General features: G+C 39.1%; 45 protein-coding genes and 2 long non-coding RNA genes across 76 annotated transcripts; 25 read left to right on the plus strand and 22 right to left on the minus strand.

The window, feature by feature from the left end:
- Nucleotides 1-20,952: 20,952 nt before the first annotated feature.
- On the plus strand, nucleotides 20,953-58,446 carry LOC111599347 (protocadherin-like wing polarity protein stan). 2 transcript variants are annotated; one of them, XM_030225118.1, is made up of 8 exons: nucleotides 20,953-20,979; nucleotides 33,866-33,928; nucleotides 44,027-45,688; nucleotides 45,750-53,073; nucleotides 53,248-55,152; nucleotides 56,280-56,286; nucleotides 56,842-56,909; nucleotides 58,245-58,446. In XM_030225118.1, exons 3-8 carry the CDS (start codon nucleotides 44,191-44,193, stop codon nucleotides 58,276-58,278), a joined length of 10,836 nt encoding a protein of 3,611 aa, XP_030080978.1. In that variant the 5' UTR covers nucleotides 20,953-20,979; nucleotides 33,866-33,928; nucleotides 44,027-44,190; the 3' UTR covers nucleotides 58,279-58,446. The 2 variants fall into 2 exon arrangements, with proteins under 2 accessions (XP_030080978.1, XP_030080979.1); XM_030225119.1 differs by lacking the exons at nucleotides 56,280-56,286; nucleotides 56,842-56,909.
- A 5,051-nt stretch (nucleotides 58,447-63,497) lies between these two features.
- Nucleotides 63,498-70,773, minus strand: LOC111593302 (ras-related protein Rab-3). 2 transcript variants are annotated; one of them, XM_023305984.2, is made up of 5 exons: nucleotides 70,521-70,773; nucleotides 65,407-65,640; nucleotides 64,166-64,284; nucleotides 63,927-64,098; nucleotides 63,498-63,863 (listed from the first exon to the last, which is right to left on the minus strand). In XM_023305984.2, exons 2-5 carry the CDS (start codon nucleotides 65,629-65,631, stop codon nucleotides 63,717-63,719), a joined length of 663 nt encoding a protein of 220 aa, XP_023161752.1. In that variant the 5' UTR covers nucleotides 65,632-65,640; nucleotides 70,521-70,773; the 3' UTR covers nucleotides 63,498-63,716. The 2 variants fall into 2 exon arrangements, with proteins under 2 accessions (XP_023161752.1, XP_023161753.2); XM_023305985.2 differs by lacking the exons at nucleotides 65,407-65,640; nucleotides 70,521-70,773 and adding an exon at nucleotides 64,492-64,648.
- Nucleotides 65,849-67,803, plus strand: LOC111593300. Its single transcript, XM_023305982.2, has one exon. The coding sequence runs from the start codon at nucleotides 65,974-65,976 to the stop codon at nucleotides 67,690-67,692; it is 1,719 nt and encodes a 572-aa protein (XP_023161750.2). The 5' UTR covers nucleotides 65,849-65,973; the 3' UTR covers nucleotides 67,693-67,803.
- A 94-nt stretch (nucleotides 70,774-70,867) lies between the features above and the next one.
- LOC111593301 (D-aspartate oxidase) lies at nucleotides 70,868-73,136 on the minus strand. The gene is made up of 4 exons (XM_023305983.2): nucleotides 72,718-73,136; nucleotides 72,532-72,655; nucleotides 72,310-72,455; nucleotides 70,868-72,255 (listed from the first exon to the last, which is right to left on the minus strand). The coding sequence occupies exons 1-4, from the start codon at nucleotides 72,903-72,905 to the stop codon at nucleotides 71,706-71,708; spliced, it is 1,008 nt and encodes a 335-aa protein (XP_023161751.1). The 5' UTR covers nucleotides 72,906-73,136; the 3' UTR covers nucleotides 70,868-71,705.
- Nucleotides 73,137-73,611: 475 nt separating this feature from the next.
- On the plus strand, nucleotides 73,612-83,296 carry LOC111593303 (ubiquitin-conjugating enzyme E2 W). Of its 3 annotated transcripts, XM_023305987.2 has the most exons (6): nucleotides 74,655-74,787; nucleotides 80,867-81,035; nucleotides 81,972-82,063; nucleotides 82,268-82,370; nucleotides 82,433-82,664; nucleotides 82,740-83,296. In XM_023305987.2, exons 2-6 carry the CDS (start codon nucleotides 80,904-80,906, stop codon nucleotides 82,751-82,753), a joined length of 573 nt encoding a protein of 190 aa, XP_023161755.1. In that variant the 5' UTR covers nucleotides 74,655-74,787; nucleotides 80,867-80,903; the 3' UTR covers nucleotides 82,754-83,296. The 3 variants fall into 3 exon arrangements, with proteins under 3 accessions (XP_023161756.1, XP_023161755.1, XP_030080982.1); XM_023305988.2 differs by lacking the exons at nucleotides 74,655-74,787; nucleotides 80,867-81,035 and adding an exon at nucleotides 73,612-73,883; XM_030225122.1 differs by lacking the exon at nucleotides 74,655-74,787 and having other exon boundaries at nucleotides 80,615-81,035.
- A 1,606-nt stretch (nucleotides 83,297-84,902) lies between these two features.
- On the plus strand, nucleotides 84,903-86,260 carry LOC111593294 (probable aquaporin NIP-type). 3 transcript variants are annotated; one of them, XM_023305973.1, is made up of 3 exons: nucleotides 84,903-85,506; nucleotides 85,752-85,936; nucleotides 86,037-86,260. In XM_023305973.1, the coding sequence occupies exons 1-2, from the start codon at nucleotides 84,991-84,993 to the stop codon at nucleotides 85,923-85,925; spliced, it is 690 nt and encodes a 229-aa protein (XP_023161741.1). In that variant the 5' UTR covers nucleotides 84,903-84,990; the 3' UTR covers nucleotides 85,926-85,936; nucleotides 86,037-86,260. The 3 variants fall into 3 exon arrangements, with proteins under 3 accessions (XP_023161741.1, XP_023161742.1, XP_023161740.1); XM_023305974.1 differs by having other exon boundaries at nucleotides 86,083-86,260; XM_023305972.1 differs by having other exon boundaries at nucleotides 85,752-86,260.
- Nucleotides 86,261-98,353: 12,093 nt separating this feature from the next.
- Nucleotides 98,354-99,104, minus strand: LOC111593312. The gene is made up of 3 exons (XM_023306009.2): nucleotides 98,780-99,104; nucleotides 98,551-98,689; nucleotides 98,354-98,495 (listed from the first exon to the last, which is right to left on the minus strand). Exons 1-3 carry the CDS (start codon nucleotides 98,802-98,804, stop codon nucleotides 98,354-98,356), a joined length of 306 nt encoding a protein of 101 aa, XP_023161777.2. The 5' UTR covers nucleotides 98,805-99,104.
- A 7,243-nt stretch (nucleotides 99,105-106,347) lies between these two features.
- Nucleotides 106,348-121,104, plus strand: LOC111593286 (protein Optix). The gene is made up of 4 exons (XM_023305959.2): nucleotides 106,348-106,765; nucleotides 110,037-110,155; nucleotides 110,224-110,473; nucleotides 120,135-121,104. The coding sequence occupies exons 1-4, from the start codon at nucleotides 106,479-106,481 to the stop codon at nucleotides 120,940-120,942; spliced, it is 1,464 nt and encodes a 487-aa protein (XP_023161727.2). The 5' UTR covers nucleotides 106,348-106,478; the 3' UTR covers nucleotides 120,943-121,104.
- A 13,030-nt stretch (nucleotides 121,105-134,134) lies between these two features.
- On the minus strand, nucleotides 134,135-149,864 carry LOC111593305 (putative uncharacterized protein DDB_G0277255). Of its 5 annotated transcripts, none has more exons than XM_023305994.2 (5): nucleotides 149,842-149,864; nucleotides 137,619-138,812; nucleotides 137,228-137,551; nucleotides 136,988-137,152; nucleotides 134,135-136,196 (listed from the first exon to the last, which is right to left on the minus strand). In XM_023305994.2, exons 2-5 carry the CDS (start codon nucleotides 138,810-138,812, stop codon nucleotides 135,738-135,740), a joined length of 2,142 nt encoding a protein of 713 aa, XP_023161762.2. In that variant the 5' UTR covers nucleotides 149,842-149,864; the 3' UTR covers nucleotides 134,135-135,737. The 5 variants fall into 5 exon arrangements, with proteins under 5 accessions (XP_023161762.2, XP_023161765.2, XP_023161764.2 ...); XM_023305997.2 differs by lacking the exon at nucleotides 149,842-149,864 and adding an exon at nucleotides 146,913-147,062 and having other exon boundaries at nucleotides 137,228-137,515; XM_023305996.2 differs by lacking the exon at nucleotides 149,842-149,864 and adding an exon at nucleotides 146,913-147,062.
- Nucleotides 148,014-160,007, plus strand: LOC111593304 (protein lingerer). 4 transcript variants are annotated; one of them, XM_030225120.1, is made up of 14 exons: nucleotides 150,090-150,600; nucleotides 150,662-150,836; nucleotides 150,894-152,269; nucleotides 152,347-152,762; nucleotides 153,030-153,137; nucleotides 153,900-154,004; nucleotides 154,151-154,257; nucleotides 154,325-154,911; nucleotides 155,929-156,063; nucleotides 156,620-156,745; nucleotides 156,814-157,065; nucleotides 157,153-157,308; nucleotides 159,149-159,181; nucleotides 159,770-160,007. In XM_030225120.1, exons 1-14 carry the CDS (start codon nucleotides 150,211-150,213, stop codon nucleotides 159,866-159,868), a joined length of 4,065 nt encoding a protein of 1,354 aa, XP_030080980.1. In that variant the 5' UTR covers nucleotides 150,090-150,210; the 3' UTR covers nucleotides 159,869-160,007. The 4 variants fall into 4 exon arrangements, with proteins under 4 accessions (XP_023161758.1, XP_030080980.1, XP_023161759.1 ...); XM_023305990.2 differs by lacking the exons at nucleotides 159,149-159,181; nucleotides 159,770-160,007 and adding an exon at nucleotides 148,014-148,032 and having other exon boundaries at nucleotides 150,183-150,600; nucleotides 157,153-157,631; XM_023305991.2 differs by lacking the exon at nucleotides 159,149-159,181 and having other exon boundaries at nucleotides 159,770-159,868.
- Nucleotides 160,008-161,209: 1,202 nt separating this feature from the next.
- On the minus strand, nucleotides 161,210-162,050 carry LOC111593295 (vacuolar protein sorting-associated protein 28 homolog). Its single transcript, XM_023305975.2, has one exon. It carries the CDS (start codon nucleotides 161,940-161,942, stop codon nucleotides 161,310-161,312), a length of 633 nt encoding a protein of 210 aa, XP_023161743.1. The 5' UTR covers nucleotides 161,943-162,050; the 3' UTR covers nucleotides 161,210-161,309.
- A 654-nt stretch (nucleotides 162,051-162,704) lies between these two features.
- On the plus strand, nucleotides 162,705-170,459 carry LOC111593307 (solute carrier family 2, facilitated glucose transporter member 1). 2 transcript variants are annotated; one of them, XM_023305999.2, is made up of 7 exons: nucleotides 162,705-162,777; nucleotides 167,671-167,775; nucleotides 167,838-167,998; nucleotides 168,633-169,227; nucleotides 169,292-169,504; nucleotides 169,571-169,673; nucleotides 169,747-170,459. In XM_023305999.2, exons 1-7 carry the CDS (start codon nucleotides 162,751-162,753, stop codon nucleotides 169,998-170,000), a joined length of 1,458 nt encoding a protein of 485 aa, XP_023161767.2. In that variant the 5' UTR covers nucleotides 162,705-162,750; the 3' UTR covers nucleotides 170,001-170,459. The 2 variants fall into 2 exon arrangements, with proteins under 2 accessions (XP_023161767.2, XP_023161766.2); XM_023305998.2 differs by lacking the exon at nucleotides 162,705-162,777 and adding an exon at nucleotides 164,691-165,091.
- On the plus strand, nucleotides 162,706-173,318 carry LOC111593308 (solute carrier family 2, facilitated glucose transporter member 7). 2 transcript variants are annotated; one of them, XM_023306001.2, is made up of 5 exons: nucleotides 162,706-162,777; nucleotides 171,697-171,977; nucleotides 172,040-172,628; nucleotides 172,689-173,010; nucleotides 173,065-173,318. In XM_023306001.2, the coding sequence occupies exons 1-5, from the start codon at nucleotides 162,751-162,753 to the stop codon at nucleotides 173,316-173,318; spliced, it is 1,473 nt and encodes a 490-aa protein (XP_023161769.2). In that variant the 5' UTR covers nucleotides 162,706-162,750. The 2 variants fall into 2 exon arrangements, with proteins under 2 accessions (XP_023161769.2, XP_023161770.2); XM_023306002.2 differs by lacking the exon at nucleotides 162,706-162,777 and adding an exon at nucleotides 171,322-171,576.
- Nucleotides 162,925-164,538, minus strand: LOC111593311 (sugar transporter SWEET1). Its single transcript, XM_023306007.2, has 6 exons — nucleotides 164,462-164,538; nucleotides 164,314-164,403; nucleotides 164,125-164,202; nucleotides 163,798-164,027; nucleotides 163,220-163,395; nucleotides 162,925-163,142 (listed from the first exon to the last, which is right to left on the minus strand). The coding sequence occupies exons 2-6, from the start codon at nucleotides 164,385-164,387 to the stop codon at nucleotides 163,017-163,019; spliced, it is 684 nt and encodes a 227-aa protein (XP_023161775.1). The 5' UTR covers nucleotides 164,388-164,403; nucleotides 164,462-164,538; the 3' UTR covers nucleotides 162,925-163,016.
- A 581-nt stretch (nucleotides 173,319-173,899) lies between the features above and the next one.
- LOC111593309 (potassium channel subfamily K member 15) lies at nucleotides 173,900-181,957 on the plus strand. 2 transcript variants are annotated; one of them, XM_023306004.2, is made up of 8 exons: nucleotides 173,900-174,037; nucleotides 178,600-179,084; nucleotides 179,154-179,383; nucleotides 180,338-180,462; nucleotides 180,522-180,772; nucleotides 180,839-180,965; nucleotides 181,270-181,371; nucleotides 181,428-181,957. In XM_023306004.2, exons 2-8 carry the CDS (start codon nucleotides 178,783-178,785, stop codon nucleotides 181,497-181,499), a joined length of 1,209 nt encoding a protein of 402 aa, XP_023161772.2. In that variant the 5' UTR covers nucleotides 173,900-174,037; nucleotides 178,600-178,782; the 3' UTR covers nucleotides 181,500-181,957. The 2 variants fall into 2 exon arrangements, with proteins under 2 accessions (XP_023161772.2, XP_023161771.2); XM_023306003.2 differs by lacking the exon at nucleotides 173,900-174,037 and adding an exon at nucleotides 174,371-174,484.
- Nucleotides 181,958-182,043: 86 nt separating this feature from the next.
- Nucleotides 182,044-183,676, minus strand: LOC111593310. Its single transcript, XM_023306006.2, has one exon. The coding sequence runs from the start codon at nucleotides 183,458-183,460 to the stop codon at nucleotides 182,255-182,257; it is 1,206 nt and encodes a 401-aa protein (XP_023161774.2). The 5' UTR covers nucleotides 183,461-183,676; the 3' UTR covers nucleotides 182,044-182,254.
- Nucleotides 183,677-185,168: 1,492 nt separating this feature from the next.
- Nucleotides 185,169-187,772, plus strand: LOC111593298 (activity-regulated cytoskeleton associated protein 1-like). The gene has a single exon (XM_023305980.2). It carries the CDS (start codon nucleotides 185,297-185,299, stop codon nucleotides 186,053-186,055), a length of 759 nt encoding a protein of 252 aa, XP_023161748.2. The 5' UTR covers nucleotides 185,169-185,296; the 3' UTR covers nucleotides 186,056-187,772.
- Nucleotides 187,773-188,012: 240 nt separating this feature from the next.
- On the minus strand, nucleotides 188,013-188,915 carry LOC111593296 (activity-regulated cytoskeleton associated protein 2). Its single transcript, XM_023305976.2, has one exon. The coding sequence runs from the start codon at nucleotides 188,820-188,822 to the stop codon at nucleotides 188,238-188,240; it is 585 nt and encodes a 194-aa protein (XP_023161744.1). The 5' UTR covers nucleotides 188,823-188,915; the 3' UTR covers nucleotides 188,013-188,237.
- Nucleotides 188,916-189,680: 765 nt separating this feature from the next.
- Nucleotides 189,681-190,927, plus strand: LOC111593297 (activity-regulated cytoskeleton associated protein 1-like). Of its 2 annotated transcripts, none has more exons than XM_023305979.2 (2): nucleotides 189,681-190,703; nucleotides 190,764-190,869. In XM_023305979.2, exons 1-2 carry the CDS (start codon nucleotides 190,049-190,051, stop codon nucleotides 190,796-190,798), a joined length of 690 nt encoding a protein of 229 aa, XP_023161747.1. In that variant the 5' UTR covers nucleotides 189,681-190,048; the 3' UTR covers nucleotides 190,799-190,869. The 2 variants fall into 2 exon arrangements, with proteins under 2 accessions (XP_023161747.1, XP_023161746.1); XM_023305978.2 differs by having other exon boundaries at nucleotides 189,682-190,703; nucleotides 190,768-190,927.
- Nucleotides 190,928-191,219: 292 nt separating this feature from the next.
- Nucleotides 191,220-192,347, plus strand: LOC111593292. Its single transcript, XM_023305970.2, has 2 exons — nucleotides 191,220-191,333; nucleotides 191,513-192,347. Exons 1-2 carry the CDS (start codon nucleotides 191,271-191,273, stop codon nucleotides 192,266-192,268), a joined length of 819 nt encoding a protein of 272 aa, XP_023161738.1. The 5' UTR covers nucleotides 191,220-191,270; the 3' UTR covers nucleotides 192,269-192,347.
- Nucleotides 192,348-193,170: 823 nt separating this feature from the next.
- Nucleotides 193,171-196,306, minus strand: LOC111593282 (uncharacterized protein B0495.5). Of its 2 annotated transcripts, none has more exons than XM_023305955.2 (6): nucleotides 196,123-196,306; nucleotides 195,898-196,065; nucleotides 195,515-195,829; nucleotides 194,302-195,453; nucleotides 194,043-194,248; nucleotides 193,171-193,983 (listed from the first exon to the last, which is right to left on the minus strand). In XM_023305955.2, the coding sequence occupies exons 1-6, from the start codon at nucleotides 196,218-196,220 to the stop codon at nucleotides 193,520-193,522; spliced, it is 2,403 nt and encodes an 800-aa protein (XP_023161723.1). In that variant the 5' UTR covers nucleotides 196,221-196,306; the 3' UTR covers nucleotides 193,171-193,519. The 2 variants fall into 2 exon arrangements, with proteins under 2 accessions (XP_023161723.1, XP_023161722.1); XM_023305954.2 differs by having other exon boundaries at nucleotides 193,172-193,983; nucleotides 195,898-196,068.
- A 370-nt stretch (nucleotides 196,307-196,676) lies between these two features.
- Nucleotides 196,677-261,190, minus strand: LOC111593288 (protein Shroom). 2 transcript variants are annotated; one of them, XM_030225146.1, is made up of 9 exons: nucleotides 260,930-261,190; nucleotides 243,993-244,231; nucleotides 242,030-242,352; nucleotides 239,904-240,618; nucleotides 238,846-239,842; nucleotides 238,562-238,779; nucleotides 197,575-199,135; nucleotides 197,247-197,510; nucleotides 196,677-197,179 (listed from the first exon to the last, which is right to left on the minus strand). In XM_030225146.1, the coding sequence occupies exons 2-9, from the start codon at nucleotides 244,223-244,225 to the stop codon at nucleotides 196,916-196,918; spliced, it is 4,575 nt and encodes a 1,524-aa protein (XP_030081006.1). In that variant the 5' UTR covers nucleotides 244,226-244,231; nucleotides 260,930-261,190; the 3' UTR covers nucleotides 196,677-196,915. The 2 variants fall into 2 exon arrangements, with proteins under 2 accessions (XP_030081006.1, XP_023161733.2); XM_023305965.2 differs by lacking the exons at nucleotides 238,562-238,779; nucleotides 238,846-239,842; nucleotides 239,904-240,618; ... (1 more) ...; nucleotides 243,993-244,231; nucleotides 260,930-261,190 and adding an exon at nucleotides 210,600-210,688.
- Nucleotides 261,191-277,309: 16,119 nt separating this feature from the next.
- Nucleotides 277,310-283,551, plus strand: LOC111593287 (spatacsin). Its single transcript, XM_023305961.2, has 6 exons — nucleotides 277,310-278,508; nucleotides 278,577-280,028; nucleotides 280,086-281,555; nucleotides 281,617-282,680; nucleotides 282,984-283,145; nucleotides 283,206-283,551. The coding sequence occupies exons 1-6, from the start codon at nucleotides 277,465-277,467 to the stop codon at nucleotides 283,423-283,425; spliced, it is 5,412 nt and encodes a 1,803-aa protein (XP_023161729.2). The 5' UTR covers nucleotides 277,310-277,464; the 3' UTR covers nucleotides 283,426-283,551.
- Nucleotides 283,552-283,622: 71 nt separating this feature from the next.
- LOC111593291 (prohibitin-2) lies at nucleotides 283,623-286,526 on the plus strand. Of its 2 annotated transcripts, XM_023305967.2 has the most exons (7): nucleotides 283,623-283,704; nucleotides 283,766-283,908; nucleotides 284,247-284,593; nucleotides 285,060-285,293; nucleotides 285,413-285,490; nucleotides 285,557-285,656; nucleotides 286,414-286,526. In XM_023305967.2, exons 2-7 carry the CDS (start codon nucleotides 283,776-283,778, stop codon nucleotides 286,512-286,514), a joined length of 993 nt encoding a protein of 330 aa, XP_023161735.1. In that variant the 5' UTR covers nucleotides 283,623-283,704; nucleotides 283,766-283,775; the 3' UTR covers nucleotides 286,515-286,526. The 2 variants fall into 2 exon arrangements, with proteins under 2 accessions (XP_023161735.1, XP_023161736.1); XM_023305968.2 differs by having other exon boundaries at nucleotides 283,700-283,908.
- Nucleotides 286,527-288,191: 1,665 nt separating this feature from the next.
- LOC111593290 (kelch-like protein 17) lies at nucleotides 288,192-299,076 on the minus strand. Its single transcript, XM_023305966.2, has 6 exons — nucleotides 298,851-299,076; nucleotides 293,176-293,344; nucleotides 292,711-292,894; nucleotides 289,870-289,966; nucleotides 288,470-289,802; nucleotides 288,192-288,412 (listed from the first exon to the last, which is right to left on the minus strand). Exons 2-6 carry the CDS (start codon nucleotides 293,199-293,201, stop codon nucleotides 288,199-288,201), a joined length of 1,854 nt encoding a protein of 617 aa, XP_023161734.2. The 5' UTR covers nucleotides 293,202-293,344; nucleotides 298,851-299,076; the 3' UTR covers nucleotides 288,192-288,198.
- A 1,994-nt stretch (nucleotides 299,077-301,070) lies between these two features.
- LOC111593283 lies at nucleotides 301,071-305,109 on the plus strand. 2 transcript variants are annotated; one of them, XM_023305956.2, is made up of 3 exons: nucleotides 301,071-301,350; nucleotides 304,173-304,610; nucleotides 304,693-305,109. In XM_023305956.2, the coding sequence occupies exons 1-3, from the start codon at nucleotides 301,290-301,292 to the stop codon at nucleotides 305,022-305,024; spliced, it is 831 nt and encodes a 276-aa protein (XP_023161724.2). In that variant the 5' UTR covers nucleotides 301,071-301,289; the 3' UTR covers nucleotides 305,025-305,109. The 2 variants fall into 2 exon arrangements, with proteins under 2 accessions (XP_023161724.2, XP_023161725.2); XM_023305957.2 differs by having other exon boundaries at nucleotides 304,696-305,109.
- Nucleotides 305,110-305,421: 312 nt separating this feature from the next.
- Nucleotides 305,422-306,756, minus strand: LOC111593285. The gene is made up of 5 exons (XM_023305958.2): nucleotides 306,657-306,756; nucleotides 306,340-306,567; nucleotides 306,181-306,266; nucleotides 305,891-306,047; nucleotides 305,422-305,582 (listed from the first exon to the last, which is right to left on the minus strand). The coding sequence occupies exons 2-5, from the start codon at nucleotides 306,524-306,526 to the stop codon at nucleotides 305,434-305,436; spliced, it is 579 nt and encodes a 192-aa protein (XP_023161726.2). The 5' UTR covers nucleotides 306,527-306,567; nucleotides 306,657-306,756; the 3' UTR covers nucleotides 305,422-305,433.
- Nucleotides 306,757-307,131: 375 nt separating this feature from the next.
- LOC111593293 lies at nucleotides 307,132-310,104 on the plus strand. Its single transcript, XM_030225156.1, has 4 exons — nucleotides 307,132-307,532; nucleotides 307,998-308,065; nucleotides 309,255-309,417; nucleotides 309,489-310,104. The coding sequence occupies exons 1-4, from the start codon at nucleotides 307,412-307,414 to the stop codon at nucleotides 309,578-309,580; spliced, it is 444 nt and encodes a 147-aa protein (XP_030081016.1). The 5' UTR covers nucleotides 307,132-307,411; the 3' UTR covers nucleotides 309,581-310,104.
- A 92-nt stretch (nucleotides 310,105-310,196) lies between these two features.
- LOC111598262 (protein dopey-1 homolog) lies at nucleotides 310,197-321,794 on the minus strand. The gene is made up of 11 exons (XM_030225155.1): nucleotides 321,604-321,794; nucleotides 320,524-320,702; nucleotides 319,374-319,552; nucleotides 318,089-319,309; nucleotides 317,721-318,015; nucleotides 316,849-317,662; nucleotides 316,680-316,788; nucleotides 312,199-316,619; nucleotides 311,942-312,137; nucleotides 310,571-310,922; nucleotides 310,197-310,515 (listed from the first exon to the last, which is right to left on the minus strand). The coding sequence occupies exons 1-11, from the start codon at nucleotides 321,668-321,670 to the stop codon at nucleotides 310,294-310,296; spliced, it is 8,055 nt and encodes a 2,684-aa protein (XP_030081015.1). The 5' UTR covers nucleotides 321,671-321,794; the 3' UTR covers nucleotides 310,197-310,293.
- Nucleotides 321,795-322,150: 356 nt separating this feature from the next.
- On the minus strand, nucleotides 322,151-325,526 carry LOC111592406 (methionine--tRNA ligase, cytoplasmic). The gene is made up of 6 exons (XM_023304581.2): nucleotides 325,424-325,526; nucleotides 325,214-325,335; nucleotides 324,318-325,153; nucleotides 324,148-324,252; nucleotides 322,935-324,086; nucleotides 322,151-322,877 (listed from the first exon to the last, which is right to left on the minus strand). Exons 1-6 carry the CDS (start codon nucleotides 325,524-325,526, stop codon nucleotides 322,175-322,177), a joined length of 3,021 nt encoding a protein of 1,006 aa, XP_023160349.2. The 3' UTR covers nucleotides 322,151-322,174.
- Nucleotides 325,527-325,533: 7 nt separating this feature from the next.
- On the plus strand, nucleotides 325,534-327,093 carry LOC111592407 (coiled-coil domain-containing protein 130 homolog). Its single transcript, XM_023304582.2, has one exon. The coding sequence runs from the start codon at nucleotides 325,798-325,800 to the stop codon at nucleotides 327,037-327,039; it is 1,242 nt and encodes a 413-aa protein (XP_023160350.2). The 5' UTR covers nucleotides 325,534-325,797; the 3' UTR covers nucleotides 327,040-327,093.
- Nucleotides 327,054-328,402, minus strand: LOC111592408 (microtubule-associated protein RP/EB family member 1). Its single transcript, XM_023304584.2, has 3 exons — nucleotides 328,307-328,402; nucleotides 327,824-327,970; nucleotides 327,054-327,762 (listed from the first exon to the last, which is right to left on the minus strand). The coding sequence occupies exons 2-3, from the start codon at nucleotides 327,951-327,953 to the stop codon at nucleotides 327,125-327,127; spliced, it is 768 nt and encodes a 255-aa protein (XP_023160352.2). The 5' UTR covers nucleotides 327,954-327,970; nucleotides 328,307-328,402; the 3' UTR covers nucleotides 327,054-327,124.
- Nucleotides 328,403-328,786: 384 nt separating this feature from the next.
- LOC111592411 (juvenile hormone epoxide hydrolase 1) lies at nucleotides 328,787-330,491 on the minus strand. The gene is made up of 4 exons (XM_023304586.2): nucleotides 330,223-330,491; nucleotides 329,948-330,147; nucleotides 329,681-329,891; nucleotides 328,787-329,620 (listed from the first exon to the last, which is right to left on the minus strand). The coding sequence occupies exons 1-4, from the start codon at nucleotides 330,430-330,432 to the stop codon at nucleotides 328,817-328,819; spliced, it is 1,425 nt and encodes a 474-aa protein (XP_023160354.1). The 5' UTR covers nucleotides 330,433-330,491; the 3' UTR covers nucleotides 328,787-328,816.
- Nucleotides 330,492-331,409: 918 nt separating this feature from the next.
- On the minus strand, nucleotides 331,410-333,275 carry LOC111592412 (juvenile hormone epoxide hydrolase 1). Its single transcript, XM_023304587.2, has 4 exons — nucleotides 332,958-333,275; nucleotides 332,662-332,861; nucleotides 332,345-332,543; nucleotides 331,410-332,279 (listed from the first exon to the last, which is right to left on the minus strand). Exons 1-4 carry the CDS (start codon nucleotides 333,162-333,164, stop codon nucleotides 331,497-331,499), a joined length of 1,389 nt encoding a protein of 462 aa, XP_023160355.2. The 5' UTR covers nucleotides 333,165-333,275; the 3' UTR covers nucleotides 331,410-331,496.
- Nucleotides 333,276-334,154: 879 nt separating this feature from the next.
- Nucleotides 334,155-336,390, minus strand: LOC111592410 (juvenile hormone epoxide hydrolase 1). Its single transcript, XM_023304585.2, has 3 exons — nucleotides 335,880-336,390; nucleotides 335,054-335,258; nucleotides 334,155-334,983 (listed from the first exon to the last, which is right to left on the minus strand). Exons 1-3 carry the CDS (start codon nucleotides 336,278-336,280, stop codon nucleotides 334,192-334,194), a joined length of 1,398 nt encoding a protein of 465 aa, XP_023160353.2. The 5' UTR covers nucleotides 336,281-336,390; the 3' UTR covers nucleotides 334,155-334,191.
- Nucleotides 336,391-337,730: 1,340 nt separating this feature from the next.
- On the plus strand, nucleotides 337,731-338,150 carry LOC111592414 (small ubiquitin-related modifier 2-A-like). Its single transcript, XM_030225145.1, has one exon. It carries the CDS (start codon nucleotides 337,787-337,789, stop codon nucleotides 338,093-338,095), a length of 309 nt encoding a protein of 102 aa, XP_030081005.1. The 5' UTR covers nucleotides 337,731-337,786; the 3' UTR covers nucleotides 338,096-338,150.
- A 4,664-nt stretch (nucleotides 338,151-342,814) lies between these two features.
- Nucleotides 342,815-343,224, plus strand: LOC111592423 (diptericin A). Its single transcript, XM_023304598.2, has one exon. It carries the CDS (start codon nucleotides 342,861-342,863, stop codon nucleotides 343,203-343,205), a length of 345 nt encoding a protein of 114 aa, XP_023160366.1. The 5' UTR covers nucleotides 342,815-342,860; the 3' UTR covers nucleotides 343,206-343,224.
- Nucleotides 343,225-344,947: 1,723 nt separating this feature from the next.
- LOC111592422 (diptericin A-like) lies at nucleotides 344,948-345,364 on the plus strand. Its single transcript, XM_023304597.2, has one exon. The coding sequence runs from the start codon at nucleotides 344,979-344,981 to the stop codon at nucleotides 345,312-345,314; it is 336 nt and encodes a 111-aa protein (XP_023160365.2). The 5' UTR covers nucleotides 344,948-344,978; the 3' UTR covers nucleotides 345,315-345,364.
- A 1,865-nt stretch (nucleotides 345,365-347,229) lies between these two features.
- Nucleotides 347,230-347,565, minus strand: LOC111592424 (diptericin A-like). Its single transcript, XM_023304599.2, has one exon. It carries the CDS (start codon nucleotides 347,563-347,565, stop codon nucleotides 347,230-347,232), a length of 336 nt encoding a protein of 111 aa, XP_023160367.2.
- Nucleotides 347,566-347,944: 379 nt separating this feature from the next.
- On the plus strand, nucleotides 347,945-348,457 carry LOC111592420. The gene is made up of 2 exons (XM_023304595.2): nucleotides 347,945-348,071; nucleotides 348,131-348,457. The coding sequence occupies exons 1-2, from the start codon at nucleotides 347,955-347,957 to the stop codon at nucleotides 348,425-348,427; spliced, it is 414 nt and encodes a 137-aa protein (XP_023160363.2). The 5' UTR covers nucleotides 347,945-347,954; the 3' UTR covers nucleotides 348,428-348,457.
- A 20,122-nt stretch (nucleotides 348,458-368,579) lies between these two features.
- Nucleotides 368,580-425,948, plus strand: LOC111592419. The gene is made up of 4 exons (XR_002750952.2): nucleotides 368,580-368,785; nucleotides 370,227-370,419; nucleotides 410,993-411,029; nucleotides 425,774-425,948. It is a non-coding gene; the product is annotated as an uncharacterized LOC111592419 (long non-coding RNA).
- LOC111592418 (V-type proton ATPase 116 kDa subunit a) lies at nucleotides 420,648-423,350 on the minus strand. Its single transcript, XM_023304594.2, has one exon. The coding sequence runs from the start codon at nucleotides 423,276-423,278 to the stop codon at nucleotides 420,663-420,665; it is 2,616 nt and encodes an 871-aa protein (XP_023160362.2). The 5' UTR covers nucleotides 423,279-423,350; the 3' UTR covers nucleotides 420,648-420,662.
- Nucleotides 425,949-492,107: 66,159 nt separating the features above from the next.
- On the plus strand, nucleotides 492,108-497,053 carry LOC111592417 (transcription factor mef2A). 2 transcript variants are annotated; one of them, XM_030225084.1, is made up of 4 exons: nucleotides 492,108-492,847; nucleotides 493,976-495,331; nucleotides 495,971-496,580; nucleotides 496,768-497,053. In XM_030225084.1, exons 1-3 carry the CDS (start codon nucleotides 492,231-492,233, stop codon nucleotides 496,404-496,406), a joined length of 2,409 nt encoding a protein of 802 aa, XP_030080944.1. In that variant the 5' UTR covers nucleotides 492,108-492,230; the 3' UTR covers nucleotides 496,407-496,580; nucleotides 496,768-497,053. The 2 variants fall into 2 exon arrangements, with proteins under 2 accessions (XP_030080944.1, XP_023160361.2); XM_023304593.2 differs by having other exon boundaries at nucleotides 496,804-497,053.
- Nucleotides 497,054-499,882: 2,829 nt separating this feature from the next.
- LOC111592404 lies at nucleotides 499,883-511,932 on the minus strand. 7 transcript variants are annotated; one of them, XR_002750945.2, is made up of 5 exons: nucleotides 511,818-511,932; nucleotides 509,398-509,562; nucleotides 500,436-500,534; nucleotides 500,205-500,377; nucleotides 499,883-500,142 (listed from the first exon to the last, which is right to left on the minus strand). It is a non-coding gene; the product is annotated as an uncharacterized LOC111592404 (long non-coding RNA). The 7 variants fall into 7 exon arrangements; XR_002750948.2 differs by lacking the exon at nucleotides 511,818-511,932 and adding an exon at nucleotides 511,534-511,567; XR_002750944.2 differs by lacking the exon at nucleotides 511,818-511,932 and adding an exon at nucleotides 511,277-511,368.
- Nucleotides 511,933-513,490: 1,558 nt separating this feature from the next.
- On the minus strand, nucleotides 513,491-515,588 carry LOC111592403. The gene is made up of 3 exons (XM_023304578.2): nucleotides 515,053-515,588; nucleotides 514,271-514,853; nucleotides 513,491-514,208 (listed from the first exon to the last, which is right to left on the minus strand). The coding sequence occupies exons 1-3, from the start codon at nucleotides 515,251-515,253 to the stop codon at nucleotides 513,961-513,963; spliced, it is 1,032 nt and encodes a 343-aa protein (XP_023160346.1). The 5' UTR covers nucleotides 515,254-515,588; the 3' UTR covers nucleotides 513,491-513,960.
- A 106-nt stretch (nucleotides 515,589-515,694) lies between these two features.
- LOC111592402 (E3 ubiquitin-protein ligase Topors) lies at nucleotides 515,695-519,291 on the plus strand (the record flags this gene model as incomplete). The annotated part of the gene is made up of 4 exons (XM_023304577.2): nucleotides 515,695-516,474; nucleotides 516,540-516,976; nucleotides 517,049-518,445; nucleotides 518,504-519,291. Coding segments are annotated over exons 1-4 (2,994 nt in total), but the record flags the coding sequence as incomplete, so codon positions are not given.
- Nucleotides 519,292-522,247: 2,956 nt separating this feature from the next.
- Nucleotides 522,248-524,009, plus strand: LOC111592413 (transcription factor kayak). Of its 2 annotated transcripts, XM_023304590.2 has the most exons (3): nucleotides 522,248-522,309; nucleotides 522,595-522,753; nucleotides 522,819-524,009. In XM_023304590.2, the coding sequence occupies exons 2-3, from the start codon at nucleotides 522,641-522,643 to the stop codon at nucleotides 523,855-523,857; spliced, it is 1,152 nt and encodes a 383-aa protein (XP_023160358.2). In that variant the 5' UTR covers nucleotides 522,248-522,309; nucleotides 522,595-522,640; the 3' UTR covers nucleotides 523,858-524,009. The 2 variants fall into 2 exon arrangements, with proteins under 2 accessions (XP_023160358.2, XP_023160357.2); XM_023304589.2 differs by lacking the exon at nucleotides 522,248-522,309 and having other exon boundaries at nucleotides 522,530-522,753.
- The last annotated feature ends 11,929 nt before the right edge of the window (nucleotides 524,010-535,938 follow it).

The following is a 535,938-nucleotide window of genomic DNA, read 5'->3' on the forward strand; positions in this document are numbered from 1 at the left end:
ATTAGCTGGAGTACCGCACTTGTTTTATTTACAGCATCAAGCGACACTTGCGACTGATTGCATAATTAAACGCACAACGCACACTCGCGCTCATTTGATTAACGCAGCGCAGCACAATGGCAAATGCTTGTGCATGCAGAGAAGGCCAAAGAGAGCGACGGAGAGAGGGAGAGTGAGGTAGTGGGGCAGTGGGAAAGTTAGACAGAGACAGACAGAGAGAGAGAGTGAGTGCGCTGCAATTATGCTTAATTAGAGTATAAATTTAATAATTAAAGTGCACAGCTTGCTGTCATTTATTGGCTTAATGAAGTTGACCGATGCTAAAGCAATTTGCCTGTCTGCCTGTCTGGCTGGCACTACGTTTTTCTTGTACACTTATAATGTCTCAATTGCAAGCTGAGGGCGTTGCCACGCCCACATCAAGTCAATCTGAGCTATGTGGAAGAAGCTGCGCGCTGCTGCTGCTTGTCGAGCAACTATGACAGCGCATCAGGCCTGATGCTGCTCGGTTACTTATCAAAACGTCAAAGTCAACGTCAGCTATCAACCCTTCAAACTTTCCAACCCCTTGACAAGTTGTGTCGCCCCCGCCCGCTCTAGCTTACTCATTTATCACTATTTCCATGTCAGTCACGCTTACGCTTTGCTACTTATACGAATTGCATGCAATTTATCAGCATTTGCATTATCTACTGCGTATCGCCTGACCCAAATTTTTTAGACTCCCAACAACTACAATAAATTGTGACTATACAACAATTAAACAAGTGCGCAAAGTGGTGCAAACTGAAACTGAAATGAGTAGGTTAAAGGCGACATGTGTGATGTATGAAGAGCTGTTGAGGAGGGGAGTAGAGGCGAGGAGAGGAGACGAGAGTGGGGGAGAGTAGAGTAGAGTAGACTAAGATCTAGATAACTAGATAAAGAGTGGAGTCCAGCAGATTAGAGGAGTAGAGTAGAGTGGAATAGAGCAAAGTAGAGATCAGTTCTTATGAGTATGTGAGCAGATGTATACAGGAGTCGAGTAGAGAAGAGTAGAGGAGAGTAGAGCTTCTTCAAATGAATAAATATAGAGCTAGTTCTAAATAATATAATAATAAATATATGACTCGATGTGGAGTGGAGTCGAGTCGAGTAGAGTAGAATAGAGTAGAGTAGTGTAGAGTAGAGTAGAATAGAATAGAGTAGAATAGAGCAGAGTAGAGTAGAGTAGAATAGAATAGAATAGAGTAGAATAGAGCAGAGTAGAGTAGAGTAGAGATCGGTTCTAATGAATATATCGAAGAAAGAAAAAAGTTCCTAAACAAAACTTCCAGGATCAATAGATTTCTTTGCTATGAAAGCTTTTGAATATGTTAGTTCAGCAGTTGCTATCCTTATATCCTTATGTCCTTATATAACTTAGTCTTGAGTCAGAGGCAAATCAATCTATGATAATTAATTCAATATATTATAATCATTCAGCGCAACTCTATATTTTCATCTTCACTTCGAATATCGTGTAAGAAAGTTTCCTTCCTTCAATACTCTGCAAAACTTATTTTAGCTCAAGTGTTTTAGTTAAGCAATAGAATTAACTGAACAATTAATGATTTTTTAGTTGTTTTAGTTTTTATTTGCATATTTAAGCAATGTTTAATAGAAATGCACCACTGTGCTGGCACTAAATGCTGCAGGCTCATTGCGCACGAATGTATGCTATGATTTTTGATCCCACTTGTTCCGCTTTTGTGCTGAGTTGTGCGTGTTCATATGTTCGTGTCACTATCCCTAGGCCTGACACGGAGGCACACAAGCACACACACACACACACACACAACAGACACACACACCATTATCATAATGAGTCGCGCTAGAGCTTGGCAGCTCACATTTTCGTCTGTCACTCGCAATGTTATCAAATGAAATGCACATCAAAGTTGGCAAAGGTGTGACTCAGACACCCCCGCACGCACACACACACACACACACACACACAGACTCTTAAAGCACATGCCGTTTACATAGATTTGCCATTAATAGGGAGCAGAGTCAGCGCAAGGGTTTCAGTTTCCATCAACATGAATATCTCAGCCATAAAGGACTCGTTTACGTTTTTTTCTCTTGCTCTTTCTGCTTATTGCCCAACTATTTGTATGCTGCAGATAACGTGTTAAGGAGGGCGGTAGAGAGCGGTTGTGGGGGCAGTTGTAACTTGGCTGTTCATGCTGCTTGGCCATTTATTGTGCGTGTTTCTCGCTCACTGTGTGAGACTCGTCCTTTGCCTCCTTGCATTGTTCTGTATCGCGCGCTTTTTTGGCTGCCTCGCAGCTAGTTGTGCTTCCTCCTGCATTGTGTGTGTGTGTGTGTGTGTGTTTGTGTTTGTTGTGCAAAATAGTTTCATATTGCAATTTATTTTTATTAAATGGCAACGCGTTTCGCCCTGTCTTTTTTTATATGCATTCCTTGCCTGTCCTTGTGCTCGAGCTTAACTTCTGCTGCGACGCTTTGCCATCTATATACATAAGAACATACAACTATATGTTTGTATAGCTAGCATCTTAAATTTCGTGAAAGCAATTCAATATCCGCTGTTAGCATTCGGAGCTATGCATAAATACGATACAGCGCACATCCACAATTTGAATAAACTGAACTGAACTTTAGCATTAAATTTAAATGATATTCGCCAAGGCGAACAATGTGAACAATCAACAAAAAAAAGGAAAAAAATACAGCAAAACGAGTGAATCAACACTCCACTCGACCCACCGACTCCACAGCCATCAATGATGGCGCAGCAGCACCACCCACTCAACGGCAAGCCCGTGCAGGCGCTGCCGCTTCGCAGGCAAATCGAAGGACCTGGCGTGCAAATAAGTTGTTCTGAAATTTGATTAGTGGTTGTTGTAGACTCATAGATACCTTGTAACTGATACAAGCAAGCGGGCAGCTTGAAGTTGGAAGAATAGATGATAGATGCATAGATAGATAGAGATAGATACTTTGCTGAGGTGTAAGTCAAATATTTATATTCTAATTAGTTAAAAAGTTAAGACAACTTTTATAATTACGGAAATTAGTTAATAATGTTTTATATTAACTATTTGTATTATTTGTAATTCAAAATTAAAATCTATAAGCAAAATTCTGAGGCAACTGAAAATCAAGCTGAATATCTTAGGGAAACGTTTTCTTTCCAATTACTTGCAATTATTTACCAATTACTTCATTAATTCATAGTGAGCCTTGCTTTTACTCCTCTAACAATATCTTTATAACTCAATATGCCCAAGATTGTCTTTAATTTGTTTAGGGTATTTGCGACATCGGCATCGACATCGACATCAGCAATTGCGTTTGGCAGAGCATAGCTAAGCATAAATAAGTTGTTAAGCCGTCAGTGTACGTGCTTTTCACGCAGTTGGCAACACTGACAAGCAGCGCGAGTCACTGTGTGTGTAGGTGTGTACCAGAGTGTGTGTGTGTCTGTGCCTGAGTGTGTGCTGTGTTGTGCTGCTATCAATACGGAAGTTCGGCCAATGCAGCCACCACCGCATTTTCAATTTCAGTAAATTGAATTTTTGCTGCCGCAACAACAATGCGCTGTAAAACCTGACAGAGCAAAGAGTGTTGCCAGCCGCACGCACACACACACGCACACACACACACGCACACTCATAGATAGACACGCGCTGTTTATAGCTTTGATGCGATTAACTAAAGTTTAACTCGTTTATAAACAGAGTTTCATAGTGCGTCGTCGTCGTCGTCGCATTTTATTGTCTGTTTCATTTCTGATAAGCAGCATCAAATGGGGGCGTGGCAGGCGGTTGGTGAATGTTGAAAATTTATTGCCGTTAACAATTATGAGCGATTTGCTGGGCCATTTTGTGGCATGGCCTCCAAAATAGATATGATTTGTCAGGCTTAAACGTGATGATGCCTTCTGATGAGCAGATTAGACAAAAAAAAAAACGGTTAGGTACGAGGATTACTTTGACTAAATCCTTACGCTACATTTCAGAAGCAACAGCAGCAGGAAAACTTTTGATGAGATTTGTGCTGGCAGCAACAAAACGTGGCACAAACAAGCAAGTATATTTCGTTTCTCTTCTATTTTTCATATGACATCATGGCCAAGGGGGACTTTTGTCTGTTCTGATGCTGAAAACTTGTAATTTCACAGATCAACTGTAAATTGTAGTGTCACGTATTTGGCCCTTTCAGTGCAGCTGGATACCCTGTAGCTGGCCAATGCTGTTGAGCGGAAAGAAGTTGCATTAAGCAAATGGAAGAGACAATTTTAGTGGCTAGAAACTGGAACAGGAGAATAGTGTTTGGCTGTTCAAAGTGATCGATCTTTAGTGTAGTCATAACTGAGATGTGGTTCATAGGAACTCAAGGTAGCAAAGTTGCTTCTCTTCTAATAAGCGAGGGATATATCTAAGCAAGAATAAACTTATTGTAGTCAGAAATAGATATATAAAGGTCGTTTCATTGCAGCTTAAACATTGATATAGATTGTAAAGTTTTTTAAGGATTACTTAGTTTAAGTATCGGAATCTCCAGTTGTTAATTCCTTAAGGAATTTTAATTTATTTATGCATTCGCTGCTCTAGAAATCTGCATCTTCCGCATTGTTCATCTCAAGTACAGCAAACCTAAATAAAATGTTTTTATTAGATTTATTCAGCTCAAGAAAGAGTTTCTTCATCTGTTGTTAAGCTAGACTCAAGTCTTGAGCACAACTGATAATTTCCTTAAGCACTTACAGCTACCTTTACAGGGCATCAGCAGACTGTGCACGCAGCTTTACCAATTTTAATTTTTTTTAATTTGCTTTTTTGCTGACTTGGCAGCATTTTAATGACAATCTCCTGACAATTGTCAGTCGCTCTCTGCTCTGGTTTTGCATTCCTTCTGCATTCGTTTTTCTCCATTTGCTTTTTCCCATTTTCTGTGACGCATATCTTGTGTCAATTGTATTTCCCTTTTAAATGTCCTCTCTGGCAATTATGCTTTCCTTTTTAGCAAACAATTTCCTCTGCTCAAAAGCTGAAAAGTTCATTGCAGTCAAATGCATGCGATAGCTGACCAAGCGAGCAGCACAAAAACTCGGGACGAGGACATGCCGAAAGGCAGGCAGCAGGGAAGAGAAGCCTTCGAATAGACGGCGCCACATGGGCGAGACATAAACAGACGACGTAGACGACATAATCATAGCCCAGTTATACCCAACGATATACATATATATATATATATAAGTTTGTGTTGCTGTTGTCATGGCATCCTTTCAAAGGATTCCATTTTTTGCAGTCGTCTGTGCAAAGTGAATAACGGTCAGCGGCTGCTTATAATGAGTGAATGTTCATCTTGATAAAATATCATGTTGATATTTTTTAATTTTCGTTCGGGGTTAAAGCTTAGCGTTTTCTGTGGTTCTGCTCTAAGCAACGAGCGTCAGAGATTCTGTGTTTACTTATTTATTTATGTTAATTTGGTAAGAGTTGCGTTTTTTTTGGCACATCTTGAGATAAGGCGTTCCCTAACCATGCCTTAGTCAGCATATTTATCAGCTAGTTGGCTGGGGTACTTTAAGCCGTTTAGAGTCTAGCTGAAGTTAATGACAATTGTGGCAAATGAGACTAAAGTTGAAGCTACTTTTAATATAATAATCCAACATTTCTATAGCAAACGCTTTTCTGCCCGCTTTTTAATTGCCTCCCAGCATATGTCAAACCAGTTCTGGATGCATTCTTTTGTCAGCATGTTTATCAAAGGAGCTTTGAGTCGATGCGAAATTACAGCCTTGCGGGCTTCGGCTCAACTCCAACTGTTATTAAAAAGCAATTAGACATCTGCTCAATTGTTGTGATTGTTGTGCCTAAAGTGGTCTAAGAGAAGTGCCTTTTGCATGCATTTAGTTCCGACTGGGCAAGGCCACAATTGAGTTTGTCTGACAAGAGTTAACATGACCAACTGGTTGTTCTGGTCAAGTTTTAATCAATACGTTTCGCAATCGGTCTGCTGGCTAATGAGTTGAAGCACTGAGTAATGTATATATTGAGCTATTGATTAAATGTCTGGCAAATCAAGAGTTTTGTGCATTTTCTTTTCTGGTTTTTTTTTTTTTTGGCTAGACGAAGTGCCGAGCTGCCTGCTCTTTGTTGGTGGTTGTTTTTCCAGTGCAGTTGCTGCTCCAGAAACGGGGTGGTTTTTCATCTCCGTTAGGCTGACTCACGTGCTGCCTGCCACAGAGCCTGCCTGCCTGCCTGCTTGCCACACTTGGCTGCAAGGCTTTGCTGCCGCACTGTTCATTATATTAAACAAGTTTGCGCCATAAACGACGCTGCCAGAGGCGCACAGACAGACGCTGGCGACAGAAGCCGGCTTTTGCGTGCAGCAGGCACACCAGTACACACACACACACTAACACACACATGCTAACAGGGTTGGTTGCCCGTGCATTATCCTGACTGTGTTTTTGGCCATAATACAGTCGAGCGCATAAGGCAGGCAGCAAAGCGACGACGACACGGCAGCCGCATGACTCATGCAAGGTGTGTTTAATGTGCATTTTTAAGGGGCGTGGTTGACGGCTTTGACTTGTACCTGGAACGTAGAATGGAAAAGGGGATTGGAGCTGAGAGAGACTATGCCGAGGCAGAGCAGTCAGGCTGCCAGCGGCAAAGTCACATTAAGCGGCTCAACTGCAGCTTTTTAGAGGCTTTTCGCAGGCACTTGTGCAACGCTTTTGGATACCCTGTAAATGCCAGGCAGAGGCAGGCTGAGCGACTAGTTGAGTAGTGATGGATAAAAGGCAAATGTTGAGTTAATAAAATATATTTGCAGCATATTTAAAATAAAATTAGTAAATTAGTTACTAAAATTTGATTTAGTCTACTATAACCTAGAGAGATTAAATGTCTTAAGAGCTTTAAGTTTCAGCTCTCAAATAGCTTAATAAGAATTTTAAATATGCTTAAAAATCAGCTATGAAATAGTTTAATAAGAATTTAATTTTAATTTTATATAAATCTGCCAAGGAAGCTTCTATAAAGTGGAGATTTTGAGTTTAGTTTTGATTATATTCACTTATATTTCACATATTTTATATATTATTATCACATATTTTATATATATTTTATATATTAATGCTTATTAGAATATGCTGTAATTTAGTTTGCATATCTTGGAATGAACTTATATAGCGACATAGCTTCTAGAAGCTCAAATAGCCTCAGAGTTGTCACTCAGCGATGTGAGTAAACTGCTATAAAATTGTTTCAATTTCTTTTGTTGCTGCCTCTATATGCAACAATATAAAACAGGGCATCTTTCAGTCAGGTTGACTGTCTTTCACTTCCGTTTTGCCTCGCTTGGCTGTTCATTCATGCGTTTGTAATGCAGTCGGCCTGCTTGGCTTTTTATTCGTTCCTGTGTTGTTTGTAGTAATTTGCGGAGTTTCCTTTTTTGACACACGCACACCCTCACACACCCACACACCCACGCACACACTCATAAAGAGTGAGCGCCACATGCAGACAGTCGCCTGTCTGCTACAAAACACTTGTAGCCCCATTTGCCGGTTGCTGTTGTTGCTGTACTTTCATTTGGCATGCGTACACTGAGCGAAAAGCTGTGTGCTTGTGTGCGTAATTTGACTGTCCAAATATTTGCATCTCATAAGCCACACATGAGCTGCGGCCTTTGGCCCCAGCCGCAAAAACCTTACCAATTCGAAGCCGAAGCCGAAGCTGAACTCGAAGTCCAAAACAGCTGGCGGCTTTGTCCTTGTACCACACGCTGATTGCATTTGCTTTGTTGTGTGTGTGTGTGTGTGTTTGTGACGGGGGAAAAACTAACGGAAAACAACCCCCGCGCGGATGCGACGCGCTGCGCTGCGCTACGCTGCGGTGGTGGATGCGACCGTGACAAAAATCAATATGCGGCCTGTGAGCGGCTGCTTCCTCCTGCTTAATATTATTTTTCGGGCATTCGGCAAATGCCGGCAAATACTTGTTGTTGTTGTTGTTTTGGGTCTTCTGCTGCGCTGAGCAAGCATACAACACACTCACATACACACACACACACACATAAAGACTTGCACAACCCGAGGGGTTAGTTTCTGTTAGGCTTTGCCGCAAGAGTTGCATTTAAATTTTATTAGAACATAGCAAAGGGTGCCAGCTATGAGCTTTGCGAGGGTGTTTCTGTGTGTGTGTGTGTTTGTGTGTGAGTATCCTTTGAGTAGCTCAACGAGCTGCATCAAAGGGCGAGTGGGCTACAAACAAATGTTAAACATTTTGTGCATTGCATTTCAATTTTATTTATGTTTATGCTTTTTGATACTCTATGAGGAGAGGGAGAGAGAGAAAGCGACAGTATTATAAATTTGTTATTATATGTGTAAAGCAGCAAAGAGTTTATATAAATGTAAATATTTTTGATTTATGAATTTTAATTAAAATTAGCATTAATTTATTTACAATCAAATATTAATATATTTAATAATATATTAATATATTATAACTTAAATCTCACTTTAAGATATTTTTGTTAAAGCATTTGTTCTTTTCTCATCTCACATCTATCCACTTAGATGTCTTTATTCACTTAGATGAATTTGTAGATCCCGTTTACTATAAGAAAAGTAAGTTATGATCAATATTTAAAGTTATAAGGTTATTTATATGTTATATATAATATAGATATTCTTAAAACTTGCACTACTATTTTTATGAACAATATTACAGACTTGTTCATAAAAATAGTAGTGCGAATATATATAAAATAAATCTCAATACTTTATTGATGAACACTTATATAAATATAATATATATGACATATATAAACATATATATAATATGTATGAATATATATATAATATATATAAATATAAATATTATACATATATATATATATTATATATAAATTATAATAATATTTTGCAGTTGAGCTTAGATCATATTTCAAGCAAATCTACAATTTTAATAGCTTTGCCAGTTAGGTTAGGGTATTTAATTTTCTATAATCTCTGAAAAATTATTTTTATATTTTCGGCAGTTGCTTCTTAGACCGCGCCCACATCGCGTGTCTTGTGCCTTTATTTTGTGCTTTTCTTTATTTAACTAAAGCCCTTGCCCCAGCGCGGAATGAATCATGCGACGCCCAAAGACAGCCAAAACAGGATATTGTGCCAATAAATAAAAATGAACTGTGACATTTCTTGCTGGCTTCGTGCAACCCCCCATAGACAAAGCACTCAGCTCCAAACCCCCAACTCCAGCCCCAACCCTTATGTTAATAGGAAATTCTTTGCGTGCTAATGAAAAAATAATCAGCAGCTCATTTCGTATGTATTTTGATTGTGTGCTAAAATGCGCTTAGAACACAGACTGTAGTCTGGGGGTTGACGGGTTAGTGGTCGGGGGGTTGCAATGTGCCTTAATGATTCTATCGGGGATGATTCATTGTCAGGCCAAACGTGGCCCGCCTGTCATTTGTCAATGTTTTGCGGCTCCTTTCAAGAGTTAACAGCACTTTCAATGATTGCTTCCTTTGGATAATGCTTAACTGTTTTAAAAGTTTAAAGCTATCATTTACCATTCCCCCTGCCCCGGCTCTCTCTCACCAACCCATGCCCCAAGACTCTTACAAAAGCAAACACTAAAAATTAAATATAACTTTCTTTGGGAAAAAGTTGAACAATAATGCATTTGGAAATGTTTTATGCTTTGCTAAGCCGCAAAGTTTAACTGAAACAAAAACAAAACACACATGCATATGCACACACACACACAGACACACACGCACACTCGCACACACTTGATTCCTTTTGCTTAGAGAGGCATGCAGAATTTATGGTATTGAAACACGCAAAAGTTCAGTTGGAGTCAAATCGAGAACTTGGGCGCATTGAAAGTGCCAAAGCAACACACACACACACACTCACACACACACACACACATATAGAGGCATGTGTGCTTGCGCCATTTTGCAAAAAGCTTTGAGCTCAAACCCTCTAGAGGCTTAACCCTACATGTTCCTTACACTCGGGCCTTCAGCTTCACTTCAAGCTGCTGTCTGACGTTTCACACACACACATGTGTGTGTGTGTGTTCTGTGTTTGTGTGTGTGTGCCGTGTGCCTTGAGGGGTGATTAACCTTTGGTTTGCAACCACTTGCTGCCAGTCGATTGGTATATCGCTAACTGATTCCAGCATATGGCCAACAGCTCGCACTTGCGGCCATCTACTGCGAAGCTTTTGCGCTTCAACCTTTCGTGCACTTTGCCTACAATTTTCCTATAAATTTCCACTGATTGGCAATTTTCCATGCGGTTGTTGTTGTTGCCAGCTAGATAATGGGCCTGATTGATTTCCATTTAAGTGGATTTGACTAACGGTAATGCGATTATTGCCATTTTGTGTGATTGCATACATATTCGAATATATTCCCATATTTATATATACTTATACACATGTCTAGTTTGCCCTCAGTCACCTCCCCATTCTTATTGTTTATCTGGCAATCTGACAAATTCTTTTATTTAGCACGTACTTCTGCGGTCACAGATACTCGATATCTGGTTATGCATATATATATATATAGAGGTCTGCGAATTGTGTGGGAAGCCAAGTTCTGCCAAGGGTCGGTTCCTCCCCATACAGGATTAGCAGTTGGGGTTGGACTTCGTAATGAATGCAGACAATAAGATAGCTAAGAGAATGGAAGCAATGTTACCATGCTGGACATAATATAGTACGACGAGATAAACCAAAGCCAAAGATAAGGCAAACAACATGCAAATGTGCAGAGTGCTGCAAGAGCAGCAAACAATGGCACCAATATAATTAATAATGTGATAACAAGCAGGACGGAACTGAGTCCACAATAATCAGAGCTAGCAAAATGAAAGTCAAGGAGCTATTGTGAATATAGAACAATTAATGACTACTTGGAGGGAAGGAGAGAGAGAGAGAGATTGAGATAGACGAAGAAAGAAAGGAAAAGGAATAGGAAGATACAAGGATATGGAGAGGAAGGAATACAAAGGGAAGAGAAATAGAGTGTGAGGGAAAAAGAGAGATTGGCAAAGGAAGAGTAACAGAAATTTAGAGAGAGAGAGTGAGAGATAGATAGAGACACAGATAGGGAGAGATTGAGGGAGATCAAAAAGCAGGAGAGATCAAAAAGAGAAAGTGAGACGGAGATAGCAATACTTAGATATAGGCTGAGAAGAAAGTGAAGACAGAGAAGGAGAGGGGTGGAGCGAGTGGTACACAGAGATAGAGAAAGAGAGATATAGGGATGGGAGACAAAGATGAAGAAAATTAGAAAAACAGAGTGAGATAATGAGATAGAGAACTAGAAATATATAGGGATAGATAGAGAAAACCGGATAGAAAAGAATATAGAAAAACACGAGTAAGAGAGAGGATGATAGAGAGAAAAAGGAAAAAAACACAACAAGAGAGAGAAAGAGATAGAGAGAGAGGGAGAGACATAGAAAGATGGGAGATAAAGAGACGCAGGGCAATCGAAAGGGAAAATAAATATTTCAAAGTATTCAAGCCACTTACGCAGGATTGCTTGATGATGTGGAAAATCCTTTCAAATGCTGACAAATGGAGCCAAGAGCACAGGAATTAAATGTATTCATGAATTCCATGTACATACGCATATGTTTAATGTGTGCAGCACTTTCAATACCCTGCAATCTATACCTAGAATTCTATCCAGTTGCTTTGCAGTCACAAAAAGCGTAATTGATCAGAGAGCAAAAGCTGAGTTCAATATATATTTGATTTAAGCTTATTGTTTTTTATTATTTGGAAAAGTTGATTTCATTTGCATATTGATGCGATGGCATTTCATGCGAAAACGCTGAAATATGACTAACGGAAAAAATGATTCTGCTCGGCTTTTAATTGCACATTAATTTGCATTTTAATTAATTTCTGCTTGAAATTGCACATTGCTGCTGCTTCGCTTATTAAATTTTGTTGAATAGATTGAAAGCAATTATCAAACAATGTATTACTTATCAACGCTACAAGCTACAAGTTACGAGCAGGAGGCAGCTGTTGCAAAAATAAACAAAGGAACAAAGGCTGGAAAAAACGCAGCAAAGTCTTCAAAAAGGAAAAAATTTACAATCAAATTGATGTGATGAGGCAAAGCAAGTGCCAGGCAGATGAATATATTGAAATAGAAGAACAGAAGAAAAGGTGGCGACGGAGGAAGTGATGGGCGTTTTTGGGGTTGGTTTTTGGAGTGTGCTTGTTAGCAATTAATGTAATTTGTCTCCCAGTTCGGTCGTGCTTTGCCCCACGACTGCGTCGCAAATAATGGCATACAAATTGCGTATACGACGCGTGTGCACATCAGTGGACACCCCGACAGATTTATAGGGACGCTGCGAGTCGGGTGGTTTGTTAGGTGCTTTACGCACCATTTAATTTACGGTAAATATGCCAATAAAATTTGAAACATGATGCGGCCCTAAACAAATTCTAAATGCACATTTGCTTTTACGAAAAAAAAGCAATAAGAAGCAGGGCGCATTCGAGCTGAGGCTGTGAGTGCTCAACTGGCAGATACCTCGTAGTTAGTTTAGTGGGTTTGACTTTGAAACGGTAGTTTGGAGATACAATACTGCTGAAGACATTTAATATTTATATTAATTCCTGAAGGTGCAAATATTTGCTTTGTTAAACCCTTGGGATTAGGTGTATAGGCTTCAGTTGAGATTGCTCAGCTGGCATATACCCGGCAACTGACACTAACTTAAACTTGTATTATCATAAAGGAAACTCCTTAGCAGCTTCTCAGTTATCTCCTACCTGAAAGATACATTTCCGATTTTTATGACATAAAACTATAAATTGCTTCTTTTTCCTTTCCTTCGATATATATTCTATATATATTTTATATTATTTAAAACTCACTTATGTCGTCTTATCCTATCTCCAGACCTACTGGGTATACGCAAAAGCCGAATAGATGGCCAACAAAAAGGTCCTTTGGCATTTGCAAATTGGCTGTGCCTAGGCACTGATAACTGCCCGGGCCCAAACGGCCAAATGGCCGGACTGCACATTACGTTTAATTAAACGAACTTGAGGGTCCATCAGGTGTTTGAAATACTTTCAACAACAATTGTCAGGTAGCCTCCGGCTGTGTGTGTGCCACGCACAGGATGTTCGCCGCAAAAATGTCAATTTTAATGTGAATTTCATGTAAACGAAGCCAAGCAACGAACTTTCCTGCAGACTTACCAGAAAAATGTTGTTTGAACTTGCAAAAAAAAAAAATAGAAATAAACGAAAAGTACAAAATATTGTTAATTAGTTTGTAGTTTGCTAGAGGCTTCACTGTAGTGTTGTACTGAGAGTTGTTTGCTGGCAAAGGAGCGGGAAATGTAGTTCTCTGAACCTATTTATTAATGCCTGGCAGGTAAGGCAGCCCACGCTAACCACACACACGCACACACACACACAGCTTAGACATCATAATTAACTGCGACATTTTTGGTGCGGCTTTCGCAGCAGTTTTTCAGACATTCGGCTAAACCAATTTGCCAGGTCTTATATTTTAAGCATTATTAATGGCCCTGTTGTTGTTAATACTGCTGTTGCTGCTGCTGCTGCTGCTGTTGTTGTTGTTGTTGGGCAGCTTTGGCTTTTCCAGGCTTTTACTTTTTATTACATTTCATTACCTAGCGTATATTTAAATTTCATTTTGGTCGCACGCAGCAGCTGCTGCGTAACGAAACACGAAATAAAAGAAGGTAAAGCCCAGCTGGCAGCTGTCACAACATAAATGTCTGCCAGGACATTCAGTGAAGCGTGCAAAGCCAATGAGCTAAGCGTATGCATTAACATTAAACGAGCATAGCCGTCCGCCAGCACGAGTCTCCGCACATCTATCGTTTGCCCAATAAACATCTAATTGTTTGGACTTGTAAACACAATTTCTGTTTTTTGTTTGCTTGAGAAAACTTTCAAATATTTTGAGGCTTACCAAAGGAAATATGCCTAACTAGGCAGAGGAGCATTTGATATATATCGTTTTTACCTTTAAGCCTTTTGTGTTAATGTGTTTTGGCGTACTAATATTAAATTGATCAAGTTTGCTTGGCTGCACAAATAGATTTTAAATAAATTTATTGTTTACCAATTTATATTATAAAAATAATAAATCAAATATAAATCCTTATATTTATATAATTTAATAATTAAAAATAAATTTTTTGAAAGGATGAATTAGAATAATTGAAGCCTTCCTTTCTTGTTGTGGTTGTGGTTTAATTTGAGAAAATTATAATTTAGTTTTAAACTTATTTATTTATGCTTAACTTATTCTTTAAGCTATGTATGTAATTGTTAGTAAAAGGAAATGTTTTATATATTTCTTATGATTGTCTCATAGGCTGAATTGCACAAGCATCTCATACCAACATTCGTTTTTAGTATTCATAAAAGCAACGCCGTTGGCTAGTTAAGTCTAATTTATTGTTTATGATTATGGAGTTCATGAGCTCATGCAACTATAGAAACTGCCCTCTTTCGAGCGCCCTTTGACGCTGAGCAGATTTGTCAATCACAACTATGTGTGCAAATTTATGAGCTCTGAGCTCGCTGAGCTCTTGAATTTCGACTGAAACATTTCAATTTGTTGTTGCCCCTCGTTTCGTTTCTTTTATTTTTTATAGACTCGCCGCGGCCTCTACCTCTCCCTCTCCTTTCTCTTTATAGTAAATAGAAGTAATTGCCCTCGTAACCCACTCTGGTACGCATAATGAACGCAACCCTAACTAAAGGCGCCTACAAACTTTGTTATTACGTATATTTTTTTGCGAGCTTTTACGAGTGCTGCTCGCAGCAGCTGCCTTTGCAGTTTGCCATTATCCTTTTTTTCGCCACCCTCCCCTCCCCTTACTCCCACTCTTTTGCGGGCGCAACATTTTATGAACGCCGTCACGTTTATAAATGCAAACATTTAGCTGGGCGGCAGCTTATGAGGGGGCGGGGCTTAGTTGAATTTTTTTCGGGCGAGGTTTGGAGGCTCTTAACTATTTAACAGTCGTTGGGCGTTTTTAGTTTCATTTTCGTTTTCATTTTCATTTTCATTTCCATTTCCATTTTCATTTTGCGAATGCTGCAAGTAAAAGCAATTTACACGCATTTGGTCGAGTGAGAAACGTGTCTTGGCCCTTAAGTCTTTATGAGCGCGAATTGGGTCCAGCCAAAGGCTATAAACCGGCATCCCTAAGACCCAACATACGCAGCCATACTAAGAGTTTAATGCCTTTGGTCACTGCAAGTCGGTCAAGTGCGACTGCCACTGCCACAGCCACTGCCACAACCACAGCACGCTCAGCTCTAAAGTTGTTTCGTTTTAGCTGCCACAATTTGAGGCACTTTCACGCCTTTCCACAAACACACACAGCTCGACTGAAGCTTAGTTTGTATTCTGTTTAGATAATTTCAGTTGTTGCAGTTGCTGCTGCCACTGTTGCAACATTTCTCAAGTGTTATATTTTGTTTGTGGCAGGCCACTTAGTTGTAATGCTCATTGGGCTTTGCACTTAAATTGTTGCCTACTTATGGGGGTCACTAGCGTCGACGGTCTTGGGCATTGCAATGTGCAGCTGAGCTCAGTTGAATTTGCTGCTTGATGTTCGGATTAGGCTGGGCAATTGGTGGACTTTTATAAGAATTTCTTTGCTGAGAGTGCAGAAGCACAGTAAAGCTGGGAAGTATTGTAGCATTTAGCATATATCTTCAATTATTCGCTCTATTTAAGAAGTTACTTGAGAAGTATTGTGCTTAGTTATTTTCTAAGATTATTAAAGCTCATTAAAGCTATCGCATATATAAAAAATTTTTTGTTCTAAAAGCTGAAAGCTGCTTAAATATTTTTTAGAACTAGGCTCTTTATTTGTTTAATTCCTTAGACTACTCTAAAGGCACATGTAAACAAAATGCAGTTAATCAACTTAGAAATCCTAAAGCTTAAAGCTTTTCTATATTCAGTTTTGTAATTTGAAGAGTTGTAGCGAAAGCTATGTAAAAACAATCTACTTCTATAAGCTTTTATGCACTTATTTCTTCTCTCAGATTTCGATATAATTTTGAAAGCTTATAAAAGCTTTTAAGTCACGCTTTTACTCATTCACTTATTTTCTTAGCTTTCGATAAGATCTTGAAAGCTCATTTCAGCTTTTCGATCAACTTCAAAGCTAGCTTAATATATCAATAACAAATGATTGGAAGCATCATAACTTCGCTCTTCTTGCCATGCTTTGAACCACTGTACAAATGGTCGTTGCAGGTACACCTCTGTGCACTGGCTGTTAGTGAAATGCGAATGGCTGTATAATGTTGTTAGCTCTGGCCAATTGTTGAACGGAAATCGTTCATGCAGAAGATGTAAATACAGATGTGCGAAAAGTCAATGTGTGAGCAGCTTTTGTCATTGTTCATGTGTCAAAACAACGAGACACATGAGTGCACAGGGCGCGCAATTTGAATAAAAAATCATTGATGGCCACGCTTGAATATTGAATAGCTTTCGTTGTGCTGCAAGCTGCCAGAGCTGCGCCAAATGATGCATTTAAGTTGATTGAGTTTTTAAAGAGCTTGCGACTTTAGAAGTGGCAGCTCTTGACGAGTTGTAGATTGCATTTCTTCGCTGCAATGGATGCCACCAAATTGAATTACTTTCGAGAGGGCCTCTCCACTGTTCAGCTTAGAACGAAACTTTAACTATCGCATGGACTCGACTCGCATTGAATGAAGTTGGCGAGCAAATCTTATTTACAATGTTTTTCATCTTGGCTTACAAATTGAAATACTTTTTCAATTGTTGCAGCGCGCGCGCGCGTTCAGTTTTCAGCTTTCAGCTTTCACAGATATTGCAAGTTTCCTCGACTTTCTTGTTTGCCTTCAGCTGATGTCACACAATGGATAAAGTTTTGGTTATACCTAATACGCATTGACGTCATAAGAGACTGAGAGCAGAGGGCGGCAGGACTGCACTTCTATTCCAGCTGCAATTAAAGGCCAAACATGAAATTTATGTCACGTCTCAGACATGGAGCAAGCAGACATTTTCCAGGCGCCTCACATACACACAGCGCTCGCTAGCCAGCCATTAAAATGTTTGTCATTCCCATTTCGAACACTGCGTACAGTTTTTTCCAAGTGGTTGATGTTCCGAACGTGATGTTTCGCCTAAACTGCCGCCTCCCATTGCCGTCACGTGGCCCCGAGGCCCGAAAATGCCAACTGCCTAACCAGAGGTCCCAACCCAAAATGGCCGCAGTTAATCAAAGTTGGGTTTTTAAGTCCCTAAATTGAAGATATTTTTTTTAATTTACAGTAATATTTGATGGCTATGAAATGGAAGTTTTTGTTGACAGTTTTTTTAGGAGAGAAAGTGATAAGAGAGAAAGAGATTTGCCTCTTTAACAATTGAGAAATTTAAAATAATTTATTTGATTTTTGATAATTTTGTTTATTTTTTTTAGTTTCATTTACTTTTAAGATTCGGAGATTAATTTTTATTGAATGAGATACAGCATTTTGTGCTGAACTGGCGCATTTGACTGAATATTCTTATCTAATGGGAACATCATTCTAACAAATAAACATTACTTGCTGTTCTCTGATGGCCTTCTTATCCAAAACATTCTTACAAATTAGCAGTCCTTCTCCTAAATTTACCCTATCTCTATTGCCATGGTCACAACTCTTTTTCGGATGCTCTTAAATACCTCAATGCTCACACGCATTATAAATAGACAGAACAGATGCTTTAGATAACTCTTTAGCTTTTGTTTGTTATTCAAAACAAATAATTGTTGATAAATTTATAAATAAATTACTACATTTATTTCAAACTACCTGGCATTGCCAGTTTTTCCAGGCAAAGCAAATGAAATGAAGAATGTTTTATTAATGATTAATATATGTATATATATATTATATATATAAATATATAATTTGACGTGATGTGAGTTTCTTATGAAAATTGAAATATATTTTCCACATTTATTCGTATAAAGTTTTTTTCATTTAAGTTACATACACAACTCTTAAGCAGATTGTCATTAATATGAACTGTAATGCCGCAAGAGTATTACATTTTTTTTGTGTATTTTTTTGCCTTGCCGCAGATTAGCAATTGTAAATGTTTCTCTTTGCCCAAGATTTAAATTATTTTTTTTTTTATGACTCTGGCTCTGTATCTTTGCGGCGATTCAATTTAATTAAAATTATTTTTGCCAGTTTTAAATAAAATATAAATATTTAAAGATTAAAAACGCCTATCGCTGCAGTCAGTTGGCCAATACAAACAAACATAAATTACTGGCTCAATATTGTCGTTCTGAGTGTGTGTGAGTGTGTAAATATAATACGTTAAATCGGAATTGTAAATGGTAAATTTCCATTTATGGGCAGCCTTAACCCAGAGCAAAATTTTTGGGCCAAATCTATTAATACAAATACACACACACAGAGAGTGACTGGGCCTAAAGCAAAAAGGATTGCTGGCAAAATATAAGCGAAGAAAAACGAAATTGTATTTCATGGAAAATTAAATTTTCGGCACACAAATTCAATGGTCAAGGCATAAACATTTTGGTTACCTCTCGCTCTGATGCTCTCTCCCTCGCTCCGATACTGTCCCCCTCTCTGTCTTGCCTTTGCTTTGTGCATGTGGAATAAATGCGCCGTAGAGTTTTTCTGACTTTTCTCTGCTCGTTTTGATGGGGTTTTGCTAGCGCACATCTCTCTCTCTCTCTCTCTCTGTGTAAGTGTGTAAGCTGACAGCCTGGCGAATTGCGAGGGCAGACATGTTCATAGCTCCTGTGCTTGTTGTTGCATTTGTTGTAGTTGTCGTTACATGTCCATTGATGGAAAATCAATTGAATTTTGTACTTGGCCGGGGCACTGGGACGGACCATCGACCGACCAAGCGACCGCTCTCCAATCAATTCCTGCTGCAGCAGGTTCATTTCAATCTTGCTGCAGTTATAACTTTTTTGCAACAATTACTTGACTACACTTACAATTTTCAGGAGAGAAGTGAACAGGGCACGTTTTGCCAACAATTTGTTATTGTTCCTGGTAATTGAGGCACTCGAAAATGGCAAAAAGGAAAATCTCGTCCTTAATATGATTTGCTGCTGCAGGCACAATGCAGGACATACGCCACTGTGAATTAAGCCAATAAAAATTCCAATTCTGAGAGTCATCTTCTGGCACTCGGCAAGCATTTGCCAGCTTCATCAGCTGTCATCGGCCGTTCAGTCAAAGTTTTCTCTTCTCTTCATTTTTTTTTTATTTTTGGACTCCGCTTCAATCACTTTCTCATAGTTTGCTGTGCACAACCTTGACATATGCCACGCCCATTGCGGGGCTGAAAAATGTGTCTTTAAACTTGAACGCTTCGTTGGTTTCCAGAGCTCTCAAGCACCCCACAGCCCAGCCAGCTACCTATCTCTTGTCTCTCTCTTGCCCCTCTCTCTCTGTGTGGGGGCTTTTCTAGTTCACAAAATTTTCTTATTACTTTACGCTTCAAGTAATTTTCCCACACTTGCGCTTAATTTAATTTTTGCTACCCACTTCTCGTTCTTAGTTATTTTCCCTTTTAGTTGCAAGTGGCAAGTGGCAAGTGGCAAGTGGCAAGTCGCAAGTTGCGCGTTGCGAGTTGCCGTTGCACATAGTTTGATGTGGCGGCATTAGTTGCCTGCGTCGACTCGAGTAAAAGTTTAACAAATTCAACCAAGTTTCTTCCTCTCCCTCTTTTGTTGTCTGTCTCTGTCTCTGGGTCTCCTTCCCATGCTTAATTAGAGCTTGATATATGAAGGTGTAGCAACAAATTGCCAGCTCGATCGTCATGTAAAATCGGCACAAACTTTGAATTAGCATTTGCTGCAAGAAATTGCACCACAAACTTTGTTTCGCCCCCATTCGAAATTCAAATTTGTTACCTGCCTAAATAAATATACCTACAGGAGTTTTCCAGAGTCTGCTAGAAATACATGAGATGTGTGTGTAAATAACTTTAATCTCAGTGATGCTGGCTGAGAATTAAGATATGTGAGCTATGTTTTTAGCTCTATCTCCATCTATTATTTTCTATTTACGAAATATAAATTCTTTCTATATACAAAATATAACTTTAAGCAAATCAATTTGATAAATTATCTTGTTAGCCGCTGTAATCCACGCGTGAGCTGGCGCCACAGGTAGCGTCCGCAGGTGGTGCGCTGCAGCTGTCTATGCATAGAGTGTGAGAAGCGCTTGTCAGTGGCTCACAAGTCTCTATTAAAATTTACGTTTGTTAAGAGCAATACTTACTTTGATGTATGGAGAATACTTGAAAACTATCAAGCAACGTGGCTTGAACCGCTCAGGCAGATATGAATAAACTTTAACATTGATTCTAAAGTAACTGAGAGCTAAGTAAATTTTACAGGGTATAATCTGTTAGTCATTTTCCTAACCACTGCCAATAGTATAAGTTTAATTTATGCTTGTTTCAAAGTTGTAAATCTTGTCACAATTTGATTTTAATAGAAGTCAGTTTAGCTGACAAGCTGACAGAAACACACACACTCCTCCCTACACCTCCCTCATAGCACTCTCTCACACTCTAATCGCACTTGGCAAAGTTTCTTTAGCAAACTGCTCTTTGACTGATTACGTTGAGAGCGCATTTCATATACAAAATATTTGCTTAAAAATTCCTTTATGAAACTTCATGTGCACATGAAAGAGCTTAGGGAGATTGTACATGATGCTGCAGATGGCAGAGATGCTGGAGTGAATAAGCGCAGCTATTAGGGTATTCATTATGCTTATGAGCGCTATTAAAATTTACTCTTTCTTTTTATGTTTACTCACTCAGTTAATAGCTTTATTCGTTTTCTCTCTTTGCAGGTCGGCGGCATAAAGATTAATATCAACGGGCGGAAATGTGAGTACATAATGAAATAATTTAACTCAATGTGATTCGCATACGAAATTCACACGCATGCAAAACAGTCAACCCGAAGACGAAGCAGAAGAAGAACAGTCCACAGAATAATTCCCAGTTTGTCGGCTATGAATCAAGTGTCGTTTTCGACTGCTGCATAAGAATTGAATTAATTTTTTCCTTGTGAACGCACCTTCATTATAATCCATTTAGTTTGTATAATGAGCGACGCAGATTTTCCAAAACGAAAGACTCAAGCAACGAACCTGTCGATCTACCGGGAACTTAATTGCGCCCAATGATGAAAATTATATGTCTGCCTCTCTCGCACTCTCGCACTCTTGCCCTCTCTCTCTCTCTCTCTGTCTCTTTACATGCTTTATCTATGTGGTACAAGTCGAGTTATTTAGTTAGTTGTGCGTTCTACAGTTCGTGTTCTCGTTCTTCTTCTTCTTCTACATCGAGTAGTTCTTGTTCTGGTTATTCATCTTTCTTATGGCATTTAACACGCAAACCCTGCCCCTGACTCTGCCCGCCACTGCTGCTGTTAACGAGCATTCATATTCATATACGGTTAATGTCTTTTTGTGTGTGCCCCATGCTCGCTCCTCAGACCCTGGCCTGGCCTCGCCTGGGGGGCATTAAATTGTAGCAGTCCGCGTTCTGTAATGTTTTTTTGCTTTTCTACATGCGGCGGCGCTTTAAAACATGTTTGTTTTTTTTTCTTCTCTGGCCATTTGCCTAGGTCACTGACCACAGACAAATTCACAACAGTTAACCAGCTGCCGACTTGGCCAGCAGCTCATCAGAGTCATGCCAGGCATGCGCTTTCCAGCAACCAATACCCAATATCTAATATCGAATATCTATGTATCTGGCATTGATGCATTATTTCTCTGTGCTAGAGCTAAGAATTCCAATGCAGCCAATAGAATTTGCTACATTTATATCATTGTAAAAGCTTGACGTGGCAGCTAAAGCAAGTGGCACTGCGAGATTATCTAGAAGAGCTTAATTTAAATGGGTCTTTTAATCAGAATGAGCTATAGCAGAAATTCTTTTATATGTTCAGCTTTTAGCCAAGCTTCAATGTTAATATAATCCGATATTATTAATTTTATATTTTAGCAAATAATTATTAAAATAACATACATAATTATTTATTTGATTATTTATTTAATCAGTTTTTTATAGCTTTAATTCGCAAAGTAAAGCAGATGAAAGTTAGAGTAAAAGTTAAAGCTAGCTTAACATGGAAATAGTTTAAAAATAAAAGTAATAATGATTAAAATAATTTTGACAAAAATATAAAAAATATTCTTTTTGATATTTCAATTTTTAAAAATATATATATTTTAAATATTCTATATTTCAAGTCTAATAAAAATATTTAAACTAAATTTATATCTATATTTAAATTCCACTTCCACACTAACTTCTAACCTGGCCAAAAAGTTATGGACTTAGTGATAAAATGCTTAAAAATTTAATATTTAATTTTATTGTGTCTAAAGCTCATATTTGCTAAGTAATCCATAAATTGTTGTTTTTCTCACTTAGCCAATCAATCAGTTTATAAGATTTAAATCCACTTCAATTATGTTCCTCACTAATGAAGCTATTTTAAGTGCTGTTCATTCAGTTATTCATACAACTCTGCGTAATCCTAGACTCATTTTGAATTCTCTATGAATTTCTAAACCTCATCCAATTACGCTAAAAGCCAAAGTCGCTTAAATGATGTTTGCAATTGCATTGAATACATTTTATAAATCAAATGTGTGTTTCGTTATGCCTAAAGATAATGTTTAATTGATCAATTTAGTGAGATATCAAAAACCAATTAACTTTTTTCTTTAATCAATCAACGTTTAGTCAATTGAAATCGTTTTATATAAATTGTAATCTTATTTAAATTGATTATTTCAACTGCTCGCAGTTTAGTTTTATATCTAACTAATGTTTATACGCTTTTTTTTGTAACTCATTTAATCAATCAATTAATAATTAAAAGCTTACAGTGAAATTGTTGTTTAAATTACGCTGCGAATGCAGTTGGAAAATTCTTTTATTAAGCCGCCTGGGCTCAGAGTTATTTAAATTTGTAATTGAAAAAGGCGTGTGCAAAAAAGAGTCGAAGCACTTACAATTGAATTCGCATTTGTTACTCATTTATTATTATTAATTAGCATATCAAATTCCAGGCCAAAATCAGCTTTAATGCTGCATAAGCGCTTTTAATAATTTTCGCTAGACTGGACGCGGACGAGGGCGATGGCTGGGGCACAGGCAGCAAGGGCAATTGATAAATTAAATGTGATTAATTACAGCAGCCAGTTGACAGCAGTAAACAACAATAAACAACAACAACGACAGCAATAGCAATAACAAACAATATAAACAGCTTTCAAATTAAGCCATTCGCCGAGTGGGCGCTTCTAATGAGCTGCTTGTTTTTTTGTGGCATCCACAGTTATTGCTGTTGCTGTTGCTGTTGTTGTTGATGTTTTTGCAACTGGCATTAACTGCATTTAGATAGCCACAACAAAAACAGTTTTGCATTGCATTTGTGAGTAAATGTTTTAATTTGTTTTGCGGCTACATCGAATGGCAAAAAACCCCACCACTTAAAGCAGCTCAAAAGCTGCAGTTGGAAGCTTTTTTTTTTCGTGTGGTTTGTTGAAACTGCAAAAAGCATTTGAAATGCCATTGGCAAAAAGTGAAAACTTAGCTCGGTTTGTAGATTGTTAGATTGCCATATATATGTATCATGCATATATACATACATACATATATATATATATATATATATATATATATATATATATATATTAGTTGGTATTTTCGCCATTAAAATTTCCAACTGAAACTTGAGTTGCGAATTGCCTTTTTAAGGCTTTGCTAAATAGACATACCCTGCATAGAATAACTGAGTATTCTTGCTTATTTATGGCTAATATATAAACGAGTTGGCTTAGACAAGTGCTGCATATGTCGAATGCAAAGACTTAGCTCAAGAAGAAGACTGTGCCAAGGCATAAGTCTGCTTTAAGCCGAGTTAGTCAATGTAATGAGCACTTGAGGCAGCACAGATGAGAAAGCCAGTTAAGCTCTATCAGACTTAGCTATAATAGAGAGCCAGGTTGAGTTTGTAATAGACTTCATTAGAATAGAAGTTGCTTGCAATATGATTCTGATATTCTCAGACAAAGTTTGCCACTGAAGACCTAATAAAATCATAATTAATGCTTCAAGCTTCAGCTAATAAGCCTAATAGCTTATTAGAGACTCAAATAACTTAAATTATAGAAGTTACAAAACATGATTAATGGTTTTATTTTCTAGAAATTGATATGCTGTTGATTAAAAACATATTGTGAAGCAACAGTTCTGTGATCCTTTCACTCCAAGCTGTTCGACAGTCCAAAAAGCAAAGGCCAACAAAAGTTGAAATAAACAAGAATCAGATAAAACTTTGCCAAGGTTTTTGACTTACTGAAATCGAATCTAAAACGGGGAGAAAGAAAAGAGATTTGCCTAGAGAGGGTGAGCGAGAGAGGGAGAGAGAGGCATAAGAGTTAAAAAGAGAGTAATGGGGTCAACAGCTACGACAAGAAAATGCTTGAAAAGAGAAGAACAAATGTAGTTTAGTAGAGGCCGTGACTATGTTCTATATTTAAGAAATACAACTATATATAACAAATACTCAAATGCGCCCTTAAAACATATCTTAAGATGGAAGTATCTAAATCTAAAACAAAATCAAATATCTCAGATTTGCTCTTAGCTTCAGCTGCAGTCTGTTTGCCAACAAATCTCGTTGGCCTGCCTTATCCCTTCAGTAGCATTCACTCAAGCATAGGGTATGTGAAATGTTTATAAATTCCTTATTAAACACCAGAATGGTATGCGCCCAGCAGCTGGGCTGCAGAGCAGTGCAGTGCATGGCCTATCTTTAAGGGCCATCTGCAGGGCTGTTGCAATTTTGCTGGCATTCGCCACTCATAACTGTGCTCAGAGCTGGGGCCATAAAAATAAATGTGTTGAAACATTTAAATAAAGTTTACATGCCTCACTAGCTGTGGTTTCTTTCCTGCTTGTTAACGTGTGCATGAGTGAGTGTGTGCCACATACTGTTTGCCACTCAATTTGCGTTCATGTTGAGCCACATTGATGCTGCAGCTGTGCACAGCCATTTGTTTGATGTGCTACATACACTATATATATATATATATGTATATGTATATGAGTATGAATATATATATATATATTCATAGAGTTTCCTCCATTGAAAAGTTTTTACATTAAATTGTTTGCAACAACTGAAAATTTCCAATGCCAACACAAAATCAAAGCAACAATTTTTAGTTCATTTTTTGTTTGCCAACAAATTAATTAACAGCTGCCATACACACACACACACACAAACACACACACAGTTGCTTGATTTATGTTAAATTAAGTTTTTATTAGAAAATGTTATTCGAATACTTTTGGCTTGCATTGGTGCTGGTCAGCTGCTCGCATTTAATAGCTCGTGTTATTATGTAAGCAATTACCTAAAAGAAAAACAGCTTTCGGGGTGTGAACGTCACGAGCGTGTTGCATTTAGATTGCATTTGCGGTCCAAAACTTGTATCTTTCGAATCATGCAACATTCACGCCATGCAAAACAAACAAACAACAATTGCAGCTAACGCATAAAAGTCGCCGTGGCAGCAAATGGACACAAAACATTTTTGGTGTTGGCTTTTAGCTGGTTTTGTTTGGTAACAAACATTGGTCGATAAAAACAAAGCTGCAAGCGTAGCTCGACTAGCAAATACCTGCATCAAAAAGAGAAAGTTTCAGAAGTGGCAAGAAAACAGAAGTCAAATTAGAAGTCATTTAAAGTATGCTAAAAATAAACTTAAAATATGAGAAGTTAGTATAAAACTATATAAAGTTATTATAATTAAGTAGAGTATAGATAAAACTAGATTATCTTTTCTTTAGCTAATACTAATACACATAATAAATCTCAAGTATTTGAGCTTGTGAAGGTATCTGAAAGATACAAAACTAAGTCTAAAGTATATTTCTAGTCTTAAGCTGCAGCTGCTGTCGGCTATATACCCTACTCAGCAACTACCTTCTACCGGGTATATATGGTAAATTGCTTTGGCGATTCCACACATTCACCGTTCTCTCGCTCTTCTGGATCCCTGGGCGCAAACTGTTGTTGCGCTGTGTCCAATCGGCAAAGGCCTTCAAAGCGAACATTATAAATTGGGCGCAGTTCGCAAGGGGCGCATTCTTCTTGCCACGGTGGCAGCCGCAGCAGTTGCAAATCGAAAACCAAAAGTCGAGAAAATGTTATAAATAGCAATGAGAACTGAGGCTGCAGTTGGCCAGGAAAACGCTCGAACTGGGCTTGGTTCGTGGCATGAATTGCAAAATTTGTAACTGAAACGCGAAACGGTAAAGTCCACATAAAGAGGCAGAGAGCGAGAGGGAGACAGTGTGAGCAAAGAGGGAGAGCAACTATTCCAATCAATTGACGTCCGAAGTCGAAACTGAAGTCGAGGAGCAATCAACGTTTGCCACAAAGGAGCGCGCTGAGTTAACCAAGCCAACTGGTCAAACTGGTTGACACAGTTGGCCAATAGGCGAGCGGGCAAAGGGGCAAAGTGGCACTGACCAGCCAGCAGCTAAGCTGCACAGCTCTAGCAAAAAGTAGTTTATAAAGCACAGCAAAAAAATCATTCTATTTTTTTGCGCTTTTTTTTTTGTTCATAATGCAAAACTGATGAGCGAGAGCAGCTGAGCTAGAGGCGTGCTGGGAGGTGATGAAAAGCAGCGAAAATAAAACAAAAAGTCACTGCCATGGCAGAGTCTCAGGTAGCTGCGAAGCTGAGAAAGTGAGAAAATGAGAAAAAACTGAGCAAGAGAAAAAGAGGGAGCGAGACGATGTTAGAGACAGAGAATGACCTGTGACATTTGAACTGCTAATTTTCACTCTCTTTGACTTGACGCTGTTGTTGTTGTTGTTGTTGTAGATGTTCTCCATTCATTTGAAACGGAGCATCAAAACGAATCTGTTTGCCAAAGTTGTTGGCAGCCAAGTTCTTTGAGTCTTGCTGCTTGGAAAGTTAGCTGCACTTTCAGCATACACCTTTGGCATCATTTGTATGCGTTGCATTTTAAGTGCTTGGTCATGGACACGCTCTTAGGCAGACGCCCCTTCTGGCTGGCTTTCCCCACTTTATTATATACATTTGCTGCCAAGCGCTAATTGACAATTTGCCAAAAAGGCTTAGATTTTGAGCTCTTGGCAGCCAGTGAATGCCCTTCAAAGCATATCGGACTATATAGTATGAAGAGAAAGTAAGCGCAGCCTCAAGAGAATCTCTTAATCTGCTAAGAGTTTTATGAGAATTCTGAAAATCATAAATTTAGAATTTAATTTATTATTATATATATAATTTAAAGAAATTAAGTTAATTATTTATAAACAAAAGGATAAAGAATTCTTTGAAAATATATCAGCAGCAGCTGCAAAGCTTTTCTAGCTTGATCTGCATCACTTTTACAGCTGGCCCACATTTTAAACTATTTTTACATTTTCCGTACATTTGAGATAAATAAAAATAATTTTCCAAATAGAATTTGTGCCCACACTTCAAGTGGCGAGCGCTATAAATTGAGTAAAGGAAGACTCAAAGAGAAAATAAATAAATATATTAAGCTAAGGCAAGAAATTAAATACAAATATATACCATATTTGAAAATACTAGCAAATATAATATAAATATATATATATATATATATATATATATATATATATATATATATAATATAATAAATATTTGGCTACGTTTAAACGTCTCCAAGGACACTAACTGTATGCATGAAATCTGCTTTTTAAGTAAACAAAAATGAAGTATTCTCTACTCTGTACTCTTTACATTGAAAATTATTTTCATATTTTCGCCAGCTTGACATAATTTTAATTTGATTTTGCTGCTTCTTCGTCTGCTGTTTCTTCTCCTGGTATTTACTGTGGCATTTGTGCATGGTCTGCTGCATATTTAGTATTCAGTTTTAATTTTTTGCAGCTTTGCTTTTTCGCTGTTGGGCCAACAAAAATAGTCCAGCTGTGACGCGTCTAATTGGCCAGCAAAGTGCTGGCCACTAATAAATATCATCATAAATTTGGCTTACTTTAAGTAGATTATATTAGGTATAATATTGTTATTATTATTGTTATTATGCGCCTCGCTTGGCACTCGCCTGGTCAGCTGCCAGGCTGCAGGCCATAAATTGGCTGGCGTCCAACTTTTAACGGGTTTAACCTCGACAAAGGAGATTTCAAATGTGCCAGTCGGAGTGAAGAGAATGCACTTAAAAATTCTAAAAAAAAATTAAATAATGTTAGAATAATATTAGAATCTTTTGTGATAGCTGAAATTAAACCAACTCTTGGCATGCATCTTTGACAAGGTCTATGTGTTGACAATCTAGAGTCTAGTCTTAAACTGTGCTCATCTCACAAACTCTCTAATATCTCTCTCTCTCTCTCTTAACTCTGTTTTCTCTCATCTATCTTCCTCTTCTTACTCTTCCATTGTTCTCTCTCTCTCTGTCTCTCTCCCGTCTTAGCTTCACTTAACTTTCTTAAGACTTTATGCTTCATCTGCCTTGTTAGTTACTTCCTTGCTGAAATTCTTATTGACTCGTTTGCAGATTTATTATCCATTCACTTCATTCATGCTCATTCAATTTCAACATTCGGCTACTTAATAGCTTTTTTACAACTCCTTTGCCTTTCTCTTTGGTTTATGTTGGAAAATGTTTTTAATTTTTGTGTTAACTTCTCTTGCTGCTCTCGGCAGTTATCTGTTTTTTGAGTAGCTTCAATGGCAACCGGTTCGGAATTTATCGATTAACCCACGTACGTGGCTTACGTATAACTGAATGTTCATACACGAGTTGAGTAATTGCTAAATAAATGCGAAAGCCCGATGCACTCAATGAACAGATTCAGTTATTCAGTTGCACATATGAGAGACTTATGCGAGCCAGGCTAAGAGCTTGGGGGCGAGCGTGAATGGGGCTCTGCGCCTCTTGGCGGCTCGCTCTCTGAATGGGCTGATTCAAAAGCATTCGCATGCACATTGCCATGCACTTCAAATGCCAAAAGGCAACCAAATACCTGAGCAGCAGCAGCGGCAGCTGAAGCTGGAGCAGCAGCCCGTGCGGCGTACCTGTGCCCCTTTGACTTTTCGGGGTGGCGACGGCTTCTGCTGCTCAATGGCTGTGCCATTAATACAAATGCGGCACATTCGTTCAGAGAGCTTTGACATGCAGGCAGGAGCACAGCTACCACCTCCACCTCCAGCTCCACTCTCGGTATATATACAAATGTGTATACACCTTAGCCAGCCTGTTGGGTGATTATGTCTGAAGTGGATTGTGGAAAAGCGCACAAAGAGTTCAACTTGAACAGTGGAAGGACAAATGCTCAGTGCATTAATTAAATGCAAAATTGTGCCCTCTTATGCTTACTCAAATGTATATATTGTGGGTAATGTATTTGGCATTAATAATGTGCTTGTACCAGCTACCCCTAACGACGAGCGGATGTGCTTAAGCTCACTTCTATAGAATATACTGTAAAGGAAACCATAATATAATCAACATATAAACCTTTCCTCGGAAAACTTGAATGAGCTTCTCTTAAATGCCAAAGCAAGAGTTTTCCTGGCTGTTAGATAAACATTCGATAGAGAAGCTATAAGTCTAACCAAATGACCTCAGTTCTAGTAATACAAACTCTATATCTTGACCTGTTCTGCAAGTTGATTTCTATTTTTGACTTGAAAAAGATCTGTAAACCATATACTATCTAGAGCATCCCTCTGCGCATAGTTAAGCCTATCTACAAACTGTTTTATGCACACTCCATAGTCTGTAGTCTCTAGTCTATAGTCAGCTTTTAGCTTTGGCCATTGTCGCAAATGTTATTTTATGCAATGCATTATACGGCCTAGTTGCTGTTGTCTCATTGCAAAATGCATTTTCCATTTGCCGGGGCAGTAGCGTAAAATATGCTTTTAGCTTTTCATTTACAAGCAAACAAATGCCTCAAATGCTACGCATGTTATCCTTACGAAAATATATCTATGATGCGTGGCTGTCCTCTGCTGCAGCGCAAATCAGCTTATTGCAGATTTGCAGTCTTCGGTTTGGGTTATAGTCACTCAGTTATGGTTGTGCTAAAGAGTTGAATGGGAAGAGCGAGCGAGAGAGAGAATTTTGTTGAGCATTTAATTTCAACTGGTTTTGCTGCTTGCTCCCATTTCGGTTAACCAAATATTTATGTTTGCCTCCAAATTGCCATAGCTGCAGCGAGTGGGCGTGGCAGGGAGTTGAGGGATTATGTATGCAGTTGCTTTATAGAATATCTCTATAAATCGAACATCGTCATATTTTCCATTCAATTTTCGTGCATTTTGTTGAGTCTGGCGAAACAAAGACTTTGCCAAGGCTGTGGGTGGCAAGGCAGGGTGGCTCGTCCCTATTGACAACTCTGGCTGGAAGACGAGGAAATTGCAGCAACTGGAAAATTTTCATATTCATGGGCTGCTCTTGCATGGCAAAGGCAAAATTCGCATACAAATTGTTTATTTCCACATTGAAGCTCAAGGAAAATGCGACGCGGGCAAGAGAACGAGATTGTTGTGGGTGTGGAGTAAGCGGATAGCTTGGCTGGTGGCTGGTGGCTGCTGCATCTGCATAAGCTGTGACGACTCAATTTCGGGAGGGAGTGAGGAGTGTAGCCAGCGCCAAATTGAGACAATATTTGCGCACACGTTACACATACGCCACGTTGCACGCGCGCTGCTTGCGTGTGTGTAGCTGCTGTAAACGAACTTTTTGCATGTTATTGGCTTAGGGGTAGTGTGCAAGTATGTGTACGTATGTATGTGTGTGTGTAAAATGAAACCACGTAACAAAATGATTGCATTTGGCAAAAACACAAAACGCGAATAAATTTGGCTCACACACACCAATGCGCAAATTGTTGGGCGTTGACATTGCCCCGACAGCAAGTGTGCGAGTGTGTGCCAGAGTGTGTGTGTGCTGTTTGCTGTGTGTGTGATTGGTAACTGTGCATATTTGCTTAAAGATGACTCATTTGCTGGGACAACGCGTAACACTCTAATGAGTTTTTGGGCCCAGAGACAAAACCTCAAGCCCCTAACAGTTGTGCTTTGACCTAGGGCATGGCAGTTGCAAATGCTTTAAATGTTGTATATTGTTCTGGGCATATGTTTTTGTTTTAAGAGTAAAGACGTACGAGTCGGGAGTATACGACTCGAAGATATACTGAACCACGCGCAGAGCTGCTATTAAAATTATTCAGAGATTCTTTTGAATTAAATTTTTAATTTTAAATTTAAAATCTCTTACACACTAAGGGCTCAGAGAGACAGGAGGACAAGTGGCCAGTTGGATATACTATATACGCACTATATAGCATCTGCACGTCTTCATATATATACTTTATGGGTTCTGCCCCACCAGCTTATGCCTGAAGTTCCATTTCTGAAACAGTTTTCTATACACCAAATACGCTCACAGATAATTCTTACGCAGTATAGAATATATGTCCTTACATCTTCCCTCATTTCTTCATATCTTAAGATACTTTTCTGCTCTTTTCTCAGCTATCAAATTGATCTCTTCATTCTTAATAGCTCTCATAACTTCTTTCATACTTGACTCTTTCTTAAAGAAACTTTTCTGCTTCAATCAATATCAATGCCACAGCTGCGACATGCCCTGCTCACTTAGCCCTCACGTAATTATCCTGGAATTACAATCAATTTAAATACTTTTTTGTCCAAGATCATTATAATTGGTTGGCTCTCAGCTGCCTGAGTCTATATACACTGTTCAACAGCTGTTTCATGTCTTTTCAGTTTCATTCATATTGCATATTGATTGAAGTTTCGTGCGTTGCTTTCTGTTTGAACAACTGCGAACGTGGCACATCGAAAGTCATATTGACACTTTAATGAGTCGCATTTACATTAATGGCAACACGCACACACACACGCCCACACACACGCACACTCACACACTGAGCTGAGGATGAGTCAGAAACTGCTTTATATTCAGTATTCGCGTATCTATGGCACTGTGTGGCTTGCCTTTTGTCTTGAATTCTTGTGTCCTTGTTGTAGCTGTAGATGATGCTGCTGCTGTCGGTGCTGCTGCTGCTGCTGTTGCTGTTTGCCAGCATCATTATTCGCGCCATTATTCCTGGGAAAGTTATCTCGCAGCGTGACTTAAAAGTTAAGCGTATTCATTATGTCCTTTGTGGACGCTTTGCCACGTTGTACAAGCGCAAACACCTTGCCCCGCATGCCACCGTTCGCATGCCGCATGCCGCATGCCACAGATCCAGCTTTCTTTTGTCCTGTCATTGTCAGCCTGTTGCCGCGCCTTTGTTTTATTTACTTTTGCAATTTGTTTCGACTCAAGAGTTGTGGCAAACAATAAAAATCCAGCCTACGGGTCTCTCTCCCCTCTCTCTCTCTTATTCTGAGTGTTGCATATATCCCAAACAGCGCCACAAGCGCCCCTATAGCTGCCGCACTTGTATCCTTTATCCCTTTCTGATTCTCTCTCTCCCACTCTCTCTTTCTCTTAGTCGCTCTGCACTTAATGCTGATTAAGCTGCTGTCAGCGCCCTGCTTAATGTTGATTGCTTGCGCGCTGGGTTGAGCCGCATAAAGTAAATTTAAGCTGCCCTTGCCACACCTTAATGCTGCGCGACTCTTCTGCACCTTCGTCTAGCTGCAAGCCCAGCTTAAGCCAAGCCAGCCCAGCTGCTTGCTAGCTCTTGAGTTGAGCTCTCATAAATAGCTCGACATTAGCTTGACGAACTTTCAACAACTGTCAATGCTGATTACCAGCAGCAGCAGCAGCAGCAGCAGCAGTGGCAGTTACACAAGTAGCATCAGTTGCACTGTCAACTGGTCCACACTTTACACACTCACACACTCACACACACGCACACTCACATATCTCACGCACACACTTAAGTAGCAGCCACTCGCATTAATAACGAGTGAAAGAGTTTGTGTTGCTCTGCTCACAAAAGTATGCAAGATGTAACTTATGACTCTGACAGGCACACACACACATACACACACGCCCACACACATAAAGTGCTACCCATGTGGTTGCTATCTTTACTGTTTTTGCAATTCATATGCCAGCTGTGCGCTTATTTATGCCAGCAAGTTTTTGTGTAATCAAGTCCTACCTCTTGCCCAATGCCAACCAAAGGGTATATTAAATTTTCTTGGAATTTTAAGTAGCACTCAGCAGAGCAGCATAAAATAAGCAATCATTTTCTTAACTTGACTTTGTGGAATGAATTCTTTAACAAACTAAATTTCGCTGCTAATTTAATAAATTATAAATTTAATTTAATTTAATTTATTGCCATAGGGCATCTGCTAGTCGAGCTGGCCCATATACCCATTGAGTCTCATTGGATCTGGCAAAAGTTAATTTTCTAGTTAAGCCACTTGACAAACGACATAAAAGTTGTACATTTTCGTAGGCTTTTGTGTAGTTTATGATAAGAGTTTTTGGAATTTTTAAACAAAGTTTCCATTGCCACAGATTCGTTTCGTTTATCTAGCAGAAGCGACTCCCACTAATTAATGGTCACTCGCTGTGCTTGTAATTTGTGCTGGCTATTTGATCTGCTTGCCATTGTCAGGCAGTCAGTCGGACAGTTGCTGCTAATTAGCTGTTGCCGAGAGACTTCGACTCATATCAATGTCAGGCGAATTTACTAACTTGATTTTCCCTCTCCTTGCAGCTTCAATATGTGCGCTCTAGGAACTGATTGTGAACCCGATAATTGCTGTAATTCCGTTAAAAGGTAAGTGAGATTCGTAATTCGTCAAGTTTTGCTGCCAACTGCCACTTCGCCACTTGCAGCCTTAACTAAGTGGATTACATTGCGCATACGCCTCATTGTCCCATGCCTGTTGCTCGATCAACGGCTGCTGCCATACTCATGCCATTATTGATAATGGCTGCCATTGTTTCAGCTGTCATTGAAGCTGCTGTTGTTCCACTTTTACTTGACAGACACTCGTATATCTCGTTGCTGCAGCAACAGCAACGGCGGCAGCAGCAACAGCTTAAATCGCATTTGTCTGCATAGTTTGTTGTGTTCTGATGCCCTGTAAAGCGTTAGTCGCGCATGAAGAGACTGCTTAAGCCATAATATAGTGAGCTTAGCTAAACTATTTTATGAACTGCTCTACTGTAACTGGTCCACTCTGTTGAATAATGCCATGAATTCCCACTCAACCTAGGGTATCTGCTAGTCTACAACTTTGAAACTTTCGCCTGAATCATTAGCAAAGCTGATAGCACTTATTGTCAGCGTGTGCATTGAAATGCTTTCAATTAATTGATAGCTACGTCGAGCTCTTACACATTCCTTTACACTGCAAGAAACCAACATATATATAGTAGATCTATATATATATATATACATATGTATGTCTGAACGCTTTTAAGCTGACGATTTAGTTAGAGACGTCTGGAGTGACTGCACAGCCAATTTATTTAAATCGCTTTTGAGTTTATAGAGATTAATGTGGCACTTTAAGTCCCTCGCCCATGGCACTATGTCATAGAGCTGTATAAATTTGCCATAAACCTGCTGAGCGCCATTAACATAAGCAGCGCAACTATAAATTAAATAAATTCAATGGAATTTGCGCTTCAATGCGTGACCCACATATGTGAAACGAGTGTGCGAGTGTGCGTGTGTGTGTTAGAGTATCTTATATATGAGTTGATAGCTTTTGCAGCACGCAGCTTTGTGGCACAAGTGCCGTCTTTTCAGCAGCTTCTCAGACGACACACAGTGGCAACACATTTCCGGCAGCCATTGTTCTGTTGATTAAGCGTTGCCATATGTTGCGAGTGCCTTTGCTGTCACAAAACTTAATTGCAAACAATGCAACACAGCGTGTCAGCCGCAAAGCGAGACGCAAAGTCGTGTCGAGCTGAGTTTGAGTGAGAGTAAGCTGCTGCTGCTGCTGCTGCTGCTGCTGCTGCTGCTGCTGCTGCTGCTGCTGCTGCTGCTTTGTTCTTTGATCTATGGCCGTTGGCAATGTTTATCATTTGAGATTTAACAAAGCGCACGGCTGCATTTCAATTAACTTGAGGGCTCAGCGCAAGTTAAACAGATGCCAGCTACTCGGCCACACAGCAGCTACGACTCTTGCTCTAGTTATGCACGCATTTTGCTGGTCATTCGTTGTGCGACTCTTTTCTCCTATCGCAGCATACTTTGCAGCGCTGTGGCATGCTTCAACTTTTGCGAGGACATTTAGCTCGCTTGCGGGCTTAGCTTAAAATGTAGTTTCATTCGAGAGCTCAGTGCTCGTAAATTTATTGCAAAAAAGAAAAAAAAAAACTTTCTACATTTTCGCACACCGAATCTCTAAACATGCCTCGCGAATTGTCACACATTAATTGCCAGCGCCGCCGCCGTTGCTTATTGATTTTTGTGCCACACGGCAAAGCTGGCAAACTTTTGGGCTACGCTTTTTCTTGCTGCTCGCCGTGGCCACGTAGCTGCGCACAATTAAATGGAAAATGTCAGCCAACTGACAGTGGCAAATAAATTCCACGATACGCACCAATTGCCACAAGCCACTAATGAAGTGTTCAACTAGCAAAATTCTTAAAGCTTCCATTTTTACTTCATTCGTTTTCTTTTTACTGCTGCCGCTGGCAGCTGCACGACGCTGCCTTGATTTGCATTTAAATTTAAATATATATATATATATATATATATACTAAATATACTGTGTATATCTATAATATATGGCTGCTTGGGGCCAGCCTCCGCTGCGCTGAGTCTTGTCTATGGCCACCCCCTCGAAACTCTAAGCAGAGCTATAAATTTTGCATTGCGTATAAGTAGCCTCGTTTCTGTAAAGTATTTATGAAGTATGTACATAGTATATATGAGTATCTATGTGCGTGGAGAGCGAATGTGCCTGGCAAACATTAAACATAATAAATAGAGTATTTTTTATTTGCCTGTAGCTTTTTTATTTATTTTTTTTTTTTTGTGTGCTGCTAAGCTGGCTCTGCCTGCTATAACTATTAAATAAACATGACAAGTTTGTAATCTCTTTATGCACTTTTTTTTGGAGAAGTTAAAGAAAATGGAACTAGATTAGGCAAACAAATGTTGCCAAGGTAATAAATCTAGTTCTTCAAAGCTGCAAAATCAGGATTAAACTTTAAGTCTAAACAGAGACCTGTAAAGAGAAGGCTACAACTGTGTTAATTGTGCTAAGTGAAGTTTAATAAATATATGTAACAACTTTCAAGCGAGAGCTGAAAGCGTGAAAGAGAAGCAGTAGTAAGAGGCAGACTGCAGTAGGCAATCGAAGAGTTTTAGATAAATAGATTAGATAGATGCCTAGAGAAGGCAAGAAAAGAGTATAACAAAAAGCGCTTTGGGCTTCAAATGAAAATAGTAAAAGTGTTCGACTAGCAGATACCCTGAGCAGTGCGCAAAGATACTTTTTCAAATATTCGACGTCGAGATTATGATCTTGTGAAAATGTATAGATAGTATAGGTAGAAGGAGGCGTGTCAGACCCTATATGAGCTTGATCAGAATAACGAGCTGCGTGGTTCTAACCATGTCCGCCCGTTTATCCCAGTGAACTCAGCGATTCATTAACCACAAAAGCAACTTAATACTTGCCACTTCAAATTTACACTCGTGCATACCATACGCAGCCTAAATTAATCGATTTTTTTCGATAACTCATCCCATTTCCTTATTAACGATAAGAATCGAAAATTTGGCTGAAGCTGACAGCTGTACTGTGTAAGTTCCTCTAATGAATACAAAGATTCAGTTGGGCTTTACTGTGACTAATTAATTATTGAATCACTTTTGTGACAGAAATACTTTTAGAGCACCTTAATGACACTTCGATGGATATATTTGCCAAAGCAATAACAGAAGTAGATGGCAAAAATGTAGTCAAAATATGTGTACACAACAGAGTAAGCTGCGCAGCAAATTTAAAGTCCAAATAAAATGATCGATTATTGTCGATAATACGGAAATAAGGCAGCATCTACAAAAGAAAGTTCAAAAGGTGTACTAAATATTTATTTAAATATAAAACATGTCAAGCGAGCACAATTAGTCAACTACCAATAGAAATTCTGACTTCAGATTTGCAGAAATTCATAAAAACTTTCAACAACAATTAAGTGTGATCAGTAAGCTTTGAGCTGTGCTTAATTGCAAACTAACTTCAACTAAAGGAGAGAACTTTCATTTGAGTTGAAACTTAATGTACACTGATAACGATGCTTGTTGTAAATTTCAATATTTGAAAAGAAAAAAAAAAGGAAAAAATTAAAAGCAATTGCAGAATTTGTACTCGTGACAGATGCTGTGTCAGATTTATTAACATGGAAATGGGAGAAGCCTGTGCACAGGTTTAATTTTACAAATTCTCAGCTCTGCTCTGCTTGTTTGTAGTTCCTGTTATATTTAGAGTTTTGTCACGCCGCTGGCACATTTTTAATTTGTACACCATGTTGCACGTCTCGTTGGAGAGAGGGGGCGGATAGTGGCACGCTTCCCTCTGCATATATGGACTTGCAAGTGTTTTCGACTGGTTTCTATGCACAATTCTATGCAAACAAGCAGCCAGCAGAGAGAACACAATTGTTGCCGTTTAAACTCAATTGCATTTCTGTGTCTGCTTGGCTCGCCAAGTACAGAGGACAATGGAGGCAGTTGCCAGTTGGCAGTTGGAGGCTGTGCCACAAGCAGCTCGACTCGACTCGATTCGACTCCTTTTGCTCTCGTTCTTGTTGATATTGTTTGGCTGGTTGGTTGTTGGTATTTCTTTTGTTGCCGCTCGCAGCAGTTTTTCCTTGTTGCATGTCCAACAAAAAAGGAATAAAGTTGCTTTCTTGTTGCTGCCGTTGCCGTTGCCATTGCTGTTGCTGTTGCTGTTGCTGTATCATGTACTTGTGCTTGTTCTTCCTGCGTTCATCTTGCATTGCTGTGGCTGCTGTTTCCGCTGCCTTGGCCCCATTTCCTCTTGCTTTAAATCAATACAATTTATATATTTATGTGCAGTCTTTGCGTATACGTAATATTTCAGCTTTAATGCCACATTAATTGTCACTAAGCATTTGCAGCGAGCTGCTGTTCAAGCTAAAAGCTCAAATTAATTTGCTGCAAAGTGTTTGGCATGTCCCAAAACACAGACACACACACACGCACACACGCACACTCGTTTACCTTTGGCATTTAATAGACTGTGGCAGTGAGCACTCCAGTTGCGACAACTAAAAAAGTGTATGTGTGTGTGTGTGTGTGTGTGAACAGTCGGCTGCACATGCTCCTTTGGGGGCCCACTCGCACTCAGACCGCACAGCGGCTGGCGCTGCTGCAGGACTTATGCCAGGCATTACGTATACGCAGCATGCTCCCTCCACCTGCTTCTCGCACTCTCAACTAATGCGCTTTTAATGCAGTAAAATGCTGTCTGCAGGTGTTGTTATTATGCTCATTGTTATTGCTATCGTTGTTCTTGTAGTTTCTGTTGTTGTCGGCACTAATATCATTTGGACTTTTCCCTTATTGTGTCTAGACCGGAATCGCATTTCCGGCACGCAAACCTGCCAGACGAATTTTATTGCATTTCATGTTTGTTCGCTCGTTGTTTTCATAAACATGCCAATCCCTCATTCGCACATAAACGTGCTGGCAAATTAGCCAAAATTTATGGAAATTAAGTTGAGCATGTGTCACACGCCCCAAAAAGTATGCGACTAACTAATTATCTGCTGACAGAATACGAGGCACAATGACTACTGTTGTAGTCAGTTAAAGCTTTATAGCACTTCCGAAAAGGTATGTCATTCACAAAGCGTACAAGGAAGGAAGGGGAAGGGGAAGAGAGGACGAGTGTAGAGTTATGCAAAGTTCAAGACGTATTTTTTTTAAATCAAGTATTTGAAAAGATTCTGAAAATCTGATAAAAATTATAAGTAAAGTTCAACATTTCGAATCAATAGACTTCTCAAGAGATATGCCATCCACGGCAGTCCAATACCCTGTTATGGCCACTCAGATTTTGATAATTGCCCCTTTTCTTCGACTGGGCCCGATTTAGACAGAAATCAATTTTGTCAAATATAGAAAATTTTCAAAATATGTAACAGACGAGTCAAAAATGCTATAGCACTCTGTCATCAGGCAAGGAATACCTGAATTTGAGGCATGCAAAGTTCAAGCAGTATATTTTTGAAATTAAGTGAATATTTGGAAGGTTTCTTAAAGCTGGGAAAATCCAAATTCAAATCAAATAAAATATGCTTTAAGAAAAAAAAATCATTTAATAATGTGATGAAAGTTACTCCAATTCCTGACAGTCAGATTTTGATAAATGCCCATTTTTAAGACTTGATTTTGACAATAATAATTTTTGTCATATATGGAAAATTTGTAAGAAGATTAAACATTTGAATGCCAATTGTTACTCATGCAGCAGCCGAATCAAAAATTATATATTGCTCTGAAATCTGACAAGGAATTTTGAGCTAGAGTAATGCACAGCTCAAAGGTATATATATTTTTCTATATATATATGCTGTATAATTATATATAATTATATATATCTGCAATGCTGGCATCTACAATGCTCTCAGCATTTCTATGCATATCTATAGTAATCACTTCATTCTATAGTATTCAGACAGCTCTCAGCATTTCTATTCATTTCTATAGCAATCACTTCATTCTATAGAATTCAGACACTGCACTTAGAGTCTTAGCCGCTAATACCACATCAACTATTTATCCGCTTTCAGCCTAAGCTAATTGCTCTTTGTTTAATTATAACTATTATCAAGCATAGTATTTATTGTGTGTTTGTTAGGTTGTTGGCTTATGCAAGCCACGCCCATTGTGTGTGTCCGCACCTAATTGATTTGCTTGTGTGCGTATTTGCAGTGCTCGCTGCAATGGCCCAATTATATTTAAGCTTTGGCAATTTCGTTCGCTGCGAGCTAATTAAAACAACAACAACACAGTCATCAAAGCAAATTGCCCAAGTGACAATAATGAGACGCCTAATGTTGATCAATTTTCATTAGCCAGAACAAGCAGTTGCCCGTCCTCCTGCTCCAGCTACAGCTACAGCTACAGCTTCTGCTTCTGCTGCTGCTGCTACTCCACTCTCCCGCTCGCCGCAGCTGCTGCTTGAACAAAGCAAATTTCAAAATTTTCTGACTCCTGCTCTGCCGTCTGCCACGCCTTTCTACCTTCTCCCTTCGACACTCTAAAAATTACACAAAATAAAAAAACAACAACTTTCCAAAAAAGAATATATATATAGAAAAAGTTGGGCGCTCATTAGCTGTGAGCTCAAAGACAAAACAAGTTGACAGGGCCACGCCCCGCCCACCCACTTACCCAGCTATATATATATATATGTATATATTAAATTTGTATCAAGCTTAACGTTGACTTTGCCTTGCTTTATTTCTGGTTTCTTTTAGCGTTCGCTGTTTGCTTTGCATTTTTGCTTGAAAAGCGCTGAAATTTTATCAGTTCAGAGAGACGCAAAAAAGTTTTCAAGACATGGCTCAGAGCAGGACACTTGGGGCTGGTGTTGAGCAGCGTTGGGTTGAGTGGGAGTAGGCGTGGGCGTGGGCGTATATAATTTCAGGTAACGCAAAGATGTCGCTACTTAAAAAAGTTTCCCGCTGTCTCGTAAAATTCGCATGTTTATGGCGAGGGTGACGTGGCATTTGGCAATCCTTTTCTGAATGCTACAAGTAAACACCTTAGAGTAACTATAACCCACTCCCACACCCACTCGCACACAGCCGGTGTATGTTACATGTGACAAATTTTGGCTGGCTTCCTGAATTTGACAGCTCATTTTGAGCTGCCTGCGTGTGAGCGTGTCTGTTGATAGGTTTTCAGCAGTGACGCCATTTTAGCGCTCAGTCGAAGCCATATATATATCATGATATCGGCTGTGCCGCATTAGCTCGATTTCTACAATATGCGCCTTAGGCTGGGGCTCCCTACTCGCTGCTCCTTGAGACAAGCCGTAATTCGCTTTTGCCATCGCCTTGGCGCATTGTTAATTAGCGCTGCGTCAGTTGCGTTCATTAATTATGCATCCAAAGTGCCAAAACGGGAGCTGCGCTTCAAATTGTAATTTATGTCGAAAACTAGGCAACACACTTTGCAACACTGCCACACATACACTCTGTCTCACACTTTTGTATAAAACATTAATTAGTTCCGCAACAGCCGCGATAAAATGTTCTCTGCAAATAGTTTGCGCCAAACTGTGTGTAACACAGTAGTAGCATGAACCGCAGCAACAACGACAGCAGCAGCAGCAGCAACAACTACTGTCTCTACTGAACGTTATGCATTAAGAATTTTGCAAGCGGCTCCTTAACATTTTCACAGCTGAGCGCATTCGACACATGTCGTTGATTTTTATATATATTTCTACATATTTTACAGGGTATTTAGCAGCTTAGTGCATAAATGTATGCACCTTAGCCTTGCATATATATATTATATATGTTACAGTCTCAGTTAGCTTGCAGCTTTCATTTATACTCTATAAATTTTTATGATATTTTGCTGCCATAATAAAATGACAGATTAAAATATAAATGAAAAAGAATATTTTTCTCAGTGTATATTAAGCTGTATCAGCTATTATGTGCAGCTTACATGTGTCAAATAACTCTTCTAAAATGGGAAGCAATAATGTTCATGTAGTCCGAACTCTCATAGCTTTTGCTCTCTAACCTGAGCCTGCTTTTAGTTACATATACTAAATGCTATATATGTCTATTAGTTAGCCTTTATTTTGACTTACTTTAATTTATATTTCTTTAAGACTAGCTTAGATATTTTATATAAATGAATGACGTACTTTTCCCAGTGTATCTAAGTCTACTTAGCCTCAGCTCTCTTAATCCAACCAAAGTTTCGCCTGCAGTTAACTTCGTTTCTAATGGGAAAGTGCCTCAACAATGCCTAGCTCAATTCATGCTTATTAAAACATATACACAAACAGTTTTTTTCAGTGTAAATACAACCAGTTAGCTTCAGCTTTGCTTATTCATACGCACATATCAAAGTCAAGTTTTAGCTTCAATTTTTTTTCCATTGATTTTCTTCCATAATGCAGAGCAACTAATCTTCGTCTGGCTCAAATCAGGTTAATCAAATTTTTGCTACGTTTTATTGTTGTTGTTGTTGTTGTTGTTGTTGTTGTTAGTTGTTGTCAGCGTGTGAAAATTTCATAATTTCACGTTGTTGACTTTTGGTGCCACGCTGCAGTCTTCATATATTATTTCGCTTCTTTTTTGTTTCTGTTTCAAGCTTGACGTAGCATGAAAAGAGCGCGCTTTTAGTTGGGCGCACGCTCGTTGACTACCAATCGTGGCACACACACACACACACATGGCAGCCACAACAATAACAACAAAGCGCCTCATGTCTGGCAGCCGTCTCGACTTTGCATTTTTCATAAAGCGCGCGCGCTCGCTGCGCGTTCAAGCTGAAATTTTAATTAAACATGTTAACACTGCAATTAAAAGTGAGCTTAACGAAAGCCCACAGAGAGTGCCGAGCGAAGAGGGGGCATGTGCCTCCTTTAGGGGCAAGCATAAATTTCTGCTAGCTGAACTGCAGCGTTTCGTTTGCAGTGAGGCGCAACGGGGCGTATGCGCAACGTGGGAAAACTTGTGTGACTCTGTGTGGGCCGAAATAAAGGCCAGTTGCTCGTTAAGGGCATGAAATTGAAATTGAACACTCGAGCTCTTATATGGAATTATTCATTATCCAACTCCGCCCCACAGCCACTGTTGCCCCTTGGCACCCTTTTGAGGTGGGGTTGGCCCTGTCGACACTCGACCAGTGTTGGTCAATGTGTGCATGCTTGTGCGCTGTTAATTAGCTCGTAAATGAGCTCGGCAATGCGCATTAGCGATCCGCTGCTCTCTGCCCAAATCGAATTTCATTAAATTTTCAAAAACTTAGTTGATAATGGAGCTCTGTGTGACATTCGGTTATTTGAGCTGCTGAGCTGTTGGAATGCACGCACACAAACCTGCGGCGCTTTGTTGCCTGCTTTGTGCTGTGTGCTGTGTTATCTGATTAAGCTGTATTTCAGTGCCGGGACTCTGAAAAATACTTCAAAAGTATAAAGAGCTAGAGCCAGAGCCAGAGCCAGAGCCAGAGCCAGAGCCAGAGCCAGGGGCGTGGGGGCGTGGGATGGTTGACAAAAATTGGTAAAATCAAATTTTTCAAGCTGCAAAATGAAAAGTTTTGTGTTTCAACTTGTTCGCTTTCATATGAACGACAAAATGAAATTAAAAACTCTTTGTCCTTTGTTCCCATGTCCTGCGCTTGCAGAGCTGTCAACATAAATTTGTGCGAGCAAACAGTAAACAAAAGGATTTTAATACCCTCTAAATATGAAATCTGAATACACTAGGCTAAGCTATGAAAAATATTCAGAGTTGTTTAGCTGACAAAGTTTGCTACAATTAATTGAATAAGAAATAAATATATGCTTCTATATAGATTATAATATATATATATATGTGAGAAAGGGTATCTGCTAGTCACTTACTTGCATTTTGTAGACTTGCGTTCGTGTTTAATTAAGCCAAAAGCCAGCATTGAAGCTGTCAGCAGCTGTGACAGATTCGGCTCGCTGGCAACGTTTGACAACGGGGCGTATGCGTCATATTCGGCTGGTGTGCGTGTGTTGAAAACTGTTGCCTACTTTTGGGCGCTGATTTAATTTATGGCTTGTACACGAGCAACTGTATGAGTATGGAAGTCTGGATGTTCATTTATACAAATCAATTGCTAACTTGCTTTCACTCTGCTCTTTTTTGCTCCGCACAGGCAATGCAGCGCACCAATGATAATTGAATAGAGGCATTAATTGCGCTGTGGTTTGTTTGCCATTCAAGCCACACACACACACTCACACACACATACACACTCAGACTGAGGTGCACAGACCTCTCTACGGATATCAACAAGAAGTATAATCAAGTGCAGTTGCCATGCAAACAAAGTCGATTCCTTGGTGGCTTCTGCTGTTGCTACACGTGGTCCACATCTCGGGCTACCTAATCATTGTGCATGAGGAAACGCCGCCGGGCGCAGTCATCTTTAATGCGTCCGTCTATAAGCTCGGCTCGGAGCGACATTACAAAATCAATGCACACAAGTCGGCGAACTTTGTGCATCATCTAGTCTCGGTCAGCCACAAGGATGGCCAAATCCAGCTGAAAAAGTCGCTCAAGTGCGACGGCATCTACTATCCAAATCTGTTTACCTTCTATGTGGACTCCACATCGAATCGCCTGCGTTCGATCGACTACTACAGCCTGCCGGTGCGCATTTTCATATCGGGCCACAGCTGCAATGAGGATCGACGCATCGAGCAGGAGCTACACCATCTGCATCACTTCGAGGAGGAGGACAACACGGGCTATTCGAAGCGACGCAGACGTCGCAGCACCCAGCAGCTGGCGCTACTCGACGGCAATCAGCTGGAGCTGGCCTACAGCCGGAACAGCACAGATTTTCGTGCTGGCGATCTGATCTTCGGCAATAGCTTCGACAACGAGATGCGGCATCGCATACTCAGCCGCAAGCGTCGTGGCATCGCCACAGATCCGCTCCAGCTGCAGCCGGCGCTGCACAGACGCATCACGGACGCCAAGCAATGGATATCCGAGACATACGCCTCCTATGCCATACACACGACCGACAAGTGGAATCAGATCTGTTTGCGCAAATCGCAGTTCATCAACAACCTGAACGCGTTCCTCCCGAAATCTGTGTGCCAGAACTGCAAGGTGAACTTCCTGGATGTGAACGACGAGCGCTTTGCGATTGAGCATCAGAATCGCGATCTGGTGGCCAGTCGCGATGTCTGCATACACGAGTCCATGTGGAAGGTCAGCATCACCTTTAACATACGCTGCAATCGCAACGATATTGTCGACTCCGATCATCGCCTGAAGATCGTCTATCATCATCAGGAGTTCAATGACACCGACATTGCGAAGCGCGTGCGGCGCGAGCTGCGGAATCAATCGCCCTACTTCGAGCAGGCGCTCTACGTGGCCTCTGTGCTCGAGGAGCAGCCCGCAGGCGCCGCTGTTACCACTGTGCGGGCGCGTGATCCCGAGGATTCGCCTGTTGTCTATTCCATGGTCTCGCTGCTGGACTCACGCTCGCAGTCGCTCTTCAAGGTGGACTCGCGCACAGGCGTCGTCACGACATCGGCCAGCCTCGATCGAGAGCTCATGGATGTGCATTACTTTCGCGTGGTGGCCACAGACGACAGCTTTCCTCCGCGCAGCGGCACCACCACGCTCCAGGTGAACGTACTCGACTGCAATGATCACAGTCCCACCTTCGAGGCGGAGCAGTTCGAGGCGAGCATACGCGAAGGCGCCACTGTGGGCTCCACAGTGATAACGCTGCGTGCCACAGATCAGGATATCGGCAAGAACGCGGAGATCGAATATGGCATTGAGGCGGTCACAGGTGAGTACCTAGCTACCCGATGCCCTTAGCCAGTCCCATCCTTACACTCTCTCTTCACTAGATGGCTTAGGTGCTGCACAGGATCAGGAGCTGCCCATCTTTCGCATCGATTCGCGCTCCGGCGTCATCTCCACGCGCAGCAGCCTCGATCGCGAGACGTCCGACAGCTATCATTTGCTCGTAACCGCCTCGGATATGGCCGCGGCGCAGAGCGAACGCAAGACGGCGACGGCCAGTGTGCTGGTAAAAATCCTGGATGACAATGACAACTATCCGCAGTTCAGCGAACGCACCTACACCGTCCAGGTGCCCGAGGATCAGTGGGGCGACGACAACAACGTGGCCCACATCCGGGCCACCGACGCAGATCAGGGCAACAATGCGGCAATTCGTTATGCCATCATCGGCGGCAACACGCAGTCCCAGTTCTCCATAGACTCCATGAGCGGCGACGTGAGCCTGGTGAAGCCGCTGGACTACGAGAGCGTGAGAAGCTATCGCCTGGTCATACGTGCCCAGGACGGCGGCAGTCCTTCGCGCAGCAATACCACCCAACTATTGGTCAATGTGATCGATGCCAATGACAATGCGCCGCGCTTCTACACCTCGCAGTTCCAGGAGAGCGTGCTGGAGAACGTGCCCGTTGGCTACAACATCATCAGGGTGCAGGCCTACGATTCCGATGAGGGCGCCAACGCAGAGATCAGCTACAGCATTTCAGAGCGCGATGACAACTTTCCATTGGCTGTTGATGCGCGCACTGGTTGGGTGCAGACCATCAAGCCGCTGGATCGCGAGGAGCAGAGTCGCTTCGCCTTTCAGGTGGTGGCCAAGGATGGCGGCGTGCCGCCCAAGTCGGCCAGCTCCTCGGTGGTGATCACCGTCCAGGATGTGAATGACAATGATCCCAGCTTTAATCCCAAATACTACGAAGCCAATGTGGGTGAGGATCAGCCGCCAGGCACGCCAGTGACAACGGTTACGGCCACCGATCCTGACGAAGATTCGCGCCTGCACTACGAGATTAGCACGGGAAATACTCGTGGACGCTTCGCCATCACCTCGCAGAATGGCCGTGGCCTGATCACCATCGCCCAGCCACTCGACTACAAACAGGAGAAACGCTTCTTGCTCACGGTGACCGCCACAGACTCGGGCGGACGCTCCGACACGGCCACAGTCCACATCAACATCACGGATGCAAACAACTTTGCGCCCATCTTTGAGAATGCGCCGTACAGCGCTCCGGTGTTCGAGGACGCGCCAGTGGGCACCACTGTGCTTGTGGTTTCGGCCACCGACAGCGATGTGGGCATCAATGCACAGATTACCTACTCGCTGAACGAGGAGAGCATCAACGGACTGAGCAGCCCGGATCCGTTTACGATCAATCCACAAACTGGCGCCATTATAACCAGTGCCCAGTTGGACAGAGAAACCACGAGCGGATATCTGCTCACAGTCACCGCTAAGGATGGCGGCAATCCCTCGCTGAGCGACACCACGGACGTCGAGATTAGCGTCACGGATGTGAATGACAATGCGCCGGCCTTTAAGAATCCCCTTTACCAGTCCTCCATACTGGAAGATGCGCTGGTGGGCACCTCCGTGATACAGGTGTCGGCCAGCGATCCGGATATCGGCTTGAATGGACGCATCAAGTATCTGCTCAGCGATCGTGACGTGGAGGATGGCTCCTTCGTTATTGATCCCACATCGGGCACAATACGCACCAACAAGGGGCTGGATCGAGAGAGCGTGGCCACCTACCATCTGACTGCCATAGCCGTGGACAAAGGATCACCGCCGCTCTCCTCCACTGTGGAGGTGCAAATCCGGCTGGAGGATGTCAACGATTCACCTCCCACATTTGCCTCCGATAAGATAACGCTCTATGTGCCGGAGAACTCGCCCGTGGGCTCCGTGGTGGGTGAGATACACGCACACGATCCAGATGAGGGCGTCAATGCGGTGGTTCACTATTCCATTATTGGCGGCGACGATTCCAATTCGTTTTCGCTGGTCACTCGACCCGGCTCGGAGCGTGCCCAGCTGCTGACCATGACGGAATTGGACTATGAATCGTCACGCAAACGCTTCGAGCTGGTGGTGCGAGCAGCCAGCCCGCCCTTGCGTAATGATGCACACATTGAGATTCTGGTCACGGATGTGAACGATAATGCGCCGGAACTGCGCGACTTTCAGGTGATCTTCAATAACTTCAGGGATCATTTTCCCAGCGGCGAGATCGGACGCATTCCCGCCTTCGATGCGGACGTCAGCGATAAGCTGAACTATCGCATTCTGTCCGGCAACAATGCGAATCTCTTACGCCTCAATAGCAGCTCAGGTGGCTTGATTCTCAGTCCTCAGCTGAACACAAATGTGCCCAAATTTGCCACAATGGAGGTGTCCGTATCGGACGGCATTAACGAGGCGAAGGCCATCATGCAGCTGTCCGTCCGCTTGATCACAGAGGACATGTTGTTCAACTCAGTGACGGTGCGTCTGAACGAGATGACGGAGGAGGCGTTTCTGTCGCCCCTGCTGAACTTCTTCCTCGACGGCCTGGCGGCCATAATACCCTGTCCCAAGGAGAGCATCTTCATCTTTAGCATACAGGACGACACGGACGTCACCTCGCGCATACTCAACGTTAGCTTCTCGGCCAAGCGGCCAGATGTCTCGCACGAGGAGTACTATACGCCGCAGTATCTGCAGGAGCGCGTTTATCTCAATCGCGCCATTCTCGCTCGCCTGGCCACCGTCGAGGTGCTGCCCTTCGATGATAATCTCTGCGTGCGCGAGCCCTGTCTCAACTTTGAAGAGTGCCTCACGGTGCTGAAGTTCGGCAATGCCTCGGAGTTCATACACAGCGATACGGTGCTCTTTAGACCCATCTATCCAGTGAATACATTTGCCTGCTCCTGCCCGGAGGGCTTTACGGGCAGCAAGGAGCACTATCTGTGCGACACCGAAGTGGATCTCTGCTATTCGGATCCCTGTCAGAACGGCGGCAGCTGTGTGCGGCGCGAGGGCGGCTACACCTGCGTCTGCCTCGACACGCACACCGGTGCCAACTGCGAGACGAGCATCAACAAGCTGCGTCCCTGCAACTCGGAAGCCTGCGAGGGTGGCTTGTCCTGCATGAACAACTATCTCAGCTCCCAGCCGCCGCCCTACACGGCAACGTGTGAGCTGCGGGCGCGTTCGTTCTCGCGCAACTCCTTCCTTACCTTCGAGAGCCTCAAGCAGCGCCATCGCTTCAATCTCAAGCTGCGCTTCGCCACGGTGCAGGACAATGGACTCTTGCTCTACAATGGACGCTACAACGAGCTGCACGACTTTATTGCATTGGAGCTGCTCGATGGACACATCAGCTTCTCCTTCTCGCTGGGTGATCGCAGCGAGCGCGTGGGTCTCGTCCAGCCCTCAAAGGTATCCGACGGCCACTGGCACGAGGTGGAAATCGTCTACTTTAATCGCACGGTGACCCTCGTCCTGGACAAGTGCGACACGGCCATTGCGTTGTCGGGGCAGCTGAGCGCGCCTTGGAACTGCGCCAATCAGACCACACTGCGACTGGACAAGCGCTGTGCGCTGCTCACCGAGACCTGTCATCGTTTCCTGGACCTAACCGGTCCGTTGCAGGTGGGCGGCTTGCCGCGCATACCCGCCCACTTTCCAGTGGCGAATCGTGATTATGTCGGCTGCATTTCGGATCTGCGCATCGACGATCGCTTCGTGGATCTGAATTCGTATGTCGCGGACAATGGCACCATTTCCGGCTGTCCGCAGAAGTCGCCGCTGTGCGCCTCGGTGCCGTGCTTCAATGGCGGCAGCTGTCGCGAGGGCTGGGGCATCTACACCTGCGAGTGCCCCGAGGGCTATGCCGGCAACAATTGCCAGGACAATATACCCGCGCCCTGGCGCTTCTCCGGTGATGGCAGCCTGAGCTTCAATCCACTGCTGCGTCCCATACAGCTGCCGTGGCTGACGGCGTTTTCGCTGCGCACGCGCCAGGAGGACGCGTTCCTCATGCAGATACAGATTGGCCAAAACAGCTCGGCCGTCATCTGCCTGAAGCACGGCGTGCTCTACTACGTCTACGACAATGAGCCCATGTACCTAGCCGGCGCTTACCTCTCGGACGGCGAATGGCATCGCGTGGAAATCAAGTGGCAGCAAGGCTCGGAAATACAATTCTCTGTGGACTATGGCCAGCGCAGCGGCTCGGTGCCCATGTCGCAGAAGGTGCAAGGACTCTATGTGGGCAAAATAGTTATGGGCAGCGTCGATGGCACCATTGGCGCCGTCCAGGATGCCGTGCCCTTCGAGGGCTGCTTGCAGGATGTGCGCATCGGTGCGAGTCAAGCGGTGCTCTCACGGCCCACCATACGCGAAAACGTCGAAGATGGCTGCGAGTCGCGCGCCCAATGCCCCAGCAGCTGTCCGGCCCACTCGAGCTGCGCCACCGGCTGGGATCGTGCCACCTGCGAGTGCAGCGCCGGCTACGTTGGTCCCGACTGTGCGCCCATCTGCACGGTGCAGCCGTGCGCCGCGGGCGTCTGCAGAGCTAACGCCAGCCTCTCGCGCGGCTACAACTGCGAGTGCAACAGCACCTACCAGCACGGCGAGTACTGCGAAAGAACCCTGCAACAGCCCTGCCCGGGCGGCTGGTGGGGCGAGCGCGTCTGCGGCCCCTGCAAGTGCAACATCAAGCAGGGCTACCATCCGGACTGCAACAAGACGACGGGCCAGTGCTACTGCAAGACGAATCACTATCAGCCGCCCAACGAGACGGCCTGCCTGGCCTGCGACTGCTACTCGATTGGCAGCTTCAACAGCGCCTGCAATCGGCTGACGGGTCAGTGTGAGTGTCGCGAGGGCGTCATCGGACGTCGCTGCGACTCCTGCTCCAACCCATACGCAGAGGTAACGCTCAACGGCTGCGAAGTGGTCTACGATGCCTGTCCGCGCTCGTTTGCCGCTGGCATTTGGTGGCCACGCACTCCGCTGGGCAGCACCACAGTCGAGAGCTGTCCGCTGCCGGCGCGTGGCAAGGGCCAGCGCAGCTGCGACAGCCAGACGGGCAGCTGGAGCGTGCCGGACATGTACAACTGCACCTCGGAGCCGTTCGTCGAGCTGCGCCGCCAGCTGTCGCAGCTGGAGAAACTGGAGCTAGAGCTCAACTCGTTCGTGGCCATCAAAATGGCTGAGCAGCTGCAGCACGCCTGTGAGGCGGTGGATCGCAGCGCTGTCAGCAAGCCAGCAGCGCCCAAGCACAACAGGAGATACAAAATGGAGTCGTCTTTCCTGCTGAATGCAGGCGGCGCTGTCTGGTCGCATGAGCTGGACATGGACTATCTGTCCGATGAGTTGAAGTTCTCGCACGATCGTCTCTACGGCGCCGATCTGTTGGTCACGGAGGGCATACTGCAGGAGCTGATTAACTACGAGCTAATGCAGAGCGGACTCAACTTGACGCACAGCCAGGACAAGTACTTCATCAAAAATCTGGTCGACTCGGCGAGCGTTATACTGGATCGCAAATACGACGCCGAATGGAAGCGCGCCACGGAGCTGATACAGCGCGGTCCCGACGACCTGGTGGATGCCTTCAACAAGTACATGGTCGTCCTGGCACGCTCGCAGCACGACACCTACACGAATCCCTTTGAGATTGTGCAACGGAATATGGTGCTGGGCCTGGACATCGTGACCACCGAGTCCCTCTTCGGCTATGAGCCGGAACAGCTGAGCGAGTACCACAAGGCCAAGTACCTCAAGCCGAACGCCTTCACCACGGAAAGCGTGGTGCTGCCCGACACCAGTGGCTTCCTGCAGCACTCGGCCAAGCAGAAGCCCGTCATCAGCTTTCCCAAGTACAACAACTACATACTGGACAAGCACAAGTTCGACAAGCACTCCAAGGTGCTTGTGCCGCTCGAGATGCTGGGCATAACGCCGCCGGAGAGCGACGAGGTAACTCAGGGCAGTCGGGGCAACGATTATCGCGCCATTGTCGCCTATGCCCAGTACAAGGATGTGGGTCAGCTGCTGCCGGATCTGTATGACGAGACCATTACACGTCGCTGGGGCGTCGATGTAGAGCTGGCCACGCCCATCTTGTCGCTGCAGATACTGGTGCCATCAGCGGAGCGGGAGCAGCAACGCCTGGAGATACCCTCGCGCAAAATCTCCTCGGCAACGGCTGCGTCCGGCACGTCCGGCACGTCCGCATCGGCTGCTGGAGGCTCAACCATAATACGCAGCTCGAGCAGCACGGAGCAACAGTTTGTCGAGGTCTTCGATGTGCCCAAAGCGCCGAGCAGCAGCAGCGAACAGCAAATCGAGGATATACGCATCACAGCCCATGAGATACCGCCGCCAGCATCTGCGGAGCAAGAGGAGACCAACAGCAACGAAGCTGCCGAAGTGGACAGTCCGCACATACGGCTCAATCTCGACGACATCGAGTTCCATGGCAATTCCGGCGAGGAAATAAGCGTTGACTCACCCGAGCAGCTGAATCCCAACTACGAAGGCAGTCCGGACAGCAGCGAGCAGTCCAAGGGCGAGAACGAAGCCATCTATCGGGATCGTCGTCTGGTCAAGCGCCAGGTGGAGGTGATCTATCCCTCGGAGCAGCTGCAGAAGCCACAGCACATGGTTTATCGTTCGCTGGGCTCGCCGCATCTCTCGCAGCCCATCAAGCTGCAAATGTGGCTGGACATGGACGCGACACGCTTCGGACCGCGCTCGAATCCTCAGTGTGTGCGCTGGAACTCCTTCACCAATCAGTGGACGCGACTCGGCTGTCAGACCGAAATTCCCGACTTCGACGGCGACTTCGCGCAGGTCTCGCACCTGCCCATCTTGATCAACTGCAGCTGCACGCACATCTCCAACTATGCGGTCATCGTGGACATCATTGATCCGGAGGACATACCCGAGCCCTCGCTGCTCGTGCAGATCACCTCGTACTCGGCTTTCATGGTATCGCTGCCCCTGTTGCTGGGCGTCCTGCTCGCCTTGGCCCTGCTGCGCGGCCAGCAGACAAACTCGAACACCATCCACCAGAACATTGTGCTCTGCGTCTTCTGCGCCGAGCTGCTCTTCTTTGTGGGCATGCAGTCGAGGCGTAACCTGTTGGAGAACGAGTTCCCCTGCAAGCTGATTGCCATCTGCCTGCACTACTTCTGGCTGGCCGCATTCGGCTGGACAACGGTCGACTGTGTGCATCTCTATCGCATGCTGACTGAAATGCGGGATATCAATCATGGTCCCATGGGCTTCTACTTTGCCATGGGCTACGGTGCGCCAGCTGTCGTCGTCGGCCTATCCGTCGGGGTGCGAGCACACGAATACGGAAATAGTTTATTGTAAGTATTTAAAGGAACTTGCCTTACTGTCCTTCCCGCCTAGAGTCTAGCTCACAAAAGAGTTTTCCTTTAAACGCCTTTCTATGCAATTCTCAATGGAAGTAACCTTAGCCTGTGGTTGCCCCTTCAATTCGTATTTGCATTCAACTCAAACCTGTCACCTTCCTCTTGCAGCTGCTGGTTGTCCGTCTACGAACCCGTCGTCTGGTGGCTGGTGGGGCCCATAGCTGGCATGTCGGTGGTGAATCTGCTCATACTCTTTGTGTCGGTGAAGGCGGCCTTTACGCTGAAGGATCATGTGCTCGGCTTTGGCAATCTGCGCACTCTGCTCTGGCTGTCGGTGGTGTCGCTGCCTCTGATGGGCGTCATGTGGGTGCTGGCAGTGCTGGCCGCCTCGGAGCACTCGCAGCTGCTAAGCCTGTTGCTCTCCGGCGTGGTGCTGCTGCACGCGCTCTTCTGCCTGATTGGCTACTGCATCATCAATAAGCGCGTGCGCGAGAATCTGCAACGCACCTGCCTGCGCTGCATGGGCCGCAAGGTGCCGCTGCTGGACTCCTCCATGGTGGTTAGCAACAGTTCGCACAATGTGAACGGAGCGGCCAGGCCCAGCAATTTTCTGGCGGGCAACTATGATACGGCGCGGCGTAATATTGGCATCAGCGCCTCGAGCACCACATCGCGCAGCACTGCCAAGACCAGCTCCAGTCCGTACAGCGATGGCCAGCTAAGGCAGACGTCGACATCCACCTCGAACTACAACTCGGCCAGCGATGCGCCCAGTTTTCTGCGTGGCTTCGAGTCGTCCACCACGGGACGCACGCGCAGCGAGGAGAAGACGCGCCGCCAGCGCAAGGACTCCGATTCGGGCTCCGAAACGGATGGACGCTCCCTGGAGCTGGCCTCCAGTCACTCCAGCGACGATGACGAATCTCGCACGGCGCGCTCTTCGGGCACGCATCGCAGCACGGCCGTTAGCTCCACGCCCGCCTACTTGCCGAACATAACGGAGCATGTGCAGGCCACCACGCCGCCCGAGCTGAATGTGGTGCAGAGTCCACAGCTGTTCCCCAGCGTCAACAAGCCGGTCTATGCCCCGCGCTGGTCCAGCCAGCTGCCCGACGCGTATCTGCAGTCGCCGCCAAATATTGGACGCTGGTCGCAGGACACCGGCTCGGACAACGAGCATGTGCATGGCCAGAAGATGACCATATCGCCGAATCCGCTGCCCAATCCCGATCTCACCGACACCAGCTACATGCAGCAGCATCACAACAAGATTAACATGACGCCCTCAATACTGGAGAACATACGCGACGCACGCGACGGCTACGAGGACAGCCTGTACGGGCGACGCAACGACTATGCGGACAAGTACGGCTCGTACAAGCCGCCGAGTCACTACGGCAGCGAGAAGGACTATCCGGGCGCTGGTGGTGCCGGGGCGAGCGGCTCTCAGACAATTGGCCATTTGCGCAGCTTCCATCCGGATGCGGCCTACTTGAGCGACAACATCTACGACAAGCAGCGCACGCTGGGCAGCGGCTATTTGGGCGCCAAGTCCGAATCGCCCTACCTATCCAAGGATCGCATAACGCCGGACATCTATGGCTCACGCGATGGCCACTACAGCCTGAAGCGTCAGCCGGCCTTTGCCACAGACTCGCTGCACTCCGTGCATTCGCTGCTCAAGAACGACTACCATCAGCAGCAGCAGCAGCAGCAGCAGCAGCAACAGCAGCAGCAGCAGGCAGACCGCCTTTCGGAGGGCTCCGATAAGAATGGCTATCACTTTCCCTACACCGCCGAGGAGGATCATCTGCAGCAGCAGGCGCGCAAGCTGAGCGCTGGCCATGCGCAGCCGCCGTCGCTGCACGGCTCACAGCAGCTGCATCTGCAGATGCATCCGCATGCGGCGCTGGTCAACGACATGAACAATCCGGGACTGCTGGCCCGGCACACGCTCGCCGGCAGCGTCGTCGGTGGCAGCTCGCGGCACAGCTCACGCGCCTCCTCGCCGCCCTCGAACATGGTGGCTCCCATGCAGCCACTGGGTCCACTGGCCAGCATCACGGACACCGAGTGAGTACCCAACCGTACCCAACCAAGCGAGCTTCGTTTACTTGTTTTTAAGTTGGTTTCGTCTTACGTTTCGCTTATGGTTTTTGGTTAACGTTAAGGTTAAGGTTAAGGTTAAAGTTGAAGTTGCCGTGGCAGTTGCCTTGGCCATTTCCGTTCCGTTCCGTTTCCTTTTCCGTTTTCGGTGTGTCCTCTATATCTATATACATATAGCGAAGAGTGTCTCTAGTCCACACACACAACACACAACACACCACACACAACACAACACACGTAATTAGTCCGCTTTGTACTCGTCGTACAATCCAATTTGAGTTACATATCCAAACGATTTCATTTGCTACAGCTACTCACATAATCGTCCTCATTCGCCTTCACTATTCAATAGTCATCCATACTCATACTCATAGTCATACTCATACTCGTATTCGTATTCATATTCGCATTTGTCTAGCAATTTGTGCGGCTCGTTTCATTTCGTTTAGTTATAAGTTCAAGCTTTCATTTCAATTGTCTTTTTATTCAGTTCTCTTCAACGTTTTTATTCCATTTTAATCTGTGCTCTTTTGTTTCTAATTCTCTTTGCTTTATGGCATACAAAACCACATAAATACACACACACACGCACACACATAAACAACCAACAACAAAAAAGATATATCTAAAAAAAAGTATTCCTTGTCTTTCCCCCTTTCCCATGCGTTTATCAAAACTACAATGAAAACTACAAACAATGCAAATGAATATGATCCGAAACTGAACTCACACATACATACACACACACACACACACACACATGAATGCACACACTTATAATTGAAACTTTCAGCTGGTCCTGGGAACGTTTGAAGCAAATCTAATTTGACTATCTTTCACTTTTCTATTCTCTTCAACCTGCTCTCTCTCTCTCGCACACTCTCTCGCTCTAACTCTTTACTGCTTTGTGCTTTGTTGCAAATAACAACAACTGACATGCAACACTCACTCACACACACACTCCAACACACACACACACATACGCATTGCATAACAATGGCGGCCAATTGCGTCTTACTTGAACAACAACAATTGAAAAACAATGAAAAACAACAACAACAACAAACACTGACAAATCGCTACAACAACAACAGCTCCGAGGTAAACCACAAACGAATTGCATTTTCCATATATTTCAAATATCATTCGTATCACAGCGTCTCACATTTTCATTTACTTTTCTATTCGCATTTTTCTCCTCATTTTCTCTGCGGTTGTAAATAAAATTGAAATTTATTTTTCTTTAATTTGTTTATGCCTTTTTTACTTTCTTTTTTTTTCTTTGGTAATTTAATTGCACTTTACACACAGCAAAACGAAATGAATAAATTTTGGTCCTTTCATTTAATGCGCTCAAATAAATTGAAAATGATTTGCGCTCAATTTAATTCGAAATTAATTGTAAATAAGAAAAGCGAATTAAAATAGCCAAATCAATTGTTTATTTTGCTTTCACAATTAATTTGTTGTTATTGATTTTGATTTATGTAATTTTGTAATTTTGTAATTTTGCTATTTCGCAATTTGAATGCGTTGCATTAATTTAAGCAAAAACGAAAACAAACAATTTTATGTGTGGCATCAATCATTGAAATTCATTTACTTTGCAACAACAACAATAACAAAAACAACACAACAACAACAACATTTTCACAGTACGACATTGTTTGGCTGCAACGCAGGCAGCAGAGGCAGCAGCACTATCCTTGGTCGCTAACAATATGGTATCAGGATATGTACATAACTAATACGAATTCAATTAATAATAGAACAGAACAACAAATCCCAACAAATCAACTAGAGATTGCACCAGTTTTAATAGTTAATTAAAGCTGTTTAATAAGTTGGCCGCCTCAACGAGGCGTATACTTAATATGGCTAGCGCTGTGTACCTCGACTAGGCGTATACTTAATATGATGCAACTAAACTTCGGCCTGGCGAAGTTGAAATATTCTTGCAACTAGTGCGCATATAATGCCCGCTTACTGAGTGAAGAGGGTATATTGGCTCAGTGCATTTGTCTACATGAATAAAAATTTTAGACTTGAAAATGGTTAATCTAAAGAGCAGCTGCATTTGTAAATAACAAGCTCATAAAGAGGAGGGACGTGGCTAATGGGGAAAACTGACAATAATTGTAGCTGGAATCAACAAGTTTTGTAGTCATAAAGAAATACATATGATACGAGACGGAGCACACCAAAAAGTTTCAAAATTTTCTTAAATTTAGCTGTTTTAAAGCTAGAAGTAAATATAAAAATAGTTAAATAAAAACCAGTTTGTCTGCAGTCAAACAAACGCTCAAGTATAGTTGGAAAGAAGCCATATATCCATGATATGCCATCTGAACTAAAGCTCATATGAACACGCTTTATATATATATTCAAAATTGAACTAGTTCGCTTAGAGCAAATATATGAAAGAAAGTTAACTCGAACAGCGCCAAATGCAAGAATATTTATAGTGCTTAAACTACCCATAATATATCTGACATTTTACTATCTAAATAGCTAAATAATCTAACAATATCTAACAATACGAATTATTCATAAATATTCATAAATATTCATAAATAGGAAAAGTATTTTCACTTGTTCCAAGCGAAATTTAGCTGACAAAATATTTAGCATAATTTTAATTTTTATCAAATTAGCTATTTTAGCCAGCAGCAGCTGTTGGCCATAAATTAAACATAAATACGGCAAAATAGTTGAAACACGCACACACTCACATACAACAGATTATACACACACACACACATATATATATATATATATACATATATATATATTTATAACAACTCACGTAATTTTGCATGCAAATTGAATTTATTTCTCACATATTTTGATTTTTATATTTTTTTGGCTCTTGAAATTAAATGAATTTCAGCTTTTTGGCATGACATTAGCTAATGTAGTTAAGTTTTTAAGCGTTTATCTAATTAAAAAGCATGCGTCTGGCATAGTTTAGCTGTTGTTGAGAACCTATTTAAAAATATAAATGAATTGAAATATTGAAAACTTAATTAATAAATTTGCACTAAACTCTTTTGGCACAGGCGGAATATTGATGACGACGAGACCACAGTGTGACGGCTGCCAACAACAAAGCGGCAGCTGCAGCAGCACAAGTTGCAAGCGCACAAGCTGCAGCAAGCAGCAAATCAGTTTGCAACCGTCAGACGCAAGCCCCAATTCAAAAGGCAAACAAATCATATTTAAATGTTGCTTCAAGAAATTAAATAATATAATATAATTGCTGGCCACACACACAAACATACACACAGACAGACACATACATATACCCTGTACATACCATAACAGAGAAGGATAACCTGTGCTGCATGCATGCACATACACATACACTTATATATACATATATTTTTTAGCATTTAATTAATTTATAAAAATAAAAAAAAACAACAACAACTACACAAACATATGGCAAATTTATATAATTATATTAATTTATATAAACATATATAAATTTATAAAGTTTAGCTCATAATTTTATGCATTTACTTAGCTCTATATGTATCATATAAATATATATATAAATATATATAAAAATATATATATAAAAATATATATATAAATATATATATATAAATATATATTTATGTATATATATAAATATATACTTACGTATACTTGATGTATTAAATAAAACTCAGACTGATTTTATGCATTTGTTTTTGTGAATTTTCTTATATTTAAGACATAATTCAACATAGCTCAACACAAATACACACACACTCCCACACACATACACATAAATTGTCAAATACTTATTAAGCAAGGGTATTTAGCAGTTCAAATAACTCTCGAATAATGATGTACATTATGAAGATATATTTATAACTTACATAGCTCTATGAACAAACTTTGTGTATGCAAGACGAAATTGTATACCCTGTACTCAGTAGCATAAGCAGCGAGGGTATACTGAAAGTTAATAAAAATGTATACAAATACAAAGATATATACCCCTTCTATATAAGCAACAATATAGGATATCTATAAATATAAAATCGGAGTCATAATTATAGATATCCTATATACTGAGCATAAATCTCTGATTAAATTTAATAAAATTGATAGATAAACTCAGCTAAGCTCAACTCACATTTTTTGCTCAACATCAAAGAAATTTGCTTTTATCTCGAATTCCCTTACACGAGACTGGTACAGGGTATCAACAAGCCGCATACAGCTTAACTCTACTCTCACCCATTCGCATTCCATATTTTCCCTTACGTTTTCGTCGAGTTTTAGCAAATATGCAAATGAAACAAAAAGTCGTGTGCCTCCTAATTATGTAGAGCTTATTATGCCAAATTAGTTAAAGTTGAGCGCATCTGAATGCAATCAAATGAAAACAAAATATATACAAAATATGCTAAATGAAATTATAATTAATTTGCACGCGTTGCCATTTAGTTGAAAATTGAAAGAGTTCGGGCAAAATTCGAAAATCAAATAAAATAAATAAAAACAAATTAAATGTACAAAAGAAACGAGTGTGAAGCGCATAAAGACAACGCACCATGATCAAAATCTATATAAATATATAAACTCTAATACACACACACATACACATACAGTTAAACATATCCAGCAGTAAATGTCTATATATATACATATATATTTCAAAATGCTTTGAAACTCAAAAATAAAATTAAATTGTAGCTAGAAACAGTTTTTGTGTCTGTGCAAAAATTACAAAAAAAAATTAATTAAAATAATAATAATAATAGTTTAAAGCTGCTCAGTATGAAACGTGTGGCTAAAATACCAAAATAAATCAATTTTAAGCTGCCTGCAACAGATTCTTAATCAACCAAGCGAGAAGCGAAGCGAGAAGCATAGCAAACAAATGGCAATAGCTAAAAAGTGAGCTGCAAGTGAGGAGCAGGCAATTTGAATGAACAAAAGGCAAGCAAGAAGCATAGATAAGCTGCATAGGCAACTTGAAAGATATGCACCTATGTCTAACTTATATACATACACAGCTCTACAACTTATGCTTCTATACGGCTCCAGCTAAAATATTTGTTCTTAACTTTTCTAAATGTTGCTTCTCTGATCGCTTCTCGCTGCTGTTCTTCGATGTGAGTTACGCCATTGTTTCAAATTGCTAAACTATAATAATAATAATATTTATGTGAATTGAACTTAAGCGTATTTAAATAAAATGTGTAAATTATAAATATAAAAAGTTGTTTTTATTACAATCTATTGTACCTCTATCTACCTCCCTCCCTCCCCATCACTCACATCTATCTATCTCTTTCTTTATATAAACTTGCTCAACTTTCAGCTCAACTTCAGGTAGGTAAATCAACTTAGTCCATTTCATATTTGAAGTAAAATTACTTGGCTATCAATCTGCAGCCTCAGCGTCTTCCCTTCAGATTGAACTAATTTTTATTTCTATTATTATTTAAAATATATTAAAATTACCAGTTATCCATAGCATCAAATCAATATACAAATATTTCAAATAAAACTAAATTTATTTAGTTTTGTTTTTTTTTCATATTTTGAATTTACGTTTATTCATGTTTAATACTTTCAATATTATTCATTATTGTTATTTGTTTGTTATCATTTATGTACCGAAGGTACAAGAATAAATAGTTCATTATTTGTTGTCTAAATTATTAAATAAACCCAAATACATATGCACATGGTTCACGTATACACAATATATATATGTATATATATAAATATATATATATTTATATATATAAATACATATATATATACATAAATGTGTGTATCCGAAGTACAGTAAGCATGTCTAATACTCGCAATCGCATATATATATGTGTGTGTGTATGTGTGCACGTGGTATGTATGTGTTTGTATATGCACTAAATATTCTCATAAGATGCAAAATACATCAATACATATGTATATATATATAGTATATATATACATATATATATATAGTATATATATATATATATATATAGTTATATATATACTTAAAGACCAACCTTGGATTCAGTTAATTCTTGTATACATTCTTCTAATGGGGCATTTTCGGTTCATACCTTTTAAGTACTATTATTATTATTATTTTTAATTGGTTGCCAAACAATGTTGATTATGAGGAAATAATTATGCAATTTTCTTCTTTTTGCGTATACTCGGCAATAATTTAATATTTTCTTTATTGGATTAAAATGACAACAATGTAGCGCAAGTTTCTTTAATTTATGAAATCGTTAACAATATTTTGTATTTATTTTCGTTTGGGCTATAAGCATACATTCACAATAATCGCATAGGGTATACATACATATATTGATAATGCCATTGTTATCTGATTATAGTACACAAAAAAAAACAGTTCCAAATGCCAAATAGGTCGACGAAGCTGCAAAGGCATTCACAATTTTAACAAAAACGAACAAATTGTTTAACATGCATCTGAAAGATACTTTTGCATCTGCAAGATACTTTTTGCAAGACTCTTTGTATATAAAAGATACTTTTGTATCTGAAAGATACTTTGGATCTAAAAGATACTTTTGTATCTGAAAGATACTTTTGTATCTGAAAGAGACTTTTGCTCTGCATCTCGTGCAACAATTTTAATCCGTTTTGCGGGTATATTTTTCTTTTGTGGAGGAGGCGGAGGAGGAGATGGGGGAGGTATTTATAATACAGCGATATGCCTTTAATTAATATCTCAATTGAAACTCTGCAAATGACGAGCAATTTTATATAATTGTTTTTGTCTTTCAGCATTATGGTTTAGCTATACAAAATTGTTTTAATTTTTACATGCATCATATATATATATATATATTATATATAACAATTATATCTCAAAGTCAGCTGGCATTCACAGAAAAATTGATCGATTTTCGTTTATAGAAATTATAATTATTTAAGCAGAAGAAATTGTTTACTTCGTGTGCATATCAAAAATTGAAGTTCAGTTAAGTTTAGTTTAGTTTATTAATTTAATTTAAATTAAATGCACCGATATCTCTGTGTGTTTTGTTGCACTGTGCAGTCAACGCACGGTGGGCTACAATTCATTAATTGTCAATTGAAAATGCTGAAAAACTTATAGTAAAAATCATAAAAAGCTTTGTGCGTTGAGAAAGTATTTGCAGTCTCTCGGCTTACGCTAGATCAGCCAGACTGTATATATATAGTCTATATATATAGTCTATTTACATCCGGTTAAAATCACGCTCGATCTGGTCTACACAATAATTTCTCTTTGAAATGAAATTTTGAGCAAGTAAAACAAAAGTGAAATTTTGATGCCGTTCATTTAGAGTTGGTTTTGTCTTTCGTTTGGTTTTCTCATATGGTATATGTATATTTATATATGTATAATATTTAATTTTTATAATACGCAACACATTAAAATTGTTTAATTTCACTACATAAATACATACATACATAATAATAATTATAATTATAATAATGAACTTTCTTCCTCGACTAGAGCCTTGCCTTTTATGCATATACAACGCGTACAGTTGTGTATGTGTGTGTGTCTGTGTGAGTGTGTGTGAGTGTGTGTGTGTGTGTGTGAAAACTAGTTAGTTTATAATGAATATATATATGTATGTCAGTGCTTGCATTTAATGTTTAATTTCACCAATTCGCTAGCTTTGTGCGTTTTTGCTGCTATTTTGTTTGCCTTTATTCAATTTTCTTTCAATTTTCATTTATTGACGGTTTTTCCAAGCTGCCAGCGTATGTACATTGAAAATACTTAAATGAAACATTCAAAAAGTGTTTGCGAGAGAAAGAAATATCGTCTTGATACGGCTAAGAGACAGACGAGTTTTATGTTTATAGAGTACAGCGAAAAGGAAATGGGAAAAGTCATGGAAATTATGTTTATATATATATATATAAATATGTATATAGCACAAAATTGTGCATATTTAATTAGTGCCCAATTCAATGCCACTTAGACATGAGTTATTGTTATCGTTAACATTATCATTATCGATATCGTTATCGGTATCGTTTATCAATTTTTACACACAACACATTGACAAATTAGCAACATTTCTCAGTAAGCACATTGAAAATAAACATGTTTTCTTTGTATTTATATTCATATATATACATATATATTGGTATATTATATATATGTATATATAAAGCAGTATTTCGTGTCTGTTTTGGTTTCTCTGCGATACTAACTCTCGTTAAATTCTTCATATCAAATACAATCTCAACAAATATGCTGGAAACACTGATATAATTCAAACACATGCAAATCAATTGTAAATATATAATGTATATATATAGATATATATATATGTGTGTGTGTGCTGGTATATACATATATATGTTGGTATTACTTATGTTCTCGTTCTCTATAAGTTTTTGCATTTCATTTGCTGCGCTCTCAAAACTTTTGTTCAAATTGTAACTGTACTGCGTGTATAGGTGTGTCTGCATGTGTGTGTGTGTGGGTGTGTGTGTGAGTGTCTATGTGTGTAGGCTAGTTAGTTTTGACTATAACATCGGCTAATTGTGTCCGTTTAACAATTACAATTGGCATTGGGCGTGCCCTGCGGCTGATCCGTCAAGCGTTGTCCCTTCTGTGAGCCGCCGACTAACGTTGGATCTGCATCTAGACTCTCGGACATCTTGTCGCATATAATATCCACCAGACGCTCAAAGACAGCCTGTCGTACATTGAATCAGGATCAATATGGATGCATTTAGAAGATATAGCAGCTGAGACTAACCTTAACATTTACATTCTCTTTGGCCGATGTCTCAAAGAACTCAACGCCCAGCTGATCGGCCAATTGGCGTCCGCGCTCGAAGCTAATCACGCGCTGGTCCTCCATGTCGCATTTGTTGCCCACCAATATGACCTGAGCGTTGTCCCACGAATACGTTTTGATTTGTGTCACCCTGAATGCAAAAGATATCAAATAATTAAGCGCACAGTGTGAGTATGTTTGCAGCTCTCGTTACGCACCAGTCCTGCACAGAGTTGAAGCTGTCCTCATTGGTGACATCATACATCAGAATGAAACCCATGGCGCCGCGGTAGTAGGCTGTGGTTATGGTGCGGTAACGCTCCTGCCCAGCCGTATCCTGTTGCCCACAAGGACACACACGCACGCATACACAGAAAGCAAACGTTATGGTCAGTGAGGTAAAGTCTATGTGTTACATCTACGTGTCATGTGCATAAAACGCAATTAGTGCTGCCCACACACCCACACACACACACGCTCACACGTATGTATGCATGTGGGCGCACAGCTGTGTTCGTGTGGGAACACTTCGCAGTGCGCTCACCTGTAAAACTTGTTGCCCCTGGCGAGTGAGGCGCTCGCTCAATGGCATTGATGCCAAAATAGACACAGCTCTCAGCAATCAATAGAGCTGACTCTCTCTCTCTCTCGCTCTCTCCCTCTAGCACTCTCTCTGCCTCTCTTTCGCTCTTTATCTATGTTAATTGACAGCTAACTTGTCACATTACTAAATGTGCTGCATTTAGGTTACTTAAGCTTTGCCCATAAAAGTATGCTACACTTTTTAGCTTGTTCACTTCTGATTTTAATTAGAAAATTTTATGATTTTTAAATAATTAACTGAACAACTCTTAAGAGTATAGGTTGAGCCTGTTGACAAACAGCTTGAAATCAAAAGCAATTAGCAGAATAATTGCTGAATAGCTGAATAGCTGAATAGCTGAGTAACTGACTAGCTGAATAGCTGAACATGTGTGTGTGCTGAAAGGCGGCGCTGCTCATATTTAATTGTATTCGATTAAGCTGAGGTATCTGTGCTCCTTTAGAAGCCTTTCATCTAGTAAGAGCTACGCTAGCTAATTGGACTGAGTGCTTAACTAGAATTAACTAGAATTGGCCTTTTGATGAGTGCTTGGCAGTTGATAATTGCTAATTTTATGTTGTCTGTTGCGGCCAAATTGGCAAGGAAACTGGTTGGATTTGCGAAGCAACTTGAAGCGAGTTGTTAAAGAGAGTTGCTTAGGTTAGTGGAGAGGTCTAGCTTGGGCGAAGTTGACACCGACTTGAACTTGGTTCAACTAGCTTGCCTTGACTCTTATTACAATTGAAATCTGTTGCTTTAGGATCTATCTTAACTTGGGAGATCTGAATGAAGTCGTCCAACAGCAACAGCCTTGGCCATGCACCAAGCCACACTTAGCACAAAAGTGAATCAGTAGTCGACTTCTGCTTGACTTACCCAAATCTGAAGCTTCACACGCTTGTCATGACGGAACACGGTCTTGACCTTAAAGTCGATGCCCACGGTGGAGACAAAGGCCGATGTGAAGCTGTCGTCCGCATAGCGAAAGAGGAAACTTGTCTTGCCCACACTGGAGTTGCCAATGATGAGGAGCTTGAACATGTAGTCGAAGTTCTGATCGGCTGCATCCTTCTGCCATTTGGGATCCCCGCCGCCAGCCATAATTGTGTGCTGTAAAGGAATCAGATAACTTCAGTTAGATCAGCTTAGCCTGGATTTTGTTATAAAAAAAGTTTCATGTGGAGAAAATCATTATTCGCAGCAACAGTTTAACACTAGCATCAATTGCTCGACTTCATTTTAAATATATATATATATATATATATCTATATATGTATGTACAAATACATATATATTTATAGAAAAAATTCCATTCTCTTCAAAATCAACCTTAATTTAAATTAAAATTTTGAACACCTCCGATTGGTGCTTCACTTCTTATTTTTACTCGTTTCTGCGTTTTCACATTTCACGTTTTTGCATCAACATTCGGATCCGGATACCATGTTCGATACCACGTTGGGCATGCTCGTCAGTTGGCTGGCCCAGGGTATTTACCTGCTGCTAAGCCAGGCCTGGCAGCATCCGCTGCTAGCCACCGGCGCCTGTCTGCTCATCAGCTTCTTCAATCAGGCCGACGAGGAGGTGCGCAAGGAGCTGGGCGAGGAGCTGCGCGAACGTTTCCAGGGCTTTAGCAAGCTCTATCCGTTCTCGTATCTCTGGCGCAACAGCGCCAAGGGCGTGACAGGCGGCTTTGATTATACTATAAAGCACGGACCACACACCTGGACACAGTCGGTTATCAATCAGAGTCCCGTCAACATTGAGGAGCAGGTGGTGCAGCGCCTGGCCATACGCGAGCTGCTCAACTGGAATCACTACGACGAGCTGCCGGCCAGCATTGTGCTGGAGAACACGGGACAGACGCTGTTGCTCCGTGCCCAGTTTCGCAGCAATGTGCCGACCATCAGTGGCGCCGACTTGCTGGCTAGCTATACCTTTGTGGAGCTCTGCTTCCACTGGGGCTGGTCGAACAGCGAGGGCTCCGAGCATACGCTGAATCATCGCAAGTTTCCGCTCGAGATGCAGGTGCTGCATCGCACGGGAGCCTCGGTGCGTCGCAACAGCACGAGCAGCTACGATCTGCTTATGATTGCCTACGTGTTCGAGCTGTCCGCACACAATCCGTTTCTCGATCCGCTCATGCAGAACCTCAAGCTGGTGCAGACGCCCGGCAAGCGCGTGAACATTGCACCCTTTCCGCTTTCCTACCTGATCTATCCCTTTCGCACGGGCTTCTATAGCTACGGTGGCTCGCTGACACAGCCGCCGTGCTACCAGGGCACCGAGTGGTTCATCTTTCCCGAGTCGCTGGCCATTAGCGACTTTCAGCTGCGCCACTTTCGCCAGCTGCTCAGCTCCGATGGCGTCACGCCCATTTCGCGCAACTCACGCCCGGTGCAGCAACTTGGCAATCGGATCATCAATCTCAACTACTTCTGTCCGTACGATGCCACACAGCTGGCGCGCATGCGCATCGAGATGCTGCAGCAGCAGCAACAGGAGCTGGACGAAGAACATGGACAGTCGCAGCAGGAGCAACAGCAGTTGCAACAGCAGCAGCAGCATCAGTTGCTTCCGCAACAGCAGCAGCAGCAGCCACAGCTAAAACTGCACGATATTCCCACCACCGTCATCCTAAACTCGGATGACGAGGGACAGCTGATCGAGACGCTGGACACAACCACCACCATAACCACCAGCTCCAGCGCCAGCGTTTGCACCACTGTGCTCAAACGTGAAACGGCAGCCAATTCGCTTCAGCAGGAGCAGCAGCAGCAGCAGCAGCAGCAACAACAACAGCAACAGCTGCAACAGCAACAGCAGCAACAGCAGCAGCAGCAGCAGCAGCAGCAGTCGTCGTTGGCCGCGTGCTGTCCCAATTCCATCATCTTTTTCAGCTCCAGCAACAAAAACAACAACAATCCCAACAGCAGCAGCAACAGCAGTGTGAATTTTCGAAGTCTGCAGACCACTGGCAGCGATGGCGACTCCAGCCTGATCAATAAGTGCAGCGGCCATTATCTGCTGCAACAGGCTGAAGATGTGATGATGACCGTGCCCAGCGCAGTTCCCAAGTGCGGCATGGGCGATGGCCTGGGTGTGGGCGTGGGCGTGGCTGCCGGCCCAGGTACGGGAGCAAGGATGCAACTGATCGAGTAGAGCGCCGACACGTAGAACAAGTGTTGGTTACTTTTTTAATTTTTTGTGTATCATTGTTTAATCAGCCAGAGGAACAGCAACAGGAAGCCGTCGGTAGCAGCTCAACCAAGCGTAAGCCGCCTTCCAGTACTGCAGATTATAAAGTAATTGAATTGTCTGCGCGTGCATTAAACGAAATGCGTTTGCCTTTTCAAAAAGCATAAACACGATTCGCATTAACTTATTGGCCTTGGCCGGAGGAGCGGTGGCTGGGGATTAGGTAGTGACAAGGCCTTGGGGGAATAGCTGGCATAGCTAGAGAGTAATTGGTAACTGAAGAAACGCAGTGAATAGCTGTGCGAAATCCAAATGAACGACTATAGGTTACGACGCGCTAGTATGGCAGGATATTTTATTAAAATTTTACATTTTCCGTGAAGCGATTCCTTTTTACCTCTTATTTACAAGAGCTGCACAACCGTCGATAGGCAATAGCACATGTCAGTTTCGATACTATCGATTGCTATGCACAAAGGATTATTCTCCATTATAAGGGTTCATGACACAACAAAGGCAGGCACTCATTATTTTGTTAAATTGAAAAACAAATAATTCAATTATAGTTTAGACTAGTGTAAAACAAAGTAATTTAATTTTAAATTTGCACAGCAATTATTTGTTCATCTTTTATGTTAACAATATCAAAACTATCGATAATCACTGCGCCTTTTTTACAACACTTACACAGCTTACACATTGGAAAGATCACAGTGCCGAATGCTTGGGCGAAGTTCGTGATTCTACAAATTGTAAAGCAATGGATGAATGTCAAAACGTGAGTTAAAGCCAACTTAAATGAAATCTTAATCTTACTGTTTGGCACAAACAGGCAGGCTTAAGGGATTTGCGCAGCTGACTAGTTCAGCAAGTTGCAGTATATAAACTTAGAAAGAAAGAGAGAGAGAAAGCTTGTGTTTATGTAGCTGCTGCCTGCCAATTTCTTATGAATTTTGCCCTCTGGAAATATGAATATTAGCTTTTCTTTAATATGAGTGTCACGTCATGATGAAATTTCAAAGAACGCCTTGACTGACAACAAGGCAATCAGCTCGAGCCTGGCCTTGAAAAAGTTTTAGCCTTGTCTTCAGAGGAAGAGAAATAGGGAGGACGGAGCTTGGCTGCTTTGGCTATTTCAACATTGAGTTAATAGTGACTTTTTTGTCATACACACAACATTGTGTCGATAATTTGTTTGTACGAGCAGCTACAACGTTTTACCCCCACACAATCATGCTTTAAATCAAAAGTTCACTCCGTCACCGTCAAGGCCCCTGGCAAAAGACACAGCTCCATCTAGCGGTGAGTGGCGGCGCTGGCGGTGGGGTCGGCGGATGTTGAGAGGCTTTTGAGGCGCATCGCGAAGACAGGCATAAACCTGTACAGACATGAACAAGCAGCAAGCGACAAGCAGCGACAGTCATGTTCAAGTAAATAAGTGCAGGCTGTTATCAGAGCGTGCTGCGTGCTTTTTATCTGCCTCGCCAAGCTCGTTCGCTTGGTAATTATCGATTTTTATACCCAGCACAGGGTTGGCTGTTGTTACACGTTGTTGTTGTTATTGTTGATGTAGTTGATGTTCTTTCATGTTTCAAATTTGTAAGCAGCTCCCCGTGAAACACACATTAAGCAGCTGTTGCCAATTGCCAGCATAACCTGTGGGCCTGTTGTTTAATTATTGATAACAAATTGCGGCATCGCATATCACAAAGCAAATGCCAATTTCAGATACATTTATTCTGCACGTGTATGCGTGTGTGTGTGCTCGGTTCAATTATGCACAGAAGTTGTAAATTTCTCAATCAAAATGTTGACTATTTCAAAGTTTTCGGCTATTTAGACAAGAATACGCTGGTAGCAAACTCTGTGTGTTTGTGTGGGTGTATATGTGTTCAATTCGATAGGGGATTAAACTTCCCATGCAGCCAGCAACTATCCAAAAAGCGAGCTAATTGGCCATCTAAAAATTACTATTGCTCCTTTTAGAGGTTTTAGAAATGTCGCTGTATATCGATAGTAACTCGATAACATTTTATGTAAAGCAATTTGCTGCTTAATCGATATCAGATAGAAAGTGTTTGAAGCAGTCGCAGTTGAATTTTTAATAATAAGAAAAAATACTTTTCAATCATATTGGACACATCTACACACCAAAAACTAGCTGGACTTATGTATGTGTGTATTCCTCTAAAGCCCTTTAGCACACAACAGACTTAAGCATACTTGGCCATTTGAGAGTGCTCAATCAATCAATTTAAAAAGTTCAGATAGTCTTAGTGTATATGTGCTATGTGCTTGCAATCCATCATTATAAGAAATGATATCACGTTTAAACACTGCGAGAGATGTCTATGGGTAAAACGAGTTTCAATTTGACGTCATCTGAAGGACATGGAATCCAAAGTACATATATATAAGAAATATAAAAGTTTAAACAGTTTCAGTTTTTAGTTAACCTTCAACTATTGCTGTCGTTCTTGTGTGCAACCAGGTGGCAGTAGCAGCTATCAAGCCACAACAATGAAATAAAATCATTTGCTGCGTGCATTTGGCATTGACAACTTTCGCTGTCCAACTGGACAAACAAACAAAGAAGAAATAAATAAGAGCAGATATCAAAACACGGCGAGTTGCCTGCCTATTATTGTTGTTGACATGTCCAGCGTGCACATGCAAATGTCTGTGTGTATGTGTGTGTGTGTTTAGCATATACTATACATGTATGTAAGTACATAAGAAATGAGTACCATGCCGTGTATACTTATTGTTACGGGCAATGCAAATGCACTTACTGTGACTTAGTCTTGAGGTTCTTGCGGTTATTCTCTACGCTCCCTGTCTCTCTCTCTCTCCCGTGTTGTTGCAGCTGCTGCTGGCTGTAGGTGTATGAGTTTGTGTCTGTGGCTGTGTGTGGGGACTCGTATTGCGCTGGATGCCTGCGAATCCTGGGGTAATTCCTTGAGTGCTGCGACTGTTCCTTCTGACCGACTGCCGTTGTTGTTGTTTTTGTTGACGTATGCGTGTGTTTCTGTGTGCGTGGGTGTAAGCGCTTTACTGTTATTTTTCACACATATACACAAATCGATATTGCGACTGCGAGTTTGCTTTTTCGCTCTAATTTCTGCTTTTTCTTTTGTATTTTTTTTTTTTTTTTTTGTGGTACTGGCTTAGGGTCTGTGGCGTGCAGCACGGGTAAAATTTAGCCTTGGCACTGGGCTCGTGTTACCACTGATGGCTGACTGCCTGCTGTTAGAAATTTTTGCGCTTTTTTGTTTACGATTGCGATTATTCAATCAATTATTCAGCGTTTTACGCGCGTTCGTCTCGCCCGATACAAGTGAATTATTCATTTAGTTGCAGGCGCCAGGTAAAGTGCTTCTTTTTTCTCAACTGATTTTCACCTTTTTTTCCTGTGTGCTCCGTTAGAATTTGCTGTCGCTCTGTTGTACACGTCGTTACAGGACCACGAATGAAGCACAAATTTTCCTGCAGCTACGCATGTGTCTGTTTGAGTGTGTGCGGCGAATTGACTATCGCGGCGAATATAAGCGTTTTGTATACGTTTTCATCATTTGAACTGTTTCAATCGTCCCAGCTGCTGTTTCTTTCTGCTCCAGTGGTGAAAATCGATGCCTGATGGGTTATTTGTGTGGGCGAGCGAAAGCTGTCGAGCTTTCCATTCATGCGGCGCATTTGCGCATTGTGTGCCGAGCCGCAAACGTTAGCCAACACTGCTCATGCATATCGATAGGCACCGCATAGCGCGCGACATTTGAATATTGTTTTTATTTTTATTTAATCTTATCTCAAAAATTGTAATTGATTTATGTCTTCATAGCCAGCTCGCATTTTGATTAATTTATTGAGCCAAATGCAATCAAAATTCGTGTTTGTGGAGGTTAAAGTTTGTATAAATCGCGAATTGCACATATGAACATTTTAATTAACAACAAGTCAACAATATAATAGAAATCAGGCTACAGTTTGCTATTGCCCGCAAGCACGTCGCGCACCACTTGCACCGCATATTTAGCTGTGCCCGGTGCAGTGGTTACTCCATAGCCGCCGTGCCCATAATTGTGCACCACCTTCAGGCGACGACCCTGAGCATTTGTCAGCAGCTCCGGCTCCACACGCACCACCGAGCGGTGCGGACGTAGGCCAACGCACTCGCGTACAATTTCCGCCTTCTTCAAGCTGGGCAGCAGATCATAGCAACGCTCCTTTATAGCCATGCTATCGTACTTGCACCACTCGGTGTTGTAGCTGTCGTACTGTCTGCAACCACCCAGCGTCACCGTCTCAAAACCGGGCAACACATAGGTGTCGAGGTCACCGTAGAAAGCCGTCTTTATCCAGGGTGCACGCACCTTCAGTACCTGTCCACGAATCGGCACCAAATGTTGATCATTGCACAGCTCCTTGGCGCCCATGCCGGTGCAGTTGAGCAACACGTCAATGTCCTGCGGTACGTCGAGCAAGTTGCTCACATGCTGACGCAACACTCGACCGCCGTTCGACAGGAATCTGAAATACAATTACATTTAACCGAAGCTAGCTATGGATTTCAGTCAAATTTACTTCTTGGTGGCATAGGGCAGGAAGAGACGACTCTCTGTCAGGCAGGTGGTAAAGAAGGAGCCATACTTCCAGCCGCCGTGGCAGAGCCTCAGCTCCTCCTCTGTGGCGCGTCGGTAAACGGGCAGCAGCTGCTCTATAAAGTGATTCTAGATAATCAAACAGTAAACATCATTAGCTATAATCAAATGTGATAAGAATAGGTGATTAGGGCCGTAGGTTTACCCGCACTATGGAAGGCGTGGTGCGTGAGTATATGTAGCCGGACAGTTGACAGACGCCAGCTAGGGCTGATTCCGGGGAGCGCCGCAGCTCATCCCAGTAGTTAAATGCATCCCTCATCCATTGCCTGCAAATAAAGAGTATAAATTAATATGAAATCAATTGATTTGACCTTGTTTTGTCACGTACTGGGTAATCTCCTGGGTGGGGCCCATGAAACTGGTGCCCGGGCGAAAGATGCCCGCAGCCACATAGCTGACGGTGTCTTCATTGAAGCGGTCCGCTATGATCGACACCTGCGCCGTGGGAAACTGCTGCTGCAGCTCCAATGCGCTGGTTAGACCAATAATGCCGCTGCCCAATACGCCGAAATGCATTGTTGTCAAGTTGCCGTTGCTGTTGATATGCCCGAAAGTAATGCAAACCACTTACTGAGCAGTTGAACAAGTGCTGCTCGTGTATTTAATAATTCTTAGATGCTTTATCAGTGTCGAATAAATCGCAACACCTGATATCAGTCAGATTACAGCTATGTCCATTATTTTAGCCGCCACTGTGGGCAGTGAGCATTTGCTTTTGTATTAAATAACATAAAATAGAATCATATCTATAAGCACTGCTGCTCGACTCTTTTTGTGTCATTTTAAGACTATTCTCATTATATTTTCAACTGATACATTAATTAATTTATTTGATACATTTACTTCTTAACATTTTTGTTTTTTTTTTTAATAATATCAGCTGTTAGTAAATACTTCATCCACATGAGTTGTTCTGTTGTGCCACAATTCATTAAAATACCGATAAATACCTAAAACTATAACTATCGATATATTCTGTTGCCGTACGGAATGAAAATTAAATGTGTTATTTATTAAATTCAAACAAATTGTTTTTATAAAAAAAATTCATTTAAATAACTTATGTTTCAGCTACTAGTTGACTTTGTAGAAAACAATGTACGTAGTTCGTATTTAAGTAACAGCTGTTGTGCTCACTAAGGTAAGCTATCGATATAATAGTCGATGCAATTAAATACTAAAAAATACCCAAATATCAATAACAACATGTCAAGTATATTTTGGTGTGCGTCTCACGTCACAGTTCGGAAGGTAGAAAACACTTTGGCTAAACTATTAAATTTTTGATCGAATATAGTTGGCAATGTAACATATAATTACATAAATTTGTAATTCAAAATTGTGCACCACAGGAAATAGATTGTACAGCATAGCAGGTCAAAGGATAAGCGGCTTGACGTTCCCAGCAAACACTGCGAACAAGTGGAAGCAGAACGAACAAAGTGCAACGGCCATCAAACACCAAGGAATATGTCATCAATGTCGCCCAGTGAGGTGAGTGGCTTCTCTGAATTCCATCCCATCTCATCGGCGTGCCATGTCTGTTGTACCCCTTGGCAGCTGGTCTGCATCCAACAACAATTAAATGTCGTAAAATAAGCGTGCGCAAAAACAGTTGTGCAAATGTTTGTTGTCAGCTGCTGCTCTCGCAACCGCAGCCGCAGCCGCAGCCTACTGCCGGCAGTAACTTTGCGCATTGGACAGGTTCAACGTCACCTTATCGCTGCAGCGGCCCCTGCAGAGGCTGTGTCGACATTATCAGCAGGGTCTCACCTGCACAAGGAGGAAGTCGCAAGCCGTGCACACGTTATATAACAAGTTGAATGACGCTTCTTTGTCTGCGTCCATCAATACTTTCTCCTTTCACATGCCTTGCGGTCTACCAAGGTCTCCTCGCTCTGCAGTTTCTCTTCTAATCTGACCTGACCCTCAGTCGGTCAGGCGGAGAGTGAGTGCAGCACACATGTACATATGAATCGACAGCTTTGATTGTTTATGCAATCAAATTGCAATGCAGTTGCCTCTAACTGTTAATGGACTCAGTTTGTTTATGTCGGCGTCCGTGTGTGGCGCTTTTTGTTTACGCCTCGTAAACAAGCCTTGGAACGCCAGCGCCATCTATCGATCCTGTGCTGCGTAATGTTCCCTGCTCATTGCTGTCTCCCTTCCTCCAACGTCTGACTGCTCAGCTCTGCTCTGCCCTTATATCTTGCGTCTCTGACAACCAAGTCGCTCACTCTATCCGAAAAGCTCGTCGCGTACGCGCACTTCGCCCGCTTCTCGCTTTGATTTCGCCGTTCATTTCATTCAGTTCTCGTTGACACGCGAATTCGCACGCGCTGATTTGCATTTAACTCGGTTCGGTTCTGCTCCGGCGAATTTGTGTATTCAAACAAAGGTTTACACGATTTGCATGCACTGTGCAAAAATCAGCTTTTAATTATCGATTTAATTATCGGTTTTGACTAGACGCGCGATATTCAGCTAATTAATCAGATAGTCCGTTAATTGCCTTGGCACGCGCCAAGATCTTTTTGTCCCACAAATTTGTGGAGATTTTTTTAGTTTTATTTTTTTGCCCACACGCATGTCTCTTCACACGTATTTTTGTTAGCTAAAATCTGCTTAGTTTCTTGGCACGCGTTCAAAATTATAATTTAACAAAATGCACAAGAATTTTTTTGGCCAATTTCCACACTTCCACTTTGAAGCGTTTATATTAATACACATTTTATGGCTTGCTAAAAGCAGTTTTATATAGATATGTATTTGCTTGATTATGTGCATATATGTATATATAGTATATATGTATAGATCCATGAGAACCAGTTTGTTCATATTTGATATGCAAGCTCTGTCGCTGCTATATAGGCTGTTTTTAGCATTACTGCCATGTCTCGAGAACCTTTAGCGAACAGGTTCCAAAGTACGCACAGGCTACGCTTTTAGCCAAGTACTCAAATTTGGATTGTTATTTGCCGATCTGCTGCTGTTCCAATATGCAATGCACAGATGGAACACAAAGAATATAATATCAATAAAAACACAGAAACAAAACTTCCTTATAGGCAAGCTGAAACAAAGCCGAGAATTAATCGTTTCGTTCCATGCAAAAGCCATTCAATGAGCATTTCTTGAACTTTCATATGCCTATATAAATATAAATATAAATATAAATATATATATTGTATATATATATAAATGTGAAGCGAGGCACACCTGATTTGATTAAAGAGATAAGCCTATTTATTTGTATTTAATTTATTTCGCCTGCGCAATTTAATTATTGTTAAGCAAACACTTTAATCCGCTTATCTTTTGCCACATGTAACGCAAATATCTGACTTGTTGACCATAGCGCGGCTCCACTGTACACTGCTGGCGCCGTTTATCAAGTAACCGCAAATTAATTGTAATAATAAAAGCGCATTGTGCACCAATTGCTGTGATTTTGCCAACGGACCATGATATATTATCATTTGAAGCATTAAAACTCAATTGAATTGCCTGTCGCCGGCCCCACTCTGCGGCGATTACAGCGGCTACTCGTGCCCAGAAATGAAGTAGACTTGCTTTATAATTGAGCGCACAGCTGACTTCCTTATGCACTTAAGCAAAGTCAAGTAAAAGCTAAAGACATGCTCAAGATTTGCATAACTCAATAACAACTTCATTGCTAATTCCTAATGCAGCCAACTTAATAAGCTCAGTGTATATTTTAGTGTTGCCAGATCACCAGCAGCTGAGCTGTGCATATGAATACTTAATGCTATTAAAAATAAACCCGATTTACTCACGAGTAAAATCAAGTTTGTTTTGGACAAAGAAGTTCCATTTGCTTAAAAGCAACTCATATAATTAGCAAATTTAAAACATTTACAGATATTCCAAATTCTGGTTTAAATCTGGGCCGCAATTTACATTGAAGTTTGTCACAGCCAACTTAACAAGCTGTAGCTCAGCTCTTAACGTTGCCCGATCGCATCGTTATATACTTGAAAACACAGTCAAATTAAGGCGGCCCAAATCAATTGACAACTTTTGCATACTCGAAATGAAATTTCTTATTTTCAGCTGAAGATCAATTTACCACTAAGTGTGACGCAGCCAACGTAACAGCAGTTGCTGCAGACTCTCATAGCTCCAATAACGTCTATTTAACTACGATGATTATTGCCATTTCCATGCGCGCTTCACGTGTTGTCGCTGAGGACACGTTTCGACTCGACTCATGATTAGTTTTCGATTACATTGAAAAGGTTTGTTTTCATTTGCTGCGAATCAATGGGGCCAAGCCAGATGAGCTGTCTCAGCTGTTAATCACACGGCACGTACGTGATACACGCCTTTCTCTCATTGTAAAACTAGTTCTCTCTCTCTCTCACTCTCTCTCTCTCTGTCTGTCTGTCTCGAGTGGCTCTGGCATCAGGTTGGTTATTTATACCCTGCGACAGTCAGCGAACAGGAACGAAAACAAAAACTAAGCAAAACTCTGACGTCACAATAAAATGACGTAGCAGAAGCTGTATGTATATATATATATATATATATATATATATACATTTATACATATATATATATGCAATCTATATATAAATACGTACTTTATTCTTATCGATTGCGAGAGGAGCAGAAGCTTTTGGCGAAGGTCGAAATTGTTGATTTAGCAATCGCAAGTTTAAGGTTATGTTGCACGCTTCCGCCTGTCAGGCACCCCGCCCTCTTGCCACGCCCAGCTAGCTGCTATTTTTGCACATTTTGCTGTTCCTTGTAATGCGCTTAAGAGTCTCTTGCAGTCAGGAAATCGTTTTATATGGCTTTTGGCGCATGCGAATGTTGCATAATGCGAGCGTCGCCGTCGCACAAATGGGGCGTGATTCAGTTACGAAGGTCGGGCTGGGCCACAAAAATATCGCCAGACTGCTGGGCCAACAGCTTAATTGGCCAAGCAAGCAAGCAAGCTGCGAAATGAAAACAGCTAAGAGCAAAGAGCAGCCGCAACGCTTGTTAGGCCAACATGACTCACTGATTTGGCCAAAACGGTCGCGCTCTCTCGCTCAGCTGGCCGCTTTCTCCTGCCCTCTTTGGCCTTCACAACAGCAGCCGCAGCAACTGCTCTTGGGCCGCCGTCCGTTGCCTACTCAACGCCCACTTGATATTTGTGTCGCATCTTTATCGGCTGCTTCTATAAAGTTTATCAGCCTTTAGCGTCGTCTTCTTCTTCTTCAATTTTTTATATATTTTTTGTTTTTGTTTACCCGAAAATTCTTGCGAAAATCGCTGACAAAGAAACTGCGCGTTGTTTACCTTTGACTGTGTTTACTCATCTATGCTTTATGCGTTTTATCTCGCAGTGTTTTCCCAACTTTTTCTCTATTTCATCAAAAATTGTTTTTTAATGAGTGCGCAAAAAGTAACCGGAAAGAGTGGAAAAGAAAGTGTATATTAGTGCAATGGCAGCCAGAGATGAGGGTCATCAGATAAAAGCTGAAGAAGGGTTAAGAATTAATGAAACTTTCGTTTCTTTACTTTCATCCAATTAGTTATTGTGCCAGCTCGATAGGCGATACTGACCTATAATCAACTTCGATAGTATTTCCAGGTCAATTCGATAGTGAACACTTCCCTCAGCCTTTTTATGCAATTATCTAATGAGCTCTATAGTCAACATCTATAATCATCTTGGACACCATTCGCAGATAAACTAGACACAGTCGATGCTGTCCAATCATCATTCTACTTACTATTTATAGAACAACTCGATAGTCGATACTTTTCTATTATCGACTTTGAGATACAGTTTCCAGGTCAATTCCATTGTCGTTGCTTCCCTAAGTTTTTTATACCATTCGCAGATCAATTCAATAATCAATACTTCCCTATCATAAGCTTAGATACTATTTCCAGGTCAATTCAATTGTCTGTGCTTGCCTATAATCATCTCAAAAACTATTTTCAGATCAACTTAATAATCGATACTTCTTTATAATAAGTTTAGATACTATTTACAGGTCAACTCGATAGACAATACTTTCCTATCTTTGATAGTCGATGCTTCCCTAGGTCTTCTCTACCATTCTCAATTTAACTCCATAGCCAATACTTCTTTATCTTATAGCTTAGCTACTATTTCCAGTTCAACTCAATAATCTCGATACTTTTATAAGTTTAGATACTATTTCCAGGTCAGCTCAATAGTCTGTACTACCCCAAGTTTATTTTATACATTTTCCAGGTCAACTCGATCGTCGATAAACATTTAAAATTAATTTGATTTTTGAAAAGTTTTCCTAGCAGGGGGCCATTGCCTTTAGGCGCTTGACAACCAGAGAGCCAGCCGAGCAGCTAGTTGAAAATTAGAATAGAGATGTATATATTTTGAGTGTGGCAATAAACAAGTCTTGACACACATTGCCAATTGAGGAACGTACATAAAGCAGTACGAATGGAACTGAAAATTAGTTAGGCGAGCTTCAGCTGATAGAGGCTAACAGTGCTGTGGCTAATGAGTAACCAATATGGCAACTAATTATTGTACGCCACACTTACCAATATATTTGTATATATATATAAGTATCTAAAGTAATTAGGTAAACCTTTAGCTATTATCTGGCAATAAGTTTCAGTTTTCATTTGATTCGTTGCATTTGGGATTACGTATTATTTAATGAGCGAATAATACCACAGTTTCCACTTGCATAATCCATTGGGCATTTATAAAGAAAGAGCAAGAGAGAGTGTGAGTGAGAGAGAGAGAGAGAGAGAGGAGTGTGTGTGAGCTCATGCAATTGATTGATTTGATTGCCGCACGTTTGCAATTCGAATTGCAGTTTCAACATTTTGCAATTTCATCGAATTGCAATAAATTTTCAATTGACGTCGTTGACTGAAGTTCATTTTATTGGCCTGTTTACTGCCAACGAACTGCGGCTGCGTTTTGACCTTAATTTTGTCGATTTCCAAATATTATTTTAGCTATTTTCTGGTTTATGACTAGCAATAAATATCACAAACACACACACACACACACACATATATATCTAGTATACATATAGTATTTATATTTATATATATATTCGTAATCAGCTGCTTATCAGTCAGGCAGAGCGTGCCAATTGGCGAGAATTGAAAGGGGAACTGAAGCGCAGGCAGAGCGCCAAGCTCTGACTGCATTTCCAACGCCTCAACTCACTCTCAGATGCTGCACAAATAAAGCTTAAAAATCGCGCACCTATATCGAGGTGAATACCACTAGCCTTATCTCTAAACAAGTTTTCTGTCCGCCTGGCTGATGGTGATGGTGCAAAAAAAAAAAACAAGCAAAGATAAAACTATAAATTGAAAAGGCTAGAATAATTAACTGCAGCGACTAGGCAATGCCCTGAAATGCGGAAATACCTTTAATATTTTATTTTATAAAATATATATAAAATATAAAATATAAATTACAAAATATAAAATATAAAATATAAAATATAAAATATAAAATATAAAATATAAAATATAAAATATAAAATATAAAATATAAAATATAAAATATAAAATATAAAATATAAAATATAAAATATAAAATATAAAATATAAAATATAAAATATAAAATATAAAATATAAAATATTAAAAATAAAAAATAAAAAATAAAAAATTAAAAATAAAATATAATATTAAAAATGAAAAATAAAAAATTTAAAATTTTAAATGTAAAATGTAAAATGTAAAATGTAAAATATAAAGTTTAAAATATACAATAATTAAAAATATACAATATTAAAAATAAAAAATAAAAAATTAAAAATAAAATATAATATTAAAAATGAAAAATAAAAAATTAAAAATAAAATATTAAAAATAAAATATTATAATAGATAAAAAGTCAAAGTTTCAACCTATGAGGTAGTCCTGCACTTGGCATACCTTTGTGGCTGTGTGGATAGGGTATCAGGAACATGCACTACGCATACTGAGGCACGTTGACGTTGACGATGACGATGACAAGCTCTGCCGGCATAGCTGGCGCTGTCGACGCCTCGTCTCGAACTGCTGCTTGGGGCGGGTCGTCGGGTGGGGTTGGGTTGGGTTGGGGAATCGGGTTGGGCCGTGAGTTGTTTCTGTTGCTTCGCTCGCATTGCTTTTGAGTAAATTTCTCGACGCTTTTGCCACAGTCTGCGACGAAACGTTGGCGCATTTAGCTGTAGCTGTCGTTGCGAATTTAGTGAAATTGAAATTGAAATTGAAATTAAAATTGTTGGCTAAAATGCGGCTACTGCTGCTGACTGAGTGCGTTTATAAATTGTGCTGGGCCCTGGGCGAACGTAACAAAGTTGGCTATTGAAAAAGCGAGAAACGAAATCACATTTGAGAGTTTAGTCTAAACACAGCAACATTGCGTGCGGTGCTACGAAACAATCAGATACCCGAAAATATAAAACAAGGCTAGAAAAACTATCAAAAACTCGTCTTCCAATAACTTTAATATAGTGCGATCCTAGTCGAGACTGTGTTAACAATAATCGAAATGCTAAAGCTGTTCAAGAAAACCAAAGACAAAATTCCCAAATCGGAGATCATCAACGAGCCGAAGGAGCCCCAAAAGCCGGCCGTCTCCAAATGTGGCAAGCCACTGCTGCTGGACAATTCACGCTGGGAGGCAAGTACACTGGCTGGGCGAACTTTGCGCCCCTTGGCCTTGAGCCGACTTATCGCGTATTTAGCACCGTATCTAAATGGAATTATGGTCTTACTGAGGCATTTACACTTTCATAAAAGTTCAAAAGTTTTTTTTTTTTGCCCATGACAAATTTTTCATATTGAAACTTTTTCTTTTTCGTGTGTGCCAAATACAGTTTATCGCGGAAACAGCTGCGTGTAATCAAGGGAATTTCTGCATCAGATATATATATATATATATATGTTTAGTTTTATAATCCATTAGCTAGAACCATTGCCCAAGTTGCGTCATTAGAGTTTTCCGGAAACGAAGGTTATGAGTCTTTTGGCCTAAAATATATAGCTGTGTAGGGTATGCCCAGTTCATAGACAGTTTGTAACATTGGCGAAATTTAGTTAACATACATAGTTAAAGCCTCCTCAAATATTCCCTGGTCTTGTGATGATAATAATAATTAATTTCCTTTGTCAGACTTCGTTGAACAGCTGTACTCAGCGTTTTAATACCAGGCGCTTATCTCTTATCGACGAACCGATATCATATAAATATTTATGGCTGATAATTGTACGAAAAATAGAAATAATTTGTGCAGAAGTGCAAAACAGCTAAACAATCGACAGTTTGAAGTCAGCTAAAAAGCATTGCACGAGCTATTTTGTATCTTATCTATAAAGTGGTATATAGACACACACACACATGCAGTCTGTAGATAGTATTTGTTTTCCGAAAGGAAGCGATAACAGTCTGCATACCTATATGCTATATATAATGGCCAACAAAGCACGCAATATCAACAGCGTTAAAGGGCATGAGTGAGAGCGCGAGGGAGGGCGTTTGAGTGAGTTGTAAACTGAGGGCGTGTTCACCGTTGCACTTGCCAAACTAAGCTAAAACTTTCATTTCTTTTGCTTACAGCGTCGTTTGCATAAAGAACTGATGTCCCTGATCAAGGAGCCGCCGCCGGGCGTTACTGTTGACACCGAAAGCGTACAGCAAAATTTATCAGAGTGAGTTCCATGCGCACAGCAGAAGCCAAATTCCGAATTCCGCAACTAGGCCAAGTTCAGTTAACCAAAGAGCATAAACTGGTTAACTTAATTTGGCAATTTAGCGCATTTCAACAATGCGCTCAATTGTATTTTCGTATATATATATATTTCTGCTGGTTTTTACGAGCTAGTTAGTAATACAGCTGTTTGTCTTGATTGCAGATGGAAAATAAACATCAAGGGTTTCGAAGGCACGCTTTATGAGGGCGAAGACTTTCAGCTGCTGTTTAAATTCAACAATAAATATCCCTTTGATTCGCCAGAGGTAAGTCTGCCATATATAAATATATATATTTGTTTCCATTAACGTCTTTCTCCTGCCGTCAGGTAACATTCATTGGGAGCAATATACCTGTGCATCCGCATGTCTATAGCAATGGTCACATCTGCTTATCCATATTGACCGAGGACTGGTCGCCGGCGCTGTCGGTGCAGTCGGTGTGCCTTAGCATAGCCTCCATGTTGAGCAGCTGCCGCGAGAAGAAGCGACCGCCAGACAATACGCTCTACGTGAAGACATGCAACAAAAATCCCAAAAAGACTAAATGGTGGTACCACGGTGCGTATGCGTGCTCTTTGGCTATATTCAACTTATCGCATCTGTATAAATAAATTGCTCTCTATTTACTTGCAGATGATTCTGTTTAGTTAGCGTTGCGATTTATGACTACTGCCTGCTGCTTGCATTGCGCATACACAAAAACTAAACTCAACAGCACATCACAAACATAAACAAAGCAAAGTAAAAAAGGAGAAAAACAGTGAAAGAATCCAATTTGTTGCCTGCCTGCCTTCCTGCCTGCCTGCAAGGACATTGCCAACAACAGCGAATCAACTCTTCATCTAACAACAATAACAGGAACAACAATATTCAAGTAGTTAACAACAAATCAATAATAGTTTATCAAAAAGCAACAACAATTTGGAACTGCATTTCAAGGCCTAGGCACGTTAGGTGTAAATTAGCTGTGACATATTACCACATTGTTATTTCTAAAACAATCGTACATACATACATACACATACGTACATCCGATACCAAGCAGTGCACTTTGAGAGCAAAAAAATGCAAGTGAACCCAATAACATGTCACTGGGCAACAATGAATTAGTTAAATAATATATAATACAAAAAAAAACACCTTACAGCAAACAATCAACAAACAAACCGACGCAAGCGAGAAATATATATATATAATATATATATATAATATATATATATATATATGTATATTTATATATATATATTTATATATATATATTTATATATATATAACAACAAAACTGTATAAAATTAAAAAAAAAAACAAAGTAATACTATATATAATTAAATGTTAACATTTTAAATTAGAATGTAAGGCGCAAAATTAACGTCTAAATTAAATGTTATGGAAACCATATAAATTAAGCCTACTCTGTAAAAGAAATCAAACGCCCGCCTCACACCATCGTCGTTCCTTCCGCACGGACTGTGGCAGCTGCCCACATTCCAAGTCAAGCCCAAGCAGCTGTTCGGACTGAGTAGGCCGACTCCATGAGGCGACCAACCCCATCTAATTGTAACCTTTATTTATGTATATGTATTTGTATATGGATATGTATATGATTTGTATTTGTATAAACACATGCTGTAAGGGTTTCCAACTGTTAGCTGAAAGGCCAAAAGCCAGTTCGAAAACATTTAAACAATGTAATTATTCATCCATTATAACTTTCTTCATTCTCATGCACATTGTAATCTTTGGCCATGTATCATCGCATCGCATCCCATCACATCGCATCGTACGGTAAACATGTTATACAATCTACTTATATTTTTGGCAAGGATGTTAACCCAAGTGTGGCCAAAATCTCATGTGGCACGTTCGCAAACATATTTACCTCTTGCTGTGCAACTAGAATATATATATGTGGCGAGCTACTCGCTCACATACATGATAATTTTATGTGTAATACTATGTATAAATTCTATTATATAAACCTACATTATGTATAACGCGTGTGAGCGTATGTCTACTATACTTAGCATATGTATCTACGCCTATAAAAAAATTACTGTTAAACCAAGTATTTAATTAAAAACCCAAGTCTGTAATCACGTAATAATATTGTTTTGATTGGGGACTACTTTTATATCATTTAAATAAAAATCCAATAGTATGGGTTGAATAATACAAGTCAAAAAACTTGGAACTGCAAACATTTGAATTAAATTCATATTGGCGGTTGGTTTAACAGCTTGTCGAGTTATGGTTAGCTCCATTTCGTATCAATGTTATGCTCATTATGGCACTGTAAGATAATTATTTTGATAATTTATTAGCTTCTTTCATGCATAGATTTCTATGTCCAAAAACGTCCGTGACTTGCATAGAGCATCCAGAGGTAGAAATAAGTTAATGCCTCTTTTTATATTAAAAATATATTTTTCCTTGCAGTGGCAAAATGAGTAGAATATTTTTAGAAGTTAGAGATGAGTACATAACCCGATGAATTGATATGTTAACCGCAAACGTTACAAAAATTTAAATTCGATAGTCTCAACGATTATCGACCAAACAAAATTTGCCGATACCTGCAGTTGAGTTCTCACAAATTACTCATTTGGCACTTGTAACCAATGAATAAAACGTTTTCCGCTAAACGGAAATGGAATCTTACAGGGAACTAAAACAAAAGCCGCGTCTAACGTCCATTGCATGTTTACAGTACATGCCCATTTGAAATATGTTGTCCTTGATTACATTTTAAGTAGGCTATTGTTGATTTATGCTCCACAAAACTTTGAGTTATGCACAGTTAAATTCATGTGCTCATTGAAGCCAGAGTTCTCTATATTATTTGTTATAACATTTTTCAGTTTAGTTGCCTGTATAAATTAAAATTATGGGAAATTTTAAGTTCGACAAAGACGTGGCGAAGAAGCTATTTGCTGAGTGTACTGGAACTGCAATTGCCATAACACTAGGATGTTCCTTATTTACCACTGGAACTATTATTACTATTCAAGATAACACAGCGCCAGCCATTGTCTGGGGATTTGCATATTTAACAGCAGTCCAAATTTTTGCGTTTCTGAGTGGCGCCCACCTGAATCCGGCTGTCAGTGGTACAGCGGCAATTGTTGGAGTTATGGAGTGGAAAATGATGCTCTTCTATATGCTGGCACAGTTTATTGGCGCCTTCATTGGCATCGCATTGTCCTTTGCCGTTGCACCGTCGACCACGAACTTATGTCTCTCGTACGGATCCAGCGAAATGAAAATATTCGGCGTCGAGCTGTTTGCTACAATATTTCTGTTATTTACCTATTGCGCAGCATGGGATACGCGCAGTGAGAACGCGTACGATACTCTGCCCCTTCGCGTCGGATTCATAATTGCAGCTTTGTCTTTCGCAACGGTTCGTATTGAAAATATCTTATTCAAATAAGCTTGGTGATGTGCGAGTTGAAGGATACGATTCGATCTATCGTATGCTATTCGATCTATCGCAGATCATAACAGATTTGCACTTGATTCGATACTCACACACTCTTATACTTATTTGCTTATTATTAATGCTGTGTATATATGTCTTATGTCTTCTACTACCAAAGTAGATAGAATCCTTTTTAAATACTATTACGTTTTTTTTTCAAATTGTAGAATTCAATTTCTGGATGCCATCTCAATTTCTTCCGTACTTTTGTGGCCGTTCTTATGAACGGGAAATGGGAAATTTTGTGGCCTTACTTCGTAGCCCATTTAATTGCCGCTTGTGCAGTCGGTTGTTTGTGGCGTTTCCTCGTCGCCAAGGAAAAGCCAGAGCCAATGACATAGATATTTATTAAGTATGTACTATTCCAGAAATTGTAAAAGCTCAGGCTTAAATTTGTATTTAATTTATAATTTTGTAATTAATCAATTTTTTGATTAATACGTTCTAATCAGTTTAACCTGATAATACTCCATCAGTTATAAGTTATTTCGACTTTAGGAAAATTAGCCACATCTATATAAAGCTGAAGCCAATACCGTATAAATTGAGGGTTAAATCGGTCCATAACAGACGTGTTGAGTAAGCGATATACGATGAATTGAGAATTAAACATATGTCATGTTCAGTACGCAATAAATATCGATATTTATATGTCTAATCTATATCAAAATATAAATAAATAACGATAATCGATATATTTTATTATTTTATGGTCATGTTCTTCGAGGTCTTTAGCCAGCTATATCCTAATTATGCATATTCAGTCGCGTTTCGCATTTACACAAGCATTTTGAAAATGTATCGATTTGCTTTGTTTGGCTTGCGACGTTGGGACGGCGTTTTGTCAACTCCTTTGATGCTGATCAGGTTACAGGCCGCACGTGGGCGTAATTTTCTCGCAATTAGGATGCGATTACGATAATGTGACCGTCGTCCCAGTCGAAAGGGTAATTGAAGAATGGATAGGTGATGGCGATGGTGTCGAGGCTTATGCTCCAGCTACAGCTGGTTTCTTTGTGTCCAGACCCTTGCCGTGTCGCCACGTGCCAGCAGACGCCTTCGCGATTGCCACTGAAAGGAGGAGAGATGGAGATGGCGATGGAGATGGAGGATTGACAGTTTCAATTTGCAAGCTTGTTGCCTTCTGCTAGAACGTCTTGGGGTGGCTGATGGATTAAGTTTAAGTCGGGGCTTGCCAGCTGCTCGGCAGCTTGGCTTGTGGTTGGCTCAAGCGCAACACAATGGAATGGAACAAGGCGCTGCACTGTGGAGCATTTTGGTCAGCTAACGGAATGAAATGGAAACAAAAAATATAAGAATTATGTATGTGTATGTATTCCATGTAGTGTAGTATTCAATTGAGTGTGTATAAGACGATAGTATAGGGTGTATACAGGGTATAGTATAGCTTACACAGGGTGTGCCACAATCTTTTAGAATAATATATAATATATAATATATAATATATAATATATAATATATAATATATAATATATAATATATAATATATAATATATAATATATAATATATAATATATAATATATAATATATAATATATAATATATAATATATAATATATAATATATAACATATAACATACTATTTATAGTATACAATATATAATATACAATTTTAGCAGTTTATTTACATACAGGGTGCTCAAGTCAACGTCTATTTAACTAGTCATATGTCCGAAAAATATATATATGAAGTTTAGTAATCTTCATACGGTATGTGACGTGTACAGGGTGCCACAAGTAGATATATTTTTGCCTTCTACATATATATGCATATTACGTAAAATAAATAAAAAAATAAAATTTTTAAACAATTATTATTTTTGTCCCACTGTGCCGAGGATTTGTACAGAATTTGAATTTACATTTGAGAAAGTGCAAAATCCTTTGCACTTTGTAGACTGATTGACTTCTTATCCTTGAATGGATTTCAATAGAAATATTTTACATTTAAAGCCCACTCGCTGTGGGGGTTGGCCTGGTTTATCAACTCAGCGCGTGTGTGTGTATGGGTGAGTGTTTATGTAGCACAAACAAACGGAAGATAATCAAGATGTAAAACACAATCTGACAAGCAAGGCCTCTCTCACTCTGCTGAAATTCAAAACCAAACAAAACCCGTTGCAGCATCAAAAGGCAAGCGCCCAGAGAGAGAGAGAGAGCAACAGAGAGGGGGTGGTGGTTGGCTGTTAAGGAATAGGGCAACGCAGAAGGCGCCACTGCGAGAAGAAGAAAAAATGTGTGTGAAACGGATTTTTGCAATTTCACTTTGTACTCTGTCGAAAGAGAGAAGCTGTTATTAACTTAATGAAGGAGTGTTGCGCATCCCGCAATTTTACCTGACACGTGATTCGAAGCTAACGGAAGCAGCGCAATGGAGTGGGGCGAGGGCAGTGGGCGACGGGCAATGGGGCCGAATGTCACAGGAAAAGCCAGAGCTGCAACGGAGAACTTAAAGGCCAAAGGCCAAAGCCAAGGAAGCTGTTTATTATAGATTATCTATGACAAAGGCTTTTGCTTAGAAGAAGTTGAGAAAATCTATATAAAGAACAGATATATATATATTTGCTAGGAGCTTAAATGGGTCAAAGGATTAAAGATGTATCAAAGAAAATATAAAATTGTATCTAAAACTAAAAAGTTCAGTTCATATAATAAATTATAAATATAAAATAAATTATACATATATAATAAATATATTAATATATAAAATTAAGTTCTAAATACAAATTTATATAATTTTTTATTTATATAAAACTTTATATTTAAGAAAATATTTTATAGCAAATCAATAAGCACTATATTGTTTTGCTATAAAATTAATTCCAAAATGATTTTTCAAAAATATTTAAAAAAAATATTTTGGAATTTATAGCAAAACAATATAGTGCTTATTGATTTGCCATAAAATATTTTTTTAAAATATAAATTAATTTAATTTTTTTTAAATATTTAAAAAAATATTTTGGAATTCATTTTATAGAAAAACAATATAGTGCTTATTGATTTGCTATAAATTATATTTATTAAAGCAAAATTTATTTGAATTAAAAAAGTTTTTTTTTATTATTTAAAAAAAACAAGCAAAATATGTACAATGTAAATTAAATAATATAAATTCAAATAAAATAAATATAAATATAAACTTAAAAATGTTTATAAAAATATTAATATTACTCTTTCAATAAATACTGTTTTCGATAAATAACTAAACTTATCTGAGTAGAATTTATCTGCAATTAGTCGCATTCTCATTAATTTATGCTGCTGCGTCAATCAATCTGTCTGTCAGTCAGTCAATAAATCAGTCAATATATTATGCAGTCACAGTAATTAGTGAGTTTATTAATCATTCAGTCAGTCACTCAGTTAGTTAATCAAACAGTCAGTGTTGCATTAAAGCGAACGGCTGATTGTCAATCAATGGATCAGCTAACAAGAAACAGGAATTTGAAGTAACAGAATAAGAAGTAACTAAAGTAAATTTCAAATTATATCTAAATATGCAATTATTTATTTTGTGAATGTTTTTTTCAGCAAAATTTGAATTCAGCTCATATTTTAAAATAATTTTTCAATTTTATTAAATACTTATATGTTTTAAGAAATGTTTTTAAATGCTTTCCTTTGCAGTGAAGAAGGACTGCTTGAATAAAGGACCTTAGATCGCTATTATAGCAGAGCATGGATCACTGATCCACAGAATATTGATTCATCAGAGATTCATCAGTATGAATACTTAAACAATAGGACAACAGAATACGATTGTTCACGTTATAAGTATGGAAGTAGTATATGCAGAGAAGCAGCACCAAGACCTGAATATTGACGCTAATAGTAATATATAATAATAATATATAATATATAATAATAATAATAATATAAGTAATAATATCTAAATATCACGCAACTTAAGCTAAAACGCTACATAATGCAACTAAAATGCAACTTTCGTTTAATTGCATGTAATTGTAAGCCTCTTCTAATTAACACCTTGATACCGGCATAAACAATTAACAGTTAAAAGCGGCCCAAATTGCTGCACTCGCAAATGTAATTTGTGCAATTTGTACTTATATAGCACACATAGATACAAGCACACATACATATGCATACACTGCATACATCTAATATGTACATACAGTTTTGTTCATAAAAATAGTAGTGCTGCACATAAGCCAAAAAAAAATTATATCAAAAATTTAATTTATTAACAAATTGTGTTAATCTGAATATTCGTTTCAAATTGTTTGTTAATCAACAAATTGTGTTGTTCAACGTTTAGTGCTCAGTGGCACTACTATTTTCATGAACACAGCTGTATATATACTGAGTAATTCCACAATTTTAATAATATTAATTAGCGTAGAGCATATGCGACTCATTAGCCTGATGTGAACTTAAGACAAGCTTCATTTGCTGTTGCATATTTAACGAGTGTTAACACAAAATCTGACGCGTTTGTTGTAATTAAACCAACAGATACACACGCACACACCCGCACATGTATATATGCTATATACGCTTGCCTTTTCAGCTGTAAATGCACCAAGTATGTTGGTTTACATGTGAGTGCGTACGCGTGTGTGTGTGTGCGTGAATGAAGCTCATCTTGTAAAGTGGCAGGTTAAGTAAACAGTTTCATTGTGCGAATTCAATTAAAATTTATTCAAAACGTCAACGACAGCTTCTCAAAAAATCTGCGCCAGCAACAACAACAATTGCTGTTTGCCACAATGTAACTGTAACACGCGCACACACCAGCACACAACATACATAAATATACATGTGTATGTGTGTGTGTGTGCGTGTATATGTAACTGTATCTATGCTATGGTCTGCCATTGGCAAAGGGGTGTGCCCTAGACAAGGCCACGCCCCATGCCAAGCGCAAGTCAAACGCGCAATTGCCGCACTTGCGTTAGAGCGAGACAACTCTAGTTACATATGTTGTGCTTGCAATTGCTATAGCTGTTGCTGTTTCTGTTGCTGTTGCTGTAGCTGATTGTATCTGTATCTGTAGCTGGCACTTGTCGGCGCCGTTGTCGTCGCTGCTGTTGCTGCTGCTGCTGCTGTTGTAAGTGGTGTAAATGGCAATTTGTCTGCCGCCGTCGCCCCCGCACGGTAGCGATAATCAACGTTGCGTTGACAGCATATGCATGCGCATGTATCTGTATCTGTATCTGTATCTCTATCTGTATCTGTAGCCGTTGCCCTAGTCATAGCTGTATCTTTAGCTGTATATCTATTCATTCGAATTCGCGCACTTTGTGCCATATCATCGTCTGCTTCGGCTGCTCCGTCATCATCATTATGATCGTCCATTTTCAAAAGTGTCTTATTTTTTCGGTTGTTTTATTTCTTTGTACCAAAATAATATATATATATATATATATAGGCACATCTATATATATATACATATATACCTGCTCCATTGGGTTATTTTCAACTTCCGCTCGTCATTCCATTCAGGTATATTCAACCCATCCTCGTTCCACAGCTCCTCCGCAGCCTGTTCTCATTTCCCAGCTCGCTGTGTTATGATGTTAGCTGATGTGCGCTTATAACTAATAAAATTACTCAGCAATAAATTGTATTTGACGCCTATTTCCATACAGCTGAACTTAACACTGCTATTTGCTTCGGCTAAGCCTGGGATTTTAAAGCCAAACTAGATATATGCATATATAGTTTTATTCTAGAAGCGACACAGTTGCTGTAAAAAAGATATGGCATATAATATATATATGTATAACATATATATCCCTGTAGTATTACATATAGTATAAATATTTATAAACAAGCATTAGATATATATTTAACTAATTATTAATAATTTAATTTTTCACATAAAAAACATTTTTGTATTAGCTTATTTTTGCTACAATAATAAATTATAAAATATTTAAAAATCTTAAAGTAATAATCAAGAAATTATCTTTCAGTTTTATTTTAGTATCTTAGCAATATTTTGGACAAGAAAAAATTTAAAAAAAAAATAAACTAATTAGCTAGTAAATGGTCTGTAATATACATAACCTTATAAGGCTAGATATACATATATATTTCTACATATTCTATAACATAACAATGCCAAGCCATTTATATATATATCTAACCACAGTCGTTAGTTAAAAACTCTTGGCTCTTTCTAAACTTTAGCGCATTTTGTGTATGAATATATATATATAAAAATATATTCTCTGAAGCATTGGCGCACCTACAAATGGAATATCTTAATACAAAATGTTAAAATTTTTAAGAAACGAAATGATCAAAGCAGAACGTTTAATGTCTAAGGCAAACTAATTTACTTTTTTTGACAGTTTTAAATTGCAAACACAAATCTGTAATATTTACAGATATGAAGTTTACGTTCTACAATTATAAAAAACATAAACAACTTTTTTTAAATATTTAAAGAAAAATATAATAAATTTAATATTTGATTATTATATAATAAATATATATATACACATGGAAATGATATATTATATATATATATATATATATATTTTATGTTTTATATTATTTAATAATTTTAAGTTTCTGTATTGATTTTATCTACTATAAACGAATTCATAAATACGTTCACATATTTCACCTTTGTCTAAAATTAAGAAAATATAAAAAAATATAAAATAAAAATAAATAAATATAAAATAATATATATATATATAATAATAAATATAATAAATATAAAATATAAGCTTATCTAACTTCTCTCTATGTCTCTCTAAGCTCAGTGCTTAGATTTAATGCATTTTAAAGCAATCCTTAGCCAAAGGCTGTCATACAAGACGTTCTACAACAACAATGGTTGGCTGTTGTCAACCAGATGATAATCAACATAATGCTGAGCATCATCATCATTAGGATAATGACAATGATGATGATGTAGAGGGGTTCTGTAGTAACGAGAGAAACGACATTTCGCGCTAACGAATTCAATTGAGCTGAATTTTTCATTTAACGTTTATTTAACTTTTTTTTCCATTGTTGTTGTTGCTTTGTTTTCAACGGTAAAAGCCAGCCAGGGACTACACACACGCACACACACTCACACGAGCTGTTTGGCAAGGAAGCAGCAGCATCATCTGTTTCACATGTATATGATATATAAATGAACACATATGTATGTATATATATATATATATGTGTGTGTGTGTGTGTGTGTGTCTGATGTATATGATTGTGTCAATGGCCGTTGCGTCGCATCGCATTCGCTCATAAATTTATGCCTAATGGCGATATTGTTGGCTTCGCCCTCTCTGTCGACGCCGCAGCAAACCCACCCCCACACCCCCGCCCTCTCTCTCCGCCCCACCCCTGGCTGCCTCTGGCACATTGCACATTGTGCCATTGTACTTGATTATTAAATGACACATTATGTGATTTTCAACATGTTTCCGAAACTCAGCCACACAGACAAAAGGCAGACGAAGTCTATGGAGGACGAGCCAGAGCCAGGGGCGAGAGGCGAGTGGCACTGCCACTGGCTGAGGCAGAGCAAGACGACAAGGGGCAGCATCGTTTCATAGTGCTCGTACGTAAGCACTTCACAAATTGAATTCAAAGCAAACCAAATGGTCGAACGATTGTATGAGAGTCACCTCCCCCAGCCCCTAGCCCCCCACTCCAGCAACGCCCAGTCATGGCCCTGCCCCTGCCCTGCCTCTGTTGTAACTGTCAGCCAGTTACATGAGCATATGACAGCCATAGAAGGCATTTTATAATATGTTCATTGAGTACGTGAGCTTCCTGTTAGCCAGCAGCAGGGGCAGCAGGAGCAGCATGCTCCGCGCAGCGTCCGATGCTCTCGCATGGGCGTAGTCTAAATTTATTGGATCCATTTCTATTTCCTTTCTCATGTTTGTGCGTTGTCTGAGCAGATAATTTTGATTGGCGTTATCTATATATTTATCTGGGATTTGAAGTGAAAAAAACTATCTATGAAGAACTTCTATATATATTATGTGATATAGGATAATGAGAAATATCTTTGCTATAATAATTCCTATTAATACCTTTTGACTTTGTTTATATGCTTCTCAGATACTTATAAAGACTCTCAAAAGTCTACCAGATACTTTTAAACTATCTGAAAATGTATCAAAAGTAAGTTTTATATGTTAAATGATATATATATATATATATATATATATATATATATATATATATATATATATATATATATATATATATATATATATATATATATATATATATATATATATATATATATATATATATATATATATATGTGTGACTTCTTTATAAATATATATACATAAAAGCACAATTTTATCTTTCAGTTAATTATCCTTTTAAGTCATGATCTTATAATTGCTTCGTTAAAATATATCTCACAGGCTTATCTGAACCCAACATTTTGAAGTTATTTTTGATACATTCCACATATGCTTAAGGTCATATTTAATCTAAGTACATATGATCTCTGACTATATATTCCACAGTTCAAATTACTTCCTTTTTTTCGCTGCTTCCAAACTTTATCTACAAAAATATAATTGATCAATTATTTGCATTGATTCTATACACACATATATCTCTCTATACATAAGACTAGACAGCTATGCTATACGTACAAGAAAATCAAGTCTTATCAGGCTACAAATGGAGTTCATAAAACTAAAATGTGTTTGAAAGAAAGTTGAAGGATCGATCTATGTAGACTCCACGTTTATGAAATTGTAAATCTATAAATAGTTCTGCAGCTGTATGCTGCACCATGTATACATTCTATTTAAGACTATTCAATTATCACCTTAAACCAAGTGACAATCAAAGCTTTACAAATTTTCCCTTAACAAATGCAGTTCACAGTTTTCCAGCATTTTTAGTTTTTCCACTTTGCGACTACGCCACTGGGTAAAAGTTGATTTGGAAATGGCGCCGCATAGTCGCGCCCTTTCGGGTTGGGCGTCTAACCACTCCCCCTTTTATATATACTTTTTCTGGAAGAGCCATAGACCGGGACAGCATCAGCAGCAGCAACCCCCGAGACAAACTGAATGCCTTGGCTACAATTCAGTTTTTCTCAACAAATTTTCAACTTGCGTAATACAAATAAATTGAAAATTCCATGCACAGTCAAATATATATATATACAGTATATATTTACAGTTACAAATGCATTCACGTCGCCTTTTGTGCTGCATAATGAAATTAAAAATAAAAGAAAATCAAAAAAAAAGTAACTGTTGCCCAAGCAAAGTCATGGAGCGCAAAGTCCATTATATCATTAGGACTGTAACAATATATATATGCGTATATATATAGAAATTGTATATACACTTATACATATCCCATTCCACATTCAGTTTCCACAAGGTATGCAGCAGGCATTGCCAATCAAGCCTCGAAGTGTTGGATTCCATGTTGCGATTCAAATTACACGGCCTGGCCAAATGTTAGCATAATCCGCGGCACAGTCGGAGCCATGATAATATAAGCATATAGCACAGACACACATAAGGGTGCTTCCGGAGTCAAATAGTAAGTAATTAAGGGTTGGGCAATTTGTCACGCAAAGTCACAAGAGTTCATTACGATAAATCGTTTCGTCAGTTCCAATTCAAGTTGAGCAGCTTGAAATATATTAAAATCAATAATAACAAAATATAGATAATAAAAAATATTTAAGCATTAAAAATTGAAATAAATATAAATCACAAAACAGATATTAAATAACAATTATTAGGGAAAAATAAATAAAAAAATTAAATAAAGAATATAAATATAAAATATATATTTTTTGATTTAAAAATAATTTTATTATTAACAAATATTAACATATATATATAAAAAAATTTTAAAATATTTATTAAAATAATTCTGTAAAAAGAACTCGCAAGCTAAAAAAAATAATAATAAATATATATATAAAATGGAGAAAAACAATAAAAAATGTTGGTTCAAAATTAATTTAAGTCTTATTTTAATATTAATAATATAAAAATATATATTTGGAAACTATTAAAATAAATCAAGCTGTAAAAAGATGGCTTATTCTAAAAAAAAAAAACTAAAAAAGAAACTAAAAAGAAAACTAAAATACAAACTTAAAAAAAAAAACAATAAAAAATAACTAAAAAAAAAATAAAAATAATTCATTAATAACTACATTATAATTATTTATTTTAAGATATATTTCAATGTAGATTTATTTCTTCTTTTTAAATATATTTTAATATTTTAATAATATAAATGAATCAATTTAGTTAAGTGAACTGCATTTATATTTAATGATTAGGCATTTTTTTTATATTTTTTTAAAATTTTTTATACTCACAAAATATTAATATATTTTTTGATAGTCATAAAATCATGTTATATATAGAGTTCTCTGCTTTAATCCACTATTATAATTACATATCTTATTACCTTTTCAACAAAAACCTCTGCTAATGACTTACATAATATCTGCTTAGAAGCTGCTTTAGTTGTTAGAGCATTTGTTATTGTTGTAGACCTTGCGGCTTAGAGCTGAGATTTGACTTATCTCTGATCTCAAGTCTAGACTTGCCTTTAAATCAGAAATTTTGTCTTGGTGTCAAATGCAGAGCACTCAAATTGCGGAGCTCTCGGCTCTGATTCCTTGTTGATTCCTTGGCTTTAGATTACCATTTACCATTTACCATTTACCGTTTACTGTTTGTCGTTTACCTTTTCCTTTTACCTTTTGCTGTTGGCTGTTGCCTGTGGCCAGGTTTCATTGGGCTGCAGTTCATTTCCTTTTCATGTGATTAGTTTGTCGATTTTCTAGTTTACAATTTTCATTTTTTCTAAAAGTTTCCTTTTACACGATGCAACGATGGTTATCGATTGATGATTGACGATTGCGGCGGCTCATTTCCGTTTTCGATTCGAGGTAATACGGAAATCAACTTGGTCAGCATGCGAACCGAAATTAGGGTCGAGTGAAAGTCCAAGCGACCTGCAATGAAATGCGTTTAATTTCATTGCGACTCTTAATGTTAATTACAATATTATGACAGTTTTGCGGCTTGCGATGAATAATTATCACCTCATAAATTGTGACAAACCGCAAGGCGCGTTTTTTCCTTTTATATACAGGTATACTTACATATATACAGCAGATGTCTGAAGTTAACTTCGGCACTAGTTGCTGTTGTTGTTGTTGGCTCGAGTCGTGCCATGATTAATCGCTCAGGTTATTTGAGTCGTCAGCCGCCAGCCGCCAAATGCAATCAACGTCCGACCCGAGCAAACGTAAATGTTGTGAAAAGCAAATCTAATTACACAAATGCTCGCCGACTATTTGAAAATGGGCAATTTCTCAAGATAGTTATCTAATTAATAGGCCCAAGGCTCGGTCACTCCACACACTCCCATTCACATTTATATTTACAAAAAAAAAAAAAAAAAGAAAAGATATATAAAAAAAATACATTCAGCATTCCCAACGTCCATGTCGACACTTAGGCCAGTTCCACTCTTAATGAGTTATGCTTGGAACAATGGCCTGCGCTTCTATATAATATCTGCGCCTCGAGCCCCTCTACAGCTACTGGCTTCTGGTCGTTGCTTTGCCAAAACATTGCTCCGAATAGGCGTTACAACAATTTATATAAAAGTCACAAAAAAAGGCAGCCGCAAACAAGTATTAATGGTGCACCGATTGATGATGCACTAGAAAATACCCTATACTAACTTAACCTAGGTTAATGTACGACGATGATTAAATAAATCTACATATACATATTTTAGATATTAAGTTTTCTTATTTTTACTCACAGTTACTTAAATTTGGTTAATAATTTAGTTGAATATTATGTTTACACTTGTAACATCTCCACAGGGTATTTTAAATTCCATACAAAGAGAAGAGAAGCAAAAAGACAAAGAAAAAAACAAAGTGGCTGCGATGCGTTCAATTACCCAGCAGTTGTTTCCCCCTCTGCTTTAAAACAAAAGGCTGATTGAGTGACAATTGCTCACAAGTGGGAACGAGATGGCTAACATATGGTTAATACGTGGCTGTGTATGTGTGTGCGAGTGTGCGCGCAGTCGTACAACGAATTAAGCTCATTGCGCATTTGACGCGCATTTTGACGTTTCTCTTTGTGCGACGAAACGGGACAGACGTCGCTCATTAATTGACACTACCTATCAGCGGGAGGGGCAGAGTGAGAGAGAAGTAATGAGAGACACAAGCTGAAAGCACCTATATATAATAAACGGCAAGACAAAAGACACTGGTAGGAGAAGGCTTCAATCGGTAGCGCACACTGTTAGACAAAATGTAACTTCTTTTCTGTTACAAACATAAATCTATCGCTTATTTTTTTTTCTTAATATAGCTTGAATTTAATTTTTGTGGATTTCGAACTTAAAAATTAATTTAATACAATACAAATATATTTGATTTATATCACGCGACTGCTGGCGACAAATTAGTTGTTGTCTAGTGTAATTGCTGCGCTCTTTTGTTCAGAGACAGCGGCGAAAGTGCCGCTAGTTGTAATTACATGAAATATGCGCTGCATAATCAGGCTTTTTAGCAGACACTACGAAACGAGGTACGCTATAAAAAGTCGATTTGTAAAGCAATCGCGTGTAATTAACCAGTTAGCGCTTGTTATGCAAACGCCCATTTGTTCTGTTCGATTAGTGAGCAGACCGTGGGATAGTTAACATAAGTTGTACCTCATTAATGGGCCAAGCTTGTGCAGCTGTTACCCTAGGGGCACGCATAATTGATATTTTATTGGTAAACAGTATCGTCAACCGCAAAACAGATAATTTTGACCAAAAATGGCAAATTCGATATTGTGGCCCAACTGTGGTTGCCGTTGCCGTCGCCGTCGCAGCCGCAGCCGCTGCTCAGTGTGCTCACTGTGTCCACTCTGATTGGTGTTAATGACTTAATTAAAGCTGCGCAGTTCAGTTCGCTCTGCTTACCTGCGGCAAGCTGCCTGCAGCCTGCTGCCTGTTGTCTGTTGCCTGTTGTCTGTTGCTCCTTCTTCATGCCACATGCAGTAGTCGACAATTTCACACTTTTTGCGTTGCCAGTTGGACCTACATATATTAAAGCAAAAGCCTGCCAAGTGGTCAACGACAGGCTCAGACACATCACACACGCACACACGCACACAGACACACTTGCACTCTCTCACCTACACACACTCACCTAATCTTGTGCAGATTTCACGCATGTTTCGTGCCGCGTATCACTTGCCAGCTCTGCAGTTTGTATGGATCTCTTTGCTCTGTTTAATATGCGCACAGTAGCCCCAAAAAAATGTCCCAGCACCAAATATATACATATCTATGTGTATATATAAGTCCGCCTGCTGATGAGCTCTGGGCGCGCAGCTGACACTGAGCCTCTGACATTTCCATTAGGCAGCCCAAAAAGAACAACAAGAAGAGGAAATATCAGCAAATGCGCAGCTCTGTTCCACACACTCATCAACAGCATCCGCAACATTATGATCATCATGATCATAATTAACGCAATCATCATCATCATCATGATCATCGGGTGCTCCTTGGGCCTGCGCGGCATAATTATTAAATGCAGCTCAATACATTTGCTGTGCATTGCTCACATTGTTGGGACAACCTAATGCCCAAAGGCATTCCACATGAGCCTTATGACTATGGAATGCAGCCCAATCGCACCAGCAGCAAAACAACGCAAATATGTGACTGTCTCCTACTTCATCTGTCTGTCTCCTGCTTCCACTTCGGCTCCTACTCTAAACGCCGGCGCAGTCGGTCGGTCAAAACAGAGAACGATGTAAATTAATCGAATGCCTGGCCACAGCGCCGATCTTTCATCATCATCGATGCAATTGGTGATCGTGTTGTCCTTATGAAGCTATTCTGATTTATATACCCTGTAAGTTTAAAGAGTTTAATTAACTTCTTGAGGCATCTCGGCTGCTCACTCATTGATAAAGGCTTTGGGCATGTATATGGAAGCAGCACAGGTATGTATAATTAATTACAGGGTATATAATAGGTGTGCCATAGTACAATATCATAACGTATTCATGCTATATCATATATATAATACATCCAGATGCATATAGCTGTAAAAGTTATTGTTGCTATAGCGTGCCTTAATGGTAATTACAGGGTATGACTGCAGCAACTCATGCTTTATTATTTTGTACCGATACTATATCATATATACAATGCTCAAAAATTAATATATATACAATATAAATGATATAATATGATTTTACTTTACGTACAGGGTATGCCTGACTCAAATAATGCTACTCAATCATAAGAAATTTACATTATATCGTATATAAAGCTGCTATATATCTATATGTATACAACATGTGTAAAATATCATGATTTAATGTAATTACAGGGTATGTAGGAGTCGAGCAAATTTCTTTAATTAAAATCAAGTCATGCTATATCATATATAAAGTAACTATATATATTTTTATATTTGTAAAAGTGTTAAGGCACATATTTTAACCAATTACAGGGTATGTCTGAGTCAAGCATTGCTACTTTATCAACAATAATTAATGCTGTATCACATATATAGCAAATATACCTATGGTTGTAAGCATAAAAGAGTAGGGACATGCCTTTTAAACAAATACAGGGTATATCTGAGGCGAGCTTATATATTATATCACCACATTTACCCACAATATCATATCATATGTATGCTCTTAAGTCAGCTAAAGATGCCAGCCGAATCATCGGTAAGAAAACAGTTCACAGGGTATCTGATAGTCTGTCAAACTACGCCTTCAATCATTGCAGCTCTTCATGCGCATCCGGTTTTCGATATTTTTGACGATTTATTAAATTGCGTATAAATTAAAATATTAAATATTTGCAACGAGCAAAACTTTTAATTATCCAGCCCTTTGTTAGCCCCGCATTTTTCGCAGATATTTTCCACAAATAAAAAAGTTCAACTGAAAAACTCATAAAAATATCCAAGAAAGAACTTGAAAAGCGATTTGTGTAACGTTTAAATTGAATTTGAATCCCTTTTGTCAAGCACTCAAATTTCTATATTATAAAATTATATATTGAATTTTATTTCACATTTTCTATTACCTGTCGAGGTCCGTAGTTGTGTGTGTGTGAGTGTGTGTGCCTGACCTGTCAGCTCTTGACATAAAGGTGTCGACATTCACAATTGATTGTCGCACATTTAGCACTGGGTATGGCCAGCTGCCAGACATGCAGACTGACCCCACGCCATTGCCACTGCCACTCCCCCGCCTCTTACCTACAGCTCTACCATATAAATATTCAGGTACATGAAATCAGATTAAATTATCTTAAACAAATTGAGTCGCAAAGCGCACACAACAAAAGCTTTTGACCAGGGGCGTTTGGGGGGTGGCTGCGTGCTGGGGGTTGCAAATAAAGATATAAACAAGATAGAGCAGCTATTATGGAATCAATGAATATTAAATACCCTAGCAGATGTTCGAAAGATCGAATGTATGTATGTATATATATATATATATATATTAATATATATAAACTGTGTTGTATAACATTTAAAATCCAGGGAACATCTAGTGGATATAAAATATAAATAAAAATATAGTATATATTGAAGGATGAATGATTTTGGATGATGAAAGAGCATATAGGATGGAATGATATAGAATGATATAGAGTGATATAGGAAGATGAATGATGATACGGAATGAATTATTAGATATGATAGCTATGCATATATTTTTAGTAGAGATAGTGAATACAATATATATAGTTAGTTAGATATATCTACAAGAATTTCAATCGTAAAATATGTGTATAGCATACCTGATATACTCTGTTCCAGAAACAAATCTAAAGCTTCTCTGGCAACATTGACAAATAGAGCTTGTTGTAAAAAATTAGTTAGTTATTACCTGATTCGTAAGGCATCCAGTATGCTTCGCAGTATAGACTTGACACTTTATGATACTAGAGATCTGAGCTATATTTAATTTGCTCAACTAATCTACAGTTCCAACAAGACATACTCAATCTACTAGCTTTATCTACTACTCTATCAAACTATCTGTATCAATCTATCTGTATGTATATATATGTATTCTTTGATCTATATAAAGAACCTTTTCATTACTCTATATTAACGATTCATATTTTAAATACTCTAAATACTGATTAATAATCTAATATATATGATATATGACTTATCTTTAATTCTATCTATCTATATATATATCTATCTATCTATCTATCTATCTATATATATATATATATATATATATATATATGGATCTATCTATATATATGGATCTATCTATCTATAATATTTAATATCTATAATATCTATCTATAAATATATATATATATATAAATATCATTTCCTCTCTTCTTTTACTTGAAAAAATGTTGGTAATACTCTTTCTGTCTTGCCTGATAGACATCCATTACAAATTGAATTTCAGACTTTCGCATATGTAAGGTCCTTTCGGAATATATCCTTTTTGGGGACACACAGAAATTTAGTTGCTAGCCGCAGGCGCCAAAAGGCCAACAAAGGCAACATTAAACAAAAACAAAAACAAAAGAAATATTTTTACAGTTTATTAAAACGGTTCGTTGGCTCGTTTTGCGTTTGCGGAACTTTGCGGTTAGCAAAGCCGTCGACATAGCCCCCCGCTGCAACCACATACCCCTTACAGCTAGCCCTTGGCGCTCGCTGGGGCTGGCCTTTAAAACACATTTAATTGCCTTTTAATTGTTTTTTTGGCTAAATGTAATTTTACATAATGCATAACGTTACACACACACACAGAGAGTCTCTCGCACACTCGCTCAGTTTTGGCCTAATTACATTTTTGGCATTGCCAGTAACAACCTGGGCGTGGCTAGACGATACTCCCACTACCCTGCCCCGCCACCCACACACACCGATTCAAATTGAATATCTGGCTGGGATTTTGTCATTTAATGGACCAGTGGGCAAATGATTTGATTGAGCCAGTGACACAGTTTGTAAAATATTTTGGCAGTTGAATATTTTGATTAGCGCCTCAAGCGTTGCCAACAACAATAAATCAAACATCAGACAAAGTCGCTCTTCCCCCCCTCTCCCTCTCTAAGTATGATGAACCAATAATTAATGCTTCGTTAGGCAATTAGAATGGAATTGTGATTGCTTTTTCTTCGTATCAAAGACTTCAAGTTCAAGGGCGGAACTCGCACTGAAAAGGAGCTGAGTTATTATTATATTATGATATTAGACTGCGGATTGAAATTAACTCTAGAGAACCCAAGTGGAGCTGGCTTATTGTGACTATGGCAGCATGAGAATTTCTATGGACAACTGCGTAGAAAGAGTTGATTGTTTCTTAAAGGGAAACTATGTTCATATGTCTATTTGTTTTATAAGATTTTGTTTTATGCAAATTTAACTTGTTTTTAATTTATATTTCAAACTAAAAATTGATGCTCTGAAAATCGTTAGCCATTTGTCAATATTAATTGATATCAGCTTAGAGTCTTCTAATGCATCTATAATTTGCTACAAAAAAAAACTGCGTTTGGTGAGCAAGAATCGTGAGTTCAAATTTTATATTGAAGTCGTCAAATGACAGCTTGCAAATGAGGGCTATAACTTGGCTGTACTTAAAGGTCTAAGGAAGTTTAGATATGTAGAACTGACTAATGCTATATATATATATTTTTTGTAATTTGCTGCTTTTATATACAATATGTCTTATACTAAACAATAAACAACTTTTTTAACAATAATTTTACATAACCTGATGGCTTGGGCTATTGAGCTTAAATTGACTAACTAAAGATAATATCAAATACTGTAACTTCTGTCTAGAATGAGTGAGTTCTAAATATTATCGAAAATAGTTTAAAATTTAAAAATACTTTCTTTTGATTAGCTACGTTATAAGTGTGAATTTGCAAGCTTTTATTATTTATTTTTTAAATTTAAAAAAAAAATAACGTATACAATTTTTTTTTAACTTATTGGAATTAAAACTAAAATATTTTGAAAAGCAGAAGGAACAGAAATTATAAAATATATATAAGATAATCATATAATTTAATAAAATTAAAATTGAATAAAAATTAAATTAGAGATACATTTTCATATTCCCCACTTCATAGTCAATCAAAATTGTATAGAAAAATATGGAATATTTACTTATTAGTATTAGCTTACTAGTATACCATAATAGAATAAATGTTCTATTCCTAATTCAGCTAGCACTTCATAAGCTCATCCATTCAATCAATAGCCAAAGCGCTGCTTGGCCTCTAAACATTCTAAAGAAGGATATATAGATACTATAATGAGCACATCCAGCGGGAGGCCTGTCAATTCCGATAGATCTATAAATTGTGAGAGCTGGCGCAATGCGTGCGCTATCACAAATTTTGTATCTATGTATCTATGTATCTAATGTGAATGTATCTACTGGCTGTTGCTGCTGCTGCTGCTGCTGCTGTTGTTGTTGGTGTCGCAATCAGTAGCCTCTCTCGTAATGCAATTATCCTAAATGCTCAACCAACTACTCAAAAAGTCATCGTTCAGATTTAACAAGAGCCACGCAGAGGCAACAGTGGCAGCAGTGACGGTGGCAGCTGCATCGACACCGGTTTCAGTCACAAAAGCCTCGGCCCGAACAAGAGTGAGATACGGATACACGGATACACGGCAATGGCAATCGCTCTACCTCTAGCAATATGGTTACATGCTTCTATATGGCCATGGCTATGGCGTCGTCTCAATGGCGAATACATATGTACAGCGAGCAGCTGAGCGTGGGGTGGGGTGAGGTGGGGTGTGCTGCGACGGGTGAGGAAGAGAGGGGAGGTGGGCTAGAGGCACGCCTCTGCAACGGGCGTCAATTTGAAAACTCATTTACTTGTGGCATGTAAACAACTAATCTGTTAACACTCTGACAAAGCACAGCAGTGGGTATAGTGGGTATAGTGGGTATAGTGTGTGCCCCTAATGCCCACTCTCGCTCTCTCTTTCTCGCTCTGACGAAACCGCGCTGGTAAATATTTCCCTTATTTGACGGCATAATCAAAAGTTTTTCTTTACTTTTTCATTTTACTTTGCGTTTTCTTTTTTTTTTTTTGTTGTTGCTAAAATGAAACCCGAATTGCGTATTCTGCCAGGGTTTAGGGGTTAGCTGGGTTAGATTTGGGTTGGGAGCGTGCGGAACCACACTATATCAAACATTTTTGCTACACTTATACAATATGTTGCAGCTACAGTGGGACAAAGGTTTGCGAAAATGTACAAAAGCTTAAAATGTAAAGGAAAAGCTTGCTGAAAATTTAGAAATATTTAAATATTTAAAACTAATTAACTATGCATTGTGATTTTTATAAGTTATATAACTAAAATTAATTAATACATAATTTAATTCATAAATTAAACTTAAGCTTAATGTCATTTATAATGAAATGCAAATATATAAATACATATAGTAGCTTTAATCTATATATATCTTTATTAATATTTGAATCTCTTTCCATATCCACATGCCCTCATCATACTTATAACCATATTTATTTATTTATCTTTCTGAATTCCCTTTTGCAGCTTATCTCCTAAGCAAATAGTTTGATGCGCTTGGTAAATATATGCGTTACACTTTCAATAGGTAACCAATTTTATTAGCAAGTTCGAACCACTGTGCAGCTCAGTGCTGCTGCTGCCGCTGCCGCTGCCACTGCTGCTTTATTTGATTTCTTTATCAAAATATCAACGAACTGCTGCCTCACTCATCACCAATGCGCCTAGCCCCCGCTCTGCCGCTCTACCTCTCTCCCTCTTACATAGCCATGCTCCCTTGCAATTGCAACTGTATGCGTATGTATTTGTTTATGTGTGTGTCTGTGTCTGTGTATGTAGTAGGGCTTATATACATATCATTTAAACGCAACCGGGGCTGACTACCACCGCAGCCGCAATGCCGCCGTGCAAGCGAGACAAACAGTGGCAGCTGTATGCCTGCTCTTGCCTAACAGCCTAGCTAGTTGAAGCGAGATGGCTAGTGTGACAAAGTGCAGGCCACTCAGCGTGTAGCGGCTGACGAGCCCCAGGAACGCCTACCCAACAGCCTCTGCCCTGGTATGGTGGTGTTTCAGTATCCGTATCTGTTACTCAAGCTGTAGCTGTGTATGTGTGTGTGTGTGCAAGTGTGTGTAGCAACTCGTTTCTGTAGCTGTATTTGTAGTTGTATCTGTAGCTGTATCTGTATCTGGCAGCTGGCAGCAGTAGCTGGTAGCTGCTGCTGGCTCGGTTGCTGCCAGAGTATCTGTATCTGTGGCGCGTCATTGTTGTGCGTTGCCGTTGCCATCGTAACCAACGCCGTCGCCACCGTCGTCGTCGTCGTCGTCATCACCGTCGTCGTCCATCGCATAGTAGGCAGCTCAGTTACAAGACCATTATTTGACGTATTTTTTGTGCGCTCGGTCGTACGTTCGCTCGCCGCCTGGTTATATCCATAGCACGCCCTCAGCTAGCGCTCAGTGCAAACGCAATCCGGATTTGGATCAGCCGCAGCCGCAGTTCGGTCGAGTAGTATCGGTTAATCATTAGCTACCCGGTAAAAGGATTTTGATACCAAAACTTCAAAAACTGCGTCGCGTGTGAACAGCGTCAATGTCAACGTCATCATTATGAGCAGCTAAACAGCCAAACGTGAATCTATACAGAATCGATCTAGTGACTGTGATCGTTCCAATAAATATATATAAATAAATATATCAATATATATCGAAATATTATAATAGTATTGTGCGTGTGTTTGTTTCAATTGGTACTCGCTGCAAAATTCATTCGTTTTGGTTCAGAATAGTATGCGAATTAGTTCACAGTGGATTCAACGCATAAAATGGCCGTTGGACCGACGGAGGGCAAACAGCCGCCCACAGAGACATTCTCGCCCACACATCACCAGATTATAGCACCCAGTCCGATATTGGCTGTGCCGACGCTCGCCTTCTCCGCGGCCCAGGTGGAAATCGTATGCAAAACTCTGGAGGATTCCGGCGATATTGAGCGCTTGGCACGTTTCCTATGGAGTCTGCCAGTGGCACTGCCCAACATGCACGAGATACTCAACTGCGAGGCGGTGCTCCGTGCTCGGGCGGTTGTCGCCTATCACGTTGGCAACTTCAGGTAGGCTACACACCCAAACACGCACACACACACACACACACCAATTGCCATTTAGCCAAAAAAAAATGCTTGTAGCACTGACCCCCATAACAAAAGCTTGCGGCTCAAATAACACAGCTCTGATTAACCTCGACTAAGCAGCGGGAGCGGAACAGAGGCGAGGGGCAAGCCAAGGGTCGAGTTATTTGATAGTTTTGCATGGAAGCTTTGTCTGTCGCACAATGATGCGCTGCTAAATTAATAAACAATGAGCATTAATTTACTAATTAAAGAACTCAACAACAACAGAGCAGATTTTGATTAATAAAACACCGAGCGAACAATAGAGAAAAGCTTCTGATACGCTTATAGCACTCGGCTTCCTTCGAGAGATATTCTCAAATTTCATCAAGCCGGAAACAGTTGATTGAAAGCCCAGCTAAAAGTCTTTAGATTAGCTTGAAAACTTTTCAATCTATGTAAATTGTTTACTAAATATGTATAATATATATCTATATGTATATATATTCGCCTGCAATTAACTGTTTGGATTGACAACTTGCTTTAACTAGTCATAGATACACACGTTCGTCTACAAGATCTGGTTATTAGACGAGTGGACAAACATGTCTGTCTACACTCCAGCTACAGCTAAAGCTACAGCTACAGCCACAACATCTCAACATCTCTTTAAGATATCATTAAACAACAAATAAACGTTTACCCATAGCGCCCAAGTTTGATATATTGCTTATGACAGAGACCTGACAAACTGACAAACTGATTGAGAAACTCGTTGAGTAATTTAAGCATTTAACATGCATGTCTAAAAAACTAACTTAGCTGCAAGAATATGCAAAATAAATAATTGTGAAATATATGCTAAGTGCTTCTCTGCTTCTTCTCATTTAAAGCTGCACTTCAATTAAATTTAATTTGTCTAAACTTGCAGCCAAATCATAAAATCAAACTAAACATGCTGTCAACATTTTTAGCAGACAGTTAAAATGCTTAAAGCAAGCCTGCAACTGCTTAAAGCTGCTGAGCTGTTGCTTAACTTGAGCTTAAAACTATCAAAGAACTTAATTAATAAAGATATCTTGATTGATTGAAGCTCTTAAGCTTTTAGCTGTTAAAGCTAAACTTGCATATATTTATATAGCTATATATATATATATATGTGTGTGTTTATATATACATATAATATATCTCTTAATATAAATTTTTAAACTCTGTTTAACTGTCATATATGACATATAGCATCCCATATAACTCTATATATATGATATCAAAAATATCAGTTTCTAGCTTTAAAATTTCCAAGCTTAGCTTATCTTATATATGTCATATGCGATTATATAGGATTTATATACTTGATATGCATCAATAATTAAATTATTAAGTATATCTATTTCAAGCTCTATATGATTAAAAAGCTGTTTTTGATCATTTACAGAAAATTAATTTTTAGTTTCAATATTGAATCAGTTTTATTAGGCAGAAGCATACATTATATAGATGGATTTATATAGAAATATTTATATATATATATATATATATATATATATATTATTAGTATTAAATAAATAAAATATTAAATAAAATATATTAGAAATTTTCTTATGCTTACAATAGATATATAATTAGCAATATTAGTTATATATTATTATTATATTATATATTATATATTATATTATATATTATATATTATATATTATATATTATATATTATATATTATAATATATAATATATATTATATTAGCCATTAGTGTTACAGACTTCAACTGTAATAATCCCTAAAACATTTGCCAATCGCGAAAAATATTTATTTTAATAGGATCATCATATATTAATATATATAAAATATATATTAAATATCTGGCATATTTATTTCTAACTTTAAATATATTTAATACAATTAATTAATATATATAAAATATATATTAAATATCTGGCATATTTATTTCTAACTTTAAATATATTTAATACAATTTAAATATCATTGATGCTACATAAAGTTTTATAATCACAAATATAAATGTATATATAAATTACTGAATGTGATTTAAAAGTTTTATAAATTTTGATAACTGGATATTGCTATGTGTAATATAAATATATATCGAAGTAAGTGTTCAAAACATGTATGCAATTATATATAGAGCCTTGTTCACAAAAATAGTAGTGCGACAGAGCGCCAAATCTTGAACAACAAAATTTTGAGATAAAAGCAATATTTTGAATACTTTTTGAGATGAGTATTGAGATTGAAATATTTGTTATTAATTTAGATAGTTATATACTTTAACTACATGTCATAATCCATATATACTTTGATTAATCACTGCCCAATTATAAACGTGCAATCGATATATATTTATCTTGCATGTATTAAGTCCATATAGAGCTTATATGATAGACAATTAGCCCAATTTACATGCTTCGATAAATATCGATTTATTTATGTATATGACATACATAAAGTTGGTAGATGTCTAATAGGAGAAATAAATCGATAAATATCGCTTAAAGCAGCATATGTATCTATATGTATATAATATATATAAACAGATCTGTTAAAGTGTATCTATATGTATATAATATATATGTATCTATATGTATCTATATTTATCTATATGTATATAATATATATAAACAGATCTGTTAAAGTGTATCTATATGTATCTATATGTATCTATATTTATCTATATGTATATAATATATATAAACAGCTCTGTTAAAGTGATAACAGAGTACGTTTTAGATATGTTATTCACTTTATGTAGATTGATTAAAGAACTAATCAATCCTTAAATATTGAATAACACATCTATGTAATACTTATGATCCATAGAGAATGCTGCTATCTCAATTCACTTGTATTTCAGACAAATAAACTTTGTTCCAGCAAGTGATTTGATTGATTAACATTTGTCAATTAACATATGTCTATAGAGATACAAATATATATATTCTAGAAAATCCATAGAGAGCGTATGATTTGATTGCTGTGAGCTGCATAAACCAATGACATTCAATTGAGACAATTTGTTAAATTTAACTGGCTGTCAACGCCAGAGACAAATCTGGACGACAATTCTCGAAATATTTGTGAAATTAGAAGCGAAACAGTTGAGAAGTTGGCGACAAGCCGATTAAGTAAAGCCCAGCAGGATACTTGACATTCAGGGTTGGTCCCTCTAAGGGTGGCTAAGCACTTGAAACATCCATCATACACTTATGTATATATATATATCTGTAAAGCTCACTCTTCCAACTCTTGCCCAACAGGGAACTATATGCAATAATAGAGAATCATAAATTTACTAAAGCCTCCTATGGCAAGCTGCAAGCGATGTGGCTGGAGGCGCACTACATTGAGGCAGAGAAGCTGCGAGGACGCTCGCTAGGTAAGCCCCAAATACGCTCTATATACCCAACATATATATAAGTTATATACATATCTATGTCCGTACAGGCCCCGTGGACAAATATCGCGTACGCAAAAAGTTTCCATTGCCGCCCACAATTTGGGATGGGGAGCAGAAGACGCACTGTTTCAAGGAGCGAACGAGAAGCTTGCTGCGCGAGTGGTACCTACAGGATCCCTATCCGAATCCAACCAAGAAACGCGAACTGGCCAAGGCGACGGGCTTGAATCCCACGCAAGTGGGCAATTGGTTCAAGAATCGAAGACAACGCGATCGTGCCGCTGCTGCCAAGAATCGGTAAGTTGCAACGCATCATTAAGCCAGGGGAGCAGGCAGGGGGCGGCATGCGACATGGAGCATGTTGCATGTGCCAACAATTTCTAGTGTAACACGAGCTGCTGCTGCTGCGTAAACTGATATCGAGCTGCAGCCAAGTGGAAGTGACTGCAAGAATATCTCAAGCACAGGAGCAGCAACAGCAGCGGGTGTGCGTGCGTGTGTGTGTGTGTGTGTGTGTGTGTGTGTAGTGTGTGCCATTTCCATTTCATTGATCCGTGCCGATGTCGATGACGACGACGGCGGCGGCATCCATCGAAGCGTTCTCAATTTCTGAAACGTTTGTTGCGGTCGCTGCTTTTGGCCACATTAAAATGACCGCCGACAACGCTGACAAACAGCAAAAAGACGGCAACAACAGCAGATGCTGCTTGACTGCAAGCTGCAACAACAACAACAGTCAAAGCAGCAACAGCAACAGCAATAAAGGGAATAGTAACAGCAATTGCTGAAACAGCAGCAGCTAGCACAACAGCAACATGAACAACATCTGCAATAACTAAAGCAATAGCAACAGCAGAGATAACAATAATGGCAACAGCAACAGGAGCAACCAGCAGCATAGCCTCAGTGAGAGCAACTGTTGCAACCAGGATAACAGCAGCGACAACTGCAATAGCTAAGGCAATGGCAAGAGCAGCAGCTGCATCAGAAATTACACTTATTGCACTTGTAGCAGCAACAACAGCAGCAAGAACAGCAGCAGCAACAGCTGCAGCTAGAGAGCACAGCCTTAGAAAACGCTTCAACAACTAACTAGCAACTAGCTAGGGCTACTAGCAGCAGCAGCAGCAGAAGCAGCAGCAGAAGCAGAAGCAGAAGCAGCAGCAGCAGCAGCAGCAGCAGCAGCAACAGCAACAGCAACTAGCAACTAGCAATTAGCAAGGGCTACTAGCAGCAGCAGCAGCAGCAGCAGCAACAGCTACTAGCAGCTGGCAACAGCAACTTCCAACAACAACTGACAGCAGCACTTAGCTACATCAACAACAACTACGAATAAGAACTAGCAACAATAACAGCTCATGGCTTATCTGACAGCAGCAAGAATATAAATTTGACTCACAGCAACAACAGCAGCAACAACAGCAGCAACAATAGCAGCGTAGCAGTGACAATCAGCAATAGCAACTGCAGTTGACAACAGCAATACAATAAGAACAGCAGCAGCAGCTCACGCTCAGCTTGATAACAGCAACAACAGCAGTAACAAGCTTAGCTACAACGGCAGCAGCAGCAACTATCAGTATTAATATCAGCAGCAACAGCACCAGCAACACCAAAAATATCAGCAGCAACAGCAATGTCCCTCAGCAACAACAAGCAACTAGCAACAGCACATGCTGCGTATTGCCTTAGCAACTTCAGCAACATGAACAACGACAGCAGCAACAATAGCACATGAGCAATACTAATAGCAACAATAGCAACAACTAACATCAGCAACAACGGCAGCAATATCAATATCAAGCAACAACTGCAGCAGCAACTAGGATCAGGAGCATTGCCAGAAAGCAGCAACTTGAATAGTAGCAACAACAGCAACTTGAAGAGCAGCAACAGCACTTACAGCAGCAGCAGCAACAGCTGTGGAGACTTACAACAATATTGTAAGCGCAGCTCATGCTACAAGCGACAGCAGCAACCAGCAACCAGCAACATCGCATCGAGGCTTTATATTTCTATATCTTTTTATGCTATATACATATGAAGAGAGAGCAAAAAAAAAAAAAACTCGACCAATTCGCGCGAAGTTGAAATGAAGAAGATGCGCGCTTTGGCATCATCGTCCACGGCCAAGTGAAAGATGGCAAGTTAAGTGGAATGACATGGCACAAAACGTAGCTCAAGTGCGCTGCTCCTGCAGATGCGCAAATATTTCAAGTTGCTTCTACCTGCTGTACAGTGAGCACCCCCTAAGACAAGCTTCCCTCCTTGACTCTCCCTCTCTCTCTCGCACTCACGCTCAGTCAGCCTGCCGACAACATTTTGGCATTCTTTTGAAGAAGAAAACGTTGCAGGTTGAAGCCGACGCCGTGTTTATTAAGTTAGGAACTGAATGAATCTGCACAAAGCGCCAAAAGCTGCCTCTGCTGGAGCGCCTTTTTGGAACGGGTCATTAGTTAAAATGATGGCGATTATTTCGACTTGTAAAGTGAGCAGCATCAGCAGCAGCAGCAACAGCAGCAACAGCAGCGCGCATTACAACTCCATCTGCAAACTGCGTTCTAGTTGCAGCTCGAGTTGGATTTCAAGTTTTTTTTTTATTTTTTGTCTTGGCAGACAAGAAAGCCAGCCGCTCAGCTAAAAAAAAATCAAAAGCCAAAAACAAAAACAACAAAACAATAATAAAATATAAAAAGAAAAAATATGAAATTAAAAGACGTTCATATGCGAGAGACAGTCAGACGAGTCATTCAGCATCGACAGCGCCGGCAAAAATGATGAGCAGACATTCTAACCAGAGACAGAGAGAGGAAGGAGAGAGGGTGAGAGAGAGGTAGAGTGCGAGAGAGTGGTAGAGTGCGAGAGGGAGCGAGGGAGAGCGCAGATCTTAAATAACAGGCGCTGACTTTTCAAGCATCGAGTGCTGAAAAAATTGTTAACATTTTTGCTACTGCACTTGAGCGTTGGCTGCGTTGGCTGCTTTGACTGCTTTGACTGCCTTTTGCAGTCAACGTCGCTGCTCCAATAAAGAAAACAGATATATTTTTTAAGAGGTTATTTCTTAGTTGGTAAATCAATCACGAGAGCCAACTAGATAGATAGATAGATGGATAGACAGTCAGACAGCCGGCATTAGAAAGGCTCCCGAAATGGCGTTATTAAGATATTAACTAGCAACAACAACAAATTTGTTCATGCTCCATGAACTGAAAGACTTCATCAATGCTCGAGCGAGTACAAATGGGGGTTTCGCTTGACTTTTGCCTAGTAATGGATCATATAATGGCTCTTGCTACATATGGAAATTTTAGTTATTCAATTTGAATTAACAATGCCAACGAAGTTAACTGAATTGAAACTAACTGAACTTAACTTTAATTATTCTCTATTGCTGTTGTTGCTGAGGTTCCCAGCTCAAAGCGCATATACTAGGTTAGTTAGTACTATGCGTATCATTATTAACAATTGCTATGCATTCGTTTAAGATATACTTCAATTTAGAGCTCGAAACATTTGAAATTATCATGTTGGATAGTTAAAATACCAGAAGCTTTATAATTAAGACATTCTTCTATTTGCATGATTTTATATATAGATATATAGATCACAAGAGGTATATACAGAGAGGTGTATATATATATATACAGATAGATTAACAAAGAAAAAACTTAAAAATAATTATTAGCAAACAAAAATTAAAATATATTTAACGAATAAGCGGCATCACACTGCACTTCGATCGACCCAGTCCAGGTCAGGCACTTGACTAATCAGAGACAGCAGCTGCAGCGCCTTTTGTAGCTGACAAAATGTCACTCAAAATTAGAGCAAAGCACTTGAGCTTTTTCGCACTCGTTGAGCAGGCAAAATAAGTAATTTTACTATTCGCATTGAGTGTTAAGAATATGACTCTTAACGCGCACAGGCAACCTAAAGAGGCGCTGCCTGCAGACGACATAGCAAATCAACTTAACTTGTCATTTATAATACATATATAAATATATCATTTAACATACATAGTAGTTATATTACATACATAGTAATTATAATTAATTATGGCTGCATTCAATTGATGTGAATTATGATTCGACTCACTTTGCGCTAATTTCCATTGCCTTAGTTTACTGAGTTTCTGCAATACACTGAGTTATTTTTATGTTTCTTGAGCGAAGAGCGCAAGGAGTAGAGAGTAAAGTTCCGTTAGTTTTGTATTCTATTTTTACTTAAGGCTGAGCTTCTGCAATGCTCTGAGTAACTTCTGCGCTCTTAAGCAGTAGCACGTTTAGTACATTGAGTATATTTTCAGCATTTGTGTTAATTAAGTGTATTTTTGAGTAACATAACAAAATTGTCTCCATCTAACTCGGTTTCAATGAGCATAATAAGCTAAGATTTTAATTGAAAATTATGAAATCATTTTGCAATTTAAAGAAATTTCAAAAATAGCAACTGCTCAAAATGTTGTTGAGTAGTTTGCGTCTTGCAGCTGATTCAATTAGCAAGTCATAGACTTGAGTTCGTTTTCAATTATAAAGCACCACTTGATGGATGAGCTCAAAGGGAGAGGCGAAGTAGTAGAGAGAGTAATGGAGAGAGGGGGATACATGCGTGTAATTCACATAAATCCACACACAGAGATTATTTTATTGCGTGAATTACATAAATGAAATGCGAGCCACTAAAAACACAGCCCACACACGAACAGAACCCACACGCACTCAGAGAGAGAGAGAGAGAGAGAGAGGGAGAGGAGAGAAACAAATTAAGTAGGAGCCACAGTGGGCGGGTGTCAATGAACATGGCATGTAAGCTGCGGGCAACAGGGCAGAGAGAGAGAGAGAGTTGGGGGAGACAAAAGCAATTTGTCAAGCGCAATTGAAATGGGAATAAGAGATTTCTGTGTGCTATCAGTCTGTGTGTGTGTGTGTTTACAGAAGTGTAATAAAAATGAATGGGAATCAACAACAATAACAACAACAAATAAACACGCACAACAAATATGTTGTAAATGTCAATGATCAATCAAAATATGAAATTGAAGGACGCTGAGAACGAACTGAGCTGAGCCTGTGAACTGTTCGCTGGTCAACCCAAAGCTCAAGAGGCTGTTCATCGATTTACTCCCAGCCAAACAGCTCGAAATTCTAATGAAGAAAGGCTGCCGATGAGAAGCTACCAAAAAAGCAGTAAAAGAAGAAGATGGGTAGCTGGAAGCATTGTCAATATCCAAATCCGAGTGCCCACTTGGCTGAGCGTTCGGACAGGCACACTCAAACGTCCAATAAGTACCCAGACCCATGCCCGAAAATATACGAAAAAAAAAACTCTGAGCTCACAGAGAGCTCAAGAGCTGACGATACTCGACTCGTTGTTTGCACAGTGCAACTACCGTTTCGGTGGCTTGTGAGAAAGATACAAAGATACAAAAGATACGCCGAGCGGCGCAGCAAGAGGAAGCGGCTGGTCCAGGTGAAGCTGTCGCCCACTTCAACAGCGTGTAGAAAGTGTATTAAAGAAATCAATTGATATCAAAAGAATGAACACAAAGTTTAACAGTCATACCGGATGTGAATGTATGTGAGTGTGACAAGTGAATTGTAAATGCTGTGCAAATAGCTCAAACTGCAAACTGAGCAAAAGATATATATATACACATATATATATATTCAAATTGTACAAATTTAAATCTTGTTTGTCAACAGATCGCAAAAAAAGGGCACAACGACCAAATAAACGTTGATTGCATTTAGAAACCACCCTGCTCAAAGCCCTCCTCCCCTGCTGCTACCCCTAGCCCCGTTTATTCACTTTCCCAGCGCTTTGACAAAATGTTATTCGGTCCACTTAAGCGCCTGGAACCCCTGGGATTTTACAGACTTCTCCATTGCTGTTGCTGATGCTGCTGCGACTGCTGTCTAAATATTTACACAATTTATAACTTTCAATTTGAATGACACAATTATCGAAATGCGCTTCGAACTCAATTTGTTTCGCCTCAATTTGCATTGTTTCTAAAGAGCTGTTAGAGAAATTTGTAACAAGTTCCTTAAGTTATGATAGCTTTTATATAAAAAGGTATTTGCATTATGAAAACGTTAGCTTAAGGCTTATGAGTGGTTAACTTATCGATATATCGATAAGAGAAAAAACTAAGAAGCTCAACCAAAAACTTTAACTAGAACTAGAAAAACTGAAGTCGTTCAATCACGAAACATTTCAATATACATATCAAATAAATTATTTAAATTCATTCAAAGTACATAAAAATGATCGATAATTCGATAGCAAAAACCAGTTTCAAGCCTTAAATAAAAGTATATATAAAATATGTATTATTTATTATTATAAAATACATATACAAGTAATTCATAGGAGTGAACATGATAAATCGATAATCTTTTATCGACAATCAATAATATATTTAAAGAGCCATCAAATTTTAGAAGCAGAAAAAGAACTTGAAAGACCCTCAACTTCCTATTACATGTCTATCATCAATGATATAATACACACAGCACGCAGCATTTATCGATATGTCGATAACAGCCTTTTGTCAATTGGAGCATCAAGATCTGAGTCAAAAATCAATTTCATACTCAAGCGATATTCAATTACATTCACAAATCAAAGCCAGATTTAATTATTAAGCAAGAGTTATATACACCTTAATTTTCATTGTTGTTGTTGTTGTTGTTGTTAATTTGGCCTATGTGATCAGCTCATATTACTCGACATTCTTGCAGCTGAATAAGTTTTCACAATTCCAAGTCCCAAAAAACCCTCCGTACACGAATCTTCTGACATGAGCCGATTAAAGCATTTCAATGTCTCGAATCCGAGGCTCAAGTTACCAGCTAAAGGCTTAGCTCTAACTCTATCTCTCGCTCGCTCGGGAGCTATCCCCTCTCACTATCTCTCTCTCTCTCCCGCTCGCTCTGTCAGTCATTGTGTGGGTAATTACATACGTGTCATTTCGTTTTCGTTTAGGTGCCACAGTATCAGATTCCAAAACGAAAAACCCTTTTTTCTGGCTCTCTCAACTGTTTCTGGTCAATTGTTTGGAAAATATATATATATATATATATATATAGATATTGGTATATCATATTTATAAGCAGCTCCCAATGAAATCAATGAAGCGTAAACACGGCCTTGGAGCTGCGCCCGTGCCAGCTCAGCTCTTCCTCTTGTTCTGTCTTTTTGGCGTAGGTTATGGGCGCAGGTAGCATTTTTTTTCTTTTTTGGCTTTTGGCTGCCTGCAGCTTCATTGAGGCGTAATCGCTACTGCCAAAAAGCTATAAAATTTCACAGCGACCCACCGCAAACTCAATTTGCTCAAAAATTTATGAGAGAGATAAATAAACTGAACTGTTTCTTATAGAGATTTGGGTAGAATATGCTTACAGAAATTTATGTCTCATTGTAGGGCTTCAATAATGAAACTTTTGTTAAATTAGCAGCTCTGATATCATATATTAAATCATCAGCGTCATAACTTTTATTGCTAATAAGCAGTAAAACAAAGTTTAAATACAACAAAAGTCAGCTGCTTAGAAGAAGAAGTTTCTGACTCTAATATTAACAGACCTCTCATCAATGACAAAATTAATAATTTTAGTTTTCAGCAGTTTCTTCTGCTTCATCTTCCATACTAACAATTTTAGGAGACTCTAAAAAAAACTAGAAAGAAGAAATAAAATTTTATTTGCATTTTAGAATTTTTTTCTGTCACTTTCAATTCCAATTCCAATATTTTATTATATTCGCAAGACCTAAAATTTCACAGAAGCAACGAATACTTCGAGAATTGCCATCGATTTCTATGACTGGTTATCGATTTAATTGAGTTTTTATGCTAAACACATACGATTTGCTATCGATTTCTATAAAAGTTCTATCGATTTTGTATTGATTTATGGCTATCTAAAGGCAATGCTTGACCAATGGGTGCTATGGTAGCAGCTTTGTCTAAACGATCTAGTGTCTCGGCTCTTAGACTCAAGCGACAGACAAATACACAGAGTTCAGCCGTACCCACTGCACTTGGCACAACTTGTGACTATACTATATAAGAATCGAAATTATACAGAATCTGAATCACACACACATATATATATATATATATAGTCGTTTGATCTGTGTCATGTAATTCATCAGGGGAATGGGCCGATGTGTCAAGTTGGTAAATGATAATCCATCAACTTGCCGCATTAGGCAACTAAACGATTCCATTTGCAACAATACAAAAAACGAAAGAGAAAAAAAAACGAGGCAAAAGGTAGCCGCAGATACATTTCGCAGCTCCAGCTGAGTTGATGCCGCGCCGCGTTCATTAATCACGCAGGACTCCATGTGGCACGACTCCAAAGCTGTTGTTGTCCGAAGCGCAGCATTATAAATGCTGATGGCTCAACAAAATGCGGCAAGTTGAGCGAATCCTAACCGATAATTATGACAGGGCAGGGAGTCTGTTGCTGCTGTGGCTGCTGCTGCTGCAGTCGGAGTTGGAGATGCTGAAGATGATGTATATGAGCACTCTCTGATGGCTCTATAAATATGCCGACATGGCTGCCACTGCATGCCACTGCGCGCTGCACGTTTCGCTTCTAATCAAGTCATTTCGTATGGTTTTTTGTGGCCTTTTGTTTTGGCCACAGATAATTTGTCTTAAGCATGTGTGAAAGTTGCCACAGATTTATTGTGTGGCTGCCGCCCTGACAAATGAGCCGCCTAATGGGCGTGTCCAGCGACCAGCGCGACCAGCTGTGCAACAGCACTTGCAACACACTGCAACACACTTGCAACACATCCACTAATCACTTTTAACACTTTTCATTTAATAACTGGGAATCTGGAAAAACCAAACTCTCACAACTTGCCTCGCATTCGCCATGCATCATTAATTGAGAGATCGGAAAGCGATTAAACGCCTTAATCCGAAAGTGTTAGATGGATGTTCGGCCATACTTGAAGCTTATTCATTAATATTAGCTACTTAAAGTCCAAGTTGCAGCAGGTTTTCAGAGAAGTTTTCTTAGAAAACTTAAATTAGACTATTTTAGCAGGATTCTTATACTAAGTATACTAAGAGAAATAAGGATTAAAAGCTATATTTTATAAACATTTGAATGTTTTTTGTTAAATATTAAAATCAACAAGTAAACAAGGCTTTTATATATATTTTTTTTAAATTATTTGCTTGGCGGTTTAAGCAAAAATTCAAATGTTTCTATGCCAATGTAGTTATCAGTTTTATAGATGACTTCATAAAACTGCTATAAACGAGGCAACAGATATATACATATTTATTTATATATATATATATATATATATATATATATATATGTTTTTTTAAATCTAAAAAAATATTCAGAATATTCAAAAAAATATTTAAAACTGTAAGATAAATATTTATAATAAAAATTATATAAGTATAAGTATAAGTATATATATAAGTATTAATAATAATTTCTTTATAAAATGATATATATAATATAATATTTAGTTCAATAAATAAAAATAGAAATAAATAAATAAAATAGAAATAATTGTATAAGTTTATTTTCTATTAAATTAAAAAATTTCAAATACTTAATATAAATATTTGAAAATTTTGCATATATATATTTTATAAAAAAAATCACTTAAATATTTATTTAAAAAATATGCTCAAATAATTCCTAGTCAACTTAATATTTGAATATACTCTGAAAATATATTTTAAAGAATATAATTATATACATATGCATAAAAATATTATTAATATTTATATTTAACATTTTATTTTAATTTGGTATTTTTTGCTTCAATATAAAAACATATTAGATAGATTAGATTAGATTAGATTTTATATTTCTGAAAAAAATATTTAAAACTATTTCTTTTTATATATTCTTTAGCTTATATATTTTTAAATAAATTTCTTAAACAATTTCTCGTACTGCTCTTATCTTTACAGCATACAGCACAATCAGAACAATTCGGGCATGGGCTGTCGCAGCCGTCGGGCGGATGGTGTCGCCTCGCCAACACCTTCGGATAGTTCCGACTCGGATATATCGCTGGGCACGCATTCGCCGGTGCCGAGCAGCCTGCAGCTGCAGCACAGTCCCGGGAGCATGTCGAACGGGGCCAATGGCGAGGAGAGCCTCAGTGTGGACGATGATAAGCCGAGAGATTTGAGCAGCGCGCTGCCCTCGCCTACGCCGCCTCAGCTGCCGTCGGCATATGGAGCGAGTGGTGGGGGTGGTGGTGTTGGTGCTGGTGGCTTGCCTGCCGGCTGCTTGCCGCCGTTTAAGCTGGATGCGGCGAGCAGCCTGTTTAATGCCGGCTGCTACCTGCAAAGCTTTAGCAACCTGAAGGAGATGTCCCAACAGTTTCCCATACAGCCAATTGTTATTAGGCCGCATCCGCAGCTGCCGCAACCGTTGGCGCTCAATGGCAATCTGCATCATCCGGCGTATGCGGCTGCCTATAGTGTTGAGTGTACTGTTACTGCACCACCACCGCCACCACCATCAGCACCAGCACCGCCCAAGCTGCGCATCAATTCACCGGAGAAACTCAACTCGACGGCGGTGGCAGCTGCAGCAGCAGCCGTTGCCGCGGCCCACGAGATCAACAATAGCAGCAACAACAACAATAATCACACCAGCACCACCAACAGCGGCACCACCACGGTCTATCATCCAAGCGCACAGCTGCTGCTCCATCGTCCCTTCTCCACATCGCCCGAGCTGAAGCATAGCGCACCAGAGATCACATGATATCAGCGGGTCTAAGGCTGAACCTGCACGCCTTGCTCGAAGGGTTTCTATCTCCACGGTTCCAGCTCCCAGCTCCCAGCTCCACTAAGGCCCAGCTATACGAATTGTTTCAATTTTTCTAAGTTTAAGTCAGCAATAATAAAAAAGAAAAAGAAAATGAAAAATATAAATTCTATTAAGAGCAGCAGCAAAATTCATCGCTAGCCCGATCAGATCCTTCAACCTGTTTAACGGGCTGTTTCCTAACATAACATAAAAAAAAAGATATCGAAATATATATATATATATATATATATATATATATTGAACATCGTCGCACACACTTTTCAAAGATAGTTATTTAAGATATACGCATACGATGAATATGAAGGAAAGAATCAAATTTGGAAAACAAAAAAATTTCAATTAAATTTTTATGCAATCAAATTTGAAAAAAAAAAAAACGGAAAAATTTTCAAAACAAATTTTTCATTCTAATTTCAAATTTGGAAAACGGAAAAATTTAAGTGAAACATTTTCAACAGTTTTGATTCATTCAAATTTGATAAACTGAAAACTGAAAAATTTCAAATAAAATTTTTCTAATTCTAATTTCTTAACTCTAATTTCTATGTGTGTGTACGTAATTTGTAAATAGAGTTTAAGTATGCAAATCATAGTGCTTACGTATACATTTAGAATGCAATAAAAACAACAAATAAAAAAAAAAACAAAAAACTAATGAAACAGTTAAGAATTTAAATCATTACCGAAACAATTTTTGAAATGTTTTTTTCTAATTAGAGGCTGGATGGGGGATAGAAAAGTTGGCTTAATTTTTATGTCTTGCAGAGGAAATTTAATGAAGTGAGGAAACAGGATTGAGAAATCTGCGGATTTAAAAATTGTTTAAAAATACAAAATTCATTCTATGAGGTTTGGAAAATAAGAATTTAAATCATCGATTTTTAATAAAAATAAACATTAAATGTTTCATGTTTCATGTTTTTTTCGTACATGTGGCACTGTTAGAGTATCTGCTATTCTAACTATTGACGTTTCCTTGACTCGGCTTGATTGTTTTTATTTTGAAATAAAATATCAATTTCTGTGTAAACAAGAAGAACAACAAAAGTGGAAATGCAGCTCAAAAGTCATCTGCAACAACAGACAAAGCAAGGCAAATATAACAACATCAAAAGCGAAAAAATAAGTCTATATATATATATATATCTGCAATAACAACAACAGCAAGGTATATATATAGAGGAGTGTGTGTGTGTGTGTGTGAATATGGTAAGAAGTGCCTTTCGTCGTCGGCATTTGGTTGAATGCTGGCGCCAACGATGACATCTCCTACTTGAGTGGTTTACTTAGCTGCCTTATGAAAATATCCGTGTGGTGGGCAAACACACAAAGAGAGAGAAACGATCGCCAGATCCATAAATGAGTCTACAGAGCAGACAGCAGGCAAGGCTGCCAGGCCTGGCGGACCAGGCAGGCCCACCAAAAAGTTGACGCGTCACTGTCACTCACACACAAATGCAACGCATCATCATCATCGTCATTATGAGCTGGAAGAGTGCCCTGGGAAACATATTTGGAGAAGACCTGTACACACATACACACACTTCTATATTATATATATAGAATCTATAGCCATATGCATATGCGCGATATAATCTGTAGGCTAGAGATTGTTTTCTTTTTTTTTGGCTGTCTGACTAGTTGTATAAGTGCTTCCTTCTTACAACAAATTTTGGGCTCAAATTACAAGGTGAGCGAGCCATGTGGAAGTTGTCAGTCAGTCAGTCAGTTGGAGCTAGTCCGTCCAGCCGTCACTTGAAAGCGCTGCAATTATCAGTAGCTGGTGCTCGTTGTTCGTATTGTGTATACGCCACATTGTCAGTTAATTTGTTTCACTAGAGTTTTAGTTTTCGGCGCCGTCTACCCGTCGCCTTCGTCATCGTCATCATTAAGCATGATGTGACACTTTTGACCTCATTTTCCCCCTTAGGCCGGCCTCAGTTGTGTTTCTTTTTTTTCCTTTTTCTTGTCAGCAAGAACTGCTGCAGCTCAGCAGCCAAAAGGCGATAAATTATAGAACACTTTTTGTCGTTCATTTTAATTAGCTTTTCGTTAACTCTTACTCAAAATGGCAGCATTGTCGTGCAAATTTGAGTCAATGTTATAATTAGTTCAAAATGGCGGCAAGCGCTCGATAGGCGTCAAGGAACTATGGAACTATGTATGTCGTTCATCTTTCGTTCATTAGGCGTCAAGGAACTATGGAACTATTTAAGTCGTTCATCTTTCGTTCATTAGCTTTTCTTTTGTCGTTGACTCAAAATGGCATCAGTTCGACAGTCAATAAGTGCGTGCAATTGGGAGTCATGCATTTTAATTAGCTCAAAATGGCAGCGATTCGATAGCCGATAACTGCAAAGCGTTTGGCATTTTCGACGTTTGTCATGCATTTTAATTAGCCTTACGTTAGCTGTTGGCTTAAAAAGGCATCTGGCGCTGCGTAATTAATTGTACACTCGTTGCATTCCAAGGCTCTTTACACACACACACACACATAGACATACATATGAGCAGCAACAGCAGCTAAAACAACAAACATTCAAGTGTTGCACCGTCTATGGGATTGCCTTCTGCCACTGTTTTTATATCAAATTAATGCTCAACACTGTGGTAGATGTCCGCTGTAGCCCAGCCTTCTTTTTCGATTTACATATTGACAAGGCGACTCAATTAGTTAAACCACAAAATGCTAAAGCCGACATCGGTCGCGACACAAGCTTTACATACATATTTAAAATTGAATTTATGCACCCTCCGCAACCATCAAATGTTTTCTCTCAATTTATTTAGCGTACCTTCAACTTTAACGTCAATTGTGGTTGGGCTCTACGACTCCCCCGTTAGAGTATGCAGTTGTCATAACAGTGGTATGTGTGGCTATTAGTATTGACAAAATATTTTGATAATTATAATTATAATTAGATATGCTCAGGCAGGTAGAAAGAGCATTTTAGATGTATTTTTATATTAATAATACATTCAAAAATATATTCAAATGAAAATTATAATATTATTAATAATTTTTTATATTATCTTATATAAACATAAAAATTAATAATAAAAATATACGCTTACATATTAAAGCCCGCAAAATTATAATTTAATTCTGATTTTTATTTTTATATATTTAAAATTTTTTGTTTTTAAATACTCGAAATTCGATACATTTGGACATTTTCACTTCTCACATATTTTTTATTTTATTATAATTTTACTATTAAATATTTTAGCTCCACTGTGTCAGCTTATTGGCTTTCGGGAGTAAAAGCAACGCAGACCTATTCGCGTCCACAGCGTAAGAATAACGCTTCCTCATTCCGTAAACCCCACAACTCCGATAGCCTAAACATTTGCCATTTGCCATTTACCACAATGTACAAAGGATTTTGGATGCTCACATCTTGAAATCTTTAGCTAGACAGGCAAAGAGGCATCAGGAGGAGGGGGCGGCGGGAGGCGCGAGCCAAATGAACCCCATCATTAAGTGCGTAAATGTACTGTAAATAGACAAACGCGTTTTGAATAAATTTCGAACAAAAAGCTTGTAAAGAGTTGCATACCATGGGGTGGAATGTGGCCAGAGGGGTGCAGCGAGCGGGGAGGCAAGGGGAGCTATGTAAATTCCCTGGGCAAACAGAAAAAAGGCAGCCAGACAGACAGCCTCTGTGGACTGTGGAGCTGGCGGTCAACAGGGCGTAGAATCAATAAGGCAACAAAGGGATAAGCGGCACGATGTGTAGGAGAGAGTGGGGGTTGGGCAGATAACGGGTGGGTATATTATTATGATAATTTGGCGTGACAAATTGAAGACGAACTTTTAGTATTGTCACAATATTTGCCGCGGCAGAGCCAGCAAATGCGCAATGCAAACACTTCACACATGTCAGACTGGAAAACCCTTTAGCTCTGCTGCGAGCAGAGACAACAAGCCAGAGACTGGCTGAGAGATTAGACAGTAGTGTTCTAAGTGGGCGTGGCAAGTGCTCATTAAGAGCGCTAGGCGTTATGGTTACAAATAATTTGACACTTGTGTTAATTGTCATTGAGCAGCGGGCAGACAAGAGCAGGCTGAAATATGAACTCAATAAGGAGCGGCTGTCTCGCTCACACACAGACTTGCTCTAGCTGTCTGTGTCTGCTTTGTTGCCGTGTCTAATGAGATTTGCGCCCAAGGAGTCAGATTCAGGCGAAAAGGTGCAAACAGGCAGAGGGGAGAGCGGAGCGGAGAAGGTAGGCAAAGCAGGCGTCGATGCGTAATTCATAAAACCATTGAAAAGGCAAAAAAAAGAACCAAGAAGAAAAAGGAAATCAGCCTAGAGCTCTCCCTGTCTCTCTCTCTCTCTCTCTCTCTCGCTCACCTTTATCTGCACATCATAGCTCTGGCTGCCGTCTTTGTTACGCCTGTCACACACAAAGGCGTTCGACATTGAGGCGTGGCTGTTGTGGCTGTCATTTTGGCATTGGGCAGCCAAGATCCCTGCTAAAGAGCCCCTGGCCCATGGTCTCGCCCATTTGCGGTTGCACATACAGCCTCTCAATCCCAATTCCAATCCCAATTCCAATCCCGATCCCAATCCTCAGCTCGTCTCTCCATCTGACGAACAAAAGCACTCAGCAAACTGATTGAAACATTTCCGCTGTTTGTTATTCTTGCCAGCGACTGGATTTACAGATTTTCCAAACGGATTAGGCACAAACGAAACGAGAAAAAAAAAAGAAACTGAAAATGTGAAAACAAAAAGAAACGGTATTTCGTAGTTGAAATGCGTTTGCCCGTTGATCTTGGCCAGGCGATTAGAGCGGCCAGACAAATTGCAAATTGCAAATTGTTTTATAGTTTATATACACATAGAGAGGGTATACCCTGTATTCAAATGGGCATTATGTGTTTGTTACAGTGTATGTTACAGGCATTTAGGAATACATTTGAATGCCTTTGATCTGCATGATTTGTCTGTTGTTTCTTCTCCTGAGCTATGTCTTTGCCACTCTCAGCTCAATGAGCATCAGGATATTGCAGCTTACTGAGCTCATACAGAAAGCGAAGGGTCTCTCGCTTCAGTAAAATAAAATGTAGTATTAATTACTTAAGCACAAAATATTTAAGTTTCAAGTGAACATTAAATAATAATTTATAATAAATTTTAATAATAATTTTAATCAATTTTAGAAATTTATTTATTTAAAATAAATAAATATAAATTTAAAAATTATGAAATGCTTAAAAATAATAACAAAATATTTAATATGTATAATAAATAATTAAAAATAAATAAAAAATTACAAAAAATAACAAAATATTAAATATAGTATAATAAATAATTTAAAAAAAATAATGATAAAATAATAAATAAATTTTTTTTAAACATATATAATATAATTTTAAAATTTAATTTTTTTAAATGTGTACAATAAATATAATATATTATACAAATCTAATAAATTTTAAATTTAAAATTTAAAGTAACAAAATTAATAAATAAAAATAATATATATATATTATTTTCAAATATTTATATGTTATGTTATTATATAGTCAAATTTAAAAAAATCCATTCCATTGAGCATTTCTTACAAATTGTCTAAAGATCACTTAAGAAATGCTAAGTTATTTCCTTAAAGCTCAAGCAAGAAACTTTCATTGACGCCATAGTTTGGCATTAACTACATTTGAGTTACCTCAACAGCTTACAGGGTAGCTCGAGTCGCGCACTCTCACTTGCTGCCATTCAGCTTCGATTGTTTATGCAGCTGCTGCTGTTGGCTTTTACAAGTTTTTAGTTGTATTTGTAATCCATTTTAGATTTGCTTTGTGTATTTTTCTATTTTGTTGGCTAGTTAAGTGCATCATTTTGTGGGCCAATTTAACTAATTTAACTAAATTGGCTTTGCAATTTACCAATTGCTCGACCCATTTGCTAAACTGCTGCGCAGAGTCTCAAACACACTCAGCTGCCACACATCGAGGAGCGAAGCTTTCCCAGCCATTGTGTTTGTAAGATTGAAAAATCGTATTAAATTACGAGATGAGCTCGAAACAAAATTGAAGTCAAATCAAAAACCAAAAAACCAAAAAAAAGAGAGAATATAGAATATATGTATATATATGCTATATACATATAGAATATTGTCTATGGAGCATGCATTGTGCTTGCGCCCCGATTCAATTATGAATTAATAAAGATTTTCGGCCCGCAGGCAAGATTTGGGTTACACACACGAGCCAGGGTTGGGGACGAACTGACTGACTGAGCGACTGACTGGACGGGAACCTTGTAGCCGAGTGTGTACACTGCCCAAAATTGACTGTCAAGGCACAAAGTACTTCAAAAACTGACATAAAATTGGGTGAAAAATTCCTAAAGCTATAAATTGTGAATTAAATTCTTGTATTAAAAAAATATGTCATTAAAATTATTTAAAAAAATTTTAGGAAAAATATAGACATTAGAAAATACTACTAAATTACTATTAAAATTAAAATTAAAAATATTAAATAAAGCAAAATATTAAAAATAATAAATTTTATGTTAATAAAATTTTTTAATAATATATATACTTTTAATATACTTTTAATATATTTTTATATATTTTTTAAATTAAATTTGATTTTAAATTAATTTTTAAAGATTTTTCTTTACACTTTTTCAATTTCACTTTTACAGCAAATCAAACTACATGTTACTAATCACGCATTTTCTCTCAGTGTAGGCAACCCCTCTGTGGTAAGTATGTTGCCGTTTTGGCTTTACGGATTTGCCAAACACAACAACAAGAATAATGGACAAGAACTTTTGGCTTTTGTCTCTAGCTCAGTCCAAGTCCCTCTCCCTCACTCCATCTGTCTCTCTCTCTCTCTCTCTATCCATGTGTAACTTGATGCACATTTGCTGTCCCCTTTTTATTGAAAGATAATTGGGTTCGCATCATCGCTCAGACAGGCATGAAGAACATCCACACAGCTCGCAATTCAATTGAGATTCAAATTCACTTAGTTTACAAACGGGCCACAAAAATAGAGCCGAACTTATTGTGTTACAGCTGGGAATATTGCACCACCATCGTCAGCAGCAGCAGCAGCAGTACTGCCACTGCCACTGCCACCACTTCCGCCACATTTTTATCACCCGCAACTGCCACGCCCCCATTAGCATTAACGCTTTGACGTGTAAATGTTATCTCTTTTACAAATTAAGCCTCGCCACGATTTGGCATCGAATTCAGTTGAGTCTCGTTCTGGGTTTTTTCTGTTATGAATGCCCCTGCTCGGCTGCCACGCCCCTTTGCTCACAATCATAGCAAAATGTTGAACAATTAAATGTAATTTGAACCTGCTGAACTGAACTGCTCATCCGCATTGCTAATGTGGCCTCATCACAAATTGAAGCCAGCAAAAGTTCGTGGCATCAGCAAGGTCAACAGAGGCAGAGAGAGAGAAAGATTTATTCATATTTTTATATGCCTAGGGAATTAATGGGGGCTCAATTAGGATTCATTTAAAATCTGCTCAAATTCTAGATTTAACTATTTCATAAAATATTTTTATCAGATTTTAAATTATATGAGTTTATGCTGTGTGCAATATTATTCTTCAGCAATAACATTTTCCATTAAACATTAATTAACTTTTAACATTTAACATTTAACATTTAACCTCTAGCCTCTAGTCTTTAGCTGAGGCAGTCTGAATATGTCTCGATAAGCATATGTATCTGTATATGGATATGTATATATAGAGATAGACTTAGGCAGACTCACAGCAAGCTATACCAACTTGAGTGTTCAAGCTAATCAAGAGTATATATATTCTTTACATTTAATGTGCTACATTTTTATTTATTATATTTTACATTTTAGCCCTAAAAAAGTAATAATAATATTAATAATAATTTTTTTTATATTTTACTGTTAATATTTATTTTTTTTATGAATCGAATCTTAACTGAAAAGAATTCGTAAAAAAAAAGAAAATTATTATATTTAAAATTAAAATTCAAATTAAATTTGGATTAACGCGAAAATGTAGCGCTTTTTGAATATGCAAATAAATAAAATATTATTTCCATTCTAAGACAAGCGCATTTATATATTATACAAATTATTTATTTAAAAAAAAATATTTTACTTAAATAATTTTAAATATATTTTTCCCATTTACTTTTTATGAAAACTTTGAACTAAATTTTGCATTTTGCATTTGAATTTGGAAAATCTGTTTTAAGAAGCGCAAAAAATTGCTGCAAAATGTAAGAAAAAAATATTTGGTTAAGATTTTTATTTAAAAAATATAGCTCTATATTTTATTTTCATAATACATATATAATTTTTTTTTCAATTTATTTTGAAGCGCAACGCTTGACTGAATTTGCTAGATCGTCTTACGTAGCGCTGGGCCTATTGCCAAGTTCTAAGCGGTTTAGCTCGTTTTTTAGAGCCCACACACACACACTGAGACATTTACATATATATAAATATGTCTTTATATATATATATATAAATCGTTGCACATGCCAAGACAAAAAATATGATCCTAAGCGAACGAATGTTAAAGGCTTATGTCAAGCGCACACTTGGCTGCCGTCAAGCGAGGCCCTGGATGAGCGAGAGAGTGAGAGAGAGAGGGCAGAGAGGGAGATGGCCATATATATATGTATATATATTGCTGTGCATCACATTTGTAGCGCGATAACTGAAGCCAAATCCGCTTAGGGCCAAATAATCGCCGTTTGAAAATAAAAACACGCGCATCAACGACACCAAAGACCAAAGACCAAAGCTGCCAATGATTATAAACCAATAACAACAACAGCAACACACGCTGTGGCAGCCACAGATTTGAGATCTGCGTGCAGCCTTCGCTCAGTTGTCAATGTATTATATTCCAATTCCTATTCCATTCCATTTGCCGCCTCTAATGACATATTTAAAAGGTGTTAATCGTCTCATTGAAAGATTTGTCAGGCAGATTGTTTAAGGCCAGACACAGACACACACACATACATATTATATATATACATATGAGTATACATATATACCTTTATCTAGTCATATATCTGCTGTAAATATTGATGTTGCTTTTATGCCTATTTTGCCAGCTTAAACAAAGATCTAGCTCAATGCATTATCCTTAGCTCTGGCATAGCACAGCTACCCCTGCTGCTGCTGCCCGAGCTACCCTCTGCGCTACCCTACTTCGCCGCTTCTCTGCCTGGCTATAGCCCGTGTCTCGCTTCCCTATTAGTTGCAGCCGCTGCTCAGTCAATCGTATTTTTGGCTTTATGGCGCATTATCCTCTAAATCGCAAACAAAACTGCAAACAAATTTTGCCAATGCCAAGACCAGGCTTAAGCCCAACAACAACAACTGCAGCAGCATCGGCAGCAACAGCAGCAGCTAAGGCATATGGCTTAGCCAACTGACCTCAGCTAAAAGGCTAAGACCCAAAGACATTTTCATTCACTGCCGACATTGATATGCAGTAGAAATTGCCATGGATTAACTGACACACAGAAATAGACAGTGTAACATTAGTTATATATAATATTCACTTCCTTAGCTCAATAACAAATTCACTTAAATTACAGGGTATTATTTTATTATTGAAAATCATTGAACTTCTATTATTTAACAAATATATATAGCATAACTAAATTACAGGTTATACATATAAAATGATGTTTTCATCTAAATGTGCTTGACAAAATTACAGGGTATTATTTAAGCACTGCAAGTCACACTACATACACAACAATATTTATGCACAATTTACTGCCTTGACAATTTGAACAGGACATTAGATATGCAGCAGTATGCAATAAATTATAGGGTATTTTATAGGCTGCAGTTTAACTTAAAGTGAAACACTCAACGTGGACGATGCAGCAACAACTTTTATACATTTTTCATGACAGTTCAAAAGGTTATATTTAGAATTTACGCATTTATGCAATATGCTGCTAGATATATGTGAGTATGTTTTATATATATGCACATATACACACACATATATTTACATAATCATATATAAATATACATTGGCTGCACTGGATTTAGCGCCTGCGCAGTTGCTTATATACAATTGAATTTCGTCACCAGCTTTACGCATACTGCACCACTGTGCTGCTTGCTGCCCAACGATTGGCGCTGCTAGCGTTGACCAATCAGCATTGCGCAGTTTAAGCTGCTTGCAAGCAGTTAAGCAGTGCATGACAAGCAGTTAAAATTCCTTATATGCCCGTTTTTAGAACATTTCTGAGTGCAAGCGCAAGGAAATTTCCATGTGCACTAAAAATGTGATAAATCGTTAAGTTTTAATAATAGATCTAAATGTTTGACATTTGTGTGGCTAACAGTTATTAGCTATGTAAAGTTGGCATAAGACTGTTAACTTTCGTAAGAATTTAGAACAAAATTTCCCATTTGCTACTGGTCTTTAGAACGAAAATTTAAGCAGTTCGCCATAGAACAACTTAACATAGAGAGAACATGTTAATATTAACAGCATGTTAACATGAGCCAGAACATGTAAATTACAGTTGAAATATGTATGAAGGCGTACATACCCTGTGCGTTCAATATTTTTACTCATGTATGTTCATAAAATTAAATTTCTTTTGTTGATTTTTTCTGTTTTAAACCATTTTTATTTTTAAAAAATTAACATGCCTTTTATTGTTGTTGTTGTTTGTTTCTGTTTTAGCTATAATTATAATTACTAATTAAGTAAATGTTTTGTTACCATTCTTAGCCATTTTAATTGTTTTTTTTTTATTTTTTTTTTTTGTTTTTAATTTATTATAATATTAATCTATTTAAAAATTCAACACGAAAGTTCAGCTAAAAAAATTGCTCAATTGTTGCGTTCAACGTTAAACGTTTTTGATTTTGTTGTTGTTGTTGTTTTTAATTGTTTAAACAATTTTTTTTGCTTTGTGTTTTTGTTTTAAACCCAGCCACAAATTGCAATATTATTAATTAATATTGATTTTTTATAACAATTTGTTCGTAATCTAATTAACAATTTTATGCAAAAGTTTTGTGTCTTTAAAAATAAAAACAAAGCTTAAAACTATGCATAATTAATTAATTAAATTTTAGAAAAAAATTAAAATTGAGCATTAAAAATTAAGTGAACACAACAGCAAAAAAATAAGATATATCGATATATATATATATAGATATAGATATATAGATAAAAACCATTTACAATATTTGCTACAGGTATGTGTGTAAGTATGTGTACAAGTGTGTGTGTGTGTGTGTAAAATGCAAGTGCTGCAGGCCCTGCCAAAAATGTTGACTGTGCTAAAAACAAAATTAACAACAAATAACTTTAAAACTAAATTTAAAAAATTAAAGTTAAAAAAAAAACCAAAATTTACAATTTTTGCTTTTTAAATATAAAAGTTGTACGTTTAGTAATTATATAACAAATTTAATTAGATTAAATTATTAATTATTATTATTTATATATATATATATATATTGCTACTAGATCTCTGAACTCTAGAAATTGTTTTTGTTTTTTTGTGAACCTCATGGACGGATGTTGAATCTGAAGTGTAAAAAATTGGCGCACAGCAGCTCAGCGAGTGGCCGCATACAACCCCCGAGTGATGTCAAAGAGGGGCGATGAAAGGGGGTTAGCAAGTAGCAGAAGTCCGGACATTACTTGAAGGATCACAAGCTTCTTATATCAAACATATGCTAAGGTTAGTTCAGCGCAGCGAGAGACTGACTGCATAGAATACTCGAGAGGGTTAGGGTGGAAAGGAAGGGGGAGCAACGTTGGGGCACAAAAATGGATACTCAACTACTCTAAGTTAGCCATAAGTCAGCTCTAGAAGAGGCTGCATAGAGAGGCTGAGAGGGGATGTGACAGTTATGAGTTAAGGGTTGAATTAAGTAAAGATTACAATTTTGATTTAGTTGTGCTAAAAGTTAACTCAAATCAAGCTGCATAGCTTGTCAAAGAAAGGGTTGGCGGGGGTAGCTTTGCTGGGGGTTAGTAGTGTCAATTAGGGGTAGTTGTGTAGGGGCAGCTTTAAAGATCACAATTTTCAATTAGAGACTAAAGTTAAGGCAGCGCAGCTTGCAAAGTAAGGTCAAGGAGTGGAGCTGGGGGTAGGTAGTTGTGGAGCTTTATGGATCACAATTTTGATTAAAAGACTTAAGTTAAGGCAGCTCAGTGAGAGGCTGGCGACAATACACGAGGGATGTTAGCGAGGAAGGGTTGGACTATGAAAAGGGATAAAAGGCATGCTTAGGGAGTGTGGGTGGCTGCCTAGTAAGAGTAGTTGTAGGAGTGTGGGGCTGCAGTTGGAGGCGTACAGCGTGTGTGGGGCTGAGTGAGGGGTAGGATGGGGCGTGGCAACATTAAGGATCACAATTTTGATTTTAAACACTAAAGTTAACTAGATGCTAGTTTACTCTCATTTTGTACAGTGTATACGCAAAACGTGCTTCGTATATCGCATATAGGCATCTAAGGCATAGTTTTTCTTATACTTTTTCGATTTTTCTAGTTTCAACAAATGAAAATTTTTCACATTTTCTTCATCATTTTTTTTTTTTACCAATTATTTACAACAATTTCGTATCACATTTGCATTTCGTTACATAAAAATTGCTTTATATATATATTGTATATATATACGTATGTGTGTGTGTGTGAGTGTGTGTATACTTTTTTGACACAGTGTCAGTTTGTTGTATGCGCACGTATTCATCATTTGAGCAGCACTGTGCGAAAATTTTTCACGCTGGAAAAAAACTTGCGAACTTTTGCAAAGCGCAACGTTTCCTCATCGACTTAAGACTAACTAAATAGATATCGAGAGAGATATATATGGATATATATATATCTTTTTTATAAGTTAGTTTAACTAGTAGCTAAGTAAAAGGTACGAGTATAATAATTCTCTGTGTGTGTCTGTGTGTGTGTTGGCTAAAACAGTGTGTTCTGGCTATAACGTACAACTGTGTATATTCAGTATTTGCATATATGTATACTATATACTCTATATAAAGATTATATCTGTTAATTAAATTGAATTTCTTATTGTTTTTGTTTTTGTTTTCTGTTCCTAGATAAACTCTGAAAAACAATAACAAATTGAAAGCCCTTAGTTATGGTCAATATGTGAAGTATATGGACAAAAGTGTGCACAGACATACTGCCTAGACTGTATATATATCTATCTATATATATATCTGATCTGTATATATATATATCTGTTGTCTTGCCTAGCTGCTTGCTTGTATATATCGAAGAAATGCCTAAGTTTACAAAAGGAGGTGGCGCCCTCTGGCGTCGCCGGCATGCACTAAAAACATCTGCCAGTTAAACTGGCTGTCAAATTTATTGCCTTTTCTGTTGTTTTTTTCCTTTTTATTTTTACACTCGACTAAAGACTAAAAAATTTGCTTTATTTAAGACTACATAACAGGATTTACGCATGGGTTTTAGAACTGCTGCTGCTGCTGCTGCTGCTGCTGCTTCTACTCCTCTTCTCCTTCTACGCTTTTCTTTTGATAACTCTTTTGAAGAACTCTCAAACTGTAACTCATTCACTCTAACTTCTCTTCTCTGCTTCTGCTTCTGCTGCTGCTGCTGCTTCTTCTTCTTCTTGCTTGTTGTGTGGGATTAGGTAACTACGTAGCTCTCATTGTTTCTGGTATTTTTTTTTTGTTTTGTTTTTTTTTTTGTTGTATAAACTTTTTTTTGCTTTACTTTTGTAATAAACTTTTAAACTAGCGCGTATTATTTATTGATTCCTCTCCTTCTGCTTCTACTTCTGCTTCTTCTTCTTTTCCTGCACTGATGCCTTAGCCTTGAGCTTTCAGATATATCGTTTGCTTCTTGCACTGAGTGACTGCCAAACTGTAGCTGCAGCTATAGACATTTGTTGTTCATCTCCACTTGTCAGTGACTGTCAAACTGCTGCGTCAGCTGCCTTTTGTGTTGTTCTCTTCTATATTTGCCAATTTTTCTAGATTTGCAGCTGTCAGTGACTGTCAAACTGCAGCCTTAGCCATGCCGTTGCCTTAAATTTCGCTTTTTGCCTAAAGCTGACGTTCAGTGTCTGTCAAACTGTTGCTATATATTTGACAATTTTTGTGTCTACTTATTTTTCTAAACTATTTGCTTGGCTGTCTGCAGTCAGTCACTGTCCAACTGTAACGCCAGTTTGTGATTTTTCCCAATTTTTCTAGATTTTTTTCTGGCTGGCCGTCAACTTTTAGTTGCTGTCAAACTGTAGTCTGAGCTGTGGAAATATATTTTACTTTTTTTTTCTTATATGTATATAACTGATCTGACTGTTGGTTGCTGTCAAACTGTAGCTATATATTTGGAAGATTTTGTTTAGTTGTCTGCCTGCTGGCAGTGGCTGTCGAACTGTAGCGTCAGCTGCATTTTAGGTTTTTATTTGGCATTTTTTCTGGATTTTTTGAGGTTTGCAGTCAGCTGTCGTCAGTGACGGTCAAACTGTAGTTTAACTGCCTGTCTGCCTAGCTACTCTGCCAGCTGCCAATGGCTGTCAAACTGTCAAGCTTCGATATCTGTATGTTCCTCTGCAGCATCAGTGACTGTCCAACTTTAGCTATAAATTTACTTTATATATATATATATATATATATGCAATTCTATATGTATATATATCTTTGCTTATTTATCTACTATTCGTCTAATTGGCTGCCAGCTGTCAGTGGCTGCCAAACTGTGGCTGCTATTGATGGCTCTTGCTGAGCAGATGCGCATTGAACTCGTAAACATTGTTGAGCTGCTCCCCGCAGATGTTGCACTTCCACGGATTGCTCTCGCAGTGGCAGCCCTTGTGCAGAAAGTAGAGCGTCTCGTCGGGAAACTCGATGCCACAGAAGTGGCAGGTGAGAATCAGTTTGCGGTTCAGCTGGAGGTCGCTCTCCTGGCCCGACGACGTGATCGTTCCATTGCAAATGGGCGTTGAGCTCTGATTGCCGTTGTGTGTGCCGCCCGCTGGCGTTGTCGGCGTGCTGGCCGTGGCGCCACCCACCGAGGCGCCACTGGCACCGCCGCCAGCCCCGTTCAGCATCGTCTGCTGCAGCTCGTGCTCCAGCGGCGTTGCGTTACGCGTGATTCGATTGTTGGCCTTGGCGCAGATGCGACGCTTCAGATCCTCACGCAGAAGTGACTTCAGAGGCGAAACCTAAAAGGGAGAGGAGAGAGGGGAAGAGGCAGAGAGCAGAGATACGATTAGTTTAGTCCTGCTTTAATAGTTTGACCTGTTAATGCTCGCAGATGTGTGACCTTCACCGGATCTGTGACTTTAAATATATCAATCAAGAGCTAAAGCTGTGACTCCTTATCAAATTGCGACTCTAAAAACTGTCACTTTTAAAGCTTAACTGTAAAGCTGTGACTTTCTAAGCTGTGACTTTCTAAGCCGTGACTTTCTACATAAACTGTGACTTACAAAACTGTGACTCTCTAAACTAAAACATTCCATGCTATAACTTTCAAAACTCGTGAATTTCGAAACTGTCATTTTCGAAACTGTGATTTTTTTAAACTGTGATTTTCGAAACTGTGATTTTCAAAACTCGTGATTTTCGACAAAGTGATTATCGAAGCTGTGATTTTCGAAACTGTGATTAAGCTGTGCCTTTCTAATACGTAATTTTCAAAACCGTGATTTTTTAAACTGTGATTTTTTAAACTGTGATTTTTTAAACTGTGATTTTCTGAGCTGCTATTTTTTGGGCTGTGATTTTCTAAGCTGTGCTTTTTAAGCTGTAACTTTCTAAACGGTTACTTTTATAAAACCGTGACTTTCTCAGCTGTGACTTGCTAACTCTTCAAACTGTGATCCAATAACTACTCAGTGACTATAAGACTGAACTGTGACTGCAACTGACTCTAAGCTCATTCCCTTAACTGTGACTAGCCGCTCCTTAATATTGCTACTTCAACTCCAAAGCAATGCCCACTGATATCTACCTTAATCAATGAGGTGATTCTGTTGTTGTTGTTGTTGCTGCTGCTATTGTTGTTGTTATTATTAGTGTTGTTGTTGTTGTTGTTGTTGGCAGCACTTTCCGTATCGCTATTGGCATCACCATCGAGCGACTCCTTCTTATCCGCCTCGTCCAGCGGCAGCGGCTCCTGCAAGAGATGAAATTGTAAAAATCAAATTCAAATGAAAATTTCTCAGGTGATTCGAGTGCAATTGCTGCTCACCTGCTTGATGGGTATTAGACTAATCGAAGGCGTTATGTGATTCTCGTGATGGTGGTGGTGGTGGTGGTGATGTGGAAGCTGGTGATGGTGGTGAGCGTGGCTCTTGTTCGAGCCGCTGCTCGACGTAATGGGCGTGGCTTTGCAGTCCATGGGCAGCTCTTGGGGCGCCAGGAGCAGCGAATGATCCTTTGATTCCAGCTCAGTTGAACTACTATTGTTGTTGTTGTTGCTGCTGCTGTTGCTGTTGTTGTTGTTGTTGCTATTTGTGTTGTTGTTGTTGTTGTTGCCCTGTTGAAGAAAAGATTCACGCAAAACGCAAATAAGCTAAAAGAACATGAGCAAAAGATGGATCGAAGTGCGGCAAGAACTTTGAACTGTAGATGGCGCTTACATTGAACAGCTCCGTATTGCCGCTCTCGCTGAGCGTTGAGATCTCCACATGTGGCGTCAGAAAGTGCATGGGAGGCGTGGCATTCTCCAAGGAGCGCATCGATTCGCCGCTATCACTCTGATGGCTGGCCGCCACCTGCGATTGTGCCTGGGATTGGGCCACCTGTGCCACCTGCGGCTGTGCATAGCTCGCGGCTGCCGCTGCCGCTGCTGCTGCTGCCGCCGCTGCCGAGGCCTGCGACTCGAGTGCCAGCAGCAGCGAGGAAGTGCCACCCGGTCCGGGATTGTCCAGATCGATGCCGTGACGATTGAAGAAGTGAATGCGCAACGATTTCATGGACCCGGCCCGATAGCTGCACAGCGGACACGTCTTGACCAGATCGTGCTGGCCAACGTGCTCGTTCTGGAAGTGGGCGCGCATCGCGATCTGGCGCTGGAAGCCGCGATTGCAAATGGGGCAATGGTAGGGCAGCGTCTTGGTGTGCGTCGTGAAGTGCTCGGCCAGGTGATCCTTGCGGAAGAAGCGCTTCTGGCAGACGCGGCACTCGTAGGGCTTGACGCCCGTGTGCCGCATCTTGTGGCGCCGCATGTTGGCGCCATTGGAGAACTTCATGTTGCACACATCGCACTCGAAGACCTTGCGCGAGGACGACGAGGAGGAGTTGCCCGCAGGCGAGGAGCTGGCCGAGGAGCTCGACCCGGCGCCATTTGCCGCCGCCGCCGCCGTCGCTGCAGCTGCTGCTGCCGCCGCAGCATCTGTTGTCGCCAGCTCCTGCTTGCAGCTATCCATGTGACTGACGCTCATGTTCTCGGGCTCATCGCTCTGCTCGCTCTTCAGCCGCACCGCCACCACCTGCCCGGCCAGGCACTGCACCACGTGCAGCAGCAGCGTCGCCCGCGAGCTCGTCTCGAAGTTCTCGCAGCGTTCGCAACGGAATGTCATTGGCGGCGAGTGTGGCCCAGTGCTCAGATTTGTCGGCGTCGGCGTCGGCGTCGTTGCCAGCGAGCGTTGCGCCTCCGTCAGCTCCGCCTCGGAGGCAGCTTCCTTCAGGCTGCGCAGCGCCAGCGCATTGTGGTGCAGCAGGGCGGCCGTCGTTGGCGTCATGTCCACAATGAGGCCGCCCACACTGTGAGCGGTGCCTTTGAGGGCCAGCTCCATGCCGCTGGCTGCTGTGCTTATCTTTGCTTCGGCCATCTGAAAGCGGCAGAGAGCAGAGAGCAGAGATTAGAGGAGCTCAGCCGGAGTAGATAATGGATATGGATGCTATATAGCTCTGCAACCATGAGAACAGCTTCAGTACTTTAGCATCTCATTGCATACCAAATTTGAGCTGTGTAACTCTAATGGTTACTGAGCTAGAGCACTGAACCACTTGTGAACCGGTTCAAGCTTTATGCAAGCTGTGCATATATACTTATATAGCGCTAAGCTAAATATCTTTATATCTGTTTGCAGCTATTTAGTGCTTTTTCTAGAAGTTCAGCCTACCACAGAGTCGCTGAACCACTTGTGAACCGGTTCACAAAACGTGTAAGCGTATGTAAACAAGAGATTTACATATATGTGTCTATACAAGTAAACATATGTTGTTGAGAACTGGCTGTTTAGCTCGGAACCACTTTGGAACTGGTTCACAAAATGAACTTTTATGAAGAAATCTTATATATAAGGAGAATATACTATTTCAAAACAATTTAAATCCGAATTTTTAGTTATATACAACAATTTTGAGAAAGTGAACCAGCTTGGAACTAGTTCGCAGCTTATAAAGTGAACCAAATTTATTAAACGTGTCTTTTATAGAAGTTGGGCTGGATGTCATATAAGATTATATAACTTAGAGCTACTCACATAGGTAAGTGAACTATTTTGGAACTAGTTCACTTGAACAAAAACTTGTTTAATGATGATATTGAGAGTGAAATGTTAAGAAAACCTGGGCAAATCCTAAACAGCTGAAAAAGAGAACTGAAACACTACGGAACTAGTTCACAAACTGAGCCCAGTTGTCTGTTCACGTTTCTAGAGTGACTCGAGTAGTTGCGACAAGCTAAGATTCCAGCGCCATAGCTTCCACAGCTCATGGAATTTATAAGACTAGGTTAGGGATAGAGCCAGACACGCATGGGCTGCAACCAATATGCCCGCTTTGCAGCGCTTGAACGAGCATTGAAACAAAGAAACAAGCAAATCGGGGTCAGCATCTGGAGAGGTTTTGACCAATGTTTTGAGCCAATGCAATTTTATTGACTCTCTGGGCAGCAAATTGGCCAAGAACAAGTCGAAACATGCAGCGATATATATAGATGTAGATATAGATGTGTGTGTGTGTGTGTGTGTGTGTGTGTGTGTGTGTGCATCTGTCTATGTACAGTTAAGTTGGGCTGAAAAAAAACCATTTTTGGGCGTTCGCCACGTTGCATGAAAATACCAAAGTTATTGAGGCCAATTGGCTTGGTCGGGCAGGTGGGCACAGCGACACACACAACTACAGCTGCAGCTGCAGCTACAGCTACAGCTACATTGACAACAAGCTACAGATACATTTACGAGATACAGCTGCATTCTAAGTCTGAGCGCGTCTCTTCAATAGGTCAAAGTTGGGATGGTTTTTTTGTTGCTTTTGCTGTGGAAGAGTCACAAACCAAAACGAATTTTAACATAACAAATTGCGACCTTGAAATGAATGTAGTTATATATTGAGATATATGCATGTGTATAGGTGTGCGTGTGTGTGTGTGTATTGTTGTTGTTGTTGCTGCTGTGCATTAGCATTAGCCAGTTCACAAAAGCCAGGGACAATCAAGCAGACACAACTCCCAAACACAAGCTGCAAGCAAAGCCAGATATATATACATAGCTAATATATATATAATATAAATATATATATATATATATATATATATATCCATATCTATATATAGCTGCATACACTATACACTGTTTAGTCTCATGCAAATTGAGGGCATTTCATAACTTTTAGTTTAGGCCTAAATATTCGAGTGCCAAGTTTTATGTAAATCTCCTCGCTTTGGCGCCCTCAAAAGAAATAAAATATATAAGAAATAATTACAATATAAAAAGGTTTTCATTATAACAGGTTTCATTCGGCATGGCACATGCCCTTGCCGCTGGACGGGTATTCACAGCTTGTTAAACACTTTTGTTGCGCCATTTCGCTGGAGGCGGGGCATGCATCAAGTGAGTTCAAATCGAAGTTGAACTTGCAGGAAATCTTGTTAGCTTGATATATAATATATAATATATAATATATAATATATAATATATAATATATAATATATAATATATAATATATAATATATAATATATAATATATAATATATAATATATAATATATAATATATAATATATAATATATAATATATAATATATAATATATAATATATAATATATAATATAACTATAGTTAAACTAAAATTTAATCGTTTTTTTACTCCTTTCTTAGCAGCCACTACTATTTCTATGAACAATTCAATTTTTGTTCCTTTTTCCTGAAGTAAACATTGTAACAAAAAAAAATTTAAATTAATAAAAAAATATTAGTCTTAATATTCATTGCAGATTGTGTTAAAAATATTGTGTTTATCACTAAATTCAGTTGACCAACATTTGATGCTCTGTCGCACTACTATTTTTGTGAACAAGGAGAGAAATGCAGAACGAAGGCTTATAAAACTAGTGAATACTTAAGGGTTTCTTTATATATTTAAACAAAAAAGTAGCTCGTAAAAAAGGTACTTAAATTAATAATACTTTGCTTTAATCAATGGATAGATATTATTACCATATAACTATATCAGCTGGAGAGTGGAAAAGAGTAAGAAGTAGAAGACTAACAAATTATCATGAAATTATCAAATTACTTAAAATATATAATTATTTGCAGAGCATTCAACTGTCGTCATTAATTAAACCAATTGCTTAAACGTTTTCCAACATGCACATATTGCAATGAATAAGAAGTTCCAATTGGAAACAAAAGGTTCTAATAGGCCAAAGTTGATGTCTTATGAGCGTACATAATCCTATAAGCGTGAAGAATCCTATAAGATCACACAGTTAGAGTATCGAAGCTTCGCTCAATTGTTTTTGCTTCTGCTTCTTCTGTTCGTGGTTTTTAGTAGTGTCAGAGCGGGCAAGCACACACACACACTTACATTTACACGCACACATGCATACAAATAGTTGTTGCCTTTGCGTCTGGTTAATTATGAGTTGCTTAGGTGTTTTTCTTGTTGTTGTTTTTTTAGTTTTTATTTTGGTGCTTTGGCATTAAAAATGCGAGAGTATTTATAATAGTGGGCTAGTTAAGCTAGTTAAGTTAGCTGCCCAATGGAGTCATTGGGTCAAGTTTTTCGAGAGCAACTGGGTCAAACGACAACAGCAGCAGCAGAAGCAGAAGCTGCAGCAGCAGCGACGTCGACTGCGACGCACGCTTGGGATGTCCCGCATTTTCATGCGCTGCTCCCAATTGGCAAACTTTAAAATGAAAAGCAAAAACAAATCTCCTTTGCTTAGCTTGCCAAAATGAGAGCGTACACACACATACACACACAAGCAGAGAGAGACATGCATTCACACACGCACAAACACATGTACACAAGCACACGCACGCACTGCCTAAGCAGCGCAGCGACATAATTGGAACAATTTGAGAGCCCTTAATGACGTTGACGGTGACTGCGACTGCGACTGCGACGTCACGACGTCGACGTCAACAACAACTTTGCCTGTTTCTTTCGAATCCGAATTCAAATTCAAATTGAATTTTGATAAATCTTTTGTGTTATTGTTGTTGTTGGTTTAATCATATGCACGCAGCAGACACTCGCATAACCGATTTGACCTTAACAGCATTCACCTACCGGTTTTCTAGTGGCATCAAGATGAGGTCGTACCTCTTCCCAATACCTTACACCCCCTCACCCGCCCCCTATGTTTTATGCCCCCATTCATGCTCAAAGAAAATGAGTCAGTCGGTCGAGCAGCGTTTTTTGTTTTTGTTTTTTGTTTGCCTTTGGTTTTTTGGTTTTGCTTTGCGTCTTCGCATTGGCATGCCTTGCTTTCATTAGACCGCAAATCAATGAACCATTTCCAAAACGTTCCTCTATAGGCGCCGTATCCAATCAGGCACACGTTCTAGTTGGGCTTGCAAGTATGTTGTCTCTAATAAGGTGAAGTTGGTTTTGAATTGGTGTTTCAATAAAGTTAAATTGGTTTCAAGTTGTTTATAGTGCCAATTGGTTGCATTGCTGAATATCGTATTATAATATTCAAATTTACTTATTTATTTAATAAGTTGTAGAAATCTGCTTAAAAGCAACGCAGATGCAATTCAGTTCCAATTAGACGATGCTCAGTTGTTCATTAAATAAGTCCAGTCAACTAGGTTGGTTTTTGCGTACCCTAAAAACGCTGCGCCCAATAAGTCTAAGCCCGAGTTGAATTCTGATTGGAACATGTGCATGTGCGCGCATCAGTGTGTGTGAGTGACATGTGCTTAAAGAACAAGAACAAACAGGCACACGAGACGACAAACAGACGGAACACTGGGACAGTGGGACAGCGGGACAGCAGTGGGACAGACGACGTGAAACCACTTTCCACGGTGACACAGTTAAATGCTACGTGCTCTTTTGCTACTTTTGCTGCTTCTACTGCTGCTGTCGCTGCTTTTATTACAACGCACGTTGACAGCGAAGTCAGCAGCGACGCTGGCAGCGACGTTACTCCCATAATAGAAAGTGGAACAGGAATTTCCCTCCCAACATCAATGCCAGCAGCAGCAACACCAACAACTGCCGCAGCGATGATTTCATTTGCTGCTGCAGCAGCAGCAGTCGCCGCCGCGCTCATTGCGAAACACTTGCCACGGCCAACAAGCAAATGGCAACGACAACAACAAAAACAACAGTCAAGAAAAGCAGGCAAGAAAAAAGGCGTAAAAAATAGTTCAATTGTGGGCAGCGCTGCTCAGCTGAGCGCCAAGAGCAACAGAGAGCGCTCCCAATCAAGAAAGAGAGTAAAAAGTTTGCGAGAGGAAGAGAGTGGCAGAGAGAGCACGCGCGTGAGAGTAATTTAAGTGAGAGCACACTATATCCAATTGGGCAGGCGGCATGCAACATTTTTGTTTACGCATTGTTGTTCTTGCATTATCTTTAATAGTTATATATACAAATATAAATAACACATATATATATATATATATATATATATATATATATATATATATATATATATTTATTTATTTATTTATTTATTTATTTATTATTTGTATATATAACTATAGTTTAGTTGCAACTGAAATTTCATCGGGCCTAAACTTGTACATTGACATTTAATGCTCGCAACTTTCTTATTGGTTTCTAATTGCTGCACAAATTGCATTAAAACGGCGTGAATTAGTTTCTAATTATTTATGGCAAATGGTACGTCCCGTGCCGTCCCGTTCCGTTTCGTTTCGTTCCGCACACCATGCTCGCGCTCTCTTTGGTAAGTGGCACTCTGGTTGGCGTATAATTTTTTTTCTTTTTTTTTTGTGCTGACCTAATTATACGCTCATTTTGATTCACTTGATTTTCTCTGCTCACACACACAAACGCTCATATGTTTCGTCACTGCGTCGACAAGTGGAGCAGCAGCAGCAGCATTTTGCGGTGGCGTCGGCAGCCCATTGGGGCAGGCGGCGACCGCAATTCTTAATTTTTTTTCTCTTTATTTCTTGTGGTTACTGGGACGTACATTATTGGGCTTCCGAAAGATATGTGCTGGTACTCACACGCTTTAGACACTTATTCGCGCACTCTATTTATGTTTTGTATCACTTTTCGTTCCCTAGAACGTTGCCAATTGCATTTGTTTATGCGTTTCGTATTGTTGTTGTTATTGTTTTTGCGAAACACCTGCTCAACGCTTCCTCGAAATTTCACTGCGCGCGTATTCTATTCGATCAGTACGCTCTCGCGTTTAATTTCGATACCGATTTCGATGCCGATTTTCGATGCCGTTTGCCGCTGCCGTTGCCTATTCCGCTTATTGGCGCTGGCGTCGACGACGCGCACGAACGAACTGAAACCCAAGCAAACTGCAATAGCTGGTGGAAGTACAAAATGTGTTTGTATGTACGTGTGTGTGACAGAGACGCGTCGGACCGACAAACAGAGCGAACGTCTCTTGCTGCCTGTCTGACTGGCAGTCTCAGTTTCTGTTTTGTTTTGGGACGGAAATGCCAGTGGCGTAGTCGCTGCTCCATTTTTTTTATACAACTATTATCAATTCCTTTTAAATTTCTTAAATATTAAAAATGAAATGTATATATTTATTTAATATATATTTTATGTTCATAAGTATTTTCTTCATTATTCATATATTAATTTAATAACAATAACAATTTAATGAGCACCACTGCAATCAGCCCCTCTCACAACCGCCGCCACTGTGCAAAGATTTGCCAATCGTTGGCGCGCTCAAGCTCTCCGACGCAGCGCAGCAGCAGCAGCAGCACCACCACCACCACCAACAACAACAGTTGACTGGCGCAAGCAGCAGAATTTGAAATTAGGTCAACAGGTTTAGTTGGTAGTGGGCCTGAAGAGCGCTCGGCGACTGCGGCCTATTCGCACGATAGTAACTAGAGTGTATTGTTGTTGTTGCTATGTATCGTGCTGTTGTTGTTTATGGCTTTTTTGATTTGCTTGCTGAGCTTACCTATGCGGCGACCTCGGACTGTCGCTACTATCCGGGCATCCAGCTCAACACTCAGCGCATCCAACGCCAACGTTGACGGCGACGTCAACGCCGACGCAACATGCGTTTCGTTTATTGCACCACAGTTGCAGTTGCAGTTGCGGGTGTTTGTTTGCAGGCACAATTTCGAGCATTTTTGCAAAATGACACACACACGCACTCACAAAGCATGCTGTATATGTGTGAATTGAGCACACGGCATGGTTAGAAGAAGGAAGCAGTGTGGGACGCAGAGGAAGAGAAGGAAGAGATAGAAGAGAAGGCAACGGCGGCAAACGTGAGGCTAAGTTGCGCCCGTTTTCATTACATGCGATAGATCTTTTGCAAGCTCTGTGTGCGTGTGCGTGCCTGCGTGTATATGTATATGCAAGTGTGTGTATTTGGGGGAAATTGTGTGCGTCAGTTGGTGCAAAATATAGTTGGGAATGTGCATATATGTATATGTATGTGTATGTAAGTGTGCATATGAATGCTGAGTGCTGAAATGGAAAACCATATGCAGCTAATAAGAGCAAGCAACACATATAAAAATACGTGTGTATGTGTGTTTGTATATAAATATGTAAATGTGAATATGTTTTGTCCATGAGACGCGCAGCATGAATTGCCACACACTTCTTAGTTGGTTTCTATGTCACAATCAAACACACACGCACACATATACACAGATGAGAAAAGGCATAAGAGACGGACAAAAACGAATAGTCGTAATGAGTGAGCCGCAGCAGCAGCACCTGCAAGCAGCGCAGCAGCAGATAATCCCAGTAGAAATTGAAACTGGCTGCGGCAAGTTTAGAAACTGGTATAGAAATACACACACGCACACATGCATATGTATACAGCATATATAGAGGCAATCGACCTTGTAGGAGTATTTTGTCTTGGAGCGCGCGCACGCCCGTAACTGGGCCAACGCGATTGCACTGAAAATCAGGTGGGCGTGACGTAGGTAAATGTTGGCCAATGCACAGAGTGTTAATGTGTCCGCGTGTGTGTGTGGGAACATTTTGGAAAGCCAGAAGCAGGGGCTGTCATATACCCTTGGCTGCCACATAATCCACATAAAACAGATACACCCACAACCACACACACACAGTCAAAATTCCTTTGTAAATAGCCATACATATAAACACATATATCAAGAAGCATCTAAAATAGACACACGGATTTTCATAAGAACAACAACAATAGACAATAACGGGCCTTGTATTTGTTCTTGTTGCTAAATTTTACCTTCAGCGCAGCTGGAATATTTCGCAACAGTCTCCGAAAGGCGTTTGTATTTGGCAATTTTCGGATTTTGAAATACCACAAGGTGCATTCTAACAAGAAAATACACACGCACACACACACAGACAGCTGCGCGCTCTCAGCACTCACACTCACACAATCACAAGCACGCACACATGTACACAGACACTGCAATTCTTGGCTTGTTTCTCAATGGAAGTTAGTGGTGGGCAGTTTCTTAGGGGGCCGGGCTGCGCAAGGTGCAGCAGCAGCAATAACAACAACAATCGAACTAACCTCCACTCTTGCTGTGCCGAAATAAAAACGCGGCGACTGTTTTACTTTGTAGTGTTGTGCAGCTGTTTCTGGAGCGAACGCGAAAATCAAAAAATTCAACACACTGTTATTCGGAAACGTAACGAAACGAAAGGGCAAGCGCAGCGAGCAAAAAGTTAAAGCTTAAATAATAAACAACAATAATAATAAAATAACGGACGCACACGCGTTGCCCACATCTGTATGGGCCAAAAGACGAAACAGCACTGCCGACGCCGCGACGGCCGCTCTATTGTTGAGTCTGCTTCTGCTGTTTCTACTGCTGCTGGTGCTGGTGCTGGCGCTGTCGCTGGTGCTGCTTGTGCCTCTCAGTGTTGCAGTTTTCGAGTCAGTCCCGCTTCAACTGCGCGCGCTCAGTAAACAAGTCGAAACGATTTCGACGTTTCCTCAAGGCCTACAGATTTAGGCCAAAAAAAAAAATAATAATGTACAACACCAATAGTGGCAGCTTGTTGGTTGGTTGTTGTTGCTGTTGTTGGGCCAGATCATAGTAAGCTCAGCTCTCAGTTTGGGTTAGCAACGAGTTTCCATCAGCAATTGGCCGTCTTGCACAAAATGCAATCGTTCTAATTGCGCAACTTTACACGGCCAATTGCGATGCAATGATGCATAAATATTCGGTTTAAGCTTGCCGCCACCGTACGTTTCGGTACTATATTTATCGTTATCGAAGCTACTATACTTGGACAAGTAACCGGTGAGGACGGTTAAAGTTTCTAAGAGTAAATAATAAATAATAACAAATATTATGTATCAATATAATTTTAAGTAATAGTCTACATTATTTCCATTCATATAAATCATTCATCTTAACAAATATTCGTTACCGCTTCTAATCGAATCGCATTCGGTATATTAAAACAGCTGAGAATAAAACAAATAGAATTTGTAAATAAATTATAATATAAAAATTTTAAAAATTAATTGCCTTTGTATTTCATTCATCTTTATAAAAAAAAACTATTTTTAAAATTTGTACAATACCTATTTAATCGCAACCGTATATTTAAAAGATTGCATTCGATATTTACTAGCCGTTGCACAGCACTGTTTTAATATAAGTGCGTTCTCGCATTTGCAGGTACTGAGGTTTGCTCCGCATTGAAAATTTGTTTACACGTGAAAAAGTCGCGATTAATATACAAAACTAGTGCAAAACTGTAATTATAGTCTGGTTGCACCATTGTGCTGTGTTTTCTCATTAATAACTGACTAACTTATGGCATAAAAATCAAATTGAAAATTTACAATTAGCCCGCTGTCTGGAGCCGCAGTCAATATAATTACACTGCCCATTGGTTTACATAAGAGCGAAAGGGTCAGCTAGTGTACTATTTGCAGAAATGGCGTCGAAGTGGTGCACATGGCCAAGTCGTCGGACAATGGCTGGTGTGCAAATACCAATATTGAACGAATACGCCCCCAATATTTAACCTTACCGATATTATGAATGTGAATTTATTGTGACTCTTGTGCCTATGCATTATAAGTAGTGTGTGATCAATGTAGCTAAATGTACACCATTTTGTCCGGTTTTCTATTCTGCTTTGTGCACATCATTTGGTTTCATTGCCCTCGCTTGCAGTGTTGCAAAATGCCAGCGAGTTTCTAGTGTTGTGCATGCTCCGAAACCTAAACAGAGCATTACTTCATTTGTTTATTGATTGATTTTGATTAAAATATATTAAACTGAAGTGCAAGTGATGTGTGTCATCGTAATTTAAACGTATACAAGTTGCACGAATATTTTAAGGTAACTGAACTGCTTACCGCAGTACGGATTTTGCAGCTGGCAACACTGCGTTTTGAACTCCAGTGGCGGCAGTGCGAACGAGACGCCGATATTGCGGCTTAACGAAAACCGAACACAAAGCAAACTATGAAAACCGAAGCGAACAGGCCCAAGAGTTTATAAATCAATTTTTTGTGTATGCAAGAGCTGTGCAATTCATACCGCAAAAAAGGTATTAATTTTTCGGTTTAATGCAAGTGCACAACATCTTATACTATAATACATGAAGAGCAGTGTATAAAGTGTATTTAATTTAATTTCAACTGTTTGGGCTTCTTTGGTTGTTGCTCTATGAGATTAAATATATATTTATATTAAAAAAAAAAGAAGTGATTCCGTGAACTGCGTTGGCGGCGGCAGCGACGGCAGCTGCTGGCTTGGCGATTCGCGTATGACAAAGCTTTCTGATATGCGCAATGTGACGAAAATTGTTAATCATAAAGCAAATTTGTTAAGGCTCAATATATTATTCATAAATATATCAAAGAGAGAGCATTTGTAACAAAAAGAGAAAATTATCATGTAAACTGAAATATTCTATTTTTGTTTAACTGGAATATTGTTATGTGTGATAGCACAACAACCCCTCTTTGCGTCTCCCCTCGTCGTGCCTTGTGCCTCATTGTCAGACGTCGATCACGTTGCTCTGCCCGCACGGCAACCCGCTAGCTCAACCTTCCCTATATTACCTGTTTTGCGAATACACACGCCCGCCTCGATGGCGTTGCTATTATTGCTTTTGTTCGTTATTGCTTTATCCTTCCGTTCGTTCCGTGCATTTCGGTTTTGTTTTTCTGAAATTCTCAACGCTTAATGCTGCGTTCCACTTCGTGCGTGCGTGTTCCATCTTTGCGCGTCTGCTTTTATATGTATGCATATATATATGTATATATTTAAGAATGTGTGTGTGCGCGTGTGTGTTTGTTCACGTTCTTTCATTATTCCATTCTCTTTGATTATATGTACATTGAACTCAGCTGGGCTGGCTAGTAAGCTTTTGTTGTTGTTGACCTGATGCTTCGTCTGCTTTGCTACCTACCCATCTCTCACTTGTCTCTTTTACGCGTATGACACTTGTTAGTAACTTTTTTTGCTTACGGATTTGCTGATGCTGTTTTCTAGCTGTTTATCAACACTGAAACGTCACGTATCAATATGTAACGTTTTTTTACATGGTTTACAGTTGGCTTATTATATTTTATTGTCTTAATGCCGCACTGGTCTAACAAATGTGTATAGCAAAAACGGGTGATTCCACTATACTGGAATATTACAGTTAAATAGACCTTAAGTATTATAAGTAGGCATCGCTTTCATTACCAATTTGCCCTAGACTCCAGTTTTGTTCAAGTTGTTGTTTTTAAGAGAAATCTTGTGTGATATTTATCCAAATCAAAGTCTAATTTTACAATTTCCTGGCATTTTTGCACTTATTGCAGCTAATTTGTATATACAGTGTACATAGAGATGAGCACACAACAAACTCGTTCGGGGGGCGGCGGCGGCGGCGGCCGCACTCAAAAAAAATCAAATTCCGCTCACATTGGCGGCAGCAGTGGCGGCGGTGGCGGTGGCAACAATGATTTGGGTGCCATCACACAGGCCGCAACGGTGCATAAGAAAACCGATGCGAACAAGACAGAGAAACCAGAGAAGGCCCAACCGAAGGCCACTACGGAACAGTTGCGCATTGCCCAGATAACTAATAGCACCACAGAGGATCCGCTGATCAATGAAAAGGTCACCCTATTGCTAACAATGACCCAACGTTCCGAGGAGGAAGTCTGCTGCGCCTTGAATGAGTGCGATTACGATATAGAGGCAGCGGCCAATTTCTTGATTGAAATTCTACCACAGGTGTGTTCACACAAATTACTATTTAATTAATTTATACTAAAGCACAGAGAATAATTTACAGGGCGCCTTTGCCAAGTACGAGAAGAAACGCAAGAATAAGGCTGCAAATGCTGTAGCGGATGGCGCCGGCGGTGATGCCGATTGGGCAGATGGTAACGCAAATGCGGACAGGCGTGAAAAGTCACGTAATCGCAGCGCCAATCGCGGTGGACGCGGCGGCACCGACAGTCGCGGCTGTAAGCTATCCTACCTTATATTTGAATTTATTTATTTAAATACTATTCTTTTCTTAGGGCGCGGCAGAGAGGCCCGTGAGAATGACCGCAATATGCGCGAATCTCGTGGTGGTGATCGCGGCGAAGATCGCGCCAATGACAACTATCGTGGACAGCGTAACGGCGGACGTGGCGGTCCAGGCGGCGCCGGCTCGGGTGGTGGTGGTGGCCGAGATGGCGGTCGTGGAGGCGGCTTTATGTCACGTCCAGGCCGTGGTGGTGGTCGCATGGGCGGAGGTCGTAGCGGTGGACCGCGGGGGGATCGTGGCTATGGCATACGAAATAATGCCAATAACGAGGATCATCATGAGGTTGAACTGTGGGACAATACCATTGCGCAAAATGCAGAGAAACAGCAGCAGCAACAAGCGCACGACGATGCCTGGGGTGATTGGAACAATGAGGAGTACGAGGGTTCACTTAAGGACAGCAAAGTCTTTACAACGAGCAATCTCAACTCTCAGACAGCGGCAAGTGTGGTAAGCGGTGCGGCGCCAACAGGCATTGAACAGCTATCAGCACCGCCAGGCCTCGAGCACCATCAACTGACGTCGCAAGGATCTCATCTGAGTGCTCTGGTTAGCAGCAGCGAGGAAAACAACAGCAGTAGTTCAGCGCCATCGGCAGCAGCGGTGGGCTCATCAACGACAACGCCGATGATGCAGTATAGCGCAGCGGTTAGTAATCCGCCACCCCAGCTACAGTCTGTTGGGAGCAGTACACCCAGCAGCGTAGCTGGTTCCTCATCGTACGTCAGCAATGCGGCCGCTGCTGCTGTCGATACATTCTCGAGCGCTGTATCTGCTGCGGCCACATTGGTGCAGCAGGCACAGCAGCTGCAACAGCAACAACAGCAGCAGACGCCACTGAAGCCATCGGCTACACTTTCAGCGGAACAATCTCAGTATTTCAACTCGCTGACGTCGCAGGGCGCCAGTCCAACAGCAGCGGCAGCAGCAGCAGCTGCCCAGCCTTCAATGGCAGCCGTTTATGGTGGCCAGAGCAACAGTTCAACGGGTCAGTATGCGAACACATATGCAAATGTGTTTGCATCGGCGCCAGGCTCTAACATAGGAGGCACGCCCAACAGCAGCAGCGAACAGTCGCAGCAGCCGCAGGTGCGGCGAGCGCGCGTCAAGCTTCCGCCACCATCGAAGATACCAGCGAGCGCCGTGGAAATGCCTGGAGACAATGCGCTAAACAATATTGGCTACTTGGATGTGCAATTCGGTGCCATGGACTTTGGCACGGACGATAGCTTCGATGCACTGCCAGAGAAGTTTAATGCGGGTGTCAGCATTGATGGGCAGCAGCAGCAGCAGCAAGATGATTACCAGACCAAGTCACAGCAGCAGCAGCAGGCGCTGTCAGCTGGACTACAGAACGCGCAAATTGTGAGTAGCATCGAAACCAAATATGCATTTCCCCCATTCGAAGTATGTGATATATAAAACTAAAATCGTGCGTTCAGTTGCAGGGCGATGCTTTAAGTGCAGCTGGCTATGCGGCGCGCTCGGCGGGGCAGCAACAGAGCGGCAACGCCTTAGATCAGTTGACCAAAAACGATCCCTATGGACAGGCCGGCAGTGGCAACAACAATGGTGCTACATCGTATCAAAATGCGTATCAGAGTAGCGCGGCCAATAAGGCGAACAGTGCCTATCAAACGTCAGCAGGCGTTGTACAGGGCTATAATAGCTCGAGCTATGCAAATGTTCAGTCTAATAGCTATCAGCCCTCCAGCTATGGCAGCTTTCAAGCAAATGCAGTCAATTCCTATCAGCAACAGCAGCAAGCGGCCAGCGGTGCGCAAAATGCGACAGGCAGCAGCGGTGCAGCAGTACAAAACATTCCGATCAGCGGCAGTGGCAACCAAAATAGCTCCAGGTAAAGCTTTAAACACATTCCTTTTAGCTTTTCTTTTGCGTTCAATTCAAAAGTTATTGTGGTTGCGTTTTATTTATCTAACTCGAATCAGCCTTTAAAATGCAACTGTCTAACTTGATTTATCTATTGTTTTTACTGTTCTTGTTTTTTTCGTTATTTGTTAACTTAATTCTTTTCTTTTAACCTCCACCAACCGCCCTGCCCTCAAAAATCCACAATTTTTAACCGACACATTGCAAAAAAAAAAAAAAAAATATAAAATAACAGCGCGAATGCGAGCTCCGCCTATCTTACATCGGGTTATTCGACACCACAAAGTGCTTACCAGTCCAGCCAGAGTGTCTATGGCAATACTGGTCTCTCCAACAGCAGCGGGTATGTATATATATATATCTATAAATGGGCTTTAACCTCAACCGACCAAAATATCTCCAAACATTTCATTTGCCTGAAATTATATTATTATACGACAACAACAAGAACATTATCATTGCATGTTAAATTTTTTTGTTCAATTTGATTTGTTGGATATTGAGATTTCAAATTTAAAATTAGAAAAATAGAAAATATATATATTAAAAAAAATAACAGAAAATTAGAGTTCAGCAAAAAGATTATATGGAAATTGAGCTCAATAAACGGAGTATTCCAGCTAAAACTTATTTATAGAATAAAACAAAACTTCTTTCTATATTTTATATATAAATATTGTAATTTATATAGAAAATTTTTCAAAAGATCTTAAATTTTTGTTAGATAATGTAAAATGTGGGTTTGTTTTAGTAATCAGGATCAACTGTTCAAGTTAGAAAACAGCTAATGAAATCATTGATGAAATATAAAGTGCTATAAAGAATGTCTTCATAGAGTTATTATTGAGCTTTTGCAGTCTTATTGGCTTCGGCGTATACAAATAATTTCAATTATTCATAAAGTAAAACATTTAGCATTCAAATGTTATTTTCTGTCTATAGTCTTTACGGTCAATAAAAATGTTAATGAGAGCAACTGGGGCTATTTGACAGATATAAAAAATATCCAACAAATCAACATATTATTGCATATTTAACCCAATATATATATGTCAATTCCTTTCCGTTTACGTTTTGTTTTGTTCGATTATCCTTGGCATTCAAGGTTTGCTGGCAGCGCAAGTAACTCGTCCTCGCAGTATGGTAACTTTAGTACAAGCGCCAAGCTTAAGGATGCCACAGCAACCGGTGCTGCAGCGCACTATGACAGGTGAGAGAAATAGAGCTTAGAGTAAACCAAAGCTGAATGCATGAATGAACTGAAACTAAATTTAACTAGTTCAATTAAGAGATCTTAGACTGTGGATCATTAACTGATTGCTCGTTCTCTTTACATGATATTTTGCAACTGGACAGTGTTTCTACAAGCAGCGGCGTAAGCAGTAGCAGTGCCAGCACGGGCAACGGTGCAGCGGGCGTGGTGAGCGGTGCGACAGGTGCTAATCAGACAGTAGTATCAAATAGTGAGTACATTAAGAGTATAAAACAATTGAAATGTTGGCTTAATCTTTGATTTCTTTCTTCTATTAGCCAACAACAATGTGAGCGGCAGCAGTTCGGCGAGCAGCGTTACGACTGGCGTTAACAGCAATAGCAGCAATGTGGTGGCAGTTAGCAGCCAGGGCGGCAGCTCGATAGCGGGCGTAAGTGTAAGCGGCGGTGTTAGTGGTGTTAATGCCGGCGGCAGTGCGTCCAGCGTTGGCGTTGGCGTTGGCAACAATGCCGTTTCTGTTCAAGCCCAAGTTGCACAAACAACAGCGGGCACCGCAGCAGCGGTGCTGGCCACGCTGACCAACAAGAACAGCAGCAGCAGTAACAGCAGCGGCACCGGCGGTAATAGCGGTAGCGGTGTCACCGGCAGCGGCGGCGCCGTCGGTGTCGGCTCGACAACCGGCAGCAGCGTCGGCGCTGGCGGTGTCGGCAGCGGCAGCAGCTCAACTGGTGCTGGTGGTGGTAGTGGTGGTGGCAGCAGCGGCGGCGGCGGTGGCAACAGCGGCTTGGTGCCCACCAACATCCAAATGGTTAGTCAATATATTCAGACTGGGGTGCCATACTATCAGCAACCAGTTTATTCCTACGAGGAATTACAAATGATGCAACAGAGAGTGCCACATGTGGTGAGTTCATGGAGAAAAGCAAAATGCAAAAAAATATAATACAAATAATCAAAAAATTACGAAAAACAAAAACAAAAAAAAAATAGAAAATCAACAACAATTCAATGCAATCAAAAATCAGCTTGAAAATCAAATTTGTATAAAGAACAAACATTTCAAAATTCCATTTACTCTCATTATTAATACATATGTAATGTATATATATGATATACACATAAACTTAATCATATCAGATAAGGCATAATTCATGCAGAACTTTGCAACTGTAATTGAAATTACATTTTAACAATTTTCCGTGTGTCTGTCTCAATATTTGTGAATGTGTGCGTGTGTCTATATATACATATTTCCACTGCGTGCGTGTGTTTTGTCTTTCCTCTCTCTATATATGTAAATATTTTGTATATTGAAGAGGAATTCTTGCACTCTATTGTTATTGTAAATCAGGTACCAAACAAACAAAAAAAAAACAACACAAATATTCCAAAAAATTCCGCTTCCAATCCAATTCCTTTTATTTAATTATCAAATTTTTTGCAAGGTAAAAAAGTAAATCAAAAAAAAAAAATTCAAAATTGGCATTTAAAATTCTTACGCTCATTAACATAAAAAGAAATATTTGAATTTCAGGCACGCCTCAATTTCATTTTTTGGCTGCCTTGAGATTCAACTGTTTCCACCGCATCCTCTCTCTCTCCACTCCACGCTCATTCAACAAATATCATCATTATTCTCTAACCAATTTCGTTTCGTCTTCATTTATAATTTAATGGCACATCTAACACACTTGTAAATTTTATTTTCATTATTTTTTTTCTTTGCATCGTTCTCATTTTTTTTGTACGCAGTTTTGTGTCAGCTGCTTGTTTTTTTTTTTTTTTGCCCTGGCAACGCGCTCTGCCTAAACCATTATCGCAGCTTAACTCACATCATTAATCACATTTGCTGTCCGTTTGGGGACGAAGGTCAGCGTCTTATCACTAATTGCGATTCTTCTACTTTTTTGTAAACTTACAGCAAGGATATTACGATCTTAACTACACGCCCACCAGCCTGGGCGCCGGTCGCGACAATCTTGGCTCTGTGGCCTACTCAACAATGACTGATGGACGCTTCGCTCGCACCGACAATAACTCCAGTCCTGTTAGTAATGTGAGTATAAAAGAGATCAGCTAGGCTATATGTTAATAGAGACAGAAATCCACAATTGCTTGATAAATTGGCAATTGGAAATGGCTTGATAAAATTGAAATTCTAGAAATTGTTTCATAATCAGTCATGCTGAAGTATATGGGAAGGGAATACTTGAGGCCCTTAATTGGTATGTAAAGATAGAAAATAAACGTAGAATGATCTGAATTTCAGCTCCGCATAGTGTTCAGGGTATTTCCAAGTTGAGCACTTCCCACTGCAGCATTCTTATTTGTTCATTATTTAACCAAGCCTATAACTTTATATATGGTTAAAAGCAAATGTCATAGGCCACACTGCATATATTTAAATGTATATAAAGGATTAGGATTAAATCTAGCGATCTCTGCTCATGAACATGTTTTAGTGCAACATTTTCAGTAGAGCGGGCGCATTATAATTAATTGATTTTCAAACATTAAGGATGTAAATATTAAATATTTACTATAAATAATCACTATCATTGACTTACCTTGATTCATTAAAATATACAAATTGATTCATATTTTCATCGCAGGTGTCTAGCACAATGTCGCAACAAGCTGGCTCCAGTGCACCAATGCTGAATGTTCCTTATGCTTATTTCTATGGTGGCAATGTAATGCCCGGCGGTTTCCAATATGGCACGCCAGCCATCTACCCAGTAAGACCTAACTAAATTTCATCTCATATATGAATTATAAACAAATTTTCTTTCCCATTTATTATTAGCAACAAATACCGGCTGCCAATACAGCATCCGGTGGCCAGTTCCCAAAGCCTTCGTATAGCGCTGGCTATGGCTCGACCAGTTATGATGCTTTGTCGCAGACGACTCAGGACTACAGCAAAGGCGGCTACTCGTCCAGTGTGAATCAGCAGAGCAAAACACAAACGGTTTCCAATCAACCGCAGGCAGGCACCGGTTCCGATCTGACCTCATCTATGTATGGCAAGGGTCATGTAGCGCTAAACAAGGTCAATGTGCGTATCAATCAGAACGAAAACCAAAAATATATCTAAATCTATATATATATATTTAATTATCTGTGTAATTTTATTTCACTGCAGTCGTATGAGAAGCAGAGTTTCCATTCGGGCACACCGCCTCCATTCAATATGGCCAACACACAAACGGCGGGCGGTACTTCAGCTCAGCCTTATGGCATGTATCTGCCGATGCCAGCGGCTGGACATCACAATATGATCCATCCGCCAATCCATCAGGTAGAGTACAATACTGAACAGCAGTTTCTTATAAATCAAGAAAATCCAAACAATATACAAGTCGCGTTCGAGAATGAGCAATTGTGGCATCAGAATACTCACCATAATAATGATGATCATAATCAGCATAACAATCATAACTATGCAATATCGGGACACGATCAGCAAGATAATAACAACTATATACAAGACGATCTCAGTGGCATATCGTTCTTTGCTGAGTGATCATATATATTTCCATTAAAAAAAAAGAACGAGAACGAAAGAGCAACATTTTACCAAAATTAACAATCAAATACACATACAACGATTTACATTGTTTCAATAATATCTATATATATATATGTATATGTATATATATGTGTATGTATATATATATATATATTTAAATATTATTTAACAACTATCGCACACATCTAAAGAACAAGAAATCGTATCATGCATGTCCATTCACACATAACACTCGAACCTAATCAAAATTTTCAATTAGTTTTACATCGTTAAATGTTTCGTTTTTTAGTTTTTATGCACACATATATATTTAGTATACGTAGAAATTGTTTCATTTTTTGTGTTGTTGTTGCTGTTGTTAAAAAAGATAAGAAAAAGAATATCCATCTCATATTGACAAATATTTAAAAAAAAAAAAAAATCACTTTGCACATTACGCACTAATTCTAATTCTATATTTTTCCTTAGATTAAATTTGATTTGGTTTACTTTGTTCTATTTTTAATTTTTAACTTTCCAAGAAAAGGCTGCAAAATCACTTAAATAGATCAAGTTTTCCAGTCGTTCATTAAGCGAAATAGTTGTAAGGAGTCACTTATGTAGATAGATCACTGGCTAAAGCGCCAAATACTATAATTTCTGAAGAGCTATGGTAGGATTCAATCACGGCTCGATTTTTGATAGCTTTTGCGCAACTTCAATTAGCGCTTCAAACCCACGAAGATAAGTATAAAGTGAAGTAACATTTCAAAAGCTGCGATATGAATTTACTTTTGAACTTTGTAAGGAGTTGTACCATGATTCAATTCGCAAAGTATATTACCATATGTAGTAAGAGTAACGAATTTTTTATATTATATATCAACATATTAACTTTTTATATTTCCATTTCTCACAGTGCTATAAAGAACTGAGTTATGAATTCAGTTTCTAGGCTATAGAGTATTCTATAAGGAGACTTAGGTAACTCGTTCAGTTATCGATTGTGTTGTAAATCCGAAAAACTTAAGGAACTAGTTCCACTACTATACTTTAAGCCAGTTCCATTTCTAGTCTAGGCAACAAGGAATTAGTTTGCATGTCAAACTGCTGAATCTTTTAAAGAATTGTTTTATAATTGTATTATATTTTTTTAAAAATGCTATACAATTTGAATTGATTAGACAAATTTCAAATCAGTGTTTTGTAGCCTCTTGTCTCCTTAAATCTATAAAAACTTCTTGTAATCCCTATACATTCGTAGCATTTGGTTGAAACATAGCTAACAAAACAAACACATTTCATGCATATATTTCGATCGTTACAAGCTCACATTTCCACATTTCAACATTTGCACATTTCTTGCCTGTGGGGAATATTAGCGCGTATCTCTCGCACACACACACACGCACAAACACAAACACACACGCACACAAACACACTCACATTCACACATACAGACAACTTCAGTTTTGAACTAGTTCCCGGTTAATTGGGGAAGCAAATTTCAACTAAAAGAAATCTACATAAAATAAAATGAAAAATTTTGTGAAATGCATGAAAACTGTTCGATTGTTTGACTTTGTTTTTCTTTATAATTTCTTTTGATTTTTTTATGGGACAACATTAGATGGACGGCAGGATTCATAGCTCATCCCGCCGGGTAAGTTTTCCTTTGTTGTTGTATCAAGTGAACTAAACAAACATATAAATTTCGTTTTCTCTGTTACTTTTGGTAAATATGCAATTTCTTGCTAAATGTATGTAAATAAATAATAAAAACAAAACAAAAACAACAACTAACAACAATTCACGCACGCACGCACACACGCACATAATAATGTAGTCTTAACTCTATCTAAAACTAATAACTGTAGTTAATCAAATCAAAAAAAAAAAAGTAATATTTATTAATTAGTTTGGCTTTCGATATTATTTTATTATTTTATGACCAATTTGTTGCTGATAAGAGAAAAGGAAAACAAGGGCTAAACGTAATAATTATTCATGCATACCACACACACACACACACACAGCAGTGTTTCATACAAATGTATACACACACATATATAACTATATATGTACGCGCGCTCTCTATAATATATATATATATATATATATATATATATATATATATATATATATATATATATATATATATATATTTATATTATTATATATATATGCTGCTAACCCTATCTCTATATACCTATACACATTTAATTAATATATATTTTTATGCCCTTTGCAGGACTCGAACAGCGCTGGCCAGCGCCAACAGTCGAGCAGCCAGTCCAAGTCGACTGGCAAACCAAGCTACCCCAATTCGTATTGGACCGGACAGAACTAGCTTACGGAGAGGACGATTTGGCGGCCATTGCAGCTGACGACGCTGCAATCAAATGCTGGCCTGCGCACTAATATAACTACAACAACAAACACAACAACAACACCAGCAACCGTAGCAGCAACAACAAACACAACAACAAAAACAACAGCATCCATTCACATTTATAATAATATCAGTCAAAGAACGTTGCCTACAACAACGGCAACAAATCAGTTACTAATGCTTGTTAAGGAGAAACACCAACAACAACAGCAACAGCAAAACGAAACGTTGAGCGAGGAACAACATTCGTCAGATAATGTTAAGGATTATCTAGTATATGCGGAGGAGAAATCATATTTTACTTAATAAGAAATGTTTTTACTGCTCGCCCACGCCCCGTGCCCCACGCCCTCCAACTCTCCTGCTCCAATAGAACGTAACGAACAGTGCAAAGACTTATGCAACTTTATAAAGTATACAAAGCCGCACATACCATATAAATACACACGCCTACACACACACACACACATACGCGCATACACAACAACCAAATACACACCCACACCCACACACACACATACATAGACTCCCCTCGACATCTACATTTAAAAAAGAAAAACAAAAAACTATACCAAGTACCATTTTTCACATTGCATACAAAAATAATTTACAAAGATAAAAGATAACAATTATTAAATATTAAAGGCGTAAAACGATTTAACAGATTTATAAGCGTAAGATGAAAGAAATACAAAAACAAAACAACAAAAACAAACGTAAAGTGAATGAAAGAAAACAAAAAACACACAACAAACAAAAAATTAATTATTGTAATCGGTTTAAACTTATGTGTATTGTATAATTATAACCTTAATATTTAAATTAAATACAAGAAAAGAAGATAAAAGATACGATTAAATCCAAACAAATGCAAAAAAGAAACAAAACTAAAAATGATTTGTCTAATTATTATATATGTTGTATATAAATATATAAAGGACTTTCCAGCTAAGGATCGAGTTTTGTCGAATAGAATTACTATAAGAAATTCTGGTCGAATTCCCTATGAGCAAAAAGGGCATCAAAAGTTTACTCTCATATAAACAAAGTCTTATCAACAGCATACCCTCATATGGAATCGATTGCTGTAATCGCTACAATGAAATAGTTTTATTGTTCTTAGAATTCTATTGTTACCTGACCTGAGCATAATATAAACAAAAAACAATGAAACTATTCGACTGTTAAGGGTATACAAAAACGTTAAAGCAAAGACCTTTTAACTTAAGATACCTCATAGTAACAATAGAGCTATATTTGCAGAGTATACGAAATTCGTTAAGTCGAAGATATTTGCACTTTTCATTAATTTATGATCTTTATTGCGAGAGTTACATAGATACTAATTGAATGTAGATTATAGGCGTAAATACAAATGATATATAGCAATTACTAACAACTATTGGCTGTGGAGCAGCTTATTGAAATCAGCATAGGCCGACTCCAAATCAAAGAGGAATTGTCGCACCTGAGCTTCGGTCAATTCATCGGATGCCTGCATTTCGTTTAAGGTGCCCAGCCACTTGTCCACCTTTTGCTTGGCATCGAAATCTTCGGGTATGAGCGACAAGCGATTCATATTATCATCCAAATCCTTAACATCTGGCTGCAGAGCATCCATTGTATTTATCTGTAATCGAAGCTTGTCCATGATGGTAATAAAGAGCGACACAATTTCCGCAATGCATTTGGAGGTATTGCCCTTATCGTCACGTATCGTAATGGGACGATCCTCCCGTATGCGCTCCAATGCAGCAGGACAGTCAAGGCGAAACTTCTTCACAAATGTGTCCACGGTGGGGAACTCATCGCATTGCACTTGCTTGAACGCAATTTTGTATTGTACCAGGTGCTTGGAGCATGCTGCTGTATATTCCTGTGGAGTAATGCAGTCCCGAATGTACGCCTTTTCCAGCTGTTGGATTGTGTTTATTATCGCATACAAATCTGCCATGTTGTCGTACTTCTCGCGTTCACGTGCATTCCGAAAAAGTTTTACCTCCTCGTATAGTTCTGCACTCTGTTCCTGCATTTTACTACTTTTTGTTTTTCTTTATTCAATTGCAAAAATAATACGAAGATGACGAAGAACGATAGAACGATAGGAATTGTATTGCTGCCAGTAGTGATGGAAGCGAATTATCGATTAATTTATTGTGATTTAGTTCATTCATCGCAAGATAAATGAAACATCGGTATTTGAAATGGAAATACGATTTTGCAATTTTGGATTCAGGCACATTATATACACATTATTACATGTTTGCATATATTGTAAATAGTTTCACCTTCTTATATTATTACGACAGGTAACTATTTATTTTCCTCCTCAGTATTAAAATCAGCGAAGCAGGTTTTATTGTTGCCAATGGCGATGGCAGTGTGCCATCGACTTATTTACAATAATCGCAAAAATAAAACAAAACATTTAAGGCGCCAAAATCAAAAGTAATTTGAAATGCTAACAAGTATTTTACATCTAGCAGTTGAGTACGCACAAATCAATGTTTTTGTCAATGAATCGTGTGTTAAAGTAGCACTGCAAATAATAATAGTGATAGGATTTGTGACACGCCAATTTTCCCAATATTCCGTGGAATACTTTCAATTGGCTATAAAGATAAATATAGCAGATAAGCGCCCTGTTGATTATTGACTTAAGCAGGCAAATTATTTGAATAACAATGCAAGTTGCTTGTTATCAGCCATATAAACTCTTCGATAGAGCGTGCAGCTCTAATATTATTACATAAATTCCAGTTAGTTTTCAACCATCAATCTAAGAATACGTGCTTACAAGTCAATTTCTCATTGTTTTGTGTTTTATAAATAACAAAGCCATGGGCAGCGAAAATAATGAAGAAACTGTAAGTTCATACAAAATACGAACATTTCTGAAAAGATCAGTTTTATAATTATATATGTTACATTATATGCTATGCCTATTTGCAAACTAAATCAAGCGACATATTTTGATTTTGCCAATTACGTTATATCAAAATATATATATATACCTGTATGAAACATGCTTAAATGTCATATGCAAAATGCGCACTATATATAAGTACATACAAATACTCGACTTAATATAAATCAAAATAATAACTTAAAAGGGCACAGCCTGCTCGAGCAACTTGTAACCCTGACCGGAATAACTATAGCTACGTGGCGGATACAGTACAAACAGACCCAATTGCAGCAAGGACAGTAGACAGCCGAGAAAGTTAGGTATCTGCAAAAAAACAAAAGGTAGACAGACAATATGTAATATAATATTAAAATTGCAATTAGGGCTGGGAATATTGGCACCTGTATAAATGAGTCCGATATTAGAATGCCGTAGATTAGCCACTGCAGACTGACAAAGAACGATGTGGCAATTAGGGGCAAGGGCAAACTTTCCGAGTTCTTCACTCGTATCACATGCACCAGCGACGTCAGCGGTGCAGCAAAAAAGCAAACGGTAACAATGCAACAAACAATGCCTGCAATTAAGTTAGAAAAAGAAGAGTCAATAATGTAAGTAATTATAATTCACACAGACGATATGTATTCAATTTAATTTTTTTTATCCATTTTTAATTTTTCTACTCATTTGTAAAATAAATTTAATGCATTTTTTAAATAAGATTTTTTAATTTAAATTATTTTCAATTTTTTTTTTTAAATTTTTATATATATATATATATTTTTTATATTTTTATATATGTATATATATGTTTGTTTTCAGCATTATTATAAATACTTTATAAAAAAATATACATAGAAATTCAATTTAAATAATTAATTTATATAAAATATATATTTAAAAAGAATTTCTAGATTTCTTTCTCATCATTTTTATATGATATATTATATTATATATGCGAACAGGCGGGCACGCTCACCTGTTAAATGTATCATCTTTTGTGGATCGTCTTGTAAACTATTTGTATAGACAATAACAGCGATGAGTATGGCTAAGACAATTGCGAATTGCTTAACATAGGCACGTTTGTTGACCGTAAACACGTAGTAGACGAGTGTGTAGATGAGAAAGAGCGTGGATCCTATCATATTGACCATAACGATGCTCTGCTCGTTGGTTAGCACGCCGTAGCGCAGCCAAAAACTGCAGCTGTATAAACATGTAAAATTAAGTACACATTGCTTCCAAAATATCTTTTTATCTATCCATATATCTTTTCTTGTCGACGTCGACAATTTGTACTTACGATAAGAAGCCACATATGAATGGCACACCCGACGATTCGCCCGTGCTCTTCTTTTGTATATATTTGCGGCATATTACGCTGATAAGACAGTCCATACATTAGTATTAACATAGAGTATTAAAAAATTTGAATAGATATAAATATATATATGTATATACATATATATATATATATATGTTTAAAACTTACGTGCCGGATAGAAACTGAAAAACGGTGCTGATCACCGCCGTGGTGGCTAATACCGAATCATAGGCCAGCGTCATAGTTACCAATTAATATCTAAGAATAAAGCATATATTAATTAATTATTTATAAGAAACAATAAATATATATTTACTGGCCAACACGAACACCGCACAACAACGTCAACAAAAAAAACCAAAACAGCTGACAATTAGAGTTGCCACGCTATTTGATAAAGTCAATTAAAATTGTTATCGACATAATCGACTTTTTTCGTTCAAAATACTCACAAGTTTTAAAAGCTTTAGATAGCTTTGAGGCTTACAAATTGTTGTTGAGTGTTCCCAAAGCTTTTGTTTTAAGCTGCCACATGCTACCAAAAAATTTTCGACAATGCCAGTCGCAAACAGGTGGCGAATGGCGCCGCTTGTTCTTCCATTTTGTTTACGGCTATTTACCATTATTTTTAAACAAATTACGCCTCTGTATATCGTACTATAATACACTTGGTTGTTTGTGTTTCTTATTATACAACACTAACCTACAAATGCAGACACCGGCAGCAAAGTGGCAGACAATTCCCGTTCATTGTTAAAACGAACGCGTTTGCGGCCGGTGGCGTTGCCTTATATAGTTTAATTAAATTGTTAACAAGTTCAAAGTGATATTAAAAAAAGTGCATGTGCTGTCTATAAATATGCCAGTCTCTAATAATACTGAGGGTGAACATTTGAACCCGCCATTTAAGGTTGAAATAACGCCACAGCAAGCGGAAATTAATAAGGTAAGCATCAGTTGTTAATAGGCGTTGCGTTTGTCTGCATTGTTGTGTCTGTCTGCACTTTGCTTTCTCGATATTTTGTTTTGTTCTCGATTGTTTACAACTGTAAATCGTTGAACTACACAACTTCTTTCAACTGCACTACTTTAACCTTCCGTAAAACTTCTCTCTCTCTCTCTCTGTTTTTACTCTATTCTTTCTTTTGGATTTTGTAATTAAAACTTCAACAAATTTTTGCGTCGCAACATTTGTTGATGCTTTATAGGAGAACAACACCAATGCATACATCAGCTTCAACAAATGCCGTTTTATATTCTCCTTATAGACTAAATATATGCGCATATTAATATCCAAATGTACTTTGATATTTACATAAATTACAAATTTCACATTACGCATAGCTTTACAGCTGAACCCAAAGCAGGAACTACGATCGCATGCACAGACTTGCATACGTACACACAAAGAGCTGTATATACAACAGTAAATATATATACATAGTACCGTGTGAAAGTATGCGTTCACATAAAATGAATATTTTTGGTTGTTTACTCCATTTATGTTTCATTATACAGATAACAACTTCTATATTATAAATAATAAAAAATAAATAGGTTTTCGTTGATGCACTTAACATGCTATTTATATAATTACATGTAGTTAGTAATTAAAATTAGTTCAAATACTTTGTAGCCATATTGCATGTGTTCCGTTATACACTGCTTTGCGCATTTATCTTCTCTCCCAAAACCAAAACAAATGACAAAGTACACACATATTTAAAGCTCTCTGCGCATATTTATAAATATATATATATATGTATGCATATGACAATTTCAATGTGTTTGTGTGTGTGCTTTATTTCGGTATTGTGTACGCTGTTACATACATCTATGAATATTTTAGTGCATTATCAGTTCCCCACGATTTAAATTAATTTTTTGTTCACGTGAAAAAAAAAGTTCAGACATTGATCTAATTAAATTCAATTAGAAATTGATAATGGAGAGCGTTTGCCAAAAATAAATCATTGACCGAGCCGGGTCAGTAAATTAGTGACTCGGGATGCAAATAAAAATTATTAAAAAAAAAATAAATAAATCAACGTCGCTTTATGGTGATGCTGATAAGGGGTAATAAAAACTAGCTAGTGACGCAAAGCCATTTACAAATAATAGGTTTAAATAATGTTCAAAAATATTTTCAAAGATTTTATATTTATATTATATTAGAATTTTTTAAATTTTCCTATTAATTAATTATAAAATTTTGTAATTATTTATATTTTTAATTTTGATTTCAGATCATTTTTTTAAACTTTTTCATTTAATTTAATTTTATTTATTGATTTTCTTAAAATTTTATTCATAAATTATATTTATTTTTATCTATCCTTTATTTTTTTAATTAGAATACAAATATTTTTTAAGATTTGTTTTTACGTTTTTAAAGTCACTATTTAAATATTATTTTACTTTCTTTTATTATTAAATTTATACTATTCTTATACCCTGAACCCATTTAAAATGGAAAAGGACATAACGGTTATATTAAAATCTATGTAATAGGCAGAAGGATGCGTAGCAGATCCCAAAAGGCAGACCAGCCAAGTCGATTAAGTCAAGCCACATATGAGTGCATTCTTGTGTATTCGAATAATTTGAGCTGCTACTTTGTTTTAGGTTTTTATCACTCAAGCAGTGAACTGGCGATGGTAGATGCCGACGAGATATGAGTACAACTCATTTTTTAAAACCTGAATCCATTAAAAATGTAGATTCAGAGTGTAAAATGGTTTTTTGAAAAAAAAAAATGTGAGTAACGGGCGGAAGAGAGGCGTGGCAAACCTTATAAAAAGTACATATATTTATTCTCATATTGTCATATAGAGATCTTGTTTTTTGGTTTCCCTCAAACTCACAAAAAACTTATTTTAAATACTAGAGGTTTGTGCTTTGGCAAATACAAGCATCTGGATGTCGTCATTAGCGGCTGAGAACTTCATTTAGAAATTCCACTTAGCAGAGAAAGTTATTCAGCAATTACCGCATACTTCACATGCGGCCCAAGCGCAGCCGCTGAGTCAACTGCGCAGTAAGCAGAGCGCGTGCTTAGCGTGCGAGTGAGTATGTGTGTGTGTGCGTGCATTGTTTGCAATGCATGTATGCATGTATATAAGAATCGTAGAATGTGTGGAACATCACCGCTTCGCAGGGTTCATGGTATCTCCTAGTCGAGCCGTTTCGACTAGAACACTCTTAGTTGTTTTATTATTACTTTATTGTTTGAGCTTAATTATAAATTATATAAATATGATTTATAAATGTTTCTCTGAAATTTTCAAGTACTTAATATTATCTATTTATTATCTAATATATATTTCTTTGACATTTTAATTTGAATATATATCATTATTTGTGTTTTCCTTTATCTATATATCTTCACGTATCTTAGTCTCTGCCTCTACCTAATACTATATCTATATCTATCTTTATTTCCATATCTATATCTATGTCTCTAACTATATCAATATCTCATATTTATTTCTATCTATATTAAATATCTTAAATATTCCTCTTTAGAAACAAACATGGAGCAAACTCCTATTGTTGGTTGCCTTTGCAACGACTCTAGGCGCAGCTGTGCCCACAGGCTATTGCATAGGTGTTATCAATTCACCTGCAAACGTAAGTATTTTCATCCAAGTATACCTGTCATTTTGCTAATTAGATTTGTCTTCATATCATAGCTTATGAAAGCGTGGTGCAATGAAACAGTGATTGAAAAATATGGCAGTTCGATGAGTGAAGGTGGCTTGGACATACTCTGGTCGTCCGTTGTTTCCGTCTTTCTGGTTGGTGGAGCCATCGGATCGCTGAGTGGAGCTGGGTTGGCCAATAAATTTGGCAGGTTTGTATTTGTGTTCGAAAGCCACTTATGAATGCCATTTTAAGTGCTGCTTATCGGCTTTATTTAGATTAGTTTAACTGCTGAGCTTAATTTTGATAAGAAATGTTTCATAGAGCAATATAGTTGATTAAATTGATAATAGCAATTTCTAGTCATATGTTAGGGCAGATTAAAATTGTTAGAAATTATTTGAGCTAAACAGTAAATTTTTTACAAAAACAATATTAGAACTATTTTTCAATCATTTCGTAATGTTTACAAATTTTTTAACAAATTTTTTAAGCTTTTTTATAGAATTATTTTAAAATTAAAATTTACTCTGATTCAATTTAAAATTATTTTACGTAATTTAAAATTAATTTAATTCAATTTTCATTTAATATATTACATTTATTTTAATTAATTTTAAATATATTTTTATACTTTTTTAATGTATTCTATTTTAAATAATAATTATTTTACTTAAATAATATTAACTTAAAATATTAAAGTAATTTTTAAATATATTTTTATTTATTTTTAAAATTAGTCAATTAATTAATTCGGAATTTTTACTTAAATAAGAAATATAAAATTAATAAGGAAAACTCGAACTCAACTTACTTTTCTCTCTCTCTCTCTCTCCTTCTATCAGAAAAGTCTGCCTGTTCATTTGTGCCTCTCTCTTTGCCATTGGCGCCGTGCTCTTCTTCTTCTGTCGCGCCGCCAAGTCCGTGGAGATGCTGCTGCTGGGTCGAATAATTGTGGGTCTGGCCTCTGGCCTAGTCACGGCCACACAGCCAATGTACCTGTCAGAGCTGGCACCGCCCGCTCAGCGCGGCACCTTGGGCGTCTTCTGTGGTGTCGGCGTCACCGGCGGCGTGGTCGTCGGTCAGGTGTTCAGTTTGGCTAACATTTTTGGCACAGCCGAACGCTGGCATTACGCTCTGTCCGCTTACCTATTGCTCGTCATTGTCTGTTACCTGCCCTCGTTTCTGTTTCCCGAAAGTCCCAAGTTTCTCTATGTCATCAAGAGCAATCCGGAGGCAGCCAAGCGTGAGCTGTTGCGTCTGCGTGGGCCAAATGCCAACAAGCTGATCGAAGAAGAGATTGTAGAGATGCAAGCGGAGGCCAATGATGACATGCAAAGCAGCAGCTTTGGCGACGTCCTGCGAGACTCGCGCTTCCTACTGCCACTCATCATTGTCTGCTGCTTCCAGGGCGGCCAGCAGCTGTCGGGCATTAATGCAGTACGTTTTTCACTATTAAGATACTAACGTGGTTAATTTACTCAATTTTTTTCTCATTTGGCAGATCTTCTATTATTCCGTTTCCATATTCACTAAGGCTGGCTTCTCCGAAAAGAATGCACAGTGGGCAAATCTATTCGCTGGCTGCTTAAATTTATGCATCTCACTGCTCGGCCCATTGCTAATGGCCACCTGCAAACGTCGCACCTTAATGATGCTCTCCAGCTCCCTTTGCTCCATTTTTCTATTTGGCATTGCATTTATCTTCAACTATATTGTAAGTCCATATATTATTAGTTGTTTATGGCTAGGTTTTTTGTTAACTTTCGTTTGTTTGCCTCAGGAATCTGTCAGCTGGTTTCCTTGGGCCTGCATTGTCTGCATTATGTGCTATATATTCTTTTATCAATTTGGCCTCGGTCCCATACCCTATTTCATTGGCTCAGGTAAGTATCAGTTGCAGTTATGCAAATGTGTTTCATGTTTACTTAAGCAATTCTGTTCTTTATTTTTTTTTAGAACTGTTTGAAGTGGCGCCACGCCCCGTGGCCATGTCCATGGGCAGCCTCTCGTCATGGGCTTGCAATTTCATAATTGGCATGGCCTTTCCCAGTTTGCAAAGTGCTTGGGGCGCCTTTGTTTTTCTGCCCTTCTCGATTACCTGTGTGCTGCTTTTCTTGCTAACGAAATTCTATCTGCCGGAAACACTAGGACGCGATCCATCGGAAGTGGCGCCGCTGGTCTCCAAAGGATTCCGATCCAAAATCAAATGAGGCGCAACTGGAAAATAGCTTAATTTACAATGGGTAGCTTTAAGTTAAATGTTTATTAATCTACATATATGTTATATATGTGGAGACTCCGTGCCTATGCTCGACAATAAGTGTTCGATTGGTTAACAATCATGTATGTGCAACCAACTAGTAGAACACCCTGTACAATTGGTATCCATTACCAACATGTGTAAGAGGTACGCTTCTTATCGCTCGCTGCACAAATAACAAAAGTTAATTGCCTTGAGAAACCGACTGTGTTGTTGTTGGTTTTGTTACTTTAGCTAATTGAATTTACGGCTCGCCAACTGTTAGTTCCATAAATTAGTGGAAGGGTTTACGCAAAAAAAACTTGCCTATCTTATAGATAGATACTCTCTGATTAAGACTCTTTTGTATATAATATGTTGGAATGTTTGTTAACATAATTGTAATACAAATAAAGACACTTCAAATGCATTAAACAAGTTTCCCACTGCCAGCGCGTCAACTATGATAAGAGAATGCCTTAAAACATATAATGATAGCCGGCAACTTGTACTTTATTAGAGTCTTATCGCCAAGCAGATACCCTGCATTGTCTATATAAATATATATATAGCATTATAATACAATCGGTTGATAGCTATCTATAATATGCCAAGACTTAAATTTAAAGCCTCTAGCTCGTACAATCTGAAATCTATACTTAAATATGATATATATTTTTGCGGATGTTTAAACGATTTATATATATAAATATATAATGTAACAGTTAATAGCAAAATGTTTTTAATGGGTAACTCTAGGTTTGTCTTGATCAGATTAGTCTATATCAAATGCATAAAAATTCTATATTTCTTATTCAATTTTAGAATATAATTTATTTCAATTTTTATATTTATATTTCAGTTTTAAATATAACTTTTTAATTTTATTATTTTAAATTTTATTATTTTAATTTTTATTATTTTAATTTTTAATATTTACTTTTTCACTGATTTTTTATTTTTTATTAAAAAAACAAAAAACAAACTATGTCTGTGTTTTCTACTTATTTTCGTGTATAACAGCCAAAATATTTTTAAAATATTTTTGGATACTTCCTTAAATTTGGAATTTCATCTTTCATTTTTCATCTATGAATTTTTAAAATTCAACTAAATTAATTTTTTATAAATTTTATAAAATTATACAAAATTATTTTAAGAATTTTTGTATTTTCTGCATTTTGCGTTCAAATTTTAAATATTTTAATTAATGCCTTAATTCGTTATTTAAAATTTTTCACTTGTTTTTAACTTATGCAAAAAATTAACTAAGGCAAACTAAACAGGCCAAACAACGAGTAAAGCAAGAACAAGGAACATACCCTCTATACCATACAGATGAAAACATGACACCCTCTGATTTAGTCATGTCTAAAAAGGGGGAACAAGCTATGCGTTAGAAACAACAGAGATAGAGGCCGCGACAGAGACTCAATGACGCGTTGTCAGCTCGCAGACAATTGAAGATTGGGCTTTAAGGTGTGTAGAGTGACTCAGTTCGTTAGCAGCATCGTTAGATAGAGCAACGGAATATGGTTGTCATAATGGTATTTAAAGATTATATCCATATAGTCACCCACACATTTAGGCTAGGCTGCGCTCAGTTTGTGTCTTAAATCATTTGATTTGCATAGATGTAAATCTGTTTTTTTTTTTTGCTTTTGCAGCACGTGAACGATGCAGGAGAAGGCTGGACCTGGCTGATGCTGCTCATTTGCTTAACCACCACGTTGGGCTGCACCGTGCCGGTTGGCTACTTCTTTGGTGTGCTCAATGCACCAGCTGAGATCATCCAGAGCTGGTGCGACGAGGTGCTCTCGAACGAATATGATACGAACAGCAGTGAGCATCAGCTCAATTTATTGTGGACATCCATTGTCTCCATCTATTTGATTGGCGGCATTTGTGGCTCCTGCTTTAGCGCCTGCTGCAGCAATAAATATGGACGGTTAGTTGGATTTATTACAAATGAATTAAATTAAATTATATTTAGTTAATTTCCTCTTGCAGCAAAGGCTCCTTGATCATTAGCAGCGTTATTCTTATGATTTGCGGCCTGCTCTTCACCTGGTGTCGCGCGGCCAAGTCACTAGAGATGCTTCTGGTGGCACGTTTCTTTGGCGGCATTGCCTCAGCTCTAATCTTTACAGCGCAACCCATGTATCTATTGGAGCTAGCGCCGTCTTCGCTCAGCGGCAGCGTTGGCGTCTTCACCTGCATTGGCGTCACAGGTGGCATTCTGCTGGCACAGATTGTCAGCTTGCCGCAGCTGCTGGGCAACGATGACAACTGGCCATATGCATTGAGCTTCTATGCGCTGCTTGTGCTCATCTGTTTGCTGCCTCTGATGTGCTATCCGGAGAGTCCACGCTGGCTGTATTTGGTCAAAGGCGATGTGGAAGGCAGTGCATATGGACTGCGTCAGTTGCGCGGCAGCGAGGTGAATGTGCAGCTGGAGCTCAATGAATTGGAGCAGACATTAGCCATGAATAACAAGTCCAGCACCATGTGCCAAGTGCTGCGCGACAAAACGCTATTCCTGCCACTGCTGCTCGTCTGTGCCCTGCAAGCCAGTCAGCAGCTAAGCGGCATCAATGCTGTAAGCAAAGGATATACTTCGGATCAATAACCAAAGCTAACTCAACGTCATCTCTTACAGATCTTCTTCTATTCGCTATCCATTTTAACCAATGCTGGCTTTTCAAGCAGCTCGGCTACCTGGTTAAACCTAAGCATTGGGTGCTTCAATCTGTTTACCTCGTTGCTTGGACCGCTGCTGTTGTATAAGTTTAATCGTCGTCCACTCCTGATGTGTTCCTGCGCCATATGCAGCGTGTCTCTGGTTGGCATGTCCTTCTCCCTATACTATCTGCTCAGCTCCGAGGGCATGGCTCTGCGCTATGTGAGCATCACATTCATCTTGACATTTATCCTGGGCTTTCAACTGGGTCTCGGGCCCATTGCCTACTTCATTGGCTCAGGTTGGCTTCGATCTCTTTGTACATTTCCTGTAAATTAATTGGATTTCTTTTCAGAGCTTCTTGAGGATGCGCCGCGTCCTGTGGCCATGTCCATAGGCAGCCTGTTCTCTTGGCTAGGCAATTTCCTCATCGGGCTGTGTTTCCCCTTGCTGCAGACCGTCTGGAGCTCGTTTGCCTTCATGCCATGCATGTGCGTTTGCATACTTTGCCTGCTTCTGGTCTGGCGCTATCTGCCAGAGACACGTGGCAGGGAACCCAAAGATGTGAAGCCACTGATGAGCCAAGGACTACGCTCCAAAATCAACTAAATAAATGTATTAGATGTTATATATAAATATATAGCCTTATCTTACTTGCATTTATAACAATAATCAGCGCAACGCAAATAAAAGGTTTCAAGCCAAAAACAAAATGTTCTCGATTTGCAATTAAAATACAATATTGCCAATGCACCTATAACTGTAATGTAAGTTGATGCGCAAAGTAAGCCGCGCACTGCTCTTATACTATCATTGCAGTTCACTCTCCCTTTTATTCTGTCTCTTTTACTTGCTCTCCTTCCTGAAGTAAGTATTAAGAATATTATTTGAATAATGTCTCTATACCAAAGATGTGAAATGAAATAATAAGCATCCAATACTAATTAAATAAATATAAATATTAAATTTCATACAAATTTTCTTTTACTGGAATTTACATTTGATGGCTAATGCACATATAACGGTAAAGTATACGAATGCGCAGCAAAAACGCAAAAATGCGCACGGCTCTTATACGCATATTGCACTTGTGCTTTATCTTCCTCTCTCACCGTTTGCTGAAATGATCAGTGAGCCAATAGCGACGTCACATTTGAAGCGTCAAAATCAGCATTTATATTCGTCTTCTAAAAATATATTGCCCCCAGTCAGTGGCTAACAGAACGTCGGGGCGAACGTTTCATTAAAGAGCAGCGCGCGCAGTTTAACTAAATGCTGCAGAGTCGGTATTAAATGCGGCAGCGTCTGATGAAGTGGAATTAAGTAATGTACGTTTATAAATAAAAATACGGTCTACGGTGCTATAGTGCTACAGGTGCCAATAAATAAATAGAGCAGCATGAATATTTTCACATTGAGTTAATGTTTAAATAACATGTCAGTGTAAATATGTATGTATGTGGTTTAAAATAGATGTGCATGGAAATCAGCTGCGAAATAAGAATCAAAACGAAACGAACCAAAACGAAATGAAACGCAACAATGCAATAACGACAACACATTAGTGACGTCACGGCCGGCGTGTCGTGTATTTGGCATCTGGCAATGAAATAACACAAAACAGCAATAACAACAGACTAACGCACACGCACACACACACACACACATAAGTGTACATATAAACATAGCCGACAGCAACAACAAATAGAAGCAATAAACATTTCTCAGCGATTGATAGTTATCGATTGTCCATGATGAATAAGTTTGCCAAATGTGTAAATATCAATAAGAACAATAATTTAAATAAACATGCGTACGTACATGTGTATGCACACGTGTATGCACGTTATGTATGAATATATATAATTTTTTTAAAAGAGTTTGCTATATGATACGACGGTCAATGTACGAAAATTAGTTTTTTAGCTTTTGTGGGTCTTGGCCCCACATCAATGTCTGTCAAACGAAACGAAGAACATTTGGTAGCCAAGTACATATTCAACTGTAATTTATTATTATTTGTGTCACTTGCTTTGCTTGCAAAAACACACATACACATATACTCATCCGTAGGCAATTTTACCGCATTATCCATGTCATTTGCTCGCACACACAGATACGCCTAAACATGCACACATTTTACCGCAACTTGCGTTTTATTATTATCCATGTCATTTGCCTTGCTCGCACACACGCATACATGCGCAACTTGCGCTTAAGAATTTTTCGTGTGTTTTCATTTGCATTCAAACATTTCTTTCTATCGTTTTTTTTTAGTTTAAACTTTTTGAATATTTTCTCGTGTAGCTGTTGGCACTTAACATTTTCTGCCTGTCTAAAATATTTCCTTGGTTGTATATTTTCTTGACGTGGGCAATTATGTACATTATGGAAAAATTAATTATGCAAGTACGCTCTTTGAGACGAGTAACTCAATGTTTGTATTATTAAGCGAGATGTTCGATTTGTGGGCAGAAAAAAGGCATAAACAAAACAGCAATTTAGTTTATGAGGCAATTCAGATTTTAAGTAAAAAGCTAATTGTTTTGTCATAAGTTAAAATAACAAGCAAAGGGAATTACACACATACATACAAACCTGCGTGCATTTACGTGTCTGCGGGTGTACACCACAAGGAACCTATACACATGAATTGTAAATACTTATATTGATATGTGTGGGCCTAAGTTCATGCAGTTATCTATGTATATGTGTGGTATGTTAAGGCAGCCAACCAGCGATTCATAGGTATAAGCATATGTATGTATGCATGTGTGTAGCTTATTCCTATTTGTGTGTTTGTGTCTACGTACGTATATTAGCATCAAATCATTGTGTAGTTTCCTTTAAATTTTCCCTTTTTACTTTTGCCTTTTGATCTTTTTTTCTTTGTTATTTTTTCGCCTTAATCCATAGAATTTCAAAAATTCTTTTCATTTTTGAGGTCAATTAGCATTTTTTTTGTTTCTTTTTTATTGATTTTGCTTTTGTTCTACATATTGTTATCTTGCTAAAAACGTTCCAGATAAAAAGAAATCATAAAAATTTAATTACGTATAAAATTAAGTTCGTTAATTGTATTTTAATAGACAATTAGCTTAGAGTTGTAAATAACTAAGTGAATTTGTTTTATTTTATTTGTTTTTTATTTTGCTAACAGCTGCTTAACTGCATTAATATAAACATCAAGTTGACAGTCTTTTTTCTCTCTCTCTCTTTAATTTCTCTATTTCTTTCCAGTTTCCTGCACACATTTTAATTAATTCTTTAATGGTTTACCCATTGAAAACGGGAATTAGGGGTATAATGATTTTGTGAAAATGTTTGGAACAGACAGAAGGAGGCAAACTATGAAGCATATATATATATATCTATATAAATAAACGTGCTGTGTTTGTATGTCCGTCTGGTCGGTTGCCTAGAGATAGATAGTATTAGACTATTTTTAAAACTAAATTCCTATATGCCAACTACATACACTATGAGCATATCGATATTTCATTCCAATCCATTATTTTGGATATATGGAAAAGTAGAGTGGAATGATTGCATTTTCAGAGTATCTCCCAGTCGGTCACTTCCCACTAGAGCACTCTTACTTGCTCCATTTGGCATATTGCTCGTAATTTTAATTCTTTTTTTATTTAACATTATTTTTGCTGTTTTGTTTTGCTTTTGGCGCCAATTTGTTTGGTTTTTAATTAGCTACATATACATACATATATTTATATGTATGTTTGTATGTATGCATGTATGTTTTTCTTTCAGTTTGATTGTTTTAGCTTGTAAAATAGTTGGCGAGTTGAATTGAATTTACGAACCGCCGCAGCAACTGTAAATACAAAACACTTATCTATGTTTCTATTTGGCTTAAAACCACATTTATAGATGAAATGTTTGCGCCTTTTTGAATTAAGTATAGACAGATATCTTTCTCAGCCAACAACATTTTCTATAATTTAGCTATGCAAAAAAGAAAAAATAAATAAATAACCGAGAAAAGAAAGAAACACGAAATGCCCACAAATTAGACAAATGACTGTTGGCTGTTGTAGAAGTTTATAAAAATAAGCTTTAACATATTTCACACTCGCTAAATGAAACTAGAGGGCGCTAAGAAGGAGAGAGAGATAGATCAAGAGAGGGAGAGAGAGAGATATAGAGACTTTGATTGACTAAATGATACGCTGTAATAGTAAAAATAGAACACAGGGCAACAGGCAATGATAGACGTATGTGAGAGCTTGATAGTTGCTAATCCGATATGTAATAAGATAGACATAAGACTAGAGGGAGACTAAGTATTGCTTAATAATACTAAATATTAAAAAAATAGTTTTTGAATAGTTGAAAATCGCATAGAAAGGCGCTAATTATTTGCTAACGCTCGATTTTTAATAAGAAGTATTCCCTAGTAATAAATCCGTGTAGATACAGTTCTATATATATATATATATATATGTATAAATATTAATAGATCTCTCTGATTACTCATACTATTCCAAAATAGTTAGCAGTATGCATTAGCCAAGTTATACTGTATACATAATTTTTGATGAATTCATATCAATTTCATTATACCCTTCATTACAAATTCTTAGGGTATTATAGAAAAAATAGGAAAGAAACGCATTTGGCAAGCTCCTCGAATATGATTAGGAAGTCTTCATATTTTGATGCTGTGGGCAGCAGAGACTAGACGCCAAGTGTCACCATCATTATGATTATGGTGATGATGATGGCGATCATCATCATCATGATCAGAGCAATGCCACCCACAGCTTTCGCTTCGCAGACACAAAAAATGTTTGGCAACTGCTAAAGCAAGAAAACGAAATAATTCATATTCAAATTCATATTCCATATTTATATTCATAGCACTTTTATGAAAACAAGTCCAAGTCCATTGATGCGTCTGCTCTTAGACGAATATTTAAATTAATCTGTTCGAAAATATCATTAAACTGTCACTGCGAATGGGGCACTCAAAAGAATTATCACTAGTTAATATGAGTTATGCTCTATTTCAATATTTCAATTTTTGGATTATTAAAAAAATATAGATCTCAAAATATTATAGAAAAAAAATGTTTAAGATAAATATATGTTAGAAATCATTGCAAAAAGAATTTTAGATAAAAATATTATAAATATAAAAAAATATATTTTTTTATCATTGCGTAAAGAATTTTAGATAAAAATATCAATATAAAAAAAATACATTTTTTTGAAAAATTCAATTAAATCAATTAAATATTCTTATACATAATTTAAAGTTATTTCTGACTTTTATATCACCAAAAAATTATCAAATAATATTAATAAAAGAATTCTTATAATATATTATAAAATATGTTAGTTTTCTAAAAAACAATTGCTTTCTAGACTAAATAAATATTTATGGAAATTAATATTATAAATTTTTGCATAGTAAAGTAAACTAATATTTTTCAAAATAATATTTTGTTCATATATATTGTTATAAATATAAATATATAAATGTTTAGAATATATACATAAAAAAATTAAATTCTCACCTAGAATTTAAGCCCAGCTTAATTCATCTTAAGCTAAATAAGGCTGGCCCACTAATTTATACAAGCATCAACAATTAGTTCGTCTACAAAAATAAGTATAGTAAAAAAGCGAGAATTTACTCAAGCACTTGTTGCCATAAACATGCAGCTATAAATAAAGAGAACTGCAAATAAAATAAAATACAGGCGAGTAAATAAATATCAGCTCAAAGATTTAGTAGCAGTTTAGTAATATATGGAGTGTGAGAGTGTCTGCTAGTTAAAGTAGACTTTTTGTTTATTTGGCTACTTTGGGTAGCTGAAGCAGGAAGTCCTTTAGCAACAATTAATGGAATGTTTATGTATGTTTGCAGCTCTTTTAAGGAAACAGCCAATTTAGATCAATGGGCAGGCCAAGCATCGAATCGAAGCATGTACAGACGACAACTCGAGAGTTGCCAACGAGCCGCTAATCGAGGCAAAGTCCAATTGGCTTTCGATTTCGATTCGGATTCGGATTTGGCTGTGGATGCATTGGAGTGGAGACCATCGTCATCATGTCATCGCGGCGCAGCTCCTTTCGTCGCAAAGTCGCAGAGAAGCCGGCATTTGAGCGTTTCAAGGATCATTGCCGTCACTTCACGGCATTCATGTTCAGCAATGTCGGCATCATACTTCTAGTCACATTTTATACCATTGGCGGCGCCTTCATCTTTCAGACAATCGAAATTTTCGAATACGAAAAACTCAAGACGAAAAACCTAATCAAGCCCAATGCAAGTGCTGAGTGCCTCAATAGCATCTGGAAGCTGACGTCTGAGAATATCAGTTTCTATGATCGACAGGCCTACAGAAATAGGTAAACTTAATATTATATTCATTATAAACAATTTCATTTACTTACTCTTCTCGTATCCTTACTTTTCAGTGTTAACGAAGTGCTGCTGCAGTATCAAAAAGCTGTGTATAAGAAACAGATCAAGGGCCCCGATGTCGATCATCAGTGGAGCTTCTCGGGCGCGTTTCTCTACTCACTAACTGTCATCACGACCATTGGCTATGGCAACATAACTCCCAGCTCCGATTGGGGCAAGCTGGTGACCATACTGTATGCCATCATTGGCATGCCACTCTTTCTGCTTTATCTCTCCAATATAGGTACGCATATATTGCTAGGGAGACCATATGTGCACGTATATTCAATTGTCACTAAGAGAAAATTGTACATCAGTATTATGAAATATCATACATACGTACATACGTACATACGTACATACGTACATACGTACATACGTACATACGTACATACGTACATACGTACATACGTACATACGTACATACGTACATACGTACATACGTACATACGTACATACGTACATACGTACATACGCACATACGCACATACGTACATACGCACATACGCACATACGTACATACGCACATACGCACATACGTACATACGTACATACGTACATACGTACATACGTACATACGTACATACGTACATACGTACATACATACGTACATACATACATACGTACGTACGTACATACATACATACATACATACATACATACATATATATATATACATACATACATACATACATACATACATACATACATACATACATATGTAAATATATGCATACATATATACATATGTACTCACAAACACTAGATAGCACTTCACACAAACTTTCACATTTCCACACACTAACACAATGAAAAAACACGTATATGTTACGCCTGTAAACCTCAATAGCTTACTTGAGTTCTTGAGAATCGCATAGGACGGCAGCATAAAAATCACCTCTGCATGCTGTTAAGCCATCTGTTATGGCTGCTCCTCCAACTCCTCCTGATAACTCCTGCTAACAGCTTAGCTCTCTACTTGAACTTATGAGAATCGAGGAGTAAGAGAAAGAGTTAACATACTGTGCACATACATGCAGACAAACATACATACATATATACATATATGCATACATATATGTTGCATACATCAAATTTGATTTTTGACCCTTTATCAAGAATTGTACAAAGTAGTTTGTGCTTTCAATTATGTTTTTTGCGATTATTAAAAGTTGATTCTTTTTTTCACCTGACACAGGTGATGTGCTGGCCAAATCCTTTAAATGGATCTACTCCAAGGTCTGTCTGTGTCGCATTTGCCCGGGCGTGGCCAAGCGGCGCATAATCCGCGAGCGACGCAAACTGCGTCAGTTGGCGCGAGCGGTTAGTCGATAATATAGCATAGTATCATAAACATTCTATATATTTATTTCCTGATACAGTTGCAGTTGCATAACATGGAAAGCGCTCGTGGCGGCGGCAGCAGCAGCAGCAACAGCTACTCCAGCAACAGCAACAGCAGCTCGAATAGCAGCAGCACCAGCAGCAGTGCTTACACCAAGAGCTCTATGCAAACTTCCAGTGTGCTCGATGTGCCGTATTCCGATTCGGATTCAGATATTGAACGGGAAATACGCGGCAGCACGGATGAAATAACGGTACCACTAACTGTCTGTGTCTTTGTGATGGTCAGGTAAGTGGCAAAAGCCGGCGACATTTGAATACGATTAATTGATTAATTGATTAATGGAATTTAAAGCTATATATTATCGGGTGCCATACTCTTTGGACGCTGGGAGGATTGGAATTATCTGGATGGCAGCTATTTCTGTTTTATCTCATTGAGCAGCATTGGATTTGGTGATTTGGTGCCAGGCGATCGTGTGGTATGCAATTCAAATGAGCTGAATAACTACTTCAGCATCAATAATCTTATTAAGTCATGTATAACAGCTATTTTAAGCATTCGACTAGATATATAGAGAGATATATAAATATTGTTTAGGGTAGAGCCAGTTCTTAAAGTTAAAAACAATGATCTTTTCATCAGATTGTTAAATCATGCAACCAGCAGAGATCAACAAAGGAAATTTGTAGTATAAGGTTGACAACTTATGCAAACAGTTATTATAATAACTATATTTGCAAATCTCTTTACACTGTTGTATTCACAATTATTTATATTTCTAGATAACCGCCGATAAAGACAAAGTCGAGTTGAGCTTCATTTTATGTGCCGTTTATTTGCTGCTGGGTATGGCCCTAATTGCCATGTGTTTCAATTTGATGCAGGTGAGTTGGAAACATATATTCCATATTCGATTTATATATATTTTATTTGGTTTTAGGAACAAGTCATTCATAATATGCGCGCTATAAAGCGTGGCTTCAAGGCCTGTTTTCGCTGCCGCAGCTCATAGCCAAAGAACAAAATTGGTTGACGTACAAAATTTTATTAAACAATCACGTATTTATAAGCTAAAAATTAACTAGTCTCGTAGTTGTACATACATATATAGATATATATATGTGTTAGCAAGAATGTGTTCCTTTTCCTCTGTTTTGTTTATTTATCATTTGGTAAATCAATTTGTAACTTTATACTTAAATGTTAGCTTATCTTAGTCTAGTCCTATTTTTAACAATACGAAATTAGAATTCTAAATACTGCTGCCCGTTGGCCATTCCTCGAATCTGACTATGTTTTATATGCCATACACTAATTAAATAGATATCTATAAATGAGATTTATGATATATATTTGGCCTCTTTTATAATCTAAGCGCATTGTACAATTTTGCGGTTAAATAAGTGTATTTATTGCCTTTTTTTAGAGCACTCACGTTTAAAAATTCTTATTCTTTTCACCAACCGCTCTTGTTCCGACTTTGATCTATGCATGTATGAATTTTTTCGTTTTCAGCAACCTTGTTCACTGGCTCTTATACTATTTCAAACACAATATTCTTATCCACTTCACCAACCGCTTTTAATCTTTTTATAATAAAGCATGTGCTAAAATCCTATTCTTTTCAGCAACCTATTGGCCATAGTTTTGTCTTTACACCATCGCGTGAGCCATATTCTTATACGTTTCACTAACCACTGTTTGTTTTTCAGCAACCACGTTTATTCCGATTTATTTTCTGTTGATCTTATACTGTTCTAGTATGAGCTATGTTCGTTTTCTTTTTAACCGCATTTTTTCGGATTTGGACATTTGCTTTTCCAGCCGCTTCTCCTTGGCTATCAACGATCGGACCTGACGATCGTGCTCCAGTGGAGCAGTGCCCGATAGCTCCGCATAGCTGGGCAAAGTTTCCGAGTATTTTTCAACGCAGGCATCTTTAAATTGTTTGCTTAGCTTGGAAGAGACGTGCCCGTGGCCCGGCGAAGTGAGCATGTCAAAGGCAGTCCCTTTAAGTGCGTCGTATTGTTGCCGTGATTTGCCCGACACCTGTTTACGACGTATTTTCGTTTTCGTAATTGGCGGAGCTGTGATCTTCTGCGTATTCGGCTTGGGAAGCGATTTCTTTTGATCCACAATTAGCTTTCGATGACGCACCTCCAATTTCATGCTGGGACTCGGCGGCTTTGTCGATGATACCTTTGCTAGTTTCTTCTTCTTCCAGACAATTGGGGACTTCGGATGGCAACTGCTGCTGCTGCCGCTGCTGTTGTTGTTGTCCAAGGCGTTTTGTTTGCGCCGTGCATATGTGCGTACAGGCGGTGCTTTGTGCATAAAGTTACATTGAGCAGAGTCTCCGCTCTTTGTGGAAATGGTCAAACTGGAAGTGGATGCAGGCTGAACCACCTTTAAGGAATCTAGCGTCTCACTCCTGTTGTGGGAATCCAGCGCTGTATTAACCGCAGTTGACGTGGAAGAGGTTTCGAGGTACGGTAACAGAGCATCTATACAAATGGGCGTGGCCGTAGCAGTCTTGGCAGCTCCTGCTGCTACCCTGCAACGTACTTGCTGCGGCGTCAGGTCCATAGATAGATTCTCTTTATCGGCCCTAATGACCTCTCGCACCGATGGGCTGCTGGATGTGGGTGTGCTTCTGGCCAATGGTGTCGATGTGTTTGCAGTATTTGGTTCATAGTTGAATCTCTGTGGCGTAGAAGTGGTAACGCCAGCAACTACTCTAACATCGCCAAATTTGGATGCGGGCAATATTAACTGGCCAGTTTGAACATTGGCAGCGGCAGCATCACAGCAACGATGACTGGGTATGATGTTCTGGAAAGTGATTCGTCCCTTGACGATTTGCGGCATAAAAAGTTCACTCTCGAAGCCCACACAGTCGATCAGTACCACATTATTGCCGGACAATAGCTTGATTTTGAAATTCAACGCTGCGATTGGCGTTTGGCTTGGCATTATTTATGATTCTTGTATTTGCTGATAGACTGACTTTCTACCTAACGGCGTGTAGCGAACATTAATCGCAATTTACGTAAATGTGTAAATAGTAAGATAAACAACACTTCGAGGGAACAACTATAATAAAACTACATTTGACAAGTCTACCGAAAGTTGTAAATCAATTTTCGACAGTTTGTTATTATTTTTTGGCGTCAGTAGTAAGAGCGGAAATTATCGATAATAGCAGCATCGCATAACAATCGATTCGTTGAAAACAGACGACTCAGGGCTGCACAGTCTTTGTATTGAACGTGGAGTTAGTTCAATTCATGTAATTGAGTTTTGCACTAGTATTCAATTTCCGTTGGCGGGAACAAGTTATAGTTATTAATATTATCAATTAGGATGTCTTTAGTTTAATTAAATTGAATTCAAGATGCCAGAACGAACGTTTTATCACATTAAATTTGTTTTGTACTTACTATATTTCAAAATACGTTTATTTTTATATATACATTATTGTACCGTTAGATCGTACATCTATGCATCTCAACTATGTTTTATCAGTGTTCTACTATCATATTTCGGCAGTGTTAAATGAAACCAGCTTTTCCTTGATTTAAAACAAACAACTTTTATTTGAACAAGCTAAATTCAATGTTTGGATTTTGTAAGATAAGCAAAAAAAATGTACAACGCAATTTCTATCAATAATGTGTAGCTGTCGAAACGCATTTGAAACTCCTCTCTGCCCGTGTGCGAAATGCCGACAAAGAGAAGAGCAGAGAACGAAATAAAAGTAAACAAAAAAAGCTGTTATTTGGTTCCGCTGATCTCCCTCTCTCTCGTTCGCTCTTCCTGGCTCTCTGAAGTGCGTATGCATAATCGGCTCATCAAGTGTGTGTTTTCCATCTATGTGAGTGATTTTTTTTCTCTTTCTTAAGTGTACATATGTGTAAGAATGCATCTGTGTAAGAATAATACCATTTTGGTTGGATTTCTTTTTGTTTTTGTCAAATATGGTTCCTGTTGTAAACGTTGGTAGGGTAAGTATACAAATATAAAACAATATTTTCATCGTTTTTTATCGTTATCTTGCCTTATGTAAGCTTATAAGAGCTACAGCGGCATTTGTTGCATTTGTTTCCATGGAAAACATTTGACAACCATATGTATGTATATTTATGTATATGGACATGCGGGCAAATATTTTCATTTTAATGCGAAATTATAATAAAAAGTCATAAGTACATATATATATATATATATATATATATGAGCAACTTTAAATATGGGTGATTGCTATGCTTATTTAAAGATGAAAATACATAGATAACTACAGTATGAAAAATTATGTATATACTATACGCCAATTTCTTACATGTTATTTGCTAATGTCACTTAGCAGAATTTTTCAATCACTAGGAACCTCCATGCTGCTTATACAAATGCATACAATACATACATACATATATACATGTTTATATATAAATACATGTACACGCACCGGTAAAATTAAGAAAATAATACAAATGTCTGTAGGTATCGATCGATTGGGAGTGCAGGTTTAACAAAATGAAATGACTCACTAAAGTGTAGTGTAGAACTAGCAACAACAATAACATGCTCGCCTCTCTTTCCACTACTCTTTCTCTCTCTCATATTGCTAAGTGCTTTTTCGAATTTCAATTTCACAACGAGCGGGTATAAAAGCCACTAGACGAGCAAATAGAACTTTAGTCCGCTACGACCAACACAAGTACAAGCATCAACATTCGCCAGAGTTCATTGGCTTTGTGTGCTGTCAATTAAAATTTTCAACTACAAAAAAGTGTGATTTCAACGTTAGCTATGGCGACAACTATCCAGATGACCAATGAGCAACTACATGCGCTCATCGAGGCTGTACGTTCATCAGCGGCCAGCGCAGCCGGCAATGCCGCTGCTGCTGCTACCGGCAGCGACGCCTCAAAGTCAAAAGGAAGCTTCAGCACCTGCACGCACAAGTTTAGCGGCGCTCGCAATCACGAGGACGTCGAGGAGTTTATCACAAATATTGTAACCTACAAGGAGCTTGAAGATATCAGCGATGAGAATGCTTTGAAGGGTCTCTCCCTGCTCTTTAATGGTATTGCATCCACCTGGTGGCAGGGCGTCCGAAAAGAGGCCAAGTGCTGGAATGATGCCATCGGCCTCATTCGCGAACACTTTTCGCCCACCAAGCCAGCCTATCAGGTCTACATGGAGTTCTTCGAGAAGAAGCAGGACGACAGCGTTGCCATCGACACCTTCGTTGTCGAGAAACGTGCGCTGCTCGCCCAACTACCAGAGGGACGTCATAATGAAGAAACCGAACTGGACTTCCTCTACGGCCTGCTGAACATCAAGTACCGCAAGCACATTCCCCGCCAAGGTGTTCAAACATTCCGCGATCTACTCGAAAAGGGCCGCATCATTGAGCACAACAACCAGGAGGATGAGGCGCAACCGAAGGGACCGCTACGCGGCGCCAACCGTGTTGAACGCTGCACCTACTGTAATTTCCGTGGTCACACGTTCGAGGTCTGTCGTAAGCGACAAGCGCGGGATCAGACGAACGCGGCGAACTAAAAACTACACACACACGCACACAATATATGAGACATGACATCAGCGGCAGCTACAATAACAACAACATGCGCAGGGCGCATATTTGGATGCCTACGTCAATGTCTCTCTCACCAATACCATCAACACTCACTTTGCCACGCTGGCCTCACATGGACAAGAGGAGAGTTGAAAATGACAACATCGAAGAACAGCGACATACACAGAATGCTCTTGGAGCTTTTTGGCCAAGTCAGTTTCTAACTCTCATTCAGCATCAAGTGGCGTGCCGGCAAGTAAAGCAGAGCTAAAACAACAAACAACAAAACGGGCATTTCGATGTCGAATACACTTCACGCCGAAAATTCGGCTCTCTTTGGTACTGAACACCAACTTAAATGATTTTTCGTGATATTTTTATCACAACTGGGAACTCTACAACAACCGGTGAACTAGTTCACCAACACCCGAGCGGCAGGGTATGTAGGATAGGTTGGTGCACGCATTTCGCTCCTAGGCTAAGTCGCTGAGCTTTCGTGCTGCGCAACAGAGCAGCGGCGCTTGTCGTACATAGATTTTCTCTGCAGTTCTTCGGAATTTCGCAGTTGATGAGCTTTGTGCGGCTAACGTCGTTGACTCTGCTTCGCGGGCGTCAGCGCACCGACTAAGGCCGTGATGGGTGTTGCGTGCACTGTGCCCTTCCCCCTTTTCTTGTCGCTCAAACCCGCTGCCTTGGTCTAGTGTCGGCGCAGCGCAGCTGTGGATCGTATGCGGCGATCAAAGAGCGGGCGCAAATGCTTCGTTGGCTTCGGCCAGTGGAACTGTGCGCTCACTTGTCGCTTATTTCGAACTGCAGCTGCTGCAGTGTCGGTCCTTAGTCAATGCGGCAAAAAAAAAACACGTCCATGGGAAGACAACGCAGTGGCTTTCGTGTGTCGCAAGCCGCAAGGCGCAACTACACGTTGATGCCCAGCTCTGGCAGCACGATGCAGTTAACTTCAGTGCGCTGTTGCAGTTCATTTCGGTGCGCTGCTGCAGTTTACTTGGGTGCGCTGTAGCGCTGCTGTTAACTGTGCTCGGCTTGAAATTGTAGCCTTCGCGGGTTGCTTCTGTGCGACAGCCGCAACTGAGGCTTGGTCATGGACAAAACTTAATTTTCTTTTAAGAAAATTGAAAAAAAAACAACTTTAAATAGACATTTTAATGTCAAACACACTAAAACGGTTTACATCGCACTACAATGGCTATGCTTTCGCCATTCGTGCGGTTGGCACGCTAAACTATCACGGACTGGTGCTCCTTCCTTGGAGCTCCACTCGCGTGGTAAGCGTAAGGCACGCCAGCTCATACACACACACACACAAACAGAGGCTTCCGATTCGTCGCTGCTTTGCGGCTCCAGCTTGTGGCGACTGTCGAGAAGCCTCACAATATTGTAAATCCAGTCTCTTGTGCAGAATCCTTAGGCGCGCAGTGTCACCACGAACATCGGTGTCCACACCATTGTTGCCGTCACTCAGCAACGTGCGCCAGCATTTTGGAGCAATTGGCCAACCAAAACGTTGCAGCAGCGACGGCACGCGTTTTCCCGATGAAGTATGCGCAATGTCGATCTCTCTCGGCATTTGTACACTCTTCAAGCTGAGTGCCTATCGATGACCACGAGAGACTGTGATAAGCACCAAAACATGAAATTATAAAGACTGAAACCAGAAAAATAAATCCTCATAAACACAAAACTAAATTTTCAATGTGTTTTTATACGTGTTATTGCGGGCGGGGTTTGCATTTCTAAAAAAAAAAAAAAAAAAAACATTTTATAAATCAAAAAAGAAGATATTGTTTGTTAATTTTCAGATTTGAACCAGAATAAAAATAAATCGGCACAGTTAAACTCTTTCAAAAAAGACAAAGAAAATAAATAAACTAAATTTTTGTTTTTTATTATTAATAAAACACATTAAAATATGTATGAGGATTCATATCACAATTTTGTAAGGGTATTTACTCTCCGGTAAACATTTTTTGTTTGTCTTTAGAAAAGCACAGTTAACTTAACGGCGTTCAGTCTTCTTTCGTTTTCATACTTTCAACTTAACTGAACTATGGCGTGGAAGTGGAAATACCCTGGAGATTTACTTATGTAGCTTACAAATATTTTATTTAATAGAGGGATAAAAACAGTTCGACTAGTTAAAATTGTTGCTCATTTCGTGCGCTCGACCATTCGGCCACGTTCGAGCAACTCTTTGAAGGATTTGATTTCGTGACGTGGTATGTGCTCTCTGTACTTTTGCTGCATCAGGCCGTAGATGAAATCTAACTCGGTCTCCTCGTTGTGGCGACCCTCGGGCAGCTTTGCCAGCAGAGCGCGCTGTTTGCATATAAACTGGTCGATTACTTCTCTGCTTTCCTGTTTCGATTCGAAGATTTCCATGTATATCTGATAGGAGGGTTTTGTGGGCGAGAAGTGATCGCGTAGCAGCTGTAGAGCATCTTGCCAGGTTTTGGCATCTCGCCGCACGCCCTTCCACCACATAACGGCAACGCTATTGAAAAGCAACGAAATGCCTTTCAGTGCGTCTTTGTCGCTAATACCCTCTACCTCTTTGTATGTTTCGACTGCTGTTATGAACTCGTCGACAGCGTCGTGGTCTCGCTGCCCGCTAAACCGAACCGCACAGTTGCTAAAGCTGCCCTTCGATTGCTGCTCCTTCTCATCTTGCTGGGGTGCCAAAGATTTGATTGTTTCAATGAGTATGCGAAATTGTTCGTCAGACAATTGCGTCATTATGCGTTGCTCGTTCGGTCACATATGTCGCCAACGCAAATAAATAAACAAAAAGTTCTTGCTTCGATGCGGTCAACGTATCAACTGAATAAAAGAAAAGCTTTTTGCGTTGTGAAATAGTAAAACGGCCTGCTCTCTGAGAGCGTGGAATAGCTTTCGAGTTCGAAAAACCGGCAACAGTTGTTGTTTTCGTTTGTTATGAGTAATATTCTCTTGTATATATATATATATATGTGTTTCGCATAGGGACTTTTATTTGTTTATCATTAGTTATTTGACATATGTGTACATTAGCACGAATATAAACATACTCACATACATCTGCTTGCACATATGAACTGTTGTTTGTTTCTTCGTACTTATCTATCTATTTCTTTCCAATTGGAATATCATACGAAATTGTATATAATTGAAAACCATTAGGAGACAATGTGTTACTTCAAAAACCACTCCATAATTAAGATGTTTATAAGTCAAAGATGCTTTTGAAATTGGTTTCTTGATTATCATCGATAGATTGCGAAATCATCGAAGATAGCTCGAAATTTCTATTGAATTGGTAAACAATCTAATATAGTTACTAACTAAAAAACTTTAAAGGCAATTAAAATTTCCTTTGGTCCCTTTGACACAGGACACGGCAGAAAATACCAATTATTCATGAAATATAATTATCATGAATACAGAATTATATAGAATGGGAAAATTGAAATTAATAAAAATTAAAGTAGCTTTCAAATCACCTTGTTTTTAAGGATGTTTTTTGTGCTACTAATTATACTAGTTTTGACAATTTATCAAACTGAAATCTTAGCGAATTAACACTTATGTTCTCAAACACTATGAATACCAAGGTGCCTGATTTTTATGGTTCAGTTCCATAGAATTGATAAGTAAGCCCTAAGTTTTGGTGACTTAAATTGATAAAAAGCAAACAGTGCACAAACATACATATATACGTCTCTATTATGTATGTACATGTAGACATACATAAATAAACCTATTATAGTGGAGCTCGCTCTATGTGTGGACACATTGATTATCAACGCTATGAATCATTCATACACGAAATTCTCTCGGAGCGCGTAATTTTTTGGATGCAATGTTCAATTTCACAACATGTATTAATAAACCGGCTACAAAAGACGAAAACTTTTCAGTCTACCGGCAACTTTTGGCGGTGCTGTGGAGCAATCTGTTTAAGCTACTAATCACCGGACTATAACATGGCTCAAACAATACAAATGACCAACGAGCAGCTGCGTGAGCTCATCGAAACGGTACGCTCCTCTGCTCTGACAGCTGCAACAACTGGCGGGGAAGTCCCGACGACCAAGTCGAAGGGCAGTTTCAGCACCTGCACGCACAAGTTTAGCGGCGCTCGCAATCACGAGGACGTCGAGGAGTTTATCACAAATATTGTAACCTACAAGGAGCTTGAAGATATCAGCGATGAGAATGCTTTGAAGGGTCTCTCCCTGCTCTTTAATGGCATTGCATCCACCTGGTGGCAGGGCGTGCGAAAAGAGGCCAAGTGTTGGAATGATGCCATCGTCCTTATTCGCGAACACTTTTCGCCAACTAAGCCGGCATATCAGGTCTACATGGAGTTCTTTCAGAATAAGCAGGAGGACAGCGTACCCATGGACACATTTGTGGTCGAGAAACGTGCCTTGCTCGCCCAATTGGAAAATGATCGTCACAACGAGGAGACGGAACTGGATTTCCTCTACGGTCTGCTGAATATTAAGTACCGCAAGCACATTCCTCGCCAAAGTGTCTCAACATTCCGTGATTTACTGGAGCAGGCACGCATTATTGAGCACAACAATCAAGAGGAAACCCAAACCGAAAAACATTCACGGAAACGTAATTACTCGCGTATGTAAAAAGATGTTACTTTCTATCAATTTGTTCTTAAATACGATTCATTGTCCATAGAAAGTTGGCCCTGGCAGAGGTATGGGCAGAGGTAGAGGAAGAGGAAGAGGCCGTGGCAGAGGCAGAGGCCGGGGCTTTGGCCTGCAGCCGAACGGCGAGGAGGACGTGCCCATGACTGAGGAACCTCAAACAGAAACATAAGAGGAATAAATTTAGAAATATACGAAAACATAAATAAATATATAATTATAAAATTTAAATTATACATTTACATATAAAATGTAAGTATAAATTATTATATAGTTAAATAATTTAAATAAATAACGTATTGTAGTTGCAAAATAATAATATGCAAATATTTTGATTTAATCAACAAGTTAAATTAGCGCACAATGTTGCCATATATTTTATAGAGCTGCCACTGAGTACTCATTTGGTAACCAGGGCAGTGCCGCATTGGTATCGGCAATCGTCTGGGACTGCGCAGTGCGCAGGGTTGCTGTGCAGCTAAAGTATTGGTATCGGACGGTCGTATTTTTGTTATGCTGTTGTTGTTGTTTAGCAAAAATGGATCAACAACTGCACCGTCTGACGGATCGTCATTACTCGGAAGTGGAGGGCTTGCTACAGGTATACAAACATCATCCAAATTTTGCTAGCATGCCAAAATTTAATGTGTCAATTATTACAACGCCCAATTTTTCGCCCGTTTTTTTCGTCTGCTGCCCACTCACGCGAACGCACCCACTCTCAAAACACCAACACATACACACATAAAAACACATTAACACAAATACACACGCATTCAGGCTATGGACATGCCGAGTTCCGACCACGAAGAAATTGAGTCGGAATCGTGCCGACTTAGCCGGTATAATGTGGCCAACCTGTATGAGGGACGTCAGCGTTGCTACACAATGCCGCACGTGCCCCCAGCGCCGCCCTCCACACCAACGTTGTTAACGTCCAACGGCAACAGCAGCGGCAATGCCAATGGGAATGGCAATGGCAACAGTAACGGCAGCGCCAATGGTAATGGTAGCTCCAGCTCACCCACCGCCAGCCTGGTGGCCGATAATCAATCAATCAATCATTTTATCTATGTTAAAAACGGTAAGAACCTGCGTCGTGAAACCCGTTGCGTTGACTCTGAGCTATCCAAATTGTTCAACGTTGTGTCCATCACAAATCGGCTAACTGCCGTCAAGAATCGTGCGCACAAACAGCATCAGCATCAGCACCAACATCAGCAGCTGGCCGACCGCGGTATCATAAATGCATCCCGGGCCATCTCCAAGCTGCATGGTGCGACGAAAATCTTCAAGATACATCGCGATCCCAAGGAATTCCTGCGCGAAACGGACGAGGACTCAGTGTCAGCGCCCGAATACGATGAAGAGGAGGAGGACACACGTTTCCGATTCTTTCGACGGACACGGCATTCGCGCCGGCATTCGTTTACGCGCATGGAGCGTAAATTTGCACGGTTCGAGCATCACGAGCGTATGGAAACGATCGTTGATAGCTTCGATGCGGCCATGAGTTTTAACGATGCAGATACCTGAGCGGATGCACAAGCTGACGCTACAACCACTAGAACAACAACAACAGCAGCAACAGAAACACCTTCAGCAACAACAACAACAACAGCAACAGCAACTGTAGCGACAGCTTCTGCAATCAAGCAACAACAAAAACAAAAACAACAACAACACCACAGGCACGAAGGGCAAGTGGTTGGCCGCCAAGTGCAAACCAATGTGATGAATGTGAATTTCAACTAAATTATTTTTATTACTACTATTATATTACTATTATATTACGATTATGATTACCGATTATCGATTACCGAACTGTTCTCTCCATACATTTAGTTCTCTTTATTGCGCCAATTGGCCCGTCGCATGTCACTCTTGTGGAACGATCTGACGATTGAGACGTCCGATCCTTCAGCAGCTCTCAGCCTCCATAATATGGAAGGCAGTGAATTGCTGCCACAAGCGAATGCGTCGATTAAGCGCAGCAGGTCGCAGCATTTAGTTTATAGTTCTTAGTTCTTACGCCTGGGCGGCTCCTCTCATCTGAATATCGCAGTCGACGGCAACAACAATAATAATAATAATATAAATAATATAAACAGCAACAGATATAACAAAGCAACAAGCACAATTTTTAGTATTTAGTTGTGGTCTAACGAACGCCGTGTCCATTTGAATGAGGAGCAGCCAAACGAACGATTCCAATAAATAATGCACAAAATAATGTGTTGTATTTGTGAAGATGAAACCGCAATTTGTTCTTTCCATTGATTCCATTATCCAAATGGAGCTATTTAAGAAATTGTTTATATATGACCTATATATATATATATATATATAAATCGAACCCTTTCCAACTTCGAGTCCGTTTCTAAAACATTTTAAAATAAAAATGCAACTTTATTTTTTAGGTTTAGCTCTGTATACAACAAAAAGGTGTCATAACTAAACAATTTCCTAAACGTAGTTTGTTAAAAGAGAACCCAACACAGTTGGAGGAAACCCACAAACCGTGTAAAAGTGTGTGCATCAAATCTAATTTCCAATTGTATATTTTAAATTCTACAACTTAAATTGAATTAGAGTTAGTTTTCGCAGTGGGGAGGTCACAAAAAGTGGAGCTACAAACTAGAATACAACATGTTCCGAGAACCGATTAATAGATATGCTTTAGAAGCTAAACAATATAACATTGTTGTTAATCCTCAATAACAACATATTAATAACTAATAACTAGTTCGAGTAATGTCAATAGTGGGGCCTGCTGGTTAACCTAGTTTAGATGCGCTCCTTGAAGAAGTTGGCCATCAGATTCTCTTCGAGCTGGGCTGGATCTGTCACTGGCATGCGGCAGACGCGATCATGGCAAATGTAGACGGTCGTCTTGCCATTGACCATCTTAAACTTATGCTGCAAACGCTGATTGCATGCGTCATCCGGATGCAGTGGATCACAGTGCACGATTATCATGCCCGGCACATAGAACTTTCGTACAATCTCCACAAAGCGTCGCGTGTCCGCGGAATCGGGACCTACCACGGCAACCAGATCGAGACCGTTTTCATGTAAAAGCAGCGCCGACAGCATCTCGGGCAACGCATGCCCAAAAGGCGAGACATCAGCAAAGTAATTTAACAGCTTCGAAGCCCGATCCAAATAGGTCGGATCATCGTAATAATGCGAGAGTAACGTGAGATTACGTGCAGCGACACTGTTGCCGCATGGCTCGGCGCCGTCATGATCTGTGAAAAGCGAGATTGAGATTAGAAGTGGAATGACTTGCGAGTGATTAAAAACCAACCTTCCTTGAGTCTCACTATGACATTCGGGGCATCTTGCTGTGAAAAGAAATAGGCGCCCTTTTTTTCATCCCAAAACAGTTTGTCCTGCGTCTCCTGCAGAGTCTTGGACCAATTCAACGCTGCCATGTCTAACGAGGCCTTATAATAGTCCAGCAAGCCTTTGATGAGAAACGCATAATCATCCAGAAAGCCCTCAATGCGAGTGCTGTAAAGTAGGCTATATATAGTAGGTTTACAGTTAAATTCGCTCGCACTTACGCATTCTGCTCGAGCGTATTATCTTCCACGCCCGCTCCATAGCAGGAGCGCAGTAGCAGCTTCTCTTCCTCAACGTATAGATGACTGCGTAGGAATTCCAACAGTTGCTTAGCTGTAGCCAAATATGCATCTCGCTTGGCTGTGCCGCAATTGGCCAGCTTCGCTAGGCCGGAGAGCACCAAACCGTTCCAGCCACAGATGATCTTCGTATCCAAATGTGGACGAGGACGCTGATCTCTAATCTTGTGTAATATGCCATTAGCTGTCTGCAACAGCTGCTGCAGTTGGTCCAGCTTGATGTTGAAGTTCGAACACGTGTCTTCCTCCGAGCCACGTATTATTAGTATATTCTTGCCGGTCAGGTGGCCATGCGGATCACTAGAGGGACGCACATTGCCCGCAGGCTTCAGGTCATAATGGAAACTATAAATTTCAAAAGCACGAGCCGCACTGACATCCTTAAAGCAGGATTCTTCCTTTTCAAATGCCTGTTTCACTTCATCCCAAGTCCAGGCATAGAAGGCACCCTCAACCTTGACAGTATCCTCATGGGAAGGCAAGGAATCGGCATCCTCGCCCGCATAAAAACCGCCCGCTGGATGACGCAAATCCTTGATCAAATACTCATAGATGTGATCTGCATAGCCGAGAAACTCTTTGCTTCGGGTCAACTTATAAGCATTGGCATACGCAGACATCAGTTGACCCTGGTCATACAGCATCTTCTCGAAGTGAACATTGTGCCAATCTCGCGTTGTCGCATAGCGTGCAAAGCCGCCAAAAATGTGATCATTAATGCCGCCACGTCCAATGTGATCCAGCGTCTGCAGCACCATGTCAAGCACATCCACATCCTTGCTGACCAAATAAGCATGGAAGAGGAAATTGAGTCGTGGCACTTCCGGAAACTTGGGCTCCCGGCCAAAGCCCGCACATTGCTGATCATACCGCTGCTTGTGCACTGCCAACGCTTCCGCTAGCTTGGCTTCGCCGCTGCCCCGCTCGAAGGCTGCTTCCGTATTAGTTCCTGTATTCTGGTTGGTTTGCATGGCCTGCAGCAGGGTGTTACCCGCTTTCTTAAGCGACTCGCGATCTGCTAGCCACTTCTTGGCTATCGACTCCAGTACCATGATGAACGAGGGCATGCCATAGCTGAGCGCAGCAAAGAGTTTTAAGGGTTTTTAGAGTTTAAGGAAAATGTGTTATGCCTTACCGCGGCTTTGGCGGAAAATACGTTCCAGCAGCCAGTGGTGCCAGATCTGGCGTTAGCCATACGCTCATCGGCCAGCCGCCACTGCCCTTGGACATGAGCAGGAACTGCATGTAGACCTTGTCTATGTCGGGTCGCTCCTCACGATCCACCTTGATGTTCACAAAATGTTTGTTCATCACCTCAGCCGTGGCGGCATCCTCGAACGACTCATGCTCCATGACATGACACCAATGGCACGTGGAATAGCCCACAGACAAGAATATCAACTTGTTCTCGCTGCGCGCACGCTCAAAGGCTTCCTCACACCAGGGATACCTTTCAAGATGGTTGCCAGAAAGGTTTTTTAGTTGGCAGCAGGCACTTTCTGGTTAACCAGAACTTACCAGTCGACGGGATTATGCGCATGCTGTAGCAAATATGGCGACTTGGAAGTTGCTAATCTGTTGACGTGCTTTGGCGGCTGCGCCTTTGTTTCGCCACCCGTTGCCATGCCACGAAACAGGTGCTGCTTTTGCTGATGCTGCGTCTGTGCTGTTGTTGTCGTTGTTTTGCTACTGTTTAACCTTTTGTATTAAATTGTAGTGAGCAATTGATACTTTATTACTTACTCGTTTATTGGCCAACTACGTTGTAATTGTGTTTGAGGCGCTGTAAATGACAAAGCGCTTCTAATCCAGTTTTGGCAGAGTGTTTTGCCTCTAAACATAGCAATTTAATTGATAATATTTAATCGAAAGGGGACCCCATCAGCTGATTGAATTGATCAGCTATTTATGTTATCGATTACAAATCAATAATATTAATACGTTTACACGAAAAACAAAAGCTAATATTTGCCACGTTAACATTCGTTTCAAATTATAAGAAAACACGTTTGGTAACTTAAATTATTACTTTCCTTAGTAAATAAGCAATACTAGATGATGAAATATCTACGGCTGTCATCGATAAATAACGTAATCGATAGTTACATTACGATATTTATATTCAATAGTTTAAACGCGATATTTGCAAGCAACAACACGTGCTTGAACAGCAGTGGCAACGCCAAAGGGTACTGCCAGATCAAGACTCAGCGCGGTAAAATTCGAATTCAAAGTTTTGTGACTGAGTTATATAAATTGTTTTAAAATTTTTATTAATGCATACAGTTTATCTTTGCTTTTGATAATTATGTAAAAAATTGCTTACATATATGCGGTTGATACATAGTTTAACCTACATGCTAATTGAAAATCACAAATGAACATAAAATATTTATACATTATAGTGTGTGTGTGGTGAATTTTAAGCACATTAAGTTAAGTTAAATACACACAGCCCGACCAGCAGCTAAGGCAATTCTCGCAAACAGCTCTCAACTTATAGTTGACAGCACGGAAAATTGAATTGAGAACCCAGCTAGCAATCGCTTTGGACTAGCGCATCGCTTAAGGCGTTCAACTGCTCCTCGCTGCTCTTGATCCTGTCGGAGAGGTCGCGTGCATCGGCAATCAGTTTGGCCTTCATATTAATAAAATAATCATAGTCGGCGCATATATCAACGTTGAGATGTTTGCCAATTAACTTGGCAATGCTGCTGCCACGCCTATCGATGTCGGACTTGAGCCGTTGCGCCTCCTCCAGCTGTTCATAGAGACGTTCACGTTTTGCTGCCAGCGTACTCTGTAAGATGCAAGATAAAGAATATTTAGTTGTGTTCCCCCATAGGAATATGGTCATATGGTATTACCTTCTCCTGCTGGCTGCTATGCGTCTCTAGATTGCTTTCAGTTTGCGCCAATCGCTCTGAGAGCGAGAGCAACAGGCTGGTTATGTGACCAACATCATCGATGTAGGTGCGGAACTTGGAGGCTTCGCTGGGACGCACCTTCTCCGTTAATTTGGCCAGCAAATCGAGGCCCAGTTTGTCATTAATGCTGCACTCATCGCAAATTGTTTGCTGCTCACATTTGAGCGAGCCAATTTTTTGGTTCAACTGCTTAATTAGCGCGCGCTGTAAGGGCAAAGATGTCGGTTAGGATGTGGTTTCTAATCAGTACAGGGTTAAGGATACTCACCAGCTGCTGCTTGATTAAATTCGTGCACTCCGCATCGCTTGCATCGTCCTCATCCGTCAGCTGCAGCTCCACACTGACCAGCTGCAGCTCGGTCGTAACAAGAGAGTTGCTAGGGCTGGAGCTGGAGCTGTTGCTGTTGCTGTTGCTGTTGTTACTGGCGCTGTCGCCCTTCATGCGCATCAGCGTCGAGGTGCCCACATCTCGCTTGGCCGGACGCAGCTGCACATTTGGATTATACAGATTGCTGACATACTGTGTCGTTGGCTTATATCTTTTTGGTGTTAGAATTTCGATGAGTTTATCGTTGGGCAACAGCTGCTTGATCAGCTCCATGGCCGACTGCTCGTACTCCAGCTCGATGGCCTGCTGCTGGCGTGGCTGTAGCGTTGTCCGTGTCTGTTGCTCCTCGCGCGTCGCCACCAGCTCATTGTCCAGCAGATCCTCGTCTGTTTGGCAGGCCATGTCCGAGGTGCAGGGCGTGGGATTGACAATCAATACCAGCTCGCTGCGCTGCATTAGTTGTAGGCTATCCATGGACGAGGCTTCCGGCATGGCTTCAGCTGCCGGCTCCTCCAACTGATCATTTGCTGCTGGGCTGGGCGGCTGCTCTGTGGCTGTGTCTGTAGCTGTAGCTGGCTCTGTTGTGCTGCTCGTGTTGCAGCTGCTCGGCTTGCCATAGCTGCTCAGCAGACCCGTATCACACAGATGCGCTGACATTAGCTGTGACTGCAGTTGTGTTATCTTCTCGATATTCTCACGCAACGACTCCTGCCTGCTGACCGGTGGCTTTGACTGCTGCGTCGTCGCCGCCGTCGCCGCCGTGGTGCTAATCAGCTCAGCGCGAAAGATGTGCGCTGCTGCATCAGCATTGACATTCGCATTAACTGGACTGCACTCCAGCGAGCTGTTGCTCAGGCTGCAATCGGAATTGGCCGGCGAGAGCAGCTGCGGCGGTGTCGCTGGCAGCGTTGCCTCCTCCAGCGTTGTCTCCAGATTCTGAGCGACCTGCTTCAGATCGACCTGTGACTGGGTGATGTATGTGGCATCGTTTAGGGATTGCAGCTGCTTAACGTCGTACGACTGAGATCGCGTAAATTGCGGCGCTGGCGATCGGCTCTTGCTGTAGGCGTGGTTCAGCGTGGGCGTTGAATACCGTTGCTGCTGCTGCTGCGGATGCTGTTGCTGCTGGCCATAGATCATGGCATAGGCAGCATTATTGCCGCCAACAGCATTTGCCGCTGTGGGCGTGGCATTCGTTGCAAGATTGTTATTGGAGCCATAGCGCATGGCGACAACAACATCGCCCGGCGAACTGGGCGTCATCGGCTTGACCGGCTGCTGTTGCAGCTTAACACCCAGCGGCAATACATCCGGCAAATTGTTGGACATTTTCAGTTTGCCAGCAGCAGCGGCCGCCGCAGCAATGCCATAGCTGGGCTTGCTGTGCGCCACCAGATCCTCGTTGGAGGTGAGCGTGAGCTTATAGATGCCATGATCCGGATCTGTGTTGTTCAGCTTCTCCAGACTCTGACGCGGCAGATACGAGGCCTTCGAGTTCGATCTGCAAGGAAACGAATGCAAGAGGCAAGTTAGTTGGGATTGCTGGAGATAGCTAAGCTTATAGAAGATGGATATATATATATAAAATATATAAGATCTTATGGCATACATTATACAAAAAGCAGTTCAACACTAAATATATATCTATATAAACTTGACTAAAGTCCAGCCAAACTGTCAACCAACTGCAACTGCCACTGCCACTGCAACAGCAACAGAAAATCTTGTGCAACTTTTCAGTCACGTGTGCGAGGCTAATCAGCATATGAAATTGCCTTTAACACAGCCCTACCCAAAATCGTAGGCAAATGTCAATCGTTAAGGCGAACGATATATATGCGATATATATATACATATGCACATATATGCAGAGGTCATCTGCTGGGGGTCATCGCAGTTCACGACTTGTCCCACAGTAGCCACATTTATTATGTAAATCTGGCGAAGCAAGAAACGAGCTGCTAATTGAGTCCTCCATGGGATCAGCTGCGCAGATCTTAACAGCTCAGCAGCTCATCATCAGCAGCAGCTACATTTCACAGCACCCACATGGCGAAAGTAGCTGATCCACAAAACAAGACAATAATAAAACACAGAAAGAAAGAAAAAAAAAATATAAAAATAAGCAAAGCCCAAAAATTATTCTGTGCACGATGCGCGGCGACAACATTTTTGTTTTGGGGTATTTAAAAACGAAAGTGAAATGTTTACAGTGCAATTATAAAGAGTTTTATGTTTCAGTTTCAGTTTAGTGTGCGCTGAGGCGCACTTTTAAGGGGGCGTGGCGGGCAGAGCGAACAACTTTCAAAAAAAAAAAAAAAGTGCTAAACTAATTTTAAATTTTCAACAATTTTGGCTTTTCGCTTTTTTGCAGCTTGGCCACCCACAGAAGTGTGTACAAAATGAAGGTGTTGCCGCTAACGGTTAATATTTTTGGCCAACAAAATGTGCGTATAAACTATAATATATATATATATATAAAAGAAAGCCGACATAGAAATGCTTTGCATAAATTAAGCTACATTTTGGCTGCTTACATCACACTCAAATCTATCTGTATCTGTATCTTTGGCTGTGTATCTGTATCTGTATCTGTCTATGCATTTGCATAAGCAAGCCTTTTGTCTAGTTCCCAATGCCTCACACAACACATTTTTTGATTGTAGCCGACAAAACGCAGCGCAGCGCAGCTTCTTCACTTTCTTTAACGCAGGCATCCGTCAGATACATTAGCCGTAGATGTATCTACAGCTGCTGCTGCTGCTGCTGCTGTTGTTGCTGTTGATAGCTGTCCACTTGTTGCTTCTCTTAATCACTTCCGTTCGCCTGTTAAGTAATATGCAACACAAGCTGTGGCCGTCTGCCTCTCTGTCTTTAGCTAATTTTGCCTTGTTTATTGTTTTAGTTTTTCGTTTTGGCAATTTGCATATAAAAGATATATTTTTGCATATTACAGAATGTCTCACAAATTGCTTATACACACATATATAAATATGTGGCTGCCACTTCCTATCTTTTTATCTTGTTTGGCAGGAAAAGTGTGTGTTGATTGATATCCTAAGCTCAGCATTTACCTATGTTTACCTGCCTTTTGTTTGCCACACGCTTATCTAACATAAATATTTTTTACTAAAAATTATAATCTTTAACTCGGGTTTACACTGGGCTCTAAAAGTGCTTGACATTTTCTTTGTATGATAATTCTCTGTGTGTATTTAATTTGTCATCAAAGATACACACACGCACACACACACTCGCACACATCTACACTTAGTCTGTGGACAAGCCCCCTCTTAGCTCACACTTATATACATTTCTTATATCATAAGTTTAATTGAAATTTTGATTGAGCAAATGCGCGCATTTGAAGCTAAAAATAACAACAATAATAATGTTTAAAAATAACTATAAAAAACTTATTGTAATGAGAAATTAACAGCCATGAAAATGTAAATATACTTTGTCATAGTTTTATCTAGCTAAAAAAGCAAAAAAAAAAACAAATTTTTGCCTTGCCTGAGTCAGATTTAAGCTTTTATAATTATTTTTTTTGTTTGCTAAATATTTTTGTCGTTTATATTACTAGTAAGATTTTTTTAATTTAATTAACTTAAAGTTGTATGTACCTAAATTATTTATATATATATATATATATATATATATATATATATATATATATATATATATATATATATATATATATATATATATATATATATATATATATATATATATATATTTGATTGCCAGCTAATTTTTTTAGAGAAGCAAAGCTTTATTTTACATATTAATATAGTTTATATTTTAATATACTTTTCTTAGTAAAAAGTTTTTTTTTTGTATTATGTATATAAATTTTATGTTTATATTTCTAGCTAATTATTAAAAAAAAAATTTAAATGAATTAATGCAATAATAACACTAAAAAAAACATAGTAAAAAAATTAAATTTTTATATAAAAGTTTTTATCATACTAATATAAATAATAAAAACCAAAATTTGAAATTTTTATATTATTTATATTATATTATAATTATATTATATTATAATTATATTATATTATAATTAGTTTTATAATAATTAAATTAGCATTATTTACTTACTTAGTATTATTACTTACTTATATCTAATTGGAAATTCGAGACCCTTTAGTAACAATTTGATATCAATAAATACGCACAGAACAAAGCAAATTCTTTGTATTGCTCGCCTAATCTATTGATATCACTATATTTAGCTATAAAAATGTTAAAGCTGTCATAAAATCTATAGACTAGACTTTAGTTTGTATTTAACTAAATTTACAATGAAACAATTGTGCTGCCACAGATAAGGCAAAGTAAACGAAGGTGCCCAACTCAAGTTCATAGAGAGAACAAATAATAAATAAATAATAAAAAAAGAAGAAGAGAGAAGAAATACTGTCTAATCAGTCTCAGAGCTGATTTGATATGGACTCAGTCTTTGGCTTTAAGAGAGCTTTTTACTTTTTTTTATATAAAAATATAAATATATAATATGCTATAGATTTATGAAATATATATGCATATATATATATATATATCAAACATATTAAGGCATAATATATATTTAATAATGCTCTTGAGCAAGAGCTGACATAACTCTGCCCTTCTATTTATCATATAAAAAGAAATGAAGAGGAAATTACGCCCGCAATGCTAAGTAGTCGGATTATAATGCTCAGATTTATGGCAAATTATTGTTTTATATGTTTATTGTTTAGCTTTGTTTTTTTTTTCTTTTTCGCAAAACATTTCTTTGAATGAGTGCTTAAATGTTGTATAAGACACTGAAAGAAAGGGCTCAAGCGAAATGCTTGGCTGGACTTGGACTTGGTCTGTGACTGAGAGTTGAGGAATTTGAATTTGTAGCTCTTAGTTTTCAGCCTCTCTATCTCTCAGTCTCTGTCTCTGTCTCTGTCTCTGGTCAATAACATTTCCATTTCCATACAATTAACGCATATTTTATGGCTATTTGTGTGTGTTTTTGGCCATGTTTGGGGCGCTGGTTATGTGATGCAAATTATGAATAGCAAAAGAGCAGATTTTGATAAATTGGCCTGGCCTTTTGTTAGTGTTGCATAAGCCCGCTGCTGATGGGCTTCAGTTGCTGCGGGGGTTCACTGTACACAGCCAGAAATTAAGTAAAATGAAATTGGCAAACGCATACTGTCAACCGGCGCTTGTTGCATGTGGCAAGTGGCAAGTGGCCAGTCTGGGGTGCTTTGGCCTCGCTGCGTGGCATACGCAATGCTTGCACTATAATTTTTTTTCTTCTGCTTCTTCTTCGTTTTTTGATCAGCAGCAATATAACGAGCTGCCGCTGCCGCCGACTAGTTTTCTTTGATAGTAAAAGTATTTTATTTAAATATGCCGACGCATGGAAATCACGTTTTTAACATCTCGTCTTAACATTGAGCCACAAAACAAAAAAAAAAAAAGAAGGCGAACAAATGTACGCTGTTGCGGTTGTTGTTGCTGTTGCTGTTGCTGCTGTTGTTGCTGCTGTTGTTGAAAACATAAACATCTCACAAGCTGAAGCCGAATAAAACAAAAAAAAAACACGACGCCAAACCGGATTGAACGCAGTCGCACACATTTTCACTTGCCGCAAAATGACGTCAAGAGTCCAAGACACAGTCAAAACAGATGGCCAATACGCGCAGTTAGCGTCGCAGTTGCCACTTTCTTCATGAAATTGCACTGAGGTCAGAGCAAGGGGGCATCAAGAGGTCACACACACACACACACACGAAACAGCGGCAGAACAAATTGCAGCAGCAAGTGGCATGCTCTTCAAATATCTTGCAGCTTCAACTGTCATAAGACTCTGGTATTTAGGCTTTTTATTTTTATACTTTTTTCTCTCTCAGTACAACACATCAAACTATGGCATAAATTTCTCTTGGAAAAATGACTGTAAAATACCAAAAAAAAAAGAGACAACAAGAAGAAGAAGCAGGAAAAGCAAGACTAAAAAGTAAAGCTAAGACAACACAAGAAAAGAAAAGAAAAGAAAAGAAATGAAAAGTTCTCTCTTGCCATCTCAACATATTGAAAGTGGATGTTGGCTGTTGGCTGGCAGCATCTGCCGCTTGAGTAGCCAACGAAAACACTTGAAAGACGCTGCACAGTGGCGCAAGCTAAGCAAATATTGATTGATATCGAATTTGGCAAAGCCAGAGAGCACTTGGTTCAATTGCAGGCAGTTGATGAGGAGACGATCATAGAGTTATCAGGAGTATGTTTTGATACAACTTGTCGAGTTCCGATAATAACTTAAACTAGAATTTGACAGCAGCAGAAATTGTGAATTTTTAAATGAAATTGAAAATTAAAATTAAAAAATTTGCTCAAAAATTAGATAATCCTAAGCAAGAGTTGTTTTTAGGCATCTCAAAAAGTCAAAGTTCAAATCAAACTTAAAGCCAAAACCAAAATGAATTCTATTCCAGATACTTGCTGCAGCAACATTTGCTCTTCAATGCAGCTGTTGCAGGCGCCTTTACTTTCACATACTTGCCCCACTGTGCAGCTTCTTTAGAGCCTAACAATTGCCTTGGCCAGACGTACGTTCGTGGGCTGTTTTCGTTTCTAATGCAGTTGCTGCTGCGGCTGCTGCTGCTGCTGCTGCTGCTGCTGCTGTTATCGTTGCTTTGGGCTGTCGCTCAGCAATAATTATGATCCATTAATTCTGGCGGGCGGCGCCTTGTGCAATATTTTTAATGTAAAATCGATTTAATGGCGCTTCTCGCTTGAGGGCTCTGCCCAAAATAGAAAAACTACAAAACTTGGAAAATTGTTGCAGCAGTGGCAGCAGCATCTATTGAAAGTGTCGAAAGTGGCTGCAGAGCTTCAGAGTTTAAGCGGCAGCTGCAGCTGTGTAATTAACTTGTGAGCTAAACGGCCAAGTCATAATAATTATATACAACAAGAAGACAAGCCTCAGCTGCGGGCCTAAAACAGAACAAAAGAGCTTCACATAGATCGTAAAGATGTTAGAAGTGTTGCACACAGGCCCATAGTCACGCCCCAACTGGGCCCACTTAGCAGAGCAGAGTAGCTTGTCTTGGCTTGGCTTGGCTTGGCTTGGCTTGGCTTGGGGTTTGTCGCTTTGATGTGAATGATCATGGCTTGTGGCTGGTTTGTGGCTGCTTGCAAATATACGCGACACATCTGCCAATGACATTTTCACTTGAAGCAACAACATTTGGCCTGCGGGCGCATGCGCAACAACACGTTCGACATGGATCACTCGCAATGAACCAGGCTCGCCGTCACAGTCAACTCTTTTAGCCATTTGTGTTTTGGCCATTACACAAAAACAGCCGCTGGCGAATGCCAAAGTGTTGCCGCTCTTTGAATAGGAACTGCCCTGAATACGGATTTCGCATTGTCTTTAGCTATATTTTTGTTGTTTTTCTTTTTGTTTTCAGCTGCTAATTTGTGCGCTTAGTTTTTAGTTTTTTTTTTAGTTTGCGAAATGCGTCAAGTGCACGTTGAGCTATTCAAGGTGGTTAGCAATAGACCAGCCAGCAGTGTGGGGAGTGCGTTGAACATGTCAGATCCGGGCCAGCCAGCAGAAGACTAACGAGACTTACATAAAACTTGCAAACGTGGTAGCTGAGCTATATAGCAAAAATAAAGGTGCAAAGAGAACTTAATACTAGATAACTCCAGCTCGAAGTCAATTTGTAATGAAAAGCTTTTTTCCAATTTCACAAATTCTAATTTGATGATATGATATTAGTTATTTATGATAATGCAATGCTGTTATTAAGCTGTCGACAAAGTAAATGCCTCATCAGCCTTCATTAGCTGTATGTATATGATATCATATAATAGTCATTTCTATGATAGAGGATAGAACAGAGCGGAACTGCAGCAAATGGAGTGTTAAATGAATGTCTGAAAGGTTCGTGTGAGCTCATCGGCAATGGGCACTAAAAATTATATAAATATATACGATATATACGATATATACGATATATATATATATATATATTGCAACAATCATGAATGTGATGAATATATATATATATTTACATTTCAACACGCGTGATCGAAGTTGTTCGCATTAACTGCAGACAGACAGATGCAGATAAAAGAACACGTACACACAGGCAGATACATATGTTGCATAAGCAGATAAAGATACAAATACAGATACACAGCTGTAGATACATTTACAAAGACTGTGAAACTTAAATAGATGCGTGTATAGATACTTATACAGAAGCACAGTTGCAGACACACAGAAGCAGATACATATACTTAGATGCAGATATAGATACTCAGATACAGATACTAATACTGCAGCTAGAATTAGTGAAACATATACTGAAACATATTTGGGAATATTCACAGATACAGATACAAATATGAAGCTACAAATACAGATACTCTGATAAAGATACAAAGATAAAGATACACATATAAAGATACATATACTTATGCAGAAGCACATAGGCAGAGACAGATACAAATACATGCAGACAGACGTAGATATTCAGCTATAGATACAAGTAGTATGACATATACATAGATAATATACAGAGATACAAGTGTTCAGATGCAGATACGCACACACACATATATATATATATATATATATATAGATACTCATACAGCAGATATGAAGATACATATACAGACACAGGTACATTCAAACAGACGTGAATATACATATATAGATACTAATAGAAATAGAAATAGATAAAGATACATGTACTCAGATGCGTATATATAGATACATATATATATATATATATATATATATATATATATATATATATATATAGCGATACATATAGATACATGCATATACTCAGCTATAGCTACAGATACAACTTCATGTACACACAAATACTTATGTCCAGATGCAGCTACAGATACAGATTCAGTGCCACAGATACACGCACACAAACGATATATGTCATATGAAGTACGAGTCATGCATAAGTAAATTTACGAACTTTATTTTTATATATATTTTCGAAATGAAAGTGAGAGATTGATGGATGGATGGATGAATGGATGGAGCGCAGTGCAGGTTTGTATACATGTATTCAAGCTGTTAATTGTCGTCGTTGTTGTTTTTATTTCAGTTTGACCTTTAGCATATTAATGATGTGGAGCAGCAGCAATAAAAATAACAACAACAACAATCGTAACAACAATCGCTTGCATTGTTTTTCCTCATTGGCTGCCATGCAGACGCGCCCAGAACAAAGCAAAACACATATAACAGACAATAGACTACAATATTTATGGATAGTTATGTCGATGGCTATGGCTTAAATCAATCAAGGTTAATGCCAATAGTTCAACATAAACAGACCATACTGTACTTTAGCTTAATTAATGGCTATTGGCTATCGAGTCGGGTCGAGTCGAGTCGAGTCGAGTTGAGTCGAGAATTTGCATCACTTTGCAATTATCTATGCAAATCAAAGCGCCGAGTGTGAAGCCCAGTAGAGAAGTTAGTGGAGGGAGAAGGGCGGGGACAGCCCAGCTGCTTATCTATAGCGGAATATTGGCATAGAATTCTCACGCTTCGCACAAGTTCGCAGGCCAAGTCCAGTAACAAGTTTTTGATTTCAAAGCCGCGACGATCGATAGCAATGCTCGATTAATCGATTTCTTAGCAGTCAGGCATTGCTCCCACTAACTGTTTATTGTTGTTTACTGTTTTGTGTTGTGTTTGTTGCTGTTTTGGCTGTGTCAACATTGGGCGCAGTTCACTTGGTGACTGGGGCTGCACTCCAGTTGTTTTCTATGTCACGCGCTCCAACAGCCCAAAAGAACAACAACAAAAACAAACAACAACAATGCGAGCGTTGGCAAAAGCTTCAAGTATGACTCCTCGCCTATATATATATGTATATATAGAAGCATACTATTTACACTCATCATAACTCTGGAGAGCTGACAGCAGAAGGCCAGCACTTAAGAACAGCGCAGCAAAACAAACTCTAACCATAACAAAAGTTTTGGCTACAAATATTAAGAGGAATGCCCAAGACTTAGAGCAAAGTCGAATGCTATAGCAACAAAGTAGAACTATCTTTAAGGTTAAGCTATCTGACCTTCAATCTTTTTTATCTATCCATCATTCCATCTATCCACCTATTCATCTATCCATCAATCCATCTATCCTTCTATCCATCTTTCCATCTATCCATCTATCCATCTATCCATCTATCCACCTATTCATCTATCCATCATCTATCCTTCTATCCATCTTTCTATCTATCTATCAATCCATCTATCCAACTATCCATTTATCCTCCTATCCATTTATCCATTTATCCACCTATCCATCCATCTATCCATCTATCTATCAATCCATCTATCCATTTATCCATCTATCAATCCATCTATCCATTTATCCATCTATCTATCTATCTATCCATCTATCCATCTATCCATTTATCCATCTATCTATCAATCCATCTATCCATTTATCCATCTGTCTATCAATCCATCTATCCATTTATCCACCTATCCATCAATCTATCCATCTATCCATCTATCTATCAATCCATCTATTCATTTATCCATCTATCTATCTATCCATCTATCCATCTATCCATCTATCCATCTATCCATTTATCCATCTATTCATTTATCCACTTATCCACTTATCCATCTATCCATCTAGCTTATCTACCAATCTATCCATGTATCTATTTATTTACCTATAAATCCATGCATTTTTTAATATATTTTTCTCTCTCTTCTAAAACAAAATCTATTCAAAGTCGTCAGGAAATCTCTTTAAAATTCTTTCAAACAGCTCTAAAAGTCTTTATAATTGAACTATATATAATTATCTTTAGATAATATCTACTTCTACTTCCACTTCAATGAATTCTCATATAAAAAGAAATATTTGCTTAAAATGAAATTAGTTGTGCTTCTATGATATTACCTATTGTTCTGCCTTGTTGTTATTTAATATTCAATAATCCCATTCTATGCCTACTTTTCCACGACTCAGACGCAGCTTAGGCTCTGTAAGTATGCAAAAAGCTAATCAAAATGTCAAATGTCTTATTTTTATTTATTTTTTGGGCTTTTCAAATTCTGAGCTAACGTCGCAATAATAAGAAAAAGAAAAAGGTTTGTGGAGCGGAACAGTCAGTCGAAAAATAGCCACTGCAAAAAAAAAAACGATCTTAAAGGAGGCACAGCCCGCACCCACGCCAAAAAGTTGGTTTGCTGCTGTAGATTGTTGTTGTTGTTGTTGTTGTCATTGTTTACAAAACCTTGGACATGGACGTGTGTCGAACGTTGGCCCCAGCGCTGTGACTGCGGCTGATGATGAGTGCCACTCCTAGCTTTGCGCAGCGAGAAAATAAAGCTGAGAAAAATATATAGTATTTATATATAAAAATACATATATATATATGTATATATATATATGTAAGAAAAGAAAAAAGCCAAAATACATCCGCGTATTGTTTGCGCAGGCTGCCAAGCCAAATGCAGCAACCGCGAGAAAAAACGTTAGACAAACAATAACACTGTCCAACAAAGATTTCTGCCATGAGAGCAAAGTCTTATGACTGTGTATGTATTTTGTAGCTATATATATTTATATAATATATATATCAATATATAATAATAATGATTTTCTGAATCAAATTTAAATCAAAATCAAATTTTTAGAAAATTTTATAAAATTATTAAAACAAAAAAGTTTTGAAAGATTCATACTGAAGTTTTTAGACAACTTCATTGATCTTCATATATTTATATATATATTTCAGTAATGTATTGCTACAAAATATAGCTCATATTAATGTATCAATATTCAATTTTCATTCAGTTTTTGAGGGCACTACTATTTTTTTGAACAAGCAAAGTTGGAAAATTTTTATTCTCGTAAGCTTAAAACCCAACAACATCTAAATTAATAAGTGATATATTAATCTTATTTATCACTAATTTGTGTTGTTAATAATTTCATGCTCAGTCGCACTACTATTATTTTGAACACAGCTGTATATCACTTAATATTCAAATATCAAAAAAATTCCTTTTGTTGCACAGTGTAATAACGGCTTCAATGATAAAAGATATCAGCTGCACTTGCTTATGAGCATGATCATGATGCTGTTCATCTTTGGCTGTTATTTTTTCCGTACATTTAGTGGGCGTTACTCTATCTGCTTCTTCTCTCAATTGCCAATAAACATAAAATTCTCTCTCTCTGACAGGCCAAAGCGTGAAATTCAGGCGACCCTAAAAAGTTGCTGCAGCTGAGTCAAAAGCGACTTTTTTATGTGTACAACGAACCCGAATCATAATAATATTAATAAAAATAATAATAATAATAATAACAATAATAAAAGTTGTTGTTGCAGGACAGGAAACGTCGCTGCTGTTGCAGCCACCAAAAACAGAAAACAAAAATTGGTTGCTCGTTGCTGGTTGCTCGCGTGCAGCAGCAACTGTTGAATGCCAAGAGCAATGCAAGCGTCTGGCAAATGTATAAAATAAACGCAATTAAGTACTCGCAACAGCAACAACAACGAACAAACACACAACAAATTAAAGAGAGAGAAAAAAACGAGATCAAGATTTGGCTTTGATTGCATTTTCAAGGTTGTTGTTGTTGTTGCATTGCCCAAATTGGCGCACTGCAATTAAAATAAAGGCAACATATATGGCATGTTTTTTCTCGCTAAAACATATATCTACATATATACATTAGTGTAAGTATATATGTGTATTGGCTAGGAAACATTGCGATTTGCTTGTGCCCCAAATTGCGCCGCGTGTTGTTCAGACTATGACGTCACGTTATTGCCTGTGGCTATTAAAAGTTTCTTCATAATACACACACACATATATATATATGTGATATAAATACGCATATATAAATATATAGAGCTGTGTTCAGCTGGCGTCTAGACATTTGCTAATTTAATGATTACCTAAAGCCCAAGTGCTGGCACCAATGCGACATCTTCACTTGAAGCTTGACAGTTATTTATGCAACAGATATATATATATATAGTATATATATGTGTAATTCCAATCAAGATCAATCACTTTTTGAATGAACTGTTTGCAAAAATCAACTAACCGTTGGCTTTCATTGAACAGAGCGTACTAAAAATGCTGACAAAAACTGTATCTCGCAGATACGCGCGAACGTAGCTGAAAGATACAAACGCAAAACAGAAACAAAAACAAAAAGACGAAAAATAAACAATATTTTCTGTACGCTCATCAAATGAAAATGCTGTGAACATATGACAAATGTATGAAATTTATAAAGAGTTAACGCAAACGAAGTGGGAATGCCCTTAATGAAATATTTCTGAATTAAATATACGATAAAAATAAATGTGAGAAAAGAACGTATATAAAACAATGTTATAAAGCTATGATAGATATATGTGAGATATATATATATATATATTCACACTGATGATATATGGCATCTAGATATATCTTTACATGCTAATCACATATGTCTGGGTTCTAAGGCATGATCGTGTGAAATGCTTAGCTAAATAAAGCTAATTAAATTTATAAAAATATAAACAATGCAGATGTATACTTAGCATATAGCTGATAATTTTCAACAAAACTCTCAATAATATTTGATATATATAATATATATAAAATATAAAATATAGAATAAATATGTGTATATACACATTGAGCTCAACTATTTAGAGTGAACTCATATTCATGCAAATTAGTCGAAACTAAATCGCTTTGAACCCGGATTTGCAATTAACTTTTAACTGTTTATTTAACCTTCACCTTTTAACTCTAAAGCAGTATTTGGTGTAAAGAATTTTAATTTAAATTTAAATTAGAAAAATATATTTGTGAGTACAGCAGCTACAATTTATTTTAGACTTCATATAAGTCTAAGATTTAGGCAATTATATAAAGACAAGTCTCAAAATTTATTAGCTTATAGAATTACTAAGTAATTAATTATTATATACTAATATATATTTACAAGTAGTAAAATATTAAACTTAAAATCAATTACTAAATTATTGGCATAATAATTTAATAAATTAATTGTAATTAGTTTTTGATGATTCTTAAAATTTTAAAATTAAAAAAATTGTTCCATTACTTGAATATATTTTTATGCGCAGTTAATGATATATTGAATTATCATATTATCTCTGCTATATGATCTTTTTCATATATTTCCTTCTTTAATCATTATTCATTTAAACATTAATTTGCAGGCATACCTCTTATCAAAAAGCAATGAATACAATCATTGTTGTAATCATATATGAATATATGTATGTGACTGTATAAGATATTTAAAACTCTTATACTTTTACTTATACGCTTATATTAATTACGTATAATACACTTATAGTGCTTATACTTATCTAAATTTCTTGCTAATATATACAATATATAACTTAAGTAAAATATATAATAAAAATATTTTTATATATTTTCTTTCTTCTTTTTATTTATTTTCTTTTTATATATTTACTTACATTAAAAAAATGCATAAAAAACTAATTTTTTTATTCTTAAAACTTTGCTCATATTTCTAGCTTTTTTCTAGAGAATTTGCTGACATTTGCTCAAATGAATCTATAAATATAAATACCTGCTCATTCTAAGCAGTAAACAAATTAAAAAAAATGAATAATAATATTGAAATGAATGAATGGGCAAGCGATAAGCGTTATCACAATTCAATTTAATGGCAAATGACTCAGACTGCCAACTGCGCGCTGGCTGAAACAGATTCAAAATTCAGCTTAAAATAAATGGCACAATTTTCCGCTGCAGTCGACGCAATGAAAAGCGGCGGGATTTCATTCGGGAAAAGCGACAAAAGCTGATTAGCTAACAAATTTAGACGACTGTCTGACATATTGACTTTAGCTGCTGCTGCTGCTGCTCTGGTTTCTGTTGCTGCTGCTTGTGATTTATGCAGTTCAGGCTGACCCAAAAAAATGTAAATATATAAATTTTGTGCAGAAGTCAAGTCTGAGCAGGAATGCGGCTGCTTGGCTGTTTTTCTGCTTTTTTCTTTTATTTTTATTTATTTATTTTTTCTTTTATATATTTTTTTATTTATATTTATGGTCCGTCAAAGCTGTGGAATGCATTTTTACTTGGTTTCTGTACTCCTACCTTTTGGTTTTCCTTTAGCTTAGCTTTGCAAATTGGCAAGCAGAGCGCTCGCATAAAGCAATTGCAAATTGACTTTGTTTGACTTCGCAATTCTGATTGAAAATTTGTTTTCCCTAAAGAACGTGTTGCAAACAAAAGCGAGAGAAGCGGCTGCATGGCTGGCTGGCAGGATGCGCTGCATATTTGTGGCTTTTGTGGCATAGAGTTCGATGCTACCCTTTTGTGGCGTGGCTCAGAGCCACGGTAAACACAGACCCAGGGCAATTCGTCAGCAGCAAATAAAAAGCTATATTCGCCGCTTAGTTGGCGCTTTTTACTTTGTTGGATTATGCAGGCAGTCAGGCTTGGCCGTTCGCCAGTCCATCGTCTGTCCCGCTGTCCCGTTGCTGTATGTAATGCATTGACAACGTGAGCTGGCTCCAGTCTGTCGGCCTTGAGCTGTCGCTGGCCACGTACGTAGCTGAGGCAAAATGTGCAACGAGACTCGGACGCGAACTTGGACGCATAATAATGATCTCCAAACTGAGCAACAACAGCAAAAAGCCGCTAACAAAAAATAAAAAAAAAACAGGCTAAAACAAATACAGCAAGAGCTCGGCGCGCAGGCAAAGTGTTCACATTGATTGCATTTCATTTGCATTGTGTGAGAATCAATCACGAAGCGCAGAAGAAAAAAACTCGAAAATAGCAATTGCAGCTGAGTCTCGACTCCTTTTGGCCAGACAGTTGTCTAGTCAGAGCCATTTATTAGTTATTAACGTGGCTAAGTGCTTGTGATCATACAACTACTTACATTGCAATTGCAATTGCCAATTGCCAACAGCAACATCAACATCAACAGCAAAAGCAACAACAATAATAACAATAATCATGATTGAGCACAAGGCAGACGACGCGACGACTTGTTGACAATCATTTGTCGGCATTGAAGATTCTAGCTGTCAGCTTTTACACTGAGAGAAAAGAGCTGAGAACTGAAACTCGACTTTTAAACAACGAGAATTTATTAAAAAAGATATGGTAAGCATATGCACTCAGAGAAAAAGCAAGTACTTAGCTCAAATACAAAGTTTGGCTTATACACTGAGAGGAAAGCACTATAAAGTACATTAGTTTACAATTAAATATAGAATGAATGTTATATTTAGCATGACAAAGAGTTTCAATAACTAAGCTTACGCATACACATAGAGAAAAGTCTAGTTCGTAGCTCAAATAAAAGAGCTACAAAGAAAGAACTAGTTCTTAGCGCAAATATAATTTGCAGTTGCAAGTCGAGAAAATGTATCAAGAAGTAGCTAATGCTCAGCTTAAAGATAGCTAGATACTTAAATTGTGTGTGCACTCAGAGAAAAACTTCATCAAAAAATAGAAATGCACTCAGAGAAAACCCTTTTTATAGAGCCGAAAATTGCAGAAAAAAAACTTTATATAAACTTATAGAAGATATACTCTTCAGCACATTTTTAGCTTTAAATTTAGTACATACACTCAGCGAAATACCTAGTGCTAATCAGCAATATGTCAAGTTCATTCAAAAATATCTCTATTTCAAGGAATTGCAGTCCAAGTTTAATTAGAATTACCTTTGTCATCGCATTCCATCATCTTCCTCTCAGTGCATGCACCTAGCAGACACACTCACCCACATATACACAGTTATAGTTGCAGTTACAGTTATTGTTGTAGCACTGCAGCTGGCTTTGCATTTCAATTGTGCGCGCATTTGGCTTTCGTTTTCATTTGGCGCTTTTCAATATGCGCCGCGTGCTAATCGAATCGCTCAACAAATGCCGCTGATTAGTCAAAAGGGGCGGGGCAGCGGCGTAGAGGGCATAGACAGAAATGGGGGCCTGGCAGGCCTGACTCGTTACGCTTTTGTTGCGCATGGCTTTCCTTTTCCATGTCTGGTGTTAGATACAATTTTGTAGCTGTATCTAAGAGGTGCAACTACATGGATGCAGCTACAAAGATATAGATACAGATGCAATGCCGGCAAAGATCTTTGAAGCTGTGTCTATAAAGTCTGTTGAGGCAGCTGATGGGAAGATACATTTGTATCTATGTGAGGCAGAAACATTTGTATCTGTATCTATGTATCCTTATATATGTGTGTATATCTGTATTCTTGAACAGGTATAAATGTATCTTTATCTCTGGATTTTAATCTGTAACTATATATGTATCTACATCCATCCTACAGTGTTGCGGAAAATAAAGTATCTGTATCTAAGCACAAACTTTTGTATCTGTATCTACAAGTTTTAGTTCAGCTTCTAAGCTGAGTTCTTATTGGCTGTATCTATAGACCAGAAACTCTTGCTCTGATTAGATATACTTGATTAGATATACTCTGATTAGATATACTTTTGTACCTCCCACCATAAGCTTTAGCTGCATTTGTGCAACTGGCTTTCTGAACTTCAACTCGCCATTAGCTGCAGCCATTAAAGTGAGCCATCTGCAGCCCATTGTCTATGCGTTGGGCGGCAGATGGAGCAGAAAAAACGAAAGTGAAAGCATTTAATATGCATAATGCACAAGTTTATATTCATTTTATATATATTGCTTCTATCTTTTTTGTCAGTCGCGACAAATGCACAACGGCTGACTGGCAATGAGCTGGACAGCGAGACGACAGTTTTCAAAGTCAGCTCACATTTTGTTGGCTGACTTTCAAAACACACGACGCGCAATTGTCGCACACAGCCAAAAGCCAAATCAAAATCAAAATTTGACACTCGACGCGTTTCCCAGGCTCGAAATTGAATCGAAATGGAAGCAAAACGAATTTTCTGGCTCAGCTTTGGTGTCAATTTGAGTTTCATACTCGTAATAAAATTAAATTGCTTTTTAAGTTTTATGAGTGCGAGAGTGTCACACAAAGTGTGTGTGTGTGTACATGTGTGTGTGTGCTTTGCTTTTGTAATGATCAAATCCATTAAGTGGCGCAGAACTTGTTGGCAAACGCTTTGACTTTGCCTCTTTCTTGCCATCCGCCTGTGGGTGTCACTAATTGAATTTCCACTCAGCCCAAACGCGCTGCCTAACGGCACTTTGTTCGATCTGTTCTTAGCCGCACGTATACAACATAAAATGTTTCATTTTAATATTGAACAAGTTGCGCAACAATTTGTTTTATTTTCTTCAATTTTTCCCATTCCTCGCCCAAAATTTATGCAAAACAGACTTTGGTGTTGAGTTGGTCTTCTCTTTTTTATATATAAGAATAATTGCGGGCACGTCGCAGCAAAAGCAATGAGAAGCAGAAGCAGCAGCAGCAGCAGCAGCAGCAGCAGCAGCTGAGGAGCAACCAAGTAAATTTCAGTACAAGTTCATTGACAGCTGCTTGCGTAGGGGCCACGCCCCTTCGCTTTGGACATGCAAAAATATCGTGACCAAAACAAAGGGCCACAAGAAAACAAATGACGAATACGCAAAGTACATAAACATAAAAAAAAACATTGCATTAATTTAAGTTATTTGCGTTTGCAATAGCCGCAGAAAAAACCCCAGGGCTAACATTAAATAGACAAAAAAAAAGAAACCAAAGCAACGCATTAAAATTGCAATTTTATATCTAAGCCAATCTTAACGGCCAAAAAAGAAACAGCAAAATAATAGATTTGTGCCATTATATTTAACATATATAGCAAGCCCCAAAAACACTTTTGATTTTTTATAAAAATTGTTGGAGAGTTAAGATCAGTACTTATAGAGCTAAGACCAGCTTAGCTTAGCTTTCCATCAGGCAACGGCAACTGAGACAAAAATCTAATTAGATAACAAATAATTGGTTAGATATAGAGCTATAAGAAATTGTAACCTTAACTCGTAGCTCCATAAACACAATGGATTTGCTTTTAGCTCTAGATTGTAATATTTTGCCTAAGCAAGCAGCCAAGTGAGCTGCTAGACTCAGCTGGCTTATCAGATGACCCTAACGCCAAGTCAGATTTGTATAAAAATTGGGCTCTAGTTAGATAAGAGTTAAGGCAACAAGTCTTTTGATGACCCTAACGCCACACCAGATAAGAGTTCAAGATGCGCGCATAGGAACTCAACCGAAGTCCCATCTATTTACCTTTAATCCTAATCTAATCATAATGCACAAACTTAGTTATACAATCGTTGTTTATATAAACTTCTCCCACATCAAAAGTGCAAAAATTTTCACAATTATTTCGCAAATTGTCTTAGATAAAGGTTGCAGCTGAAAATTAGATTTGAAGATCATAAAAGCTTGCCCAATGCCTCATTCAATTATATATACCTGCCCAGGTGGCTGTGAAATTTGTTGCCTTTTAAATCGCCAAGAAAAAATGGCAGCTGGAGTATATTAAATTTACACAAATATATATATGTGTATATATATTTATGTGCATTACAAAAACAGAAAAAATGTTAATTATATTACAAAAAAAAACGTAGTAAATTAGGCAAACAATTTAACCATGCGCTTTGGCCGGGAAACCCGCTCGCAGTGCGCGTTGCTCCGATTTTAATTTGGGTTTTGTTTCGTTTTTTGGGTCGCTTTTTGCGCGTGTTTTGATTTTTATCAGCTGGGTGGGCTGTCTGGCCGCTGGCCGCTGGCCAAAAAGGGTTTTCATGCAGCGCGTGACCCACTAAAAGATGTTTTTTTTTTTTTTTTTTAATTTTTTTTATATTTCATTTTGATGTCAAAGCAATTTTCGTGCAGGTTCCAAGGCGATTGCCATCGATGTGTTTTACAGTAGCGGAAGCCAATATATATTTACCTTTTTGGCCACTTTTCAGCTCGTAATTATTAATGTATGGGCAAGACACACACACACACACACACATGCACATGTATCACATATATCTTTGTCTGCATCGTCTGCTCGTGCGAGAAATTTTCGTGTTATAAAGTTAATTTGTGAAATTTTGTTGTTGTTTCTTGTTGAGTATTTCTTAACGAAGGAAGTTGCGAGCCATTGCCAAAGGCAGAGGCAGAGGCAGAGCCAGACCCAGCGAGTGTGGCTGTGGCAGTAGCAGAGGTTATTGGAGCGTTTAGCTACGTTTCTTCATTAATTGTGGCCAGCTAATTGAATTATGGCTTGAAGCTAAATAGCTAAATAGCTGAATAGCTGACTGTCTGCTGAATATCTATTTTGGCCGGCAAACCAAAAGGCTGCTTTGGCTTTGACCTTGTCGCAAGAAGCTGGTCATAAAAACTATATGTAATAAAAAGCTCAGGGCACAGGTGCAAATGTTCTGCTGCCCGCACCTGTTGCTGCTGCTGCTACTGCTACTACATTATCATCATCTTCTTCGTCTTCCTCTGCAACTTTTGTTTCCTCTTCTGCTTTGTTTTTTTGTCTCTCTTGAGTTGTTGCCACATTTGTTTAACTTTTGCGGTACTTTGTCAGCCCGCTCGACTTGAACCTAAGGCCCGCAACTTTTATCTGTTGTCTGTTGTGAACCGTTGTTGTAATTACAATCTGTTGATTGTGCCATACAGGCATGCTCACATGCCTAGAAGCACATTAGCTATCAAGTGGACTATGCCTACCCACAACTATAGAGGGCGGGCGCGAGATATCTTGAGCACATATTTGACTAGGCTTTAGCTCAGGTATTTCAAGGGAATCGCTCCAAGAGTTGTCTGTGTTTGATATACAAACTTCGCTATATATATGTATATATGCGTGTGGGTGTCTACAGATTCTGATCATAAAGAGCTGAGGCATTTCTATGTTAATTTGGCTTATAAAACTTGATCAATTAGCTGACTATTCACAGATTTTTACAATTTTTGCAATTTATTGTCAGCTCAGGCGACTTTTTATAGCTTCATAAAGTAGAAATTAGAAACCGGAGGCTGTGAGCGAACAAAAACGGCAACTGTATGCCAAAGCAATAATGTAAATATGTTATCGATAAATGCAATAAATATGCAAATGTCGATAGGCGGCGTTTAGGCTTAGGCTTTATTTTATGTGGAGAAAACATATTTAGAATATCTTAAAGATTCTGTGAAAGTTATGGCATATGAAATATAAGCTTTGAAGTGTTATCGATAAATATGTAAATGTTGTTGGGGCTTTGAAGTAAAGATTTTCGATAGTTTAATTTAATATTTAGATTCTAGAGTAATATCTGTTAATTTTTTTTATGTTTTTTTTTGGTATTTCAAGCGTGTTAAGACTTTGATATGTTATCGATAAATCTAGAATTTATAACTACAATTTTTTTTAAAGGCATTTATAGCCTTGTTCTTTTCTATATATATAGATTTTTTTGGTTTTTATATTACTTAGATATATTTAAGCAGAACAAACTTCTGCTTACTGCTACTGTTATCGATAAATGAATAATAAGCGATTAATAGACAATTTTGTATAGAATTTTGAATTGAATGGCATTTGCAACTGAGTTCTTTCTTATGCGCAGCTTGCTTTTTAGTATAATATTTGTTTTCGGTTGCTGTCAGGCTCAGGGTTCAAATTTCATATTAATTTATGGATACGACCAAAGGGTGAATATGACAAAGCTGCTAAATATAGTATAGTTGATAGATTTGTAACTATGTGATATACAAAGAAAACTAAATAAGGAAATGCCCAGTTCAGTATTTTTTTTGTAATTTGATAAGGTTAAATATGAGATTTAAGGAATTTTTGGAATGGTTCATTAATTACAAGAAACAATTTCTTAAGTTATTATCTTTGTATACATAAGAAAAGAAATTCATTATATCATACAAAAGTTGTTTACAGTGTATTTATTAGTCTGTCACTCGCTGGCTAAAGGTTCTGACAATGCTTTTTGTTTTTTGTCGCTGCACTCATTTAGCTTCATTTGACTTTTCGTTGTTGTTTTTGCTTTAGAATATGCATGAATAATGTACGGCGTATTCCCCCGGGCTATTGTACAGAGATACTAAATGCGAGAGACTTGATGGTTCGCTGACTGCCTGTCCGATTGTCTCTCTGTCTCTGTGCCCCTCTGTCTGACTCTCAGTTGGCTGCTGGCTGTGCCGTTCACTTTCAGATAAAGTTGGGAAAGTAACTACGTAAACGTATATAGTATATATACCATCTGTACATACTATATATATAGAACAAAAAGCAAATTACAATTGGTATGCAATGATATATAGAGTAGGAACACAGCAACTGTGCAAAGTCTCTCGGTATGTGGGCTTTTGTTCTACTCGACGAGGCGGCGCTTTGTAGTGAATCGGTTCTGGTTCAGCTTGGCTACACCTGGAGTTCACCTGTATGTAGTGGGCCTGCCCCCGCTCCCTCTAGAGCTCCACAACAAATTTTTGAAGTGACAAAGATAATGTCAAGCTTTGGCTACATTTGCATATCGTGTGCTCTGACTGGGTGCAATGACAGTTACTCCATGGATCCAGCTGGAACTCAACACGTACCCAATTGATAATGGGGCAGGAAGAGAGGGGGAGGGCATGGCACTCATTAGAGGCACATTTTGAGGCAACATGCTGGCAAGTTTCACGTTTTTCTTTCTTTTTTTTATGACGTTCTTATCTAATTATCATAAGAACTAGCACAAGCAAGAAAAAAACACAAATTGATCGACTGATTGATAGATTGATGCATGGATTGAAACAAGTTTTTGATCAAGCTCTTAGAAGCAGTTGAAATAACAACAAAGCTAATCGATTTTGAAGTAGTCTAATGAACTCTGTTAAACAAAAAAGTTGAAAATTATAGGAAGTGATGAGAGAGAGAGAGAGAGAGAGAGAGATAGACAACGTGAAATAGAGGAAGGGAGACAGAGAGTCATATCCTGTTAGTCGATAAAGTGTCATATCATTTGATATAGTGTAGTATATGATCTATATTGAACTCTGTATGTTAACTGACTGTCAATGATAGCAGAGAGCGACGTATAAGAGCTAAAAGACTCTGACAAAACAGAGTGAGAGATAGGTAAAGAGAGTGAGAAAGAGAGAAAATGAGATAGAGATGGAGTGAGTCATACGAATGTAATCAAATGTACTCTATTAGCTAGACGACTGTTAAGGTTAACAGGGAGAATATCACATGGAAGAACAGTCTGTTAAAGACAACAGTAAGAGAAATGTGTACAGAGTTTTATCGAATTCTGTTAGTTAACAGTTTGAGTATGAATTCTTTAGACTCTGTTATGTAACATTATGTTAAAGGTAAGATTGCTATATCTAAAGCTATATTAAAGAGTGCTTATAAACTTAAAATAGAAACTGCTTAAGCAAGATAAATCATTCAATTCTGTTAGCTAACAGACTGTTAACTGACTGGGAAGAGACATAAGACTGCAGCCATGGCACAGAAGTGATAAGTTTAATTTAATAAGTTTAATTAATATATATTTATATATTATATATATTTTATGATATCAAATTGTAGCGAAGGTTTCATTAATTTGCTATCAATTTGAATTTTTTTAATCAAAAATTAATATTTATATATATATATATATATATATATATTTAAGAGCTTAAAACAAAAACAGGAAGCTCAGCCAAAATATGCGCATAAAATATCAATAAAACTTGAATTTAATTGCAGTGTATGTGCCACTGTTAATTGTTAACAGTAACAGTAAATGAGTGAGAGTATAAATAAATTATATTTCATATTGAATGTCAAGCTAAGTGTATGCACGTTTCTCACAGTGTAGCTCGGCTGCACTTAGTTATTATTAATTAATTTTTTTTGGTTTTTTTTGACAATTTCCGCATTAAAAATTCCGCTATATATATATATATATATATATATATATATATATATATATATATATATATATATATATATATATATATATATATATATATATCGTTTATTAAAATGAAGTGCTTCAATTGTCAATTTGTCAGCGTTGATTAAACAAATGGAATTTTGTTCTTTTTTTATACATTTTAATTAAGACTGAATTATTGCCGCGTGTCGACAAGATATTAAGCATACAGATACATATATATCCATATATCCATATATATATATATATATATATATATATATATATTTAATTGTTGTTTCTGCTTCTGTATAGCAATTGAAATGCATGTTAACATTTTTTGTTTTTTTTGGTATTTGCACAACTGTCGAATGTTTTTTGACAAGGCTCGCAAATAACCCAAAAAAAAAAATTAAAATGGAAAAACAATTAAAAATGTGAGCGCAAAAACCCGTTTCAAGCAATTTTTCATAATTTTTACCATATCTGTAGACGAATATATTATATTATATATTATATATTATTTGACATCCAGAACAGCTAATTGACATTTTCTCGATTCTGGGCTTTTCATCTGCTCTGACCCTGAGGCATCTTTTCCATTACAAATTTTATTCACACACTGCGCATTCGATTGCCATCGATTTGTGGGAACAATAAATGTTTATTGTTTGATTTGTTTAGTGGCCCCCAACAATAATAACAATAAACATTGAGAGCCCTACGCCAAATGCCGCACAAATCAATTCCAAATAGTTTCCGTTATGGTGCTCCCACCGCCGTTCCCCCGTTCCCCCTCTCTCTTTCTCTATCTCCCTCTCTGTCGAAGGTCATCCCATGTGCTGTTCTAGATACTTTCGTAAACTCGTAAACCAAAAATTCTAGAGCCACTAAACTGAGTTTTTTTCAATTTTACAAAGCCACAGCAATTTTTTATTGAGGTTTTACTTTTGAATTGCTTTAGGTTTTCTGGTAAGTGCAGCATTTTATGCCCTAACATTGGGCAGGTTATGGATATTATGTGGTATATGATATATGGAATATTAAAATTTTTTTATATGAAGTTTCAATGCTGAGAAGTATTTTGTAAATGAAACTTGGACTTATTTCACATGCCTCTCATGCACTCACACTGGAAATCTTTAAAGAATTTCAAATTTCCTGGTAAAATTCAAGATTTATACGAGTTATTCTTAACCTGCAAAACGCATTTTAATGAATGTTAGTACCTAAAAAATAAATAGTTAGAAAATTCAATATGAAATTTAAGATACTTAGGAAAGAGCTTAAAGATGAAATATCTGTCGAAAGACAAATATTGTTAATTCCTATGGAAATTAAAGCATATAAAATTGACTCAGTCTATTATATAAAGTAATCCAATCAGAGGAGATCTTATATCACATATAGCTATCATCTCTTAGCATATCTGTCACAAATTTTATAAAATTATTTTCTAACAAAACTTTACTTAAGAGCCCATTTAATTAACAACATAGAGTACTCGAAATTCCAGCAAGTAACCAAAATATTTTGCTTCATTCTTTAATTTCTTTCACAATTTAGCTACGTATTGATTATATATATATATATTTGTTTACGCTGCGAATGATATTTGTGGTTCGTTAACATTTCTCCATAGCTGGCAAATTCTTTAGCTTCGTTCCTTCATTTCATTTCATTTATGTCGAAATTCGTGCAAAGCTTCAATAAAAGAATAAAAAAGAACAGCAAAAAAAAAACAAAAGCATTTTTGTTGTTGTTGTCCAACGACGTTTTTTTGTGTAAACGCAAACAAATTAAATAAACGCTTTGAAGTCGTTTTTGGTTTTAGGTTGCTTTTTTCAGCCTTTACCAAATGTGTTTGAAGAGTGTGAGATGCATTAGCTGACGGAATAATTAAGGTAGGGTATGACTAATTGCCTAATTGAGTTGTTGTTTAATAAATTAGCCAAACATTTTATTGAAGGCAATTTAACAGTTTGAAGATTTAGAGAAAGCCTACATAAGAGCGTATTAAGATATATGCAGATCATATTCATAGCAAGCAGCTTTTGTTGCTGTTTCCATTAAAGTACGCTTTTGGTTTTCTTCTTTTCACAAATGCCAATAAATTTAATTATGCATGTAATAAGACGCTTATCGCAAGGCACCTGATTGTCAGAATAAAATTAACAATTACATTCTATATATAAGTCTAAAATATTTTAATGAATAAAGCAGGCAAACAAAATGTCGCAGCAAACAGCTTTTTTTCAAGTGACAATAACTTGACGAAAGTTGTTAGTTGACGAAAGACTGTCTTATTAAAGGATTTGCAAGTGTAGCCGAGCACGTACGCATATCAAGCAGCTTTTGTCAGTCTTGTAACTATACACATCAAGCACATGTTTGACTTGGCACGAGGCTGCCTTCTGACAAGGGTGTGTATGGCTGCATGTGCGCGTGGGTGCAGCTTAAGGGTTGTGCATGACGTTACCCTGGGTGACTGCATATTTTCTTGACTCAAACCGGTTTTGACCAGTTTATGGCCGCAAAACAAAGGGCAGCTATTGTTTATAAGGCAAATATATAAAACAAAAAAAATCGATAAGATCTGCACAGCTGATAAAGTGATAGAGAAATTATATAGGCTAGGCTAGGCTATTAGAGCAGACTAGATATACATATATAAAGTATGGTATATACATATATATATATATTTATATGTATATGCTTGTATGTTTGCATTAATGCGAATTTTATTTTGCATTCGTTGGCGCGTGTCACTCACACAAAAATGTGGCTCAAAAAAGTTTTTCTTTTCGTTTTGCTGGCATTTTGATTGTCAGGCAGGAAACGTAAAGGTTTTCTTTTACCTCGTTTTTTAGGTTTTGCACCTGCCGCCTACAATGGAAATCGTTAATAGGCAGAAGTCAGCCAGTTGCGCTATATAAAACTGCCAAGTGACATGCAACTAGAGCTGCTGCTGCCTCTGTCTCTGCTCGCTGCTGACGCCGCTGCCGCTGCCTCTGCTCGCTGCTTTTTGTCTCTGCTGCTGTTAAGTTAAAGATCAGTTCGTAGACAGGCAGAGCAACAGCTGTGAACAGTTATTAGCAGCAGCTGAATGTATGTGTGTGTCTGTGAGTGCCTTTGTGTGTGTGTGCGTGTTAACCGGAGCCAACTGTCGTCATTAGCGAGTCTGAAGCCTGGGCATTGAGCTTGCTAAATATGGTCACACTAAAGTTAGCCGACAAACACACACACGCAGACAGAAGCATAGACATGCACAGACTTGCATACACAAGCACAGTTAAACTAGTGCAATTAGCGCTTACACAGACACGTTTTTTTTTGCTTTTTGCGATAATATCTTGAGAAACTGTCGCTTATGCTTATTAGAGGTTTTATATATGTATATACTTTTCAGTTTCACTGCGCCCAGTTTTTCTTTCTAATTAATGTATAACATAGAATTTCCTGGTTAATTAAAACGTATACTAATATTTATAATTGTTACCTTCTAATACGAAATCTGCCGCCGAAAACCATTTTCAGCTGTTCCACAGTCTCCAAAATTGTGAAATCCAATTTGAGCGTACAACAGCAAAGAGGCCCAACAAGCAAAATAACAATAACAACAGCGAAAACGTGTTGCCTGCCGATACTTGTTTTTTTTTCTTCTCCTTTTATTTTATTTTTATTGTAATTCACTGTCGTTATTTGTGCAAATAAAATGCAATCTTTGTTGGCTTAACATTTGAACCTAACTGAAGTCGAACTTCCTCGTTCAGTTGGACGACACTTTTTGCCTTTTGGGGGTTTGGCAGCACTTTTGTGTGTGTGTTTGAATGAGGTTTTTACTTTGGGGCGGTGGGTTGGACGTATTTGATTCGTTTAGAGCGCGCGCGACAATTGCAATTGATTTACACGTATGCAAAAGAGGCGAAAGTTTAACATTTTATGTTGGGTTTTTTTTCTTTTTTTATGACAAATTTGTTTGCATTGCGTTTCGATCTGTTTTGAGGGTGGTTAAGTGGTATTTATTTGCACACGCGCCGTCGTTTACGTCTTTGTCGTTGCCTTTGTCTTCGTTGTTTTCGTTATTGCCGTTGTTTTCTCATTGGATGTCAACGCTATAAAGCTGCGCGTACGTCTGCACGCGTCAGTGGTTTTCACTCGTTTGAAGTTGCGACCACCACTGGCCGAATGTCAGCAGCGACGTTGGCGGCGCACCGCAATCGATGTGGAGTAGCAGCCGGCAAAGCGCAGCCGTGAGCGCAAGCACCCAAGAGAGCAGCGGGAGAGAGAGAGCGACAGCGTGAGAGTGCGCGCAGTCGTACCTGCTGAGAGCGTGCGCGCAAGCGTGACCAGAGCGGAGATGGGCCATCGAAAAGTGAGAGTGTATGTGTACAGCTCAAGCTGCGCTGCTGCATTTGTTTGACAATGTTTGGTCTGAGCGCGCTCTCCCGCTCTTGCTTTCTTTGCTTGGCTCTCAGAGTTGAAATAGCATTTGGCGTTCGGCCTTTGGTATGAACTCAGCTGAGCTGAGGCAGTGAGTTACACAAATAGAACAGTATTTAAGTGTATGTGTGTGCGTGTGCACTGTACGAAATTTAGTTGTTTATAGAAGAAAATGTAGTGAAAATTTGAGTATAAATAAATGAATTATTATTTTATGATAAAAATAATCGATAATCTAAAGTGCCATATTTATATATAATTTATATAAAATATTTCTATATATTAAATCCAAATTTAAAAATATTTAATATTGGCAGTTCAATAATTTGTTGCTTATGTCTTATCTTTTCACAGATTTTGATGAATGCGCAACAGTAATTAAAGGTTATTGGTCAGTTCCTTAATGCGAAATTCGTATATAAAAACGATTATTTTATTTTTGCTTTTGCACGAAAGATTATTAGTCGCTTATCTTTTGGCAAATGACTTCTGATACAATTAGTCATTTGACCAAATTGATTTTTAGCTGATCAAAGGGGAAAAAAGAAAATTTGCTGCATACTTTTGAGCGGGGCACATAAATAATGAAAAGTGCTAAAAAGTAGGCAATAAAATTTTAACAAACTTTTAGGTAATAAAATTTATATTTATTACTTTTGCTCTAGTTTTCAATAAAAAGTGCAGTAAATCTTTCGAAAGAGAGGAAAAATATTTAATTTTCATTAAAAAAAGTGCGCAGTAAACATCAGAAGGAAAAATAAACAAAATGCGATAAACCTAGCGTTGACCATAAAATAAATGTGCATTAAATGCAATCGCCTTTTGTGTATGACTCTACATATATATATGTATATGTATGTGTATGTAAGCATGTTGCGATTTTTGCGCAATATTCTCTGGCAAAGTTCAATCGATCATTGCTGTCGATATTTAGCTGGCGATAGCGCCAAAATTATGGCAAGCACTTTGTTAAATGTTGCGCACGACGACGAGGCTGGGAGCTCGATTTTATTGTTGTTTCTTTTCTTCTTTTATTCTTTTTTTTCCTGCTGCTAATCATGGCGACTGCATCGCATTGCGACTGTCTCGCAAATTGAATTGTCTTGAAGTTGAGCTGTTTTTATTTTGTTTTATCTTATTCGGTTTTTCCTTTCGGGCAACGGGGCGCATGAGTGATTTATTTCGCATACGCCGCGTGTGCGCAATCGAGTTGGCAGTTAATTCGAAAATAATACGCTAGCCGTCCGTAGTTATTTAGCTGCACTGAATGTGCAGCCAAATTGCCATGGAAAATTAATTCAAATCGTTGGGCCTGGGCAGCAGGCGATAATTAGCGCCTGTCCAGAACACTTGGCAACCCGAAACAAAAAACTATGAAGGAAAGCCAAGCAAAGCCAAGCAAAGCAAAAAGAATTGACACACCTTCAAGCAGGCTAGCTCCAACTGGCCGTAGGTGTTTTTTGGCCAATTAATGACCGAAAAAATACGAGCTGTCAGCCAATGCACTGATTACTCTGTGTGTGTGTGTGAGTGTATGTGATTGTGTGTGTAGCTGTGTGTGCACATGTGTGTGCTTGTGCAGGTCAGTGTTGCCAACTGCTTTATGAAAAAACTTAAACAGACGAAACCCGAAACAAAAACGATTTAAAGGCATTTAAAACTAAAGATTTGTGTTTCAATTTGAGCATGCACGACTAATAGATACCCGGAACTGTGCTTGAAATTAGCCTGAATGCCTATATTTGATATTGAACTGCATTTATGAGCCAAAGCAGAAAAGCTTCTTGTCTTTAAAAATCAAATTTTTGGTGGAAGTGGATGGAAGTATACAAAAAGTGGAAGACATAGTGCAAGAGCTAGTCTTATGAGCATCTATATATCAAGTGAGATGACTAAAAATGCTAAAATTGCGACAAGCAAGCCAATATGCCCTGTTTAACCATTTTCAATAGGGTACAATAAGAAAAAGAAACTTGAAAAAATTGTAAAAAATATTTAAAATAAAAGTGAAAAGATTACCTAATAGAAAACATATAAATTTTGTTTTCAATTGCAGAAAAAGGCTAGAACTGTACGAGGTGTGAGATGGCTAACTGCGCAGCACTGATTGCAGGTTGGATGTTAGCAAGGAAATGCGCCTGCCCTTTGCTCCAATTTCTGCACTCCGAGGCGAAGGCGAACAAACTTTCAAAATGCAAATGAGGCACGATTGAAACGGCATTTGAACCCCTCGTTTACCGGGATATAAACAACCACAACACACATAAGACAAGCCCAGCAAAAAAAAACTTGCCACAAATTGTGTCAATATTTGTCTCGTGCTGGATGTGCTGCAACAAATCGTGCCGCAAAGGTCTGCCGCGGTGTCAGAGCCACCACACAAAACGAAAAAAAACTAAAAAAAAAAAAAAAAAAAAAAATAAACAGCAAACTAAATACATGACAGGCCACAGAAATTATTGAGCTTGCAACAACATCTTGTTGCTGCTCCATTTGGCGGCTGGTTATCTAATGCCCGCACCCATAGTACCCAATACAGTGGGTGCAAAAAATATTATTATACGCGCCTCGCTAATGAACCCCAGCCGAAATTTGTTCATCTATCAATGTCAACTGCCGCAAAAGAATGGACCTTTTGTGCATATATATATATATATGTGTGTGTACCTATAGATTGTGTTATAACAGGGGTAGCCCCTTGCAGTTAAATCTCGATATTTCGATTATGTTTGGGCTTTTTACGTTTTCAATTCGTTACGCTTTTACAAACAGAAACAGAACAAAGAACCTATACAACAGCCACACACACACACACACGCCTACACTACACACAGACACATGCCACATGCCACAGGAGCTGCAACATAAATTGTTGACACATTTTGTTGCTGCTGCTGCTCAGGTGCGCCAGCTTGATTTTTTTTCGACATACCCTGTACTACACGGGGTATATTGTTTGTGCTAGAATGTGTAGCAGAAAGCAAGTCAGGCTAAGCCTATCGATAGCAGTCTGTCTGTTGCTGCATGCAGCTTACTGTCTGCTGCCTATCTATATATAAAAACTCTTCCATTTGTAGCTTTAAAACTTGCCATTTGAGATGTCGCTGCTCTTTTAGCTCACACTAAGCTCAAGTTTATTATTCGATATTTATTTATCGATATTTATTTTTGAATTTCTTTAAATCGATATCGAATTCGAGTTGGCATTTCGATCAAGTTTTAAGAGCTAGATATATTTTGTTTGCTATATAGACTCATCTAAGGCTTACACTTTAGTAAGCTACCTTAAAGCTAGAACGCTTTAGCGCTCCTTTCAAGCCTCTAGAAGTGAAGTTATTTCATAATGCCTACGAAGTAATTGATATAATTTTTTACATATATAAGTTAACTTATAACACTTAGTTAGCTTATAACACTTAATGTAAGGTATTATTCAACACTTATTATCGGGTGCTAGACAAGTTAAGGAACAGCCCTGGCAAGGGCAACTCTACTTACGCCGGTGAGGCTATGATTTGTAAAAATATAGATCAGTCTCGTGTTTTAACTCGTACTGATAGGACATGCTAAAAATTGTTGTCATATAAGTAAAACTAAAAATAGTGAATATAATAAGAAAAACCAATAAAATTAACTGTTTCGATTATTCAAAAAAAGAACAATTAAAAGCAGGGTTAAAAAGCGTTCTTCCAGTAAACCGCTTAAATAAATATTCACTCCGTCATTTGCTCGTTAAATGGCTTATTTCATTGTCTGAGCCCGAGGCCAGCAATAAGAGGCACAGTCGCCTCTCAACCTAACTTTCAGTCACCACAGGACTGGAAATCATATAATTGGCGCCCAACGTGGGGCGGACTCCACAACCAACAACAATTAAGACAGCAGCGCGGGAGCTGCAATTGACAGATCTTATAAAGGGATTTATTTTTTTTGTTTTGTGTTAGTTGAATCTTGTAAGTGGATACTCTAGCCAAAATTTTTCTTCAAACACAAAAAGTGTTAAAATTTATTTTATAAAAAAATACCTAGGACTAGCGAGTATTTTATATTGCAATTGCATGTAAAAAAAAAAAAAAAAAAAATTAATGATCAGAACCAAGTGAGAGTGACTACTTTGGGAATTTTAGTGGCAGCAATTGATCATTCAGATCGTCAATAAAATTACATTGTGTTACTTTCTGTGTGTCTGAAGTTGTGCATGCAGTTCTCGTAGTTCAGAGCTGTGACGTAATTCGACCCATCTTCTGACGGCCCGTTTTATTTTTCGCGACCACTGACCTGCGCATGTCTCGGTTCAACCAATATAGAAACCCTCGCAGGCAGTCTAGCGACTCAGATTCCGACTGTGTAGTTCCCCCACCATCAGGTAGAATGGATGCAGATCAGCTTACGGAAATAATAAGGACGGCTACTAGCAAAGCTTTAGCCGAACAGGCCGCTGTAAACCAGCAGAGGGAACATGTATTAACTCAACGAATTAATGAGTTAGCTGAACAAATAGCGGTAGCAAACGTTGCCGCCCCACAAGTAGTAGCGTATGCTGCTATAGGAATTAGGAACGATATTCACTGTGACGAGCCACTAGATGCCGTCAAATGCTTACCTGAGTTTGCAGGGGTACAGGAATCGTATGTATCTTGGAGGCAGGCAGCATTAGCCACTTACGAGATCTTCAGACCGTATAATGGCAGTTCTCGTCATTATCAGGCCGTCATCATCATAAGAAGCAAGATTAGGGGCCCCGCAGACGCGGTGCTAGCCTCATTTGGTACTGTGCTGAATTTTGATGCGATAATAAATCGCCTAGATTTCACATACAGTGATAAGAGACCAATTCATGTCATTGAACAAGAATTAAGTACCTTGAGGCAAGGTGGCCTGTCCCTGCTTCAATATTATGATGAAGTAGAGAAGAAACTCGCTCTTCTCACAAACAAAGTTAATATGTCATATGAGCCGGCTTTAGCAAAGGGCCTATGTGAAAAATTCCGCGACGATGCGTTGCGTGTGTTCATATCGGGTCTCAAGCGCAGTCTAACAGATGTGCTCTTTGCAGCAAAGCCCAGAGATCTGCCTTCAGCGCTAGCTCTCGCGCAAGAGGTCGAGTCGAATCACGAAAGGTACTCATTCGCGGCTAATTTTGCAAAAAGTCTTGAAGACAAAGAGCGCAAGCCGCATGCAAAAGCGCAGGGTCACCAATATGAGAGGTATTCGCATCAAGCCGAAAGACAAGCTAGCGGTACAAAGAATCCGCACTTTAGCAAGCAAAACAGGGCCCCATTTCGGACTGACCCACGAAGCACCAGGCAGCACAACAATAATGGCGCACCAGTGCCCATGGAGGTCGATCCTTCCTTTTCAAGGGTAATGCAGCCCACTCAGGCCCTTGCTTACGCGAACAAGAAGCACCCCGCATCTGACCGCACAGGCGGTCTGAGAAAGCAGCAAAGGTTGAATCACGTCACGCAAGGCGCGGGACAGGGGGCAGAGGTGTGTGCTGATGCTGCCTCCAGCGCAGCGGCACAAATCAATGACGTTACTAGTTATAACTCTGATGCCCTTAATTTTTTAGGAGTAAATCCCTTCTACCCGTCATCAGACGAAGAGTAGGAGGGACTCACATGCAATTCCTCATAGACACGGGCGCGGCCAAGAATTTCATTCGGCCACATAAAGGGTTGAAAGGCGTCCGCTCGGTAGAGTCCCCCTTCAAAATTCACTCCATTCACGGCGAGACACAAATTACACACAAATGCTTTGTTTCAATGTTTGGGTTAAAAGCAACTTTTTTTATTCTGCCGGACTTATCAACCTTTGATGGGATTATAGGCCTTGACCTGCTAAAGCAGGCATCTGCTTCGCTTTGTTTAGCTTCAGGACAACTTAAGTGGGGCACGGAGGTCGAACCAATCACCTTCCACAAATGCAAAAATGTAAATTTCACAAATGTAGACTGTGCAGACGCATCCCCATTAGTTAGAAGTTCTTTTTTGAAAATGCTGAAGACCAGACAAAAGGCCTTTGCAGACCCAGACGAGGCGTTGCCGTATAACACATCAGTCGTGGCTACCATTAGGACTACAGACGAGCAACCGATCTATGCCAAGCTTTACCCATATCCAATGGGAGCGGCTGATTTCGTTAATAAAGAAATCAAAGATCTACTAAAGAATGATATAATTCAAAAGTCCGTCTCTCCCTACAATAACCCAATATGGGTAGTAGACAAGAAGGGCACTGATGAAGCGGGCAATAGGAAAATGAGGTTGGTAATGGACTTTCGTAAACTTAACGAAAAAACCGTGCCGGACAAATACCCTATGCCAAATATATCAATGATATTGGGGAATTTGGGGAGAGCCAAATTCTTTTCAACATTAGACCTCAAGTCTGGTTATCACCAGATCATACTCGCTGAACGCGACCGTGAAAAAACCTCTTTCTCTGTGAACGGGGGGAAATACGAGTTCAAAAGACTCCCCTTTGGATTAAAGAATGCAGCAAGCATCTTTCAAAGAACCATCGACGACATACTGCGAGAGCAGATTGGCAAATTTTGCTATGTTGATGTCAATGACGTAATCATCTTTTCAGAAGATGAGGAATCCCACATTAAACACGTGGATTGGGTCCTAAAAAGCTTACACGAAGCAAACATGAGGGTCTCCGTCGAAAAGTCACGTTTTTTTAAGAAAAGCGTGAACTTTCTTGGTTTCGTAGTCACCAGCACTGGCACCACGACGGATCCTGAAAAGGTTAGGGCAATACAGGAGTATCCAGAACCAAAAACGCTGTTCGAGGTTAGATCATTTCTAGGCCTCGCAAGTTATTACAGATGTTTCATTAGGGACTTCGCCGCAATAGCAAGACCCATCTCGAATATCCTGAAGGGTGAAAATGGAACAGTCAGTAAGCATAGGTCCAGAAATATAAAGGTTCAATTCTCTGAAGTGCAGCAGAGGGCATTTCAGAAATTGCGCGATATTTTGTCATCCGAGAATGTAATGCTCAGGTACCCCGATTTTAAGAAGCCATTCGATCTAACGACCGATGCTTCGGCTCACGGCATAGGTGCAGTTTTGTCTCAAGAGGGTCGTCCTATAACAATGATTTCAAGAACATTGAAGGACAGTGAGGTTAACTATGCAACCAATGAGAGAGAGTTATTGGCCATTGTATGGTCACTTGCCAAATTAAGGCACTATTTGTATGGGGTGAAAGACATTAATATCTTCACTGACCATCAACCCTTGACCTTCGCAGTTTCGGAATCTAATCCAAATGCGAAAATCAAAAGGTGGAAAGCGCGCATTGACGAGTCTAATGCACGTATCTTCTATAAACCTGGCAAGGACAATCTGGTTGCGGATGCCTTGTCAAGACAGCAGCTCAACGCTATAAATGAGCAAGAAATTGAGTCCTGCGCTGCAACGATCCACAGTGAGGTATCTCTCACCAACACCATTGAGACGACAGACAAACCCTTGAACTGTTTTCAAAACCAGATAGTGCTAGAAGAGGCGCGTTTCCCCTTAAAACGAAGTTTTATTCTTTTTGGAAATAAGAAACGCTACTTGATCAGCTATACATGCGTCGAATCGCTGCTAGACGAGCTCGAAGATGTAGTCTCACCCAAATGCGTAAATGCTCTCCACTGTAATTTACACACGCTTGCAATGATACAAGATGCATTGGTGCGAAGATACCCAGCCACAAAGTTCTGGCATTGCAAAAATCGCGTAGTGGACATATTTGCGGTTGGAGAAGGAAGGGAAATCCTCACAGTCGAGCATAATAGGGCCCATAGGTCTGCACAGGAAAATGTTAAGCAGGTACTCTCGGAGTACTACTTTCCACGGATGGCAAAAATTGCCAAGGAAATAGTACAAAACTGCAAAACATGTGCTAGGGCTAAGTATGATAGACACCCCAAAAAACAAGAGCTTGGAGAGACACCGATCCCCTCACATGTAGGAGAGATGTTACACATAGACATTTTCTCCACTGACAAGAAATACTTTCTCACTTGCATCGACAAGTTCTCTAAGTTTGCTATCGTCCAACCGGTCGCTTCAAGAACCATTGTGGATCTGAAGCCAGCCGTAATGCAACTTATGAATTTTTTTCCAAAAGCCAGATCCATTTACTGTGACAATGAACCGTCATTGAATTCAGAGACCATCATGACTATGCTCACAAACAACTATGGGGTCAGCATTTCAAATGCACCACCATTGCATAGCATATCGAATGGACAGGTTGAGCGCTTTCACAGCACTCTGTTAGAGCTAGCCAGATGCCTAAAGATCGACAAAGGCATAAATGACACCGTAGAAGTCATTTTACTGGCCACAACCGAATACAATAAGTCGATCCATTCGGTCATCGACCAGAGACCAGTTGATGTGGTTCAGGCGCACTCTGATGAGCCACAAGAGAAGATAGAAGAAAAGATCAGAAACGCTCAGACGACGCTCAGAGCTAGGGAGAACGCAAAGCGGCAGAATAGAGTCTTCGATGTTGGTGACAAGGTTTTGGTCAAGTCCAACCGACGGCTCGGAAACAAACTCACACCTTTATGTGTCGAGAAGGCCGTGGAAGCAGACCTGGGGACCGAGGTCCTCATTAAAGGAAGGGTGGTCCACAAGGACAACCTAAGATGACTCCCTTGTTTTTTTTTATTACACCTTTTTTTTAAGCCGCTAGGCAATTTCGAATAAGTTAGATATAGTTTTCTATTTACCTTTAGCCACTTGGCATAGTTTTTATAAAACATTTTGGTGGCGGGTACACCCGATGCTGGTGATTTAGAGCAGACTAGGTCCACTGAAATGCGACTAATGAATGCCAACAGTAGACGGATAGAAGTAAACACTGAGGTTCAAGACCAACTTAACCAGTTAACATTTGCTGTCAGTGGAGTTCTCGGGATAGCCAAAACTCACAAATTGATTTTATTGATTTATTTATTTGAAACACTGAAACACTGTCCAGAAACAGAATGCGGACGATGGAGTTGCAAAGTTTAATGCTTGCTATTACTCTCGCGAAGGCTCATTGTTAGCCCAAACATTTTGGACTCCTCAGATTTAAAATCAATTTGGCTAGAGGAATCCATCAACACTATACATTTTATAACCAAATTCCCAAAAATTAAAAAAGCCTGCAGAAAAATTACGATTTATCCTGTCGTCCACAAGAACCAGCAACAGCTCTATTCGCCCCATAGTTGGATGCTAAGCCAGAACCACAGCATGCAAATCTACAAGCGGAATCGTTGAGGAAACCCCCTTGTTCACGGCACCACCACCAACAGTAGAAGCTCATCAGCCAGCAACAACTAACGAACTCTTCGCGGCGGCAGAGCCAAGCGACTCTTCATCCATACTAGAACCAAGTCAAGAAATCCCCAAAACACCGCCAACTGCATTAATTCAAGAAGTTTCACAGCCACAGGTTGCTCCAACCGCTGCCCATCTCTGTCGACACCTGCCACGGCTGCCGGCTCATCCTCATCCTCATCGGCAGCGGCGTCACGTCAACTGCAGCTGCCGGCATTGTCGGCAGTTGCCGCACGGCAACAGCAGCTACTGCTGAACGGCTCTCTGAAGAGCAAGACGAAGACATTTCCTGCGTATCGAGCATCGGTGCGCAGCGAGAGCGACGACAAGGAGTACAGGGCGGCTAGCAGCAGCAGCAACACGATACCGACGACGGGCAAAAGTCGGCCAAGATCAGCGGCAAGAACTGTAACAATCTGCTGCACAACGCCGGCAATAAGCTAAGCGTGAGCAGCAACTCCTTCGGCCTATACGCAGCATCTGGCATCATCGCCCAAGAGCCCTGTCTCCAGCAACGGCCATCTGAACAAATACTGCCTGACGGACTTGACGCGCCGCAAGGCCGAATTCAATCGCCAGCTGAGCGCGCCGACAGACTACACACATCACTCGTCCAGTAACGGCTCATAGCATCGCTGGAGTGGTGGGACACAGTCATCACGGCCATCACGGGCACGTGCACGGCCAGTCATCGACGGCGCCAGCCACACTCAAGTCGCTGCAGCTGCACAACTTTGGTATGCATCATCCGATGCCAAGGCCCACGTCCACGTCGTGCACCAACAGCTTCAACAGACGCCACATACGTAGGCGCAAGAGCAAGCTTAGTAAGCGCCTGCTGAACGGCGATAGCGAAGAATCAGTACGCTGCTCATACTGCTCCGTATTGAATGTGAACGAGAACACCTGCACCGACTCGCTGGTCACCGCTGCTAATATGCGACCAAGGAACCGAAATGGTGCACTTTGATGATGTGTCGTTGTACGGCACTCCGAAAGAGGAGCCATATGCTGTGCTTTAATCTGCATTGGCTTCACTCTTTGGTGGATCATCGACGCAAAGAAGTCCGCGAAGCACTTGCGAGGAGTCGTCGCTGGAATTGGGTCGGTCGAGGACGACCTTACACTTGAGGGGGGGGTAGTTAACTTATAACACTTAGTTAGCTTATAACACTTAATGTAAGGTATTATTCAACACTTATTATCGGGTGCTAGACAAGTTAAGGAACAGCCCTGGCAAGGGCAACTCTACTTACGCCGGTGAGGCTATGATTTGTAAAAATATAGATCAGTCTCGTGTTTTAACTCGTACTGATAGGACATGCTAAAAATTGTTGTCATATAAGTAAAACTAAAAATAGTGAATATAATAAGAAAAACCAATAAAATTAACTGTTTCGATTATTCAAAAAAAGAACAATTAAAAGCAGGGTTAAAAAGCGTTCTTCCAGTAAACCGCTTAAATAAATATTCACTCCGTCATTTGCTCGTTAAATGGCTTATTTCATTGTCTGAGCCCGAGGCCAGCAATAAGAGGCACAGTCGCCTCTCAACCTAACTTTCAGTCACCACAGGACTGGAAATCATATAATTTATATATATATAAATATATATACATACACACCTAAAATCTAAGCTAAAACATATATGCCTAGCTAGCCCAGGCGCTGGAGTCTTCACAGTTGCAGCCAGACATGTCAGCTCAGGGTATATCCCCGTCAAGCATACCCCATAAGAGCACTCCTATTTTTATTTTTTAACGTTTTTTTATGGCGTTTTGGTTTTCTGGAATATTGGGTCACCCACAATGGACACTAAAAAGCGAAAGTGCGCAGTCGATTGGCTTGATTCGCTTGATTTGCTTGATTTATGCTCTGCAGTGCAGTCTACATATATGTATATATATATGTGTGTGTGTGTGTGTGTGTGTGTTTCATAATCCAATTAGACGCTAGGCACAGCACAACACAGCTGCTCAGTGAGCATTAGACGACAGCTGATTGACGGGCCAAAGGAAGCGGCTTATTAGCCAAAAAGCCAAACGAAAGCAGTCAATGAAGCTTATGGCTCAGTGGCTCGGTGGTTCAGTGGCTCGGTGGCTACTGTGCTACACGCACCACATTCAAATACCAACAACAACAACAGTTAATTGGATTCGATAAGGTCAAGAACAATGAGCGAGGCGCGTCATGGCTAAACACAAAATGCGATTTTCGACTCTAAATCCACAATTGCCAAATCTGTCTATGTATGTGTATGTCTGCATGCATGTATTTGTGTGTGTGTCTAGTAAAATCTCAAGGCTGGAATGTGAGCTTAAGTTATTTGCTTGTTATTGATTCAGTTGCTAGCAAATGACTTCAAATTCCACGCACAATGCAAATCAAATTTAATTGAAGTGGCACCAAAAAGAGCTGCAGTGAGCAGAGCAAGAGCTTTTAGCTTAAGATGCAGCTTTTATATGCTGCAAAGCAGCTGCAGTGTTAAAAGCTTTAAGCTATAATATTAAGCTATAAATTAATCTAAAAGCTTCTTAGCTTTTTTATAATTAATCAAATATATTTTATGATTAATCCAATAATATTGACATTACTTTTAATAAAAAACAATTTAGCAGCTTTCAAAGCTTTTCAATTTAAATAATAACCTAAAAAGCTTTTGGAATAATTTTGAAGCATCGTAGTCATTCAAAATATGTTAAAATATTAATAAAATATAAAGCTTTTATGTTATGGACACAACGTTGTCATGAGCTTTTGGCTTTTTAAGCTTTTAGCAAAAGTTTGTTGAGCTTAAATGTTGCCAAGTTGCTTTCGTTCTAGGTTAAAATTTTTGCACACGGGGCTAAGCTCTTGACTAACTAAAAAGCTCTTTCATAAGCTTAAAGCTTAAAATTGACTAAGTTAAGCACTGCAACATAAGCTGAAAGTGGAATGCAGCGTAGCCTAAAGCTCATGTTGTAGCTTTAATGAGCTTTAAGCTAAGTGCAGAATAAGAAACTATGAAAAGCTCTTGCAATATTTTCATACAATTTCTTGCTAAATAAATAAAAAATCCTCGCTTAGGTTTAGCCGTTGCCCCAGCCTAAGCTGTCAAGAACTCAGCCAAGTTTTAAGCGAAAAACCCGCCAACACTTAACGAGCCAACAAACGATCTCATAAATAATAATAAGGAAAAGGCCTAAGCAAGTATCAGAAAGAAACGGGAAAACAGGGTAGGTAAACGGGTCGTATGATTGATGTGCAACATTGTGCAGCACTCACCGTTTGTGCTGATTGCTCTCCAGATTGCTGGCCAAAACGCTGTCAGTGGCGTGGCACGTGGGCCGAGCGCGCGGCAAGAGCGGAGGCGGCGCCAGCGCCGGCTGTGCCGCAACGCTCTCCAGGATGGGCGGCGGATTGTTGTGCGGCCGCTTGCGGCTGTTTGTTGTGGGCAGATTTGTGGGCTTGACTGAGCCATTGGACAGCGTCTGCTGCGGCAGCTGAGAGAAGTTAGCACATGTGAGTGAGTGCATTTGTTTTGGGCTTGTTTCACTGCGTAGACTCACCTGCCGCAAGCTTGTTGGCTTTTTGGGCACCTGTGGCGGCACCTTCGGCGCCAGCGTGGGCTTCGTGGTGGCTGCGCCCGCAAAGCTGTTGCGACGATTCGGCGATGGCGGCGGCCGTTGCTGCAGCACTTCCGGCGGCGGCGGCGGCGGCAGCGGCTCATCGAACGTGTAGCTCGTATCCAGCTCGGCGCCCAGCGGTGGCGGCGGCAGCTCAGGCGAGGGCACACGCAGATGCGGCTGCTTGGGCGGACGTTCAGGCGGACGCTCATAGACATGTTGCACCTGACGATGATGATGCGGATGCTGCTGCGGATGATGCTGCTGATGGGCCAAAGCAGCTGCCTGCTGCAGCAGCAGTTTCTCTCTCATTGGCGCATATTCCGTGGCCGAGGAAGTGCGTCGCGTGGGCATGGCCACGCGTGCGCGTGGCGGTGGCGGCGGCGGCGGCATGCCACAGTCGTTGAACGACAATTTCTCAGCGCTGCTTATGTTCCGTATGCTGGGCGGCTTCAGCTGCTGCGGCTGCTCGCGAAAGTCGGCATAGTCCGAGGCGGAGCTGGAGCGACGCAACAAGTTGGGCAGCAGCGAGCGTGAGCGTGGCGGCGGCGGCGGTGGCGTCGGCGAGGTGCAGCCCGAGTTGGAAATGGAACCAGAATTGGAGTTAGAGTTCGAGCTGGGCAAGCCCACCATCAAGGGACTCAGCTTGTTGGGCAACGATTTGCGTTCGAGCTGCTGCAGCGCTTGATACGAATGCGAATGGGACTGGGAGCGCAGCAGCTGTTGCTCCTCCTTCTGCTGGCGCTCCACATAGGACTGCACGGCGTTCTTTTGCAGGGCCTTCAGGGCTGGATTGGACAGTCGATGGGTTTTGCTCGGCTCCAAGTAGGCAAACTTGGGCGTCTCCAGCAGCTGGCTGCGCTCAAAGTCGTTGATGCGTTCCGCTACCGAATGCCAAGCGGGCTGCACGGCCGAGCCAGCAGGCGTTATCACAGGGTGTCTAAAGGAGAGAAGTTTGGTAGAGACTTAAGGATTCTATGATTTGTTGGCCTCCCACTCACTTGATGGACTTGTTCAGATTGGCGCTGAACTGCGGCTTAGGATGCTGCACGTACTGCGAGGTATTGCTGTGCAGCGGCTCCGTGTAGGTGCTGACGGGGAACAGACGATGATTGCTGCGGTACGAATCATTGATAGCTGGTGGCGACTGCTCCAGGCAGCTGCCGCTGGCCACATTGGGTGCACTGCAGCTGTGCAGCTCCAATTTGCTGAGCTGCGGCTTGCTGGGCGGCGGCTGTGGTGCAATTGTTACCACAGCCTCGCTGCTCGATATGGTTACCGAAATGCTTGACTTGTGCAGCTGCAGGTCGCCGGTCGACTGCGATTGGGCCAGGTGAGAGCGAGACTCCTGAGCCGTTGTCGTCTCCAGCTCGGGCAAGGAACTTTGTGCGCTCAATTTGTAGTTGTTTGGCTGCTGCTGCTGGAAGCGATGCAGCGCCATCGATGTGTGCACCGGCGGATAGCTGGGACTGTGACGATGCTGTATGCGTGGCAGCGGCGGCATAACATCCTCTGAGATCGACTGGCTGCCGGGCAGTGCTGCAGCTGCAATTGGAGCGGGAGACGGAGCAGCAGCTGGAGCAGCAGTGGGAGCTGCTGCTGTTGCTGCTCGTTCGTTCGGCTCGTTGTTGTCGTGCAGATAGAGCACGCTCTCGCTTTGATGCCGCTTGGGCGTCAGCACGCGGGAGCTGTGCACAATCAGCTGCGAGGAGGAAACTGAAATGGAGAACACCAAAATTTATATATAAAAAAAAAATAACAAAACAAAACAAGCAACAGCAACATTCTAATGAGCTAAAGGCGCAGCCAGGAGCTGTCGCTGTGGCTGCTTTGGCTAGTAAAAGTGGGTCGTGGGGGCCAAGCCACAATGTGACCCAAGGTCGCAGCTGCCCCCCACTAATGTGAGTGGCCAACAGTCGCCTGCCAAAATGGGCGGCAACTGGTTTCTCGAAATGTTTAAGCGAGCTGCTAATCGAAACAATTTAGATAAAGTCACGAACGTGACGTGCGGCGCGTGGCTGATATGCAGATTAATAATAGGGGTATTCCAGAGCATATCTTAGCTTGAGTTGCAATTAAAATGCATAGTTATATTAGGGGTATTACCTAAGAGAGCTGAGCTCAATCTAAGTTAAGCAAGGCTCAATAAAAATATTAATATTAGGAGTATTCTCGTCAACAAACAGTGCTGAATATGACTGGAGTAGCAATTAAAATGCATATTTAAATTAGGGGTATTACTATTTAGAACTGCGCTCCATTTGAGGTAACGAACGGATAAGAAACATATTAATATTATGGGTATTCCAGCATATACTAATTAAAATTCATGGCAATATTAAGGGTATGCTGACAATATAGACAACTCAATTTCAGTTTAGGTATAGTAAATATTAGTATTTGGGGCATTCCAGATGTCAAATTGAGTTCAGCTAATTAGTAGCTAGTAGTATTTAGTAGTATATTAGCGGTATTCCTGCATCAAGGTAAAGTTGTATTCAATATGAGTTTTTGTTACAGTAAAGTAACTGAACGAGTTGAAAGCCAATTAGCAGGAATACCCTCATTACATACTTTTAAATGCCCAACAACTGTTTTGAATTGTAGAAGAATTTGTATTTTAATTGAATTTCATAGCCAACAAGCGATACAAACTCATTTCAAATTCCAACTCAATTAAAGCGTATTTCCTCTTTCAATGAAGCCTAATTAAAAGTCTACCGGAATGAAATTCGATTTTGATTGAATATAAGAATTTAACAACTACGCAGCAGCAGCTATGAAATTGCTTTTTGCAAGCTAAGGAATGTCGCTAATGCACACTTTACGAACAGTTTGCAGAAGCTGTAAAAACATATTGAGAATTGTAAGTGCTTAAGCTTAAGGTATTACCCCAGGAATTTGCCAGCTTCAGTTGCTACATTTTGGATATCTATACTACTGTTAAAAATAACTCTTTATTCACTTACTCTTAGATCGTTTAATATCTTTATAATAATTAATCCCTTACAGCTTCTACCTCAATCCATAAGCTTGACCTCAATACTCAGCCCTTAAGCGCACCTTCCACTATCCCTACTCAACTAGATCTTCGACCATTTCTATAAGCCTTAGCTGTTGCACTTACCCGATTCGGCAATGGCACTGTAGCCCGTCACATGGCTCGCCTCTGAAATGTCGCTCATCGAGCCAAGCCATTTCAACGTTTCCGTTGAGGAGGTGCTCTCTGAGCTGTTGTTGTTGTTGTTGTTGTTGTTGTTGCTGTTGGGACTGTGATGCTGGGAGCTATTGCTGTTGCCATTGCTGTTGCCATTGCTATTGCTGTTGATGCATTGTCGATTGAGCAGCGGTATGGGCGACGGAGCCACCGAATTGCTGCAAACAGAGCTGAGATCGTTCTCAGACCAATGATGCGACTGACGCGAGAGCAGTTCGCTCTCCTGACGTAATCTGCAAAAGAGAAATATACGTGAAAATAAAATATATAAAGCTGCTATATAACAAATATGGCAAATCATTGCGTGCTGTGCCGTTGACTATATAAAATACATAGAAAATACAATTGAATGGCTGGAAGATGCTCTGTAACGTGTATGAGTGGCGCCTTTAAGCATATTTATTATTCGATTTCGCCGATAAATGGGCGAGGTATTCAAGAAGTGAAGTACTTTATGTCTAGGTTTACTAAGGAAGAATCCATATGCCACATTAGATGTGTTTAGCTTAGAAAACGTGCAAAATATGCTTTTACAAGTGAAGTTTGTTATCGATTTTTATCGATCTTAAGCAAATATATAAATGATTTACTATATGTTTTCTTGAAGGGCGCGTATGTGTCACATTGAGTGTCTCAATCTCTAACAATGTGCAAGATATGCTTCAATTCTTGAAGTTTGATATCGATTTTTATCGATCTTAAGCAAATACATAAATGATCCATTATATGTTTTCTTGAAGGGCGCGTATGTGTCACATTTAGTATATCAAGCTCTAACAATGTGCAAGATATGCTTTAATACTTGAAGTTTGATATCGATTTTTTATCGATCTTAAGTGAATGCAAAAGTTATTATTTATTTTTTACTTGAATCAGGTATATGTGTCACACTTGGTGTCCTTAGCTCTAAAATATTGTGAGATGTGTTTTAATTAAAAAAATCGGATATTGATATTTATCGATTCAAATATTACCGATCACTTACTCACTTAAAGATAGTCAATGTAAAACATTTAACGTCTATGCTTCTTAAAACGTGCGAGATACGCTGTAACAACTGAAGTTTGATATCGATTTTAATCGATTTCAGGAATATGCAAAGGTGATCGATTACATGACAATTAAACTTGTCATAAAGGAGGTGCTACGTTAGGTAAGGTTGCGAGATCAGCACAGAGAGGCCGACAGACAGAAGCACTGACAGAGAGTCAGACAGGTAGACAGACAGGCAGACAGACGACAGATAGACCGTTATAAAGATAAGCAAGACAGTTCTAGATCGACTTATCTTCTGCTCACAATCATGTATATATATCTGCTTCATTAATTCCTCCCATACACATTTCCACCTAGCCAATATACCCAATTTGGACATTTTCAATAAGTATCTGCTAGAAGACCAAAAAATTGTGTCTGTCATGTTTTTTTTTTGGCGTTTCCTTCCACAATAGTCGGCACATGGAGGCCTCTATATAGCTGGGCATGACCGTAATTACTTGAATTTCAGCTTAGCCTTCAAAATCGCATTTCGATGGCGTTAGACAAGTCAAAAGTAAAATAAAATAATAAGAAATATAATAAAAAAAACTCTCTTCAAAGCAAGTACAATAGAGCAACTCGAGTCTGTCTGCCAAGACCTTGAAAGTTAAGCTAGTTGGGCTTGTGTTTTCTTCTTCTTCTGCTTCTTCTGGTCTTTTCAGTTTTTTTTTATGGCTCATATGCGACGTTTGTTATTTGCTTTACCAAGAATCACATTTAATCACTTTTTTATGTAGATCTATGTGTGCGAGTGTCTTGCTGTCTGTCTGGCAAATAGAATTCATAATTGTCGCTTATGGAGAACATGTTTAGCAATCGCTTTCTGAGCACTCACTTGTCTAGGAACGGTGTCGCCGATGTGCTATCGGAGCTGGAGACGTAGCTGTGGTAGCCCTCGGACTGTGCATAGGACGCTTGCTTCTGATGATGGAACGCTGTCTGATCATAGTAGGACGAAGCACGTATATTGTATTCCTCCAAGCCGGCTTGCGTTAGGCCGCATTGATCCAAATGCTGCAGCGATTGCTGCTTTTGCTGCTGCAGCTGCTGCGTGGGTGGCAGCTGCATTTCATCCTGCAAAGAAAAGCAAACAAATTTAGTTAAATGTTGCTGCTGCTGTGGCTGTCTCTCATTAACTCTAACCAGCAATTGACTTGCATAACGCTGCGTATACGTAATGCAAAAGTAACAAAAAAAAAATATAGAGAAAATTTCACTGCAACGCTCAACAATTTAATCATTAGCTATGTCCACATCGTCGTCAGCGGGTCAAAAGCCGAGCTCAGCTCGAAAAATCAGTTTGCAAATTCAAAAAAAAAAAAAGAAAGAAAAAAATCGAATATCCAAACATCATTTCGGCCTAATGCTTAGGGTATTTCTTTTTCCTTCTGTTTTGTTTGCTCATTAGATAATTAAGTGAAAATTATTATTTTGTTGCATAGTGCAGCGATCGCTGGCTGGATAAGCCCCCAGAAATCCGGCTATTGCCAATGGTAACAACAATTTGCCAACAACAGCGAATCATTTGAAGTGCAGCCAAACGAATTTTGTTTTGCAGATATTATGAAAAAAAAAAAAAAAAACAAACAAAAAGAAATATAAACTGGAGAAACAACAGCAAAAAAAGTAAAGCTACAAAAATTACTCGTATATAATCGCAGCGCGAAATAAAACTGGACGCAGGCAGCTCAACAAATCAACAGGCAAACCAAACAGAGCGTCTATAATAAGCCGGATTAAGTAACTCAGCAAAGCCCATCCAGGGCTGGACTCTGACGAGGGCTGCACTACGACTATAAATACTCATTATAGCTGTGATTATGTGGCTCGCAGATAAGGCCATAAACTATGTTATGGAAGTGTCTGTTTATGCTCTGTTTGAACAGCTGAATTCAATTGAGATAGATTAATTCACAACTCTGCGAACTGGAAGTTATTGTGAATAGAATAATCAAAAGTTAGCTGCGCTCAGTTTTGCATGACTTTCATTATTATTATTGCTAATAATAATTTTTTTAAAATTTTATTTATTTTATTATTAATATTATTATGCTGCAGTCTTTACTAGTTTTAATCATTATTCATTATTCATCACTCATTGTGGTCACTGATTGTTTATTATTTATTTATTATATATTGTTCTATATTCACTATTCATTGCTCTTTAATTATTACTCATTATTTATTTATTAACCATTATTTATAATTAATTTTCAATTGTTTAATTTTATATATTTTTATTAAAAAATTATTTTTGAATATTTAATTTTTTATGTCTGATTACTCTCAATATTTATTATTATTATAAACTTTTTATTATTCCCTTTTGATATTTATAAATAATTATTTATAAATTATTATTCATTGCTCATTGCTCATTACTCAGCACTTGTCACTCATTAGTCATTAATAATTATATATTACTTATCACTAATATATTATTTATTATTTAAATATTTATCATTATCTGCTTTATCATTTATTATTACAAATTAATCATTATTCATTAGTTATTGCTCATTATTCATTACTTATTATATGGTATAGTTATTATTACTGATTTTTTATATTAATTAATATTTATATATTATATATATATATATATTTATATTTATAATAATTAATAATTGCTCTCTCAATGTTCATTAATCATTGATCATTACTCATACATTATCCAATATGAATTCTATTTTATTCATAAATCATTATTATATTTATCATTATTACTGATTATTTGTTTTTGGTTTATTATTGAAACTTATTGAAACTTTTGAAATATCACTGAAACTGAAACCATTTCGTATCATATGCCTGCGACTCGAACCCCGAAGCTCTATTGCTCATGCAAATGTTGATTGTCGATGATTGGGCTACTGCGACAGCGCATCAATCGATTTCAATCTTTGATCAATGTAATTTATTTACAAATAATGTGACGCTCAATAAACAATGTAATACGAGTAAATGATGATTATAGTCATATTATTACCTAACCATTCATTCATAAGTCAAATAGCCTCCATAAAGCTCTTTAATAATATAAGAAATGCAGCTCAAACCAATCTCTGCCTCGCTGCCTTTCTCGATTGTTATGCTAATAGTAATTTCAGCTTTTTAAGTGTTGTCAAATATGCAGCAAAGTGTTAACAATGCTATAAAAAATTCAAGTTATTTACACTTATCAAATGATGTATATAGAAATGATTTGAATAGCCATCATGTAAACGCAGCTATCAACATATTACGGCAGCCCTGGTGTCAACTAATGCTCAATCAAAACACGCGACGTATACTTAATATTTTCAATGTTTGCATAAACCAAAACGAATGGTAAGCATACACACTGCATATATATAAATATATATATGTATATATATATATATATACATGTATAGATAGGCAACATTATGGCCAAGCCTCTGAGCCACTTGACTGACTTTGACGTCTGCGCGACTGTGCGACTGTGGTTCAGTGTGTGGTGCGACCGCAATCGCCGCCATCAACGTGGGCAGCTGTTGATTGTCTTTTTGACTTTGGCGCCACAGAATTGTTGCCAAATATACAAAAATAATGAAACAAAAATAATCACAATAATAATATGAAAATGCAGCAGCAGCTAAAGAGAATCACATTTTGTGGGTCAACTACTTTGGGCTGATCGACGATCGAGAGGTTTGCCTGGCGGCGCATCGTTTTGCAGTTAGAGCAAAAGAATTTTAATGGCTTTCAAACGTTCCCAAGACTCAAGACTCGCTCAATCATTCAAACATTTGCTCATTCAATCATTCCCTCACTTATATATATACGTTCGTCGTGCTTGTCAGTTTCATTTCGTTTTGCTTTATTTCTAACTATTTTTTTACTCTTTTTTTATTTTTATTTTTTTTTTTGCCCAATTGCCGTAATTATTTTGTCTCTCTAACACGAATTTAAATCAGCAACTGTCCCACGGGGCATTTTCTGGGGCCCTTTTACTTGATCTATACTATATATGGCCATACAGCTGGCAACTGACAGCACCACCATAATTATTCAGGCACACAGCTGCTCCACAGCGAACGCCGGATGAGCATCAACTTCAACTTTAACTTCAGACACAGATACAGATACAAAGATACACAGTTACATGGGCACAGACAGCTGTGCAGCTTAATAAATCAATGGCTAGTGGTGTGGCGCGTATTAAAAGTGGTGCAGTGGGTCAACAGCTGGACGCAGCTGCCAAGCGTCGCTGGCCGCTAGCCGCTGGCCGCTTGATGCTTCTTAATGGTCGCCCAGTCGCGAGTCTTCAGCTCTTTGGTCTAAAGTTTCCATTTCCCCCGTCAAATTGTGCGCGTGTTAAATAAATCACTTGATGGAGTGCTAAGCATGCGCCCTCAGGCTCTGGGAAAACTATTGAAAGCTGAAGCCACAGCGCAACAATAATTTCGCCGTCTATTAAATACCTTTAGGTGTGGCCTACGTTGCGTATGCGCCATAAAACTAGTCAAGAAAGTCTTTAAAATTCTTACAAATTATCTAATTATTAACTGTCTTTGTTGGTTACGTTTTGCTCTGAAAATATTCTCACAGTTGGTCTGTGAAGCCGCGTAATACGTTGCGTATGCGCAATTAAAATAGTTAAACTAAAGATTTATCAAAAACTATCTAAAGTTTATAGCTCTCAGCTTCAATTATTTTTGAGAATAAAAACAAAGTTTGCGCATTATTAAAAATTATTTACAATTAACAATTTGTGTAGCTTTCTCTAATTGAAACATTCAAAAAAGAAAATCTAAGCAAATTATTATATGTGTGAGTTTTCCATTGAGCTAAAGCGCATCTGAAGAAAATTCATAATTATGATTACGAATTTTTTTATTAATAATTAGTAGAAATTCTTTGTACTCTAAATAAAAAAACATGAATGTTGAGATTAAATGTAAATATTTATACATTATAATTTCTAGTCTTAACCAACACTAATTGTATGCGTTATACAACACTGACTATGCTATTTGCTGTGCACACAACTTCACTCACTTCACACTTCACTCTGTCGCTTTTACTTGTCAGCCAGTGTTGTTAAACGTATTCGATTGACTTTGCCAACACACAATTCTTGAGTTATTAATGTCAGCTTCAACTTGTGCTCAACTCTCGCACAGTTTCCATTCTAATATCGCTTTCAGCAGATGTCAACAAGTGTCAGCTGTCATGTGCTTAATTATGCTCAGCTTCACTTTCAGCTAATGTCATTGAGCATTAATTGCCGCAAGCTTTTACTACTACCTACTTTCAGTTCCCTCTTCTTCTTCTTCCACTTCTTCTTTATGCTAATGTCACTTTCAGTAAGCAACATTTCTAGCTTCATCACTCACTCTGCCCCTCGCTGTCTCTGCCTCTGCCTCTGCCTCTCCAGCACTTAGTTACAGCTCGTGTCATTGGGCAATGATGCGACCATAAGTTGACATTCAATAAATGAGCAAACACAAAAAAACTTAAGAACGTGTTTCATTTGGCGTGCTGAGGTGAAATTTCATTCATAATTCTTAAGCTACCAAAATGTGACAGCTCGAAATTCGCATTAATCGTAAATGAATACATGAATTGCTCATTGCCAAAAGAACAGCAACAAGAACCGCTCAGACTTTTGGTATTTCAAAAAAAAAAAAAAAAAAAACAAAAATCAAAACAAAATAAAATACAAGACAATATTTTTTTTTTTGCTGATATGCTGTCGACGTCAGCGACTGAGTCACCCACACTCAAAAGTCGGCGGGTCAGAAATTCAATTGTCGGCGGCTTATTTGTCGCGCTGTTTGCATTGCTCACAGCCCAATACGACTGATAAGACAGACACAGAGAGAGAATGGTTGCCTGTTCTTATAGGCAGACAGCAAATAAAGCCACCTACGCGTTGCCAACTTGACTTTTGCTTTATTTTGATTGCAGCTCACATAAGTTGTGCCTGTGTGTGTATCTGCCAAGCTGTCACATGATGTGAACAAAAATATTTGGCGGAATGTGCATTGAGAATGCATGCCAAGATACCAGAAAAAACAAGTTAGAATGCTACAGTTGAGACCAGACGACTGGCTAATGCCCTCAAAATAGTTGCTCAGCTCATATATATCGGCTTATAACTAAGTGGAGCAAGTTGTTATATGAAAAGTGATATATTTCGGGCTTAGAGATTTCTTGCCAGAATCTTGCAAATCAAATTTCAGGCTTCTATAGTTTAAAGTTCTCGAGTTTATTAACAAAATGAGCTGAAATGTTAAAGAAAACTTTTAACTTTTGTTTGAGTAGAGTCTATAAGAATATATATTTACTATTGCAAGTCTTTAGCTTTTGTAGTTCTCGAGATCTAAGCAAACTAACGGATGAACAATTGACAACATACAAATTAATATAATCCAAACAGCTCAGCTTGTTATTCTGGTTTTTTTTCAGTATATATAATATTTAAAAATTGCTAATATAACATATATTAAATTTTATAAAATTGTATGTAATATAATAATTTAAATTAATTAAATTTTGATTTTCCTTCTATCAAATATTTTTAATTTGCATTGCATAATCTTTCGCACTTATTTCAAAGCATTTGCTTGGCTGATACCAAGTTGAGCCCATTTCTATAGAAGATTGGCGGAACATGGCTCAACACAGCTCATTGATTTTATCGATCATATTTGAGTGCTCTAAGGATGTTCGATCTAACTTCTGCTAACTTTTAAATTTAGTTTCATTTATAAATTTATAGACTTTTTGCAATCTTTCTCTCTGTATCTTGACGATTCAAAATGATATACTTTTATATGTATTCCAAGTATATATATACAACTTTATGAGCTTAAACATAGCTTCCTTGGCCTCTTGCATACATTTTTTGCTTCTCAGCAATTTACACTTTATTAACAACTGAAGCTGCATAGAATTCTCTGCTCAGAGTTTGTATGTTAAGCCTACAGCAAAAGCTGATTGAAAATCGAATTGTCGCTGGAATGGAAATCAAGCTGAAAAGAGAAAAATAAAGTAAAATTTCTCCTTTTGATTTTTCCTGGCGGCCTGGTCATCACATATACATATATATAAATTTCTATATATATATATATTTTGGTGTTTTCTTCGTGAGGAAATTTTCGTAGCATTTGATTTGCGTTTTCCATTGTCGCTGCTTTTGCTTTTTGCTTTAATGGCCAACACGAATTTGACTCTTTAATGGAGTCAGCGAGAAAACGCGCCCCGGCCAACAGCAGCAGCAGCCGCCGCAGCAGCAGCAGAAGAAGAAAAAGAAATTGCAATCAAAATGCGAGCAAACGTGTCAGCTACAACGTGGCTACAGCTCCTCAGCTACACAGCGCTCAGTTCCCCTAGTTTTTTATTTTTTTTTTGTTTATCTCCCCAGCTATAGTTGCCCAGCTTTCAGCTTCAGTTTCTTGCAGCTTACAAGTTAGGCGCGATCGTGCCGCGATTTGGATTTAAATTTGGCAAAAGCACGAAACTAAACAGCGAGCCAGTCGGTTATTCAGCTATTCAGTCAGTCATTCAGCTACCTAGTAAGTCACTCAGTCAGTCAGTCAGTCAGCTAGTCATTCGGCTAGTCAGGCAACTATTCAGCTCTTCAGTCATTTTCAGCTAGTGAGTCCCTCATTAAGTTTCATTCAGCTAGTCAGCTAATCATGCCGCTAGTCATGCAGCAACTCAGTTATTCAGTCAGTCATTTAGCAAACTAAGCTATTCAGTCACTCAATCATTTTGTCAGTCATTCAGCGAATCAGTCAGTTAGTCAGTCGGTCAGTCAATCATTCAACTATTCACTCAGCAGTTCAGCTAATCTATTAGTCATTCAGCTCTCAATCAGCAATCCAGTTAGCCAGTCACTCATTCAGCAGGTCATTCAGCAGTTCATTCAGCTACTCAGTCAGTCATTCAGCTCTCAATCAGCAATTCAATCATAATTTAGCTATTCATTCAGCAGTTCATTCAGCTACTCAGTCAGTCATTCAGCTCTCAATCAGCAATCCAATTAGCCAGTCACTCATTTAGTCAGTCATTCAGCAGGTCATTCAGCAGTTCATTCAGCTACTCAGTCAGTCATTCAACTCTCAATCGGCAATTCAATCATCATTCAGCTATTCATTCAGCAGTTCATTCAGCTACTCAATCAGTTATTCAACTCTCAATCAGCAATCCAGTTTGCCAGTCACTAATTCAATCAGTCATTCAGCAGGTCATTCAGCTAGTAAGTCAGTCAATCATTCAGCTAGCTAGCGTCAGTCACTTATTAAGTCATTTATTATTCAGTCATTCAGCTCTTCAGTTACTCAATTAGTCAGTCACTCAGTTCGCTATTCACTCATTCTGCTATTCAGCTAGTCACTTAGTTTATAGCTTGCCTTTTTGCAAACTCGCTCGCTCACTTCTCCATTTGCGAGTGGTAAAAACTTAAAGCTTGAGTTACCAAGCGAATACAGATCAAATTTGCATTTAAATTAAAGTCTAATTGGAAAGTCTTTCCATAGTAGATGAAGATCTCAGCTTGCAGTAAAAGAATCTTTTACATTAACAGCATTAATGCATACATTATGTTAAGTGGCTTTCGCTGTTAAAAATATTTTAATAGTATTACATATGTATGAGATAAATAAACTTTTTTATTTCCCACGGAATGAACAAGAATGTGCTGAATTAGAATTTTAAGCATTTAAACAATTTTTATAAGCGAGGAATCTGATGTCAGACTAACATTATGTTAAGTATCTTTAACTGCAGACAGAAATTGAATTTTTAATTATATCTTTTGTAGTAATGATTAATGAACATGAAACTTTTCGGTAAATACATGCGAGAGCTAACATTATGTTAAGCAGCGGTATGTCTGTTATGTTATGCTGTTATGTTAACAGCATTGGAATTTTGATTCACGATTTTAAGTTCAGATTTTGTTGTGAAATGTTGACCACTCTATATCAGACTTAACAGTATGTTAATATCATGTTAATGCAGAAGTGTTCACGCTAGGTTAGCTGAACAGAATTTTGCACAAGATGTTTGAGTATGTAGCAAAGCCCATGAATCTACGCTTAATTTTGCTATATAATCTTTTACATAAACAGCAACTAGCTTAACATTATGTTAATTAGTTTCCACTGTTAACATAAATGTTAAATTTGAATGAATAATTGAAAGTCTTTAAAATTTCATAGTTTCAGAATTCAGTTATTCCACTTCGCTTAACTCATTCAGGTCTTATTTAGATCTTGTCAGCTCAACAGCGCTGTTAAGCGACTGTCAAATTTGTCTGTAGGTCTGTATACACATTAACTGTTAATTGGATTTGGCAATTGGTGTGTGTGGGCTACTGAAATTGTTGTGTAAAAGCCTTTTCACCCCAGATGCGCTGATTTCTTTTGATGGCAACGGCACTGTGAAGTTAAGCTGAGAGCTTGAAGCAAATAAAAAAAGAAATAAATATATGGAATGCCGGGAAGTACGAATGGAGGAGCAGCTTCACACTTTTCCTGTTCGCCTTTCGCCAAGCTGTCAAAACTGAAGACGAAGTCGAAGTTGAGGGCGAAGCTTTTAGTGTCCGCCGGACTTAAGTTGAAAGTAAATCGTGTTGACTTGACCTGATTGGTAATCAATTTGGCTTGCAGGATGCGTCAGCGAATTAGCAGACAGGATATATAGCTATATATATATATATATCTGTATATATAGCGAACTATATATGCTTGGCAGACAATGCATCCTTGACCCCATTGGCAGCCAAGCGTAGCTGCAGCAAGCCGAACAACGCAACTGCGAATGGTCATGGCATGCGAACCAGTTGCAAGTCTCTCTCACTCCGTCCCTCTCTCTTACTCACACACACACACTCTCACTCTCTATCTCTTTCTCTCCATCTGTGTGTATCCGGCCTGCTCTGTTTGACTGTCTCTGGTATGCGGGCCAAGATTTATGGCCAGTGATAAGTTTTGAGGCGTGCAAGGCAATAAGAACTCTCTTGGCGAACGGGCCAAGGAGCATGCCAAGAACAAATAAAAAGCCAAGCGCAAAAAACACACAGCAAACTAAGCTAAAGACAAGACATGCCAAGCCAAGCCAAGCCAAGCTAAAATAAAACCAAACCAACTCGTTTATAGCTCCCATAGTCGCAGCGCCTCTAGATCCCAGCTCCAGCCTCACTGCGGCATGTCCATGCGACTGAGCTGCCTGTTTGTTAGACCTGAAGGTCAGCTAGCCAAGCGCAACTTCAGTTGATTCTTTTATATATATATAGAGTAGAAATTGTAGCGTCATGTATTAGCCATAATTAGGCAAGCAACTGCAAATAGGCCCTTCATTATGCACGCTTCGGCTGGCAAGAACTTTGCGTCAGCTGCCGTAATTAGAAAGCGCAGATTTTCACTTTTCTTTGGACATGGGGCAGCTGCTGCTGCTGTTGCTGCGACTCATCAAGCGATGACAACACACAAAATCAATGGCCCAACAGCAGCAGCAGCAACAACAACTGTCTGGCAGCTGCTGCCTTTAAAATGGCATATCATGTCTTGAGATTCTCCAATGTCTGTCACATGGCATTGCAACTGGATCGAAAGTTTGCATATTTATACCCTATGCATGTAGAGAGCTAGGGTATGATAGACCCTAGTGCAGGTAGAGCTTAAGGCGTGGCCTGAATCTATCTACCTTTTTATCTATATCTAACTAAATTCTATACTTCTATCTTCTAGCTATCTAGGACGTCGTCAATTTTGCCTAGACGTCTTTAACTTTTAACTATTACAAAAAAGTAAGCAAAGAATCTGTATCAAATTTCTATCTATATCTCCATTATTTTATTTACTTTGAAAATATATAAATTATATATAAATAAATAAATAAATTTGCATTATATAAATATATAAATAATTATATAAAAATATATAAATAAATAACTAAATTTTTAATAAATCAATAATTTCTGCAAAAAAAAAATCGTCATACTGAAGATAGGTTTTATATCTATTTTCAATGAAAATTTTGAATTATATATATACAGATTTTATTTTTATTTATTGATTGTATTTATCTTTTATATATCACATATAACTTGAGAGTTTGGAGACTGATAAAAATTATTTTATTTATTTTATTATATTATTTATTTTATATATATATTAATTTTACTTGTTAAAACTATCGTTTATAAATCGTACTCCCAGTGAAAGAGATAATTTTGCTTTACAGGGTATTTTGCTAGTCATGCACTTGGGAACTGGAGCACTCTTACTTATTTTATTTTTTGTTATTTTTTCTTTGCAAGGGCAGCTGTCCGGGATGTGAGGAATTTTTTTGCTTCTTGCGTGGCTCGCAAGACGCAATGAGGCAAAGGCTTGAAAAGCTTCTAAGTTGGCATTAAATTACAGGCAGAGGCACAGCGAGGCGGAGGAGGAAAAGTGGGAGGGTGAGAGAGAGAGAGAGAGGAGGCATGGCGAAGGCTGAGGGCAGTTAACAACATGCACGCAGTTCATTTGCGGTTGCGAGCAACAGCAGCTCAAGAATTTCAATGGAGTCAACAGCAGCAACAACAACAACAACAACAACAACAACAACACGATCAACTTCAGAGGTAGTTGGTATTTTTTTGGAGCGCCCGGGAACGAGTCTTCTGTGACCTCAAAAGAAAAAAACACAATTTTCGTTGGCTTTGTGTGAAACAAAAGTGAAATTTTGACTCGTGTGTGGGTACAGAACTAGCCATAAAAATAAAATAAACTATATATACATATAGAAATCGATGTAAACGGGCAACGGCTTTTGGCCACAATGCATTTTCACTTGGCCTGTTAATTAATTAACAAGAAATGCTCAATATGCCAATGGCCAAGACCTGAGACATGGCAGCTCCAAGCTGTTGGCCTTAAACAATGCAAAAGGTGAAACTCTTGCACCTGTCGCCTGTCAAGCGCAGCTCATCTGGGCCCCCTCTCTCTGTCCCTCTCTCACTCGCTGTGGCAAATTGTGAGCGTTGCAATTATTTGTTATAATTTTCTGTTGAAAAAATGCAAAGTATTGACGTTCAGGCAAACTGAGAGCTGAGAGGTGAGGAGCTCGGTTTGACTCTTCATTCAGTCGGCTCGAGTTCAAAGACAAGCGCAAACAATTTAGCTGGAATCTGGCTAGAATTTAGCGGCATTGTTGCCTGTTCTTGTTGCCTGTTGGTTGTTGGTTGTTGGCTGTTTGCTCGCTTGGCATTAATTAATTGCTGAGAAACGAGTTCGACGGCTCCAGAGTTAGAAAAACTAATGAGCGTTGAGAGTTTTGTTGCTTTTGAGCATTGGAAATGAAAATGAAACAACAGCAAACAGCAAACAGCAAACAGCAAACGGCAGAAAGAAAGCAAACAACTCAAAACATAATCGAACAATGCGCACAGAATACCCTAAATGGTAGCTAAGACAATGTCATTTATTTATTAACAAAATGTCTAAGCTATTCAGAAACGGGCATAAGAATGTCAAAGCATATCAATCTTAATGGTTACAAAGGCCTATTCAAGTTACACTTCTTATAAGAATTTGTGCGAGAGAGAAGTAAAGAGTGACAGAAAATTCGAGAGCAATAGAGACGGAGAGAAAGCAGGCAAGAACGAGGAGCAAGATAGTTCTTATAGACATTTATTATTATAATAATAAAATACAAATTGTAAATGGCAAACAAAACTAATCAAATAAAAATATATAAGGAAAAGGAGCTATGAATATAGCAAATAAAAACAAATAAATAAAGTAAAAAAATATTAATATAAAGTTAAAAAATAAATAAATAAATAAAATGAAAAAATAAATATGGAAGAAAAAAATAATATTAATTTAGTAGCAAATAATTAATTTTTTTTTTAACAATAACCAAAAAATATATTCGCTAATAAATTAATATTCGTTTTTTATACATATTTTTTTATTTATTATTTTATTTTATTATTTTTCAGGGCTCTTTTAATATGTTTATTAAGTTTTGTATTATACATTTTTTTTTATTTATTATTAATTTTTTTTTATATATATAATTTTTTATATTTTGTTTTTAATATATTTTTAATTATATTTATTTTAAGCGCAATTCCTGTTTGCCGTTCTAGCCCACCCTATGATTGTTTACAGGGTATGCAAGAGAAAAAAGAAGGCGTTAGCTTTAAGCCGCCCTAATTGCGCAACAATGGTGAGCTCTAAGCCAAGCTAAGAGCCCGCTCGGGGGAACTCTTGTTTGCTGATCTCTCTCGCTCTCAATGTTGTTTGGCAAAATATGCGATCATTTCCGTGGGGCAAAACGAAAGCGAGACAGTTCACGGAAATGAAGCAGCAATTAAGTGGCATATAGTCAAGTCTTGGCCAGGTCTTGGATCAGAGCCGCGCATACCAAAAACTACGCCTTGCCGTTGACCACTTGAACTTTACATTACAGATGAAGGGCCAAAGTGGAAAAATACAAATTCCAAATGCAGTGCGTCAAGTGCTTCGGCTGATTCAACAGAAAAAAAACGACAGCAGCTCTTACAGCTAAAGTCAAAATATTTTGTACATAATGTATATATATATATACATATATATATATATATATATAAATTTTTTATTTCTGTGGAAATCTGCGCATTCATCTGAAAGCAAACAAAAAAAATCTATAGAAAAAAAGACACAAAAGCTAAGCGACCTTCATCAAGCGGCCGCGGCGGCTGCAGCATTACAGTTTTGTTGTTGTTGTTTTTCTTTTTTTGTCAGCGCTGCAAGTGGGCGTGGCTGCAATTAATTTGATTGCAGCTATAAATAGCTAAGGCTTGCGCGTCGTCTGCTCGCCACGCCCACAAGCAAAGGCGACGCTTGGAATGCGCCTAATCGATGCAAAAATCACCCCAAAAACTTGTTCTAAGCTTAAGCAAGTGAGCGAGATGGAAGGAGAGGGAGATGCAGATGGGCTGAGTGCTAGCCTGCCTGCCTGCTCTGCCTGCCCGCCTTTTAGCTTTCTAGCCTGCCTGATCCGCCTGCTCGCCTTCCAGCCTTCCAGCCTGCCTTGGACCACCATCAATGGCCGCGCGCTGCTCTGGCAGATGGAGTCATGTCTAATAACTGGAACTAAAGCACACGCCGCAACGGCATGAGGTACGGCCATAGAGCAATTAGCGTTTGCTCACAGAACGCCACAAAAAAGAAGAAGAAGAAATGTAACAAATACGCGCGCGGCATATGCATTGTAAGTAAAAAATAAAAAAGGCCCGTAGCGCAGAGCAGTTCAATAACCTGCCAATCGAACTATCGATAAACATGCCTGCGCTCTATCTACCGCTTCCCTCTCTCTCTCTCTCTCTCGCTCCCATAATTCGCAACATGCAAAAAAAAAGCAGATGATTAATCAACGCATTCTCTCACTCCCGCAACGTTTCAGTCAAAAAAGCTAAAGCAAACAATAAGAAGAGGCTCACTATGAATGTAGCTGTATGTGTGTGTGCGTGTGTGCATGTGTGCATGTGTGTGTGTGTCTGTACACTGCACAGTGATAAGGTCGAAGCTGTTCCAATTCACATAGTTCAAGTGCCCTTCCCCGCATCAATCGACATTCACTTCAGCGCATTTCTTCTGTTTCTTCTATGTGTTTCTGTTCTGTTCTGTTATGTTTGTTCCATAACCCATTTTCTTTGTCTACTCGCTCGCTCTCGCTAACGCTCCCGCTCTGCCTCTCCGCCTCTCTCTCTCTCACTCCCTGTTTGTGGTTCGTGCATCGCTTGGAGGCAACATTTAATTGATCGGATTCACTTTGATTGATCGGATCGTCGCTGTTGATAATGGTACCGTTAATTTGGTAAATTATTTTGCATTTAGAGGCAAAAGCAATCCATTTTCAAAACGATTATGCTCTTCGTAATGATCATTGGGCATGATGCCACCGCGGCCCTGTTCTACAATAAACTCTATAATTCAGTTAAAGGTTAATGGGTGACGGGCATATGTGTGTGTATAAAAAAAACTATAGCAAATGGAACTGAACTGGAATTGAGCTTACAGCTGCTGGCCAAAGAATGCGTGCGCGCGAGAGGGAGATGGAGTAAGAAGCCGAGCTTGAGAAGTAGTGATAGGCAACGTCGAAAAGATATTCTATAGAAACTTAAGAATGTGCGTTATAATCGAATTTCTAAAAATAAATATTATTTTAGCTAAAAAAGATGAAAACGGTTTTACAGTTCTTACGGATGATATCATCTTGTAGGAGAGAAAATATTTCAAGAGTATTCTATATACGGGTGGAAATATATCAGGAATACCATCAAAATGCTAATTAATTGCGATGCTACAAATATATCTTATTTATTTTAATCATTTTATCTTACTTTTTACTTAATATATGAAAGTTATCTCTGATCTTCAATTCAGTTTCATCGCTATCTTAATACTTCCAACTCTATTGTAGTCTATACAACTGTAATCCTAATTTACCATATCTTATCCAATTGTAACCGCTGCTATGATCCATCCTTTTCCAATATTTGTGTTCCTAGATAACCCAGATAACATTCTATTAGGTTTTATTCTATCCAATCCTATCTATCCAATAAATCCCAACTCATTTCAACCCATCCTATCCTCTCCTATCCTTGACCTTTTCTATCCATTCTTATCATATTCAATCATTTCCTATCCAGGGCTGTCCTTTTCAGTACATTTTTATCTCAACTCCTTCTAAGCTATCCTAATTTATCCTATCCTCTCCTATCCTTGACTCAGTCTTTCCAATCCCAGTTCATTCAATTCCATCCTTTACCATTCTCTTGACTAATCCTATCCCAGCCACATTCTTCTACCTACACTTATACGTAACTCCATCTATTTGAAACATAAGCAAAGCCATCTCACTCAATTGAATACCCATAAATATGTATTGCAATCTGTAAAGAAGCTACTCATCCATTGAGAAGACATGACAGTTGCAAAGGCGAAAACAACATTTCTACGGTTTCATTCATTATCTCTCGCTGTCAGTTAATAATTTCGCTGTGGCTGCGATCCTTTGCATGAGACATGCAAATAAACCGCAATGTTCCACTCAATTTCCCCACCCCCCCGGGGCTCCCTTAAATGTACCGTTTTGTCGCCTGAGTGACACAGTGTCGTGATTTCGAAAACGAAAACCGAAGCGAAAAAATCGAAAATCGAAAAAGCGAGCATCGAGTTAAGCAACACGCAAATGGAGGTCAAACTCATAATTCAATTAGGAACCTGCCGCGGTGTCAATGCAGGCCGTGCCTCAAAAACGAATTCCGACCCACTGTGCGTGGGCCAAAACAAAAGACGGAGAGACAGAGCCAGAGAAGTTGAGACAGAAGAAAAGGAATTATACTTATATTTTCCGCTTCCATTTTTTTTATATATATTTTTTTTGCCGGCCATGTAAATCGACATCGACGACGATCAAAGTTAAATTTCTGTTTGTTTAAGCCTTCACTTTTGCTGTGGCAACAGACTGCAGAGCGACGAGCGGCGAGCGGTGTGTGGAGAGCGAAGACCGGAGACTGGAACTGTGGAACTGTGGGCCAGAGCGTGAGTCAGCGACGGAGCGATTGGAATTCTGCGCGCTTTGAGGATTTATTAACAAGAATAATAAAAAAATACCGAAACAGAAACAGAAACAAATGCAGACACAGCGAGCAGCGACGAGAAGCCGGCAGCGGCAAACCGGTTCGCAAAGTTTTTTGAGTTGTTGGCAATACCCTGTAGCTGCTGGCTGCATAAAAAGTGGCTATGACAAACGTATAGAAAACTATTCACACGTAAAGAGCATTGGAAGAGAGCACAGCTGTCTCTTTAGATGCATTTCATACGATGGTATTCTAGAAATACTAAATGCGATAGTTTTTTGTATACAATATAAATCATCACTAACGATAGTTTTTAAATGTATTCACAAAACAGTGAGGACATCATGTTATATGAGATCAATATATATTATCGATATACTACAATGATAGCTATTGCCACCGATAAACTATCGATATACAGCAGTAATATATCAGTAATATATATTTATATATACACATATTCTATCTATGCAAAAGATATTAACAATTGCTGCAGTTCGATATAAATAGCGATAAATACGCGCTGATAAACTATCGATAGGTAATGCATAAAAAAATTTAACAGCTATTTTCCTGCCAGTAGCTTAATGCAAAAGCTTTAGAGCATTTTTTGCATTTTAATTTTGTTTAAGCTCTACACAAAAATGCATATCGATAAAGCTATCGACAAATATGCGCCGTGAGAACTATCGATGGTTGACATCAGCAATCGATTAAATAGTTTTACAGCAAATTTGAAAGAAATAAAAAAATTAAGAGAAAAGTTAATCATCGAAAAAAAAAACTATCGATAGTAGTACAATCGATTACATTTATATCTTTAGAAATGAAACTCAATCGAGTTAAAAACAGACAAAAATGAATGAAAATCGGGCATATGCAATTTAACATTGAATAATTATCGATAAATGTATAACAAAATAATATCGAAAGCAATCGATTTTTATTTCATAAAGTACACTCACAGGAATTCCAAGTTAGCTCTGCTCTACTTTACACTAGAGTGGATTATCTAAAGACACATCTTACGATACTTCAGTCCAGGGTATCATTTGGGTCTAGCTAGCCTACAGAGCCAACTTGGCTTAAGTACTTTTTTTGATATTTTTCATTTCTTTGGTTTGAAGTTTGATTATTTTTGTATATATTTTGCTTTTTTTTTTGGCAACTCTTACCTGTATGGAGCCGGCAACTGATGCGGAACTAAAGCTGGCATTGCTAGCCGCATCCGAGACGTTGAGGGGCGTAAATTGCTGTTGCCTGCGCTGTGACTGCAATTGCAACTGTGACGGTGACTGTGACTGTGACTGTGACTGCAACTGTGATTGTGATGGCGTTTGCGAGGCATCCTTGGCGCTGTTCTTAAGTGCGGGCAGCAACAACTTGGACAGTTTGTCTGTTTGTCCATTGCTGTTGCTGATGTTGTTGTTGTTGCTGATGTTGCTATTGTGATTGTTGCTGCTGCTGTTGTTGTTATTGTTGTTGCTGTTGGTATTGCCATTGGCGCTGTCCATTTTGGTGCTATCCAAAGGCATTGTCACAGTTGCTGTCGTAGCTGTTGCTGCTATTGATGTTGCTGCTGCTGTTGCTGTTGCTGTCGTCGTGGCTGAGCTCTGCTGATGATTTCCGTTTTCTTGATGATTTCGCATTTTCATTTAGATAATTGCTCTTGCTGGGATTATCTTCGTCTTCTTTTTCTTCTTCGTGTAGTTTTCGTTTCGTTTATTACGTTTGAAAATTGTTTTTTAACACCTTGTTGCCAGCATTTTAGGGCGACGCTACAACAACACAAGAAATTATATATAAACAAATGGCACACAAATCAAAAAAAAATAATAATAATAATAACAATATATATAAAACATTGCGCAAGACACATTTCACTTTTTTCTTGTTTTTGTTTCCTTTTTTTTTTTTTTTTTTGTTAAATGATTATTTCTCATTTTTGGCTGGCGACATATTTTATTGCTGCTGTTGCTGCTGCTGTTGCTGTTGCACTTTTTCTTATCGCTGCCTGTTGCGCATCTTTGGAATGCAGCTTCGTAGAGCTGGCAGCCAACAAAATTGAATCGATTGCTTTGGCCAAGTTATTTATTGTTGCTGCTGTTGCTGTTGTTGTGGCTGTTGTTATTTGGGTTTTTGTGTAATATGCGCGCGTCTTATTATGTGTGCTTTTGCTGCAGTTTGTGTGAAAAGTGAACCAGGTTTACATAACATTGACCCAAGAGGGCAGCAGCCCAAAAACCTTCTGCTAAGCCAATAAACAAGTTTTCATATACACATAGACACACACACACACACACACACACACATTTCAAATGCGATTTGTTTTTGCCCAGTTCGCGTTGCCCACGCAGCAGCAGATACCTCCACAACTTGCTCATTTCAGTTTCAGTTTATGTCATCTTGTTTCTATGGTTTCCATATGCAAATTGCTGCGACGCCCAGCTGCAACGTCAAAACTTCAAGTGTTTAATGCATAATTATGAGAAATTCCCCCCGTTTCTTGCTGCTGCTTAGTGCGCTAAAGGAAGAACATAAAAATCCAGTTTTTTTGCTGTTGACAAAACTGCGCCTTGGCTTGGCTCTGGGCCCAGTTAGAAGACGTAGCCTGCTTTTTTCCTATACTTTTTTTTTTTTGTTTTTGTGGGGGCAAAGTACGCGGAGATAAATCTGCGACATACGATTGCCTGACTGCCAGTTAGCCAGGCTAACAGGCGAGTCTGGCTGCCTTCAAGTGCATTGACATTGCCGCTGCTGGCAGCAACTGTTGCTCCTGTGTTCCTAGCGCTGCTGTGTGCGTAAAAGCTGCTGCCCAAAAACAGGCAATAGCCAGCAACAGGCAACAACGAGAGCTAAGTTAATTATGGCCAAAAGTAACAGCTTCTGCCACGCAGCCAAGATTTGGCCTGTCATACCCTGCAGCCCATTGTGCATGGGGTATATGGGTTTAACTTGAAACGAACAAGGAAGCCTTTAACACTTGCTTGATGAAGTTTCGTTATCAAGCAATCGATAACTTTTTCGATATCCATAAAATCAATTAAAAATCTTATCAAACTCTAGTTATTTGCACATATCTCACATATTTTGTTATTAGACTCACAAAATTTGCATTAAATTTGGTCTATAAATTAAGCTTAAGATCACAAGCTCAAGTTTTGCTATCAAACAATCGATAACTTTTTCGATATCCAAAATATCTTTGCATTCCCCTATTAAATTCTAAATTTGCGTATATCTCGCATATTTAGTTAGCTAGACTCACTAAATTTGGTACATAGATTAAGCTTAATTATAGCTAGTTATAGAAGTTTTGACCTTTTGAATGCCTGCCAGAGCTGTCACAAAAATGGCTTGAAACAGCTGCTGCAGGGCATCTTCTAGTCGTGCATTGCCTGCTAACACACTCTCATAGCTTTTTTTTATTGTTTTTGCTCCCTTCTTTTTATTCTTTGTTAATTTTTGGTTTTTATTGTTTTTTATTGCGCTAAATGCGAAATTAGACACTTTTGACTGGCAAAATGCAAAATGACAATTTTTTGTTATTTGTTTTTGTTTTTATTTTGGGTTTTTTTTGTTGTTTTATTTTTTGGTCAATCGTGAAAAATGCGGAAAAACATGGCCAAAACACTGGCGCCAGCGAAATGGGCACAGTTAACAGCTGCAGACAAGCGCTTCGAACACCCCTTGCCGGCCCCCTTCTGCCACGCCCAGGCGAACAAGTTTATGTGTTTGCGGTGTGCTTATTGGTAGATATCAGGTAGTCCAATAAATTCCACAAAACAAGCGAGGTCACAAACAGGCTCTAATCAGATGACGGCGACTATATTACATAGACAGACAGCTCTCGCTCTGACACTCTCTCACTGCCTCTTCCCGCTCTAACTCACTCTCTCTCTCTCTCTCTTTCTCTCTGACTAGTCTGTAGATCCTAAACAGGAAATTTTATAATAGATGTGATTTAAATATGCGTTTAGCCATAGAGTATTTACTGTGGGAATGAAGAACCAGCCACTCAGATAGCAATCATATCGCTATTATTCACAATTAAGATTCTCGATCTTTAAGCGGAATTTTTAAGTAGTTCGAAACGTTTTTATGGTGTTATGTTTGGCATAGACATAAATTACTATTACAAAAAATTGAATAAAAGATTAATGACCTCAGATCTCAGCAGATTTTAAGATATTTGTGTTAGGAAATAATTTAAAATTGAAAAAAAAATAAAATAAAATACAATTTCATAAATTTCATGAGTTTTAAAAATATGTAAATTTCTATGAAATTATTATAATTATAATAAACGAGCTAATCTGAGTTAAACTTGGTTGACATGTAATATTGTCTTGGCCAAACCCTATTTAGACCAAAGACATTTGAAGTAACTAAAGTATGTTTTATATAAATATAAATTTAAAAAAAATATTTTTAAATATTCTATTATTTATTTTAAAATTTTAAAACATTTACTAAATATTATGAATATTTTATTTTACTTTTTTATTTTTTTCTTTTGTTAAATTGTATATTAAACAAGTAAGAAAGCTCTACTCGGGGTGCCCGACTAGGAGATACCCTGATCCTAGTCCTTTGAGTTTTGTAATATTTTCCGTAGTTTGTATCGAGAATTAAAAAAAAACGAAAACAAATAAAAATCGACATTGCGAGACCAGGATTCGAACCCGGATTATTTGCGCAACGTGCACAAACTCTACCAACACCGCCACTTCATAACTAAAAAAAAAAAATAAAACAATAAAAAACATTTCATCTCCTCTGGTCTCGAACCCGGACCAAGCTGCATACGAGCGGCGCCTATACCAACGCAGCCACTGCCCTTCTTTCGCGAGTTGTTGCAAATTTGAACATAAGTAGCAGCTAATAATTCAGCACAATTCAATCGCAATTTCAATTCTTGGAATAGAAAAGAATGCACGCATTTGAATGTATGTGTGCACACGCATAGGAAAAATGCGTGCGCGTGGCGCTGCTGACATGTGCTTTTGCAAATTGGCCAAACGTTTTGTTTAATAACTTCTGTTTTACTTAATGGATTTTAATGAAACTTTCAGCATATGATCTACATATCCTATTGGCTTGGTTGAGATGCAAACGCCTTCACATAATGGCCCTAGCTCCAACTAAACTTAAATTCTAAGAATTTGGGGGAATTTGGAGCCGGTATCCAAAATCCAACAAAAATCAAAATTGCATAAAATATACATAAGACTAAATACAAAATTTGGAGGCTCTAGCTCTTAAGACTTTCGAGATATAATTTATTTACTGCATTTCAATAATGTTTTTATTCGATAACAATTAAATGCGAATAGTTATCGAATATTTGAAACAAACTTGACCTGCGCGTGCTATACACGGACCTACAAAAAAAATTTCAAGTCTCTAGCTCTTATAGATGCTGAGATCCACGCGTTCACACATACGGACAGACGGACAGACGGACAGACGGACAGACGGACGGACAGACAGACGGACAGGGCTCAATCGACTCGGCTTGTCGTCCTGATCAAGAATATATATACTTTATGGGGTCTGCCACGCCTCCTTCTGCCTGTTACATACATTTGCACAAAACCATTATACCCTGATTTCCCATTTTTAATGGGATCAGGGTATAAAAACGTCTTAAGTGTATTCAGAAAAAACTAAAGCATATATATAAATATATATATTATATATATATATATATATATATACATAATAGAATATTTAAAAATATATTTTTTAATATAAGAAAAATATTAAGCATATAGTTTGTAAAATTTTGTAATCTTTAAATTATTATATACGTTTCCTACACTCACAAATGGATAACATTTCTCTCACCTCAAAATACCGGAAATAAATTTGCTTTAGAAAAAAAACTTATTTTGTCTGTTTGCAATGTCAGAAAAAAACATTTTTTAACAGTGCAGAAAAAAGTTTTTTCTTTGCTAAAGAGCAGATGATGAAAGAGTTGATCTATCAAAGAACTCATTTAACAAGCTGATCTATAGAAATTTATAGCAAAGTACACAGCAAGAGAAGCCTAAAGAGATATTTTAATAAACATTTAAAAAATTTGGTCGATTTCTATTAAAAAGAAATTATTAATTTGAAAAAGAAAATAATATATATAGAGTGCTGATCTCCAAAGTATATCTCAAATTATGAACTAAAAATCCCACCGAGAAATCGAAGCGAAATAAAGAAAACAACAAAAATATATTACAAACTTTTAAAATGTATATAGTAAAATAATAATAACATATCTATCTAAGTCATCTATAGATGCTATCTAGCAGTCGCAGAATTCTCGTTAGCCATTTGCTTATTTTCGCAGCAGCTCAGCTCAGCTGAGTTTGGAGTTGTTGTGTTCCCGACTTTATGGCATTAACACCCATGTCATTTCCACAGTTACTTATCAGCGACGCCAGGGTTGTAGCTGTTTGCAAAAAAATATGTAGAGACAAAAAGAGTTGTCTCGAGATTAAGTTGCCTGATAAAGTTGAGAGCGAGCTCTGTGTGGCTGTCCCTGAACTGTGACTGTCATAAATTCTGTTCAAATGGCCGCAGTCTCAGAGCTGCTACTAACAAGCGTAACAAACTACTTGACAACAACAGCAGCAACAACAACAACATGAATGAAACTGTTTTACCTGCTCGCTTATGTTGTGATTAGCTTTTACCTGAGCGCTGCGAGCTGCCAGCTCTCAGTGTTTGCATTTAGCTGCAAGGTTTTGGCCCTCGCAGCTAGCAGCTAGCAGCTAGCAGCTCGCAGCTCGCAGCTCTAGCGATTCATTATAATTTTTGTCAATTCTCACAGGTAGCAGCTGACAAAAGGTGAGCTGAAGATCGCATGGCGCTGTGGCATTCACACAACCAACAACCAGCAACAACAACAAAACGCATAAATTTACAATTAAATTTAATTCGTTCGCTCGGATTTCCGCAATCATCTACAAAAAAGGGCTTTGCAGCAACAATCAGCAATTGTTGCCAGCCGCCTGTGGCAAGCAGCAAGTTCAACGTTTGCTTTAGTGCTTGCTGCGCTTCACTTGCAGCAGCGACTGCAGCAAAAACGCGGTGAATGCGCTTCTTGGTAGCTGTCAGCCAACACCCGCACACACCTACACCTTGCCATTATTTATGCTACATGCCACATGCCACATGCTACATGCTACAGCCTCAGTCCCAGACCCAGTCACAGCCTCCGCTGCGATCTTTCGATCTACCTAAAAACGCTCGCATTTCGCTTTTGCGCGCTATCAAAATCTTCTTTTCGGAAATACCCTCGCATTGCTGTTCTTCTTCTTCATCTTTTGAAAAATGTTTACTTCCGCCATTTGCGGCACAGGATGTGAAGGTCATTGTGGCAAGGTCATTAGCGCTTATCAAATTGAGCTCAAGATGAAATGAAATGAAAATGAAACGAAAAGCAGAACACACACCAAATGTGTGTGTGGCTGTGCGTGTGTGTGTGTGTGTCTCACAAATATTTGCACAGCACATTCCAAGCACTTTGGCAAAAGGCAAATACAAACTTTAAAACGTGCAACGGGAGCAGAGCAGAGCAGAGAAAGCAGAGAGTGGAGTCAGAGAGGGAGCGAGAGAGGTAGAGATGGAGACTGCACTTGGAAATTCACAAATAATTGTAAGAAAGAAAAACAAGCTAGTTAGTGACTATATAGATATATATCTATATATGTGTATATTACTGCCAGATGTGCGACAAAAGATTTCCATAATTATGACTAGAAAAAATATTACGATCTTAGGAGAATTGTAGAAATGTGTAAATATGTAAATACATTTATATATATATATAAAAATATATATATTAAGATCTAAAGATCTTGTGTGTGTTCAGACAAATAAAGATCTAAAGATACATATAGAAAACGTATATATTTATATATATAGCAATTGTCATTTAACAATTATAAATATTTGAAGCTCATTAAAACAAGAAATATAAAGGAATTTTCTTTGAAATAGTTTTTCTTTCTATATATATATATATATATATATATATATATATATATATATATATATATATGTATACATATGTTTGTATACATACATATAACTATCTATATACCTATCACATAGAGCACTTGTTTTATTTTTATCACATTGAAATTATTTGCAGCGTTCACTTTATCAGAGCAGCGCATCAAATTAGCCCAAAAACAAAAACAGATTAAATTAAAAATAAAATAAAAAAAAACTTGATATCTTATCAAAAGCTAAGCCAAAACTGAAGAATTTCATGTTTTAAAAATTGTATTTGATATTTAAGCAACAAAAGCTACAAGCAATATGAAAATAACAAAGACCACTCAGATGTTAATTAAGAAAATGCAATATAAATAAACTACATAAAAAATTATAAATATAATGAAAACAAAATATTGAATTATAAAAATATAAATTATATATATAAATATATACAAAAATATAAATTTTGAAAAAATATAATCAATATTAATAATTGAATATCAATAATAATATATATAAAAATTTGCCAATTTAAAATAAAAATAAATTGAAATACTTTTGAGCTTAAAGTGACAAAATTCTATTAATATTATTATTTTATACGATGTATATATATTTAAATATTATTTAGAAAATAGCAAATAATATATAAAAAGTTATTTAATATATCAAAATGTATGTTTTCTATTTTAAAAAAATTCTAAAATAAATTTAAAAAAACTTCTTTTACATAATCTATTTCTTGGCTTTATTTATTTAAAAAATTCTCTAAAATCTTTCTTTAAATATATATATATATATATATATATATATATATATATATATATATATATATATATATATATATCGATTTCCAATTATATGCTGTAAAATGCATATAAAGCATCTCTCAAATTACCCATTTAACACCTCTCAAATATATTTCCTATATAACAGCTACCACATAGCAACTATAAAACGCAGCTAATGTCTAAATGGCAAATTCACAATGATCTTGTTATTTCTGTGGAATTCAGACAGCATTTTTCTTGGGTTCTACGTAATTGTCTCTGTTTGCTATTTGCTTAACTGTTCCAAAATTTAGGGCGCAATTTGCTTGAAATGTTTTTTTTTTGTGTTGAGCTCGAGCAATGCGAACAGAGTTTTAGCTCTTCATATAATGAACGATATATAATCGTATTTGTTTGTACTTTTAAGGAAATCATTTTAAGTTTTTTTTTTCGTTTTTTGTTTTTTGTTTTAATATCTGAACAATTTACAATGACAACGCACTCGAGAAATACTTTTGAATTGCTCTTGTTGCTGTTCGTTTGTTATTTTTTTTGTCTTTGTTTCTTTTCTGCTGTTTGCACTACTTAGTGCTGACAGATAAGATTAAAATTCGACTTAGCCAGGCTCTTACTTAGACGCTCCCAATGAGATAAGATAAAAGAGAATGCTGCTCCATACGCAGACGCGCAGAAGATGGTTGAAAACTGGTTGCCAATGATTGCCTGACATGCAGCTACTCAGATACACAATCCATCAGATACAGATACAGATACAGTGGTAACGCAGCAAAGTGAATATTGAGATTGTACAAATTATATATATTTTTAATCTAACAAATATATCTACAGTTACATCATCTGTCAGATGCAGCTACAGTGGTAACTCATCGAAGTGAACATTAAGATTCTACAAGTCTTATATATTGGCAATCAATCAGATATAGCTACAGTGGGAGCTGCCTGAGGCAAACAGTTCTAGAGACAGCTCAGACCGAGCATGTTTGTCACTTGCTGTGCTCACTGTACCACAAAGCACTTAGCTACAGCTGGCAAGGTCGCTGCATGCATTTAATTGAAACGAAACTTCGATCGTCTTCGTCTTCGATTCATAATTCAATCACTCTCACACGCACAAACATATTTTTCGGATGACGAGGTGTATTGAACCCAAAAGCGAAACCCCATTTCCAGACCCCCAAGCCTCTGCACAAACACACATACACACACCCACACACATGTATATGTATAAATGTTTATTATTCTTTGGTTGATTATGATTTCAGTTTTTCGATTCCTATTTTCATTTGCCCCATTGCAATTGAATGTTAGTCACTTCTCCCCTCTCTTTCTTTCTCTCACTCTCTCTAGCTTCATATTTTTGTTGCATGATTTTTTTATCAAACCTTATCAGCTGCTGACATCGGCATAATACCTGTTGCCCTATCTTTAGCTCTGTCTTCTCCGCCCACTCTCTACCGCCACCCTCTCGCTCTCCCTCTCGCCATCTCTCTCCCTCACTCTTAAGCTACATGTGAATTTTTCCACTCGTTAATCCACAATTCAAATTCCCCAAAAAAATAACATTTGCGCTTCAATTGTGTGTTAAGCAAAAGTCTTCCGGGCTTATAAAGATCTGTTTTAAGGAGTTTCAACTTTTGATTGAAATGCAAATAAATAGAGCTGTCTAAAGCCTGAGTTCTGTTTAATTTAATTAAGCCATTTGATCTGTATTTATATGAAGAACACAACTCGATTAAAGAAACACAAATTTATAGCCTAAAGTTTTTAGATATATCTAAAGAACTTTTTTATAACTTGAATCTCTGTTTTTAGAATATCATTGATATACATATTATAATAGATCAATTTGTAAAATACTACTTTTCTATCTGAAGGGAGCATTACCTAGTTTAAAATTATATTTACTGTCAAATTGAAAGACTTCAGAAGAAACATAGATTTATTTTTGTATGAGATTCAATTTAATATTTTTATTTGAACATATTTGGAAATTTAGCATATATATTTAATTTTTTTTGTGTGTAGATATTATAAATAAATATTATAAATATACACAACATTTGTCGAAGATTTAATAATAAATCTTAAAATGTTAAATTTTAGATGAAAAGAAATGAATCTTTTTCCCACAAGTTCTTTTTAGAAAATTTAATAAATATATATATAGTTATAATGCTATACATTTATAAAAAAAAAATAAATTATATATTTGGATATATATATATATGTCAATCAATCATTTAATATATTCAAATTTTAAGCTCAATTTCAAATTTGGCAAGACTTAAAAATGTTTTAGGTATTGCAATATTTTTAAACAAAAAAAAAAACAAGCAAAATTTATGAGAAGACTTAAAAAAATACAATTCAATAATATATTAAAAAATAAAAAAAAAAATAAAAATATAAAAATTTTTATTTGATTTCTTGACAGTTTTTAAAACAAACAAAAACCTGAACTTGGGATTGTAAACCAAACTTTAAGCCAATTGTTCAAGCCAACCACGAACTATTTTTTCTATGCACTAAAAGATTTAAATACAATAAATTAACACTTTAGTTTTAGCTTCAATCATAAATTAAAAAGTTGTAACTAATTTTTGTCTATTTGAAGTCTCAATTAACAACTTTTCTAATTAATTATAGTTATGAAGAATTTAATTTTTTTTGTAGTCCATCTATGATATATACTAAATAGATTCTGTACATATTGTATATACTATATATACTATAGTATATAGTATATCTACATCATTCTTTTGCCCTTTTTTCGGCTATGGCTGCTTGACTCGCTTATCTTTTGGCTGCCCCTTGCACATGTTAGAGCTCTATTAACAGGTATGACACACCTGTACCTAAAGTCATTCTGAATTTTACTTTGTTTTTTTTTTCTTTGTTATTGTTGTTTTATCAGTAATACATGTTCTTTTGGTCCATTCAAGCGCTGACTAAAAAACTGACCCCAAAGACAAATAATTTGCTTTTTTTAGCTTTTCTTAAATATTTTTATGTACACACATATATGTATATATATGTGCATATATTTTCCTGAACATGTCTCGGCGTCTGGCGCCAATTAAAATAATCCAAAACACGTACTCTGACTGCCTTTGTTATGGCTCTTTGCAAATATGTTTGTATATGCTTTATATGGCTGGAAAGAGTTTTCCCAAGTGCAATTGCCAATGGGGCGGCAGCTGCTGCCGCTGCCTCTCACTCTGCCGTGCTGAAGCGCGGAAAATGGCAAAATGCAGCCGCCAAAAACTGGTCTGGAAAATGTTGGATAAAAAAAAAATAAAAGGCAAAAAGCTTGAGCAAAACTTGTTGGCCTCAAAGATGGAGTTGGCTAAGAAGAAGAAGCAGCAGCAGCAGCAGAAGCAGAAGAATCCACAGCAACACAGCAGAAGCTTCTTAGCCACCCGCGAGCGAATGAAGCAGCAAAAGTAGAAGAAGTCAAAGAAGCTTCTTAGCCACCCGCTAGCAAATGAAACAGCAAAAGTAGACGAAACGCTAGCAGCGCTGCAGCAGCGCAGCAGCAGCAAAAGAAGTTTCGTTGTAAGCGGAAGAAATGCGCACGTTGAAGGCTATGCTTAACTCATTTTTTTTTATATTTTATTATACAATAACAGTTTTTTCATTATACTTTTTCAACTCTTTTTTAATGTATTTTGTTTATGTTTGCTGAATTTTTGTAACTTTTTGAGGCACATTTTACACGTAAACTATGCCGTTTCGTGTTGCGGCCGCTGCAGTTGTTGTTGTTGCACTTTTGTTTGCTAGCTCAACGCGTGATGGTCGCTGCTTTACTTTACACCAACACCAACACCAGCACAGTCTCACACACACACACATACATACACTCACATAAGTGTTGTCATCAATTATATTGAACCGTATGTAAACAGAGAATCAAAAAATTAATTCATTTCTTGTTTTATATTAATTTTCATTGTATTAATTGCATTGTGTGTACACCAATACACATACATACATACACATATGTATATACACACCAGCTAGACGACACACACACACACGCACACGTACACGTAAACGCGCGGCCAATGAACGCGGTGCATTTACTTATTTGCTTGCTTTGCTAAACTGCACGAGACGAGAGCCAAAAGTGGACTGACTGAATGACTGGAGACTGAGGCGCGATCAGGCAAAGCTCACGGCAGCGGCAGCAACAGCAACAGCAGCAGCAGCGGCGAGCCAGAGTCCAACACACCTACACGCGCACACTTAAAGACACGCTCTCACATCGGCAATTGCGAAAATGTTTTTCTTCGGCCACGCAAACCATAAGAAAGAGAGAGAGAGAGCCCAAGAGCCGGAGAGCGCACACACTCACACACAGAGACAAAGCCGCAATCTTAAGTCTGCGCTTACCTGCGCTTGTTGTCAGAGGCAAAGAAAACCCCCAGTGGAAATTTGAACGCTGCTCGCAGTATGTTACATATGAGAGTCGATTCCATATTATTTAGTTAAAATGTTTGCTAATGGGTGTCAGTCTTATCATAGAGCAGGGAGCAAATGCATGCCGAGCAAATCAATACCAATAGCAACAACAACGAGCATAAACAGGTATATTTTTTGTAATATTGAAAGTCACTCACTCAGTATCTCAGCTGTCAAAGAGCGCGCCTGCAAGTCCGCGTGTTTATGTGTGCGTGGCTGAGAGCGTGCAAGAGAGCCACTACACACATACACACGCACACATGTATATACAAATGCGCACTCGGCTGCTCGCTCGCTCGCTCGGTCGCTCACTCACTCGCCACTTAATCAGGCAGTGGACAGAACCTGTTGCGCGTGCTATGCGTCCAGTTCTTGCTAAAGAACAACAAGAACAAGCACGTCAACGAGAACCTGTTGCGGCGACTGCGACGCTGGCAGCGAACGGCGGCTGCACTTAGCCAAAAATTCAAGCGGACAAAAGGCAAACAAAGAAAGTAAAGACTTAAAACAAAAAGAAACGCAGCACAGCACAAGAAGCAGCAGCGCAAAATGAAGGAAACGTTGATAAGCAAGGCCGAGCTGAGGCTGAGGCTGAGCCTTCGCTGCGTCGCTGCACTTCAAAGTTGATTTATGTGTTGCTGCTTCTTCTTCTCCTTCTTATTGTTGCCGTTTGCTATAGCTGTTGTTGTTGGCACTTTTGATTTTCAGCGCAAGTCGCTTCCAATTAAGCAAAGAGAGAGGACGAAAGAGAGAGAGGGAGAGAGAGAGCAGAACGACCACCAACGATGCCGTCAATCCAGCTTAAAAAATCAGAAATAAATAAAATGATTTGGGCCAATATTTGTGCCCGATTATGATTATGGCCGTTAAATGCAAATTTTGCAATGTCAATCAGGTGCTAATGAGCCCATTCTATGCTAGTTAATTTATGCCTATGTATATGCTTGCAGCGTATCGTCTAACGGTACAAGCGAAAGGTGGCAACATGCAAATTGCCACAATAAAAGCAACAGCAGCCAAACGCAAAAGAAGAAGAAGTAGAAGGAGAAAAACAATAGCTAAAAATATGCCAAAAAAGAATATTCAACGGTTCTCGACTAGTTCTTAACTTTCGTTTGCCATTCGCACAGTTCATTAACCGATTTTAAATGATAAAAAGTCAAAAGCTCGTTTAGATTTCATGCACTCGGGGCCCATCACAGTGTCAGCCCGGGGATGTTTTTGCGGCTAAGCATGTCTCTGCTCGCTTAGATCAGCTTTGCTTCCAGCCAGCTTCCAGCCGGCTTGCGGTCAACTACGCGCACGCACACACGCACATTCAGTTCGCGCCTAGCAGGCAGGCAGGCAGCTCCTCTGCAATTAATCATCAGCTTTTTTTTTGGCTTTTTTTTTTGGTGGGCGCACACACATTTGTTTTATTTTGTGTGGTTTGCAAAACAAAAACAAGTTTACCGCTGCTCCGGGTGGTGGACGACGAAGAGGAAGCATGGAATGTGCGACGACTATCAATCAGCTATTGTCTATTGTCCACTGGCATTACCAAATCTGTAGTAGCTGCTCTTACAGCTGACCCAACCGGCTCTTGACTTTCCATTGGAAAAGCCCTTAATATGCCAGGCCAAACGGTTGCTGAAGGTTACACGCCATTGGAAGTGGGAGTGGAAGCGGGTGCTGCTTAAGCATTCCAGTGCGAAACGCTGACATAAACGAAACACACCCAGTTCCAGTTCGAATTGCTGATATGAAATCAAAGGTATTTCACGTGGGAAACGCTAAGGCCAAAAATTACAGCCCTTTTACATAAATAAAATATATTTATATATATTATATCTGTATATTTGCAATTGCTGCCTGCTGCATTTCAATTGAGCTCCTCCGATGACGTCATCAGCTGGCACCACTTCATTGCTCCATATGTTGAAATTTGCATGCAACAGGCAGCAGCCAAGTTATTCAGCTGTCAGCTGCCCCGGCATGCCAAAGGTATTATGACACACACACACACACATGTGTCTCAGCTTTTAGATAAAGATGCTGCAGTTTGCTTTGCTTTGATATTTAAAAATGCAACAAAAGCTCGCCCTCCCGCCACGCGTCCACGGGGACAAACGAACGACGAACGATGATGTAAACAGCCAAATAAAACAAAAAACATAAAGTAAAAAGAGAAAAAGTAGATACAGCGGGTGACCCGAATCTATTTGAAATATATTTTTATGTACGTTTAGCTACAGTGAAATCCCCCTAAGGTGAACAGCTTTATTGGCATTCATGATGCGGCCAACGTAAATTTGTATTAATAGGGATATTTTAGGTTTATGACCAGTCCAAAGTATTTTATGGGAATATTTTTTGGTCAACGAAGCAAAATTCCTGAAAAAACCAAAAAGGTTGGGTTAAGTGGTTTATAAATTGGTTGAGTTAACAATATGTCTCATATACATACATACATATGTACGCTTAGGTATAGTAAAAGCAGTCTATAGCGAACACCTCTTTGTAGAACAAATCAACTTCAAAGGAGTGCGTTGAAATAACAGGGATATTTGTGTGCATGTTTCCATGTCTCAAGCTTTATTGACAATATCCCTTTGTTTAAGCATGGGAAAATTATTTTAAAAAGGATATCCCTGACAATTTATGGAAATTTCATGACCACATAATTTTTGAGAATTTCCAACCATTAGTCAACGGGAAATTCCTTTAATAAAAAGTAGGGCAAAAGATGGGACTTGGAATGGGCAAATATTGAAATGGGAAAGTTGGGCCAAAGTTTGAATTAGTTGACTAAATGACATTTTGCCTGAGGCAACTGTCCGCTAGCAGAGCATTCACTGTATTTGAAATGTATTTATTTCTGGCGTTGGTTTTATGTATATTTATGGCAAGAAGAGCATTTGTGAGACATAAGTTTGGACTACGACCGTCCTCTGGCCTGGCGGCGTTTTGTGACTCTATTTGCCCGCGGGCTACAGTCACTCAGTTAGTCAGTCAGTCAGTCAGCCAGACAGTTCGTCTAATTGGATTTGCGCGCTTGTGCGTAACTATAAATCACACACACCAGAGAAAGACAGAGAGAGAGAGAGAGGCATAAAAAGATAGAGAGAGAGGGAAAACCGGTTTGGATTGCCAAGTCACCCGCTTATAAACAAACTGCAAAGCGCAATATCCCATAAAGCTTTTCGACTATTTGTTAAGTGACCAAAACGGTAACAACAACAACAACAGCAGCAACAATGTAAAGAATTATTATGCCGCTGCATAAAACCAAAAGAAGAAGTTGAAGGGGCACAAGAATATCAGCTTACGCAACTTAAGGTTTAGTGCTGAGCAACGTTTTAATGTTCAAATGCCATGTAAAACATTCGTGTGAAATTTATTAATGGCAGTCAAAAAACTAAACGGCATTCACTTGCTGTCTTGATAGAAAGGGTCTTGTCTTTTTTTTGTTTTTAATCTTGTAAAAATGTGACATTCTTGGAAATGTAAGCTGATTTATTTTGAGGCCCACCCAAATGATGTAAAGCGGATGTAGTAAAGCTAGCAATTGCAAATCTACTAACACACACCTGCACACACTTACAATTGCTAGCACTTGTACAAATTGTTCTAGCGAAAACAGTGCGAGCGCAAAAGAATATGTAAAAAGGTCCCCAACATGAGAACATTAAGCATAACAAGGAATTCTGTTGTTACTGCTGCCAGGTACTTTTTTAGCTTTTTTTGTGTGTGGTCTCAAGCCCTCCGTGTGGCTGAACCTTTGGCTGGCCAACTTGTTTGCGTAGCTGCTGTCGTTTCCTGCAATTTATTAAATTTCAAGCAAGGCAAGGCAAGGACGCCTTAATAAGATATTAAATTACCACATAAAAAGGCTTGGTAAATAAATAAGTTGACAAAACGTATTTGCAGAAAGCCGCCACAATTCAAAAAGTACTCAGTAGTACTCAGACTAGGTGGCAACGCTGCGTGGTTAACAGCTGTTGTAAAAACTGTTGAAATGACGGCTGATCACACTGATGTAGGCGAAAATATTTTCACAATTTTAAGAAGTATTTAATACTAGTACTTAAAAAATATTTGTCTTTTGCGGGGTGGAAGGTTGATAAGAATCATGGTGGTTGATTGGCTTATTGAAAAGTATTGGAAACCTTACAAGCATCAATGTAAAATCCACTTACTAAGCGCATTCCATTCGCCGGGTGGCAACTCTGCTTACTGAAAAGGCCTTATTGCACACACAGAAATTCAAAATGTACTCCGCGCGCGTAGGAACTTTTTAATCAGCTGGCAGCGCTACTTAGCTGAACAGCTGTTTGCAATGCAGATAAACATAACTGTTGCTTGTGTTGTTGCAAACAAAGGAAACAAAAATTTTTCTAAAGCGCACTGTGAAAATATGAAAAAAAAATCTGCAGTAAGAGACACGCCCACAACAGCTAGCTAATTTTACGTACATGATGAACAGCGTCCAGGCACGTAATAAGATATTCAAAAGCTGGTCAGGCATCAGCGAGGTGTCCATCATCAAGGAGGTGGCCACCAAGGGCGAGCACATAGAATTATGCATCGAATATTGGGCTGGCAAACGAAAGATAGCAATACCCGAGTATAGACATTACTTTCACGATGTCGTGCAGGCGTATGTGCAACGTCTGCTCTCCGAGCGACTGGTGTGCAAGGCGGAAAACGTGCTGCACAATGTGGAGCGCGATGTGAAATGCTTCTTCTATCAATATGCCTGCGAGTGCGACGATGCGGATCTCAGTGAATTTGTGCTGGACCATTTGCGCTGCCGTGAGCCGCAGCTGTACGAGCAGGAGCAACCAGTGCTGGATTACTACTGGCGCCTGGTGCAACAGGTGCGCGAGTGCAGCGAGCTGCAGGCCAAGCATCAGGACCTGTTGCCACGTGTCCACATCGAAGCATTGATGAAGCTGCCGGAGCAAGTGCTGCAGCAGCTTCTAGTGGAACTCTACTTTGCCAATGGCAATGAAACGCTGCTGCCGGAGCTCAATAAACAGCTCGTTTGGCAGCATCTCGTCGCTGCCGGAGCGCAGCATCAGCTGCGTCGCTGGTGCTTGTGCGAGCAGCTAAAAGATGGGCGTGACCAGCTGCCGCCACTGGAGCAAGCCTTTGCCATGTGGCAAATCGATGCAGCCATGTACGAATATGCCTTGGTCCATCTGAAAGAGCCTTGCGAGCGACTGCGCAATCATTTCGCCAGCGCTGGCTACTTCTTTCCAGCTGAGGCCTCCGATATGTCGACGCTGCTGCGTCGCCTGTGCACCATGCAGTGCCTGGAGCAGCAGCAGCCGCTGCTCAGCCAACTGCCATTGGCCAAACATATGCTGCAGCGTGGCTATCATACGCTGCTGCTGCTGAAGTGTGTGCCCATCTCGTCGCTGGAGCAGCAGCTGGTGGGCGAGGATGAGCCGCTGCTCAGCTTGCTCATCGATCTCAAGACGCACGAGCTGACGGACCGCAATGGCTTCGAGCTGGTATGGCAGCTGGACTGAGCCTTGCTCCATGTATACAAATTACAAATCTTTTCCAATTTTGCTTGCAGATCTCGCAGAGCGTTCAATCTTACTTGGAGCGCACGCATCACGCTGCAGACTCTTTGCAGGAGCAGCCGCTGCTGACCTTCTTCGATTTCCTCTGCCACGAGCCGACTGTGCGCTCCCTGGAAGGCTTTCTCTCATCCAGCAACTTGCGTCGCGTGCCCTATTTGAACTCGCTGATGCAGCGCTTTGAGCGCCATGCCACCAACAGCTGCAGCGCCCTACCCACTGCCCATGAGCTCTTCCACAAGTTCAAGCAGGTGAATCTGGCTGCCGCACCCGGCGAGCTGGTCAGCTTCTCCAATGCCAGGCTGAGCCAGCGCTACGCGCGCAAGGCCCAGCTGAACTACACGCATTACCTGAAGCAGCAGCGGAGCGCCTATGCTGTGTACTATTTGATCATGGAGCAGCTGCAGCTGTACGGCCAGATCACACGCACTCAGCTGTTCCATGCGTGTGAGACGGCAACGCAGCTGGCGCTGCAGCACGCTGGCGATGAGGAGCTGGTGACGCACTGCGTCGCTTGCTGTGAAATGTTGGATTTCGATACGCAAACGTTGCGCAGCTATTTGCACTTGCAGCGCCAGCTGCCGCCAGCCGTGGCATGTGGCAGCTACACGCTGCAGCTGGAGCAATGGGATCAGGCTTTGGTGCAGCAGCTGCTGCATCAGCCCGAGCACTTTCCGCTCGAATCCTACCAAGCTCTAATGCGTTTGGCGGCGCGCAATGTCCAGGGCAAATGGCCAGCGGCTATGCTGCAGCATTTTGCGGAACACAACGACTGGTGGCAGCTGCTGCTGCTCTTCCAGTACTTTGAGCTGCCCCTGACCGAGCTGAGGCAACTGCTGCCCCACTTCAAGTGCAAGTCTTTGGGCATTCACCTGTTGCGCGCGCTCAGCTACGATGGCAGCCATGAGAGGCAACACAAGCGCGCAGCCAATCGACGCGGCGATGGGCAAACCAATTCCTCACAAGAAACGATGACGAACTCCTCGCATAGCTCCGGCCTGGACGCCAATCTGCAGCAGCTGCAGCATGTCAACGGGCAATCCCTGTGCGACCTGCTCACGCACAATGCCCAGCCGGATCTGTTTGCCCTGGTGCTCTGCAGCAGCAATAGCTTGCCAGAGGAAGCCATCAGCAGCCTGGCGCGACTTGCGGAGCTCATGCAGAGCAGCGCCAATCACTGCAGCAGCATCAATCTGCTCAAGCACTGCGTGAGGCAGCAAATGCCAGTGTTGGCTGTGCTGGCATCCACGTGGGGCGAGCACAATCGCGACTGGTGCTGGCTGCTGTGGCTGGCCGTGGCCAGCGGCCAGTGGCAGCAGCTGCTCCAGCAGCTCAGCAGGGCCAAGGAGCCGCTGCAGCAAACCGAACTGATTTGGTCTGTCATAAGAGGCGCCGTCAAGGCGGGTCAGCTGAACGCGCTGCTGCACAGCTTCTGCATCTTTCAGCCAGTGAGTGCCTAGCTCCAATGCCCTTGGCCAATCGTATACAGTTCACGCTCTTTACAGGACTGCTCCTTTCTGCACCTTTGTCGCTTTCTGCAGCTGACTGGGCAACGGCAGGACTTCAGCGATTCAACTATTGTGGAGCTGCGTCAATTCTTTTGCAATTGCAGCCAGGACGCAGTGCAGCTGCCGCTGTGTGAGCCGCTGGCACGCAAACAGCTGATGCAACGCTGCATTGGCTTGCTCCTGTTGCAGCTGGAGTGCAACTTCGACTGCATTCAGCAGCAGCAAAAGTTTCTCGACTGCATTTGCCGCTCGGATGTGGGCGACATTTGCGATCTGTTGGACTTTTGTCTGCTGCATCGCATCTTTGGCGTCGCCGCGCCCTGGCTGGGCCAGCTGGGCATCGACTACGAGCAGCTGGTGCGGCGGGACAGCCTGGAGTATAAACGTCTGGTGGATGCCCTGACCGAGGCCAAGGCCTATGACCAGGCGCTGCAGCTGGCGACGTTGTTGCAGCTGCCGCTGGCCGACATCGTCTACGCCAAGTGGCTGGCCGAGCTAGAGGCGGGCCAACTACGTCTGCACGAACAGTACGAGCAGGAGATCGAGCAGCACGCCCTGCCGCCAGCCATATTGGTGAACTTCCTCCTGCAAGCTGCTGCCCAGCAGCAGCCGGACACACAGCTGCGCCGTCGCTACGAGCTGCTGCAGAGCTCGCTGGGCGTCATCAAGCAGCACCATTTGTTTCCCAACGAATGCTTCGACAGGGATCAGATAGAGTACGACATGGTCATATGCTATCTGCAGCTGGACGCGGAGCAGCTCGAGAGCGTCGAGCTCTATCATTCCGAATACTTTGAGCAGATTATGCGACAAGAGCGCTGCGTGCTCTACAAATCCTTCTCGGAGCTGAAGGAATTGGCTGGCATCGATGACCTGAGCATAGCCAACAAATCCCACCTGACCGCTGAGATGGAGCAGCGCTTGATTGACCTACTCAATCTGCTCTTGGACGAAGGTGATATCGTGGAGGCGCTGCGGCTGCAGGAACTCTTTGAGTTTCGACCCAACGATTTGCGTTTCATTGTCTTTGCCATGGCCCTGGCCGAGGGCGTCACGAGCATCGCAAATCTGTCCAACAAGGAGCGTCAGCTGCTGAGCGACATCGAAAAGAGCGCCTTTCCCAAATTCAATCGTTTGACGCTCAATCAGAGTCCCATGAATCGATGCAGCAGCGACCTTTCGGATAGCTACTCCACGCTCGAGTTCGAGGAGATTCCATCGAAGGAGAAGCAGGAGACGTTGGACACGCTCCTGGGCATTGGCTCCAAGCTGAAGCATGGCGTCGAGCTCGGTCGCCGCATCGTCTTGGCCTATCGCACCGCCATGTACCTGGACAAGGAGTACTTGGACGTGCTGCGCACCAAGGACGTGAGTGTGCTGCTCAAGAGCGCCGCCGAGGAGGAGTGTCTGCAGCGTCTGCTAGTCGTCAGCGACATACACATATCCACAAGATTGACCCACCAGGAAGTACTACTGCTCTACGACTCCCATATTGATTATCTAATCTGGCGTCTGGCGTCTCTTTCAGATAGCTGAGTCGCTGGCTCTGGAGCTAACCACCTGCATTCTGCGGCCACGCTTCTACATATTCCATGCCAGTCAGCAGCCACGCAATGCGCCACGCAACGCTGATCTTTGGGGTCATAATATAGATAGAGATTTCCACCTATTCCTGGAGCTAACTCCGAGTACCACGCTGCTGGGCAATTGCCTGCTGGACTACTGTGATGCACTGAAGGCGTATAGACGCTATCAGGATAACAAGCCGTATGTGCAGAGCAAGGCATTCGAGCTGCTCTCCGGCATTATAACACTCTATGGACTGCCGCTGAGTCTCAATACCGTCAGCTCCTCGGGCATACCCCAAGTCCTCTCGCACAAGAAGCAGAATCAGATCTACGTTGAGCTATTGATCAAGGCACACTTGTGCTTTGTCCACGAGTGCTCCATGGAGGGCATTGCCAGCGTGCTGGAGCGTGCCAAACAGCTCAATGGACAATTGACCAAGGCCAAGTCGTGGTCGCTAATCGTTCGCCTGCTCATCGGCATTGCGCGCTACAGAGAGATGTTCTACTGCTTCGATGCTCTGATCGAAAACGAGCAATTCGAGTCGCTGCTCGGACAGTTCGATGAGGATCAGAAGAGCGGACTGCGCCAGGCGATACTCTGCTATCTGCGCGAATATAATCCCAAGAATGGCAAGGAGCTGCTGCGCCTGGCTGCTCATCATTTTCTCATGTACAAAGAGCTGGCGGAAATGTGGTCGAACGAGGCGCAGCTGATCCTGGAGCGAGTGCGAAACTCAGCGGCTGTCGGCTCAGCCGAACTCAAGTGCAGCCACGAGCTGCAGCAGCAGCTGCAGCAAGCACTCGAGAACTACACGCACGCCACCGAAAACTATTTGCTGGACAACAAACTAATACTGGCACAGCAGAGCGTTGCACGTGCCGAGCTGATGGCCATGCAGCTGGATTTGTGCAACAAGGCAATGGAGAGAAGAGGCGGAGGCGGCTCTTCTTTACCTCTGTGCATCAGTGTCATTGGCGTGCAGACACGTGATCAATTCCGCGAGCTGGTCAATCAACACTTGAGGTGCGTTCCAATCAGACAATCAAACAGACATATTCCAACTAGGCCAAGACTTTCTAGAGAATATATGTAAAGTTGGGGATTTAACTTTAGGATTTTTAATGGACAATTCTTACTTATTCATGAATCTTTAGAAAGTATCAAGAAAAAGTTTTTTATATTTTATACTAATTTTCTACAGAGTAGAAGTCCGCTCACAAAACTCCAATCAGACCTCACTCTTATACCATAATCCAACTAAACGTCTATCTCTGTCTATCAGCGTGTCTCCATCTATTAATATATGAATTTATCTATCTAACTCAGCGTTCCACAAACCCTTATATTGAGTCGCGCCTATGGCTACGATATCAACTGGAGTGAAGCATTGTTAACACAATTTGTGCTGCTGCAAAGGGCGAATTATCTGCAGCAATATCTCAGTCACCAGCGCATCAATGACAATGTCATTGAGCAGGTGGTCAAGAGGTTAGTAAAAATGAATAACTTACCTCGCGGTCTTTACTCTAACATCATCTTCCATTTCAGCTACATATTGCACACGCAAAGCAATCCAACAAATGCCAAATATGAATTATCTCTAGCTCATTTAGTGGAGCTTATTCGTTCCGTTACTTTAAAATATAAATTGGCCTCGATTTTGGGTTTGAAAGCGATTGTTATGTCGCTTATAAATGATTCCACGGTGCACTATTTGCGCGACACGAACTTTGGGCGCAATGAGCTGCATAACGCAACGAATATGTGACACACTTTATGTGATTTTAACACTTTATTTTATATAAACGAACTGATTGTAAATTACCTTATATTAAACGCACACAAAAAATCAACAAGGCGCGAAGAGCGCAGGGTTGTCACTGTTCTAAATACACGATATGCATATATATATTAGGCAACAACTTTCGATATCTATCGATAACTGCTGTGCATGGAAACGATAGGAATTACACTCTGACACAAGTAAATAGCGTGCGTAAGATCTGATTTGTAAGAAAGTTTCATATTATTTCAATTTCTCAACAAAGTGTGTCTGCTTTAAATTATTTAGCAATTGTGTAATAAAACATACAACTTTTTACAAATAGCACACACACAATGGCTCAAAGCAAACTCAATGATTTAGCGGGCAAGCTGGGCAAAGGTGGCCCACCTGGTCTGGGTGTTGGATTGAAGCTATTGGCGGCAGTCGGTGCAGCGGCCTATGGTGTTAGCCAGTCCTTGTATACCGGTAAGTACATGGAATATCTCTAAACAGCGTGGGATCTTACACAAATATGAAAAACAAGACTTATGTAGCGGCATGTGTACATAACCTTAAACTACATATTGTATGCTGTGCCTATGCGTGTATGCGTCTGTGTGTGTAAGTGCTAGCGGTGGAATTTCGTAACTAATCAAAAGGCTTGCACAATGCATTTCCAATGGATGTCTGAATGAAGTCCAGTTAGAAATTGTAATCACAATCGAATTGGCCCTAAAGTTTCATTGATAGCATTTCAAGCAACTGCCTGCACCACATTTGTTTGCTGTTGCATAACAACTCTAAATGTTTTTCTCTCTTTGCAGTGGAGGGTGGTCATCGTGCGATCATCTTCAGCCGCTTGGGTGGCATTCAGAATGATATTTACTCTGAGGGTCTGCATGTGCGCATTCCATGGATCCAATATCCAATTATTTATGATATCCGCTCGCGTCCCCGCAAAATTTCATCACCCACCGGATCGAAAGATTTGCAAATGATCAATATTTCGTTGCGTGTGCTATCACGTCCCGATTCATTGAATTTACCGTTCCTGCATAAGCAATTGGGCGTCGACTACGATGAAAAAGTGTTGCCTTCCATTTGCAACGAGGTGCTCAAGAGCGTTATTGCCAAGTTCAACGCCTCTCAGCTGATTACACAACGTCAACAGGTCTGTAGAAAGTGCTAACCAAAAACCATATAGAAATGGGAGACCTCTGGAACATTTTTTTCAATACAAAATATGTGCGGCAGCTCTCGCCCACAATGTTCGTGGAGGAAGAGAGAGAGACAGAGTGACCGAACGCACACAAGGAAGCCAAGCATATACAAAGCTTAGTATTTACTTGGCTTCCTTATTCACTCACTCTCTTGAAGCGCATACCAATTTGAGTAGTTGCTCATTCACTCGCTCTCTTAAAGTTTGGTATTTGCTAGGTTTCCTTATTCACTCGTGTTCTTAACGCGCTTATTATGATCAAGGAAGAGGACTGCTTACTCTCTTAAATTGTTCCAGAGCGTAACAAGTCTGGCTTGCTCTCAATTACTCTATTCTCTATGTTGTGTCGTTTGGCTCTTGCTAAAATTCAATCGCTCTTTAAATTTCTTATCTCTAATGGCATTTATTTTGTTTTTAGGTCTCGCTGCTGATACGCAAGGAGTTGGTGGAGCGTGCGCGTGACTTCAATATCATTTTGGATGATGTTTCGTTGACTGAACTTAGCTTTGGCAAGGAATATACGGCAGCTATTGAGGCCAAACAGGTGGCACAGCAAGAGGCGCAGCGCGCTGTCTTCTTTGTGGAGCGTGCCAAACAGGAGAAACAACAGAAAATTGTTCAAGCTGAGGGTGAAGCTGAGGCAGCTAAAATGATATCCTTTTTACAAAACATACCATTTAGCCAGGCATTTATATGCCTAGCCTAACATATATTAATGACATTTCTCTTATATTTATTGCACCTGGTTTGCACCTTAACTGATATGTTTACTTAGGTCTGGCTGTTAAGCAGAATCCAGCTTATCTCAAGCTACGTAAACTACGCGCAGCTCAAAGCATTGCTCGCACGGTAAGTATACTCATATAAGGCTCCAAAGGAAACATTAAGAGTTGATGATTCTCATTCTCTCCACAGATTGCCAGCTCACAGAACAAGGTTTATTTGTCCGCTGACAGCTTGATGCTGAACATTCAGGACTCTGGCTTCGATGACATGACTGAGAAGGTTTACAAAAGTAAATAACTCGTTTCGTCACTGAGTTAAAATTTAAGTTGCAAAAAAACATGAAACAACAAAAATTTGTTTGGTTTTTGGTTTCGAGCATTGGCCAAAACAATTTTAGACCTATAACTACATTTATATATATATATATAGAGCGTGTGTAACTAAATTTTTGAAGCGTTTCATCTTAAATATCTCTATATATTTCTCTTTTTCTCTTTGCCAAATTCGTTTCTCTTCTTTCTTTCCACTTTATAATGCCAAAACGCGCTACCGCAGTTCCACTCGATCTGGATTAAGTAAGCGGGCTGTAAAACAATAAGCTAATCGTCGTTCAAATCAAATTTCAATGCGATCAATTCAATGTTTAAGCTGTTTCATCACGCGAATTGCATAAATATATAAGCCTAGTGCCTAAGTTCCGTTAGTTATATACATATATAAACTGTTTTTCTATTGCCCGCCTTCTGTTTGCCTATGCTTCTTGTATTTTAATCATTTTTGCATTCAACTTGCAATGCGACAACAAATTCATTTCATATCGTTGCCGCATTGCGAAGTGATTCGAAGCAAGGTATGCACAGGCGTGTGGCAAGCGGCTGAGTTGCCGCAGCATTTAGCGTTTTGTCCCATTCAAGAATTCACCATGAAAAGAAAAACTGTTAATAAATGCGCATTGAGAAAAACCATGTCGAAAAACCTCTAAACAACAAATTGATTGATGATAAAACTCTTGTCCTAAATACCTTAAAACCTTAAACCTTTCACAGTTGGCACCGGCTTGCCCAAGAATTGGCTACAGGCACGCAAACTGGGAGCCGAATCCAATGTGGGCGATGTGGCACGCAGCACCGCTGAGCGCATGGTCTAAATCCACGATGAAGAATCAACAGGTTAACGGAAGAACCAACAAAAATAGAAAAGAAAAACTCCAAAGCCCAGTACAAAGCAAGAACCACACAGACCGACCATACATGTATATATATATCTATATGATATATATGTATCTATGTATCTGTGTATCATATATATCATATATATATGTATATATATATCTATATATATAAATCTTATACAATTAGTGGACCTTATTGAAAATTCATCAAATACGAAACATTTACTTATTATAATAATTGCATGTATAAAATACATAAGAATAGTACATAAGAGAGAGGTATGGTGTATATATATATGTATGTATATATATAGTATAATTTATAATATGTATGTATGTATAGATAGATTCAATGTAAATTGTAGGCAGATTAGGTTCCTTCCTTGTATAGCTATTACATATGGGAGTGTTTTAAGTTCGTGCGAGATCTTGACTAGAAATATGTGTGTGTATATTTTATATATATATAGATCTATTGTTATGCTTATGCGTAGTTTGTAAAGTAAATTTCCATAACATAAAATGAGTGCACTGGAAATTTTAGAGTAGGATTTTAGAGTAGATTTCAATTAGTGCTCCAAATATTAGTGAGAAAATTAATACACTGGAATTTGTCTAGTAGAATAAGCTCTTAGCCGTTTAGTTACAGAATTTGTAATAAACATTTTTATAACTGTTTCAAATTCCAGTGAGAATATGAGCACAAAGCAAGTTGTCAAATAAAAAGCTCTTCAGGGTCATGTAGTTCCGAGCTGTTTTGAGGTAAATTTCCACAACTGTTCAAACTTCCAACCAACATCAATATGCTGGATAAAGCTCTAAAAAAGTTCAATGGCTATTCCAAAGATGGAATATAAATACACTGGAATGAGCTGAAATATGAATTTGGACATAGTTCTTAGATAGACAAAAATTAGGAATGTTATCGTACTCTCGCTGCTACTCTATACGAAATTCTCTGCATAAGCTTTAACAATAGATCTTTTTGGTATTTAAAGTGCATTCAAATTCGATTTCACTTTAAATACAAATTGATTATTTTGTTGGTGTTTTTTTTTTTTTGATCTACTTGAGCAAAAAAAGGTGGCCTGACTTTTGAGTTAAGGTGCCATTAGCTTTTCCCATAGCAATGCTCATAAATATATATATATCTACTATATCATATCATATCATATCATATCTATTCATAATAACGAACTCGAACAATCAATCAATCATAATTCCTGCCATAGGCGCGTTGGGGTTAGCTTTGTATGTACGTTAGTTTAGTGTAACTTCTTTAGGGCTGTCGCCAGCTCGACATGGACCAGGATCAGGCAGTCGCAGGTGTTTTGCCGCCTGTGGCAACTGTGCTGCTATCGCTGTTGCTACTGCTGCTGCTGCTGCTGCTGCTGCTGCTGGCATTGCTATTGGCACGCCGACTCTCGGCCAGCGCTGGCGTTTCACGTCGATGGCGACGCAATGTGGAACTAGCCGACGGCGCTGACGAGCTCAAAGCAATGTTGGCCGTAAAGGCAGCGGCCTCAGCACGACTGGGCACATTCAGAGTTCCAGTGTTCCCGTTGCTGTTAGCGCTGCTGTTGCTGTTGCTGTTGTTGCTAGCGCCGTTCGCTGTGGCAGCGGCGAAGGATTCGCTGATGCTGCTCAGCGGAGGAGGGGGTCATAAGTTCGTCGTCTGCACCAGTCCGCGCTCCAAATGGAAGCACTCCAGCACAGCAGCGCCCACCGAGCTGCGACGCGCCACCATGGCATTCACCACGCTCCATTTGTTCAGACGTGGATCATAACGTTCCACGGAGTTCAGCGAGGAGCTGCCATCATTGCCGCCCAAGGCAAACAGCACGCCCTCCACCTCGACCACCTCGTGCGTGGATCTGTAAAGGAACACACATTAATATAAGTTTGATTAGGCAACAGCTCTCCCAGTCCACCTGCGCGAGTGCATCGCTGCTATGGGCTCCCAGCAGTTGCGACGCAAGTTGAATCGTTCGCCGCTAGACATGCACATGGTGCCATCGTTGCCGCCAATGCAGTACAAGTGTCCATCCGTGGAGGCGACGCCGCAGCTGCTGCGCCTAGCCGTCATGCTGGGCACTGGCTGCCAGCGACCCACACGTGGATCGAAGCGCTCCACGCTCGACTGATAGTTGGTCGAATCGAAGCCGCCCAAGCTATAGATTTGATTCTCCAGCACAGCCAGGCGGCAGTAGCGACGCCGCGTGCTCATGGCCGGGCAGGAGCTCCAGATGCCAGTTAATGGATCGTATCTCTCCATGCTGCTCAAACACGAGGCGCCATCATAGCCGCCGCAGACGAAGATCAAGCCGTCATAGGCACAAATGCCCAAGCAACTGCGTTTCGTGCCCATCGGCGTGATGTTGCTCCACTTGTTAGTCAACGGATTGTAGCACTCGGCAGTGGCCAGATCACTGACGCCATCATATCCGCCCACCACATAGAGCTGCTTGTGCAGCGACGTGACGCCGGAGCGAGAGCGACGCCAGAGCATAGGCGCCACTGGGGACCAGCTGTTGCAGCGCGGATTGTAGACCTCGCACTCGTTGTGTATGGCAAACAGACTGCCGCCGCCCACGGCAAAGATGTAGGGTCTCATGCCCTCGGGTCGTCGCTCCTGGGTGCGCTGGCTGCCCATCAGACTGCGCTGCTCCGGCAGCAAATGATATTTCATGGCCTCCAGCAGCAGCTCCTTGCACTCGGAATCGTCGCGCATCAGCGTCTCCGCCTCGACGCAGCTCATCAGGAAATCGCGGCTGACCAGCGGCAACCGGACGTGTGACATTAGTTCGGCAATGTGCAAACGGCGCTGGCCGAGATCGTGTTTCACCCAGCTGAGCACGCCCATAAACACTTTCTCCTCGGAGCTAATGTTCAGCTGGCTATTCGATATCAATTCCTTGACCTCCTCGAAGGGCAGCAACAGAAATTCCTCCGTGCCGACGACCTGTTGGAAGTTCTGCAGCGCGTATTTGTGGGAGCGAGTGTGCAGCTCCTTGCAGGAATGGGCATCGGCAAAGCTGCGTATGCCCAGGCAATTGGATGGATGCAGTTGGCGCAGCAGAAATTTACAGCAAGCATCTCGCACCGAGTGCATCTGCAGCAGACCCGATGCCGGCAACAACACCTGGACATTCTGCTCCGTTATGGTTATTTCACCTGTATAGGTGTAGTCGATCAGCTGCCTCAACGCTGCGCTGTCCACGTCGTGCAAACGCACCAAGCCCTGTGTGCGTTCGAGCATATCATCTGGAAAAGCCAAATACAGTTCAAAAACCTATCTCTCTCCTGGGAGTCGTCCAGCTGTTTCACTTACCATTAAACATGGCATAGAAGTAAGGCGAGACGGAAGCCAACACCACGCGATGCGCATTGATGGTGTCGCCGCCCACCTCGAGGCGCACATCGCAGAGCTGCAACGACAGAAGCAAAGGCAACAAACATCATCACATGAAGCACGAGGCAACAGGGCGCAGGGCGCATACAAAGTCTCGCTTTACACAAATCCGATTAACAAAGTCCTGAACGTGCTCAATTTCACAGTCTAAGCAACGGCATATGCGAAGGGCTGGCACAGTGGCTTGCAGTATAAGGGAAATTGTAGCAATGTCTACCCAAGGAAAGTGGGAGCAGCGAAGTTTGATTGAGTTCAGGGTATCCTCTAGTCGTGCATTCCCAGCTAGCGGCCTTTAAATTGCCTATATTAAATTTACTTTCATGAACTTCAAAGGCTTTTAGCCTAGATTTGACTAGAGACTTTGGCTAACTAAATGGGCAAAGACTTATCTCTTTAGAGGCTGCTTTTGGTGCTAATATAAAATTTATTTCTTATTAATTTACCTTAAAATTCCTCAATATCAAATATTTTTATATAATTTTTTATACCACTTTAAGTTCAAAAATTGAAGCGAGAAAAGCAACAAAAAGTTCGCTTAATTTGCAGCTTTTGTATAAAGCTCAGTTTTTAAGCTTAAAGTTTAGGTATTTTAATTATTTATTTTGCCATTTAAACTGTCAACTTCTAAGTGAAAATTGAATTTTAAAAAACTTTTTCTAAACACTAAAATTCTAAGCTATAATTTATCTTAGGCATATACAAAAATTCCCTTTAATTTTGAGAGTTTTTAATACAATCTAAATCAATTAATATCTTCTCTCATTTTCACTCCAATTTCGCTCAACTCTGCGCCACTGTGCTTCACTGCTATTGAGTCCTTACAAGTGATTGCCTTCCACTTTTAGGACCAGACACTCGATGCGTCGCGTCATAAATAACTTTGATGAAGCAGCGCGCTGGCTTCCCCACTTGTCGAGTCACTGCACTCGATTAATATCTATTTTTAATAGCTCTGCAATAATTCGTAACAATGTTTTATATTGCTCGAATACATATAAACATATGTACATAAATATTTGTATATATTTGTGTTTTATTTAAATTTGTGCGGCACACGTCATGCGGCTGAGGGTGGAGTCGCCTTTGCTTTGAATCGTTTTAAGGCCAAACACCCGCTGAGCAAACAAATTTTTGTTGTAGCTGCTGCTGTTGCTTTATCAGTAAACGGCAATTTGCTCTATTAGCTCACCCAGCTGCTGCCCTCTGGGCGGCACGACACGCCTGTCACACTGTCATTCAAGCAATTAATTTTTGCCCAAAAGCAAATTATGTATACGCCCTGTGCGACAGGCCGTAAGTGGGAATATGTCGAATAGCACGCAAAAAGTAAATTGTTGAATCTTAATTATGCTAAATAGTCATTTCATTAATTGTGCAGATCGAAAGAGGTCTGCTATCATAGATGCCCTCTGTCAAATGATTTCATTTTCGTTCAAATGCTTCAAGATTTTTCATGGTTGAATTCTAGTTAAGTAAGTAAGAAAAAATATGTATATATAAATAACTGAGCATTAATTAGTAAGAATATTACTAATAGAGCTTAAAGCTAACAAGTTCTAAAGAAATTCCATTTTATTTATATTATATTAAATTAATTCATATGTTAGCTTGGAAGACAAAGGAAGTTAAATTAACTATATTTCTATAAAGTCAAAATTATATTCAAAAAGAAATTTCAATAAATATAGTTATTAAAAAATAACAAAACTCTGTTTTTATTATTTGGTACAACAAAATTCAAAGCAAAATTCAGCGATACAAAAACCAGCGAAAAATTTCGTTGCATATCCAAAAGGCGCAAATTTAGCGGTTTTTGTTTAGTTTATAGCCAAAAATGTGGGAATGATTTAGCCATTCCAGAGTTGCCCTACAGAAATTCCTTGAATGCCAGCCAATTGTGTTACATGCAATGTTATCAAACAGACTTGTCCTTTCAACATCCTTAAGGCTATAGCCGAGTTACAGCTTATGGAAAACAAGCATTTTAAAAGGACTTTGACTCGGCTTTAGGAGCATAGGCATTAGGGTAATTGATGCCCATCAAATCATTGTTGGCTCATCGAAGTATTCAGGCTAGCTGCTTGCTGTCAAGAAAATGGCCCAAAAATCGCACAAAATGCCAAATATCTCGGAAATCACACAAACAACGATTTTCATGTCCTTTGGCCAGTTCGTAGTCCTGATGACCCCAACTGATTTGGCAGACAATTTGTCTAACAGTAAACGCTGCGTTAAAGGCGTTTTGCTGTGTACACAAAGGTCTTTGGCTTGAACGATTTTCGTCCTTTTCATTGCTAATTCTTTATCAGAAAGCTGAGCTTGTTTTGTGGTTCACAGGACATGCCGTTAGTCGTTCAAATGTGCAAACTAATGTAGATTAATTGCATTTTTGAGCAGACTCCATAAGTTTTCGATGGAGTTCTGAAAGTCCAGCTGCTGACAAGCGATAAGTTCAGTTCCTAGTGCAGCATATCCTTTCAAATTTGGCACAAATGTGACTCAAATAGATATATATTATATATAGAATATATGTATCTTTAGAGAGCATGTCTTCTTAGCCATATATTTGAGCATGTTCAAGAAATTTGATGCATGCAGATACTAAGGATCAAGGATTGCTGTGAAGTTTCTCACAATTCTAATATTTCGAGGACGAAAGACACAACGATCTATCCCTAGATTATTTGCAGCATAAATTTTCTACTTTCTCCCAGGACTCTGACGCTTCATACTTCCATATCTAAAGCTAAATCTTGTTACCTGTGCATTATTTCTCATCTGATTGATGGCAGCAAAGGAGGCGATGCAGTGTCCCGGATTTTGATGATGCGCCTGTGGCAGCACCTCCTCGTTGGGACCCGGTGGGCTAAGATCGCTGGGCGTTTGTGTTGAGTTGTTGCTGGTGGTGGTGACATCCTCGTTGTTGCCACTCGACTCGGCGGTGCTGCGGGCGAGCAAGATAACAAAACAGCAATCAGATTAAGCTCTTCAAATCAAATCTCATATGTATAAATTGAAATTAAGTAGATAGATGATGATGATGTTGATGATGATGATGTTGATATATTTGATGTGGCGACAAAATGACGCCAGACACAGTTAGCGACGGACTTGGGGGTTGTTCAATGCAGACTCCCCAAAATGCTCAATTTTTCGGGGGTTGCTCACAGCTCCAAAGCAAAAACATAATATATATGTATATATATCATTATAGAGTTGACTTACTGATTCGATTTGACAGGCAGAAACATTGCGTTGCGGTTTCTTCTTCTAAGCAAAATAAAACATATTCGGAATGAGTTCTGAAGGCTTTGGTCCTTGTTTATTTTTGGGTCTTTCTAACCCACTAGAATATGTCAGTCTTTTCTTTTGGCAGTTCCGGCGTTTGTTGCAGCTGTAAATGAGGTAAAAACGAGTAGAAAAAAATCAATAGGTTGTAATTGTTTGGCACCCACCCCCAGGCAGCAAAAAGCACACAAAATTTAGGTCACACGCAGCAAGGAGCGTCGCATGGATATGAGATCATAGCTAACCCGAGTTGAGTTTTTTTTTTCGGAAAACAAAAGCATCAAAAGAGAACTCAGTTAAGTAGGTTAAGTGCCGTCAAAACAGCTCAGCTTGCCCACTCGAGAGCGGGCAGAGGTCTCTCGCTATTGTTAAGAGCTGCACCCAGGCGTTTTGGGATTTGGGTTAAGCTCGCTTCCTTCTCGGCTACTCCTACACTTGCTGCAAATATCCTGCCACATGCAATTTGTGCATTTGTGCCACGAGGCCAGCCAGCCAGGCGCGTTAATGTGGTCAGCAGTTCACATTGTTTCGCTTTATTGTGGCCCATTAGCGCACGCTCCACACTCCATGCCAAGGTTGAAGCTGGTCTAAACGAGTTGTGGCTAGGTGGGAGTACAAATTGTTGCATGCAAGCTCTAAACAAAGCTTATATATAGTGGAAGTAATCAGGCAAAGTGTGTCTAAAAAAGTGCACTTGACTGACTAGCAGATGCCCTAAGCCATAGAGCTGCTGCGCAGTAATTGACTGAAACTAAAGTTTGCCTGACTAGCAGATACCCGACTCTTACAATTAACTTGATACATTTAAGCTGATTTGTAAGCGTTAAGTAATCTTATTGAAAGTGCTTGACAAGCAAATACCCTAAGCATAGCTTTATAAGCTGCTGCTGCTTGCTACTTTCTTTCTATATACTACATATATCTTAGATCTTAGATCAAACCTAGCTGAAGACTTTGAAATCAATTTTATGTGAATAATCTTGCTTTCTTTTGTAAAATTTCTAATTTGAATCAATGCACAATGAAGCGGATGTTTCAATTCCATATTGTTTTTGACTATTAGGCCTGACTTCTTGAAGTTTTTAGGCTTGTTAAAGGAGTCGTATGAAAGTATGAAAGATCATTTAAAATATGGTCTTACTTCATTTCTTGGAAAATGAAAACTTTAAAATGAATTTAGTTGAGTAGAAGAACATATCTAGAACTGAATCTTATTCTAGATTAATAATATATATATTTAATAGTTTACTTTACAGTTGGTAAAGTTTCGAGACTTGTTTGGCCTTTAAATTTATACAAGAAAAATAAGCGTTGCAGTGTAGAAAAAGGTCTTTAGTTTTCAATTAATTGTTCAAGTTATTGTTAAGATTCGCTAAGGTAAGCTACATAGTTACTGGAAAAAGTCTTGAACTTCTTAAGACAAGGATTTTAGGTGAATTAAATAGTTTAAGTATTGAGTTCATTCAATGTGGAGAACTTTTCTTTAGAGCCTTGTCTCTCTCTTTCTCTCTCTCTCTGTCTGCTTCTCTCTTTCTCTCATTTATCTATTGTCCATACATATATAGGGTTGACTTTTGTGACCTTTTCTTTCGATTTCAGTTCTTGATTTTTGTATATATTTTCTTTTATTTTATGCTTTTGTTTTTGCTTTTATTTCATTTTTGGTTAGCTCGCACTCTTGATAAATGTTTACATTCGGCTTGGCCATGCAAAGTAAACAAACAACAAAGCAAAATGCAATTCGACAGATTGTGCAAATAACCGAAAGAGCAATGCTTATTATTATTGTTGTTGCCATATATGTGCACGTACTCATATTAAGTATACGCCCCCTGCCGTCCCCCTGCTCTGCCTGCCTCTGTGGAGCCGGCAAATATCACGCTTGGAAAGTTCTGGGGTCAACAAAACGTGGCCAGACATCGGCCGCGGCGGCATGTGTGAAATTAACGTCACGATTTTTTAACACAAGAAATTAAACAAGGCAATCAAAAATCAAAAAAAATTTCACTTTGCCAACAACAAATTAACGACAATTTAGTTTTCGATGCGTGGCCCAGCCGAAATGACATGCTTGAGGGCGCATTCATGTTGCGAGGGCAATGAACGTTTATGCATACATTACGGACCCTAAACAAGAAGAAGAAGAAGCCCCATTAGGTGCTTATTACTGCACACACACGCACTGACACCCACCCGCACACACACACACACACACACACACGCATGCAATTCGCAACTGTTGCAAAACGGACTTGACACAGAAGCAGCCGTGGGATTGTCACAGTTACCAATTCGCATGCAGCTCTTCTCTGTTGGACTAAACGAGGGTCAGTTCCCCTGCAGAGTGCGCTAACAACAAGAAAAATCTCTGTGCGTGCCACATGGCGTATGAGCAATGTGCGTGTAATTAAAAACTATGAGCCAGGGTCAAAGCGCGGCCTGGGTCGCGTTTACCGTTACGCGTCGCAGTGACAGCTGCTAAGCGCGAAACTAACAGTTCTCTATGTGGTTGCTGCACACAACAAAAAATTATACACTGAGAGAAAAGAAAGTTAGCAAAATATTAAATTAAACTAAAATAAAACATAAAATATACAAAAATAATAAAAATAAAAATGATATAAAATAATAAATAAATAATATATATAGTAATACATATAATTATAAATTATACACTAAGAAAAAACATTTTAGATATATATTTATTTATTAAATTATAAAATATTTAAATATATATGCTACATACTAAATTAGTATAAAAACATACATTATACACTGACAAAAAACAGTGTCAACAAAAGTTGCATAACAAATTAAGAAATTATATACTAAATTATAGTAAAGCACAACAATTTCTCGAGAATATTTGTAGCTTTATTTGCTATACTGTTTAAAGGCAAATTACACTCAAAGAAAAAGCTTGTCTTTATTAGGGAAAATTATAATAAAGCACACAGCTTGTGCACATATTTTAAAGCACAGTAAACTTTGTAATTAAAAAGTAATATTTTGTTAATGAGTTTTGTGCTTCTGCCTAAGCGCTTTCTCTCAGTGTAACACACTCAGTGCGTTTAATTAAGTTGAAATTGTGTTGTCTTTATAAAATATGAGGGCGACGTTTGAAATTTATGCATAAACATGCAAAATACGAGTGTAAGAGGAACAGGAAGTGGGCGGCTCGGGAAATGCAGCTGGTTTATATATATAATATATATTTATATAGTATATATACTATATATAAATAGCCCTTGCAAATTGACCAGCTCAATAACTTTGGCTACAGATGCTCAAACAGCTTCCGTTTGCAACAAAAAAAAATGTGCTAAAAATATTTTAAGCAGAAAACAAAAAGAAAAAATGATGGAAAAAATAATATTTAAGACACCGAGGAAGAAATACGCTTAAAAATTAAGAGCTTCAAAAATGATTCAAATAAAGCTGGAATTTTTAAAACTCTATATAAATAAATTAAGCCATTCTGTTTCCATAAGCAAGATATATAAAGCATATTAAGTAAAGTAGATAGCAAGAGAGAGCATGATCCTCTGAACTCTGAGGAGGAATCTCTGCAAAGTAAGTTAAAGAAAGAAAACACGTGAAGTCAAAGATAGCGACAGCTTAGCTCAGATACTGATCAGGAATATGTATATATACACATAAAGAAAAACATTTATATTTATGCATATATAAATAAAGTTTTTACTAGAAATTCTTATACCCTCAAAATGGTTATAAAAATAACAAACAAAATATCAGTTCAGCAGAAGTTTAGCTACAGCGTGTGTGCGTGTGTGAGGTGTGTGTGAAATTCAAATTAACAACCAAATGAGCCAGAAACGAATGGGCCACACGTTCAGCCGGCAAGTCGTTAACAAAAAGTCGAGAGTTGGGTCTCCCTATAGAACGAGCAACAACAGCGAAAAAACCATTCAGAAAAAAACTTTTTTCCAGCGTCTGGCGACAAAAATTGTGCAAACATTGAACCGGTTGTAGTAGTATATATGTACACAAATATATATAGATATTTACGAATATATATATACTATTTTGTACTATTCGCTTTGGGCCACATTTGGCATTTGTTTATGCTCCACGTGACGCTGGGCCATAAAGCGAAACAATTGCAGCGCAGCTAAAAACTGATTCTTGCACGCTTCATTGATGATTAATGGCTCGATGCTGCTATGCAATTGGCCAAGAAGCCAACAAGCCAGCAAGCCGGCAAGGTCAACCAGTTTTTGCTTAATTCAATTCATTATTTGTTGTCTATGCAATTCGCCTTGAGCGGAAATAACCCTCCGACTCAGCTTCAATTACGGCTAAAATCCATGAATAAGACGCATTCGAAATGAGAAAACGTTCTAAGCACAGGCTCCATTATTATTCTAGAGATTTCAGATGTACTGAAAGCTATACAAATTGTAAAAAATTCTGTTTTAATTTCAGCTCATTTTGCAGTAGTTAAGCTAAGGTTCTAAGGCAGCTACATAAATGTGTATTAAATGGTAAAAAATTATAGTTTTATTAGAGGTAATTTATAGTAGTTAAACGCACAGTTAGCCAGTTGCTAGAGACGCTCTTTATAGGTTAATTGTTAAGGAAATTATATAGTTTAGAAACGTTAATTCATTCCAGTTAAATGCCCGAATAAGTGCTCTAAAAGCAGCTATTAACTCTGAGATATTTTATAATTAAATGCAAGAACGGAAAATTAAGAATCGAGAGAATTTCATTAATTCATTTTGACAGTTCAAATAATATGTTATGAAAATATTAAAAAAAAACTTAATTTCTATAAAATATACTTCACAACTTTCTCACCCTAATTTATTTACAATTTCTTCATATAATAAAATCTCGAGCAACTGTTGAAATATGATTTCTTTTTACCACTTGACAACCCAAAACCTACTTCGATTACTTGACTCTTAGCCTTTTTAGCTTCAAAACACGATTGTTTAGCACATTCTTTATTGAACCGCTTGGCGGGCTCTTGAAGCGCCCCCAAACACGCGTTCAAGTGCCAATGCGTGCTAGGTAGAAAAGAAATACTCGAAGAGCAGCTCCAAATATGGGTAAACGATGTTGTAGGAGTCTCCACATACCTGTGCGAGCAGCTAAACAACCAGGTAGCAAATCTAACGAGTGTTACGTATACGCAGCGTATGCCGCAATTAATGTAACTGCTGCGACCTCCATTTTGGCTGCCTTTGGTCAATAAGACAAGGCGGAGCAGAGAGTAGAACACCTGCGATTCCATTCACCCCGAGAACGAAAGTGAGTGAGACTGGGTCGCTAATATTGACTGCTGCTGCTGCTGTTGCTGTTATCGCTGCTCACAATATGCCGGCTTTTTACATTCTATGCCTATCTACTATATATATTCGTTGCGGGTCGTCAACCTGCAGCCAACAGCGCGGGAAACTTGTGAAAAACAGCCGTTTTGTGTTTTTGTTGCGTCTGCGCATGACACTATCTCTTTCTCTCGCTCCCTCTCTCACTCTCACTCCAACTCTCCTATCTTCGTTTTGGTCAGTGCAGCGGCATGTGCCGTTATTCATCAACTCCACCCTCAACACCCAAAAAATTTTCACAATTCATATCAAACTTACTGCCGCACCTTATTTTTGAGTTTATTTAGATTAACTTATTAAGTTTGCATTCTTTAACGGCACTTGAATTGTTTTTGTTTTTCTTCCACTTTTAATCGTTATCCTTTATGGTACCACATTCACATATGCTGTAAATTTATAACTGTTATTTATCCAATTATTATGTTGCTTCCAACGTCGCGTGAACAAAATTTCGTTTTGAGAACTCTGCACGAATAACAACTGAACGGCACCAAAGCTCAGACGCGACTGAGCGCAACGTTTATGCAGCCAAGCCAGCGACGTCGACGACAGAGGCAGAACAACTCAAAGAGAGCGCAAGTGAGCCAGGGGCGTAGAGTGAAGAACATTAAGCAACGCTAAGCGAACGTCATTAAATATATAACTTTTCTATTATTATGCTCTTATGCTAACATTTACATAAATGACTATAGAGTCGATGGGTCGTTCTTTATACATATAACATATTACATATTGATGGTAAAACTAACATTTGCTCATTAGCCGGCGGAGAATATGTATATACATTTTTATTAATAATAAACAATGAAAATAGTCAAATTTTTTGTAATATAACTTTTTGTAATAAACAATAAGTATTTCCTTTTGTTAAAAATTAAAAAAAAACTACATTTCTGCCGCAAATTCAAAAATTGCTAACTAACTTTGCTATCAGCGCAGCTTTGCTGTTATACTCAAAATGGCAATGTTGGACTGAGACTCGAAACAAGCTTGAAGTTTTTGCTGTTCTGTTAAGCAAAAAGCTTTTAAAGCTGTTACTTGAATGGCCTGAGACAGACAGGGTGTTTGTTTTGCAGCTCATTGTACAAATGATGGGCGCTATATTTAAATTTTAGTAGAATTTCTATTTTTGCTAGTTAATTAAAAAATAAAATAGAACTATACATTTGTTTATATCAACATGCAAATTAACATTTACAGCTACTTAGTTATATATGCACTTACAAGCAGTCTGTCTTATACGAAGTTTTAATTATAAGAGTTTAGAATAATGCGTATAACAGTTTTCTGTACAAAACAAGCACATAGATAGATTTTTAAATTCAATTAATTATAACAGTTTTATTAGTTGAACTTATGCATATTCTGTTACACGAATGCGTATTCTTCTCTTTATGTATAAGTTAATATAATTATTGAGAGCTTTAGACATGTGTATGTTAAATAAGGGTCATAGTATAATTATAACAGTTTTGTAGTTATTATAGAAGACTGCATTATTATAGAAGACTGACTTCGACGCGCCTACTAACTATTAAAAGGTTATGCAAATGCCTCCGCGCAGTCAACGCAAAAAATGTTGCATGCTTTTAGGTGCATACAACATTAATTATTCATGGAAAATTCAATTTAGACTGAAAAGCGTCAAGTACAGCGCTGAAACAATGTTTTACAAAACAAAAAAGAAAAAAAAAACAAAATGAGTTGAAAGTAGGTAAATTAGCAAAAGTGTTTCAAAACTTTTAAATGGCTTGTAGCAAAAGTTTGAGCTGCTGCTGGTTGCTGCTGCTGTTGCGGCTGTTGCATTTGCTGGCCATTAGCTCGCCGGCCGCGTCACAAAGAACCAAACCACAAATCTAATTAGGTTGTAAAGTAAATGCAGCAAGAGCAGCAGCAGCAACAGGAGCAACATCAGCCATCAAGCATCAAGGTCTAGCTGGATGCTGGACTCAAAGTAGCAGGACAAAAGGTATAAAAACCGCTAGCCACTGACACAATTATGCAAATCCGAAACAATTTTTTCAATTTGGTTTTTTGCAAAGAAGCGAGAAGCCTTTGACGTCAGCTCGGCGGGCCCAGTCGCCGGGGGCAACAGTCAGTAGAAAATCTGAATAACTGAATATCGCATTGCGCAATAGGGTATGATAATTGCACTTGTATACCTTTTGGCACACCTGAGCCTTATTGCCGCTTAAAGTCGAGAAGCTGCTGAACGGGTAAATGGCCACACAGATGTCGGCCAGCCACCCACTGGCGAATTGGCCAATTGCTCCATTGCTATGCATATTAGACAATATCCAAAGCGAGTCGAGTCGAGTTGCGTTTCAAATAAGCAGCTAATGTGACAACTTTCGCGCATGTCCCGAAACAGTTGAGTCTCCCCCACTCCCACCCACTCTTCCAGGCACCTGCCGAGCCGAGGCAACAGGGACAACAGGTGCTCGTCGCCTGTCGGCTATAAAAACCCTTCATGCATTCGCCTCTGCCATCAGTCGACAGTTGACAGTTGCCTCGTCTTGTGGAATCCGATCTTGTGCTCTGCTGCTCCTAAAACTAAACTCAATTGCTTTGTTCACCAATAAATAATGTGCTTAACAAGTCTTTAGCTCCGGCCAAAGCAAACGTAATCTTGGACAAAATGTCTAAACTCTAATTCGAGAGTTTTGCCTCAACCCAAAAAAAAATAAAGTAAAAATTATGTTGCTTCAATGCTTCAGTTTAAAGCAATGCATATCGCTGTTGTTGCTGCTGATGACAGGTGAGACATGCTCGAAATGTAACAGAAATCTTCTGTTAATATTTTTTTTTTATTCATTTCATTATTATTTATAGCTTACTTTAACAATAACACAAGTTTACCAGTTTTGGTAATCAAGAATCTGATTATATATAGTTTAAGAATTGTGAATTTGCTGAATCAGATTTAAGCAGACTTCTAGTTACTAGCTCTAATTCTAGTTAATTGCATTTAAAAAAAAAAAAAAACAAATATCTTTGAAGCACTTCAGATAAAGGCAAAAACCACTCACATTCTTTTTTTTTAAGTTTTAAGTCTAACCTTTAGGTTTATTTTCTATATAATATAAAAATTTTTGTTCAAATTTTAGGTTTGTGAAACAAACATTTTATAAAAAACAAAATAAATTTTTTAAGTGAATTTCTTTTTAAATAAATAAAAAATAAACCTTAAAAAATGTTAAAACAAATTTTTAATAATAATAAAATGAAATAAATAAAATAATAATTCATAAGGCGTTTTTATAAATTGTTATAAAAAAATATTTATATTTTTATAACATTTTTTAATAAACAAGCTAAAAAATGAAAGATTGTATAATAATTATTGGTAATTATATATATAAATATAAATATATAATCATAATTATTTATTATAATTTATAAATAGTTCTTAATACATTTTTATTCAAGTTTTACCGTACTGTAAAATAATCATAATAAATGTGAATGAAAGCACATCGCAAATTGTTGCCAAGCATTGATTAAGCGACAAATAAATCATATAATTTTATTTACAAAAGGAAATACGATATCAGTACATACAAACACACACACCCACACACACACAGGTACAACACATGAGCACAGAGAGCACAGAGAGCACAGTCGAAACTGGGGAACTCCCATTTATTATGAATTATGCATTTCAATTGGCCAAAGCTGTATAAGAGTTTAGCCGACTAAAGTAGATTTTCAAACTTGAAATGAGAATGAAATATCAACTAAAATTTCTAAAAAAAAATACAGCTGTTCAAAGGGAAAACCCATCAAATGCATTTGGCTAGCCGCATTCAAAACAGTTTTTAAAGGCGTAGTAACTAGAAACAGCCCTCAGCTATTACTATTAACTAAGGCGCAGGTATAAATGCAAAATATAGTTCGAACTAAGTTGATTAGCCACAACGAAACCGCAGTTATGCGTAGTCCAACTCAGTCTTTCTTAGAATAGAGTTTGACAAGGAATATATGCTAGATAAGCGTATTGTATAGATGTATAAGCGTATAAGTAGCGCATTTACTATGCTTATACCAGTTTTGCAAGCTGTACTAAAATAATTATATTTATACATATGTTGAATCTTTGTATGTTGCTTATACGCAGCGTTGTTATACGTATGTATAAGTAGCGAGTGCTGTATATAAGCTGTATAACAGTTCTGCAGTATGTACTTATACCAACCTGAGTGTACTGTAAGCAATCTCAATGTTTTGGTGTTACTATTTTCTTTCTTTGAGATTAAAAGCTATATAATTAAACGTTAATTTTTAGCAGAAAGGATTAAGCAACCTACATATGTGTACATATACATATGTTTATACCCTTAGCTTATACAAAATGTATTTATAATACCAAAAAAGTAGCCACAATCAACAGTCATCCCAGAATATGAATTTGTGTACTATTTGTAGTTGTATATATCTGTAAATATATACATTATATACATATACAGACATATATATAATATAAGCACAATCGAAACAAACATTTATATGCACAGAATTCTTTCTATAATGCCTGTATATATGTTTGTAATTTGTTTATAGTATTGGCTTTAGAGATAAACCTGAAATGAGCCCTATTAGCTTGCGAGCTGAGGGAAAACCCATTTTGATTATTGTGTCTGTTCAAATTAATAACATGAGTCGCACAAGCTGTCATTATAGTATAAAATCATTCATAAAAAACAAAACAAGTATAAAAAAGTTATCTTTGTTTAAAAATATATAAATATAATTTTTTATATTATATAAATTATAAAAATAAGTTTGAATAATTCCTTAAGCTGCATATAAATTTCTATCTCAAACTAAATTATACTTTATATACTTTTATATGGAATACTTTGGCAATGATTTGAATTTTCAAAATTGGAAATCTTTGAATAAGTAAAATCGGGAAATAACCATATGCTATACAGCTTAACAGTTGAGAAATGAGTTCCCTCGATAGAGTGTATATTACAGATAAAGACTTGAACTTGTAAACGTATATTCCTAGAGAACAGCGTCATACAATTATTGGTGGGATGTAGCACTGCTGTAGAGTCGTGACAACACGGAAATGCTTTATCTGCCCCAGCTTTGAATGAGTATCAAATTTATTTCATTGAATACCTATATCCGATTCCTCATTTATTTAGTTTCATAAGCACTTATCCCCACCCCAGCGCATATCGTATAAAATTATGAACGAATTCCCTGAACATCATGCCTTATCGGGCCACATGGACAACTGTCTCAGCTTTAGCAAATATTAACACAATTTAATGAAATTGAAATTGAAAAAAGGGCTGACGCTACACAAAATAATTATCTCAGATTCAGCTGGCATCTAGTTGCATATGGCATACATACACATATGTATGTCTCTGTCAGCTTAGCGATTGACCCTCAATTAATTTTATTGTTTTCCTTTCGTTCCGTGCATATCAGCAATTAAAATCTGCAGGAGCCCGAACGGAAATTGAACATCCGTTGCAGGCGCTAGAAAATATGAATCCCTGTGGACACGTATATATATATATATATATGTATAGTAAATAAATGCTACTTGTTTCACAGCATCGCCCATGCAAATGGCGGCCATCGATGCGAATTCAAAGGATGCGTTGGCGTCGTCCTGGAGCAGCAGCAGCAGCGACAGCAGCGGCAACTGGCCAGCCAACAACTTGTATGCCAACGGAAACCCTTTGCCAAATATTGAGGCCATGGAAATGGCGCCCGAATTTGTTGACATGCCTTTCAATTTCCCGCCGTATCCGTTCAACAAGAACAGACATTGGCGTTCCGATAAATACTTAAAGCATCTGGTCCAGGTGCATCGGACATGGCTGCAATCTCCGGCTGAGCGATCTAGAAGAAAAGTGAAACGCGGCCCACAATATTGGCCAATGAGTCTGAATGATTACGGGCTCTCGTCGGATATAGCCAACTACTATCAACGCAAACGCGAACCGGCCGTATATGAGAGTTCACGCTTCAAGCCCTCCATCAGTGCTGGTGATTAGCTGCAATAGTTGCATCTATCTGTTGCTAAGTGAAGTATTCCTGTCCTCTCTCCCATTCTCTCTCTTACTTCTAGGAGTAATGACAAATCTGGGTGATTTCTTTAATCAGCTAAAGGCGAACGTTCATTATGCCGAGCAATCGCAGCACCAGATAGGCGAAGAGGAGTCCCAGCTGCTCGAAGGCATCCATCCACATCAGCAGCAAAGGGAGAACGATGACGACGATGCAGATGCATTAGATGGCGCCGATTATGATTCCGGGCAGCCGCCCGATCGCAAGGGATCAAAGTTGCGTAACTATCGGCCATCGCAGAAGATACGCTCTTTGGTCTCACGTAATCCCAATGGTTATCGCGGTTCGCAGTTTATTGATCCGAGCTACATGTGGTTGGGTCTGGGAAAATGACCATAAACTGCTCTATATATAGGTTGCAACGATTCGAGAGATCCTCTTCCTTCAGCCCCGCCCCTAAATTTTTCAAACTTTTATCTGTGTGTACATATATATATATATAAAAATATATATATTAATATATTATATTATAGCAAGCATTAAAAATCGCCCGCAAAAATAATGGCAAAAAAATATTTGATTCAGATTACAAAGAATTCTTCAATAATATTTATAGAAGACAGTATGGGAGCAACACGGACTCCACATATATTCAAGAAAGTTAATAGATATATATATATATATAAGTTGTTTGCTGTTATAACAGTTGATAAAGTAAGGATGTATGTGTGTGTGAGTGTGTATGTGTATGTTAAGTTTCGTATTGAAAAACCAAGTTGCTCAGATTCGCTTCGCTTCGTTTTTAGATTTTAGTATAGCTGGGATAGGTATTACCCTGATTGGGTACCTCCATACCCTGCGTAGCAGTAATCAACGGACGCTGTTGTTCGCGTGTTCGCTGAATCTGCTTGTACAGCGAGTAGATGCCGTAGTAAATGTAGATTTGCAAACCTAAAACGAAAATCAAGCAATGCGCAATTAACATTGTATACAATATTCCCCGAATATATATATATATATATATATATATATATATATATATATATATATATATATATATATATGTATATATATATAAATTAATGTATGTAAAGAGTGTTTATAGATAAGCAACATATACACAAGTATTCATGATGTTCAGAAAACCGGCAAAGGCTCGTAATCTGAATGCAATGAAATGTATGTTTGTGTGTGTGTGTGCGAATAATTGACTGTTGACTTCTGTATTAACATTAATATCTCCAACAACTGTGACTCACCTAGTACAACAAATGTGGGTATCAAAACACCAAGAGCGCTCCCGAAATTACTGCCAGAGGTAAGCGTGGCGGTCACTATAGCCAAATGGTACAAAATGCTAAAAACGAGTCCAACGGCAGAATTAATCAGCCATGGCAAAAGCATCAAATGACGTTCCTGTGCATAAGAGTAAAAGAGATGAGCATACCATTTCACACAAAGCAAAAAAGTAGAGTAACATTATAACAGAGCTCATGACGTTTGCAGTTTACTCAACGATCCCCTCTCTCTTTCATTCTCTCTCATTTACCTTCATGGTGCCAAGTACCAGCATGGCCGATGACAATAGATTCAACAGAATGATCCCCAAGTAAACGCTGCACCCAATGACAATAACTGCAAAGATAAGATATTATGAGCATTTTGCTGCACTTGTTTGTTTTCCTCCACTCGCTTTGCTCTCACTTACCCAGATGTATTTCATCATACGACGCTCCTCCATTTTTCATGTTTTCAAGAACGCGCTGAGTAATGACGTCGGCATATCCCAAAACGGTGGATACGAGGATTACACCCAACAAGGAGCCAACAACACCCAGCCAGCCGAGAACAACGCCGGCGGTATTAAGGCGCATGCAGCATAATCTTGTCAACATTTTTCACTCTTTATGTTTTACACCAAATTTAAACGAAATTGCTATAGATAATGAAATTAAAAATGCACAAATTGATATATACCTAATTATATACATATAAATATATATATATATATAGTTACACACAAACCTGAAACTAGCACTGAGTATTTGCTTTGTCTGCGTCGCAATTGGGAATGAATTCGCACTGGCAGTACATTAGCAAGTTAACTGTTGTTTTTCGGAATTGTGAAGGGATGACAGCTTCATATCACATAACAGAATATTGATGCTGCGTATTTGACATTAACGACCAACGCAACGTGCTTAAATGTTAAGTCGTGTATGTAGTCTGATAAAATCAATTTAGTAAATATAGTTTCTAACAATATTTCTAAATTTTAATATTGCTGCAATGAATTCACATAAAAGAAATTATAATATTGCGTATCATTCATTTATAATTGTACACAATTAACAGCGCTGGCTGTTATACGCCTCAGTTGGTAATTCTCATTCATGCTGTAGGAATTGCATTTACTAACAGAGCGTGGCGTTGCCAGATTGTTACAAAAGCTGTATGTACTTGCAGTGAAATTTTAAACTACTAACTGTTATAATTTTAGTTATACGTGTATGGGATGTGAAGCCTCACGCCAGCCACATACATATCTCTGTCGTTCTCTAATTCTCTGAGGAGCAGCAGTAAACAACGCTCATTTGGGAGATAAATGTGTGTGTGTGTGTGCTGGTGAGGCGTATCAGAATTTGAAGACGCGTTGTCAGTTGTTGTCAGCCTGTTGCGCGCGTCGGTTGATTATTTGAGCCGAAAGTTACGATCAGTTGCGCTACAAACTTTGTAGGGGGAAAGTCTTTTTGGAATAACAATAAACCCAGGCTTTTAAAATGAAAATCGAGCTAACCGTCGATCGTGGACCATGCGACACAGAGCTGCGCAGCTGGTGTTTGGGCATAGCCATCTATACGCTAATTTCTATAGCATTGAATACGCTATTCGCGCCAAATGGTAAGTGAAATTCCTATTGGATGTGTTTTGAGAGTTCGATTTTAAATGTATACATATAAATGTGTGTGTGTGTGTTTTGGTTTGTGTTATGCTTAGCCGATCCCACATTTTTGAAACGTATGCATGTTTGCATAGATACATATAATTATATATAAATATATGTATATGCATGCATGTATGTATGTATATTTGTATATATATATATACGTAAATATAAAGAATGAGCTAATACTTCTCTATACAAGGCTTTTCGAAACGTGTTCTCAACGACGAGGGCGAACGTTTTATATTGTTTTTTTCTCTTTCATTGAGATTTTCTCGTTTTTCGGTTTTGTTGTTGTTTTTGTTTGTTTCTGAATTACATAGATAGTTTGGAATTTTTGAGCAAGTCTGTCGCCAAGTTTTAAATACAATGATGATCACACAGAGAGATTAATTCTTAATGTTTTCTCTGTTATTTTTCAGCTCTGACTTTTATTGGATTCGCAATTGCGGTCATTGCAAATGTTTGCCTGCTCATTGGCTGCTTGCGGGTAAGTCTATACTATATAAGATATCATTTACTATATATATATATATATATATATACATACATATATATATATATATATATATATATATATACTATATATATATTATTATATTTTGGGCTTGGTTCCGGTCCAACTATTTTGTTGATAAGCCTATATCTAAATGCCAAGATTGCTCTTACACATTTACACGCTAAAACAAAAACAAATAATCACACACACGCACACACATACACACACACTATTATGCTCCACACTGGCAACAAGTGTTATATTTGCAATTTAAGAAAACAAAAATTCTATATATAGTCGTTTGCCCAATAGGGTAGCGGGGCATATACATAGCTGACATTCATCTGTTCGTAAGAAAGAAATATTATTCATAGCTGTACGAGATTAAACATTTGCTGCCCCTTTTTTTCTGACTGTATTAACTAAATCGGCATATATTATATACGTACCCATTATTTAAAACCTTGACTTGGATGAGATCAGAATAAAAACTGTGATGTAATCGCTTACCAAATGAAAATCCAACTTTTAATTGTTCAGATATTCCAATTGTAGCAATAGAAGTTTTCCAACTGAAGAGGGCAGTGGAGCTTATTAGACTCGCACATTCCAATAAGAAATGCAGTGCCTAAAATGTGGTGATATGTATAACACCAATTCAATATTTCAATACGCCTTTTGAATACATTCCAATCAGCAATATTATGACAGGTGCCTTTGGTCAAAGCCAACTAGATTTCAGCATTTTCGTATAAGATATTTCAATAATCCAAAATGAGTATCAAATTCTATCAGATTCTTACAGCTACTTCTAAGCAGAATTATGCTGAGTTTTGCACCTGCCGGCTATTAATTACTTAAAAACAGGGTATCCAATAGTCGTGGTAATGGTTCTTAGCCAGGTACAACACTTCTTTTAATTAGCTAATGATAATTAACTTTCTACGTTTCATAGTCAAGGCTTTAACATGCACATGCATATGCGGGGGTAGCCTAAAAACTTGTGAGCTAATAAAATATTAAATATGTTGATTAATAATTAACTGAAATTTATTTCTACTTTTAAAGTCGCAAATATTTTTAGGCAGAGATTCTCATTGCTGCCCTAAATGGCCATAAATATGTATATCTATAGATCTATATATTAATGAACATATATTCTTATTGTTCCGTTTTACAGTTTAACCATATCTTGGTTGGCATTTGGTTAATCTATGCCCTGCTCATTGCCATCAACTTTCCGTTTGCCATCTTTGGCACCATTTTCCATTTTGGTGGCTATCGCGAGGCATCGGGCTTCAACAACGTGATCCTCGCGCTGCTCTTCTACATTGTTATGATGCGTAAGTAAACTCTTAAGTTACTAAACATTGGGTATTTACACATGGTATATCATTGACATTATTCCTTTCAGTTATTTGCCTGTTCTGCGCTCGCATCGTCTACTCGTACCATCTGGCGCTGAAGAACCGTCAGGGCAATCCGCAGCATACGGTCGTTGTCTGAATTTCTTAACTTTTTGCATTTCGTGTTAAATCTCTCCTCATTCGTTTTATGCTTCTCCGAATTGCATTAGCTGGCAATTCGTTGTAATTTAAGAGTTTACCGTGTGCCTTCATTTTATACAAACATATTTATAAATAAATAAATAAATATTTAACAGAGTTCTCGTTGCTGTTGCTGAGTAATGAAAGAGGTTTGTGTGTCTGGAATTGCAATTTGTCGTTTACTTCGGCTATCAGCTATCAACAGTTGAAATATACACATACATATACATATACAGGGTGTGTGTGCCACTACTCTAAAAGCTAAACATTTCACATAGGTCTTACTCAACAAGCTATAAACATAATATTCAATATTAATACATTGTATAATATATATACTAGACTGCATCTATCTAACTAGCTATTCGTATCGTTACTTGACTTCCGACTCTCTCTCTCTCGCGTTCACTCTCTTTAAACATAAAATGGAAAATTGGTCTTGTTGGTTGTTTTTTGCATGAAACTCGTCTCCGCGTTCTGACTGCTCAGCTTTGCTTGCACAGCCGCAAAGATGCGTGCTGCCTGACCATTAATAGTGGGCGTTGCCCCGCTTAGATTTAATTCCAGCTCAAACTTGGTTAGGCTTGTCGTTTGAATGTTAGCCTGTGTCGTCTGCCTGTTGCTTGCTGCTCCTACACCTCCGCCTACGCCTCCGCCGACAGCCACCAGTTTTCATCTGGGCGTTGTAATGCTCGGCAATTTCTCCAGAAAATCTTGGGCCAACAAATCCTCAATCTCCTGCAGGCAATTGGCCACATTTAGTTCAGTATCCGGATAGTTGCTAGAATTGGAACAGTTTATGCCCAGAGTGGAGAAGAATGGATAAAGCTCCAGCAGCGACTGCAGCTGCTGAAAGTTCAACATCAGATGACGATTCCGTGGACGCTGCAACAACTGTAAGCCACGATTAGTTCAGTATGCATAAGGGATCCCATGCGATCTTACTCACCGGCGAGTGACTGGTATACTTCATATCCATTAGGCGCGCCACACGACGCACATGCGGCACATACAATGCACTTGGCAATGCAGCCAAATTCTCAATGCTACCGTTGGGCAAAGGCAGTGAGACGACCTCCTCATGCACATCGAACTCGGTGCCAACGAAGGCCCAGCGATACATTTGGAAATGCGGCAGCTTTGTCGCCGGCAACACGCAGCCCAGCTCAAGCAGCTTGCATGCCTCCAGCTGCACTGAACGCCAATGCTGCATCGGCGTCTGTGCGTTGATTCCATTTGGGGCACTCGAATTCGAGGATGACCAGGAGACATCAATGCCAGGCAGCAAGCGTGTTTGTTGACTGGCGAGAGGAATGGAAGGATTCGATTTTTATAGTAGTAAATTCCAAGTATCATAAAGTATATATGTTAATATATGTATATAAAATGTTAATATATATAAAGGAATTATAGCTGGGTCTAAGTGGACTCTAAAGCTAATGCAAATGTTGGCGCTGGAGTTGGAGTGTTGCTCTTATTATATATAAAATATTATGAGGTATTATGCTAAGAGGCTGGTCTAAGAAACTCCCGGACTGAAGCTAAAGAATAAATATATAAATTCACTTTAAATTTAATATTTTTATATATTCTAACGTAAAGTTTCAGCATTTTTAAGTAGTTTCTATTGTAATACACATAATTAATAATTATATTCAGCTAAAACGATTTGTTGTTTACTATAGAATATCACATTCAGCACATGCTCCTAGTATATAGAACTTTTTATCAAGTTTCATTTTATTGGCTACAATTCTCTTGTTACAAATTTGTTGTTTCGTTCCTTAAAATTGGTATCTCTAGACCGAACCAGTTTCTACTCTTATATAAAATGTTCTAAGCATATTTCTATACCCTTTTTGTTTCAGATAAATTACAGTTTTGCTTAAATAAATTTAGATATTCTATTTATGTATAGTTTATTTCTTATATGAAAAAGAAAATCTGTTTTTAAATACATTTGTTGGAGCTTTCTGTCTCTCGCTTTCTATCTTTCTCTCTGAGGAACAATTGTAGTTGGGCTCATTTGGGATTCCATAATATGAATACTCAAATTTCTAATATAAATATAAAGAGAATCGTAAATTTATGTAAATAGTTCTTACACCAATTTTAGTTAGCTAGTCAGAGACTTTTCTACACGAATTAAGTCTCTATTAATCTAATATAAAACTACTTAAATAATAATAAATTTAAATAAATCACGTCCTTCCACTGATGACTTGCAACTCATCACTGTCTATACATTTGCATAATTATGTTAGAATCCTTGCAGCTACATAAGATCTAGCCCACTTCCAGCAGCTTCAACAACACTCACCTGCGCTCATCGTTCTCGCACTTGAGTTCCTGTTCCATTTGCAAGAAGACCTGCACCATTTCGGCTATAATGATGGGCCACAGCGAGGTCACGTGATCGGGCGACATGCGCAGCAGCAGAACGCGGAAGCAGAGAAACACAGCAGCCTGCACCGATGGACCCAGTGGCACCAAACGCAAACTGTTCGCCAATTGCTCTGCAAAGGAATCAAGTGAAATATATTAGAGTGGAACTGATGAGATTAATCGTAGTCTTACCCTGAATATCCGGCATATACTTATTATGCTGATCGTACTCGCTGCAGTAGATAACAAAAGCGAGTCGCTTGAGCAGCATTGCGCGTAGCTCGTACTCCTGATCCCTGGATGCGAAGATGCTCAAGCTGCCCGCCTGGGAGAGACTGACCCGTGTCATGAGCTCGCGGAATGTGGTATTGTCATAGGTCATCAGGCTGTCCATGATCTGGCGCCAGAAGGGCAAACATGAGATGTGCATTTGAAAGAACGAGGTGTCCAGCAGCAGATCAAGCATATCCTTGCGCCAAGCCTTGCGCGTATACTGATACCCACTCAGGCTGGCCAAGAGGGCGGAGCAGGCATAAAAGAAGGGCATGTTGCGTGTCGTATGATTCTTCAGATACGGCGTTATGTTATAGAGCAGCGTCGTCACAATGGTCACCACCTTGTCCTTCTCCTGCGACCCGTATGCGACGTCCAGAAGGTTCGACAAGATGCCCGCTAGCACGCTTTGAGCTTGCAGCGAATATTGTTGAATGCCACCGCCCAGACTGTTGTCCTTGGCATGGCCGTCGGTGTCCTCTTTGACGGCCAGATTGCGTCGCAGCCATGTGGTCTGCTCCAGGCAGGCGCCAGCAACGCCAGACAGCGATTCAACGAGCCGTGCTGTAACGTCGTGCAGCTCGCGCACCTCCTTCTTGTCGGGAAAGGGCATCTGTGGACAGCGCTGGACAAACTCATTGAGCAGCATTAGCAGAGCGAACTGCGCCGGTGGCGTGAGGCTAAGACCGTCCCTGATGAGCACGAGCAGCGAGGCCCACGCATCGGCCAGCTGTGGCGCTGGTGCAGATCGCATATAGAAGTAGAACAACTCCAGTGCGCTGACCTCAATGCTCAGCTGTGCGGGCGGTCGGTGTATGGGCGGTGGCGACTTCACCACCTGATGCAAGGTCTGCACAAATGAGTCCATGGGCATGACCCGTATGCTGGACACCAGGGAGACTAAGCTCAACTGGGCCGGGCAAGCTTGTAGCGTTGAATTGCGCTGGAACTGCTCCGCAATGCCAGAGGAACTGCTGTTGGAGTTGCTGTTAGCGCAGCCACGCTGCTGCCAGGTGACAGCGATGGCGGTCAGGAAATTGCAGCCATGATGCAGTGAGACGGGCGACAGGAATTCCAACAGCTGCTGACGCACCGGACGCAGCTGACCCAGTTCGCTGTCCCAAATAGCCGCCACGCTAGTCATGATGCGCGGCAAGTGCGAGAGCACAGCATTGCGTGCGGCCTGCAGCTGGGGATTGCGCGGAGCGCTTGCAGTGGAAGTAGATTCACTTGCTGAGAGAAATGAGTGCACGATGCTATTGAGCAGCTGCCCAGTGCTGGAGGATTGCGAGGCGACGCTCGTTTGCGGATAGGCCTGATTGAAGAGATGCGAGAGCGCCGTCTGCTGTGTATTGTCGAGCAGGCAATAGTGACAGAGTATGGTGAGTGCCTCCAGCTGGGAGAGCACATAGTCCGGTGGGAAGTGGCGCTGCTGTGGCAGCGTCAGCTTGGCCAGACGATCCAGATTATTGCACAATTGATGCACCACGCTGATCACAATATTGGTGAGCGAGCCAAAGCTGAAGCAGTTCAGCGAACTGGTCACCAGATCGGTCCAGTTGCGATGCAAGTGTCGCAGTCGCTCCTGCTGCAGTGCACCGAGCACTGCGGCCAGAAACATGGGCTGCTGACTGATCAGACAATTGGGCAAGTATTTGACATTCGCAGCTGCGCCCTCGGCCAGACGTGTGGGCGAGGCATTGCCAGAGGCATTGGTGTCCTCTGCAGCGCCAGCGCTGGGCGTGTCCTGACGTAGCTGATGCACCTCATGCTCCAGCCGTATGACAGACAGCAGCAGACGCAGCAGTTGCAGCTGAAAGCAATCTGCATGCAGCTGATCATCCTGCGGATCATTAAAACTGAGCACCTGATCCGCATAGCTGCTGCCGGTGCGTCGCGCATAGCTGCACACCGAGCTATTGAGGCAGTGCAGCATGACCTTCTGCAGTTTGGCACGCACCAATAGATCCGCTATGTAGCAGGCCAGACCACGACCCATGCCCTTCACTATGTCAATGAGTTCCGTGCAGATCAGGGCAAGCAGCTCGATGCTCTCCAGCTGTATGCGACGATTATTCACCACATCCTGCAGCGTGGGCGGCTGCCGTTGCGGGTCCAGAGATTCGCGCTGAAAATAGCCGCGCGCATAGAACAGCAGCAGCGTGACTAACAGCTCCAGGTGCATGCAGCCCCTATAGCCCTGAGCATATTCCGAATTGCTGACGCTGCCGGCAAACCCTTTGCCCGAGATGCTCTTGCGATGCCGGATGAGCAGCTGCTTCAGGCTGCCGCTCGTAAAGGATGTCGTTATGGATAGACAGAGAAAGGTGCGCTTATCACAGCAGATGATGTTCCGCAACGTTTGCAGCGCATAGAGCGTCTGTCGAGTATCGTAGATGGCCAGATAGAGCAGCAAATGATTGTGATACAGCTGCGCAGCATCCGTTTGCCTAGACGTGCCAATGCCCAAGGAGCTGCTGCTCTTCGTCGAGGAGCGTATGCTCACCTGCTCCTCTGCAGCAGCAGCAGCAGCCGCTGCCGCTGCATTCTGTCGCAAGATCTCTACGTTCTGCTTGCTCTTCTCCAGCGTCTTCTGCCAATCTGGCTGTAGTTTACTTGTCTCCAGGCATAAATTGCGTCGCTTATCCTCCACATTGATTGTGCTCTGGTTGGTCGACGGTTCGTTGGCCAGCTCCGTTTCCTCATCGCTGTGCGCGGCAGCTGTTGTTGGCTCCGCTTCGAGCGGCTCGGCCAGATTGCTGTGATTGCTGTCCGTCGAGGTTTTGGAGATGCAGCTCAGCCGCTTCTTCTCGCTGCTGCTCAACAATTTTTTACGCTTGCGCAGCTCGTTGGCTAGCTTTTTGCCCACGGCTGCTTCGCTGAAATATTCATCTGCTGGCAGCGCATGCTCATTGTCAGGCGCCTGCTCCTGCTCGGGCTCATTCAGGCTGGACTCGCCGGGCGTCTTCTCTCGCGTCAGGCGATACGTTTTGCGGCTCTTAATCCTTTCATGCTGCGTTAGCACCTCGGTGACTCGCTCGCAGTCGCCCACGAAGCGTTTCACATCGTCGCCACAGCCGCCGCCAGCACTCGAGCTAATTGTTAGACTATCTTCCTTCTCGATGCTTGTCTCGCGCAATTCGGAGTCCGATTCGAAGTCGCTGCTCTCCGAATTGTCAGTAATGTCCTGTTCGAAGTGCAGCGATGGCTCCTGCTCGACTGCTGGTGGCGGCAACTGTGCCATGTCGCTCTCATCCATGGCGCTTGCTAGCTTCTGCTCCAGTGGCGTTTGTGGCGCATCTTTGCCAGCTGTGTGCACTAGCTCAATGCGTGGCTCCTCTAAATCGGTTTCATCATCGAAATCATGCGCATTCTCCAAAGGATTTATGATTAGTCCAATGGTATTGATGTCCTGCAAGGCTTCGCTGGCTAGCGGCGTTTTGTCGCTCACAAAATTTGATGTTTTATTGGTTTTGCCACTCAACGTGACTCCAAAGATCTTTTTGGGCAAATGCCTGATGGGACTCTTTTTCTTGCCGCCGCTGTTGGCACCGCTGCCACCACTGCTGGCCGCCTCCATGTGATGATACTTGACATTACCCTGCTCGGAGCTAATGGCATAGACATCGCGCTCAAAGGCCGGCGCCTGTTCCTCATCGCCAGCCTGTTCAACGTCCGCTGACTCGCGATACAATTGCTGCATATGAACAATGCCCACTCGCTTCGAGTTCGCCGAGAGCAGAATCTTGTAGAGCGGCTTGGTTAGACGCGCCAAATCGCCGCGCAAGAGCGATGCCTGCAGCCAATTGGTCACGAAAGTCCGTTCGGACATGTAATGTGGCAGAGCGAGCGTGTCGAGCACCTTGAGCAGCGTCTTCTCGAATCCTCGCGACATCTGCTTCTCCCTGCCCAGATGCCAGAGCAGCTCAAACTTCTTATAGCTACGCGCCTGACTCTCGCGCAGACGATCCATACAGGCCATGGGACAAAGCAGTTGGGCATCTGTCACCCGTTCCAATTGGAAGCTACGCAAAGCATTCCCAGTGCCAAGTGCAGTTTGCGCTTGGGTCTGTAGCAAATGCTGGGCATGCATGCGATTGCCAATTACAGTTTCAACCAAGCCCGACTCCAGACAGCTGTGCAGCTGATGCAGCAGTGCTGCAATCTGGGCAGGATCTATGCCTGGTGTGCCCAAATAGTCCCACAATATGGAGCTGACCAGCTGGAAGACGCGCGTACGCTGCTCCATGTGGTTAACATGTCCAAATTTCAGCAGTGGCAACATGACAACAAACGTGACACCTGGACTGGTCGTGTGCTCGATTTGTGAGCGCAAGAGGCTGCGAATTAGAGATGTGTTAATTAAGTAGCGCTTGCTTATGATAAATAACAAGAGTTACCTAATCAAATCGAAGAGCGTCGTGATGGCAGCCACCTGCAGCTCTTTGTCGCTCTGCGCAAAGCAGGCTACCAGGCAGAGCACCTTCAGCCAGTTGGGCAGCTCTGGTTCTGCAAGGCAGCAATCAATTAATCAGAGCTCAAATAGTATAAACAGTAAACTCTATTTACCATTCTTATCGAGCACAATGTGCTTATTACAATTGGGGAACGTGGACATTTCCACTAGCAGCGTCGCAGCCAATTTGACGGCATTGCGCAAAGCGGTTGGCAGCTGCAGCTCGGCTAGCTGTTGCACGTTGCGCTGCGTCTGTGTATCAACTAACAGCTTCTGCTGCGGCTCCTCGGCTGCATCGCTGTCGCTGCTCAGCTCACTGACGCTCATTGTGGGCAGCGAAAGATTGAGTAAACGTTGCAGCTGCTTCGCGCGGGGCACCAAATCCACCCGTAATAGTCCAAACAGTCGCTCGATTTGTGACTCACGGGCTGGGCATTGATACTCCAGTACCTGCTCGACCATGAACAAGGCCGAGCTGTGACTAGAGCTGTGACTAGAACTGCGTTGCAGCTGCACTTTGATGGCGCATTTGTTGCTGCCATCGTTGAGTTCCGAGCTGTTGGGCTTTGTTTCGATCTGCAGCAGTTGGCGCGCCAAATAAACCTCAAAGAATATCTCATATTGTCTAATGCACTTCTCTAGTATGGAAAATCCACGTTGTTGCGTTGCTTTAGAGTGCTCATCGTCTAGTTGAAATTCGGGACAGTGCTGGGGAGGTGCACTTTTGGGTGGTTCCACGCCAGCCTCGTCCGTGACTTCAAGTGGCGGCGCAGTTTGAGGCACAATCACAATATCACTTGGTCGTGTTTTCTTCGGGCTGCTTCGTATGAAAGGCACCTTAGCCTTGGACTTCACTTTGATCTTCTTAATGCTGCGCGGCGTGTCCAGATCTGAAGACGACTGCTGGCCCGTGTCCGAGTTGCTTATCTGCAATAGGAAGCGATGTTGAATGGGAACAATTTATAAAGAGACCGAGCTGACTTACATCCTTGTCTAGTTCGGAGAGTCGTGAAAACGATTTCGCTTTCTTTTTGGGGCTATGTCTCACCACGCTCTGATTGGATGCGGAGCGTCTAATGAGCTCTTCGTCATTGGGCTCGGCGTTTTGTGAATGCTCCCCAAATTGATTCAGACGTGAATCAGATTTACTTTTCTCCAATGCATTCGCTTGTGCCGCAGACTCTAAAGTGTTGTGGCTGCTGCTGTTGGCATTGACAATCTTCTCCTCTGATTCAGAGTTGCTATGCTGCTCCATTAGTTTTTTCAGCTTAATTGGGCTACTACAAAGATAAGATTATAAAAGATTATATATATATATATAACTTGGGAGTGAGAAAGTCCTTGTTTACTTACGTTATCATTGGCTGAACACGCGAGACAATCTTCATGCATAGCTTCAGTGAGGCGGTGACCTCGTCACTGCTCAAGCGATCCATGTGAAGGGATAGCAGTTGGGTGATTGAGAGAAATACTTTGGGCAGATAGACACGCGTAGTTTCCGTATACATTTCCAGTGAGATGGTCTCCAATAGGAATTCGGTTAGTATACATATTTCTAGAACACACGGATCGCCGGAGCCAACGATGCTGGCGAATTTGCCATCGCTATTGGACTGGGCAGAGCTGGGCGCCAGTTGGCAGGCGCGCTCAAACATGTTGGTCATATAGCTCCATATGTAGGCCGGATCGAACGTAGCAAAGAGCAGATTGGCCGACTTGAGCGCGTCCGCATTGCTGCTAGAAATGTACATCGCTCGTATTATATCATGCAGCACAAAGTCTAGCACGGCGCTGCCGATCTCCGCCTTGTCCAACAGCGAGAGCATAATGCGATACGGCTTCAGATCCATTGGCTGACACTCCAAGCTCAAGCGCAGCGTATTAACTAATGCACTGATGAGTATATGCCGGGAGTGTGTAATAAAATATGGTTCCTCCTTCTGTCCATCGACGGGCGCCGCCGAGTCCAGTGACAGTGTGTCATATGTGGGTGAATTCTTGGTTATCTCGCTGGCCAGCAGCCATGAGAATAGACGCCTATTCAATGACATATCACGTCGTAATATTGTGTTCAACCCATTTGTGACTAGCACCACGAGCTGCTCCTCTTCCAGCAGTTTTGTGTGCATTGGAAAGCCCAGCAGCAGGAACTCCAGCGTATTACGCTGCACCAATATCAGAGTATCGTTGAGGCAAGCGCACAGCGCCGACATCATAATCTCTCGATTGTGACCCATGATATATGTCTGCTTCTCCATATCCAGCCGCTTGTTGAAGTGCTCCAGCAGAAACGTAATGGCAGGCAATCGGATTGATGCATTATTGGCCACCGATTCCCACAGTACAGTATAAAAATGCATTGGATTGACGGCCAAGCAGACATTTTTGAGCAGCGCACTAATGCGCTCAAAATGATCCAAGCCACAATCATAGCCGGGCAGCACACCACTGAGAAATCCGCTCAAGGCTGGCCGCAGCTTATCGCCCAGCGGCACGAAATATGTCTCATAGATGGTCAACAGAGCTGGCCGCACGTTCATGGCCGCATAGCCCAGCAGCGGAAAGAGCCCAGCACTGTAGAAGGGTAGATAACAAATGTGAGCACAAAGAGAAAAATGTTCGGGGCCGCGAAACTCACCCATAAATAAACTCTGTGGCCAGACGCTCGGGTCCCGTCTTGCTGAATATCACGGAGTACGTTTCCAGGGCCTTCAAATGCACGCCGGAGGGCAGAGCGGGATGCATGCACTGAGCGAGTCGCTTGGCTATCTTCAAGCGTCGCGGTATGACCTGGTACTGCGCATTACTTGATATGGCCTATCGGACGAAAAAAAAAGTTTCAGATTAATTACAATAAATATAGTGACTACAATTAAATAAGTTTCATTAATATGCGAGTATATGAATGCAGTTCTGTAAGAGAGTTAATAAATATTTAAGGCACGATATCATTTTAGTATATGAATACTTTAAGAATATATTGAATTGAGTTTGATCTTTTGAATAACAAATATATAAATAATATTTAACAAACAGTTATATAATTCTGAACTATTTCAAGTATTTCAGATGTTTATAATTATTTGTGTGTTTTTCTACTTAAGCATCATTCAGATCTTTTTTGTAATAAATTTAAACATAATATGTAGCTAAAGCTATTGTTATTAATTTTACAGCATTTTTTAGCTGTACAAAAATAAAAAAAAATAAAATATTTAAATTACCCCATTACCATTTTTAGTTTTATTCAAATTGTTAATATATTTATTTAAAAAATCAAAATAACCAAAACTATATATATAAACTCTAAGCTAGATATATATAATAATATTCTATATTTATATTTAAATTGTTTTAGAATCTATCAAAAATCGAAATAAGAAAAATAAAATATATTTTTCAAGTTGTTTTAATATTAAATAATAGCGATTTAAAAACACATCTCAACACATCTAAAGCTTTAAAACTCATTGAATAAAAATAAAAATAAAAATCAATAAATCGTTTTAGAAACTTTTTATGAATGACATGGCTTGAACTAATTGAAATACTCTTTTTCAGAAACATGAAAAATCCCTGAAAACAATTGCGATAAGACAGTCGACGACGATATTATTCAAGCACAACAACCGGGTGAATCAGAGTTATGGGCAAATAATGCTGGCTGTTCTATATTCTATATATATGTATATAAAAATATTCTGTTATAATTATAACAGCTGGCATGAAGTAGTAACGGCGCGTGGCGCTAGTTGATGGTTTACTATGTATGATATGGGTCAGCGTACCTTGCTTAGTTTGCCTAGAGCCGCAATTAGATCCGCCCACTCACTGGAATATTCAAAATTGCGCAGCGCTTTATCAATGTTGGTCATATATTGGCGATATTTTGCCTCGGCCATGAGCTTCTGCTCCTCCAAGAGCGTGTCCGCCGACTCCATAGCGATGTTTTCAACTGAATCGATAGCTTCAGAAGAAGGAGAAAGGGAGAGAGGGGGAGAGAGAACGAGACACTCCAATTGAAAACAACAATAAGAAAAACCAAAAATCAATAACAATTAACAAACACTTGTTGCCGCCGCACTGCGCGTCGCGTCCTTGAGTCTTTTTAGTAGACGCTGACCGTTTGTTTAAACGGTAAATGCATATACACACACACATACACATACGCACACGCACATAGTTAATGAGTGTGGCATCCAGCGCACACGCGTCTAAAAAAATCTGCGTCAGCTGCAGCTACTGCCAACACAATGGACAAAAATGTTGAAATCACTAGCGAAAAATACGTTTGTATTCGTGTGTGTATATGGATTCTTTGTTCGCACATCTGTATTTGGCAGCAAATTGTATTTGTTATTGTTTTTCGCTTTGGATACACATATTAACACAAATGTATTTATTTCACCTTATTAACCCCCTCTGCTAGTGGGCAGAGCACAGTTTATTATTTTTTTCTTTTTGCCTTCTTTCTTTTGCTGCTGCTCCCGCTGCCGTTGCCGTTGTTGTTCGCACTCTCGCGCACGTCAAGCAATTAACTACGAATGCAATTACTGTGACGACGACTCGAGACTTGCGACCAGCTGATGACGAATTTTATTTGCTGACAGACGACGGCGCACGTTTGTCACTTTGTTTATATCCTGCTATTTACGTTGTGTAATGCTTGCTCAGCGACATTTTGCGTCGCTCTTTGTTATTTGCACATAATTTTTATAATTATTTATTGATTTACATTGCAAAAAATCTCATGTCAAAATCACAATAACTAGCTGACTTCGATGGTCGTGGTCGTACATTTTCTAATATACTGTTGCAAATATCGATATATCGATAGATATACCATACTATGCTAGAATGACACTTACATTTTTCTGCCTTCCGATATTTGATTGTTGCGAATATATGCAAAAATAAACATTTCGCCGTTTTCATTATAAATTTTTCTTTAATTGTTGCTTGTTGAGGGAATTTTACAAAATAAAAATGCCTAATGAAATTTACTACTACTTTCTTTATGGCTAGCTATGCTTGGCATGAACTTTAAGCTAATTTTTACAAAGTTCCATTTTGCCAAATTTTTTAAAATTAAATTTAGTTTGAATCTTTGCTGTACTTTATGTGTTTTTACTAAAAATGCCGTTAAATGCGAATGAAATAAATGAATGCAATTAATTCAAGGATAATCATATACATTTTGATGTGTATTAGAACTTCACATCTGATTAATCCTAAAACCTCTAATATTTGTAAAATTTGAAAGACTTTTCATCATATCAAAGTCAATATATTTTATAGTTTCACAAACTGAATAAATTACTAAAAGAAACATTTCGGAAATACTTTTTAAAAATAATAGTTTTTTAAATGCAAAAATTAGCATGAAATAAAAATAAATGATTAGATTAATCCACGAGTTGTTTACATCTTGCAAGAGCTTTACTTTTTCTTCTTGTTCTTAGTTTGGGTCGCAGCTACTGGAGCGCCAGTAAGCGTCGCCAGTTCCTTCTTCAGATTTAACAGTGTTTCGACTTCGGGCTTCCAAACGGAGGCATCTCCGGTAGCCTTTAGATTGCGCACCTTTTCGCCCTGTTGCGTGATTTTGTCTTCTAGCGCTTTGACTGCTGCTACATCTGTTGCTGCTGTTGGTGTGGCAGGTGCTGGAGCTCCTTTGGCTGCCTCAAGTTGCTTCTTTAGATCTAGCAGCTTGTTGACTTCTGGCTGCCAAACGGCTTTGTCTTTTGTCGTTGACTTGAGCTGGCGAACTTTTTCGCCCTGTGCCTGCACTGCCTGTTCCAGTGCTTCGACAGATTGCCCAGTTGGAGCTGGTGCTGCTGCTGCTGCTGCTGGTGCTGGTGCTGCCTTTTTCAATTGATTCTTTAGGTCAAGCAACTTGTCAACCTCCGGCTGCCAAACAGATTTGTCTTTTGTGCTTGCCTTAAGCTCGCGCACTTTGTTCGCTTGCGCCTGCACCGCTGCCTCCAGATCCGCTGAACTCGATTGTTCTTGAGCTGCTGCTGCCTGGCTGCCACCATATTTGCCTTTGAGCTCATCAATGAACGATTGCTCCAATTTGGTAAAGAGCGGTGAAGGCTTGCCTATCTTGTGGCCAGTGGGCAAGAGCATCGTGGCCAAAGGTTTGCTGGAAATGTAATCAAATATTTAGTAAAAGTCAGAACAGTTAGCTCGAGATACTCACTTAGCATCTAGCGGCGTTTGCTTGGTTTTCAGCTGCGCGAACATTGTGCGCGCTGTGGTAGGCATATAGGGGAATAACAAGTTGGCCAGCAGACAGGCTATATTCGTACACAATCCAATGATCGTGGCAGCGCGCGCCTTCTGATCATTGCTGCCCTTGAGCAGCACCCAAGGCTGTTGGGTTTGCATATAGCCATTGCCGTGTCGAGAAACGGCCAACAGATGACGTATGCCATCGCGCAACCTGGCCTTCTCCAAGGAACTGATATAACCACGCAGTTCGCGATTGATAAGTGCCAATAGCACCAGATCATCCTGATTGAGCACAATCTGTGGCACGGTGCTATCGAAGTTCTTCTCGCAAAAGACCAGAGCTCGATTCACAAAGTTGCCCAGGTTGTTGAGCAACTCCGAGTTGTTGCGTGCAGCCAAATCATTCCAACTAAAGCTGGAGTCCTGACCCTCTGGACGTGCGGAGGCCAAATAGAAACGCCACACGTCAGCGGGTATGCCCGTCTCCTGGGCATCATTGCCGAAGACACCAATGCCTCGACTCTTGCTAAATTTGCCATCCTCATAGTTCAGATACTCCGTGGCCATAATGTGACTAACCAATGTGTTGCCCTTATTGATGGCCAACAGCACAGAGGGCCAGACAACCGAGTGGAAGGGCACATTATCCTTGGCCATGAATTGGAAGAGCTCGACATCGGTGCCAGCTGCCGGTTGCCACCATTGCAGATACTCCTTGGTGTAGCGCTTGGTAATGGACACATAACCAAATGGTGCATCGAACCACACGTAGAACACCTTCTTCTCGAAGTTCTTGTGCGGCACGGGTATGCCCCATTTGAGATCGCGTGTAATGCAACGTGGCTTCAGGCCCTCGCGCAGCCAGGCGCGGGTTATAACACGTGCATTGTTGGTCCAGCCATGTTCGGCACGATCTACCCATTCACGTAGCTGTGGTTCTGATTTGGGCAAATCGAGGAAAAGCTGATCGGAGGAACGCAGCACTGGTGCAGTGTTGCACACCTTGCAACGTGGACGCACCAGCTCGGTGGCATTTACAAGCTTGCCGCACTTATCGCACTGATCGCCACGTGCATCCTCATAGCCGCAGCCCGGATGTGGACAGGTGCCCTCCACGAAGCTGTGAAGTTAAAACAGAGTATTTAATAGAGAGTTCAAGTATTTATATAGCTTCTATATACCGATCCGCTAGAAAACGATCGCATTTCTGGCAAAGCAGCTGCTCCACGCTCTCCGTCAGTATGTAGCCTGCATTGTACACATCCTTGAAAGCCTCTTGGACAATACTAAAAGCGAATGATGGATGCATGAATACGACAATCTGATTTTAGATAAATATATTGAAGCTAACTCAGTTTGTTCCTGCGTGGTGGTGCGTCCAAAGTAATCAAAGCCAATGCCGAACCAGCGGTATATGGAATTGTGCAGCTCGAAATACTTGTCGCAGATCTCACGCGGCGTCATGTTCTCAGCTAAAGCCTTGTTCTCCGTTGCCGTGCCATATTCATCCGTGCCACAGATGAGCAGCGTATTGTAGCCAGCTGCACGTGAGTAGCGTGCAAATATGTCAGCCGAAAGCACACAGCCAATAATGTTGCCTAGATGAGGAACATTGTTGACATAGGGTAACGCTGAGGTGATGAGCACATTGCGTTGTCCAGGCTTTGGCAGCACAGTACGTGGCTGTGACAGCTCCTCGGCTTTGGTGTATATGAAGGCTGCGCGTGCTGCATTGATTTCCTCATCGGAGACGGTGTCTGCCACAGTTGAGGCTGCTTCAGCCAGCAGTTTGCCTGCATCCACAGAGCTGGAACGCTTGAGCTGGACATGCTGTAAGCCACCATAACGATTCGATTGCTGCAGCGCATTAAAGGTAAGATCCTTTATGGGGAGCTCCTTCAGACCCTGCTGCACCTCCGGCATAGCCTTGATTTTATCATACCAGTTGCGCAGCTGATCCACATTTTGGGCACCTTTCAGTGTACCATCTGGAGCGAGCAGGCACCAAATGCTAAGATCAGCAGCGCTTAGTTTATCACCTGCCAAAAAGGGCGAAGTACTGAGGCAATCGTTGAGCTTCTTCACTAATCCATTGAGCACAGGTAAAGCATTTGGATCGGCGCGATGACCCACGGCCATGTGATGTTCGAGAGCTGGCGCCAATAACGTTGTTGACCATTCCAGCCACTAAATGTACAACAATTAATTAGCTCAAATTCAATTAACCTTGTATGCGGGCGAACTTACCTCGTCCCTCCGCTGACCCTCATCGCCCAGCAAATATTTTGCTATGGCTGCACCAGAGAACAAACGCAAACCATTGTCCAGCTCCAGAGTGGGCAGCACAAGCAAATCCTTGTGTTTAGCATCTGTAAATTGCATACATTATTGCATCAGTTAACCGTTATTCGAATGTTGCACGTTGCCGGCCTGCGGTACTTTTTTTCTTAATCTTACCATTTAGGTTAACCAACTGGACTTGTGCCGTCTTCTTGGCAAATTTTGCCAGCACTAACAGCTGCAGGCCCAACGGATTGCCCTCGTTTGTATAAATGATCATTTTACAGCGGTCGGCAGTTATTTTTAATAAATTAACGTGGCAAAAACGGGTTAAAAAAGCCTCACAGCACAATCACACGCGTATTGTTAAGTATATAAATATATATGTATGTCTACTAGATATGAGCAAATAAGCGATAACTATCGTTTAGCATAGTCTAAAATAGTGTTATCGTTGCAACAGCTGTGCTCGACAGAGGGCGCTAGTGTGCTTATACGTATGTAAACAATTTGTGTTGTGCCTCTCCAGAATTTGTAAATTTTGAGCTAAAATGGGTGAACGCAAGGGGCAAAACAAATACTATCCGCCTGACTATGATCCAAAGAAGGGCGGACTCAACAAATTTCGTGGTACGCATGCACTGCGGGAGCGTGCACGCAAAATCCATCTGGGCATCATCATCATCCGCTTTGAAATGCCGTACAACATTTGGTGTGATGGCTGCAAGAATCACATTGGCATGGGCGTGCGGTACAATGCGGAGAAGACCAAGGTGGGCATGTACTACACCACGCCAATATACAAATTTCGCATGAAATGCCATTTGTGTGACAATCACTTTGAAATCCAAACGGATCCTGGCAATCTGGACTATGTGATACTATCTGGAGCACGTCGACAGGAAAATCGCTGGGATCCACTGCAGAACGAACAAGTGGTGCCTGAAACCAAAGAGGTGCAGAAACGGCTCTTCGATGATGCCATGTACAAGCTGGAGCATCAGGCGAAGGATGCGCAGGCGGCCGTCAATGCAAAGCCTATGCTCCAAAAGATCGTGGAGCGTAATCAAAGTGTTTGGGATGACAACTATGTAGCCAACTATAAGCTGCGCGCCACATTTCGCGAGCAAAAGAAAGAGCTGAAAGGACAACAGGAACTGGATCGACAGCTTCTGGCTAAGAGCAGTCTGGATATAGCTTTATTGCCAGAGACGCAGCAAGATCGAGATATGGCTGCTTTGATGAAATTGCAAACTCGAAGCGCTTTAGAACGAGAGTCGGAGCAGCGTCTGGACCTGCTTATGAGACCAGCATTACCAGGTGCGACGTCAACAACATTTGGTGGCTTAAAACGGCAAAAGGCGTTGAGCACGCAACTGCAACTGCAGGATTTGGGCATTAAGCGTAAAGAGAAGCCAGTGAAACCGTCGGGGGCAAGTGATCTGACAAAAGCTGGAGGAGTAGCAGAAGCGGTTGAAACAAAAGCAACAAGAGACGCAGAGACTGGATCAAAAGAAGCAGAAGATGGAGCTCATAAATCAGCTAGTACATCTGACGAAACAAACACTAAAGGAGGGGCAACAGGTGGAGCACAAGCTAGTTCGGCAGAAGGCAGCTTAGAAGCGGGAACAGCTGGAGCAAACGATATAGGAGAAGCAGCTGCGATTGAAGATAAGGCGATTGGAACGGGCAATACAGCATTGCCAACAGCTCCTAGTGCACTCAGTCTGGTATGCGATTATGTCAGCTTCAACTCTAGCTCAGAGGCTAACAGCTCCGATTCCAATGACTAAACTGATCTATCAAGCTGCACACAATAAATTGAATTGATTTAATCCGAAAAAAAATTATATAACATTTGATACCTAAATAACTTGTTCAATACATTCCCTCGTTCTGATCCTCTATGGCACTCTCCATGCTCTCATCAGCAATGGGACCTACATTATCGTTCGAATCAGTCTTATAGAGCACCTCACAGACCCGATTGCAGAAGTCCACATGCTCATTCTTGGTGATCATCTCAGTTAACAGAATCTCAATTTTACGCAGCTTGTCATATGCCTGATCACGCGTCTCAATAGTGTTGGCAATTTTTAAATTTAGATCCGATATGGTGGCAAGGAAATCATGCGATGCCTTCTGCTGCTGCTGCTGCTGTTGTAGTTGTTGTTGCTGCTGCTGCTGTTGTTGTTGCTGCTCGTCTTTGATGAAGCCACGTGGTTTGATGGGCTTTGGTTGGACAGCATTTGCTGCTGATTTAAGGTTCTCCAGGCCAGGCGCTTGAGAGTCGAAAAACTTCTTGAACCATTGCAGGAATTCGAAATTATCTTGGAAGCGTCCCTTGATTAAGCGTTCCAGTGGCACCGTCTTGTCCAACTTGAGGCGTGTAAGAGCGCCCTGGAATAGTTTCATATTGTGAAAGAATTCGTGCTCCAGCTTTGCAGACATTTTAACGCGCTTCAAGTTGATGCAATTGGGAAAAATCATGTCCATCATTTGACAATAGGCAACGCCTAAATGCAATTAGATCTTAGATGTTATCGATTCTTTTTCATGTATCTTATTATCCCTTACCCGATGACATCTCCTCGATCTTCTTAAAGTGACCATTCACCATATTGTTTACCCAGTCGAGCATTTGATGGCGCGACATATTTTCGGAATTTGCACTGGTTAGCGATACGGTGGGCTTTAAATCGCTCATCCTCCAATCTAATGTAACTTTATATATATATATGTATATATATAAAATAATTAATATATATATATTTATATATATATATATATATATATATATATATCTAAAACAAAAAATAAAAATTTATATATATATATATATATATATATATATATAAATATAAGTCTGTGTATGTAAATTATATTAACTGTAATACTCCTGCAGCTGTGTTTGTTTTTATGACTTTCGGGAATTGATCGTCGAATGCGGTACATATAAAAATATACATATATATATATAAATATATATATATTCGTAGTTTTTTTTTTTATAAATGGATAAAGTTTGAGCTAAATTCACTGCCTACTTTAATCACCTACCTATACAAAACTGATTTAATATAAGTGCGTACACTGTTATATTAATTAATTTATCACAATGAATTCTCCTATGCTTGCTTTGTTACTGCTCTTTCTTTTCTTTTTGATTTGAGCTTTCGGTGGAATGGCAACGCTGCCTAAAGCGGCAGGATTAAATATCAGTTGTTCGTTAAAGTGAGACATCGATGACACATATCGTTTAGTATCGATATTTGATTGATTGTGTATATTGTTATTATTCAAATTTTATTCGATCTTAAGATTCTATGTCCATGCTATGTGTACAAATATTTCATTTATTTATTTTTGAGTTAATAAGTTAATCTCTATTCCTGATTCACAAATTATTACCTTTTCTAGTAATATTTAATTAATTTTGCACATCACTGTAATTTGAAGCAACAGGATCAAATATCAGTTGCTCGCTAGGCATCGATAACAAGTATCGCTTAGCCTCGATAGACAATTAAGTATGTTAAGTAGTTTTGCTATTCAAACTTTATTCGTAACTTACAAAGATTCTATTTTAAACTTGCTTTCAACTTTCTTAACAAAGTCAATGAAATCCTTGTACAACACCTTGGGCAACTCCATCGCCGCAAAGTGTCCACCTCTTCTGTAGTATGAGCTGTGTATCAAATTCTTATACTTGTCCTTCAATTGCAGATCCAGGAAGTGCATTATATCACCCTTAAAACGAGCACAGCCCGTGGGCACAAGTGTTGGCACACGGTCCAGATTCAGTTCTTGCTGTTCCTTAGTATACGCCTCGGCGTAGAGACGCTGTGAGGTTGTTATGGAGTTGGTCAAATAGTAGATCATCACATTATCAAATAAGGCGTCCAGTTTGTAGCGCTTCTTCAAGCCGCCATCGGGCAGCGAGCGATAGCTGGCATTTGTCCATGTGGAGAACTTTTCGAGGATGTAGGCTGCCAGGCCAACCGGATTGTCCGTCAGTGCAGCACCCACAGTATCCGGCTTTGTGGCCTGCAAATGGAAATAGCCGCTCTCCTCTAATAAATAACTGAACTCCTTTGATTTAGGAAAGAAGAAATCCACAAAGCCGCTCGGCGCAAACAAACTCGGCCAGACGCTAGCTAGCAGACCCTTTACTTGCGATTTGGGAGACAAATTGTTGCACATATTCGAATGATAACCCAGCACATTTTGCGGATACAGCGTGGCTATATGAGAACCCAAAATAGAGCCCCAATCGCCGCCTTGTATAAAGAACTTATTGTAGCCCAAACGCAACATTAAATTGCGAAGCATCACAGCCATCTGGGCAGGACCCAAGCCTGGACGTGATGTGCCCTTAAAAGCGGAATTTATAGGCATATAATTAAGAGGAGTATATTGGTCTTATAGGCTTACCTGTGACCAACCATAGCCCGGCAAACTGGGCACAATTACATTGAATATATATTTGTTGTTCGGATCCAAATTGGTTTGATGTAGCATGTGTATCAAGTCATAGAACTCCCGCACCGACCCGGGCCAGCCGTGCAGCAGGAGCACCGGATAGTGTTTTTTGCCCACCTTATTTTCATCGTAGACCATCAGGTTAAAAAAATGCATGCGTAGACTAAACGAAGTGGTTATCAATGGACTCATTGACTGATAAGCGCTTATCATACAAACCCTTGGATTTCCGTGGTGAAGTGATTGAATTGCCACAGGAAGACTTCACGTTCGCGCCAACGCGGCAAATAGTCATCACGCCAATAGGCGACCAGTTCCTTCAAATAATCGCTATTGAAGCCATATTCAAAAGCCACGCCCTCCAGAGGAGGCGTTAGCCGAAGCGTGCGATTCAATTGCTTAATCAAATCTTGAATAGTCTACGGGAAAGAAAGAGAAAACAATATAGTTGGGCCACTCTATACATATATATTGAGCTAAAGCTCTTCGCTCACCGTTTCTGGATACAAAAGACGATTGCCTATCACTTCGGAGGTGTTGCTCAAATAGGCTTCATAGTCTTTCGGCTGTTCTTCATCGCCCCACCATTGTTGAGCGTCAAGCGTAGGCGGTGGCAAATCGCCCCACAGCTGATTCAAGCGCTTGTAGAACATCCCGCCGCCGATGGCTAGCAGCAGCACCAATAAACGTGTTACAGGAGACATATTCACTGTCTAGTTCCACCTCTCGCTTCAAAGGTTTCCGTCACACTAATCTGATAGAGGTTTATTTGAGATTGCACTTCTAAATGTTTTTTTTTTTCATTTTGTTTTTTTGTTGTGATCGTTTAACTTCGCGCACACACACGATGATAAGCACTTTCGTTTGCTTACGCTACACTACGCACGAGAGATCGTTTGGTTTTCAATTAGCTTTTGACGGTCCAACTATAGGGGGAAGCGGCTTAACTTTGTCGCATAGGCCGCTTGCGCTAGCCGGTTTAAAAGCTGATTGACGAAGCATGCTTTGCATGTTAGATAATTTTAGTTATTGTGAGGTATTGGCAACACAGCTGTGCGCTGGTCAAGGCATTTAAAATTGGATAAAATTGGATTGGATAACATATTAATGAGATTTTATAAGTGGATTGTGGGTTAAGAGGACTTAAATAATTACCATTGTTTTTAATTTTCTGTCAAAATGAGAACAGTGTCATTAATTATGTTTGCTGTTTAAATTATAAAAAGGAAAGAAATAATACTTAAATACGATTTGGCCTAAGTTTGGCTATTCATATGTACAAAGTTATATATTTACGGGTTACTTAACTGCAAGCCTTCTGTCTCTCTTTTATCTAGTATACGTATACGCAGTATAAGAGTACTTAGCTTGCACAGTATAAGTATGTATGTAATATAATAATTATGGTAAAAATAACTTTCCTCCGTCTCAGTAAATCAAACGTTTATACTATAACTGCAGCGCATTTATAGGTCGCAAATACCCTGCTATCATGTTATACGAAACTTTAAGCTTTGTATATGTATTGAAAACAATTATAAGTGCTTGTTCGTGTGAATGTGTGCACATATAGAGAACTTATTGTTATGCTGTAGACAAGTGTATATATTTATATGGGTTTCAACTATCAAATTGGAGACCTCTTGAGCATTGATAAATAAACAATCTTATCTAATTTATATTTTTTTTAAATATTTAAACAACAAAAATTTTTATTCATTCCCTGTGCCGTATTTAAAAGTACAACATGAATAAATAGACTCAAAAATTAATTAAATGCTTTTTGAACAAAGGACACAAAGTCTTCGTAGAGCTTCTGTGGCACCTGGAATGCTGGGAAGTGTCCACCGTCCGGATAATGTGTGCTATGTATCAGATTCGGGTATTTATTAGCCAGCACAGAGTCGGGCGCATGGAAGATTTCGTGGGCAAAACGAGCACAGCCTGCAGGCGCCTTGATTGGCAAATTTTCCAAATTCAAACTGAATTGTTCTTTGCTCAACGACTCAGAATACAAACGCATGGAGGTGGTTATCGAGTTAGTAACATAGTAGATCATTATGTTATCGAGCAGCTGTTCGTAGGTAAAATGTTTAGTTAAGCCGCCGTCCTTTAAGTTCTTATACGCTGGATTGGTCCATGTGGAGAACTTTTCAAGTATATAAGCAGCCAGGCCAACGGGATTATGTGCCAAAGCAGCGCCAATAGTATCTGGCTTGGTGGCCTGTATATGTGCATAGCCAAACTCTTCCATAATTGTGACAAATAAGTGGCCTACGCCCTTGTAGTACTCTGAGTATTGGCTGTCTATGTAAAAGGATGGAATGATGGAGGAGAGTATCAAACGTAGACTACCCAATGGGCTATTGTTGCCACACATATTGGAGTGATAGCCCAGCGTGTTCTCTGGGAATAGGCTGGCAATACTGCTGCCAATAGTGCTGCCCCAATCGCCGCCCTGAATGACGAACTTATCAAAGCCCAGACGCAGCATCAGATTGCGCAAGATCACTGACACCTGAGCGACGCCCATTCCAGGTCGCGAAGCACCCTAAAACGAGAGATAGAAAATATCTCAGTTAATTGGTTTAAAGATGAATATCGCGAGTTATTTACCTGTGACCAGCCATAGCCTGGCAAACTGGGCGCTATCACCTCGAAAACGTATTCACTCTTATCGCTGCCTGTGGTCAGCAATGGAATGAAATCATAGAATTCTCTAACAGTTCCAGGCCAGCCATGCATCAGGAGCAAGGGCAGCACCTTTTTGCCCTCTACATTAGTTGGCTTCGCATGTATAAAATGAATCTTCAAACTATAAATACACAAATAGTTAATTAGCATAACCCAATTGTTTCATATGCAAAGCAACATATAAATATGTATGTATGTATATGTGTATATGTATATATGTGTGTGTGTATGCAGCTTACCCTTGAATTTCAGTCTGGAAATGCTGGAATTTCTTAAGGAATTGCTCGCGTTCATTCCAGTTGGGCAAATAACTGTCACGCCAATATTTCACCACCTTTTTCAGCTCATTGGAATTGATACCGTATTCAAAGCCAATGCCTTCTAACGGTTCCTGTACTTTGAGCGGACGTTCCAGCTGTGCCTTCAAATCGGCTATAAGCTGGAAAGGGGAAAATAAAAATGAAGATAAATTGAATACATACATATGTATATTTATATATACATATGTATATAATTAATTTGATCTATGACCCACCTCAGGCGATACGCTTATGTCGAATGGCTTAATGGCTTTAATCTCTTGATATTGGCCCTTAAGCTGGGGTCCCCAATATTCATTATTATCCAAATCTGGACGTTTGCCAGGCGCCCCCAAGTCGCGGTAGTTCTTGTAGCCTACGGCGACTAGAAGCGCTAGGCCGCCGATCAGTATGCGCACTGTAGTCGACGCTGCAGATGGCATTTTAATTTTCTTATAATTTTTGTTTTTTCAATACAACCGGCGTCTGCTACCCGATGAGAAATAAACACAACCTCACGCTTTCGCTTGCCAAACCACACTGCCAAACCAGTGAGAAACAAGCAACGGTGACCGGTCCGTTTGCAGCTGCAAAAATGCGTAGTAGGAAAAAACACTAATATCATGATTGAGGGACGAAAAAGCATGAGCTGATATTTTCTGTATAAAGTTATACACCGCTGCACACAATGATAAAGTTCAGCAAAGCTAATAGTCAGGACATGAAAATATATTTAAAAAAAATTAAAATCATTTTAATACATTCTCGACTACAAATTATAAATATTTATTTCTATATTCATTTTAATACATTATTTTAAATATATACGTTTTTTCTGTATTTAATATTTGTAAGAGTTCTATAGTTATTACAAGCAACATAGTTGCTCTCTTGATCACCGTATGTTTGTCATTCTCTCTTTCGCACAAACACATACACACAGGCAAATGTGTATACAACCACGTAGATCGAGAAGCAACACAAACGAGTGACAGTCGTGCTTATCGTGAGCTAAAGCTGACACGAAAAACATATGTATATATTTTGCATAATTAACTAAGACACAAATTTATACAGTTACGACTTCCCTTAAATTTTTGCTTTATTTTATTGTAGTTTTATAAGGTATTCGGCACTTTCTCCAGGGGAATCCCTTTAATTTACATAAATGTTGTTTGTCGATAGCTTGTAAATAAATATAAACTCTCCTCCTTAGCCGACAACAGTTATGAATTGCGAGCATGACAAAGCAGCACGACAATTGATAATGTGAAATTTGAGCTTAACGATGACACGCATTAAACATATGTACAACGCCAACAATACAAAGTGCAGGTTACAGTGTTGGAAAGGAAAGGCAATGTTGAATTTGAAAGTGCACGCTATTTGAAATGATTAGAAATTTTAAATTGAGAAATTTTAAAAGCCTTCTTTTATAGTTTGTTACTTTTTAAACAAATTTATTCAGTTTCATTCAGTTTGTAGTCCAACTTTTTGAACAAATGTCGTAAAATCATTATACAACATGGATGGCATTTCCATGGCAGCAAAATGACTGCCATGCTGGAAATACATGCTATGCTTTATATTGGTGAATTTGTCCTTCAGCTGCCATTCGGATGCAGCGGGTAAATCAAACCTAAAGCGACAACAACCCATGGGAACATCAGTTTGCACACGTTCCAGCTGAAGATCCCGATAGGTCTTCGACGTATTCTCTGCATAGAAACGTGCAGCAGTCGTTGCCGCATTATTCAGATAATAGATCATTAGATTATCGAGCACAGCCTCCAGACCAAAGATCGTGACCATGGCACCGAAGTCCTGCTTTAAGCTGGGACTCGTGCAGGTCTGGAACTTTTCGAGTATATAGGCAGCCAGTGCCACGGGACTGGAGCTGAGTGCAGCTCCGATGGTATCCGGCTTGGTGGCCTGTATGTGGAAATATCCGCTCTCAACCAACAGCTCCTGATACTGCTCCCAAATGCCCACATGATGATCGTGGAACATGCGTGACTTGAGTACCTTATCCGGATAATAATGGGTGTAGATACCCTTGAGAATGGACAGTGGAGTGTTCATAATGCACATATTGGAATGGTAGCCGAGCACATTATCCGGATAGAGTGTGGCCAGATTGCTGCCAATAATGCTGCCCCAGTCGCCGCCCTGAATGAAGAATTTCTTGTGGCCCAATCTCAACATCAGATTACGCATGACAGTGGCCATTTCAGCGGCATTGAAGCCCACACGTGTGGCGGCCTGGATATTAAAATAAAAGAAAATTAAATCAATATTTATATCTATGTATATACACTTCTCTTATACTCACATCCGACCAGCCGTAGCCAACAAGAGAAGGCGCAACCACTTCAAAGGCATTATCAGTTATGTTTTGATCTTTAACCAGCATGGGTATAAAATCATAAAATTCCCGCACCGATCCAGGCCAGCCGTGGAGCAGCAGCAACGGATAGACATTCTTCTTGGCAGCCACCTCCTCAGACACACGCTCGTGTATATAGTGAATCTTTAAGCTGCAAAAATAAGAGAACACCACATGCGATTGCCTCGCTTAGTCAAGTCAGGGGAAATTCTCTCTTATACATGTCACGCATACAGTAATAGCTTGAGCATGAACTTGACCATACCATGCATGCACGCAGGCATATATTCAAACGTAGACGCCACTTGTAGAGAGCATTTGTCTCACACGAAAAATTCCACCCCAGCCCAATTTGCTATTTGCTGTGCTCTTTCGAGCGCTAATGCGATCGAGCCAGATAGTGTCTCTCTCAATATACTACTTTTGTTTTTGTTTACTCTCAGTGCTTTCTCTCTCTTTCTTCCTAATTGAATTTTTGAAAGTTTTGTATTTTAATTGTTGTTTATATTCTTCCAAGAATAAATTACTGCAAAATAGCTACAAAGTTTGCTACGCTCATAAGAAATGCAAATTTGAAGAGTAATTGATGCTCGACACAAGCATGCACGCACACACATTTACTTTTGCTCGCATGTGCGCACGTGTGCAGTATAAATGAATATGAATTTGTGTGAGTGGATTTGTCTGCCTTTTGATGATGTTTTGATTTGTTTGTTCTATATTTTCGATCGACGTGTTGTATAGCTAGTGATAATTAGAGCCACATGCTTACCCCTGTATCTCGGTTTTGTATTGCTTCAGTGAGTTAAGATAGTTTTGCCTTTCATCCCATTTGGTGAGGTATTTCTCTCGCCAGTATTCGACAAACTGCGCCAAGGCATTTGTATTAAATCCATACTCAAAGGCAATGCCGTCGAGTGGTTCGGTTAGCTTTAAGGTGCGATTTAGCTGTTGTCGCAAGTCATCGATTTCCGCTTGTGGCACATCCACAACAAAATCATAGATTTTCGTATCGGGCTTATAGTTCTTGCCATCTCCAGGTCCCCAATACGTGTCGTCTTTAAACTCCGGCCGGGGCAGCGGACGTGTCAGGTCTGTGAACAATAGATAACCATAGCCCGCAATGCTAGCAAGTATGGCCACAATCAGTCCAAATATAACTAAGCACTTCATATTTTTCTATTTTTTATTTTTTATATTTTTTATCTGCCTAATGACGAAAATCTTAATGAGTCTCATCGAGTATGCACGACTGTTCACACCGCTCGATGTTAACCAACTGACGATTGGCCCATGCTTTGACAGTCTAGCCAGCGTTAAGCTATACTATATATACGCACCGACGAAATTTATTGATATACGAGTAGTAAGTATTATACGTATATAAATAAATGATATGATAGTGGGCCTCGGCGGACAGTGGGGCGCATTCAGAATTTTAATTGAGCGATGAGAATCAGAAAATATGTTTTATATAGGTGTGTAGACATCGATAATTGAACTTTGATATTGATATTGACGTATATATAGGCTATAAGTATTTACTTGATATATTATTAAGCCATTTTATCGACATGAAATAGGGGTTGCATTTTTCTATATATATATATATAACAAACTATATCATATATTCTGGGAGGTATATTTTAGTCAAGTTATTTATTATATATTATTTATAAGTGTTAGTAAGGCTAACATATTTTATTGTATATTTTTTATTAAGATACAACTTAAAAAAAAAATATATTTTATTTTAATAAATTTATTATATGTATATACAAAAAAATATTCTTAAAGAAATTAGTTTCATTTTTTTAGTCCATTTTTTTCATTATTTTTATTTATTCATGAATTTATTATTATTTTATATTTTAATATTATATAAAATATACAAAATTTATAAATAAATTTATTATATGTATAGATAAAAAAAAATATATTCAAGAAATTACGTTTTATTTTTTAGTCCATTTTTTTATTTTTTTTTAATTAATATTATTTTATATTTTAGTATTAAAAAAGATATACAAAGACCATACTTTCGTGCAATTTTTAAAATACTAGATAGATTTTTTAGAAAAATGTTTTTTTTGGTTTTATTTATATATTTTTTTAAATTTTATTTTTTTTATTATTTTTTTTATTTTTTATTTTTATTTTTTATATAATAAATTTATAGTTATGTTACAAAAAGTTTGACATTCTTAAAGATAAAATATCTATAAGTAACTCTAGAAAAGCTAAGCGTAATACCTATTGAATATCAGAGATAAAAGAGAATATATAGAGTGTAATAATATTTTTATGACAGCTAAAACTTTTATTGATCACTTGCTCTTTCTATTATATATCATATCAGTCATCAATTTTAGTCAAAATTTCATCAAATCTAGTCACTGTAGCTCTGAGAAGTTTGTTACGAGCTCCGGTGTCGTCTGGAGAGTACCTGCTTATCGCAATCTTATCATCATTGAAATTATTTAAACTTATTTATTACTTATTTTCCGCTTCTCTCTGCTGCTGATGTGGCCTCAAACACTGGCAAACATCAGACAAGTAGGCCACGTGTTGAGGATCTTTGGACATCCGAGAATTTCCCTCGACTTCTAAGTAGACAATAAACAGATTTGAATATTTTTAAGAAAATTTCTATAATATACACACACACACTCTCTGACTATGGTCGATGGTGCCGCGCTGCACGTTTGCCCGCACATAACACTGAAGATGCAATCGGCCGATGGGGGCGTGGTGCTGTTTCGCATACGTCGCCTGATGCCGTTGGGCGAGCTGAAGGCTGCGTATTGCTCGCAAATGGGCTTGGCCAAGGATTTGGCTAGCCTCTTCTTCGATGGCGAGCAAATCAATGACAACGAAACGGCCAACTCATTGGAGCTGCAGGACGAGGATCTAATGGATGTGCTAATGAAGCAACAGTTCGAAGCGGGCGATGCGCCGGCGCTGGCCATGGATATGTCAATTAGCTAAGAGCAGCCAGCAGCAAAAACAAATCAAAAAGCAACAACAGCTGCACAAAAGCCTTTTGCACTCTATGCTGAAGACGCCTAACGGCTGAGGCATGTCAGGGCATTCCGGGCGCCGTCTTTGGCCTATAATCTTTGTATATTAGGCCAACAATTATGTCGTCGACAGGCAGCAGCGTTGCCCAGGAGTGGCGTCACAAAAGTGCCGGCGAACATGCAAGGCAACACCACCAACCCGCAACCCACCCACCCGACCACCTGCCGCCGCCCAACTGGGGCGGCTGAAACAATGCAAACATTTCGACATTCGTATTGCAAGTAAAATTAACGCAATTAGGCCGATGCATTGCAGCAACGACGTTTTTTTTTAGGTTTTCCAGGTGCCACGCCCACTTTGCGTGTGGCGCCCAAATCGAATGGCGAAATAGCACTTGGCAGCGTGTCAAATGCAGCCGTAGATATCCTCGCTGATTTCCATGCGCACACAATCTCGAGTCGAACGTCGAGAAATCATTTAATTGCCGCATTGAATGGGCCCTGAGCTGGTGGAGCTGGCCCCTTTGGGCTTAAGTAATTTGTTTGCAGCGCTTTATGGAGTGCTAGCCGAAGTTTTTTTCTATTACCCTGCAGCTAGCTGTGCTCAAAGGGTTAATTGTTTCGAGAAATAACAGAGCTTTGTTTCAGTTAACATTTTGCCGTTGCAGTTTACTAATTTTGCCTTTTCATAATATTTGCTAATATTTTAGTAAATTTTTTTTAGAATGAATTAAAACAGAAATTAGAAATGTTTATTTAACATATCTTTGACTTGAGAACTTTGCAGTTATAGAAAATACATTTTAAATGTTAAATTGAAAACACCATCGAAACCTCGACGTATTCCAAAATCCAAATATAACCCAAAAGCTATAAAAAAAAGTTTTGTTTTAAAAAATATTTTAAAATTCTAAAGCATTATGAAAAAAAAATTTCAGAACTTTAATCTCAGATGAAAGAGCTTTGAAATAGAACAGAAAAGGGTTAAACCTACATGGAGCTGAAAAATTTTTTCAAACTGGGAAAATTTTTAATTTACAAAAAGTCATTCTTAAGATCTTTTTGCATAATTAATTTTATCATTTATTAATTTTTGGCTTCCATTTTATACTTTTTTCTTTTAGCTAAAAGTTTCAAAAAATCCAAAAATTATTTTTATTTTGTTTTAGCTCTCAGACATATTCAAATACTTTTTAAGCTCAACTCAATTTTGATGTTTTCTGATACAAATCTGCAAGCTTCAAAAATTTGCTTGAAATATTTAAAATTTAATATATAATTGACAACATTTATTAATTTATACAATTTACATATTTTATCCAAAATTGATTTTCTGTTTATATTAAGTTTTTTATACATTTTTTTTCATATATTTTTATTTATTTTTATTTTTGTTTTCAGCATTTGCACTCAAAGAGCTCCAGCGAACCACAGGTTAACACACTGCCAGCTTTTCAGTTGACTTATTCATAATCCAGCATATGCTTGACTAGAACACATATGCCATCTGACTTAAGACTTTTCAATTGCAGCGCATCTGCTTAGTCGCGCATACTCAACTCGCAGCCATTTTGTTGATTTTTGTTTTTTTGTTTTTCGCTGTGTTTTGTATCTAGGACTATATAAAAGTTAGGTACTTTGAGTACACATAGTTTCCGGAACCGCCTCGTGTAATGGCCGCAATTATCATGAGCTTGGCACGCACCGCCATGAGGACGACGACGACGAAGTCGAGGTGGAGCAATCGTGGTGCATTGAACCGTTGGCAATTGATTTTTGACATGACAATTTTTTACAGGCTGTAAAGTCGTAATAGAAGCGACTAACTATATATATATATAAATAACTATATCGATTGAAGTAAATGAGCTAGAGATAGAGGAAGTGGGATCTAAGCTCGACGCTTTTTGTTGCATACTTTTAGGCTTTATGTGAATTTAGCTTAAAGTTAGGCAATAAGTGCTAGAGACAGCTAGAACTATGAGCTAAGCACTTGGGTATGTGCAATGTATATAAAGTTTATACACAATTCAGAGCTCAGAGAATATATACAAACATTTTTGAAAAGCTTCAGATACACAGACGGACCGAGCTGTCCTTCCTTCAGACGAACAGACAGTAAGATGTAATTTGCACAGAACCAATATACTCTTTTCACTATGTGAACGAGTGTGGAGACTGGCTGAACCTTTGTTCCTCTATCAAGCGAATCTAATTGTTATAGAGTACTTAAATTTAGCTACTTTCAAGCTAAAACAGCGGCGAGTTTCACACAACATTGAGGCTCAGGCGCACTACTATTTTAATGAACAGAGCTGTATATTAGAAAAAGCACTTATATAAAAATATCTATAAATACATGAAAATATATGTAAATATCATATATATAATAGAACAAATATTAAAATTCCATAACATTTCCCATCAATTAATTATCTTGATCAATCCATTCACCGTTTGCATCATTCCACACAGGAAATTCCCTTTTTTCAGGTCGATTTGTGCCATCAGCGCCCAATTCGTCATCATCAACCTGAGCGAGACTCAGCTGCAGGTAAGAAAAAAATACAGTTAGCTACAGTTCAGTCACAGTATGAGCCCCCGCCTCACGCACTCACCCCGCACAGCAAAGCCAACAATAAGGCAATAATTTGAATGTAAACGAATTGCAGCCGCATTTTATTTGTATTTATTTATTTATTTTTTTTTTTTGCTTGGTGCTCAGCTGACGCTCGCTTTGCGACTGAAGCACTTTTTGTTGTTTACAAAAATATTTAAATGAAAAAAAAAAATGCACAATATTTATTAAATATTTTATTCATATTGCTGGGCATTATCAGCTGCTGCTGCTGTTGCTGTTGCTGATAAGGCCCAACGCAATTTCACGCAAAAAAAAACATGCTCTAGCGGGGAGTGTTCGACTAGAAGATACCCTGAACACGGCGCAGAGATGCTGCTCCAGAGACAGATGGGCCTGACTAGATCGACTCAGCTAAGCGTACTGCTCAAGAGCATGTACTTCATGCCTTTTGCCACGCCTTCTTGACCGCCTGTTTCGCCAGTTGTTCATACCCCGAATTCCTATATTCACTGGCTATAAAAAGTATAGGTTTTTTATTCATAATCTCATAAATCAATGTATGCTAAATGAAACAAGCCTCAAGCTGGTGCTTAAGCGACTGCGCTATACTCTTTCGTAAATGAAACCATTGCAAATATCACTTCAAGCTGCTGTGGTCACAGTATGTATGGAGCAATAAATCATCTGTAGCTCCGGCTAAGTCGTTCAAGCCAAACTGTGCATCTATCTAGCTGCACAGGCTCGTCAGCTACATAAGCTGGCGTCTAGAAATTTGAATCTAAAATTCTTGTAACTTGATTTATTTTGATAGCTCAGCTTATTATTTTTTAAAAATCGATAAATATCGATAATGCTTATTGGTCTTTGTAGCTGAACTTGAAGACCTTTAAAGCTCGAGATGCTGCACTTGTAAACGCTAGAGCTTGCTTTCTTATGATTTGTTCCTATATTATACAGAAATGCCTTAAAAATATTTAATATTTATAATATTCTATATTTTTTATGTATTATATATTTTTATTTATTATATATTTTTTATATATTTTTATTTATTATAGATTTTTTATATACTTTTATTTGTTATAATTTTTTTATATATTTTTATTTATTATATATTTTTTATATACTTTTATTTTTTATATTTTTTTATATACTTTTATTTGTTATATTTTTTTTATATATTTTTATTTATTATATATTTTTTATATACTTTTATTTTTTATATATTTTTATTTATTCTATATTTTTTATATATTTTTATTTATTATATATTTTTTATATATTTTTATTTATTATATATTTTTTACATATTTTTATTTATTACATATATTTTATATATTCAGTAGCATTATTTGTTATTAAATGCGGGAAATCAACTGCATCATTTAAGTTCATTAAATTCAAAATATGCAGCTGGCGAGAAATTTTCTATTAATGCTCAGCTGCAGATGAGAGAAAAACCGTTAGTCAAAGTCAATAATGGCATAAATCTGAATGGAAATCAATTGCAGCTGCATTTAGTTCAAAAGTTTTTTTCGTCGACACTCGCTCATCGACTGCCTAAGACTCCTATTTTAGTAAATATAGATGGCAATTGAAACCATTGGAAAATGTGTGTCAAATTGCGCAGATTGCAGGGTAACTCATAGTCGATCATAACCTAATCAATTTATTTAGAAAGAAGCTGACATTGCCAAGATATATAGTATATATGAAATAGTCTCGCAGCACACTGTGCACCCAACTAATATGCTATCTTTACATATTGCGAGCGAGCATATAAAGAGAGACAACAACAAATATATAGAACTAAAAAAAAAATAATTGTCATAATTTAAAGGCAATTATTAAAGACAAATGTTATGTTCAGTTGAATAAAATATTTCAATAAATTTGAAGAGTAAACCAAATGTCATATATATATATATATAGATTTATATATATGGACAAAGTAAATAAAAAGCTGAATGTAAGAAAAATAAGATTTAATGGAAGCCAAACAAAGGCCAAGGCAAATCAAGCCACAAAGAGAGGACTTACCCGATGGGGAAGCACTCGACAGAGCAGCGTCATGCGTTGGCTATAAAAGCGCTGGGCTAGCTTCCAGTTGCTTATCAATCGATACAGTGCGTTACAGTTGCTCAGATACAAAATGCAGCTAACACTTATTGCTCTGCTCTGCTGTCTACTTGGCGCTGCCTTGGCCATGCCGCAGCCGGAACGTCAGTCCGAACAGTCGAAGCCGAATGGCGATGTCTGGAACGAAAGGAAACAGTTTAATCCGCCCAATGAGCAGCGTTTCCTGCTGGACGGCGGCTACAACAAGGACAGCACCGGCAAGGATATCTGGGCCCAGGCCCAGGCGCCCGTCTGGACCAGCGACAACAAACGCCACGAATTCGATGTGGTCGGCAAATATGGCCAACATCTGGGCGGACCCTACGGCGATAGCCCACCATCATATGGCGTTGGTGGCACCTACAGATTCAGATTCTAAAACTTTTAAATAAAAATAAATAAAAGCATTTATGCAAATTTATATATATGAAAATATTTAATGAAGGCGGGGCATGGGCTTGTTCTTGAAGAGATTTTCATAGAGTTGCTTTCCAGGGTAGATCGATTGCCAAATGACTGAGGATGGCTTTAAGTGTGAAGCCAATTTATTGCCTTGTTCTATTTACTAAATATGTGAGAAGATTTATCAACATAAATTGATTTCTTTCTACCTCATTTTTAGCTTTCTTCCAGAAACTTTTGCCTTGCTTCATGCTTGCTGTGTTAATTTTCCTTGATTCTTGATTCTTGATTCTTGATTTCCTTTTCGGTAAATCACTCTCAGTGCTGTGATTTCCATTCATCTATTTTCTTTTTTATCTCTTCATGTCTTCATGCCTTTAAAGATTTTACTAAAATTTTCCTCTAACTTTCTAATTTGTATTCCATAAATTATATAATATATATAATAAATTATAATATATTATATACTATAGTATAATTTCTAAATATTTTATTTTTGCTTATATTCAAATATATATTATATTATATATAACATACATATTATATTATATTAAAATAAATTTTTATTTATATTTTTTTGCTGACCATATTGGGCTAAGTACAATTTCCCCCTCGGCTTGGTGATTTTATTGTTAGCTTTTTTCTGTTTTTATTTTGAGTTTCAACTTTTTGCTGGCACTCGAGTTTTATCAAATATTTATTCTCTACGATTTTGTATTAAATAATTAAATAAATAAAATAATGATCTGATACAAATTTGAATCGTTTCTATATGCCAGCTCGCAGAAACCATTTGCCATGCCAATAACTTTTTATAGTTCTTAAGCAAGCTTTAATTTCTCTCAGTGTACTAACAGCTGATCTATGCAAACTTTTTCTTTAGTTATCGACTCTCATTGAGTTAGCTTGTGTATGTCATTGTCGCGCTCTGAATATTACATTAAGAAAGTCCAACTAGAGCCAAAAGTTCTTCAGCAATTCAGTATCCATAGTAAAGCAGATCTCATGCTTATGTGTGAGTGTGGTGTGCATGTATTGTTATGTGTTGTGCTATGTATGTGTAAAACAATCATCAAGTCATATGAATAGTGTTTCAGGGTATATCCTAGTTGGACACTTTCGTCTAGAGAACTCTTACTTCATTTCTATACGAAATCGTAGAGAATAAATATTTCTATTCAATTTAATACGTATACGCGCTGTATGCCACGTGCAGCGGTTATTTACTTACTGAATTTATTCAAAATATATTTTTAAAAGTGTAGCTGCGAGTCAGTCTAAAGAAACTAAAGGCAATAGCCATGATATATAGCCTGATATACAATATAAAAATTGTTTTCAAATTGGTTATGCAACAGAATGCGATCTTCAAGGCCCAGATATTGCCTCGCTCAATAGAAGCTATTAAAAATAAACAAATTTTCAAACTGTTTCAATAGCCCAGCTCAAGACAAAGACTTCTTGCGAGTAAACAACATACGCAGCAAAGTAAACTTTATCATATTTAATATAAAAAGTAAACATTTTGCCACAAGCATTGAGACACATTCAATTATCAAGCAAAAATTCCCCCAGGCACACATAAAAAAGGAATCACCTGGGGGAAGCACTGCAAGGGCTGATAAGCTGCAGCAGATGCTTGACACTCGCTTATCTGCGGCAGCACCTGCTATAAAAGCGCTGCTCCAGCTTAGTTCGATTATCAGTTGATTTAGCTACAGCTACAGCTACAGCCTCACAAAAATACAACATGCAAGTGACACTCATTGCTCTGCTCTGCTGCCTGCTCGGCTCAGCCCTGGCCATGCCGCAGCCCGAAAAGTTGGACGTGAGCAAGGCATCGGCATGGACCGAGCGTCCACCATCGGGTCCGCCACCAGAGCAGCGTTTCCTGCTGGATGGCGGCTACAACAAGGACAAGAACGGCCAGGATGTCTGGGCCATGGCTCAGGTGCCCGTCTACACCAGCGACGACAAACGTCACGAATTCGATGCGGTCGGCAAATATGGCCAACATCTGGGCGGACCCTATGGCAACAGCCCGCCTTCCTATGGTTTCGGTGGCAACTACAGATTCAGATTCTAAGATCTCTGCGAGAATCTAAAGAATTATGAGCTTAACACAATCGAGTCTTATCAAAATTATTTTAATCTAAATTATTAAATAAATTGTATTAAAGAATTGAATTCGAAAATATTTCTTTTTACTTATTTTATTAACTATGGCCAGCTCTAATCATCTCTGAGCGGGATTTCAATGAACTTTGTGTCTTAGAGCATTCAAGGCACACTCAAAGGCAAGCAATGAAAGGTCTGCAGATGCTTCTGCTTCTGCTTCCCTTAGTCGTCACACGCTATGAGTTATGAGTTATGAAACAATTTGGCTTCTAGATGCGCGATCTTAATGACTTTTTGAGAGCATGAATCTGACTTTTTTAATATATCTTTTTAAGCTATTGATAAGAGAGCAAAGAGCAAGAAGAATCAACTCCACACAGGGCACTCTGGAGCGACTCTGCAGCCTTGACGCTGCCAGCATCAATGCCATTGACGTCAACTACTTCGTGCTTAGAGTCACTTCTATATATATATATATATATATATGTACATATTCTATATACAATTCACTAAGCAACAAAAATACGTCAAATTTCTTCGTAATCAAATTTTTTTGGGGCATCCCTTGGAGTGTTTTTTTTTTTTTTGGGAAAATTTAAACTTCCATTAAAATCTAATTTAAACTCAATTTAAATTAATAAATTATTCAGATTCTTATGCAAAACATAAACAAAAAAAAAACACTAAGTGAACCAGCAATCAAAACATATTGTTCTTCAATATAATTTCGCCATCGAAGATCAAAGCGATTTCTGAAGCGAGAATTGCCCGAGAATGGGCAAAAACGTAGGCTCAACTTTGATTACTTTGAAGAGGTCAGCACAGTTATTCACTACGCTTCGAACACACCTCGCAAACACTCTAATAAGTGGTGTTTATATATAGATATACCCATGTATATATGCCTGCTATTGTCGCTCTTACCAGCTCACCTTATATAGCCAATAAATATGATAAGTGATGCCTCGGCACGTGTAAGCCGAGCCCAAGCAAGATTCGCCAAGGTCTTCTTTCTCGTATGATTTATGCAAATTTCATAATGAGAAAAGCATTTGTTAATGTTTCACAATGAATCCTAGAACCGAAACCCGAAAAGTGATTCATTTTGCGTTTTCGCTTTCATTCACAGTCTTCATAATTGGCCAAACAACATTTATTTATAGACTCGACTCTTGGGGTTAGTCTGACATGATGAATTTTCATTGCAGCCTCTTTTGACAGTTAACGCAATAAATCCAATTAGGCAACAATAGATTCTTGCGGCAGGTTTCATTAGCCAAAAACAGTCGTCGCGCGCTTAAATTGCTAATAGCAACAACAAGAAGAAGAAGAAAACTGAAAGATATAGTCATAAAGACATCTTCAATTAGCTAAACTGCAAGCTCATCTCGCTGCGACTGTCAGCCGTAAATTTTATTCAATTCTGCGACATTTGTTCCGGGGTAGACGCACGTCTCAAGGATAACCCAAGCACAGTTCATATCAAATTCCTAAAGATGAGTCTCTGATAAATCAAATGATATTTAAATTGTGTTTATTATTGTCATAGTTAATGCAATAGGCAACAGAGGGGCGTGGCTGATCAGACTCTATAGAGACTAGCCCCTCAGTAGCCATCTGTGCGTCTTCTCTGTGAACTCATCGAACTCAGCAGCTACAAAAGCCAAAGACTTGAGTTGCTTAAAGCAGCATCTAGAAGCCACAAAGTTCATTGAAATCCCACTCAGAGATGATTAGAGCTGGCCATAGTTAATAAAATAAGTAAAAAGAAATATTTTCGAATTCAATTCTTTAATACAATTTATTTAATAATTTAGATTAAAATAATTTTGATAAGACTCGATTGTGTTAAGCTCATAATTCTTTAGATTCTCGCAGAGATCTTAGAATCTGAATCTGTAGTTGCCACCGAAACCATAGGAAGGCGGGCTGTTGCCATAGGGTCCGCCCAGATGTTGGCCATATTTGCCGACCGCATCGAATTCGTGACGTTTGTCGTCGCTGGTGTAGACGGGCACCTGAGCCATGGCCCAGACATCCTGGCCGTTCTTGTCCTTGTTGTAGCCGCCATCCAGCAGGAAACGCTGCTCTGGTGGCGGACCCGATGGTGGACGCTCGGTCCATGCCGATGCCTTGCTCACGTCCAACTTTTCGGGCTGCGGCATGGCCAGGGCTGAGCCGAGCAGGCAGCAGAGCAGAGCAATGAGTGTCACTTGCATGTTGTATTTTTGTGAGGCTGTAGCTGTAGCTGTAGCTGAATCAACTGATAATCGAACTAAGCTGGAGCAGCGCTTTTATAGCAGGTGCTGCTGCTGCTGACAGTGTCTTTCGCATCTTATCAGCTCGACTCAGTTTTTGCTGTGCTTTGCACTTCGACATCTTAGTCTGTTCTTAGGGGACTTACACGCTGTTCTTTATCAGACCACAAAATATTATTTTTCCCATAGATCACTTTACTTATCAGCGGTGCTTCACGCATGTAAATCACACATGCTGTCATTCGCCAAGGGAATCCCTGCAACGGGGACTCTTTCGCCCAGAGCTGCCGCGTCTATAAAAGGCGATTGCAGCATGGATTAATTCGTCATTAAACAAAGAAAGCTTAAAGATGAAACTAAATCTAAATTTGCTGCTGTTGCTGCTTGGCTTGATTGCCTGTGCTTGGGCTTATCCCAATCCCAATGCCAATCCTGATATTCAGATCTATGAGCCGGAAAACCAATTGGTAAGTTACTTAGAAGCTACTTAATTGAGTTAGTAGTTAAATGCTGGCTCTTTTGTTAGCTGGAACAGGAGATTGCATCGTCGCCCTATGAGCAGCAGCTGCTGGCGGAGGAGGGGGAGTCGGAAGAGGAGTCGGAGCAACTGCATCGCATACGTCGCCAGCTGAATGTCCAAGGCGGTGGCAGTCCGCGTCAAGGCTTCGACTTGAGCGTCAATGGACGTGCCCCGGTGTGGCAGAGTCCAAACGGACGCCATTCGCTGGATGCTACGGGACAATACTCACAGCATCTGGGCGGACCCTATGGCAATAGCAGACCCAACTGGGGCGCCGGTGCGATGTACACGTTCCGTTTCTAGGCTGCGATTGTTAAACTTAAATAATTAATTCATAAAAAAAAAAAATAAAAAATAAATATTTATAAATCAAATTTATTTGATGGAAAAGCTTTTTAGCTGAGAAGTTTGTAGAGCTGATATAGATGTGTAAGGTATATATATGTATATATATTTATGTGTGTGTGTGAAGTATTGGGGCAATCTATTCAACTGTTTGTTGCAGAGCGCCCTCTACCGTGATACCTACCATTACAAAAAAAAATAAAGAAAGAATGCGTCAACTATTGCAACTGGGCTGACTGCTCTCGCAGTTTAGGAACTCAATACACACAAGTGACATTGTCGGCTGTACATATGTTGAAGTTGTAGTTCGTTTGGCCACATTTCACTGTAATTTATAGTTCCCGGCGTCTTCCACAAGCAACTGCATTTAAAGCATGTCAATTTCTAGCCGCCTCTTTGCGAGCATCGAACATGCTCGAATGAGCTCAACAGCCGTCTCACTCTCACTTGGCAACAGCTGGGAACACTTTCAGCAACAGCTATCGTTGTCTCACTCTCACGCAGCAGCAGTTTGAGGATACAAGCCAGAGACTCACGAAAACGCACACTCACTCACTCACTTACGCACACACATTCATTTGAATAATACATGCACAAGAACTCTAAGCCTCACACCAACACAACTGACGCAGTATTAGGCAATCATGAGGTGGGATAGTTAGAGAGCAGACTCTGTTGCTATGAATTATATATATATATATATATATATATATATATATATATATGTATATATATATGCTTATGAAATAAGCTCAAATATCTTTCAAAATTTGTATCTAGCTTAACATAATCCCTAGAAAGAGTTTTGCTTAAGTCGTTGTCTATACCCATTACTAAATTTCTGGCTCATATAGAACATGTAGAACTGGCAAATTTCCTATCTCAGTCATATGTGAGTTCATAACTACCTTGTTAATAGTAAATTTCATAGCTCAGCAAGAACTTAGTGAGAGCTACTTGAGATCATACATAGTTTGAGAGTTAGGATCAACAAGTTTGACAATTGGTTCATGTCTGAACTTCTTCTACAGATAGACTTATATATGAAATATAAGAGAGATATTCATATGAAGTGCACAATGTAGTTGCCCAAGGGCAGCCTCTCCAATTCTCATGCAATTATCAGCTAGAAACTCATTTGTGTAACAGCTGTGAGGCCGGGCATCGCCTTGACTGGCTGACTCGAGACTTTGACTTATAATAATTTGTAGTTTATTATATAAAATATATTTATTAATTTAAATTGGTTTTATTTCAATTATAGTCGATGTCATTCACATGCATTTCGGTCTCAAACAACGTTTTGTTCTCAAACATTGTTGGATCTGGTGTGGGTATCTGCAAAAATTGATAAGTGAATCAGAATATATTTGGATAGATAGGGAGATATATATCACTTTTTGTGCTCACCTCTTGGTAGTCGCGCGCTGCTATGGAGCGTCCCTGGCTTAGGCCAATTAGCCAAAGCGTTAGCAACAAGAATTTCAATAAGCCAAACATTTTTTAAATGAATTTCGCGTGGAAATGTTTCGCATTCGATTTTACAAACAGAACTGAATTAATAGCTACAGCGCTCTCTCTGACTCTGAGTGTGTGTGAATGAGTTAGTGAGCGTGTGTGTGTGCATGTGTGTGTGTGTGTCTTTGTGTGTGTCAAAAATCGAGCCAACAGCTGCTATCAGCTGTAACCCCACCTAGCTGATAAGCTACCTTCCACAGATGAGTCGCATCTGTATACAGTTTCACCCTCTCTGCTGTGCGCCTCTCTTTGCGCTTCTCATCCGACAGCACGTTGAACTCTTTTAAATTTGTTAAACGTGCCCAGAGTTGCAAATAAAGATTGTGTAAAGAAAAAGAACTTGGCACGTTTTGTGTTGAAATCGAATAAGAATGAGAAAAATGAATAGTTAAATTGAACTAGAAGAGGTTGTTAGACTGGCAGATACCCTGTAGTTGGCGTTAATGTGATTTGCAGATAAGTGTGACTCTTTTTGGTTATTAGGTTTACAGATATACAATTTTAAATACAAAAATCTTAATTCTGTCAGACTAAAAAATACCCTGTATATTGTTATATCAATTAGTTTTACTAGTAGGTACTCTTTGTCTTCTCTTACATGTACTTGTATAAATTTAAAGCCTGCCACTAGGCATATTTAGTGGCATGCTCAACTAAAGTATACCCTGTATGTTTGTTTGTATAATAGTTTGACTTGGAGATACTCTGTAATTTTAGTAAATTATTAAATATCGTAAGTAAATTATTATGCATCCGCTTGGTACTTAAACAGTAAATATACCTGACTAACATATACCCTGTACTAATAATAATAATAATCTAATGAGGAGATTAGCTTGTTGCAAGTTCTGATATGTAGCAAAATTATTTTGATATATACCTTTACTATACTTTGGAGTGCTGAACTATATATGTCGACTAAAAATACCCTGTAAATTGTCTATAAAGGATTCTATATATATATCTTTTGAGTTTTATATAACTAAGAATAGAGAGCCTAGACATAATTTACAGATTTAAAAAAATGTACTTAAGAATGAAGTGGCTCGACTGACAGATACCCTATATGTGCATATCAAGTGCGAAGCAAAGTGTTATATTCATATGTATTAATGCAACAGTTAAATATAATGCAGTAAAGAAACATTTAGCTTGTGTCAATAAGTTGCTCGACTGCGACATACCCTGTATTAGAGTCTTTAATAGCAAATATATAACTTAATTGCAGCAATTTATATATGTTGAAGACATGAGCATGATGTAGTAAGAAGTGAATGTTTTTAACTGAACTAATTGTTCGACTAGCACATACCCTGTATCAAGTTTTGTTAACAATGAACAAATTTTGTGTTTTAATCTGTATGTATTAGAGTACATAAATTAGATACGGACTGTATTTTATTGCTGAAGAAAGTGCATGACCTAAGGATACCCTGTAGATTTATAGTACATGACATTAGAGAAAGATGTATACATATATACTTATATATACATAGGTAAAATTGAAAAATGCGAGAGTCAAGTGTGTTTGTCTAATAGATACCCTGTAAACAGATCAGCGAACATAAGACAATTTGCCTTTAACTAGAGTGCTACATCAAACTACCCTGCATACACTTGCCTCATTATAGGGTATTCTGCACCCAAAAAGTAAAACCTTGCACAAACAAATCTAAATGTTAGTAGCAAACAGCGAACGAAGGTCAGTTCATAGGGTAACAAAATTCTATTTTTTTTTAACCAATTTGGTTTTTGTTTCTAAGTTTTCTGGGTTGGCTGTGCTGCAGTTGAGTTGAGCTGAGTTTTGTGTTCTGCAAGTTGCCTTTGTTGATAGCGCCAATTTTCTGGCCAATTTTCCTTTGTGTGTGCGCGAGCAAACATAAAATTTTCTCTATTTTTTATTTGTGTTTTTGAAGAGTTCGAGTACAAAGTTTTTCCATGTCATTTTCATATAGATGCATGTGCGCTCCATTTCTTGGCCATTTGTTAGAGCCATTTTCCAAATCAATGCACAAATTGTCAAGCCAGACAGAGTCTATTGTTTTTTGGCGAAAATTGGCAACACACAAATTGTTTGCTGTTCGTCGTTGTCGTTGTCGTTGCCGTTGCCTCGCGGAGTCGCCTCTTAAATTGCACATGTGGCAGTCAGCTCATTTGTCAAGTGGCAAATCACTTTAAAGGCCAGACGTACGGCAAATGCAACACAAACAACAACTGGCAACGGGCAACCTAACAACGAACAATGATAAAAATCAACTTTGCATTTTGCATGTATTTTCAGCTGGTTTGTGTCTTGGCTTTGATCGTTCAGCGCTGATTGCTGATTGCCGATCGTGACCGATCGACGGCATTTCCCACGCAGTTGGCCAAAAAGAAAACTTTTGCCAGCGACAACCACTTTGAAAGCCAACAACAAGTTGAGCAGATGCCGCATGTACACGTCACAGGTCCACAGAATTTCTTGTACTCGAGTTTGTTAGAAGTTCTCTAATGGGCCCCAGCTCGTCGTCGCTTCGCTCTAATGGCTTTTTAATGAACGCCCGACAACAGGGCGGAGAAATTTGTCAGCGCAACGTGCAAATTGAAACTAAGTAAGCCAAGTTAAGCGTATTAATTATGAGTGTCAGAGCTTCGACTAGGGCAGGTAATCAAGCTGGAAAGCATGAAGCAAGCGTCGCAGCTTGCATACCCTAAGAGAAATGGCATTATTGAAAGTGATATATAGCCAAATTTGATTTTTGCGAGAGCAAAAAAGTTATTGTTTGCCAAGTTTGTAATATATTAAAAAACTCAACAAGTTTCCATACAAAAATTAATTTTTCAACTGATCGTTTCTATGACAGCTATATGATAAAATTAGCTATTAATTATTAAACTTTGTTTATGCATCGAAATCATAGTAAAACGTGAAACAGCCAAGTTTTATCAAGATATTTTCTAAACCAAAAAAGTTTTTCATAGAAGAACTAAATGTTTGAGTCATCATTTCTATGGCAGCTATATGATATAGTTGAACAATAATCGAAGTGTTTTGCTTAAATGCTCATATTTTTAAATGATTTGTAAATTTCAAGTTTCAAAGAAATATGTAGAAAAATAAAAAAGTTTTTCATATAAGAACTAAATTCTCAAAACAGCGTTTCTATAGTAGCTATATCATATAGTTAAGCGATTTGCTATAGATTTCGTTTATTTATTGGGCTTATAATAGAAATTTCAAATATCAAGTTTTGTGAACATAACTTAAAAAGCTAAAAAGATTTGCACATAAGAACTAAATTTTTTGATAACTGGTCTTTAGTAACTAAGAGATTTGTCAAAGTAATTTGCAAAATAGTTTGTTTACATATGCAAATATAAGAATACATTGTAAATGCTAAGTTTTATTGAGATATCTTGCAAAACAAATGAGTTTTCTGTACATGATCTAAATTTCTTAATGTTAGCTTTTATGGCAGATATAGGATTAAATCAAGTCATGATAGTCTTCTTTTATGTATGTTTAGGAATCGTAATAGTAGTAATATATGACAAATTTGGTTCACAGATTTGGAGCTATATAAGAGTTTTTCTTATATGAACTAAATTTATAACACTCAATCCTAGGCCAGCTATGTGATAGACTGAACTGATTGTAAATATATATTGTCCATGTCCTGGAAGCATAAAAGTACTCATATATGACACGTTTCGTCCAATGTGTGCTAAACAACAAAAAACTTTTCCATATAAGAACTAAAGAACTAAAGAGAGAGATCGCTTCTATATCAATATCAAACTAGTTTCGTATATTTTTATATATTTCTATATTTAACCTAAGCCTTTCAGACTGGCATCATACCCACTTTTCTATCCTTTTCAATGGGCACAACGTTTTCGAAAAAGTCAACCTGGGAAACACCTGAAAGTTGAGCAGGTGGCCGCATCGCTATTTTCCCTATACTTTTATTATTGTTGTTGTCGCTGGGCAGCCCGCGTGGCTTTTTGCATTTGCATTTGACATTTAGTGCGGCGCTGGCAAGATGCGCCAAACAGCCAAACGGCCAACAACAATGTCGCAAGACAGGAAAGCAGCTCTGCCAGCGCTTGCTGCGGCTCTATTTCTCTTCCAAAAAAAACTCCAAAAATAAGAAGGAGCGCGGCATTTGCGGCCGTTTACTGGATTTGGCCAAAATGTCTATAGTTCAATTGCTGATATTTGACTGTGCCACACGAAAAACACAAAACACGTGACCTATGCGCGGCGCAGGCATTAGAAATGGGCGCGTGACACGCAACACGATGTGCATCGAAATTGTAATAAAAATAAAAATAATAATAATATTAATAGTAATAGTAATAGTAATAATAACAATAACAATAACAATCATATCGAGTTTGTAGTGCAAATTTTTGCTTAATTCGATTTGCTTTCAGCCGTTGAACACTTGAGTTAAAGATGGTTGCGTGACATGCGAGCTACAGTTCGTGCTAAATGTATATAGACTAGCATATTTAGTTATAGGAGCGGGCATTGAAGTCTGTTCTCATATGGTATGCCCGTAAGGCGATATTTTCTGAGGTCTTCCTTGCCTTGGAATTTACGTCCAGTCTCAATAGACGATAAACAATATATAAGAATGTTAACTAAGAGGCAGTTTAGCTAGCTATTGCACTCCGTTAGGTATAAGACTAAGGGCAATAGCTTCCGCTCTCTCTCTCTCTCTCTCTCTCTCTCTCTAGCTGAACTGCCTGAATTTTGTGAAGTATAAGACTAAGCGCTCTTTCTCTCTCTCGCTCGCTCTCTCTCAAGCTGATCTGCCTTGGAGAGAGAGAGCAAGCTATTGTACTGCGTTAAGTACAAGACTAAGTGCAAAAGCTTCCCCTCTCTCCTTCTTCGTTAAGTATAAGACTAAGTACAAAAGCTTCCGCTCTCTCTCTCTCTCTCTCTAGCTGAACTGAGAGAGAGAAAGCTATTACACTTCGTTAAGTATAAGACTAGTCGATATGCCCAATCGCAATCATTGCACGACATCACGCGCCCATCTCTAGCTGTTAGCCAAGTCTAATGCTGATGCGCTGCACTGGCAATGCTTAAATGGCTAATGAATTGTGCGCGCTGCCAGCAATATAAATCTTGGAGCGACTCAGAGACAGAAAAATGTGTGTGAAATGCATTAAGAATTGGATTGGACATAAATGAAGGTTGACTCTAGTGCAGCAGCGGCAGCAACAGTAATTGTTGCAAGTTGTTGCTGTTGTTGTTGTTGTTGTCGCCATGCAAATTGGGCTCACGTTTTGCGCATTAAGTCGCCGCAGCAGCGGCAGCAATTCCAAATGATTGAGTTCTCCGCACCTGGTGGCAATTGCTGGCATATCTCTAATATTGGTCAAATAAAGGTGGGGTGTGGCAAGGGTTGGCGGGCGCGGGTCGCTCTTGCTAATTGGCTCGACCCGAACGCAGCTCAATTAGCCAAATAATGGACAAACATGAATAGCTTAGCCGGCTGATGGAACAGCTTTTGATCTTAACAGCAAAAATATTTACCGTAACGCACAGATTAAAAGGCAAGTTGCAGTTGCTGCTGCTGCTGCTGCTGCTGCTGTTGCAGTTGCAGTTGCAATTGCATTTTGCTATCAGTATCAATAGTAATTTCAAGTTTCACTCGCCACAAAACTTGACAGGCGGCCCAGCTTTGGGGGCATGGCCAGCCAACTGGGACTCTCTGCTGCACATGCCAGTGTCGTAGGTCAGGCAAGCCAACCGCCAAGCAGACAGAGGCAGTCAAACAGCAGCATCAGGCAGCAGCAGTCAGCGAAATGTGTCTGCGATTGCGGCTGTTTTTCAACTGCAATTTGTGGCCCAGGATTTGGCATGTCGTTGCAGTTGCAACAGCAACAGCAACAGCAACAACAACGATGACGATTTGTAGCCAATTATTTCAAATATTGTATTGAAATTGTATGGCAGAGTGTGTGGCTATCTCTAGCCAAGCATCTTGTGTACAAGGCGCACGTAGTTCGCTTCGAGTGTGTCAAAGTGGCCACTCGAAGTCAACGGCGATTGCGACTGCGGCTGCGGCTGCGGCTGTGACGGCGACAGCGACTGCGGCTGTTGCTGGCCCATGGCCAGCTTTTGACATTGCAGAGGTTAGAATCGTAGACACTTCCCATGGCTGATGCGCATTTGCCATATGTACACACACATATATATATATAGAAATGTGTACATAATGATTAATCATCAGCCAATCATAGTTCTTGTTGTTGTTCGGTCACGTCAACTTTCGACTTCATCAAGCAAGTGGAGACGCACGCGCCCGTTGACCTTTGCCGGCAGCAGGTGCAACAGCAAGTGGCATTCATATATTTATATTTAGCATCGGTTGCATCAGACCTGGGACTTGTCATCAACAACAAGAACAAAAGAAAATATTTAAAAAAAACGTGATAGAGTTAAGAATGGCTTAAACGTTGTTTAAGCATAAACAAAGCAATAAATATATAAATTACATATATTAACGAGAAATTACCTTATATTTACTTATTATTATCTTTCCTCATGTATAAGAAAATCTCCATTTCTCAATTTATACACAACTGTTTTTCACGTAAATAGCATATTAATTCACACTTTTCCCCCTGAACATTCGGTAAAATGCGTAAGCCCTCACAGGATTCCGTTATATGCTCGAACAGCAGGCAGCCTTAAGTAGCGCGAGCGTAAGAGCGAATACAATGACATGAAGGGATAACCCATGCGAATATTCCTTGCATTCAGAACAGTAATCGTAAAGCTTTTGATTCCGTTACAGTTTTAATTGTTGCGTGTTCACCAGATGCGCAAGAGCATTTGGTATGTGCGCGTGTGTCCTTTTAATCGCTTGTGTGGTTGCGCGTGTGTGCATATCAAAAGAAAACTTTTTCACAAAAGATTAGTGAAAACTACCTGAATTGTGTTAAACGCGTTTAATTCGTGCTGTTTGTGTTTATAAACTACTTAAAGATTGCTCGAGTAGTGCCCAGGTCTACATTACCTTAACGTAGTGGCATTTAAATATCTCTTCGTGTGTGTCTGAGTTTTCTTGTGAAAAATCACATTCACTCGCACAATACCTTAATTCCAATCCATGTATTAGTGTGACGGAGCTGGTCTTCTATGTATTCATGTATGTATGTATGTAAATTGTAAAAAGTAAAATAGATGAAAATAATGACTAACAAAAAATGTGAAGGCGAATTAGGCATGAAGGTTGGGGGTAGAGATATACAGTGGGGTACAATAAGAGCATGAGCTTGTAGAAAATATGAAACATTATCAATATATGGTAAATCTGTGATAAATTAAATGCATACATACAATATCCCATAATTCGTTTAGAGCTATTGCAATTGTATAGTAGAAAGTATGTTGTCGTAAACTGGCCACTGTGAATGCGACCTTGGAACCACTGTTGGGACATTTTTTCGTGATTGCCTTTGATTCCAAAAAACAGCAACAATAGAGAGGGAGAGAGAGAACGGAAAGGGGTAATTTTTATGCCCGCAATGCTTGTCTTTGAACGAAATGCTTTTGATCCCGTTTGACGTGAGCATGGCGTGGGCACAAAAAGAGTTTTAATAGCTGTTTGCTTTGTCGGCTTAGCGTAGGCGCGAGGGAAATTTAATGTGTGCACTTCAGTCCTTTTAATCGCTTGTGGATTTATGCGTGTGTGTTTCAGAATTTTTGCATCTAGTTTTTAAACTTAATTAAAACTACATAAAGTGTGTTTAATTCGTGTAATAGTAATGCATTTTTTAATGTAGTTAATGATTCAGAACACAGGTCAGTATAACTTTACATGTTTCTAATTTTTGTATTTCTGAATAAGCTTGTTGATTATAAAACATATGTATGTAAGTATGTATGCTCATTACGTTAAGCAAATTGGAAGCAAAGAACTTTTGAAAAAGAAGGTGGAATGAGAGAGACAGAGTAAGCGAATGAACATTGGCAATGTGGTGACCTTAGCAGATAATTATATTTATTTTCGCTAATGCTTTTGATGCTGTTACAGCAACAGCAGTAGAGAACGCTAGCTGTGAAGGGGTGACATGGGGAGAGAGAGGGGAATAGATAGTCAGATTGGCTAATGTGTCCGTTGCGATTTCCTTCCGTTTGAATTGAAGATGGCGAGAATTCTTTGCCAGTATATAATAGCTGCAAGTACAAAGAGATACACAGAGAGAGAGAGAGAGAGAGAGAGAGAGAGAGAGATAGAGATAAAGAGACTGAATGACAGTAACAATATGAAAATATATTAATTACCAAATTAACAGACAGTTATTGTTTGAATCGAAATTCTTATTTGAATTGAAGATAGGCGCATGGTAGGGTAGCGTTGTGTAGCAGAGTCAATGTTTGGCATCAGCTGAGTGATAATATAATAAAATATGCAACATGTCTACATTACTACTTTATCTTCACCGTGCCAAAGCTATTCTTTCCTCTTTATGGCCATTTCCAATCAGAGAATAATTCTTGAAAGTCCTGAGAATTTAAAGTACTTAAGTTGTTCGCAAACCACAATTCCAGGTAATGCTAAGCAGTTGCTTTTTCTTATGTGTACATCTATTCAAAATGCAAAGGCACGATTACCAGCAACAACAGCAACAACGACAACGACAAAGACAATTGTGAGCAATAACCGGGCAAGAATGCGGCGTTAAATGTGTTTGGTAATATTTATATTAATACCTTATTAGAAGAGTCGTCAATGTGGTCGATGACAGCGCCAAAGCCCAACCCAAAGCAACAATCGAAGAAAAGCCAAGTCAGAATAGAGTGTAGAGAATATCAATGAGTAAAGCTTTGCCTAAGTGCTGCTCAGATTGTGTTTTGTGGCTGATTCGACACAGACGACAATTGCATTTCCGCCTAATTGTTGGCCCATGGCGACAATGTAACAATGCAGCAAGCGGCTTTTGGCCTACGACTTGAGCAGAACTGCAGGAAATGCAATCATAAATCGCGCCGTTGGTCATTTGCTATATCTATACAGAGCGAAATGGCGAGAAAGAGAGAGAGAGAGAGAGACAGTGCAGAATGAGTGCTTTGTACAACAATTTTAATACTGCGGCAATTAGTCTGGTCAGTGGCCAATACGGCATTCGGACAGAGTCTAAACCAGGAAATGTTTTGGCCAAAACACTTGTCAGATTGCATGTTCAATTCTAATAATATAATTTTTTGCATACACTTGCAAAGGTTATACTAGATTTGTAATGAATTATGTCACCCAAGAAAGCAGAGCTCGATGAATTTTATTCTCTTGATTGGGAGTAATGGTAAAATTGATGAAGTCTTTATATTATATATAATATATAATATACTATTTTTTATGTCATTCTTATAAGCGAGGATCACAGTATCCCGTTCTCTCAAAATGTTTAATAATTTATTGTTAATAATTTATTGAGCTATTATTGAAATAGATTTTATTATGCTAGTATCTTATATAGCTCTCATGAGGAATATTCCTCTATAATAAATTGACTAAGTAATAAATATGGCAAAAGATAGGGTATTTATCATGCATACCGTACTTATTTTTCCTTTATTTTTATAATATTTGCTGTAGCTCTAGCGATCTGCATGCCAATGGGCAGCATATTGTGTCCCAAGCTATCGACATTGATGCTCTCTCTTTCTCTCTCGCTTCCTCTCCCGCTCTGTGTGTTGGGCCCGGGTGTCTGTATTACAACATCATTAGAATTTGATTTGCATTTCCTTGGATGCCGTAGCTCTAACATGGCATTAAAGCCCATTTAGCTGTCGTGTGGCAATTATTGATCAACAAGGTGCCACAATCGCTCAGCACGGTCAGTTGCGTTGCAGTTGCGGCTGTTGTTGTTGTTGTTGTTGTTGCCATTCCTGCTGGTGGTCAAGAGCGACAGCAAAGATTTACATAAAAAGAAGAAGGAAATAAGTAAGAGTGATGTAGGTGCTAGTGCTCGACTGGGGGATACCCTGCAATTGTTCACTGAAACTGGATATCGATTACAAGCAAATATCGATTATTTGAAAAGAAAACTAGATCAGGAGAGATCTAGAAATCAAAAAATATTCATAGCCAGATCGGCTCACCTTATCTGCCCGATCCAGAATATAATTATAAGTAAATACTCAAGAGGCTTTGCCATGTTACATGAATTTTAGCAAAACCTATATACCCTCTCTCAGCATGATCAATAGATTGCTGGCTATAAAAAGTAAAAATAAAACGTTGCCCAGCATGAAACGCCTTTAGATTGTTTTTCTTTTCAGCTTTTTCCTTTTTTTTTAACCGTTGTTTAATGTTACCTTGCAACAGGCTGTGGCAAGTTAGTTGGCCATTAGCACGGCACAACAGATATTGTCGTCGTCCATTCGTTTGTTGACTGACGTTTAGCTGCCACTGCCACTGTGCAGAAATGCCGTTACGCGCAGCCCTTGTTGCAACAGCTGCCACACAGCTGTACCTCACTTTAGCTGCGTTTAAATATTTATGTCTCGTTCACTTAAGTTAATCACAGCCAAATAGTAAGCTGGCTGGCTGGCTGGCTAAACTGGTCAACAGTTTAAATCATTTTCCCCCTCTTTTATTTATTTATGCTGCCAAAGTGTGATTGTGGCATTTGCCTGGTTGTTGATTCGTTAAAATGTTCATTGTTCGCTGGCCAAAAAGATTTTAATTATTTAATGCTGTCTGTAGTTCAAAGAGATTGTAGGAAAAAGAGAGTGTATGGGTTTTTGTGCAAAGTTTTTGAAGTATGGTTGTTCATGGTTCATTTTGATGTTGTAGACTTGAAATTGGGAATATGGTATAGTCGTATGTTTTCTCTGTCTAACCAAATTGTTAAGCTCTTTGGGCTATGGCCACTGGTAGCGTGGCAGATCAAGCATGACGAAATGTTTTACTTAATAAAAACTATTATTTAAGGTTCTATATAAGCTACAAAGATTGAAATTTAAAGGTTGGCTATATACTAAAGAATAACTATATCTGTCATAATTGTAGAGCTACAGATCCTACCTCAACTATATATATAACTATTAATTATAAATTAATCCTAAAATCTTAATTTTTACCTAAAATGTGGCTCGTTTAAGACAGTGAACGGACATTGAATAGTTGGTAACGCTCGACTCTGGTCAGTTCAAACCTGTTAAATGTTTTCGCTAGTTAAATGCAAATTTTACAAATTACCAAAAAAATAGAGATCCTAAAATATATAAAGTGCTTCACCAAAAATGTACAACACACACTTGCGACAAAGAACAAATGAAACAACAACAGCAGCGAGAACAACAACAAACAACAGCGGCGACAACCAACAACAAAGCAGCGATAATAAAAACAATGCCAATGTTAAGGACCCATAAATATGGGTTTAAAATCGCATGTTGCCGCTGCTTGTTGTTGTTGTGCTTGTTCAAATACACTAACTAAAATGTGTTTAGGATTTTGTATAGATTTTGTTTTTAAGCAACGTTGAACTTAACAATTTTCGCCATATATGCTGGATAGAGTTTTGAGTGGAAAACTTTTCTGGAAAACTGATTGAACGGAGACAAATGAGGTGCGTTTTATATTAAATATTTTAAATATTTAAATATTTACCACTCATTTCAAACTTGACTATAATATATTTTACACTTGAATCAAGGTTTTAGCCAATTGTCTTATTTAGCTCATTTTTGAAAGCATCCTCTTAAAAGCATCTTCTTGAATCTCTTCAGCCTTAGGTACAAGAAAAAGACACAGCTAGGTTGGGGATTATTGTTTGTGATTACAAATTTGATGCAGATGCTTTGTTTTTTTTTGTGGATAGCCACAGTCAAGATTGAAAATCCAAATTCTACATAATACTCATATAGACAGCTCTGCCCATAGCCCTAAGTAAGTGTATTAAGTCTGCGGCTTATCAACAAATATTGCCAGCAATTGCAGCTGTTGCTGTTGTTGCTGTCGCAGTTGTTGCTGCTGCTGCTGTTGTCGTCGGCGTTTGTTTGTTTAACTTGGCGTGTGGCATCATTGTTGCATTTCATTAATTTACGATTATTGACAAAAATGCACACACATAAGAACAGAAAAAAATTGTTAAAGCCAGTTGGCTGGCATTTGCCTTCAGCATTGGCTTTGACCATTTTTGGGATAAGAAACGCTTGCAGATTAGAAGCCAATTTGGTGTGAAGTCTTGGGCTAACGGCAGCTGGCAGTGCATCAATCAATGCAGTCAGCCAGGAAGTTGGGGCCGCAGACGAGGACAAAGCTGACCTTGCAATAAGGAAGCGGCATTCGTCAATGTCCCAAGCAGCAGCAGCAGCGGCCACTGCAGCAGCACCAGCAATAGTTGAGCTAAAGGAAATTTTCGTGTGAATTCACCTTATTTATGTGTGCAATTAGTTTTGTGTGGAGCAGCGGGCTGCAGGAGTTGCAACTAATGAGCCTATTTTTATACTCGTTCAAGAAGTGAAAAGTGAGTATATTGGTTTTGGGCAGTGGGTGGTTAATCAGGTAAGACTTTAGACGTACAATTCCTTAGAACTCCCAAATTTAACACGTGAGTTACTGTTAAGATCCTATACAAATAAACGAGTAATTTATTTATTATATGGGCCAACTTCTAGACCATTTCAAATCCGGAAATATTGTTTTTTAAATATTTGTAACTCTTTTGGACTGTGAACGAGTATTAAGCAGTCGCCCACGCCTGACTGCAACAGGCTTAGTTATTTTTCTTCGTTTTGCTGCTAAATTTATTTATTTTTAATATAGTTTGCTGCATTGTGTGTGTGCCACGCCCCCATTGACCATCAATGCAGGCCACTTGTAGTTTTACAACTCAATAAATTGGCTAAGTTTCTATCAGCGCGCAATAATCAAGCCCTGCGCGTACAACTGTGTGTGTGTGCGCCTGGTGTGTGTGTGTTTGTGTGTGTGCCTGGTGTGTGCGCAATTATAGTTCTAACGGCATTCAGGCAATTTAGTGCCGCCTTTTTGGGTGGGCAGTGCGATGACCGCAGTCGATGTTGCTGCTGCTGCTGCTGCTGCAACTTGTGGCCGGCATTGTCTGGAGCCAACTACAATTTGACTGTGTCTGCGTGCGCTCGCGGGCTCCAGCCTGATGTTGGCCACGATTTTGGCTTTGGCGACGATGGCGATGGCCACACAAAAAAATCATCAACATAAATTTTGCTTTTAGTGCGTCGAAGCTAAGGCCAAAACGAGAGAGAGAGAGACAGATAAAGGAGTTAGAGGGGGTAAGCGAGCTAGTGGCGTTGTTTTTGGGTGTTGAAACTCATAAAGCCAAGCGCCGTTTTTGGCCATAAAATTGACAGCTTATGGTCGATGGAAATTGAAAAACGGCTGTGTTCTATGTGTATAGACGCTTAAATCGCGATGCTCGTTTATCGATAAACTAGAAATGGTTATGATCGATAAAAATCAATCGATTGGCTAATGAGTCTAACTAAAAATGATGCTAGCCAACTACAACGCGGCTCATATAATTGATCTAAGCAGAGCTGAAGCCTGCAAAAGTTATCTTTTTAGAAAGGTGATCAAAAATGTTTATAATAGAAATTTGAATTAATTCATTAAAATCGCTAGATATGCTAGGCGAGAGACTTACTCTTACTCTTGCTTACTCTTAATCGATTAAAACAGTGATTTATTATAAATATATATGTGATTATGAATATGATGTATGCCAGACTTAGAATATATATGCCTATGTACTATGTACACTAAAATATTTGATCAAATGATAGGCTACAAAAATGTGAAACAGGTGCGAAAATAATTTGTTTAAATATATATTATAAGTTGAAATTTATTAATTTTTGTCTAATTTAATTTAACTTTTTTATTTGTTATTTTCCATAACTTAATTTTTTATAATTTATAGAGAAAGATATTATTTTTTTAGCTAAAAACTTGAATTTTTTTCAATGAATTTCTAAAGAAATTTTTACAAATTTTCTAATCTACTTTTAAATTTAAATTCGTTCTGTTATAAGCATAAATAAATGTAGTCAACGAAATGTGCTCAAAATAAGTATGTGAATGCCCACCAAAAAGTTGTGAACGTAATCTTTTTTAATTGAAAAATTATGCAGTTTTTTTTGTTTTGTGCCCATTTTCCAAAAGCCACATGAAAACAAAGCCACAAGCATGGTGTGTTGTAGGTTAGGCTTATGAATATATATATATATATATATATATATTTATATTGCTTACTTCTTGTGCGCTAATGCCCTGCAGCATATTGAAAATGGGTATGATGCAAAAAATAGCTTCTTATATATATGTTGATCAGGATCTATAGCCAAGTCAATTTGATCTCTCTTTTGCCCCTGTATCCTAATTTATGAAAGCGTCAATCTCGGGACTGTCGAGTTTAACGCAAATCAAGTATGCTTCATATAATCGATAACTTTCTATGAAATCGATTTATATTGATTTAAATTTGAGCTCATCATCAGTTTGTCACTCTTAAAAACGTTACAAAAATTATGTTTTCCATATGAAAGGTAACTTCTAGTCGAGCAGTTCCGACTGAAGAGCTATCTCTGATTTGCTTTTGACTGGCTTTTTGGCTAATTTGTTGAGCTCTCAACAATTTTTTTTAATGAATTCTTTAAATATATTAATATGCAAACGGCGGCAGTAGAAGCAGCAATAACAACAACAGCAACACAACTTGGCTGACAGTGAAAAGCCGCGTTAAATGTTCTGCAGTTCTTGAAAGCACCGTTGCTCTGGTGCGTTATGGTTTGTTGACTGCCGGCGACAACTTCCGACGCACCACCAACAGCAACAGCAACAATAACAGCCATTGCCATAAAAAGGCCAACAACCACAATCATAGAACAACTGGGCACCCCGTTGCGGGTGGCTTGGGCCGCTGCGTTGCCCCACAGTGGTGTAAAAGCGTGCAAAGTGCCGCTGACTGTTGATGAGTAGGCGGTTCAGAGGGGGTGTGGCTGATTTGTAAATTGGTTCTAACTGCTTTCTATTACTGTTGCTGTAGCTGTTGCTTGCGGTGGCTTTAGCTACCCAAATTGTATTTCATTTAGCTGTTAATTAAATTTTCCACACTTTGGCCAACTTTTTCGGCCAACGCCAGCGGGATGCGCCGCAGTGGGAGGTGGGAATTGGTGGCTGGCTGGCAGGTGTGCCATAATAAAAGCCAATAACAATGGCGTATGACAAAACACTTGCTAATGAGCCAAATTGGCTGACTGCAGTGAAAAGTCATCATGGCAAGCCAAATGAGGTAATAATCAAAATAGAACAATGAAGTTGAAAAAGCCGAAGACGGAATGCCCTTAAAGGTAAACATATATAAAAACATATAGATTATGAGAATGATTTTGCTTGTGAAAGTAAGTTTACTAAGCTTTATTTTAATTATAAATAAAATTATATAAGGAATATAAATATAAATATAATATAAAGTATCAAGATCATTTTAATGATAATTTCAAAATATATGTTGCTCTTCTGCAATGCTTTACACATTTATTTGTCCAACTTGACCCTTGTAGAAATCAATTTTTTCTACAGAAGTCATTTAGATTAATCGTCTAGCTTGGCAGATAAGCTAGACGAATGTGTGAAACGCAAAAACTCATAATGCGATTGATCGTATCTATGTGAGTTACAAATATTCTTCATATAGTGTTGAACTAGAAGTTGAAAAAGAATTTAAATTGATATTTAGTTGAGGAGCTTAGCTTCGAGGTTACGTCAGCATGTTTTAGTACCTTAATTTGTAGCTTCTTTTCTCTCAAGATATCAAACGAATCTCTTCGATGGCATGCAAATAACTGAACCTAGTGGGATCTGGAAATTGTCTTTATTACTTTAAATTTTTGTGTTTAGTATCGTGACCTACTTTCAGTCATTGAAGGAATCTAGTTCTAGATACCTCAGAACTGTCGCTACATTTTAGAATCTATGTTATTGCTTATGCTCGCTATATAATTGTGAACATAAAATATAGCAAAATAAAAATTGATTGTTGAATTAAAAGTTGACTTGTTTTTATATAAATATTTGCTGTAAAGTAATTTAAAGGTTTTAAGGCAAAACATTGCCATACTACACATTGCCCCAGCTCAAGCTGTACTTAGTGAATTCTTAGAACAATTTTTTTAACTTAATCAATAACTTATTTATAAATATAAATTTATTTTTTTTATATTTTTATATAAAAGAGAGAATTGATATCATCATGCTACGGAATATATTTGACTTCTATCTGTTACAAACTCCTATTAAATATTATAATATCCCATGTTAGGGAGTATAAACTGTTGGATATTTAAATGAAACCCCATTGCATTAGTAGCTTATATATAGAGCTATCTTTCTCTATGTTTTTGCACAATTATAATACACTTACAAAGAGTATATCTCAAATGATTCCAAGCTAAATGAAACACCTGCTGGTTTTTTTTTTGGCAAGTGCAAACAATATAAAATAAAAATCTCACCTGAACTTCTACCCTAAACCAATTTGCACGCCCTTCTTTTGTTTTGTTGTTTTCGTATTCTCATTAATTGGAATTTCTTTAGTTTTGACTGCTGTTGGTTGAAGGGGGTCAACAACAGCAGCAGCAACAACAAAACCACCAACAATAGCAACAACCGCAAGTAGCCTGAACACCGGTAGCCCACAGTGTTCCCCTCTGCTCACCTTTTTGGATTTCATGGGTTGGGCTGGGTCTTTTGGTTTTTTGTGTCTTTTGTCGCGCCTGAATGCGACTCGATAAAGCAGACAATGGACAAATGTATTAATAAAGTTATGAAATTCACAATTGTACAAAGCACAGCATGCGGCTGGGGAAAAGCTGAGAGGGGCAACACCTAAACTGTGGAATAGAGTAGCATAACAATTATATAATAAAAAAGTGTGCTTAATGCGATTTAAATGCAAAGAAGTAGAGCAAATGATTATGAGATCTTTAAACATATTTTGAATAATTGAAATTTGACAGCTTTAGTTTAGGTGAGAATTGAATTGAGTGCGGATTTCAAAGGAACTGAGTCAATAAATAATAAAAGAAGCATTTGTTGGACTTAGTAAACATAGACTTAGACTTAGTCTTAGACTAGGTAAGTATATTGAATAGTACCTAAGGTTTAAAGACCAAACAAACCAGCAAAATCTGTCCGATTCGAAAGAAATAAATTCATAAAATCAAGTGAAAATAGATGGAAGGATTCGAATAAAAGCTAGATTTTTTAGGTATATATCACTAATACTGCTGCAATTGGAAAATATATAATAAAAATATATAAAAATAAATAATATATATTTTTTTCTTAAGTATTTCAGCCCAAGATGAACTTGTGGGGAAGAGAACAGAAGGCATCGTAGAAAAAGAATCGAACCACGCAGATGATTCACTTTAATTGTTAACTAACCTTTAAATTGAATAAATTTACTGAATATTAGTCTAGTTTTTTGTATGTATAGAAAAAGCATTATAAATGAATTGAATATTGAATATTGTCTAAATACAACTTTTTTATTTTTCATCAAACTCTATGTATCATTTTAATAATAAATTTCTGTAAAAAATTGAAAACATTATATTTCATATATATATATATATATCACACAATAAATTATTATTTTGTGTAGTAATAGTGTAAGTGGCTAATTGCTGAGCTTTCAATACAATTATGTTATAACAGTTTTACGAAATTTGGTTGCGCTAAGTGTTATAATTAACGGCCACATTGAATGCAAACTTATCTCATTGCGGTTGATTGCATTGCAATTTATTTGGTTTTCTTTATTGGTATTTTGTGTTTGTTGAAGTAAAAGTAAAAATTTGAGTCAATTTGCGGCCAACACTTGAAGCTGTTTATTTATATTTGTTTGCCTATTTATCAAATAATACGCCATGGCAACCACCCACAAAATGAGCCCAATCATCCAACCAACCCCAAACTACAACTCAATTTGCTGTGAGCGTTCGGCCAAGCGTCCAGCGAACGACTGCTAACAGCTGTTTTTTCTTTGCCGTATAACAGATGTGTGTGTGCCGTATAACAGTGAGAGCACGAGAGCAAAAATAGTAAACAACAAACACAAACCGGCTGTTGTTGTTGCTGTTTGTGCCGCTGCCTCTACCGCTGCTGTTGCACTCTGTTTCACTTCCGTTAAAGAGAGCGCAAGAGCGTGAGAGAGCGTGAATGCAAAGAGAGCGCTTATAGTCTAATTACTGTTGCTTTGCTGCATTTTCTGCTACGTTTTCTGAGTCGCGCATCTACTACTATTTGGAACAGCTGCTACTGCTGTTAAGTACAAATATATTTTGGCAAGCGGAAGCAATACCAGAGACCGAGAGAGAGAGCGAGAGAGAGAGAGACGAAATGAGACGAGTTAAAAAACCGACTCGGTCGACTTTGGCTTCGGGCCGACGACAAAGCGAACAGCAGAACAAGAAAACAAACCAGTTAACTGCTTTGGCTTTTGGCGTTGGCGTTGGTAGCGACAGCAGCTCGAACTCTTTTGGCCAGCTTGGTTTCAGTTGAGCTTTGCCAGCCGAAACGACAACAACGAACACGACGCTGCGTTTGGGTGCAACACGAGTTGAGCTCTGAGACTCACGATTTTTTGACGAGTCCACGCGTCGCGTACAACTGCAAAACAGCCAAACAAACATACAACAAGTCTAACAAAATTGCAAAAAAAAAAACCAAACAAAATAAAACAAAAGAAAAATAAATAAAAACAAAACAAATTGAAGACAAACATCAACATAAATAGCAAACGGTAAATTTAGTTGCAACAACAACAAAAACAACAGAAAAACTTGCTAATTAAGCAGCAAAAGCGCAGCGCCCAAACCCCCCTACAACAAACACGCAGAAACCAGTTTTTAGCAATTAAAATGAAAAAAATATAAGAATATATAAATATATATATATTAAAGCAGCCTATAGATATATATAGATATATCTCTAGATGTATGTATATATATATATATATATATATATATATATATATTTGTATATTGCATTAAACTTAAACAAAAGGGCAGCTCGTGCTTGACAAAAACAAAACTGCAAGTGTATAAGTACTTGAGTGTGTGTCTATGTGTGTGTGCTGTGCAGTGCTGCCTTCTAAACAGCCTTGAAAGCTGCCTCGCATCAGCCTTTGCTGCACTGTCAACCGAGTAGCAGCAGCAGCAGCAGCAGCAGCCAACAACAAAGCGTTCCACAAGTCACAACAAAAGCAACAGCAGCAGAGGCATGAGCCCAAGCAGCTAAAGAGATGTTGCTAGCAAGAAGACGAAGCGCAGCTGACTTTATGACGTCGCCAGCTTGGCGTGTTAACCTGGCCAAGAGGCAGAGGCAACTGCTAGCAGCGAACAGCAACAGCTACCTGGCTAGACATGAAACCTGGTGTTGTGTCTATCTGTTGCTGACTGCTTGCAACTGCAACATACACACACACACACACACACGCACACACACTAAAAAGGGCAGCAGAAAAAAATATAAAATGCGAAATTCGCTTTTGTTTTTTTTTGTTTTTTATGAGTTTTTCATAAATTCTGCAACAGTTGCAACAAAAAAATAAAACAAATAAAAGCAAAAGAAAATAGCTAAAAGGCGCGCAAAATTTCTACAGACACATGTATGGTTGTATGTGTGTGTGTGTGTGTGTGGAAAAACCGGTTGCACTTCAGTTTTTTATTTGATTTTTTAACGCTTGGCTGTGGCGAAAATAAATAAAAGCGATTAACTTGAGACAGTTTTAGTGGCCAGACCCCCAAATGCAGCCGCTGGCCGGCAGCTTTTTTATAGCTAGTTTTTTTCTCTGTTTGTTTCGGCTAGCCTTTTGCATATTTGCAACATAAATCTGCAGCGCATAAAGTCCCCAGCTATATAGATTATATATATATATATGTATTCCGAGTGTCGTGCAAATGCTGGCATCTCCTTTGTTTGGCCTTTTTAATGCTGCATTTTGGCTTCTTTTATTTTCTGGCATTTCCCTTTTGTTTTTGTTTGAAAAGGAATTTCATAATTTCATTATTTCTTTTAAGCATTCGTGTTTAGTGAACGGAGTCTAAAGAAAATAAGCATATATAAATTAAATAAAAACTGAAAATTGCTGTAAAATTTATATAAATTATGATTTACATTATGTTTTTTCGTGTCATCTGATTTGTGGAGTTTTTTGCATTATTAATTGTTATTTACGACAGCCGCTGAGGGCAAAAGTCGCCGAAGGCAAAAATAAGGAAAAACAGCAAAATATCATAAATAAATAAAAAGCAAAAAGAAAGATAAACATAATCGAAATCGAAATCAGAAAACAAAAATCAAAAATCAAAAAATTCCAACAAGACATTGGACAGGTGTCAGCCAGCGCAGAAACGGATTTTCATTAATCAAAAGGTGAGCAACAAATTTGATTTAGTCGTGCCAAAGGGCTGTGCTCCATCGAGCTTGGTGGGGGCAAGGCAAGAGCTGAGCCTGTTCAAATACAAAAATGCTGCCAATTTGCAATGTTTGTGCTCGATTCTAATTGCATTTCGCATCGAATAGTTAAGTGAAAGCATTAGTTAAACGACCTAAAAGGGCTTGCAAATGAATGAAATGTATTTCAATTGCCAAATTGCGAAAAAGGCAAGAAATTTGCAAAATTTGCAGGAATTTTCGTATTGAACAGAATCAAGAACTGCAAAATTGAGACACTTTAAATTCATTTTATTTTAAAATTGTATATGAATACAATTTATAGCATTGCTAAAATCCTTTTCTTGAATGAGTTGTTTATTATTTATTGTTAAAAGTTTAAAGGAAAATTAATTCAATTTTTAAATATCTTATATCTGGTTAATACTTGAAGTTAGGGTCTCAAATTTAGCATTTAGTTTCTTGAGTATTATATACAATTTTAATTTTTTTTTTTTTAATTATTTAATTATTTGATCATATGATCATAGGTTATGCTCAGCTAGACATTAATGTCTCTTGTCTTAACTAAGAGCTGTAGTCACTTATTGGTAATGAAATGTTGTCTAATGCTTATGTAGATAGTTTAATTAAAAAGCTGAATTTCCCTATTCTATGCATTCATATATTATATAAATATATTTCTGAATTTACCTATTCTATATAATATGGCTAAATGAAACATTTGCTACACTTTAATGATTTCTTGAGTAAAGTTAAAGTTAGAGTTAGTAATATTATTCTAAATGAATTTGGTTTATAGATTCTTTTTGTCTCTATTTGATGAATAATTAGGATAGAATTTTTCTACATTTTGGAAACTTTGATGTATAATTGTTAGAGAAGCTTCACGAAAATAAATTCAGATTTCAACTGCTTTATTTACTAGTCTTATATACCTACTCTAAAAATATATAAAAATATTTTTAATTACTAAAAGCGTCATATTTGTCAAGCATATATAATTATGCTTAAACTTGTGTTTCTGTTTTACCTGAAAAGCATTTCTCAAGCTTCATTCTCAAGGGCTGCTTGCTGCAGCTAAGGGTTGAAACTTTTATTACTTGGAGCTAAGTTTGTGGAGGAGTTTTGTCAAGTGCTCATGCTGCAATATTATATTGAACTGTATGAAATGTTAAGACTTGAACAGTAAAATATCATAATATATTATCGATTATAGATTTTAAATAAGGCATATGAAATTTGTCAATATATATATGAAAGATAATATTATTATATATTATTATTAATTAATTAATTAATATGATAAATTTTAAGTTGACAATTTGCCAACTTAAGTCATATCATGATTTGCCTTCAACTTCAGCTGGTTTCTCTCTTTTATATTCAACCCTTGATTGGCGCTTTCTCTGGCATTATAAATCCTGAATTGAATTGTCCTTAATCGAAAGCCTTCTGCATTTGGCTGATTTGGTAATACATTAATTACTGAAATGCCAAAATGTTGGCTAATTACGACAATTGCTGCTGCCCTCTGGGACTGTCAAATGTTAAACAATTTCAAAGGCACAAAGGCAAACTAATTAAATTAAATCGTTTAGCGGCTGAAGCTTGAACTGAAATTCAAAAACTTGCAATTAAATCAAAAGCACAGCATTTGAATTATGCAGGTGTACAAAAGGCAAAATGCGCATACGCCGCGTGGGTCCAACTGTTAGAGAGTTTTGCTAATTGCTGCCTATGATTCGCACACATTAACGCGCTACCCAACACTAGCTAACTAACGGTACGTGCTACGAATTATCAAAACAAATCAATTAAAAGAGCAGGAAAAAAATACTTTTGACTTTTGCCCATTCAAGCAAACCAAATCAAAATTTGATCTGCATATCAGTAGTTATTGTTTATGTTTATGTTTATGTTTATGCGCACGCCCCTTGCCAGCCCAACCGCCCCTTTGTGAATCTGCATAACAATAGCCCCAAAGCTGCTTAAATGCTGCCATTTCGTAGTCAACAACATTTTAATTAAAAATCTTTTGCTAGGCTGCGTTTTTGGGTTGGGGGCTTCAGATTTTCGCTTCTCTGGCTTATGAATATTTGCACGTGTGTGCGCCAAGACCCGCGCCGTGCGCTGGCCCTGCCACGCCCACGCCCACCAAACAGCCGACGGGCAATAAATGTTAACAAGCATTCCAAAAAATTTGCATAAAATGTGCGCGTCTCGTTTTATTGCCCGTTCATCAAGTGGAAGAGCGAGTATATTAGTTTTTTTGTCAGAGTTCAAGCTGGCGAATTTTGAGTGTTTTATGAGCGTTTTGATGGGGCATAGCTCACAGCCTGGCGGACGTTTGTATGTGGATTTCTAGGTGCATATTTAAACTAGAGTTTAACTTATTTATTTATATATTTTGCTATCTTTGTTTAACTTATTTTATTATTTATTTTCTTATCTATTAACATATAGATATATATGTCATGCTCTAAAAATGTGAAGCTATTTTTTGAGCTCATCTGTATTATGATTAGAATTAATATATATTTGCCTTTAAGAGACGTGGTAAATTAGTAAAAAAGATTTGCTTTAATAGTTTTAGTGCTGGAAGTTGAGCTGCTCTATAAATAAATAAAGTTGAGATAGATAATTTATAAATTTAGATGATTCGTCAAAGCCTGTAGGCATTAAAATTAGATATTCAAACCATTTACAAAGGTTTTCCTAAAATATATGTAAAATATAAATGAAGACGTGTCAGACACCATAAGCTATTTTTATTCTGGATCAGGCTGCAGAGTCGAGTCGAGTCGAGTCGAGTCGAGTCGATCTAGTCATATTAGTCTGTTTGCTTAAGCATCTCTAACAGACGTTTTCTACATACTATATGCCATAAGAAAATATAAAATGTTTAATTTAGCTTCTCCTATAGCATGTGCTGCTCAAGTTTGTTTCACATAATCGATAACTTGTGTCATTTCAATGAAATCGATCAAAACTCTTAGCGAACTTCAGTTATTAAATGACAAATCTTACGCGCTACAATCACAAATCTTTGAGCTGAAGAGTTTGTACTGCGAGCGAGCATTAAGCAGTCGGTCATCACATATTTAGCTTGCCGCACTATTGGGGGCTTGTGAAATTCAAAACGCAAAAAGACTCAATTTTTGCATTTCTAATTTTTTGGTTTTGTTTTGCTACGCAATGAAAATGTTGTGCGTGTGTGTGTGTGTGTGTGTGGCAATTAAATGGACAGCGAATTAATCACAATAATTTTATGCAAAAATTTAGTTTTTGCCAAAGCTGTCGATAGTAAATGCGTGCGAAAATATTTTCGTAAAATTATGCAAATTTATTTCTAATTTATGTTAATTAAAAAACCTGACAAAAATAACATTTTGATTTGCCAAAAATGATAATGAATATATATATATATATATATATATGTATCTATAGTTGCATTGCTGCTTAGCCAAGCGCTTAAATATTTCGGTTGTTGTTGTTTTTTTATTGTTTATTGCACAGAGATTTGGCAAATGAAGCACATTTTGTTGTGTTTACATGGGCATTATTATTATTATTATTAGCAAAGTGAAACAAATATAAATTTCAGTTGAAATAGATTTAGTATAGTAAATTAATTTGTGCAAATTATTATGCAATTTAAATTGATCTGTTTAGCATAAGTTGAGATTACTAAATAGAAATAGTTGTTGTGGAAGTTAGAAAAGATTTTATAGGTCGATAACTGGCGACTTTAACGAGTTCTATTAATAGTCATTAAGATCTAATAATCATTAAGATCTAATTTTGTGAATTTACTGCTTACCTCTTACTTAAGCTGTCTCTCAACTTGGAACTAGGCTTTAACCCGCATCAAACTTCAAGGTTGAGCCCTTGCATAGGTCCTCTGTGTTTCTTTGTCCAGGTCCCATTAGTTCCGCCGCAATACCTTTTTGGGGTATGTCAGAGACTCTTTGCCAGGCATCTTTGTCTTTGCGCATTTGCTCTATTATAGTTTCTTCTGCAGTTCTTGCTTCCTATCCTATCTTCCTATCTTCCTATCACTCTCACTCTCTCTTACTTTCCTCTCTCTCACTCTCTCACTCTCTCTTTCTCTTTCTTTTCCTCCCTCTCTCTCTCTCTCTCAACCTCACTCTCTCACTCTCTCACTCTCTCTCCATCCCTCTCCCTCTCTTTCCATCCCTCTCTCACTCTCTATCCATCACCCTCTCTCTGCCGCTCTCTCTTTGCCTCTCTCTCTCTCTCTCTGATTCTTTGCGTCTCTTTCTGTCACTGGTTCCGCTTCCATCCAGAATAAAACTCAACACAAACTGCAGCAGCCTCTCAATAATAACGTATTTACACTTACTGGCGCCTCTCTATGCGCTTCACAAAGATTCAGTTGAAGCCTCATTTAAATTTTGCGCTTTGTCTGGCATTTGATTTGAGACGTCACTTGAGCAATTGCCTGTTTATGTGGCAACCTGGATTCGTGTTGCTCTTGCTTGGCGCCACGCCCTCGCTGCCCAGCACGCCCTGCGGCTGAGCTGCCACAGATATTTGCGTTTAATTGAACGAAAAAGCTTATTTAACAATTGGGCGTCATGCAGTGAATTTTCCAATTGACTGACGCTCAATTGAATTAATAGTCCGCCCCATAAAGGCATGTGTCTGTGTGTGGGCGTGGCATTACATTGAATTATGGCATCAATTGGAGTATCTTTCAATTTTGCTCTCCATTTTCAATCTCATACATTTTATTTTTTGCCTGTTAATTAATTTTGCATTAATTTCAATGCAATTAAAATGAATATGAATCAACAAACAGATTTGCATTCAGCTTTTGTTACATGCCATTGGATTCCGTTTACTTTTCCAATTGCAAACTCTCCAAATGGCCATAAATCATATGAGTTATTGTTGGGTTAATTAAAACGAAAAAAGAAACAATAACAAAAAACAAGAAATAAAAAAAAAAAATTAAAAAACTTTGCCTGTGGAAAATTGCGTAAATTACAAATTGAAGTTTTGGTGTGCTGCGAGTGTTAAATTGAAGTTAATTTTTAATTATGGCCACAGAACGTGCACGTTAAATTGCCTTTTAAAATTCAATTTACATTTTGGTTTCGCTCTCGCCGCGCAAGCTCATCATTAATTTATGCGCCCAGAGGTGCCACGGAAGAGTTTTGTTAAGAATTCAACTAGAACTGGGATTACTAATGAGAAGACGACTGTGAGCTATGAGCAAAGAGCTTTACGTGTGCTTAGATTAAGCCTAATGAAATTATGTAAAAGTAAGAAGCGCTTAACGTTCTTAAGCGCTGAACTAGCTGGTAAAATATTTATAGGTCTTACCACATAACTTTAAGCTCGCAAATAGCCTTTTAAGCGCTTAAAAGCTCTTTGAAGATTAATTTGTCTTACGTGAAGGTCATTAAAGGCTTGTTTAGTTTCAGCTTACAACTTGTTTAGCTCTAATTATTTATAATTATAGGTTATTTTTTTATAAGCAAGCAGCTTTCCAGATAGTTAGAAGCTTTTAAATGATTTTTGTGCTTTATTAAAGCTCTCTGACTATATGAACTTTGAACTTTTTTGATGTATTAATATTTTTAATGTTTATATAACAAAATGAAATAAAATATGAATAGCATATTAAATAATTATAAAAAAAATTTGCTTAAAAATGAAAAAGCTTTGTTAAAAGTAATCAAAAGCGCTCAGATATTTATAATTTGTATAACTATTTAATATAGTATTAATAAATTATTCAAATTAAAATTATTATTATATAAGTACAAACTTATAAACATATTAAAAATATTAATATATCAAAAAGCTCAAAGTAAAGCGCATTATATATTAAGTGAACTTTGGAAACAATTAATATAAATTATATATTTACTTACAACTATAAAAGCCGAGTGCACTTGACTAAAGTAGAGCAACTCATTTAATAATAATTTTTGCCTAACAGAATGATTAAAGTTCGATTAAACTGCTTTAAGCTTAAGTTCTTCTGTTTTATTTATGCTAAAATCTTATTTCCCATTTTAGATTAAAGCTTATTTAATGTGCTTTAAATTTAAGCCAAGTTTTTTTTTTTGGTTCTTTTAATTCTTTTGGGCTAAGCTTTTATATGCTGGCCGCTTATCTAATTAGAAATTTATACGCAACTGTGGCGGCAACCCTCGTTGGCATTATACTTGCACAGTTTTGATTGGCACAGGCAAAAAGCAAAAAAAAACTTCTGGCTTATCGTTTCGTAGCTGATATTTCGGCCCGGCCTTAACAATTACGCGCATGTGCGTAAGACTCTGTTAACTTGGGCACTTGGCTCTTGGGGGCTTGGAGCTTGTAGCTTGTAGCTTGTTGGTTGTTGCTTGTTGCTTGGAGTTGGGTCTCTCTCAACAGGAAGCTGCGTCGCTTGGCATTTAAAAACGTATTAATTTTGACGCGCCAGTTTTTATTTTTGCTTCTTTTTTTTTTGTTTTTGTTGTGGCTGATGATGGTATCTGCGGCGCGGACTTACAGAGTGTTCGCGGGTGATATAAACGCGAATAAGTTACGTCAATTTCGGCTTGGGATACATTTGTTTGCTTGAGGTCTACAACCTTGAAGCTTAGGGCCGTATCAAGTGGCTGTGCTGCTTTGCCTTGCTTTGCTTTGCTTTGCTTTGATTATTGCCATTAATTAAAGCGATTTCAAAAGCCGAACAGATGACAAATGATGTGAAAAGAAGTTAGAACTTGTGCACTGAGCCCAAAGCGAGAGATGTGTGTAAATATTAGCATAAATATTACATAAGCCACACGTGGGGTGGTGTTGGTCAGCTGTGATATGACAAGCTGCCGGCGGGGCCAATGAAGCCAATGACCCAAACGCAACTGTTAAAATAAACGAGCAATTATTAATGCGAACTCGACTCCAGCGCGCGTCTTTGTTAGCCGGTGTCTGTGTGTGTGTGTGTGTGTGTGTGTTAGTGGTGTATATATGTTGTCTGACTTATAAAACATTTCATTACACGATACAATTGAGTGAACGCCTTGAACTTCCGCTTAAAGAAGTTCAAGCAGACAAACACAGAGCGAGACAGGCAGAGCCAAGTAGAATGACAGTCAAGAAACGAAGACGAAGTCATTTTTGTGCTGAGTTGTGGCAGCGAGTGTGTCTCTGTGTGTGTGTGTGTGTGTGTGTGTATAGTTGAAGGCATGTTTCACACTTCAGAGCCTATCGGCGGCCGCAAAAAAAAAGCCAAACAAATTGTAAAGTCATAGCCAAGTCAAGACGTGGCCGCAGCCCAACAGCAACATCAACAGCAACCTCAAGTCCAAGTCCAAGTCCAAGTCGCAAGACTTGGCTGCCCTGCTGCTAAAGTTAAACTTAAGCAGTACAAAAAGGCTTTTAATTTTAATTTGCATATGGCAGAACGAGCTGCAACAAGAACAACTGCAGCAACACCCTTACAGATACAGATACAAAAGTATTAAGTAAGTATCTGCTAGATACATGCAGCGCGCTGCAAGTACTTAGAGCGCTGCGCTGGGCCCTTGCAATTTCAAGTGCCAACTTGTGGAAAATAGCAACAGGGCAAGCAGCAAGCAGCCAGCAGCAACAACAATGTTGGACTTGCCCATGGCCCATGGCCTGGCAAAAATGCAAGTTAAATTTAATTTATTTCTGCTGCGATTGCTGCGCTTGTCTGGCTCTCTATGTGTGTGCATGTGTGTGTGTGTGTGTGTGTGTGAAAAATGGTTAAAGGAGTTGGCCAAGTCCAAGTCCAAGTCCAAGTCTCACTCTCTTCTTAAGTGGGGTTCAACTCTAATGACCGCGTGTGAAAATGAAAATGGAAATGCCACAAAGTCGACGTCGTCGTCGGCGTCGGCGGCGTTGGCGTTGGCGTTGCGCTCTGCTGAGCGCAACTTGGACTTCAACTACAGCATTCAACATTCAACATTCAAGTCAAGCTGCAGACACGACTTGGCCATGGCTTGGAGGCGCAACGCACTTGCAGCTTGGGGGCGCATGCAACATGTGAACTTGTGAAAAATCGAAATTCCAATTCGAGCGTCTGAGAACAGCTTCGAGCTGCGAGCTCCCAGCTCCCAGCTGAATGCCTGGCAATGATTTACGCTTAAATAACATGTTGCCAGTGTCTTTGCTGCAGACGAGTCCCATCATATTTGCCTGAATGAATACACTTTATATATATATATACTATTATAACTATTATAACTATTTGCTACATATTCCCGACTTTGAAAAATTGGTAAATGGGGGAGCGAGAAAAAAAAACCAAATCACGAATTCAGGTCAGCATAGAACTCGTTGGCAACTTCTGTACAAATTATATTCAATTATGGTTGGCTGCTTTATCAAGATTTCAGCAGCAGCAGCTCAATTACTCGCGGTACGTCTGTCTGAGACAAGATTCATGCAGCCTTCATGCAGAGGCATTCGTATTCTAACAAATTGAAAGCTCTTGCTCCAGAGATCAACAGACATCATTTTCATAATTACATAATCATCGATATAAGAGACAAAGACAACAACAAACGAAGAATTGATGACAATAATCATGAAAAGAAAACTGAATGAAAGATGAAAAAAAAAAAACAGTTTAAAGAGACAGGTGAATGCTCTTTCTAAGCTGGAAATTTGAGAAAAATATATATAAAATTATGTTAACAAATTTAAATATAAATTCATATAAATATGCAGAAAGGGATTGAAGCCAGGTTTTCATTAAATTAGAAACCTTCAGCAGGCGATTTTATGTTAGCAATGAAGTATTTGGAGGGAGAGGGTGAGATTGGGAGCAGTATTAATATTTTTTAAAAAGGGAGAGAGAGAGAACACTATTTAAATAGAGAGAGATAATAGATAAGTATTAAGAGGAAGAGAGCGAGAGAAATAGTGTGAGAGACAGAGACAGAGAGAGAAATACAAATAGATACGTAGAGATAAAGAAGATAAAGAAGAAAAGAGAGAGTGGAGTCTTCAGGTATTTTGAGTGGCAGAGAGAGGGATAGTATTTAAATAGAGAGAGGCAGCTTTAGGTATATGTGAGAAAGAAGCGAAGAGATTTGAGCACTTCAGTCTAAATTGTAACAATTTTTGTTGATAAATAGAATTTGGCATTTAAATTTAATTATTGAATTTTATATTAAATAATAAATAATAAATAATTTAAAATTTAATAATATAATAATTAAATATTTATAATAACTAAGTATTTTTTGAGCTGCTTAAAAAGTTTGTTACAGTTGGGCAAATATTAAAATTTTAAAAGTTTTTAAATTATTTTTTTTTAATTTCAATTGAAAATTTTATTTAGAGTTGAATAATATTTAAAATTTTAAGTGTAAATGGCAAACACTTAATATTTTAAATATTATTCAATTCTAAAAAAAATTTCAATTGAAATTAAAAAAAATAAAAATTATTTAAAAACTCTTCAAATTTTTACTATTTGCCCAACTGTAGCAAACTTTTTAAGCAGCTCAAAAAATACACTTCATAAACCTTTTAAAAAAATTACTCCTGCACGTTTTTCGTAGGCAAACTGAAATCATACGCAAAAAAATTGTCTTTGCAACGTTTTGCCTTTTGTTATTATTCGATATTTGCAGCAAATACAAAAGTTTTACATAATTTTTACTGCATCTTTGGCTAGGCGGAAAGCCTTTTGGAATAATATTCCGAATGAAAACCAAATAAAATGAAATAAAATAAAAAAAAAAACAACTCAATTTAATTTCTTAAGCCAATGGCAACAAAAAAATAGAGAGAGAAACAGATTTGCAAACGGCAGCAGAAAGGAGAAAAATCTATTGAAATTATTTCGTAATATTTGCAATTTGTTTAAAACGTGGCCCGGAAAATGCACAAAATACGAAAATTGCATTTTCTTGCTATGCAAATATTATAATTGCTTAAAGGCTTTTGCCAGTTGGTTTTCTTTGTTTGTTGTTCGAGCTGTTTGTTGTTGCTCTTTGGAATTGTTTTATTTAGCTGCTCATCGCTATTTGATTGCCTGTTCGTTCACGCCCACGCGGTAAAGCAACAACAACTTTTGCACACATTATTTACACTGTACAACAAGGTGCAAGCCAAGCCAGAAAAAAAAGCAAATTGGAATGTTGCACGGTCAAGCGCCTGCCCACGTTCAGAGATAACATATTTTTCCATATGAACAGCGCAAAGCTTTTGAGAGTTAACTGCAACAAGAACAACAAACACAACAACATTGAGAACATTTGGTTTTCAACCTGCTGCGAAAATGCATTATAAAAACTAAAGTAAATAATTTAATTAGCTGCTGGCGCTGCAGTCAACAAAAAGAGGTTTAACTCAAATGAACTTTAAAGCTTTGCCCGGTTAACAACAATTTGTCATTGAGTTTGACTGAGCAGAAACTTGACTTGTTGGAGTTGTTATATATATGTGTTGTGGATTTATGGCTGTTGAGCATTTCATATTAAATACATGCGCCACTATAATTGAAACTTGAGCTTGAAGAGTTCAAGTCAAAGACATTTTGCTGAAATTTTGATTGCAGATTTAAATTGCTGATTTTTTCAGAGTTCAACTTATTGAATTTTTTTTTTTTTTATTTTAATTTTGAAGTTTTTCTAATGATGAGCTTCGTGCTAAATTTGAGTTAATTTGTAGTGCAAGTTATTTAAATTATGATCATACTGAGATGCAGGTCTGAGGGCTGTAATCTTTGTAGTCTCTTTCTATTGACTGTTAAGTGTTTTAGTTAAAGTTTTCTAGTCTGCTTCAGTGAACTTCTTTGAGAACTGTTTGTACGTTAAGTTTTTTTGTTAAACAAAAGTTGTTAGAAAGAAATTTTTCCTTTAAATTTGAGCATTTTTAAGATCAATAAAAATCTTTTTCATATTTTTTTAAATCAGTTTTTTCCTTTGAGCTGTTGTTGACATATTTATTATTGAGTTTACCTTAATAACCCTTACATTAACAACTTTGTTGTAATGTAAAATAAGCGACAGAAAGAGAGGGAAAAACAAGAGAGAGACACAGAGAGTGAGAGTGAGAGTGACCAAGAAAGGGAGAGAGAGAGAGATAGAGAGTGGGCACTGGCTGTAGTTCGTTTTCTACGGCTTCTCGCTTTCTTGTGCTCTTGCTCTCACTCACAATCACTCTCAGTCTCTCTCTCTCTCTATATATATATATATATATATATATCTATATATATAAATATACATATATCCCTTGCTTTCTATTTCTGGCCTTGCCTCACTCCTTCATTAAATCTTAATCAGAATCATTCTGTTTTTTAAATGTGAATAATTTAATTTAAAATAGATTTATTTGCTTTGATTAGTTTTCTAGTTCCTCAGCATTATATAAGGTTGTCAGACTAAACTAAAACCAGTTGTAAATACCTAAAATGCTTACATATATTTTTGATATATTATCAATGGACGCTGCTATCAATCAGGCTTAAATCTCCTCAGAATTAAATAATAATATATTTTATAGTAATATATGAATATTTCACAAACAAGTTTAGCTCTCTCATTTCTCTACTATACCTTTTATCATTTTGGAAGGGTATTTAAGCTTCGTTTTGCTGTTTTATGGCTTTGATTGTGCTTTTTGCTGGCACCGGTTTGATTTTTTTCTTTATTTATTTGTTACACACCGGACACAGACTGCAATTTGGGCCACGCGCCTACAGCAGCAGCAACGCACACAACACAAATACACACACACATGCAGATGCAGAGGGTGTATGTGTTTGTGTGTGTGTGTGCAGATATGGTGTGAAAAATGGGCAATTGCATTGGCAATTCGTTGAAAGTGACAAAAATGCCTTGATACACAATTGTGACAGGTAAATTCTTTGCTGCGGTTACGAAATCGATGCCAGCCCACAAAGCCAATAGATAGACACAGTGAGAGAAACAGACAGGCAGACATACAGATAGACTTGATAGACAGCCAGATAGACTGTAAGAGAGCTGCAGACATATTGCGCTCAAAATTTTTGGCACATGCCAAAAGGCAACCGCAGCGGAAAAATGCTCGCAAAAATCGAGCGCAGCCAAATGGCAAATGATTTGTCAGCAATTGTTGATGGGGTGAAAATGGCAATGCAGTTGCCAACGAGGGGATTGTGGTGTATCTGAGTGAGTGTGCCTCGGTGTGTGTGTGTAAAGGCAGGTATTTGAAGGCAATTGCAGTTCAGATCATGCTTTGCATATCGATTTGCGCCTGCATTGTTGAGCAGCCAGTCAACACCTGAGCTCAGCGCACAACGAGACGCAGGGTGTTGCAGGGCTGTGAATGTGTGCGGCTTGAGTATGTCAAATGCCATAAGTTAAGCTAATCGAGGTGCCTGATTGAAATGCTGCCTAATGACAGATTGTGTATAAGGAATGATGTATCGAACAGCTGTTGTTGTTTAAGGTTAAAGCAGGTCAGCTAACTGGTTATATAACTAGCTGGCATTTAAAAGCTAAAGATGCTCCATAATTAACTGAGCTGGAAGCTATTTCACTTTCATGCAGAAGCTGTCTTTCAGGCATTGCAAACAAGGGAATATTAATGCGATGTCTCTTTGTTCAACTGCTTCTGAAGTGCAATATTTAAAAGACTATTTTATCTCCATTATTAATGTCTCTCTCACTGAGAGGGGGAATATTAATGGGCTTTGAGCTTAGAATGTCTATATATCATTTTATTAGCAGCTTCAATTTATGTTATGTGTCAAAGCTGAAACATAACTAAAGCCAAGTCAAAGCTGAGCTTCGTTGTAAATGGGTCTGCAGGGCATGATGGATTTGTTAGTTATGATTTAAATTTATCATGCACAAGTTTTGAGGGCACAGCAATTATGAAATATTTATAAACGAGGTGTATGGAGTGTCCAAGGATTAAGTATGAACACAATGAAATTGTAGATCTATTCTTACCTGGCCAGTGCATTTTGACAGCTGCTTTGCTTGGACGTTGTCTATTTTTGCCTATTTCAAAATTTGAAGTCAAGAATTGGCATTCAATTTTTGATCTAAAGAATAAAGGCAATGATCATAAATCCCAGACCTGGCACCTAGGCACATTTTTTGTGCGCGCAGCTGAAGAGGACCACGACAGGACGACGCAGCGCCACCTTTGGGAAGATGAAGGCAGCAACGAAGTTGATGCAGACCACAAAAAATGGCGTTTGCAGTGCTGCGTGCAATGGAAGAAATGTTGTCACAGGTGCATGAAATCTGATGGAGATCTTTGGAGATACTTTGAAAGGGGAGCGAAACAGATAGTCAGAAGAAGTCTACTCTAGTATGCCAAGTTTCAGCAGTAGATACAAATTTTGACTAATTAAATGTTTCTTGTTTAAAAAATATTTGTAACTTAAAATCAAAGAAAAAAAATCAAAGAAAAAAATTCAAGAATTAAAATTTGTCATGCGTATCAAGTCTAAAGATAAATGTAAAGATCTAAGTAAAATATGCAGCTTAGTTTAATAACTTAAAGATAATGAGATATAAGCGTAGAATTGCGCTTGCAGCTCCACTTTCTATTAAATTATATTTTGCCTATTTTATTACAAAAGTTTATCATGGGCGATTCATCGCTTCATCTTGGCACAGCTCAATAGCTGGCTTTGCCCTCAATAAGAGCCCTTTCCCTTTGCCTCTCTCGCTCGCTCTCTCTCCCTCTCTCTCTTTCTTTTACTCCAGCTTAAGTCGTCACACACTCACGCACTGATTTACCGTATTGCGATATGAAATGTATATATAAACGCAGCTCTTATATATTGTAGATTTAATTGATTTTCGTTGCGCGGCTGATTGAATTGGACTTAAATGCGACAGACGACGCCAGTTAACTGATTTCAGCTTTTATATATATCTTGCTCTCTCACACACTCTCTCTCTCTCTCTCTTACTCTCTGTTTGTAACTGCACAACTTATCTAACATTGTCGTCAGATCGTGATTGCTGCACAAAAATGACATTTGACATGTTATGCGGATTTTTCTCTCTATTTTTTACCTTTACCTAATTGTATGATAGAAAATTGTGTTGCTGCTGCTGCTGCTGCGCCTAATTCGCTGCGCAGCTTTTGGGCTTTGCCATATGTGCGCGCAGCTGGAAAACTTTGCTTATCATAAATTTTGCTGCTGCTGGCTGGGCAATTGTTTAATTGTTGCTGTTTGCGGGCTGCATTTTAAAAGCATTTTACTGCACGTTCCTCAAGTTGAAAGCGAGCATATTGGGTGTTCACTGTGTGCTGTGTTAAATGTGAGAAAATGCTATACCTTTTTGAAGCTAAGCTCTGTTATGTAAAGCTGAAGACTTGGAATTTCAAGTCTATGCTTGACCAGCTCAAAAGATTAGTATAAAATTTAATATAATATTTTTTTTATTTGATTAAAAATCTATATATACCACAGCCTTAGATCACTATTGAGCTGCTCTTATATAATAATTTGTGGGCGTGGCAAATTGATATAGTCTTAGCGCTTAGCCCATCTGATGCTCTGCAGCATCAAAAATTTTTTATTTTTTCTATATTTTCATTCCCTTCGAGCGAGCATTATGCAGCCTATCAAGCGCGACTGCAACGTTCTTGTTTGCTTTTTTTTAGCTGTGGCTGATAATCGGTTTAAAAGTGACTCAACTTTTGGCTGCAGTTCGCATTGTTGCTGCAAAAAATAAAATTATTGTCAATTGTGCGCCGCATAAGTCGAATTAAATTTTAACTGTTTGTTTGTTTGTTAGTTGTTTGCTTGTTTGTTGAGTTTTAATTGTGCAATTGTCTCACTTTAGCATAGTTTTATGTATATATATATTTTATTTTTTTTATATATTTTTGGCCCGAAGTTCAAGTTGGCTTATGCAAGCGCTGGCAGTCAACACTTGAAGAGCGACCTTAGCTGGGCACTCGAAGTTGCCTCTATTTTGTGGGCCAACCTATGACATCTGACTAGACAAAAGATTGCTTTGTTGTTATCGATTTGCCATTATATATTTATGTTAGACTTGGAGAGGTAGAGAGAGCGGCAGAGAGCGGGTCAGTCAGTCGCCCCCAACTTTTTTGGGGGCGCCCTCAGGCAAGCGTCTGATGTCAGTCGTCAGTCAGCGATCGTGATCGATGCCGCTCCAAACTTAAAGCATATTGTTTCAGCTATATATATATTTTTTTATTTGGCTGCTTCTTGGAATGCGATCACGTCTTGGCTTTGCCTTTGCCTTTGCTTTTATGGCCGGCGGCTAGAAATTGGCCGCAACTGATTTGCACAACTGTCAACGAATGCAGCTGCAGATTGGTTTACGATATAAAAAAAAAACAAAAACGAAAAACAAAAAGGAAAAAATGTCGTGGCCCTTTTTTTGCAGCGGTCAATTGATTTGCCTGGCAGTGCTTGATCGTGGTCGTGCCCAGTTTTTTGTTGTTAAAGGTTCGTCAGCAGCTCCTCAAGCAAAATTTTGATTAAATTGTTGGTGGGCGGCTGCCCAAAGAAACCTTCTCTACTGCCTCGCCCGGCCGGTCGCCCGTCCGCCCGTCTCATTTCCTGTAGCAGAAAAAGTCATTAACATTTCGCCAGCTGTTTTCTATTTAGTAGTTGAAAAGTTTTAATTTAATTACACACACACACACACACATGCAGCAAGACTTTGGTTTTGCTACGCTTCGACACGGCTTCAAGTTTCTTAGCTGCTTTTCAGGATTTTTTTTTTTAATTGAATTGCCAATGTGCCGTGCCATTTTGTAAGTCGAAAATCCAATCTTCAAGCCTCTAGCGTAAAAACCCCTTTAAGCAAAATGACGTCTAAACTTTACACAGAGATAGCTAGAGATAGAGAGAGACTGCAACTTCTACATGGCAAACTGGCCGCAGTCCAAATGAAGATAAACACACATGAATGATGCTGTATCTATGTCTCTCTGAGCTGACAGACAGACGGACACAAGGCTGGACGATGAAGAGTCGTGGAGCTTGGATCAAAGTTCTCACAAAACTTGGCTAACCGCCATAGCAGTTGGCTGCCATACACGGCGTATGCGCAATTCACGAAATAAATGTCAACTGTGTTAGATGATGCCCCCAGCCCCTGTACGCCTTTCTGAAGGCGTGGCCAGTCAGTCCCGCATTTAATAAAAATGAATTAAATTAAAATACGCAACTGCTGACAAAATGTCAAGTGTAGCAATAAAAGCGTAAGAGCTGGCAAAAAGGGACGTGGAGCGAGGGGCGCGGCGGCGGGTAGGTGGCATGTGGCAGGGCCAGCGTTTGCTGAACTAAAGCCGGCAAGCGTTCTTAATGAATTACATAAAATGCGGGACGGGTCGAGCGAGCTGTTTGGGTTTTGTGGCTGTGGCTGTGGCTGTGGCTGTGGGCCTCGTTATGCTTCTCAGTTCTTGGTTCTTGGTTCTTGATTCTTGATTCTCGGTTCTCGGTTCTGGCTCTTTGGCTTTCCGACAACTGAGAAAAAAAGAAAAGAAATTTTGCAAAATTAATTTAACAAATTTTTAATTGCTCATGTCGTTTGCGCGTCCGATCAACGTGTTTGCCGCGAGCTGCACTGAGAGAAAATGTGTGTGAAAAGAAGCTTGCCGATTAAAGAGCATAAAATGATGGCTAAACTTTATGTGAAACATATTTTAAAAATTTTAGTTATGTATTTTTTTTGTATTCTATTTAATTATAATATTTTCTCTCAGTGTAAAAGATCACATACGCATTTTTTATATTTGTTTTTTTTTTTTGCTGTAATTCTAGCTCTTATTTTATTTTCTATTACTTTTAGCTGCATCAGCTGTTAAACATTTTCTCTCAGTGCATATTGAATGTAAGCATCAGCCTAAAAGTAAGACTAAAATAAATTTGAAAATTATTTAAAATATTTTTTTATATTTCTTTTGTATTATAATATATATATATATAATATTTTCTGAGCTATACTGGTATTTTTTTCTTTATTTTAAGCAAGCTGCAGTCAAAGTTCTTTTAGTTTTTATTTTATTTTGCTATATTTGGTATCCACAATTTTCTCTCAGTGCATGCTAAATATTTCCATCAGCCTTTTCTTGCCTTGCTTGCTTTCTTATTATTTCTGTAAGCTGCAACAACTGTTACGCAATTTTCGCACAGTGTATATTGAGTGTAGCCACCTGCCTTTGGGCCTGCCGACTGTTTGCGTTTGCCTGCCTTCACTTGTGTATTTTTGTTATTTTTTTTCGCGTGTCTTCATCAGCAGCTGCGTTTTTGCGAGTCGGCACGCCGTGCCGTGGTTGGCCACAAAACAAGTTGAAGTTTAAGGTCATGAGTGTGTGTTCACACACCAACACACACAGGCACACATGCACACACGCACAGTCAGCCAACTGTCAACATTAAATATGTATGCGGCAACATTTTTATGGCGCCTCAAGTTCAAGTGCAAGCTGTTAATGGCAGCGCTCCAGTGGAAGGGGGATGGAGGGTCGCGCCATTGCTAGAAAAACAAAGCTGAAATTGTAGAAGAAGACGCAGCAGCAGCAGCAAATGAAAACCTGCAGCAGCTGTCCATTTTTGCTAGCTGCCAAATCAGCTTAGCCTACCTTCGTTTGCCTGCCTCTCTCGGAGTCTTTTACTAACTGGCAACAGCTGCCTGAAAAATTTTGTTCTTTGCTGACAGCGCACACATTGGCCCCAAAAAGGATTCTGCATTTTTTTGCTGCTGCTGCTTCTTACCCTTAGAGCCACGTGTCGTATGTGTAATGTGTGTTCAATTGAACGGACAGGCAAAGGGTTACCAAATTGCTCAGCAACTGTGTGTGAGTGAAGAAGTTAGCCGAACTATGTAACACAGTGTCAGTTGCTTAGACACGGCACACGTTTGGAGTTGGCAGCATTTTGCGTGCCACGCACAGGTGAAGGACTGGGACTAGGGCAAGAAGTACACTTTGTGCTGGAACTGAGCTGGAAAAGATGCCAGCAGGCGGGTAACTTAAGGAACTTTAAGACATTTAGTTAGCAAAGCAGACACGAGACGATGTAACATTAAATACGAATGTATCAGAATGGAATATGATTTAGCACGCCCTAATATAGCCTCAATCCAAGCTTTAAGCATGATGGAAGAGAGTTCTAATGTGACTTAATGTTACTTAAAATAATTTAACATGATCTCAACATGACTTGACGGAAGTTGCTGTGACTCAATGCGAGAGTAACACCAGTTCAGGGTAGTAAGGTAATTCTAGAACAGGAGCTGGCAGTGCAAAATGATGCGAACATTAGAGTTTTATAACTAACTATCTGATAATATTTGGAGTATATTTTGTTGTCTAAAATAAAATTCAAAAACATCTCGAACGCCCCTCGCAGCATAGTTCTGCTCTGTTCTGACATGTAAGTTTTAATAAAAAATTTATTGATACAGCTTGAGCAGTTGGCATGCCAGCTATGCTGTAAATATATGCACACCCTTTTACCTTTACCTTTCCTTTGAGCTGGGCAATAAGCAGACCCTAATAAAATACTCGCTCACTGATGAAATTTTGTTTGGTTTAAGAGCCGTCAGGTTGCGCTTTGTTTGCAGTTGTGTGTGTGGAAATACTTGTTCAGAAAGGCAAAGCAGTATATAGGCTGTGTGATACAGCTGCCAGTTAGAACTGCAAAGCTTGACAAGAGAGTTGCATGGACCTTCTCATTAGAGAGTTCACTGAGGAAGTTACCATAGCCAGCATCCCAAACCTGCCTTCAAATGATATACTTGCGCATCTCGGCATATGGCAATGCTAATTAAACTTGTTTTAAAACTTAGAGCGGGTATTAAACAGTCGATTTCGCAAATGTTTTCGCCATTTTTGTTTTTTTTTTTGCGTGGCATCTCCCCAGCGGCTTAATTTGCAAATATTTTGCCACTACTCAAATGCAGCTGAAGTTGAAATCTACTCGACCATATTTTCGTTGTTGCTGTTGTTTATTTTGTTGGCAAACAAATTGCATTCGTCATTTGTCAGCTACATTGTTTGTCACAGCGCTCCCCAGGGGCAGGTTGGTAGAGCGCTGCTGCTGGGTTTTCATAATTTGCCCAGGCAGACGCAGTGCTGGCCAGCTAAACAGCTAACCAGCTAACCAACTACTCGTCCATTCAGCCAACCAGTCCGTCAGCCAGGCGAGCAGCTCTATCAGCGTTGCTAACTCTCTCATTTGCAATTTGTGTGGCTGGCTCAATGCAGGAAGTTGGCAATCGACAAATGATGCTCATGATGATACGAGGATGTGGATGAGGATGTGGATGTGGATGTGAATGCAGCTCAGCTCAGCTGAGAAATGCAATTAATTACTTATGTAGATGGCTACCAGTTTTGCAGATCCTCTGCCCGACCACTCATAATCAGTTCACTTAATGTGCCCGGCTCGAGCTAATCAGACATGCTGGCTAAAAACAAATTAAAAGCCAAATGCAGTTCTCCAGCTGCTATCTGTATAACTTTATATTGTGGCTATTTCGAATGCTAATGCACATTAGCTCGTGTTGCTGCTGACGTGGAGACGAGTTGAATTTGAGCGCAATAAAAATATTCTAGCGACATTTATGCGCCACGCATGGGAACCAAAACTGCAAAACTACAAAACTGAATTAAGTGACTGTGCCGCAGGTACAAAAGGGGGTGGTGGGCGCTGGCGGTCTATGCTACGCACACACTGGCATCCGTTGCGGCACTAAGCGCAGCTTCCGCAGGCGACAACGCAGGATGCCAGTCAGCCAAAAGCCGCGCAGCTGCTGCACAGGTAGCCCTGGGAATGGGCATGGGCATGGGCATGGGCATGGTCTGGGTAGTTGGTATACGGGTTTTTCAAATGGGCATGGCAATGGGACAATGGCAACGGAAATGTTTAAATGCCGCCGCCGCCGACGACAACGACGTGAGTTTGCCAAGCGTCCTTTGCCTGCCTACAGCACTTCACCTACTAACGATACGATTCATTGATCGTTGATTGAATTTCGATTCGTTAGTTTTAGTTTTTTTCTGCAGGCCTGTTGGGGGTTTGTTTTCATTTGCCTGGGCCTGCTCTGTCTGTCTGGCGAACCAACAGCAATGTTTGTCGCTCTTGCAGGGAATAGACATGTTGCCATGTTTGCTTGGTGTGCGAATGCTGCTGCTGGGCAGCTACTTAGCTGCAGCTGCATGCGTGTGTGTGTGTGTGTGTGTGTGTGTGGAGAAGTGACTTGCGACATAAAGTGCTTTTATTGATGCTCATTTGGTATTGCAATTTGTAGCGTTTGTGACATTTATGCGTTTCCAATTTCCAAATGGCCTTATGCAATTTGTTGCGATCGACAAGGGAAGAGCTGTCATCTTTAACATATGCTGATCGTCGTGTAGCAGAAAACCTTTGCTTAATTGGACTTGAATAAGATGTGCATAAAGAACTGAAAAGAGAGTTTTCGTTTCGCAGCTAAAGCCACAGCGCGAAGCCCTAGCAGCTTAAGAAATGAAGTCTTAAAAATGTTACCTAAGCTGAGGATTAGTCAGACATAGATACCTCTGCGGATCGATGCAAAAGTTTAAGCATTGTGCAGTAGCTTAAAGACATATAATATGTATATGTAGACAGATACTGAAGCGCATGCTAAACAGCTTAGCTATAAAAGCTTTAACGGCACTCAATTAAAGCGTGCGCCATATAAAAGTGGAGCGTGCTTTAAGCTTGAACTGAACTAAATTGCATTTAAACCCATTAACATACGGAAAGCTTACAGCGTAAATTGATAAACAGGATTTTCCAAAGGCTTGAAAATCAAACAAAAAAGAAAAATGTGCGCTGTAGCTTAACTGTGTGCGGGCTTTGTTGCAGGTTAAATGCGCTTGCAGCTGCGCTCAAATAGTGTTGTAAAATATGCAAATATTCAAGGAGCTGTGTAGAGCGCTATAAATATTGAGTTGGCATTGCTTTAATGAGTTGCAATAAGAATTTGCTGCTTTAAGTGAGCAATGGCAAAGTAGTGTTAAAAACAGTGTTGTAAAAATTATTAAATGTAAAAATTATAAATAAAGTTTGCTAGTGGTTTGTTGTTACAGTGAAGACACTGCCCAGATTTTATTTAAATTTTCAAGCCAGTGTTGGGAAATGCTATATATATAAATTATTATATATGTGTCTTATAGAATTTTTAGTGCTTTTTTAGCATTGAGTTGAATTATTTCATGAAACGACGACTGCAGTCATTAAAGGGAGCCTTTTGCTGCGAAAGTGCTTAAACAGTGTTGTAAAGGGGGAATTCTGATGCTTAAGAACTAAAAGCCGTGTTGAAAAGGGAACTTTCTACTGGGGAAGTGTTATAAACAGTGCTGTTAAAGGAAATTTCTGCAGCTTAAGTGTTAAGAAAAGTATTGAACGTGATTTTGCTGCCTTTTAAGTGTTAAAAACAGCAAAATAGTATTGTTAAGAGCACTTTCTGTTTCTCAAGTGTTCAAAAGAGTGTTGTAAAACTGCTTAAGCATAGTTGCTGATATATATCAAAAGAAATTTTTACTCTACGCAAACTTAAATGCATTCAAATTGTAAACACGCAAAGCTTGCAGCCAAACAGTGTTGTATAACTCAAAAAAATCTGTTATACTCTTTTTAAGCATAAATAATACATGAATTAAATCCTTTTTAGTAACTCTTTTAGCCCATATCGAAAGAATTTACAGGTTTTATGCGCTGCCAACAGCTGTTTCGGGCCATTTGCAATAAAAACTGTGTTATATAACTGTAAAAAGTTTGTATTTAAAGAGCTATCGTTCATATCATAATTGAATTAAATCGATTTAAGTAGCTGCCACAGCGTTCGTCGCCGCACGGTACTTAACATATTTGCATATATCTTAATAAAATCACAAAAAATTTGCATACCAAATCGCGATTCAGTTCAATTTTCAACACTCGCCGCGACCTACCGCAACACTGAAATGAAATCAACAAAAAAATAACAACAGAGACAACAAAAAATGTATATATATATTGAAAATTTATAGAGATATATATGAAAGATAAATGTAAACAATTGTGAATGCTCGAGCTGAGTGTGACTGACTAGAAGATGCCCTGTTTGCAGGACTGCACTGCTGCGACTTGTCTTATGTGTAAATATGCTCAATTGACTAGAGTTTGCTATCGATTTTAATCGATTTCATAGATGAGCCTAGCTATTTATCGATTTTTTGAAAATAAATTGAGGCTGCGATTGCCATAGATGGATTTTATTGAAGTTCAAAGTTGATAGATTCCGAGAAGAAAGAAGCAAAGGGGGAGAGATAGAGCAGTGGAAATATCGAGGGACAGAGAGAGAAAGAGAGAGGAGCGGACAGACATCACAGCTCTAAATGTACTCAGCAGACTCTGGATCAATATGCCCCACTTTCCACATGTGCCAGGGTATATCAAAAATAAAAACTGCAGGCTAAACGCCACATGCCTTAAATATTTGAGTTTTTAAAAAATGACGCCAAACATGTTTGCTCTGCATATATATACATACATATATATACAGATACATATATATATATATATAATATTTTATATATGTCTGTTTGTGTCTTTCGTTTCGTTGATAATGTTTGGCTCTATCTTTAAAGCCACACAAATAATACACACAGCAAAATCAAATCAAATAAGACTACGAATATGTGCCGGAAACCCGTTTTTTGGGCTGTTGGGCAATTTGACGCGGTTCGAAACGGTTTGCGGTCTCAATCTGCTCGAAAACAACCTAAGCTTTAACGGTTGCAGTTCAGATTCATTAATTTATCACTCTTGGGTAATTTTTATATATTTTGTGTTAGCAATTAAGTGTGAAACACCAATTTTTATTTTTTTTTCTCCTCTTTGGCTTAAATTGCTTATTACAATTTGATTTTGAGGCTGCGCGCGGGGTGAAACGGCCTTGCAACAATAATACAATTGTGATTGGGCCTAACAATAAGGTGGTACAACGATCAAAATTGCTTCAAGTGGCAAATTATTTAAGAAATTGCTCCTGTTAAGCAAGCCTAAAGACAGATATTTATTGTATATAGATTTGGCTATATTGAAAGGCGTTTGCGGAAATGTCCAAATGTCAGCCGGCGGGAGTAAGTTATGCTCTTGTGGAGGATATAATCTTTATGTTGCGTCATGTATAAAGTAGACAGAAAGAGAGAGGAGACTGAATTTATAAAGCATAAAAAAATGAGCTTTCCTTAAAAAAAAACATATACAAAAGGTACAGAAAGTACGTAAAGGAAAACAAGAACTGAAACAACAAATCACAAGGAAAGTAGAAAACTACAAATGGTACAGAAGGTACACACACTCTAGAAGGCTGTGTGTACAAAAGGTACAGAAAATGTAGCAGCTCCTGAAAGTGCAGAGCCTCTAGTAAATTTAGAAATGCTGAAGGTACAGTAAGTGCAGCAGCTACAGAAAGTGTAAAAGCTTTAGATCATTTAACAAATTTAGAAGCTATAGAACATTGAGAATGTACAACAAGTATGGAAAGTATACAAAGGGACAGAAAGTTCAATAAGTAGTACTGTAGACAGGTACAGAGATTGCGGAAGGTACAAAAAGTATTGAAGGTACAACAAGAGCCAAAGCTACGGAAGGTGCAGAAAATGTAAAAATGTCTGAGAGAACAAGAAGGTATAGAACGTGAAGTAGGTACATTTAGTGTACAAAAGCTGTAGAAAATTAAGAATGTACAGAAGGTGTAGAAATTACATAAAGGTACAGAACGTATATTGCAAGAAGGTACAGAACGTGAAGTAGGTACATTTAGTGTACAAAAGCTGTAGAAAATTAAGAATGTACAGAAGGTGTAGAAATTACATAAAGGTACAGAACGTATATTGCAAAGAGCACAGAAATTATTGTAATGACAACATTTTAGCAGCATTTTCTCTGTCTCTCTCTGTCACTCTCTCGCTCTCTCTATTGCCTTATTTCGTTTCTACTTCTTATTTTCAATGTATACTAATAAAACTTGGCATGGGATCCGTGCTTTCTGTGCAGCATATATGTACCTGTATCAAAATCGATTATGAATCAGTTTATTATATTATATATCAATATATCTAAATATAGCTTCTTATTATATGGTTGTCACAAAAGTAATTGGTTGAGAAACGTGTTTTTCTTCTCATGAAAATCGTATTCCTTCGAGCTGCTCTCTGCTTGCAACATAAATGCAAAATTATGCCGCATTCTTCCTCTTCCTTTATTTAATAATTTCTATATTTTATGGCATTAGCATACATTTAAGCTGATGCAATGACTTGGAGTATTTTATCTGCAGACTTAAAAAGATGATTCCAATAACGCGAAAGTATTCTATTTCCAAAAGTGTTAATAAAATTTCGCTTATTAGTTGTCTGTCGCAACGAAAATAAAATATTAAATAAAATGAAAAAAAAAAAAATAAATAAAAAATATTTAATCGACTTAGTAGCTTAAGGCGTTGTAACTATTTAGCATATGTGAGCTGCTTGCTTTTTGTGCTTTTCCTTATGCAAATTCCTTAAAATGAGTTAAATAAATGATTTCGCCTCTTGGCATTTGTTGTGGCTCGAAATGTTTTTGCTCTAACTTCACTTAAATTGCTTGCATATTTGATGCAGTCAGTGCCACGCCTTCCTCATAGATTTTTGCATTGATTTAATATGCACACACACACCCACACACTCACACACTCACACACAGTCGTAAATCGCATTCACACAAAAAACTTCTGTGTTATTTTTTGGCGCTTTTAATGTTTGTTTCAGTTTCAATCTTGGAATTGGAATTTCTTTTTATTTTCTACTTTTTCCCCCTTTTTTTGGAGCATTACGTGCGCGCCCATGGGGCTGTGTGTGCCTGCTTGGCAGTTGCTTTCGTGCTTTATTTTTTTTTCGCCAAATCGACACCCCGCACAGCTCCTGTCTGTGTGTGTGTGTGTTGTTTGTTTGTTGCTGTTTTAATATGCGTTTAGCGTTTTATCGCTGCAGTCAACATGCCAATGCGCGCATCTAAGCCCCCGACACGCCTCTGCGTTCAGCATAGAGCTTTAAATTGTATGGCGCAAACTTTTGTGGTTTTTCTTGTTGTTTGCTGCATTTGTCACTTGCTTTCTTTGGCTGCGTTTTTGGTATTTTGTTGCAGCATGTGGCATGTGGCATGTCGCATGTAGCATGTGGCATGTGCAGTTATATTGCCATGTCCAATTGTCCACTGTGTTTCACAGTGTTTCGATGCTCGTCTCGGCCCCCGCATTTGAATATTTGTGCAACGTGTTTGCGACGCTGTTTGCACAGCTTTAACAGGCTCTCTCTGTGCCTCTCTCTCTGCCTCTCTTTGTGTGTGTGTTTGTTTCCAATTTTAACTGTTTGCTTTAGCTCTAACACTTGCACACACACACGCACACAAACTCTAAAAAATATTCATTTGGCCAGCCAAATCGTTTTTGTCCAGTTAAATTACAAAAATGCAAATATTTTTATATATTTTTCTTTTATTTTTTTTTTATATTTTTATATGCGCTTTTGAAATGCAAAGTGAGTATATTGGTTTTGGCAGCTATGCGCCTACAGCTGGATGTGTGTCTGGGCTCACTGTAGGCGTGGCAAATCGATTATTTTTATATCTTATGTTAGCCAGAACCTTAGGGATAACTGTTTCTATTTATTAGACTCTATTTAGTTCGACTTTTAATGATTGAGCTGCGCCCATTAAAGGCGTGGCATATTTGGCATAAAAATTTGACAAATTATTATTGAACTTCTCTGAAGATTAATGTGATGCTATAGACTAAGCTCTGCAGTTGACTAAGTGTTAACCACGTCTATTATAAGACCTTTGCAGTATATGATCCAGTCAGGCAACTCGAAAAATATTGATCCATTTCAACTCGCTTTTTCGCGCCCCAACCGAGCAGTCTCTGTGTCAAAGTTCTGACTAGTTTTCTATTATTATTGGGAATCTATATTCACCCCTTTTTTTGTTGCCACTGGCATTTGCTGCGCGGCAGTGGCGACACTTAAACAGCGCAATTTATTGGCCATATTTATAATAAAACATGCAGTTCACAGCCCACAGTGCGGCGTGGCGAGCAGCCAAAGTCGTTTGCCTCACTGGTTGCAGCAAGTGGCAAGTGGCAAGTGGCAACTGTTTGCTGTTGCCCCCGTGCCGCCTTGCCTCAATAACCACAAGTTTGCTTTTCTTGATCGTCGTGCTAAAAATAGCTTTTCCGCACGCTTTCAGTGTGTTAAAAATAACATCATATTTTTCATAGCTGCCGCTGCAAATTGAAGAAATATGTTGCCAGCGCTTATGAGAGTGAGAAAATGGCGCCCAAGCAGCTGCCGCAAACCTTAAAAAAATCAAGGGAAGCGAGTAACAAAGAAGAAGAAATAGTTAATAAAATGCCTGGCGGCTTTAAGCCTAAGCGAAACATAACACTAAATTTTTGCCAGTTGCTTTTGGGGCTGCGTCCGCTTGCAATCATAGGCGACGCCGCAAATGTACCTGTTAGCATGGCAAATACACTGTGCGAAAAGAACATACTGATGTTTCGCCTGCTGCACCTGCTGGCAGCCAGTGGATTAGAGCGCAGTCTGTGGAGGTGAGAGGCAACGCTTAAATTCATTCCTGTCGCAGCTCGCTTAATGCCTGCGTGTCATGAATGGCAGCGCCGCGTTTCCACTTTAGGGCCAAGCACAGTCACACACACACACACATACAGAGAGACATCACTTGGCTTTTTTGTTGCCTGATAAAATTATGACATATGAAACTTTGGCAAGGGGCAAGCGGCAAAAGGCATGAGGCAAAGGCAGCAAAAGCAGCTCACTCGAGCTGGCATGCAAAGTATTTATACCTCATGGCCTTTGTGTGTGTGTGTGTGTGTGTGTGGTTGTTGTAGCTGGCATTTTCGTTCTGGCCATAAACATGCACACACAACATGGTGACGTAGCTGATAAAAGGCGACTCGTCTCAAATTTATTGGACTGAATGTTGCAAGCACTTTTCGTGCTAGGCGCGAGCACTTGATTAAAACTATATCTATGTGTGAATAGAGTCCGTGAATAGACACACACACACATGCACACACACATCTACACACACTTGTGTATGTGCTTGTTAGCAACCTTCGGGGCGACACGTGCCCTGAGGCGCTTTTGGCACAAAACTGGGCGTGGCTCGTACTAAATTTGTCTATTTGCGACAGCTGTGCGAGGGTCATTAGGCGATATTACGCATACGCAGCGTTTGCCGCGAGCTGTAGCCAAACGTTGAAGCTATGCACAAACAGTTAGTTAGTTAGATAGACAAGCAGTTAGATAGATAGGTAGTTGGGATACCGGCACTTTAGTCCTTGGGGGGCTTTTGCATTGACATTATGTACACACACGCCCACGCACACTCGCACTCACAGATTGAAGTCTCCATGGTATAAAATGGCATTTCGCCAATTGCAGTTTTAATTAAAATGAAATTAAGTTGCGGTTCTCATTTTGCGGTTGCATTTTCGCTTAAAATGCAATGTCTGAACATTTCGCATTTCATACATATAAATAAATATATATATATTTTAATAAGCCGTCCCTCCAGCATATGGCTAAAGGTAATGCGTCTACCTGCGGCAAGCCAAACACAAACAACTGCTCAAAAGGCAGCTGCAGCTCAAAGGAAAATATATAATTAAAGAAATTGTGTTTTTTTTTATACTATACATTGCACTTTTGTCAAAAGAAGAACAAAAATTTATAAAATTAGCTGAGTGGGAAAAGCATTGAAAATTACTTTAAGACTTATTGCAAGTGATTGATATTAAATTATTGTTATATAAAACTAGTTAAAAAGGCTTAGAAAGGAGATGAGCTGCTTTTTAGTAGGGAGTACTCGACTAGAATATATGTGTATGAAACTTACTCTAGATTTTTGACGGCAATATCCGACTGGAATATATTTATTAGTTATTATGAGTCCATATTTATTGCCTATAAATGTTTGAATGCATGAGCTTTCATAGGGAGTATCCGACTCCTAGATGCCAGCTATTTTTAGTACGTTAATTGCCGACAAAATGTTAGATTACAGCTCTAAACCCAACAACACAAATTTGGACTTATTGCTATAACTCAAAGTTGCTGTAAGTTAAATAAAATATAAAGCAAAAAAATTTCTAATTTCTATACATTTGGAGCTGAAAATTGCAATTAATTTTGTCTGCAATTGATATAAAATTTAACTGCTAGTTAAATTTACAATTGGACTTAACTCAACAGCGACCAAGCTGCGGGCTCAGCTACTCAACTATTGAAACAGTCTGAATTGCCAAAGCTCAGCTGATCAGCCTAGCATAAGCTAAGCACTTCTTTTTATATTTCTTGCCTGATGTAGGTGGCGAGAAAGTTTTAATACGCTCAGCAGCGGCTTACAAGTATATTCAATTTGAAATAAATGCAGCAAAAATGGGTACGAAAAAAAATGTAAATACAGCAGCAGCAGGTCCTGGGTCCAAGCGAAGCCAATTCGGGCAAACACTTTGCTGCAGTAGCTGCCTGGTCGCAGCCAAGCGGCAACAAAAAAAATACAAATAAGGGTGTGAAGGCGGGGAGTGAACGACTAGGAGATATCCTAACTAGGAGATTTTTTTTACTCGTAGATATATTGCCTAGATAATGTTCTGTAAGAGATACTTTGGCTAGAAATTGTTCTGCTATTTTGACTGGGAAATACCCTGACTAGAAGTAATTTCTAATAGGATTTATATAGACTGAAAGATACCTGGCCTTGATTGCCAAATGTTCTGCTTGTAAAATATAATGAAAGGAATATATCCTGACTAAGATATACCCTGACTAGCATATTTCCTGCTTAGGAAATACCCTGTACCCATACTTAGCTACAAATATTGAGATAAATACAGAGAAGATTTATTGTAGAAAAGTTAATCATTCCGATCAGAAATTGGCTCAATTTATGAGTTCTGTCTCAGCTCACACATAAGTCTTCTCAACTATCTACCCAATTTCAATGCAAAACAGGGTACACACAAAAAGTACAAGAAGAAGTTGTTTCATAGCTGTTTCTGGCATCTTTTGCTTCTTTTTGTTTAAATTGAGCTCTTTTTTTTTTCGTGGCCCAAAGCAAAGTGTGGCTGCAGCGACCAGGGCTACAAATTTTGGCTTTGAAAAAAGTTTCTTTTCGTGCATTGGTGTGCGCGTGTGTAGCGCTCCTGGTTTTTCGGTTACTGTAACGCGGACTCTCTGCTGGCCAACTTATAAAAACAAAAAAAAAAAAACAGAAGAAAACAAAAAACAGATATATATTTATGCCAGGCTAAGACCAAACTGCCATAAGGATAAGGATGAGCGTGGCAACTTTTGAGCGCACTTTTGATCAACAAAGGCAAATTGTACTTTGCTGCTGCAACAGTGAATATATATGTATATATATCTAAAGTATATATATATTTTTATGGAGCATTCATTGCCCCGAGGCGTGCGCGCACTGGCAAAGGCAAACAAAATTTATTGCAACTCCGCGACGTTTTTGTAATTAAATGTTTTGGTCAGTTCTGCTGGGTCGGTCGGTCGGTCGGTTGCTTATTATTCAACACTTGATGGCAGCGTAGTCGCCCCTAATGCAACAAGCGAATGCGCAGCAAGCCGCATCAATTTCAGCTCCGGCTATTGGCCTTGCTTTAAATTTTTTCCCTCTGTATTTTTTGTTGCATGCTGCAGGGGCGTGGCAGTTGTTTGTTGCAAACAAAAAAAAAAACGAAGTTCTTTTGAAATTGCTCACATAATTTATTTGTTTTGTTTTTATTCTTTGTGTTTCTTGCGAAACGTTTTGAAAATCATGCAAATTAAATTCGACTTTGTATTGTTTACATTCAAATTGTGATTTTGCCGAATTGCCAAATGTGATGTATAAATTTTGGAATTCATCTGCGTGTTTTTATTTTTTTTTTTGATATCTTTCGTTTTGTTTTTGACTTCTTTAAAGGCCGCTAATTTGGTTTAATTATAGCAAATTTGCATGTCATAGACGGCTGGAATTTGTGTGGCTCTCGTGCCTCTTGGGCGCATAAATCAAGATTCGAGTTTGTGATGTCATATTTGTGAGCTCATAATGTTTTATAGCCGCTGCCCTTGGCAGAGACGGCGCCTGCTAGAATTTTGGTTATGAAACTTTTGCAAAAATTTAAAGCACGAAAAGCAGTTCAATTCCATTTATTTTTGCGTCTTGCTAATTTTCATAATTTATACACTGTTCGAAATAAGTTGGGGCATATTTGTTAAGCTGCTATATTTTTGTGCATTAAATTTTGCAATTTTCTAAAGAAAATTGTGTGCAGCTTACATATTTTTGTAATATTTAGAGACTTAATCTATAGGCCACAAAATGATTTTTTAAGCATTGCAGCAAATGTCAGCTGCGTCTAATAGGAAAAGGCTATGGGGACATGACCCTTAAGAATAACTCGAACCATACATCTACTCTTATTTATCATATTCTTTTTATATCCGTGTGTTATGTGCAGAACAAATTGACATGATACTTATTAACTTAAAATATGTAAGTGTGAAGTACTTCATCAGCTTCAATTTTGCTCCTTAAATTTATTTGTATATTTATTTATTTATTTTCTGTGATGTTTCAATATATAAATTAAATTAGTCATATATGAGTATGAATAAAACATAATTGCATACAAATAAATTGTTAGACTAAACATCGAATGACACAGCAGAAAAGATGAACTATCCTTAACTATCCTGAACACTTCAGCTCTCCATTAAGTTTTGTTTGTTATATAAATCATCTCTAACTTCTATATATATATAAATTAATGTTTCATCTGCTTTTATAGTCATTGTATCTTCTTTATATGCTTTCTATCTATGTTTACCAATATAAATCTTATCAGAATTAACCACCTTCATATGAGTCATATTCACACTTTGTAGCTCTGCTTTAAGTAATCTTATGTACATCTCTTCTCTTCTAAAATCTATATATAAAAATTTGTATAATTTTTTATTTTTCATTAATTACTTATTTCTTGCCTTTGCCATTAATTTCCTCACTTTTTATACACAAAAGTCTGCAATACACTGCAAAGTCGAACACTCTTACTAGAGTTCCTTTTACTCTTCATCTATGCAGACTTACTAAACGCACTCTTATTGCTCATATGCTTCCTAGATTATGAAGTCATATGCCAAAATTCAACATCTTCAAGCACTTACTACACTTCTACAACTGGATGCATAAAACTTCTTAGTTTAATCTGCAGTTTCTGCTATTCAGCATCTTCATAGACTTTCATCTTTATGTGGCACTCACAGCACGCACAGCTGCGGCATTTAGTTTTCATTTATGACTTTATTACTTTTGATATTTGTGAAAACATTTATTGGTTTCATTTGTCTTGAGTTCTAAGGCGAGCAGCTGGCACTGGCACTGGCACTGGCGGCTGTTACACATTGATGGCAATTACTTTATCAGGCTTCAGGTGCGCATTATGGGCAGGAAAACATTTAAGCAATAAAACACATTTGCAATATGCACATTAAATAATTGTCGTATAAAAGTTTTTGGGCGTGCGAATCGTAAATATTTTATGAGCAAGTGAACAGGAAAATCATGAACAAAGTTAGACAAAAACAAAGATACAATGATATATATATATATATATATATATATATATATAGGTACAGAGCTACATAGAGAGACGCAGCCATGCTCAGTGCCATGCAATATGGCAACAATGAGCTGCTAGAGTTTATGAGTTTCCGACTTTTATTCATGCATTCGACATCATTTACACACATTGGCATTGTTTTTGCATTTGTGTGGAAAATTTGGAGAAACATTCGCCACAGAATTGAGCAGCTGTTGCTGCTGCTGCTGCTGCTGCAATTGTATTCAAATATTAGACATGAATTATCATTGAAAATGTGGGCAAAAAAAGTTTTCGCTTTCCGCAAACTTTTGCTGCTGGACCCCAGTGTCTTGCTAATAACCATAAGCTATGCCCCCTCAACCAAATGTAATGCAGCTACGGCCTTGTTACTAATAACCTCAATTCCACGTATGCCCACACACACACACACACACACACACATGTACGTTACATGTGCTGCACGTGTAGATTTTGGCTGCTAAGTTTAGAAAACAATATGGCAGCAGCTCTCACAGCGACTTTGACATGGCCACCCTTCAATGAACACACGGTTTTGCTAGGGCATTAGAAACACCAAGTACGTGTGCTCCAATGGGCAGTGCGCGACTACAAGATACGCTGGCCAGAAACTCTGCTTAGTAGATACTTTGAACTGAGTTAGAGATAGTCTTACTGGCAGACAGCTACACTAGAAAATCTTCTGATTAGGAGATACTCTGAGATGTCGTGACTAGAAATCCAGCTGAGTAGGGGATATTTTTAATCAGCAAATACCCTAACTAGAAATTCTACTGCTGAAAGCCAAACAGGCACATAGAATCTAGAAATCAAAATACCCGCTTTACACATTTTCCAGTTTCGTGCAGGGTATTGAAAAAGGTTTGCCTACAGCAAACGAAGTTTGAGCTTGATTAATTCGGGCACTGCGCTTCCAATTAGGGCAGCCAACATTTGAGTTGGGCAAAGGTAAAATATGATTCTCTAACGATGCCTGACAACAGCTGTCCTCGCATAAGCCTTCTGCCTGAACTCTTTGAGAATTGTAAATGAAAATATTGTATGCCTGAGTTGATTGCATTTTTACAGCCTTTTCCATTGCAGAATTTTATGCAATTCACACATTTTTTATTGCAGTCTATTGTTTCATTTCTGTTTCGCTCAAGTTTTCCCTGGGGAAAACGGAAAACAAACTTAATCGATTCGCATAAAAATATAACTTTTTCAATATAAATAGCTTGTTTTCGTTTTCAACACCTCAAAGATGCTGAGCTGCTGCGACGCTGCTCAGCAGCAGCAGCTTCCCCTCGTCATATCAATGTCAAAGTTTTGCCCAGCCTCAGTCACGAGAGTAGAGACTTGCGCTCATATTTCGCCAGCCGTTAGTCAGTTTTCGCTTTTCTTTGCCTTTTTAATGACTTTTCACTTTTCACTGGCATGTTCTCAGATTCAGATTCAGATTCAATTGCATGAACAGCTAGACAGGGACAGAGACAGAGCCAGAGAGAGGGAGAGTGAGAGTGTGAGAGTGAGGGGGAGTTTGGTTAGTTTGTTAGAAAAGCAGCAGGTGGAAGCATTATGACAACGAGACCCTCATCAAGCAAAAGTGAGTGTGAAATGCGATTGCTGCTGCTGCTGCTGCTGTTGACTGGGCTTGATAATTAGAGTACAAATTTGTTGCGTTGGCGTCGCTTCAGTGCCGGCGAAAGTAACGCAAACAAGACATGGCCCACAACCAGCTGGCAGCTGGCTAAAATAGACTGTGCGTGCTTCTAACTGTAACAGATAAATGCAAATTTATGGCCACAGCATGCAGAACAAATTGCCAACAATTTAGCCATGTGTATACCGTTAAGCAGGCAGCAACAGCAACAGCAAAAATTGTTGACTGAAAACTAAATTTAATTAAACTGCACGCGCCGGCAAACGTTCATTAGGCAGCCAGGTGAGAGGGTGAAACAGCTGTGCGCATTTCCTGTACATTTTCGTCGCCATCTAAAACTATCTATCTAACGATCTATCTGGCCATCTCTCTCTCTGTGTGTGTGTGTGTGTGCTGCCTATCTATCAGTTACAAATTGTATCATAGAATTTATTGCTTCCTGCTTTACGCGAGAGCAAAATGATGCCAAAAAGCCAGCCAGAGCCAACGAGGACAAACAATATGATGTTGGCCAAGACCTGAGATCGTTTGCTGAGAGTTGGCAATTATGCCATTTGACATAATTCATAACTGCAACAGCTTTGGCACTGACCAACAGCAGACCAGTTGCAACGCGGATGCAGCAACAACAGCAGCAGCAGCAACAGCAGCAGCAGCATCAGCTCCAGTTGCATCTGGATGTGCAATCACTTGGCCAATTGCCCGTTTGCCTTTTGTGTGTTGTTATCATAAATTTATGCACTCGTTTCATAAACGACAACAACGAAAGTTGTTTGATGTTGTTGTGGCTGTTGTTGCTGTTGCTGCTGTTGCTGATGAGCCCAATACACAACTGGGTATATTGTTGCAGTTGCAGCTATTCTGACTGCGCTCCTGACTGACCAGTTTCAGTCGTTGCACTTCTTCAGCTAACCCCGCCCAGCCACCGTGCTCCCCTGCATGCCTGCACTCCTGGGAATCAGGTTAACTTTTGTGTGGTGCGCGCTGCGCTCTCGCAAAAGTTTTTAATAAATTGACAAAAGTTTGTCATATGCATTGTTTGCCACAAAATTGCGCACAAGTGGCCCGTTCTCAATCTCTTCGAATCTGGCTGTATCTCGGCATCTGTAGCAGCTAACAGTGTTCCATTTACCGCTACTGCCCGGCTCTATAAACCTATATAAGTGGGCGGGCCGAAAGGGTGGCCCGAATGCCATGACATGACTTTGCTCTGACTTGGTGGCTTCATTTGTTGCCAGACGGCAGCCATGCCGTTTTGATGAACTTTTGCCATAGCAGAAATAATATGCATTTCATTTTTATGATGCAAAATGCTTTTTAATACACTGCAGGCGGCGCTGCAGGAGGGTAGTGTATGGCATATTGAATTTGAGATGTGGTTGGAGTATTGGCAGAGGGTTGGTTCAATCAATTGGTTAGTAGAAGTTGTATGGCAGGCCAAGGCTGAACTGGCAGCTAGGTTTGTGTGGTTAGCTGAGCGTATTTGCTTTAACTCATATAATATGTGTTATATAAGTGTATTATAGGGCATTAGCTAGTCGTATGTGCATTAATCTATTCAAAAATTAAATAGAAATCATGATAGAGCTGAAGTCTTAGTCAAATATAAACGGCAGTCCTACAACTAGCTTAATTTATAATTTATCAAATTGTAGAGTATATAGCAAGTCGTATATGCTTGAGTGCAACCAAAAGAATAGCTGAGAGCTTAGTTTGAAGTTAGAATGATGTAGTTAAAAATATATTTTATAGCTATAATTGAAGCTGTAGAGTATTAAGCTAGTCGTATATGCTTTGAGACATATTCAGAAAATAGTCAAATATTATGCTCAAGCTAAAATGACAGTTACATATAAGAAATAGCTTTACTATAGCTATATTTATGCCATTATCAACTTGTAGAGTATTTAGCTAGTCGTATATGCTCTGCTTTAAAGCAAATTGTTTTGAAACTACAATGCTTAAACATAAACTGTAAGCAATAGAGCAAAGCTATTTTAATATACCTCGATATAAAGTGTTGATGCACATTGTAGAGTATATAGCTAGTCGCATAAGCAGCACACATTATCTTAACACATTATCTTAACTTGACATTTAAATATATTTTAAGTCAAATTTTAGCTTAAGTACATAAGATAATGAGTCTTCAGCAACTCCTTGTTGCCTGTCATATAAGCTGTAGCGTATCTAGTGTGTCGTCTATGCCCTAGAATATGCTCACTTTCCTCACGGACATTGCAAGCTTTTCACGCAATTGCACAAAGTAAAGGGATAAAGACACTTGATGAGTGTTTGCCAAAGTCTTTGACTATTATTCTTTCTCTGACTGTCTCTCCCTCTCGCTCTGCTCATCTCAAGTACCACAATATTATGTCTGAGGAATTTAATTAAAGCTACTTCAGCATTTGTTTGATTTGTTTTTCAATTTTTCGGTTTTCGAGCAGCTTTTCGCTTTTAACTGTCAGCTGTTGTTGTTGTTGTTGTTTTTTTATGGATGCAGGTAGCAGCAACAGCTGCAGCAGTAGCAGCAACTGCAACTGGCAGCAAGCTGTGCTCAGGTAATTACCTGTGTATTTAAACTTTTCATATTTGCTGCTGGTACAAAAGCATTTTCGATGCCTTTGAAAGTTTACAACATGCAACAGTTGTTGTTGTTGTTGTTGTTGCTGTTGCTGCTGTGAGTGTTCTAGTTGCTGTTAGTGAATTTACATGCATTTCTCATAGGTTTTTAGGTTTTTATACGTATATTTATGCTACTCATGCCACATGCCACATGCCACATGCTGCATGCTCAGTTCCAGTTGCCGCTGCCGTTGCTGCTGTTGTTGTTTTGTATTTCATTTTACTTTCAACTGCAACAAAAAGTGGCACATGTCGGCTGCACAGTTTGTAATCAAATGTAATGCAACACACTCGCACACACACACACACACACACACATGAATTTATGAAAACTCATGGCGGGCATAAATGAGAAAATGTGCGAACAGCAGCAAACAACACGAGTTGCAGTTGCAGCTACTACTTCGTGTGCTGTGGCATATATGAATAGCCCTGCTTAATGGCAAGTAAAAGTATCAGATACCAAAATTTATTTCACCTGCCTTGGCTCGCCTCGACGTGCCTTGCCTCTGCTCTGAGTTTCACTCGGAAAAGCAGCAGACAAGAATTTTCACTTTTCTTCTTAGCAAGTTGTTGGCGTTGTTTAGCCCTTGGCAGACAACGTTGCATGCCACATGCAAAAAGAAAAAAATACAACAGCAACAGCAACTGATTATTATTTGCCATTATTGTTATTGTCAATAATTTCAACTTGATTTGCCCTGATTGGCAGACACTTGAAAGTGCCAAGGGAGAATCAGGATTCACAAGCAGAAGCAATTTATTGTAACAATTGAGTATTATCGAGTGTGTGCGAGTGTGTGTGTGCCAAGGCTCGTTGTGCATGCACACAACTTTCGGCTTGCTTCTATCAAGCAACAGTTCAAGGTTGCATGTAAATAATGTCATTAGCTTGATATTTTACTGGGGGAGAAGCAGCAGCTAGGGAAAACTTTATTTCATTTATTCTCAAGTGCATTGAAGTTGTACACAAAGGAATTTAAGCATGAAATTTAAATAACAAAAGCAAACTAAAGTAATAAACTGCAAGCAAATACTGCTAGAATTTAGCTGGAATGTAGCTAAAATGCAGCTAGAGTGTAGCCAGAAAAGGTAAAGCATAAGAGGGGAATAAAATTAAAAGAGAAGCGAGAATATGGCTTTAAAAAAGCTAGAATAGAGGCTATATAGATAGCAAAAAGGCCTAGGCTTAGTACATGAGTGGAATATGTATAAAATTGAACTAAAGTGTAGCTAGAATTAGCCATGAATATTTATATGTAATATAGCTAGACTATAAATAGAAAAAAGCTAGAATATATAAATAATAGAGCTAGAATATATTTGAACTATTTATGTAGAACCATTAATAAACATAGTTAAAATATTGCTGAAATGATAAAAGATAATTTAAATATAAATATAATAGATTAAGAACGCAGTTAGAGTAGAACTAGAATGTAGCTGAAAGGAAGAATATAACTATAAAATATAGCCTTAAACGAATAGAGCTGCAGCATTCATATAATAAAGCTAGAATAAAGTGAATCTGAACTATAAAACAATAATGTTCAAATATGGCTAGAATAAAACTGTAATGATAGAATATGATTGGAATATTAATAAAATAGATTAATAAAATAGTTGGAATATGACTCGAATATAACTAAAATATAACTAAAATGTATCTAGATATTATTTAGGATGTAACAAAAATAAAGCTAAATTATAAATGAATAATGAAGACTTAAAGGAGTATAGCTGGACTATGCTCTGAGTAGAATATAACTAAAATATAACAAAAAGACAGCTGAAAAGTACAGCCTTAAAAAAATACAGCACATAAAATATAGCTAGAATGATGGTGGAACATAGCTGGAACTTAGCTTGAATTCAGTTAAAAGTTTTATTGCGCTTTGTTAATGATAAAATGAATTTATTGCTAATTGGGAAATTTAATTATTTTTAATTTTTGAATAAAAATGTTAGAAATTAAATAACAATTGCTATTATGCATTATAAAGAATTTTACAATTAATTTTTTATTAATCAGAGTGAAACTTTCTCATAGGTTTGTTTAGATCTGCAGCTTTTGAATTTCTATAAAATTAAATTGAATTAAAGTTGTTTGAAACGTAACTTGATAACTTAAGCTATTTTACAAATGAATTGGCCAATTAAAACTCTCTCCTTAACTAAATGTAATACAAAATTGTAATAAACTTTCATTCGATGAGTTAATATATTATTCAACTTGAAGCTCATGCTCATAATTTAATTTCCACTTGAATTTCTTGTTCTGCAGACGAAATCATAAGCAAGTTGATAAAACAACAGTTGAGCACGTGGCCATTGTTCGTGGAGCTATTAAAAAATAAATGAAATTTTCATGCATGGCCACAAAACTAATTACAAACTGAAGTGTCAAGCAATTGAGGCAGTTTTGTAGTTGTTATATAGTGCTAGTTGTTATAGTTGTAGTTGAAGTTGAAATGGAAGTGTTTGCCGGCCAAGAGGCAAGCTAAAAAGTTGACTGCAGCAAAAGCCCACACACACAGCCATACACACACAGCCACACACATCGCACTCATACGTAACTTGTAAGTGCGCCAGACGGCATAAAAAATGTAGCCTGCCCCGAAAAAAGAAATAAAAAAATAAAAAATATAAAACAAGTGAGTTGAATGTGCCAGACTAAGAGATACCCGCGCCGAACTTGAGCTTAGGATATGATATGTTATGATCATAGAGTTTTGTTATGAATTTGAGGCAGGAAAACTCTTGACTTAAGAGAATATGTATATATTCTCATATATATCGAGTATGAACAGCGGAGTTAGACGCTTAAAACATGTGAGATATGCTTAATTAAATGATGCTTGATATTGATGTTTATTAATTTTATGGCAAAAGGAAAGGTTATCGCTGATTTGAGGCGAGTAAGCTAAGAGTTTACGGAAAAAGCTTTTTAGTTCCTTTAGGCAACAAGGTTAATGCGTTAATACATATGGTTAGAAGGAGATTGAGAAAGAAAGACAGTCACAAAAATAGGTAAGCTGAGTCACAAATTGATATACATGACGGATGGACATACAGACTGTGAGACAGACATACAGACAGACATATGGACATACAGACATATAGACAGGGAGACATATGGACAGACAGACATATAGACAGGCAGACATATGGACATATGGAATACAGACCGACAGACAGACATACAGACATACAGACATACAGACATACAGACATACAGACATACAGACATACAGACATACAGACATACAGACATACAGACATACAGACATACAGACATACAGACATACAGACATACAGACATACAGACATACAGACATACAGACATACAGACATACAGACATACAGACATACAGACATACAGACATACAGACATACAGACATACAGACATACAGATATACAGACATATAAACAGACAGACAGAGAAACAGAGATAAAGTCATACGGACAGATAGACAGACAGCTCTATACCAACTCTGCTGTGAATCCTGAGTACGAATATATCCAATGTGATTGTTAGGCCCAGGGCACCTTCTGAGTGTTGCATATGCTTTGAACTAAACCAATATGCCCTGCTTACACATTTTCAACGTGCTCCAGGGCATACAAAAAGGCCCAGCGAAACGAAGTTTTTCTTTTCTTTATATTTGATTATTTCTTTTTTTTGGTTTTGTTTGTGAGAAATGGCTGCAACATAAAAATTGACCTCAGCGACAAAGGCGGCGACTCGGTTGCTGTTAGATGTTGATTTTTTTCTTTGTAGCCAAAATAGTTGGAGACAGCTAGGCGCACAACAAGAGACGACAAACACACACTCACACACACACACCTAAAAGTGGAGCAGCAATCGCAGAGTGGCTGCATTGCAAACTTGGACTCGCACTTGGACAACGGAATTGAAATCGGCTGAGCTGAGAGAGCGCGTGTCTATGTTGTGTCTATGGCGGGGCAGACAAATTACAGTAGCCAGATTTCTCGTCTTTCCGATGTTGTTTTGCATTTTGCTAAAAGTTAAAGCCATGCCACGCCTCCCTCCGCCAGGCCGGCCAGCCTGCCTACCTCATGTTTTTGCCTCATGCTTCTACACGCGCTGAACGTGTTTTTTGTGTTGCTGCTGTTGCTGCTGCTGCTGTTGCTGCGATGTTTTTTATGCCTCGCATGTTGTTTTGTGTTTGCTTTATTTTTCCTATCTGCTGCTGTTGTGGCTGCTCTTCTACTGCTTTTTCAAATGCTCTAAAGAATGTGGTTTACTTTTTGGATGAGTTAACAAGCGAATCGTAGTACGTGTTGCTGCCGCTGCTGCTGCTGTTGCTGCTGTTGCATGTACATACATGATTTTGAGTCTAATTTGAGCGTTTGCCAGCAGCACAGATTTGTCATAGAAAGTGGGTGTGTGCTCAAAGTAGCTCATAGATCAGTTTCGAGTGATAATTTCAGTCAACAACTGACGTGACAAATTGTGCTTAACTTTTGCGCTCAAGAATGCAAATGTTTCTAAATATATTTTAAGTACTTGTTTTATATTTGGTTTTGGCATAAGTTACTAATAAATTCTGCTTAAATATTTTGTCATTTTAGCTACCAGTTGAAAAGTCAAGCTATACAGTCTTTACGGGTAAGTTTTTAAGCATATATGTCTATGCTTGAATAGCTATTTAAGTAGATATATATTATATATGAATGGACATGGGCGTTTGTGGCTGCCATTGACTTAGTTAATAAATCTATTTTTTTTGGACTTTGTCATTTCGGCTGCAACTTGGGAATCTGTCCACAAAAACTGATGCTGTGCAATAAATAAGTTAAATAAAATAAATGATAAAATAATATTAAATAAATAGAACTCAGCTGAATTTAGTTGCCATTAAGCTAGGCAAGCTATTAACGCTTTTAAGCTGCATTTGATGCAGCTTTACTTTGGCTATAAGTCACTTTTATTTGAGGTGAGCTATGGAAATGGAAGTGCGTATAGAAAGACATTAAGTATATGGCTCTAATTTATGAGTAGAGTGCATAAAAGCTGCAGCAAAATGTGCGAATATTGAGACGAAATGGGAAACTAAATTTCATCAAAATTTGGTGGCTTGAAGCAGATTGATGAAGCGAACTTCAGGACAATAGAAACATTTAAGACTTTTTTTTCATACAAACATTTCAAAAATTGTGTACTTAAAACTAAATTTGCAGAATATGAACACAGAACTAAAACCTTTAGTTGTTATGCCCAGATTGAAGGCTGGCATTCAGGCTAGATTGAGAGAGCATAATATATATGGTAACTCCAGGGTATCTACAAGTGGAGCTCTCTCGACTCTTATTGGTTTTCCTTAGGCATTGCAGCACTAAAGCTTAGTTAAGCAACAATAAGCCACGCTTTAATTAAAACACAAATCAGTTCAAGTGTTTATACAAGCCAATATGCTAATTTGTAAGTAGATATTCTAGGAAACATAACAGAAATGTTTTGTAATTTGAAGAGTTAATAATTAAAGAGAAATATAGAATTCGCAATTATTTGGCTTTCAGACTCAATTCATGCGTGTACTTTATATATTTCATACATATATGTCTATTCCCTAAGACTGACTGCAGAGACTCTGGAGTTGTCTTTGAGCACAGCTCACAGCAGCAGTAAATTGACAAGCAGACACACATACACACACACATACATATTTATATATCCAAATATAAACATGGATATAATGCACAACTTGCCCACAAGAGCTGCTCGACGTCTTGTGTCAGTTCACAATAGATTTATGCCTCTGGTTATTGTAAGTTTAAGTTGACATAGAGCTATGCATAACCAAAGATATATATACATATATATATATATATATATATATATATATATATATATATATATATATATATATGTATCTGAGCATATATGTGTTAGCTGTGCATATAAAGTACAGCACTTAGCTGAGCAGACCGCAATTTTGGTCACAGCTTCCTTGCTGCCACATCTGCAATTGCTGTCAGTTAGGATGTATTGCTATGACTAAAAATATGTATATATAAAGATATATATGAGTGTCAGTATATGTGGCACAAAATTTCGTTTGAGCCTGTGCCAAATGTGTCAATTCATTGGCAAGAAGCAGCCAAAGCTGAAGCTAAGTGGAGGCCAAGTGCTAAATGCTTTAGCTTAATGGCGGCTGTTCTGCATGATATGTGTGTGTGTGTGTGTGTGTGTGTGTGTGTCACGTATGTTAATGAGGCCTAGTTCTGTGACCATAAACAGTTTATAAAAAACATATATGTGCGCTCACTTTTCTTTAATGGTTTTCTTTAATAGTTTTTTGGTCACATCTTGACTTGAGTCATAAACTGGAGGCTTATTGAAATTGAAATTGCGGCCTAAGCTGTGTGTGTAGTGTGCTTATAGCTCTTCCTACTTGATGACGCACTTTAAATTATTCTTTTGCTGTTTCGGGGCGTGGCCTCATTTGCCGCTGACATTTGTCGCACGACGCTGTTCGGGCCATAGCCCACGCGCCTCAAATTTATTACCAACTGCTGCGGCTGCTGCTGCCGCTAAGCGACTCGCTGATGTTGATGCTGATGCTGATGCTGATGTTGACTTATTTATGGCGCTGCTGCGTGGGCGGCTGCGGATTCGTTGAACGTTTCTACAGACAACATTTTTATCTTTCTTTTTAATTTTTTTACCACTTCTTTTTCTCATTTGGTTTTTTTCCGGCAGCAAACGGTTGCAAATTGCGCTGTCTGCCGCGACATTTCACTCTAATGCTGTAAAGTGAAATTAGTTGCCTTCATAATTATTTATGTAGCGCTTATTCTTGATGTTACACTCGTTCATGCTGTGAAACAAGTGGAGTATATTGGCTTTTCAGCAATTTACGTTTTGTCTGTTTAAATTTTTGCAGGACTGAAAACCTGAAAGTTGTGCTCACATCTTAGTTTGATAGAGTCTCGATATAAATCAGGATTTTTGTTAGGAGTTGTCATATACAAATTTTAATTTATGACCTAGAGCTTTAGACTTGAATATTTATTTGCTAATACAGCCTTCTGGATCAAGGCCTATGCTGCGAGATTCTGCATATGATTCAGATACAACTCCATGTTTTACTGCTTGAGAGCTTAGAAAAACATTTCTTTTTAACTTATTATATATTGGCCTTCTCTTTGAGAACAAGTCGAAGTTAGACCGATAGCTAGATAGTTAGATAAATAGATATAGAGAGATAGATAGATATATAGATATGCAGATTGATTGATAGCTAGATAGATAGATTGATTGATAGCGAGATATATATATTGATTTATAGATAGAAAGATAGAAATAGAGATAGATATATGGATAGATAGATAGATAGATAGATAGATAGATAGATACATAGATAGATAGATAGATAGATAGATAGATAGATAGATAGATACATAGATAGATTTTTAGATAGATAGATAGATAGATATATTGATTTACAGATAGAAAGATAGAAATAGAGATAGATAGATAGATAGATAGATAGATAGTTAGATAGATAGTTAGATAGATAGATAGATAGATAGATAGATAGATAGATAGATATATTGATTTATAGATAGATAGATATATTGATTTATAGATAGCAAGATAGAAATATTGATAGATAGATAGATAGATAGATAGATATATAGATATATAGATTGATTGATACAGATTGATAGATATATTGATTTACAGATAGAAAGATAGAAATAGAGATAGATAGATATATAAATAGAAAAGTAGATAGATGCACATAGTTCGCCCTGCAAATTATGTGATATCCTTAGCAATTTCCAGGCAGTGGACGAGTATGATGCAAGCGCTGACACCCGTCTCCAGCTTAATTCATTTTGATTCTGTTTTTAGCTAATTTCTCAAGTAGCGCCAATAAATTCTGGCAGCAGTTTTGCTTTGTGGCGTGTTACGGTAGCATTTGACACCAATTGTAGTTGCTGCTGCTGCTGTTGCTGCTGTTGTTGTTGCTGCTGTAATTGCACGCTATTGTTACTGCTGCTGCTGCTGCTGCTGCTGCTGTGGCACGTCATTCAAATGGCAGACAGCCAACGAACTTCGTGTTTAAGTGTTTGGCTGTGAAGTTTAAGCATTTTTTTTAGCACTTGAGCTGCATTTCGTTAGGCTGTCAGGCGAAGGTCAAAAAGCTGCTGCTTGTTGCTGTTGCTGTTGCTGTTGCTGCTGTTGTTGTTGCAACAGTTGTCCATCCACCTGCGCTGCAGTTTGTCAAGTGCTTGAATCAGTTAACCCCCCACACAACACACTCACAACATTAATTGTAGCAAATTATGAAAAGCTGGCTACCAGCGCTTCAATTGACCGGGTCTAGAAGCAGAGCAACTGCTGCCCACTTGGCTGGTCAATGCCGTCGTTTGTTGCTTTTGTTTGCCTATTGCTTTTTTATTTTTAGCTGAGGTTTTTTTTGGTTTTTTTCCTTGGCTCTGCCCGCAGTTAAAACAAAGCTAACGGTACATATTTGTGTTTCGTATTTGCTTTTGCGCTGTGGTTTTTAACGAGATTTCGTGATGTTTTGATTCCAACTGGCAACTGGAGCGCGCGCGCGCACAGGTAAACACACACACGTAGCACTTGTGACCAGAACTGTGATGCTGGAGATTCATGTAGTTACACATAGATTCGTATGTATGTAAATATGTATGCAAAATTTATTTATATATATGAAATATATATGAAAAAATATAAGTATAAAGACATGCATAATATAGTTACTTTTAAGTGAAGAAATAGATGTAGATAAATAGTTACACACTTATGCTCCAAGATACATTGATTTATATACAAACAAATATTTAAAAAGATACAAATATATAGATTGATGTGCATACATAGATAAGGCTATAGAGATATAGCTGCAGTTATATAGAGATATGTAGATACAAGTAGTTAAATAAGTATTCATGCCTAAAGATACATTTATAGACATAGACATAGACACAGATTTACTTAGATAGGGATGGATGTAGAGATATACATATATAGATACAGGTACATAGATACATATACATAGATACGGCTACATATGTAGATATTCATGCATAAATTAAGATCAAGATGAAGAGAAGTAGATACAGAGACATATGTATATATATATATACACATATACAAATACAGATATATAGATACGGATACATACATATATAGATACAAATGCATAGATACTAATACATTGATATAGAGACATACATATATATATATAGATACAAGATATATGATACATGCATTAAGATACACAGGTGCAGCTACAGATATATATATATATATATATATAGAGACAGTTATATAGATTCAAATACATACTGATATGTGTGAAAAAATACATAGTTAGAGTTCCTTGCTTACAAATACATATATTTTCATTCACCTACACACATTAGGCTACAGCTAGCAACAGGCTCAACAGCTGATAGCTTGCCTCACTTATTTAACATGTAATTCATTCACTTTATCTGCAATTCAGCACATACTTTCATGGCTAACGCTGTTCGTATGCTGCTACATACCAATTGAATGCAGATTTAACTGAAATATTGCCAAAATAAATTGTAAATCCCAGAGCTTTATAAAATATACAACGCGTCTGTGCCGATGTCTTCATCGTCATCATCATCGTCGTTGCTGTCATCCTGCTCAGCGTCTGCTCGCGCCCTCATTATAAAGCACAAATCATGCATTTCGTTTACTTAACGGTGCTCGAACAAACAGAAAAGTAAATAAAGCTGACAAATTTATTGTCGCCGACGACATAAATCGGTATCGCAGCTGACCCACAATTCGGTGCTGCCAAGATTTCAAAATGTGTCAGCGTCAAGCAAATTTGCCAAAAATCGTGCTGTAATTGACACATATATATATATACGTATACGTTCGCATTATACAGTTTGTTATGTATATATACATACATGCGCACGCACGCATAATCATATATGTGTGTCTGTTGTCGTTCGCATTCTCATTATGCATGCGACGGCAAGACAAAAGACTGAAGTAACGAACTTGCCGCCAAACGAAGTTCATGTGAAATTAAATAAATTTTGCACTGAATTGAGATAGCAGTATTGTTTATATATATATAGATAGATATATAAACATATATATCCATTGTATTTTGTATTTCTTTATTGATTTTTAACGACATGAGTTGAGCATTTGTAGCATATAATTTATGTTCATGTAAATCAAATGTGAATTATGCCAAGGAGGAATGTAAGATACTCTATTGCTTGGGGTTTTAACAGAAGGAATAACAGAGAGAGACTATTGACTGAAGAACACTTCTACAGATTGACAAAAAATTTAAGGTTGCCTATTGACTTCTTCTAAAGCTTAGCCAAAGCCAATCGAGGCACATTTTTGAAGGTTAAAAAATTGAAAAAAAATTAGTTGATTCAATTTCTTAGCTTAAAAACCATAAAAATGAGTGTCATTATGAAGTTCTATAAATTTGATTCAGAAAGTTTACTTAAAACAAAAGTAATTTAGCAATATTCGCGCTTTTGCTATCTCTAAGCGCTGCCCAAGAGAATATTATGCAGTCATTTTCTTATAGCTTATATACTATCCTAAAAATCAAGAACATGTTCTAGATTATTTTATATAAGATATAGATTATTTTATAATTATATTTACATATACATATAATAAAAAATCAATCATAAACTTGAAACTTTTTAAATTGAATTTTTTATTATTTATTTATAATTTTTTTATTTATGTATTATTTATGGATCTCGCTGCTTTATCAACTAGTTAAACATAAGCATTTTATATTAGATTATAGTTACATAAATCTTAATGCCTACGACGGCATCTCCTTTATTTTTCTATCATGCGCAGCACCTGCCTAAATCTGGCAGAAACGTTTGATCCCACCGACGCTTAGGTCTAACATTAACTAGATTACCTTTGAGTGATAAGCTTATGGAATGCTAATGTGCTGCTAAGTGTGCTCTTTCATTTGAGAGTTAAATCTTCAGTTGATCACGCAGCGTTTTATTTCTTCTACTTGATTTATTTTTGCAGATATTCCCATTTTTTTCAGCTTCTTTTGTTTTTAATTTGCATTTATCAAATGGGTTTTCGGGGCATTTCTCTTTTGAATGCTAACTTTATATGGGAATTCGTTTCTTATTAAATTCTGGCTGCTCTGTCTGTTAATAAGCTGCTAAATGCTTGAAATAAAATTTCACTTTTTCGGGCTGTGCCCTCTCCCACTGCTGCTGTTAACTTAAAACAAAATGCGAACCGGTTAAATTGCCAAATACAAATTCCGACATAGTTAAAATTAATTTTGGCTTTTTTCTGATTTGTTTTTGCTTTTTTTTTTTGTTTTGCAATTTTAATTAAAGCATTTTGTGGACAGTGAAAGTCGTCAGCAAGCGAAAATTCTCATCAGTTTTGGACTCATGAATTGCGGCCAATTGTTGGCATCCGTTGCGTTAAGAATCTGCTAAGTGCAAAGCGGCGTGAGGCTGTTAAATTTAATTAACATTAGCTAACAAAAGGCCAAGCAAAAGGCGGACCAAAAACAGCAAAAAAAACAATGCACAATTTGTGGCAATTTCTATGGCATTTTTCCACTTGCTTTTTCGTCTCATTCTCAAAAAAAGCAGCAAACAGAAAAAAAAGCGCAAACGGTGTGGCAAGTTAATTAATTTGGTTAATAATGCGCTATTTACAGTTATGCCTGGTTGTTGTTGTTGTTGTTGTTCCGGTGCTCATTTGTTTTTATTTTTTGTTGATGTTTTCATCAGGTAGTCGTGGCTCTCGCACACTTGACTTGTATTTGAATGAGAGGCAGCTAACAGAAAAGTTTTTGCCTTTTTGAAGTGAGGTAAGCACTTGAGTGCCTTGGGCAGTTCTAAAGACAGAGAGAGAGAGAGACAGGGAGAGCGAGAGAGAGAGAGAGCTAGCGAGGCAGACCACGTAGCTCAAATGTCCTTCTGCTGTGGCAGAAATTCTTTAGCGTCCATTGACATTGAGGCTTGAAGCTTTTTCGAATGGCTGTGCCTGAGTTGAATTTAACACCTTCCCGGCATGTAAAGCCCAAAAGCAGACCAGACAGACAATAGCAAAAAAAAAAAATAAATAAATAAAAATGAAAAAATAAGAACAAAAAGCCTGGCAACAATGACAACAGCAACATAGAAGCTGCTGCCGTTGCTCAGCGCCCTTTAAGGCTTTGATGACCCAGCGCGGAACGTGACGTGATGTGTGGAAGCTAGCAAACAGCAATGCGACATTTTTAGTTTAAAATTGATTTTCCCCATGCGACTGACAATGTTGCCAACTTCAACAGCAACAAGAGGAACAGCAGCAGCAGCCGCCGCAGCAACAACGACGTTGACCTTGCTTCTGCTGCTTGCACTGCATGGCTTGCACACCCGAGGGACTTGACAATTGCTGGCCATAAACGCGCTAAGCAGCTGCCCATTGTGGACGCACACACACACACACACACAAACTCACGCACACACGCACAGAAATGGTCATGAAGCGTTGCGCATTAGAACACAACTTACCAAATATAAACAAAAGACTTAGGCAACGAACTTCTGCGTACTGCTAAAAAAAATAATAGAGAAAGAAAAAAACTAAACAATGGCGCGTGCTATGTCTAAAAAAGCCAAAGCCAAAGCCATAGCCAAAAGCCTGTTTGGCCACAGCCATTGCGTAGCTGGAAACCTGCTCTGATCATGAAAATGCATTGCAGCTCAAGCTTCAGCTTCAACTTCAGCGCTGCCTGCGCTCTCGGTTCTCTGCTGGTTGCTGTGTCTTTTGTTTAGCGTTGATCTAATAGGTTCATGTGCTTGGTTAACGAAAGTTATTTATGCATGCAACAAGTCTACTTAGGCCTGCATGCGTCATCGGTTGCTGTTCATAATTTATGCCAAAGACTTGCAACGCCAATGGGCAACAACAATGTTATTTTTTTTTTGCTGTGGCGTGGGTGTTAATGGCGGCTGCGGCGCAAACAGAGCGGCAACAGCAAGCAGCAGCAACAACAACAAGAAGTTGAGCAGTCACGCCAGCAAATACTCAGCTGTGGCGTATAGAGTATAGGAAAACAAGCTAAACAACTACGACAAGAACAGCAGCAGCAGCAGCAGCCACATTAACAACAACAACAGCAGCAGCAACTGCTTGAAAAGGGTCGACGACTTTTGCGCCCGCATTGGCACCCAGCAACGTGCAACGTGCAACGTGCAACATGCAGCTGGCAATGGCCGCTGTGCTGTTGCGAGTGGCATAAACCAAATAAATGGAAATTGTTTAAAGTTTACTTTGGTTTATGGCCTTAGCCATTGCTAACTCTGCCCGCCTGGCTGCCAATGCTAATTGCATTGGAATGTCCACAAATGCAGAGATGCTGGTCATTTGCGTGGGCCGCAACGGCAGCAGCTGTTGCTGCTAGTTGCTAGTTGCTGCTAGTTGCTGCCAGTTGCTGCCAGTTGCTGCTGGTTGCTGTTAATTATGAGCATTTGCCAGGATTGTCAGGCTATGCTTAAAAAGCTAACACTATTTTTAGCTGGCTTTAATTGAGTTTCTTTTGGGCTGGCAGCTGGCAGCTTGAATTTTTGCTGGAGTTAGACATTAAGGGTTGTTTTAAGCGGCATTAGATATTCTGTGCCCAGCTTAGAATAAAAAAATTAAAATGAAAAATAAAAAAATTTTTCTAAATAATTTTTTATAGATTTTTGCAGTCGTTGGCTTGCTTTAGTTGTGTTTTGCTTAAGTCAGAGGCTTAGGCAAAGTTTTCTGAAATTAATTTTTTATCGAAAGTTTGGTTTAAGCTATAGAAATATTGTTTAGGAAGCAGTATATGGAAGAATTGTTCCTTCTTCTATATGTGTTTAAACAGCTGTCTTTTTTAGCTAACTCTCATTGGGTTTCTTTATAGTTGTTTCTGTAAAGATTGTTGGTATCATTAAGATTCAAAAGTTGCCCAGTGCAAAATTAATTATTCACTGCTGAAATTGTCATTTATTATAAATTTTTCGGCCACAACTGATGGGTTTTTTTTTTGGGTAACTAAAAAACTCATATATAATTTCTAGAAATATACTTAAGGTAGTTGCTCATTTCGCTATATTTGCAGTTAAGCCAAGACCTAATGCCTAAAAATGCATTAAGCATTCATTTAAAAATTTATTAAGCTACAATACCCATAAAATAATACATAAAATACAACAGCAAGTTATCATAGAAAACATTGGCTTAGCCACGTATAGTTGAGGGTGGAAAGTAAAAGGTGCGAAACGGTTCACCGGCCCCATTGTAAAACTTCGATTGAAACTCGACCCAGTGCAAGCGCAGAGTATGCAAAAATGCCGACAAGCCCTCCATCATGACCAATATGGCGACCGTTAATATGGCCCAGATGAAGAAGGATGCAACTAGCATGGGAACGCCAGTGTAGAGTGATAAATTATTCTTTAGGCCCTTCTCGAGCACCATAGTCCATAGCACATCCGACAATTGGCTGTGAGCTAGCGACAAGGCCCACAGGCGCAAATACGAGGCGGTATGCGAAACAGAGCCCAAAACACTCTCAATCGTATGTATGCCCGAATGTATCCAAATTTCGGACATATCAAACTCAATTGCTTCGGTGACTACTTGATTCCTGTGGTGCAAAGAGCGCCGTTCCGAATCCCTTGGATCGACGGTGTAGCGTAAGGAGGAACGCATTTCCTTAATGGTGTTCCGACTGCTGCGATGCAATTCCTCCAGATCCCGTTCCTTTTTGCGTTTCTTCATCAGCTGCTGTTGCCGATACGTTAAATAGATCGGCTTGCCGGCTAATAACAATGGCACCATGGCAAAGGCCACAAAGACGAGAATATATTCCAAATTTCGCTCATGTGGAAACATGCCCACATTACAGTCCTTTTCCTCCGACTCCGATGTCTTCATCAGCATCATATCGATGAAGGTGATTAGCACAGACGGTGCACACGCCGAATTGTGCGGAGCTTGCTTCAAGCCCCCATAAGTTAGCCACTTGAAGAAGATGAGGAACACCAAATAACAGAACAAGCAGGTCATAAAGATAAAAAGTGGAATAACGACAAGAAATAAGTCAGATCTACGATTCAAATGAATGCAATTGGCTGCCGCTAATGAGAGTCCGAACATCATTTGGGATATGCCCAAAATGATGGCCAGTTTCATTTTGAGCGAGTTGAAAGTGATTATGGAATCTTCGCCACTGATTTTCCATATGGGGTCGACGCCAAACGGATATGGATGACCTGTATAGAAGCGCGGATCATTGGGATTCAATGTCAATTGTGTGGTCAGATCCATGACTGTTGAGTCATTGTACACACACGCCCAGCTGGAAGTGAATAAATTCATTGACCGCGACAAGACGTCATTGTAGATGAAGCCAATATATATAGAAAATAGGCCCATTAGCAAAATGATATAGCGTCCGCTATACAGAATACTTATTATCTCATTCTCGCTGATTGTCGTTCGATTCATGAGCTCGATACGTTTCTCCTGAAAGATCATAAAGCAGGCGAAAATGGTCAATATGATGCCGTGGCCCAGGTCGCCAAACATTATGGAAAATAGAAATGGAAATGTTATAATTGTATATGGAGCCGGATTGAGTTCTCTATAGTCGGCGATGCCATACGAATTGATGAGATTCTGAAAGCCGTGCGTAAATTTGTTCAGCTTAAAATATGTGGGCGGGATATGTGGCTGATGGATCGTACGTTTGACCAATAGCGGTGCTGTGTATTTGTCCTCGCCGCCCGATGAATTGATTCCCTTCTCGAGTGCATCGCCCACGCCGGCGATTAGCAATGTGGGCACATAGCATTCGGCTTGTAAATATTTTGGATGATCCAATAAACCGACCACATACAAGCGATTCAGCAAGTCGTAAACTCTCAAGCATTTGCGTAAATTAATGCGCATTATATACAGATCGCTGGCAACATTAGCTAGCAATCGTTCATTCGTTTTGCGCGTTTCTGCCAGCACCACTTCCAAATCGCCTGTATCCTTTTCCAGTCGATCGATCATCTCTGCACGTTGGGTTGGCTTCTCCGGACACTCAAAGATGACAACATGAAATGCCAGACAGAGCCTAAGCAATTTCGAACGAATCGCTGCCGAGTTGGTTATCAAAAATACAACACACTTTTGAGCTGCATCCGGGTGATGATCGCCCGAGTCATTGGTCTGCGCTGGCAACTCAGTGTGGCGGACGAGCACAATTCGGCCAAAGAAACGATAGACCATCAGCTCAAATGCTGCAAACTTCTCCAAGAGCATGCAACCCAGAATATAATTCAGTTTTAAGCTACTCGGATCACCCTCAGATTGATCCTTTATAAGTTGAACAATTGACTCCTCCGTATAAAGAGGCGCTTTCGAATTGGATCCCTCGCTCGGCAGAAAGTCATTTACTTTGTCCAATGCTAATTTTTTTTCCATCATGTAGATATACTGTTTATCCAGCGCTGTAAAGTGTTCGTTCACTGCTGTCGAATCCTTATAGTAACGACGCAGCTTGAGATCATACTCAGATACGTTTGATTCGTGTGGCCGATACACTGTATCCACATCGGCATAATACACTTCCGTGATATTCGCTTTCTTTAGTTGTGCCGTCAAATAGTCGACAATACGCAGCAAATCGTTGCACTGCAGCACTTTTTTCGTATACAAGCCATTGAAGACGTGATCCGCTTCGAATACGTTATTAAACTGCATGCCACCGAAATGTGCCAGCTCCATTAGGCAATTGAAGGCGTTCTCCATGTGCAACAGCAGTATGCACAGATCCATCTCCTCGCTGCAGAAGAAACCCATAATGAACGAATTGAAAAAGTTTAGAAAAGTTTCATATGGAATAATACATAAAAAATTGTTATTGAATTGAGTTTAAAGTATTTTGTTTTTGTTTTTTGTTTGCTTTTTTTTTTGTTTTTTGAATCAGCACGGCCTGCTAATTGATATGTTTGCCAAACTAGCTGTTGTTGTCTTGGCATGTTTGCTGTGCCTGCACTTAATACGAGTAGCAGCTAACTCAAGTCCAACACAACAACAGCGGCCTGTGCATAAGATTAACTGCGATAATTTAACGTTTTACATGCTGCACTCTGCCTCGAGTCGCCGCACTGCCCCCCCTCCCGTCCCACGTCCATCTCGCAGCTCGTTACAGTCACAGTTTCAGTTACGCCCACATTGCAACGCAACACTGAACAACACTGCGCAGTCGCTTTGTTCGCTCGCTGGGAAACTTTGACTTGAAGTTTCTACCACATTGCCTCGAGAATTGCGTTCAAGCGCACACACATCTATGAAATCATGTACTGGAATAGGTATTTCAAATAAATTGATTAGAATTTATAATTCTTGTGTATAATTTGCATATACCTAAGATGCCGGGAACCATTGTAGAGCATTTATAAGCCCTGAAAATATTGAGTGTAAATATTTCCACGTCCAATTTGAACTAATTTAAATAAATAAAACTTCTTTTTGTTTTCTTGTGCAATTTCTCTTTCTTTTTAAATCTTTGTTTCTTTCCTTTTCGATATTCTTTTTAATTTTTTCTTGTAACTTATGAAACTTTCCTCACTCTCTCTGAATAACCTTTTTTTGCTTTTTCTGCATCTTTCTGCGCCTCTTTCTAAGCCTTTTTCTCTCAAGCTTTATGTCTTAAAAAGGGAAAAAGAGAGACAAAGAGAGATAGAGAGAGCGAATAAGAAAAGAGAATGAAGTCAGAGATTTCCTCTCTTTTTTGTTTCATACTCTCTTTTCTCATTTTCTCTCTAAATATCTTTTCTTTCCATTCCTTAATTATATTTATATCTCTATTTCTCTGTCTCTGTCTCTTTCTCTCTTACTTCATCTGCAATTTTTCATCTAGTTCTTCTCCCTCTCTCTCTCTCACTCTAGCTCTTTCTTTATCTCTCTCTCTCTCTTTCTGTCTCTCCCTTCCTCAATCTCTCTTTCTTGATCTGTCTCTCTCTCTCTTTTTCTTTTCTGCCCTTCTATGCGATTTTTAAGAACTTTACTAAACAGCTTCATCCATCTCTCTCACTCTGCCTCTCTCGTTGTCTAAATTATCCTTTACTCGCTCTCCCACAGCTTGCTCTCTCCCATTTGCCATGTTCAAGGGCTTGAATCAAGACTAAGATAAATGCTAATTATCAAAGGGTATCGCTTAGCTCAGCTCTATATCATGCTAATTTGCATTTAATTAAGCTGCTGCATTTGATTTGCTTTGCTTTGCTTGCAGCTGGCAATGCGGCGTATGCTTAAGCTGCTTATATAAGACACCGAGTGGCAGCAACAATAGTTTTAGTTGTTGTTGTAGTTGTTGCCGTTGCTGTTGGTGTTGCTGCTGATTTTAGGTGTTATTTTCTCATCACACGCCACAACGATAGATGCAGCAACATTTTCCCAGACAAATCGAAGCTAAAGCGTTTTAGACAAATCGTTTTGTAATTTTGAGACGATGTTGTTGCTGCTGCTAATGCTCATGTTGTTGTTATTGTTGCTGTGTTGATTTGGTGCCAAAAGCGTTTTACTCATTAGCTGTTGCTAAAAGGAAAATGGCCTAAAAGTTTAGTACTTTGGTGAAAATTTTGTGTGTTACGGCTGCCAACAACGAACGCTGCTTGGAACCATAAAATGTAGTTAGCAACAACAACAACAACAACAACAACAACAACAACAACAACAAAGGCAACAATCAGCCCAATGGCTACAATCGGCTACAAACAATGAAAGTAAAAGTGCCAAAGCGCACTGCACTTGATAATTTCTTGGGCAAAGCTTGTTGGCGATCTCTAAATTTCTTGTTGCTGTTGTTGTTGTTGTTGTTGTTGTGCCGCCAGTCATTTAACTGGCTGGACACTGGCTTCAACAATAAAGCCGTTGTTGCTTGCGTTCGATTTCATTAGCTTTTATTGCAGCACTTTTTATTTTTGTTGTTGTTACCAAAGAAATTAAGTCACCAAATTGAAAGTTGAAGGAAAGCAAAAGTGGGCGCGCGTTTTCACTTTTTGGCCCAACATTTAGCAAATTGCATTGAAGTCATTAAGTGAAATGTAAACGAAACTGCAGAGAAAAGTGCTGCAAAATAGGGGCGTGGCATACAAAGTGCTAACTCACAATGTCTAAGAGTCGAAGTCCAAGAATCTCCGACTTGACAAAACTTTATTATAAATAGAATTTCTATGCAATATAAAAACTCAATAAAATATTGTTAAATTTCAAGTATTTTAATAAACTCATTTTGCATTTTTCTCTCTTTTTCTTACTCCCTCTCCGTCTCTCTCTCTCTTCCTTTGCAGTGATGTGATTGAAGTTCAATAGCCAAACAAGCCGACGTCAAGCATAAGGTAAGCCGCAATCGATTTTGGCATTAAATAGCAATTAAGTGTACGCCCACAACAACAACAGCAACAACAACAATGGCAACAACAATGGCCATAGACGCAACTCACTTTTCGTCTAAGGCCAGAGAAAGTGCACTTAGATTGAAACATATAATTTGCCAAAAGGCAAATGTAGAACCCAAAATTAACGCCTAAACAGCAACGGCCCATGCTTTATGATGGCAATCAAGCTCACTTTAATTACAATATATATACACACATATAGTTGTTTATATAGGCTATCTGAATAGGGTCAAGTTGTGTGTAGCACGCGAAGCAGAACCCATGAAAATTTTTCGAGTGGGCGTGCGGCTGTCTAGAAATGAGAAACGCTAACAAAAAGAATCAAAGCGAAAGTTTGAAAGTGACAGCAGAAAATAGCCAAAGAAAACTGAAAAGACGTGTGCGAGGGTGGGCCGAAGCAAATTGTTGATATATATTAAATATATACAAATATTAATATATATTAATATAGATATTATTTTTTTTAATTACCACAATTTCAGTTATCAAAGTTTATTTCAGACCTAAGCATATCAACTTTGAAATATAATTTTGGTATATTGCTAAAAAGACATCCCTCTCATCATGATCTTCAAAATCACAAAAACTCGCTCTTTAATCAAACTCAAATTGTGCTTAAAGGTCACAAAGTTATCAAACAACTCTCGTCACAATAGCAACACAAATTGTGGCACTTATTGTGCGTGTCGTTTAATTAAAATGTGTAAATATCTGTGTATACATATATCTCGCGCTCTCTCTCTCTCTCTCTCTCTCTCTCACTTAAACCACATGATTCACTCACACACACAGACACTAGCGCGCGCCTAACACATAGCTACGAGCACTTAAGAACTAACTGTGCGTTCACGACTGGCATTGAAATGGACACTTTTAGCTCTTGTTGTTGTTGTTGGCTCTGGCTGCAGCTCCAGCAAGTTCGCTGCTTAAGTCATTCGTTTTGCATGCCGCTGACTGACTGCGACCTTATCAAGCCTATGACTGTGACGAGCTGCTGCTGCTGCTGCTGCTAGTTGTTGTTGCTGCTATGCGTGGACGTCTAGCCCGACTTGGCCTGGTCTTGGCCTGCTATGGCTTGGCCCGTTATGCGTCTCGAGCTTTTGAGCGCTGGCAGGCGCTTCATTAAAATGTCTAGCTGGGCCAAATGGTTTTTGAAATTGAAACGTCTATGTTGCGACTTCTTGCGTCTGGTCAAATGCATCTTCGTCTGCACTGGCAATGGCAACGGCAATGGCAACGGCAACGGCAACGTCTACTTGGTCGTCATCATCAGCGGCAGAGTTGCCCCGCAGCAGCTTATCTTCCAGTCTGAACGCATCATGCGCGCACTTGGCTCTGGGCTATGCCAAGGCCCGGCCATGGCTGTGGTCGCGTCGCTCTCTGTGGCTCAGTCAGTTGCTGTGGTTGTGCTGCTGGCTGCACCACCAGCGCACAATTTTCAATTTGCCAATTGTAGCAGTAAAGTTTATAGCTGTATTTTTTTTTGTGCTGCTCTCCCCACCTCTGCGACGGTTTACCGTTAGTTTTTGGTTGTACATGTGATTGGCCTTAGGTGTTGCTGCCAAGTACTTTGGCCATTTACCTCAGCACATGTCTGTATCTCTGTGTGTGTTTGTGTGTGTGGGTTGGTCTTACTAATTTGCGACAATTGGTCAGACCATTAGCCAAACTGACAGACGCTCCAACTGACTGACTGACTGACTGTCTGCCTGACTGCCCACTTAAGTGTGGGTGTGTCCATTGCATTTCCATTGCCCATGCAACCATAATTTATACAGGAATTCTGGCATGAAATTTTGATTTAATAAACGTCGGCAAAAAATTTTATTACACAGCGACGAGACGAGACGAGACGAGTTTATGCTGCGTTGACAATTCATTCAACGAGCCATGCAGCAATTATTTATACAGCAAATTATGCGATTAATTCCCATTTTTTTCTACACTTAAATTATAGGAAATGCTTAAAATATTTATGGTCAAAGATTATCAAAATATTTGTGTTCTCCTAACGAGCAGTTGATTAATTATATTAATTATATAAATAATTCAGCTGCAATTAATATTGCACTTATCTACGCTTTGTTTCACTTGTTAGGCCAATTAATTTTTTCAATCAGTTAAATTCCTATATTTTTTTTATTTAAAAGCTAAATTTGTTTTGCCACTAATTAGAAGTCATGTAGCATAACTTATGCCAATTGCACAGCTGAACATCACTTAGAGAGCAGGAAACAAATGAGATTTGCGAAGCTCAAAGCAGATAAGTGATAGCAGATGTTTCCAGCAAAAATAGTAGCAGAAGTCCATTTGGGTTACATTTAAATAAATTGTGTTATATTATTTAATTGAGCTGGGTACAAAGCTTGAAAAGTGAAACAATTTTCAATTTTTAATCATTCTTTGGCATTTATTTATCAGCATCGAACAGACAACAGTTTACTCTTCCCACCTCTCCATCTAATGTATACAAAACTTTTAGCAAATCTGTTACAACAAAAAAAGTTTTTTGACCAATTTCAAAATATGTTTTAAGGCAAAGTGTAGTAATTTCAAAGACTACTTAAACTGTCTGAAATTAATCTCAATCGACTGTGAAATGTAAACGAAAATAAATTATTTATGATAATTTTAATAAATAAATAAAATAAATTATTTATGATATTTGAAATATATGGACTTCTAGCCATAACAAAGCTTAAACTTTTTTTTCAAATATTTTAATTTAAAAAAAATGTATTTTAAAATGCTGTTATGTAGCCAAAAAATTACAGATTTTTTATAAAATTATATATAATATAAAAAATCATTTAATCATGTTAAAACTTATTTGATTTAGCATTGTATTTGCAGTTAAAATGTAGTTAAAGCAAAGCAAATATTTTTTATTTTCTGCTTAGAAAATCTTGTTAGCTGGCCTCACGCTCTTCATGGTCTTTTTGCTCGCATTGAACACATCAAATACCTCTTTAGCTTATTATATTATTCTTAAAAAGGCTTTCTCGGCACTAAGCTTCCACAATAGTGATGCTGATATAGATAATTACATATATTAAATATTTACAATGTTTTGGTTGCCAAATTACAGCAACTTTGATTCGATTGTGTTGTCTGAGCTTTTTATATTGAAGTTCACAAAGAGAAACTCTTAAACATACGTTTTTTTCTTATATATAAACTTGCAGCTAACTAGTCAATTAATCTCTGAGCTTGTCTCAATTAAAGAGCATACACTGTGCTGCATAGACCCCAACTTGAAGGCATTCTTATATTTTTTGTTTGTCAACCAAGCGACAGCTGCAGAGAACTTCTAATAAATGATAATTGCATTTTGCGTAACTGCGGCATTTGTGGTTATTGGACAGCTCGCTGTAATATGAAACCATACATGCATATTTATATATAAATTATATATATATATATATATATATATATGTATATATATTTGACTGATCAATTCATTAAGCACACGCTGTTTTCCATGATTCTTGCAAATTTGCAACAAAATACATATTTTGAGCAAACATGACCCAATTTTTTTGCTCATTTTTTGGTCGTTGCCGTTGTTACATGTGCAACAGAATACACTGAAGCAGCAGGGCGCCCCGCGCGAGTGTGCGGCACGAGTTCAAAGTGAAATTCATAATGAAACGCAAAGCCCTCGAACTCTGGACTCAATCGACTTGAAATTCACATGGCCGCAATTTGTTGCCAGTGTGTGTTGTGTTTCAGAACCTAATCAACACATCATCAATAACAGTGGGAAATCATTTGTTCTAATGTCTGTGTGTGTGTGTGTGTGAGTCTTTCTCTATGTTCTGGCTGTCTGATTTGTGCTTCGTTGGAGCTGCGCTTGTGCCGTGTGGGAGATTAATCATACGGTGCCATAGGCTGAAGCGTGAAATGCAAACAAACAAACAAATGGACAGGCAACTGGACAAGCGGACAGACGGACGGACAGCTAGACAGAGAGACAGTTATACGTTGATTATATATACAGGCAAATCGCGTTGAAAACTTAATGAAAGCTAGCGAATTTCTGTGGCTTTTCATTTGGTTTGGGATTCGGTTTTCGTTTTTTTTTTTTTGGTGTTGTGTGTGCGGGTCAGTGCACCGCCCACCTTTTGCCTAGCCGCCCACTATGTCAGCGGCTCGGCAATTTGATTGCCACCGTGTGTGGGCGACCTGCCTGCCTGCCAGCCTGCCAGCCTGACTGACTGGCAATTGATGCTCGCAATTATCTAAAAGCTGCACAAACAATGCGCAAATTAAATGCAATAAACAAAATTGAAGGCAACACACCAAAAAAAAAAAACGCCAACCAAACACCCAGCCAGAGCCAGAGGCTTTTGGGGGCGGTCGCAGCCGAGTGCAATGTAAATATTTTATGTTACAATTTGCGCGTTGATTTGTTGCATATTACAAATAGTCTATATAGAAGAGAAGCGAAGAGCAGGGAAGTGAAGTGAAAAAAAATGGGTAAGCCGCAGCGCCCGCTGGCTACGTGGGCTGTGGTGCAATTAGCTGGTGGTTTGCTCATATTTTGCGGCCAACCTGGCTTGGCCAACTGGCGGGTGGTTCGTTTAAAGCAAAAGCCGACATGGCGCTCCCGTAATTTGCTCATAAATGCGCTAATATACAGCAAACGAGTGTGCTTTAATGCCCGAGTGTGTGTGTGTGTGTGTTGGCAGCTAACCAAATGCCAAATCAGCCAAGCGGCTGCCGTTGAACCGTAACACGCGCCACAGCAGCGGCAGCCACAGTTATAGCATTTGCGGGTGCGCCGTGCTCCATTATCTATAGATCTGCCATATCTCTCGCCATGCCCGGCATGCCCGGCATGCTCCATGCTTAATGCTCCACTAAAGCAACCTTAACCCCAACACAGTTCTAGTTGCTGCTGGTCTTAAATTTCATTATTGAGTTTTTATTATGTTAATTAATTTTTGGTTAAAGAGCAAGACAAGCGCTGCTTAAAGCTTGTTGTATAAAGAGTCGCAGTGTTACTCCCGGATAGATGATATGATAATTTAGTTGTTGCCTGAAGGAATATGTCGTAAATGTGTATAGTTTGCCGATCTATAGAACATAGAACTTTTCACTTATACAATTTAGCTAAAAATAAATATTTATAAAGTTATAAAAAAACAACACAAAAAATATGCAAAAAATCAATTAAATATTTGAACATCTTTTGGTATTAAGTAATCAATTTATTTATATAAAATGTATGTATACATATATTTATATACATATATAATTCAATTATTTATATATCTTTTTTTGTATCTGACACTTATTACCAAATGGGTTCCCAAATATCAAATTGTTTTTTGTGGTTTCATCTCAAATCTGTTCTTGCATCATCAATTTTTATATTTTCAATTTTTTTTAAAGTATATTTTTTGATTATGTAATCTGAGCTTAAGCACCTCATAGAATTATGCAACAATATTCTTAAAATATAAATAATTCTTGCAAACGTTTTTTGTTTTTTTTTATTTCGCCACTTTTCTTAATTTTTTTATGTTTTTTTTGGTTTTTGCATTTAAATGAACGTCATAAGCATTTGCAGTTTGGTTGAAGTGAAGAGCATTAATGAAAAAATACAAAAAAATGCTGAAAACAAAAATGTTGTAAGCGACCTTCTCACAGCTAATAGAATTCATTTGGCTTGTCATTGTTTTTCTTGTTGTTGTTGTTGTTGTTGTTTAAATTCATGCATCTTATACATGCGCTCATTGCCTCAATTAATGCGACATTGAGCGCAATTTGTCGTTTGTCATTAATCTTCTTTATAAATTGAGAATTGGCCAAAACGCGCCTTGTTTCGGCTTGCTCAACTAATTTTAGGCCAGCAAAAATTTGGCAGTTGTATTTGAAGTGGTAACTGATGCCAGTTAGCTGTGTGTTGGTTGTTGATTGTTGCAGGAAATCGCAAGTCGTTGCCAGCAGCAAAACAAATTTATCACAAAAAAGGGCACTTCACGCTTGACAAAAGACTTTTTGGCTAATAGACTGGCTAAAGCTAAATCTGTAGCTTAGGCCATGACGCACTATGCCCAGGCTCTGTTGGCATTGGCTCTGTGGCAGAGCCTGCGGCGCAGTTTTGTAGTTCAGGCTTTGCCTTGGCCACAGTCATAGTCGCAGCCACAGCCACAGCCACAGCCACAGCGTGGGCTGCTGATGATGATGATGCTGCAGTTCATGGCATGGCCCTGCAGGGCAAGGCTTGCCCTGGCCCACATGCATACTGCTGCTGCTGCTGCTGCTGCTTTGTTATCAATTCAAGTGGAACGTATTACGTGCATTAGTATCCTTTTGCTAGAGCTTGAGCTGCCTTTTGTGAGCTGGTGTGTGTATAGAGTGCGCCTGTATTGCGTATTTATTTCACTGTGTCAAGTTCTTTTGTGTCGTCTTGCAAGATTTATGACACTTTTGTTTAAGCCAAAAAGCGAAAAGCAATAGCAGCAGCAACGGCAAAAGCAAAAGCAAAAGCTTTTAAACGTGCTTCGCTTCGTTCACTCATGCAAAATCAATGGCGCGATGCTTATCGAGATTTTTGTTGCTAGCTGGCTGACTGGCTGGCTTTGGCACTCGATGGCTGGCAGCTTGTCATAATTTTGTGTGTGAAGAGCGCTTGGCTTAATTTTCACAGCGCGAGTGAAAGATTTTGAGCTACCCACAGCCAGCAGAGATTGAGATAAGTTGTGCTGCTGCTGTTTTGTGGCTAACTTGATTTATGCTTGACACGCTTATTGAAAAGCCATAAAAATGAAAAAGAAGAAAAACAGTGGCTGCAGCTAGGGTATGCTTTGAATGGGGTCATCAGCTGATAGCATTTGATTTATATGAACCTCATTTGACACCAAAAAACCAAAAAAAAAATAATATTTTTATCTGTTCGCGCACAACGTGTCGTATGAGCGACATTAGCCTAAGAGGCTGAGGCAAGAACTAGCTAACAAGCTGCTTTTGGCTAAAAATAAACAGTTAGCCTTTTGCATACACACTGATAAGACTTCAACAACAATAAGCCACAATGACAGCAGCAGTAGCTGTGGCAACCACAGCAGCAGCAGCAGCAGCAATTGGACTCCAACAACCTGTCCCAGTCCCAGTCGCAGTCTCCAGTCTCAGTTTGAGTCCGCATGTGGCACCACCCTACCACCCCTACCCATACATATTTGTTTTGCCGAGATGCGACTGCGACTCGTGTCCGTTTCGCGTTGCATATACTTAACAGTAAAATAAATATTTTACTATAAATCATGCATTAGAGTCGGCAGCGGGCTGAGCTAAGCTGAGCTCTAGCTGGCTGCCTTGTTACCTGTCACATGCTGCCAGCCACATCAGCCTCGTTGACAAGGTGGCGGTGCTGGTGCTGGTACTGTTGGTGGTGGTGGTGTTGCCTGCTGCAGCACGACTTTTGCCAACGCTCGGAAGTAACACACATTTAGCGCTCGAGTAGCCAAAAAAATAAAATAAAAAAAAATAAATATCTGCGCTAAAGAGCAGCCAGTTAGACAGGCAGTCAGCTAGTCAGACAGTCAGACTGTTCAAAGAGAGAGATAAGCAGGGCGCAGCGGCAGCCAGGGGTATGTGGCAGGGGGCAGGCACTTACAGGGTAGACAGACAGCCAACTAAGCTAAACAGGCAAGCAGGCAGGATTTTCATAGCGAGCGTTTTGCGCTATGAGCTGCTGTCAGTGTTGGCTAATTGGCTAGAAAATAGTTATATCAATTACGATTGATAATGAAGACTATTTTTATAGATGAATTTTAAATAATTATTAAAGAATTTTATTTATTTTTTTATTTTATTTATAATATTTATATTGTTTTATTTATATATTTTATTTCTTTTATTTATTTTTATATTATAGAATTATTTATTATTTTATTTTATTTTATAAAAATATTTTAAGTCTGCGTAGAGTTAGTTAATTATATTAAGAAAATCAAACTGCCTAGCTTAAAGTTTTTCATGCAAAACATCAAACATTTTCTAAGCTATCTTAGCTCAATTTGAGGTTTTATGTAATTCAATTTAACTTAAAACTTTTAAAGCTATTCTCTGAGCAGATAAATGTGTCATTTTGTTATAGACTCTATAGACCACTTAGACTATAGTCTAGGCTACAGCTCTTATTTTGATTCAAGAATTTTTTGGAATTTATTTAATATTTTCTGCCAATAGCTAAATTTACTCTAGCCATTAAGAAGCCAACTAGCTCAGCGCTGGCAGCAAGCCGAATTTTTAGTTGCTTTGAAGCGACATTTTGCATATGCAATGTTTTATAAATAAATAGCAAATGATACATATATACAGATATTTGTATATATGTATATTTCTTTGATATTTCATTTCATTTATTTATGCGATGCAATGCTAGAGACATAACAAATAGCAAACATTCGCAACATTATTGCGTATACGACAAGTATGTGTGTGTGTGTGTGTGTGCAGTGGTGTGTGCCACAACAGCTTTTCCCAAAAGGCATAGCCAAAGGCAACAGCTAACAGCGACGCATGCGCAAATGCGCCAATGGTCAAGGCAGTCACAGTTGCAGCACCTAGCCAGCTGCCCCTCCCCCTCGCTCGCTCTCTCTCTCTCTCTCTCTCTCTCTATGTGCCTGTCTCTGTCTCTAAGCCATGTCTCCATCTTCGTCGCGGCCTCGTAATCGATGAGCTGCTGCACATTTGGTCAATAAACGCATTTCTGTCATTTTTTTCGCAGCGCAAAATTTATGGCGCGACTTTGGCTCCAACTTTGACTAGGCTGCAACTCGGACTCGGACTGGGGCTGTGGCTGTGGCTGTGGCTGCGGCTGTAGCTTTGCCAAATGCCATTTTCATTTGACTTTGACATTAATTTGTGGCCGCACTTTGCCTTTAACCAGGAAGTTGGCTGGCATAGCGCAAATATTTATACATTAGCATGATTTAGAGAGCATTGCACTCGCGTTCGCACTTACAAAGAACTCAAAGAAGATACAAATATATATATATATATAAATATAGTTGGCTAGGCCAATGCCTGCTAGCTGCAATTGCAACAACTTTTCTTTTGGCTTTTCTTTTTTTTTTTTTGGGCCCATTGTCAACGTTTGTTGCTAACAAGCTGTTTGCCCATTGCGATTTATGCGTGCACAAAAATGATGAGAACTTGCTGCTGTATGGCCAAGCTAAGGAAATGCAGAGAGAAAGAGAGCGAGAGAGGTAGAGACAGAGACAGAGAGAGGGAGAGATAGATGGAGCTGCTTAGAGTAGTGTCCTCTTGGCGCATTGTCATCATTATTTGTGACATTGGCAGTTGGGTTATTTATGGGTCTTTGGGTGAGACAACGGCGTTTTTGTGACAAACCGCTTTACCGGTAAATCGGTAAATCACAAAAATCTGACTGCGACTGGCCACAGTAACAACTGCCGCAGCAGCAACGGCCCAGCCAGCTAACAAGTGCGCACTTGGCTAGCCCCGCTCCCCTCCCTTGCCAAAATAAAACTGCCTTTTGTGGTTGCTGCTGCTGCTGCTGCTGCTGCGCTGAGTGCAACGAGGCAGAGTTTATTAAATTTATGCAAATTTTATTTATAAACGACAGCAGCAGCAGGCTGAAAGGCAATGCTGCTTGATGATATGCCTCACAGCAACAGCAGCATCAGCCTCGCCCTGCCCCAACTGTCGCTGCAGTTCATCCAACAGAATATATATATATATCGTATATATATGCCCAAATCCTACGCCGCTCTGGGCCCAGTTGAGCTGTGCCTGGCCTGCTCATGTGTGCAATTCACAATTTTTGCCTGGCATAAATTTTTCTTGTGATTTAGTTTGAGAGCTGATTGGTTTTGCAGACATCGCATCGCATCGCATCCACGTTTGAGGCCTGACACATGAGGCGCGGGCGTTGCTCGATTGGCATGTCTTTATTATAAGCCCCTCTCGCAGCATTTACAATGCCTTGATTTATATGCTAAAAAAGCAGCCGTTGGCAAAGTTGTCACTCGCCGCAGACATGCCAGCCAGACATACCTACATATAATCGTTGAGGCCAAACTGAAATTGCCTTTGACAGGCAACAAAAAGCCAACTTCAAATTTGACCCACATAAAGTTGAGCGTATTTTCGTCATTAATCAATTGAAATGAAATCGACTAATTCTAAGTCCAATTTAGGCCTGGCTAAAGCGTAGCTGCTAACACAAAAATCAGCATCAAATGTGAATTTTTAATTAACAGCCGCAAGGTAGAGAGCAACTAAAAGCGGAAACATAATGTACGAAAATTTTAATTGTAAACTGGGTCGCACACTTCCAACGAGAGCTGAACTAAGCTAATTTCACATATATTTATCTATATATATATATATATATATATCATTGTATCTGTGCGTGGCAAAAAATATTCATTAAAAAGGGCGCGAGATTAAAAAATAACAAGCTTTAAAATGCGCATAATAAACACAAATTGAAAAATACAAAGCAATAAAGTAAAATAAAATAAATCAATTGCAAGGCTTGGCCACAAATCAAAATAGCGCCATCTATGGTTCGATTTACTTCCAATTAGCCTAATGTTTTCATGTTCATAAAGCCAATTGGCATTTAGACAATTTGAAATGCATATTTATGGCACTTATTAAATACAATTTATTTTATTTTACATATAATAATTATTATTAAATGCTTATTATTTGTTAACAATAATTTGTTAATTCTCAACTGAAATGCTAGTTAAAAAGAAATATTTTCAAAGCAAATATTTGTATTTAATTATGTTTCGCTCACATCTATTTTAATACATATTCTTAGAGGTAAACATATTTATGCATACATATAATTTATATATAGTTTATTTAGAAGATGATAATATTTTAGTTGGCCTCGTTACCTTTTCTATATCGGAATTTTACATCTGCAAAATTTTCAATTTTCATAATTATCATCAGAATATTTTCGATCAGTTGAATAACTTTCATAATGATTCATCAGTAAATTTACCACTGCACTATAAGCGACCAGCATCAGCTCTGCAGTTCGACTGATCAGAGCTGCAGCAGACGCGCCCTTTTATAGCTAAGCAAAAGCCACTCAAAAGGGAGCAGAACCGAGTCGAGCTGCGCTCTGACTTAGTTCTAATGCTCGCTTAGTTGGTGAAAAGAGTATATTTGTGTTTGGCATATGGAATGAGTGCGAGGCCGAGTTATTTGACTTGATCGACTCTACTTGAGCTGCTGGTCAGTTATCTATATATATTTATATATACTCCTTATTGAGTACCTAATAACAAATCAAAAAAAAATTATAAATTTTCTGAATGATTCCCTTTTTTCTATCTACCAGCCCACTCGTTCTCTCGCTCTCTCACAGTCTTTCTTTCGCCCACTTCAAATGGGAATATCCATCAATTTGTTTGCATACACGTAATTTTTTTTGAATTGTCGATTTCTTAAAGCTATTTTGATTGCTAGAAGTAGCTCGTTTCGGCCTCTCAGCACTTGAGAACTCTTCCAACTATCAAAACATTTATTTTTTCGTCTAGAATTTTTTGTGCACACTCGAATTGGCTGGAAAGTGAACGACAACGTGATGGGGACGCACTTAACCCATTGTGGCCGTTTTGGCAATTGTATTTGGCCATGTGACACTTGGCTGTCAATAATTTGACACTTTCACTGCTCCACACACGCATGAACACGAGTTTTATGGACAGTAGTTGTTGCTATTTATATATATACTATATAATATATATGACAATCATTCAGCTGGCTAGCTGAATATATATCTGATTATGCCCTCAAGAGTTAATGACCTTTTTGTACTGCCACGCCTGTTTTTGTTGAGCTGCGCACGCCCACCTCCACGCGCTCGCTTTGCCAATTTAACACCTTTCTATTCTGCGTCGAACTGAGCGGCCTTTTACCAAGCACATAGGCCAGCAGCGTTTCCTTTTTTGTTTTTGAGTTTATACCCTAGAAACTATAGAGAATGGACTTATTGGCTTTGCTTGGCAGAGAGACGAAAGTGAAGGCTGACTGCCATAGGGTCAGTTGGTGAGAATCAAGAGACGAGTCTTTCTAGCTCTCTATGTCTGTCTGCAAATTGATAGCGAAAATATGTGAAGTAGATAGTGGAATAAACTCTTTATACGTAGATATAAATCTAGATGATATGGGCATTAGCTGAGCGAGGGTATCTAGTCGTCAGCCATAGCCGCCAAGCTGTTTATTTTTCTCCATCTGCCTGTCGGCCGTTACAATTCAATTGTTACAAATTAACTGGCCGCACTAATGTTTCACGCTTGCTTAGCCGCAGCTCGCCGACTCGCAGAGTCGTTTCGATATTGATGCTTGAGTCTGCGGATTTGGTATCTGCAAACGGCGCGACGCAGCCACAAAAACCGCTGACACAGTGCCCTTTGCCATCGACATCGACTTAGACATCGACATTGCCGCCCTCACACTCTACTCTACTCTCAGTCTACGACTCATTTACATCCGCATTGTTTTGGCATCTCATCCATGAAATTTATAGCTTGGACCGAGTGAAAGGTGCGCTGTCTGCCCGCCTGCCCGCCTGCCCGCCTGACTCACTGACTCGCCATTGCCAGTTTCAATTTATGTTTTTATTTAGTCGAACATGCCAAAATGTTTGTTCTCCCACGCTGCTAATTAATATACAAATTACGTAGCCTAATCAGGCATGCCACAGCGTTGTATGTGGCATGCAAATATATGCGGCAATTGGCCCCAAAAAAAAAAAAAAAGAAAAGAAAAACTCCAAGAAACAATGCCACACCCTATCGACAGAGCTCTCTATATATACTTGCCTTTGGTTGGGGATGTCTGTTTGATTAATGTGCCGCGACAGCCAAGGACAAGGCATGGCAGGATTTTTGGCTCTGGCTTAGTCACCTGGCTACGGGCATTGCAAGTTTGTTGCATTTTGGCTTTCAGATATAAATTCAAATTGTGTCAATTACATTGCGGCGGCTGCTTATCGACGACAGCCACTGACAAACTGCCCGGCAATCGAGTTGGAGTCGGAGTTGGAGTTGGAGTCGGAGTTGGAGTTGAAGTTGAAGTTGTTGCAATTGCACTTGGAGCTGTTCGGCCTGACAAACCTGCAGCAACGACAACAACAACGTCGACATTTGGTTTCCATTTCGACTCGGGCATAGCCTGACATGTCTCTGCCAGTTTGAAGTTGTCGTCGTGTCAGTGGGGGAAATAGTACAAACTACATAGATTTCCAGTTTCATTTTGCGGTTTCCTTCTTTTTTGTACAATATTTGTTTTTATTTCATTTTATCTTCAGTCTCAACTGCTTGGCTCACGTGTAGCGAGAGTTGTTTTGGCTACTTTGAAAATTATTCATATCTCTAAATTTATGCGGCGTTAAGAGATATTTATTTTTTTTAATTAATTTGATGGCATTTTAAAATATGCTTAGATGAGCAAAGAGAAATTGTTTAATTTTTTAATAAATTTCATATGAAATTTGTAAGATTAAAAAGAGAAAGAGAGAGATTCTTTTAATGGACTTGTATATTGAAGCTAGATTTCTACTCTCTACTCTCAAGTTCTCAAGTTGTTGAGTATATTAATATATATTTAAAATATTATAAAAAATTAATAATTAATATTAATATAAATTTTAAATATTATAAAAAATTATTAATTAATATAAACATTTTTAAATAATTATTTTATTATTGTTGGTAAATAATTATATTTTTTAGAAGCATCAAAGTATAAATTAATATATTAAATAAATAAAAAATTAATAATTTTTTGTAAGCATAGATATCTTTACATATTTGTATCTTACATCGCTCAAGCAACCCTCGCAGTGTGTGCGTGCTTATCTGTGCACTACACATATACATACAAACATTTAATTTATGAACGCAGGTTTTTCATTTTAATGTCAGGCATTAGAGCTGCCCTGCGGCTCGGCAGCGAGATCTGTTCTAATTGGTTTATAGATTTGTCCGACTCGATTTCTGCGCGTTGCGTTGCGCTGCGCTCGATTGCCAATTGGCAATTGCTTTATTAATGGCCATTTGGCTGCGGCCTGGACCAGACACGGCGAGGTCTCGGCCTGGGTTAATGTCATCCGTGGCCAGCGGGCAGGCATGTACATATTGTTGTTGGATAAGTAAAAGTTATATGGCCAAAGTATGTCACGGAAATGGCTTAGTTAAAATGCGTGCGGGTGGCTGGAGCGAGGGCGGCGGTGTGACAGCTGAATAGTTGAATATATCTAGATGTATATATATATATATATATGTACATATATGTATATGTATACATGCTGCATTAATAAACAGCAAAATAGAAATCGAAACGAACTGCTGAGCCAGCGATGCGAAGGAGGCCCTGCAGCATCTTTGCCGCACATGGGCATTGCCAAGACAAGCAACAGCAACAGCAACAGCAACAGCAACAACACAAGTCAAGGCACATCCTTTAATGGCAGTCCGTGTTCGTTCATTCTGTCTGTCTCTGGCAGTCCGCCCGCCTGTCGCGCCTACTGCGTCAGTCAGTCAGCCAAGCGAGGCCAACAGCAGCAGCAGCAGCAGCAGTAACAGCAACTGTTGCTGTTGTTGTTGCTGTTGCCCACTTGAACATGTAGTGCAGTCATCGTCGCGCATTTTAAAAGCCTCGCAACTAAATGCAACTCTCAACACGGCAACTTGGCAAGGACCGAGAAGTGAGCACTGCCTAGACAGGCCACAAGACACGACAGCAACAACTGCAACAACTGCAACAACAGCAACAGTCGCATCGTCAAACATATAGGCTATGTGCTATAACTCATTAATATTAAATGCTGCTGCCAAGACAAGCCCCTTAGTCTGAAGCACACACACTCGCACACACACATTTGGTTGTTGGCTCTGGCTGGAACTAAAAATTTATGCGCATTTTGTTTCAATTTCATACACACGTGACTTGTAAATTATCCATTGATGTGGCAAACGCGTTGCGATGCGCAGAAGGCGCGGCTGGGTCGGGGGAGGCGTGGCCAAGAGCATTGACGACAGGATGAGCAGCAGCAGCAGCAGCAGCAGCAGGACTGCAAGTCTCTGCTGAGACGTGAGCTGCAAACGATTTCTTTTAAAATGATAATTGCAAAAGGCGACAAAACAAAAAATGAAACGAAAAAAGCTGCCTATAAATATATACTGACAATATATATGTTTGTATATAACGCGAACGACTGGCAGACACGCCCACGCGCGCGCAGATTGTGCTGCAGATACAGAGACACACAGAGAGATACATGCGAGGCATGCAAATCTCTGCTGCAAGCCGCAAACAAAAAGTAATCAATTTTCTTGTGGCGTGTTACAAAATAAAGCAAAAAAAAAATAACGAAATAAGCAACAAAATTATGCCAGCAGCCGAAAGCAAAAGTTAAGCGAGAACTGTGACAACAGTTGCCCCGAAAAAAAAGTGAAAATTATGACACGTTTTTGCCGTTGTTGTTGCGGCGGCTGCTGCTGCTGTGAAATTTCAGTTATAAAGTCATAAATACGCATATTAGCCTCATTTTAAACGTGGCTCAAGTCGCAGATTTATATATAAATGCCATGGGAGATAGGCAGCAATGTAAACTAAATGTATGTATGTAATGTAATGTAATGTAAACTATATATAGAAGTTTATATATGTGTTGTATCTAGGTGTGCATATATGTGGGTAGTAAGAAAAGTATTCGATAGTTGCAGAAAAAGAGGCATAAATATATTATATATTTATTTATATATATATAAATATATATGTATATATATATATATATATATATATATATATATATATTTTATTTTTTTTTTTATTTATTTTATTTATTTACTTAAGCTCCTCATAATATTGCTAAAAATCTGTTAGCCAATCTTTCTGCCATTTTTTATTTGAAGTCCTTGATATAAGCTAGAGTTTTCTTAGGCATCTTGACTTTAAATGGATTAAAATATGAAAAATTACTATAATAAAATATATTATAATTTTAATATTAATTTTAATTTTAATAATATATAGAGAATTTTAACTTTTTAATTTAAAATTTATTTAAAAATCATAAAAATAAATTTATTTGTAACTCAAGCTTTGCAATCTATGCTTTAAACTAGCCAAAAAAATATGTGTTGGCTTAGGCTCTAGTTCTATTTGCAATCTATGATTTAACTTAGCCAAGACTTAAGGTCTATCAATCTTGACCTTATTGCTTAAATAAGCTTATCAAACAAGCTAGATAGTACTTCATATATATATGCTTTAATATATTTCAAACATATCTGCTTCAAAAACTTATTCGATTCAAGCCAACTGCGTCCCACTACACGCCCTACAAAATAAAGCAATATATAAATGCCATAAAATACGTAAAAAACGGCTCAAACTGAGCAGAAGGCGCGTGAGGCAACAATTTGGAATGCTGAAGTCATCGAAAAGGAATCTGGGAATCTGTGAATCTGTCAACCGTCGCATGTTGAGCTCTAAAGAGAAAAAAGCGTAGAAAATTTCTCAGCGCTTACACTTTTCACGCGAAGCCAATCTTTAGGCAACAATCAGCTGGACAACTTTTGGGCCGACCCTCGTCTCTGTGTGTGTTTGTCGCACATTTTTCGCTGTCAAGATTTTGTTGGTTCTCATGGCGTAATTAAGCATAATTACACATGTCAACAGCAAACAGAGATGATGTTGTCGAGCAGTTGAAACTGAAAACAGCGAGCGGAAAACGGAAAACTGAGAACATAAAATGGAAAACTGAAGCTGAAGTTTCCAAAAAGTTTTCGACGCAGTCGCACTTGGTTTATTTTGACAGATTTCACTCGCGTGTGTCTGTGTGTGTGGCATATGCAGGAAATGTTAAATCTGAGCCATAACAACGCATGCTTCATTTCCATTGTCGTCTACTTCGCTCTACTCAACTCCACTCGACTTGTTGCTGGATTTCCTTTTGGTAATTATTTGCATGCAACTTGTGCGTCTTCTGCTGCCACTCAGCTTTGTGGTCAGACCCAGCCCTGCCCTGGTCAAAACTTGAAATTAACCCAAGCAGCATGCTCAACATACAGAAAAAAAGCGCTGATAATAATGCAACAACAAATAATAATGAAAAAAAAAATATATATGAAAGATGTTGCTGAATGTGAAATACTCTAGAATGCAGATTGTAGGAATGTGATGTAGATATGTGTGCAGGATTAACACATGATTTAAATAACATAAGCCAACTATATGATATTGCAGTCTGATTTGCCTGCAGCTATGCAAAGCTTGAGAGAGTTGCATGGTACCAAAACAGAGTCAGAAACAGATAACTTAGTTGTTAAGCATGTCTGGATTGACTACTTAGTTCATGGCACTCATGTCTACTCTATAATGATAGCAACATATTCTAATCTTCTAACCATATAGCTTAGACGTTAGCATACCTTGGGTTAGTTAGTAGACAAAATCCTTAAGAAATTTGACAGTCTGAGTGAGCTGCTGCCTCTATGCCTAACATGTTATATGATAAACCTAAAATATCAACTTATCAAAAATATATATTATATATCTACTTCCAGCTACTGCCTCTATGCCTAACACATTTCATGAAGAACGTAAAATACCTACTCCACAGACTTTTCAGTATAAATTTATCGATCAATCAATCTTCTGCCTCTACCTCTACGCCTCTATTCCAATCTCCCTTCTATATAAACATGCATATGCCTTACCTCACTCATAGCTGACACATCACATCTCATACTCATTATACCCACTCGAAGAGTATGAAAAAGCGACTGCCTCAACTTGGCTGATGGGCTAAAGCCAGCGTATTTTAGTTCTCATCTGCCTGATGCCTCTGTCTGCGTTGGCTTTTGCGTCTGCGGTTGATTTTTATGGTTTCATTAGTACTCCACATGCACATGGTACATGCTACACGGTCGATGGTGGAGATGGTTCGCCTCGACCAACTGCTAGATGGTCTCAAAGATGCTACCAGCGAGCGTCCAGTAGGCATTCGTTAAGCTGCGCATGCGTAGTGCTCAGAGCTGTTGTTGCTGTTGTTGTTGTTGTTGCTGGCCAAGTTTTGTTGTCGAACTCGATGGCTGGCCTGAGAAAATTCTACTGACCCACAGAACTTTAACTTTTTGAGTGGCATTGTTCAATTTTACAACAGACAAACAACGGCAGCAGCAACAACAGCGAATGGTTAGAAATTTCACAAGCCTGTTGGCCATTTTCCAGTACAACGACGGCGCTGCCTTATATTTGTTGTTGCTGTGGTTAAACTAAAGTCTTAGGTATTTGACTCTTAACCATTTTTATTGATGCCACAGCGAAATCTTGCTGCTTCTGTTGCTGTTAAAACCGCATATCCAATAGCCAACACTAATGTTGTGCTTATGTTTCATGCACTTGTCAACTGCTGCAGAACGAGCCACAAAACACATGTGCCACATTATTATTACTACTTGCTAACACTGGCCAATATGCCTAAAAACAATATTTTTGGCATACAATTCTAGTGTTGCAACTGACTGCGACTGTGCCACATATGTGTGTGGGGTTGGCAATAAGAAATTGCGGAAATTGCCAATCGAAATGGAAAACATTTTCATTATTTGCTGCCGCTTTTGGTCATAAACAAGCCGACTGCCCAGGTGTGTGCGTGTGCGTGCCACAAATTTATGGCTGCCAACATAAATTTGTTTGCCGCACAAAACATATTTTGCCTGCGAATGCGCCGAAAAATTGTCAACTCGACCATCTACGACGACGACGAAGATTTTTTCACTTTTTCGATTATTATTTTCATGTGTTTTCCGTATGCTCATTGAAAGCGAATGCAAAGGGTATATATGCTGGGAGTTGCATGGAGATCATTGAGTAAGGCTTAAAGTCTATGAGGACTACTTCAACAGCAGCTGATTTGTTCTAAACATCTATATCTGCACCTGCTTTTGCTCTTTTCTCTGCTCCTCTGTGCCTTTAACTCGAAAATTATAAAAGCTTGAGCATTGAAATTTTATATGATACGCAAAGTCAAATTTATTTAATTTTATCCAATATTTCATGCCATCGACTTAATATCGATAAATATCGAAGTTTGTAGCTTGAGAGGACTTTTAGAAATAAACAACCTGATGTCGTCATAGACAATTGGATACACGTCTAATAGATGCTAGATATATAGAATAAAATCTCACTGTTTGGATAGCTTTACTACATTCTTTATAAATCCAAAAATATCTAAATTTAAATTAAATTAAATTCTTAAAGCTATCGTTTTTGGTCTTTAGTAGATGCGTGCATTTAGATGTCATATATTAGGTATCATATCAGCTCAAGCAATAAATTTAAAATTAATAAGAAAATACTTTCAGTAAAAGGCCATAAAATGTCTTTACATAGGGAGTGAATGACTAGTATATAGCCGCTCCTCTAGGTCGAGAGCATTCTCTAAGTATGCTCGCCTTCTACTAAGCAGAGGATTCTTCAAGTATGCTCGCATTTTACTAAGTATTTCAAAATTAGAACTAAATCTGAGAATAAACTGAATGTATAATTTATTATACCCTGATCCCATTAAAAATGGGAAATCAGGGTATAATGGTTTTGTGCAAATGTATGTAACAGGCAGAAGGAGGCGTGGCAGACCCCATAAAGTATATATATTCTTGATCAGGACGACAAGCCGAGTCGATTGAGCCCTGTCCGTCTGTCTGTCTGTCCGTCTGTCCGTCTGTCCGTCTGTCCGTCTGTCCGTCTGTCCGTATGTGTGAACGCGTGGATCTCAGCATCTATAAGAGCTAGAGACTTGAAATTTTTTTTGTAGGTCCGTGTATAGCACGCGCAGGTCAAGTTTGTTTCAAATATTCGATAACTATTCGCATTTAATTGTTATCGAATAAAAACATTATTGAAATGCAGTAAATAAATTATATCTCGAACGTCTTGAGAGCTAGAGCTTCCAAATTTTGTATTTAGTCTTATGTATATTTTATGCAATTTTGATTTTTGTTGGATTTTGGATACCGGCTCCAAATTCCCCCAAATTCTTAGAATTTAAGTTTAGTTGGAACTAGGGCCATTATGTCAAGACGTTTGCATCTCAACCAATCCAATAGGATATATAGATCATATGCTGAAAATTTCATTAAAATCCATTAAGTAAAACAGAAGTTATTAAACAAAACGTTTGGCCAATTTGCAAAAGCACATGTCAGCAGCGCCACGCGCACGCATTTTTCCTATTCTTTTCTATTCCAAGAATTGAAATTGCGATTGAATTGTGCTGAATTATTAGCTGCTACTTATGTTCAAATTTGCAACGTCACGAATAAGAGGGGCAGTGGCTGCGTTGGTAGAGGCTCCGCTCGTATGCAGCTTGGTCCGGGTTCGAGACCAGTGAAGATGAAATGTTTTTTATTGTTCTATTTTTTTTTTAGTTATGAAGTGGCGGTGTTGGTAGAGTTTGTGCACGTTGCGCAAATAATCCGGGTTCGAAACCTGGTCTCACAATGTCGATTTTTATTTGTTTTCTTTTTTTTTAATACTCGATACAAACTACGGAAAATATTAAAAAACTCAAAGGACTGGGATCAGGGTATCTCCTAGTCGGGCACCCCGACTAGAGCTTTCTTACTTGTTTTTTTTTTTCATTGCTGTTTTTTATTTTTAATCTGTCTTATACTAGACAATAAACAAATTTTTTTTAACAATAAAAAACACTATTCAATAAACTTTTATATTATGATGCACTACTTAACCTAGCAGCAGTAGCCTTAAATAAATTAAAATAAATAAACGCATATGAATTGCTTAGAACAACAACTCCACTCGATTCCCAGCATATCTCCTAGTCGAACATGCCAGCCTTGGGCACTCTTACTTATTTCTTCAATTTTTTTTTGCATGCCATCTGACATTGCCATTGATTTATCTCAATTTGCTGGCCACATTGCCGTCAAGTGCTATAAACAAGAAATTTGTAATTAATCGCACCGGAGCAACAACAACAACAGCAACAACTTGCTGATTTGGCTAATAATTTTTGGCAGTCACATAAATTGGCCGCCTGTTGGCCTTTCCTGGACTTCAATTTCAGTTTGCGCCACTGATTGCATGTCGAGCGTCTAGTTTCTAAGACGCTTGGCTAGGATGCGCCATAAAGCTGATGATGATATAATGCGCAGGTCAGTTTTCGCTAGCAGCGCGTTGCACGCTCTTTACTGGGGCAAGTGCTGCCACATGTGGCGCGCTATGTTTGGGCATCGCCCACCCGCCGGCTGGGCAATTAGTTAGTTAGAGCGCCAGCACCAGGACATAAGTCCTTCAAAATTTATGTTGTGCGCAATGCTCAGGTCCCTGACTCAAAATTCAAATGTGCCAAAAAAAAGGTGTGTCAATTGCTCTTGTTGTTGGCTGCGACGGCGCGCCCCGTGATTTATGTAATGCATGCGAGTTGCTGTCTGCTATGGGTGTGTGTGTGTGTGTGCGTGTGTGCAGGGTAGCGAACGAGTAGTCAACGGCCGCAGCCATAAATATGTCAATATAAACAGCCAGCAAAACAACTGCAGCAGCAGCAGCAGCGGGAGCAGCAGCAGCGAAACATTTCAATAAAAATCAAAATCAAAATCAATAGCAAAAGTTCGCCGAAAAATATATCAAAGTTGACGGCAGTAGAGACTAGAAGATACCCTCTGTGATAAATGAGAAATTTGAAGATGGGAATATTACCTCTAAGTATGTATAGAATGAAAAACTGGGAATATTTTAGAGAACTATAAGAGGGTATCTTAAGCAGGAGAGGCATTGGCAGACCAGAAGATACGCTCTATGTATCAAATGGGGAATTGTAAAGATGAAGTAAGACTAGAAGAACCTTTGGGTATATATCAAATGTTCTCATTATATTGAGTATACTAAGCAACATCTGTGAGCGAGTTCTCAATAGTGAATGAATAAACAGACTAAGAAGATAACTCTGCATAGAGTTACATCCCTCAGCTTTTCATATATAGTTCCATTGGGTAGATTAAGAGCATAGGATATACTCTATTTAATAGTTGAGGAACTAAAAAGATGATGGGGATGCTCTAGCTGAGAAGATAACCGGTTCATAGCCAACTATACAAGCTAAGCTTAAGGTTTAAATTTCAGCTAAAGCATAAAACATTATCTTGAATAGTATTTCATGTAAAATATATACCTTACCCAGCCTACCCTATATGGTGCTCTATAAACAAGCTAAAGTCACACTCTCTCTCTGTCTCTCTCTCTCTTCAGCTCTCGCTCTCTTTATTCATGCACATCTCCCCTGATTCACTCAATTAAAATACACCCTGCGCTCAGGCACTTGAATGCCTCTGCACATACCTCGCTAATACCAGCCTGTTACCTAAGCACTCTTAAGTTTTATATACCCTATAAAGCATTTGCGGATATGTAGCTATATGCATGTGTATAACGCCGGACGCTATCAACTTTAATGCGCCTTTGTTTCGGGTCGTCGGCTACGTGTGTTTGTTTGTTTTTTGGCAGGGCTGGGGTGCAATTTGGGCTAAGAGAGGGGCGAGGTTGCGGGGGCCAGCCATTGTCAATAGCCTACAAATTGGCGCAGCGTATGGCAGCAATACATTTTTGAGTACCTCCAATCGTATTTTTGTAGCCACAGGGGTTGAGTAATCGACATCGGCAAGCTATCCAACAATTCAGCGCCATATCGCACCGAACTCCATTGCCATCGAGTGTGCCCAGGTGTGCAGAGCTGACGCAGCAACAGCAGCAGCAGTGGCAGCCACTGCGACACAATATGTTGGTCATATGCAGCAGCAGCAGCAGCAGCAGCAACTGGCAGGAACAAGACCCCATTCTGTGGCATGACACCGTTGAAGGTGGCCCACTAGCCAATGCTGGCTGGCGCCCCTATAACTGGGCTTATGCCAGCCAACAGCCAGCAGCTAGCAGCCGTGCATGACTCAGGTTCAAGTTGGCGGCATGACTTTCAGACCGCTGACACACAAAATACACACACACACACACATACACACATACATATATATACATATAAAATCAAATGGCAGGCGTTTATTAAAATTCGAGCGAAAAACGTCGACTGCGATTCGGAGTCTGTGTGGCAGTTATATTAAAAATGCAACAGTTATGCTGCAGCATAGGGATCTGCAGCAGAGAGCAGTGGGAGAGTGGCAGAGTGGCAGAGTGGCAGAGGTGGCTAGAGATTTGCCCAGATTTCAGGCACGACAAAAGGGTTGCATAAACAATTGCTTAAAGTGCACACACACACTGGGAATTGTAGCTAAAACATGAACTTTGAACTTTGAGCTGTTCTATAAAAAGAATAAAAAATATTTAATATAGAGAGACACACGTAACATATAACTAAAAGCTTAGATCTTGGCACATTTTTTGATTAGAAAATAAAAATTAAAAAAAAAATAAAATAAACAACATTTTAAAATATGAAATTAAATTAAATAAAAAATATATATTTAAATATTTATATATTATATATATATATATATAAATAAATATATTTAATTTTAAAAATATTAAAAGTATTTTAGTTATTAAAAAATCAATTTTAAAGTATTTCTAAAATGTTTCCTTCATTTTTTTATACAAAAAAAATTCAAAAAAATTTTATTCAATATACTCAATTTTAAAAAATTTAATTTCAATATACTAAATTTTTAAATATTATTAAAATTTCTTAAAAAAAAAAGTAAATACGAAGAAAGCTTAAAATATTGTTTGAAAATGGTGGAGGAATATTTGACAAATATAAAAAAATAATATAAATTGAAAACAAAAAAGTGTTTCAGCTTAAAAATCCCCCAAAAAATAGAACAAATATAATTTAAAGAAAGCTAACGTAAAGTTATAATTTGTCAAATTATACTAAGGGTTTCTCTTTGCTCTGTGACATTACATGTCTTAGATGCCTACCGCTTGCCATTACAACAGTTAGCCAAGCATATTCTGGCAATTACGTTTTCCTACTGACCTACATTTATTATTAATTTGGCTAATGTAAAGAGTACCTAAAAAAACAGAAACAAAACAAAACACCTAATAGCAAAGGTGTACGAAAATTGCCCAACTTCATGAAGGCAGGTTAGGGGTAGAGGTAGGGGTAGGGGTATGTGTAGGGCATTGGTTAGGGGAGTTGAAGTAACCTACATGGCCAGCTAACTTGAATGAGTGTCAAAGCTATTTTGCGCTAATTGCCTTTTACGATTATTTTCACATTTGGACGGGCGACGACGACGACGACAGTTGGAGCCCCCAGAGCCTGACTTGAATCTGTTGTTGTTGTTGTTGTAGCTGCCTTCAAGTGCTGCCACACACTTACGCGCACGCATGACTACACACAGGCAGCAGCAAGAGGCGTCGGCTATGGTCCTCATCGTCATCTAAGGCATCTCTGTGGTACCGGAGCTGAACCTCTGGAGCATGCACGAGTGCGCCACATTACACAGAGCACGGATAGAGAGAGAAAGATAGTACTTAACTCTGTGCATGTATGTGCATATATATGTGTGTGTGTGTGTGTAGCACCCAGACACTGCAGCCGTGGCACGCAACATATTCGCTTATTAAATTGAATTAAATTTTTCGTACGTTTTATTTGCGGCACTTTTCGTGCGAGGTATGCGATGTGAGGCCGCTGTGGGTTAATGTCACAACAAAAACAACAACAATAACAACAACAGCAGCAGCAGCACAATCTACACAGCTGAGAAAACTGTGCAGCCACATAGATAGGGGGCAACAACAGCAGCAGCAGGCGAATGCCATTGCGCTTAACTTTTGTTATTATGGTCAATTATGGCTAACGGCAACAGCTCGTCGAATTGTTCGACCCGCCACGCCTCCGCGCCCCTTGGTATGCGACAATGGTAAATATGAAATTGATGATGCTTTGTAATTGTGGGCGTGGTTAAATGCTCAACTAACTGACCCAGTTAAACAACAGCCATTCAACTAAGACCAATTGACACGTGCATTTCATTTAAGCTCAATCAAATTGCTGGTTGCTGCGCACATACCTTCACACATACACACACACAGAGTGACTCATACACGAGCTTCGCTTATAATTAACAATTTTCAATAATTGCACAATGACCTTGCCTGAAGAGCCGGAAAGAAAAGCCCATAGTTGGCCATTAATTGACTTTTAAGCAGCCACAAATCGGTCAAACTATGAGAACTATGCATAGACGTTAATCGAGAGAGAACAACGTCAACTAGAATGTAAAGAGGAAGAGCGAACATACTGAGAAAACATAGCTATTTGAGACTATATGGTTAGGGTATATGGCGTGTGCAGAGCAAGTCTAGCAGGAAGTGGAAGATGCTCACAAATGCTGACTGATGAAGAGATGCTCGGAGAGTCTAGAGTAGCAGAAGTATTCTTAAATAAAATAATTATAAATTTTTATATAGAAATATAGTTATATATATATATAAATATTTACAGTCCATATATGATTTGTGAAAAATCTGTAATTTTTCTCAGCTAATATTCAAATTCTTTTGATTGCGCCCAGTGAGCTTATTGGGAATTATATAAATTTATATTATATAAAGTATATAAATTTATTATAATTTTTATATTTATTTTATTTATATTATTCATATACAAACTAACAAAAACAAGACTAAGCTAGACTTAATTCCCAAAAAGAGATAATTCCACTTAAGCCATAGCCAGTCGTATAATATATAATACTAATTGATTATTGAATGTAGTAAAACAAACTTAATAAGCGAGTCACAATGCCAAGGCTGCAAGGGTATATAAATATTATTTAAAAATTTACTATTTGCTATTTGCGTTTCGTACAACAGTTAATCATGCAGGCAGCGCTTCCACATATATATCTGAGCTTATGGCTTGACTAGCTCATCTGATGATTGGCGCATGGCTATAAATAAACGCGCTCATTCTAAGCTTAGATTAATGTATGTTTGCGCGCCTACGAAACAAACAAAATAAAAAAAAAAACGAAGCAGAAGCAGAAAAAGCCAAGAAGTTAAGAGCAGTGGAGGGACGATTGGATGTAGGAAAAACATGTTTAAGAGTGCTTGTAGATGGCAGGTTTTAAATGCTGAACATAGATTGAAGATAGAATGCGAAGATTGCCAAGATCGTTGAGTACTTCCAGGCAGCAGACAATTATCTAATCGAGCACTTGGCACTTAATTACCAGACACACTCGTCTAACTTATTGCTGATGCTGTTGTTGTAACTATTACAGAACTGGCGCTATATAATTTTCAAATAGACATTAAAACAAACTCCCAAACAAGCTAGTTTTTTTGCTGTAAACACATAATTGTATAAAGGTTTTATAAGTAATGCTGTAAGTACACTATGAAAAAGGCGACTGGTCAATGCCAATGCCAAGGCAAGGTCAATGAGGTCATCAATGCTTGATAGCAGACTCATCGGTCGCTAAAGACTTTATCTAACTACATAATTCACGCTAATAACAGCAACAATAAAATAAAGAATAATGTATTCACAACAAAAAAGAGTGCTTTAGTTGAGTGTGCTCGACTAAGAGATACCCTGCATACACCATAATGATGCTAACTAAGAAATGAATTGAGTGATTAAAAAAAAATATTTATATATTAGTGTGTAAGATATACTAAAATATATATATCAAATTTCAACAATCTAGCTCTTAAAGTTCTCGAGATTTTTGCATTCAAGCGAATGAATAAATAGACAGACAGCCAACAAACGAGCACATCTCAATCCTCTGAGCTTCTTACCCACTGAACTTATTACCACGTCTCTTTCTGCTTATGACATACTCAGACAACATACCCATTCCACATAGATTACAGGGTATAAAATTGTTGTCTACATAGAAACAGAAAGCAATCAGATAAAAATCCAAGCCGTCACATTCCATTTGCAGAGACAGCTATACAATTGGAGATCTATAGACAAAATCAGTTAAGAGCCGTTGTCAATGCAATTGGTATTTCGGGGCGTGGCAGTCGAAACAAATGCAATGAAGATTGAGTACCCCATCTGGGTTTTAGGGTATGGCATAATTGATTATGCCTAGGTGTCGCAATTAGCTCGCACGCACGCCAAGACAAAAGAAAACTCTATTGGAAAGTTGTTTGGCAACAGGAAATATGCTCACAATGCAAATGACATGCATTCAACATTCAAATGATTCAAATTGAGTGTGTAATGAATGCGTTTCTAATTGAGCGCTACAAAACACGAAATTTTTTCCATTTTGAATGCACTTTGCTCATGTCTTGGCCCAGCTGCAATATAAATTACAATTTAATTGAAACGTGACTGCAAAACAATTTAAATAAACTTAAGAAGAAAGAAAAACAATCAACATGCAAATTGGTCAATAAAGCCAAAGCCGACTGTGCCTCGGCCTGTGGCGCTGTCTCATTAAATATTCATTCAGAATCTGTTGGCATCATAATTCTTAGATGAAATGCTCATCACTTATTTAGTAGATGCATAAAAAACCAGAGAGAAAACAACTAGCCACAGTTCAAGGTTGGCCAACAATTTAACAATAAACAAACAAACAGGCAACAAAAGCGCTGCGTTGTTTACATAAACGTCTTGCTTAATTTATATTTTAATTATCAATATAAAACAGACACAACAAAAGGTGTTAAAAAGCAGTGAAGAAGCGGCAAGCATAAATACGGAAAATATTAAGAGAGCTTAACGGAACGTTTAAATGCTCTGCATGATTGAATACTAAAACGGGCGGGGCTAGGACTTCAATTGAATTAGATAAGATATATTAAATTAGTTGAATATATTATTTAGTAATTTGTGGGAACGAAATTGGGCCTTGGAATTGTAAGCGAAGGAATGTCACTCTTCATGGGCGCGCTCACTGTGCGTTTGCCTCAGTAGAGCAAATTTTCGTTTTTATTTCTTTATTTTGTTGCAGCTTATTGTCTTAGACTCTATAGCGCATTTAGCTCTAAACCTTAACTAATGGGAGGGCAGATATGCCAATTATTCTGCACTTGTAGCTACTATCTTAATTAGTTCTAATATTGTCTAGAGGATGCAATCTCTTCAGTCTTCGCCTATTGTTGTTTATAGCCAGGTTGCTTGCGAGATGGTTAGGATGCGCTGCAAGTCTGTCCGCGTATCTTGAACTGTGTCGCCCAATGAGTTCAGCAACTGTGGGAATTGCTAAATCCCTATGTAAGACTGAGTTTCTTACAAACCAGCTGGCTCCAGTCCATCTGCGTAGTGCTTTATTCTGCAGGGTCTGAATTTTGTTCCTTGTAGTCTTCGCCGAGGAGCCCCATAGAGAGATACCATATACGAAGGTTGGGACAACTATTGCCTTGTAGATGGCGGCCTTGCTGCTGTAAGACAACTTGCTTGAAGCTCTCAGCATCCAGTCGAGGGTTTTTAGCTTGCTTTTGCATTTTGAGGTTACTTGACTTATGTGCGCTTTAAAAGTCAGCCTTCTGTCAAGAGTGATACCAAGGTACTTTACTTTTGAGGCTTTGGGAATAGTGGGCCCCAATGCAACGCTTGGGCAATCTCCTCTTCTAGTGGCGAAGGTAGTATGTACAGACTTTTGTGCATTAATGGTGATACACCACCGTTTTGCCCAGCGTCCGAAAGAGTCCAGATATTTTTGTAGTGAGTCTGAAGCTTCTTGCGCAGATACGTGACGTGATAAGATGGCGGTGTCATCTGCATAGGTCGCTATGAGTACTGCATCTGTACTTCCTATATTTGGCTCGGGAGTTGGCATATCTCCTGTGAATAAAGTATAAAGTGTTGGGCCTAGAACACTACCCTGTGGTACTCCAGCCATAATTGGTCTAGTCAAGGATACTGTTTGCCCCCTTGACACTTGGAAGGTTCTTCCAATAAGGTATGAGGATAGCAACGCGAAAAATGGGGCTGGAAGGGTGGTCCTCACTTTCTGCAGCAGTCCCAGGTGCCAAACTCGATCAAACGCCTGTTTGATGTCTAAAAAGACGGCAGAGCAGTACATCTTTTCTTCAAAGGCTCCAAGGATATGGTGCACAACTCTGTGAACCTGTTCCGGTGTTCCATGCTGTCTCCTGAAGCCAAACTGATGGTTTGGAATGGCCTCCTGGCGTCCCAGATGTGTCAGTACTCGTTCCAGAAATATTCTTTCGAATATTTTGGAGAGTACTGGCAACAGGCTAATTGGTCTGTACGACTCAATTTCTCCCACGGGTTTGCCAGGCTTAGGAATCATCACAATCACGGCGCGCTTCCAGCAGGCTGGAAAGTGCCGGATGCGGAGCATGGCGTTGTACACCATAGTTATGTAGTCTATGGTGGAGTCAGGCAGTGCTCTAAGGACTCTGCCGTTTATTAGATCATATCCAGGGGATTTTTTTGCCTTCACTCTTCTGATGTGTTCAAGAACCTCTTCTTTTGTACATCCAGTTATCTGGTCTTCAGCTGGGAGGGGCGAGAGAACGATGTCTTCTGTTGCTTCGATTTCTGAGGCCTCTGCGGTAATCACCGGCGTGAATTGGTCTTGAAGGTGGTTTGCAAAAGCCTCAGCTTGAGCTTCGTCTCCAATGTGCCAGGAACCAGAAATGCTCCGAATGGGATGACGTCGTATTGGCTGCCGTTTGAGCTTTCTTGTAAATTTCCATAATTGAAACTCTGCGTCAGTGGGCGATTCAGCTCGTACCAGCGCATCGCTGATACACCTCTTTTGAAGCAGGGCGAGAGCAGCTTTAAGATGCCTCGTGGCTTCGTTGTACATGGATTTGGCATCAGGCGTGCGTAATCTTAACCAGCGTCTCCTGGCCCATCTTTTGTGTATTAGTAGGTGTTGGGCCTCCAAGGTGAGGGGGATGTTGTACGGAGACTGTTGTCTTGTTTGGCAAGATGGTGGGGCGGCTTGGTGCGCAGCTTTGACTATTTCTTCCTGCAGTTTGTTTGCTGCGTAGTCCACGTCTTCAGGAGTGTTAAGTTCCATTTCTATGTGCAAAGAGTAATGGAGCTCGCGCCTAAAGACTCCTAAATCTGATCCTGCTGGCAGTAGTTGTTTCCTAATGGGCAAGGGCTGTGGCTGCGCGTGGATTGTGACTATTAGTGGCAGGTGGTCAGAGGATAGGTCCAAGGATTCTTCAATGGTCAATTGCCGGTCACAGATGCCTTTGTAGACAGCGAAGTCGATTGCCGAGGGCCTGTGTCCATTAATTGGGTAACGGGTGGGGGCTCCAGTCGCCAATATGCTGAATTGTAAGTTTTGAATCGCCTCAAATATGACTTCTCCGCGACGATTCGCACTATTGCTTCCCCAAAATGGGTGCCATCCATTCCAGTCGCCGCCGATGAGGGTCTTATTCAACCTTTGGCCTAGAACCTGTTCCATGTGATGATCACACAGACCAGTGTTTGGCGGAAGATAAATTGACGCAACTTCGATCGCTCCAATAGACGTAGGCAGGGTGATGGCTGAGACCTGCATTGTTGCGTTGCAAATTGGCAGTAAAGGTGTATGCGGTATTGTTGCTCGTATGAGGATTGAGGATCCACCAAAGCAGTTTGCTCCTTCACCATGAGCCTGATAGTGTTCGTATCCGAAAATTTGTGTAGTGGGGCACTCATGAGTTTCTGTTATTAACATTATATCTATGTTTTCTTGTGAGAGAAACGCAGCCAGTTCCTGAGTCTTGTTTCTCAGGCCATTGGCGTTCCAGATACCCACACGTAAAGCCATTATTTGTAGGCAAGCTTGGTTATGATGGCCATTAAACTGTTTAGCATGGTTGCTTGTTGGGATTGTACTTCTCGCATCGCTTTGAGCTCGGCATTAATTGCGTCAAACTGACGTTGTTGTTGCTGAAGCATTTCAGTGAACAAAGTGTCACTTGTGGTATTCTTATTTGACGGTCCACCTCTAGCGGCCTGTGCGTAAGAAACACCACTAATAGGCGTTGCAAAGCTCGTGGCTTGGGTAATGCTCCGGGGCCTTGTAATTTCGGAAGCAGTACTCGGACCCGTAGACGGTGTTTGTGTGGGACTCCTTTTTTGTGCTGGGGATTGCAATTTGCGCAACCGCTTGTATACTTGGCAGCCCTTATAGTTGGCTGGGTGCTGTAACTCACAGTGCACACAAGTTGGTGCCTGGTCCTTTTCGCGGGTGCAGTCTTTGGATGCGTGTTTCCCGGCGCAACGCACACATCTGGGAGCTTTGTGGCAGTAGCGTTGTGTGTGTCCAAATTCTTGACAGCGATGGCATTGTGTCAGGTCGTTGTATCTTCTTGGCAGTTCCACTGTGCAGCGTTGCCTGCAGACAACTCGAATGTCCAAAATTTCTTTGTTGTTGGGGGCCTGAGCCACGTCAACAAAAAATATATTTAGCGGTGTTTTGTCCATACGGCTCAGTGGGTTGTGCACATTTGTAATTGTGTGGCCTTTGGTTTCCAATTCCTTTTTAATTAGTGTTGTATCAGTGCTGGAGTGAAGCCCTTTGAACACGACTCTATATGGTTTGTCCTCCTTAAGCTGGTAGCAGTGGAACTCCAATTCCAGCTTAGTAAAGTGGTCTATAACTCTGCGATAGTCCTCACTGCATTGGGTTAATACACCTATGTTATTCTTCTTTGGCTTAATTACGTATGATTTAGCATCAATTACTTTATCTATTATCTGTTGAAGTAGGGCCACAGACTTGATGTTTGGACACCATATGGGGGGCGGACGAGGTTTCGGAGTAGTTTGCTGGTCGGTCAATACTGGGGCTTCTGGAGCTACAGGTGATTCGCTGTAGTCTTCATCTTCTTCTACGAGCAGTGAAAATCGATTTTCTGATATTAATGCTGCATTGCTGGTGCTTGGTTCGTCGAAGATGAGCCTTTTCTTGATGGTTTTTGGTGAATTTGGCTGTTTACGTTTCGTGTTTTTGTTGTTAGTGATGCCTTGCACGGAGGCGATATCTATTTTTGAGTTTATTGGCATGATGGAGGCTTGCCTATTTGCCATCACAACGTTAAGCTGGGCTTGCATTTCTGCATTTACCTTTACAGCTGTAGCGAGGTTATTGACATTAGATGTCATCGCGGATTGTGCTTTTGAGTGCAGGCGCACTCGCGCCAAGCGACGAAATTTCGTAAATTGCAATTAAAGCAATTGAGTTACGCGGAAGCAAGCGATAAGAAAACGCTGCGTGTGCGGTTTTTGTTGCTGTTGCGTTGAAGAATGCACCGCAAAGTTCTATTTTTAGAACTCTGCAGCAGTAGAGCTTAAGCGAAGGCTGTTCGAATTCACGTCTTTACAGGTCGAACGACTGATCGCGATTGTCGAGAGCAAATTAATAATAAAGTTAAGTTTTACTTGCAAGCTAAATAGTGTTGGGCATTGGTATGTGACGCACTCCATCTTTTTTCATCTCTACTCCAGTGTCTGCCTCTCTCTCTCTCTTTTACTCTGTCTGCTCATTTACATATAAGCACCTTGCAAGATTTTGAAGAGCTCAAGCTTTGTTATTTTTTACTATTACTTAAATCTATAGCCCAAGCTTGTTATTTTACTATAACTAAAATCTATAGCTTTTAATATGATACATGATTTAATAGCTTTAACGATTAAACTATTCTCCTGTAATTAGAAGTAAAATTTATGCTTCTCCTATGAAAATAAATATATATGTATACCAAGACTTCATATACCCACCTTAGAGCCATCATACACACATATATAAGCAGCATCTAATATATAGGCTTCACTCTATTAAAACTGCATACCAGGACCTGTATCCCCAGCCACTTAAAGTCTTCTGATATATATATAAATTATATAAATTATAAATATAAATTTCTCTCTGTTACAAGCTCTGCAACAAAACATATATACCCGTAGCTAATGTCTTACGATTATTATATAAACTTCACTCTGTTACAAAATGCTTGCCGAAACCTATATGCCCAGCCATTCATTGTCTTATGATTCATTTGATTCATTTATGCTTTGTTTCCTTTGATTTGTTAAGCCGCAAAATGCGCAATTTGGCAATTTGACTTTGACTTATGAGCCGATTACAAATTGCGATTGTTGAAAAACCAAAAAAAAAAAATGTTGTGCTGTGATGGCCAAGTGCATGTTAACTGCAAATTTGCCACACTTAATTAGCCAGAAATGTGACACGAAATGCAATTTAAATCAAATCAACTGAAGCAGCCGAACAGCAGAACAACCAAACAACTGACTGAAGTTGAACAAGAGCAGAGGCTGCACAGAGCTGGCCTGTTGTTCTTGATGGCCGGCATTGCATATGGTGTTCTCTCTAGTTCATGTTTGTGCATTTGAAATTAATTTATGCAAACATTCGTATGCTACATGACTCGAGATACATGAGTGGAGCTGCTACAGCGGCTGCTGCTGCTGCTGTTGCATCTAAAAGTCGAACTCTGCGGCGCATACATAAATAAATTAAAATTGCTAATGGCTGGCAGTGGGTCTTTTTGGCTTTAAGAGCTGCACGCCCATAATTAAAAGCAACAACAACGAAAAAACAACTCAAAATACAGAACAGTAAAAAAATAGTAAGAATAAAGTAAAGCATGACCAGGCTGAAGATCGCTTTGCGCTGCCTGTGCCAAGTTCTTGGCATAAATCAATCAATTTATTTGCTACAGCAAGAGATGACGACTCACAACTGGTAACTGGCAACGTGCAACACAGCACTTTGGCGTACATTGAACTTCGACTTTGCCCAGTTGCAGAAAATGGCATAATATATTTATAGATCTGCGAGGCTGCCTCAGTTTGCTGCCCATAACTCATTCACACTAGACCAGAAACAACATTAACATAAGTTAGGTTTGCTTTAAATAAGAAAATAATTATAGTTTCGCAGCTTTGCCAAAATAATTTGACGCCAAGAAATCCGCTCGTTTGAATGTCAAGCCATGAAATTTGGCAGAAACTGAAGCTGCAGCAGGGGTAGGTGTAGAGGTAGGGATAGAGAAAGGGTATAGAGATAAGATGGCAGAGGCTGTGGCAGTTGCAGAGGTAGAGGCAAAAGCTGGAGGGAGAGACATGGGTGGGGTCAGAGGCAGAGGCTGGGAATGAGCGAGGGATTGACACTCTTGCAGAGGTAAGGGAAAAAGTCGACGCTGTGGCAGGGACAGAGGAGGCGGGAAAAGCTGGGACAGAGGTAGAGACATGGGCTAGAGGCAAAGGCTGGGCATGAGGGCAGGAATAGAGACGGGTTAGAGCCAAGGGAAGAAGCAAGGACTGGGGCAGGCCCTGGAGTAAAGGCAGGGGCTGAGGCAGAGGTTAGCGGCATAGGCTGGGATTAGAGATCGAGTAAAAACGGAGGCATAAAAAGGGATAAAGGAAAGGGCAGACCTTTACTCCCATATCCGACATATGAGTCGAGGCAAAAGTTCGAAACATAGGCGGAGGTGAGGGCAGGAACAGAGACAGGAGCAGGGGTTAAATAGAGATAAGGGCAAGGGCAGAGACAGCGGGGCACACGGAGAGAGATCTTGTTAGGGTCAGAGGCATATATGGAGTTGGCGAAGAGTTGGCGAGTTGGTGGCAGAGACCGCGGCAAGTGCAAAGGCAGAGCCAGAGTCAGGGGCAACGAAAGAGTCTGAGAAACGGGCAGTGGCTGTGGCTGCGGCTGTGGCAGGCGTGGCAAGGCCTTGCATGCAAATAAAGCTCTATAGATAGCTGTTCTTTTTTTCACTTTTTTTTTGGGCGCAGCCGCAATTGGAGCTGCAATTGAGCTGCTGACCATATAATTAACACTTGGCAGCTGCCAGCCAAACAGGCCATTAAGCGTTCTCATTTTGGGCTTGTGGCGGCCTTCTGCTTGGTTTCAGTTAACCAAAAACGTTGCCCCATCATCATCATTACGATCAGCAGCAACATCATCATCATCATCATTATTATTATTATTATTATTGGCAGCAGCAGCAGCTACACCAATAATTTAAGCTGTCATAATGAAGCCATCAGCAATGTGTTTGAAGAAAATAAAGAAAGAGTGAAAAAAATGCAGCAACAAACAACACTTTCTTTCTCTTAATACCCTGTAATTAAATGAGCATAATATGATGATCACAATAAATATAAGAAAGTTGCCAAGGAACTCGCCTGAGCTTAACAAATATTGGCCAATATCTTGACTGAAATTGTTCTTACTTTTTTGTCTAGGGTATTTCTTGGCTTATACATTTTGCTGCAAGATGAAAACCTTTCATCACAACACATTGCTGGCGCCGCAACAACAATAGTTGCTCCTGCTGCTGCTACTGCTCACTCTCAAGCAGCAGCCTTAAAGTATTTAAGGCTTAATCGATGGCGCTTTATTGCCACGCCTCTCCCTCGGCCGCCCCTTTGCCTTAGCACAATTCTCGCATTGCCTTCTAACCTGCAATGCAATTTTTTTTTGCTGTTTCTGTTATTTTTTTTTACACTTCAAGCCCCGGCTACGCTTCGTTTGTGTCGACAGCAGCTTTTCATTAGACAATTTCCCCCAGAAGGGGTGGGGGAGGGGCGCAGAGCATTTGCACTTTGTTGCACAGCAGCAGGACAGAAGGCGGAGCGGACGGGCGGGCAGATTGTGGCATGCAGGGCAAGCGAGCAGATTTTCATTATGTCGAGTCGAGTCGAGTCGACACTAACAACAACTTTTACTTGTGTGTGGTACATTGTTAGCTTAATTGTTGTTGTTCTTGTTGCTGCTGCTGTTAGAATGTGCGCGTTATTGAGTTACGTGCTTGGCGGCACAATAACAACAACAGCATCAAAAGCAGCAGCAGCAGCAGCGGCAGCAACAAGCAATTGCAACTCGGCACGTTTGCGTTATTTAACTGTCAGCAACATCAGCAACAATAACAACAACAGCTGCAATTTAGCCTCAGCCTAGGCGCTAATTGACAGTGAAAATGTCGCGCACTTAACATTTGTCTTCATCATTGGCCCAAAAGCTGCTGCTGCTGCTGCTGCTGCTACGACTGCAGCTGCTAAATGTCTAACGCAAAGCGGAAATCAAAGCGAAGCATTGAATCCAGCCCACTTGCATATGATAGATCAAAGCCTGGGCACGGCTCAAGCTGACGCGCTTATCACTGCCAGCTAATCACAAATGCAATTCAGGCGCTCGACTGACGCCTACGCAAAGCGGTTAGCCGACCGCAAGATAGGACGCGTGGTGGGAGAAGAAGCAGAATCAGGCATCAATAGCTGCCGCACAGCCCACGCGCGTTTAACAAGCGCAAAATCGGGCACAACCCATATATAAGTGTATATATTTATATATATATGTACAAAGACATACATATTCATATACATATTAAGCTTTTCATATACCCTAACGGGATATTGACAGAAATGGGGAGGCTAAGCGGGAGTTGAAGCTTGTTGTAAGACTAGGAAATGGAGACTATATAAGCAGCTTGGATATATATTCAATGAGAATACAGATGTATATGGATAGTATTTAGTATTTTATGTGGTATTTAGTATTTTATATTGAGTATCTAGTATATTATACATAGTATTTAGTATTTTATATTAAGTATCTAGTATTTTATACATAGTTTTTAGTATTTCATATTTAGTATTCTGTATTTTATGGGGTATTTAGTATTTCATATTAAGCATCAATTATTTTATACATAGTATTTAGTATTTTATATTAAGTATCTAGTATTTTATACATAGTATTTAGTATTTAAAATTAAGTATCTAGTATTTTATGCATTATTTAGTAATTGTTATTTAGTATTTTATGTATTCAGTATTTCATAATAAGTACTTAGTATTTTATGCACAGCATTTAGTATTTAGTATTTCATATTTAGTATTTGGTATTTTATGTGGTATTTAGTATTTAATACTAAATATCTAGTATTTTATACATAGTTTTTAGTATTTTATATTAAGTATCTAGTATTTTATACAACGTATTTAGTATTTTATATTAAGTATCTAGTATTTTATGCACAGTATTTAGTATTTGGTATTTAGTATTTTATGTGGTATTTAGTTTTTCATATTAAGTATGTAGCATTTTATGTACAGTATTTAGTATTTAGTATTTCATATATAGTAATTGGTATTTAGTATTTTATGCGGTGTTTAGTATTTCATATTATTTAGTATTTTAAGCACAGCATTTAGTATTTAGTATTTCACACATAACATTTGGTATTTAATGTTTTATGTGGTATTTCGAATTTCCTGTTAATTATCTAGTATTTCAAATATAGTATTTAGTATTTCATGTCAAGTATTCAGTATTTTACATAGTATTCAGTATTAAAAATGAATATAGAGTATTTTATGTATGGAATTTCATAGTATTTTATATAGTATTTATTATTTCAAATATAGTACATACTAGTTTGTTTTTAGTATTTAATATTTATTTTGTACATAGGAATTATTTCACATATATCTTTATTAGTATTTAGTGCTTAGTATTTCATATATAGTATTTAGTATTCAGTATTTTATATATAATATTGAGTATTTAACACTTTACAGAAATAACACCTTTAACAGTTATATAAAGTTCACTTTCTACCCATAGATCTTCTATAAGCGAGTTCATCTTAAAACATTTGTTATCCTCAAATTTTAACTAACTGTAGTTTAATATCTAAATTCTATATAGAGATATTAAATTCAATATTCTCAATTCAAAATTCAATAAATATATTTTCTCTCTTTATGACGCACTATGGATATATATCTCAACATCTATTCATATCTTTATATTTTTATTTATTTTTTTATAGGGTGTTCCATATTCGTTCAACTCATAACGCTGCCGTTTTTCGTTTCATTGTTGGTTTATCGCAGTTTTTCATTATGTTGAGTAAGCGAAACAAATGAAAGTTTTTTTTGCTCAACTGACGATGTGTGTGTGAGTGTGTGTGTGTGTGTGTGTGTGTATGTGTGTGTATGCGTTGCCTCTCATTAAGTGGAAGTGCATTCATGATGCTGTGAACGATGCTGATGATAGCTTGATGGCTTGATGCCGATGGCTTTTGACGACATCAAGATAATTGCTTCCCGCTTTTTTCAAGCATTATATTTTTCTTTTGCACGTGGGCAACAGCTACGCCCACTTTTCCACAAGTACCGAATTTAAAGAGAAATTATTAATTATAGCGCTGCAATTTGTTTAAGCAATTGCTTTCTCACAGTGTGTGCGCGCGTGTGTGTGTGCCTGTGTGTGTGTGTGTGTATGCAATTCAAAAATCGAAACTTTTCTATGGCTTGGCAAGGTCGTTGCCAGCTGCCTTTGTGCTTTAATAAGAGACTTTAAAGAGTTTACAATAATACACAAGTCTCAAGCACAGCTCAAGGCTGGCATGGCCCAGCCCCGACCTCAGCGCTGAGCTCTATGCAAATTGCTAGAGCGAGCAATAAATGCGATCGAGATGTAGCTGTATATATATTTAATAATACTTGAAAAGACACAAAAGACAACTGAAGAGGGGGCGCCCACGCGCAATTATCAAGCGACTTTTGTTGGCTATGGGTTGACAACTTCTTTAATCAAAAGCGATTTCAAACAAAAAGCACACACACACACACAGGCACACACACTCACGGAATACGGGCGTGGCAGCAGCAGCTGAGTTCTGTGCCACGTTTCAATTGTTGTTGCCGTTGTTGGGCCTCATTACAAATTTGACACTTTGGCTGACAGCGTTTGATTTCTGGTCGTTTCAGCGGCGTAAATCTTTATGCTTATGTCATTTAACTTAATGGCAACAAGTCAACATACAAACGGCCTGAGCCAAGCTACCCAAAGACATAATAGTTTGTCTGGGGCTAGACTTAAAGGCCCAAGCAGCCGCAGCCGCAGCAGCAGCAGCAGCAACGGCAACGTCAACCGGCAACAGCAACTACTGACAGCTGTTGATAGTTTATTGAACATTTTTGGCTAGCCAAAAACCACATGAGTTGGTAATAAGCTGCAAAAGAGTTAGCTCTGTCTGTGTGCGTTGGGTCTGCGGGTCTTAGCCATGGTCTTAATTATGTTTTAGAACCTGCACTTAAGCCTGAGCGGAGTTGTTATACCCTTGAGCTTATGGCTTGAAAAGGGTATGCAAATGACCAAAGAACACATAAAATATATATTATTTATGTAGCTCAGAAGAAGAGATGCAAAGAGAGAGAGAGAGAGAGAGCAAGAGAGAGATTGGTATAGAGGATACAAAACTTCTATATGCTTTAGCAATGCAAGCAACTGATTGCCAGCATGAGACAACAATGCAATAAGCATCGCGTAGTCCTGCATACCCGCCTATAGCTTTCTTAACAGTGAAACCGTTTTTACTTCTATATGTTTCAGTCAGTTGTCCAGTTTAAAGGGTCAAGTCAGGTTAGTCAAAGGGCAGAGCATAGATAGTGGTGCAGTCCTCTGACAGATTTATATAATCAGCGCATTCTATTTCAAGCTCTGCAATATTCTAGTTCTATATGGAATGAACATTCTTAAACCAAATATTTTTTTGTCTAATGGTTTAGCTAAAGTGTCTAAGACATCTCCTATGGAAGCACTCTTGACATCAAGAAGCTGTTTTTTCTGTAAGCAAAAGAAAGCTAGAATGGTTAAGGTATCTTCTAGTCGTTCACTCCCGCCTAGTGCAGCTTTTTGACAGTTAAAGCAGCTGTTACTCGCACACTCCCTACTACTAATATCGCTCTTTACTACTGCAAACAGTTTCTTTTGTTTTGTCATACTTAAGGTATCTTCTAGTCGTGCACTCCCCTCTAGAGCAGACTCCCCATCAATACCTTCAACTTTTACTTTTTCTGCATTCCAGTTTCATACATTAGCAAATTTTGCATAATCTGAGTCATGTTTCTCTGGGAGCAGGCTCAACGCTTTCAGCCCAGGCAATTGGCAGCATGCTTAAGGCATCTTCTAGTCGTTCACTCTCAGTTGTACAATCAGTCCTTGATAGGCCAACATCATATAAAACACACCCAAGTTGCTTGGCTTAGGCCAGCTTTATTACCAACTTAGTTTCATTATTAGCTGCCAACAGCCTTGTCTCTGTGTATGATTTGTTTTTTTTTTTTTGTGCTGTTGTTTTCTGGCCCGCTTTGTCGCCTTTTGGCCAATTTTTGTGTTTTGACAAAACTGCCTAAGCGTGACTGGGGCCGTAGCTGGGGCTGCGGCAGACGTGTTGACGTAGGGCAATTGTGTGCAATTGGTATCAAAAAGCGTGTGAATATAACTTAACTTGGCTACAAATTAAGCCTTTTGCCTTTTGCCTTTTGCTGTTGGCTGCCACCGCCGTCCGGCCATTATTGACAGCGATTTGCGTTGATTTCAGTTTTTTTTTTCTTCTTTTGACCATGAATCTGTTGGGCCGCAAATGTTGCTCTTGAGTTCAATAAGCTTTTGTTTGGCTAATTTTATGCCAGCGAGACAGCTGTGTTACTCTTGGCCAAGACGCAACCGGCGCAAACTTCTTTAATTAAATTTTCAATTTAATACACTTGACGACAGCATTAAGCGACGCACAGAGCGGGGCGGGCTGGGGGGCAGAGCGACTTTGCTGCAGCAGGCGCCAAGTTTTCATTAAGCCGCCGGCAAGTTGTAGTGGCCAATGTCTAGGCCTTCTGCAAGATGTCCAGGCCAAGTCCATTTTCATACAAATTAAATGCCACAAAACTTGTTTTACTTACCATTTCGTATTCTTTGTACATTTTTTGTTCGTTGCTTGTTGATTGGAAAATTGCAAATTGATAATTGATATGCGCCGCCTGTTGCCCGCTGTTGACACTAAATTGAGTCGACATTGATTTGATCCAAGAATAGTTCTTATTTGTTTATAGAACATGGAAACTATAATTAAGTTGGTTAAGTACGGGAAAGAGCTCCCCAGCAGAGCTCGACTCGCATGCATTTATCAAACTGTTTAACTCTATTCAATCATAAGCAGAAATCTTAATTTGATCATGAAAATAGATTTCCAAATTTTCACTTTGCTAAATTCTTAAACAATGTTAATTCTGTGCTAATCTAGAAACCTCATTCATGTCGCACAGTATAACACTTGTCCAGTGGACAACGCACATGACATAGCCCAGTTAGTTTGTTAGCCACGTTTGCCTATGCCTTTTAATTGAGCCGAAAAAAAAGACAAGTTGTCACTTAATAAAAACATAAAGCGCCGACAAAAAAAAACATAAAAACTTATGATTATTATTAATTTAATTATTTTTAATTTAAGTGTTGCTTTGCTTTTTTTATGGCTTACGCAAATTGCACGTAAGTGTGTGGCCCAAACTTTTATCTAAAGTTTTCCATCTTTTTTCTCTTTATCTTTTACAGGTAAGAGCGAGCGACCTCATAAAAACCCGAAAAAAAACTAGAATTGCGGCACGTGAGTAAAAGCTACAAATGGACCGCACTTACTGCCAGTTGTAACACTTAAGCTAAGGTGTGCGTGTGTGTAGTGTGTGCAACGTCTGCTAAGATATATCTGCTCAGAGTATTCACTTTCTCTGCTTTAATTGCGGCCAATTTTATGTTGATGCGTGCGCATTTAAATGCATTTAAAGAGCAGCAGCAACAGCAACAACAAAAACTCCTGTCAATTGCTGGCAAAAATGTAAAAAAAAAACACAATCTTTTGCGCAACTCACGAACGAAAATGATTTTATAAAGAAAACTTGCGTAGCAGAACAGCAGGCTGAGAGGAGGAGTCAGAGTTGAAGTCGAAGTCGGAGAGTCGTTGTCGGCATTGAACCTGGAGCTGGGGCAGAACATTTAAGCAGCTTAACCCATTTCCGTGGCACATTATCATCATCATTTGATATGTCTGCAAAGCTGTTGCTGTTGCTGTTGTCGTTCAACTGTTGTAGAGTTTTTTCTCTTTTTTTTTGGTTTTTTTTTTCACTCTTTTAATTTCTTTCAATTACGCCGCACTTGTCACAGAGGTCTGGCTGGAGTCCCTTGTGAAATTCCCTCATTAATGCTGCATGCATAAATACGACCAGCTTTAATGAGTATTAAGCTTTATCTGAGTGTGCGTGTGCGTGTGTGGGCAGCTGAGCTACTGCGAACATAAAAGCCACTCATTAAACGATTTTAAAGGCGACTCTGATTGAGTCTCTCTCTCTTCCGCTCACTTCATTAGAATCAGTTTCGCAAAAAATCTCTCAACTCCAATTGCATAACACATTGTAGAGCTGGCAGCAGCTGCTTGCAACATCATTATTAACCAACGGCACTTGAGCGAGCGAAAGTTGAGAAAAGAAATGTGGCCGCATCGCCTCGCATCGGTCTATGACCGCATCATGGTGCAAGGAAAGTTGTGTGCCTTTCTAAAACTTAGCTATGTAGAATAGACGACAATCGACAAACGGCCCATGGTTACGGCATGCAGCAGCAGCAGCAGCAACGGCGGCAGCAGCAATTGCAGCAGGTTGCCAATTGCTGTTTGCTGTTCAATTGATGCGCCAGCAACATGGCAGGCAACACAAAACCAATTTAGCAAGCCCAAAAACAGGCAAAACTCATTGCAGTGCAGTGCCGAGTGCATCTGCTGAGTGCAACGTCTAACAAAATGCAGGCCGTAAAAACAAATGAAGCCAAAACCGAATGGCAGGCGAGCATAGCTAATGCAACATTGCCTAATGCCATTGACTAAGCTCAGCTTGACCAGGCGCACTTTCAGTTTTCAACTGGGCAACAGCAACGGCAACAACAACTGTAACAGCAGAAGCGGCAGCAACAGATAACAAGAAAATTGGCAACAAATGAGCCAAACCGAAGCTCAAATGCCCTTGAGTTCGTTTTTATCCTTTTACAAAAAAAAAAATAAAATAAAAAAACAAGACAAAAATCAATTTAGTTGTTGCTCTTGCTGTATTTTTTATACCCTGATCCCATTAAAAATGGGAAATCAGGGTATAATGGTTTTGTGCAAATGTATGTAACAGGCAGAAGGAGGCGTGGCAGACCCCATAAAGTATATATATTCTTGATCAGGACGACAAGCCGAGTCGATTGAGCCCTGTCCGTCTGTCTGTCTGTCCGTCTGTCCGTCTGTCCGTCTGTCCGTCTGTCCGTCTGTCCGTCTGTCCGTATGTGTGAACGCGTGGATCTCAGCATCTATAAGAGCTAGAGACTTGAAATTTTTTTTGTAGGTCCGTGTATAGCACGCGCAGGTCAAGTTTGTTTCAAATATTCGATAACTATTCGCATTTAATTGTTATCGAATAAAAACATTATTGAAATGCAGTAAATAAATTATATCTCGAACGTCTTAAGAGCTAGAGCCTCCAAATTTTGTATTTAGTGTTATGTATATTTTATGCAATTTTGATTTTTGTTGGATTTTGGATACCGGCTCCAAATTCCCCCAAATTCTTAGAATTTAAGTTTAGTTGGAACTAGGGCCATTATGTGAAGGCGTTTGCATCTCAACCAAGCCAATAGGATATGTAGATCATATGCTGAAAATTTCATTAAAATCCATTAAGTAAAACAGAAGTTATTAAACAAAACGTTTGGCCAATTTGCAAAAGCACATGTCAGCAGCGCCACGCGCACGCATTTTTCCTATGCGTGTGCACACATACATTCAAATGCGTGTATACTTTTCTATTCCAAGAATTGAAATTGCGATTGAATTGTGCTGAATTATTAGCTGCTACTTATGTTCAAATTTGCAACAGCTCGCGTAAGAAGGGCAGTGGCTGCGTTGGTAGAGGCACCTCTCGGATGCAGCTTGGTCCGGGTTCGAGACCAGAGGAGATGAAATGTTTTTTATTGTTTTATATTATTTATTTATTTTTTTTTTTTAGTTATGAAGTGGCGGTGTTGGTAGAGTTTGTGCACGTTGCGCAAATAATCCGGGTTCGAATCCTGGTCTCGCAATGTCGATTTTTATTTGTTTTCTTTTTTTTTTAATACTCGATACAAACTACGGAAAATATTACAAAACTCAAAGGACTGGGATCAGGGTATCTCCTAGTCGGGCACCCCGACTAGAGCTTTCTTACTTGTTTTCAATTAGATTTTACTATATACAGAACTTATAACAAGGCTATGAGCAATAGGCAAATGAGTTGTAATTGAAGAGAAGAACAGGTCGTATCTCTTGTTTGCTTGCAGTTAGCATAGATTTTCCATTATCATCTCAGCCAAATAGTTCTCATATTTTGTTGTCTATACTGCTAAGAATATAAGAGAGTCGAGAGATTTTAGACTCAGCCAGCTTTCAGGTAGCATCATGGATTCTGTACTAAAGTCTTCATTCAAAAATTCATTTTTTGGTTACAGCTTCAGATCAACAAGATCTACTGAATACAACGAATGTGGTAGAAGAACCCAATAAGAATATATCACATAAAAAGTAAAGACTTCTTTTGTTGCTTAAACATGTTCATTTCGACTGAGATTTAAAAGCATTTTGAGAAATATGTCTAAAGATCATAAATGGTATTGCAATTAAAATTTATTAATATAAGCTTGTAATATCATTTTTGTTTCTATACACAAATTTTACTACATATTTATCGAAATACCAAGATTTTAAGGCGTATGGCGCATAAATTTTGTGATTTATTGCTTGACACAAAAATCAAATAAAAACATTAAAACCTTGCTTAAAATATACAAAATTCTTTTAGTGCGCATGTGATTTTTGTATAATTTTATATTAAATTTTTAAATAATTAAAAGTTTAAAATATTTGTTTTTATTAATTTGTTGAATTTTATATATAATATTTTAATAATAAAAACTCTAAATGCTTTAAAGACGAAATAGAAAATAGAAAATAAAAATATAAAATCAAATATTTAATTTTTAAGTAATTAAGAACTCTAAATATTTTAAAAATTAAATATAAAATTATACAAAAATCACAGTAAGACTAGAAAGCTTAACATTGAATGAAATGAAAATATTTATAAACAAAAATAAAAAAAATCGATAAGAAAATCTTTCTACATAACAGCTCCAAATTAAAAAGCTTGGATGATTAAAGTTAAATTAAAATTTAAATTAAATCTTTTTACATAACAACTCCAAGTTAAAAAGCTTGGATAATTAAAATTAAATTAAAATTAAAATTAAAACTTAAATTAAAATTTTCGAAATTTCATAAGCAAAAGCAGCTAAAAATTTACAAATCTCATATATAATACTCTCAGTCAACAATTCACTTTGACTCTATAGAAAGTCACTAGGAAGCACTTCACTTAAATATACATTTCTATGGGTACAAACAATTGAAGTTAATCGAGCTGCCCGTTGGGTTAGGTAAGTGTATGGCTAAAGGTTCAGCGCGATTCGTTTTTATGGCAAAGTCAAATAGGAAAACAAAATAGAAGTTAATCTAATAACAAAGATTGAGCGCAATAATTTTAGCGATTGGCAGCGCAGATTTACAATGCCCAAGCGGCACGATGAGGAGGGGGAGCAGGAGGAGCAGAAGAAGAAGCCATTGAGGCAGGCAGGCAGGCAGGCATTCAGCAGCCGGCAGCAAAAGTAAAAACAGCATCAAGTAAAAGGGAGCGTCGTCTCGACACGGATCCCAAAACCATGGTCCACACTCCATGCCACTGCATGGTTGCATAGTCAAGCAGCAGGAGGAGGCGGCAGGTGGCATGAGTTGCAGGCAGACTGAAGCTGGAGAGCGTGGCCAAAGGCTCGTTAGCGTTTTGGCCCAGCAAGTGCAGCAGCTGCTGCCAAATGGGAGCTGCACTTGTTTTGTTGTGTCTGCACTGAGCGCTGCCTGTCTGTCTGTCTGTCTGTGTGTGTGTGTGTGTGTGTGTGTGTGTATAGATAGCGTATCTAATGGTTACATTTTAGTGCATACAAACGTATCTAATCGCTTAAACGTTTTATTAAATTACGCTAGACGTAGCAGAAGGCAGCAGCGGCAGAGTCGGGCCAATCGAATTTGTTGCATCATTGTTTTTGGCCCAAATGGCCATTGCCTTATTTGTGTTTTGGCTAGAAGCCATGACCTTGCCCAGCTATTGCTTCAAGGTAAAATTTATGAGTTTTAGCTCTCTGCCGCACACCCACTCCAGCTCTCTATCAATGTGCTTGCAATATTTCTGGCAATTTGGCTGGGCATGCGTTTAACTAAACACTTTAACTGTAAATGCCGGCAGCAGCTGCTGCAACAGCAACAACAATAAACAACAAACAACAAACAAACATTGTGACAAGTTAAACAAGTCGACAGCCAGACAAACAAAACAATATGCAAAGAACGAAAGTTTTGCTAGATAAACAACAAGGCTGGCAGGGAAGACAGTCAGGTAAAATGCCAGCTCAAATGTGGGCATGGCCCTATGCACAAAACTAAAAACAAAACGCCAAAAATTGTTGACAATAGAACAAAAGACACTCAACAATGACAACAGCAACAAAAGGCAGCAGCAGAGGCTGCAGGGCAACATGCAGAAGCTGCTCTTAACTTTTATGAAAGCTGCGGCAGCAGCAGTAACAACAACAGCCACAGCAGCAGCAGCAACATCATCAACAAGAGCAGCAGCAGCATCAACAACTATGCAAAGTCCTAGAAATGAAATTGAAATCGAAATCGAAATCAAGGCATGCATATGGATATTGTTGGTCTGAATCAGAATCGAAAACAGCAACTGAAATCAAGAGCAAAGTGCTGAGAGGCAGCAGCAACAGCAGCAACAGCAGTAGCAGCAGCTGCATAAGCAAATGAAGCCGCACATGAGCACGACATTGCCACGGCCAGCAAGCTGCATGCAAATGAGGTCCAGCCCCCTTGCTAGGCTGGACACAGCAACAAAAAAAAAAAACATTCTGAAGCGCAAAAAAAGCGAACGGTGGGCGTTTGAGGATTATTATTGTAGCCGCCGTTGCTGAAATGAGCACAAAAACTAGCACCGCAGGGCAGCAGCAAACGTGTGTGTGTGTGTAGCTAGCAATAATTGCTGCTGTTTTTTTTTTGTTTTTTTTTGCTCGTGTTAAATGGCAACAGGAGCAGCAGCAGCGGCAGTGGTGGGAGCAGCAGAACAATTGAAGTCAAGCCTGAATGCATTTTTTTTCTGCTGTTGTTGTTGCAGGCGAAATGCAACTTCATGTTTCCTCATCGGCGTCGTCGTTGTTGGCTGCTCCTTGATTTGTTTGCTTAGGGCTCTCGGACTGAGACGGCAACAACTGCAGCTCAGTGAGTCTCAGTTACAGTTTGCCGTTCTCAGTGTCTGCGGCTCAACGAATGGGGCTGCCCTTTTTAGCCTGCAGCATGAATTTATTTGTTTTGAAATTGTAACTGCAGCAAGTCAGCCGCATCCGCAGCAGCAGCAACCTGAGAATCATCATCAGTGCATTGCAGTTGCCTTTTCAGTTATTGTGCCTTGTGCTGATTGTGCGGTTTCGATAAGTTCAATGCAACTTCAGCAACGACCGCAGCAGCAGCAGCAGCAGCAACAGTAGCTATAAGCCCACATGCATCACGTGGCCAACATGGCAATGGCAAGTGATAAATTAGCGCAAGCCAAAAGGCATTGAATAACTGCAAAAAATGCCAAAATGTCAGCCGAAAAACAAAAAAAAAAAACAGAACGTAAAATAAGGAAAGCACATTTTCACTTTATGCGGCAGTCAGCAGCAGGCACATGATTAAAAAGTTCAGATAAAGGATGAGTCAAGGCTTATGCCATCACCATATACCCTATTTAAAATAATCGCTTATCGCCGATTACATAAAAAGCGAAATGTGAGCGAAGTAAATGAAGCTTAAGTTAAATATTAAAGAGCAAAGGCAGCTGCAGCGATATATGTAAATTGATATACATAAATATATATATATATATATATTTTATTTATGTATATCAATTTATATATATATATATATCAATTTATATATATATACACTGACGAGCAAAACTGTAACACATGTTCAATGTTCTCACTTCAACGGTCTGTATTATCTTTTATACTTTATGCATGATTATGATCATAGTCTTGTTTTGTTAGTGAAATATTTGGCTCTTTTATTTATAAATTTGAAGACATTTGATTAGCAATAAGAGAAATACAATAGCAAAGAGTAAAAAAAGTCAAATGTTACAGTTTTGCACTCGCAGAGCAAAACCTATTTACTTTTGTTTCAAAGCTTTTTTTACCATTAAAACTTATTTGTTTTTGTTTAAATCGATAAACCTTGATCATTTTAAGTCAATTTGCAAAATAATTATGATGGCTGATGAAAAGAAAAAGGAAATAATCGAATTATTGATAGGGGCGAATCCGTTAGGAAAGTGGCTAATAAATTTGGTGTTAGCCACATGACTGTGCAGTGTTAAAAACAAAAACAGTTCAGAAAACATTAAAATCAATAAAGGAGGCCGACCGCGACTTTTAAGCCAACGTGACACGCGCCACTTGGCTAACTTAGTTACAGGCAATCGCGACTTTATGCCAATAAAAGCGGCTAATGTGTTAAATTTAAATGCCAGTGAGTGGACAGTCCGTCGCAGTCTCGGCAGATTGGGGCTTAAGGCCAATGAAAGAAAAAAAAAAACCATTTCTAGCTAACAGGCACATTAGTTTGCGTTAGAAACTGTGCTATAATGCATGAAAATTTGGCTCTAGCTGATTGGGATGCCATAAGTTACAAATAAAAAGCTTAAACAATGCTAAACAAATTTTTTCAAGGTTATTTGGTCAGATGAAACTAAAATTAATCGTTTTGAGTCAGACGGACGACGTGGTATTGGACTAGGAATCCCACAGTCCAATCGGCAAATACAGTGCGGTGCACGGTGGCGGGTCCATAATGGTTTGGGGCTGTATTTGTACAAATGGAGTTGGGCCCTTACTGTTAATCGATGGGATAATGCGTAAGGAGCAATACCTAAAAATTTTTCAAGAAAATTTGGGAGGAGTCATTGGCAACATGGGTCTGGCTGTTGAAAATTGCATTTTTCAGCAAGACAATGACCCAAAGCACACATCCCATTTGGTGAAAAATTGGTTATTGAACCAAAAGTTTCAAACTATGAAGTGGCCACCGCAATCTCCAGACATGAATCCCATAGAAAATGTATGGAGTCATCTGAAATCGCAGCTTGCGAAATATACGGCCCCTCCAAATGGCAGGATGGAGTTGTGAGAGAGAACGAAGGACGTTTGGTACTCGATTCCACCTGAAATGGTGCGACGCTACACGCAAAGTATGCCAAACCGTATAAACAACCTCAAAAAATCAAAAGGGCTGTGGACCCGTTATTAAAAAAAATTTAATAAAAATATTTGTTTAAAAATATTTGCAGTGCAAAACTGTAACATTTGACTTTTTTTACTCTTTGCTATTGTATTTCTCTTATTGCTAATCAAATGTCTTCAAATTTATAAATAAAAGAGCCAAATATTTCCCTAACAAAACAAGACTATGATCATAATCATGCATAAAGTATAAAAGATAATACAGACCGTTGAAGTGAGAACATTGAACGTGTGTTACAGTTTTGCTCGTCAGTGTATATATATATATATATCTATATATATATGTCTAGGCATAATTTGGCATTTTTTAAAGATACTAAACACATTTTATGCATAAAATTAAATAATAAATAACAATAAAAATAAAAAAAATACTTCACTTGTTTAATAAATTTAATTGCTTAAATATGTTATACAACATATTATATATTATATATTATACAATAATATTTATTACATAAAACTCGGCCAAAAATTTAAACACTTCATAATTCTTTTTTTTAGACTGCTTTTTGAACCCAAAGAAAATTTTAAAAAATTATTATAAAATAAAATTCTGATAAATATTAATAAAATTCAAATAAAAAATTTATTTAAATTTATATTAAATTTAGCTAACGCCAACTATTTGTATTTATATATTTTTTTAATGTCTCTTGGGCTTAAAAATCAATTTAGAATATTTAATTGTGACATAATTAGAAATACTATGTATGTATTTTTTTATATCTGAAAACTGATCTAAAAGGTATTTTTGAGATAGCAGAAACCTTTTTTCATAGAAATGATCTATTCGTTATATATTATAAAAAGTTACTTCCTTGAACCTGTAACATATATTAAAACAGGCCTGTGTTTAATGATTTTTTACCTCTTTCAATTCAAAATGAAAAATTATTAAAAACTTCACTTAAAAACAATAAAAAGCTGAAGCTTCTAATTTTATTGACGCAGTCAGAAAAGCTAGCTTCATAAACAAATTTAAGGGAAGCTTAAAAACTTTTATAAAATTTGTGTTTTAGATATCATATATAAAATTCGTCTAGATTGATAACTTATAAAATCTAGCCTTATTCAAGCTAAATTTATGCAAATGTTATTAGCATCAAAACTTTACGCAAATTTAATATTTTGTTAGCTAAGCTTTGCCAAGCCAAGCTCTGCTCAATAGCCAAATAAAAATCAAACTTTATTCAAGCTAAATTTCAGCCAATAACTGTGAAGGCGAATGGAATCTCATACTATTTGTAAGACGCTTTCTTGGCTCCATGTTAAATCCTGCGCTTTGTTGGCTAAGCTTTTGATACTCTTTCATGCCAAGATTGGCTCTGGCCAATAGCCAACTGGAAATCGATGTGCTATGTGGCGAGTAGTTGAAGTCCATGGCAATTTTCTCTCCATATTTCTGGCTGCGGTGAACGTGCCGCGTGCAGCGGGTGGTGCAGCTGGCAGGAAGGTGGCGGCTTGTTGCTGTTGGTGTTGGTGTTGATGTCGTTACAATGGATGGCAACAGCAAACGGCAATAGCTGGAGCATTGGGGATGCTCTGGCAAACAATGAGAATGAGAACGAGAATGAGAATGAGAATGATGCCGCGCATCTCGGTGCATACGCTGCAAAGATTAGTGCAGAGCTGAGCGTGCTGTGCATCTAAGAGTTGTTGCAACTGTAGCAAACTTTTACTTATTGTCCGCGCAGTTGTTTATTTCAATTTTTTCGGCTTGCCAATGCTTTTGCTTTTGGGTTAGGGTCTGTCGGTGGCTGTTGTTGTCGTTTTGGCTGTTTGCATTTAATGCGCCCAGGAACAGGGACGTGTTCTGCCGCGAATTCGTGAAACGTGATGCTGCAAAAGTCGTTCGCTTTTTACGTTTCGCTCTGTGTTTGTTTGTTTGTCTGCTGCCTGCTTGGATTCTCTTGATTTCGACTGCCCTTGCTTATTGTTTTTAGGATGCGGATGCTGCCATAGTCAGTGCCATTGCCATTGCCATTGCCAATGCCAGTGGCAGTGGCAGTGTCAGTGGCAGTTGCTTTGACTTTGCTCGCAATTTGAATGCCTCTGCTATTGCCAACGAGCTGTCCTTGTTATGGGAGCATGGCATTGTTAGCTGGAGCGAAGACAGCCGTGGTACCTATTAAGGGTACATGAGAACTTTCCACCGTAAAGGGCAAATGCGCGCTATGAAAATGAAAGCCAAATTGGCAAACGGAAAGTTGCAAAATGAAAAATGTTCGCGTTTTCGTGTCCTAATTGGTGTGGCCAACGTTTGTCGCGCCAAATACAAAATCAGCAAATACACAAAAAGAATCGAAGAGGAAGCAGCGTATAATAAATAATGGCACCTGGAGCGCCAACATGACAGCTAGAGAAACGATTTGAGAAACGTAGAACTTTCAGAGAACTGGGAACGACCCAGCATTGGAGGCCATTGACTGTTTGACTGTTTGAATGATTGAGTGAGTGACGGATTGATTGATTGACAAATGCGCGCGCGCACAAGCTCGCGCTTTTGAGCTGTTAACAATCTCATTGTGGCCACGTACAAGTTGGCAATGTAATTAATTGCTTTCCAACCTGTGCGCTTGGAAAGTGTCCAAATCGCAATGAGCCAACGGCAGCAGAAGCAGCAACAGCAGCAGCGGCAGTGGCAGCGTCAGCAACGCCCGAGGAACCCGCACACTCAATCCAAAAGTGGGTCAAAGTGGTTAAAGACACTGCCCAAAATTGAAGAGTGCGAATGTTGCAACTTGACGCAACTCAAATTTCATTCTATATACTATGAAAAATACGAGGGTTGCACAAACAGTTGGTAACACCCGCTGCGTCATAAACTGCACCGAAGTTCACTGAACCGCGTGAAAACTAAAAAAAGCAAAAAAAAAAAACAAAACGTAACTAATTTTCGTTGAGAGTGTATGAGTCAAGCCTAAAACATCAATCAAAGCCAAATTAAGCGTAAAATGCTGTGCAGGAAACAAAGCGTCAAAGTCAAGACACAAAAATAAAACACAAAGCACAAGACACACACACACACACACGCACACAGAGAGATAACGACGAGTGCAGTGCAAAAGGTTAGGCCCGCACCAGGAAAGCAAAGCCCGCATATACTATAAACACACACGCACGCACACACACACACACATACAGTTAGCTGTGCTGCCTCCATAGCCATGGCCAAGACAATCAATCAAAGCGCTTTCCAAAGAAAGGCAACAAAAAAGTCAAAAAAGTGCAAGCCGGCCTCAGCTAATTTTAAGAGTCAGCCCCTGCTACAGCTCCAATTGCAGCTCATTTGCATACAGCGTTGAGTTATGGATGAGTTGCTGGTGTGGGCTGCAGCCAAGAATTGGCACACGCACAAAGAGGCTGCTCGCATGTGTGCGAGTGTGTGTCTTATGCAAATCTTTAAGCCGACAAACAGTTTCCTGATAAATTAACAGACATGTATATATATATATATATATATATATATATATATATATATATATATATATGTGTATATATATATATATATATGTGTGTATATATATATATATATATAGCATATGCACAGCTGACACACCGTTATATGCGCGATTTCCACAAATTTGATAAGGCAAACGCAGCCGGCTAAAACAAAAGACTTAGGCAACAAACTTGCGTGTGATAAGGCAGGAAAGTATATTAAAAAAAACAGTGATGCAACAGCTAAAGCTGAGAATAAGAGAAGAATTTCAACGAAAGCAAAAGAAGAAGAGTGTAAAGTAGATGATTTTTGGTACATATATATATATATATATATATATAATTATATAAATATATATATATATATATATATATATATATATATATATATATATATATATATATATATATATATATATATATATATATATATATATATATATATATATATATATATATATATATATATATATATTCGTTCATAATAAACATTGAAATTGGCTGACAATAAAATTAGTTAAATTAGAAAAACTTTAAACAAAGACAAACTTAATTGGATGAGACTAGATATTAAAACTATATATACATCATATATATATATATATAATAAGATATATAATATAGATTTTACATACGATACACATATGCATATATGAAACATAACGTTGAACTTAAGCCCTTATAAAGTTAAAGAAAACTCTAGGATTTTCAAGAATACCCTGTAGAACTCTAAGCCTAACTTATTAACTCTAAAGTTTATACACGCACACAAGCACACTTGACGTTTGGCTGATGTGCTTTTGTCTACTTGTTTGGCTTGTCTGTTTTGCCGGCCAAGTCAAAAGGCGAACGTCGCCGTCATAAACCTTTCGATAGGCGTCGCTGCTTTGGCTACGCCTTGACCGCACATCGACCCAAACTTGTGCTTGGTTTGTTCTTTTTCAATTTAATATATGTTTTCTTTTATTTTTTTTTTTTTTGTATTTTTTTTATTATTAAGCGTTACGTGCGTGGCATTTAAAGGCAAACGCTGGTTGCATTTCCCTGCGCTGCATTTGTTGCTGTGCATTTTTAATTTGCTGCTTTGATTGTGTTGCGCGACGCAGATAGAAATTAAAAAACAATATTTAATCAGCGCACATAATCTGCATTTTAAAATTGAGTTTCCATTGGGCGAGGGCTGCGGGCGCTTTTGGGTGTTGACCATTTAACGCGTCGAGCTGCTGCCCCGAACCCTCCAAAGCCCTGTGAAAAGAATTTGTTAGATTTTAATCGCTGAGCTGCGTTTTCGCTCGAATAAAAAAGTTAAAAAAAAAGGTTCAGCTTGGCTTGGCTTGGCTTGACTTGGCGCAAAGCCATAAAAATCAAATCAGCGGATCGGACGATGACGACGTCGTCGACGACTTCCTTGAAATCAAAGTCAACTTCGGCTCAACGTTTGATTCATTTGGTATACATATATATATATATATAAATATATATATATATATCTTTTTCGGACTTAAGCCTGGCGGCTTGGGGGGCTGTGTTGGGTTAGCGGGTTTTGTGCTTGTTAATCCTTTGACGTGACGTCTGTTCATAATTTGCGCTCATATTTCATGTACTATGCATGCGGCTTTTGCCGTTTTTTTTTTCTTTTTGTTTCTGTAGTCCAAAACTTTGGCCTTGCGGCAATTTTGAAAGGTTCTCTGATTGAATATTCTAAAGTAAGTTTGTCGTAAATCATTGGCCCAGACAGCTGGCCCCAGCTCTTGTTCTCCAAACCCTTTTCACACATACACACACACACACATATATGTATGCTGCTGCACATGTTGATATGCATATGCCGAACGCAACTATTACATCAGTGAAATGCTTCTCGTCTGCTCTCTGTCATACGAATTGGCAAAAGCCAACCAAAGAAAAAAAAAAGTCGCACACTCAATGATGCCGTTTCGTTCGTTCAGTCAACCCAAAAAAAGAACTCACATTCTAAATGCCAATCGTTGGCTATAAATAAAAGAGTCAAAGAGCTCAGAGCTTGCTTTTAATTTTAATGAACCATAAAAATTCACACGCACAATGATGATGATGGGCAGCAACAAAATATTACGATACCAGGCGGTTGACACAGAGCTACAAAAAAAAAAAAAAAAACAAAATAAATGGAAATGAAAATGTTAATGAAATCCAAAGAGACGCTAACAAAACAAATCAACAGCTAGGGCTGGGAGCTGGGAGCTGCTCGTTTTTCTCAGCAAACAAATCCCGAAGAAGAAGCAGAGAGAAGCGACTCAAAATTCGAAAGAAAACTATTAAACAACTGTCCGACTCTTATCGCAGAGAATCGCTCGCACAGCGTTTGCTTAGAAATTAGAGTCGAACACAAAGTTTTTGTTTTTTTTTTTGCTCTCTGTGTGTGTGAAGAAAGGCCTTACCCGCCGCAGAGATCGAGAGACCGGTTTAACAGCGCGCTGTTAACTCACTGTTAAAACGTGCGCCAGCTGCGACGCGAACGTCGACGGCGACGCCGACTGCATTGTTCTGGGCACTCAACTCAGCCGACAGCTCTCAGAACCGTAGCTCGCATTTCATTAGCTCCACAGCCAGCGACCGGTTCATAACACAATCATCAAGCAGCGCTGTCGTCGCCGTCGCCGTCGTTGTCGCTGAGAACTGTGCGCGTGCGCGTTTACAACCCACGCGAGACACTCGGGGAAAAAGATTCGGTAAACCGTCGACAGTCGAGACTCGATATACGCAACAAAACAGAATAGACACATAATCAATGTGAGAGATATACAACTTTCAGTGGATGCTGCGTTTCGTTTTTCGCTTATGCAAATCAAAATCATAAGAAATAAAAACGTGAAAGTAAAAAAATTCTTTGTGTGCCACATTTGGGTAGTTTTGTGAAATTCGCATTTAACGCAAGTTAAACAAAAGAAATTTATTTGCCATTACGTGTTTATTATGAAATGCGCGTAAAAGTCGCGTAACCAACAAATAACAACAACAACAACAACGAGCTGTAAAACAAGGCAAATAGAAAACAAAAATTCAAGCCAAGAAATTGCCGCCAATGAGTAAGGAGAGCATACATATGTACCTCTCTCTTTGTCTCTCTTCTAAGTGTGTGTTGTGTGTGTGTGTTAATTGATTGGCAAAAGGTGTAAATCGGAATGGTACACATTTAACGGCATTTCTTTCTATATCTAAATATATATATATATTTTGTGGAGCAGACCTAGTGATTGTCAGCATTGGAGGTGAGCAATATAGCAATAAATATGTAAAATATATAAATAAAAAAAAAATATTTTATATCATTTAAAAGTAATTAGCGTCATGCTCTAGAAATTGGGTTAAATGTGAAAATTATTATTGTGTCTGCGATTGTGTCCGACTGTGTGTGTAGCTGGTGTGAAATTTGTTCATATCACACCAAGTGCCAAGAATGGAATTTAAATATTAGACTCAATTCTTTTAAAAGAAACTTTGATTAATATAAAAACAAGCAGTTCACAATATAATAATGAATAATTGTGATTAGCCTAATAAACTATTCATTAATAATATTTATTTTAATTATAAATAAACAAAATTAAAAGACCATTAAGTTATAAAAAAATATCAAAAACTAAATGAATATTTATTAATTCGAAACAAAGTTATTGATTTGCCTTGCACTGTCTGCCAAATATTAATAATTCATTAATAAAAATGTGTAAGGCAATAAAAACTTTAAAATGAGTACAAATGAGTCACAAATATAATATCAACCAAAATTAAAAAAATCAAAATACAATGAGTCAAACTAAAAATATTTAAATTATATGAATTACTTATGAAATAAATATAATTATTTCAGAAATTTTATTAAATAAAATATTCTTAAGTGAATTGAAAAAAAATTTGAAAATATGCCATAAAACAAGCAATAAAAAACACATTTAAATTTTGGAATTAATTCACTTAAAAATATTAATGACAAAAAATAAGTATACAATATATACAAAAAATAATAATAAAGAAAATAAGCAATAATATAAAAATTGAAAGAAAATAATAAATAATAAAATAAAATTATAGTTATACGTTCAAAGTTCTATTTAAATTAAAAAAAATATTTACATTTTTCATAGAATAAGAAATAATAAAATCTCAATAGTTTCCAGATTGACAGAATTTGTTGTTGAATATTATGTTTTATTTAAAATATTTTAGCTAATCTGTGCTCAATTCAAAAATGTTTTCATTTGAATATTTCCATTTTAGTTGCCAAGAGAAATTGTAAACATCAGATATTGAGAAAGCTCTCCAAATTCTCTTGGCTAATTGATAATGTTATGTAAATTTAAGCCGACTTCTGCTCTATAGATTATTACTATCCACACAAGCTGCTCTCCTTATAGATAGCATTTAACCATTTAAGTAAGCTAAACATTGGGCAGTCGCTCAACTTGAAAGTTGTTTTCTGTTATGGTCCCCTTAAAGAGTTCTAAGCACTCTTTTTGATAGGGCCTTTCACTGCTGACAATCCATTAGAAACAACAATTTGTTTGGCTGTTTCATTATCAGCTCGATTATATGCCCATTGCGGCCCACACTCTGGCAGCAGCCTTTGGGGCTGGGGAGGCTGGGCGAGTTAATGGTCTGTCGTAGAGCTGACACCAACGCACACTTCTCATCTTTGGCTGCCTTGCAACACTCTCCAATCGAATGGTATTGGGGTTTTTGTTTTTCGTCTTTTTGACAACAAAGACATGCAGCGCATGGATGAAAATTTCACTTACAAAAGGCGGACGCAACATTTTCTTATTGTGTTTTCATTTTTCTGGGTCAAAAGCAAAGCAACCAAAGCCCATCCTCGGCGCTGCCAAGCCCAGCGACAGCCACAGTCACAGCCACAGCCACAGCCCCAACCGTAGCCTTAGTGTGGCCCAGCCCCTTTTTCTATTTGTCTCTGAGCTCGTCGTAGCATTTGTTTATAAATGGCAACAAAGTTGCCCAAAAAAGGGATTTCCCTTTTACACACACACACACACGCACGCACACACAGACATTCCAACAAGCGTCACAAATGAAAAACTTTCGTTTCGTCTGTAAATAGAACTCTTACGGTTACATAGTGTCATACCCAAGGTAGAACTGTGGGCATAAATTAAACTTTTTTGGCTCTGACACAATGCTCAATGAACCCGATACTCGAGACGGAATGTCCCACAACGGTTCTTTTACTATATTTTATATGTATATGCTATAAATGCTACTGTATAAGAGACAATTGTTGTTGCATTTCGTTTTCGATTTCCTGTGCTGTTCTTGGTAGGCTACCGCTATGCCCTACCCTTAGCCCCTCTCGAGTCCGACCGCCTCTCTCCCGCTGGCTGCCTGCAGCGCATGATTAATATAGAATCAGAAATGTGTGTGTTTCCCAACTCTGAGCGCTTCGTTGATTAGTAAGCACGTCAACATTTCAATAAAAAACACAAATCATTGGCGCGGGCAAGCTCATCAACGTCACCACAACAACAACTACTACAGCAACAACAACTACTACAACAACAACAACAATGTTATTACCCCTTTTTTGCTGTTCTGCGGCTTTGCATTTTAATTGCTTTTGATTTGCTGCTGCCCCCGCCATATTTATAAATCGGAATTGAAAATTTCGAATTGGGCGCGTTCCGACTGTTAAATTTAGCATATGAATAAAGCAGCAACAACAATAGCAACAACATCAATAACAAAATACGTTACATTCTGTCTATACATATGGAGCAGCAATATATATACTTTATGGATATGTCTCATCATCTATCTATTGACACAGTCGACACACACACACTCGGTTTATGGCATGGTTAGCCGTCAAGGGCCTCGGGCCCTTGAAACAGCTTTTGTCAGGCTGAGCTTATATGATGTTACGGTATTTGATATGATTGCATTTGACTCTATTTTTTTTCTTCTTAAAATGAACACAATCGAAAAACAGTTTTGATACAGTTTTCGTGGAAAAGATAAATTGATGTATAAAGAAAAAGGTTTTAAAGTAGCTTTTTAAAAGTCTTAAAAGTAGTTTAAGACCAAATAAATTTTAGATACTTTGAGTAGTTCTAGATTTTACTATACCTGTTTTATGATAGTTTCTAAAAGAAATTTAAATTCTTCACTCACTAAAATCTATTTTAGCTAGCTATAAAATAGTAGAGTTTATAGATTATAACTGATTTGATATAACATAACATGTCAGAAGAGGCGTACTGGCTTAACAGCTTAAATTGCATTGGGTTCATTTGAGCTTCTATAACACAGACATTGTATAACATATTGCTGGTTGGAAAGATGATCTGACATAAGAGCTGTGAGTAGGAAGACAACAAGGCGCACATTGCCATTTCTTTGAATACATAACTTTATATCTTTCTATAACTATCCAAATCAGCTTAATCGCAGTTGTAGCTCTATCTATATATACTTTTATATATCTCTATATGTATTTCTATTTATATATATAACTGTTTATAGGTCTATAGTTCTATATTTTTTCTAAATTTTTATATATTCATAAATATTTCTATTTATATTTAAATTCATCTATCTGTATCTATAATATATAAAATTATAGAATCTATATGTACTTAAAGTCTTATATATCTGCATCTAGATCTATGTATGTTCAAGGATATCTAAACCTATCTCTATTCCTCAATATATCTAGATATGATTTTGATTTGATAAATTAGTACGCAGTATGATTGAGATGCATATATTTTATATACTCATACTATATAGGTATGCTATACTATATATGTATTTCTATATCTCTCTTATTCAAATCACTAGATATTTAAGCAGCAAGATATTCATTAGATTGATAGATAGATAAACAAATATATACTTAGTTAGATTGATATAGAAATGTATAATATACCTATTTCCTCATTTATATATAGTTAGATATATGTAGATAGATAGATAGATACGTATATCATCTTAGATAGATATAGAAAGATATGTGTAGCTGTGTATCTATTTATATTCTATGCGATAAATGTTTAGTAAAATATATATACATATACATATATATATATAATTATAAATACAGCTACAGAAAAAAGCTTTTTCTGATTCGCCTACAGCCGTAGGAGATTCACAATTTATCAAACATAAATATCATACCTTATATACATATATATGCCTACTTACTATTATATCATCTCAAGTATTCTAGTACTGTCCTTTCCTTTCATACAAACAGCAACGTTCACATTAAAGACCTACCTATATATACTCCACTTCACTTTTGCAAACAGTGTATTACGCCTACTCATTACAGAGAGAGAGAGAGAGAGAGAGAGAGAGAGGCAGAGCTGTCTTCACTCTGCCCTGCCTATCATAACTGACAGTTGCTCTTGGCTGCAGTGCAATAACCCTGTGGCTTACAAAGCTACCCCCAAAGTGTGCGCCCAAAAAAAGAAAAAAAGAAAAACAAATCCCAACTGCGCCTTTTCTCACACCCAATACAACGGCAAAGGAGGGGGCAAGTTGACAAATGAAAGCAAAAAGCGACTGTCCAGCGATATAAAAAGCAGCAAACGAGTGAAGAATGGGCAGCGCGTTAATTTTTCATGGTAGACAAGGGAAAAAGCATATTATTTCATTATTTACATCATGGCGACTAAACAAACGAGCGGCAGCAAGTGGCAACTGGCTAGAGGCAAGTCGCGGAGGCCCAACGATGTCCGTCATTAGTCACACCAAGGGTTAGAGATATGCCAGTGCCAGTGCCAGTGCCAGTGCAAACCACAAGAGATCCGCGTGCAAAAGCGGATAAAAAGTAATCAAAAGCGCTAAGAACGACATAATAAGGTAACTGAGCTCAGGACTCAGATGCGCAGCAGCCAAAAGCTGAAGCAGCTCAAGATGCAGCTAAAGCTAAAGCTGCTCGCAGTTGCTTGACAAAACGGATATGAAACGAAATACAGGAAAAGCGTAAAGCAGTTCAGTTTCAGTCTCTGTACATATCTACCAGATATATATATATATATATATATGTATGTATTGCATTATATTGTGCGCTAGCTGCGCTGTCAGCGTCGACGTCGTGACGACGTGAAGTGCTGCTGGGCGTTGAAGCGGCAATAGCGCGAGATTTCTTAGACGCATATAAGCAGCTTGCTGCAATTTTTTAAGCCGCAGCTTAAAACTGGTGACAACAACAGCAACACCAACAACTGCAGCAGCAGCAGCAGCAGCAGCAGCAACATCTCAGCTCTGTTCTGGCTTTGACTGCAGCGCGCAGTCGAGTTGAGTTGGATTTTGTAAAACTCTTTAGTGTGATTAATGTGCTCAGACACACACACACACACTTTATGCAAACATACACACACATATGTGTGTGTGTGTGTGTGTGTGTGTGTTTGCTTCCTTTTATGAGCTACGCCTGTTCTGACCTGCGACCGGGACGTGCTCCTTACACTTTTCCTTTTTTTTTTTGCAACCTCCTTGCAGCGCTTCGTTTGCCTTTTGTTAGCAAAACAAAAGCCACCCACATGCATCCACACCTATGCGCAGATTTTGTTTGCTTGCACACTAACACACACACCAACACACACACATGTTTTCATACACTGTCACGTAATCCTTTTGAGCGCTGCTTTTATCGCGCTTATACACTTTCCATGTAACTCTAAAAACTTGTCCATTAGGCAACGCCAAACTTCGCATGCAGCAAGTGAGTTAATGTTGTCTAGTCTAGAATTTTGAGTAGGTTTACTGTGATTATATATTGGGTCGTTGAAGTTATGACATGTGCACAAGCGAAAGTTGTGAGAGTGTTCAGCTTGAAGCTTACGTATGCAGTCCAGAAGTTTGAGTATTTTTTTATCTCAAATTAAATATCTATGCATAGAATTTGTTAAGATATATTTCAGCTTGAAGCATTTCAAATATGAATTAAATATGTTGAAGTCTCTAGTAGCTGGGAAGCCCGCAGAGCAACTGTGACTAAGCTCTGGTTGCTCGACTAGCCTATGGAAATGTGTAACTTTTTCTATGAAATGTTTTTTTTTCTAGTTGCAATATTTCCAGGTAAATTTGAAGTGCTTGTAGTTTAAGCTGTAAATTTTTATAGATTTTTTCAATTTTAATTTTAATTGATTTTGCTGCATTTAAAATTGAAAAAAGTTAAAATTGAATGCAGTTAAGTTCCGAAGCGCTTCTCAAGATGCTAGCTCGGGTATGCTTGGCCCAATATAAGACTCAAATATTATTTAAGATTCATAAGCAGCTCATTTTTTCAGTTAATATACACTCAACTTGCGCCGAAGCCCAGCTACATTTAAGAGTATTTGGCAGTCATTTCGCAGCACACAAAACTCTTTGCTTCTTTTTAGGTTTATTTTTTTTGTTGCTTTCCGTTTCGTTTTTGCTGTGTACCTGTTGTGTTGTTGTTGCTGTGTATCTCATTATGCGTCAGGCTTCTTCCACTAGTTGTTGTATTTGTTGCTGTCTGCGTCTTAGGTTACATATTTCATATTTCATAGTCAGAGAACCGCATGGAACGGCGAACGGCGAACGGCGAGGCAGTCCCTGTTGTCACTTTCAACCCATCTGCGCACTCCAATTGGGAACTGGCTGCAACGTTTGTTCAAGTGTTTTGCTTGCGGCTTTTGTTTTGCCCTGCGGCCAGGAAACAGTCGCAACAGCAACAGCAACAGCAACAACAAACAGCAACAGGCAGGTCTGAAGTGGTAGGACTCTGCGACAGCATAGCTCAACGTCATCGTCATCAATGGCAACAAACTTGGGGCCAGCGACTGCGACTGCGACTGCGACTGCGACTGCTTGCCAAAGGATTTCATGTTTATTGCAAGTTGTATTTTTCCTTTTGCATGCCTGCTTATTAAAAACAACAACAAAAAAGTTAAAAAAAAAAAACTTTTTGTGTGGCTTCTTCGTAAATTCAACGTGTCAGTCGCAAGTTAAATGAGTTTCTCCTCGTTTTTTTGCTTTTTGCACAGGAAGTTGTTAAGTGTTGCCCTGGCAGAGGCAGCATCTGTTTTGAGCCTGTCCCTGGGCCGAAGTCTCTGTGCCAGTTTACTTGCCATGGCCAAGCACTAGCAAGCTGTGCAGGGGCGCCACTAAATTAATTAAGCCATTCTCAATGAAATCGAGTAAAATGCGAGGCTCAACTGAAACTGTGTCATGCCATGCACCAGCAGCAGCAACACGGAAAGAAAGAAAAAAAGATCAGCAAACAGGCGACTAAAACTCCAGACACGTACGCGCCAGGAAACCGAGTCGACTCGAGTCGAGTCGCGTCAGTTGGCCAATCCTCAACACAAACAAACTCCGTTTGAGGCTGTGGCATCAATTTTTGTCCAGTAGCCAGCAGAAAATGTCACGTTTCTTCAGCCACATAAGTTACAGAAAAAAAAACCGTGAGAATTGCTGCTGTTAAGTTTTTCCTGCAAAAAAAAAAAATAGGTACTTTCCATGGTGGAAATTAATTGCTGGCCGTGTTATCGTCGTCGTCTAAGAAACAGACGGGCGAATTAATTGGAAAGCAGTGCAAAACACACGAAAAAAATTAAATAAGATATCTAAGAGTTAGCTGAAAGCTAAAAACAATGAGGCTAGAAAATGAGCTACTCTAATAAACTACTCCCAAAGGCTTTTCCAACACTGTCCAATTAATTAAAATTAAAACAAAGTTGTTAGAGCTAATTCAACAAGCAGAATAAATGAAGCAACTCAACTGGTAACTGAGCAATAATTATTTGCCGTGACTTGTTCAACACTGGCGAGCAGTGATAAAAGCAGTGGCAAAATGAATCGATTAGAGCTAGACCTTGAAATATGTTCTTAGTCACAGAAGCTTTTCCAGCACTGAGAAGCAGTGCAGTAAAACGAGGCTAACAAATGAGCTAGTCTCTTAAGTAGCTCACAAAGGCTTTTCCAACACTGGCAGCTAAGTGGTATGCACTAAATGCAGTGAACACCTTTGACAGATCACACAAATCAAGTACTTATTGACGCAATAAAACTAGCTAGAAATTCTACTATGCTTTTAAGCTACTCACAAGAGCCTTTACAACACTAGATATTTATTAAGTAGTATAAAAAGCATGAAACTATTTGACATAAAGCTTAAAATAATACAACAAATTGGTTTACAATATAGTTTGATCTAAAGCTTGGTTAACTGACGGCTAAGAAAAGAGTTTTCAAAATGGATTTATGCTCTTTTCCAACACTAGCTAATCCTTTACAAAGCACACACACATGGTAATACATATTCATAAGCCAATCATAATATATTTCATAAGCCAACCTCCTACTGAATATAGCTGAAAAGAGCATACTTTTCATATAGCCTTTTCCCACACTGGCAAATACATAAAAAAATTCAATTATGCTTCCTTTAATGTACAGCACGAAATGTTTTATAACTTTTGGTGAATGCACTTTATGTTGTTGTTGTTGCTGTTGTTGTTGTTGTTGTTGCTGTTGTTTCGGGGGAAAATTGCATTTTCAGCTCGTGGCTCATAAAATTGTTTATGATTCGCGCGTTCCAGCAGCCATTGCATAGCCTTAAGTCCAGTCCAGGTCAGTCTATGTCAGCTTCTCTATACATATGTTTCCCTGCTTCTAATTGCCAACTAATTTAGTAAACGTTTTCGGGCAGACACACATCAGAACTGAACTGCACAGTTCAGCTTGTGTTGCCATCGTCGCATTTATGTGAGCTCATAAATATGCAAATATCCTTTAAGTACTTTAAATGTCTGGTCATTTGTTGGCCAGGCTTACAACTCCTACTCCACAAGCTGCCAACTCGCCACTGCAACTGCAACTGCAACTGCACTTCCCTCTGCCTAATGGTCTTAATGGCATGTTGGGCATTGTCGCCAGCGTCTTGGGCATATTTGCCTGCATCTTCAGGCAGCCTTTGCCACAAATGCAATTTCTATTCAACTTTATGAGCACATAAATAACACCTTTAGATGAGAGTGTGCATCTGTGTACGTGCGTGTGTGAATTTTTTGTAAACTCCACGAGGGCAGTCTGTAAAATTGATGTGAAACGCAGAGCGCAGTGCAAAATTTTAAAAAATATGTTAACATATGAAACTAACCTCGCATTTAGATAAGTTCTTTATCGTTAGCTTCTTATAATTAAATATAAAATATATATGCAGAGCTTAATGAGCTACAAAGATAGTTAAGATATAGTGCCAAGTGGGAAACTTTACTAGCTAACCTCGTTTCTAGCTAAGCTTTGCAGTGCAAGGCTTATGTAGTTAAGTCTACGCAGAAGTTTTTATACTGCTGCTAAAAGCAGATACAGCATTGTTCACAAAAATAGTAGTGCGACTGAAAATCGAAAACTTTTCAAACAACGCTCGCTTATAGCATGTAGAAAACACTGCGCGTAACATAGGCCACTTTAAGATTGTCTGCAAAATTCTTGCTGAGCTAAAATTGAACAGAAACTGCAGTATATATATTATTTAAAATTGAAAACTTATTAGACAACCCTCGCATAAAGTTAAATACTCTTAAAATATAGGTACATCGATAAAAGTATAGAAATATGGAAAAATTTATGTATATATGTAAGCATAAGGCCAAGCGTAAAACTTTACAGACTACCCTCGCATATAGTTGAGCTCTCTGGCAAGAGACACGTATAGCTATGAGTTAGCTACGCTATTTAAAGTACCACAAAACTTGTAGTAGTTCAAAGAAGAAATAATTATATAGCAAACTGTTCAAACTACTCTCGCCTATAGCTTAACTATCTAGCATAAGCCACTCTAGTGGTAACTCACGCAGCTTTAAGTATACTCTTGGCCCTTGCGCTGCCTTGATTAGGGCTAGGCATAAAAACGATCGTAAAAAAAAAATAAAACCCTTTTGACTAATTAAAAACAACAAACTTGCAGGACTTGCCGAGAAGAAGAAGAAGCAGCAGCAGCAGCAGCAGCAGCAGAAGAAGTTGAAGAAGACAGGACGAGCACAAGAAGAATTCGCACACTGTGGCCAGAACGAAGAGGAGCAGCAAACCGAATGCAGTATCTCAACTACGCTCTGCAAACATCCACGCGACTGCTGACCAGCCACAGCCACAGCCAGAGTCAAAGTCAAAGTCAGAAACAGTTTGAGACGAAACTCAGTCAGAATCAGCAGCAGCAGCAGCATCAGCAGCAGCAGCAGCAGCATCAGAATCAGTATCAGCGTCAGCGACAGCGTCAAATAGCAGCAATTGAGGCAGCAGCAGCGGCAGCCACGCCCATTGAAGAGCAAATAGCAAACGCCTGTTGCAGTCGTGGAGCCCAATTGCTGCGACTGCGTCAACAGGAATTGTTAAAGCGACGCGCGCTCGAGTTGGAGGATCAGTTGAACGCCAACGTCGACAGCTGGGAGAGCGACGCCAATAGCAGCGAGCCAGAGGAAGGAGCTGTGGGTGGACAGCAGTCAGAGCAGCCAGAGCAGCAGCAGCAGCAACTGGAGCAGCAGCAGCTGGAGCAGCAGCAGCTGGAGCCGCAGCTGGAACGTGAGCCGCAGCCAGTCCAATGAAATTTACTCTCATTTAATGTTCAATTGGCGCGCAGCAAGCTGCTCTCATTCTTTAATCGCGACATGGCCGCCACCGATGGCCAAATCATATTGGCAGCATCCCGTTTCGGTGATGCAACGCCCGTTTATTTGCGCGACTTTTCCAAACAGCCGCTGCCGGCGGTGGCCAAAATCCTTAAAGGGCAACATCAGGCACTGGGCGTACCCACACTCTCGGCTCCGTCGCTCCAGAGCACCGCGTTGTTCCTGAGCGCTGGCAAGAAATATCAGATATTGGCGCAGCCCATCAAGATCAAAGAGGGACGCAAGCCCACTAATGTGGGCGCCAAGGTGCTCATACCAGAGACCTACAACGGCTATTTCGAGCTGCTCAGCGAGGACGGGCGCTCGACGCGCTGCATCGACTCGGTGTTGGAGCTGGCACGACGACGCAATGCTCGGGTTCTGGTGCGTGAAACGTTTCGCTGCCAGCAATTGAATCGCACCATACACGCCGGCGAGCTGCTGACCACCATGAACGACAATGGCAAATATCTGCAGTGCCGAAATATCAAGGACGAGATCATCAATCTGCCACTCGATACCAAAGCCAAGTTTTCGCCGATAGCGCGCGAGGACAGCATCAGCGGTGTGCATACGGTCAAGAATCTGTTGCTCAAGCGTATGCCAGTTATTGTGAGGTGAGTTGAATTGCTTAGATAACTATTTAAACTGAGATAACTATTTATAATACCCGTTCACTTTGTGCCAGCAGAGCATATTGGTTTTAGCTATAGTCTGTTTGTTTGTCCCTTTTTCTCATTCAATCTAAAGTAATTACGAATATATATTTCTCTAAGATATATCTCTCTAGTAACGTCCTATGCTCGTTCAGCGTGTGCAAAGAGAGTATATTGGTTTTTGTGCAGTGCCCTCAGTCCTGATGTGTTTATGCTTTGTCTGTCTGTGAATTTTTCTGATCTATTAAAGCTAGAGATTTATCATTCCGCATATATATATGCCTCTGTGAAGGCGTCTTATGCTCGCTCAGCGTGTGCAAAGAGAGTATATTAGTTTTTGTGCAGTGCCCTCAGTTCTGATGTGTTTATGCTTTGTCTGTCTGTGAATTTTTCTGATCTATTAAAGCTAGAGATTTATCATTCCGCATATATATATGCCTCTGTGAAGGCGTCTTATGCTCGTTCAACTTATGCAAAGAGAGTATATTGATTTTTGTTCAATGTCTTCCATATTGTTGTTTATTCGTCCGTCTGTCTAGCTGTCTGTCTGTCTGCCTTACCTGTTGAATGCCTACTTGAAGTTAGGAATACACATTCCTCTGTAACCTCCACTGATACGCGTTCAGCTTGTGAAAAAAGAGTATATTGGCTTACTACAATTACTTCTATATTGCTGTCTGTTCCGTTCAATCATTGTATAACACTTTCAGCTTATACATCTAGTTACCCCTTATACCCTACCTATGCATATTCAAGCATTACTATCTAGAGGTTAGATCTATTAAAGATCTATTGAAGACGTTAGTTCTATTAAAGATCTATTAAAGAGGTTAGATCTATTAAAGATGGAAATATGTTGTACTTATGCGCCTCAAGACACTATCAATTCTCATAGGGGCTTAGCATATCTTAAAAATCTTTAGCTTTCCTTGAGTTACTATCAGAAGCAAGCTAAATCAGTAAACTGCTATATCATGCATAAATTTAGCGCTAAGAGCGAGTATTATGCAGTCGCTAATGCTCGACGTTGCCACATTTGAGCTTGTCTTAGCATATCCTATATAAAATAACTTCTCTATCCGGCTGCAGGCTCGTTCATGGCAGCGCGCCGAAGGGTCTGAAGCAGCCATTTGTGCCGGAGCTGCGTCTGTTGGGCTGCGTGGAGATCGATCGCATCTTTGCGCTGCCACTGCAAAAGGATACGGATTTGGTGCCGGTGCCGTTGAATGCAAAGATCAAGCTGCAGTGTGCCAAGAACATGGAGCAGTTGGAGCACTTCATTGAGTACACGCGCTTCCTGGACAAGGCGCAGCGCTTGCTGGCCGATGCACGCGATCGCCTGCAAATTGTTGATCTCAAGCTGAGCGAAAAGGAGAAGAAGGACTCCAAGTTCAGCAGTCGCAATAGCAGCGGCAATCGCTTGCCCATTGTCATGCTGCCGTCGGCGGCGGGCCTGGCCAGCGGCTGGTTGGAGAGCGGCTATGTGTTGCGCAAGAGCGCCAGCTGTGATTCGTGGTCCAAGCAGCACCAGCTGCAGCATCAGCAGCAGCAGCAGCAGCAACACCAAATGCTCAATGGCAATGACATTGCCGAGGAGTACAACGAGATCGATCACATCTATGATTACGTGCGTGGCCTGACACCGCTCTCGAAGGGTTTGGCACGATTCGAACCGATTTGCGAATCGCCTACGCTCAAATCGCATCATACGGACAGCAGCGGCAATGGCAACTATTGCAGCTTGATACGCGCACCAATAGCAGCCGCCGCAGCTCCGACACAGCAACCAGGGCAACAGTCGCAGCAGCAGCAACAGTCGAGCAACAACAACAACAACTACAGCAGCCTCGAGTCGAATAAGCACAGCAGCAGCAATGGCGGCAACACACATCATCATCAATATGCAACGCAGCAGCAACACCAACAGCCGCAACAGCAGCATCATTTGCTGGTCAATCACTATCATCACAGCCATAGGCAGGAAGATATCAAGCCCGTGCCGCCGCCCATTGAGACAATTCCGGGCAAGAAGCCAGCCGAGAAGCGACAGCGTCCCACACTACCAAAGCTTTACATCAAGAATTCGAATGCGAATGCGAATGCGAATGCGAATGCGAATGCGCATAGCGCCGGCAGCAGCAGCAATGGCAACTCAACTGGCGGCACCAGTCACAGTCACAGTCACAGCCATAGTCACAGTCACACTCACAGTCACAGTCAGCAACAGTTGCCGCCAACGCCCAACAACAACAACAACAACAACCCAGCTGCCATTGTGGCTGCTGCAGCGATCAATGCACATCACGCTCACTCGCATGGACATCCACACACACACTCACACCCACATCCACACCCACATCCACATCACGGCAAGGTGCTGACGCCCAATAATCATTTGCCAGTTAAGGAATCGCTGGAGCCGCAGTCGCCGCTGTTTCATATCAGGTGAGTGCAACATGAGGCGAAGAGCTCTCATTAGATCTTGTTAAGAGTATTCAAGGAAACTCTAAACTAGTAATCGATTGTTTGGCAAATTTAAATAAGCTTATTAAAGATATATCACAAGATAATATCTGGTCAGTCACTGTGATATTACAGGGTATTTTGCCGTCGTGCAAATGTGTAGATAGGTAAAAGAAGGCCTAAAGCTTATAGAATAACAGCTCAGAATAACAGACTTACCCAGACTGAGTTCGTCTGAAACTCATTGTATTCGTCTCACTGAGCTCACACGTTTTTTCGCTCTTCCAACCTCATCGAACTCATAAACTACTAAAGCCAGAGACTTGAAAATTTGTGTATATATTCGTATAGAGCCACTCAACATAAGTTTAAAATTTCATAAGCATAACTCATTTAAATTCTCTAATATCGATAAATATCGGCATACAAATAAGAGTTATATGCAGGCCGGATAAGTTAAGTCAATGTGACCTTGCTCATCTGTCTAGCTCACTATTTGTCTGTGCGTTAATCTCTTCGTCTCTTGACCTCAGCAGATCATCATAGCTAGAGCCACCCAATTTGATATGTGTTAATGAATACAAGTTCTGAAATCAGTCGTTATATTTACTGTCCGCCTAGATACAAGAGCCTCAGCAGCCTGCAGTTGACGCCCGATAGCAATACAGCGGCTATGACGCCGCCGATCTCAGCCAAGGCAGCAGCAGGAGGATCAGTTGACGCCTGCTCACAGACGCCGCCCGACGTGGTGCTCAAGTGCAGCAGCATACTGAACACCCATGGCTACCTACACAGTCACAGTCACAGTCACAGTCGCAGCTCGAGCAGCAACAATCATCATAATCCGCGCGAGGGTACACTCGACTCTTCGCGCAGCGGGGGACGAACCTCGGGCGATTCGCAGAAGCAGCTGCCGGAGAAGAAGACGCGACGCCTGTCTCGGCCGCGCAGCCTCTCCAATTTGGTGTGGGATCTGCGGCCGAGCAAGGAGAAGTCCAAGAAGAAGCTCTATGTGCATCATTTCGATCAGCGTCAACAGGCGACGCTCTATCTCTAGGAAGTTATGATGAGAGCGAGGTGAAGTGAACTGAAGTGAAGTGAAGTGAAGTTGGAAGAAGATTCGTTGCCAAATCGTTTCGCTGCCATCAACGACAAACCCACAGACAACAACAACAACAACAACAACAACAAACAACAAGCAACATTTAGAGCGCTGTGTGTGTTCCTGCAGGTGAGCTTCGAGTCGCTAGCGGGTTTGGGGCGGGCAGCGCGGGGGGCGTGGCAATGCAAATCGTGCCGGCCCTCTGATTGTTTTGCTTATTAAATTCGTGCAGCTTAAAAACTTAAACTAATTTCCGCTCGCCTCTTGCTAACTCACTGGCTATATCTATCTCTCTCTCTCTCTCTCTCTCTTGCAGCTTTCACCAAATTTTTTTTCTTTACTATTTTTTTAGAGCTTGCAGCAGCAATTTTTAATTAATATTGAATTGTGCCTTTCCCTGCGCCCAGAACTATGCTTTAAACAACAACAACAAAATTCCACTCAAATATTTTTCAAGAATATTTTGCCTGGATGCACGAACGACAACTGAGAGAGAGAGAGAGAAAGAGAGAGCGAGGAAGTTACTGAAGCAGTTGAACCAAACAACAAAATCAAATCACATGAAGCGCTGACACACACCTACACACACACACACACACACACTACACACAACACACACATCAAGTCTATAAAATTGTGATTTTAATTTTATGTTTAATTTAATATTATGCGACACATTTAGTTAATATCTTTTTAAACGATGAGGCGATGAAAGAAGAAAGCAAAAAACAAAGCAAAAAAAAACATAAACAATATATTAAATAAAAAAATATATATATATAAACAAAAGCCATTTATCAATTTGCTGTCGCTTTTAGTTTTGAGTCACATGGCAAAAAATAAAAAATAAAAGAGAGAAGGAGAAGCAGCAATATCAAAATACACACACACATTTATAAACAAATACAAATACACACACACACATACACACACAGACAATTATATGCATATAAGTATATTATGTAGTTAAGCAATATATATATATATCGTACATTATTTAACTAGATGAAGTTATGCAAGAACAGCAGCGGCTGCAACAAGCAACAAACAGCAAGATTTATGCAATTTTTAATAGTTAAACAATGAATTTAATTAATTTCTCCTCATAATTTAAATGATGATAAATTTCATAATTGTTTATAATTAATGCAATTTGATTACAATTACAATTACAATTACAAGTAAACTATAATCTTGTTAGTCTCTTTTCTTTTAGTTGGAGCTCAAGAGAGAGCGAGAGAGGACACTATATCACTCTCTCTTACTCTCTCTCTCTCCCTCTCTTTTGCTCGCATTGTCTTAGTCGTTTAGCGTGTACATTTTTTAGTTATTACAAATGATATCGCTTATACAACTAGCATATTATGTGAGCGTCTAGAGTATATAATATTACACTATAAAACTACATTCTATTTGTGTCTAATAAATGTCTCAGAAATATATATATAACTATGTATATCAATTGTATATGCAAATCAAGTTGTTATTGTTCAATGTGGTGTGGGCGTCGCAGCGAATGAAAGCAATTGAAACAGCTATAGAAATGGGAATAGTTGGTTGACGACATCAGCGGATTGCACCTGCAACAGGTAATTAAGCTGCTTTTACATAGCTTGATCGAGCCATAAATGCTATAAACAATGGAAACTGCGCAACTAAGCTCGATTAAAATTATATATCTATAAATATTTTGAATACAATTTAGTAAAAAGTTAAGGCAAAGTGTGCTAGCTGCAAGGGCTTTCAGCTCTATTAAAATATATATTATAAACATGCTATATATATAATATATATAATTTAAAGCCATCAATTGTCACGAGGGCAGACATCATCCAGCATCAACTCCTCTCAAGTTATTGCAACGTCATCGAAAAATTCATCAAAAAAATAAAAAAAAAAATTTACAAATTCTTTAATAATTCAAAAACTACACACACAATTTTAATATCCTTTAGCTTTATGAATAGTCCTGTTTAGTACACACTTTTTGACATACAACGTGCCAGGATATGTCAGGATACATTGAAATTACAGCAACTATTCCTATTCCCACAAATTTTTAATGCCAATCGATGCAGTTGCCTCCTTCAAGTCTAACGCACCAAATCCCGTCAAAATCCGCCAAAATTTGGCCAAGTTATGGCTACTTTTATAAAAAGGATATATTTCTCAAGCCATAACTCCGCCATATCCTTAAGTATCCTTAAAGCATATACCTTTATGAGCTGCTGGCAAGCGGCACTATCGATTCTCATTCAAAAATTCTCAAGATTCCATCAAAAATTACAGCTCAAAATTTTGCAAGGGGTTTGGTCGAAAAATGGCCAACAGCCACCTTAACTTGGCTAATTGAAGGACTAGCAAGCTGTCCTTTTAACCATATATGCAGTATATTTGCCTCATTAAGAATCAACAAGCAGCAATGTAAGAGTCCTTCAAGCAACCGAGTTATAAGGACTTTTTTCTGCAGAGAAAAATTGCTATAACTCAGCCGCATCCTTGCATATCCTGTCAAGCTTAGTGTTCAATGATGTGGGGTCACTAGGACTATCAACATGCCAAAGGACATCGCAATCGTGCCAGTGGTTAACGAGATATTGGCGATTTTGTGTGTTTTTGCCGATTTCCTTTGCCGACGCAGCTCGTCTGCAGCTCAAAATGTTCAAGTCCTGGATTCTTAGATGACCTAATAATCTTTTGATGAGGATCAATAGAGTTGGTGCTCAAGATACAAACGCATCATGTGCTTTCGTCTTGAGAGCGAATATGACCAAGTTAGAGCCTTGTTTAAACTGAAAAAATCAGCTTTGCCAGTAGCTCTAAGTCGGCTAAAGCCTTGGGAATCTGAAAAGGATATGCCTATTGGAACTGGCAGAATAAAGATCTATCGATTGCCTTTCAAGGACTTTCAGGATTCCGTGTATCGAGCGTTGTATATATAATCTAAAGTTGTTCTGCAATGTTGCCCCTTTGGCTATGCAACGAAATTTTTTCGGCGGATTTTTCTTCTGCTTTCTGTGACCTCTGTTCGCCTGGTAATTTATCCGAAATTTCGTTAAATTTTGTGATTTAGCAGCTGTCAACGATCGCCCCTGGATGGTATGCAATGAATTTTATTTTTTTTTCACAGCTTTTCGGCTACTTTCAGGCCATTTCTGTTCTACTTGTATTTAAGCTGCATTTTTTAAATAAAACGTAATTGTTATTTATATCTTTTCATGTTTTTTATTTCATAAATAAGATTTTTTTAATTATATAAATACTTATGTATTTTATATGGCTATAACTGGCGCATATTGGACATAATACTGAAGTACTTAAATCTTAATTTTATTTCAATTTCTTAAACTATAAGTAATATATAAATTAAATAAAATTAATTACGAATAGACTGGCATGGATACAATTTAATGCCAACAGATAGGCTTTTTACTGTTCTTAAGGAGAATGTGGTTAAGCAGAATGTTGTCTTTTCAGTCGTCTCTTCCCCAACATTAACAACGCCCTGTGCTTCACTCTAGCAACCGCAAGGCTAGACACCTCGTTTGGTTTGGCCCTATGTAGTCAGTCGCTCCGTGATTTACGCCATCGCTAGTTTTATGAACATTTTGGTGATAATTTCATAATTGCACATGAAATTTGATTATTATGCAAGAATAGTCTGAAACTATATTCCTATGTTGACTGAAATCTGCAAGAAAAGACGTAATTAGACAGGTTGGTATATCACTATTTCTATAATTCAGTTCTTACTTAAGCTTGTGTAGATCGGCCGTATGCTATGCTGCATGAGAGAGGACGAAAAGGAGTTTGAGAATGTGGTGTGGTGTGCTTATCCTGTTCTTCAATTGTGCCTGCTGTTATTGCTTTAGTGTTCTATTAAAGCATATTCAATTGTGCCTCTAAAGCCCAAGTCCAATGAAAATCTATAAAAAAAATATCATTGTTAGAGATTGGTTTCAAAGAAATGTAGGAATTACTTACAGCAATTTTGTTATCCCAAAGACCATGTTATCTGCAGCCACTATAGATTTGACTGCATAAAAGAACTTCCTTTTATAGCCGGTCAACCAGGTGATGTTTCTGAAAAAAACAAAATGAAATGAAGGTAAATATCAATTTCTTAATATGACGCTTTGCATATATAGAAACGCCAGATTAGTTCGATAACTTGGTAATTAATTATCCAGCTTTTATTATACCCTCAAGACTTGGTTATCAACTCATTCTGCGCATATTTACAGCGTATTAAAGTATCTTTGATTGCCTAAGCTGTTTTATAGACTTCATACGTGACCCGCTCCTTATAACTACACAGCGAGGTCAACAGCAACAGCAACAACAACATGAACAACTCAGTTAAATACACAGAGCACACAATACTTAACTGGCTTTAACCAAAACGGGATCATGCGCCAGGTGAAAACTGCGCAATTGCTAGCGTTTGCTTTTGTTTTTGTTTTCGTCTTTTCGTTTTTTTTTCTGAAAACGCACCAAGCGCAAAAAATTTCAATAGAGCAACACTTTGTAATTTATGGATACACGCCAAATGCTTCCTGCTAAGCGTCGAGCGAGACAATGAGGCGAAACACACCTGCCAAAGCTTCGACACCTGGCCAAAAACATGAATTGCGCCCATTTGGGCAAAGAATTAAATCCCAATTGCATTACACACACACACACACACAACAACCACATAGGAGCGCATGCGGAACAGATTGAGAGAAGAAAAAAATGTTTATAGATAGTTAGAGGAGGCTCAATTGCGTTAATGTTCGTAATTAGTTGGCAATATCGAAAGATTTAATTTGCGCGCACCAAAAACGTAGCCAAGCCGATCAAGTTTGTTGCCTAAGTCTTTTGTTATTGTAGCGAATGAAGCAAAACATAAAAAAAAGAAAGAAAAACAAATTGTGCTATGCAAATAGTTGAGAGGAGACAGAGAGAAACGTATCTCGAGCTTAAGCTGGCGGCAACGAATTGAATAACATGAAAAATGCGCTTACATTGCGATATCATCACGTTTATGACGCTGGCGCAATTAATCAGCCGACATGCAAGCGCTAAAAGGCAGAACTCCAAACTCCAAACTCCCAACTGCAGCTCCAACTCGCAGTCGCAAGTCGCAAGTCAGAATTGGAGTTGGAAGTTGGCAGTCGCAGACTGCAGCAACGCACAGCTGGCCCTGGCTTTGCTTAAGAACGAACCATAAACGTTTCTCTGCTCATCAAATGTGCAATTTATAACATTTTCCTAGGCGGCTGCCGCGACGACCAAAGCTTCAGCTTCAGACGCCTACGCAAAAGAAGAAACCAAAAACAACAGCAACAAATGAGGGAGCTCTCGACCAGATGATACCTCGACAATACACAGAAAATAGAAAATATATAGAAAATTGCTTCAGATTCTGTTGCTGCTTGCGTTTCCTATTTTTCAGTTTAATCATCTCTAAGCAAATTTTTATTCAGTTCTAAATGAATACGATAAATATGTTACTTTCAATTTCAGCTTTTAGCCCTTTTAGCCCATCTGTATGCCAGATGGAAGTAAATATAGCCAACTGGCATACATACAAACACGTCTCGATCAAACTCACTCGGAATTGCCATCAAAATGATGCATCTATCTATATATCCTAGATGGATATTTAGATCTTAAAGTCTGCCTGCTTCTGGTGCTATTCCATGCGTTTGCTTATTAACCATTCATATTCATATTCATTGACACCGCTTACAGGGTATAACGCATATATATTCTCAGACATCGTTCTCTGGCTGCATGTTGCCTGGCCATTTGCTACAGTTATGGCACACAGGAAGACACTGAAGCCAACTGGCTCGTCGAACAGCTGCCATGCTGCACTGGCAGAGCCTCGATCCATCCGCCTTGGCATTGGTGCGGCTCATGTGCCGGCGATTTGTATCGCCGTCTGTTTAAACTGTGTAAATCGCCCTAAACTACGCATCAGTTTCGGTTTCAATCTTAAAAACTTGCTTCGCCAAGCAGCCAAGCAGCATCAGCATCAGCAACAGCATCTCTTGTCTCTACTGCCTGCCCGCTAACCGTAAGACCGTTGCCTTGCTTCAATATGTTTATTTAAACGCTGCTGCTGCTGCTGCTGCTGAGCGTTGAGGAAGTGGTTTCATTTGCCATGGCTAGCAACTTGATCGCGATATATTCACGCGATATGCGATGTAGCGGTAACAAATTGGCCCAGCCATTGGCTTCCTATCAGCTCTCTTAGCGCTCTGCTCTCTGCGTTCTCTGTGCAAATCCTGGCCCAGTTCTAAGTTGCTTCCGCGTCACCTGAGCACAATTAAAAGTGCGCACAGTTCAATTACCCACAGCCCAGAGACTGAGACAACGACTTCCCCCTATTGAACATTGGCCCAGGCAGAGGGTCTAGGTCTTCGGTCTGGCTCTTTGTCTGTGCACAGTCAGTCAGAGTCAGAGTCAGAGTCGGAGTCAGAGAGTTGTGCAATTACGCGGGTCGTCGACATTTGATGGCTGTTTGTTATTGTTGTCTGTGTTTGCCAATTGCGCAACTGTTGCTAGTTCCAACTGCCTCGATAATCATTCAAATTTACAAGAAAACAATCAAAAACAAATTCCTAGAACACAAATCGACGAAACTCATTTCATTTCAATTAAAGTTGCACGCCGATTGCGAACAGAGGATCGCATTGCTCAGCGAATGAGCAGCGGATAGAGGAAATTGTATACTCTATAAGGTAGATAAGATATAGAGATAAGAGCGCCAAACAGCAGTAGTAGAGAAAGGTATATGTACTAAAAGAGTGTATGAGAATCGCGTAGAAAGGCGAAATCTTTATACTTGCATAAGAAAACTTCTACAGAATTATATTTATGAGAATCTCATAGAAAGGCCAGGGCGGAGAATAATGAAAAGCTCTCTTTTTATATACGGGTAATAAAAAACAAAAAAAAAGAAAATCCCATAGAAAGACAAACATCTAATCGAAGTGTGTATACTCTTTTGTATTTAAATAATAATATGAGAACATTTTTAGAAATGAGAATCTCATAGAAGAGCATGCAGAATGCCATAGCTTATTTATTCTATAAGACAGGAAAGGCGAGCAGCACTTAAGCAGAGATTTGAAAGAGCTACATCTGAGTCTACTATCAAGTTCTAATTATGAGAATCTCATAGAGAGGCGAACAGCTATTTAGCTTATAGCTATAGAGCTTACAAATTATTAAGAGAATAGAGATTTTCTGAATACAAGTCATGTATGTACGAATCTCATAAGATAAACATTAGATATAAGAACTCCCGTGAGAATCGCATAGAAAGGTTATTATTTAAGTTTACTCTAAAGATCGAAAACCCTTTAATTTCCACTTATGTTTAAATGAGTATGAGAAGGGCAAGCAAACCTTTAGTATCATAAAGTATTTATATTCTCACATCAAGTCTTCCCTTTCTATTCAAGTGCAAGCTGACCCTTGTTTACTCTATAATGTAGTCTGTACACAGCTCCCATACGCATGCAACAATTGTCATTAGCAACTGATTTCTTTGCCTTGGCATCAAACTTTATAGAAAACTCTCAGCATTCACCAGCCGCTTAGCTCAGTCAGCAGATCGGGTGGGAGGGGAGCTGCTGCTTGTAAGCCAAGAAAAATGGCAAAAAGAAAAACAAATTTAAATAAGACAAACGTCAACCAATTACCGTCAATCGCATTTTTCCGCAAACGTCGAGCGACGGCGGACGTTAGCTCAAGCAACCTTTTTGCCCAGCACAATTGCCAGTGACTGCAGCATGAAGATGCGATTTCAGTTGCTACAACTGTGGCCGGCCCAAAAGGGGGCTAGGAGCATGCGCGGGTGGCATTGGGCGCGCATGTGCAGTTACGACTGCGTCACACGCGGCGGGTTCAACAAACTGTGCGGCGGCATTTGAATAAGTTAAAGTTAAAGTTAAAGTTGTTGTTGTTGCTGCTGCTGCTGCTGGAAATCAAATCAAATCCAAATCAAACAAAACAAACTGCTAGCAAAAGCGACACAGCTAAGAGCAGCAGAGTTACAGTAACAACAACAACAACGCAGCGACAAGGCATCGAACAAATTTCCATGCTGCTGTGAAATTCCGCGCTGCAAAGACGACGACGACGACGACGCTGAACCAAGTTGTTAGTTGTTGCTATAGCTGTTTGTTGCCAAGGCTAGTTCTATGTCTTTTTATACGCGCTCAAGAAGTAAGCAAAGAGAGTATATTGGTTTCAGGCTTGGTGCTTGGCTGTACACTATGTGTATAGCTGCTGTTGAAGCTACAGACTACAAATCAAACTTTATACACCTGTGTTCATATAAATAGTAGTAGCAAAACTACTATTTTTATGAACAATAATAGATAATAGTAAGCAGCACTACTATTTTTATGAACAACTATATATAACTAAGACCGCTGAAGACTTGGCATATTAGATTAGATTTCACATATAAATTCCTGTTTACTTTCCTTTTATGCTTTTAAATATATTTCTCGCATCTACGCCTACTAGAGGCGTGGCTAATTGGCTATAAACTACAAGACTCGGACATAGACTTGCTGTAGGCTTCATCGCTCCTTTGCCGCTGGGCAACAACAGCAATTTTTGCACAGCATTCTGAATTCTGAGCGAGTGTTATGCAGTTGCTTAGGCCCGACTGCAATGTTCTTACTTGTTTTTTTTTTTTTTTTTGGCTCTGCGCGCAATTATCCGTCGCGTATTTGCTTTGGCTTTGACTTTGGCATTCTGCCATCGATGTACATGTCGAATGTGTTTGTCTGTGTTGTTGTTGTTGTTGTTGTTGTTGCAAACCTTTCTTCCACTTCCACTTAAATTGCCCATGACGAGCTGCGCACACTGACAGCTGTGGCAGCAGTTGAGCAACTGTCTAGCTGACAGTGCGCCCAACTCTATATACAGATTCAGTTCAGCAGCAGCAGCAGCAGCAGCAGCAAGCACAGCAACAACAACAGGCATAGGCAGTGTATCCATCATCAGCATGCGATTCTCATGCGAAAAGGTCAACAGCAACTAGTTGCAAAGTTAGAATTTCAATCATTGACTTTGGCCAAAGTGAAATGCTCCGATGATACGCCAGCCAGCTGCAACAGTTGCTGCTGCTGCTGCTTCTGTGCGTTGCCGGCAACATTGTCGCTGCGCGTTGGCCACTTTGTTCTGGAGCGATATCTAGCAGCTAAAAATTGCTGTTAGGCAACAGATCACGTTCGCCGCATGCATACAAAACAGCAGTTGCAGCAATGGTTGCTGCTGCTGCTGCTGCTGCTGCAGCAATTGACTTGGCCATTTTCAACGCCAGTTGATTTTTCATTCGATCCATTTGAAATTTTTTGATGCCAGTTCGATATGGCCATAAGATAGATGCCAGCTCGTTACGACTGCAGCCAAGAAGTACTTCAATCATATTCAACACAAGCGACACAACCACGGGCCCTGACAATGAGACTTCGATTTGGGACGCTGACAATGGCCATTAAAGATCGATGGCTATTTGAAGCGAGGGATTTATTATGCTTTAACATCTTCTGCCTCTGTCTCTTCTTCAGCTTTATTTTAGGCTTTATTTAATTGTTTACTTAGTTAAGCCCTATGGCCAAGCGAAACCCATAAATTCTTTGACTGCAACTCGCATTTCTAGTGCCCCGTTTAAAGGGAATAGTTATGGCTCCAAGCTACTAGCCATAAAAGTTATAACCAAGAAACCTTTAAATAAAGTGCAGCAAGAAGATTACTGCTGAGTTGGGCATAATAAAACTAAGGGTTTGCCACATGAGGCATCTTATATATATATATTCTTGACAAAGCATGATGTACTTCTACACACTTCCTCCATATTTTTGTAATCTCTTATATCTTTATTGTCCTGCTTTTATCTATCTACCTCGCTCTCTTATACCGATTCTCCTATCTCTATCTATATATCTCTATTTAACTATCCTTCTGCTTATTTTCTATGCCTTCTTCAGTTATTTTCTCACTTTCTTTGTCTATCTATCTCTCTTAATCCACCTCTCTATTTACATATATAACACACTTTCATATACTTATATATATTCCTTTAACAGCGCCATTTTTTCTTTGAATTGCTGCCTTTCTATGCGATTTTCATAAAAGGTATTGTTTAAGTATGCTTTAATTTGCTGTCCTATATGATGAAGTAAGTATATTATAGCTTGCATAATACAATATTAAAGTAAGTATACATCTTTCTTCAAGTAAGCTCAAAATGCAGGGTAATTTGAGGTGTTTTTGACTTGTTTTTATATATATTATTAAAAAATGTTATAGGCACAATTTTTTAGACCTCCTAATTATAGTGTTTGCATAGTACTTTCTTACTCTCCCTCTTAGATAAATATGCTGGGTATTTCTAAAGTGTATTTTGCTTTCTTATATACAAGCTCATGCAAAGTAATCTTTATAACTGTTATACCTCTGTTATACACATATCTGTTCTAAGTAAATGCCTCACATTATGCCTCACATTAAGTGAGGGCAACTCGTAGTCGATCATATGGGCGCAATCTGCTCACTCAATTGTTAATTAACAATGCTGTTTGCATTGGCAATAGCCTTGCCAATTATTGATAAGCAGCACATACAGGACATGCTCATTACAATAATACCAGTTATTCCATAATTAAACCTTCGGCTCGTAATACAAATACAAGAGCAGGGAAATATGATATACAACAACAGTGCCTTAATGGAGTTCGCGCTTAAAAAAGGCAGCAACAGCAGCATGAATCAGCGTTTTATTGTATACATATAAAGATATATATATATATATATATATATGTGTGTGGATATACTGTTTCTTCGAATGATTTAACTGTTGGAAATTCATTTGGTGCATGTGCGAAATGAGTTAAAAGCAGCTGCGTCGACGACGACGACGACAACTGCAGGGCACTACGCATAAAATCAATAGCCCAGCACAAACACAAACAAGCACAAACACACACACACACACACACACACACTCGGCGTGTTGCACTGTCAACAGTCAAGTGGCAGTGCATTAAAATTGTAAACTTGAACAACAAACAAAAGCCACAAACAGACGCTCGCTCGCTCGCTCGCACGCCTCGATGGTTGGGCCAGACGGTGCTGAACCAGGGTTCGAGTTCGGTTTTGGTTCTCTCTGCTCGATTGGCCAGCATATTGCCGCTAGCACAGCGCAAAGTGTGGGAGGCAGGGAAGAGGTGCAACAACAGCAACGACGACGACGACGCGCTGGCAATGCTGCCAATTGTGCACATTGGTCGCCTGGTATCCGGCTTATAAGCTGCCAATTTCAAATTGTGCGTCACGTACACGCATAATGGTCAAAAGTAATGAAAACATATGAACAGACACGCAGCAGAGCAGGGGCAGCTGGAGACGGCGGCTGATCGGTGTGGCCCTGCACGCAGCACTGGGGGCAAGCCTTGCACATTTCCAGTAGGCAGCCCAGGCAATGCGATTGCAAATGCACAAAATAATAATTTGCAATACGCGCAGTTCAATTACAGCAACAGCAACTGCAACTCCTTGGGAATCAACTTGCTTACTTGCGTATCATTTGGCCATGTTGGCTCATTTATTTTACAGTCGCTGCAGTCATATAATTGATATGCTCTAAGTAATTGGCGCTGACCACGCGAGCAACGTCTATGATGTTGCTGCTGTTGCTGTGGCAAGTGAGAGATCAAGCAAATGATTTGTATATCAAGCGATCGATCGATTATATGTCGGACATGCTGGCGACACACAGGACCACCTCGCTCTCTACCTGCCAGACATTCATCTCGCGCCTAATTGCATAGCCAGCAGCAGCCGCAGCCGGAGCAGGAGCAACTTTAATGCATTGTTGCTAAATTTTGTTTATAAATCAAAAGGCTTAACGCTTGGCAACTTGTTATTGCTGTTGCTGCTTGCTGCTGTCGCCAACATGTTGCCGTTGCTGCTGCTGCTGCTACTACTCTAGTTGATGTTGGCGCTATGCTGAAAGCTTTACGTTTGATGTCGCCACATTTTGTGCAGTTTTCTTGTTGCTGTTGTTGTCCTTGTTGTTGCTGCTGCAAAGCTGCCATTTATAGGCAATTAGGCTTTGATTTTAGTTGCTGTTTGAATGGTTGCTGCCGTTGCTGGTGCTGTTGCTGCTGTCCTGCGAACGCCATTAATGCAGTGTGTAACAAATCATGGCTGCAATTAGTGCGTGTTTATGACTGCCTGCCAGCAGGCCATATACAAACTGAGAGAGAGGGCTAAAACAGGCGCCCTGTCATGCCAAATAGCTGGGCAGTATTTCAGCGCTCAATATTTTGTACTTTTAGCTGTCTGTTAGGCTTCAATATATTTTTTTTTTTTTTTTGATTTTGTATTTTGCATGTTTAGCGCACCACACAATTTGCATGCAAGCATCGAGCAACAATGGCCACTGATGATAGCAACTAGAGAGTGAGCCGTGAGCCGTGTCCCGTGTCCCATGTCCCAGCATCCCATCCTAGTGTCCAGTGGCGTCAATAATGGCCTGTCTTTTGCCTCCGCTCTCATGGCCATAAACGCCCGCCGGCTATATTGTTAGCCGCATCGTAGTCGATAGTTGTTTTTACAGCCGCTGCCGCTGCCGCTGCCGCTGTTGCTCTTGCTGTTGCACTAATTGCGCTATCCATGAGCAACACACTCACACACGCATATATACATCCTTAATGACATAGATCATGCTAATATAATTATATAGTAGCCGCTACAACAAAAGCTGCTCTCATATCATATCATCAAATGTAAAAGAGAACAAATAATCTAGCCGGCATTATAGAATTATGGAATTATGCAATCGAGCAAGCACAGCCAGATGAAAGATGAAAGATGAAAGATGAAAGATGAGAGTTGCGAGCGTTAAAACTAAACTATAGAGTTTACTTACTTGCTTCTTCCTTCTTGCTTTTTTTTTTTAATTTGCATGCCCTCTTCTGAATGTAGGTCATTAAATGGTCGTAAGAGTCGTCAGATGAAATGCTTGACGCAGTCATCGGTGCTTACAAAGCGTTCACGATTTTGCCATTTTCCCAGCATCAATTGGCCCGAAACTCTGCAACAGAAGAAGCAGATGAGAAAAAAAATAAACTTTAAATAATTTCTATATTAAACGAGCATGAGAACAACTTGCACATTTTTGACAGCAATTTTCTGGCCAACATCGCCCCAAAGCAACAAAAATGGCATAAAAACAAAAAAAAAACAAAACCCCAAATCGTTGATAAGCAATGTAGTTGAAAGAATATCAGCAGTGATATATCAACTGTCTAAGCACTGGACTTAAAAAAAACCAGACAGAGAAAACTATGCTTGGCATGTCGAAGACTAAATACTCTAACAAAAATATCTTTACTTGTAGAATTTTATTTATATTAAAAGCTCACACAAACCTTTAAAGAGGTTGTCATATTCTTAAGTATTATAAATATATCTTTTAATAATATAATATATTTATATCTTACACTCAATTTATATTAAGCATTTATTTAAGCATTGTAATATTTTTTTATTTTCCCTCTATATACACATTCTTTGCCAAAGACAACAGTTGCTTCTGCACGAAGACATCATTGGTATACTGTATATAAATACTTTAAACCATCAACAAATCTGATTCCTTACGTTACACACTTCACAGCTAATCTAATATGCTAGCAGCTAGGGCATAAAAAGTAAAAACAACGAAAACAGATAGGTAAAAAAAAAAACTCAAATCGCTGAGTGCTGCTGACGCTTCAACGCTGCAAGCGGCGAAAAGAAATGCAATTTTCGGGCAAAAAGGCAAACGGCGAATGAGTAGAATACATGGCGAAAGCAAAATGTGCAAAATGATATTCGTCTATGAGGATGATGACGCCGATGCTGATGTCGGCGTCGGCGTCAACGCTGGTAAAAATTGTAAAAATGTAAAATGGTAAATGGCGATGCGACCGTCGCGCTGCTTAAAATTCCAAAGCAAATTGCGGGCAACAACGCCAGCAAATGTTGTTTGTTGCCTATTTGTGGTGGTGGTTGTTGCTGTTGTTGTTACTGTAGCTGTTGCAGTTGTTGCCGGCAACAACATTCAGCAACATCACAAACATCAATTGACCCTTTGGTGCTTTAGGATCAAGCGTAATAATCGCTAGCATAAAAACGCTTTGCACTCTTGCGCCCAGAACGGAACGGAACAGTACAGAACATTGGCCCAGGCAAGGAACCTTAACATGAGCTCCTAAACATTGTCTGTAACTGAGAGCCAAACCAAACCGAGCGCCGAGATTGGACCCATGGCACACATGTGGCTCTGTCTCTGTCCCTGTCTCTGGCTCTGACTAGCCAAATGGCCAATGGCAATGGCAGCGAATGAAGATGAATCGCCAAAGTCTCAACGCGTTTAATAAAACATTAATTTAAGCATATATCTTATATACATACACATAAACATACATACATGCATGTACATGTATATGGAAATTTCAATTGGGCCGCCAGCATTTGCTTCATGCTGACAACTAACATATACATACACACATACATACAAATAGATCTAGCAAATTCTAAAAGAGCGCATAAAGTGCTTAATTTTAGTCTTTTTATTGCTTCGAGCTATAAGCTGAGTAATTGATTCTTAAATAATTAATTAACAAGAAGTCTACCTTTTAAATGAAATATGTTATTCCTTTATTCCTTTATTCCTTTATTAGCAAAACAAAGACTCAAAGCAAATTACATTTTTCCAATAACAGAAAAGTGACAATAACGAAATATTTGAGTATTTTTTTTACCTATTTTGCTCTGTTTTTCGCTCCATACATGTTGCTAGTTTCTTTTGACACTCTTCGCTGTCTGAAATAAGTCTACACACATGTAGTGAATATGTATTCTTACAAATGTACATATACGTGTACGCATATACATACATATTTACATATGTGTCATATTTTAATACCCTGTAGGAAATCTGACTTTCTTTTCTTATTCTTATTTTCGTTTAATTTAATTTAATGTATTTAATAAAGTATTAATATTTCTGTACACTTACAAAAAATGCAATTTATAAGAATTAGACATAATTGGACATACATAAATACATTTGTACATTTGTAACAACTCTTTTTTTTTGAGTTCTTCCTTTTACTTATCTGTCACTCAGTTAATGTAACACTCATATCTATGTATGTATGTTCAGTATTAGGTTTTTTAACAGAGTCTGTTTCTTCTCTTAAGTTCCTTGCTTGAGTTGTTCTTTCAATTGTTTTGTTTACGAAATTCAATTAATTTAAATGTTTATTAGATCATCTTTAACTAAATTGCTGTAAAAATTACTTTTTCTTTAATATTATTAAACTCGTTCTCTGCCACAAATTTCACTGAATTAAAACTCATCAATGTAACCACATCGCATTCTTTAATATTATTTAATTGTGTCATTATGTATTCTAAAGCAACCATTTAAAATGTACAAAAGGTAATCGATACAACATTAAATTGCAATAAAAAAAACACACGCACTCATCGATTCAATAAAGGCAACTAAATTTACGCAGCTTAAATTGAAAAGAGAATAGCGGAATTTTTGACGTTGCGTTATGTCTTGTGTAGTTTTTTCACATTCTATTATTCTTTTTTTGCTTAATTTACAGTTTTATTTGCGGGCTATGTTAATATACACTTCTTTTTGGCATTCTTTCGCTCGCTCAGAATTCAATCAATGACAGTGCGTCATAATCGACTATCGTTGTAACAGCATCAAGTACATATAATTATTTGCTTAAGTTCTGAGATTCAATGAAATATTACATATTAATGGGAAAGTTTATAAAAAAGGTATTTGTCTTATAGAGAGAAATTTATGCACTAAATTTAACAATATCAAATTTTGTAACTTTGCAACGATACTCGCACCCATATGCCCAGTGAGACTTGAAGTAGTGCAGCGAAATGCCATATTGAGTGCTTCACATATTGCAGACAGTTTTTTTTGCTGGTTCTTTTAAGATTTTTTTTGTTTTTGTGTAACACCCGCCTAAGGGTCAAATTTTGCACGCTGTCATGTGTGTGACCGTGATCCATGCAACAGGCCAGTCGCAGCCTGGCGGAACGAGTGCAACACGAACTATTTTAATGGACTTGGCATGGCCCAGCCGTGGCCATATGAGAAGAAGAAGACATCTGGCTGTGCCACCAGACTATGCCATCTCCAATCATCTATCAGTGTGCGAGTGTGTGTGTGTGAGTGTCTGTATACACGCCCGTTAATCAGCTTTGCTTGGAGGCCTTTCATCAAAGCGCAGGCGGCACCCACCACCACAACAAAAACAACAACACAAAACGAAACAGAACAGAAAACAGATTAAGCATACGACGTGTTGTGCAGTTAACCGAACTCCTAGCAACAACCACAACAACCAAATGGTCAACTAACGGTTTGGCATGCGTTGTTGACGTTGAGACTGCAAAGGCTTTTCAGTCTGAGATTTCGACTGCGACCTGGCGGCAATTGTAATTTATGATTCGCAGCGCACGGTGTTCAAATGATCTATTGGCGCGCCGTCATTCGCCATTCAAGTGATTTTCTTAAGAGGCGGCTCGTTGCACTCTTCATCATATGCTGGGCACTTGTTGCAGCGGCATCTATATATATGTATAACATAACAGTTAAAATGAAATATTGCCCGCCCTCCCTAAGGGCCTTGACTGTTATAAAAGTGTTATACTAGATGTTCGCAATGGAAATGCATATGGATGATTAATGGATCTGAAAAGTCAATGGGTGCGTATTTTTATCATTGGTAAACTTTATTCTTTACATTTACATACAATTGTTTAAAATTATGTTGTCCAATTCGACATGGATTCCACTTGAGAGTAAAAGGTAAACAATGTGCGAACGAGCGAATCTCTAAATATTGACATCAGTTTAGAGAATTCGCAATTCGATATGTCACACATACAGTGGTACCTTTCAAGCATTACAAATACAAATTTATATATATATATATATATATAATTATATATATGCGTGTGTGTTTGTTTGTGTGTATGTAATTGAAACTGTGTATTATAGAAAATGATTTGCATTAATATGAACTACGTAAATTTTAAACTATAAAAAACTGGCTACTTTAGAGGGTTACGATAGCTGGGTAGCCACAAGTGCTCAATTGTTGTTTGTTGTTTGTTTGTTGGTTGTTTGTTGTTGTCTGCAGCTCACGTAAAATGTACAAATTTGAACTGACAGAGCAAATATGTTTTGTGTGGGTGTGAGTGTGTTTGTTAATAAAAACTAGAACTATTTCTTCTTCGACTCGACGGTTCGTTCATGATGCTGCCGTTGTTTATTTTGTTGCTCCCGTTGCTTCTGCTGTAGTTGTAGTTGGTGTTGCTGCTGCTTTTGTTGGTGTTGCTGTAGCTGCTGCTGTTGCTGTTGTGTGCGGCTGCTGCTTTGCGCTTGTGCCTTGGGCAATGACTATAATGGCGGCGGCTCATAATGAAAACCCGGATTATTGAATTTAAAACGCGCGATCTCAAATTGCAGCGTCTCATAATTGATGTCGGCCAAACGTTTTAATTGATGCGCAATCTCCTGCGCATCCAGCCCACTCAATGCAGCACCCAGTGTTGTGCCCTGTCCATCATGATGCATCTTTGTGTTATGCAGCGTCGGCAGCGAGCCGCCCGTCTGAATCGTTGTATAAGAGCGCGGCGCATTCTTAACTAAAAGCAGACGGAAAGTGTTATATGATTGTAACTACTTTTGGTGATTGCTCTACACTCACCTTCATAGATCACCTGATCTCGTCGTAATCGCTTCACTGGCAATTCGCCATTAATTAGTTTCGTGCCGCCACTGGAGCTGGCCGAGTGTATATTGGGAGTGCACACAAACTTGACGGGATCATTTGATGGCTCCGCATGATCCTGATCTTCTTCCACATAGGTTGAATTGTCCACAACGATGGTGCGATAACCGCCGCCGCTTGTATTTACGGCCGTTGTGCCGCCGACAGAGGGTCCATCGATGCCGCCGCCTGGCTCATGCATATTCTCATCGGTGAGATCCTCCTGATCGACGTGCTCCTCGACCATTTCATCCTCGTCATCGTCATTGATGGCCTCTTCGACGGCGGCTTGCAGCTCCTTTTGGAACGATGCCGATGTGCGTTGTCCCAACTCCTCCATATCATCCTCCTGATCATCCTTTTCCGATTTCAAATTCATTAACGTTTCTCCAGTGCCCGGCACCTTGCCAAATAGATTGAGGGCACGCGTCTCTAGAGACGACATCGATATATCCTTCTCGCTGGACATAAGGCTGCGTCTGTACTTGCATCGTGTCGTGTTCTTCCAGTCGTTTAGGCGCTGTAATAAAAATATTTGCGCGTCATTCATTTGCCGCCAATAATCGCATAGCCTCCCTTCCCCACCCCCTTCTGTTCAACATAACGGGAGACCCACACAAGCCCTACGCGCGCGCACACGCACACACACACATGCATATACACATACACATGCACAGAGAGAGACTCACACAGAGATGCAGAGTGTATGAAAAACTCACCTTGCGCCATTCCTCGGCTGTTAGTGTCGGTCCCGATCCACATTTGTTGAGCCTGTCGGATAGCTCTTTCCATTTTCTGGTCAAATAATTTAGATCATAATCGCGCGGCACGCGTCCGCTGGCAAAAATTGGGTCGCTCTCCATGAGCTCAATGTACATTTGGTACTGCTCCGAAGATGTTCGCTTTTTGCGTCTATCCATTTTGCCAACCAGCGAATTGCACAATTTGTCAATGAAAATGGTTTTTTCCTACAGTAAAATGCACTGCAAACACGAAAAATTAAAATCGACGCCACCAAATGCAAACAATTTTTACGCGTTATGTATTTTTTAGTGCATTTCATACGGCGGTGAACAAGGCTGCTATATGCAGACTATCGATAAGGATTATGGTAATCGCGCAATGTTGCTCTTGCTAAGAATAATATGCTGCTCACAATTGATGTAAACATACTGTAAATGTGTAAATATAAACAAACATTTCATAATACTGCGATCAAACCATTTACTTGAATTTTAAATAATTATGATATTTTCTGAATGAAAACAGTTCAACAGAAATATTACAAAAGTCGATGCTTGCGTTCACACTGCTCATAAATATCGATAGTGAAGAGTGCTGCCCAGCGGCAATAATAGTGTTACCCATAAAAATACGGAATCATTAAGAGAATCCAGCAAATTATTTTCTGTCAGCTTAAATTGTAAAAAAAACAATATAATTGTGAAATAAAAGAATACAGCAACTTTTAAATTGTAATACATAAATGTGGCAAACGAGCGCGCTACATCAGTATTAAAGAAAAACATAAATTGATATAATAAAAACCATGCAAAAAAAGACGCATGTTCAGTTGTTGGATATTTCATTGCGAACAAAACCAGATGACAACTAAACGAGAGAGCAGAGCGAGTGCGAGTGAGACACAAGAAAATAAAAAGATAAAGTCGGAGACCATCACGAATTTAACTACAGGAAAATTCGATTGCATAGATTTATATATATATATATAAATATATATTTATATATAGAGCATAACTACTCTCTCCATGGCCGAATCACTGCTCATTGAGGAGCCGCATCCCTACATCGAGGATGTGGCTGCATCTGTTATTGTCGAACCAACAGTGGGTGGTGGGGGCGGCGGCGGCGGCGGCGCCGGCACCTTGCCTGCTGCTGCAATGCAATTTGCAGATCTAACAGAAAGCGGCAGCGAAAGCGGCGACGATATTAACAGCGATCCACAGCCACAACAACAACAACAGTCACAGCAGCTGGAGAATGGCTCCTCGAATGCAACTCCCGCACGCTCATCGCCGCCACCAAATTGTGCCATTTGCTTGTCACGCTGCAGACGCAAATGCTTTACAGACTCCTGCATGCATCAGTTCTGTTTCAAGTGTCTGAGCGAGTGGAGCAAGGTGAGTTACAGGTGTTCAAAAGTGTATTTAATGCCGGGTCTAAACATAATCTCATCACATTGCAGATCAAAGCGGAATGTCCGCTCTGCAAGCAACCCTTTAAGACCATCATACACAACGTGCGCAGCTTGGGTGATTACGATCGTTATCCTGTACAGTCCAGCACACCGGAACATTCTGCGTTGAGCTTTCACATTGTCAATATCAGACGGCAGCGTTATTCGAATCAGGGTGTTTTGACCAATGACATCGATGCCGCTGCTACGGACGATTCACTGGATGGTCTGCTGCCGCAGCCAACACGCATGCAAGCGCCTTTCAATCGCTTCGAGCCGTATCGCACGGAGCTATTGAATTTCTATCGTCATGACCAGGACGCTGGTGGTTCGGGTTCACTCAGTCAGCTCTGGCGTCGCTACGTCTACGACCGCAAGCTATACGCGTTGCCTGTCAGCGATAGTCTCACTGGACAATTTCGCGAGTGGAGCGCACGATTCTACAGGTAAGAGCCAGCAAGCGCAACAATCATAAATAAAATGTATGCTTATTAAGTGTTTCGTTTCTTACCCTTTAGAGACAATCCCGCACAGATACATCGCTTAATGCCCTGGATCAATCGGGATATTGTTTGCCTGCTGCGCAACTTGCCGCAAAATGTGAGCGAGGTGATGCAGCTGATGCATGACATACTGCCCATGATCAATATAACGACCCGCACATTCCGTCGCCGTCTGTCACCCTTTCTGGGCGACCGCACCAATCATTTCATACACGAACTGTTCAATTTCGCACGCTCACCCTACGATATGGTCGGCTATGATCGTGTTGTGCAATATTCAGCGCGTGTTGCCGAAGAAGTGGAGGTGGATCTGCTCGACTTGGTGTCCAACAATAACGAAGGCAGTGTGTCAACAGTCTCCGATGCCAATGGCAGTGGCAATGGCGATGCTAGCGGCATTGCTGAAGCGAGCAGTGACTGGAGCCGATTGCCACGTCCCTCGACCAGCGTTATTGTTACCAATCCCAGTGCAACACATTCCTTTAGCGTGACTATGGCCACCGATGGCAGCGAACTGCCTGGCATTTCGATTCGTCGCACAACCACCTCGAATGTTGGCTCTCAAACGGTGGCCATCAATTTGAGCATGCGTCGTCCGGCCAACGAGGTCATCGAGATTGATGATGGCGATGCTGCGGCCAATGCCGAAGTTGCTGCCATCAATGATGGCAGCCAGACAGGACGACGGCAAGCGGGTGCCAGTCTGCCCATCAGTGCGCACATCGAGCTGCAGAGCAGCGATTGCAGCAATACCAGTGATGATGATGAATGCGTCTTTGTGCTGGAGCGTAAGCCGCCGCATTTGCGCACACCCGAGCTGGTTAGCCTGGACTCCAACAGTGATTCGGATGTGGTCTTTGTGGATGAGCAAAGGCCAAACACGCCGCCGAAATCAACAGTTGGCGAGCGAGCCGAGCAGCTAGCGGATGATGCTGCTGCTGCTGCTGCAGCTTCGACTACTAACAGTGTGCCCAGTGAGCTGTTCATGGGTCCCTCAACCAGCACTGGGGTACGTTCCACCTCGCACAAGCGGTGGAAAACGCTGCTAGAGGATGCACGCCGTAAGGATTTAATGGCCAAACGCCACATGACACGTTCACAACACCGCAACAGCTTGCCATCAACTCTTGGCGACAGCAATAGCAAAAGCAACAGCGCCAACTGGACCAATAGCAGCAGCAGCAGCTCCAGTAGCGAGGATTCCAATGAGAAATTGCGCAAAAGGCGGCCATCGCGCAAAACTAAAACGCGCAAACGTGTGGCCAGAAATGACAATAGAAATAAATTCAAAAGCAAACGGCGCCGCAAGCATGTGAAGGCTGACGAGGTCGTCGAGCCGCAGCGTTCGCGCCTGGCAAGCAGCAGCAGCAGCAGCAGCAGTGGCAGTGACAATGAGAGCAGCGATGCAGCAGGTGAGTGGCAAATGAAATTTATATAAGCCTCATCAAACTAAAGTCTTATTCTGTATAGGCAACATAGGCAAGGGCAAGCACAATATGAGCAGCAGCAGCACCGATGAGAGCAACAGCAGCGATAATCTCAAGCTGAGCACATTGAGAGAGCACTACAAAACAGAACTAAAGTCGCACAAGCATCAACTCAAAGAGGAAACAGAAGAGCCGCAAGAGCAGGAAGAGGCAGTGGAGACGGTCGAGCAAGAGCACCAAATAGAGCAAACGCAATTGCCGGATATTAAGAGCAACGTTCGCAAACGCCGACGCAGCTGCAATAGCAATAGCAGCCAGAGTAATCTGTCCAGTCACAGCAATAGCCAGAGCGTTAATAGCAGCACCTTGGCCAGTCATTGCAATACCACGTCCAGCTGCTCGCCCTTGAGCCTCACACTTAGTAATGCTAATGCGCAGCCTTTGTCGCTAGTGCAGAACATTGTCAGTACGTTGCTTGAGCTATCCACAGTGAGTGCTGGTGGTGCAGCCAGTGAACAGTCGGGCGCTGTGGAGGCGGATGCATTAAGCCATTTGCACAACAGTGGTAGCAGCATGCATCAGGCTGTCGATGAAGATGCGCGATTGGGCAACTATTCAGATGGGAGCAATGATGATTTTATGATCGATGTCGTGAGAGAGGCAGAGAGCAGCTTGCTAGATGAATCTGTTGAGGAGGAGCGGCAACTGCAGCAGCAGGACCAGCAGGAAGAGGCAGTTGAGCAGCCAAGTGTTGCTTACGAGGAGGATGAAGATGACGACGAGGATGACGACGATGATGACGACGATGATGACGATGAGGATGAGGATGAGGATGAGCATGACCATGACCATGAGCAGCAACACGCTGATGATGATGATGATGATGATGCGACCGATGATGCTGAAGACTCTCCAGCACCTGATACCGAGGCCAGCGACTCGGAACTGGATGCAACGGATGCCTACTAAGACGCCTTGCCGCTTGCTAAAGCATGAACTGTGTTTTTTCTTTTATGAGTTTTTTTAAAGCGTTTTTCCAATTAGTTATTCTTAGCAACTTCTATGTGACGTTCTTTAAAAAAAAACCAATTAATTGTTGACTATACCTAAATAAGAAGACGAAAAAACTAACTCCCAATTCATATTAAGAATTTAATGTTAAACGCAGGACGAAAAATCTTTTGTAGTTTGGAGGCCGCTGATTAAGCTTAAGCTTAAGTTTTTAAGTTGTACATACACATAAAAATACGTAGCTACATTATATTCAGTCATATATATATATATATACATATATATATATATATATATTCATTGTATTATATAAAAGCATTGTTCCCATTAAGCCACCCACCCACACACACGCATCCTACACCCACCTCCGAAACCGCTTGCATGCGCATATTTTAAACCCGTTTAATCACATGAATTAATTTGTAAATGTTTGTACTTAGATATGTAAACACAAAATACAAGTATATATATAACTATATATATATATATATATATAAATCCATATATCTAATCGACTTAAGTCTAGTTTATGAACTAAACTCAGTGTAGTAAACAAAAATTTCAGCAAACGAAATCCATTATGCGTATGCCAAATGCTGAGCATATCCAAAGTTTTTAAATTAACATTTTTTTAACAAGATTTTAATTAAGTTCTTCAGTAAATGCAATAATTGTATAAATAAATCTATATATATGCAGTCTTTATATATATATATATATATATATATATATATATAAAGCATGCCAATAGTCTGTATCGATTTCTCAGCTGAATTACATATTTATTAAAAGTATATTATACATGTGTATGAACTATACATATATAATATATATATTATAAATTATGATTTTTATTTTGTGTATAAATTGTGCACGTAGTTAATAAAACAGAAAATATGTAATACTATTGTGAATCCACTCTGATTCCTAAGCATATTTATAAAAAAAAAAGAAATTGATAAACGTTTTGTTATTGTTAGCAATCTTTATATAAATTTATCTTTATCATTAACTGCGTCAGCGGAAATTGATTTCATAAGATTATATGTCTGAAGTAACCTAAACATATGCAAGCTGTGCATGGTTCGTAGAATCGTAAACTGAAATTTATTTTTTGTCAGTTGTCTTTGAGCTGCCTTTGCGAACGTTATTTATAGAATTGTTTCTCTGATCAGCTGTACGATCATAGGCATATATTTCGTCACATGTATGAGTCTATTGCATATAAAGGTTAACTATATATGTGTGTAGCTATAAGGGAGGACATAATGGAATTTGTAGACATAGTTCATATATATATTATTGATTTGTATACTCAGTCAAGTCGCTATAGCCAGTTGCGTCTGTCTGTTTCATCAATTTCACTTTATCAAACTTGGCCTACGTGCGTCTTATAGTTGATGTCAGTATATATAGGATATACATAGATAATAAGACTACTGTTAGATCACATTATCATCAATCAAAAAATATTTAAAGAATACTTTTTAGACAACTTGTATCAATGTGTTTATAAGTATACTTTATATAGCTCACCAATATCGATAGACTATATCACATAGCTGCCCCAGGAACTAGCAGTTAAAACTAAATTTATTTTTGGTCTCTCAAGACTTACTTAACTAAAAAATTATTGATATATTCTTTGTACATGATCAAAGTTTTATAAATATCGAACGCCCATACCTTAAGGCTTCCATTGAGAGTAAATATTTTCAGCTTATTAATATATCTAAACAAAGTTTGGCATTTCAGCAAGCTACAAACTGTGCTATATATAAATCAAATCTAAACCATATCGGCTGACTATATACTATGGCTGCTATAGTTAGTATCTCTGCAAAATATTGCTCTTGCTGTGTTTTTTTAAGTTTTGTTAAACAAACTAAAGTTTTTCAGTTTAATTAAGTGAATCTTATCAATTAGTGCACTATATCATATGGCTATGATAGGAATATTTAACTATTTCTGTGGGCCAAGTCTAGGACATGAAATCTTTAAAGTTGCCTATGTTTGCTTGAGTCATCCAGCAGTCTTAGTGCTAGAGCATTATCGTGGTTATGTGGTTTATTCATGTATCTTTTTGCATTTAGTTGTAATTCTGCTTTAACATATGGTAAATGAGGTATGAAAATTAAGTTTTTGTATGAGTTTTGATGATATCTTAATCAAAATTTGTAAGTTCAGATTTCTAGCGAACCAACCTTAGTTAAGAGAAATACTTGATAACATTATATCATAGAGCTGTCTATGTAAAAGTTGGGAGGGAATGACTCTATAAAAATTTTTATAATTTTTTTGAACTTGTTAAATAAGCTTTATCACTTTGAATACCCTTTGAAATATAAGACTTTGAAAAAAAAAAAAAAAAAAAAAAAAAAAAATATATATATATATATATATATATATATATATATATATATATATATATATATATATATATATATATATATATATATAGACATATATATAAGTAAAACTTTCGCTTAGTAAAGCTTTTTTCAAAGTCTTTCATCTCAAAGAGTATTCAAACTTCGGCGTGTTTAGGTTGGCTTTGAGCACTGCTTAAACATAATTTGGTTGGAATTTCAGTGTAGCCCTTATAAGCCCTTATATTCTAGTCTGATCTAAGGAGCTTAGCGCAGAGCTAATGTGCTTTGTCTGCAAGCCAATTGACTCATTTCTAAAATATCAATTTTCTATACAAATATCAATTTCTTAATGCTATATCGATAAGATTGCTATCGTTATCGATATGAGTTTGTGCCAAGGCCCGGCATGCCAAGTGGGCAAGTGACATGTTTGTGCCAAAAACCTGGATGTGACCAACTTAATTGGGTAAGCTTTATATACATATTTATATATATACATACATATATATATATATAAATATATATATATATATATAAATATATATATATAGATAATCAGCTCAAATGTATGTGTATATAAGAAACACAATAGGTAACAGCCTGGGCAGCTCTCTCTCTTTCCCACGCAGCATAAACAAGTGTTTATGTGAAACGAAATGGAATGAAACATGAGAAACATGAGAAACTTGGGCTTTGCCTGTGCTGTCTGTCTGTCATATTTGTATCTTTCTGTGTCCGTTTTCGTTTTTAGTGAAATTCTAGGGAATATTTAAGATAATCCATCAAATATTAGCGAAATGGGCTCGCGCTACATGGTCTATTGGCGGGTGTACGTCTACTCGAACAACTTGTATTCGCTGCCGGAAAGCGAGTCGCGCAGCTACCGTGATTGCACGCCATTGATGTACAGGTGAAGTCGCACGATGTAGTTATAGAATGTATATATATATATATAGCTACTTGTTCACTTCGCAGACGCAATTCGGACGAGGTGCATCGTCTGCTGAGCTTTGCCAATCGTGAGCTGTCGGTGCTGCTGTGCAACACGCAGACGGAGCTGCTGACCGTCTTCGATGTGCTGCAGGAGCTCATCCTGGATGTGAGCATGAAGAGCGTGGAGTTCAATGCGACGCTGGCTGCCTTTCTGGGGCCCAAGACAAATCATTTCGTGCACGAACTCATTAACTTTGCACGCTCCCCCTACGACGATCTGATCAGCTACGAATGCAATGTGCAGTACCGAGCTAGGCCCATGGAAGCTGTGGAGCAGCAGCAGCAGCAGCAGCAGCAGCAGCAGTCGTCGTCGCATCTCATGCTGAACTTTGTCGAGTTCTCTGCGTGCGTGGACGAGAATGAGTGCGTTAGCTTCACGGCTGATCTGGAGGTGGAGGACGAGGATCCCGACGAGATCGATGAGCTGGCGGACTTGAATGATTTGAATACGCCACTGCTCCTGGAGCTGCGTCGCCTGCTCGCCGAGCGCAATGCATCGGGCACGCTGCGCGGCAATCAGCCGGCCAGCCAGTTGGCCAATGAGCTGGTGTTGCAGGCAACCAATACGGCAGCAGCGGCCGTGGCAGCGGGCGTGGCTGGCAACAGCAGCAACTCCAACTCCAACTCCAACTCCAACTCGAACTCCAACTCCAATTCCAACTCAAATTCGAGCAACAGCACAGGCGCGCCGGGCAACGGCAATCTGCTGGCCAATGATCTGGGCCTTGAGGTGGCCATCGAGCGCAGCATGCTGGATCGCTTGGGCTCCGACTACTATATGCCGCGACGCGCCCAGCAGCTGGTGGCCAATGCGAACTATGCACGCAACTTGGGTCGCAATACGGATGCAGCAACGGCAGCGGCTGCAGCGGCAGCGACGGCCAGCTTGATGCGTGTGGCACAAACGACGAGTGGCATGAATACGGGCTTGCGTGCGGCGCTGCGAACGGCGCCGCGGCCCAGAAGCTCCAGTGTGGCGCCCAAAAGGCGACGCACCACAAATCGCGATCTCGACCATTGAAACTAACCCAACTGGACCAAAGACACAGGACACAGGACACAGGACACGCACACGCACACGCACACAGCCACAGCCACAGTCAATGGTGGCACGTGTCGCATCTATAATAAATAAAAGAGCAGCTTAACGCATTTAATATTGCCTGAAAGACAGAACTTTTTGTTGTTGCTCCAGTGCGTTTTTAAAAGGTTTTTAGCATCAAATATTGATAAGCGTTAACGGTTAAAAGGATAACTGAAAAAGGGATCGCTCATCAATAAGGACATGCCATCGACGAAAATTGCGTGCCAAAATATGCCTTTGACGCATATTTGCGCTCCTTTTGTCTTAGCACACACACACACACACACACACACACACACAAGGTAGGGTCTGTCACGCCGCCTCCTTTGGGTGCCGCGGCGCATGAAAAATTGAATTACACGCACTTTTGCGCATAAAACGAGAGGCGAGGCAACAAAATGTCGAGTAAAAAATTGCGAACGCTTTGCCTGCGGGGGCGTGGCTGCTGCCGCTTGTGGTAGCAAATTTATGGCCAGCAAATTGAGTTAAGTTTTTGTTGCGCAAAAAGGGATAATTTAATTGTGAATGGACAACAGTCGAATGTAATTCAATGCATATTTGATTTTAGGATTTAACAGGTGTACAAAAGGTACAAATGCACACGAAGCCAATTGGCTAAGAGATATTTGCAGCAGCTAAGGCAATTTAGAGGCCAAAAAGCTGAATGAGTGCAGGGAGAGAGGGTGAGCAAGGGGATAAGAGTAGCGTTAACAGCAGCTTTAAGTTTGAGAGAAGTTGAAACAAAAATTAAGAAATATATTTTATATTTTTATTTAAATTTTATTAATTTCTTAATTTAAATTTTAGTACTGAATTAAGTCTTAAAGACAGTAAAAAGCAGAGATAAACTTAAAACAAATATTTAATATTATTAATAAAATATTTATAATAAAATATTAATAATAATATATTAATAATATCGATTAATTAAATTAAAACAAATATTTAATATTAATAATTAAATATTTATAATAAAATATTATTAATAATAATATATTAATAATATCGATTAATTAAATTAATACAAATATTTAATATTAATAATTAAATATTTATAATAAAATATTATTAATAATAAAATATTAATAATATCGATTAATTAAATTAAACAAATATTTAATAATAAAATATTTATAATAAAATATTATTAATAATAAAATATTAATAATATAAATAAATTATCGATAAGTATCGAAATAATTAAAGACTATGCTTTAGTTAAAGACTATGCTTTAGTTATGCTTTAGTTAAAGACTATGCTTTAGTTATGCTATAAGTGCTAGAGTCAGTGCTGCAGTTCTATTTTATTTGCAGCAAATGTATCTATTCTATAGGCATCATCAAACTTAACAAACTTTCATTTATAGTCAAGCCTATGCTACGTGAGTTTATATAACTAAATGTAAAGCCCCATAGATCAGCTTATCTAAATGGCTCAGACACTGATTGAATGTGCACAAAATTCGCTCGAGTTAATGCTGCATTTCCTTAAACAAAATTCCTTTGACTCACTAATACTTTTATATTTATATTTATAACTTAGCTTTTAAAATAATATATTAATTTTCAAGCTTAACTCATTCACTTGAGAGGATATGCATAAGCCTCACTTTTCTTATCAGTTTGATGTCTGTCAAAGATTTTATATGTCTCTCTCTCTCTCTCCCCGTTCAGCTTAGATCAAATCGAAAACTTGACCGTGGCATAAATGTCATTAGGGGTATGCCTGCATTTGATGCTTGGCTTGGCTTGGCAAACTAATTTGCGTAATGTTGACGCAAAAAATAAAAACTTTCTGTTTGAGTTGCCGACTCGCCCAGTTGTCCAATTGACGGACACGCCCAAGAAACCGAAACCGAAACTTGGCCAAGAAATAAAAGCGTAATGCTTACAAAAAACTTTTGACAAAAATACCCTGTAAAAGTGGTTAAAGTGAGCAGAAAAAGAGCTTGGGGTTAATATTTCAAGTACCATGTAAGTTTGGCAATAAGTATTGACAGAAGTTTGGTATGGACTGGAATGTGTGACAAATATACCCTGTAAAATCAACTTACAAATATTTTTGACAGAAATGTGTTTAGGAGCTGCTTTCTGACTGTCTGTGTGGAGAGTGAGCATTTATCGATAAGTATCGAAAGTAGTTTTGGCGTAAATACCCTGTAAAATTATTATATATAAATACTATATATAAATACTATATATAAATGCTATATATAAATACTATATATATGTACTATGTATAAATACTATGTATAAATACTATATAAAACTGTTCTGGAAGCATTTGCTAGAAAAATGAGTAGTTTTTTTTTAAATAAATAAAGAGATGTATATAGTATAGCTAGCTATATATTTCTCTTTATTTATTAGAAAAAAGCTTTGCTTATTATTTTAGCTAATACTTCCAGCTCAGCTTTATATAGTTTTTATATATAGTGGACGTACTCTGATAAGATTGAGATTCTGATGAGAAGCATTGTTTGCTTGAGGCATATTAAAAAAACAAAAAAAATTTGATCTTAACTTTCTATGGCAGCTGAATGATATAGTAAGCCGATATTGATAAGCTTTAGTTTATACCTAATATATTAAATAATATATAATAATAATAATAGATTAAAATTTAAGAATATCAAGTTGCGTTGTGATAATTTAAAAAAAAACAAAAGTTTTTCCAGCAAGAGCTAAATTTTTGAGTGTCGACTTCTTGATATATAGATATATAATATAGTAATACGAGCTGGCTGATTTTGAGATGGGTAAGCGTGTGTATGAGGTAAAGCAGAATTTTGTAGAGATAAAGGAAGAAATAGATTGAAATTGCTATAGCGATAGATGAGTCTAGTTTATATATAACAGCTCGACTGAGACTCGGAGAGAGATACTGAGCTATGTCTGCTGCCATGAGCAACTCCATTGCTAACACAGCTTAATGCAACATAAGTTTCAAATAACTACTCAAAGATCTTCTTATATTCTAGGGTATTTTCAAATTCGACATGCAAACAGTCTCAATTTGCTGGCCAAGAACTTTTTGCGCTGCATTCGCAGCTTGCTGCACGCATTGGGGCGGCGGCTGTTGGTGCATGGGCGTGGCTGGGTGGTTATTGGTTTGGCGATTTGATTGCAAAAGTCAAAAAAAGTTTTCGCCCAGATTTGAGTTGCAAATTACGCAAAGCTAAATGAAGGCAGCTATCTATTTCAGCGGCAGATATTACGCATACGCACCATTACACTTGTTGGCGAACGCATAAATCAAGCGTGGCGCCAACTAAATGGCGAAAATCAGCGGCTCTTTATGTGAGTTCTATGAAAATGAGGCAGGCAGTTGGGAAACTATATCTAAGCAGCAGAGAGCAACATCGTTATGCAGCCATGCCGTGGGCGTGGCAACGAGTTATGGCGCATAAATGTTTAATGCTGGCAGCATTTTCGTAGCTTATCTCAAATTCAGCAAAAAGAAACAAATATAAAATTAAAATAATTGCCACATTTGCCGCAGCGGGCAATTAATCAAAAGCCGCAATGATATGCGACACAATTATGTGGCACATACATAAGAGCGCGTGTGTGAGTGAGTGGGCGTGTGGGCGTGTGGGCGTGGCTTGGTGTAACCACATTCTGTTAGCCGTTTAACACTAATGAAGGCTGTTGGTGGTTGCCTTTAGCAACGTTGTCGCTGCCTGATTTGATTTATGCCTCGGCATTTTTCCACCTGAAATCAAGTTCGCTCTGCTTCTTATACCCTTTAATGAATGCATAATAGAAGGGGTATGCTCATTTTGTATGTGTGTGTGGCAGACACTGAATAACTGTATACTTACATGCCGTTATCTATATATATAAATATATATATTGTTCCTCAGCTTCAAAAGCTCAGTGCAACTTAGTGAATGCTTCCATCAGCCCATATGAATGCTTCAATCTCGAAAACTTTAACAGCTAGCGGCTTCAAATTTGACATATACACGCTTGTTTAGCACATGTATAATAATTATATTAGCTTTTTCACATATCTTTTAACATTATCATAATATTGCTAAAAATTGTTATAAAGATATCGTTTTTTGAGCGTAACTCGAGGACTATAGTAGCTAGAGACACCAAATTTGATATGTGAGCTCTTGTAAAGCTTATATAAATATAAAAAATTTGCTTTTTAAAAATTGTTATACAGACATAAATTTTTTTGAGCATAACTCGAAAACTATAGTAGCTAGAGACATCAAATTTAGTATGCGAGCTCTTGTGTAGCTTATGTGTATATATAATATTTGCTTTTTTAGAATAGTCTTTGACAAGCTATTTTAATTTGAAAATATTAAATTAAATCTTGACAAATTTTTAAAATAATTATAAAAAGTTGTTTTATTTTGGATAAGTTTGAATATTATGCTCTGAATTCAGAGTTATTATATGATATTAAGCTATTTAATATCAATTTGATATTTGTATAGTATCTTTTGGAAAATACTATAATTATATATATAAGGTTTGACTTTTTTGTATATAATTTTAAAATAAAAAATATCATCATTTAATTCATTTTATTTTAAGTAGCATATTGACTTTTGGCAGAGAGCTTAAGCTGCATAAAGATCCACAAGGATCCTATCTATAGAAAGAAGTAGAGCAGCTGTAGCATAGTGAGCTTATGTCTGTCCATATATATTTTAGCTACAATATTAGGTCCACTGTTTAGGGTATTTAGGAGTTGCTCACTGGCAAGACGCTACCTGGTTTCCCTGCTCATTTTTGTGCTGTGTGCAGTCGATATCCTGCTGTGTCCTGGCTGCTTAGATTTCCGTTTGCGACACTTGCGGCCTGCAGTTGCCATTTGCCAACTGTAAAGCTGCCACAGACTGTGGCACGTACTCGTACTCGGTTTCCATTACATTTCAGCGGAAGCCGGATGTTGAAATTGTTGAGCTGTTGCTGCGCCACTCCCTCGCGGCGTCTCCCTCTCTCGTCAAGGTAAGCTGCTTAGAGCAGCGCGAGCAACGCCTGGCAACTGGCAACTGGCAAAGGAAATTGCCTTGGATACGCTGTGGCAGACACATAGCTCGAAACCCAATCGCAGCATCCTTTAAATGCTCAATCAAAACTTAACTGAAGCAGCAGCAGCAGCAGCAGCAGCAATGACTCAATTTACGCACTGCACAAACATCGCACTCGCCTGCCCCAGCTGGGAAAACTTTCGAAATGCCAAATGTTAGAGAATATTTTTTTAGCTGAATTCGCAAAAGTATTTGCCAGGGTCATAAAAATGCGTATGCAATCCGTTAGCTAGCTGCAAGCAACAAGGACAGCGCCAGCATTCAGCACTTAAAAAGTTGCGGTCGTTACCAAGTGCCAAGTGAAATGATGTTGTTCCTGCCACAGAGCAGAGAGTGAGACAGAGAGAGAGAGAGAGAGGGGCAGAGCCAGTGGTTGGCTAAGCCGGTCAATCTTCGTGTTCAACGTTATCGCAAATCGAATTTGACAAGCAAGCACCATGAAGAAGAAGAAGAAGAAGCAGAAAACATCAAGCAGCAGCAGCAGTAGAAAATAAATAAAACACCCACACGCGCCACATCAAAGGGGAAAAGGTGAAAACGTTTAATGCCAAGCACATTCCATTCAATTTAACTGTCAACTCAATAACTGAACTAGCATTAAAAATAAATTAAATTTTATATTATTTTTATTAATATAAATTTATGTATTTTGAAGTGTATATTAATCTTTGCTTTAACAGTTGAGCCACTTTCAATAAAACCCTCTGAATTGCAGCAGATTTAAAGGCCTAGTTAGATTAATTTTTTTTGTTTTTTTTTTTTTTTTTTTAAATTTTATTTAGTTGCAGCGTATTGTCTTAGACTCTATAGCGCATTTAGCTCTAAACCTTAACTAATGGGAGGGCAGTAATGCCGATTATTCTGCACTTATTGCTACTATCTTAACTAGTTATAATATTATCTAGAGGATGCAATCTCTTAAGTCTTCGCCTATTGTTGTTTATAGCTAGGTTGCTTGCGAGATGGTTAGGATGCGCTGCAAGTCTGTCCGCGTATCTTGAACTGTGTCGCCCAATGAGTTCAGCAACTGTGGGAATTGCTAAATCCCTATGTAAGACTGAGTTTCTTACAAACCAGCTGGCTCCAGTCCATCTGCGTAGCGCTTTGTTCTGTAGGATCTGAATTTTGTTCCTTGAAGTCTTCGCCGAGGAGCCCCATAGTGAGATACCATATGCGAAGGTATTTATTTGCAGAAAATTTACACAGTTGATATATATAATATATAAGCTATTAAACAATTAGCACACTAGCTGTTTTTTTTTCCAAAATTGAAAAATTCTTCTTGAGTTCTTCGAACTGAAAAATGCAAGCGAAATTTGCTTTTTAGTTATTTTTAAGCTTGTGCAATATTAAGAAAAGTTTTTTTTTAAAGATCTCAGCTTTATCTTAATAAGCTTTGCTCTTTCTTTGCCTCCAAAAAAATTTTAAAATTTTTAAAAAATATTTGTTTGTGACTTGAAGAAATCGCTCTGTCTCTCGCTCTCTCAGTCTGTCTGTCTCTGTCTCTCTTTATTGCTGTATTTGGCTTTAACTCTTTCTCTTTTTCTCTTACCTTTTCACTCTTTCTTTGCTGCTTTCTCTTTTATCAACTTAGCTCTCTCTGTCTCTGCGTCTCAATCTCTTTCTGTTTTCTCTCTCTCTCTCTATATATCTCCCTCTAATACTGTCCAGTTCTCTTGTTCTCTCAGCCTCTCTCTCACTTTTTCTCTCTCTCCATCTTTATCTGTTTTCTCTCCCTCTATATCTCCCTCTAACACTGTCCAATTCTCTTTTTCTCTCACCCTCTATATCTCTCTCTCTCACTCTCACTCTCTCTCGGCTTCTCTCTATCTCTCTCTCCCACTCTCTCTCTCTCTCTTTCTCTCTCTCTCCGTCTCAATCTCTATCTGTTTTCTCTCTCTCTCTCTCTCTCTCTCTCTCTCTCTCTATATCTCCCTCTAACACTGTCCAGTTCTCTTTTTCTCTCACCCTCTTTCTCTCTGCTTGTCTCTCTCTCTCTCTCTCTCTCTCTCTCTCTCTCTCCCACTCTATCTCTCTCTTACTCTCTCTACTCTCGTTCTCCATCTCTCTTAACCCCTTATGCGTTATCGCTTTGTCTCTCAACCTCATTTGCTTTCCCTCGCTCTCCCGCTGTATCTTTCTCCATCTCCCTCCCTCTTCCTCTCCCTCTATCTAACTCTCTCCCTCTATCTATCTCTCTCTCTCTCTCTCTCTCTCTGTCTCCCTTCTCTCTCTCTCTTTCATTCTCTCCCCCCCCCACTCTCTCTCTTTCCCTGCTAACTTCTCTGTCACTTCTCTATCTTTATCTGTCGCATCTCTTTCACTCTCTCTCTCTCCCTCTCTCTTCTTGCCTTTCACTCTTCCACTGCAATTTCTTCTGCAATTTCTTCATAATTTTTTTTCTCAGTACTAAAATTTATAATTAAAAACGATAAATCGAATTGTATTTATTATTCCATATAAATATATATAATATATATATATATATTTTTTTTTTTTATTTTTTTTAGATTTCATATTAGTTTCCCTTCCCCTCAATTATTCGTGCCAAGGAAATTGCGGAATTTAAGCTGAAGCCGAGCCATACGTAATCCTTGGCCTTTGCACATAATGAAAAATAGATTTTAATAAATTGGATTTGTGCGAATGAAATTGAAATCTTATTCATTATATTGAACTGTCATTAAAATTTGAAATTCAATCACAAACTGTGTAAGCCAAGCATATTCAAAATCAATTTCCATTCGAGCTCACAGCTCCATGGCCGTAACCCCTAACATCCACAGCCAAGCCAACCACTGCCCCTGCTGGCCGACCGCCCCGCCACCCACCACCCGAGCTCCGCTCGCCTGTGCTTGCTTTTCACTTTTGGCTGATTTGCGCTGCCGGCAGCAACGACTTTTCGTGGCATTATAAATGTGTGCGTCATAAATCTACACATGGAAATTTCAGCTTCATCTCTCTTTTATTTATTTTTTTTTCGGGCTCACTGTTAAAAATCATGCCACATATTTATTATCAGTAGGCGGCGTCGTCAGCCGCCAGCAACAATGTCGCAAGCTGCAGGACGCTTATCGGCAGCGTCATCATCATCAACAGCAGTGGCAAGGGAGAGGCTGTAGGAGAAGGAGCGAAGCGCAGATGGAGCGGGCGAAGCGGAGGCGGGAGTTGCAACAGCAGCGAAAGCAGGTGAGTGGGAACCAAGGCATAAGCGGCAAGATGCGTATAAGCGTATAAGCAGTAGCAGAACGAGAGCAGGATGGGCAATGGGCGTAGGAATGGAAGGCGAAGCGGAAGCAGGCATAGGAGTAGCATCAGCTACTAGGAACTTCAGCAGAAGCAGCAACAGCAGCAGCAGCAGGTGTTAGAGTAACAACAAGAGTTTAAGCTAAAGAAATCTAAGGACTTAAGTAGAAGCATAGTTAGGAGCTAAGTTAGAAAGGAGAACAGTATTAAGAGGAAGACTGAACGCAGACTCAGGCGTAGCTGCAGAGCAGTAAATAGTTGGAAGAGCAGAAAAAGTAGACAGAAGAAATTTAGCAGGAGTTAAAACAGCAGGAGGAGCAGGAGCAGGAGCAGGAGTAGGAGTGAGAGTAAGAGTAAGAGTAAGAGTAGGAGCTGGAGTTGAAGCTGAAGCAGGAGCAACAGCAAGAGCAAGAGCAGGAGTAGGAGGAGGGGTAAGAGCAGGAGGAGCAGCAAGAGCAGGAGCAGAATCTGGATCAGGAGTAGGAGTAGGAGTAAGAGTAGGAGCTGGAGTTGGAGCTGAAGCAGGAGTAAGAGCAAGAGAAAGAGCAGGAGTAGGAGTAGGAGTAGGAGTAGGAGTAAGAGTAAGAGTAAGAGTAAGAGTAGGAGCAGGAGCAGGAGCAGGAACTGGAGTTGGAGCTGAAGCTGAAGCAAGAGAGCAGGTGTAGGAGTAGGAGTAAGAGCAGGAGCAGGAGCAGGAGATGGAACTGGAGTTGGAGCTGGTGCTGGAGCAGGAACAAGAACAAGAACAGGAGCAGGAGTAGTAGTAAGAGCAGGAGCAGCAGCAAGAGCAGAAGCTGGAGCAGGAGCAGCAGCAGCAGCAAGAGCAGGAGCCAGGAGCAGGAGTAAAATAAGAGTAAGAGTAGGAGTAGGAGTAGGAGCAGGAACAGGAGTAGGAGTAAGAGTAGGAGCAGGAGGCAAACAGAGGCAAGTGCAGGACTAGCTGGCTGGACTTCAGCTGGAGGAGTAGTAGATGAGGGAGTAGAAGCGGCAGCACGAGCAGACAGTGAGGAAGAGAACTTGCCAGCAGCTGCAGCTACAGTAAGAGTAGTTACGAGGGGCATAGAGAGAAGCAGCAGGAGCAGGTGCAGTGCACGTAAAAGAAGCAGGAGACGAGGCTAGAGTAGCAGCAGCAGAAGAGGAAAGTGGAGCGAGAGATAAAACTAGCGACAGGATCAGCACAGCAGCAGCAGCAAGGCAAGGAGCAAGGACAACAGCACGAGTGAAAGCTGCAGCAGCCCAATTCGAAGCAGCAAGAGCTGAGCTCAAGAATAGCAGCAGAAGCAGCAGCTGTTGCAAAGGGAAGGGACTTGATCTACAGCAGGAACAGGAGATCAGGAAATTAAGCAGGATATGGAACAGGAAGAAGTAAAGGAAAGGGGTAAGCAAAGCTAGATATCAGATGAAGGATTTAAAGAAATGAATTGAAATGGAAAGCAGCAACAGGCAAGTTGTTAGCAAACTAAGCTGAAGAAGGAGTGGGAGACTAGGTAAAGGATGTGAGAAGTAGCTGCAGCAGAAGTAGAAGCTGTAGATCTGGGCGAAAGAGTGTAAGCAAGCTGAGATGCGGGATCTAAGACAGAAGTAGATAAAGTAGAAGCAGAAGTAGAAGGATCAGGAGCTGCTAAACAAGTGAAGAAACAGCTGCAGAGCTGCAGCTTGAGGAGTATAAAAAAAAGGCTGCAGGAAGCAAGGCAGCAGCAAAAGTAGAGACATGGGCAGGTATAGTTAAAGGAAGAACCAAAAGCAGGTTAAGGTGAAGCACTGAGAGAGGGAATTGGAAATGGAATTCAGGGCGCAGAAGTTGCGTCAGATGAAAAACTTAAAGAATCGAAAGGAAGTTAAGAAGCAGCTGCTGAAATGGCTGCAGGAACAGGAACAGCAATGAGACTGCGAAGAGCAGCTATCAGGAGAGCTGGCAAGGCAGCTTGCAGCTGCTTCCGCTGCAAGATCACAGCGCAGCAGCTGTGGCCGGGGCAGACGTGTGAGTGAAGGCCGCTGCAGGTGCAGCAGTAAGCACAGGAAATTAAAGTAAAAGTAACAGGCTAAAGAAAGGGAGAATAAAAGTCGAGGCTGAAGCTGACATGGAACTGAGTGCAGCAGACGTTGTTGCCTCATTTGATGTCCTGCCGCAGACACATGTAAAGCAGCTGCTGGTGCTGCGTGCTGGCATTTTATGGCTTTTGCCTTCAGTAAAGATGAACTTTTTGCGGCAACAAAGTTTTCACGCTGTGCGTGTGTATGCGTGTGTGTATGCGTGTGTGTGTGTGCCTGTCACTTGGGGGCGACAAAAATTTGGTAATTTGTGCCCGAAGGTTAAATGTTAATGTCCACCATTACAGCACATTCGACGGCCCGAACGAACGGGTTATGGAGCAGGTGCCAGTGTGCGTATACGCAATATTTAAGAGGAGCTCTGCACTGCTAATTTGCTTGTCGCTTCGCCAGCCCAAAGGCTCAACCGCAATATTTTGTAGTTTGCTTAGGCGGAATAAACACAAAAGTTGCTCATAATTTAAAGAAGCGGCAGCAACTGTTGACAGGCGCTCAGTGAAAATGTCCTTGCCTCGAGCTGTGGCCACAAATGAAATGCCGCAAAAGCAAACACGCACACACACACACACACATACACACACTTACGCATACACACTTTGGGCCATATTTACGCATGTTGTGTTCGGCCATTAAACGCAAAAAGGCGGCTACTTGGCCAATGGGTTTTTCTTCTTAATGGCAACTGCAAATGCTGCTAATGTTAATTTAAGAAAATATATATACAAGTGTGTGTATGTGTGTGTGTTTGCGTGTGTCTTGCGGTTGGCAACATTTGTGCAATATTATTTGAAGCGTCCGAAGTATCTTTTTAATGTTTGCGGCTGCAGCCAATTAATTGCTTGAGCTGGCCAACTAATTAAAGAAATATACGCTTAAAAATAGTTGGCAAGTTCCTTGGCCAGGATGAACAAGCGCATGGGGCTAGAGACGTGACAAAGTAATCAATTATGCCAGACAGCAGTTGCCTTCATCTTTACTTTGCCACATTCGCCATTTTGTAATTTGCACTAATTGATGTGGCTAGAGTTTAACAAATGTGAACACTATTTATCTCGCTTGCACATATATGGCTTAACATAATTCAAGGCTGTTCCCACTTTTGTGAAGCTTGCTAATTTCTTCAAATTCCTCTTCAGTTTATTCTTTATTCTGCCATCTCGCTTTTTGTATTTAAATATAGAGAATTCATTTTTCCATGTATATACGTACTTATATGTATATTAGTAGTATGCAGCTAATAATAGCTCAGTCCAAGTTAATTATAGAACGCAGACGCACAAGCACGAAGTGTACTTATCTCGCTCACACAACTTATATATGCTCGGCCAGCTACCTAGTCCTCAATTCCCTTTTGTGCTAAGCTCGCCACGTTCCTTAATTTTTTCCTTACTTGAAATTCAACAGCAATTTATACTTATCTCGCTCACACATACATCTTCTTACGTTTGCATGCATAAAATGAATTTTGATCGCACGTTAGAGTGAAATAGAGATACTTGAAATAAATTCGCTTGTCCTTTTACACATGCAACACTATGTGCATATACATATGCATATTAGTCTTACGTAAGGTAAACATATTTTTTGTTAAGCGCTTTTATTAATAGACTAATAAGTGCATGTAGTCAAATATATTCCGCTTGATCTTAAATAGGATGAGCAG

Source organism: Drosophila hydei, unplaced genomic scaffold, assembly GCF_003285905.1.
Source record: "Drosophila hydei strain 15085-1641.00,03,60 unplaced genomic scaffold, DhydRS2 tig00008122-arrow-pilon, whole genome shotgun sequence".
Taxonomy (NCBI): Eukaryota; Metazoa; Arthropoda; class Insecta; order Diptera; family Drosophilidae; genus Drosophila; species Drosophila hydei.

What these genes read in the sequence shown, in the direction of transcription:
- LOC111593294 (XM_023305972.1), top strand. Translation starts at nt 84,991, where the DNA reads ATGGGAAATTTTAAGTTCGACAAAGACGTGGCGAAGAAGCTATTTGCT. An exon ending in CAGCTTTGTCTTTCGCAACG is followed by an intron (nt 85,507 to 85,751) that starts GTTCGTATTGAA and finishes TTCAAATTGTAG; the next exon opens with AATTCAATTTCTGGATGCCA.
- LOC111592414 (XM_030225145.1), top strand. Translation starts at nt 337,787, where the DNA reads ATGGTCGATGGTGCCGCGCTGCACGTTTGCCCGCACATAACACTGAAG.
- LOC111599347 (XM_030225118.1), top strand. Translation starts at nt 44,191, where the DNA reads ATGCAAACAAAGTCGATTCCTTGGTGGCTTCTGCTGTTGCTACACGTG. An exon ending in GAATACGGAAATAGTTTATT is followed by an intron (nt 53,074 to 53,247) that starts GTAAGTATTTAA and finishes TTCCTCTTGCAG; the next exon opens with CTGCTGGTTGTCCGTCTACG. An exon ending in CCTTGGTCGCTAACAATATG is followed by an intron (nt 56,910 to 58,244) that starts GTATCAGGATAT and finishes CTTTTGGCACAG; the next exon opens with GCGGAATATTGATGACGACG.
- LOC111593293 (XM_030225156.1), top strand. Translation starts at nt 307,412, where the DNA reads ATGAAAATCGAGCTAACCGTCGATCGTGGACCATGCGACACAGAGCTG. An exon ending in TACGCTATTCGCGCCAAATG is followed by an intron (nt 307,533 to 307,997) that starts GTAAGTGAAATT and finishes GTTATTTTTCAG; the next exon opens with CTCTGACTTTTATTGGATTC. An exon ending in CTTCTACATTGTTATGATGC is followed by an intron (nt 309,418 to 309,488) that starts GTAAGTAAACTC and finishes TATTCCTTTCAG; the next exon opens with TTATTTGCCTGTTCTGCGCT.
- LOC111593296 (XM_023305976.2), bottom strand. Translation starts at nt 188,822, where the DNA reads ATGACGCAATTGTCTGACGAACAATTTCGCATACTCATTGAAACAATC.
- LOC111593303 (XM_023305987.2), top strand. Translation starts at nt 80,904, where the DNA reads ATGCTAAAGCTGTTCAAGAAAACCAAAGACAAAATTCCCAAATCGGAG. An exon ending in GTACAGCAAAATTTATCAGA is followed by an intron (nt 82,064 to 82,267) that starts GTGAGTTCCATG and finishes TCTTGATTGCAG; the next exon opens with ATGGAAAATAAACATCAAGG. An exon ending in ATCCCTTTGATTCGCCAGAG is followed by an intron (nt 82,371 to 82,432) that starts GTAAGTCTGCCA and finishes TCCTGCCGTCAG; the next exon opens with GTAACATTCATTGGGAGCAA.
- LOC111593288 (XM_030225146.1), bottom strand. Translation starts at nt 244,225, where the DNA reads ATGCAGCTGCCACCCACGCAGCAGCTGCAGCAGCAAAAGCAGCAATCG. An exon ending in AGCCAACAAGCTTGCGGCAG is followed by an intron (nt 238,780 to 238,845) that starts GTGAGTCTACGC and finishes AACTTCTCTCAG; the next exon opens with CTGCCGCAGCAGACGCTGTC. An exon ending in GAGAGCAATCAGCACAAACG is followed by an intron (nt 199,136 to 238,561) that starts GTGAGTGCTGCA and finishes GTTTCCTTGCAG; the next exon opens with ATCGAACTCGAAGGCCTCGT.
- LOC111593285 (XM_023305958.2), bottom strand. Translation starts at nt 306,526, where the DNA reads ATGTTGACAAGATTATGCTGCATGCGCCTTAATACCGCCGGCGTTGTT. An exon ending in GTATGATGAAATACATCTGG is followed by an intron (nt 306,267 to 306,339) that starts GTAAGTGAGAGC and finishes TTATCTTTGCAG; the next exon opens with TTATTGTCATTGGGTGCAGC. An exon ending in TGGTACTTGGCACCATGAAG is followed by an intron (nt 306,048 to 306,180) that starts GTAAATGAGAGA and finishes TCTTATGCACAG; the next exon opens with GAACGTCATTTGATGCTTTT.
- LOC111593305 (XM_023305994.2), bottom strand. Translation starts at nt 138,812, where the DNA reads ATGGCCGAAGCAAAGATAAGCACAGCAGCCAGCGGCATGGAGCTGGCC. An exon ending in GCAATACGGAGCTGTTCAAT is followed by an intron (nt 137,552 to 137,618) that starts GTAAGCGCCATC and finishes ATGTTCTTTTAG; the next exon opens with CTTATTTGCGTTTTGCGTGA. An exon ending in GAATCACCTCATTGATTAAG is followed by an intron (nt 136,197 to 136,987) that starts GTAGATATCAGT and finishes TCTCCCTTTTAG; the next exon opens with GTTTCGCCTCTGAAGTCACT.
- LOC111592406 (XM_023304581.2), bottom strand. Translation starts at nt 325,526, where the DNA reads ATGATCATTTATACAAACGAGGGCAATCCGTTGGGCCTGCAGCTGTTA. An exon ending in GATCGTTTTCTAGCGGATCG is followed by an intron (nt 324,087 to 324,147) that starts GTATATAGAAGC and finishes TTAACTTCACAG; the next exon opens with CTTCGTGGAGGGCACCTGTC. An exon ending in CAAACGCCGCTAGATGCTAA is followed by an intron (nt 322,878 to 322,934) that starts GTGAGTATCTCG and finishes TTACATTTCCAG; the next exon opens with CAAACCTTTGGCCACGATGC.
- LOC111592420 (XM_023304595.2), top strand. Translation starts at nt 347,955, where the DNA reads ATGAAACTAAATCTAAATTTGCTGCTGTTGCTGCTTGGCTTGATTGCC. An exon ending in ATGAGCCGGAAAACCAATTG is followed by an intron (nt 348,072 to 348,130) that starts GTAAGTTACTTA and finishes CTCTTTTGTTAG; the next exon opens with CTGGAACAGGAGATTGCATC.
- LOC111592412 (XM_023304587.2), bottom strand. Translation starts at nt 333,164, where the DNA reads ATGCCATCTGCAGCGTCGACTACAGTGCGCATACTGATCGGCGGCCTA. An exon ending in ACATAAGCGTATCGCCTGAG is followed by an intron (nt 332,862 to 332,957) that starts GTGGGTCATAGA and finishes TCCCCTTTCCAG; the next exon opens with CTTATAGCCGATTTGAAGGC. An exon ending in TTCCAGACTGAAATTCAAGG is followed by an intron (nt 332,544 to 332,661) that starts GTAAGCTGCATA and finishes GTGTATTTATAG; the next exon opens with TTTGAAGATTCATTTTATAC.
- LOC111593310 (XM_023306006.2), bottom strand. Translation starts at nt 183,460, where the DNA reads ATGCCAAGCCAAACGCCAATCGCAGCGTTGAATTTCAAAATCAAGCTA.
- LOC111593307 (XM_023305998.2), top strand. Translation starts at nt 165,005, where the DNA reads ATGCCAGTCTCTAATAATACTGAGGGTGAACATTTGAACCCGCCATTT. An exon ending in TTGGCCAATAAATTTGGCAG is followed by an intron (nt 167,999 to 168,632) that starts GTTTGTATTTGT and finishes TCCTTCTATCAG; the next exon opens with AAAAGTCTGCCTGTTCATTT. An exon ending in CATTTATCTTCAACTATATT is followed by an intron (nt 169,505 to 169,570) that starts GTAAGTCCATAT and finishes TGTTTGCCTCAG; the next exon opens with GAATCTGTCAGCTGGTTTCC.
- LOC111593282 (XM_023305954.2), bottom strand. Translation starts at nt 196,220, where the DNA reads ATGTTTAGAGGCAAAACACTCTGCCAAAACTGGATTAGAAGCGCTTTG. An exon ending in TATTTTCCGCCAAAGCCGCG is followed by an intron (nt 195,454 to 195,514) that starts GTAAGGCATAAC and finishes TGCTGCGCTCAG; the next exon opens with CTATGGCATGCCCTCGTTCA. An exon ending in CATAGTGAGACTCAAGGAAG is followed by an intron (nt 193,984 to 194,042) that starts GTTGGTTTTTAA and finishes CGCTTTTCACAG; the next exon opens with ATCATGACGGCGCCGAGCCA.
- LOC111592410 (XM_023304585.2), bottom strand. Translation starts at nt 336,280, where the DNA reads ATGAAGTGCTTAGTTATATTTGGACTGATTGTGGCCATACTTGCTAGC. An exon ending in TACAAAACCGAGATACAGGG is followed by an intron (nt 335,259 to 335,879) that starts GTAAGCATGTGG and finishes TTATTTTTGCAG; the next exon opens with CTTAAAGATTCACTATATAC. An exon ending in TTGGCTACGGCTGGTCGGAT is followed by an intron (nt 334,984 to 335,053) that starts GTGAGTATAAGA and finishes TTTAATATCCAG; the next exon opens with GCCGCCACACGTGTGGGCTT.
- LOC111593311 (XM_023306007.2), bottom strand. Translation starts at nt 164,387, where the DNA reads ATGACGCTGGCCTATGATTCGGTATTAGCCACCACGGCGGTGATCAGC. An exon ending in TTTCAGTTTCTATCCGGCAC is followed by an intron (nt 164,203 to 164,313) that starts GTAAGTTTTAAA and finishes CTGTCTTATCAG; the next exon opens with CGTAATATGCCGCAAATATA. An exon ending in AAAGATGATACATTTAACAG is followed by an intron (nt 163,396 to 163,797) that starts GTGAGCGTGCCC and finishes ACTTAATTGCAG; the next exon opens with GCATTGTTTGTTGCATTGTT.
- LOC111592407 (XM_023304582.2), top strand. Translation starts at nt 325,798, where the DNA reads ATGGGTGAACGCAAGGGGCAAAACAAATACTATCCGCCTGACTATGAT.
- LOC111593308 (XM_023306001.2), top strand. Translation starts at nt 162,751, where the DNA reads ATGGGCAGCGAAAATAATGAAGAAACT. An exon ending in AGCTAAGCGGCATCAATGCT is followed by an intron (nt 172,629 to 172,688) that starts GTAAGCAAAGGA and finishes CATCTCTTACAG; the next exon opens with ATCTTCTTCTATTCGCTATC. An exon ending in TGCCTACTTCATTGGCTCAG is followed by an intron (nt 173,011 to 173,064) that starts GTTGGCTTCGAT and finishes ATTTCTTTTCAG; the next exon opens with AGCTTCTTGAGGATGCGCCG.
- LOC111593298 (XM_023305980.2), top strand. Translation starts at nt 185,297, where the DNA reads ATGGCGACAACTATCCAGATGACCAATGAGCAACTACATGCGCTCATC.
- LOC111593302 (XM_023305984.2), bottom strand. Translation starts at nt 65,631, where the DNA reads ATGGCTGGCGGCGGGGATCCCAAATGGCAGAAGGATGCAGCCGATCAG. An exon ending in TTCAACTCTGTGCAGGACTG is followed by an intron (nt 64,099 to 64,165) that starts GTGCGTAACGAG and finishes TTTTGCATTCAG; the next exon opens with GGTGACACAAATCAAAACGT. An exon ending in AAGAGAATGTAAATGTTAAG is followed by an intron (nt 63,864 to 63,926) that starts GTTAGTCTCAGC and finishes AATGTACGACAG; the next exon opens with GCTGTCTTTGAGCGTCTGGT.
- LOC111593295 (XM_023305975.2), bottom strand. Translation starts at nt 161,942, where the DNA reads ATGCAGGAACAGAGTGCAGAACTATACGAGGAGGTAAAACTTTTTCGG.
- LOC111593304 (XM_023305990.2), top strand. Translation starts at nt 150,211, where the DNA reads ATGAGCACACAACAAACTCGTTCGGGGGGCGGCGGCGGCGGCGGCCGC. An exon ending in GCTGCAGCGCACTATGACAG is followed by an intron (nt 154,005 to 154,150) that starts GTGAGAGAAATA and finishes GCAACTGGACAG; the next exon opens with TGTTTCTACAAGCAGCGGCG. An exon ending in AACAGAGAGTGCCACATGTG is followed by an intron (nt 154,912 to 155,928) that starts GTGAGTTCATGG and finishes GTAAACTTACAG; the next exon opens with CAAGGATATTACGATCTTAA.
- LOC111593283 (XM_023305956.2), top strand. Translation starts at nt 301,290, where the DNA reads ATGTTGCTTCAATGCTTCAGTTTAAAGCAATGCATATCGCTGTTGTTG. An exon ending in GTTGTTGCTGCTGATGACAG is followed by an intron (nt 301,351 to 304,172) that starts GTGAGACATGCT and finishes CTTGTTTCACAG; the next exon opens with CATCGCCCATGCAAATGGCG. An exon ending in CAAGCCCTCCATCAGTGCTG is followed by an intron (nt 304,611 to 304,692) that starts GTGATTAGCTGC and finishes TCTTACTTCTAG; the next exon opens with GAGTAATGACAAATCTGGGT.
- LOC111592418 (XM_023304594.2), bottom strand. Translation starts at nt 423,278, where the DNA reads ATGGGTTTCTTCTGCAGCGAGGAGATGGATCTGTGCATACTGCTGTTG.
- LOC111593287 (XM_023305961.2), top strand. Translation starts at nt 277,465, where the DNA reads ATGATGAACAGCGTCCAGGCACGTAATAAGATATTCAAAAGCTGGTCA. An exon ending in GCTTCTGCATCTTTCAGCCA is followed by an intron (nt 280,029 to 280,085) that starts GTGAGTGCCTAG and finishes CGCTCTTTACAG; the next exon opens with GACTGCTCCTTTCTGCACCT. An exon ending in ATTGAGCAGGTGGTCAAGAG is followed by an intron (nt 283,146 to 283,205) that starts GTTAGTAAAAAT and finishes CTTCCATTTCAG; the next exon opens with CTACATATTGCACACGCAAA.
- LOC111593312 (XM_023306009.2), bottom strand. Translation starts at nt 98,804, where the DNA reads ATGCGTGAAATCTGCACAAGATTAG. An exon ending in TGAAATCTGCACAAGATTAG is followed by an intron (nt 98,690 to 98,779) that starts GTGAGTGTGTGT and finishes ACCACTTGGCAG; the next exon opens with GCTTTTGCTTTAATATATGT. An exon ending in CTGCAGGCAGCTTGCCGCAG is followed by an intron (nt 98,496 to 98,550) that starts GTAAGCAGAGCG and finishes AACACCAATCAG; the next exon opens with AGTGGACACAGTGAGCACAC.
- LOC111592413 (XM_023304590.2), top strand. Translation starts at nt 522,641, where the DNA reads ATGGGCTCGCGCTACATGGTCTATTGGCGGGTGTACGTCTACTCGAAC. An exon ending in TGCACGCCATTGATGTACAG is followed by an intron (nt 522,754 to 522,818) that starts GTGAAGTCGCAC and finishes TTCACTTCGCAG; the next exon opens with ACGCAATTCGGACGAGGTGC.
- LOC111593300 (XM_023305982.2), top strand. Translation starts at nt 65,974, where the DNA reads ATGTTCGATACCACGTTGGGCATGCTCGTCAGTTGGCTGGCCCAGGGT.
- LOC111598262 (XM_030225155.1), bottom strand. Translation starts at nt 321,670, where the DNA reads ATGAAAACGGCGAAATGTTTATTTTTGCATATATTCGCAACAATCAAA. An exon ending in TCTCCGAACTAGACAAGGAT is followed by an intron (nt 317,663 to 317,720) that starts GTAAGTCAGCTC and finishes TTCCTATTGCAG; the next exon opens with ATAAGCAACTCGGACACGGG. An exon ending in ACGCTCTTCGATTTGATTAG is followed by an intron (nt 316,620 to 316,679) that starts GTAACTCTTGTT and finishes TCTAATTCGCAG; the next exon opens with CCTCTTGCGCTCACAAATCG.
- LOC111592424 (XM_023304599.2), bottom strand. Translation starts at nt 347,565, where the DNA reads ATGCAAGTGACACTCATTGCTCTGCTCTGCTGCCTGCTCGGCTCAGCC.
- LOC111593286 (XM_023305959.2), top strand. Translation starts at nt 106,479, where the DNA reads ATGGCCGTTGGACCGACGGAGGGCAAACAGCCGCCCACAGAGACATTC. An exon ending in GCTGCGAGGACGCTCGCTAG is followed by an intron (nt 110,156 to 110,223) that starts GTAAGCCCCAAA and finishes ATGTCCGTACAG; the next exon opens with GCCCCGTGGACAAATATCGC. An exon ending in GCCGCTGCTGCCAAGAATCG is followed by an intron (nt 110,474 to 120,134) that starts GTAAGTTGCAAC and finishes TTATCTTTACAG; the next exon opens with CATACAGCACAATCAGAACA.
- LOC111593291 (XM_023305967.2), top strand. Translation starts at nt 283,776, where the DNA reads ATGGCTCAAAGCAAACTCAATGATTTAGCGGGCAAGCTGGGCAAAGGT. An exon ending in TGATTACACAACGTCAACAG is followed by an intron (nt 284,594 to 285,059) that starts GTCTGTAGAAAG and finishes TTTTGTTTTTAG; the next exon opens with GTCTCGCTGCTGATACGCAA. An exon ending in AAGCTGAGGCAGCTAAAATG is followed by an intron (nt 285,294 to 285,412) that starts ATATCCTTTTTA and finishes TGATATGTTTAC; the next exon opens with TTAGGTCTGGCTGTTAAGCA.
- LOC111592411 (XM_023304586.2), bottom strand. Translation starts at nt 330,432, where the DNA reads ATGTCTCCTGTAACACGTTTATTGGTGCTGCTGCTAGCCATCGGCGGC. An exon ending in GTCTTTTGTATCCAGAAACG is followed by an intron (nt 330,148 to 330,222) that starts GTGAGCGAAGAG and finishes TCTTTCCCGTAG; the next exon opens with ACTATTCAAGATTTGATTAA. An exon ending in TTCACCACGGAAATCCAAGG is followed by an intron (nt 329,892 to 329,947) that starts GTTTGTATGATA and finishes CACTTCGTTTAG; the next exon opens with TCTACGCATGCATTTTTTTA.
- LOC111592423 (XM_023304598.2), top strand. Translation starts at nt 342,861, where the DNA reads ATGCAGCTAACACTTATTGCTCTGCTCTGCTGTCTACTTGGCGCTGCC.
- LOC111593290 (XM_023305966.2), bottom strand. Translation starts at nt 293,201, where the DNA reads ATGTTTCTGCCTGTCAAATCGAATCA. An exon ending in CTGCCTGTCAAATCGAATCA is followed by an intron (nt 292,895 to 293,175) that starts GTAAGTCAACTC and finishes GCTCGCCCGCAG; the next exon opens with CACCGCCGAGTCGAGTGGCA. An exon ending in GCAGCGATGCACTCGCGCAG is followed by an intron (nt 288,413 to 288,469) that starts GTGGACTGGGAG and finishes GTTCCTTTACAG; the next exon opens with ATCCACGCACGAGGTGGTCG.
- LOC111592422 (XM_023304597.2), top strand. Translation starts at nt 344,979, where the DNA reads ATGCAAGTGACACTCATTGCTCTGCTCTGCTGCCTGCTCGGCTCAGCC.
- LOC111593309 (XM_023306004.2), top strand. Translation starts at nt 178,783, where the DNA reads ATGTCATCGCGGCGCAGCTCCTTTCGTCGCAAAGTCGCAGAGAAGCCG. An exon ending in TGCGTCAGTTGGCGCGAGCG is followed by an intron (nt 180,463 to 180,521) that starts GTTAGTCGATAA and finishes TTCCTGATACAG; the next exon opens with TTGCAGTTGCATAACATGGA. An exon ending in TGTGTTTCAATTTGATGCAG is followed by an intron (nt 181,372 to 181,427) that starts GTGAGTTGGAAA and finishes ATTTGGTTTTAG; the next exon opens with GAACAAGTCATTCATAATAT.
- LOC111592417 (XM_030225084.1), top strand. Translation starts at nt 492,231, where the DNA reads ATGGCCGCCACCGATGGCCAAATCATATTGGCAGCATCCCGTTTCGGT. An exon ending in CGTATGCCAGTTATTGTGAG is followed by an intron (nt 492,848 to 493,975) that starts GTGAGTTGAATT and finishes ATCCGGCTGCAG; the next exon opens with GCTCGTTCATGGCAGCGCGC. An exon ending in TCGCCGCTGTTTCATATCAG is followed by an intron (nt 495,332 to 495,970) that starts GTGAGTGCAACA and finishes CTGTCCGCCTAG; the next exon opens with ATACAAGAGCCTCAGCAGCC.
- LOC111593292 (XM_023305970.2), top strand. Translation starts at nt 191,271, where the DNA reads ATGGATCAACAACTGCACCGTCTGACGGATCGTCATTACTCGGAAGTG. An exon ending in AAGTGGAGGGCTTGCTACAG is followed by an intron (nt 191,334 to 191,512) that starts GTATACAAACAT and finishes ACACGCATTCAG; the next exon opens with GCTATGGACATGCCGAGTTC.
- LOC111593301 (XM_023305983.2), bottom strand. Translation starts at nt 72,905, where the DNA reads ATGCATTTCGGCGTATTGGGCAGCGGCATTATTGGTCTAACCAGCGCA. An exon ending in CCACGCCTTCCATAGTGCGG is followed by an intron (nt 72,456 to 72,531) that starts GTAAACCTACGG and finishes TTGATTATCTAG; the next exon opens with AATCACTTTATAGAGCAGCT. An exon ending in CTGCCCTATGCCACCAAGAA is followed by an intron (nt 72,256 to 72,309) that starts GTAAATTTGACT and finishes ATTGTATTTCAG; the next exon opens with ATTCCTGTCGAACGGCGGTC.
- LOC111592403 (XM_023304578.2), bottom strand. Translation starts at nt 515,253, where the DNA reads ATGGATAGACGCAAAAAGCGAACATCTTCGGAGCAGTACCAAATGTAC. An exon ending in CAGCCGAGGAATGGCGCAAG is followed by an intron (nt 514,854 to 515,052) that starts GTGAGTTTTTCA and finishes TTTTTATTACAG; the next exon opens with CGCCTAAACGACTGGAAGAA. An exon ending in AGATCAGGTGATCTATGAAG is followed by an intron (nt 514,209 to 514,270) that starts GTGAGTGTAGAG and finishes GTCTGCTTTTAG; the next exon opens with TTAAGAATGCGCCGCGCTCT.
- LOC111593297 (XM_023305978.2), top strand. Translation starts at nt 190,049, where the DNA reads ATGGCTCAAACAATACAAATGACCAACGAGCAGCTGCGTGAGCTCATC. An exon ending in ACGGAAACGTAATTACTCGC is followed by an intron (nt 190,704 to 190,767) that starts GTATGTAAAAAG and finishes GTCCATAGAAAG; the next exon opens with TTGGCCCTGGCAGAGGTATG.
- LOC111592408 (XM_023304584.2), bottom strand. Translation starts at nt 327,953, where the DNA reads ATGAGCGATTTAAAGCCCACCGTATCGCTAACCAGTGCAAATTCCGAA. An exon ending in GATCGAGGAGATGTCATCGG is followed by an intron (nt 327,763 to 327,823) that starts GTAAGGGATAAT and finishes AATTGCATTTAG; the next exon opens with GCGTTGCCTATTGTCAAATG.